Source organism: Macaca fascicularis, chromosome 6 (assembly GCF_037993035.2).
Source record: "Macaca fascicularis isolate 582-1 chromosome 6, T2T-MFA8v1.1".
NCBI classification, from domain to species: Eukaryota; Metazoa; Chordata; class Mammalia; order Primates; family Cercopithecidae; genus Macaca; species Macaca fascicularis.
This window is the reverse complement of record NC_088380.1, coordinates 146,239,368-146,816,083: the sequence shown is the minus strand read 5'-3', so window position 1 is coordinate 146,816,083 and position 576,716 is coordinate 146,239,368. Positions and strand designations below refer to the sequence as shown.

The window sequence follows — 576,716 nt, the reverse complement described above, 5'->3', positions numbered from 1 at the left end:
TATTCTATTAGCTACTGCAATTTTGCTTGATGCCAACCTTGTGCAGGAGGGCCCAGGCTTCTCATTGCCCATGAACTCCTATCCTGGCCACCATTATCCAGAGAGGCGAGAACAAAGTTCTGTGTTTTCCTCCTTGCTGTGGTGTGGAGCCCAGGCCAGACTGTTGCTCCATGGAGACTAACCCCAGAAAAAGTAAAGGGGCTAACGTCATCCAAGAGCAGGAGGAAGTGAGGGTTGCCCCTTCCCATGATTGGTTTCCAGAGTGTCAGGCCATCACCAAATTAATATAATTTGGAAGTTGTTGTGGTCTGATTTTTCTTTTTGAACTTTTTAAACTGCACATTTTTTCTTGATTGCCCCCTTGATTGATGGAGAAGAGAACAGGGACCTCTTAGCTCACTGCCACCCACACAGCTGTGAAAGAAGCCAGTTGCCCTCTTGCTCTTCAGAGAATATCCCTTCCTCCCTCCCTCTCTCTCTCCCTTCTTCCCACCCAGCATCTTGGCTATTACTAACCAACAGGGCATGTATGGAAAAGGGCTCCTTTCAGGGCTGGAGTGCTATAGTTGGTGGATCACAGCCTGTGTGGGAGGCTTCCCCAAAGACGTATGATGTGGGTGTAGGAACCAGACAGACGGGAGGAATTAAGTCACCCTTTTCCCCAACCCTAATTTTTTTGCCCAACCTAGAAGTCACTGGGTTGGTTTCCTTATAATAAGGCAGTAGATTATTTCTACTGTCCCCTAGCTTTTGATAGTGGGCAGTCTTCAATGGGAGTGTGAAAGGAGGGAGAAGCTAGCTCATTCTTTCTTCATGCCACTAGAGTCTGGGTTAAGGACAGCTGTGTAAACCATGTACTCACCCAGGGTTCTCTAGGAAAGCCTGACTTCTTTCTATTTTGTTGGTGGTACTTGGTCAGTTGGGCGTCCCTGGGAGGCACTGTGCTTGGTAAGGGGGGCCTGATCGGGTCCATTTGAGAGTGAGTGTTCTCTCCTGCCCATGGATGTAAATCCAACCCCTGGAACTCCAGGCCTGAGAAGTGTGACCCAATTTCAACCCCTTTTCCAGGCGTGTGTTTGGACACCTTCTGGAGAAAGTCTGCTGCCCACCCCAGTGCCAGCTGGGTTAGTCTCTCCTCCCCCGTGCTCTCACGCCTCTGAGCCTTGGGCAATGCAAGGAAAATGAGTCCTCTTCCCACAGCAGCTTTGCTGCTCCTCTCCCATGGCTTTCATCACACCGTGTATTGTCATTGTTTACTCATGTGTTTCTCCTACTGTGAACTCTTGGAGGCTGTGGAGTGTGTCCTTTTGCACACTGTTTCCCTGCACCCAGTCCAGTCTGCAGCACACCAGAGGCTCTCCCTAATGTTTGATGCATGCATGGATGGATGGACAATTGAATAAATGAATGTGTGCATGAATAAATGGATGAATGAAATAGAGTAGAGATGAAAGTTTCAGGCTCTAGATCAGACAAGTCTGGGTTTGAATCCTCGTCATGCCATTTTCTGGTTATATAATAATCTCAGATAAGTTATTTAACCTCTCAAAGCCTCAATTTTTTTATTAGGGTTTTTTGTGGAGATTACAGTGCATGTAAAGCATTTATCACAGTGCCTGGCAGCATGGAGTAAGTACTCAATACACGAAAGCTTTTATAATTCTTAACAAGATCTGCCAGTTTTTACCTTCATGGGTCTTGTTTGCACCTCCTTTTCTAGATTTTTAGCACAGTGGGTCCTTGCCAGACTCGAAGGTTGGCCTGCAGGGCTGCCCAAGTGGGTACACGTTGGGGTCAGTCAATGTAAGTGGAAACAGCACTGGGTTTTGCTGAGAAGGGGAAACTGTGACAGGGGCCTGTCTAAAACCAGGCAAACAGGTCAACTGCCGCCCCCATTGTCTCAGGCCTTCTCTGCTGGCAGTGTGCTCAAGAAAACAGGAACAGTGTGGCATTTAAGGTGCCCGGATGACAGCCACATCAAATATGTGACCTTTTCCTAGGAAGCCTGGTTTCCATGGTGAGCTCGTTCTCAAGCCATGCTCTGTGGCTCTCAGCCCCCTCTGGAATGTGACGGCAGTGGCCCCAGCAGCTGGGTGGGGATATCTGCCTAGAGGCTGTCCCCCCAACATCGCCAGGGTGGAGGAGGAGCTGAGATAGCCCCCTGGGCTGTCTGATGCCCACACCAGCCTCCCAACCTGGAAGGATTTGCACTAAGGCCCTGACACTGCCTCCCTCTGTTCCCCTTCTCCCACACATGGCTCAAGGCCAACTGGCTGCCAGCCTGAGCAGAAAGAAGGGGTCTCTTTCTGTGAACCCCCATCTTAGACAGAGGCCCTGACCCCCTCCACCTCATCTTGGCAGCCTGAGCTTGGAGAGAGTGTCTGCCTCCCTGGCTTTGGCAGAGCGTGTGCTCAGCCCAGCCCCTGCAGCTGCCAGAACAGGAGCTGAATGCCCAGTGTGTCTGCCAGAGCTTGCTAACTTCTTTCTTCTTCCTCTGAGCTATGCAAACAGAGGCTGCTGAGGAATGTGGCCGCTAACCTCCCCACCACCCGCCTCCCTCCTCCTGGGGCTTGTGTTCCCCCAGCCCCCTAGACTGGAGTCACATCAGAAAAATGTAGAGGAAGAAAGAAATCCCCCAATGTGTCATGACATTACATTTCCGCCTGGTCCTCAGAAACAAGAAAAGTTGGAAGCGGAGGGAGAAGGGGGGTGGTGTGGTCATAGCCAGAGCCCTGTGACTGCTTCACCTCCTGCCTCCCTGGGGCAGATCACCTGATCCCTTGGGGATCTGTCTCCTCATTAATAAATGGGTGCAGGTTGAGCCCAGTGGCTCACACCTGTAATCCCAGCACTTTGGGAGGCCGAGATGGGCAGATCACGAGGTCAGGAGTTCAAGACCAGCCTGGCCAACACGTTGAAATCCCATCTCTACTAAAGATACATAAAAAATTAGTCGGGAGTGGTGGCACGCACCTGTAATTCCAGCTACTCAGGAGGCTAAGGCAGGAGAATGGCTTGAACTCGGGGGGCGGAGGGTTCAGTGAGCCGATATCATGCCATTGCACTCCAGCCAGGACAACAGGGAGAGACTCCATCTCAAAAAAAAAAAAAAAAAAAAAATGAGGGCAATTGCTTTGACTCAGATGGCAGACAAACTCAAACTCAAAATTACTTGTTTGCTATCATTGAATAGCACCGATATCACTAAATTGGTAATTATTGAGTGAGTGTACTGCTCACACATACTCATTTAACAGACATACAGGGATTCCTACTTTTTTCTAGAGGCTAAGAACACAAGGGTGAACAGGACCGAGGCCCTGCCCTCCGGGAACTTGTACTTGAACAGGAAAGACAGACAATTAAGTCACAACAATCAAATGTCAAGAGAGTTGTGTTGGGCAATAGAAGGTGCCAAGTTGGCTGACCTGGTCCAAGGGTCAGGGAGGTCACTTCTCTGAGGAAGTGAAAATTAAGCTGAGGCCTGAAGGATGAGCAGTTGTGATGCAAGTGAAGAACGGGGGTTGAAGTATTCTAGGCCAGGGGAACAGCCAGAGTGCAGAGGAAGGATGATGTGAATGAGGAACCTAATTGGTGTGACAGGAATGTACACAGCTGGCTTGGGGTCAGCGGAAGAGGCTGCAGAGACAGGCCAGGCCAGATCATGCAAGGTCTTTAAGACTGTGCCAAGGAGCTTGAACTTTATCCTCAGGGTGGTAGGGAGCCAGCCCTGAGTGTTAAAATGAGTGTGGGTAGGGGTGGTATGCTTGGGTCTGCTTTGGGGTGGATGACTCAGGCTGGAGAATGGACTTGAGGGGCAGCTATAATCAAGCAGGGAGATGGGTTAGCTGGAGACTGTTGTGGTATTTAGGCACTGATGGTAGCAGCAGTGGAGAAGAGAAGATATGACTTCAAGATCTATGGAGGAGAAATGTGGAGGCTGAGAGAAAGGGAAAAGGGTCCAAGGTGGCTCTGAGTTTTAGGCTTGCATGCCTGGGTGGAAAGTGGTGCCATCTTACTGAGATGGGCCACACTGGAGAAGGAGAAGCTGGTGCGGGTGAAAGTAGCAAGCCCAGTTTTGGCCACACTAAGTCTGAAGGCATGACTCAGAGTGAGTCCCTGAATTAATTAATTTATTTATTTTGAGACAGAGTCTTGCCGTGTCGCCCAGGCTGGAGTGCAGTGGCACGATCTCGGCTTACTGTAACCTCTGCATCCCAGGTTCCAGCAATTCTCCTGCCTCAGCCTCCCAAGTAGCTGGGATTACAGGTACACACCACCATGCCTGGCTAATTTTTGCATTTTTTAGGCTGGTCTCAAACTTCTGACCTCAGGTGATCTGTCCACCTTGACTTCCCAAAGTGTTAGGATTACAGGTATGAGCCACTGCCCCTGGCCAAGAGACCCTGTCTTAAAAAAAAAAAAAAAATGATGCTTGCTGCTTTAACAGAAAAACTCCCAGCATTGATGGCCTAGCACAGTAGTTTATTTCTCACTCAGGAAAATCCCAAACTGGTGTTCCTAATAAGTGAGAGACTCTTCTCCAAGTAGGGTTCAGGAACAAGGTCGTTCCATCTTTTGTCTCTGCCTTTTTTTTTTTTTTTTTTTTTTTTGAGATAGGGTCTAGCTCTGTTGCCCAAACTGGACTGCAGAGGTATGATCATAGCTCACTGAAACCTCTGCCTCCTGGGTTCAAGTGATTCTCGTGCCTCAGCCTCCTGAGTAGCTGGGATCACAGGTGTGTGCCACCATACTTGGCTAATTTTTATATTTTTAGTAGAGGTGGGGTTTTGCCATGTTGGCCAGGCTGCTCTCGAACTCCTGGCCTCCAGTGATCTGTCCACCTTGGCCTCCCAATGTGCTGGGATTACAAGCGTGAGCCACTGCACCCAACGTCCACCATCTATATTACACACTTCCAGGGTCATTGTGATGGGGAAAGGGCATGGAGGACCACACATGGGAAAGTCTATCACTTCCATCCATATTCCACCAATAAAATCTCATCATGGGATAACATCTAACTATAAGAGAAGTGGGGAAGTGTAGCCTAGCTGGGCACCCATGAGAAAGAGGAAATATGTTTTGCAACCAACTGCCCAGTCTCTAACACTGGAAGGCACAGGAGTGGATGAGATCATTTGATTAGTCTAGGGCTTACACCCATTCATTTGTCCCTATTTGTAGGTGCTTACACAGATATAGGATAGACAGAAGTGAAGGTAAGCCACTTCCTCCCCTTCCTTATTGAAGACCAAAAGGACAGGATAGGCCTCAATCTATTTTAGTCCCTCCTGCAAGTTGAGCAAACCGCTAGGGTGAAATGATTCCACGGTAGTTAGTTTGTTGGCTCTGACACTGGCCACTCCTGCCTCTTCCTTCAGATTGGCTGCCATTCACCGTCACTTTCCTTTCCTTCTCCTCAACAAGCATTTGTTGAGTATCTGCTATGTGTTGGGGCCCACTCTGGAAATGCAGCAGTGAATGAACCAGAGGTTCCTGTATTAGTTTATTTGTGTATTGTCTCCTTTCCCACTAGAGTGTAAGTTTCATAGGTAGAATCTGTGTCTTATCTTGTCTACCACTGTACTCCTAGCACCCAGAATAATGCCTAGCACATAGTAGGAGCTCTGGAAAGAATTGTCAGATAAATGAATGGTTGAATGGAGGCCCTTTGGAAGTTCACATCTGTAATGAGTGAAAGGGGAAGAATATAAGTGACCTAGGTTCACCTGTGGCATAGTGACCTAATCTGGCTCAGGAAGTCAAGGGACGTCTTCCTCGGGAAGAGATTTTTAGATTTTTATGTATTTATTTTTTTGTAGGGACAGAGTCTTGCTATGTTGTTCAGGCTGGTCTTGAACTGTTGGCCTCAAGCAGTCTTCCCGCCTGGGCCTCCCAAAGCATCAGAATTACAGGCATGAGCCACTGCACTCATCCTGGGAAGAGATATTTAAGCCTAGAGTTATGGATGAGTAGGTGACAGGCAGATGGAAGAGCATATGCAAAGGCCTGGCATCAAAAAAGTGCGTGGAGTAACAAAGAAAGTTCAGTGTGGCTGGGGCCTAGAGGGAGTGGAGGGAGCACTGCAAGATGAAACAGATGGGCAGGCAGGGACAGATGCATATGGCCTGTGTAGAAGCCTCTATTTGTCCTGAGGGTGTGTCACTCAGCAGCTTCTTTGATATGTAGCCATTGTATTTCAGGTCATTGTTCAAACAGGGCAATTTTTGACTTTTTTATTGATTCTCACCTTATTGTCTCAATAATGTTTGAACTGGGGTCAGAATTAAAAGCTATCTGCCTGGCCGGGTGTGGTGGCTCATGCCTATAATCCTAGCACTTTAGGAGGCCAAGGTGGGCAGATCACCTGAGATCAGGAATTTGAGACCATCCTGGCCAACATGGTGAAACCCTGTCTCTACTAAAAATACAAAAATTAGCCAGGCACAGTGCCACGTGCCTCTAATCCCAGCTACTCAGGAAGCTGAGGCACAAGAATCGCCTGAACCCAGGAGGCAGGGGTTGCAGCAAGTGAGCTGAGATTATGCTGCTGCACTCCAGCCTGGGCGACAGGGCCAGACTCCGTCTCAAAAATAAATAAATAAATAAATGAAAATAAAAAATGTATCTGTCTGACCCTACACCCCATGCAGAGACCTCTTTCCTTTTTTAGCAAAACAGACACTGATATTCTCTTTGCTGAAGTGGGTGGGGAAACAAACAACTGTCTCCATTTATGGAAGATCTCATTTAATTATCACAACAGCCCTGGAAGCTTGGCTAGGCATTATTGTTCCCATTTTTTAGATGAGTGCTGAAAGAAATGAGAATCTGCAATAAGGCTCAAGTGAAGTGCATCTCTCCAGACTAGAGGTTTTGAAGAAAATGCTAGTCTTTACTGGAAGAGTAACACCTTGAAATGGCACTGGCAGGCTTCAGACTGGTAGAGTTTGAGAACAGAATTGCAAGGGAGCCAACAGCCATGTGAGTCAGGTTAGTCGAGCATCAGAAAGTGCTCATCGAGGACTTCCCGGATGCTCAGCTGTGGTCACAATACAGTATAACAGAACCACGGCCTTCTGAATTCTATTGTTTTCTTTATGGCTTGCTGGGTTTCAGTGCCCTCTCTTTACCAGGAATTCTAATTTTATCTTTACCTGAGGTGTTTACATCAGAATGGCTTTAAAGTGCCAAGTGCTGAGGTAATTTTTTCTTCTCCTTTCTAGGGAAAATAATAATGAAAATTAATTAATATTAACTTCATTAATATTTTCATCTAGAGCTGCAGTTTCTAAGCTTGGTGAGCTTCTAAAAAGTGCATTCTCTGGCCCCAACACAGATCCACTGAATCCACCTCTCCAGGAGGAGGGGCCCAGGTATCAGTGCTTTTAAAGCTCTTCTGGTAATTTTAGTAATAAGCCAAGTGTGGAAGCATCACTTTAGATTAGTGTTTCTTTGGGTTTTTTTGGTTTTGTTTTTGTTTTTCGTGGGGGGTGAGGACAGGGTCTTACTCTGTCGCCCAGGCTAGAATGCAGTGGCATAATCATGGCTCACTGCAACTTCAACCTCCGGGGCTCAGGTGATTCTCCCACCTCAGTATCCTGAATAGCTGGGACTACAGGCTCTGCACCACCATGTCTGGCTAATTAAAAAAAAATTTTTTAGAGACAGGGTTTTGCTATGTTTGCCCAGGCTGGTCTTGAACTCTTGGACTCAAGTGATCCTCCCACCTCAGCCTCTGTGCCCAGCCTAGAGTAGTGGTTCTTAATGTATTGAGAGTTTGGGGCCCCTTTGAGATGCTGAGGAGATTATGTTCATCCTGATCCAGAAAAATACTTGGCAGACACAACATTTAGCATACACTGCCAAGGACATCGTAGACATCCTAGGATATCTACGAAGTACCTAGAATTCCCAATGGATAGGCCAAGTCTGAAGGAACACCAAGTTTGTCTCGTCCCTGGGGAGCAGAGTCCTGGGGCTTTTTCTACCTCATTTTCTCTTTGTGCTCAGGGATTGAGGCCCTTTTCTTTTCTTTTCTTTTCTTTTCTTTCTTTTTTTTTTTTTTTTTTTTTTGAGACGGGGTTTCGCTCTTGTTGCTCAGGCTGGAGTGTAATGGCGCGATCTTCTCGGCTCACTGCAACTTCCACCTTCTGGGTTCAAGCGATTCTCCTGCCTCAGCCTTCCCAGTAGCTGGGATTACAGGCATGAGCCACCATGCCTGGCTAATTTTGTATTTTTAGTAGAGACAGGGTTTCTCCATGTTGGTCAAGCTGGTCTCAAACTCCCGCCTCAGGTGATCCGCCCGCCTCGGCCTCCCAAAGTGCTGAGATTACAGGCGTGAGCCACCGCGCCGGGCCTATTTGGATTTTGTTTTTTGTTTTTTGTTTTTTGTTTTTTTGAGACGGAGTCTCTGTCCTCCGGGCTGGAGTGCAGTGGGGCGATCTTGGCTCACTGCAAGTTCCGCCTCCTGGGTTCACGCCATTCTCCTGCCTCAGCCTCCGTGAGCCGCCGTGCCCGGCCATCTTCTAGAATTTTTATACAGGACCGCATACTTCAGATGGCAGAACACAGTGATGTGTGGCAAATATATGGACTAATAGGGTTCCTGGCCTTCTGCCCTCAGATTCTGATGTTCCAGAGTAAGTACTCCTGCTAGCGACCTCTTATGTTTTCTGCTAATCACTGTGGTTAGAAACTCAAAGACTTGGCTGGGCTCAGTGGCTCACGCCTGTAATCCCAGCACTTTGGGAGGCTGAGGTGGGCGGATCACTTGAGGTCAGGAGTTCGAGACCAGCTTGGCCAAAACGGCGAAACCCGAGTGCCTGTAGTACTAACTACTCGGGAGGCTGAGGCAGGAGAATTGTTTGAACCCAGGCGGCGGAGGTTGCAGTGAGCCAACATCATGACACCGCACTCCAGTCTGGACGACAGAGCGAGACTGTCTCAAAACAAACAAACAAAAGGCACCACAAAGACTTATGAGGCCATGGAGACTACTCACCCGCAGCCAGCCAAGGTACGCCATCTTCTCAAACCCATGCAGAGGTATTTGACCTTAGCCAAGGGGACAAAAAGAAGTGGTAACTTTCCAACCTTGGCAACATGGTGCAACCGTATCTCTACAAAAAAAAAAAAAAAAAATACAAAAATTAGCCAGGTACAGTGGTGCATGCCTATAGTGCATGCCTACAGTCCCAGCAACCTGGGGGACTGAGACGGGAGGATTACTTGGGGCCGAGGAGGTCAAGGCTTTAGTGAGCTGTGTTCACACCACTGCACTCCAGCCTGGATGACAAAGTGAGACCCTATCTCCAGGAAAAAGAAAAAAAAAAAGATAACTTCAACCTCTTCTCAACAGTGACAGCTACAATTTGTCTTGAATGAAACAGAAAATCCTTAGTGTTTCTGATCTAGAAAAGGCATAAACATTAAGTCTTGGGTTCAGCCCCTTTGGATGGGACATGCCACATCCAGTGATCCAAGCACTCCATTGCAAAGCAAGGTTGCCTTCTTGAGGTCCCTGACCACTGTTATATGGGGAAGACTAGTGGGTCACCATCATGAAGTTCATGTACTCAATGAAATGGAATCGACCTATTCATTAGAAGAGAAATTCAAAAAAGTTGAAATTTTGGTAGCTAATGTATAAAATGAACATCTGTGTTTTTTTTTTCTCTTTGTGACATCTAGTACCTCTTCCTTTGATAGTTATACTGTACTCTTTTGGAAAGAGGATACCTTTCGCTTACTCTCAGTCTGTGTCCTTTGAGGATGATACCCCCTAACCTTCCTGGAATGGCCATATGACCTGCACCTGCCGAACCCAGAGCATTCCAGGCCTCCGGGCCTTGTGATTATTTTGGAGACAGGCTTGTGACCCAAGCTATGCCAGGGAAATCCAATCCTGGGACTCTTTCTGAAACCCTAAAGGAAAAAGACATTGTCTCTTTCCACTGTGGAGGTTGAACTGGTCAAATGTAGGCCTGGAGTTGCTTGTGGCTACATGTGAGATTTAGCAATAAGATGGACAATCTGGGGCTTTCTATTTTAAGTAACTTTTTTGCCTACGAGGTTCTACATTTACTCATATTCTTCTAATTTCTAGAAAGAACAATATTAACTTTTTTAGTTTCTCACAATTTTGAAAACCTTTATTTAAAAACATCTGGGGCTGCTAAGGTGGGTGCCCTGGGGAAAAGCCTTAATCACCTTGTCCTAGGTATGGCTCTAAAGATGGAAAAACATTCCTCTGCACCAGTGTTTTTTGGTGCCTATTTATAAGTGTATGTGGAGTTTGTCCAGATTTCAACCCAACCTCATTGTATTCTTCTTCCTGTTCTAAAGGACCATGAACTTTCTCAGCTTAGTGAGCTGGAGTGACAGAGGCATGGATTCTCCCCTAGGCTTTTGGTTTCCTAATTTTATTCTTTTCATATTTTTGGGAGAGTCTCCACTCTTGGCTGTCACCTCTGGCATGCCCCACTTTCTCTGATGAGCAACAGGATAAATAATCCAGCCTTTGTTATGCTCTGTTACCCAGCTTCGTCTCTTATGCAGGTTTAAATCATCAGGATTGATCAAAAATATTCACTTTCTTTGGACTTTGCATAAACAGATTGAATCAGACATGGCAAGGTGCCTGGGAAAAGCCACCATCAGTTCCTGCTAACGACTCACTTCCTCTCCCTGCAGTGTTTCCTATGACTGCTTCATTTGGTAGGCACAGTGAAAGCTCCTTTTCTGCCTAGTAAGGTCCCAGCCCTGAACTTACTTGGTCAGCAGGAAGGGGTAGCTGAGAGTTTCTTGGCAAGTGTGTCACCTGCAAAGGTTCCTCTGCCACTGGCCCTAACCTGCCACTCTGCCCCTCCTCTTAGTTAACATGCTCCCCTGCTCCAGCAATGCCAGACAACTTGTGTTTCGCTGAAGGCACTAGGCTTTCACTTGCTGTGGTGTCTTGGCTTCTTTAAGGAATATCCTTTCCTTCTTCTTTACCATATATGCCTATTTTTCTTATAAGATTTCTGGGTTGGAGGCCCCTCCCCTGTGCTTGTCTGGCTCCTGGTATTGCCTTCCTTGTGGCAGAATTGTCTATTATTTTGTAACTTTCTGTTCATTTGCCTGTGACCCCCCTACCCCTGCCACTATACTGTGAATTGCTCTTTTATTTATCTGTAGGTCCCAAATACTTGATGCATAATAACAGATAATGTAGGCATAGGTGCAACTGTATGCCTGGAACTGTGCGTTCATTATCACATTTATTCCTCATAAAAACCTATGAAATGGGTACTGTTATTACCTCCATTTTACAACTGAAGAGACTGAAGCTCTGAGAAGTTAAGCAGTTTTCCTTGGATGTCACAGCTAGCAAATGGTGGAGATGGGATTTGAAACTCTAAAGCCCATACTCTTAACCACTCTGCTAAACTTCCCCTCAAACTGAATGAACTCTTAAGATGTATCCATGTCACAAAATTGTGAAGATGAAATGACATGAATGAGAAATAGCTTTGTCAGCTGAAAACTTATGTCAGAAACTACTAATTTCCCTTGAATATCTGTCCTCTACTCCCCTTTCATGATATTTGTTGGTATTTAAATGGGCACATAGTTGCCTGTAATAATAAATGTCCTGGTCTCTCTCACAACCAAGAGTGGCCATGATTCTGTTTGGGTCAATAGGGTGTGAATAGAATCATGCCTACAACTTCTGAGATATGCCTTTAAAGGGAAAGTGTGAGCCTCCCCCTTCCTTTTCTGTCTTTTCAGCTAGACTATGAACATGGTAGTGATGAGTCATCTTGGATCTTATGGATAAGATAGAAGGAGCCTGGGAACTTTGGCACTGTGGGACTCACATACTTGCCCTAGACTGCTTATGCCTGGTTGAGTGTAGTAGAGAGAACAGGCTTCTATCTTATTTTAGCCACTGTTATTTTGGATCTCTGCTATAGCAGCTGAACCTACATTCTCACTTATATAGTCTATTCACAAGTGGAAGGATTATTCTTATTATTCCTATTGAGCAGCTTTGAGACTGCTTACAGGCTATATTATAGAAATTAATTTTCCTGTCTGAGTAAAAGACATTAACATTCAACTAGTTTGTTCAGGTCAAAAAGCTGGGAGTCTTTTTGAAAAAACAGTTTTATTAAGGTATACTTGACATACAGTAAACTGAATGTATTAAAGTGTACAATTTAATAATTTCCCACCCAGGAAACCATCTCTGCCATCAAGATAATAAATGCATTCATCACCATAAAAGTTACCTCATTCTCTTCTATAATTGCTTCCTTCTTTCTGCTTCCCAGTCCCTGATCCCATTGCTTGCTGCTATCAGGCAACCACTAATCTTTTCTTTTCTTTTTTTTTCTTTTTTTTTGAGACAGGGTCTCACTCTGTCTCTCAGGCCGGAGTGTAGTGGCATGATCACGGCTCACGGCAGCCTCAACCTCCTAGGCTCAGGTGATCCTGCTGCCTTGGCCTTTGAAGTAGCTGGCCCCACAGGTGTGCACCACTACACTTGACTAATTTTTGTATTTCCACTGATCTTTTATCCATTTGGATTTGTTTGCATTTCCTATAACCTGTAGTATGTTACTATAGTATATTACTCTATTTTGTCTGGCCTATTTTGCTCAGCATACAGTTTTGGAAATTGGAAGTCATATTTGATGCCTTTCTTTCTTTCATTGCTCCTCTCCTCAACACACACCCATCCCTTCATTAAGTTCAGTAATCTTGACCTGAATCCGTCTACTTCTCCCTGTCTCCACTGCTATCATCCTCATCCAGACCACCACTGTCCCTCTCTTTGACTACTGCAGTAGTCTCCTAACTGGTCCTCCTCCTTCCACTCTTGCTCTTCCCAATCCATTCTCACCTGGAACCCACAATGTTCCCTTTCAAATGGGATCATTTCGATCTCCTGCTTGATATCACTCTGGTGGCTTCCAATCACACTCAGAATAACATTCCAATGCTGACTGTAGCTTACAAGACCTTTCATGGTTTGGCCCCTGGTTCACCTCTTCGATGTCATCTTCTACTATTCTTCCTACTAATTCATGCTCGCTTCTTTGTTTTCGTTCTTCAGATATGCGAAATCTGTGACCCTCTTAAACCCTTTGCTCTTGCTATTTATTCCCTTTGTCTGGAATGTTCTTTCCCCAGTTCTTTGCATGTTTGGTTCATTTTCATTCATTTTTTAGGTCTCATCTCAAATGTTATGTCCTCCCATAGAACTTCGCACACCTAAATAGTCTCCACTCAGTCAATCTCTAACCATGTTGCTGTTTTCTTCCTTAATAATTCTTATTGATATCTGCTCTTATTTTGTATCCTTATTGTTCACCTTGCCCTCCATGGAATGGATGCTCCATGAGGTCAGGGAGTTTGTCTCTCATTATTGCTATATCTCACGGGCCTAGAATGGTGCCTAGCAGATATTTGATAAATCTTTGTTGACTGAATACAAAAATGTATTGAGCATTATTAAGTAGATCTGAGGGATAATGGGAGATCATTATTTTAGAGTCCACAACTGTGGACTGCTTGAGCTTCAGGAGTACATCCTTGTACTAGTGAAGACTTGAGTGTGAAGTTTGTTTTTTCTATCACAGTAATAAAGCAAGCACATCATGTTTATTTTTGGGGCAAGTATCCAAGGGCTGCAACCCCTTCAGAGCTTTCAAATACAGTCTCTTCCTGTCATTTTATTTTTATTTATTATTTTTTTAAATTTTGGAGACAGAGTCTTGCTCTGTTGCCCAGGTTAGAGTATAGTGGTGCAATCATAGCTCAATGTAACCTTGAACTCCTGGGCTCAAGCGATTTTCACATCTCAGCTTCTTGAGTAGCTAGGTGCATACCACCATGCCTGGTTAATGTTTTGTTTTATTTTATTTTATTTTATTTTATTTTATTTTATTTTTGAGATGGAGTCTCACTCTGTCACCCAGACTAGAGTGCAGTGGTGCGATCTCGACTCACTGCAACCTCTACCTCCTGGGTTCAAGTGATTCTTCTGCCTCAGTCTCCTGAGTAGCTGGGATTACAGGCGTGCACCACTACGCCCAGCTAATTTTTGTATTTTTAGTGCAGACAGGATTTCACCATGTTGGTCAGGCTGGTGCCGAACTCCTGACCTCATGATCCACCTGCCTCGGCCTCCCAAAGTGCTGGGATTACAGGCGTGAGCCACCGCGCCTGGCCAATTTTTTATTTTTATTTTTTTAGCGATGTGGTCTCACTACGTAGTGAGCTATGATTAATCACAACTCTGCATTCCAACCTGGACAATAGAGCAAGACCCTGTGTCTTTAAAAATAAGATTATGGTTATTGAAATAAAATGCTAATGGATGCTTTAAAAAGTAAACTAGACATAGTTGAAAAGAAAATTAGTAAATTAGTGGAGAGAGTTGTAGAAACCTAGGGTTTAGCGCAGGGAAATAGTAAGTATAAAATAGAGGTTGAGAGACGTGGATACTTCCACGTACTTCTAGTGAGAGTTCTACAAGGAGAAATGAGAGCCAATGTTGCATGAGATACTGGTTGAATATTCTCTAGAACTGACATGAATCCTCAGATTAAAGAAGCATACTATGGGCCAGGCATGGTGGCTCATGCCTATACTCCTAGCACTTTGGGAAGCTGAGGCAGGAGGATTGCTTGAAGCCAGGAGTTCGAGACCAGCTGGGCAACAGAGTGAGACACCCCACTCCATCTCTATTATAAAAATTAAAAAGAAAAAAAGAAAAAAGAAGAAGCATACTATGTACCAAGTAAGAAAGATTTTTAGAATATACATTTTAAGATAAAGGTTTAGGTGAATTTTTAGGTATACATTTTTAAATCTACAAACACACACACAAACACAAACACACACATCAAAGTAGAAGGGCAAAACCCAAAGACAAAGTGAATCTTAAAATATATCAGAGAAAAGACAGATTTCTGACAAAGACATGAAAAGCAGCCTGACAGAGGACTTTTTATCAGTATATAAAAGCAGAAAACTATGGAAAAATGCCTTCAATAATAATTGTCAACCTGCCAGGTGTGGTGGCTCACACCTGTAATCCCAGCACTTTGGGAGGCCAAAGTGGGTAGATCACCTGAGGTCAGAAGATCGAGTCCATCCTGGCTAACATGGTGAAACCCCGTCTCTACTAAAAAAAATACAAAAAATTAGCTGGGCATGGTGGCAGGCACCTGTAGTCCCAGCTACTCGGGAGGCTGAGGCAGGGGAATGGCGTGAAGCCGGGAGGCGGAGCTTGCAGTGAGCAGAGATTGTGCCACTGCACTCCAGCCTGGGCAACAGAGTGAGACTCCATCTCAAAAAAAACAAAAAAATTGTCAACCTATAGTTCTATATATAGCTAATCTGTCATTCAAAAATAAGGGTGAACCTTTTAGATATACATTTATTTATTAAACATATATTTTTTTTGAGACAGGGTCTTGTTCTGTCACCCAGGCTGGAGTGCAGTGGCAGATCATAGCCCACTGCAACCTCGAACTCCTGGGCTCAAGCTATTCTCTGCCTCAGCCTCCCAAGTAGCTGGGACTACAGAGGTGTGCTACCACACCTGGATAATTTTTAAACATTTTTGTAGCGATGGGGTCTTACTATGTTGTCCAGGCTGGTCTTGTTCAACTCCTGGCCTCAAGCAATCCTTCTGCCTTGGCCTCCCAAAGTGCTGGGATTCCAGGCATAAGCCATCACACCTGGCCTGATGTGCATTTTTAGATATACACAGAGTATTTTCTAGGGCTGCCACAACAAAGTACCACAAACTGGGTGACTTAAAACAACACAAATTTATTGTCTCAGTCCTGGAGGCTAGAAGTCCAAAATCAAGGTGTTGGCAAAGTCATGTTTTATCTGAAACCCGAAGGAGAAGAATCCTTCTTGCCTTTTCCAGTTTCTGATAGCCCCAGATGGTTTTTTTGAGATGGAGTTATGCTCTTGTTGCCCAGGCTGCAGTGCAATGGCGTGATCTCGGCTCACCACAACCTCCACCTCCCAGGTTCAAGCACCTCCCTGCCTCAGCCTCCTGAGTAGCTGGGATTACAGGCATATGCCACTACACTCAGCTAATTTTGTATTTTTAGTACAGAAGGGGTTTCTCCATGTTGGTCAGGCTGGTCTTGAACTCCCAATCTCAGGTGATCCACCTGTCTCGGCCTCCCAAAATGCTGGGGATTACAGGCGTGAGCCACCACGCCCAGCCTGATAGCCCCAGGTTTGACATAGCTTTCTCTTTATGTCTCTTCTCATAGTCCTCCCTGTGTGTGTGTGTGTGTCTGTATGTGTCCAAAGTTCCCCTTTTTATAAAGACATCAGTCATATTGCATTAGGGCCCACTCTAATAACCTCATTTAACTTGATTACCTCTGTAAAAACTCCATTTCCTTTTCTTTCCTTTCCTTTCCTTTCCTTTCCTTTCCTTTCCTTTCCTTTCCTTTCCTTTCCTTTCCTTTCTTTTCCTTTCCTTTCCTTTTCTTTCCCTTTCTTTCCTTCCTTCCTTCTTTCCTTCCTTCCTTCCTTCCTTCCTTCCTTCCTTCCTTCCTTCCTTCCTTCCTTCCTTCCTTTTTATTATTTTTTTATTTTTTTTATTTTTTGAGACGGAGTCTCGCTCTGTCGCCCAGGCTAGAGTGCAGTGGCCGGATCTCAGCTCACTGCAAGCTCCGCCTCCTGGGTTCACGCCATTCTCCTGCCTCAGCCTCCCGAGCAGCTGGGACTACAGGCGCCCGCCACCTCGCTGGGCTAGTTTTTTGTATTTTTTAGTAGAGACGGGGTTTCACCATATTAGCCAGGATGGTCTCGATCTCCTGACCTCGTGATCCGCCCATCTCAGCCTCCCAAAGTGCTGGGATTACAGGCTTGAGCCACTGCGCCCGGCCTCTTTTTATTTTTTGAGACAGGGCTTCGCTCTGTCACCCAGGCTGGAGTCCAGTGGTAGATCATAGCTCACTGCAGCCTCAACTTCCTGGGCTCAAGTGATGCACCTACTGCAGCCTCCCAAGTAACTGGGAATATAGATAACTGCCACCACGCTCGGCTAATTTTTTTTTATTTTTTGTATAGGTGAGGTCTTGCCCTATCGTCCAGGCTAGTCTCAAACTCATGGGCTCAAAGAATCCTCCTGCCTCAGTCTCCCGAACTGCTAGGATTACAGGTATGAGCCACCATGCCTGGCCCAAAACCCTACTTTCAAATAGGGTCACATTCTGAGATATTGGGAGTTAGGACTTTAACATATCTTTTGTGGGGGGCACAATTCAACCTACAAAACAAAGATGAAGAGAATTTACTTATCAGAGACTCTTACTAAAAGAACCTACTGAAGGATTTCCTTTATCAGAAGGAAATTAGGCCAGGTGCAGTGGCTCACGCCTGTAATCCCAGCACTTTGGGAGGCTGAGGCAGGTGGGTCACCTGGGGTCAGGAGTTCGAGACCAGCGTGACCAGCATGGTGAAACCCCAACTTTACTAAAAAATACAAAAAGTAGCCAGGCGTGGTGACACGCACCTGTAATCCCAGCTACTCGGGAGGCTGAGGCAGGAAAATTGCTGGAACCCGGGAGGTGGAGGCTGCAGTGAGCTGAGATTGAACCACTGCACTCTAGCCTGGGTGACAGAATGAGACTATGTCTCAAAAAAAAAAAAAAAAAAAGAAAAAGAAAAAGGAGGAAATTAAACTCGTGAGGAAGAAGTAGTATACAAATGTGCAAAGAGAAACAATGACCAAACAAACAGTGCAGAGAAGACTCTTGCCTAAGATCATACTACGCTTAAGTAGTATAATCAGTATTTGTACTCAGGTTGTCTGACAGCTTAGCCCACGCTCTTAACTTTTATAGTCCATACATCTCTATGAGGACTGTTTCAAAAGTCTCATGAGGTAACGTACAGGACAGTATTTCAGACATTTTTTGAATTTCAATATTCAGTCACTATTTTATTTTATAATTTTTTTTTGAGACAAGGTCTCATTCTGTCTTTCAGGCTGGAATGAAATGGCACAATTGATCTCCACTCACTGCAGCCTTGGCCTCCAGGCTTCACACAATTCTCCTGCCTCAGCCTCCTGAGTAGCTGGGACTACAGGGGCATGCCACCATGCCTGGCTAATCAGTCAGCATTTATTGATCATCTATAATGAGAATCTAAGAAGGTCCCAGAGAATCAAAAGACCAGATCCTTTTTACTCTTTCTCAAATTAGGGAGGAAAGAGGTTTGTTTGTTTGTTTGTTTTCTTCCTAGAATAATTTATTCACATCCAGTATCCATTTTGTATTTTTTTTTTTTCCCTGTGGGGCACTGTGATAGATGTTATAGGTACAAGTAGTGGAAGAACCATTATTCCATAGTTCTTGATTTCAAGGAGCTTACAGTCTAATAAAAATGTTTTCTAAAAAAAGGTAGAAAGTGTTATATGCCTTGAGAGAGAAACAGATGTTGTGAGGGGAGTTCAGAGGAGAGATATCTTTGCTCTGTGTGATGGGGGATGTAGTGCCCATTTGCTGAACTTTGAAAGACAAACAGGGCCGGGAGCGGTGGCTCAAGCCTGTAATCCCAGCACTTTGGGAGGCCGAGAAGGGCGGATCAGGAGGTCAAGAGATCGAGACCATCCTGGCTAACACGGTGAAACCCCGTCTCTACTAAAAAAATACAAAAAACTAGCCGGGTGAGGTGGCGGGCACCTGTAGTCCCAGCCGCTCGGGAGGCTGAGGCAGGAGAATGGCGTAAACCCGGGAGGCGGAGCTTGCAGTGAGCTGAGATCCGGCCACTGCGCTCCAGCCTGGGCGACAGAGCAAGACTCCGTCTCAAAAAAAAAAAAAAAAAGAAAAAAAAGAAAAAAAAAGACAGACAGACAGGACGACAATTAACTACACCAATGATTTATTGAGTATCTACTTGTGTGCATGGAGCTATGTTTGGAGCTTTTTATCCTGATCTCATTTATTTCTCACAATAACCCTGCTAGGTCAATATTGTCATTTTCAAATTAAACACGAGAAGATTGAAGCTCATTAAAAATAGGTGGCAGATCCTGGACGCGATGGCTTGCCTGTAATCCCAGCCCTTTGGGAGGCCGAGGCAGGCGGATCACTTGAGGCCAGGAGTTGGAGATCAGCCTGGGCAACACGGCGAAACCCCGTCTCTACCAAAACTACAAAAATTAGCCGGACACGGTGGCAGGCGCCTGTAATCCCAGCTACTCGGGAGGCTGACGCAGGAGAATCACTTGATCCCGGGAGGCAGAGGTTGCAGTGAGCCGAGATCGTGCCACTGCATTCCAGCCTGGGTGACAGAGCGAGACCCTGGCTAAAAAAAAAAAAAAAAAAAAAAAAAAAAAAAAAAAAAAGGGCCGGGCGCGGTGGCTCAAGCCTGTAATCACAGCACTACAGCACTTTGGGCGACCAAGGCGAGCGAATTGTTTGAGCTCAGGAGTTTGAGACTAGCTTCGGCAACAAGGTGAAAACCTGTCTCTACGAAAAATCCAAAAATTAGCTGGGTGTGGGTGGCGCGTGCCTGCAGTCCCAGCTACTCAGGAGGCTGAGGTGGGAGGATTGCTTGAGCACGGGAGGTAGAGGCTGGAGTGAGCGGCGATTGCACCACCGCACTCTAGCCTGGGTGACAAAGCAAGATCCTGTCTCAAAAAACAAACAAACAAGCAAACGTACCAAAAAACAAAACAAAAAACCAAAACCACAAAATATCCAAGTGACTTGCTCAAAGTCACACAATTAGTAAATGGAACCAGACATAAGCTAAAGGTGGACCAAGCCTTGAATCTGGATCAGGCTGGTTCCAAATTCCCTGCCCTTTCATCTCCCTAACAGTTTGTTTTGTTTCTCTCTCTTTCTCTTTCTTTTTCTTTCTTTCTTTCACTCTCTTTTTAAAAAAAAAATAAAATAAATTTCCTAATTGTTTATGTAGCACTTTCTCTTAGCATAACAGTTTTTAGAGTAGGTAAACATTTCTTTTTTTCCATTTCCAAAAGTCAATTATTATCTATTCTTCTGGTTCAAATGCCAGGTCCTTTTATGGCAGAGATTCTCAAAAAAGTGATCCGCAGAGGAGTTGCACCATTAGCTCACTGGGAGAGTTTGCAAAAGTGCAAATTTCCAGACCCCATTCTCAAAGATTCTGAGTAAGTTTGAGATGAGACCCAGAGAACCTGCATTTTTTTTTTTTTTAAACAAACGTATTCAGCCTCTCTTTTGAACCACTGTGCCTAGAAAGTCTTTGGGAAGCTTTTGGAAGTAGTAAGTTCGTCTTGGAAAGAACACTCCAGACAAGCTTTCCGGTAGTCTTTCCCAAACTGTCATGCCTGAGGTTCTGGACTTATTCTTACTGATCCCTGACAGCACAGCGACTAGCTGAAGGATTCTGATCGACTGATGAGGGTTTGACCTCATCTACATACATCCCAGTTTAGCAGCATATACTAAGCTAGCTGGCAAACTGCTTAAAGCCACATGGGAAATCTGCGCGTTGGGCTATGTCTGGAAGATGTGGAGGAGCAAGCCAGACCTGACCGGTCAGATAGTGGAGACACTGAATCCGAAACCCAAATATTTCAGGGGTTAATCAATTCTCATAGAAAGGTAGGAAGCCCGGTTAGTCCAACTCATGCGCAGGCGCAGAAGAAGGACGGATGCACAAAGTGAGGCGCGCCCTTCCCCCACCCTCTTTCAGGCCAACTCCCACTGCGCAGGCGCATACAGTGCACCAACATGGCTGCCCCCGTGGATCTTGAGTTGAAGAAGGTAAAGGAGGGTCTTGGGCAGGCGGAGGCCTTCTCTTTGGAGGCTGAGGGGACTATAGGCAAGAATATCGAGTGAGGCACGAGCCTTGCATAAGGCAGGAGGGTCCAGTGGACTAGGGAATGGTTTTCCAGAGTCCTAAGGCCGCACTGCGTCTCCGTAAACTGGGGTGGGGGGCGAGCGGCTCTTGCTGGGTAGGAGCCGGTTTGGGTGAGGTAAGTCTGCGGGCCTATCTCGGGCCTGTGCAGTCTTTCTGAGCTCTAGAGAGCTTTCGTTGCGTTTGGAGGCTTCAGGGACTCACTTTCATAGTAAGAACCAAAGAGAGCATTTCAAATGGGGGTGCCTTCGGACCCCTTGCCTGAGTTGTGGCATCCGTAATTCTGCCTCATTTGCTTTGAAAAACTCCAAGTCCAACCTTTGTTTTTAGGCCGTTTATTCGGTTCTATACCTTGAAAGGTTGCGGTATCTACAGTTCGGAAAACCAGGCATTGTAACAGCAATGTTCATTTCAAGATTTGGGCCCTCCCCTTCTTTTTAAGGACTTGTCAAAAAAAACAAACAAACAAACAAACAAAACAAAACCTTCTTTTGAAGGACTTGTCAAAAAAACAACAAAACCAGTAAAGTTTTCCAAATAAAACCGGTATCAGAAGGAATTGGGTTTCCTGCTTTCCTCAGTTGCTTATAATGTGTTGTTACTCATATTTTTGCTGTCTAAGAATGATCAGCATTCTAACACCACTAATGACCCCAAACCAGTATGCTTTGTGCGGTGGGGTGGATTGGAAAGGACTCTAGAATTTATCTATTTTAAATCTACTTTTCTAGAAAAGGAACCAGTGCTAGAAGAGTCTGTCAGAGGTTGGGACTAGAATCCAGTATTCTCTGTCTTACCTCACACCTTTTTTGTTTTTTTTTTTTTTTTTTGAGACAGAGTCTCGCTAGTGGCGCAGGCTGGAGTGCAGTGGCGCGATCTCGGCTCACTGCAAGCTCCGCCTCCCGGGTTCATGCCATTCTCCTGCTTCAGCCTCCAGAGTAGCTGGGACTACAGGCGCCCGCCACCTCGCCCGGCTAATTTTTTGTATTTTTGGTAGAGACGGGGTTTCACCGTGTTAGCCAGGATGGTCTCGATCTCCTGACCTCGTGATCTGCCCGCCTCGGCTTCCCAAAGTGTTGGGATTACAGGCGTAAGCCACCGCGCCCGGCTACCTCACACTTTTTTGACCACTATTTTGGATTCTTCAGATGAGCAACATCTTAGTTAAGACTGTCTCTCTGGTCAACTTGTGCAAAAGAAATAGGACAGCCGAAATAGCTGTTGCTTCTAACAAATGAAGCTTTTGTTATGGTTCTGAGGATATTATGTGTTTGTGTCTTGCTTTTGTTCTTGTCTTGAATCTTGTAAATTTAGCTCTTAGGTGGAATTCCCTCATCTTTAACGGTGTACTAGCTCATCTTTAACGGTATACTAGCTTCCTTAGCAAGCTGTACAGAGCAGTCAGATAATACCTGAAATTTTACATTTCAAAACAAAATTGTGCATTCTAAAAATTTACCTTTTTTTAAATTAAAAGTACCGATTTAAATCAGGATTTAGTGAATGGATTTTCCTCCTGGTACTTTTGAATTTGTTGCTACATTTGAAAAATGTGGACAGTGAATGCAAACTAAGAAAATGATTACAAACTTAAACTGAATAATTTTGACAAATGATTAATTTAAAAACTTGTTTAAAGGTTTTATCTTCTAATGTTGTTACAGGGTCCGTTTTTTGGGTGGAGACAAATAGGACATTTCAGGCCCCTCCCCTTCTCCAAAGTAAATCTTTCAAAATCTTACTAGTAGGTGAAAACAAGGTCACAATAAAAATTATGTAGTAACCTTTGCTGTACATTGCAGTCACAAATTATTAAGGCACCAATTTGACAGCATATGAAAGTCATTCCAGGCACTTCAACAAGAGTATCCAAGAACTGTTTATTTTCCAGTTAACTAAGTGTACGCAAGGGTCAAATTTGGCCTGATGCAATTATTTTGCCAGTGCTTTGCATTTTTTCTATCTTTTTGGTCTTCCTCTTAAAAATGTTCATATTATGAATATTACTATAGACAGTGGAATGGAAAGATTGCTAAACTAAGGGGTTAGAAGAAATGTCTTTAAATACACCTCCCTTTCCCTCTAATAGTTGTTCAAACTTGTGCAAGCCACTTTTATCTCTTAACTCATTTAGTTACTTAATTTGTAAATTGTGGATGATGAAACTGCCAATGCTAACTCATGGCATTATTGAGAGGCATAAATTAGATATTATATTTCCTCATTAATATTCTTATATTAATATTCCCATATTAATATTTCAAACTAATGTGAGAAAGTGCTTTGAAACCTAATTGTGCAATACAAATGTAGTGAGTTATTACTTTTATGGTTCTTGTTTTGAATCTCTGGGTTTCATCCTTGACTATTGCGTTTATTTCTTTTACTACTCCTTGAATACTTCTTAATATGGTTATTATTTAATGTGCATTTGTTTTGCTTCACACTGTTTGTATCTTCTGATGATTGTAAATTCAGTATTTAGTATAGTGACTTGATCGTTTACAATTATGTTGACTTATTGATATTTGGTAAATTTCACAACTTTGTCTCTGGCTAGCATGTTTTGTTTTAATATATTTGGATTTGACATAAATGTTTCCTGTAAAATGTTTAACCTACTAAATCATGGACTTGTTTTTATTAGGCCTTCACAGAGCTTCAAGCCAAAGTTATTGACACTCAACAGAAGGTGAAGCTCGCAGACATACAGATTGAACAGCTAAACAGAACGAAAAAGCATGCACATCTTACAGATACAGAGATCATGACTTTGGTAGATGAGACTAACATGTATGAAGGTGTAGGAAGAATGTAAGTAAAATGTGTCTTTGATGGAGTTATTTTGGGAGTGCTTTTGTCCAAATTAAATAGAATGTGTTTGTCTTAAAACTTGGGTTAGGCCAGGCATGGTAGTTCATGCCTGTAATCCCGGCACTTTGGGAGGCCATGGTGAGTGGATCACTTGAGGGCAGCTTGGCCAATATGGTGAAACCCTGTGTCTACCACAAATACAAAGATTAGCTGAGCGTGGTAGTACTTACCTATAGTCTCAGCTACTTGGGAGACTGAAGCAGGAGAGTCACTTGAACCCTGGAGGTGTGCCCACTGCACACCAGCCTGGGCAACAGAGCTAGACTCTGTCTCAAACAAAACAAAAAAAACCCTTGGTTTAAAGTATCTTTTTTTTTTTTTTTTGAGACAGAGTCTTGCTATATCACCCAGGCTGGAGTGCAATGGCCCGATCTTGGCTCACTGCAACCTCTGTCTCCCGGGTTCAAGTGATTCGCTTGCTTCAACCTCCTGAGTAGCTGGGATTACAGGCGTGCCCCACCACATCCAGCTAATTTTTGTATTTTTAGTAGACAGGATTTTACCATATTGGCCAGGATGGTCTCCAACTCCTGACCTCGTGATCCGCCCACCTCAGCCTCCCAAAGTGCTGGATTACAGGTGTGAGCCACCACCCCCGGCGGATTAAAGTATCTTAGAATTAACTTTAAAGATTGTCCAATTAAATGCTTGCTTTTTTTAAAATGAGGAGCTGAACTTCAGATACATTAATTAAAGTGTTTAATTTTAGACTTCAAAGTCCTTTTTTTTTTTTTTTTTTTTTAAGATAGAGTCTCGCTCTGTTGCCAGGCTGGAGTGCAGTGGTGTGATCCCGGCTCACTGCAACCTCCACCTCCTGGGTTCAAGCAATTCTGCCTCAGCCTCCTGAGTAGCTTGGACTACAGGCGCGTGCTACCACACCCAGCTAACTTTTGTATTTTTAGTAGAAATGGGATTTTACCGTGTTGGCCAGGATGGTCTCAATCTCTTGACCTCTTGATCCGCCCGCCTTGGCCTCCCAAAGTGCTGAGATTACAGGCGTGAGCCACCGTCCCTGGCCTTGAAGTACGTTTCTTAAGTGCTTACTTTCCTGTTCTGTCTATAATTACGTACTTAAGTGTGTAAGTTCAGTAATAAAAATGATTTATCATGGAAAATGTTTATAGCAATATTACATTGTATGTGAAGAAGATTTATTTAAGTAGGTGCAGTTTTAACCTCCTTTTCCCTACTTAATTTATTAGGAGTGATACAAATCGTGAATCTTTCTGATATCTGATCAGTGTTATAAAATAAAAATAAAGATTCAATTGTCATTTAAATACACTCATTCTGGCCAGGCGTGGTGGCTCATGCCTGTAATCTCAGCACTTTGGGAGGCCGAGGTGGGTGGATCCCCTGAGGTTAGGTGTTTGAGACCAGCCTGGCCAACATGGGGAAACCCCATCTCTACTAAAAATATAAAAATTAGCGAGGCGTGGTGGCGCACACCTGTAATCACAGTTACTCATGAGGCTGAGGCAGGAGAACTGCTCGAAACTGGGAGGTGGAGGTTGCAGTGAGCCGAGATTGCGCCATTGCACTCCAGCCTGGGCAACAAGAGTGAAACTCTGCCTCAAAAAAAAAAAAAAAAAAAAATACACTCACTCTAAGTGTCATGCGTTGTTCTAGTAGGAGGACAACTCACATGTGAGAAATCTAGTAAATTATTTTACTTTTGTTTGTTCTAATTAATACACAATTAACTTCATACATTTCACTTTTTTTCCTTTTAAAAGCATATTACCCTTGTGAGAGAGAACAGGTCTGCTTCCTATTCTTTAAGCAGAAAAGAAGGAATGGAAAAGCCCTTAAGTACAGGTCACATTCCACTACAGTGAGCTAAAAGGAGAAGATAGATTTTTTTTTTTTAAGTTGGGGGGAGGTACAGGAGGAGGGTTTTTCTGGAATTTGGTCTTTGAGTATTACTTAGTAAGTAGACCATTACTTCAGGTTTGGAGATCTTTTAGTTAGAATGGAATTTGACCTCAGTCATGGGATGACTTGTTTTGTGATTGATTTGAAGAAAGAATAACGTGTAAAATTTAATAATGGCTTTGGAATGACATCATGAGAAGTAGACCCTGCTCATCACTGACTAATCCATATCTTTTTGGTTCAGAATTAGATTATGTTAAATTGTTCATCTGATTTGCTTTCTCAGAATGAATAACATAGCACAAGTAAATTTTATGTCCAAGCTTATTTCATTTTAGCTTAAGAGGATAAGGATCCCAATTTGAGAGTTTGTTACTGGGACACAAAAGAATTGGGATGAGAACAAAGTAGAACTCTTGAATATGTGTCTGTGTAGTATGAAATGCATTGTTGGCATTCACTACAGGATAATTTTATCCTTAATGTGAATATCCTTAGGTCTTAAAACAGTAATGCCAGCTTTATTAACATGTTGTACTTGGATTTCACATCACTGCACTAGCCTTTGTTTGCAATAGCTAAAGAATTCCTTTTTCAAAATAGAAAAACGGTTTCACTCCCTTTGGGCCTTTGAGCTACAGTGAAGTTTTAATTTTTAATTAGAATAGTTTCATTTATTAAACGTTCTGCAGAAGTGTTAGGAGAGTTGTTTTTTGTACATATTGTCCAAAGTGCTACAGATAGGTTGTTTTCCATACAAAGAATTTTAGAGTTTAAAGGCTAGGATATGAATTAATTAATGGTAGAATGGTATTATTTCCAGAAGGTTTATTTCATATAAATTATGTTTCTTAAAAGAAGTGTGGAGTTTTAAATGTTTGAATAAAGTTGAGCTTCTACGTGATTTCAGACTTCTGTTTTAAATTTGACTTTTGTGCTGTCTGCATCTCATCAGGAGTATGAGTTTGACCCTGCATTGTAGGGGCATGTAAGGTGAATAGCGTTTGTTGTTTGGCTAGCGTATTAGTGCCCTGAGAGGAAGAAAAGACTTGCTGAGTATTAGTCTGGTCATGAGGATGTTCTCTTTCTTGATGCTAAACCTGAAATATCTATTTCTGAATTTATAGTCTTGAGTAATTTTGGGTATCATTGTGATTCACTCCTTTAATTCTAGTCTTTACCTTAATTTGTTTTTTTCTTTTCCTTTTTGAGTGTTATTTGGGAATTCTGATTAGAATATTACTTTTTCCTGAAGTTTCATTTTAAAACCACAGATAATAAAATCCAAAACTTCATTTTTCTTTTAGAACCTGCGGTGGATTTTCCCATTGCTGAAATTCGGGTCTCATTGCTTCTTGCCTGGACTTTTATGATAGCATCTTAACTGTTCTTTCTTCCTGCCTTCATTCTGTCTGTCCAAATCCATTCTTCACTTATCTGCCAGAATTAATCATGTTAATATTCTTCATAAAATCCTTTGTTCATCCTCTCTTGTTCACAGGATAAAATCCAAACTTGTTGACCTTGCATTCATGGTTATTCATAATCTGTTCTTAATTTGCCCTTTGCCTCAGGTCCCACCACTTTCTTTTTTCAGGGTTAGGATAGCATGTATATTTCATCTCATGGACCTACCTTCTACTAGTTTGTGTTATGTGTTGAGAAGAATTTTGAGGTGTCAAATGGGTTTTAAACATACTTTAATTGATTGGTGATGTCAGTTACACAGTGAGGGTAGAAGAGTAGTAGCACATGTACCAGAAATTGTTATCCTACCCTTGCCACATAGATTTCCTCACACATGTTATGTTTTTGTGCTTTTTTGCTTTTGCTCAGTCTTTGGAGAATAACATTGTGCTTGGCTGGCAATATTCCTTTTTTACTTGTGAAATTCTCATCCTTCAAAACATAGCTCCGCTCTTACTTTGCCTCTGAAGATTTTTCCAGCCCCTGGGGCAGACTCATTCACTCTTTCCTTGGTGATAGCAGGGCTTTTGTTCCTACAGCTAGTAAAGCACATTGAGTGTGTAGGTGTGTTTAAATGGGTCAGTCTTCCCAACCAGATTGTCAGCTCTGGGAGACCATATATATATATTATCTTTGTTTTCTCATTCTCAGTATAATGTCTGGCACAAAATAGCTGTTAAATGTGTATTGATTTGAATTGAATCTGATTCTTTTTTCTTGCCTAAAATAACTTTTTTCTTTTGGTTTCTTAGAAAAAAAGTATTTTAGAAAGTGTCAGACACTTAAGAATGAGTTTATTATTCTATTTTAATATATGATCCATGTAAGATGAAATTATAAAAGTAATATATTTTGACTAAGGTCAAAAAAATTATATCTGCCCAAAATCACGTCCTCTGATCTGACAGGATTAATTCTTTATTAAATATATTTAGAAGGTTGTCTAATTCTAAATACCAGCCAGTTGAAGAGATACTCAGAACTGAAAATACAGAAAACTGAAAGCTTCAAGATTATGCTTGAGGGTAGTATAATCCTTAGAGAATAAAGGCTATTTTATGCATAATAATATCAATATATTTTTATCCGTTTTACCTTCCTCATCTTCGCATAGAATGTAAGTCAGAGGTTTTTTTTTAGGGTATGTATTTAGTTAAACAAATCATTGCAGGCCCAGATATCTTTCATTTCATAAGTATGGACACATTTTGTAGTGTTAAATACCTCTTATATGTGGCTATTTTTGGTTTAAAACAAGGAAAGTCAAGCTACAGGATAAGAGATGATGAATTGCTATATACTGTAAGCTCTGAGTGTTTGTTGCTTAAAGCTGTATTCCATCCAGTCTTTTGGCATGTTGCCAGCACATTTTAGTTCTCTTACTTCATATTCTTTAGAGAGGCTGTTATGTAGCCTGATACTACTACCACCAATTTCTGGTTTTGCTACTTAAGCTGTTTGTGAGCTGACCTCACCATACTGCTTTGAGAACTATGATGAAAGTTACAACTGGGGAATGATCTGTCTGAATATTTGGAAGTGTTTGTCTTTGCATCTTTCTAGCATGCAAGGAGGGAATAGACAAATCTCAAATGTTATGTGAATATTTCTTGTATATATTTTTCATGGATAAAAATGTTTATAATTGCTTGTGTGGGGGTTTTCTTCCTTTTCTGCCTTGCATGGTAGAGGATAGGAGTATTTTTAAAATAAGAATTACATTTAAAAGTACACATAAATGACATTTGACCATACTAGTGTTTGAAAGGACCATTATTAGAATAAATGTCAAACTTATTTTTATGAACAATAAGTATGATCCTAACCCTGATTTGATGTCAGATCTATTATTTGAACATCCTTTTTGCTTGAGCATTACATAAATAACATTTCTTTTTTCCAAAAGAGACAAATTAACTTTTTTTTGATATAAGAGGAACTTGAGTAGATTAGCCTTTAAAAAGAACAGTTAGTACCTTTTTAAAACTTGAACCTAACTAAAAATAACTTTGTGCCATATTTAAACTGATTTAGAGGTATGCTACCATTCTGTGGGTATTTTTTACATTTAAGGAACTAAGAATGAACAATGGTATAAATCTGCCAACTAGATAAGTGTCTAGCAATGCAAAAATTTCTGTTTGGGAGCGGTGTTACTATTTCTACTTGTTGAAGTAATTTAATGGTTGATCTCTAATGGTAGAAAGATACAGAAATGTAGAACTTAAGATAAATGTGGCATGAGTAGAAAGTGAAACAGTAGGTGTATTCCTGACAGGTAACAAATTAAAAAAAAAATCTAAATAAGCAGTTTTTCAACTGTTTAGGTTGTAGAAATCTAAACTCTTTATGACAGCTTGGCTGAACTGCCCTTTGTTTAAAATGTTATATTAGTTTTGTTGTGATTGTACTTGTTAGTTTGGGTGTTGACCTATAATTTGAATCGTGGCATTTAGTAAAGGTGGGATGAAATATTTGCAGCTTCCCTTAGTTATGTTAAATATTAGTAGAAAGGGGTATGCTCGTGCTGCTTCAAGTTTTGCAACCCTTTTACAATTTCATGTAGCTGTAGAGTTGGTCTTCCAGTCAATCTGAGGTAATTTTAAAACTGAAGAAATGGTCATACTATATTTTATTGCTAAGAGATTAGGAAATGAAATTTTACAAATCTTAGTATAGTAAATATTATTGATATTGTTGATAAATACTGTTGATACTATAGTAAAAATAGTTTATATTGTTGCTCTCAGCAGAATCAAGTTTGGATATTTTATTTAGTGCACACTACGGGGAAAAAAATAATGTGTGAGATGACTTGGTGTGAGAGTCACATTGCAAATGCAAATTTATAAATTCCTTTTATACCCTCTTTAAAGGTATTAATCTGTATTTTAGAGAAAGTGAAGCGAAGATAGTTGTCAAAAGTAAGATGAGATTATTTTTTAGATTAAAAAATTTTTTTTTAGATTTTACTTAAAGGAAGAGAAGTTCTTGGTGTTCAGCTGCTTTTACTAATAGAACATGACCCACCCTTCTTGTGTTTTTATACAGAGCCATTTAAAGTCATGGCTTTCATTGCCCAGAGTTCTAAGGGAAAACAACAACAACTTTTCCTGTTGTGCAGGGAAAAATGACTTCAGTTTTGTTGACGTTGAATATGTATATAAACCCAGATGGGCACACTCTTCTCTTACACAGATTTAGTACTCTGGGGAGAGGAGATTTTTAAGTAATATTCTTAATTTCCTTAAGTTGTCAGTGATTTAAAAGCTTGATGTTCATTTTTAAGTAATATTCTTAATTTCCTTAAGTTGTCAGTGATTTAAAAACTTGATGTTCATTATAACTCTGCTCTACTGCTGTCTAGAATAACGTCACTGTTTTTGTGCCAGAGGGAGTTAACAAACATTTGCGTAAGAATTACATAGTCCTGTTTCTCCTGCAGATGAGTACTTTTTAATAATTCTTTCCCTGCTTTCCCTCCCATATGCCCCAGAGTCTAAAGATTCTCACCAAAACACAGGAAATTAATTTTGAAAATATTATGTTAATTAGATGTCTATTATTAAAGGGAAAAGAAGTCTGTTATCTTGGAGAGTACAAACATACTAAAATAAACTGGTTATGGGGTTACTTATTTTAGGCTTTGGACCTGTTTTAAAAACATAAATGTAATTGATTCATTTAGCTACTTGGTGGACTTTGCTTGCTTCTGCATTTCCTGACATCAGAAGACCTGGCCTTTTTTTTTTTTTTTTTTTTTTTTTTTTTTTTTTTTTTTTAACTGACAAAGGATTAAACAAAATCAACCTTTGTTGTATGAAAAGTGGCAGTCATTTTCAGGATACTACAGTGTTTTCCAGTCGATGATAAGCAACTGAGCGAAAGATAGGCGGGCGCGGTGGCTCAAGCGGGTAATCCCAGCACTTTGGGAGGCCGAGACGGGCGGATCACAAGGTCAGGAGATCAAGACCATCCTGGCTAACCCGGTGAAACCCCGTCTCTACTAAAAAATACAAAAAACTAGCCGGGCGAGGTGGCAGGCGCCTGTAGTCCCAGCTACTCCGGAGGCTGAGGCAGGAAAATGGCGTGAACCCGGGAGGCGGAGCTTGCAGTGAGCTGAAATCTGGTCACTGCACTCCAGCCTGGGCGACAGAGCGAGACTCTGTCTCAAAAAAAAAAAAAAAAAAGAAAAGAAAAGTACCATTTGCTTCCTGTTCCTATGTAAAAAAAATTAAGGTAGCAGCAGTCTTGAACTGTTACTTTGTCACTGACGAATTGTGTTCTGTAACTGACTTAATTAGCTGAATTTCTCCGAAAACAGTCAATTTTAAGCCATAACAAGAATCTTCTGATTTTAGCTGCCACTTATCTCATAGTGCAAAGTTAGGAATAACTTACTGTCTAATCTGAGAGAGAGAACTGAAATGTTGATGTCAAGGAACATAATCTGCTTAATGAAATGTCCAAGAAGGAGCTCAGAAAAATACTGACTTAGAAGGTGAGTCAGTTCATATATATGAACACATACTTGGTAATGCCTTTTGTCATTCTTTTTTATTTCTAATATCAGGAATTGCTGTTAACTGCAAATATCCTTTACTCTCATGAAATAATTAGGATTACTAGTGTGTTACATGTACCATTAGTGCCCATGCTTCTGTGAAGAGTGTATGCTTATTTTATTTATATAATTTAAGTTCAAATGGACCTGTCTGGGAGAATGTTATTTCATTGTCCTGGCCAGGAACTCTTATTACCAACTCTTGTTTTGCAGTAGATCAGTTGTCTTGAAATGAACTAGATTACTTGGAGGCCACTATCCTTTTTGCTTTGAAGAGGACTTGAAATATTCTGAAACCAAAATTTGTACAGCAACAGAAGCCTAGTATCAAAAACGTATCTTTAAATAGATAAGAGCATGACTGCCCTAAGCCCAACCTTTACACTGGCTCAGAGTAAAAAGATTTGGATCACAGTATGCATCCTGTATGTGTGTGTCTGACTGAGACTTTGGCATTTGTGCCCAAGTATATTTATATTTCTCTATGACATTCTGCTTTTGTACCAGGAGTACTCTGCTCTCTATCTGTCCTCTAATACTCATTGGATAGTAATTTTAAAACATTTTACCTATTGCTATATTTTAACTTACTAGTAAAATAAAGATCATATCTTGGAAAAAGTTGTGGAATAACTCACTGCCTATATGTGGAAATGTTTGGGGTTTGATGAAGCCAGAGTAAAAGTGGTAAGCATCAGAGGTGCTTACTTACCGGAATACTTAGAATACCAAATAGTAACCCGAAATAAACATCATGTTTAAAATAGATAAACATACTACTGCTTCAATAGTTTTGATTTAAAAATAGGCAGTAATTTTTAATTAGTAAAAATTGCACATAGCAGTGTGTGTTACTTTACTGGAACAAGGAATGCTTATGTGGGATTGGGTTCTGGAAGGGACAGTGATTCTCCAATAATTCCAGTGAGTTCTCAGTCCTCATCTTATTCGACCTATCAGTAGCATTTGGTCCTGTTGATCTTTCTTCCTTGAAGCACTTTCTTACCTTGGCTTGCAGGATACCACTTCTTGGTATTCCTGCTACCTCACTGTCCATTCCTTCTCAGCCTCCTTTACTATCTTCATTTCTTTTGCATCTGTAAGTATTAAATTGACTTTGGACTTATCCCTTGGATTTTTTTTCTTTTTTTTTGTCTATATGTACTCAGTCTCTTAATAATCTCATCCAGGAGTGTCTCTAAATGCATTTTTTTTTTTTTTTTTTTGAGACGGAGTCTCGCTCTGTCTCCCAGGCTGGAGTGCAGTGGCCAGATCTCAGCTCACTGCAAGCTCTGCCTCCCGGGTTTACACCATTCTCCTGCCTCAACCCCCCGAGTAGCTGGGACTACAGGCGCCCGCCACCTCGCCCAGCTAGTTTTTTCTATTTTTTTAGTAGGGATGGGGTTTCACCGTGTTAGCCAGGATGGTCTTGATCTCCTGACCTCATGATCCACCCGTCTCGGCCTCCCAAAGTGCTGGGATTACAGGCTTGAGCCACCATGCCCGGCCTCTAAATGCATTTTTATGTACTGACAACTCCCAGATTTTTAATCTTTAACTTAGACCCCTTCTCTGAACTCCAGACTTGTATATTCAGCTGCCTACCTTACATCTTCATGTGATGGTCTAATAGGCATCTCAGAATTAACTTGGCCAAAATAAAATTTTTGCTGTTTACAAACAAACCATCTTCTCTCTCAGTATTACTAAGTGGGTTTTCCACCCTTCAAGTTTTTCCAAATCTTGGAGTCACCCTTGGCCCCTCTCTTTCAATCTTATATTTAGCTCATTATCAAATACTGTTGACTCTATCTTTAAATTTTGTTCAGAATCTGAAGACTTCTGCTTACCACCACCCTGGTCTAATTTACCATTGGTTGATGGCAATTGCTTCCTAACTAGGCAAGCTCCTTGCTTCTGTCCTTAACCCTTGGCTGTTTTCAACTGATCAGCCAGAGTAATCATTTTAAAATGTAAGTGAAGATCACTGTAGTCAAATGGCCTCCCGTTTCATCAGTGAAAAAGACAAAGTCTTTTGCACTTGCCAGTTTCTCTGCCTGAAGCCTTCTTCCAGGTATCTCAGTGGCTTACCTTTTCTCTTCCTTCAGGTCGTTTCTAAAAAGGGAATGAGGCCTTTCATGACCATCCTATTTAAAAGTACACACCTAACCAGCACCCACACTTATTTGCCCCTTGTTGGCTTTATTTTTCTCCATCGTACGTCACCATCTGGCGACAAGGATACTATTTGCCTTTCTTTTTTTCTCCTTCTTCTACCCTCCATGGTGTCCAATGTCTTTCTTAAAGAATCAGTATTATTGAGTTATAACTTGTATAGAATGAAATGCGTTCGTTTTAGGAGTACAGTTGGGTGAATTTTGACAAATGTAACCACCGCAATCACGATAAAGAACATTTTCATCACTCTAAAAACTTTCTTGCTTCTTTCAACTCAATCGTCTCCTTCCTTAATCCTGGCTCCAAGCTGCTGCTAATCTGATTTCTATGACTGTAGATTAATTTTTTCTGTTTTAGAACTTTATGTAGATGCAATATATAAATGGAGTCATGTACTTTTACTGAGTGTAATGCTTCTGAGATTTACTCATGTCATGTAGGTCAGGCCTCCTCAGGGGCCGTATGCTGGGCTTCAGTTCCATTTATTTTGGTACGCTGGACCTGCCGTTCTCCCTGTGCTTACTAGCTTCATCTTCAGCTTGGCTACAGGAATTCCAGGGATTTTACTGAGGCATGACAACATCCAGAGTGAGAAAGTGCCATGTTTTCTGGTGTCACCTTCATGGGAGCACCTTTCCAGAAGTCTTCTAATGGTCTCCCACTTATATTTCATGACAGAAACTGAGTCACATGCTAAGGCTTAAATCTTGGGGGATGTAACTGCAATGATTGGGTAAGGCCAATCAAGATTCAGCCTAGAACTTACTTCCCTGATTTACTTGGGGAAATAGAGAATACCCAAACAAAATTGGGGCTCAATCAACAAAAGGAAATGGACATGGGGTAGTTAAACAATAGTGTCTGCCAAAGTCATCAACAATCATAATAGTGATCAATAACTGAGGGCTAGCTATATGAAAACTATTGATATATTTGGATGAATTAGGCAGAGTTTAGTCTGGGAGCATAGGCAGGCAGGAAGCTATTCAGGAGGTTAGTAATAAGAGCATAAATTAAGGTGGTGGAAGTGGAATAGTGAGGTGAAGGGTCAGTATGAAAGAAAGTGATAAATTGGAAATACAGGGAGGATATCTGCCGTTTTGGGACTTGCACATGGTGATGTTGATGGAAGCTGAAGTTGAGATGGTGAAACTGCTTGTAGGGAATGTTGGTGTGAGTTGATAAAATGAGTTTAATTTGGGCCATGTTGAATTTGAGGTGATATGGAACATACAAGTGGAAGTGACCATAGATGCTGGACATAGTGCAGGTGATAGTGGTTGATATTATTTTGAGGGTTATTAGCTAAGTTGAGGCCTTGAAAATAAGTGAGTTCTCCTAGGGACTTTGGGTAGAGATTGTTTAGCAGAGAGCCTTGCATAGTGCTTGTAGTATGGGCACTGGAGAAGAAAGAAGAAGGAGGGATTTATGGATACAGCAGTTAATGAGGGAAACATGGATAGCATAATGCAGAGATGCAGCAGCAGCATCCCTCAGAGTTAGATTTGAGCATACAGTGATCTGTAGATTGCTTTTGTCTAGGCATGGCAGGATCCAGGTGCTGTATGTCTGTGTTATAACCTAGTACTACATTATTTATTTTGTTGCTCAAATAATTCTGCTTTGACCATTGGGAGCTCTTTGAGATTTTCTCCTTTTCTTTTTCTCCCAGTCTTGAAATGCAGTGGTGTGACTGTGGCTTACTGGACCCTTGACCTCCTGGGCTCAAGCAGTTCTCTACCTCAGCCTCCCAAATAGTTGGGATTACAGGCATGTGCCACCAAACCCAGCTAATTTAGAATTTTTTTTGTAGAGATGGGATTTTGTCATGTTGCCCATGCTGGTCTTGAACTCCTGGACTCAAGTGATCCCCTCACCTCAGCCTCTCAAAGTGCTAGGATTAGAGGCGTGAGCCACTGCGCCTGGCAACTTTATTATTATTATTATTTTCTGAGACAGAGTCTCCCTCTGTCACCTAGGCTGAAGTGCAGTGGCTTGATCTCAGCTCACTGCAAACTCCGCCTTCCGGGTTCAAGCAGTTCTCTGCCTCAGCCTCGCATGTACCTGGAACTACAGGTACCCGCCACCATGTCTGGCTAATTTTTTTTTGTTTTTAGTAGAGACAGGGTTTTGCCATGTTGTCCCTGCTGGTCTCAAACTACTGACCTCAAGTGATCTGCCCACCTTGGCCTCCCCAAGTGCTGGGATTACAGGTGTGAGCCACCATGCACGGCCAGCAACTTTGTTTTTTCAGAGTAGTTTTAGATTACAGAAAAATTGAGCAGAAAGAACAGCGAGCTCTCACCCCCTTTCCACTCTCTCCCACGCTGTTTCTTCTCTTATTAACATCTGGCATTAGTGTGGCACATTCGTTACAATTGATGAAAAAATATTGATAAATTATTGTTAACTAAGATCCATAGTTTACATTAGGGGTCACTCTTTGTGTTATTATACAGTATAGTTTCACTGTCCTCCAAATCCCTTGTGCTCTACCTGTTCTTCCTTCTTCCCCTTCCTTCCGCACTCTCTTCCCTGGTGACCACTGACCTTTTTACTGTTTCTATATATAGTTTTGCCTTTTCCAAAATCTCATATCGTTGGAATGATGCAGTATATAGCCTTTCATACTATACTGGTTTCTTTGACTTAGCAATATGCATTTAAGGCTCCTCTGTGTCTTTGTGGCTTGATACCTCATTTCATTTTGTTGTTAAATAATACTCTATTGTATGGATGTACTGACAGTTTATCCATTCACTTATTGAAGAATATTTTGGTTGGTTCCAAGTTTTGGCAGTTACAAATGAAGCAGCTGTAAACATTTGCACATGTGCATAGAAGTTTTCAACTCATTTGGATAATGGAGTGCATTTAATTGATCATTTGTTAAGCTTTGTAAGAAGCTGCCAAACTCTTCCAAAGTGGGGTGTACCATTTTTGCATTCCCACCATCAGCGAATGAGAATTTCTGTTGCTTCACAGCTTCACCAGCATACGGTGTTCTCAGTGTTTTGGATTTTATCCATTATACTAGGTGTGTGACAGTATCTCATAATTTTAGTTTATAGTTCCCTAATAACATATGATGTTGAATATCTTTTCACATGCTTATTTGCCATCTGTGTTATCTTTGGTGAGATGTCTGTCAGATCTTTTGCCTGTTTTAAATATGGTCATTTGTTTTCTTATTGTTGAATTTTAAGAGTTCTTTGCATAATTTAGATGCAAGTCCTTTATCAGATATGTGTTTTGCAAATATTTTCTTCCATCTGTGGCTTGTCTTGTCTTTAGCTTTTTGTTTTTACAGTACTTCCTGACCACCTCATACTGCAGTGTGCTCCAGGTTTATCTTGTATTTTCCCTGCTGAGCCTTATAGTTAGTCATTTCTCCAAGGAGCTGTGGTTCCTGATTCCTTTTAATGCGTAATGATTATTTAGAAACCTATATCTGGTCATTGGGTTTATTTGTTACTACTGAGGTGTTACTGTTTCTAGGCCCTCTGGTGACTAGCAATAGATAATATGTGTATATATGCTACTGATTCATGTGTATGCACATATCTACAATTGTTTCTGTGTCTGTTCATCACTGTACACATACTAAGCTGAATATGAGTTTATACGGATATCTCCGACTCTTCGATACCACAGTGTTCATTTTAGCCTTCCTTTCTTGCTTATTTGTAACTTCTCTCTAACATGAGAAACCTGGCTCCTGTGGTCCATTGTCCATTTACTTATTTATTTATCCCAGTACACATATAAAGCAATTTCAGAATTGTTTGCCTGTATCTCCTGTGAGAAACAAATTTAACCAACTAGTTAATCCAAGGTTGATTGGATTATTTGTATACATGTATTCACATATACACATATTTGTAATAACTTACATTAGAGCCATTATAGTATGGTACAAGAAAGACCAAATATTCTAATCTAATACATACAAGCTGGGCAAGGTATTTAACCTGATTAGGTCTTATTTTTGTACTTGGTAATTTTTTACATACTTAGAAAACATTGGCCGGGCATGGTGGCTCACTCCTATAATCCCAACTCTTTGGGAAGCCGAGGTGGTTGGATCACCTGAGGTCAGCAGTTCGAAACTAGCCTGGACAACGTGGTAAAATCCTATCACTGCTGAAATAACAAAAATTAACTGGGTGTGGTGGCAGGCACCCGTAATCCTAGCTACTCCAGAGGTTGAGGCACGAGAATTACTTGAACCCTGGAGGCGGAGTTTGCAGTGAGCTGAGGTGGCATCACTGCACTCCAGCCTGGGCAACAGAGCAAGACTGTCTCCCCCCACAAAAAAAAAAAAAAAAAAAATTGAGGATTCAAGAGGAAACATTTTTCAAGCAATGAATTTTAAAAAGCTCTCTCTTTCTTTTCCAGTCCCATTTCATCTTTGTGTAAATCCTTTTTTATTTTACTTATTTTTTCATCTTGCAAATGGAATGACATGTTATTTTTTTTTTTTTGAGACAAGAGTCTCATTCTGTCTCCCAGGCTGGAGTGCAATGGTACGTTCTTGGCACACCGCAACCTCCGCCTCCTGGGTTCAAGTGATTCTCCTGCCTCAGCCTCCCGAGTAGCTGGGATTACAGGCACCTGCCACCACGCCAGCTAATTTTTTTGTATTTTTAGTAGAGATGGGGTTTCACCATGTAGGCCAAGCTGGTCTCGAACTCCTGACCTCAAGTGACCCACCTACCTCAGCCTCCTAAAGTGCAGGGATTACAGCTGTGAGCCACCACACCTGGCCAACATGCTAATTTTTTAAATGTGAGTTTTTACTTACTGTATTGACATCTTTACATGTCAATAAAAATACTGTTTTGTTTTTTTTTTTAATTTTCAGTTTGGTTTTTTATTTAATTAGTCATTCTTTTAAAAAAAATTTATTTATTTATTTATTTATTTATTTTATTTTATTTTATTTTATTTTTTTTTGAGACAGAGTCTTGCTCTGTAGCCCGGGCTGGAGTGCAGTGGCCGGATCTCAGCTCACTGCAAGCTCCGCCTCCCGGGTTTGCGCCATTCTCCTGCCTCAGCCTCCTGAGTAGCTGGGACTACAGGCGCCCGCCACCTCGCCCGGCTAGTTTTTTTTGTATTTTTAGTAGAGACGGGGTTTCACCGTGTTAGCCAGGATGGTCTCGATCTCCTGACCTCGTGATCCGCCCGTCTCGGCCTCCCAAAGTGCTGGGATTACAGGCTTGAGCCACAGCGCCCGGCCAAAAAAAATTTATTTATTTTTTAGGGATGGGCCATTGCTATGTTGCCCAGGTCCTGGACTTGAACTCTTGGACTTAAGCCATCCTCACACTTCACCTTTCTGAGTAGCTAGGACTACAGGTGCATGCCATTATGCCTGGCTGCCCCCTTGGTTTTATCTCCTGTTTTGTATCCTATTTCTGTGCCAGTGTGGATGCTTAAGGTCTCCAGGATTCAGCATAAACTCTCAGGGTAAAAGCCAATTTACTGCTGTCTTACATTCCTCAATTCCCAGTTTCACTTCACTTTGGGCCTTTGTGGAATCCTTCCTTTTGTGTTAGTTCAACAAAATGTTAAAAAAAAAATTTTTTTTTTGCTTTGTTTTTAATCAGGAGTGTTCAGGGTATCTACTCTTCTTTATGCCAATAACAGAAGTCTCTAACTCACTGAGCAGTCCACAATGTGGATATGCCATAAAGTTTCCTTACTAAGGAAGTGATTAAGAAATATATTCAATTAAAAAAAATTAAAGTAGAAAAGATTCAATTTATTTCTACTTTCTTCCATGCTAAAAATTACAACATAAAAATTCAGTAACTTTCCTCACCCGTGGAGTTAGGCAAAGAAGCAAGATAGGCTCATTCTTATGTCTCTTCTATGCCGCTTAATTTGTGGATACCCTGAAACCTAAATGCTATTAGGACACATTTTTAGACCCCCTCTAAAAATTTCCCACCCAAAGTGAACTTGTCATAAGCATTTCGTTGTTTCTGAATAGCATATGTCTAGGTGACCATACTTTGGAAAGTGTGTCCAAAATGCAGCAGTGCAGCTGATCTGAGATTGTGTTTTGGGCAGGTGAACAACGGTTTTGATTCATACTGAGTTATAAGAAAGTGGAAGTTGTACCAAACTGCAGGACGATTTAGAAAACGGAGTCTGGTGTTTCTCAAATAATCAAAACCAAAAGCCATCAGAATTATGTTTTCAAATGGCATAATTACAAATAAATGAAGAAGTGAAATAGCAGGTTACAAGTCCTTGAGAGTGGACATTGCAGAGGCACATGAATTTCCAGGTCAAAGAAGAGGCCTTTTGCAAAGCATCAACTCGAATTCAGGTTATATAATCCTGAGTATTTGAAGCATGTTATCTGCATATTATCTGTCATGAGAGAATACTTTCCCTCTTCATGGTTTATTTTTCCTTATTGGTACATTTTGAACTCCAGAATTCTTTATTTACTATTTGGCTTTCCATAAACAGTCAGGCAGAATGACTATGAGATTCTCTACATTGAGAAACTGTGTACATAATATTTGCTTATGAAAAGACTCATATTATCATGATAAATCCCTTTTCTTCACATAGTATCTGATAATCCAATGCCCTTTTAAACAATAGGAAAGATGTTTTCGAAAGACTTTTTTTCAGAAATCAGATGTTTCTTGCAGCCCTTTCCAATCTTCATACAATGTATCTTTGCCATTTTTTAAATTGAGGACTAAACCAAACTTTCCATAAGTTTTTGTGTTTGAATTTTTACTGTGTAACTACTCTTTGAGGTAGACATTTGCATTTACCCAACACTCATCCTTGTTTAAAACTTGCGTGGCTGAGATGTCCTTAGGCTTATAGTAGTAAGTTGGCCAGCTTCGGTGGAATCTCTCTGGCCTTTGAAGTTGGCACAGTCAAATATAGCTACCTCAAAGGATATGTGGTCATGGAAAAACATGTTTTTGTTGTTGAGTGTTCTTGCTTTCTAGTAATTTTATTTTCTGCTCAAGAGATTTAGTATCTGTTCAGAAACTTTATTTTTAAAGGCCACATAAGTAATGACTTGACCTCTAATCTTAGCTTTGAAATTTTCCCAGACACTAACAAAGATGATGTCTGATGACCTTTTGAGAATAGTACTCATTGGCCAGCTATCAGTGCTACTTAAAAATGCATATTTTACTCAAAAAATTATTGCCATGGCTAAAAGACTTTCTCAGTAAAATCACATGTTATAACATAATTTGGTGACTCTTGCACCTTGTTTTAGAATAGTTTTTACATGGCATTACTGAGACTTAATACTGTTCAAAACAACTCTTCTCTTCAAATACAAATATGAGTGAGTTCTGAGAAAAATATTCTGTAAACCATAATCTTATCTGAAATAGCACCTGTCTCTTGGATCCAGTAAGAATATTTTAGACATGAAGGGTTCTATAGTAAAAGACCTAGAATTAATCCTTGTTTTGCATGAATGTGGGCTATCTTTCCTGTAAATATACAGTAAGGTTTTTACAAATAATCAAGTTACTACTGAAGACTAAGATCATCAGTTAGATTATCTGGGCTGGGCTGGGCGCAGTGGCTCACGCTTGTAATCCCAGCACTTTGGGAGACCAAGGCAGGCAGATCACGAGGTCAGGAGATCGAGACCATCCTGGCTAACACGGTGAAACCCTGTCTCTACTAAAAAATAGAAAAAATTAGCCAGGCATGGTGGTGGGCGCTTGTAGTCCCAGCTATTCGGGAGGCTGAAGCAAGAGAGTGGCATGAACCTGGGAGGCGGAGCTTGCAGTAAGCCAAGATTGTGCCACTGCACTCCAGCCTGGGCGACAGAGTGAGAGTCCGTCTCAAAAAAAAAAAAAAAATTATCCGAGCTGGCCACATTAGCATATAAGCTTAATAATTAGTGGAGTAAAAGAAGTTCATCAGATTGTATTAATATATGTGGTAAGGCTTAGTTATGAAGAAGAGGGGAAAAGGCAGTTTTCTTTCAGGGGTTGGGGCATAGCTAATTGCCCTTTTTGGTCTGTTTTTTTTTTTTTTTTTTTTTTTTTTTTTTGAGACGGAGTCTCGCTGTGTCTCCCAGGCTGGAGTGCAGTGGCGTGATCTCGGCTCACTGCAAACTCCGCCTCCCGGGTTCACGCCATTCTCCCGCCTCAGCCTCCCAGTAGCTGAGACTACAGGCGCCCGCAACCACGCCCGGCTAGTTTTTTGTATTTTTAGTAGAGACGGGGTTTCACCATGTTAGCCAGGATAGTCTCGATCTCCTGACCTCGTGATCCACCCGCCTCGGCCTCCCAAAGTGCTGGGATTACAGGCTTGAGCCACCGCGCCCGGCCTGGTCTGTTTTTACTTGTCTTATATCTATAATAACAGACTCTCTTGATAAGAACCCACCTAGGCACAATGATGTTTTTGTGGGGTTGGCAGAGGAAACTGCATGTTGCTACCTTTTTATGTTTTCTCGTTTGGCTTTTTGTTAAGAGATGATGTTTAGTTCTTTGTTGCTGAACTCTGTTAGTGCAAAGAGAAGAAAAGTCTTGCTTAATTAATTGCAATATTAAATTGAAATCTATTTTAGCTTCCTTAGACAGTCCTGAAAGAGATTTGCGTAACTGGGGTCTTCCCTTGGTTCCAGTGGAGGGGAAATATTTCAGTTCACTTTCTTGAGGCTGTAAAAGTTTGTTCTTCCTTTTCCTGCAGCAAGAATTGTGAACATAAAGTCATAAAACAGATTCAGTGTTAATTTTTAAAACGTCTCCATATTTCCACCCTCATCAGTGGCAAATAATGTGCCTGACAGTGAAATGGAAAAAGTTGAAAATTTCCACTTGTACGTTTTGAGCTTTTCAGAGGTACTATACACTCTGGAAATAATAATAAAAGATCCTAAGGCTTATACAGTGCTTTTTGTTTGAGGAACTCATATAAACACTAATGCATTGATCTTAACAACAGTACTTGATTGTGACTTTAAAAGGTCATGAGTTACTGCTGCTTTTTTTTTTTTTTGGTAAAAAAAAAAAAGATGGAGGGGCACTCCACTTTACAAATATTGTTTAAAAAATATCTAGATAAAAATTGAAACAGATAACTGAAAAAACAAAACTTATAGGGTTTTTTTTTTGTTTGTATGTTGACTTTTCTTTGGCCTATGATATATTTTTATTCCTTTATTTTTTCTTTTACATATGAATCTACTTGAAGCCTGATTTTCTTTTCTTTTCTTTTCTTTTTTTTTTTTATGTTTTTAAGACAGGATCTTGCTCTGTTACCCAAGCTGGAGTGCAGTAGCACAATCATGGCTCACTGTGGCCTTGACATCCCAGTCTCAACTGATCCTCCCACCTCAGCCTCCCGAGTAGCTGGGACTACAGGCGTGTGCCACTGTGCCCGGCTAATATTTTAAATTTATTTTTTGTAGAGATGGGGTCTCATCATGTTGCCTGGGCTGGTCTTGAATTCCCAGGCTCAAGCAATCCTCCTGCCTCGGCCTCTCAAAGTGCTGGGATTACAGGTGTGAGCTACTGTGCCCAACTCCCGCCACCCCCCCTCTTTTTTTTTTAATGAGACAGGGTCTTGCTATGTTGCCCAGACTAGACTCAGACACCTGGGCTCAAACAATCCTTCTACCTCAGCCTCCTGAGTATGGGAACTGTAGGCCCGCACCGCTGTTCCCTGCCTGATTCCTATATTAAATAAGAAAGCAGAATCTACTTTTTTTTTTTTTTTTTTTTTTTTGAGACGGAGTCTCGCGCTGTCACCCAGGCTGGAGTGCAGTGGCCGGATCTCAGCTCACTGCAAGCTCCGCCTCCCGGGTTCACGCCATTCTCCTGCCTCCGCCTCCCGAGTAGCTGGGACTACAGGCGTCCGCCACCTCGGCCGGCTAGTTTTTTGTATTTTTTAGTAGAGACGGGGTTTCACCGTGTTAACCAGGATGGTCTCGATCTCCTGACCTCGTGATCCGCCCGTCTCGGCCTCCCAAAGTGCTGGGATTACAGGCTTGAGCCACCGCGCCCGGCCAGCAGAATCTACTTTTAAGCCTTTATTCCTACTCAGCCAGGAAGGTTTAAACTTGTGGTGGTTTCCTGAGCTTGACATATTATGTTAATATGCATTTGTCCTTTTAGTTTGCTCAGTTCAATATTTGTGGTATGTAGCTATTGATTTCGATGAATACAATAGTCATGTGGCTTAATTTTCAACTTTCTTGTGTTTCATAGGTTTATTCTTCAGTCCAAGGAAGCAATTCACAATCAGCTGTTAGAGAAGCAGAAAATAGCAGAAGAAAAAATTAAAGAACTAGAAGTAAGTTTTTATTGGCAATAGGAGTTAACTTTTGGGAGAAAGTAGTAATCTTATTGTGTCATATTACATGAAAATGTATGCCTGCCTGCCAAAGTAATGTCATATTATTTTTATTTTTTATAATTACGTTGGAGCCGTGAAGCTGTCATATTCATATTCATAGTGTGTATAAGACCAAAACAAAAAAAGAATAGTCTCTTCTTTGGAACTGTAGAGAATTTTGATGAGATGGTTTTAACCTGAATGTATTTTGTTCATTGCCCTTGAATGTGTTTATTCTTTAAAAAAGAAAAACAAAACCATAAACAAAATGTGATGTATATTTAAACAACACATGTGTATTGGATTGTGGTGGATAGGCAGGAGAGTGGGTAATAATGATAAATTTTAGAGGATCTTGGTATAGGGTCTTTTTTACACGTTGTAATTCCTTTAACCTAAATTAGGTTCTATATAAGGACAAAGTAGCAAGCTGTAACCAATTAGCTATCTGAAGGATGGTGCTCCAATGAGAACAATTTTTTGTTTTTAGCTAGGGAAAAAGATGATAGGTAACAGTAAGCAAATCTTTGGAAATACTACTTTATTATTATTATTATTATTATAGTTTATTTATACATTAAGACCTTTAGTGACATGTTCTTCTTGGGCTTTGGTGAAAGGCCCATCCTGTGTATAGTAAAAGTTAGACTGGACAAAAAGCTGGTTATTATTTCTTACGGACCAAGATTTCCCCACATGTGGGTAGATACATTGACTTCGTAGGTCATTTCATCTAATTTCTGTGAGTACTGTTTGAGGCAGAGGATCAGAATCTTAACTCATCTCTCTGCTGAATTTGGGAGCTACAACCTACAACAAGGATTTCTTAGGTTCACTGAATAGGCCTGGCCTGGGAGTGTGTAGTATCTTAGGTTACTTAGGCTTATTTTTGACTACTGATAGTTGAAACAAACTTGATACTAGATTTGCAGCTTAGAAAAATATATTGTAAAAACAAGACAAAAAAGCAAAAAAACCAAGTAAAGAAAAAACAGCCTGTGATAACCAGGTTATTGTTGTGTCCTATTTTAACATTTTAATCAGCTTAACTGTTTTAAGAGGTTCAATTTGATATCTTGTGTTTTTACTCATAAGAAACAATTAAAAACCCAAACAAAATCATTTCATGTAGATAAAACAAAATGCATTTTTGCAACTGTTGGTAAATATATTTAAAATTGTCCTAATGAATAATAAGTAGTGAGGTAATGTGTATACAGTTCTCTTTATGAAAACAAACATTTGTGTATGAATATTGAAGATGATATGTAAGGATATATATTAAATTGTTAATACTGTTTACCCTAAAGAAATTAGATGGGATGTAGGGGTAAATGATTTTTTTCTTTTTCTTTCTTTCTTTCTTTCTTTTTTTGAGATGGAGTTTCGCTCTTGTTGCCCAGGCTGAAGTGCAGTGGTGTGATCTCGGCTCACCGCAACCTCCACCTCCCGGCTTCAAGCGATTCTCCTGTCTCAGCCTCCCGAGTAGCTGGGATTACAGGCATGCGCTACCACGCCCTGCTAATTTTGTATTTTTAGTAGAGATAGGGTTTCTCCTTGTTGGTCAGGCTGGTCTCAAACTCCCAGCCTCAGGTGATCTGCCTGCCTCGGCCTCCCAAAGTGCTGGGATTATAGGCATGAGCCACCGCGCCCAGCCTTGATTTTTTTCTTATAATTTCTGTGATAATAAATTGTAACAAATATACATTAACTTTTTTGTTGTTAACTTTTATGATTAAAAAATCAGCAGAGCGGGCACAGTGGCAAATGCTTGTAGTCCCAGCTGTGGGAGGCTGAAGCAGGAGGATTGCCTGAGGCACTCCAGCCTGGGCAACATAACAAGACCTTGTCTCTTTAGGGGGAAAAAAAAACCAAAAAAACAACCAAAAAAAAAAAAAAAAAAACCCCCAATTATCAAGGTGAATTTGCCACAGGTGATGATTTTATCAATACTGTACTGCTCAGTTCTGGTGAGTATTAAGAAGTTTATTTTCTAAAAGTTTCCTTTTGTTGAGTGTCTCAAATACTGCTAGAATATTTTATCTTTTAGAAAGTTCTTTTTTCTTTTTTAATTTTTCATTTTACGTGTTATTTACATTATAAAAGCAATAGAAGTACACCATAAATAAAGAAAATAAAATATAAAACAAATGATTAAACAATGAAAATATTACTTTGTTTTTCCACTCTCAGTGCATCCAAATGTCACCTCTATAGTTTCTGTATCATTCCAAACTTCCATATTTATATAAAGACATTCATACATGCATATACACAACATTTTTTTAAAAGAGGAATTATGCTATATATACTGTTTTCCATCATTTGATAATTTATCTTTCTACTTTAGTAATATAAATCCAGTTTATACACAATTTCTTTTTTCTGATTCCCATCATCATAGGCTCCTTACCATGAGCCTTATTTCAGCATTTAGTGTATTCTCCAGTACTTTTCTAACATGTAACAGTATCACCCAGTGTATACTCCCCTCTCTTCCCTGAAACAATCCTATACTTTTCCACTGCCACAACTTTGTAGTTTTATTACTTCAGCACACCCCCACATGTGCACTCATGTGCATATACACTGTTAATTGTGGTGTTCAAATTTTCTGTGTATCTTACTGAATTATCATCTGCTTATTCATATCATCTGCTTACTGAGGGACGTGATGAATCTTCTTCTATGACAGTGTTTATCAGTTTCTCCTCAGTCTGTCAGTTTAGTGGGCAGTGATATTTAGAGACTACAGTGTTGGGGGGCAAGTGCTTGTTATTACCGTATACAAAGTTTGGAGCTTATTTTTGTTGTTGTTGTTGTTGTTTTTGCTTTTTTTGAGACGGAGTCTCATTCTTTCACCTAGGCTGGAGTCCAGTGGTGCTTCTTGGCTCACCACAACCTCTGCCTCCCAGGTTCAAGCGATTCTTCTGCCTCAGCCTCCTGAGTACCTGGGACTACAGGCCCACCACACCTGGCTAATTTTTGTATTTTTAGTAGAGACGGGGTTTCACCATGTTGGCCAGGCTGATCTCGAACTCCTGACCTCGTGATCCACCCACCTTGGCCTCCCAAGGTGCTGGGATTACAGGTATGAGCTATCACGGCCGACTGGAGCATGTGTTTTATTCTGTTTTATATTAGGAATTTCTCAGCTCTTCTGTTTATATTCATTTATTTTTTGTTTTGAGATGGCGTCTTGCTCTGTTGTCTAGGCTGGAGTGCAGTGGCATGATCTTGGCTCACTGCAGCCTCTGCCTTCTGAGTTCAAGCGATTCTCCTGCATCAGCCTCCCGAGTAGCTGGGATTACAGCCACCATGCCTGGCTACTTTTTGTATTTTTAGTAGAGACAGGGTTTCACCATGTTGGCCGGGCTGGTCTTGAACTCCTGACCTCGTGATCCACCCACCTCAGCCTCCCAAAGTGCTGGGATTACAGATGTGAGCCACAGCACCTGACCTCTCAGCTCTTTTAAAGATAACCATTCTACTGACTTGTGGCTTCCACTGTTGCTGTTAAGAAGTCATCTGTTAGTCTAATTGTTGTTAATTTGTCTTTTCTGTCTACCTGTTTTTACTTGTCTATGTCTTTCATGCTTTGTAGTTTCTCTGGGATGTGTTTAGGTGTCAATTTATTCCTTTTTATTTTTATGTATTTTTTTTTAAATTTGAGATGGGGTCTCACTCTGTCACTCAGGTTGGCTTGCAGTTGGGTGATCTCAGTTCACTGCAGCCACCACCTCCCAGGCTTAAGCAATCCTCCCACCTCAGCCTTCCAAGTAGCTGAGACCACAGGCACGCCACCACGCGTGGCTAATATTTTTTTCTTTATCTTACTCAGAATTTGTTGGGTTTCCTGAGTCTGAGGATTAGTGTTTTTTTAAAAATAAATTCTGGAAAAGTGGTATTTCTGAAGATTTCTTCTTTCTTATTTTGTTTATTAATGGTATTTCCTTTTGGAATTTTTTCCCACCTTTAAACTGGCTGCTACCACCATCTACAGTAGGATATTAACTGATTTTAGCATGTCCAGTTTTCTCTCATTCAGTTCTTTAGCATATTTAAGTTAGAATGACCTTTCTAAAATGTTAAATCTGGTCATATTACTCCCTCATGTAAAACCAATTGTTGTCCTTAGGGTTCAGTTCAAACTATTTTTTTGAGATGGAGTTTTGCTCTTGTTGCTCAGGCTGGAATGCAATGGCACAATCTTGGCTCACTGCAACCTCCATCCTGGGTACAAGTGATTCTCCTGCCTCAGCCTCCTGAGTAGCTGGGACTACAGGCATGTGCCACCATAACCAGCTAATTTTTTTGTATTTTTAGTAGAGACGGGGTTTCAACATTTTGGCCAGTCTGGTCTCAAACTCCTGACCTTGGGTGATCCACCCACCTCGGCCTCCCAAAGTGCTAGGATTATAGGTGTGAGTGAGCCATTCCACCCAACCAGTTCAAACTTTTTGACATACCTTGAAGGCCTTTAAAGATATGATTTCTGTTTATTTCTCTCATCCCTCTCATTTCTTCTGCCTTCTCTTATATTGTATGATTTAGCCATGCAAAACTACTCTCAGTCTTTCTTTCTTTTTTTTGAGACAGTGTCTCACTCTGTCGCCCAGGTGGGAGTGCAGTGGTGCTATGTTGCCTCACAGCAACCTCTGCCTCCTGGGTTGGAACAGTTCTCCTGCCTCAGGCTCCCGAGTAGCTGGGATTACAGGTGTGTGCTACCACGCCCAGCTAATTTTTGTATTTTTAGTAGAGACAGGGTTTTGCATGTTGGCCAGACTGGTCTTGAACTCCTGACCTCAGGTGATCCACCCACCTCTGCCTTGCAGAGTGCTGGGATTACAGGCATGAGCCACAGCGCTCGCCCAATACTCTCAGTCTTTGGAGCTTGCCCTTTTTTCATTCTACTAGATCTTTGAAAAGTAGTTATCTTTACTTTGGAACTTCCTCCTTCTGCTTTTATCAACTCCATCTACTAATCCTTCAGATCTTAGTATAGAGTTACTTCTCCTGAGAAGCATTTTCTGATTCCTCAATCTTAAGGTAGGTGCTTCTTTCTTGTGTTCTCTGATTACTCTGTTAGTTTCTTAGCACATTGTGGAGATTTGGAAATATGAGTAAATCATATTTAGTTGAGTAAATATGAGTGAAAAAAAGTTGAGTAAATCATAAATATGGTTTCCTATTACTTTGGAAGCTTGATACAGATTTAGAGCTCTAAATGATTTTCCCCAAGTCCTTGGTGTTCTCCTCGTTCAAAATCTGCAGTCTCTTCTTCTAGACCTAGTGTTTCTTGCCAGTCTAATCTACTTCATTTTAATCCTCTATAATTATCATCATCATCATCATCATCATCATCATTATCATCATCATCATCAATTTCTCTCCTGAGATACCCTGTATTAAGTTGGGGAGGCACATTTTATACCCAACTCTGTAGACAAAGGCCAGGCTGTTTCTATTTACCATGTTTTCTTCTCTGAAAGAGTAAGGTTCATATTGGTTGGGGTCAGAGTTCCAGTTTTTGATCAAAGCTGTTAACTTGTTTCACTGATTTGGCCCACTGAGTATGCTTCCCCACCCTCTACCCACAGTTTGTGTAGATGGCAGGAGGGCCAAACGTTTTCCATGACATAGGTGCTGGTCTGATTCAGGTTCTCTAATCTGATAGCCCATTTTCATTAGTATTTGCTAGGTTCCCTTTTACCCAGCTTTGTTCTTTCTGTTTCTTTATACTTGCGCTCTCCTGATTTCATTTTTCTGGTCTTTATGAGTGCAAAGCTTACCTAGAATTTGTTTAGCTTTTTATAGCTTTGTCATGCTGTGCCCTATGTCATCAGCCAGCCAAGTGGCCTCATCTGCTGGCCCTTGTCTCTTATAGGCAGGGGTGGGGGTCCTACTTGCCCTCATGTTAATCTTGATAGGGAGGCATATTTCTTATTAGCAGAGTAATCACAAGCACTGTCTTAATGGTGGGAAGATAGTGTTACTGTCTTTTTTTCCTTAGAACTTCTTTGTTGAACCTATGGATTGTACAAAGAATAAAGAAAAAAAAGAACTTCCTTTTACTTTTTTTTTTTTTTTTGAGACGAAGTCTTGCTCTGTTACCCAGGCTGGAGTGCGGTATCGCGATCTCGGCTCACTGCAATCTCTGTGTGCCAGGTTTAAGTGATTCCCCTGCCTCAGCCTCCCAAGTAGCTGGGATTACAGGTGCCTGGGCTAAGTTTTGTATTTTTAGTAGAGACTGGGTTTCACCATGATGGCCAGGCTGATCTTGAACTCCTGGGTGATCCAGCTGCTTCAGCCTCCTTAAGTGCTAAGATTACAAGGATGAGCCACTGCTCCCTGCCTCTTTTTACATTTTAATACCCCTATATTAGACTGTTCTTCAGGCCATCATCACTTTAATGGGATTAATTGGGAAGTATTTTCATAACAGGCGCACGATATATGTAGATTTAATCTTTCGTTATAAAGGTGATATATCAAATTCTGGAAGAGAATACATCCTAACCGTGATTAGTAGACCAATGAAGCTGATCCTATTCACGAGAAAATACAAAATGGTGGCTTTAATATGATAGAGTAACCATGTTATTTTTGTCATTTTTTGAGGAAACTTTCTATTTTAAAAAAATACTGATAATAACTTTCTAAAGAAGGTACTGAGTGCATAATACCTAATACAGTACTTGTTGTTTGAAAAGTACCCAAGCGTAATTTTAGAAAATAGCATGACTACAACTGTGATTTGGAATTATGACATGAGTCTTATCTGTCTTTGTAAAATAATTTTCTTTTTATAATGTTTAACATTGATTGGTACAAAGAGAAAGTAGAAGTCTTTTTTGACAAAATCAGTTTTAAAGTTGAGTTAAAACTATTGATATAGATTGAGGAGATCTGTATCTTCTAAAGAGTGGGAAATCCATCCTCTATTTTTGCTAACCTTTTTGGAGGTAAGCAGGAAAAAATTAATGGGCCTCTTTTGCAGTTAGGAAAATTTAAATCATCATTCAGATGATCTAGAGATCAGCTCCTGATCTTCTGAATCTCAACTATTGGGAATTCTTGAGGTAAATGTAAACTTTCTTTTTTTTTTTTTTTTTTTTTGAGACGGAGTCTGGCTCTGTGGCCCAGGCTGGAGTGCAGTGGCCGGATCTCAGCTCACTGCAAGCGCCGCCTCCCGGGTTCACGCCATTCTCCTGCCTCAGCCTCCCGAGTAGCTGGGACTACAGGCGCCCGCCACCTCGCCCGGCTAGTTTTTTGTATTTTTTTAGTAGAGACGGGGTTTCACCGTGTTAGCCAGGATGGTCTCGATCTCCTGACCTCGTGATCCGCCCATCTCGGCCTCCCAAAGTGCTGGGATTACAGGCGTGAGCCACCGCGCCCGGCCTGTAAACTTTCAATGATACATTTGAACACATTTTTTGCCACCATTGCCTTATGTTTTTTTTTGTTGTTGTTCCAGGTGGGGGCCAAACAGTTACTGCTTCAACCTAAGTCTGTTATATTTTAGGAACATGTGTATACAGGTTAACCAGCTTCCTTCTCCTCTGTCTGCAACATGGTTACCACTCCTTCTACCACCCTTGTTAGCTCAGCAACAACAGAATAAGAATAAGGAAACCCAGGACATTCTGGCCTGCTTAGTACCACTTCTGATGTAGAATGTTGCAATACCAGGGTTGTTGAAATAACTTCCCAGCCCATATCATATGTAAAATCTAAAAACTGTGTAAAAGTCTTGAAGTGTAAAGTCCCAGCTCTTCCACAGAAATGACAATTTTAGTCAGACAGTGGTTCCTGAAATAAATAGGAAGAATGGCGGTGAGAGAACAGGATAGGAGGTGCCTGTGACACTCTGCAGTTGGCTTAGGTTTGATACTGTGATGAGAACATGCTTTGGAGGGTTTCCCATGATTGAGCAAATTTTACTCTGCCTGTTGAGGATCATTTTTTCCATCGCATGGGTGGTGACTGGTAGGCATTTGGATGGATGTCCAGTTTTGCCCTAAGTATGGCATTTTTGAGCTGGTACTGTTGGTGTATATAATAGGAGCCCCCATTTGGAGGTGATGTCAGGTGGACTCTGCTATATGATAGGCACTGATTCTTACTTCTGTTTCCCTCCCTCCCTCCCTCCCTCCCCCCCTCCCTTCCTCCCTCCCTCCCTCCCTCCCTCCCTCCCTCCCTCCCTCCCTTCCTTCCTTCCTTCCTTCCTTCCTTCCTTCCTTCCTTCCTTCCTTCCTTCCTTCCTTCCTTCCTTCCTTCCTTCCTTCCTTCCTTCCTTCCTTCCTTCCTTCCTGACTCTACTATATGATAGGCACTGATTCTTACCTCTATTTTTCTCCCTCCCTCCCTCCCTCCTTCCCTCTCTCCCTCCGTTCCTCCCTCCCTTCCTTCCTTCCTTCCTTCTTTCCTTTTTTTTTGAGATGGAGTCTCGCTCTGTCACCTAGGCTGGAGTGCAATGGCACGATCTCGGCTCACTGCAACCTCCACCTCCCGGGTTCAAGCGATTCTTCTACCTCAACCTCCCGAGTAGCTGGGACTACAGGTGCATGGCACCATGCCCAGCTAATTTTTGTATTATTAGTAGAGATGGGGTTTCACCTTATTGGCCAGGCTGAGTGTTACCTCTGTTTTTCAATGAAGAAAGGAGGGCAGGGGATAGCAGAGCCAATGACAGAATTTTTTTTTTTTTTTTTTTTTTTTTTTTTTTTTTTTGAGATGGAGTCTGCTCTGTCGCCCGGGCTGGAGTGCAGTGGCCGGATCTCAGCTCACTGCAAGCTCCGCCTCCCGGGTTTACGCCATTCTCCTGCCTCAGCCTCCTAAGTGACTGGGACTACAGGCGCCTGCCACCACGCCCGGCTGATTTTTTGTATTTTTTAGTAGAGACGGGGTTTCACCGTGTTAGTCAGGATAGTCTCGATCTCCTGACCTCGTGATCCGCCCGTCTCGGCCTGCCAAAGTGCTGGGATTACAGGCTTGAGCCACTGTGCCCGGCCGACAGAATGTTTTTAAAACATTAAACAAGAAATATGCCCGGCAGTTCATCTGCTTGCTCATCTCTAAGTTTATAATCCATTAAAAATTTAGTCATTAATTTTTTATTGAAATGTAGCATTTAAGAAATATGTGTTAAATAACATATATAGCTTAATAATTATAAAACAAACACGTCAGTTATCCAGGCCAATAAATCAAATGTTGTCAGGAAACCAGAACCCTCCTTGTTATCACCGCCTAATCATGTGCTATTCCTGCCTGCCTCTCCCACCAAGTAACTACTACCCTAACTTTTGTGATAATTATTTCCTTTTTAAAAAATATGGTTTTACGGCAAGGCATGGTGGCTCACGCCTGTAATCTCAGCACTTTGAGAGGCTGAGGTGGGTGGATCACGAGGTCAGGAGTTCAAGACCAGCCTGGCCAAGATGATGAAACCCTGTCTCTACTAAAACTACAAAAATTAGCCGGGCGTGGTGGTGGGCGCCTGTAATCCCAGCTACTCGGGAGGCTGAGGTAGAGAATTGCTTGAACCCGGGAGGTAGAGGTTGCAGTGAGCCGAGATCACGCCACTGCACTCTAGCCTGGTGACAGAGCGAGACTCCGTCTCAAAGAAAAAAAAGATGGTTTTGCTACCTATGGATGTATCTATAAAATAATATAATTTAGGCTGGGCACGGTGGCTTATGCCTGTAATCCCAGCACTTTGGGAGGCCGAGGCAGGCAGATCACCTGAGGTCAGGAGTTCGAGGCCATCCTGGCCAATATGGTGAAATCCTGTCTCTACTAAAAATACAAAAATTAGCTGGGCCTGGTGGCGCGTGCCTGTAGTCCCAGCTGCTCGGGAGGCTGGAGCAGGAGAATCGCTTGAACCCTAGCGGTGGAGGTTGTAGTGAGCCAAGATCGCGCTATTACACTCCAGCCTGGGTGTCACAGCGAGACTCCATCTCAAAAAACAACAACAACAACAAAAAACCAAAATATATATGTATTTTATGTACATAAATATATATTTTATGTATATATTTTATGTATATAAATACATGTACATAAATATGTACATAACATATACATATATGTACATAAATATGTACATAATATATAAATATATGTACACAAATATGTACATAATATATAAATGTATGTACATAAATATGTACGTAATATATAAATATATGTACATAAATATGTACATAAATATATATTTTATGTATATACATATAATGTATATATGTATTTTATGTATATGTGTGTGTACATATATATAATTTAGCTTGTTGCTGAACTTTACGTGAACAAAATCACGATTTTTTTGCCTCACTTCTTTCGCTCCACATTGTGTTTGTGAAGTACATCGTGTTATCTCTTGAGATTGTGAGTTGTTCATTTCATTGCTGCAAAGTGTTCCGTCATATAGAAGTACCACAATTTATGTATCTAGACAGTCCATTTTTGTTCTTAACAAGTGAAGGTATTCTCATAGAGTATTTTTACAGTTTATCTTAGCATCTTGCTAAGATAATTTTCAGAAACCACCCTCCACCCACACTCCAGGAGAGCTTGCATCCTGGAAGGAAGTATAAAACGTCTACACTCCTGATGATTAAAATTAGCTTGTTGATTTCCTACCTTCCGTAGTAGCTAGATAGCTAGACACTTATGGATGTCTTTTTAAAATTTTTATCTTAGAAATCAATGCAAGATGTAAAATTAATCTCTTTTCTATGTTGTTTTGACTTGGAGAGTCTTGGGTGAAGTGATTTCTCTTATTGTGCATACATTGGGATTTCAAACATGAGTACTTATCTCTTTATAGAGCTCATTTGCATTCTTAACATTTATAAAAATGGATGTTTGTTTTAAAATAGTTTTCAGTTATTTAGGACTTCAGTCTAAGAGAGCCTGCTGGTTGGAAACCCCAGCGTTTATCATGAGCTTTATATAGTCTCTATGTCCTGATGTCTTAGGGCTTAATGTAGCTGCAGAATCCTCCTTTGTGGCTTTCAGAGAAGAGCTGGTATGGGTCTGAAAAAGCCCGCCATATATGCTCTTTTTCTGTGTGAGCATTTTTTCTTATTAATATTGCCAATGCCTTGTTCAGTGTGTATGTTATGATCCAAATGCTAAAATTTGCCCAAATATAAAGCGTCTGTGATGCATTTTATTTCCTTCATAGAAGTATTTTAGATCTGATGAGAACTCAGATGTAAGCAGTTCAAATAGATTGGTTCTTTTTTTTTTTTTTTTTTTGAGACAGAGTCTTGCTCCTCGCTCTGTCACCCAGGCTGAAGTGCAGTGGCTCAATCTTGGCTCACTGCAAGTTCCACCCCCCGGGTTCATGCCATTCTCCTGCCTCAGCCTCCCAAGTAGCTGGGACTATAGGTGCCCGCCACCATGCCTGGCTAATTTTTTTGTATTTTTAGTAGAGACGGGGTTTCACTGTGTTAACCAGGATGGTCTTGATCTCCTGACCCCGTGATCCGCCCGCCTCAGCCTCCCAAAGTGCTGGGATTACAGGCACAAACCATCGTGCCTGACCCATAGATTGGTTCCTTTAACTAGATAGCCTTTCTTATTTATCTTGAAATATATATTACAGATATTTAGCACACACATTCATACACCCTTGATTTGATCTGTTCCCTGATGGTGCATCTTCATTTTATGATTAAGGTAAGAGACTTAAGATAATTGGATTTGCATTCCAATTAGCCCAGAGTTCAGCTTTTTGCATCTTGTTTCAGTTATTCTTTTCTTCTTGGATACATTGAGTGCCTTGTTGGTCTTCTTGGAATACTTATCTGTCCCCACACCCAACTATTCCTTTGAATGCTTTAGGGAGTTGTTGACCTCAGCCTTCATTGTTACACGCTTTATATGGTCTATAATCTTCCCTGTCTAACCATATGTCCTTAGCCTCCTCCCTCCCATCCCTGGATTCCTTAAATCATTTTCAGGCTGCCTAGAGAATGATTTGTTTTAATGAGTTAGACTTTGGATTTTCTTTCATGTCATTACATACTTCCTTGCCAAGTGAATCAGGGCACTTTTCCTTATCCTAGATTCTTACTCTGATCAGTCTCTGTTCTCACATCACAGGTGTCCTCCAACCTGAAGTAATAGATACTGGTCATAAAAAGCAAGTTCAATACTCCATGTGGGGAAGGCCACACCTTTATTAATAAGCATGCTACACGTCAGCTCAGAAAAAGATCCAAGGAAAGGTTGACATTTCAGCCATAAATAGAATTTCCAAGTCTACTAGATTTACAACAGAGCGTTCATTACCCTAAATTCCTAATTTTAAAAGCCTTATGTTAATTTAGGAGTTCTTGGCCGGGCGTGGTGGCTCAGGCCTGTAATCCCAGCACTTTGAGAGGCCGAGACGGGCGGATCACGAGGTCAGGAGATCGAGACCATCCTGGTTAACACGGTGAAACCCCGTCTCTACTAAAAAATACAAAAAAAAAAAATTAGCCGGGCGCGGTGGTGGGCGCCTGTAGTCCCAGCTACTCGGGAGGCTGAGGCAGGAGAATGGCGTGAACCCGGGAGGCGGAGCTTGCAGTGAGCTGAGATCCGGCCACTGCACTCCAGCCCGGGCGACAGAGCGAGACTCTGTCTCAAAAAAAAAAAAAAAAAAAAAAAAATTTAGGAGTTTTTCGTTCTAACTCTTACTGTTCTCTAAGCCTCAGTTTCCTCATCTATAAAATAAGAATATTGGATTAGAAGATCTCTAGGGTCACTCCAGTCACTTCTATTAAGTTTATTGTTATAACCTTGGTCTTTTTCTGAGTTGTCGTTTTAGGAGCAAAAATGTCTCCTTAAGGCCCGGCACGGTGGCTCACGCCTGTAATCCCAGCACTTTGGGAGGCCGAGACGGGCGGATCACGAGGTCAGGAGATCGAGACCATCCTGGCTAACACGGTGAAACCCTGTCTCTACTAAAAAATACAAAAAAAACTAGCTGGGCGAGGTGGCAGGTGCCTGTAGTCCCAGCTGCTCGGGAGGCTGAGGCAGGAGAATGGCGTGAACCCAGGAGGCGGAGCTTGCAGTGAGCCAAGATCCGGCCACTGCACTCCAGCCTGGGTGACAGAGCGAGACTCTGTCTCAAAAAAAAAAAAAAAAAAAAAAATGCCTCCTTAAAATGAAAAGATGGAAGAAAGCAAAACAAAACAAAAACAATTTCCTTTGTCCAGATCGTTGTCTTAATTTAAAAAGTTAAAGGCGGGTCACGGTGGCTCACACCTATAATCCCAGCATTTTGGGAGGCCGAGGGGGGTGCAGATCACCTGAGGTCAGGAGTTCGAGACCAGCCTGACCAACATGGAGAAATGCCATCTCTACTAAAAATACAAAATTAGCCAGGCGTGGTGGTGCATGCCTGTAATCCCTGCTACTCGGGAGGCTGAGGCAGGAGAATCGCTTGAACCCGGGAGGTAGAGGTTGCGGTGAGCCGAGATCATGCCATTGCACTCCAGCCTGGGCAACAAGAATGAAACTCCATCTCAAAAAAAAAAAAAAAAATTATAAGGTTGGGTGCCATGGCTCATACCTATAATCCCAGCACTTTGGGAGGCTGAGGCAGACAGATCTTTTGAGCCCTGAAGTTTGAGACCAGCCCGGGCAACAAAGTGAGACCTCATCTCTACAAATAGTTAAAAAAATATCTGGGCATGGTGGTGCATGCCTGTGGTCCCAGCTACTGCAGAGACTAAGGTGGGAGGATTGCTTGAGCCCAGGTGATCAAGGCTGCAGTGAGGCTTGATAGCGCCACTGTACTCCAGCCTGGGTGATAGAGTGAGACCCCCATCTCAAAAAGTATATAAAAAATAAAAAGTTAATTGGAATCCTATTTTTGAAGCTAAAATGAAACTAGTTGTCTACCTATATCTAAAATGTAATTCAAGGTGATGGTATCTCTTTTGATATCTTTGCAGTCATTTAAATTACAGAGATATCCATGTAATGGCTTAAAGGTCAACTACATTAGGCATCACCTTGTTTTGGAAATATATTTTCAGATAGAGCTGAATAGCTTAACTCCACATACGTAATAGACATGCCCAGGAAGACATCATTTTATTCATTTATAGTGCTTTAATCCTGTCTTATAAAATATATGATACTTAGAATAGTAGCATATATGTTCCTGTGTTTAGATTCCTTGAGTGTTTATGAACTTTTTTTGTTTTTGTTGTTGTTGAGATGGAGTCTTACTCTGTCACCCGGGCTGGAGTGCAGTGGCGCAATCTTGGCTCACTGCAGCCTCTGCCCCCCAGGTTCAAAGGATTCTCCTGCCTCAGCCTCGTGAGTAGCTGGGATTACAGGGTGCGCCACCATAACTACCTAATTTATATATTTTGATAGAGATGGGGTTTCACCACCTTGGCCAGGCTGGTCTTGAACTCCTGGCCTCAAGCGGTCTGTCCACCTTGGCCTCCCAAAGTGCTGGGATTATAGGTGTAAGCCACTGTGCCCATCCTGTTCATGAACTTTTTAATGAATTGTATCTTATTTATTTTTATAACATATTTTTTGTGAATTTTAGTTTATCTGCTGATGCAAACAGTTACACCATTTTCATAGAGCTTTTACCTTTTTATCTTACCATTTTATTCATTTTTCAAATGATTTTTGCTATATTATTTCATTTATAAATAGAATGACTAGGGACGATGCTATGTTGCTAATTATGACTAATTTGAAGTTTGTCCCAGCTCACTTTGTTTTGCTTCCAGTCTCTTACCTGCTGCCAGCATAATCGAAATATTTGAATTCCATCACTATTCACAAAGCTATTCTTTTGGTTACATAGTCATCTTGTGAGGAAGTTTTTCCAGAATGGACACAGATGCATTGTACTCCTAACCTTTGTGTAAAACAATTTAGTTCGTTTGATTCTGCTTTTGTTTTTAAGAAAACCCATGTGGGGGTGGAACAATACTTCCAGGTCAGGAAACATTATCGGTTTCCACTAATGTTTTATACGTAGTCTGTTTTTATATGAAACTCTAAAGGCTCAAACTCTGTGATGCTATAAAGACATGGAAAATGATGCTTTCTTAGGGTTGGAGGAAGTGATGACTAGTGTTTTTTTTGCTGGTAGTATCTGATAATCCCCCCTCCCTTTAGCTATTCTAGGCCTGAATTGCTAAAAATAACAAATAAGGGGGAGGTGGTTCTAAGGCCAGCCCTGGCTACTGTCTGTAATCTGTTTAATTTAGTTCCTGGGGAGAAAGGGCAAAAAGAACATGGTGCCATTCTCGTTGAATGGATTTTTTGTTTAAAGTGCTCATGAGAACATTGTTTGAGCTCTCCCTTTTCTCAAACCCCACAGGGCTCATGCACCCACATTCACTTAGTGTGGAGCCAGAGCCTGGGGGCTCAAAGAGCATGCTGGGATTCAGCGGTTGTGCTAGAGATTAACCAGACAATTGTGGTCTTCTGATCTTTTAATGTGGCTTTTGACAATGGAAATGTGGATTTAGCTTGTGAGAGAGTGAGAGTGAGTGTGGTGGTTAGAAATGGGGGGAGTTAGTGTATGAATAAGAATATTTCTATTTACTACTCTTCCCTAACTCAGTGTTCAGAGAGTCAGGTGGTTTGATAAAATAACTGCATGTGTGACTCCAGTACACCTGCATTTAACTTTAACCCACACCGCCAGCATAAAGCTCTGCTTTGATTTGACTCTTGACCTCTCTGTGCCTTAACTTCTTCATCATAATAGAAACAGCTCTCTATAGAGACAGCAGTCTAGTACTTGCTTGTAAAGCTGTTGATGATCACTGAAGGAATGACTTAAATGCCTTTCCTATCCCCTGCTGTGTACAATTTTCTAGTGGTGGAATGTGTGAAAACTAGGAGCAAATTTTTAGGGGTGTGTGTGTGTGCGTGCGCGCGCGCGCGTGCGTGCGCGCTCCACATTCTATGTTGACTCACCTGAGGGCTTATTGATTTTTGTATTCTGAAGTTTATTGATTTTCGTATTCTGAAATCTCATCCAAAACCCTTTCCTTTGCAGTTCTTATTTTGGGGAAGGAGGGGTGTCTAAACCTGATTACTTTAACACCAAAGGTATAAAAGGATTGTTTTTATTAGAGATCCTGGGGGTTTGTTGGGGCAAGATGCCATGCAAATGTCTTGGGAAAGCATATATCAGTGAAGATCGAGGTATTTACCCATAGCTTTGGGATCTGAGCAGTTAGACATTGCAGACTTTGAAATGCCTGCTTTTAGATATTTCTCAAGTCACAAACCTGTGTTACTCCCTAGTTTAATGATAGGCTGCTGCATTATCCAGGTGAGAGATGATGGTGGGTTGGACTAGGATGGTGACAGTGGAGGTGATCAGACTCTGGATGTATTTTAAGGTAGAACCAAGGTGACTGGGTATAGGAGTAAAAGAAGAGAGTTGAAAAAACTGAAGTTTTGGGCCTGTGATTAAGCCCCAAATGCTCCCCCTCTTCTTCCTCTTCCTTCCCCATATGTCACTCATTCTCCACGAGAGATCTGGAATGGGTTCATGGGAGAGCGGGCATTTCACCTGGGCTTTGAAGGTCAGCTAGAAGTTTGCTAGGTGGGGCTAGGGCAGAGGGGAGGGCATTTCAAATCAAGGAATAGTGTGGACAAAAGTCTGGAAGTGGAGTGGTGGTTGCAGTGGAGTAACCGTCCATGGGGAAATGAGTGAGTGGGAAGTGAGGCTGGAAAGAGCTAAGGGAAAGGAATTAAAGTGAATGAAATTAGCATTGCTTCTACTCACTTTTTCTAAGTACTGCTTGTTCTATGCAAGTAGCTGTTCTAAGTCCCAATGCTATTCATTCAGTGTGGTTTCCACTCAGCATTCCATGTGTCCTGGGCTCCACAGAGGGAACGTCCTGCTGCAGACATTCCCCAGGTTTATAGGAACAAATGTGCTACTGCTCATTCATAGATCAATGTTTCCTAGTCAGTTCTCAAGTTTTGAAACTAAATTTTTTTTTTTTCCCGAAACTAATTTTTAAAGCAAGCTGAAAGTTTGGTTTGGGCCTTTACCTTTGAGATTACTGTTAGACACCCAAGTAAAGATGTGGAATAGACAGTTGGATGTATGAATCTGGAACTCTGGACTAGCGAAATAAAATAGAGAATTGTCTACAAATTACCAGTTTATAGATGGCATTTCAAGTCATAGAACTAGCTTGGGTCAACTAAGGGAAAAATATAGCTGGAGAAGGGACAGGGTTTGTGGACTGAGCCCTGGGTCACTGCAGCAGGACCACAGAGGTGTGGACAGCATCCATTTTGAGTCCAAATAACCGAGTGAATACCCACATGGGCAACCCTCTGCTGATACGGGGCCAGGCTGAAGGGTTGCTGTCAACTCCCTTGGTGGTAAGGGGACTGCTTTTTCATGGGCTGTCCAAGCAGAGGCTGGCAGCAGAAGTGGTCAGTTCTGTTAGACCTCAGTTGCAAGTGCTTTGTGGTCTTCCTTACTAGCACTCCCCCTGGAGTTAGGCCTGACTGGCTGAGGGAAGCTGGTTTGTTTTCCCTGGGAGGGACTGCAGGAGGTAGAGACTGAGATCAAGTTAGGCTCAGAGCTGAGTGCTTTGCATATGGACAACACTGCAGGGAGGGGGTGCCTGAACATAGTCCTTTTAAAGTATAGCAGATAAAAAGTCTGCCATGGATCTGTGGAATCTTGAGTAAAATTTGAGGAAGGTGAGTACTAAGATGGGCAGAAGCAAAGATGCCTACGAGTTTTGAACTAGTTTTGAAGGTTAAAAGATCCCTAAGAGGATTTTATGTTAATACCTTTACTGTTCCCTATATATACTCAACATAGTGTGTACACACACATTGCTACCCTCTATAAAATGAATTTTAAATTTTATTTTATTTTTTTGGAGATGAGGTTTTGCTTTGTCATCCAGGCTGGAGTGCAGTGGCGTGGCGTGATCATAGCTCAGTGCAGCCTGGAACTCCTGGGCTCAGGTGTTCCTCCTACTTTAGTCTCCTCAGTAGCTGAGACTATAGGCGCAGGCTACCATGCTCAGATAATTAATTTTTTTTCTTTTTTTTTTGTAAAGACAGAGTCTCCCTATGTTGCCCAGGCTGGTCGCGAACTTGGCCTTGAGCAGTCCTCCCACTTCAGCCTCCGAAAGTGTTGGGATTACAGGCATGACCCACCACGCCTAGTCCCCTCTGTGAGATCCAAATATGTACTAAGAAAAGCTTCAACCTTTAGAATATTTTTTAAGTTCATCTTTAAGATTCTTAGCAAGTAAAAGATACAGCTTGTCTTTTCTCTGATATGCACAGCATAATGCCTTGGCATAGTAATTAAGAATACGAACTCTGGAATTAGATGAGTATGAATTTGAACTCTGACTGCTACTTAATATCATCTTGGACAAATGACATACTTAGTGTTTGGTATGGTTTGGATGTTTGTCTCCTCCAAATCTCATGTTGAAATGTGATCCCCAGTGTTGGAGGTGGGGCCTGGTGGGAGGTGATTGGATCATGAGGGCAGATCCCTCATGAATGGCATAGCACAATCCCCTTGGTGATGAGTGAGTTCTCAGTTCACTCAAAATCTGGTTGTTTAAATATCTAGGACCTCGCACTCCCTCTCTTTTGCCTCACTTTCACCATGTGACGTACTGGCTTGCCATCACCTTCTACCATGATTGTAAGCCTCCTGAGGCCCTCACCAGACACTGAGCAGATGTTGGTGCCATACCTGTACAGTCTGTGGAACCATGAGCCAATTAAACTTCTTTTCTTTATAAATTACCCAGTGTCAGGTATTCCTTTACAGTAATGCAAAAATGGACTGATACAGTGTTTTTAAGCCTAAATACGCTCGTCTGTAAAATGGCAAAAGCAAGTGTTAGGATGGAGGGAGACAATAAGTAACTTTTATTTCCTGCCCAAGAGTGGAACCAATTGAAAGACAGACGGATATAAAAATTCCATCTTTTTATATATTTTACCTTTACTATTAATAAAGATTAGGTTGAAGAATGTGGCTTAGGTATGCAGCAGTCATGAGTTTTTAATATTGATCCAGATTTAGGCATACAGATAGATGAACTTACCCTACAAATCTCTGTAAGTGTAGGACAACCACACGTCTTTCTCTGCAGAGGCAGGCAGAGCCTGTCTGTTAAACTTACAAGAGGCTTCTGCAAACAAGCAGCTTCTGGCAGAGCAGAAGGGGCCGAGCCCCTTTGTTTCTTCTTCCAAACAAGCCAGTCAGAAAAGCCACCAGTCTTCCCTGGACTAGATGGAGGAGGCTAGGACTAGAACTAATGAAAGCTGGAGGTGAGGATAAACACTTATCCCTTATGAAAGGTACCTGCCTTGTAACATAATACAGATCACTTAGTACTGTGCCTGACACAGTAAATACTTAATGCTGGATTTTATTATTTGCATCTGGTGGATGCTCAGCAGCTGTTTACTGATTGAGCATATTGCCACCAAGTGCTTATAAGATAAAAGATGTTTTTTTCTTTTAATTTGGAAAATAATGTATGAAAGCGAATTTAACAAACACCTGTGCATTTATCATTTAGCATTAACAAATGGTAGCATTTTGTAATATTTACCTTTTTGGCTTTTTTTTTACACAAATAATGCTAATGAAATTGAGGTCGTCTGTGTTCCCTCCCATACCGTCCCCAGTCTCATTACCACTCACCAGAAGCAACAGCTATCAAGAATTTGGTCTGTATCTTTTCATTCCATGTTTGATATGCATCCTGTATTCAATAAGTAACACCGTGTTGTTTATATCTTTCAGCAACTTGCTTTTTTCATTCCATATGAAGCACAAACATTGCCATTGGTAGGGCTGGTCGGTGGACTCACTGTCGAGTGCCAGCAGGTCAGTTCGATCTGCTGCTCTTATTTTCTAATAGCCATGGTTTCTGTGTGAAGCCATCTCATGAACTTTGTGGCCTCTGCCCGTGATTTAGAAATGGAGATCACATGTTCTTCATGGAGCCAGAACCAGAATCAGTCAGGGAAAGAGAGGGACATCAGAGTGGTAACCTGGGATTCCAGGTTCTAGACTCCAAACCCTCTAACATTCACTTTTACTCTGAAAGAAATGGGGATTCCTTATGCCATAGTTGGATACTCTGAGTAGCTAGGCATTCCAAAATTTGTGGTCCTTTTCTTATAAAATGATAACCCCCTGAATACCAGCTCTGAGTGAAGAGATAAGTGGCTTCTAAGTGGCCTGGCATCTGGAAATTGAAGAAAGGGCAAAAGGAAAACCACCCTTTGAGTCATGTTTGCAAAGAGAAGTATGCCAAGGGCTCTTTTATTACTCCAGTGTCATTAAAAGTGTAATTGGTGTTATGTCAGCTATTAGATCAGAGCTATTAGCATATTAAATTCTCTCTGTTTACCCCAGTTCTATGGTAACTTAGTGGGTGTGGAGTTGGGGACAAGTGGCAGCTGGGCGCCTGTGACGTTTGGTCTGTAGAGTGATTTCATCATGATCTGAGCCCTGTATCACCCTGGATGGAGAAGTGTCACTGGGTGATGTGGACCTGACCTCTCAATACCCCTCAGAACACCCAGAGCTATGAGCAAAGATCCTGGGTTGCTTGTCTTACCTAGAAGTTTAACTTTGAAGGACAGCATTTTCTTAGGTGATATTGACAGGTGTAACTGTGAATTTCCTTTTCTCTTTCTTAGTGAAAAGACAGCCGAGGGTTTTGGAAAGCTTTACAAGTAGTCCTTTGATATTGGAGTGTATTTGCAGTTCTCCAATTCTGCCCTCTGCTGACCCAGACAGATCAGCCTAGGAGGTGCCTATGAGTCATGCAGCTGTGCTTGCCGTGGCTTTGAGCTCTTGCTTGTTTTCACTGTCTCCAGGTCCTTTTATGGGTTTCCGGTTGCCATATCTCTATTTTTTTAGTTGTATAAATATGTTACTCGATTGGAAAGTAGTGATGTGATCACATAAAAGTTTACTCTTGTTTATCTATTGGCTCTACCACAGTACCTTATTAACTCATTAAATGCTTAGTGCTTTTGCTTACAGCATTAAAGTTAATTTTTAACAATTATTATGGCAGTTTATTTTACCCCAACCAATTTGTGTGTGTAAATTTTTGGTGGAATACAGACTGATTTGCTGGTAAAAGCCATTACTTGCCATGCCTATTTTCAGACACAGAGATTTAATGTCCTGTCTTTTTTTTTTTAATGTCCTTTCTTTCTTTTTTTTTTTTTTTTTTTTTTTTGAGATTCAGTCTTACTCTGTCATCCAGGCTGGAGTGCAGTGGTGTGATCTCGGCTCATTGCAACCTCTGCCTCCTGGGTTCAAGCGATTCACCTGCCTTAGCCTCCTGAGTAGCTGGGATTACAGTCGTGCACCACCAGGCCCAGCTAATTTTTGTATTTTTAGTGGAGGTGGGATTTCACCATGTTGGCCAGGCTGGTTTCCAACTCCTGACCTCAAGTGATCTGCCTGCCTCGGCCTCCCAAAGTGCTGGAATTATAGGCATGAGCCACTGTTCCCGGCCAGTGTCCTGTCTTTTCCCCTTGTGGTGCAGCATTTTGAGAAGAAAAGGAGATATATATATATATGAGGTAAAATTCACATAACATAAAATTCACAATGTTATATAATCATCACCACTGTCTAACTCTAGAACATTTTTATTGCCCCCAAAAGAAACTTACCTAATTAAGCAGTGAGACTGCCCATTCCCTCAGTACCTGGCAACCATGAATCTGTTTTCTATCTGTCTCTGCAGATTTGCCTGTTTTGGATGTTTATAAATGGATCATCTAGTGTGTGGCTTTCTGTGTCTGGCTTCTTTCACCCTTAGCTTAATGTCTCAAGGTTCATTCATGTTATAGCATGTATCAGTACTTCTCTCGTTTTTATGTCTGAATACTATTCCATTATATGGATATACCACATTTTGTTTATCCATTTATCAGTTGATGGACATTTAGGTTGTTTCCACTTTTTGGCTGTTGTAAATAATGCTGCTATGAACATTTACAAGTTTTTGTTTGTATGTCAGAGTGGATTAGCTGGCTCATATGGTAATTTTATGTTTTAACTGAAGTAACTGCCAAGCTTTTCTATAGCAGCTGCCCCATTTTACACCACCAGCAATATATGAGGGTTCTAGTTTCTCCACATCTTTGCCAACACTTGTTGTTTTCTCTCTTTTTTTTTAATTTTATTTTTTGTTTTTACATTTTTAGTAGAGACGTAGGTCTCGCTGTGCTGCCCAGGCTGGTTTCAAACTCCTGAGCTCAAGTGATCCTCCCATGTTGGCCTTCCAAAGTGCTGGGATTACAGGTGTGCAACACTGCATCTGGCCGGTTTTTTTATTATAGCCCTCCTAGTTGGTATAGTCTATCATTGTGATTTTTAAAATTTGCATTTTTGTAATGATAATAATGTTGAACAGCTTTTCATGTGCTTTTTGGCCAATGATATGTCTTCTTTGAGGAAATATCTGCACAAATCCTTTGCTCATTTTAAAATTGGGTTGTCTTTGTTGTTGTTGAAAGAAAATAGGAATTCTGGAGTTGAAAGAAAATAGGAATTGCTTGGAGCAGAGAGCAGGATCAGGATTGACTTTAGGCTCTAGCCACACATACCTGCATGTTAATCTTAACGTCAATTACAACTCCACTTCCAAGAATGCAAGGTGTCACCCTTACTTCCTCTCTTAGCAGGCACACCCTTATTCACCTGCTCCTTTACCATGCCTACAGCCCAAACTCTACTGTAAACACTGATGATTTGATCCTCTTGCTCCTGTAAGACTGGGACAAACTAAAGACAAACTGAAATATTGGGACTTACCATTTTTTGTTGTTGTTTTTGCTCATTTGGAAGACTTGTAGAATTTTAACAGTTCCTCTAGTCCGTCTTATTGAAGAGCACTTGACTTTTTGATGTTGGTAAAACAGAAGAAAAGTAACGTATATTGGGAAACTGTAATCGTTTCCTTGGGCATAATTATATTGATGCTTTTACAACCCTTGTGTTGGACCTACACAAAACCCAATGTCTCATTGAAGATAGGAGTTAATATTTGTCCTGACACCGCATTACATGTTCTTGAGGCTCACCCGTAACAGGTAAAATGTCTACTAGTTTCCCTTCATGGAGTTAGGGTCAGGTCTCAACTTTTTAAAGTTTCAAGATATCCTACAGGCCACTTGATGTAGCGCTCCCCTTTCTAGCCCCCAACCATTTCTGACGTGTTGTCACTCTTCCTGTTTGAACATATCCAACGATTTTTAGTGACCTCATTCTTTTTCCTGAACTACTCTCCTTTTGGTTTCTATGATACACATTTCCCTCCTTTTTAGTATTATTTACTGGTTCCTCCTCTTCGTTCCAGTCTTAAAATGTTGAATTTCTTCAAGGCTGAGTCCTCTTATTGTATGTTCTTTACCTAGGAATTTCATCCGTTCTCACGACTTCAAGTACCACCTCTATGCAAAATTATATCCCCAGCCTAGATTTCTTCCATGAACTCCAGAGCCAATCTAGTTTTTCACATCTCATTTGGATGTCTCACAGGTACCTTAAACCCACTATGTCCAAAACAAAGCTCAGAATCTTCCTTTCCAAACCAGGTCCTCCTCCTGCATTTCTTCTCTCAGTGAAAGGCAGCACCCTTGAGCCAGTGTGCAAGCCCCAACTGGGCATCCTGGGAGTCATTCCTGACATCCTTCTCCCCAGCTTCTGACGTCTAATGAAGGTTATGATGAAGGGCATGGTGGAGTCCTCTTGTTGATTTTCCTCCTGAATATTTCAAAAATCTACTGCTCTTCATCTCCATTGTCACCACTAAGATACTGTCATCTCTTTCCAAGACGATTGCAGTGGCCTCCTAACAGGTTTCCAACATTCACATGTGTATTCTCTAATCCAGTGCCTCCCAGGCTTTTTTTTACAGTACAGCTCTCAGAAAATTGTATTTGCACAATTCACTGGGGTAACCGGACAAAGGTGCTCAAAGCTGGAGGCAACTGCCCCAAAGGGGGTTTTGGCTGCCCTGGACGCACCCAGCCACTCCAGGGACTGAGAGATCAATATCTTGGGCACATCTGTTACCCATTCATGACTCATAGGACATTTTGTGGGAAGCTCTGTTCTCATTCATTCTCTATGCTTCAGCTGAGATTGTTTTCAATAGAAATTTGACTTTTGCTAACCCAGTGGTGTTCCATTGCCTTCAAGATAAATTCCAAAACTTGAATATGGTTTAAGACCCCACATGATCCGACTCAGCCTCACCAGCCTCATCTCTGTATTCTCATCCTTTCTCTCTCTGTGCTTCAGTCTCCGTGGTTGACATTCAATTCTCCCAACTTGCCATGCTCCATTTATCTGGAATTATTCTCTCCCCACTCTCACCTCTCCTCTTGTTAATTCTTGCTCATCCTTCAGAGCTGAGTTCTCGAGTCCCTCTGTGAGTTCCTTGATTCCATCAGATGTTTCCTCCATCGAAGACCGTGCTTTCCCTCAGATCCGTTGTTACAGTGGTAGCTCAATGTCTGTGTGGCCTGCAACAGTATAATCTCCAGGGATCAGTGTGTACTTTGTTCGCTGCTCTACTGTTGGTGCTCTTTGGAGTGCTGAGTGCCCAATACGTGTTTGTTAGATGAATTATGTGCCAGTTCTTGGTGCTAGGGTTATAGCATTTATCAAATCAGACATGATGCCTACTCTGGAGCTTATGGTGAGATACAGACAATAAAGAAATAAACAAGAAACCATCATGTAGTAAGGGCGATGTTTTAGAGAGTTACTGGAGACCTCCTTTAGTGAATAATTGGGGAAGGGCTTTCTGAAAAAGTGAAATTTCAGCTAAGATGTGAATGAAAAGAAGCAGACAGCCACATAAAAGTACCTCAAGGAAAAACATTCCAGTTGGAGGTCACAGAGAAATATTACACAGAGAGATATTCCTGTCTTAAGACAGAAATAAGTCTGCTGGAGCTGTTTAAGCAAGTGAAAGGGGGGACAGAGTAGTAATGAAGTGGAGGGGTTGGCAGGAGGGATGCCATGTGGAGCCTGATTGCCTCAGTTAGAGTCTGGCTTGTTTTCTAAGTGTGAGGTGAAACCATTAGAGGCTTTTTTTTTCTTTTTTTTCTTTCTTTTTTTTTTTTTTTTTTTTTTGAGATGGAGTTTTGCTCTTGTTGCCCAGGTTGGAGTGCAGTGGTGTGATCTCGGCTCACTGCAACCTCCACCTCCCAGGCTCAAGTGATTCTCCTGCCTCAGCCTCCTGAGTAGCTGGGATTACAGGCATGTGCCACCATGCCCAGCTAGTTTTTTTTATTTTTAGTAGACATGGAGTTTCATCACGTTGGACAGGCTGGTCTCAAACTCCTGATCTCAGGTGATCCACCTGTCTCAACCTTCTAAAGTGCAGAGATTACAGGCGTGAGCCACCATGCCTGGCCCATTAGAGGCTTTTTGAGCAGAGGCTAACTTGATTCGGTATGAGAGTGTCCACGAGACACCTCCAGGTGACACTAGGAGAGTGTCCACGACACACCTCCTAGTCCAAGATGATGGAGGCTTGGACTAGGATAGGGGCAGTGGCGCTAGATAGAAGGAAGAGTAGAGATTGGGAATGTATTTGGAAGTAAGCTAATAAGATTTGCTGATGGATTGGATGGAAGGTGTGGGGTTTGAGGAAAAGAAAAAAATCAGGGATGTGCCGTGTAGGGTCATTCTTGAAAAACAGCTCTCTTTTTTTTTTTTTTTTTGTGGCCTTTTTGTTTTTTACGTTGAGCAGTTGGGTCGAGTGCCATTCACTGAGATGGGGAAGTCAGGGAGGGGTGGGGGTGACTGTAAATCACTTGTGTTTGTTTTAAACAGGTTAAAGTCTGAGTTTGACATCCAAGAGGATATGTTTTATAAATAATTGGATATGTTAAATCTGGTATTAAGGGGAGATAGCATTGGAGATACAGATTTGGAGTCATATAATGTTTAAAGCTATGAGATGAGAGTATTGGGTTTTTTTTGTTGTTGTTGTTTTTTGAGATGGAGTCTTGCTGTGTCACCCACGCTGGAATACAGTGGCTTGATCTCAGCTCACTGCAACATCAGCCTCCTGGGTTCAAGCAATTCTCATGCCTCTGCCTCCCGAGTAGCTGGGACTACAGGCATGTGCCACCACACCTGGCTAATTTTTGTATTTTTAGTAGAGACGGGGTTTCTCCATGTTGGCCATGCTGGTCTCGAACTCCTGACCTCAGGTGATTCACCCGCCTCAGCCTCCCACAGTGTTGGGATTACAGGCGTGAGCCACCGCACCTGGCTGAAATGAGAGTTTCTAAGAGGTAGTGCAGATGGGTAGAAGAGGAGGAGTTCCAGGACAGCTTCCTGTGAAATGCAGCATTCGGAAGCTGAGCAGAGGAGGGGTAGTCAGCAAAGGAGAACTTAGAAAGAGTAGCCAGTTATGTCGGAGGAGAATAGAAGTGTGGTGTCATGAAAGCTAGAGGGAGAAAGTGTTCCAAGAAGTGTGTTGAACACTGTTGAGAGGTTGAGTAAGATGACAGAGAAGCACCCATAGAGATCACTGGACTTGAATCATAGCCAGTTCATTAAAGGAGGCAGAAGTGTGCTTGGAGAGGTCTGAGGAGCAGATAGGAGGGAAGGCAGGGGAGGCAGCTGCCTCAAAAAACTGATTCAAGAAGTTTTGTAGAAAAGAGGCAGTACTTACAGAGGACTGAGAGGTAAAGAAAGGGTTTTTTAATGATTTGCCTCACCAAGAAGGATCTTGCAGAGAAAGAAATAGAAGATTAAGAAGAAAGGAAGGTTAACAGTAAGAGTGAAGTTTCTGAGAAGGTATGTGGGGATGAAATCATTGTCTAAGTGGAAGGGTTGTGTGTTTTTGTTTTGTTTTGAGACAGGGCCTTGCTCTGTCATCTAGGCTCGAGTGCAGTGGCGTGATCACGGCTCACTGCAGTCTCATCCTCCTGGACTCAAGTGATCCTCCTGCCTTAGCCTTCTGAGTAGCTAGGGCTACAGACATGCACCACCATGCCCAGCTGATTTTTTTTTATTTTTGTAGAGATGGGTCTCGCTATATAGATAGGGTCTCGCCAATAAGTGGGTGATATTCTCTGCCAGGGTTCCGTAAATTACAGCCCAAGGGCCAGCTGGTCTCAAACTCCTTCCCTCAAGTGATCCTCCCACCTCAGCCTTACAAAGTGCAGGGTTGTATTTTGATTCCTTTAAAAACGCAGTACAGGCATGCTATCAATTTTAACAGAGAAAGAAGAGACTATACATACAGGTGTAGGTCGATTAGTAGATTTGGTAGCAGGAAGATAGAGTTCTCCTCAGATTTATTTTCTCAGCTGAGGAGAGGAGGGAGCATAGGAGATTTGAGGAGCCAAGACAAAGCATGAAATAGTTATTTTGGAGAGCAGACAATGAACATATAAAGGAAGTTTAATAGAATTTTCATAGTGCCCATTTGGGATTCATGGCCCTGAATTTAAAGTGAGACCATTTAGCACAATTTACCATTTTCCTCCAGGAACATTCAGCCACTCAGGTGAGGCATGGAGTGGGTAGATGGTTGAATTTAATCTGGGTTGGCATTTTCCCAGGTAAGTGCAAGAGAGGGAGAGAGGGACATAGGTGAAAGGGTATTTATAAGGAGAATAAATATAAATGATGGACTATGTAAGCAAAGCTGGGTAGGAAGGGAAAAGCCCATGGAAGCATAATGGATAACAAACAACTTGTTGCATGACAAGGTTGAAGAAATGCTGGAGCGAGAGTATCAGAAGTGATCTGGAAGAATATGAGGTAGTGGTGGTGAAATGGACACTTCAGAGGTTGACAAGACCTAGGGCATGACCATGGACTGGGTGACTGAGGTGGGGTAACCATAAATTTGTAAAGAGAGGAGCCTGTGCTATTGGGTGAGTCATCTACATTCTTTTGAAGTCACCTTGAATGGTACTGCAGTGGTGGAGAGGGAGACAGGGAGCCACTGATGATGAGGGATAGTGCCCAGGATACTGGAAGATTGCAGCAACAAGGAGGGGGCAGTCCGGTGGTTAAGCATGATGCCGTGAGCTTCAAGGACCAGGGTTTGTGAAGGATGAAGGAGGGGAAATGATTTGGCAGTGAGCTGAATGAATGGATGGAAGGATGGACAGATGGAAATGCAGGCTTTTATTAGGCAGCTTTCAGTGAAAGTTAAAAATCTCTAATTGCTGGACTCAGTCCTACCCTTTAAAGCTCCATCTTTTTAAGGAACAGACACTGGCAAACCACCGCCTGCCCCATCCAGTTCACTGCCTGTTTCTGTGCTTTCGAAACATAGCTGTGCCCATTCATCTGCACCACACCCATTTGTTTACACATTGTCTGACTGCTTTTGTGCTACAATGGCAGAGCTGAGTAGTTGTAACAGAGATAACCCCACAGTGAAAGCCTAAAATATTTATTATCTGGCCCTTTATAGAAAAAGTTTGCTGACTCCTGATTTAGAACAAAAAGTTTGAGTCTCAAACTTCAGTGTGCGTCACAGCTGCCTGGGAGGGCTTGTGAAAACACAGATTGCCAGACTCCATCCCCAGGGTTTCTGGTTCAGTGGGTCTGGGTTGGGGCATAAGAATATGCACCTCTAATAAGTTCGCAGGTGATCCCGACGCTGCTGGGAGAGGACTGCACTTGGAGAGCCATTGCTTTCGATAGTTAAGGTAGTGATAGATTCCTTCTTCCCTTAATCTTCTCTGAACCACCTACTTCAGCTGCCCATCGCTTGACCCCATTGCTTGACCCCATCGCTTGACATGATTTGCTGGCTTGTCGTCATCCCTTTTACACCTGGTGCCTGCAGATGGTAGTGATTCTTTGGCTGAGGCTTGATCAGCACCATATGCACTGGGACAGTTGCTGCTCCTGGCTCTGTGCTTCACTCTGAGCTTTGTATCTGGTCTTTCCCAGGTTATCCGGTAGGCTGGGCTTTCTCTGGGACTCACATGAAGCTGATGTGTTAGGGAGGGCAGCAGTAGGTAGAACTCACCTAAACCTCAGGGGGACCGAGCGGCTAAACACTGTTGTTTGAAGAATTTTTTCCCCTCGTGTATATCTGCTGTAAAGTGCTTGAGTGGTGTAGGGGTTCATCTTGGCAGACTGAATTGGGGGTGCTAGCCAGCATGTGATCATAGGTGGGGTTTGGGAGTCTGACCCCATATGGTAGCAGTGTCAGTCTGTCGGCAGGTAAAAGCACACCTGGGAGGAAAACACGTCAGCGCTTAGCTGAAGTACGTCTTTTTTCCCTGTCCTTCAGCAGAAAGATCTCTGAAGGGGTTTTTCTTTTCTTTTTTCTTTTCTTTTCATTCCCTCTTTCTGTCTCTCAGCTTTCTTTCTTTTCTTCCTTTCCTTTCCTTTCATTTCCTTTCCTTTCCCTTTTTCTTTTCTTTTCTTTTCTTTCTTTGTTTTTCTGAAGGATATTTCTAAAGTAGTGTCTAGAAGATGCAGGGACAGTAACTCTTTCCGAGATTTCTCTTTGTTCTCCTGCTCCATGCCTAAGATTGCTTTATCTTTCTTTGATTTGTCTCCCAGCGGTGTAGCTCAGTGGTTACCATATCACCTAGCTGTGTCCTCTGGTGAAATGGATGCACCCAGATGAGTTTACAAGTGGGCGTGTCCATGAACTGCTTAGACCTGTCTCTCAGGTGTCGGATTTTGCCTGCCTCTGTTGGCGCTCCTCACCCATCCAGGCTGGTGGCTCAGGGCACATGTGCCCTCAGGGCTCTGCCCCGCCCCTACCTGCTCCAGCTGTGCCCAAGCTGTCCCTTTTTCCATCCTGACTTCTCTGATTGTGTCCTCTCATTGCCTTTTTTCTGTTTTTGTCTTGTTTCCCTGCCTTCCCTTGTCCCCCATCAAGACATGCCTCTTCAGCCCTCTGTGAGTTCTTGGCCTCTTGCCAAACATACCATATTGTGGGCAGCTGGTACCCTCTGACCATTTTACAGATCTGCTAATGAGCGAACATGTGAATTAGTGAGGCTTTGGGTTTTTAATTTGGAAGTCATGGTAGAGACAGCAAAAAGATGGCCATTGCCTTCCGTTTTTTTGATTAATAGTAGAGCTTGAAGTCGGCGGTGGTCTCCAGGAGCTGGAAGCTGCGAATTTTACTTAAGGAAGAAGTATGTGACCAAGGCAGGTCACACTCAGGGTCAGAAACCGTGACTCCCAGCAGAGGGTCTCTGAGGACTCAGCTCTCACGGAAGATCAGGAGCAGAAGGGAACCTGAGTCAGCCTTGTCTATTGCCTCCAAAGCCTGGATTGGAGGGCAGGAGATAAGCCAGAAGGGCTATTTTTATTGAGACAAAAGTACATATCCATACACATCCATGGTATATCTCCCCTCTCTCTGAGCTCCATTTTAACCTGTTTTGTTTAGTCTTTAAGGCAAGAGTTCATTTGAAGAAAGTGTCGTGTGGCTAAAGTAAAAATGGGAGTGGGGTGGGGGTGGAGGATCGCCCTGGTATTGCCCAAATCCTCATCTTACAAATGGGAAAATAGAGGAACAGAGAGGAGAAAACCCTTTTCTATACCCCAAGGCAGGACAAACAGGAAAGAAAGAAAAAAATAATAATAATAATTTAGAGAAGGAGAGCTGGAGACAAAGTTCCTAAGAAAAGAAAAAAGTCTATAGTGATAGCGTCACAAGATGCATTACCTCAGGAGTCTATTTGAGAGATTGTGTCATGTCAGAAAAGTTCTAGGGACTGGAGCCTCTTTCCTTGGTAAGAGGATGAGAATGAAACACCAGCCCCTCAGTCTGACTCCTGGAAAAAAGAACCTCAGGCCGATGAGCAATAACTCCAACAATGTCATTTCCCTGGCCGTGCTGAGCCCCACAGGAAATCTCAGAGTTTGTCATCACGACAAGGGCCCACAAGAATGTCGCTGCACCCAGAGCTTTGTGGTTTGATGCCACTAGAGACTTTACTGGTGAAAGCATTCTGAGGGAAGTTGCTCGGCAAGACAGAAGGATGCTGCAGTGAGGACAGCAGATGCCCTCCCAGGACTGCTGGTAGTAAGTGTGGTTTTCAAATGTCGCTCCTAGCAGCCCTGAGGCTGACATCAGATAGAGCAGTTCCTCAAGGATTTCAGAGTCCAGGACATGGGAAATTGGGGTGGTTTGTTTTTTAGTTTTGCAAGTTGACCTGATAAAGCATAAAGGCCTGTTAGGGCCTGTTCTGTTTGTGGAAGCAAGGCCAGATCCAAAGCCCTCATTGGGATCTGTGACATTTGAATTTTATTATTTATTTATTTTATTATAAATTAATAATTTGTAATTGTATAAATTTATGGGGTAAAAGTATTATGATTTATAAATATAATGTGGGCTGGGTGCAGTATTTCACACCTGTAATCCCAGCACTTTGGGAGGCTGAGGCAGACGAATCATTTGAGGCCAGGAGTTCAAGACCAGCCTGGCCAACATGGTGAAACCCCGTCTCTACTAAAGATACAAAAATTAGCTGGGCGTGTGGTGCTCACCTGTAATCCTAAGCTACTTGGGAGGCTGAGATGGGAGAATTGCTTAAACCCAGGAGGTGGAGTTTGCAGTGAGCCTAGACTGTGCCATTGCACTCTACTTTGGGCAACAGAGCAAGACCCTGTTTCAGAAAAATAAATAAAAATAAATATAATGTAGAATAATTAAATCAAGCTAGTTAACATATTCATTACCTCAAATACTTGACATTGTTTGTAGTGATAGGTTGGAGTTTTAAATCTGTGTATATCCAGGGGCAGGGGTGATAGGGCAATGCCGAAAGCCAAAAACCACCTTGAAGGAAAATGGTCAGTTTCTGCCTTTGCTTCCTCTGGTGGGTGTTTCTTGATTATTCAGGTTGGAAGGGAAAACCGAAAAGTGTGTGTACATCAGTAAGGCTTCATTTCCCACACTAAAGCACTTTATTCAACAAGCATCGAGTTCCTTTTATGTACCAGCCATTCTTCTAGACAGCAGGACTGTATCAGGTGACAGAACGAAGTCCTGCCCTTGTGGACTTTTCCTTCTCATAGGGAAGCCAGACAGTTTCTGCTTCCTGTGGTGGAAAGAGATCTGGAGAAGAGTCAAAGTGAGGAGAATAGGGAGTATTGGGCAGCATGTACTCAAGAAGGCCTCGCATATAAGGTGACATTTGAGAAAGGCCTGAAGGAAGTGAGGGGATGAGTAATGTGAATATCTGGTGAAGAGAACTTCTACATGGAGAGCATAGCAAAGGGCAAAGGCCAGGCAGGAACATACCTGGTGGATTGGAGGAGCAGCACGGGAAGCCCGTGTGGCTGGAGCTGAAAGAGTGACGGGGAAGAGTTGTTGGAGATGAGGTCGGAGACTTAGCACGGCTTCTTGGAAGCTGAAAAGTACTATGGTGTGAGGAGTTGTTTCTCCCTAAAGTCTTTGTTGAAATCCTAACTCCTGAGGTGATGGTGTTAGGAGGTGTGGCCATTTGGGAGGTGAGGAGGTCATGAGGGCAGAGCCCTTTAAATGGGGTTTGTACCCGTACCCAAGGGCACAGCACCACACTGGAAATGAAGGATGCCCCTGCTGTGTTGTGCATAGGGTTTGTTTGTCCCCTGGCAGGTCTCTTATTGAAATTTGGTACCCCCAGACCTCCCTGCAAAAAATTTGATCCCCAGTGTTGAAGGTGGGGCCTGGTGGGAGATGTTTGGATTGTGGGGGTGGGTTTCTTGTGTATGGCTTGGTGCCATTCTCATGGGAGTGAGTGAGTTCTTATGCTTAGTTTCTTCAGTGACTGGCTGTTGAAAAGAGCCTGGCACCTCCTCTCTCTCGTTTCCTCTCTGGCCACATGATTTCTGCACAGGCGGCTCCCCTTCGCCTTCCACCACGAGTGCAAGCAGCCAGAAACCCTCCCCAGAAGCAGATGCTGCACCATGCTTGTATAGCCCGCAGAACTGTGGGCCAAATAAACCTCTTTTCTTCATAAATTACCCAGCCTCAGGTATTCTTTTAGAGCAACACAAACAGACTAAGACACCCCTGGAGACAGAGGCCTCCCAAGGTTCTTCTGTACTCACAGGACCAATCCTGCCATGCCTCTGACCACACTGAATTGCAGAGGCCTGGGTAACTGCCCTTAAAACTTTATAAGCTAGGGTCATACTTATCCCCAAATAATTATGGTAGAACTGACGTGTGGGGGCATCCCTCATTTCAGGTATTGTGTTGGTTTTCTACTTGCCACGAATTGGTGGCTTCAAACAACAGAAATGTATTCGCTCACAGTCCTGAAGGCCAGGAGCCCAACAAATGCGAGGGGCTGCAGGGCACGCTTCCTCTGAAGGGTCGAGGGGAGAGTCCGCCCTCACGTCTTCCAGCTTCTGGTGGCTGCCCACAGTGCCTGGCATTCCTTTGCTGGTAGTTGCGTTACCCCGTCCCCACCTCGGTCAGCACAGGGTTCTCCCTCTGCGTGTGTCCCTGTCTTCACAGCGCCTTGTTTGGACGCTAATGACTGGATTCAGGGCCCACCCTAATGTAATATGATCTCATCTTAATTTAGTTACATCTGCAAAGATCGTCTTTCCAAATTACCAGAGATTAGAACTTCAGCATCTCTTTTTGTCAAATTCAGTTCAACCCACAACAGGTGCCTTGTTCTGGGTTTGACTATGATGAGAGTCTTTCTGGGCTTAAATATGCTTGGGGACTGAGACAGGAATTATTGAAATACAGTTAGAAAGGTCCACTATGTTAGGGATATATATATTTTTAAAGACATGTCTATTACATTTATTTAAACTAATTAAAAATTTAAAGATGAAGGCAGCACCGCGGCACATGCCTCTAAGGCAAGAGGATTGCTTGAGCCCAGGAGTTTGAGGCCAGCCTGGGCAACATGACCCCATCTCTAGAAACAAAGCAAAAATATAGATAGATACGTTAATTTGCATCATTGTTTGGAAACTTGAAGACTTTAGGATATGCAGTGGTAAAATTCATGAAAGTGTTAGAAGACAGAAATTTTACAGAAGAAGGAATTTTTAAAGCTGAGAGGTACAGCCTGAGTTTGGCTGGGGAGCCTGGGTGGGAGGGCAGAAGAGCTCTTGCTTATGTTCCAAGTGTATGGTTTTCAGCAAGTTGGCAGAGACTGAATGCAACAGACCAGAGTCCCTGGGCCCTGGCTGACTTTTGTAGGGGGAGAAGCAGGCTTATTCCACTTACCTTTCCCCGCATTCACATAGGGTCCACAGGGTGCCCAGGTGGTGTATGGCACTGAGCTGTTGCTCCCCTCTGTGTGACACCCAGTGAACATACATTCTTTAGTGTGTGTCAGGGCTTACTAGTATTTGCCTTTTTTTCAGCCATAGTTAAAGTCTAAGAGTTGTTTATTGGCGTGGCACGGTGGCTCACGCCTGTAATCCCAACACTTTGGGAGGCCGAGGCAGGCAGATCACGAGGTCAGGAGTTTGAGACCAGCTTGGCTAACATAGTGAAACCCCATCTCTACTAAAAATACAAAAAATTAGCTGCCGTGGTGGTGTGTGCCTGTAATCCCAGCTACTTGGGAGGCTGAGGCAGGAGAATCGTGTGAACCTGGGAGGCGGAGGTTGCAGTGAGCCGAGATGGCGCCATTGCACTCCAGCCTGGGCAACAGTGTGAGATTCTGTCTCAAAAAGAGTTGTTTATCAAAGGAAGTTTAAGTTCCCACTCTGATATCACAGTGATAGGACTGTATTTGGCTTAGCAGTGTAATTAAAATTCCTTAGCAACCGTATACATTTGCAGGCATTGAATTGAATTGTTATCACGGTCACCATGAGTTGGAGTTTTGCTCTTGTTGCCCAGGCTGGAGTGCGATGGCACGGTCTTGGCTCACTGCAGTCTCTGCCTCCCGGGTTCAAGTGATTTTCCTGCCTCAGCCCCCGAGTAACTGGGATTACGGGTGCCCACCACCACACCCGTCTAATGTTTTGTAGAGACAGAGTTTTGCCATGTTGGCCAAACTGGTCTCAAACTCCTGGCCTCAGGTGATCTGCCTGCCTTGGCCTCCCAAAGTGCTGAGATTATAGGCGTGAGCCACTGTGTCTGGTCACCATGAGTTTTTATGGAGCTCCTGTTGTGTCGCAAGGAATTGTGTGCAACTTAGACAGATGGGAGATAAGTAAAGAGGGTTCTTTCTAGCCTTAAGGAAATTTGAAGCAAGGAGAGGACAGACAGGAATCAGAGGTTCACGGAAGAACTGATAAAGATTTGTGTATGCCACATTTGGCTTCTGTAGGAAGAAGCCTCTGTATGTATCATTTAGTAAATAGCTAGGCGCGGTGACTCACGCCTGTAATGCCAGCACTTTGGGAGACTGAGGAGGGAGGATCGCTTGGGTCCAGGAGTTTGAGATCAGCCTGGGCAATACAAAAATAAAAAATTTAAGTTTCTCATTTCTACCAAAAAAAAAAAAAAAAAAAAAAGCCAGGCGTGGTGGTGCACACCTACAGTCCCGGTGTACCTAGAGTCCCAGCTACTTGGGCTGAGGTGGGAGGTAGAGGCTACAGTGAGTCGTGATTGCACCATTGCACTCTGAGCTGAGACCTTGTCTCAAAAATAAATAAAACATACAAACAAACAACTAACTAATTGGACAGAGAGCTCACCTGTCCTCTGCCGTAACCTATCCATGCTTCCCTGAGTCCTGTGGGCACTTTAGTGGGTGGAACAGAATCAACAGGTGCTTGGGTGAAGGGGGTTGAGGTGAGAGAAGGGCCTGGGCTGCCCGGTGACTGCATTACTGGTTCCAGTGTGGCTCAGTCACATGTGCCCTGGGAGGTGATAATTTTGAGTATTCCTTTAGGACATGAATAATACTCCTCAAAAAGGGAGGCTTCATTTCATGTCTGTTAACTGGGAATACAGCCACAACTATGTCCTCAGGGCAAGGACCAGTGGTAAAACCACCATACTTCTGGGGTGAGCACAGGGCAAATAATGTACAGACATCATTTCCTTTGACTAATCTTTGTAATCCTGGCTCCTGAAAGTAGTGAAAGTTCTTTGTCTAAGCCATGATTTTTAATTTAGGACCCAGATGGGGTAGAAGGTAAGCCTCCAAAAGGTCTGCTTACCTCAGTGTGTCAGTGTCCTGGATTCCTGGCAGGCAGCAGTCTCATTAGAAAAGCAGATTGCCTCCTGACTCACCCCCGCAGTGCAATGCGAGACAGCCCCACAGCCCTCACAGCAGCCCATATTCCTGCTGGACAGGGCAGAGCATGCACCGTCCATTTTATAGCTGCAGTGGCTACAGACGCCTGGCCCAGGCCATGGAAAACCTTGAGAGGAGATAGTCTGTTACGGACAGGAGCTTTGTCCTGGAATTTCCTGGTCTTTGTCTGTCTGGGATAACTTCGTGTACCGAGATGCCTGTTTTTAGAGTCTGCTTCCTTCTAGGGGAAGAGTGCTACTGCCTATCTTCCACAGAGCGCTTTTGCTTCCTGTACCAAAGCCATCTTCTCCCTGTTGCCTGCCCATGATCACCCATGGTTCGGAGGTGGGGAGAGCACTGTGGGCAGGTGTGTGTACCTGGCTCACAGTATGCTCCTGGAAGTCACCCGTCACAAAGGAAAAGCCATAACCATTGGACATCAAAGCTGCATCTTCCAGCCCGGCCCATTCACTCTGGTCCTAACCTTTGTCTCTCATATTGCAGCAGAAAAAGTCCTACCTGGAGCGGAGCGTTAAGGAAGCTGAGGACAACATCCGGGAGATGCTGATGGCACGAAGGGCCCAGTAGGGAGCCTCTCGGGGAAGCTCTTCCTCCTGCCCCTCCCATTCCTGGTGGGGGCAGAGGAGTCTCTGCAGGGAAACTTCAGCTTCTCTTCTGCCCCGATGGACACTTTATCTGGATGACCTAGCAACGTCACATTTTCTGCGTCACCCTGAGCCCCATTTGCTTCCAAGCCCTGGAGTTTTTACCCTGGCGCTGCCTGCCACCTCTGCCCAGGACACTCTTCCCTCTCGGGGTGTGTGATGAACTCCCAGGAGAGGGAAGATGGGAGCCAGGGCAAGATAGGAAGCTCTGCCTGGGCTTTCCACTAGGCATGCCAGCCAGACCAATAAAAAGCGTCCGTCCCACTCTGCTAAGCCTGCTTTTCTTCAGCAGAGGGATGGAACAGAGGGTGAGAGAGGCAGTGGCCATCTCCACCTTAGCTCCTGCTCCCTCTGCATCGGAGCCCTTCCTTTCTTGGGGGATGGGCTCTTGCCCTCTTCTCTTTTCCCTTCCTGTACCTTTGACTAACCCCTCAGCTTCCGGGCCTGCATGTAGTAGTCAGAAGAGGAAGAAAGAACAGACGTTCACAACTGAATCTCAGTAAACAGAATAGCAGTCCCTGGATGGCAGTCTGCCTAAAGATTCCTTTCCCTGCCTTCTCCCATACATTCCAAAAGGAAGTTCAACAGTCAGCAGCACCTCCAAGACTGTCTCCTTTTGGCCAATATCATAAGATGGACGCCGTAATCCTGAGGCCTCCTAGAGGCTGAGGGGCAATGGTGTGCTCTAGCTGGCTCATCCCAGCCCAGATGGGCCAGTTATTCAATTTTGAAGAATTTTGTTGCAAGCCAGTTGTTAAACACAGCCATTATAATTATGTAAATTGCAAATTATGTTAAAAACAAGGACAATAAATATTCAAAATGCATCCCTAATTATATTACTACATTTGACCACGACCTGTGCTCTATCTGTGCACTGGCTGTGATCTGTGAGGTTGGCTCTGTTGGCCCAGCTCCAATGAGTGTGATCTGTGAGGTTGGCCCAGCTCCAGTCAGTGACATCACATTGGTAACTTGAAATCAGCCATGGCATGGTGGGAACATGTACACCACAGAAATAAGACATAGGACATGCTACAAAACATGGCTGGGTTTTTTTTCTTTTTTCTTAAAGAGAGCACTGGTAAACATCAGCACATCCACTGCTTCGGAGGGAAGGCAGAGTCAACAGGGAGCTGTCAGCTGCAGCTGGCTGGGCCAGGGCGGGCCAGCTGATGGAGGAAAATCGGACTTGCTGCTGTGGCAGCCTGGCGCCACCCTGTGGCCAAAGATGAGATGAGTGGCACGGCTGACTAATTGGGGAGAGGGGTGGGAGGGGACAGCCAGAAGGGAAAAACCTTGGCCGGCTGGGTGCCGTGGCTCACGCCTGTAATCCCAGCACTTTGGTAGGCCGAGGCGGGCAGATCAACTGAGGTTGTTCCCAACCTCAAACTGAGGGAGTTCCCAACCAGTTTGACCAACATGGAGAAACCCTGTCTCTACTAAAAATACAAAATTAGCTGGGCCTGGTGGTGCATGCCTGTAATCCTAGCTACTCAGGAGACTGAGGCAGGAGAATCGCTTGAACCCAGGAGGGGAGGTTGTGGGGAGCCGAGATCACGCCATTGCACACCAGCCTGGGCAACAAGAGCAAAACTCCACCTTAAAAAAAAATAGGAAAACCTCAAACCTCTTGTCTGGCCCCATGTAACTGTAGGTTCCTGGGTTTCCAGAGAACAGGCCTGGAAGCTACTCCAGGGGCAGCCCCTGGTTACCAAAAGGCCCTTTCCTAGGGTCTGGGTAAAGGTAGGTGCAAGTTGTGGTTGCAAACATTCCTCTCTCAGCCTATCTCTGAGTGGGACTAGGGGGAGAGTAGCTTGGCTGAGAGCCTATGACCCAGCTGGAGGACACCTGGCCTCAGAACTGGCCTTCCTTGTAGCACCCACACTGTTTGCATCACCACCAGAATAAAAAGGTAGATTGGCTGCTGGTCATATATTGGATGGTGGCCACCAGCTGAGATAACCACATTTTATAAGCCTTAGCAAGCAGATGAGTAGTTAGATACGGTAACAGAGTCCAGGTAGCTTAGCTTAGACCTGGAATCATTTAGAAAGACAGTTGAGCTTTGGACAAATTTATTGAAACATACAGGCTGTTAGCAGAGAAATCATTCCATGGTGTGTTACATTTGGCCACTACCTTGAATGTATAATTTAAAAATTATAAATATTTTTCACAACTAAGCCTTTGGCCAAAAAAATCATTTAGCACATCTTTAAAGATCAATAAGAAATGGATTTTGGACATTAAAAAGATCAAGTCACTGAATTAAACAGTAGCAACCCCCACTAATCTAGAATCCCATAGTGCTGAAGGTAGAGGTGTCTGTGCAAAGCTAGTCACTTGTTACGGCAATCAGAAGAGACGGGGGCAGGCACACCTATCAGAGGTGGCGGCAGAGCTGGCATGACAGGACGGCTGGGCTGGTCAGGTGAGCATGTCCCAGAGACAGCAGCAACAGAGAGCAGTCCAGCAGGCTGTGAGGCAGGTGGATGGTCCCAGCTCATCTCTTCTTTGGTCTTCTACCACATACACTGGAGGGAGACAAGGGAAGGGGGTGAGAATGGACCGGTGCAAACCCCAGGCCCTGCAAAGTTAGTCTCCCAGGACCACAGGAAGGCTACAGCAGGGGGAAGCTATTGAGCAGACTGGCGAAACCGTGCTCCTGCCATTGCTGCTGATGAATGGAAGGAGGGTGGCTCAGCTCAGCTGCTTTCTCCCTCCTGCCACTCCAGACCCAGGACGCCCTCACCCTCACAGGGACAAGTACTAGAGAACTTGCAGAATGGCCGCATGCCAAGGCAACCAGAGTTGGCCAACCCTACTTTGTAAACCAGGTAGCATGTCGTCCCCCCGCAGGGGAACTGGGGGTCATTTCTTGAGATACAGCTGACCCATCACCCAAGAGTAACAGAGGAAAGGGAATTAAAATCTTTTAAAAGGGGGCTTTAAACACTCGAAGAATTATAAAGGGAATTAAAATCTCCTTTTAAAAGGGCTTTAAACACTCAAAGAATTACCAAGAGCCCTGGTTTTTCATTCCTGGGCAATATACAATTTCAAAATGTGCCCCCAACCTCTATACCTTGACATAAACGATGAAAGAAGGCAGGGATGAAAACCTGGCTGAGTGGGTGGGTGGCTGGAGCCTGTGTGGTGTTCCTGAGCCTAACATGCTCACTCTTCCTCCAAATGAAGTTGGAAACTTGAGCCCTGTCATGGCTAAGTGGTCTATCAAGAGATCTGAGTGCTAAACAAATCCATAGGTCAAGAAGGACCCCAACTACCCACTACTTGTCAGCTGATTTGCGGCATTAGCTTCTCTTCCCGTAAGAACATATTTTAAATGGCTGCTAGTCCATCTCTGGCCACTTAAAATCTCAAAACCACCACTGTCATCAAATTCATAAGCAGTAAGCATTTCACTTTTCCAAAGTTCAGGAATGCAGGAATCTTATCAATTAAACCAGTTCTTTGGGGGTTTTCTTTCAGTTTTCTTGTTTTGTATCTGTTTTCAGACCCCTCTCTTGGCAGCACCTCTCCCTGGAGCCTGGTGTCATCGCTGTTACAGAGCACGCTGAGTGGGTTGGTAGGGAGATTTTCCAGGTCCTCCCATTGTATCAGCTGCCCTCTGCACGGACATGTTCCTTTTCCTTCTTCTGTGGCACAGGTTTAATCCCAGTCTACTTTCATTTGGCCCCACTCAGCAGCACAGGTCTGGGTCTAGCTGCTCTTCACCAGGAAAGCTGCTCAGAGGGAGAGGATGAATGGCTCATTTATTCCGAATCCTCCTAAGGTCAAGTACCTGATTTCGTCTTCACAGCAACTTTGAGGTAGATACTACCATCACTCGCACTTCACAGGCAAGGAATTCGAGGCTTAGAGAGGTTAGGTCTCTCGTTCAAGCACACGCAATGAGGCAGAGGCAAGGGCAGATCTGAACCCAGGCCTTTATGGCTCTAAAGCCTCTGGCAAGCCAGGCTTGCTCAGGCCCAACTGGGATAGAAAAGGGATCAGAAAGAGAACAGAGGTGACTGGGCTACAACAAAGTCCTCTCTCACATCCAGTCAGAGCCTACCCCACCCACTAAAGCCTGGTCACCCCAGGCCCTGGGGTCACTGCAGCAGGAAAGCCCCAGGTAGAGTGCCCCTTCCATCTGCCTGGATGGCCTGCCCACCCCAGGATCCTGCATGGGCAGCTCTGGACAGGGAAATTGGAATACAATGGTGCAAATCCACTTGAATAACCCCTTCCCTGTGCTCTCCCTGTCACAGGATTGGCTCGCCTGCCCCTGGGACAGAAAGCCCCCTGCCAGCTCTAGAAATAGCCTGCTTGATTCATGTGCAGGCCGTCCCTGGGCTTCAGGCCAGAAACTCAGCTGGAGGCTGGCTGCAGTGGGAGGGGCCCCACAGGCTCTCTTAAGTTACCATTTATTGAGGTATTCACAAGTGCCAGGCCCTGTGCTGAGGGCTTTCTGGACATGGGGCCATTCAGTCTTCATGACCGCCGTATGGGGCGTGGGCATCAGGACATCAGTCAGTCTCCTCACTGCTTCCCCTTCTCCCCAGCCTCCAGGGACAGGGCTGAGGTGGTGGTCATGCCTTTCTCACCTGTCCGAGTCCCTGAACCTCAGGCAGCTTAGCTGGGGAAACAAAAATGTCCTAGTCTTGCTTGCTCCACGTTTTTCCTCCAGTTTAATCAGGTTCGTCCTTGCCAGGGCTTTCACATAACATACTTGGAAACATGGGGAACTAGGGACTTTGAACTCGTTACTCCCAGGCAGTGCTGACAGAGGTTAGAAACAGCAGCAACAAAACGGAGGACTTCAAACCAGAGGGCTGTGACAGCCACGACAGGGGCGTTGAGTGCCCACACATACCTTAGAAATCCGAGACACTTATTTCCTGGAGCACCAAGTTTCCCAAAAGCCTTAGGACCTTTTCACCTTTAGCTGAGGACAGAATCTCTGCTCCTGGGCTGTTGGGAGGATGGGCAATGGGAAGTAGTGCGGGTCTGGAGGTGGGAGTGACCTGCGTTTTCCTTGCTTCAGTCGCCCAAAGCGGGGATGACTAGCGCAGGAGAAACCCCTAAGGTAGGCCTCACAGTTCTTCAGAGCACCTGCGGTGGGGTCCAGAAATTTTACAACTGCATCTTCTAGATGCAGGGTCCAGGGTACTGCATCTCCAGAGGGTGCACTGAGCTGCACAGCCTAGTCTCTGCCCCAGGATCCCCACCCACCCGACAGCCTCACTGTTCCTGGCCTTCTGCTCTGCTACCACCCCTGTCACTCCCCACTTCCCAGTGGGGGACTCTGCCTGAGAACTTGTGCACTATCCTGGTTGGCACCCCATGCTGCCTGGGTCCTGGGCCACTCAGTACTTGAAGCTCAGGGCCCCCTGTGCACTAAGGCTTAGCTGGCAGTGCAAGTCACCCAGCAGGAGCTGTGGCAGAGGTGGCCCCAACCCAGGTGTTCCACACCCAGAGATGGGCCATCCTGGCAACTGCCTCCTCTACAGCCAAGCAGAAGACAAAAAGCGGGCAGAACTATGGTTACATAAGATGTTAAACCGTTTACAGAAACTATCATCTTGGCAACTCTTCTCTCAACTTCTGTAAATGGAATGCTATTTAAAAACATAAACCTTTTTAAAAAGAAGGATAAAAGGGAGAGGGGTCAAAAGAGCAATGTCGGGGCTGGGATGGTAACAGGCACCACATTTCCAGGCGCGTTGGTAGCAGTCAGTGCTCAACCTGGGAAGAGGTTCTGGTGCCCGCTGTGGCTGCTCAGATTGAGCTGCTTCTTGGAGATCGAGTGCCCCCCTGTGGCCAGTCTAGGGACCGGGGCTGGGTTCCAGCTCCTAACAGGGGCAGGGTCTTAAGGATTGTTTTCCTTCCATCAGCATCAGCGCCAAAAGGCTCATTCCCCATTCGCTATCTAGTGTCTCAGACCACCCTATTCAACCGGCCCCAGGGAAGAAGGGACTATTCCCAGGGGACTACAGGTGGCGTGGGGGTCAGATCCAGGGGACCCTACACTGGCTTGCCTCTCTTGCCTGCAGTCAGCCCTTTGAACCAACCCTCAGTATTCTAAGCCCCAGTCTGATGTGGGGCCTGCAGAGGGGCAGGCACCCAAAGCTTTGCCACATGGATGCAAACACAGTGTGGGGCGGGGAACGTGCAGGGAGAGGTGCGTGAGCACACAGATGTGGCCTAGGAGCCCAGCCTAGGTCAGAAAGGCCCAGGAAGCCCTGGGTCTCAGGTGCACAGCAGCTTTGGGAAGAGTTGAGCAGCTTCTGGCAGGGGCACCTCCCACCTTCTTGCCTTCAAGCTGGAAGCAGAAAAGATAGATGACCGATGCCAGGCCTGTCCACCAAGCTCTGGGGTCTTCTCCAGGGCCACCAGTGCCCACTGCAACCTTGGCCACCAGACACACCAACCAGTAGTTCCCTTGGTCCCAGGATCTAGGACTACTGTATTGTACAGCCCCAGAGGTGACATTCACATGGGCTACTCAGAAACCTGGTCCTGGATAGGCAATGGGCAAATGGGGCTCCAGTTCCCACAGAGATCAGGGCAGGGATGACCTGCAGGAAATGTGAGTACAGGCCTTCTCAGGTGAAGGCTCCAATTCTCAGTCAGCCCCATTCTGGCACCTGAAACCTTCACCTGCACGGCTTGGACTTTGTAAATGATTAATCGAGTGCCTTAACATGGTAATTGAGCCTTATTAGGTCCTTTTTGTTTTTCCAAGTGTCTGTACCAGTCCCAACCAAAGAGAGCTAGGCAGGAAAGGCAAACAGAAAGACCGGAGCCTCCCAGAGGGTTCTGATGCCCGCAGCCTTCTTGCTCCAGGAGTGAGGAAGCAGCACCATGGCCCCTTACGGTCCAGACCAGTGATGGGCACACAGGGCTGGCCCTCAACTGCTAAGACAACTACAGACACCGCACCTTCCAAGAAGTGCCACCAGGGGATATGATGGCTTTGCCAGTGGCAGGAGGACCTGTAGTCTGCTCAACTACCCTTGCCCCACATTGGGCATCTAGACTGACAGAAGGAGGCCAACCAGCCTTCCGGGAGGTTCCAGAGGATCCACAATAGCCCTTTTACTACTCAGATGCAGAGGTAGGAAGGGAGGGGGAAATCTTTAAGCATTTTCCAAATAAGTAAAAACCTCAAGACAGCCATGAGATGGCTCCTGCAGGGGGGAGAAGAGAGAGAGAGAGAGAGGATTCAACTTGCTATGGCTTCAGTTCAGCTTTCCTTGGATGTGCAAGTGCAGTGGCATCGTTTACTACCCAGCGCAAAGAGGCTACACTGATAAGAACAAAATGTCCTAAAGGCAATGCCACTGTGCCTCTGTTCAAGGCCAGTGAGCACCAGGTCCATGTGCTGAGTGGGAGAGTGATAGGGTGAAGGATGAGCAGGAACAGCAGAGGGACCAGCCCAGCTTCTGTCCTTCCAGGGAATATCTGGGTAGAGGCAATCAAGGGTCTGTAGTTTTCATCGGATTCTTTGAAGGGTAAGATAGGATTAGGAACCTCTTCCACTTTCCCCTTCTTCTAAAGGGAGGTGGATATGGAGCTGACAGAATCAGCACAGCCTTGGCCCAGGCTCCACAACAGCAGCTGCCTTTGCCTCCTAAGCTCAGAGCCTTCCCTGGGCCTCCCAAGCCTCTCTTCCTACCCTACTCCTCCTGCCTCCTTTTCCTGAAGCTTCAGCTCTGGCCTGGCTTTTCTGTGAAGCTGAGTCCCAAGATACCCACTCCAAGGTGAAGCAGACTGGGAGCTGGCCAACCAACTCACCCACCAACCTGTGCCTCAGCTTACTGCAGCCCAACCCAGTAAGCATTCAGGCTGCCATTGCTCTCTGGACAGGTGTGGGTGTTTACATGGATTGGTCTGGAAAGGGTGAGGGTTCACCGAGCTGTGGATGAGTCCTTTCTTGTAAGTCTTCAGAAGTACATTTGCCACTATCCTGAAGTGGCATCCTGGGAGGGAGGCTGCCCCTGGACAAAACCAAGCAGCTATCCCAGGGCCAAGACCAAGCCCTCCCAGAAGCTGATGAAGCCTAAGGGACCCCAGGTGAATGAGTCATCTCATTTACTCCCAGTCAGTCCTGTGAACAGTAGACCTAATAACACAATTTTTGGATAAACAACAAAAACCATCTAGTAGATCTGGACAAGCTGGGCCAGCCTGACAAGGCTGCACTGCCAGCACCCCCTGTGGTCTTATCCTTGGGCAACAGCTGCTAGCGCCACTAGGACAGGGTTGACCGTAGATACTGAAACAATGGAGAACTACTCAGATGCCAGGACTACAGTCAGAACTACCTTGGGAACCACCTTGGCCAGTCATTTTTTGGTAAGAAGAGGATGCTGGGCTCAAAGAAGGGAAATAACTTGACTGAGGTCACACAGTGAATTAGAGGCAGGTCCTGGCCTGTCACTGCACACTCTTGCCTTCTGGCCCAGTGCTCACTGCACAAGATCAGGCTCATTTCAAATCAGACAGCATCTTGGCTGCATGTGACCTGAAATGTGGCTATGCATCAAGGGAATGAAAGGCCTCCCTATTCTCTGTGCCCCAGTTCTCCTTCTCAATCCAAGATCTGTGTGTTAGGTTCAGATCTAGATCTCTCCTTGTTCAGAGTGTCCCAAGGAGAGTCAGGGCCCATCACCTCAGGACGACCTGGTCCAACAGTCAAATGAGATACGGAGTGAAGTCTGTCCACAGTCACAATATCAGAGTGAAAGGTCCCTCAGTCTCCATCCGCCACACCTCCACCTTCCACATGAGGGTGTGGGAGGAGTAGCTGCTGAGGAGCCTGAGCAAGGTGTGTGTGAGGGAACACCCGGGTGCATGTCAGCCTCCCTCATGTGTGACTCAATTCCAGTGCTGGACGCTGACAATTCCCGGGCAAGTGGCTGGAGATCCAGAAGTGCTTGGTATTTTCCAGTAAAGACCATGTTACTCTACAAGAAGGTTATCACCCCATTTAAATAAAACAGAGAAAATAAGAGCTTTTAAGAAACTATGAGCAACAAAAGAAGAGGTTAAAACCAGGGCCCATTTTCTCCACGTCCCTGCCACCAACTTGGGAGTTGGGCAGATCTGAGCCGAGATCCTGGCTCTGTTCTTCCAGAGCTGGATGATTTCAAGTAAGACACTTGATCTCTCTGAGCCTCTGCTTCCTCTTCTACAGGACGGGAAGGAAGACAGAGTTGTACAGCTACTGCCTTAGATAACACAGGAAAATGATGTAATGAGAACATAGTTAATATCATTAAGACAGGTCAAAAATACAAGCTCTCAATTTACAGAGAGGAAAGTTTCATCATGGGGTTTCTTAAATAGTGAGATCATATAGTACATTTCAAATGCTATTCTTCGTAATTTTCTAGGCCATTGTCTATGTTTACAGCACTGCTAAAGAACCGAGGTGCCTGCCGTACTGGTGCAGCACCGTCCTGTTTGCTGGTCCAGGTGCATGTACAAAGCTTGGTCTTGCAAAACATCATGCAGTGAGCAATCCAAGCCACAAGACTGCAGGGACGCGCACATCCACAGAAATGCCACAAGGTGACTGTGGGGCTCGACAGCTTGTTGTGGACAGGATGGGTTCTATCCAGGTGAGTTTATAAAAGATGAAAGACGTACAGATAATAATTTAAGTCAGACTTAAGTAATTCACTTTATTTTTGTAAACCTGAGGAGAAAACCAAGAACTTCTTATACTGGTGAGAGAAGGAAATAAAAAAGGGAATCTCAAATAGTTTACGGGGGCAATGTCCTCTTTTCTGTTACACAAGACTTTAGTAAGCCATCTTCCACACTCTGAGGGGAAGACAAGCCTTAGAAACAAACTGTTTTGTATTTGGCTTAGAGGAGAGCAGTTTTACTTTGATCTTGACACCAGCCAGGAGATTTGGTGGGGGACTGAAGGGCAGTAATGGGGAAGAATACTTGGGACAGGATGAGTACATAAGCAGTTCTTCAGCACCCACTCTTCTGCTAGAGTCTTGTAATGCCACTGCCTCAGATAGACCAAAGGACCACAGTGTGAGCTGGGGAAGATGTCACTGTCAAGATCCAAGGGGAGGAAGGGGTTGACAAGTATGAGAAGCCCCAAAATACACTTAAGAAGAGGACAAAATGTTTTTCTGGGCCAGGTGCGGTGGCTCACGCCTGTAATCCCAGCACTTTGGGAGGCTGAGGCGGGCAGATCACCTGAGGTCAGGAGTTCAAGACTAGCCTGGCCAACATGGCGAAACCCCATCTTACTGAAAAGTACAAAAATTAGCCAGGCGTGGCGGCAGGCGGCTGTAATCCCAGCTACTTAGGAGGCTGAGGCAGGAGAATCACTTGAACCTAGGAGGTGGAGGTTGCAGTGAGCCAAGATCGCGCCACTGCACTCCTGCCTGAACAAGAGCTAGACTCCATCTCAAAAAAAAAAAAAAAGAAGAAAATTATGAATGAGGCTGTTATACCAGGCAGAAGAAATTAAGGAAAATCTAGAGAGAAAAACCTAATCACGCCTAGTACATGATGGTTCTATGACCTTGTGATGACGGTGTAAAGACCTCGAGGGAGGGAGGATTTTCCAATTGTGGCAAACAGTGTGTGATCTTGCTCATGACCTGCTTGGAAGTGAGGCACAGGAAGACCACGATTGTGAATGATGGTGGCTGACCTGACTCAGAGCATAACCCGGCCCACAAGTCCCTCAACGTACTGGCCATCTTGTAATGGCTGTTCCTTTACCCAATTTAATGAATAGTATACCTCATTTACTGCCAACTTCCAAAGACACCAATGTAATCATACACTAGGGGCTTTAACTGTAGAATAATTACAACCCAGCAAATGAATGGGCAGGCTGCCTGCCATCATTAAAGGTTATGGCATGTAAAGGTGAGCAACCAATCCCACTTAAATACCCATTAGGCCCCAAAATGATCTATAGATTTGATGCAATTTCAATAAAAATCCCAACAGGAGTTTTTAATAGATAAACAAATTCTAAAATTTATGGAAAGGAAAGAGAACTAAAATGACTAAAACAAGATTTAACATAAAGCTATAGTAGTCAATATAACCGGTTAATGGTATTGGCAAACAGACACATAGATCAAAGGAACTGAATGAAGAAGACAATAATGGACCCACATGAGCATGGCTAACTGGTTTGACACATAAGCAAAGGCAATTCATTGGAGAAAGCATTTTGAAAAATATTGGTATGGTATGCAAAACATCTCACAAAAACCCTCAGCCATTTTAAACCTCACATTTTATACAAAAACTAACCCCAAATGGATTATAGATCTCAATGAAAAATATAACTATAAAATATTTTGAAGAAAACATAGAAAAGCATCTTCATGACCTGGGGTTAGGCAAAGAGTCCTTAGACTGACACCAAAAGCGTGATAAAATGAAATAAAAAATTGATAAACTGAATTTCATCACAATGAAAATTTTTGCTCCATGGAAGACACTGTTAAGGGGATGAAAAGACAGGCTACAGACGTAGAGAAAATATGTACAAATCACAGCCAACAGAGGACTTGTATCTAAAATATATAACAACTCTCAAAAGTCCACAGTAAGAAAACCACTCAATTTGAAAGTGGATAAAAGACTTGAAAAAACACTTCACCAAAGAGGATATATGGAGAGCAAATATGCACATGACTTCATCACTAACTATTAGGAAAACACAAATTAAACCCACAATGAGATGCCACTACATACAATCAGAATGGCTAAAATAAAAATTGCTGACAATGTCAAGTACTGGCAAAAATGCAGAGCCACCAGAACTCTCATTCATTACTAATAGGAACGCACGATGCCAAAGTCACTTTGGAAAAGAGTAGCAGTTTCTTAAGCCTATCATATGATCCAGAAATTCCACTCCTGGGTATTCAGCTTAGAGAAATGAAAACCTATGTTCACACAAAAACCTGAACATCAATGTTTATAGCAGATGGAAGTAGAAACAACCCAAATGGTCCTTCAACAGGTGAATGAATAACTGTGGTACCTCTAATACAATGGAATACTTTTCAGCAATAAAGTATCCAAGGATCCTCATAGAATACACCAGCAGTTAACACACCAATGATTTTGCTCGCAAGGCAGTATCCCAGAATGACATTCCAGGGCAAAACCTAACCATCCCAAATCTCCCATGGCCAAATGCACTGCAAAATCCCAAAGACCGGGGGTTTTCAAATGTATTCCTCAGGGCCCTGAGCTTTCATAAAAAGCAGGGGGTGGTTCCTCCTTGCCTCAACCACAGCAATTCTATAGTATCTATTTTCCAAACTGGAGTTGCCTGTAGAGTTTCCTTTCAAAAGATGTATATTAGCAAAATCTGTGATGGTGGTCATGAAAGATCTAGACTGTTGCTACTGTTCAGAAGGACCTCCCCAGGGCATGGATGGTCATCTGTTTGGTTATCTATGTGCTGGACCCTCTAGCAGCTACTGCAGAGGACATAGTCTAGCAGCTACTGCAGAGGACATAGTCTAGCAGCTACTACAGAGGACATAGTCTTTTTGAGGAACAATGTCTCCTCTGTTCAGGCTCAAAGCTGAGTGACATTAACCTGACTCCCTTACTTGGTGTCTAACCTTTTTGGAATTCAATGTTTTGTTAGCATGCTTCTGTCCAGTTTAGCGGGGGCTCCTGGCCTTCCTGCCTCCACTAGTTCTTTGCACCTGTGAGCTCACCTGTTCCATGCTTACACAAATGTCTGCTTTTCTCCAGGCCTGAGGAGCCCTGTCTTCTAGTTCCAAGCAGTCTTGTCTTTCCTTCTGTTGATTTCCTTCACAGAACAAGAACTGGAGAAAAGTCCATGCCCTCAGTGAAAAGAGTGTGGATACTTTTGCATTCTCACCCTACCTAATCTCTCAGCAACATTTGATGTTACTGATCACTCCTCTCTTCCCAATACATCTTCACTCAGCTCTCAGGACATCCCATTCTCCTAGCTTTCTCTCCCTGACTCCTTTGCAGATCCATCCAGAATTCCTTAAAGCTCAGCCCTACACTGCCATCTTTCCTTTTCCCTCCCTATCTCCATCCAAGTTGATCTTACTCACGGCCACAGTTTCAATGATCAACATGCCAAGGCTCTCCACATTGACATCTCTAGCCCAACCTCTCCTCCAAGCTTCAGGTTTATATACAGTTGCTTACCTGACATCTCCACTTGAATGTCTCATAGATACTTTGAAACCTCAAACTAACCCAGTATGTTCCCCTTCTCAACCAAACATGATTCCTTCCTCTTGTTCCCAACGCCGTAAACATCACCACCAGGCATCCAGTTCCAGTCAGAAATTCAGAATCATCCCTGACTCTTACCTTCTTCCTCAATGTCCATATCCAATCCATCACCAAGTCCTGTTGATTTTACTTCTAAATATCTCAGATGCATTCATTTCTCTCCATAATTACCATGTGTACCTGTGCCCGACTCCAAACCACTCTCCACACAGAAGCCAAAGGAATCTCTTAAAAACGCAAATGTGATATCATCCCTTTGCTTAATATCCTTCAACAGCTTCCCATTACTCACAAGACAAACACAAAAATCCTTAACTTGGGCTATGAGCTCCCATCTTGCTCCTGTCTGTTTCTCATCTCCTCTTAATGTCCCCTTGCTGTCTATGACACCAATTTCCTTCTCCACTTTATCAAATGAGTCACCATCTTTCCTGCCATTGGGCCTTGGCACCTGCTGTTCCCTACACTTTTGCCTACTGACATCTATATATCTTTCAGATCTTAGCTCACTTCACTGCCTTGGGGAAGCCTTCTTGGACTGTGCCAGGTTGTTCCCCTTTTATATGTTTTGATGGCATTACATCTCTTCTCTTCACAGGGAAGTATGATGTCAGTTATCTGTGGGTTTATTTAATGTCTGGTTCCCTCCCTGGAGTATAAGCCCTGCAAAAGCAGGGACTGGGGGTTTGTTCTGTGTGGTCTGTCACCTGGCACTCTGGAGCTACGTTTACGGAATGCATGATTGTCTCTGTAGAACCCGGGTGGTTTCCCTGGAGCATACACAGGACAGACTGAAGAACTGCTCCCCTCACAGCTGAACTGACCCCAAGGTAATGGTGTGACAAAGATGGGCTAAAATTTTCTAATATGTGATCCCAATGGAATGAATAAATTATTTCCACCAAGTAATAAATGTAACATTTTAAAGAAGTAATCTATTCACAGTAACATTAAAATTGTAATATACCTAGGGAAAAAAATCTAATTTTAAAAACCAATAAGGTTATGTGAGAGCTATACGAAGAAAATTATAAGACTTAAAGGACATAAAAAGAAGACAAAAATAAATTGAGAGATTCCTTGTTCACGGTGGGAAGACAATATTATAAATATGTCAACTCTTTCACCAATTACTTGATAAATTACATGCTGTTCCAATCAAAGCTAAATGTAGTTTTCTGTAGAAACTAACACACATTCTAAAATGTAGATGAAAGAGTAAAAGGCCAAGAAAGCCAAGAAAATTACGAAAAAGAGTAAGAGGTATGTGTTTATGCATGTGCTGGTGGAAGGAGGGTACACATCACACCAGATTCCTGATTCTAGCTAATATTCTAATTCGTATATGGGAACTTGGTATATGACAAATCTCATCTCAAATTAATAAGGAAAGGATTGAAACTGTGCCCCAAAGATTAAAGACACCAATCCCTAACAGAGGTTACAAGATGGCAGACAAGAAACAACATGCTGAAACACTAAAACGCCTCTGCTTATGAGGCAAAAGAACTGGCTGAAATCTGTTAGAACCAATATGGCCAGCTGGAGTTTGGATAGAATGAGCCTGCTGATGTCACAGCCTGAATTTCCCTGCATGTTTCATACTAACCCCTCCCCTGAATTTGCCCATAGGATCCATGAGGTAGCATGAAGAGATTATTATACATGCCCCAGGACTTTCCAAACCTCTTCTTTCCTTCCACCAACCACCTCTCATCCTGGAATCCACCCCTCTAACCTTTTCTAATAAAATTACTGCCTTAAAGCCAGGACAGGGAGACAGATTTGAGCTGGAATCCTGTCTCCTTGTTAATCAACTTATAATAAAAGCATTTCTTTTCTCAAAAACCCAGTGTCATGGAATTGGCTTCTAGCACATCAGGCAGTGAGCCCCTTTTGCTTGGTAACAGTATGATCTAATTAATACATGGAGCTGGAACTACCAAGATGGAAAAACAAAACTAGAATCTTATCCTATACCATGATAAAAAAAATAAATTCAGGGCCGGGCGTGGTGGCTCATGCCTGAGGTCAGGAGTTCAAGACCATCCTGGCCAACATGCCAAAACCCCCGTCTCTATTAAAAATACAAAAATTAACTGGGCTTGGTGGTGCATGCCTGTAGTTCCAGCTACTTGGGAGGCTGAGGCAACAGAATCGCTTGAACCCAGAAGGCAGAGGCTGCAGTGAGCCGAGATCATGCCACTGCACTCCAGCTTGGGTGACAGAGCAAGACCTCATTTCAAAAAATAAAATAAAAATACAAAATTAGCCAGGTGTAGTGGTACATGCCTGTAATCCCAGCTATTTGGGAGGCTGAGGCAGGAGAATCACTTGAACCAGGGAGGCAGAGGTTGTAGTGAGCCAAGATCATGCCATTGCACTCCTGCCTGGGCAACAAGAGCGAAACTCCGTCTCAAAAAAAAAAAAGAAAAAGTCAGGTGGACTAATGACTACATCTGAAACATTTTTAGAAGAAAATATAGACTCATCTTTATGAGCTTGGAATAGAAAATGAGTTTTCAAAGACTAAACCATACAAAGCACGAGGGAAGGATGATAAACATGACATCCAAAATTTCTCATACTAGAAAATAGACTATAAAAAGATTAAGAGAGGCCGGGTATGGTGGCTCACACCTGCAATCCCAGCACTTTGGGAGGCCGAGGCAGGTGGATCGAGGCAGGTGGATCATAGCTCAAGACCAGCCTGGAAAACATGGCAAAACCCCGTCTCTATTTTAAAAAATACAAAAATCAAAAGGGTATGGTGGCATGCACCTGCAATCCCAGCCACTTGGAAGGCTGAGGCACAAGAATTGCTTGAACCCAGGAGGTAAAGGTTGCAGTGAGCTGAGATCACACCACTGCACTCCAGCCTGGGTAACAGAGCAAAACTCCATTCAAATAAAAAAAAAGAAAGTCAGATAGGAAGAAGATATTTGCAAGCCTATAAAAGATATATTCTATCCACTAAAAATATTAGTGGATAGAATATATAGAAATTCCCTATAAATCAGTAAGACAAACCAACAGAAAAGACAGGCTAAGAATATATATAAGCAATTCACAATTCACAAGATATGTACAAACTGCTCAAAACTTACATGTTTATGTTCAAGGTCACTAGTAATCAGGGTAGGCGAATTAGTGAGATACCATTTCACACCTACGAAAGGTGCTAAAATTTAAAAATCTGCGAGTTATTTTCAAAGAAAGAAGAAAATGGAAATTGTGCAACAGTAGTTGTTTATTCCAGTAACAGGAGGTAGCAGGGCTGTAGAGAAATACTTGGATTTTAGCTGCTCAGTCCAAGTTGTCCAGGAGGCAGCAGCAGCAGAGAGCAGCCCAGCAAGCAGCCAGGACTGCCTGACACCCGCTGTCCATCTTCTTTTCCCGTTCTATCACGTACACTGTTGAAGGGGATGCAGGGCAGGCAGGGGAGAGAGAGACCCAGTCAGAGGGGACTTGGAGTGGCAGCACCCTGGTAGAACTTACCACACTCTGCAGAGACTGGTTCTGTCTAGATTGTTAGCTCCACGAGGGCAGGGCAGGGGCCAAACTGATCTGATTCACTGCCCTTTCCCTGCTTTAGTGTCTGGCACACATCAGGTACTCAGCAGCTATCAGACCATTTTCCTGCCACCTCTCCTTCTCCAAGCTGACCAGGAAACCCAACCCAGTACTTTATTTACTGCTTGTCCAAAGTGATCCAATTCTCAATGCAACCCTTGCCCTAAGCCTGACTCCTGCAGCCTGATACGGCAGGCACCGGAGGAAATCTTTACACATGATTTTATTTAATCCTCACAACAGTGCTGTATTACTATCATCATTTTATAACTCGCATATACTATTAGCAGGAGTGGGAATGGACAGAATCTCTTTGAAGGATAATTTAGGGGGAAGGGGAGAGACGACAACTGCAACCCAGAAAATTTGTATCTGGAATTTATCCTACAGAAATAATTGTCCCAGTGTTCAGAGATCTATGTAAAGTATGGTTGTTGCTGTATCAAAATAACCCCAAACTAGCTTTAATGTCTATCAACTGGAGTCCAGTTGGGTAAATTAAAGCACACCACATAATAGAATACTACACAGCCACTAAAAGAACCAGGTGGTTCTTCCACGTGGCCAATAATTTAAGGGATGAAAGCAAGGTCTAGAGCAGTGCATCTGTTTTATTTGTACAATAAGAAGGATATACACACAAACACACACACGTTTCTGAAAGTATACAAGAACTTAAAAAGTTCAGGGTGTGGAGAGAGGTGGAGATTTTCACTTTGCTTTTACATTTTTCTCAAATCCAGGCTTGTCTGATTCCAAAGCCACACTCAAAGCTGCTCCTGGGGGTCCTCATGGCAGGAGGGTGGGGCCTGGCTAGTTTTAGAATGCCTTGGATCTCTTCAAACATCTATTTCAACTGCTATAAGATAGTTCCAGGGGCTTTAGGGGCAGTGGGCACTCACCAATCTGGGCTCCTAGCCCCAGTGGCCCCATCCTCAGTTCTGGGCTGCCTCCCTAAGTCATTGTTACCCAGACACTTCACATGGTCCAACTCCCCACAACCATGCTCCTCTTATAGCCTGACCTGGTACCTCCTAACCCATAGTTCCACCTATCAAATATGCCTTAAGTCCAATTCTGTCTCCTCTCAGGCACTGTGGCCTCTGTGAGCTCTAGGCTAGCACTAGGACTTCTGCTGGGCAAACCTGGCAAGTAGGGGATGCTATCAAATCACAACTCCCCCTCCAAGGAGCTCAAACCAGAGAGAACCCCTACACTGCTGCAATTCCTGGGGCTGAGTCCCTATTAACCCTCTCCCCCCGGCCCATGCCAGGTCCCAAACAGCTCATTAAGGCTCCTTTTGCAACCCCTGGCCCTCCACACCAGGTGGCAGTACTTCAGAATTTACCAAATCAACCCCAGCCTCTTCTCTTAGGGTTCTGGAAGGTAGTCAGGAGCCCACCTGAGCCAGGTTCTGGAGGAAGAGGGCATCAAGGGAGCAGGCACCATCAGTCTCTGCCTATGCACAGCCTTGAGGATTCCATGATGCTCCAGGGGCCACCTCCAGGTCCCTAACCAGCCCCCTGGCTCCCCTTACCCCAGTGAGTGTGAACATCCATCATACTCTGTTTTCTCCTCTCACTTCCTCAGCAGAGCCCCTCCATTCTTGACTCCCACACTGCTGCTCTCCACCTCTGCCAGTCAGTGACCTCAGCAGCACCAGGACTCTTGTCAGGAAATTCAGTGTCTACTCAGCTGACCTTTGGTAGTGCCCACCCCACCCCTTGGCCTTCTCTCAGCATCAGCAATACTGTCACTGGGCTCATCCTTTCCTGTGTCCTGGAAATATCCCCTCCATTTTTTTTTTTTTTTTTTTTGAGATGGAGTTTCACTCTTGTTGCCCAGGCTGGAGTACAGTGGTGCAATCTCGGCTCACTGCAACCTCCGTCTCCTAGGTTCAAGCAATTCTCCTGTCTCAGCCTCCCGAGTCGCTGGGATTACTGGTGCATGCCACCACACCCAGCTAATTTTTGTATTTTTAGTAGAGACAGGGTTTCACCTTATTGGTCAGGTTGGTCTTGAACTTCTGACCTCAGGTGATCTGCCCACCTTGGCCTCCCAAAGTGCTGGGATTACAGGTGTGAGCCACTGCACCCGGCCTCCCTCCACATTTTTATTCTGCCTACTCTTCCTCTGGGGCCTCCAATACCACCCTCGGTCGCTGGGATATGGAACAAAGCCTCTTAGGCAAGGCAGCTGCCTATTCCTCCCAGATTCAGGCTTTATCATTCTTTTCCTCCTCCTCCTCAGACTGATATCTGTAGAACTCTGCACATTTACAGGTTTGTTCAAAATCAATGCAAAGGTAGCATTCACACGTCAGTCTACTGCCTCCTCCGGCAGCACACTCCCACTGTCCTATACTTAACGACCCATCATGTCCTTTGCTCAAAAACAGCCAAGCCTCCTACTGCCTCAGCACTCTCCCTCTGGCCACATAGACTGTTCACAGTGATTCCATGGATCCCATGGGTCCGAATCTGGCCACGTCCAGCAACCCTAATACTGAGCTCTACCCCCAGGGCCTCAGATACCTCAGAGCCAAATCTGTGCCTAGCACAGACCAGCCCCATGCCTGTGTAGGACACACACAAAAAGACAACCCTAGCTGTGTTCTCAGAAAACCTCTATCCCTATCTCCCCAAGTCCGTCTCCTTACCAAAGCTGTGCCCCAGCTGTTCTAAGCATTTCTTCCCAGGAATCTGAGGTTCAGCCAGAAGTTAGTCAGGTGAGGGGGTTGTGGGTGAGAGAGGTACTAGGTTTTCATCACATTCTGGTGATGGGAGGTTCAGAGAGAAGCAGAGAACCTGGGAGCTCTAGGTGGTTCCTCCAAGACGCCTTCCTGACCTACCCCATTAAGGGTCTTTCTGATTCTGAATTCCTGCCAGCACACTGTAACTGCAATCATTCAAAAACACCCTTAGAAATATCAAGCAGTCCTTAAGAAGAATATAGCGCCGAGGCAGAGATGGGCTCAAGTTGAGTATTTAGATGAAAAAGCCAGACTACAGGCCAGGACATTTACAGTGTCCAGAAGAACAGAGTTTCGCAGGTAAGAATAGGAGACTTTTATTCTGTATGCCTGTGATGTTTCCCTTTTTCCTTCTGTTATTAGAATAGAACAAAGAAAATAGGACTGTCTCAGAAGTGGCTGGCTTATTGTCAGTGTTTCCATATTCCCTAACTAGACTCTAAGTCCCTAAAGTGCAGGGTACAGGCTTTCTCCACATGCTGCCCCTATAGGGCCTGAGACACAGGGAGGGAAGGCTGGCTGGGAACTATGAGCAGCACCAACATCCTTCTAGGCAGGGGCAGAAGGCTACGGTGGGCAGTCCCTGCCTCACTCACAAGAGCCACATGGCCCACAGTCTAGGTCCTCACCACGTCATGAGTTCAAAGTCTGCCAGTACACTGGGACTGATCTCAGTATCTTTAGTTATGCAGTAGTTTGAGTTGGCTCATTTGTGAATCTACAGAATTGCTAGTAAGAAATTAACACATAGAATAATCACATGCCCATTAAGACAAGAGTTCCACAACCAGCCATCTCTACTCCCTAAATGGCCTGGCAAATACAGACGACACTGGCTCAAGGAAGCCCATTATCACCCAAGTGTGTCCTTAGCAGGTATGGGGAAAACTGGTCCTGTGCCAAGGCATTTCAGAAATATACTTTCCTAGGAAAGCATATGTAATTCTAATAATTCTAAATGTTGTGTAAGAATTGGATGAAACAAAAGCAGAGTACAAAAACTGGAAGACATGGGGGATAATACCATGCTTGCACAAAGCTGCCATGAGGGGAAGACAAGTGGCTTCAACAGCCTTAGTCATCAGCAGGCTCATGGTTTCAAGTCTTAAGAGCCAGGTCTGGGGACAAGGCCAAAAGACCAGCTCAACTAGGGTCAGGAAAGAGACGGGTCAAAGTCATTAAGAGCCCACATCACTAGAGCAAGCTGGCTGTAGTAAGGTGCACTGCCTAGCCCAGTGCCCACCAAGCGACAAGGATTCCCCCACAATCATAAGGAAGTGGCCGGCTGAAATGGGGTCAGTGAAAGGGGACTTATCAAACTAGAATTATAAAATGTTGTGAAAGCCTATCAAATATCAAAATGAAGTCTGATATTATGAGTGTCCAGTGGTAGTTATGCTGGAGTCTAAAATTAGATGATGAGTAAAGCTGACTTTTGCTCAGCAGTGAACAGTGATTCATCAGAAACTGATCTTCAAAGACATCTTGCTCCTTGTGCTTTAAACCTTTACCCAAATGAATTGAAAGTAGGGACTTGAACAGATATTTGTACACTCATGTTCGCAGCAGTATTATTTAGAAACATAGTCAAAAGGTGGAAGCAACCCAAGTGTCAATAGATAAACGAAATGTGGTATAAATATACAATGAATATTATTCAGCCTAAAAAAGGAAGGAAATCCTGACACACGCTACAGCATGGATGAATCTTGAGGACATTGTGCTAAGTGAAATAAGCCAGTCCAGAAGGACAAATACTGTATGATTCCACTTATATGAGGTACTCAGTGTAGTCAAATTCATAGACACAGAAAGTAGAATGGTGGTTACCAGAGGCTTGAGGTAGGAAAAAATGGTGAGTTGTTATTCAATAGGGACACAGTTTCAGTTTGGGAAGATGAAAAGAGTTTTGGAGATGAGTGCTGGTGAAGGTTGCACAACAATGTGAATGTAATTAATGCCAATGAACTGTACATTAAAAAATGGTTAAAATGGCAAATTTTATGTTATGAGAATTGTATTACACACATAAAAACCTGCATTATTTTTTTCTTTTTTTAAGAGACAGGGTCTTGCTATGTCACCCAGGCTGGAGTGCAGTGGTGCTCTCATAGCTCACACGGTAACCTTGAACTCCTAGACTGAAGTGATCCTTCTGCTTCGGCCTCCTAAATAGCTAAGAAACTTGCATTATTTAATTCTCTGTTTATACATGAGAATTCCAGGACACTTCAGCACTTGGGGAAAAAGACAACAGAGCTGAGCTTTGCAGCAGGCAAAACTCTGTACGTTGGTGGCTCAGGATGTTCTGTTCCAGCAGCAGCTTGAGTTCTCTTTGGTTTGGTGGCATGAATCAATCCTGCAGGCCCCCGGGGCCAGCCTGGACTCCAGCCAGCCAGAGACACCTCATGGTCACAAAACAGTAAGTCCACTCTGCCTGCCTGTGTGCCAGCCTGCCCTCCTGCTTGAATACTCTTCTAGACTGCTCCAACTATATCTCACATCCAGCAAATGTGCTGAAGGAGAAAGAAGCTGCTGTTGCTGACGCTTAGCTCAGTCTCCTTCCCACCTCACATGCTCACTCTGCATTTTCCTGACATAGCCAACCCTGCAGAGGAGTCCAGAAATAAAAGACATCATCCCTGACTCAGGCAGCTCACAGACCACTTGAAAAGAAGAGACAAAGACTCATCTCAGGAAGCTCACAGCCACATGCCAAACGGGGCAGGACCAATAATAAACACAATTGGTACAAAATCAGGACAGATCCTTTCAATGAGTTAAGGTGAGAGGAATGTTAATCTTATTACCACCCTCTCCTCATTTCTCTCTTCTTGCACTGCTACAAGAAAATTAAGTAAATGATGGCTAGTGAGTGGCTCACCAAGAAATGGGCATCATCTTAGATGGGCCCTGGCTGCCACAGCCAGCCCTAATAGCTCTGGCTTCTGACTGATAGGGCCATCACGGCCTGACAGTCCCTTGCACCCAGGACGGAACCGTGGGTTAGGGTGATTAATGCATGAACTATTATTTCATACCCTGCTGAGCAGCAAGAATGATGCTTGAAACCAGGGAAGCATAGAAACAAAGCAAGGAGAGAAAAGGTAAGAGTGAAACAGAAATAGAAAACGACTCAGAAACCAAAAACCCCCAATGTCAGTGGCCCTTGAATATAAGACAACTACTGCCATGATTTTAGAAGGCTAAATAGAAATCAGGGAAATGATTTCCTCCTGGTTTTCAGGCACTGGATTACAGAAAAAAAATAGAGAGGTTACTTTGAGTGGAGCTGGCTCTTTGGAACTTGCCCAAATGGGCAGAGATCACCAAGGAGGTAGCTGTTGGGTTTTTCCAATTAGTGCCCAGGCACAGGCAGGCACAGACTACTCTGTTATCATAAATGTTAGCCTGATTCACATTGAGTGCTAGCCCATGAGTTTCATTCAAATAGTACTTGCTGCATTTTCTAAGAAGGTAAACACTGCCATATCATTTTTACTGAACATAAAACGTGTTTTATCTTAGGTATACAAACCATAACTGGCTTCTAAAGGTACCAGATTCCTGTGTTACTGATTAACAGCTCCAGCAGATATATTTATGCAAAGCACCCCAGGTTGTTTTCTTTTTCTACTGTCAGGCTTAATTTTATGACAGTAAAAATAGTAGTGTTTTCTCCTGAATGCACCTCAGTTTAGAGCCTGGTACACAGTGAGTTCCAAGGTCAGGGATGGGACAGGATGACCATTCTCAATGAATGTGGTGAGAAGGTGATTCAGGGGCAACCCTCATTTGTAAGGACTGTCCCCTACCCCTCCCCTCTACTACCTGCAGCACACTGCCCACTATTTCAGAGAAACAAAGGCCATTCCTTGTAGATTTGCAAAGAACTGTGTGGGGTGCCTGGGCTATGCCAAATTATCCACCGCAATTCCTGCTGTTTTGTAACACTGTTTTCTAACACAAGCTGACATCAACCCAGAATCAAGGGCAAATGGTCCTGAAAATCCCCACTTTACCCACTGAGATGTGATTATTTGGCAAATGTTGAGGCCAGAGACTTCACCAGCGGAGAAAAGGAGACAGAAGTGGTGCCCTGGCTTGTACAACTGTGACTAGGACTCTGGCCCTGGAAGACAGGGCCAGAGTTTAGGGAAACAACTCCCTTCCATAGTGAACTCTATCAGGGCTGGCCAGCTTGTCACTGAAGCCAGTTTAAAAAGTGTCCACAATCATGACCAGCCTCTTGCCATGAAAACCCTGGTGGAAAACTAAGTAAGGTTGGCCTTGTAGATGGAGCAGGTATGTAGGGACCCTCCAAAAATATGCCAGGAAGGCCAGAAGGCATCTGATTTCTCCCCATCTGGTAGAGTTCAGCTGCCAAAGCGGTGGTTTTATTTACAGCACTACCAATTTGGAGAACTAAGAGATAGAGCAGAAGGACTCTCAGCAAACTCCAAAAGCCCAGTATACAGCATACTTGACCTAGGGTACACTCCTGGATAGTGTGTTTGCAATGCTGCTGTCATCATCTGTCCATATCACAGCACAAGCAGACCAAATCCCTTGGGCCTGGCAGCCCACCAAGGAACACAGGGCAAAAGCAAAGAGAGGCAGTGCTAGAGTTGGGACACCCTAGGGTCCAACCTCAGTGCCACCTTGAGGGTGTGACAGCCGCTTCCAGCTTTAGTTTCCTTGCCTGTAAAATAGGGATGAGATTAGCACCTATTCCTTTATTGGGTTCTTCAAGAACTTGATGAGTTAATCCACACAGGCCAGTGCCTAGTATACAGCGGGTAATTCTGTATATGCTAGCTGCTACTATTGCTCCCAAAACAGAGATCTGAAGGATGGAAGGCAGGGCTTCCCAATCACTAAGAAACCTGGAAGCAACATGGGCATTACATAGAACTGATACACCCTACATATAGTTGCATTTTACACAATGAATTGGAGTCTTTTTGAAAAATGAACGAGAGACATGGAAATGGGAAAAAAAGAGGTATCTATTGATCTAAGGTACTGCCTTAGTGCAACTCCTTGTGTACATAGAACTGATACACCCTACAGATAGTTGCATTTTACACAATGAATTGGAGTCTTTTTGAAAAATGAACAAGAGACATGGAAATGGGAAAAAAAGAGGTGTCTGTTGATCTAAGGTACTGCCTTAGTCCAACTCCTTGTGGATGCTAGGCTCTAAAGTGATAATCCAGGAGGGCCAGGGGCACTGCCTCCTAATGATATGCACAACCACAGCCATCCTTATTATACCGACCATATCAGCTAGCTGGAGCGGGTTATCACCAAGAACCCTTCTACCAACTCCCACCGTCACCACTCTTCTCCCATGATTGAACAGGGAAATGGAAATGATCCTATTTAGCAATTCCTTTTTACCTCCAAGATAAACCCTGGGGACCCTCAGCTCCTAATTTTATCTGGATAAAAATGTTGAGGACTGCAATATCACTTATCACTCTATGCTCACAGTTTACCACAGGGCACTCAGTAGGCCTGGCACACAGGAGACACTAAATGAATGAGTGAATGGACAAATAACCTGCCCTGCACTCCTTACCTCAGTTGGAAAAGTCTGTCTTATAAAGAAACTGCAGATATGGGCTTAGCTGGCTACACTATGAAGCAACTGCAAAGCACTGATAAGGAAAAATATGAGACCCAGTCGCTCTCAAGTTCTTAAGAAAGTGAGTCACTCCACTTCTGTCAGATCAACCCTTCAAAAGAGATCTTGGCATATTCTGAATTTTCTAGAAAGGGGCTGAGGGCAGTCCTTGATATCAGGGTCATCACTTTATTCCAAAGGGAATAATCTGCCTGAGAGAAGATCTTGGAAGAGAATCAAGCAAGCAAAGGGAGCTTAGGGTCCTGAGTCCAGCTAGGCCAGGAAGAGTGCGCCCAGTAGCCACAGGATACACCTTTTTCACAGAGGCTTCAAATCTGCAGCCCCAGGACATCTTGCCCACAGCCCTGGGGAGTTCATGGTCACCCACTAGCTGCCTGAGGGTACTTGGAAAGGGCTTTTTTTGGAGGCTCAGGAGGAGGAGAGAGGAATATTGATCCTTCATAAACAAACTACCCATGATATACATTCTCCCCAAAAGCAAAAATTCATTTTTACCCATTAAGAACAACTCACAATATAATCTTGCACTCTCTCTCTCTCTAAAATTCTCCAGTCTGAAAAGGTATCCCAGGCTAGCAAATGGACTCATTTCAAAGGTAAATAAATGGAAAAGCTCAGAGGAAACCAAGGCACTACTTAAAAAAGAAAGAAAAAAGCCTAATAGAGATTTTTTTTTTCCTAAGGAAAATGCAACTGAAAATCATCAAAATGTTTTCTAAGCTGTTCCCAAGTTATAGTCTTTAAGCAAGTGTGTTCCTGGGGAAAGGGCCTGATGACTAGAACCTCAAGAGAAAGCTCAGGTACAACCCCCAGAACAAGAATGCGTGTGCTTTTTTTTTTTTTTTTTTGTGTGTGTGTGTGTGTGTGTGTTGTAGGGGGAGAGGGCTCTACTCCCTCCCCTTGCTTCAGAAAGCCCTGGGTCTAGAAGCCTGAGGATGGGTCAGGGCAACCTTAGGAGTATGCTACCTTTTCCAGTCAGGATCCCAGCCTGGCTATACAAGGCACCCTTGATCAAATGAGGAAAAGGCCACTAAGCCTAGCAGGGAGAGAAAAGGAAGGGAGCAGTGTTAGCCTCTCGAGACCAAAAGCATTGCAGCTCTGATAGTATAAAAGCAGCAAGCTTCCTGGTACAGGCTGATAAGATTTTCGACAGGAGTTGATAGGAAAGTAAATATCTCCTGGAGAAGGAACCCACTCCCTGAGAGAGCCAGGGTAAGCCTGGTACAGCAGAAGACCAGGGCAGGCTACTCAAACACTGCAATGATCTGCTCAATGGGTCTGTCTCCATGGACCCCCATCCCCTGCCAAACTGCCAGTTCAGCTCACAGGGGAAGAGCTGGGTCCTCTTCAGATCTGTATCCCCAAAGGTCTAGCTCTTACAGATACAGGTTCACTGGATTCAGAGATTATGCGTAACATACCTGGCTTAATCAATTTAAGTAAAATGTAAGTCCCTTAACCTCTCTGTGGGTAAAAAACTCAGCATGACGTCAACCGTGTGATACTAACATCTGAAATGGAGACCTCGGTGAAAGCTGATAATCACTCCTTAAGACTTGCATATTCTTAAAGACCGAGATACAGCCGAGGATATACAGACTATACAAAGTTATACAAACTTTTTTTTTTTGAGACAGGGTCTCATTTTGTCACCCAAGCTGGAGTGCAGTGGAGTGATATCAGCTCACTGCAGCCTTGACCTCCTGGGCTCAAGCGATTCTCTGGCCTCAGCCTCCCAAATAGCTGGGACTACAGGTGCGTGCCCCCATGCCCAGATAATTTTTTGTATTTTTTGTAGGGACAGGGTTTTGCTACGTGGCCCAGGCTCACGTGATCCACCCACCTTGACTTCCCAAAGTGTTGGGATTACAGGTGTGAGTCATTGTGCCCCACCTATACAGACTTTTTAAAGTTAAAAACACACACACACAAAACACCACACTCAACAACACTACTTTTTTCATTTCCCATCCTACACCAACATACTAACAACACTTTTATGTAGCATTATATTAGCTGCAAATACATCCTCTGGACAGAGACTAACATACCAGATGAATTTCAAAAAGGGCTATATCACAACATTTATAACAAAATGTTAACTGCTATCTCTGGGTATCAGTTATGCATTAATAATGCAAAGTAAATAATGTGCAAATAAATTATGCACATTATTTACTTTGTCAAAGGAAAAGCATTTCTGTAATTTAAAAAGTGATTTTCTAAAAAGTGGCCAGGTTTCTCTGTGTGAGAGCCAGGGTATAACCCAGGAACAGGAACTCTGGCCTATTATCAAGGCTGAACTAAGTAGGGGTTTGGAAGAAACCAGCTCTTCTGGACCACTGATTGCTCTGGACTTGGTCCTCACACTTGTGTTACTGTCTGCTGTGCTAAGTTCCCACCCAGTGATAAAGACACCAATCCTTGCTATCTTCATTTTCAGCATTTTAATTATAATCATTCTATGTCATGTCCTGATTTTTAGAGCATCTCAACTCTGTGGCTCTGAGGAGCCACACTATAAGCAGAATATAATTGATTTTTTAAAAGGCACCAAATTCTACTAGTATAGACAGTTCTCCTGAGAGTGACTTCCATGAAAATCTATAGGAATCTTTAGACAATGAAGAAGCCGTCAGTTTTCAAGACATTCCTTCTCAAGTTTCCCCTGTGGCTAACCACACCGTCCACTGGGAAGATTGCACTAGGTGCCTACGGGCACTGTGCCACACAGGCAGCTGGTGTGGTAAGAGACATGCCACCCTATGCACAGGCCCTGGAGCCTGGGCCTTTTGTGTACAGCTAATGACTCATTACTATTGGGAAGAGTATATCCTAGGGGAAGATCCTTGTCACCCCAGATGTTCCCCACACCAATGACCTGCAGCACTGGACTTGCTCTGCAGAGTGCAGCTGACATAGGGAGGTCCCGACAATGCCTGGTTAGCTCCAACCCTTCTAAGACTGCCCTACTCTATCCCACCTGTACCTTCCAATTTCCCTTAGCAGCATTTCACCCAAAGTAGTCTTCTTTTCCTTGCCCACCAAACCAATGTCCTCATGGTTTATAACAACCTAACTGAAGAAAGCTATGCAAGAGGTAATGGGAATATGTGTGTCATGTTTTTAAGACTGGGTAAAAGTAGTATCAAAGCAGAAAACCCAGGCTGCACCTGGGTGAAAGGGGCCTGAGAACAATGAAGCAAGGCCATCTGGTCTGGAAGCAACAGACTTCAAAATACCTTGTTTCCCCAGGCCAGCCAGGTCTAGCTAACCTAGCCCGCTCTCAGCCCTCAAGCACAGAGCACATCCCATCAGCCAGCTGAATAAATTGGATCTGCAAAGAGCAGTTTTCTTTCTGCACTCCATTACCTCTGAGTGCAAACCAAGGCTTTTTAAAAGGCAAAATAGGATGTTCTACATAAAGTACTTGACCAAAACAGATTGTCTCTATCCCCAAGAAGATGGAAAAATCCAAGGGCATCTTTAGGAGTCTACAGTCCTCTAGTGTCATGACCACACTGTCATCACATGACACACAGATCCACGAGACCTGGTGCTGGTGCAGTCATTAGGGAGACCATCATTGAAGTGCTGGGCCTGACTGAGCAGATCCGTCAAGTTAAGGCCCTAAGTCAGAAGGAATGAGAGCCTAAGATGGTGCTAAGTCCCAGTACACTCACTAAAAACCATTCTCATCTGCTTTTGTGAAGAGAGTTGCAACTGAATACAGAGAAAACCCATCTTACCCACAGACTCCTCCTCCTTTACCACTGCTAACAATGTGTGCTATAGTTAAGTTTGAAGTATTTTAAGGATATTCCCTGACAAAATACAAAACAGTACAATACACTCATGTATCTCTCAATGATGGAGACATGTTCTGAGAAATGCATTGTCAGGCAATTTTGTCATTATGTGAACATCATAGTGTACTTACACAAACCTAGGTGGTATAGCCTACTGTACACCTAGGATATATAGTATCACCTGTTGCTCCTAGGCTACAAATGTGTACAGCATGTTGCCATACTGAATACTGTAGGCAATTTTAAACAATGGTAAGCATCTATGTGTCTAAACATAGAAAAGGTGCAGTAAAAATGTCGTATAAAAGATAAAAACTGGTATACATATATAGAGCACTTACCATGAATGGAGCCTACAGGCCTGGAAGTTGCTCTAGATGAGTCAGTGAGTGAGTGAATGTGAAAGCCTAGGACATTACTATATCCTACTGCAGACTTCATATATACTGAACACTTATACTATATGCCATACACTTAGGCGATACTAAATTTATAAAACAGATTTCTTTCTTCAATAACTAACCTTAGCTTACTGTAAATTTGAAAAACATTTTAAACTTTTTGACTCTTTACCAACACTTTGCTTAAAACATAAATATATTATACAGCTATACAAAACTGTTTTTCCTTTATACCCTTATTCTATAAGCTTTTTCTATTTTTAAAATTTATTTATTTTTTACTTTTTCAACTTTTTTGTTCAAAACTAAGACACAAACCCACACATTAGCCTATGTCCACAGAAGGTCAGGATCATTAACATTACTGTCTTCCACTTCCACATCTTGGCCCACTGGAGGTCTTCAGGGGTAATAACATACATGGAGCTCACATCTCTATGATAACAATGACTTCTTCTGGAATGTTTTCTGAAGGACCTGCCTGAGGCTGTTTTATGGTTAACTTAAAAAAATAAATAAATAGGAGTTCTCTCTCTCTCTCATATATATATATATTTATATATGTGTATACTTTTCTTTTGTTTTTGAGGCACAGTCTCACTCTTGTCCAGGCTGGAGTGCAGTAGCACAATCATGGCTCACTGCAGCCTTGCCCTCCCTGGGCTCAAGTGATTCTCTTACCTCAGCCTCTCTAGTAGCTGGGATTACAGGTGTGTACCACCATGCCTGGCTGTTTTTCTATTTTTTTGTAGAGATGGAGTTTCGCCATATTGCCCAGGCTGGTCTCAAACTCCTGGGCTAAAGCAATCCACCCACCTTTGCCTCCCAAAGTGCTGGGATTACAGGTGTGAGCCACTGTGCCTAGCCTTAGTTTATATATTTACTATACTTTTAATTGTTATTTTAGAGTGTACTCCTGACTGGGCACGGTGGCTCATACAAAAATTAGCTGAGTGAGGTGGCATGCACCTGTAGCCCTAGCTACTTGGGAGGCTGAGGCGGGAGGATCACCTGAGCCCGGGGAAGTCAGGGCTGCAGTAAGCTGTGATCATGCCACTGCACATCAAACCACATAAGCCAGTAACACAGTCATTTATTATCAAGTATTATGTACTGTACATAATCGTATGTGCCATGCTTTTATACAGCTGGCAGCGCAGTAGGTTCATTTACACCAGCATCACCACGAACATGTGAGTAACACATCACTTTGTGATGATATGATGGCCAAAATATCACTAGGGATAGAAATTTTCCAGCTCCATTATAATCTTATGGGACCACCATCATTTATGTGGTCTGTTCTTGACAAAGGCATCCTTATGCGGCGGCGCATGACTGCAGTTAAGAATACAAATTTGAAACTAGACAGACCTGGGTTCAATTCATAGCTCAGCTAGTTACTATTTAAACAGAGCTTAGTTATGTCATCCCTCTGAATCTCAGTCTCCTCATCTCTAAAATGGGATACCACTAGGACTGCTATATGGATTCAATATAATGTATACAAAGCACCTGAATAAAATCTAATTAGAAATGGTAATATTTATTTAGTGACTGGCACTAAATTACTGAAGGGATTTATTTTTGCGTGTGTGTGTGTGTGTGTGGCAGGGTATCACTCTCTCACACAGACCGGAGTGCAGTGGCGACATCTTGGCTCATTGCAACCTCCGCCTCCCAGGTCCAAGCGATTCTCCTGCCTCAGCCTTCCCAGTAGCTGGGATTACAGGTGTGTGCCACCATGCCTGGCTAATTTTTGTATTTTTGGTAGAGACAGGGTTTCACTATGTTGGCCAGGCTGGTCTTGAATTCCTGACCTCAAGTGATCCACCTACCTTGGCCTCCCAAAGTGCCAGGATTACAGGCATGAGCCATTGCACCTGGCCACTGAAGGGATTTAACAGGTATTTGTTGTACGAGGTTCCAGGGGAAAAGGGAAGAGTAGGTTATAAAACAATTTTTACTCATGCATGGGAGGCCACATGATACATGGAAGTATGTCAGGCTCTGGGTCAGAGATCTGGGGGATCATAGACAAGATGTTATTACAGCTTCTCTAAGACCCTGGTTCCACAGCTGTAAAATTTAAGATACCACTACCCTGAAGAGCTGTCGTAAAACTTGGATGCTCTCAGCCCAGTATCAGGGATTTCAGCAGGTGCTCAGAAAATGGTGGTAGTTGCTGAGGAACATAGCCTCTGGAATCAGATTGTTAGGTTTGAATCTCAGCTCCATCACTTCTTAGCTCTGTGACCATGAACAAGTTAGCCCTTCCATGCTTCAGTTTCTTCATCTATATGATGGAGACAAAAAGACCTACCTTGCAGGGTTGTTCTTAGGACTAGATGAGCTAATATACAAAAGTGCTTGACACATAGTAACTACTAGACAAATACTGGTTCTATTATTTGGCTAGTATTTATTATTTAATAATTAATACTTAAAAACTTAAACCACTGGCCCCAAACTCTTCTGGTTCTGATGGTTTTCATCTAGAAATTGTTACCAAACATCCAGATTCTCTAGCCCCAGACTGCAGAGAGGCTCTCTCCAGTCAGGAGAGAGTTCTTTATAGTTCCAAATTCCCAAAACCTTCTCCCTCAGCAGGCCACCAGAAAAAAGTCGTGTATTTTTCAGCTGCTCATGAAGCTTATTAGGAAGACTTTTTCCTTCATTGGGTTCAAAAGCAATGGCTCACTTAAAATTTTAATTAAAGCCAGGCACAGTGGCTCATGCCTGTAATCCCAGCACTTTGGGAGGCCAAGGTGGGCAGATGGTTTGAGCCCAGGAACTCAAGACCAGCCTGTGTAACATAGCAAGACCCTGTCTCTACAAAAAATACAAAAATTAGCTGGGCATGGTGGTGCATACCTGTGGTCCCAGCTACTTAGGGGGCTGAGGCGGGATTATCTGAACCTTGGGGAGGCAGAGGTTGGAGTGAGCTGAGACTGCACCACTGCACTCCAGGCTGGGTGACAGAGCAAGACCCTACCTCAAAAAATAAAGAAAAATAAGTTTTCTTAAATTAAGACTCTATGGCAGTGGTTCTCAAAGGAGGGCTGATGTTGGCCCCTAGGGGACATTTGGTAATGTCTAGAGACATTTTCAGTTGTGATAACTGAGATGATTGCTACTACTGTTATTTAGTGGGTGGAGGCCAGGGATACTGCTGAGCATCCTACAATACACAGGACAGCCCCCACAACAAAAAATCATCTGGCCCAAGTGTCAATAGCATGAGGTTGAGAAACTTCAGCTTATAGAAAAGCTGCTTATGACAAAGTTTAAGTGGGTGGGGTGGGGGACTAAAATATACAATGATATCTACATTACAGTGGTAGCCAGGTACAAATGACATGTGTGTATAAACAGGGACTGACTAGGAAATAAGACCATGAAAATTATTTGAGAAAGTAGGGTGTGTGAATTATAATTTAAAAATTCTGTGAGCATTATTACTATGTTTAAGGACCAGAAAAAGAGTGAAGGCCAGAACTCAGTGGAGGCAAGAATGCCCCAAAACTACATCTCTCCATTCCGATTATTCAGACACCTGTGACTGCCTATATTATAACAGTGCTCCAACCCCCTGCTACATAATGAATATTCTGCTCAGGTCCCAACAAACAAGTAAGGTGAGAAAGGAAAACAAAAGTGCAAACAGCTGGGCACAGTGGCTCATGCCTGTAATCCCAGCACTTTGGGAGGCTGAGGTGGGCAGATCACCTGAGGTCAGGAGTTTGAGACCAGCCTGGCCAACATGGTGAAACCCTGTCTCTACTAAAAATACAAAAAATTACTGGGCATGGTGGCTCACGCCTGTAATCCCAGCACTTTGGGAGGCCAAGGCGGGTGGATTACAAGGTCAGGAGTTTGAGACCAGTCTGGTCAATATGGTGAAACCCTGCCTTTACTACAAATACGAAAATTAGCTGGGCATGGTGGTAGGCACCTGTAGTCCCAGCTATTCGGGAGGCTGAGGCAGGAGAATCACTTGAACCCGGGAGGCGGAGGTTGCAGTAAGCCGAGATCATACCACTGCATTCTAGCCTGGGCAACAGAGCAAGACTCCAACTCAAAAAAAAAAAAAAAAAAATTAGCCAGGTGTGGTGGTGGGCGCCTGTAATCCCAGCCACTCAGAAGGTTCAGGCAGGATAATCGCTAGAACCCAGGAGGCGGAGGTTGCAGTGAGCTGAGATCACGCCATTGCACTCCAGCCTTGGTGACAGAACAAGATTCCGTCTCAAAAAAAAAAAAAAGTACGTATGAGCAGTCTTTTCTGCAAAATCAAGCCCAGAGTTTAACCACTCAAAAAAGCTTATTCCAGTGCCCCTCTGTCCTCTCTCCTGCATATCTTTAAACTCTTCTTCATCTTGAATCACGTGACAAGTAGTTACTGGCAAATGGTTAAATTAGACAAGGTTTCCTATCATGGAGTTTTCAGACAGTAGAGAAGACCATAATTCTTTTTCTTTTTTTTTTGAGATAGAGTCTCGCTCTGTCACCCAGGCTGGAGTGCAGTGGCATGATCTCGGCTCACTGCAACCTCCACCTCCTGGGTTCACATCATTCTCCTCCCAAGTAGCTGGGACTACAGGTGCCCGCCACCACGCCTGGCTAATTTTTTGTATTTTTAGTAGAGACAGGGTTTCACAGTGTTAGCCAGGATAGTCTCGATCTCCTGACCTTGTGATCCACCCACCTCGGCCTCCCAAAGTGCTGGGATTACAGGCGTGAGCCACCACACCCGGCCATGAAGACCTTAATTCTTTAAAAATATTTATTTTAATTTTTGTGGGTACATAGTAGGTGTATATATTCATGGAGTACATGAGATGTTTTGATACAGGCATGTAATGGATAATAATCACATCATAGAGAATGGGGTATCCTTTCCCGCAAATATTTATCCTTTGTCTTACAAGCAAATTACACTCTTTTAGTTATTTTTAAATGTACAATAAAATTATTATTGACTATAGTCATTCTGTTGTGCTAGCAAATACCAGACTCATTCATTCTTTCTATTCTTTTGTGTCCATTAACCATTCCCTCCTCCTGCTTCTACCCTTGCCAGCCTCTGGTTACCATCCTACTCTCTATCTCCATGAGTTCAATTGTTCTGATTTTTAGATCCCACAAATAAGTGAGAACATGCAATGTTTGTCTTTGTGCCTGGCTTATTTCACTTAGCATAATGACCTCCAGTTTCATCCATGTTGTTGCAAATGATCTCATTCTTTTTTATGACTAATAGTACTCCACTGTGAATAAGTACCACATTTTTTTAAAATCCAGTCATCTGCTAATGGGGATGTAGGCTGTTTCCAGATTTTAGCTATTGTGAACAAAGCTGCAACAAACATGGGAGTGCAGATACCTCTTTGATATAGTGATTTCCTTCCTTTTGGGTAAATACTCAGCAGTGGGATTGCTGGATCATAGAGTACCTCTATTTTTAGTTTTTTGAGGAACCTCTAAACTGTTTCCTATAGTAGTTTACTAATTTGCATTCCCACCAACAGTGTACAAGGGTTTCCTTTTCTCTACATCCTCTCCAGCATTTATTATTGCCTGGAGAAGACCTTAATTCTTTAACTAGAGTCAAAACTATAAAATTACAAATCAAGATAGTACTATGAAGGACAGAAATCTGATCCAGACTGGCAGGTGAGGAGTACCACTCAGATGTGAATGATTAATAGGGGTTACCTATATTAAGCCAAGAGAGGAGCAAAGAATTTCCCAAGCCATACAGAGGAAGTGGCATTTGCAAAAGCCATGTGGGAGGAGGGAGCCTGATGATGCTGAGAAACCGGCCAGACCATGAAAGGCCCCTAAGTTTTTTGGAATGCTGGTCTTTAAGAAAAACAGAAAATCATTAAGTGGGGAGAAAAAAATACTTAAATCTTTGAGTTGTACATTAAGTTCCTACTTTGGCACATCCAAGGGTCAGGTGAGGCAATTACTCCCACTGGGACCTCTTTACCCTCAGGTAATCTGAAACCTTTGGCCTATCACAGGAAAGCCTAGTACAGTGGCAAATCGTCCATGCCAAATGTAGGCCAACAGAACACTGCAATAAGTAAGGAGGGGTAGTTTCCCTCCAAACTGAGGATCAGCAAGTTGTAAGTCCAGTGCCCTCTCTAGGGTAGGGGAAAGGGAAGTCCTCGAGATAGCTGATGTCTGAGCTCTTTTCAAGAGCCAGCAATTTCAGGAGGACCCCATAAGCAGCCTGTCTTCTAGTCGAGGGGCCAGAGAAGACGGTTCTGTGGCCACCAGAGTTCTCTCTCTCTCTTCTCATAGCAAAAGGTATATATGTGCCCAGACCCAGTTGCTGGGTCAGAAACCACAAGCTTCTCAAGCCTCTGACAGACCCAGCTAAAGTCTTAAAAGATGCTGGCCTTGTCTATGTGAAACTTTTCCAAGGCATTCCATGAAAACACCATTTGGGCATTGGAAGATTCAAATGAATGTCCCAGGATATGGGCTCAGAGATGTGAAAGAAAGGGGGAAAGTTAGAAGGATTATCCTCAGTTTAGAAGATAAACTGAGACAGGCGTGGTGGCACATGCCTGTAATTCCAGCACTTGGGGAGTCTGAGACAGGCAGATCACTTGAGTCCAGGAGCTCAAGACCAACCAGAGCAGTGTCTGGTGAGACCCCGTCTCTAAAAAAAAATTGTTTTTAATTAGCTAGGTACAATGGCACATGCCTGTGGTCCCAGCTACTTGGGAGGCTGAGATGGGAGAATTGCTTGAGCCCAGAAAGTCAAGGCTGCAGTGAACCTTGTTTATGCCACTATACTCCAGCCTGGGTGACAGAGCAAGATCCTGTCTCAAAAAACAAACAAACAAACAAACAAACAACACTGCTCAGCACAAGGCATGACACATGTCAGCAACTCAGGAAGCAGCAGCTCAATGGGGCTACTCCCAGGATTCCGTACAGATGAGAGGAGGAGGAAAAGGAACCCAAGGTAAGGCCAGGAGAAATGCCTCACAGGATACCCTGTGTAGCCCGAGGAGATTGGGAGAGGGGGACATTCAACTATTCAAGAAATATTTAAAATTCAGTAGTGAATATAACATTCAAAAATCCCTGCCTTCAAGGAGCTTATACTCCAGTGGGAAGAGAAAGGCAGTCAATGAACAAGTACACACACTATGTCAGGCAAGGAAAACAGGCAGAAGAACAGGGACAGAGAGTGCCAGAGGGGGGGCTACAGTTATATGGGGTGGGGTAGGGGGAGGTGACTGGAAGGCCTTTCTGACTAGGTGGCAGCTGAACAAGACTCAAAAGAAAGTGAGACTGTAAGCTGTGGATGTCTGAGGGAAAGGCATGGCAAGGGCAAAGGCACTAGAGTTGGAATGTGTCTGGTGAGGAAGGGAGGGAAGGTGGAGCAGAGGGCACAGGGGCAAAGTGCCAGGGGTCACAGAGGTGGCAGCAGCCCGCTCACAAAGGGACTTGCTAGTTGCTGCGAGGATTCTAGCTTTCACTCCAGTGAAATGGAAAGCTATTGGGGGTCTGAGAATAAGACAGCAGAGGGCATGAGCAGGAGGAGGGGACCAATTATATGGCCATGATTGCAGATAAGAAATAACTTTGGAGCTGTCCCAGTCTCCTCAGGCCAGTGGGGATAGATCAGGAGTGACCCTCAGCAACTGGCTTTCCCTGCTTTCGAGAGAGCTTTGTCTTCCCCATCCCTATCTATCCCTAAGCAAAAATTCAGAAAATTTGTGTGGGCCAGGGGAGGGTACTAACTTCCTCACTGCTCATCAAGGTGCCATAAACTGTAGAGATGCATTACTTTATTTATTCTTTATCACAATCCTGTAATCCCAGCTCCACAGACAAGAAAGCAGAAGCTCAGGGAACTGGAAAAACTCTACCAAGATTCCTAAGCCAATGTGCTTTTGGTGGCACTAAGCTGTGTCCTTGTTGGGACATTCTGTCATCTTATACCTGGCAAAGAAAGAAGGCACTGGACTGGTTTATGCTGGAAACGCTTTCCAGGGCAACGAAAATGCTTGATTGGAGTTTCTGATGAAAGAAAGTATAAAAGGCTCAAACAAGCCAGGCAGTAATTCCATACTTAGAGCCAATTAGCCAGAGATGCCAGACCGTTAAATTTCCTTCTTCTTTTCTCACACTGACTAATGAAAGCAGCATGAGACACCAAGAAGAGTGTGCAGGAGAAATATGCCATTATATCACCTCCCCCACAATCTCTGACTGTGGAATATGAGGCCTCTCAACATTCTGCTGACTGGCCAATGGCCCGGTGGGCCCAAAAGGGTACCCCTGAAGATGCACTCCCTTTTCATGTCTTCAAATCACAAAGAACCAGGGTCACTGGGTAGTTCCCAACATACAGGCTTAGAAATCTGCTTCAAAGGCCCATGAGGCTTTTGAGCTCCATGGGGGCAACCCAATGGACTGTGCTGAAGTAGAACTTATTTCATTTTAAATAAGTATGTTGCCAGATATCACAGTCCTACCCGAGAAGAACATATATAAAACCCCAATATCTGGACTCATAGGAATTAAATAGCAAGGGAAGGGTCTCCAAGGGAAAGTGACAAGGGGACCAGACACTGAACATGAACTCACAATCACCCTTTGAAATGGTAATATTTGCATTCATCTAACACATATTTACTGAGCGCACACACACACACACACGTACTCGCACACACACACGTGCTCAGCACTGTTGAAGGTGCAGTGGAAGCAGAGGTGAAAGAAGAAAAAAACTCTTGTCTTTGAGAAGCATACAAGGGGAGGCAGGGCACACTCAAAGATCAGGGAGGTAAAATAATTTGCTCAGGTCCTAGTGTTAATGAGATTTGAATCCAGCTTTATTGCACTCCACTTTACCTCTGTCTACCAGGACACTGGTGTTCTACTATAACTTTCAGGTGGTTTTTTGTTTTGTTTTTGTATGTTTTAGGGGTGGGGGGTGCAGATAAGGAAGGGAAAAGGCTGAAAATATTTTCCTTTGGTGGTGTTTGAGCATTTCTGCAGAATCTGTGCTGGATCACAGCAGCAGGGCATAATGAAGAAATGCACTTAGCCTGGGATCAGGAGACATTTTGTTGTTGTTGAGAGACAGGGTCTTGCTCTGTCACCCAAGCTGGTGTGCAGTGGCTCAATCCTAGTTCACTGTAGCCTCGAACTCCTGAACTCAGGTGATCCTCCTGCCTCAGCCTCCTGAGTAGCTAGGACTACAGGCAGACACTACCACATCTGGATAATTTTATTTTATTTTTTGTAGAGATGTGCTAAGTACAGTGGCTAGGCTGGTGTCAAACTCCTGGCCTCAAGCGATCCTCCTATCTCAGCCTCCAAAAGTGCTGGGACTACAGGCATGAGCCACCGCGCCTGGCAGGAAACTTATATTCTAGTTAAAACTCACTGACTCTGGAAAGTCACTCTCTGGGCTTCAGTTTAAATGTCTCTAAAAAGAGGGGGTTAACCTAGCAAGGAATGGTAAATGGGTTCTTCTTACACCTAACAATTCAAATCTATTCATGGTTCCTGTCTAGAATGCTGGGGTATGCTGAAGCCATATGCACGCTTAGTGAAAGGAGCTGTAACTGCCTAATGATGTTTGCTATAAGGTCAGAGGGTAATAATTAATCCAGATGATCATGTGAGGACTCTGCCACTTCTGATGATTCGAGGTAGAAGTCATTTTAATTTCGTGATGAAATTAAAAAAAACCCTTCTTCCACGACTTTCTAACCAATTCACAGGAGTATCCTTAAAATGACAGATCACCTATATTCCGATATAAGACTAGTGATAGTGTTTAATGTTTCATTTTAAACAGTTATGATACTATGGCATATTTATTAGAATCTAGAAACAGTTCTGTCATTTAGAATGTTTCAGTGAACAGGAATTCACCTGTCACCACTGAAACTTGTGGTAATGTTTCCAAAGATCTCTCATTCCATACGCCTTTTTGCAATGTGACTTACCACTCTCCCAACAAGGAATGAAGTCTATTTTCCTCCTCTTGAATCTAGGCTAGATAGACTTCATGTTGCTTTGACCAAAAGTGTGACGGATGTGACATTGTGTGACTTCTGAGCCAAGGGGGTGAAAAAGCCTGATGGATCATTGTATTGTGGCTATGTAAGATTTGGGGAAATTGGGATGAAAGGTATACAGAACCATTTGTATTATCTTTGCAATGTTTTTCTAAGTCTGAAATTGTTTCAAAATTAGAAGCTAAATTAAAAGTTTTTTGTTTCATTTCTTTTTTAAGGCTTTTATTTTATGTTCAGAGGTACATGTGCAGGAAGGCCTGGCAGATTCCATTCTTACATTGTAACATGGAAAAACCCCACCTACTCTGAAACTCTCATGCTGTGATAGCAGCACTGACAGACCATGCAGAGGGACAGAGACAACCAACCCCAAGCTGTTTCAGTCATGTCAGCTGAAATACCAGACATGATTTTTTTTTTTTCTTTTTGGATTTGAGATAATTTCTTGTTAAAATGAACCAGAAGTACAAGGTTCCATTGGAACTAAAACAGTTGACAGAATAGGGTTGAAGTTAATCAAATCTTCAAGGACAATCAGATCAAACAAAGCCAGTAAAAGTGGAGAAACCCAACACTAGTTTGGAACGCACACAGAAATACTAGCATGTCAGGTACCTCCTGACCCCTCCCAGCAGTTGGCCATCATGCTCCCACCCCTCTCTCCCATCTGAAGCACTGGCCAAACCAAATGGCTTCTTTCTCTGTATTGCAAGTGTAAGTCAACCCAAGAGTACCCTTTTGGACATAATACAAAGCCAAGAAGAAAGTTTATGGATCATATGGGATGGTAGAAAGTGTACAAACCCAACCCAGCAAACTGCTTATCGTTATCTATGTTCCAGCCTCAGTAGATGCCAACAAGGAGCAGAGATGAATCAATCTTTCCTCTCAAGCCCTGTCCAAATTACGGAATCTCTAAGATTGGGGGTGGTTTGTGATGTAACAATAGATAACCAAAACATACATCAACCTTCCACCTATGGCAAATGCCTTAAATTCTGCTCTGGCAAGATCTGGCTGCCAAATGGACCTTTTGGATCTAATCCTTAGGGTGAGATCAGTTTCACATTCTTCTTGGCTAAGTGCTTTTGTTTCCAGAGTTCATTTTATACAGCACCACTGCTTTTATTTCAATAAGATTTATCTTCAGTATATCTTAAGAATATTAGCGAGCCAGGCACGGTGGCTCATGCTTGTAATCCCAGCAATTTAGGAGGCTGAGGCAGGTGAATCACCTGAGGACAGGAGTTTGAGACCAGTCTGGCCAATACAGTGAAATCTCATCTCTACTAAATATACAAAAATTAGCTGGGCATTGTGGCACACATCTGTAATGCCAGCTACTCGGGAGGCTGAGGCAAGAGAATCACTTGAACCTGGGAGGCGGAGATTGTAGGGACCCGAGATTGCGCCACTGCACTCCAGCCTGGGTAACAGAGCAAGACTCCATCCCCCCACAAAAAAAAAGATTATTAAAGGATTCCCCCACTTTCTGGTAGGAGGGTTTTCTTCTCCCTGCAATGTTAGTTCCCTTAGAATCCCTTTTTTTCTGTTTGGATCACCATCTTTCATCTTGGAGCCTTTCTTTACTCAGATGTCTGGTGAACCTCTGTTGCTGGTTAATATCAAAGGCTAAGATTCTATCACTTGTAGCCTTAAGAGTGTTGACCAAAACAAATGGTGAAAGCCTAAACACTAAGGTTGATTGAATTCAGACATAAAAAAGCTAAAATGGACTGTACATAAGGTAGACACTATTTAATCTGGAGCAAGAAGAAGGGCTCTGAAAGAAGTCTGTATAGGGTGCAGTTGAAGCAAATAGGAGTGGTAAATTCTACTGGAGGTATAGTATAGGTAAGGAAAAGCTTCAAGGAAGAAAAGATATTTTCTTTTGATCTCCAGAGATGTGTAGGGTAGGTTGTGGCATAGTGGGGATCAGAGGTGGGAAGTAAAGGAAGCAGCATGAACAAAGTTAGGGTATATGGACCAGCATGGCAGTTTAGAGGCCTTACCTACATATAGACTACTTAGATGATAATATCCTGGATTTTAAGCTGATGTAATTATTGGATGAGACATCTAGTGGTGGTGGAAGGGGGTGTATATATTTTGCTTATGAGGGAGATGTGAATTGTTGGGAGTAAAGGGCAGAATGTGGTGGACTGTTTGCACAGATGGTCACCAATTCCTCTCACCCTGTATTCACATGCCATTCCTCCAAGATGGAGTCTATTTTACACAAATGTTTATAACAGCCATTATTCATTATTCCTAATAGCCAAAAAGTAGAAACAACCTAAATGCCCATCAACCAATGACAGGGTAACTAAAATGTGGTATATCCACAATGGAATATTATTTGGCAATAGGAAGGAATGAAGTATTGATACATGCTACAACATAGATGAACCCTGGAAATATCAAGCTAACTGAAAGAAGCCAGTAACAAAAGACCAAATATTGTATGGTTGCATTTATATAAAATGTCCAGAGCAGACAAATCTATGAAGACAGAGCAGATTAATGGTGGGGAAGAGGCCGGGCATGGTGGCTTACACCTGTAATCCCAGCACTCTGAGAGGCTGAGGTGGGCAGATCACAAGGTCAGGAGATCGAGACCATCCTGGCTAACACGGCGAAACCCCGTCTCCACTAAAAATACAAAAAATTAGCTGAGCATGATGGCGGGCGTCTGTAGTCCCAGCTACTCGGGAAGCTGAGGCAGGAGAATGGCGTGAACCCAGGAGGCGGAGCTTGCAGTGAGCCGAGATCACACCACTGCACTCCGGCCTGGGCAATAGAGCGAGACTCCGTCTCAAAAAAAAAAAAAAAAAAAAAAAAACACGTGGGGAAGAGTGGAAGGAAATGGGAAGAGATTGCTAAACGGTTTCTTTTTGGGGTGATGAAAATGTTCTGTATATAGACCAATGGAACAGAACAGAGGCCTCAGAAATAACACCACACATCTATAACCATCTGATCTTTGACAAACCTGACAAAAACAAGCAATGGGGAAAGGATTCTCTATTTAAAAACTAGGAAAACTAGCTAGCCATGTGCAGAAAACTGAAACTGGACCCCTTCCTTATACCTTATACAAAAATTAACTCAAGATGGATTAAAGACTTAAATGCAAGACCTAAAACCATAAAAACCCTAGAAGAAAACCTAGGCAATACCATTCAAGACACAGGCATAGGCAAAGACTTCATGGCTAAAACACCAAAAGCAATGGCAACAAAAGCCAACATTGACAAATGGGATCTAATTAAACTAAAGAGCTCCTGCATAGCAAAAGAAACTATCATCAGAGTGAACAGGCAAACTACAGAATGGGAGAAAATTTTTGCAATCTATCCATCTGACAAAGGGCTAATATCCAGAATCTACAAGGAACTTAGACAAATTTACGAGGAAAAAACAACCCCATCAAAAAGTGGGTAAAGAATATGAATAGACACTTCTCAAAAGAAGACATTTATGTGGCCACCAAACATATGAAAAAGAGCTCATCATCATTGGTCATTAGAGAAATGCAGATCAAAACCACAATGAGATACCATCTCACGCCAGTTAGAACGGTGATCATTAAAAAGTCAGGAAACGGCTGGGCACTGTGGCTCACGCATGAAATCCTAGCACTTTGGGAGGCATGGTGGCACATACCTGTAATCCCAGCTACTCAGGGGGCTGAAGCAGGAGAATCGCTTGAACCCAGGAGGTGGAGGTTGCAGTGAGTCAAGATCGTGCCACTGGCCGGGCGCGGTGGCTCAAGCCTGTAATCCCAGCACTTTGGGAGGCCGAGACGGGCGGATCACGAGGTCAGGAGTTCGAGACCATCCTGGCTAACACGGTGAAACCCCGTCTCTACTAAAAAAATACAAAAAACTAGCCGGGCGAGGTGGCGGGCGCCTGTAGTCCCGGCTACTCGGGAGGCTGAGGCAGGAGAATGGCGTAAAAAAAAACCCGGGAGGCAGAGCTTGCAGTGAGCTGAGATCCGGCCACTGCACTCCAGCCTGGGCAACACAGCGAGACTCCGTCTCAAAAAAAAAAAAAAAAAAAAAAAAGATTGTGCCACTGAACTCCAGCCTGGGCGACAGAGCGAGACTCTGTCTCAAAAAACACAAAACAAAACAAAAACAATAAAAAGTCAGGAAAAAACAGATGCTGGAGAGGATGTGGAGAAATAGGAACGCTTTTACACTGCTGGTGGGAGTGTAAATTTAACCATTGTGGAAGACAGCATGGTGATTCCTCAAGGATCTGGAACCAGAAATACCATTTGACCCAGCAATCCATTACTGGGTATATACCCAAAGGATTATAAATCATTCTACTATAAAGACACATGCACAGGTATGTTTACTGCAGCACTATTAACAATAGCAAAAACTTGGAACCAACTCAAATGCCCATCAATGATAGACTGGATAAAGAAAATGTGGCACATATACACAATGGAATACTATGCAGCCATAAAAAAGGATGAGTTCCTGTCCTTTGTAGGGGCATGGATGAAGCTGGAAACTATCATTCTCAACAAACTAACATAGGAACAGAAAACCAAACACCACATGTTCTTACTCATAAGTGGGAGCTGAACAATGAGAACACATGGACACAGGGAGGGGAACATCACACACTGGGGCCTATCGGGGGATGGAGGGCTAGGGGAGGGATAGCATTAGGAGAAATACCTAATGTAGATGACAGGTGCAGCAAACCACCATGGCACATGTATACCTATGTAACAAAACTGCACGTTCTGCACATGTATCCTAGAACTTAAAGTATAATAATAAAAGAAAATGTTCTGGAATTATGATAGTGATGATGGTTGAAAAATTCTGTTGATATACCAAAAACCATTGGATTGTACAACTTTAAATGGGTAAATTGTAAGGTACATGAATTATATCTCAAATATACCAAAAAAAGAGGGGGAGGAGGGAGGTGATATCTGTTCCCCCTCCTGTTGAAAGTAGCTGGCCTTGAGACTCATTTTGAACACTAGAATAAGGGATAAGTGATGCTATGCCAGTTCTGGGCCTAGCCCAAAATCCTGGCAGCTTCCACTTTCACTCTGTTGGAAGCTAGCTGTCATGTAAAGCAGCTTAAGCTAGACCACCCAATGATGACAGACTATGTGCAGACAGAGGCCTCGTGGAGGCAAACCAAGACCCTAGTCATGTGAGTGAGGTCATCTTGGATAGCTGACACCCAGCCAGGCTGACAGCTGAATTAAGTAACATGAGTGACCCCACGAAAGATCACACAAAGCAAGAAGAGCCTCCCAGCCAACTCAGAGAATCATGAGAAATAATAAATCGTTGTTTTAAGCCAGTGAGTTGGGGGTGATATGTTATGCAACAGATAACTGAAACACAACCTTTCTGAGTCTCAGATTCCACTTCTATAACATGAGACTGATACTATGGGGTTGTTGTGAAGATTACATAAAGCTAACACCAGCATGGTGCTCAACAAATACTAGTTGTTATTCTTAAAAACCACCCAGGAGATCCTTGACATAATCTGCAGGTATGCTCTTCTGGGAGGCCTTATTCCCACAAGCACTTGCTGCTTCCAATCACATGGCTTCCAAAAGGTTGGCTTCTTAAAAAAACAAAAGGTGGGTTTTCTTGCTACAATCTCTGACACATGAATTCTGAATCATAAACAGATGACCAAGGAAGGTTCTGCTTAGGTTAGCCATTTACCCGACCCTGCTCATCCATTCATCACACCTTTATTAAGCCCTAACTAATTATCAGACACCAATTAAGGATAAAGGAGATCCTCCTTCCTTTGAAAAATAAACCATTTCTACCTATGTATCTATTAACATAATATGCTACACACTTGAACTTGAGTGGACAGAGAAAGTATCTACAGTAGTAAATCTAAAATCATTCAACTGGAAAGAAAAAGCTTAAATTTCCATATAGAGCTCATATACACAGCATGAGAACACATAATTCTGACTGGGAATCCCACAAGCAATACCAGAGCAAGGAATGAAATGGGTCCCTAAAGGGTTCATCTCTCAGTGAGGCTACATCCTTCCAAGAGTCCCATTCACAGAACATGGACCCCAGGTGACAAAATTTGACCATTTAGCACTACCTGCTATGTTTTGGTGCAGAAAGGATCTGGGCAGTTAACAATTCACAAGCTAATGACAGAGAAATAAATTCCTGGGTATATCCGTAGGGAAGGATATTAAACAGCTTTCAACTGCATTTGTGAAACCAATCATGATTGGTAACACTGAACTAAAGAGGCTTTTAATCCTAAAAAGAATTAAGAAATTATTTTTCATCAAAAAAGCTGACATCAATACTTAAATTATATGAAAGGTAAGAAAGATAACCAAATCTGTATTTTCTGCATGAACAGTGGACAAAGTCCACTGAACCTAGGAAGCACTTAATCTAAACAAACTCAATAAAGTTCTAAACTCATCAAATGCTAGTTAGAGAGTCAGTATAAACAATATTGGCCTAGAAATGGACAAGAAGACCATGAGGGCTATAGGTGAAAGAACTAACACCAGGCAGGCATTGGGCTGAGTCTACCAGATAACTCAAATGCTGGGCTATATTTCTCTGCTGACATATAATGTATAGCAAAGTACACAAGTCATAACTATCTATCTTGAAGAATGTTTACATCAAGATTAAGATACAGAGTATTCCTAACACCCCAGAAAGTTCCTTTGTTCCCATCCCAATGAATAACCAGTCCCACCCTAGTTTCCCAACTCCACAGCCAGGAGTAACCATTATTTTGATCTCTGGCATCATACATACTTTTTGTCTGTTTTTGAATTTCACATAAATGAAATCATACCCTATGTTGTCTTTTATGCTTTCTTTTATTCATCACAGGGTTACCTTATTTTGAAGCAGAAAACCCAGAAGCTGAGGTTTATTTTCCGAAAATGTTTCTCTGATGTCACAGGCCTGAATACCAACTACTCTGATTACACTGGTTATACTTCCTGCCCTCTTCCGAGCATGCATTATAAAAACTGTTACAACAGAACACAATTTTGGATTGCAAAAGTTTCCTTCCAGATAAATTAAATTATTTAAAGGTATTCAAATATTCTATTCAATCTTAACAGAGTATAAGCTTTGCCACTATAAAAGCATAATCTTTTCCATGAATGTAAAATTCTTATTCTAGAGAATCATCAAGTCCTAGAATAAAACTAACCAGCAATTCTGTTATTACTTTTGATTAGTAAAGAATTAAATGACAGGAAAATCTCTCAGAGGAGGCATAAGGCGCTAAATTCAGATGAATGTGAGTCAGCTCAGAAAAGGCAGGAGAGGAACAACAGTACAACAATAAATTATAAGTACAGATTTTGAGGCCAAGCTATCAGTATTCTAATCTGGAAAGTGCCCCTTCTAGCTAGGTGACCTTGGGCAAGTCATTACTCTAACTTTGTACCTCTATTACATCACTATAAAATGGGAATAACTTCATAGGGTTGTTGCAAGGATTAAATGTTAATGTATATAAAGCACTTAGGAGACCATGTGACACACAATAAGCACTTTTTTTTTTTTTGAGATGGAGTCTCACTCTGTCACCAGGCTAGAGTGGATGGTGTAACCTCGGCTCACAGCAACCTCTGCCTCCCAGGTTCAAGCCATTCTCCTGCCTCAGCCTCCTGAGTAGCTGGGACTACAGATGCGTACCACCATGCCTGGCTAGTTTTTGTATTTTTAGTAGAGACAAGGTTTCACCATGTTGGCCAGGCTGGTCTTGAACTGACCTCAGGTGATCTGCCCGCCTTGGCCTCCCAAAGTACTGGGATTACAGGCATGAGCCACCGTTCCTGGCCATAATAAGCACTTTTTAAGAATCAGCTATCTTGATCAGGCACGGTGGCTCATGCCTGTAATCCCAGCACTTTGGGAGGCCAAGAGGGGTGGATGATGAGGTCAAGAGATCGAGACCATCCTGGCCAACATAGTGAAACCCCATCTCTACTAAAAATACAAAATTAGCTGGGCGTGGTGGTGAATGCCTGTAGTCCCAGCTACTTGGGAGGCTGAGGTAGGAGAATCACTTGAACCCAGGAGGCGGAGGTTGCAGTGAGCGGAGATCGCGCCACTGCACTCCAGCCTGGTGACAGAGCAAGACTCCGTCTCAAAAAAAAAAAAAAAAAAAAAAATCAGTTATCTTAAAAAGCTGAAAGGGGCTGGGCACAGTGGCTCACGCCTGTAATCCCAACACTTTGGGAGGCCGAAGCAGGCGGATCATGATGTCAGGAGATTGAGACCATCCTGGCTAACACAGAGAAACCCCGTCTCTACTAAAAATACAAAAAATTAGCCGGGCGTGGTGGCAGGTGCCTGTAGTCCCAGTTACTCGGAAGGCTGAGGCAGGAGAATGGTGTGAACTCGGGAGGTGGAGCTTGCAGTGAGCCAAGATCGCACCACTGCACTCTAGCCTGGGCAACAGAGCAAGAGTCCATCTCAAAAAAAAAAAAGCTGAGAGGGCTTTTAAGAGAGCAGCTATTCTGACAACCAAAGGGCTATAAAATAGTGACCAAGACATCTAGCACAGTGCTCCTCAAGATGTTTTATTTTCAATCCTTCATAGACTGATACTTTCTGTAAAATGCAAGATTACATGCTTGGATGTCACAGCAACACCAAATTGCTCTAAAAGTTTCTGAATGTTTACTCTCACTTTCTGTACATACGATACAGTCCATAACTGTTCACTGTTCATTGACTGGCATTTGTCTACAGACTGAACTTTGAGTAACACTGTTTTATAGCACACAAGAAGGACTCAAGAGCCTCCTGAAAACTCAACTGGAAGGTTAAATAGAATTATAAAAACATTTAGTAAGAAAAAAAAAAAAAACCTAGTAGCAGGGGCAAGAGGATGACTTGAGGGTCAACAAGCTGACAGATAAAATAAACTCAAGAGGCTAATTACTAAACTTAAAATATAAAGCTTGCTGCAGAGCAAAGACCCAACTGCTAATTCCCTCCCTACCCCCAAGTGCTCTAAAGGTGGCCCTCAGAAAACACGTTGGTCAGGAAGTCATCGGCCCCAGAGGGGACAAGAAGTGTGAATGTAGTAGGCAGAGCTGACTTGGGCCTCTTTTCAGGAGTGAGAATCCACCCTAAGCCATCATCAAGCTTTGGGGACATCAAGCACAAGTTGCAAAGGCTGGAAAGAGTTTCTTCTCTGCCAAAGAAAACATGCAAACATTTCCTTTGGTGACACAGGACTATATACCCACATATTGAGAGACACACACCTGTGGTTTTAGGAGGCTCCTGAGGTCCACCCTGCCAGCCGTACTGTGGGTATCCTTGGTAGGGGTACCCTTGAGGAGGTGGGTAGGGTCCCCCCATAGGTCCTGGACCCATTGGTTGTGGTGGATAAGGTGGGTATGGGGCCGTTGGACCAGGGCCCGGATATGGTGGAGGGTTCCCTTGGTTCATCGGGGACCTGTAAAGTGCACCTAAGAGACAAAAAGAATGAAAATTATTTGCATTTAACTGTGGAAATCATCAGGAATAAAATTCTAACCCATAAGATCATTTACAAAATACCTTCAAGCTATATCAAGCCTTGTGCAAATCTCTAGCTCTGCTCATTTTGTTTCCTTCTCACCATCACTACAATTGGCAATTATTTTATATATTTATTTGCTTTTTGTCTATTTCCTCCACTAGACTGTAGGCTGTGACAGTAGACATCAAGTAAGTTTTAGATTACCACCATGTCCCTAGAGCACTGCACAGTACCTGGTACAAGGCAGTCCCTAAATAAATGTGTTAAATGAATAACAAGATATTTTGTTTTTTAAATCCTCTGAAATGTCCATAAATGTGATTGGAGAGCTTTAAGAAAGTGTTCTAACAGCACTATGAGTCACATCAGTGGATGCTGATCCACTACTAGAAGCCCTCCAATCAACAGGGTTGGGCCACAGTGGGGACTTCTAACAAGCAGCACCGGCAGCAATGACCAACCAAAGTTTGTAACCATCACCATTGCTCTGGGGATTGGGGTGATCTGGTTGTTCTCCCCAGACCTGCTGCTCTAAGCAGTTGGACAGCGCTGTCTATAGAGAATGCCAAGCGTCTCCTCTGCCCGTCCAGGCCCCTGAGACTCTGGGGGGCTCACCAGGAACACTTATTTGTGTTTACAGGACCCTGTCCTCTGTGGTTTGCTTCTGTGAGGGAAGCCATGCTTCCCAGCCCCCAAGCCTGTTAATCATTCTCTTGATTGGGCTTGAAGTTCTCAGGGCCAGCATCTTGTTTCTGTTATCTCTTCAAGCTCCACAGTGGTGGTGACTTTCAGATTAAAAACAAAAAAATGGCCAGGTGTGGTGGCTCATGCCTGTAATCCCAGCACTTTGGGAGGCTGAGGCGGGTGGATCATGTTGAGATTGAAACCATCCTGGCTAACATGGTGAAACCCCATCTCTACTAAAAATACAAAAAATTAGCCGGGCATGGTGGCACATGCCTGTAGTCCTAGCTACTCAGGAGGCTGAGGCAGGAGAATCGCTTGAACTTGGGAGGTAGAGGTTGCAATGAGCTGAGATTGCGCCACTGCACTCCAGCCTGGGCAACAAAGTGAGACTCTGTCTCAAAAACAAACAAACAAACAATTACTGGGGAATGCAAAGTATAAACTCTAAGAATGTCTCACTTAAACAACATGATATCATCTGTCATACTGCTGCTTTGTGCTGTTACCCATATCTTACATCAATAGTTAACTTTTTACCTATTTGGGCGTCTTCTATCCCCAACCAAATAGTAGGGAAGAGTCTCAGATTCAAAATGTAATAATTTCACTATTATTTTCCATAACAGGCAATCAATAAATTCCTAAGTGACTTTATTATATAAAGGACAGAATAGTCATAAATAGTCTAAGTTCCCTAAAATATCTGGATTACAGTAGCAGTGGACTTTGCTGGTTGCCCACACAACATCCATATTCTCCCCTCCTAACAGTAGTCAGGTTTCCAGGTAGATCTCTGCCCATTCTTCCTGTAGTTCATGTGCTTCAGGGAAAGCTCATCCCATCCAGCTCCAGGGTGAACCCAGTCTATCTAAACCAATCAGGGTCACTCTCTCCACTTTTTCATCATGATTGATTCAAGGAATTCAGGACTTAACCCAGATGCAAATGGCACTCCCTGGCCACTGGGACTGGTTCTGAAGTGGTTCAATCAGTAAAAAGCTCGGACTCTTAACACACTCCCACCAAACCTTGCCTTCCCCTGTACAAAGGTATACACAAAGTCTAGGAAAGATAAGGCCTACAAAATTACTGAGAGCAAATCTGCAGCCCTGAGAAGGAGCCAGCTTTAAGCGGGCCACTCAGAAAGGCAGAGCAGAAAAAAGGAAAGAAATGGCATTCCGGATGACTTTATAACAACTCATAAATCAAAGACTAAAGCCTGGCCTAACCTAAACTACCTCTACAGAACTTCCAGTCCTGGAAACCGATGGTAAGGTAAGGTAATGAACCCTTCTGGGTGACATTCACAAATATACATTTATTAAGTGCTTTCTTGACACTGGACTAAGTAGTGAGGTATAGAGCTCAATATGCCTCAAACCCTACCCTTGGGCAACTGGTTGAAACAAACATAAGGACAATGATTTTTAGAAAACGTGGTAAACAGACTGCTGGGTAGGAGTAGGGGCTTAAACCTAGTAGAAGGAGGTGCTGATGGAGAGAGTGTCATTTGAAGGAGTGTGATTATAAATTGAAACTCTATGTTATGGGATCAAATGGCTTGAGGGTCTCTATTTCAACCATATCTGTATTATCTCCCATTTTTGACACCACCTTATTTTTCCAGGGCCTGAAAGGGACTCAGAAAAAAAGGAGAATTCTTTTCCTTTTCTGCTCTCTGGTCTGCAACTGGCAACACACCCTGACCTAGGAACCCGAATGCAAAGGCTCATGGTGATTAACACTACAATTATCATACAAATTTGGATAAAAGCAAATGCATTTTTTTTCCTCTCTCCTACCAGGAAGGCTGTAGAAAGCCTAGTGAGCCCTGGTTAACACAGAAATCAGTCTCATCAATCACCATATGGCCATTCCATTATTTATTTTTAAATCACACAAGTACAATACAGTTATCCTAACTACTTCTGTCCTGAAATTCAGTGTATGTAACCTAACTTCATTAAAACTGCAGTTTAACGTAATCAGTTCAACAAGATCATGTAGATCATTCTTACTCTAGCAAAGTCTGGACCTATATTTCTTTGAAGATATTGTTCATCTAAAAACAATGGGCAATGAGGAGAAAAAAGAACAGAGTATAGAACTACTACAACTTCAGACCTCAATGTCTCATGACTTATCTTGATCTATCTGTTTGCATTATCCTGTGCAGTTCTCTCCCTGAGAACCTCAAAGCTCTCTTCCAAGTGTATGTGTCCTCCTCACTTACCCCCTCATCATGTTTCTCTCTCATTTTTGGTATGTATCTTTCTCCATCTGCTTGAGGAAAAAAAAATGTAAGGTCTAGAAGGGAAAAATCCCATGAGTTATTCACAGAGGCATTTATACAAAGGATAAACCACAAAGGTGCTCCAGCTACCATGACCTCCTTCCACACATATACTTTTTCCCTTTGTTCCCAATATAGACAGTCACCTTGGAAGAATAAAAATCTGGATCTATTTTCAGTTTCCTCTAAACAAGAAAAAAATCCCAGTGAGAGAACAGCAAAAGTCACAGAAAGAGCATCTGTGCTGGATGACAGATCCTAGAGCTGGCATTTGAAAAACAGGACTTCATCCAGTGGGAATCCATTGTTCCCAAGCTGGTAAAGAAGCAAAGCAAAGCAAAAAAGATTACCTAACACTGACACAGTATAGTACAAACCACTTTACATAAGCAAAACACAAAAGAGCTTTAAATTTAAGGTATGATACTGAACTTTGTAACATGACTGCTTTCCCTTATAAATTTGGTCAGGTAAAATATAAACCCTACTCTAGTGAAGTGTTTCACTACAGATCAAATGCAAACAGTGTAAACTGTAGCATTAAAGACAAATCAGAGCTCTAAAAGGGACAGCTCAAAGAGTGCTGCAGTCAAGATCCATTAATAAACTGCACTGAACACTGCTATCCCACGATCTCATTCAAGACATACTCAGAGTCACGGGATTAGCAGTCATTCAACCACACAATGAGAAGGGCAGAAACTATTCTTTGGGAAAGTGGTCAATGGAAATAAGACCTCATCAAAGTAGAGATGGAGGAAAAAAACACAATATTTTTCAATGTTGTTATTTTTTTAATTACAAGACACCTGCTAGACGGACTGGCACTAACTCTGCAGACAGTAAAGTGGAAAAGTTTCCCCTGGAAAACTTAACAGTCCCAATGGAAAAAAAAAAAAGATAGATACTAATAATTGGGGGGACACCAAAGAAATGACTCGCCAATTACTCCACAGTAAAGCCTATGCACACTGAACTTCTAATGGACTATTTACTGCCTCATACATAAATGAATGGACAAAGATTATCAGACATTGGAGGAAGGCCTCCAACATAAAAAATAGATCAAAACAAAACAGAGGAAGGAAAAAAACAACCTAAATGTCCCAGGAAAGAAAATGTCCAAGAAAAAAACCAAGGTTTTTTTTTTTTTTTTGCAGTTGTTTTAAATTTATGCTTTTGAAGTATGATGTAATACTGTGTAAGAAAAATTTAAAAGCTATATATTCAGCATGTCTCAACTTTCTTTAAAATAAATATGAAAAACAGATCAATAGAGCAGAATAAAGAGTCCTAAAACACATCCATACAGTACAGTCTTCTAATTTAACAGACAGGCACCACTGTAATTCAGAAAAGAAAAGGTAGTCTTTCCAATAAATAGTGCTGGATTAATTGGATATCCTTGTGTTGGGAGAAATGACCCTTGATCTCCATGCTCATACATAAAAAAATCCACAATATATCACAGAAAAAAAATCACAGCATATCACAGACTTATACAAAAGCTAAACTAATCAAGCTTTTGGAAGAAAGTATACCAAATATTCATGACTTTTGCAGTATTTATGTTATGACCCAGAAGCTCTATTCTTAGATATATATATATAGAAGTGAAACAAGTGTGTAAGTCCACCAAAAGACTTACACAAGAATGTTCAAAGCAGCTTTATTTATAATAGTCCCAAACAGAAAGCTATCCAAATGTTAATCAACAGCAGAACAGATAAATTATTACATATTTATGCAGTAGAAAGTGACCCCAAAACAATAAAAAGAACTATTATTACATGAAACAACATGGATGAATCCCGACACAATGGGTGAGCAAAAGAAGACAGACTCAACAGACTTCAACAATACTCTACTTAGTATGTTTTGTGTTGCTATAAAGGACTGAGGCTGGGTAATTTATAAATAAAAGAGGTTTATTTTGGCTTATGGTTCTGCTGACTGTACAAGAAGCATAGTGCTGGCATCTGTATCTGGTGAGGCTCTCAGGTAGCTTACAGTCATGGTGGAAGACAAAGGGTGAAGCAGGCACATCACATGATGAGAGTGGGGGGAGGTCCCAGACTCTTTTAAACAACCAGATCTCACTTGACTAATAGAGTGAGAACTCACTCATTAGCATAAAGAGGACACCAAGCCATTCATGAAGGATACACCCCCATGACCCAAACACCTCCCACCAACCCACCTCCAAAATTGGGGATCACATCCCAACATGAGATCTGGAGAGGACAAATATCCAAACCATATTATTCTGTTTCATTTATATGAGGTACAAGAAGAGCCAAAACAAATCTGTGGATACTGAAAAGAAAGATACCAAAATAAATCTATGAATACTGAGGAGAAGATACAAGAGAACCTTCAGGAATGATGGAAACGTTCTGTATCTGGAACTGAGTCATGTTTACATGAATACATATGAACGTATTGAGTTGTACATTAACATTTTCAAACTTTATTGTAAGTTGTACAGTAACAGCAGACAGATATTTTGCTAGAAAAAAATATTTATTGTGGTTTTCCTTGGGTGCTGGAATTGTGGGCAATTTTTGTTACTTATACTCATCTGTATTTCTGAAAATTTCAAGAGAACCTATAGAGTCAGAAAAAAGATTAAGTTTTCTTAGTGCTTTCAGATATATATCCATTCTGCCTGCCATTTTTTAATAGCTAGAATGCCACTTTAGCTGGGCTCAGTGGCTCATGGTTATAATGCCAGTGACTTGAGAGGCTGAGGCAGGGGAATCACTTGAGACCAAGAGTTCAAGACTAGCCTGGGTAGGGTAACATAGTGAAACCCTCTCCCCCCGCAAAAAAATTAGCAAGCTGTGGTGGTATACATAGTCCTAGCTGCTCGTGAGGCTGAGGTGGGAGGATCACTTCAGCCCAGGAGTCTGAGCTGCAGTGAGCTATGATCATGACACTACACTCTAGTCTGGGCAACAGAACAAGACCCTGTCTCTAAAAAAAAAAGTTAAAATTAACAAATATTTTTTTAAATGCTGCTTTAAACCTCCTATTCACTTCTGATATACTAATTTGCCTTCTCATTACTTACCTTCTTCTTGTTAACAATCTACTCAAAATCTGCTCTTCACTGCTTTTTAAGGTGATTTTTGTAGTTGCAATTTTTTTTTTTTTTCCCCACAAGACACTTTGGTTCTCTAAGGTCTTCAAATGTTTTCTTTCTGCTTCAAACCAAAAAGTCACTTGGTTGGGTACCAGACTTGGGGTAAAAATAACAAATTATTTTGGTTACATACAGACTTCTCTATCTTGGAACCCTTCTTATTATCAAAGCCTAAAGCCATGCTTATCCTTATGTCCTTCAATTTATCTTTCTTGGTAACTCATAAAATTAAAGTTTAAAAACATGAGAGCAGGGCCAGGCACCATGGTTCACACTGGTAATCCTGGCACTTTGGGAGATCAAGGCAGGTGGATTGCTTGAGCCTAGGAGTTTGAGACCAGTGTGGGCAACATAGTGAGAACCTGTCTCTACAAAAAATAGGAAAATTAGCTGGGTGTGGTGGTGTACATCTGTAGTCCCAGCTACTTGGGGGAGGATGAAGTGGGGGAATCACTTGAGCCTGGGAGATTGAGGCTGAGGTGAGCCATGATCATACCACGACACTTAAGCCTGGGAGATGGTGCAAGACCTTATCTCAAAAACAAAACAAAACAAACAAACAAAAACTATGAGAGCAGATCTTACCCTAGAGACCTCAGCGTCTTTTTTTTTTTTTTTTTTAACTCCCCATTAGCTGTTTTTTTTAACAAGACCTTTGTAAATAGATCACTTTACATTCTAAGTCCCTCAATAGGTCTTGACTCTCACATCTATAATTTTGGGTGCGGTTTGTTCAGGTAAAACAAACAAACAAAAAAAAGTTTTAGAATTACTGAGCTGTCTGTTTGTTTGTTTATTTTTTGAGACAGAGTTTCACTTTGTCACCCAGGCTGGAGTGCAGTGGCGCGAGCTCGGCTCACTACAACCTCCGCCTTCCAGGTTCAAGCGATTCTCCTTCTTCAGCCTCCAGAGCAGCTGGGATTACAGGTGTGCACCACCATGCCTGGCTAATTTTTGTAGTTTTAGTAGAGACGGGGTTTCACCATGTTGGCCAGGCTGGTCTTGAACTCCTGACCTCAGGTGATCCGCCTACCTCAGCCTCCCAAAGTGCTGGGATTACAGGTGTGAGCCACCACGCCTGGCCTAGAATTACTGAGTTTTATGCTGCCGTATCATCTCTGGTTTAGAGTTTTCATCAAATTTTGGCGTTGACGTGTTAGTTTATTCCATTCACACAGCCATTTGTTCATCCATAAATACTTATGGGAGCATCAACTATTACCCAGTATTACTGGGTTCCAGGCGCTGTTGAGATAATGGTAAGCAAGAGACAGTTCCTATTCAGGGTATGACAGAGACAGACAATAACACCAGCAATTACAAAACCAAGCTAAGATAGAGGAAGCAGAGTGTACTGTAAGCTCAAAGTGGAGACAACTAATTACTCAGGGAAGTCAGAGAACGATTTTAGGAGAAGTGATGATCACATGACTAAGCATAAACAGAAATTCGTATTACTCCAAATTTCATACTCTGCAGAGGCAACAATCTGTGCGATGTTTCAGAGAAAAAGCAGAGCACATTTGAGGAACTGACTAGGTTTTTATGCCTGAAGCACACTTCATAGGATGAGGCCAATGGGTCAGCTCATAAACAGCCTTGCTAAGAGCAGACTTCTAGGATTGCTGCATCTTCCTTTTCTATCGTTATTCTTTATTTCTTTTAAAAGGATTCATGTAACTTTATGTTTGTTTGTTGAATACTATTGACAAACTTAATAATTCACTTATTTCATGATGTTTATTAAGTACCTACTACATATCAGGTCTAGAGCTGGGGATAAGAGGTAAAGAACTATAGCTGGCTTGCTCCTCTCCTTCAGTACTGCTATTAATAAAAATAAAATTATCATTTCAATTTGTCTGCTATTGCATCAGATGGAATATGCTGGAAGTTTTCCAAATTTTAAGGATATGGTGAAGGTAGTTTGACAGAATAGACAAAACTTACTTTGGGAGGTCCAGAAGGCATTTACCTCAAAGTGCTATACAATTTACTAAAACTGAAGTACAAGTAGAAGCCCAAATGACTCCCCAATTGGGAGAGTCATACTACACATACTTGTGAATGTACAGTAAGCAGAGGTAAGAAATGATGGTCTCAAATCTTAAACCCAAGGCCAAAGTCACAAGAATAAGCATTCCAGAACTGTAGGCCTTCTCCTAGGAAGAACTTGCTCCTGATATGGACACTTTAACACAGGAGCCCCAGGGGGATAGCAATAGCAGGGATTTATATTTTTAAAGATGGTAGCAGTGCTCCCAGTAACAGTGCAACACCAGGAGACCACTGATAGTTAGCATAACATAGACAAGATATTTCTTTTTATGACTTGCTCAGCATTTTAAACACATTTGCTAGGTATTGTCATTTCCTAAACTGCTCTTCTTTTAGGGACAGACTAGAGGAAGACAACCTGCAGTATTACTCCATTATTGTCCAAATACTGATTCTGGCCTCAACCTCCCAAATATTATTGGCCATCCCCTACCTCATTCACTATCTCTTGTTTGTCACAGAGTATTACCAGGCCCTGAGCTATTCTCATATAGTCAATGAATGAATAAGTATTAGAACGTATCTTTTATATCAACATTTTGGCTGTGGCTTCAGAATAGCCCCTCTATGGAGTACAAAATGACACACAGCTCAGATATGGGACCTTTCGCCGAACAAGGGCATCAAAGTGCACATGGAAGGCAAAAACTAACAATGGATCATCTATCTCTGATAGATAGATGGCCTAGTGTGATGAAAAGGTTCAGAGACTATCTTATTTTCCTCTCTCACAAAAAATATCTGATATAAAAACCACACACTGCTTTTATAACTGAGTTCATATAAAGCTAAAAATCTACAAACTATTTAGTAACATGGTTTGCTAATGCCATTCAGATAATTGCTTTAAGCCACTATCCCCAACATTAAGATAACACAAAGATGTAAGTATTCTCAACTTGTCCTGATAGATTAGGAACAGCAAATTCTGAAAAGTCATACCATACCTACATTAATTATCCATAGTTCAGAATTATTAGAAAATATGACTACAGTCAATCTTGTCTCCCTCCAATATTAAAGTTGGTAGGTACATTTTAGCATTCTTCCAGACTTAGAGACTTTCTGAGGGAATCCAGAGAAGTTCACTTCAACAGAGGATAACATATCATCTGCTAAAACCTTTTTTCATAAAGCTTTCTGTAAAGAACCTCTGGTTGGATTCAGGGCTTGGTGCTCTGTAAAATGTAACATTTATAAACAGCCCTGGGAAAAAATACATTACTACCTAAAAATATCAACAACTAAAATGACCTACCCTTAGCCACCAGGTATTGGTGTCCCATTCCTCCCTAATGTTTAGAGGGGACAGCCTTTCTTTTTATAGAGGGTCTATCCTTTTTTCTTATAAACTTTTTAATAAAGACATATTTTTAAGTAAAACCCCAAATAAATAAATAAAAACACCCTATCCTTTGAACGAGCAATTCTACCTTTAGGAATTTATCTTACAGATATATACTAGTGCCAGCCAGTATGCAAAAAAAAAAAAAAAAAAAAAAACAACCAACTTTATACACATGCATATATATTAAATATAATGTTCATCAATATGGGAATGGTTAAATAAACCATGGTATTTCCAATCCATGGAACTGCTGCTATACGACCCTTCAGAAGAATAAGTTAGAACTACCTGTGCTGATATGAAAAAGTACCAACATGGTGGGAAAAAAGCAAATTGAAACACAGTGCATTCTATTACCCCATTTGGATTTAAAAATAAACTTCTATTTCTAAACCTGAATAGATCACACAGTTACACTAATGAATACAATTATTGATTAAACTGTACATTTATATTATACATACTTTTTTATACATATGTTATATTTAACAATGAAAGTTAAAACCCTTGCTAATTATCTTTAGGTAAAGTCATCATGTATGGTCCTCCGCAAAAGCCAGAGGACTGCCTAGATGCAGTACTCCCCTCTGCATTCAGCTTATGGAAGGGTCCCCACAGGTGAGCCTCAGTCCCTTGTCTAATGGATCCTGGCATTGTCAGCAAACCCTGATTATAATACCTTCCCCACATTGCTGGGACCTCCATATGGGAGAGGAGTACATCTAGCCTCACCCAACCACTCAGTTCAGGGACTCTGGTCAGTACCCCACCAACACTGCTATCTGAAAGCCAGTGGAGAAATGAAGGTTGGCTTCTCCTCAGAAAAATAGGGTAGGGATCTCTGAATTACATCTAGTCACTGGGACATATATGATAGCATTATAATTGGAACTTCAAATAGTCAACCCTCAAAGTGAGAATGGAGAGAAAATGGGGCCCAGCAAGAGAGAGTCTCAAAAGAGAGGGCAGCATTGAACAGAAGGGAAAGGAAAAGGAAAGAAAGCCGTTAACACAGAAAGTGACTTGGGGAATTGAAAGGAGAGGTTAGGGCATGGAGAGAGAGAAAAGGGAAAAACTCCGCCCCCTGCCAAGTTGAGAGGACACACTAGAAAGGGACAGGTCCATCCCTCCCAACAAGCCTGATAAGGCCACTTCCCAGGCCAGGTCCCCTGCCAGCCCGGCCCCTGAAAGACAGGCTCTGCCCGCCTCCTCCCAGAGCATTAGATTAGGCTTTGTGGGAAAGTTGGAATCTTGATGGTTTAGAAAGAGGCCCCTACAGCTTAATGTGCTGGCAATTTAACTAAGCGCTCCTGGTTCCTGATGAAATACCAAGCCAGCCCGGCTTTTCTCCATCATGAAAGCTCGCTCTCCTGACCCTCTGAGGGAGCAGCAGCTCAGTCAGCACTGCGGGGTGGCTCTTAATGGACAACAGTGAATTTCACATCAAACCAGGAAGTATCACTTGTACCTATCATGTGCTGCACCCTAAGAGACCATACAACCCAGGGCAGCTCACCCTCCCCCTTTCTTCTGTTTTCATAGGATTCTTAAAGGAATAGGCTTTACAGACAACGAAGATAGGAGAAAAAAAAATTCTAGATGATAGCTTCAGTTTCTATCATTAGCAACATCCACAAACAGTTCTCTACATGTGAAAGTAGTTTGGGTTATTGATTAGTTTTAAAAAAAAATAGCATCCCTCCTGCCCCCCAAGAAACATTTGAGTTTCCCAGGAGCATCTGAGTTTTCTAAGAGCACACTGGCACAGAAAGAACAATGTAACACAGCATCAATGAAGCCACACCCCTGGCAGAGGGCCTAGAATTTAACATAGTATCCAGCCTCACCACCACTCAGACCTTTTTTTGGCAAACTTCAGATCAAAACATCAGTGGTTTCATATTGCATTTACCTCTTGTTACCTCCTAGATTCTTCATTCTGTGGCCTTCCTAGTATCATAGAGCTACACAAGTTTTAGGAGAAAGACAGGATTGAAGGGGCCCTCTCTGAGGGCCTGCCTATTCCAAACCATCCTACCACCCATCTACTGCTGCCTAAAAAACTCACTATTAGTGAGTCATATCTTTGGGTAAAGGCCGTATTGCCCCAAGTGGGATATGTGCAACTTGGGGAACATGGACAAACAACTTCAATAGTTTATACCTTCTATTTGTGACAGGTGATATAGTAGTTATCAGTTTAAGGCAATGATATTGTTTCCCTTTTAAACAAATTTTAAGGTTTTAAAAAATGGGTCAACTTTAAGAAAAATGTTAAACAACAGTACAGATGACATAAAGATACGGCAAAAATCATGTAGAGGAACACAAATGAAGTGTGAAAAACACTAGGGTTTCCACTTTCAAGACCCTCCCTTTAAATACAACTACCTGGCCGAAGGTGATGTCACACACTTTGGGAAGCTGAGGCAGGAGGATCCCTTCAGGCTAGGACTTTGAGAACAGCCTAGTCAACATAGCAAGACCTAGTCAGCATAGCAAAAAATACAGACGGGGTCCTGCTATGTTGCAGTGGCAGTGGCCCCCGTGGCTCTTGCAGGTGCAGCAGCTCATGCAGCAGTATTGCTTGAGCTCAGGAGTTCGAGACCAGCCTGGGCAACATAGTGAGACTCCCATCTCTATAAAATAAAAATTAAAAATTAACCAGGCACAGTGGCACGTGCCTGTAGTCCTAGCTATTCAGGAGACTGAGGTGGGAAGATCGTTTGAGCCCAGGAGTTTGAGCCTGCACTGAGCTATGATCATGCCATGCACTCTAGTTTGGCAGACTGTCTCTAAATCAAAATAATAATCAGTAAATAAATACAATTATTCCTCATTAGTTTCTCACATAGCCACCACCAGACATTAAAGGTCACCAAAAATTCAACAAAGTTAGCAGAGCCAGAAGGGTGCAGAAACTGTAATCAAAGATTAGACTGGCTTTAGAGAGGGTGGTGTTGGGGAGGGAAGGCTGTTAGTGGGGAAGAGGCGGAAGGGCAAAATCTGGAGTGTCCAGGAAGTTAGTGGCAGCAGGAAAGCACTAAGTATTTGACTTAACAATAAGGGCTCACGGAACAGGCACATTCTTACAAATGTCCCTCTCTTCACACACTTTCTCCCCAACTGATTCTGCCCAAGATTCTGAAACTGAAACTGACCGGTAAAGTACTGCATGCAGCATTAAACGTTTAATGTGGCAGAAGTCTAGCACCATTTCCCAGGTCTTCCTCTCCCCAGATGTCTTTGTAGTTCAACTGTTTCCCATCCCTACTTTTCTCTGAATAAGCAGTATGCCTAGATAGTTTTCAGTTATGATGTTTTCTGAGCCAATGCTCTTGAGACTGGCTAATAATTCTTTAGCACAAATAATCAGGAAACTAGTGACAGGCACCTCTGAATAAGGCATTTACTCTTCAGTGAGTAAATCAGGTAGATCAAACCCTCCTCCCACAATGACCATCAATATTCTCCCTTAAACCATTTAATGAAAAGAGTTCAGAAAAATATAAATCATCTGTTGTTTTTGGCAAAGTCATACCACAAGCTTGCTGCCCACAGAGAACGGATTCAAATCATTCGTCTCCTTTGCTTTAGATGTGAGGACCTACCCAGTTTCCAAGATCTGGCTTTGAGGCCTAAATCAATAATAATATTCTGCATACATCTCCTAAAAGCTACAAAGGAATCATTCCAAGCTCACTTCCTTTTGAAGATTCCTTTGTGTAGTGCCCAAAGTGATGTGAACCTTTTTGGTTGTAAAGTGGGAGGGTCAGCTTGTGTTCAATTCCCTTGCTTTATACTGCTGCTGTTTAATTGCTGACTCCCATTTTATAGCCAAGCCAATTAGTAGCCTTGGCCAAGCCTGAGGAGCTTGGAAGCCTGAAACATGGCACTCAGCTAAGCCTACAGAAAACAGAAAGCCTTTTCTGTCAGAATTTCCCTCATGAGAGAGAGCTTGACCTGGCCAACAAATGTCAGAAGTCTAAAAGATGGATGTTGTAGTTCAGTACGTAGTGTCCCTGGGCACATCAGCAAACACTTGAATCCTACTACATTGAGTGACAGGACCGGCGGCCTGACACAGGTGAGGCAAATTTTAAAAGATGACTATTTCACTCCTCATCCAATTTAGTGAGCAATATTACTCCCTTTCATCTCTGACCGGCTTAATAACTAACTCCTCTGAGGGCTGTGACACTTTCTGATAATACTCTTGCTGTTAAAAAGGATGCTGGGTCAAAGGCTGACAGTCCCACAGCCTTCTGTGTTACTGATTTACTCCAGGCACTCCAAAAAAAAAAAAAAAAACACACACAAGACCAGTTTAACAGAGAATAAAAGGAAAAAGAATGAGGCTGGGCGCGGTGACTCACATCTGTAATCCCAGCACTTTGGGAGGCTGAGGTGGATGGATCACCTGAGGTCAGGAGTTCAAGACCAGCCTGGCCAACATGGTGAAACCCCGTCTCTACTAAAAATACAAAAAATTAGCCGGGTGTGGTAGTGCACGCCTGTAGTCCCAGCTACTCGGGAGGCTGAGGCACGAGAATCGTTTGAACCTGTGAGGCAGAGGTTGCAGTGAGCTGAGATCGTGCCATTGCACTCCGGCCTGGGAGACAGAGCAAGACTCTGTCTCAAAAGAAAAAGAAAAGAAAGAAAAAAAAGAGAGTGAACAATCTGAGCTTTACTACTTATATATGAAATACAAACAGGAATTTAGTTAGCCTCAGGCTTCCAGATTTTTATTTTTATTTTTGAGACAGAGTCTCCCTCTGTCTCCCAGGCTGGAGTGCAGTGGCATGATCTTGGCTCATTGCAACCTCTGCCTCCTGGGTTCAAGCAATTCTTGTGCCTCAGCCTCCCGACTTAGCTGGGATTATAGGCGTACGCTACCACGCCCAGCTAGTTTTTGTAATTTTAGTAGAAACAGGGTTTCACCATGTTGGCCAGGCTGGTCTCGAACTCCTGGCCTCAAGCAATCCACCCACCTCGGCCTCTCAAAGTGCTGAGATTACAGGTGTGGGCCACTGTGCCCGGCTATTTTTTTTTTTTAAGTGACAAGGTCTCATTCTGTCTTCCAGGCTAGAGTGTGGTGGCGTGACCATAGTTCATTGCAGCCTCAAACTCCTGGGCTCCAGCGATCCTCCTGCCTCAGCCTCCTGAGTAGCTAGGATTACAGGCACATACCACATGCCCAGCTAATTTTTAAAAATTTTTTTGTAGCAATGGGGGTCTCCTTGTGTTGTTCAGGCTGGTCTTGAACTCCTGGGCTCAAGCGATCCTCTTGCCTCAGCGTCCCAAAGTGCTAGGATTACCACGCCGGGCCTCAGATCTTGATTATAGGCTGATTAGTAGCCAAGCCCATAAAGCCCCAGGAAAAACAAAACAAAACAAAAAAACAAAAAAACAAAACCAGCAAAAAGGCCAGGCATGGTGGCTCATGCCTATAATCCCAGCGCTTTGGGAGGCTGAGGCAGGCAGATCGCTTGAGCCCAGGAGTTGGAGGTAAGCCTGGGCAATATGGCAAAGCTCCAACTCTACAAAAAAACACAAAAAATTAGCTAGGTGTGGTGGTGCAGGCCTGTAGTCCCAGCTACTCAGGAGACTGAGGCAGGAGGATGGCTTGAGCCCAGGAGGCAGAGGTTGCAGTGAGCTGAGATCACACCACTGCACTCCAGCCCAGGCAACAGAGCCAGACTCTGTCTCAAAAAAATTTAAAAAACCAAACACGCAAAAAGGCCTTAGATAGCCAGGCATGGTCGCCTGTAGTCCCAGCTACTCACAGGGTTGAGGTGGGAGGATCACTTGAACCCAGGAGTTACAGACCAACCTGGGCAACACAGCAAGCCCTGTTTCTGGAAAAAAAAAAAAAAAAAAAAAGGAAGGCCTTGAATAAGGCTTTCCCAAAAATTTAGAACTTCAAACTCTTTTAAAAAACTTTTGGCCGGGCGCGGTGGCTCAAGCCTGTAATCCCAGCACTTTGGGAGGCCGAGACGGGCGGATCACGAGGTCAGGAGATCGAGACCATCCTGGCTAACCCGGTGAAACCCCGTCTCTACTAAAAAATACAAAAAACTAGCCGGGCGTAGTCCCAGCTACTTGGGAGGCTGAGGCAGGAGAATGGCGTAAACCCGGGAGGCGGAGCTTGCAGTGAGCTGAGATCAGGCCACTGCACTCCAGCCTGGGCGACAGAGCGAGACTCCGTCTCAAAAAAAAAAAACTTTTATCACATTTCAAAATATACCATTCATCCAAGAAGTAAAATATTCTGCCTTGGAGGAGCTCAAATTTCATATAAGCCTCTTATTAATTCTCCTCGGTACCTCTGTGAGGAGGTACTGACCAGCATTCAAGGTCAAAGAAAGTTTCTGTGCCAAGAAAGGAGTGCCCTGATCAAGGCCTTAGTTGACTAAAGGTGAGCTCAAAATACTCCAGCCCATATCCCAGCCCTGCCTTTCACCTCAGCCCAGTTCCCCTTAAGAAACAGCGTTTCTGTTAAAGCCCAGCCCTGTTGTTTATTATAGCTTGTATTTAGGGAAACACACTAACATTTGTTTCCTGACAGTAAAGTCTTAAGTTCTCTACCAATGGGAAAACTTACGGGGGTGGCAGGGGTGAATGAAAGCGGAAAATTTCCAAAAACTTTTGGCCTACTTAACTGCCCTGACAGCACATAGTTATTTTGTTTGGGAAAGGAGGGGGTAGACCGTTTCTTTCCAAAGGAACCACAATTAGTTGGTCACCTCAAATATTATCAAAGAGATCTGGAAAATAGTTACTTTTCTAAATTTTTTAATGTGGTCAAGACATCTGATTTCCAGCGATTCTTAATATTACAGGCTCCTGCAAAGCCCCTTAAAAATCACTATCATAATCTCTACCACTCAGCAGGAACACAGGGAGGGAAAACTACTCTGGCCTTTTACACACTTCGGGGCTTCTTTTACAGAGAATGACTTCACTGATCTGATTGGAAGTCCCGTTTCCCCAGGTCTCACCCTGGATTTGTCCTCCTTTGAGTGCTGCACTGGTTTCTATATTTACGCACAAACCAGCTGCGGCCATCTTCCTTCACAATTTCCAAACCTGCCTTTTACTGTACAGGATCCCTGGAGGTCCAATTCTGTTTTCTGGAGTCAAAGAAATACAAAATAAATTTCACTACCTCCTAGAAAACAGACGCTGGTAAGTTTCAATATAAAATAGACAGTTCTTGAACCCAGGAGGCAAAGGTTGCAGTGAGCCGAGATCTCAACACTGCACTCCAGCCTGGGCGACAGAGCAAGACTCTGTCTCAAAAATAAACAAATAAATAAAATAAAATAGACAGCTGTGTATTTTTTTGGTCATAGCACCAATAAATTTCAGGGCTGGGAAAAATCATAAATTACCAAAGCATTCTTTTTCATATAACCAAAATATATTTTTCCTGTTGCTCATGAAATTAAGACAAAATGGCTAACAGGCAGCCTTACACTGAGAAACTCAAAGCTGGTAGGAAAGGACTAGAGATTTTTTTTTTTTTTTTTTTTTTTTTTGAGACAGAGTCTCGCTCTGTCGCCCAGGCTGGAGTGCAGTGGCGCAGTCTCGGCTCACTGCCCGCTCTGCCTCCCAGGTTCACGCCATTCTCCTGCCTCAGCCTCCTGTGTAGCTGGGACTACAGGCGCCCGCCACCACGCCCGGCTTATTTTTTGTATTTTTAGTAGAGACGGGGTTTCACCGTGTTAGTCAGGATGGTCTCGATCTCCTGACCTCGTGATCCGCCCGCTTTGGCCTCCCAAGGTGCTGGGATTACAGGCGTGAGCCACCGCGCCCGGCCAGGACTAGAGATCTTTGATCTACAATTAATAAATAGTATGGGACTCCTTTCAGCTCACCCAGTGCCCCCATATGAATGTTTTCAATGCTGGTTCTCCTTTAATAACTTCCCCCTATTAAATCTCTTACCAGTCATTTGGGGTTTGGATTTCACCGTAGGTATAAGAGGTGTTTGTAAGACACTCTGAAACCTCTGAAGGGCAAAGTGTTGTGGACGCTATAACCTCCCTGCATACTGAGGAGGGCATAGCTCTCAACCAGTCATTAAATCCAGTCAAATGAGATACTCGAAAATGAGCTGCCCTTGGGTGGGTCCTTTCATAAGAAGGAATTCAGAAAAAAAAATAAAAAAATCTGCTAACATGATTACCCCACAAAGTTTACATGTATCATATTGTATAAATCTATAAATATGTACAATTATTTTTTGTTAAATTTTCAAAGATCTGCCAACAACGGCTGGAGAAGGCACCTGGCTGCCTGAGCCCCTACCCTTGTCGGTTACAAGTATTTCATAAGCAGGGTTCGAGGCATCCCATCAGAGAAGAGTGTTGTCACCTTTCTGCCGGAATGTCACACCAACTTCCTCAGTGTTGCCCTCACACCAACTTCCTCAGTGTTCCCCCTACCCCAATCTAGCCAACGTTTCAATGGCTCCCCACAGCACACAGTGCCTCTCAGCTGGGCACTCAAGGGTGCTTTCCTAACCCTCCCTAACCTAATTCTCCAAAGTTTTTCTCCCCCCAAAACAGCCCAGCAGACGGTCCAGTTAGTCCCCAAATCGTTTTTCCTCATGGTCTCCTTCCCCAGGGGTCCTCCCCTCCTTCTCTACCCCCTGCAACCTCCACTGCCACCGGGAGATTAGTTCCCACCCGTCAGGACCCCGCTCAGATTTCACTTCCTCCAACAGGTCGGCTCAGATCCCAATCCACGGCTCTCAACAGCAGCCGGGATTCCTTTCCCCCGCAACGCCTTCTCTGAACACCCCGGCCTCCGAGGGCCGGCTTCGCGTCCCCTAGTTACTTCCAGTCACTAGTTACTTCCGCTCCGCTCCCACCCGCGGGACTCGCGACCGGCCCCCTGCCCCCGGCTGGCCCAGCTCGGAACACGCAGAGCAGCGCTTCAGAAATCGCAGCCCAAGGCAAGGAAATCCAGAAGCCTCCCGCGGACGTCCCCCGGGACGGGGTGTGGCAAGCCCCGCTCCGAGCCCGCCGACTCCTCGTGAGACTAGAACCGCAGCGACGCGGAGCCCCTGTGAGTCCACCGCCGGGACGCGCGGAGCAGCGACCAGGAGCCTCAGAGTAGCCGCGGGGCGCCAGGAGGGATCCAGCTGGCGGCAGCCGTTTCCCTGCCTCCCTGCCCCTCCCCAGGGGCTGCGCGAACCCCTGCCTGAAACCGGCCCGCCTGGGTGCCAGCCAGTTCTCAGGGCGCTCTCCCGGGAGCCCGGGTACGCGCACATCCCGGGACGCGCCCTGTCCGCGCCTGATCCCCGCCCTGGTCCCAGCTGGGTCGGGCCAGGTTCGCCACACCTCACCTCTCCTCTCCACAAACCGACTGGATAACGGTCGGGTCTGGACCTGAAGAGCCCGGACCAGCCCGCAGTAGACTCGCCGCACCTGTCTCGGAGCCAGTGAGGAGCAGCCCGGCGCCTGACGTCACGGCCGCCCCCAGTGCCGCGAACCCGGAGTCACCTGATCACCCTGGCAACGCGCGCGGGGCGGGGCGAGGCGAGGCGGGCGTCACAGCACGAGCCCCGCCTCCAACTGCTCAGCCTCCAAGTGCCGCCGGAAGCGCTGTGCTACAGTCGGCGCCACCGGGACGTGAGGTCGCTCCGTGGCTTCCCAAGCGGGCCTTCCAGCTGAGATGGATACTTGGAACTCCCCCAGGCGTCCCCCTCAGGTTGGATAGGTTCTCCGAGACTCCACCCGATACCCCAACTCCGCTAGTTCAGGCGTCTGGGAGGCAAGACCAGCGTCCATGTGGGACCCTGCTCAGTGCGTGGCATGAGGGGTTGGCTGTGGGCTGCTGCCTCTTCGTGTCTTGTTGGTCCAGACCCGTCTTGGTTTGGAGGCTTACTTCCCGAGCTGTACCTCAGAGGAATGGGGCTGAGGCTGATAACTGGATTGCTCTCTGGCTACTTTTCCCCATAATCCTTGCAACAAGTAGTCCCGCCAGTACTTTAGAGTGTAATGAGACTTCATTCACAATAGGAGGGGGAAGGGGGACAGAACCTTCTGTCCTGAAGGTTTCCTTCTTCTATTCCAACAGGAAGAGAAGTTACCGAAAAGCTCCCAGAGCAAGGCCTAGAACGAGCTTGCAAGTCCTACTTGCAAACAAATTTTTATTTCTTATTTTAGAAATTGATTTTCTCTCCAGATTCCTCCCCTTGCTTGCTATTAGGTTGGTGCAAAAGTAATTGTGGTTTTTGCAATTTTTTTTAATGGCAAAAACAGCAATTACTTTTGCACCACTCTAATATAATGATATGCCTACAACCTTTGTTACTCTCTAGGCTTCCCAGATAGACCATCAGCTTCGAAATGAAAATTTAACATCCCCAGGAGGTCTCAGTGTGAGAGTCACTGCCTATTTCACACCTTCACTACTTGCTGACTTTCATCTCAGTTTTACTCTCCTCATCCCTGCACTGCCAAGAAGGTTTCATATATATTGAAACCTTCCCTTTCAGAGTGTAGGATCTTAGACCAAGAAATTAGTTTATAATCAACTTCTTGTAAATATCTTTTAGTGTCAGGCAATGGGCCATGGGCAGATTGATTGCGATGTGGTCCTCGAAGATCAAACGTGTATGGGTGGTATGTCTCACATTCAAGTACAACTTGTACTGTTTATTATGACTTAATCATTGTATTTAAGTGGCACTTTTTTATTTCCATACTTAAAAAAATAAATGTATATAAGTGGGAAAGAAGACAGCTGTGAAAGGTAGAGAAGAATCATGGCTCTAGACAGAACTGTACTAATAGGAGAGAAGAGATTGAAAATGTGAGCCCAGGTCCCAAGGAGCACAGAAGCATGGTCAGGAGGTTTGGTGGGAACAGGACAGAGGCAGCCAGGCCTGAGGTGTTTGGCAGATCTGAGAAGGGCAGGGATAGAGGGTGAGGGGAGGAGTTGGGCCAGAATGAGGCTTGAGGGATTCAATGGAAGGTGAAAGTGCTGGGAAGGGAGGAGGGATTGGAAAGAAAGGAGAAGTCGGCAGTGGTTTGGGAAGGGGTTGCTGAAAGGGAAGGCAGGGTAAATAGAGACCCAGGAAAAGGTGCAAAGAGCATTAAGAGAAGGGAGGCTGAGAGTCTACAAAAGGGAGGACTGAGAGGGAGGAAGAAGCAGGTGGGAGACTCTGGGGCAGCAAACATCTCAGAAACAGGCAGTAGTTGGTGTCCTTCAGAGGCTGTTGGAGAAGAGCAGTATTGTCTGTTCACCTCTAAAGAGTGAAGGTCATCCATGCACACCCCAAACTATCTTTGTACCATCTGAGGGCAAGAGCCACCCTTTGCAGAGAACTAATGCAGAGGGAAGAGCAGAAATAGGCATGTCCATAACTACACCCTGATAGGACTCATCAAGACAGTCAGGCTTTTTGGCTGGATGGTTTTTCAGGCCTGTGGTACATGCCTCTGTGCCTCTAATCTGGGCAGGGCAAGGTGAGGATGAAGTGGAAGGTAGGGGTAATTCCCTTAGAAGGGAGGCGAGCTTCTCATGGCAGCTGGGTCATATGGAGGCTGTGCTGGGGGAGAAAAGATGCTAGGACACATTCTCAGTAAGGTCCCTGACCACTACTCCCCTTTTACTGAGTTGGTAGGGTGAGGGCATAACCATCGAAGGAAAAATAGAACATTCCTCACCCCCGCCTCCACATCCACGCTGAGGAAAGTGTTAACATGTGGGTAAAAAGAGTGTTGCTGACAGCATTCAAGAACAGAGATGAGGCCAAGGAATGCATCTCCCATGGCTCTTTTCTATGATTTTGACCTCAGGTCCCAGGACTAAGCAGCAGGCCAGATGTAGAAGTTGCTGGAGTTTCATCAGGTTTCTTCACAACAGCAGTGTGGGTTTCCATTCCTGGAAATAAAAGAAAAATGTCAGGGTACAAGGTCCTGGCCAAGCATATTTGCTGTGAAAGTCCATTAGTCACAGAAGTTACAATGAATTTTCAGTATTTGTTCATTCGGGAGAACTGTCCAAGGACTGTGGAGGCAATGTGGAGGCAACGTGGTGCAGTGATTGGGAGCCTGTGTTCTGAGATTTATCCATTTTGTGAACTTAGCCAAGTTACTCACCTTTTTTGAGTCTCTGCCTAATCTGTAAAATAGAGATGATAATATCTACCTCACAAGACTATAATAAACTTTAGGTGAATTCCAGGGCAAAGAAAGAGAACCCAGATTCATAATGTTTTGTAAAGGGCCATTTTTTAAACCATTGTATTTAAACCAGAGAACAAGAACACTTGTTCTCTGAACAATTGGATGAAAGAATGTTTCTTGGATGCCTAATGTACTCTCAAGACTGATGGATACAGAAGGAGTATGTGCCCTGGCTTGGTCAGGCATCCGATTTCCGACGGGAAGATAAGACAGTGTGAGACCTTGCCAGGCTGCTGTGAAATTGAATAAACTATGTCATGTCCTTCCGTGCCCGCAGCGTTCATGGAAAGAGGGGCCATGCTAGCTGCATTGGCTAAGGTGGGATACATGAAAGGAAGGGTTTGGAGCAGAGCCTTGAAAGATAGGCAGGATTGGCCAGGCACGGTGGCTCACGCCTGTAATCCCAGCACTTTGGAAGGCCGAGGCGGGTGGATCACTTGAGGTCAGGAGTTTGAGACCAGCCTAGCCAACATGGTGAAACCCCATCTCTACTAAAAGTACAAAAATTAGTTGGGCATTATGGCGCATGCCTGTAATCCCAGCTGCTCAGGAGGCTGAGGCAGAAGAATCTCTGGAACCCAGGAGGCAGAGGTTGCAGTGAGCCAAGATTGTGCCACTGCACTCCAGCCTGGGCAACAGAGCGAGACTCCATCACAGAAAAACAAAACAAAACAAAACAAAAAAACAAAAACAAAAACAAAAAAGATAGGATTTGGAGAGGTGGTAGGTGAAGAAAACATTCTGGGTCAGGGCAGTGATCTGAGCACCTGGGGCAGGGGCTCAGTAAATGTTTACTGGCTAGATGAATGAATGAATGAATGAGCAAAGATAATAATGAAATTATCAGCATAGTGTAAGATCAGCCATGCTTTGTTGAATGAATGGATGCATGATTAAACAAAAAAAGCAAAGACAATGAAATTAGATAATAGTGGGCATAGCTGTAAGACCAGCCTAACTGAACTGTGGAAATTGGGGAGTTGTGGGAAATAAGATAGAGATGGAGCCGACTGTGGGAGAGCTTTTGAGACAGTAGAATCTTCTGGGAGGAGCATGGAGTCTGGATCCAGAGGGACAGGATTGCATTTGGACTCCATCACCACATATTGACCACGTGACTTTGAGTGAGTTACTTAATCTCTCTATGCATTGGTTTCCTCGTCCAAAAAATATAGGAATAAGATTGCCATCTGCTTTATAGTGTCATTTTGAAGATGAACTAAGAAACCTATGGAAAGTAAGCATGGTGCCCGGCCCATTGTAAATGCCTTAAACTTAGTTTTTATTATTAGTATTAGTTTACTATTAGTATTAAAGACTGAGCAGATGAGAATAGATTCAATATGAAAACTTAGGGAACCACTGAAGTTCCTTGAAGTGGGAAATGAGAATGGAATGCAGTGTTTGGGAAGAATCACTTGGCAGCTGTATTCAGGCTGGGTCAGAAGGCAACGGTGTAGCCCCAAAGGGTGAAGAAGGGCTGACCAGGGACTAGAAGCAGCCCCTCCTGAAAATGAGAAAGCCTGTCCACTTGCTGGTACATGGCATGCACAGGCCCTCAGAAACCCTATCGAATGAAAGTCTACTGCACCAATTGAACAATATAATTGTGGAGCTCCCAGGTTCGATCGCAAATACTATCAGAATTCTTCCTCAGTCAAGTACAGAGAGATTTAAAGCATTGGAGAAGTTCACTAAGACTTGGCCTCTGGTTCATTTCAATTTCTCCTCCCCCAAGTAGCTGGGACTACAAGTGCACACCACCATGCCCAGCTAATTTGTGTGTGTGTGTGGTTTGTTTTTTTTTTTTTTTTTTTTTGTAGAGACAGGTTTCACCATGTTGCCCAGGCTTGTCTTGAACTCTTGGGCTCAAGTGATTTACCCACCTCAGCCTCTCAAAGTGCTGGGATTACAGGCATGAACCACTGCACCTGGCCCTTTTGGCTCTTCTTTGTCTGATCTATGTTTTCAAATTCCAATTTGCTAGTCAGGAATTTCTCCACTGCAAGTTCTGAAGCACTATTCAAATCAGCTTAAAGAAAGAGGGAGAGATAATGTATTGGCTCATGAAGCCAAAAATTCAGGGATGAATCTGATTTTCAGGTATAGCTGGATCCAGGCATTCAAACACTGTCACCGGGATTCTCCCCTCTTTCTCTCTTTCTCAGCTCTTTTCTTTGCATGTCTTCATTCTCAGATGATCCCTCTGATGGTGTCAGAATTTCATTCTCACCATGAAAAGTCTCAGCAGACAAAAGGCTTTCTCTTTCCTAATAATACTAAGAAAAGCTCTAGAATGGAGCTTAGTTTTTATTTTTTAAATTTTTATTTATTTATTTATTTATTTGAGACAGAGTCACATTCTGTAACCCAGGCTGGAGTGCAGTGGCATGATATTGGTTCGCTGCAACCTCTGCCTCCCGGGTTCAAGCAATTCTCCTGCCTCAGTCTCCCAAGTAGCTGGGATTACAGGTGTACGCCAGCACGCCCAGCTAATTTTTTTGTATTTTTAGTAAAGACAGGGTTTCACCATGTTAGCCAGGCTAGACTTGAACTCCTGACCTCAAGTGATCCACCTGCCTTGGCCTCCCAAAGTGGTGGGATTACAGGTGTGAGTCACCTCTTGAATGTGTGGCATTTCTCTTGAATGTGTGGCCGTGGCCAGGGGATATAACACTTTGGCTGGTTCCATGTTCTCTTCTGGAGCTGGGGGTGAACTCAGCCTCCTCCAAATCCCACAGTTGAAAGTGTGGAAGAACGGCTTCCCAAGGAAAATTCAAGCTTAGTTACCAGAAGTAGGAGGAATGGATGCTGAGCAAACAAAAAACACAACTGACCCCTACAGGCCACCAATACTGAAACCACAAGCCTCCTGAAAGCTCCTGAAAGCTCCTATTGAAAGGTTCTGTAATATAATACTCCAATAGGCTTGAATTCACTTGGAAATCAACTTATCTTCTCTTGTATTTCCAGAAAAGTTGTATCTAATGAGAAGCAAATTCTGGCACTCAGAGGTTGAGCCATGTTGACATCATCGTATAGAAGCTGCCATTGGTTTTACCTAAATGCACTCTCCTTTCTGGAAGTACTACTTCTGAGGAAAGGGCGTCAGGGAGCACTTAATGCTTTAAATGTGTTTGTACAGCAACTTGCGTTCTCAAGAGGTATCACATAAATGCATGTGTTTTTAATTTTGATTTGAAGCACTGATTCCTGAAGTAGCCTGGCCTTCTGATAGTGATCTTAGAAAATCAACCTAGAGGCCGGGCGTGGTGGCTCACGCCTGTAATCCCAGCACTTTGGGAGGCCGAGGCGGGCGGATCACAAGGTCAGGAGATTGAGACCACGGTGAAACCCCGTCTCTACTAAAAATACAAAAAATTAGCCGGGCGCGGTTGTGGGCGCCTGTAGTACCAGCTACTCGGGAGGCTGAGGCAGGAGAATGGCGTGAACCCGGGAGGCGGAGCTTGCAGTGAGCCGAGATCGCGCCACTGTACTCCAGCCTGGGCGACAGAGCCAGACTCCGTCTCAAAAAAAAAAAAAAAAAAAAAAGAAAATCAACCTAGAAGAAGAATACGTTTTTCTCCCAGGCTGCGACTCAAATGACTATGGCAATGAAGTTCTGTCAACTATGAAGCATCCTCCTGCTTTTTAATTTTTTCAGTTATTAGGAAAATAAATTCAACACATATAAATTAGAAATAATCAGTTTATAAGTCTATTTGCATTTATATTTTTAAAATGGACCGATGACTTAGCACATGACATAAGAAGAGTAAGAAGTCAGGGAAATATTAAATCCACATATTCATTCAACACATTTACTGAGGGCCTATGGCCTACCATGTGCCAGGGACTGCACTAGGCCCTGGGGATGTAGAAATAAGCAAAACAGATTTTTAAAAATCCTTTTGTATATGAAGCTTACATTCTAGTAGGTGTGTCCATTTGTATACAGTCTTCAAGTCTCTGTGTCATTGACAAGAACTAGTACTACATACCAGGAAGCATGCATGGCGAATCCTCAGATTCTTCTATGCTAGGCATTCTGCCAGTGCTCTGCATCCATCATCTCATTATTCTCTTCTTCCTAAGAGATGTAGACACCTGCTCAAGCAGCCACAGGAAATGAGTGGTAGGGTCAAGACTGGAGCACCTATATCTATATCTGCTTTTTAGTTCATATCTTCTCTTGGGGTGTGGATGCGGGGGATGGTGGAAAGTGGTAGGGACTGTGGCATATCAGATAACACGCTCTGTGCAAAGGGAGCACTACTCATTCAGATCCAGCCACTTGACACTCAGGAATGTAACTCAATGTGGCCAAGTTTTCTGATTTTTCAAGAGAAGCCAGCAAACAGGATTTTGACATGAAAACCAATTTCAAAATACTGTGAAAGCCAAACCAAATTTGTCTGGGCACAACTCAGGCCACAGATCTGCCCCTCTGTTAGAGATCATGCTGTGACCAGGAGGTTGCCTGGGGAGGTAGGATTCCAGATAGCAACCTTGAAACTAGCTGGCCAGCCGGGCACAGTGGGTCATGCCTGTAATCCTAGCACTTTGGGAGGCCAAAGCAGTGGATCATTTGAGGTCAGGAGTTCAAGACCAGCCTGGGCAACATGGTGAAACCCCGTCTCTACTGAAAATACAAATTAGCTGGACATGGTGCACAACTGCAATGCCAGCTATTCAGGAGGCTGAGGCAGGAGAATCACTTGAACCTGGGAGGTGGAGGCTGCGGTGAGCCAAGATCATGCCGCTGCACTCCAGCCTGGGCAACTCTCTCAAAAAACAAGCAAACAACAACAAAAAACAACAAAAAAACCCCAGAAACTAAATGTGGGTAGAAAACTGCAAATACATCTGTGGTACTTACACAAAGTGTTTCTCAGGTTGATTTTCAAAGACTAAGGTAGAAAAATGGGGCCCTTATTTACCAAAAAAGCAAAGTCCTTTAATGAAAGCTACCAGGGAGGCAGCAGCTGGGGCACTCCAACCCCCAGCCATGGAGGAGGTCGGCATGGAACCATCTGATGCTGGACTGACAGGCCATGCTTCTCTGAAAAGGAAAATTTAACTTCAGGGCAGGCTTCATGTTACATCTGAGGCCCTAATAATGATCATTATGCTGTCAGCACACAAGACATGGTTCAAAATAATTCTCCTCCTTAAAGTCACATCCTATGTGCTTTCTGGTCCTTCCTGGCCGCCTCCACCCTGTGGCCTCCCACACTCACCAAAACTTTCCTTTTCCCCACTCATTTGCCGAGGAACTGTGGCCACCAGACAACATATGGAGGTCTCATCACCGGGGTGGTCTGTAACTGGAAAGGAGTTGGTCATCTGGTGTAGGCAGCTTCTCTTCCTGTCGTGGCCTTTGGAAGGAAAGAGGGAGGAACACAGAATAGCATCCATGTTTAAAAGACATTTGCGCCATCAACAGACTGAAACTCTACAAGACAATAGTCTTACTTTAAAAGTGTAAAGGAATTCCCACCCTCTTGGTCTTAGCAAGATCAGAAAACCTCTGTTTACTACAAGAATTGTTTCAGAAAGGGAAGTGAAATCTGGCACATGAAAAATCCCATTTCTATCCACTCTCAAGATAGTAACTTTGTAGCCATATGCCATGTGTATTTCATCATAGCAAAACAGTACTGTAGTGCACTGGGGACAGATTTGCTGCCACTGCTGCTGCTGCTGCTGCTGCCACCACCTCCACCACCTCCTTCTGTTGCTTGGATAAAGCTGAGGCATGTGGCACTGTTGTGAGATTCTTAGAGATCCAAGCAAGTACTCCTGGCTAGGACCCTACAATTCAGTTTGCACCATGAGGCTCTAAATCTCAGCCTCTCTAGGTCCTGATACTGTATCTTTGGAAGACACACACAGGAAGGAGTAACATACCTTCTGAAAAAGATAGGACAAAGAAAGCTTATACTCCTCCTCTCCCCTCCTGTTGCTTGGAAGATCATTTAAGATTAAGAGATGAAGTGACTTTTCCCACCGAAGGGGACACAGGGCAATGCTATGATTCGGAGTGTCCGGAGGCCTATGTTCCAGCCATGGTTCCCCTATGTCCTCACCTTGGGACCTAGCACTACATACTCAACCTTTTTGAGTCTCAGTTTCCCCATCTATAAAATGGGAATAATAATAGGACCCACCACATAGAGCTGTTGTGAGGGTTAATTAGGTGAGATGCTGAATGGTAAGAGAGGCTTCCTTTGCACAGAGCTTGTTCTCTAGTTTACTGCAGCCCCCAGTAATCCCCTTCCTGCCTCCCTGTCTGCACCCTAGGAGAAGGTACAGTTATGTTCTTCTGTGGCAATCTATGTTCCGGTCGTGGCCCCATCTCTTATTTCTGTGGCTCCTTGGACTGGTGATCAGGAGTCATTTTTCTGCATGATGACCAGGGCCACTCTATCGCAATTCTTTAGCTGCAGCAATGGAGACACACACTACCTTTGCTCCCATTGCATCCAGGTCCTAATTTTAGATGCTGCCTTTGATCTGAGCTGCTTCAGTTCAGATGAGTGTGTGCTTGTCCTGCCCCCTCCCCTCCCCAGCCACACTGGCAGCCTGGTAGGTATGGGGTCCACCTGCATCAGAGTGGAGAGTGTCACTTTTTATTATGCAGATTCCTGGGCTTCATCCTAGACCCACTGCTTTTGAATCCTTGGGAGCCAGGGCCTAGGAGCCTTCAGGTGTGACAAGCCCTCCAAGGGAGCAGATGCACATGAAAGTTAGTATTTATGGCCCTCTGGGGCCTCAAGCTCAGAGAACTTTGCCTCAACTGGGAGAGTCCCAGTCACCGCTTGGCAGAGTTTGGCTCTACTCCCTGCCCCGTCTGCCCCTGCTCAGTCCCAGGCCCAGTCCCCCATTGTCTCACACTAGAACCAGTGGCCTTGCTCTCTGCCTGCCAATCTGGAGGTCTTGATCTGAAGTGTCAACCTGGCCCTGATACTTCCTGACTATAAATTCTGCAGGGGTTTCCCATTCCCTACAGGATCAAGTCTGACAAAGCATTCAAAGCCTCTCTCTTCAGCCTCAGATCTGCCACTCACTCTCCTAGTTGAGAAAACTCCAACTAGGCTTATATTATGCTGAGGTCTCTGTTCCCTGAGGCTACATGTCTCTGGGCTTCTGTAGGCACAGTACCCTCCACCAGGATGACCTTTCTCCTCTTCTACTACTCTTCCAGTTTCAGCCGAAATGTCACCTCCTCTGGGAAGCCTTCTCAGATGTCCCTAGGTAAAACCGCCTACTACTTCTCTTTCCCTGTACACTCCCCAAATGTATCACCCATGACCCTGAATTGCCTTTATTTGCTTATGTGTTTCTGCCCCACGAAACTATGAGGGATTTGCATTTTATTCATATCAAATTCCAAAACTTTATCAGGGCTGATAAGGCTCGGCATGATCTGGCTCCCATCCACCTCTCCACCCTGTCCCCCACCATTCTCTCCCCACCCACTTCACCCAGTCACTGTGGCCTGCTGACTGTTCCCAAGTTCACCAAGCTCTTTCCTGATCCTGGTCCTTTGTTCCTGTAGTGCTGTTTGCCTGTATTGCTCCCCGTCAATCTTGCCATAGCTGGCTCCCTCTTGACATCCAGATCTTGCTCAAATGTTACCTTTTCAAGGCCAGCCAATCAAAATAGTTTTGTTTGTTCTAGAACTTCATTTAAATGTAATAATATGCTATGTATGCTTCCATCTGGCATCTTTAACTCAGTATAAAGTTTTCAAGTTTTATTCACGTTGTAGCACTTATCACTACTTTGTTCCTTTTTATTACTGAGTAGTAAGCCATTGTATGAATATACCACAATTTACCTGTTCATCTGTTGATGGATACTTGGGCTATTTCCAGTTTTTGGCTATTATGAATAAAGCTGCTCTGACATTTTCATGCACTAATCTTTGTGCAGACATACATTTTTATTTCCTTTGGATAAATACTTGTCTTAGTCCATTTGGTGTTGTAACAGAATACGTGAGATGGATAATTTATAAAGAGGTGCAGCTTACAGTTCTGCAGACAGGGAAGTTCAGGTGGCAGCAGCATTTGCTTGGCTTCTGGCGAGGGTTTTTGTGCTGGGTCAAAACATGGCAGAAAAGGTTAAAGGGGAAGCAGACGTATGCAAAGAGAGATCAAACAGGAGGAGAAACCTTGCTTTATTAAAACCCCTTGCTTAGGAACTAATACATTCCTTGATACATTTCTTGAGAATTGATCCAGTCTCTTGAGAACAACAACAACAAAAACAACACTCTACTAGGACAACAGTACCAACCTATTCATAAAGGATTCACCCCTATGATCCAAGTACCTCCCACTAGGCCCTACCTCCCCAGTGGACAGAACTGGCAAGCAAACTTCAGCATGAGTTTTGACACAGACAAATCACATCCAAACCATACCTACAATGCAGATTGCTGGGCATTGGTAAGTGTATGTTTAACTTTATAAGACACCATCAAACTTTTTTCCAAGTGATTGTTCCAGTTCACACTCCTGCCAGCAATATATGAGAGTTCCAGTTGTTTCACTTCGTCATCAACACTTGTTATTACCAATCTCTTAAAGTTTAGCCATTCTAATGAGTGTATGATGTTATCTCATTGTGATTTTAATTTACATTTCCCTAATGGCTAATGATGTTGAGCAACTTTTCATGTGTGTTTATTGGATGTTTGTATATCTTCTTTTTGAGGTATTTGTTAAATTTTTTTGCCCATATTTTATTTTGGTTGGGGTCTTATTATTGAGTTGTAAGATTTCTTTATATGTTCCAAATAGAAATCTTTTGTCAAAAATATGTATTACAAAACCTTCTCCTAGTGTATGACTTACCTATTTATCTTTTTAATGCTGTCTTTTCCCCCCTTTTATAGTAAGTTCTTTCTATGATCTCTGCCTACCCCACGGTCATGAATAATTTCTTCTTTCTTTCTTTCTTTTTTTTTTTTTGAGACGGAGTTTTGCTCTTATTGCCCAGGCTAGAGTGCAGTGGCGCAATCTCAGCTCACGGCAACCTCTGCCTTCCAGTTTCAAATGATTCTCCTGCCTCAGCCTCCCAAGTCGCTGGGATTACAGGTGCCTGCCACCATGCCCAGCTAATTATTTTTGTATTTTTAGTAGAGACGGGGTTTCACCATGTTGGTCAGGCTGGTCTCGAACTGCTGACCTCGTGATCCACCCACCTTGGCCTCCCAAAGTGCTGGGATTACAGGTGCCACCGCGCCCGGCAGAATTTCTTCTTTCTTCCAGAAGTGTTATAGTTTTTGTTTTTTAAAAATAGTACTTTGATTTATTTTGAGTATGGTATGAAGTAAGGATTGAGATGCATTGCATTCCATATGGATATTCAATTATTCCAACACCATTTGTTGAAAAGTCCATCTCTTTACCTGTAGTTATTTAAATTTTGTTTTATTTGTATTGGTCCCTCCTACTAGTCTATAAGTTTCATATATTGTTCTAATGTAACCTGGGCTCTTCTGTATCCCTGCTACCTCCTTATAGGTAGAGAAAGTAGAGAAAGAGCATGCTTGCAAGTTAGTTCAGGACATGATCCCAGGGAGCAGGAATAGGGAACTGGGGAGAATGAAGTAGGAACAAGGGAAAGCCATGGTGTGTTACAGAGCTGGTCACCACTGTGGGCAGCTGGGGCTTGACCCAGCTGGGATGTGATGAGGAGCAGCGTAGAGTGCACTTCCTAGTTATCCACTGAGTGTCAGAGAAGAAATCACATAGCCACCAACCCCAGCCGCCAAAGGCCCAGGGTTACCCCCAAGGGGTTAACGTCCTCAGACATCCAGTTTGCAGTACTGGAGTCCAGAGAGAAGCCCTGGCAGAAGGCAAGAGCAGAGCTGTGTGGAGCAGCTGAGCCTCAGTGCTTTCACCTGCTCCAAGCTGGTTGCCACAGTGATAGCCGAATAAAAGGTGGGCCAGAAGGACGACAGGAGGGTCACAAGAGGTTTCCCATACACATTCATTCCACAAATATTTATTATTGCCTCCTGTATGCCAAGCACTGTGTTAAGCACTGGAGATAGTCATCAAAAAGCCAAGCCCTATCCTTATAGGGAGACAGGCAGGACGCAAGTCAACAATTGATACAATATCATATCAAGGAGAGATAAGTGCTGTGAAGAAAATAAAACAGGATAAGGGGACTGAGGGTGAGCGCAGGGATGGGGGCTCATTTTGACCACCAGGGAAGACCTCTGAGGAGTTGACATTAGACAGAATGAAATGAGGAACTGAGCCATGTGGATACCCAGGGCAAGAATATTCCAGGTGGAGGGAACCGCAGGAGAAAGGCTTGAGGGAGGAACAAGCTTAGGGCATTAGAGAAACAAGGAAGTCGCTGTGGCTGGAGCGGAGTGAGGGGCAGAGGCATAAGAGATCAGGAGAGGCAGCCTGGCAGGCCCTCTGAGTTTGAATTTTATTCTGAGTGTAATGGGAAGCCACTCAAAGTATCTAAGAAAGGTTATAGGCCGGGCACAGTGGCTCATGCCTGTAGTCCCAGCACTTTGGAAGGCTGAGGTGGGCAAATTGCTTGAGCTCAGGAGGTTGAGACACACCTGGGCAGCATGGTGAAACCCCATCTCTAAAAAAATACAACAACCCCAAAACCCCAAAATTAGCTGGGTGTGGCAGTGTGCACCTGTAGTCCCAGCTACTTGTGAGGCTGAGAGGCTGAGGCGGGAGGATTCCTTGAGCCCAGGAGGTTGAGGCTGCAGTGAGCTGTGATCACACCACTGCACTCCGGCCTGGGCAACAGAGCAAAACCCTGTGTCAAAAAAAAAAAAAAAAAAAAAAAAAAAAAAAAAAGGGTTATGACTTGGTCTCATTTATGTTTTAAAAGTCATGTGGGTGAGACCGGCCTGGCCAACATGGTAAACCCAGTCTACTTAAAATGTAAAAATTAGCCAGGCATGGTGGTGCACACCTGTAGTCCCAGCTATTTAAGAGGCTGAGGCAGGAGAATCGCTTGAACCCAGGAGGTGGAGGTTGCAGTGAGCCAAGATTGCGCCACTGCACTCCAGCCTGTGCGACAGAGTGAATCTCTGCCAAAAAAAAAAAAAAAATTACGTGGGGGTACCATTACACACCTATGGGGGGCAAGGGAAAATCCTAAACACAAAAACAAAAGAAGTGGCAATATCCAGTGCTGGCAGGGATGCAGAGAAACTGCAGCTCTCACACTGCTAGTGGCAATGCAAAATTTGTACAGTCAGTTTGCAAGAGTTTGGCTGTTTCACATAAATATGCCCTCACCACATAACCCAGCAATCCCACTTGTAGGTATTTTCCCACAGCGAAATGATACTTCTGTTCACACAAAAACCTGTACACAAATGTTTATAGTGACTTTTTAGTTGTCCAACAACTGGAAACAATTCCAATGTCTTTCAACTGGTAAATGTATACACGTATAAACTGTGGTACAGCCATATAAAAAGGAATGAACTATTGGTAATGTGTGCAACAACTTCAAGGAACCTTGAGGGTGTTATGCTTGGTGGAAAAATTCAATATAAAAATGTTAGATACAGACCGAGGCGGGCGGATCACAAGGTCAGGAGATTGAGACCATCCTGGCCAACATGGTGAAACCCCGTCTCTACTACAAATACAAAAAATAGCTGGGCATGGTGGTGCGCACCTGTAATCCCAGCTACTCGAGAGGCTGAGGCAGGAGAATCGCTTGAACCCGGGAGGTGGAGGTTGCAGTGAGCCAAGATCGTGCCACTGCACTCCAGCCTGGTGACAGAGCAAGACTCCGTCTCAAAAAAAAGAAAAGAAGAAGCAAAAAAAGAAAAAATGTTAGATAACTATGTGACTTCCTGTATATAACGATCTCAAAATGACAAAACGACAGAGATGGAGAACACCTTCATGGTTGCCAGGGCATAGAAAGAGGCACAAGGAGGAATGAAGTGGGAGTGGATATGAATGCAAAGAAAGTGTCACTAGTGAGTTCTGTGGCGATGTAACAGCTATCTTGGTTGTGGGTGGTAGTTACATGAATCTGCACATGGGATTAAAGAGCACAGATATATACACACACGTATAAATGAATGCAGGTGAAAACGAAATAATGTCTGTAGTCTAGTTGATAGTAATGTACCAACAATGTCAATTTCCTGGTTTTGATATTGTACTGAAGCTATATATTAGGTTGGTGCAAAAGTAATTGCGGTTTTTACCATTACCTTCAATGGCAAAAACTAAAATTACTTTTAAGTAATAAGATGTCACCACTGGGGGACACTGGAAGAAGGGTATAGTGACTATTATTTTTGTAACTTCCTATGAATCTATAATTATTTCAAAATCAAAAGTTTAGAAATACAGCTAACGGATAAAAAACTATTAAAGGGTTTTTTTTTTAAAAACTGTGATAGTTTGCAAATGGATGAGCATTAGATGACATTTGGGAATTATTGTCAATTTTCTTAGGTGTGATAATATATGCTTATAACATGTCCATACATTATTAGGTGGTATATGTTAAAAGTTTTAGAGGTAAAGTATCAAAGTGTCTACAACTTACCTGCAAATTGTTCAGCAAATATATGCCTATGTATATACATAATTTTAAAATTTGGTAAAACACAGACAATACAGAGGGACCAGCAACAGCTCCAGGAAGTGGCATCTGGATGCTTCCACAGAGGCCCAGGTAAAGTCATCTACCTTTCTTCTGAGACTTATAAATCAAAACCAAACTTTCTTCCCCATAGTGGAAAGACTAGCTCCTTTTGTTTCTTTTTGAAAAAAGAAAGATGTTGGTAATTTCCTTTGCAAACTTAAAATGCTAAATAAACATGATGCTTTGTTTTACAATATAATAACAACTACTATTTATTAGGGGCTTTCTCAACGCCAGGTCCCTTTTCAGGCTCTATGCCATCCTTATAGCAATTGAATGCAGTAGCTGTTTTTAGTAGCCCCATTGTACAGGTGAGGAAGCTGAGGCTCAGAAAGATGGGATGACTTGCCCTTGGCTGCACCCTAGGGTGCTCTGATGCTTACCTGCTCCACTGGAGGCCTCTTTCAGAGTCCTCCTCCTCCCCTTCAGCCACTAGCTCTACCCCTACCTAGGGACAGCCTTTATGTAGAGTCATTGTGGGTCCAGCAGCACCATTCAGGCCACGGACATCTTTCTCTGGCTGAGAATGGGAAGGTTCTCTCTCTCTGCAGTGGGGTGAGTGGTTGCATCTAGGTCAAATATGGGAGGGAAAGGAAGGGGATGGAGTGAGGGACCTGGAAGGAAGGGGGAGAACATGTAGGAAACACCAGATGCTCTTTATAGCTTCTTCAAAAAACAAAGGCATTAGGGAACACAGGTTTTTAACAGTCTGTTAGGAGGAAGGAGGGAGAAGGGGCAGTAGAGGTTGTGAAGGACGTCTATTCAGACCTCAGAATTAGGTCTGGGGCCCAGTGATAATGACAATAAAGATGGTGATGATGACAACAATAATAGCAGACACTGAGTGCCAAGTGCAGTGCTAAACACAGCACACTAATTATCTCAGGCAACCTTCTCAGGAACTCTACAGTTTACTATCTCTGTCATCCCAATTTTCAGATTTGAAAACTGAGACCCACAAAGTAACACCAAATTATACATTTTCTTTCTTTTTTTTTTTTTGTTTTTGAGACAGAGTTGCGCTCTCCTTGCCCAGATTGGAGTGCAATGGCGCAATCTCGGCTCACTGTAACCTCCACCTCCTGGGTTCAAGTGATTCTCTTGCTTCAGCCTCCCAAGTAGCTGGGATTACAGGCATGCACCACCATACTCAGCTAATATTGTATTTTTAGTAGAGATGGGGTTTCTCCGTGTTAGTCAGGCTAGTCTTGAACTCCCGACCTCAGGTGATCCGCCCGCCTCAGCCTCCCAAAGTGCTGGGATTATAGGTGTGAGCTTATACATTTCCATATGTACACACTCGAATATAAATACATTGAATGAGGTCAGTGTACACATTGACACTAACTATACAGCAACACAAACTAACAACAGTAGGTACCTGAGGAAGGGTGAGTGTAGTCAAGGCGGGGAGCTTCAGCTTTTCATTGTATTGTGCAATTTTTTTTACAGTGGGAATGTGTAACCATGCCTGTGACATTTCTTTTAAAAAGTGGGTGATGCTGACGACTGTGTCCAAGGATCCCAGAACTAATTTGGGGCCACACCTCACACACTGCAGATCCCAGGCCTTGACTACCAGGCTGCACAGCCTTTCAAAGGGAGACCCGTGCCTGCCGCACCTTTTTTTTTTTTTTTTTTTTTGAGACGGAGTCTTGCACTGTTGCCCAGGCTGGAGTGCAGTGGCGCGATCTCAGCTCACTGCACGCTCCACCTCCTGGGTTCATGCCATTCTCCTGCCTCAGCCTCCCGAGTAGCTGGGACTACAGGCGCCCACCACCGCGCCCGGCTAATTTTTTGTACTTTTAGTACAGACGGGGTTTCCCCGTGTTAGCCAGGATGGCCTCGATCTCCTGACCTCGTGATCCGCCTGCTTCGGCCTTCCAAAGTGCTGGGATTACAGGCGTGAGTCACCGCGCCGGGCCTTTTTTTTTTTTTTTTTTTTTTTTTGAGACGGAGTCTCGCCTGCCGCCCAAGCTGGAGTGCAGCGGCGCGATCTCAGCTCACTGCAGCCTCCGCCTCCCGGGTTCAAGCTATTCTCTTGCCTCAGCCTCCCGAGTAGCTGGGATTACAGGCATGCGCCACCACACCCGGGTTGTTTTGTTTTGTTTTGAGACGGAGTCTCGCTCTGTCTCCCAGGCTGGAGTGGCGCGATGTCGGCTCACTGCAACCTCTGCCTCCAGGGTTCAAGCGATTCTCTTGCCTCAGCCTCCCAAGTAGCTGGGATTACAGGCACGCGCCACCATGCCCGGCTAATTTTTTTTTTCTTTTTTTTAGTAGAGACGGGGTTTCACCATGTTGGCCAGTCCTGTCTCCAACTCCTGGCCTCAAGTGATTCGCCCGCCTCGGCCTCCCAAAGTGCTGGGATTACAGGCGTGAGCCCCCGCGCCCGGCCTGCCCCCACACTTGGATTGTAGAGAGAAAGGAGGAAACGACTTCTGAGAAGCATCGGCCCCTTGTCCCATCCCCGTTCCCCGGGTCTCCTGGGGCACTGGGACAGTCGGGCGTCCCGGCCTTGGGGAGCCCAAGGCCGAGTGTCCAACCCCGGGGCCCGCCCACTGTCACGGAGCGGACTCCCGTCCAATCAGACCTGGGGGATGCTACTCCGGAGATGAGAGTGGCAGGAAATCAAGGTCAAGGTCCCGGACACAATGGGGCCATTGTCGTTCTCCAGTCAGTTGACTTTCAAGCAGCAGTTCCCCATCCACCCTTCACTCCTTCTCCCACTCCCGCTCCCTGCCAGGAAGTCACCCAAACCTCCTTATTAGACTCTGCCTGAAGGAAGCCGCTTTCTGGATCCTACGCGGGAGGCTGGGCCGCTGCGGCATCGTCTATTATATCCACCAGGTGGCGACAGAACACCACATTTCTGAGTGCGGAGGGAGGCCCGGGGCTGGCGGCTCAATCACTAATCAGGGCGTGGGGAACCCTGCCCTTCCTGTTTTATCCAAGAGAAACAAAAAAACCAAGTCAGATTATACTTTCCCTCACCCTTTACTCTGAGGTCACAGGAATCTGGAATCTTAGGGACTCTTCCCTTAGCAAACGGCAAAATGGCTGTGGACTGTAACCGTATTTATTTTTCTTGAATTGCGGGGGGAAACCAAGGGGAAACCTATTTACTCCGGAAGTCACAGCAGGTGGAACCCTTACTGCCTCTCAAGCCTGGATTAATCAATTGGCTGATTGATCGGTTGTGTTAGTGTATAAACATCACGTCTGAAAGGACTTCCCTGGTCCCCCAGTCTAAATTATGCCTTCCCTGTTCTTCCTCAGAGCCGGCTTTAGTTTTCCTTCTTTGCATGTATCTGTCTGTAACTGGACACATTTATTTGATTATTTTCCACTAGCATATACCCTGCGAGAGCAGGGACTGAGTCTAGTTTTGTTGCATTAACTTGTCCTTAGTGCCTAGCAGAGTATCTGGCACATAGTAGGTATTCAGTAAGTATCTGTCAACATAATAAATGAATGAGTACCCTATTGAGCAATGGAGGTGGAGGTGGGCTTCTGGTCCCTGAGAATTCAGCATGTGTGAATTCAGGTAGGACCACTTAGCAGGCTGCACCTGGCCCAGACTATCACATTAGAGAGGCAAGCTCCAGAGGCAGAAAAGCTTTGGGGTTAAGACATCTGGTCTGGGCTCTGGCCACCTGGCTTCACGATCTTATTGTCCCCTCATGTGCTGGGCAACTTTGCACACATCAACCTTTCCGAACTTGTCTCCTCATCTGCAAAATGGGGATAAACATGGCATTTATCTTCTAAGGCCACTGTGAGGGTTCTGAGAGAGAATTCATGGAAGATGCTTAGCCCAGGGCTGGGGACCCAGTAAGCACTCTGGGAATATTCGTCATTATTATTATTACTATTATTGCTGCTGCTACTACTGCTGCTGCTGCTGTTGGAGAAAGAACCTTCACTGAGGCTGTAGCCCAACTGCTCCAGGCAGGTGCCAGCTGAGGCGAGGGGTCTGGGGCTGAGAGGATATTTCATTGGTACCTGCCCCTTGGCAGTTCTCCGGGTTTGATTTCTCTTATGAACTGGTCCAGGAAGCTGAGGCTGGTAGGGCCTGTTCCTCTCTACTGGTGGCAGAGGTCAGATCTGTCTCTGCTGCAATCACTGCTGGGGGGACATCCTCTCAGCCTTCCTGGGACACTGTGGGTCCAGGCAAGCCCATTAGTTCATTCCTTTGTTTAACACACATGGTGCTTTACCAGGTCCTGGGGACGGTGGTGAACAGAGTCATCTTGTCCCTGTTCACAAGAAGCACATGGGGTTGGGGCACAGGGGGAGATGTTGATCAAAGCAACCATGGGGGAAAAGTGTATTTTTTTTAACTGTGATAGGGGACAGGGCCTGGTCTAGGACATTCCCTGAGGAAGTGACTTCTGGACTGGGAGCTGAAGGAGGAAGAAGAGGAGCTATCCAAGAAAATCTCTCCCTTAAAGCAACCACCCCCTGGGGAATGCTGTGATGACCCAATGGGTCCTCAGGCTCTTCCTGGCCCAAGCAAGTGGTCAGATGGGAGAAGATTAAAAACAAACACACCCCAAGTACACAGGCTCCTCCTGGGGTCTACTGCCCCTACTCGAGTTACCTGGACACATATCCATAGAATGTCAAGTCCCAGCTCCAACCCTGGCCCCAGCCCTGGGGGAAGAGGAAGTCTTAGGGAGGTGGCCAGGAGAAGTTGCCATGGGTTCAAAAAGACCTGGGATGAAGGGATCCTGGGATGACTCCCTGGGGTCAGCATTCTGGGTGGGATAGGGTGCAAACCCGTGGTTCTGGGTGACCAGACGCACCAGCCACCAGCACATCAGGGGAGCTGAGAGCATAAGCTATGCTATCTGGGTCCTGGGCACTTATCCCAGCTCTAAGGCTTGACAGCTTTGGCAAAATACTTCACCTAAGCCTCAGTTTTCTTGCCTATAAAATGGGAGCAATAATCATAACACGAACCTCATCGAGTGTTTGGGGGGACTTAGTGAGATAATACATGAAACATCCTGGCACATAATGGGCACTTGACAAACATTAGTTTTATTGTATATTCTTTCTTTCTTTCTTTGAGATGGAGTTTTGCTCTTGTTGCCCAGGCTGGAGTGCAATGGCATGATCGTGGCTCACCGCAACCACCGCCTCCTGGGTTCAAGCAATTCTCCTGCCTCAGCCTCCTGAGTAGCTGGGATTACAGGCATGTGCCCCCATGCCCAGCTAATTTTGTATTTTTAGTAGAGATGGGGTTTCTCCATGTTGCTGGTCTCGAACTTCTGACCTCAGGTGATCTGCCCGCCTCAGCCTCCCAAAGTGCTGGGATTACAGGCGTGAGCTACCGCGCCTGGCGCGGTATATATTCTTTTATATAGGCCTTTATCTTTTATAGCTCCTTTATCACAGGATTCTGTCAGTTTGGAGATAAGGAACCTGAGACCCAGAGAAGCGAACTAACTTGCTTAGGGTCCCACAGTTAAAAAGCAGAGGAGTTGGGATTTGAAGCCAAGTTTCTTTGACTCCAAAGCCTGTGTTCCTAGGAGGTAAGAGAGGGAACAGATCAGTGGCTGCCTGGGAAGAAGCTCGGGTCCTGTTCAGTCATATTGTCATGGATTCAACAGATAGGTGTAAATCTTTCTGGGGCTGAGGGTGGAGTACACATCCTCTTTTTGTAAATGTGGGAGTCAGGCAGGGCTCCTGCTGGTCCCAGTTGCCCCAGCCATGATGGAGTCGGAGCAAGCAGGAGTGGGGAGGAAGAGAAAGCCACTGGGGGCAGGGAGTAACTGAGTCACAGGGGCATGGAGTTGGGCTGAGGCCACTCATGGAGCCCTGGCAAGTCTTTCTTGCCAGCCTGAGCCACAAATCTCTGCTCACTCTCACCCCTAGGAGTTTGTGGTGCCCCCTCCCTTTCCCACCTCAGCCTGGGACCCCTCCTTTCTCTCCTCCTCCCTCCTGAATGCAGTAATCCCAGCTAACAAAAGCGACCATGGCTACTCTGATGTGTGGGACGACGATGCTAGCCAGGCCATGCCCGGTCAGTGTGCCAAGTTGGGCTCAGGCCCCTTCCCACGTGCCAGGGTGCGCTTGCCCTGCTGTCTGCTCCCTCCCCATGAAAACCCAAGCAGCCCTCATTTTTGAGACAATGGAATTAAACAGCTATGGGGCAGGTGGAAGTAGGAGGGTGTGAGGGTAGGGAAAAAGTAGAACCTTCCTGAGCCTGTCCTGCCTCCTCTCCAGCTCTGGAAGATGGGCTGCAGATCAGGGCTTGAGAAGGAAGAGGTCAGATGGGCTGCAGAGTGCAAAAAGGACTGCCCTAATTAGAGGTCTTGGGTTTGAGGGTGAGCTGGCATGGTCGGGGAGGGGCAATGCTAGCCCTGCTTTCGCCACCCTCTGCAAGCTCTGGAGTTGGTCAGACCAAGTTTGAATCCCGACTCTGCCCATGTAAACTGTGTAAACTTGGGAGGTCACTTAAATTCTGAGCCTCAGTTGCCTCATTTGTTAAATAGAATTAACAAACTCTCCTGAGGTTTGTTTGGATTAAAAAAGATAATGAATGAAAAATACTTAAGCACAGGGCCGGACACATAGCAAGCACTAGATAAATGATCTCCCTTGCCGTCGCAGGGGCTGCTGGTGCTGTTACTGATGCAAATTCTGAGCCGTGGCCACACACACTTTGGCTGGCCTCCAGGGGACGGTCAGCCAGGTCCGCTGGGGAGCCTTCCTCTCTGCCTGGTCCCGCTGATAATGACACCAGGTCCTTGGGCCTGATACAAGAAGAGCAGATGTCTTGCAAGGGAGAGTCACCATCTCCTACCTCATCCCCAGCACCCCACCCCCACCTTACCAGAATGCAAGGTGTCCTGGCTAGCCTGCAAGGTGGGATGGGGACCCTTTAGCTACAGGCTGCCTGATTTCTCCTCCTTTCCTCTCACTGCTTCTCTGCCTTTAACTTTTCTCTTTGCCAATGCCAGAGACCTGCTTTCTTATGCCAAGGAGAGAGAGAGGAGGAAGGAGGGGGCTGGGGGAGGGGTGAGGAGATGGAGGAAGCGCTCCAGTGTGTAAAGAGGAAGGGGCTTCCGCTCTCTGTCTTTTCATTGTCAAGTTCAAATTGATGACATTGGGTAGTGTATTTAAGACATCTGTCCCCACGCCCTGCCACTCCCTTAGGAAAAGAGCTGCTTTGCGTAATATAAGAATAGAAGCTTTAATAAATAAAAGTTTTATTAAATAAAAGAAGCTTAATAAATAAAAACTATTACACGACAACAGAGTCTGTGGTCCCATTGGCCACCTGACCACTCATTTCTGGGCTGGGGGCTGTTGCGCCCATATCCTGGCCTGTGTCCTTCCGCTCTGTGGGGCACAGGCCAGGGCTGGACCTGGTAGAGGCAACAGTGCAGGCTTGGGCCCGGGCTGGGGCTGAAATCTGACCCTCGGTCCTTTTGGATAATAGCAGCCTGAGCACCGGGCCCTTGAGAACTGGGATCACCAAAATCCTGGTCCTGAGGCAGGATTTTTCAGTCCCTCCCACAGGTGGGGCCACCCCTCTGCCCCACCTAGTTGCCCCAGAAACTGGAGAGGAAAAAACTCTGGGTCTCCAGACAAGGGTCTGGAGAATCCTTGAGGACCTGGAAGCCCCCACTGCTGCCTGGCCTGGTGAGAGAGCAGGCTGGGGGCCCCTGCCACTCGTGGCAGGCACCCTGGGTGAAGGTCGGCCCCAATGTGTGGAGCCTCCAGAACTTGCTGATCTGAGCTGCGATTAGGTTGGAATGTTCCCGTCCAGTTCGCAGTGATGTGGCTGTGCTGGCCTGGGGAGATTGTCCGAGGGTCTGGCTGTGCCAGGTTCCTCCTGCCTTGAGGGCCTGTGATTTCTGGCCTGCCCACCCACAGGACTCCCCTCTTGCCTCTGCCTACAGCGCCCACCTTTCTCAGCAGCCCTCATACGCCTTAGGCTCCCTTGTCCCCTCTGCCTGAAAGCCCTCCCCTACACCCGTCATCCTTTTTGCCTCACTTATTTCTATTCTGTCTTTCAGACCCCTCCAGGGAGCCTTGCTGACCCCTCCACAACTCAAGCTGCATTGGCTGCCCCTCCGCTGCACTCTCCAAGTTCCCTGTGCTCCTGGATCTGGTGCACATTATGCTGTCTCCAGAGTACTTGTGTTGCAAAGTGTCTGTCCCCTCTCATCACCGCAGCTGCATATGGATAGGGACGGTGTCATCTCTGAGCCTTGATTCCTAAGACCTGCATGGGGCAGATGCTCAAATGGAATGGACCAATGAGTGGTGGTTACACTGTTTACCTGCGATGGAGTGGGGAGATTTCCTGTTTGCAAGTGCTTTTCCCACACCTGAGACTGCCTCTCTCCTAAGTCCTGGATTTTAGGCCTCCTTCCCCTTCTACCCAAGCTCACCCCCCTTGTCATAACCTGATAAGGGCTAAGGGAGGTGGTACAGGAGATGAATTAAGTGTGGGGCCACCTGCCAGCTAAGAACCCTTGACCCAAGTTTCCTTTTCTGGAAAATGGATAATAACAGCACCTTCTTATAGTGACTTTAAGGACATAACAAGCCCCTTCCCTTCCCCTGTCCACACTCAACAAGGGGCTACATTCTTTCCTGAAGGTCTGTGATTGCCTCCGGAGGCTGGGGGCAGCTCTGGAGTCTGGCTTGGCATTATATTTGCAGCCATTCCATATCCCTTGTCCCCACTCCACTCCCTCCCTAGGGCCACCCCTCTCCACAATGCAGAAGCCACGGGTACTCTGGGATTTATGGCTGTGGTGTGTAGGGGAAGCTCCTGGAACAAATGAGCGGCTGTGCACGTGGTTGTGTTTGGTTTTGGACTGAGAGGGCACCTCTGGCTTTATGGGTCTGTCCTTGGTCTTATGCTGGCTGCCTGCCAGGTTCCAGGGTCCACATCCCTGGAATCACTACCTAGGCCCAAGGTGGGGAGCAGAGACTGATAACCCAGGTGTCTGGGGTTATTAGCCATCAGAAACATGGAACCTCACAGCAGGTGAGTGGCCACCTCCTTGCCCTGACATCTGGAGTCCTTACTGCCCCACCCTCAGGTCATCATCTCCAAGGCCTGGCAGATATTTGTGTGAAGACAGAAGGAACTTGGGTGAGGGCAGAGACCAGCATGGCACCCACCCTTTTCCTCCAATGCCCCTCCCTCTCCCAGCTCAGGGGCTTAGAACTGTAGTATGCAGCGGGGATGGAGGGTATGAACCCTAGAAGCAGACAGGCCTCAATTTTAATCCTAACTAGCTGTATCATGTGACCTCGGGCAAGTGACTTCATTTTTCTGAGCCTCATTTCATTAGCTATAAAATGGGGATAACAACGGCACATATATTTTAGAGAGTTGTAAGGATTAAACAATTAAATGGGATTAAATAACTAATTAATTTTAAAGGATTATATAATAAAATTCATGCCTGTACACAGTGAACAGTAAATGGTAGTATTACTCTTATTATCTGTCCCTTGCTGTGTTTCAAGCATCTATCCAGGATGTTTTAATGTTGTCCAACCTAACAGAGTCTGAATTTGTTTAACACTTATAGTACCTTAGAGAGGAGCTCAGTGAGCTCAAATGAGATGAGAAAGGTAGCCACGGGGTTCTGAGAAGGGTCTGCCACCCCTTTCTGGACCCCACCCCCTGCCCGGAGTGTCAGATGGTCCTACTACTGTCCTTGCCTCTTCCAAAAGCTTGGGGAGGTCTTGCTGCATCTTCCCATGTGGGAAACTCAGGCAGGCAGGCAGCCCTGCCAGCTGGCCTGGAGGCCATAGGGTGTTCCAGTAACTAGAGAACAGGGATGGAGTGGGATGAATGCAGGGCCAGGAAGTTGAGAACAAGGATCATACCTTTGCTTGGTGCCACACTTCAGGTTTTCCAAAGAGGATTCTCAAACTTTTCTCTCCATAGAAATGGCTCATGGCAATGACACTGGGAGTAGAGGAGGCCCCTTTTCCTGTGCTGGGATCTCAGCGGCAACCAGACCAGTGTTGTGGCCACCCTGAATATGAAGTGTCTGGCAGAAGGGAAGGGGGGCGGCTGAGAGACCCACATCTGCAAAGGCCAGGGCCACAGGAAGAAAGCAGTGATATAAAGCACTTCCCAAAGCCCTAGGCTTGGGACCAACTATGTACAGCAACTCAAGGGTTAATCCCCACCCCACCCCCATCAGTCTCTTCCTCATCTGTAAAGAGAAAAGGAAGCAAAACAGAGACCAGGGCTGCCTGAGATGGAAGGCTGCCTCATCTGTTGTGGCTGCTGCTGGATAACCTGTGGCACTGGCATGGGTACTTGTGTGCCAGCTGAGGGACAGTGGCATTCCCAGGCAGGCCACCCTGGAGATCCCCCCCTGCTGAGATCAAGAGACATGAGATAGAGGCTATGCCCAAGGACTTAGGCCAGGTGGTGGCCCTGGCTACATTTGCTCCTTAAGGCTGAGGCCTGGGTCAAGCTCCCAGCATTGCACAGCACCCTCCCCCCAGCCCCCAACCATGGGTAATGTTGGCACCCTGGTGAGGAACTGGCCCTGCTGAGGGGCCCTGTACCCCTGTTCAGGGAGAACAGAGGAATCCTCAATCTTCTTTGAGCCAGCCTATGGTGGGTGGGCCTTGCCAGGGCTATCTCTTGCCCAGGTACTGGTATTCCCAGGGGTGATCTTTGGCTGCGTGGGTGGTATAGTCCTTACCTGGAAGCAGGGCAGCCTGCCCCACCCAGATCCAGGTCAGAGTGTGGAGTGGATGAGAAGTCAAAGCCAGGCAGGACCAGGCGCCTGGAATAGCCGTTTCGTTGGATGGGTCCCAGGCCCAGGGCTCTGCTGCCCAGGCCCTGCCACCCTTCTGAGGGACAGGGGTGGGGAACTTATCCTAGCCAGGCCTTAAAAATGAGAAGGCCAGCCTGTAATTCCAGCACTTTGGGAGGCTGAGGCGGGCAGATCATGAGGTCAGGAGATCGAGACTATCCTGGCTAATGTGGTGAAACCCCGTCTCTACTAAAAATACAAAAAATTAGCCAGGTGTGGTGGCGGGTGCCTATAGTCCCAGCTACTTGGGAGGCTGAGGCAGGAGAATGGCTTGAACCCAGGAGGCGGAGCTTGCAGTGAGCCGAGATCGCACCACTGCACTCCAGCCTGGGCGACAGAGCGAGACTCTGTCTTCAAAAAGAAAAAGAGAACCAGTGGAGTGGAGGCTGGGGGTGGGCGGGGTGTGTGAATGTCAATGTGCCAAACCTCATCACTCCTCTCCTAGGAGTTCTTTTATTAAATGCCCCAATCCCAGCTCCTCCTATCTATGGTCCATGGAACACAGAAGGCTGGGACTCAGTGGCCCCACAACTCTGAAGCCCCGCCCCTTAGCTGACCTGAAAACTTCAGTCAGTGACCATGTGGGGCACTAGAACCTCCTGCCACCAATCAACAGGCAGCAAGGAGAGATGCAGGGGTATCCTCAGAGAGGGAGGGGCCATGCAGAGGGTTTGGCAGATTTCCCTGTTGTGGGGAATGAGGGATAGGGCACAGGAAGGGACCTTCTCAAGGGTCTAGGGTCATGTTTCAGGAGGAAGATAAGCACCAAGCCAAGTTCTGCCAGATATATGCCTGGCTCCTGCACCTCCCATGGTCCTTCCCACTCAGCCGGGCTTCCCGTCTCCTGGCGTTTCTGTAGATGCTCAAAGCATCCTGTGATTCTCTTTATCATGGCTTATAATTCTCTGCTTGCCAAGTGGTTTGATTAATGTCTGTGTCCCCTATAGATCATGAATCTACACAGTGGCATTCTGAGGATGGCAGAATCCTCAGAATCCTATACTTGTCTTCATCGCTGTCTGCCTAAGCACTTAGCACTCCCCAGGGCTTAGCACACAGTAGGTGCTCAATGTACATTTTAGTGAATGAATGAATGAATGAATAAATTTCCCCATCAAACACCATGAGCTCTAGGAGGGCAGGAATTGCTTCTTGTTTGTTTTTGCATCCACAACCTGTGGCCTGGTGCCTGGCACAAAGTAGGTTCCCATTAAATTGTGTGGGATACTCACAATTTGGGTATCTCTCCTGGGAAGAAAGGGGTCCCTCGCAGGGATAAGGAGAAAAGGCAGTGCTAACTGGAAGAGGGTGAGAGGTGAGGTTTGGGTGGCTGAACTGGGGTGCTCTTCCAGGCAGGTTTGGGTGAATGGGGAAGCTCTGTGGGAGCCACTCTTGGTAAGCACTCACCTATGAGAAAATTTGAGGAAGACACAATATGGCAGCAAGGTAGTAGTCTAAGCCAGAGTCAGAGCCAGAGGCCACGGCCACACAGGCTGTTCCCCCACCCCATTCCCAGAGCCTCCTAAGGGTGGGGACGGGAGCAGGGCTCCAACAAGTGCCACTCTTTAGGCCTGAGGGTCTTGTGGTCATGTGAGGGTCTGGACTTCAGGTCACTCCTTGCCTTTGCAGGACCAGGGAGTCTGAGACACATACGGAAACTGAAGGACAGAAGGAGTGGGAGTGGGGTCTTGCCCTGGGCTTGGAGTAGATCCCCTGTACTGTCTGCAGAGTGTCAGTGCTGTGTCCTGGGAGATGAGGCTCCCCTTGGGGATACAGAGTCACTGAGGGCCTTTAAACATGGGATCAATTGCTGGGTCTACTTTTGATGTCTGGATGAATTAAGGAGGAGATAGTCTCCTAGGACCCAGGTTCCAGATGCTAAACAGACTTAATGTCTGGTGTTTGCAACCCAGCCCCACACCTCAGAGTCTGAAAGACACTTAGGTTATAAGGTGTCTCATGGACACCCCGATGGGCAGTGCAGCGCCCTCATCTAGGACTTCCCTCCCTCAATGATTTGAACATCTATCTAACAACCCTGAATCAAAATAAGGACTGACACAGATGTCAGACCTGGCACTCCCCCTGTGGAAACCTGTGCTGAATGTTAGGATTTGAAGCCAAAGCATTTGTGAAGCTTCAGAATTAACTTTTAATTCTTGCTTTAAGTTGCAAAAAACAAAAACAAAAACAAAAAAAACCCCAAACCAAATCAAACCAAAACAAAATGTGTGTGATTAACTAGCAGACAAGTAGAGAGGTGCTGTTTCAAAAACTTCCTAAACATAGCTTCCTTTTACTCAATGGTAGAAACTTTTATCTGGAGTGGATACTGGCTAGTATGTGAACACACAGGGGATTTTTTTTTTTTTTTTTTTAAACACAGGTTTATCACCAACTCTGGCAGTTTTGAGAAAGGCTCACTTGAATTCTAAGGAACAGAATTTTTCTGTGAAAACTGCATCTCATCAAGTTGAAAGATCTCCAGCAATGCCAAGGCCCGGGAGCAGGTCTCTGTCTTCAGCTGCCAGTTTGCTGGTTGCAGCCTCAAGAAACATACCGATATTTGGTCCTCATCAAGAGCTGACCCAGAGAGTCCACGCATGCAACTGTAAACCCACTCCCCCACCCCCCATTTTGTTTTCCTTTCAAACCTAAAGTCAGGTGTGGCCATTTCGCCGCCCAAGGGGACTGTGTCGTGGAGGCCCGGCTCAGGTCGGAGCAGGCAAAGGCCCGCTCCAACAGGTGCGGTGCGTGTGCACGCGGCCGGCTTGGGGCCACACAGGCCCCAGCAGCAAGCCCCGGGTCTCTCCCGCTGCACTCAGCCCGACCCAGAGCCGGAGGACGCAGAGAACGGCCTGCGCACCGCCCGCGGCTGCTTCCGAGGGGTGACGGGGTACAGCGAGAAACAGCTGCGTCTCCCTCGTCCCCTCCTTAAATTCCAGCGTCTTCCATTGGCAGTGTCCCGGGTGCGGCCTACTCAATCACCCGCCCCAAAACCGGGGAAGCCGCGAGAGCAGAGCCAGAGCTGCCAGGAGGGCAGCGGAGGGGCGGGAAGGGAGCTGGGTGACCTGCTGGGCAATGCTCTGTGCGCGCCGAGCCGGGCGCGCTGACTGCCCGACTGCCTGTGTGGGCGCGCTGCGCCTGCGGCCCCCACCCCTAGGCCTGGGCGCACAGAGCCACCGAGAGGGCCTGAGGGCGGGGCTGGAAGTCCCTGCCCGGCTGGGCTGCGGCGGCAGAGGGAAGCTGCTTCTTCCCTGGCCTGGCCTCTCCGGAGCGCAGTGCCGGGTCGCCCGGAGACCGAGGAGCCGGCGGGCACCCCATTCGCCCCCTGGCGGCGCCGGGGACACTCCGGGAGCCGTCGTAGCCGCCGCCGCGGCGGAATGAGCTGTCCACAGCAGCACTGGGTGCCTCCCGATCTGGCGGGAGGCTGGGAACTGGGAAGGCAGGCCGCCTTTGAAGGCATGGAGAGAGACGATAGAACAAAGTAACTATGAGATTTGGGGGCTTCCCCTGGATCCACATCCTCCAAGTCCCGCATGGGCTTCTCCACTAGTGTGGTGACTAACACCCAGGGATCTCATCCCTGAGTGGTCATCCCTCCCTCACCCAATCTCCCTCTTGTTCTTACCCTTTCTAGAAAATGTCCCCATATCTCTCTTCCTTCTGCAGTAACCTGACACTGACAGCCTTGGCAGACCCAGTCATACCCCGGCCCTGCCACACCCCAAAGACCTCTAAGGTGGGGCCAGGAGGTCATTAGGAGAGGAGCAGCATTCCAAATGGTCCTTTGAGTGCACATTGGGAGCCTGGCATTGCCCTCGGCCTTATGGGAGGTGAAAGATGTTGACCTCTTGGTGCTTCCAATCTCAGAAGACAAACACACTCAGGAGACAACGGCACAGCAGTGGCCTGGCAGCAGGAGCCTCAGGGGAGGGCATGGCAGGGATGGCTGGAGTGTGAACACTGGAGTTATCAGAACATACTAAGTGGACAGGATTTGGAAAGAGAAAGAGAGAGTATTCCTGGCCCAATCTGGAGCATAGCGGAGGGCTGTCATGAGAAAGCTAGTGGGGCCAACCCCAGAGGCCCTATAAAAGATCTGTTTCTGCAGCGCTAGAGACAGAGGGGAGGAGCAAGAGCTGGAGAATGCAAGCCCCTCTGGGAGGCAGCAGCAGTAGCCTGCTCTGAAGCGATGGCTGCGGCAGGGAGAGGAAAGCTGCCACTTTCACAGTCCTAAAGGGCATGTCTGTAGGTGGGAAGCAGGGTTCCCAGGCTCCTTCAAGAGATTGGCTCATATACTACCAAAAATAAATAAATAAATAAATAAATAAAAAGAAAAAGAAAAAAAAAGAAGAGAGAGAGAGAGATTTGGTCAGACTCAGGTTTTTGTTAGAAAGGAAGAAGCTGAGGCGAGGTGCGGTGGCTCACGCCTGTAATGCTAACACTCTGGGAGGCCAAGGCGGACGGATCACCTGAGGTCAGGAGTTCGAGACCAGCCTGCCCAACATAGTAAAACCCTGTCTCTACTAAAAATACAAAAATTAGCCACGGCCCGGCGCGGTGGCTCAAGCCTGTAATCCCAGCACTTTGGGAGGCCAAGACGGGCGGATCACGAGGTCAGAAGATCGAGACCATCCTGGCTAACACGGTGAAATCCCGTCTCTACTAAAAAATACAAAAAACTAGCCGGGCGAGGTGGCGGGCGCCTGTAGTCCCAGCTACTCGGGAGGCGGAGGCAGGAGAATGGCGTAAACCCGGGAGGTGGAGCTTGCATAGAGCTGAGATCTGGCCACTGCACTCCAGCCTGGGCGACAGAGCAAGACTCCGTCTCAAAAAAAAAAAAAAAAAAAAATTAGCCAGGCGTGGTGGTGTGCACCTCTCAGCTACTTCGGAGGCTGAGGCAGGATAATTGCTTGAACCCCGGAGGCGGAGGTTGCAGTGAGCCCAGATCGTACCACTGCACTCCAGCCTGGGTGACAGAGTGAGACACCATCTCAAAAAAAGAAAAAAAAAAGGAAGAAGCCGGGTCATGGCAGGGTAGAGGGAGCAGCTCCAGGCTAAGTCCGAAACTGATAAGATTAAAAAGAGTGAGGGGGGATAGGGAGAGGTGAAGCAGTCATTCCAGATACTGAGGCAAGCAGAAAGGACCAGAAAGCCCCGAGAAGGAAGCCAAAAGGTAGGAGCCTGTCTGAGGGACCAGCAGGGGGCGCAGGGGCCTCCGAACTTCAGGCTCACCAGAGCTGGCTTTAGCTGACAGTCTGGCTATTTCGGCCCCATTTCCCATTTTACTTTCCCTACCAAAGTCCTCTCGAGTAATTGGGGAGATTCCCTTCCCACCCACCTTCTGGCTTTTTATAGAACCCGTGGCAAACCCAGAATGAAACTGTCAGGCCTCATTGTGCCCTCCAGCCCAAATCTGTCCAGGGAGGTCTTAGGGCTGCTGGTTATCTTGCCCTAGTGTTTGATGTAGGAGAGCCATCTTTCTGGCAGCTGGAGACAGACAGACCATTGGGTCCTGTCTCAGTAGCATGTCTCTCCACTTGGTCTTGGCTTCCAGAAAGGCTTGTCCATTACTGAGGCTGGGCTGCTTCAAGGTAACCTCTCAACCTGACTCTGAGGCAACCTTTGACTGGGTCAGGCCTGGCACACAGACTGAAAAGCCCACTCAAGCACTGGCTATGCTGGCACTTCCATAGGGAGGACTGAGGCTGCTGAGACGATGAGCCAAGAAAGTTAGGGGCTGGCTGTTTAGAGCCAGCAACCACAAAGAGGGCTTTGAGCAATGGGACTCCCCTGCAACCAAACCAGCAGGACAAGCTGTGAGGTGCTTATCAGGTGTGGTGGCCCTGGAGGAGGGAGAGGATAGAGGGAAAGCACTGTCACCAAATCCCACCACAAAGTGATGGCTTTGGGCACTTCACAGGAGAGGGCTAGCACTGCCTTGGGGCCCAAGGAAGCACCATGTGGAAGAAGGATCAGGGCCAAAACTCTTCTGGGATAAGTCTGAGGTGGGGTTCTGGTATGCACAGGAACAGGGGCGAGGGAAGGAGAGGAAGAGGGTCCTGGCCTAGCAGGGGACCCTATAGGCCCATAACTCCTTTGCCCAGGCCAGGTTTCCTTTTCTTTGCAGTTAAATTACAGCTAAAGGGAAGACTACATTTACTTGTGCTTTGCTTGAATTCCTCCAGAGTCAGCCACTCCCGCCTTCTCCCTCTTCTACAAGGATAGGGAGGAGCATGCCTCACTTACTCAAGTATGATGCTCATGTGTGGGCGCCTGAGGTCTGTGTCCCGTGGCCTCTGCTACCATCACTCCTCTCTCCCTTGGAAAAGGCCCCAAAGGGAAACATGGTCTCCCAGATACCTTTCTCTGCCATTCCTTTTTAAAATTTATAAACACAGCTATCAATTTCTAAGTCCCGGCTATGTGTCAGACACGGTGGTAAACATGACCACTGTGTTCATGCATGTCAGATGCATGACCTCATTCACTCCTCACAGTAGCTCAGAGGCCCATCAGCCCGACTCCTTGGCTGGCTTTGGTTCCCAACCCCAGCCAGGCGCAAGGGGTTGAAGTCTGTTCCCCAAGCTGATACAGAGGACACAGTTCAGTCTTGGCGTTACTCACTGTGTGGTGGCTCAGTTAATATTAATTAACTCTGAGGACAAGCTGCACTTTGACTCACCTCTGGCTAATTAAATAAACCTGCCATGTAAATCAGCAGAGGGAATAGAGAGACATTAGGCTGTGCTGAATGGAAATTGGGCTCTTGAGGGTAAGACTGTTGACCTCCAAATAGAAAATCTACCTTGGCCTGCTCTGGCTCTCTTCAAGTTCTCCGAAGCTAGGGCCAGAGTAGTATCAATGAGGAATAATGCTGCCTCTCAGAGAAAGCCTTGCTCCTGAAGCCCTGAAGAACTGACAGGAGGGATGCCCCTTGGGTACCATGGGCCCATGATGACATAAGGGTTCTCTAAGGAACCAAGACAGAACTGCCTGGCCTTCCCTCTCTCCCCTCACACCATCCCCATCCCTGAGGCATCATGTCCTGATGGTTCTGGGTCAGCTGGGGGAGGCCTGGGGCCCAAAGAAAAGACATGTTATGAATGCCCCTTCCAGTCATGCCTGGCAGTTTTGAACTGCTGGGGTTGGCAGGTGCTTCATCGTGCTCTGCCTCCCTTCTGCTCCTCCCTGAAGAAAATGAACCATGGCAATGTCCCAGGTCTTCTGAAGGTCAGGCTGTCTCTCTGACCAACGGGGAGACCAGGGGCAGGCCACTTAATCTGATCAGGCCTTGTCCCTTCTTGATAAAACAAAGAAATTGCAATGTCAGCCTCACAAGAGGGCAGAGAAGAGTCACAAAATATGTAAACTGCTGCCCACTGCTTTGCACAAAGTAAGGGCTCAGTCAGTGGTGGCTATTCAATGGTGACAATGATGATGAAGATTTTATGTGGTTCATAACAACCAATTGTACCTCCCAGTAATGCTGGGCTATCTTGAGACATACCTGGAGTAGCTACTGTGATTAAGCCCTAAGCTGTCACTTTGAAAGTAGCCTTTTTCTGTATGTAAAAAGAGAGAACACCATCTTAAAATAATGTCTATGAAGGTAACATGTAAAAATAAAATGAGATAAGTAAGGTAAGGGTGAAGGCAAGGGGAGAGTGAGAATGTTTGAGTTGCTGAGAAAGGACACAGGGTACAGCAGGATGTCCGTGTCCCTTCCCTTCCCATCCATGTCCCTCCCTGCAGCCACCTGGGATCCCATACCTCTCAGAGTCCCCATCCCTCCTCCTCCCCTGGGCTAATGTTTGGAGCATAGCTTAGGGTAAGGGCCAATTCTAGGGGCCTGTAGCTCATGGTAGGCAGTTCCCCACTATGTCCTCTCCTATGGGAAGATGCACCTGTCACCACTGTGGGCCAGTAGGAGTCCTGCAGAGTTCCCAGGAGCTGGCACACAGGCACAAGATAAACATTTACATTCAACACATTGGAACAGATCAAATGTGGTTCTCAAAAAGCTCAGACTTGTAAGCTTTGGAGAAGGCCCAGGTTTGGCTCCCTTTAACTCCCAAACAAATTCTTGTGGGATGTTGCAATTACTTGTGACAATCCCTCTCCCTGCCTGGGACTTTGATTTCAGATTTAGACATGTAAAACTGGGTGGCTGGCTGGGTCTTAAGCAACTTGGGGGGTGGGTTGGGGACTGGGGAAAATTCTTTGCAGCACGTTGTGTTTAGAAGAGAGATCTTGAGGAATCAGATGCTGCAGCTCTGTGTTACTAGAACTTTTCAGCCACTGTGGCAGATTTTCTGTCTCTGGAAATTGGTCGCTCTGCTGGGGAGTGGCTCATTTGTCTTTTGAAACACAAATGTCTATAAATTATTTTCTGTGATAGTCTTATGTTAGAGTAACTTTTCAATCATTGTATCAAATTCCACAGTCTTTACTCTGATATCTTATCCCCTGGATAAGCAGCAGATGAAGAAGAGTCAAGGCTAGGCAGAATATTTTAATGGTAAATTGTGCTGACCTGGCCTCAGAGGAGCCTGGAAGCGGGAGGAGGTGATGTACAGAGAGCCAAGTAGATGCAGAAATGAGAGAGGAACATGGCTGAGCAAAGCGTGTCTGGGTGTAGGGACTCTGTGGCCTTTCTGGGTACTGAGGTGTATATGCAAAAGGCTTTGGGCAAACTTCCTGTGTCTTTGCTTTGCTATTGTACCTGGCCTTAAAGCACATTCAGCCCTTTGGGAGAACTTCAACCCTGTGTTGGGCTCCTGTTTCCTACTTTCTGGCTGCTGCTACACCTGGTCTGAGAGCCACACAACTTTAGTTCTGACCCTTTTCACACTGGCAATAACACAATGGATACTGCTGTCCCTGAAAGGGATTTGAGTGAAGAGGCTAGGGCCTTCTTGCTTCACCCCTAGGCTTTTGGCAGTCAGCCTAACCTAGAAGCCTGCCTTTTGAGGCAGGTATACATGACAGAAATCAGGGAACAAAAATGGCTAGAAATTCCTAGATGCTCTGTGGAGTTCAGCCTGTTGGCAAATCTGGGGTGATAAGCGCTTGCCTTTAGGGTGGGCAGATGGCACAGAATCACCAACACTGCCATTCCCCTCTTCCTCCCAAATACCCTGTGAACTCTCAACTTTTCTCCCAGGGTATCATTGTGTCTGGACAAAGCTTAGAAATTACATAAAACAATGTGAGGGAGACAGAAGGTCAGCATGAGGGCTTTTGTTTTAGGTCAACCAGGTTATCAGGGGAGTCTAGATAAAAGGAAACATTAGGCTCTCCAGTTCTAGAATAGAAATATTAGAATTCCTGGGGGAACAAGAGGAGAAAGGAGATCCTAAGAATGGGATGTGAAGGCAGGGGAGAAAAGAGATGGGACAATCCCCCAGGAGTTCTTTTAGGTCTTGGAAAGATAAAGCTCAAAATTCCTGAGCAAAAGCAAATGCTCAGCTGTTTAATCCATTTCTAAATGGGAGGAGAGAATGAGTAAGCTAGGATCATAGGACATTACAATACAAGGGTCTGGTGGCTCAGGGAACCAGCCAAAGGAAACTGAGGGACTGTAGGAGTCAGGAAAAGAGAGAATATCTTCCCTGGGGGCCTTTAAGAACATAGCCGAGACATTCTCTTTCCGGATGAGAAGACTCAATATTGTGAAGATATCAACTCTCCCCCAACTTTCCTATGTAATTAATAAAATCTCAACTGCAGTCCTAATAGGACTTGTTAAATGAAACTTAACAAGCTGATTGGAAAGTATATCTGGAAGGAAAAAACATGTGAGAATAGCAAAATGATTTTGGGAGGAAAAAAACAAAGGAGAAAAATATACTGTATCAAACTATACCTAAAAGCTACATCAATTAAAATAGCATGGTTGGTAGAAGAATGTATAGAAGTTCAATGCAACAGAAAATCCAGAAACAGCCTCATGTACATATAGGAGTTTTGATTATGAGAAGAGTAGTATTTCAAGACACAGGGGAAAAGGATGGCCTAAAGGATGGCCTATAGAATCTGGGCAGCATGCGACTCTCTGGAAAAAAAAAAAAAAATCCCTAACTCACACCATTTATGAAAATAAATTCCAGATGGGTTAAAAGACTAACACAGAAACACAACTATAAAATAAGTATAAGAAAATATAGGAGAATATGTTTATTATCTGGAGATAGGGGAGCCTTCTTTACGAACCATAAAATACAAAGCCATAAAGTAAAGGAGTAATACATTTGGTTACACCAAAATAAAAAGCCTCTGTATAACCCAAGGCACCATTAATAAGGTTAAAAGAATGAGCTGGCCTAGAGTGAGGGGTGGCCCATTCTGCTAGGGAGCAGACTGTGAGAAGACATGGCCTTGGAGGCCTATCTGCTCCCTCACAATTCCCTCAAAAGAAGTCATGGTTTGAGAGGAAGCAAATGAATGCCAGAGGGTGGCCATTCCCCATTGTCCATCATCCACAGAGTCCTACAATCTAGAGATAAGTCATAGTTATCAAGAGCCAGCTCAAAATGAGTGGATAAGTGGAGCAGGGTGCAGGAGACAGTAAGCGAGATGGAAGGAGTAGAAACAACTTTGCTGGCCTCGGGGTAGAAGAAGGAGGAAGGGCTGCCTCTGTCAGAAATCATAGTCTCCAGTCCTTGGGCCCATCTTTCTGAGTGGATGTGGTATAGGCAACTGCTCCTAAGACTTCCTTTTCCCTGAGTAGGGAGCTTTTGGGGAGAGCATATGGGGAAAATGCCACCCTGTGTGGGCTTTAATAATCTCCATGAGACCCCCTGAGCTCTGTGGGGATCAGGGCTATCTTGGAATAATGGCCTCTGCCGAGACCCCCAGGGGCAGTGACGATAGATATGCTCATGTTCTTGGGTGGGCTTGCATGGTCTGATAGCCCCAAGTCAGAGGCTTATGTCTTGGAGACATGACTCTGTTTCTTTTTTTTCTTTTTAGATGGAGTCTTGCTCTGTCACCCAGGCTAGAGCACAGTGGTGCAATCTCGGCTCACTGAAACCTCTACCTCCCAGGTTCAAGCAATTCTCTGCCTCAGCCTCCTGAGTAACCGGGACTACAGGCACCCACCACCAATCCTGGCTAATTTTTTTGTATTTTTAGTAGAGATGGGGTTTCACCATATTGGCCAGGCTGGTCTTGAACTCCTGACCTCGTAATCCACCCACCTCAGCCTCCCAAAGTGCTGGAATTACAGGTGTGAGCCACTGCGCCCAGACTGACATGACTGTTTCATGTCTGGAGAACACTCTGATACAAGGCCCCCGAAGCAAAGTGAAACTGTTGTCCCATGGAGGCTTTACCAGCCAGCTTACCCTATGGGGATCAGGCTGTTTCCTAGAGAAGCCAGGGAATTACTGCACTCAGCTACTCTCAGCTCATACTTCCCACTTGTGAGCTGAATGATCTCAGAGGGTGTTTGCCTGATTCAGGTAGGATGGCAGCCACATTCAATTCTTATGAAACCTCTGTGGCATTCTGATACCATTTGGTAAACTGCACTGAGCACATGGACCTGTGGTTGAGAGAAAGGGAAAAATTTGCAGCAAGGGATGTCAATGCCATTTTCTAATATGAGCAAGGGTATGTAACAAAGAATGATGGATATTGAGAGAAGCAGGAGACAGTATCAGGACTGGCCAGAATTGAAGTATAGTCTCAGTGATGGAATCACATTCCAAGAAGCATCAAACAATCTCACAGGCCCCAATTTGACTTTCAGAGATATGGTTCAGGATTTGGAGAGTGAGGATTAAGGAATAAATAAGCACAGCTGAGGATAAGATCAAGGTACCTTACCCCTCAGGAAAGGATGCCACAGGGGTAAAGAGAAACCATTGACCCCTGAGAAATTTTTTTAAAAATGGACTGTGGAGCTTAGATTCAATGTCTCTAAAAGGAAACAATTCCTTTATATAAATGCACAAACAATGGCTGAGTACCAAACTACGTACCAAGCATTCAAGTGAGGGCAACATAAAACAACCTCTGTGCTTCCTATCATTACGACCAGCAACACACACCTGTGAAGTTGTGTGTGTTGTAGTGAAGTCAACCAGCCTTGCCCCCATCGCTGAGATGAGACCAGACCAGTCCACTCATTTGGCACAAAATATGTCAGTTTAAATACCTTCTAACATGCAACCAAATTTCAGGGAAAACAGGGGATATTTAGTGAGCTCAAAAACCCCAACTACCCAAATGGATATGGGAGGCTCCAATCAGCCAACACAGGTCCGATAAGGAGAGTAGCTGTCTTCTCTCTCAATGCCTAAGCAACACCGCTTCCAGGCCCTTTTTCACTAACAGTCCTGATGATCAGCCAGGTTGAAGGGTGCAGTCTTTTAGAGACCCCATGGAGGAAGGTGGGGTCTCTACTCTCAGATCAGGACCAGTGATTCTGAAGCTATTTGGGCTGTGGCTCCCCTTGGGAGTTTTGATAAAAACTATGGATCCCCTTCTCAGAAAAATGTACATTGCACATACAGATATAATCTGTAAAATTTCAGGAGCTTTAGACCCCCAAAAGCCCCAGCTTAAGAATTCCTGCTGAAGACAAATCACTCCTTTTCTTACTCAAGAGCTGTTTCCCAGGGGTGATTAACTGACATCTTAGATGTCCAACAGGTGAGTGAATATTCAGCATTGAACTCTAGTCATCCCATGCCACTGGCAGATGGCTGGGTCCCTGCTGTTGCCTGAAGCCAGAAGGAAGCAAAGCCCCTAGACCAAGACCACATTTTGTTTTTCAAAGGAGAACTCTCTACCCCCACCAGAAAATCTCAGACATCCATGGCCTGGAACACAGACACAAAGTGACAAGCCAAAAATAAATCTGGTGCAATATACAACTACAATCTGTGAAGAGAGCCATAGACTGCGCTCTTCTTGGGATGGTGGGCCAAAGCTGAAATGGAGAGTCAGATGGGTCCTCCGTTAGCTAAATGCAGACTAGCTGATCATTCTAGAGAAGCACCTGCTTTTTTTTTTTTTATTTTTTTTTTTATTTTTTTTTTTTGAGATGGAGTCTCACTCTGTTGCCCAGGCTGCAATGCGGTAGCGTCATCTGGGCTCACTGGAATCTCCTCCTCCCAGGTTCAAGCAATTCTCCTGTCTCAGCCTCCCAAGTAGCTGGCATTACAGGCACCTGCCACACAACCAACTAATTTTTGTATTTTTAGTAGAGACAGGGTATCACCATATTGGCCAGGCTGGTCTCGAACTCCTGACCTCCACCTGCTCTTTTTCACTGCCCCTCTACCTGGAATGTAGAGGTTGCTAGAGGCTATGCCCTTATGAACTATTTAAGTTCCATATTTGTTTCCCTTTTTTCCAAAAATAATAATGATAGCAGCATCACTGATTAAACATCAGTATTGAACAGTACTCTATGCCAAGCACTATGCTAGAAGCTCTTGGCACAGATTATTTCATCTTCCCCAAAATCAAATGAAGTAAGCACTCTTGTTATCTCATTTACAAGATCAAGAAATAAGACTAGGAGAGGCTTAGTAGAGTTGCTTAAGGCCATAGAACTAGTGAGACAGCGAGCCTGAATTTGCATTTAGGCCTGATTTCAAACCAATACTTTTAACCTCCACTCTCACGCTCGTTCCCAAAAGACCAATACTCAGACAAAGGCCTAGGAAATAGTCCAGAGTGATAATCTGCAGAGTGAGAGCTCTAGTTCTTGCTTCCGCCTCCCCATCCGCTGCCCACCATGTGGCAGCCTGGTTCTCAAAAGGGGCTCACTTTATGGAGAGTTGGTTGGAAATCCTCAAACTCTATCTCCTATCTCTGTCTGACTTTGCTATTTGAGTCCATACTCTATAGCCCTAAATTTATCTAGAAGCCTAAATTTATTTTAAACTCAGCTCAGCCCAGGAACCTTATTTCCCTTCAGGTTTAGAGTCAAGGAGAAAGATTCATTTCTGTTTTACCACTGGAACGTTGTTGGTGGGGGATTAGTTGTCATCACTCCCATTTTAAATATTTGGGGTGTGTGTGTGGAGTGCTGAGAAACAGAGTAGAGTAGCCCAAATTTGGTAAAGTGTCACCAGCGGTGCTGGTGCCCTATGGGGGCCAGGATTCTCTAGATACCTCCTACCCCTCAGCATTTGGAAACAGGGCACATCACGTCTCAAATAGCTAGTCTTCTCATTCTCCTCAGTTAGCGGATTCCAGGGAGAGTGAGTGCCCAGCTCACCAAGTGAAAGGCACAGAAGGATGTTGCCCATTGTATGCCCAGTGGCCAAGGGGGCCCCAAGTACATGCTGAATGGCTAGAGCCTCAACCTTGTTTTGGGAGGCAGTTGGGGGCTGAGTGGGCATTAAGCTATCTGCTGGGTCCAGGGTTGCTTGTCCTTGTCCCAGAGCCTCATCTGAGTTGAAAAAGGGAGAGGAGATGCTGGGCCTACACAGAGGTGGGAGATGCAGGAAGCTAATGAGGTTGACTGCAGGCGAGAAGATCATCTCATCTTCAGGATCTCTGTTCTATACCACCTGTAGGACAGAGGAGAGATAAAGCAGTAATGACAGTACCCACCTTCAAAATGGATGAGGAAGTCAGACCCAGAGGCACAGGTGACTCCCAAAAATGGTCTGGACTCACTGGAGTCCAATCAATTTGTCATCAGATAGTTGCAGAATATCTGCTATGTGCCAGATTCATCTGGGCATTGGGGATGCCATGGTGAATCCTGCCCTCAGTGTTAGACCATCAACAGAAAAAAAAATACATGAGGAAGACCATCTGGACAGTGATAAACACTAGGAAGAAAACTGAAACAGAGTGGTAAGGGAGAGTGATTGGAAGGGACCCTTTCAGTTTGGTTGTCAGGGGAAGCCTCTTTGAAGAGAGAACATGAGACCTGAAGCTTGATTATGAAAAAGGGCAAGTCATCTGAAGATCTGGGGGAAGTGCATTCAAGGAAGAAAGAAAAGCAACACCAAAGGCCCTTAGGTGGCAGTGGGCTCTGTGCATTTAAAAAACAGAAAGGCAACCACTATTGCTTGAGAGAAATGAACAAGTAGGTGAGAGGAAGGAGCGAAAGCTGGAGGGTTAAGTAAGGTCAGATCATAGAGGCCTTGTAACCACAGTAGAGAGTTAGACTTTTATTCTAAGTGTAATGGGAAGCAGGGAGTGACATCCCTCAATTAGCACTTTTTTTTTTTTTTTGACGGAGTCTCGCTCTGTCGCCCAGGCTGGAGTGCAGCGGCGCAATCTTGGCTCACTGCAAGCTCCACCTCCCGGGTTCACACCATTCTCCTGCCTCAGCCTCCCGAGTAGCTGGGACCACAGGAGCCTGCCACCACGCCCACCTAATTTTTTTGTATTTTTAGTAAAGACGGGGTTTCACCGTTTTAGCCAGGATGGTCTCGATCTCCTGACCTTGTGATCCGCCCGCCTCTGCCTCCCAAAGTGCTGGGATTACAGGTGTGAGCCACCGCGCCTGGCCCCAATTAGCACTTTTAAGATCACTCAAGCTGCTGTGTGAATGGATTACATAGGGCAATCATGGCAGTAGGGGGACCAGTGAGAAGGCTGTTAGGTGAGAAAATCGGTGTCCACATCATTTGTCATCCAGACCAAGATACTTGTGCAGGTAAACAGGGGTGCTACAAATAATTAAGCGGGGACAACAGGCATAACCAGATGGTCTCTGGCAAAGTGGGACATATGGACACTCTGGATATGATAGACTAGGGCAGCAGTTTCCAAGGTGTTGTTCCTAGATCAATAGCATCAGCATCGCCTGATTAAAATTAAAAATGCAAATTCTCAGGCTCCTACCCCAGCCCTTTGAATCAGCAACTTGGGATGGGCCCAGTGGTATGTCTTTTAATGATCCCTTTAGGTGATGCAGGTTAAAGTTTGAGAATCACTTGAGCTAGTGACAGTGGTATAGGTGATGAGGTGTGGCCAGACACAGGACATAGTTTGAATATGAGGGGTGAAAGAAACTAGAATGTGGAAACAGCTCTTTGTTTTTTGTTTGAGTGATGTGTATATGGTGGTGCCCTTTACTGCAACGGGAAGGACTAAGATGGGGAGAGGATGGGTTTTGTGAGGGGATTAAGCTTTCGTTTCAGATGTATAAGTGAGAGTGCAGACACAGGCCTTTCTTCCCTGGGCTACCTCTCAGAACAAGGAAGCATTCTAACAGCCAGAGGACAGCCAAGCTCTGCAGCTTTAGGCACTCTTTTCAGAGTCAACCTCCTTATGAGTCCCTGAATTGAGAGAAGGGACTTTTCCCAATGAAGTTGCTCTGAGTACCACTTCAAGTCATGGCCCAAGAATGACTGTGGAGAAAAAGCGGAGCACTGCCCTCAGAGCCAAATAACTGGCTACTCGGGCGAAAACAGCTAAAGAAAGTACAAGTTGAGATGCTTTTATCTAGAAAATAAAAATCTGGGCCTTGTCTTGGGAGTTCTCTTGGAGACCAAAACTTGCCGATGACAAAGCTCTGGCTGTCATGAACATACCCGAGCCAGGACTGTCACAGGAAGTTCAGCAGTTTTAGCAGTTGTGCTCCAACACACAGCTCCTAGCTACAGGAGGAATCACTTTTCTATTTGGTCCTGGACTCCTAACCTGGCACCCCATGCCTGAGCATTTGGTTTTTGTTTGGAGTACATGGGCTACATTTGCAGCAAATATAGGGAGTAGCAAGCCCTTATCCCTGTGCTGTCTGGTGCAGGGAATGCACACCATCAGTGACATCCAACAGTGCACAGATGAAAAGAGAAACAAGGAGTATGTGGCCACCCCTCCTTGTAGTGGTGCTAGAGCAGGTGGAAGCCAGAGACAGATAGACAAGCTCTAAGTTCCAGAGCAAGGATTCTTAACTTGGATCTTTGGGGTTCTGTGGTGCAGCTGAGAGAGTCTCAAGCTTTCATCAGATTCTCAAGCCTAAGACTCCAAAAGAAACAAAGAACATTTGCTTTAGACAGCAATGGTGCTCACACTTTAGTGTGCTTCAGAATCACCTAGAGGGCTTGTTACAATATGGATGCTGGGGCCCAGCCCTAGAGGTTCTAAGTCAGTAGGTTTGGAGTGGGACCCAAGAATGTAAGGGGATGCTTGGCCCAGGGGCTACGCTTTGAGAACCACTGCTTTAGAGGATACCAAAAACCATGAAGAGTTCAAGTTCAAATTATGATCTTTCCTTTTCAGACAGGAGTTCCAACAGATGCCATAGTCCTTGAAACCACCCCTAAGTCCCAAGGAACTTGAGATTTTATTTTTGGAAGAAGCCCCTGGAGAATTACAGACTCTGGACCTCTCCTTGAGGTCAGGAAACATCTGGGAAACAGCATTTTATAGGGTGCAGGAAAATGCCTCCAGAAACTTAAAAGCCTAAGCAAATCTGAGCTGAAAACTACATGGCTTTCTCTGGCTGATCCAATTGCTGCACCAATTGTTGGTGAACAGTGAGGTTTTGAGAATCTGGGCAGACCCAGATCCTCTCCTAGAGACTATCTCCTGATACTTGTGGAACTTGTGTCTGAAGCCACATGGGCTCAGATAGGAGGTCTGCTCTAAGGAAGAAACGGTGTCTGCTGCGGGATAGAATCTGGGTATAGGAAGGAAATCAACAACTCAACTAGACAGAATTCAAGAGCCTCATTCACAGAACTCTTTGATCAGGTCATTGTGGTAAGGGCGGGAAGAGGCAGGAATAGTACTCAGGGCTGTGCTTACTTAAAGCAAGAGCAGTGGAGAGAGGCCTGGTAGGGCCATCTGCCAGCTTCCTTCAGACCTGCTCTGAGTAAGTCATTCCCCCATGAAAGGGGAGGGGGAAATGAAAATGTGGATTCATTCATGAATCAACCTCTGAAACAGGAAGTGTGGCTTTTGAGCTCTGCAGAAGAATCCTCCTTTGCTCCCGGTAATATTGGCTTTGACATTCAGCTACATACATCCTTAGGGGAGGCAAAGTCAAAGTCAGGGAGACCCTACAAATTAAGGGATGAGGAGGCAACTTCATAGAGAAGGCAACATATTAGAGTGATTGAGACTGTGGCTGTGCTTTGCCATCATCCTACCTGGACTTGAATCCTGACCGTGGAGTTCTAGGCATGTCATTTAATCGTTCTGTGCCTTAGTATCCTCATCTATAAATTGAGGGTAATAACAGTGCCTATTTCATAGAGTTATAGTAAGAATGAAGTAAAATAACACAGGTAAAATGCTTAGCTTGGTGCCTTGAATATTTTAAGCACTCAATGTTTAAAAAATAAAGTGTGGTGAACAAGAAGAAATTTGGGATGGTGGCAATACAGACCCACCCTAAGTGACACTGCCAGAAACAGAAAGTGGAGCTATATTACACCTACTGCTAGTCTCCACAGAAGGCTGACAGAGGTCTGAGGTGTGAGATGAGCACAGGGAGAGCCAGGATGCCTTTGATGGTGGGGTTAACTAGACAACCCTACTGGCTGTAAGGCAGTGATATCCTATTCTTTTAAGCCTTGCAACATTCAGTGAGTCTGTTTTGTGACATTTTCTCACTGCCAATCTAACTGCCAAATAGCCTGATGTGAGGAAATCGAAGTGAATGAAAATCAATATTGGTAGGAAAATTGTACTGATGTCATTGGAAACACTCTGAAGATGTGCAATATTTAGGTAGAATCCCCAATTTCAGGGGAAAAACTGTGGCTCCTCCTCCTGAAGTTCTAGAAGGTGGGGTGGGGGTGGGGTGGGGGTGCTGAAGTGAGAACAGTGGAGGTGTGTGCTGGCCCTCAGGTGACCTAGCAGGCAAACACTGAAAAAGAGAACTCTCTTTTCTCTGGTCCTGAAAGAACAGGACCTCTTCCAAAACTCAGTACCCAAGATAAAACAGTCCTGACTGCTTAGAAATAAATTGTTCCTGAGACTAGGAACAAAGAGATTTCTAAAAGCCATGCAAAATACCGAAATAAATGATATACCACATGGTTAAATGAAAGTTAACATCCATTGGAGGTGGAGGTAGGAAGAGACCACCAATTACATCTTAGAAAAGAAAGACTGAAGAAAAATGACAAATAGTTCTGTTTAAGCATGCTGGGTTCCTTTCTTGAGGGGCTCCCCATGGTCCTAGCAGCATTGCCTTATAGTTCCGACCTGGCTGTCTGGGATGCTCCTTCTGTAGCCCTTCAGTAGGACCTCACCTCGGGTCCTCTTGCTGTCCAACTGACCACTGGGCATATTTAATCACGGTCCTATCTGGAGTCTTTAAAAGATGAAGGGCCTGACTCCTGACTTTTCACTCCCTTATACTTGCTGGGAGTAAATCATGGCTGGAATTGCCACCACCTCCTGTGCTTGAGTCCTTCTCTCGGACAGGAACCCAAAGATTTATCTGATCGCTGCAGAGAAGAGAGCAGAATCTGGTCTCTTCTTCAGGAAGTAGCCACCTGTCTTCTGTGTGCACCCCCCAAATCAGAGGCACCATAGAACTTAGGGAAACTGAAGTTTCTTAGGCATCCCACCTACCTCTCTAAAACAGTGGCACCCTCAGCTTTCAGTTTTCATAAAGCAAAGTTTCTCCATTGTTTTTATTGAAGTTGGTGGTTGTCAGATGTGGAAGCTAGTCCATCCTTCTGTTCACTCCAAAGTAGGGACCTTTTATTTACTTTTTTCTTTTTTGAGACGGAGTCTCGCTCTGCCACCCAGGCTGGAGTGCAGTGGCACAATCTTGGCTCACTGCAATGTCTAACTCCCAGGTTCAAGCAATTCTCATGCCTCAGTCTCCCAAGTAGCCGGGACTACAGGTGTGCACTACCATCCAGCTAATTTTTGTATTTTTCAGTAGAGACAGGGTTTCACCATGTTGGCCAAGCTGGTCTTGAACTCCTGACCTCCAGTGATCCACCCACCTAGGCCTCCCAAAGTGCTGATATTACAGGTGTCAGCCACCATGCCCAGCCAAGCAGGGCCTTTTTAGCAAGAAAACAACAAAACAATACTCATAATGAACTCTCTTGGGATTCCCCATGAGAAGCCTGGAACTGTAATAATGTGAACTTGAGATAGCCTACGGACATGCATCAAGTGTTAGAATATAACTGCTGTCGTATATACTTAAGTAACATTGAGAGATTTTTCATGGTGTGATTTTTGCCAGGTTATCCTGGAGAACTACTTGCTCCAAGCATTCCTCATATCCAGCTTGAAGGTAAGTGAAAACATAAAAAAAGATAAAATAAAAGGAGAAAGCTACAAATAAAACTTCAAACTCTACTTAAAAAGGTTGAGGAAAATATATACCTGAGGCTTCTGAGGCCTTTGTTGGATTTTAAGTTAGAGGTCAAAATGGGTGGTTCTTGTGGTCAGATAATCTACTCTTCTGGAAGGCCCCACTGAAACTATCCTGAGGGATGGCTCCTGTGTCTTGTTTTTATTGGTAGCTTCATTCACTGTCTGCCATTCCACTCACTAGAAAAACAGTTTTGAAAGAGATTTTAAACCGCAACCTCTATTTTCTAAGTGTTCAACAGCATAATACGGCAACTATTAAAAATAATTTATTAGATATTTCAAATAACTAAGAGTGGAATTAGAATGTTCCTAACACAAAGAAATGATACATACTTCAGATGATGGATACCCCAATCATCCTGATTTAATCATTACATTGTACGCTTGTTTCAAAATGTTACATGTACCCAATAAGTACGTATAAGTAGTAGGTATCCATGATAATTAAACTGACAGGAAACAAAAAACCTTCCATGAGAATGGAGCATGATCTATGGGAAAAGGTTTCCCTTCTCTTCAACATGATGGCTAGGTTAACTGTCATACCACCAGAGAATTTTTTAAATGACCCAATATGCCAGGATAGGGAAGCCATTCACATAAAATTTTTTAAAATAAGCAAACCTATCTTAAAATAAAATGGAAGATAGAGTTCTCTAGTATGAGAGCACTTTTAATGCTTGCAGTCGATTAATGATCATAAGTAACAGGCAAGTATACCTGCTACTGAGTCCTAAAAACGGTTTCCACCTATCAAAAAAAAAAAAAAAATCCAAGATCGCAACCAGACCCCTTCCCCCAAAAAGCACTGAAACAAAAGACTGATCTGATTATACAGTCACATGAAAAATAAACATCTTTATTTTTTGCCTACTTTATTTCATTTTTTCAAATAAAATTTAAATCTGTACAAAGTATACTGTTACAGTATATATTTTGTAAGAATCAATGCCTAAAATAATCACAATACTTCAATAAGCAGTACAGCAGACCTCGCTAGTTTTCAGCTTTGATATTGAACAAACTCAAGCCGGCTGATGCACAACACGTTTGCTTGGTTTCCACATGGTGAATTCCCAGCACTTAGATGGGAGAACATGACAGCAAATATGGTAATATTACAGCCCGACACACTGCGTTTCTTCATGTGATAATAACTGCACATATTTAATACAGAATGCTCAAATTTACTTTTTAAATTGCATTTGCTTACTTCTTAGTTGGCAAAATTCAGCATTCTTAAATGGGGTCCCCAAACAGTGCAAATTAATGATATTCTAACTGTATATTGGCACATCTCCAATAAGGATTAACTTGTAAACTCAAAGAATATCAACAACTTAGTCCTAAATTTTAACTAATATACATCTGGTCCATTTAACCAAAGTCATTTTGGAAAGATATTAAAGAACAATTCTATTTCTGAAAGGATATTGTTTTGACCATTCTTTAGAGAAGATAAATTTTTAAATTGTCATTAAAATGTTTCACTATAAAAATTTTACAAACTTGATTAGAAATTTCAAGATTATGATTCACAGCAGACAAATACAAACTGTATATTCCAACAATACCTATTCTTAGACTTTCAAACAGAGCACAACCATGTCAGCTGTGTTAACTAAAATTCTGAACAGTGTACTAAATTTATAAGTGGTGCTGGGTCTAGCAAGTGTAAATACACAGTATATTTCAATGAAAAGAATTGTCTTCTTTATACTTTATTTGTTTTCCCATAAGGAAACATTAATGTTTACATTCTTTAATAAAGTTAATCTTACATCAGAATATAACTTAATACTGTCAGCAACAGGGACCACACACAGTAAATAAGAAGCACATTTAAAATAAGTCTGATTTCACATAGATTAACATTTGTTGGTTAATAAAATATTGACAGTATTACAATCTTACAATATTTACAGTAAGAAAAATCTAGAGTAATATATACCTTTCACAGCAGGATTCCTTTTTGTAAAATTTCTTCCAGTTTGGGATTGTGTATACACGAAAAGCTCAAAATAAAGCAACTCTGCAATATAATCTTAAAATAATGGCTACTAGGGGGAAATTCTATCACAACCATTGAAAATAATGGTGACTTCTCACGGAGTCTGTGGCATCTGAGAACCCAGTTAATTAACCAAAGTCTTGCTCACATTAGCCTCAGTTACCCAGATTAAAGCAGAACTCCGGCCTTCCCTGACTGCTGAAAACCCAACAGATTTTCTCAACATGCTATAAGGAAAGAGGAAAAATTGGTTTCAGCTCACACCTCATGGCTGGAAGCCTCCGGAAGCCTCCAGCCAGTGCACACTCCCCGACTTATGCTAAAAGAGGGCCAATTTCATACCCAAAGCATCACAAGAGTCCACCCTCCAACCACAAGGCACTCTGACACCAAACTCACCCATTCCTCAACTCTTGTGCCCTAGGATAATGCATGAACTTAGCCCATATAATACACACCAGCATCTCAGAGACTTGGGACCAGGGCAAAGAAAGAGACTAGTGTAGTTTGCACTGAGATCAATAAGAAAAATGGGAAGTGATGCACATTTCCAATTAGAATGACAAGAAGAAGACCCACATCCCTAAACTGGAATTTGGCCAGGGCATCAGAGTTAGCACCCCCTCTCTGAGTACCACTAGCGATTAGGATGTGTGCTCTGGGCCTCCTCTAAAAGAGAGCATCTACAGTAAGTAACACAGTATGGGACATTAGTTCTGTGACGACTGCCAAGAAAGCAGATACAATTCTTGAATCTGGGGCTGTCTACGGCACCTGAGGTCAATCATCCAAGCTGTGACCTGTCCCAACCCTGCTTACTTTAAGATATCTGATGGGCACAGAGCACTCAGGGATATGGCTGCTGGCTACTTTGGACTCTAGATCTCACAGGTAATCAACAGGTATCTGGGATTGAATTAGCAAACTGTACCATAGCTCCTTAAACAGACACTGTCAAGTATGAAATCATGTCAGGCATGAATCTTCACTGTCAGGTCACAAATTGAAGTGGGAGTCTTCCCACATCAGCCAAGGTTATTTTGTCAGAACCTTAGAGGAGTTGGACAGTTTTTCATGTTGCAAGTGATTAGTTTACTTATTTCAGTCAAGCTGGATTGGCAAACCAGACTGATTTATTTAGTTAGCTTTGTTTTTTTGATTCTTATGTGTGTGCTAACCCAAAGCTGTTGTATTTGGGCTAAATACACTGACAGAGAAAATTCAAACGACAAAAGTTTTCAGAAAACTTCTGTGGCATTTTTTCTTTTTGGAAGTAAATGCAAGATCTAAAGGTATTTCTACCCAACAAAGTCTGTTTAAGTGTTTAATGTTATTTCCTTTTTGGTCCTATACAGAATGCTATGACTTCTATATAGGTCTGAATGCTGCTCCATGTAGATTCCTTCTGTATATCTAAAAATATATACTTTTCAGTAGTTCAATACATGGTTAATCTTCCCACAGAGGAAGATTTTTGTAATCACATGTTGCAAAGTAGAAAACATCTCCTTTCTAAGAAAGGAAATATACTTTCCTATTGTACACTTTTGAATAAGCCCAAAGGCATGCACCAAAAATCATTATTAAAACTAATACATGCAATAAAATGGTGTAGAGTTAGACTTAAAGTGCTGCTTCTCAATTTTTTTAATTTGGAGAAGACATTTTGTCAGTTGTAGACTCAAAGATCTTTCCCCCACCCACCCTCCCCACCCCCTGGCATTAAGAGAGAAAAGTAAAAAGTATGCATCAATCTTTTAACTATTCTTTACATGGGGGAAAGAACAGATATATCAACTATCCTATGTATCAACTGGATTCCCAGTTTTAAATAAAACCAATATTTACTGGTAAAAATTGTCAAAGCGAATACACCCAAACAAATGTTACTAGTAAATAAATGTTCTACATAGAGAATAATTTACTTTGGTTTTATGCGCCTTCTCAAAAATAACACTAGTGTCCCAACGTCACCAAACTGATGTGTTCCAGCAAAGTTGTAAGGCAAATCTTTTTTTCCCTAGTGACATCTTGTTTCCCAACAGACAAAACTAAAATCTTTTGGTGAGGAAGGGGTTAAGATAATGGCTAACCCCTTGGCATCCTGAGCATTGTGGTTTATCAAACTCTACCCTGCTAGAAATTGTCAGGCACCCTGACCCCTGCCTTGAACCAGGAATGGCTCCCATGTCTAGAGATGCCCTGACTCCTTATAAATAGCTTTCAGAACTTTGCTTCTTTTTCCCTTCTCTCTGGATGTTATAATGTCTAACAAAGCTGGTTGCAATGTCACATTTTGCTAGTAGGGGCCACCATCTAACAATAATTCCAATATGAAAGGTTTTAAGCCAATAGTTGGTTCCTAATTTTATCAACGATTTGTACTAAAATTCTCTATAATTTACTTAGAGCAGAGATCTTTAACTTGGGTTTCAGAAGATGTGTGATGCCCCTGAGGTTGTATGCAAAAGTATTCAGGTATGTGCATTTTTTTTTTTCCTGGGTAGAGGATCCATCACACTTTCATCAGATTATCAAAGGTATCTGTGACCCCCAAAAAGGGTTATAGGGACTTAGAGGGATACCCGTAATTCATTTTATACCAGGACTGGGAAATGGGGGCAGAAAACTAAAAATGGCCTCGAAAAAGGCCAGGGACAAATTGCTGATCTTTTCCCTTTATTCACATTGGGAAAATAAGTGCTTCAAACTGGGAAAAATCATTAATTAAGGTGGTTAAACTCCATTAAAAAACAATCAAATCACTTTCTAAATTTTTTTCATTTTTGATATGTGGTAAATTTCGTCTCCAAGAAAAGGTTCGGAGACTGAATTTTTCTCTTTTCCTAAAGGAAATTCATATATAGAATGCTGAATATCATCCACATTTAAAGATTTGACAACATAAAAGTTAGATAACTCTTAATGATGTGAATCTTTAACTTATGATTTTGAGTAAAGGATTATCTAGAATCAAATATACACTTATTAACCTTCATTTCCCAAAATTGGTCCATATTTAGACAACTACCTGGCACAATTTCACTAGATAAACCTAAAATCTGAATAACGGAAGTTAAACTTCTATCCAAAGTAAAAACAAAGCCATAAGGTTCCACAATTGAATTGGCCACGAACATTCACACTATGTTATAGAGGACTTTCTCATTTCAAATACATCACTGAATGTTCAACAGAATTTGCAAACATAAGATCCAGAATGACTAGCAAAACATGCTAAGAGCATGTCAAAAAGTAAAACACCACCACTACCCCCCATCCGGAAACACATTCAGGCATTCCAAAAATAAACCAGATCTGAAAAGAGGCCTCTCACTTGGTTTTAAGTATGAGGTGTGTACAAAGCTATGAGAAAGGGAATATAAAATGAAATAACCAAATAACTTACAAAAAATAATTTTAGCCAAAAACACATATCTCTGTTCCATTGATAAAACTATCAATTAAAAATTTTTTTTTTGCAATTCTGAACACCGTGTTGCATAATATCACCAAGACAAAAAATATGTTCACAGGTACACTTTTTGTTATTTTCTTTCTAGAGCACATCTTTGAGATCATAAGACCGCATCTGGTTAAAATAAAGTCTCTTGTCCTTGCTTCCCTTCCCCCTCAAAGTGATTCAACCCCGAATTCCAAAAAGGAATATTCAATATAACCACTTCAAAACCAGTTATAACACTTAGACCATGAGGAAACTATATGAACATTATGGAAAACTACATGAAAGAGGGAGCTGCCACTTGCCACCCACTTCACTTCCAGCTTTTTAAGCATGTACCCAGCTAGACTTCAGTGAAACAAACTAACACACCAAATCCAGGCCATCTCAGGCTAGAAGTTAAAACTGAAAGACATCATTTCATATACACACATATATATTTCCTATCCTAAGTTTTAACCTTGTCTGTTTAAACAGTTTAATAAAGCTCACATTTACAAAGGATTTTATTGGCAAATAAAGGCCCATATTAAAAATTTTATCAAAACAAATTTTTGTTTTATACAGCTAACACTAAGAAATATTTTCTCGGCCTTATAAAGTATATTTAATTGCATACAATTTTTGCTTTGGGTGGGATATTGAAAACATAATTCTGCAAGAAATTAGAAAAGACTAGAAACAAAAGTGAAAGTGACTAGCCTTAACTTTCAAAAAATCAAGTGCAAAGTTAAATAGTGCAAATAATGAAAACTAGAAATTTTACAGGCAACTTTAGTCTTTCCTGCTTTTGCACTTTTATACATTGACAACTTTATAAACCCTAACAACTATATGCAGCATGGAAATGGGCTATCATTTATCTCCACTGACTAGACTTAAGGAAGCCTTTCAAAGACTTGTCTCACAGTCATTTAAATCACTAGTTCTTAACACAGGTTTGGGAATTCTCTTCTTTTTAAACAAATTTCTAAGGGAGGGGCTATTTAAGAAGGCTCTGCATTGACTTAATGAGTTATAGTATATAACTATTATAATTTAAAATCTGACACAATAAAATGTGAAAATTATACTAAAGTGCCAACTCTACAAAATAAGCTATAGTAAAAATAATCTTGCTATTGTTAATGAACTTGACATTCGTAAAAAAGAAAAATTACCTTCAAAGTACAAAATCAGAACCACTTTTTTGCTATTTTTAAAAGAGATTTTTATCACTAACATACAGAGATGTGAGTAAAATGAAACTTCAAAGTAATCTGTCCAAATCACCAGGAATAAATCCGTACTAAATTCGACAACAAAGAGTTAATCCAAACGTACCTGAATTATGTAACTTAAAAACAAACATTATAGTAATTCTTTATCTTAAATAATTTAAAACACTACTGGAATAATGGGAAAAGAAATCTAAACACTATCAGCTTCCCTACAAAGGACATAAGAACCTCCAAAATGTACTAACTTATTTAATTAACATTTGCCACCACTGAACTCTTGGGAAAATACAATTTTAAAGTAAGAGAGAAAATGGGGAAACAGAAACATGAGTTTGGGGGGTATGTTGTCTAATTTTAGAAATACAGTATTATTGAGGGCCTCATAAGGTCCACAAGGTTAAATGGTTGCTATGGTTGCAAATGTGAAAGAAATAAAAAAGATACCTAAAATTGTAAGTTAGTGTTTTTACCTGGTTGTCTTCTTCTAAGAAATTTGTATGGGCCAAAGTCCCAAAGTTCTATAAAAGCAAGGAATAATATGTGTCTTTGTGGAGTACAAAATCAAATAATTTGATCTAAGGACCATTTGAAAAGTAAAGGTAAACTACACTGTAACAAGAGCCCAAGAAAACAGATAGTATGTGTGATAAATATTTCTGATAGTTTAAAAAGAGTAACTGTGAAAAGCGTGAAATGTTCTTTTCTTTTCCTCAAAATAATAACTCCCCAGCACCCACTTGCCTTGACCAGAAAAGCTGTCATTCCACAATTGTGCTACTTAATTTGTCCCAGAAAAGCAGACATCCTATACATGAAAACAGACTTGTATAATGCATCATCATCATAACTCTAGCTACAGTAACTAACAATTTTCTCATAATCAATGAGGGATCCATTTTCTCTGGCTTTACTGAAACTTCCTTAGTGAAGATCAACTTCATTTCCTTAGCAAATAACTCTCAATCAGATTCCATCATAGTACCTTTTCCTACCTCTAGCAAAAATTTCTCCCACTTTACTTCCAAACCATTCCCTATATACCTCTCAAACCCCCATCCACAAACACATTAAACAGCTCTCCTCATCCTACTCTCCAATTTCCAAACCAGTAAGTCTCAGTTCCCAGTAACTTACCTAAAATACACATACTTCTTACTCTCTTCAGTTCACAAGTTTCTTAATATTAATTTAAATTAATATTAAGAAAAACTGCCCAGTTACCTCATAATACTTAAATTGTTCTGGATCATCAGTTAGCTAAGTTCTAAGGCAGGAGTCAGAAATTTCTTTACTTCTCTCTGAAGAAGTAAGCTTGAGTGCCACTGGCAGGCCTACAGCAAGAATAAAAAAGGAGAGAGAAACAAAGAAAAAGGATAGGAGAGAGAAGATGCCAGATGTACATGGTAAGGAGGTAGGTCAAGTGCCACCAACTACCTGCATTGAAAATTGCCAATCCGCTCCAGCTGAATGGGAGTTTGACCCAAACTCAACATGTGTCTGATAAGTCATTAGCTGATGGCCACCATTGTTTGAGCTAGTCAAGATGAATAGGTAATTCACCTGTCCCATAACTTTAACTGCCACTTCACGATAAGGACATATTTTCTTAACTCCTCCTAGGATCCTTCTGTGTTAATCTACCTTAGACCAAAACACACACTAATGAGAATATTTCCATGTTTTTCACAATTCTAGAATACAAGGACTTGGTCCTTGAACTTGGAGGCCTCTTGAATTATTAAAGTGGAACCAAAATCAAGAAAATTAAACTCTTTAGCCAAAAAATTTTTTCCATCTAATGTTACAAAATAAGCTAATTGCTAATAATTATCAAAACAATCTGTGTATTTATGAAAACGTGAAAATCCTGTGATTCCAAAATGAGTGAAATACTTCTGATGTGTAAGAAGCAACTTTATTTTACATAGAGGATCACCACCATGTTTCTACCTATCAACAGGACAATTTTCCACAAAAGCAAAGGACATCAGAAGGAAAAATACAAAACAAAACAAATACCAAACATGGGGACAAAATAAAAATGAATGCGTAGTTATGACATTCTTGTTAAGAAAAATGTTAACAAGTGACCTTTGCCACACTCAGCTTTCCTAAAGACATAAATTGCCTGGACCATTCAACACCAAAACTTGGTAGTTAGCTTAGCAGATTCACTGGCTTGGAACCAATCATTATTTCTTTTTTCATCTGGTTGTTCTTGTATCATGAAATTCTACCTGACTCATGCTAATTCTGGCTTATTTTCACTTAGCCTGTAATAATCAAATTTCTGTTCAAAAAGAACGTGTCAAATGGCCTATGCCTTAAATTTAGGTTTTGTTTTAGGATCAATTAAATTCTTAAATATTAAAATCAGCTTTTCTTAAAAAATGTATCACTAATTCTGCAAAGAAGACTTTAAAATAATTAATTTGTGAATAGCAGTGATCACTTTAGTTTTATAGCATACTTATGAATGGCCAAAACTTGGTTAACATGCAATGAAGAAAACAGAAATACTGTGATTTAAAAATTGATACCCTTTAACAAATCTACACAAATAACTTTGGTGAATTTATTTACATAAGCAATTCCAATAAATTCTCTCCTACTTATTTCACTCTCAAGGAGATGTGTGTATCTATATACATATGCACACACGCAATGCATATATACATATATATGTGTGTGTATATGTATCTCTCCAAATTATGAAGATATTCAAATTTAGGGATAATAAACTATAAACGTTATACTCAGAGTTATCACCAACTATTCCAAACTTAAGTTGCTATAGATACTCTTGTTTTAGCATCCTTTTACGTAGACGGCAAGATCTCATTCTGATACTCAAAAGATTTTAAAAAGGGGAAAAAGTCATCAGACTTGGTATCTCACTTTTTATGGTGAAGAAAATCTTAAAATTATGTTCACATGTAAAATAAAATGAATTGTGGAGCTATGAAAGCTACTAGAGCATCAATTTCAGATAGCCCCATTCTAAAATTATTTGGAAATGTGTGTGTATATATAACCTGAAAAAATGAACGGGAATATTGTAGACAAGAAGGTGAACCATGTGTGGAAGATAAAAATAATCATGCCCGTACGGTAGGGTCACAGGGATAGCAGATAACCCAAAATGTCATAAAACAAAAATGTTTAGAAAGTTTCAACAGGGCCAAAACACAAAATGTTAAAAGCACACAAACAAAAATGAATGAGATAATCCCCCCAAACATCAAGTTACATAAGAAAATAGGAAGAAAAAAGTTGACACAGTATCTTTTAAAATACATCAAATCTTAACTGACTTAAAAAATGATATAAAGTGCTTGGGCCATGATACCCACCCAGATTCTCATTATCAACGGATTTATCTTTTCCCCTCCCTTCCACCCAAATTTAATTCAGTTTTCCTGAAGAAAAAGTACAGCATCCCTATATTAATAAGAAATGAAAACAGTGAGTACAACTGATATAGATCCATTGACTTTTATTACAAATGTACTTGATCACTTGGCTTCAAAAAGTTTAAAATCAATACCCTATTTTCTGTATGCCAGTACAAAGCAAACTGTTTTACAAATTAAATACCTAAAAATTTGACAAAAATATTAAAATTTGATGAAAAACAATTATAAAAATCCTTAATCTCTCTTCAAAAAAGGAGGCAGTCTTCCCAGTTCTATTATACAATATTAATAATATTCACCATTTTTAGAATAGGTAGCTAAATTATATCTTTCTGTTAGCATACAAAACTTAGACTTATAGATTTTATTTGTATATGCTCCAGTTAAGTTTGTGAATGCCATCTGATTGCAATATAACCAACTATCTTTAATTGAATCCTAATTTACACTTATTTAATAATTTGCATAGTTTGAAAGGGATAAAGGTTATTCTACAACTAATTATCATAGGCTATTACAGTGCTACTTTTCAAGGCAATAAGTATTTGCTCCCAAATGAAATTATCTGTCTCCTTTAGGCAGGGGTTAAAATTACTAGCAGCTTTCTCTATTACCTGAAAAATCATATTGGAAGTTATCCATCTCTAGATGTGAAGGCCTAAAAAAACATAATATACTTTCCGCTTTGAATCAAATTTCAACCCCTGCATGGGACAACTAGAAAGTGAGACTTTCAAGGTTTTTTATTTCCCTGTTGGTTTTGGTTTCTACTCTCCATGGCTTTTTAAGAAGCTGGAAAACAGTTTGTCTTTCCTGACTAGCATTGTCTTTTTTTCCATTTGGCAAATATTCATCTACCTCCAATCTGTATCTACTGGAGGAAAAGCCGACATGCCTTTTCTTATGAACTTCCTTTGTTGTCAAAGGCATGTATAATGATTTCTACAGTTCTGGTTAGTTAACTTTAGCTCCCTCTGTGGCTGGATGACTGCTGCTTCTAACATCAGCATGATAAATAGGAGGCACAAATAAAAAGTAGCTTAAAAAAATTGGTGATTTAAAAGAAAAAAAACAACTTCAAACACACACACATACATGAGCATTTCAAATCTGGTGGCTGATCTCTGGATTAAATTACTTGACAGTGTCTCTCATTTTAAAGAACGTCAATATTGCAATGCAGTTCAAGTTTTCTTTTATACTTAGGCAAATAATACAGTTTAACCAAGCTCTTGGACCTTAATTGTAAGACAAAGCAGATCAATAAAAATAAGGCATACTTCTCAGGAATTAAGTTTTGTTTGCTTGTTTTTGGCACATTTGATCATACTGTCTTCTATGAATAACACATATGGTCAAATATACCATTTCCTTATTTGTTTCAGCACAAACAGGGTTTACCAACTAGTAAAATAAAAACAAGGAAAAATTCTAACATAAAACACTGATATATAGAACCTTGGTAAAGTACCGAGCACCTGGGAGGGAAGGGTAGGGAAAAGATGAAACAGGAGAGGGAAGACAAGGTTTGGGAGGGTGCTTGGGGAGGTAAAGTGAGATGCTTAAAAAAAGAGCATCTTTACAGTCACTTAGTCTTTTCTACGATCACTTTTTAAGTCTTAAAAGATCTGCATGTGGATTTCCTTTTAAACCCACTGACCATAAATCAGACACTGGTTTTAAAATCGTAGTAAGATTGTATTCAACTGTTTTAGTGTAAAGACAACTGCACAATACATGTGCTTCTTGAGCCGGTGGGATTCCAAGCAGAATCTGAAGTCTATAGGTAAGAAAGGCTTCACTTTAGGTAACTCTGGCCCTAAAGAAAACCTCATGAAAGAACTCGCATCTCAAAGAAAGGACACTTTGCCTAAGTTTGCTGTGTTTTTGTTGACTTGCACTACTTATTGCTGGCTACTATGAAACAGTGATCTAGGAGTACTCCAACAACCTGTAGTACAAGGCTTAACTTTAAGAAGCTATAGTAAACAAGAGACAAAATCAAAGCAATTCTCTTTCCTAATTAGTAACAGCACAGAGAATGCAGTCTTTTCCATATCACAGTTAAAGTACAGTGAACAAAACAGCTCAACAAACCTTAAGACAAAAAAGTGCAGGTTATTAATGTTTACATGCAGTTGATAAGCATTCCAAATGTCACATTATGCACTGTAAAAGCTCAACTTTACTATATGGAAATAAGAAAAATGCACCTCTAGGGAGGGGGAAAAGCAATTTAATCATTTCCAGTGATTTTGTAAGTAAAGAAACTCCTAACTACTGTACGGTCACCTCATATTTAACATTGTATGAATATTAAAAGCAAACAATTTAATGGGAAAATGCACAGTACAATGAAAATAGCTTGTTATTCAACACATACAGTAGATCTCAATAACGAAGACAACACACTCAACCAGGGAGCATAAAAATATCAAATCAAAACCCAAAGAACCAGCAGAAAAAAAATCCTTCAAAAAGACAACTGTTTGCCTTCCTAGGCCAATGCTTTACAATATGAGAAGCACTGATACCTTCCCGCTCCTACAGGTGGTGTCTTATACATACAGCAGTTAGATCTATATGGCTGGATTTGCCAAGAAACAATTCCATCCCCAGAACTCTCTGTCAGACAAGACCCTTTTTTTTTTTTTTTTTTTTTTACCAAAATACTTTCTACAGAATTCCAAACCAAAATGTACTGTTTAAGGCATCTTTTTTATAACATTTTCTCTTCACTCAAAGATGATAGTCATGCAGCAGTTTAATGATAAAAATATATTAATATTTTACTATACAGCAGCAAGAAGTTAGTTGTCAATTAAAAGCACACAAACATCTTTAAATGAAAACCTGTAAAAGACTATCGTTACAAACAATTTCAGTTTGGAGGACACCAGCTTGGTAAAGTGCTCTCCTAAACTTTGCATTTTCATACCCTACACCTTGAATATATGAGTTATAGAACATACTTTTGATAGAAGGCTTGTACACTTGGGGAACACAAATACACTTAGCATATAATGTAGCCAGTAATAACTAGCACCACAGCTACATGGAAATCCTTTACATACACCAACTTGGCTTTCACTTTTAAAACAAAACTCAGAATCCATGGCTCAGTAGGATAACTATAATTGTGTTGCTCTGCTTTTTAACAGGTCTACATAAGTTAACAGCACTAGCAAAAATCAAAGAATAGCTTCAGACCTCTTACAAGTTTAGGAGACAGTGCTAGTGACCACGAATAGACTCACTACCTGATGTCCAAGTACAGGTTCACTGGAAATTGCTGCACGTTAGTTAAGTTTTTAAAATCTTTCTACACATAATAAAAAAAATATATTATGAACGATACAAGTACATCTCATATACACAATAATGACAAAACGCCTACTCAAAGCAAACAGATGCAGAAAAATATTATGGGAGATCTCCTTTTTCTTTCTTTTTCCTTTTACTATTTGAATAACTTTGGTTCCAACCATAAAAATCACAACTTAGCAAATTTCATTTAAATGCCTTTTTTAATAATTTCTTCATGTTCACAGAAGTTTCACTGACCATTTTATATGTTTAAGGTCCAGATGCAATGCATATTGTATAAAAGAGAGCACTTATTGTTTACCTTGCATGAATTAAACCTACGTACCTTTAACTCTACAAACTTCTGCATAACATTTAGACAAAGCTCAGACACACAGCATGCCTAGCCCTCATATATATACACATCTCTAATCACAGGTATATAGGGTGTCAAATATACTATAATAACCTCCATGTAAGGTTTGAAATTTGGTAACAAAATGAGAAAAACTAAAAATATTATTTTACGTGTTCTAAAATATCTCTTTTTTGTGCTAAAGTCAAATGTTAGCTCAACATGAAAAGGACTTTTATATAATTCAGCAATATTATAATCTTGACCATTTTGCAAACACTTTTTAATAATAATAGCTTAAACGTGTACAAAAGTTCTTGGTTAATTAGGGAAATAAACACTCAGTTCTTTATATTTTTTAATCAAGTAGGAAACACAGTTCATATAATGTTATTACTTTTTGTATTTTTTTTGTTTTTAGCAGCTGCTTACTGTTTTATATGGTGGATAAAGTGGACAACATCCAGCGATGGGTGGCAAGTCAAGAAGAGAAACTGTCAGTTGGTGGAGGTTCTGTGGGTGGTGCTCCCTTGGAGTTAACAGGTTTTTTTTTTTTTTTTTTAACTTTTTAACTTTTTATTTTCTCTCTTTCTTTACAGTATATTTTCTCTGTGTGTGGCTGTGTGTGTGTGTATGCATGTGTGTGTGTGTGTGTGGGTTTCATTCAGTTTGATCAATCTTCTTCCCCTTCTTCCTCACCCTGCAGTAGCAGGGTGGCAGCGGCGGTCTCCTCCTGCTGCTGCTGTTGCTGCTGGTGGAGCTGCTCACAGGCAGCCCGCTTCTCCCTCTGCTTCTCTTGAATCTTCTTCATCTCCTCCGAGTACTTGCAGAAGGTGTGTCCGAACTTGGCCCACACCTTGTAGGGCACGGTGATGGAGTTGCGGTAGGTGGGCTTCACCTCGCTCACTCGCATAAACACGCCGTACTTGTTGGAGCCCACATCGAAGAAGAAGCGCTTGTTGTCCACAGTCAAGGAGGTGCCCTCGGGCAGCTCGGCCGGCTCCTCCTCCACTCCGTAGTCGTCGATGAGCTTGGCCAGAGCGTCACGGAACTCGATGAGCCCCTGCGCGGGCAGCGCAATGGTCTGGCCCTGCGTGGAGCCCAGGCCAGGCCCCCGGTTGACCGTCTGGCGGATGCGCAGGAAGCGGCCGCGCTGGTTCTCCTTGAGATCCATGTAGTACTTGCGGTTCTCGCGCACCAGGAACTCGCTCTTGAGCGCCCGGCGCGGCTCGTCCTGTGCCTGGGCCAGGTCCGGCGGCTGGCTGGGGCCCAGCTGCGCGTAGTGCTCGATGAAGTCGCCCAGGTAGTCGCGGAACTCCACGGCCACTGACATGGAGAGAGTGAGGCGGCTCTTGTTGCCGCCCGCGCCCACCTCGGCGATCTTCAGGAAGCGGCCCTTGGCGTTCTGCTTCACGTCCAGGTAGAAGCGCTTGTTCTGGATGTCCACCCGCTTGGAGGCCAGCTCCTGCGTCTCGTGCTGCAGCCCCCCTGGGGCCCCGCCGCCGCCGCCGCCACTGCCGCCGCCGCCCCCGCCGCCACCACCGCCCCCGCCGGAGCCTGAGCCCGAGCCGGGGTGCCCCAGGGAGCCGCCCGAGCCCAGCGCCGCACCACCCTGCTCGCTGCCGCTGTCTCGGTCCGCCATGATGCTGCGCTCCGCTGCCGCGCCGCCGCCGCCTGCCGCTCCGCCCGCCGCCTCAGTCGCCTCAGCCGCCGCTGCTTTCCCTCCCCGGCTCCGCCTGCTGCCGCCGCAACCCCCACAGCCAGTCAGCCACTCTCGCGAGATCTGCGGGAGAGACGAGACAGACGAGACCCGGTAACAGGGCACTGACTCCCCAGTACAGTAGCAGGGCGCCCTACTGTACGCGCCCACCCGCCCGCCGGCACGTGACCTGCGCCCCCTCCCCGCTGCCAGCCCCCCGTCCGCCCGCCCGCCAGGCGGCGCCCACCCACCAGCCCTCACCCTACAACCCTGGCTGGGTGGGGGAGAGGGAGCAGGACGCGCCGCGTCGCAGCTGCTGCTACCGCCACCACTGCTACCACCACCACCACCGTGGCTGTCGCTGTTGGCCAGACCCTAGGCGGCCTCGGCCTGGGGAGTTAGGGGACTAGGGGTGAGAAGGAGTCTGCCATACTAAGCACAGGGAGTGGGCCTAAGCTCTGCTTTCCAGTGACCCCCTAAAGAGGATGTGGGGGGAGGGGCCTGCGCAGCGCAGCAGAGCCCGCTGCAGAGAGGGGACACCGAGTCACGGCCACCCCCTCTCATGCGGGCCTGAGTCAGATCCAAACCCAAACCTAGACAGGCCCGCCCGCCACCCGGCTGGGTTGTCTCCTACCGCACAGCCCTGGCCGCTGAGGCAGGCGAGGAAGAGAGGTGGTGCGGTGGTAACCCTTAGCTGCAGAGGGGGCTACTGGGGATGAGGACGGGGCGCCGGCAGCAGTGGCGCGGAGCAGCAGACACCTAGCCTGTCCCTCCCCTCTCCCTCCTCTCGCTCCCGCCGCTCCCCCTCCCCGCGCACACGGCAGTGGCTCTGGCCTCAGATGATCCCGCTCCCCCCTCCCCCCAACCGCAGCCCCGCACGGTCGGGCGGGCGGGCGCACTCACCGATGGGGGGAGCCCAGCAGAGGACAGTAGACGCACCAGGGCTAGGGTGCCCGCAGTGCCTGTTCCCGTCGACTCTGCCCTTCCCCACATGCAACAATCAAAAAGAAACCCCACACTCACCCAAAAACCTGCAGCCAGTCCCCCCTGGGATCAAGACTGCCTGCCTGCCTGCCCGCCCGCCTCCCCCTCCTCCTCCTGAGATTTGGGGAAGGGGGCACCCTGCTCAGGGTTGAGCCCAGCCTGGGTTGCTGGCCAGCTCTGCGGATGAACCAGGCCCTGTGAGCATTCAGACCCTAGCCCACTCTTCTTCCTTTCTGGAAGGACCCAGAATGGAGGAGAAAACCAAGCAGGCTTTCGGAAATTCATGAGCTAAAAATGTCAGGAATTTCCTGGGAAACGCAGTTCCTTACGGGATTCATTAAAGCAGGTTCGCTTGCCCCTTTTACTCTTCCTCCCAGAAACTTCTGTCAAGGAGAGACCCACTCCCAAAAGTAAAACATTAAATGGTCGCTGGTTTTTATGCAGACAGCTAGGTTGCTGACCATTAATTAACCAGTGAGTCTTCGGACGGTGATAGCTAAAAGGGATCTTCTCTGGTGTTAGAAAGGGGCTCAGGAGTAGAGGAGGGGCTCAGAGATTAACTGACTTCTCTTTTACTAGACCTGATGTATAACCTAGGGCCTATTTCCAGATAGTATTGAGTGCTCATACTCTCTCACTGCAGTCTACAGCGCTGGCACTGTGGGAAAGCTAAGGCCTATCTCCAGGGGACCCCCGCCAATGCTTCCACACTCTCCCCCATCACCTTCTACAGGCAGCTGAGAGGATATAGATCACACAGCTCTGCCCCTGGCTTTCTCAAGCTCTATCCTGAGAAAAGTATACCTATTCCATTTGCGGGTTCTATTCCCATTGAGCATCTCCTTCTTCCCCCAAAAGTAAGAAGACTTGCCTCCCTCACTCTTAGCCGGAGGGACAACTGGGAATATGGTTGCCCAGCTTCCTAGAAAAGAGTGGACTAACGATCAAGAAACCAAGAGCAGCCTAGAGAATAAGCCTTGATTCCTGAACCCTCAAAGCCCCCTTACCATATCCCTTCACCTCCTGAACAAACTTGCCTGCTAAGTATTCATTCACAGCTTCCTTTTTCTCTTAGCAAGAGCCCCATTCTACTCAGCATTAGCTGCTTCAGCCCTGGGCTGAAGTTTGTGACTTCCCACTGAAAAGAAACAAGAAGCACCTGGCCACGAAGGAGCAAACAGGCACAGTCCTGTGCACCCGTCTCAGAACCACCCACCTATGCCAGTGGTCCCTGAAATGGCTCTCTGAAGGGAAGGCCCCACACTAAGAGATAAAAAACCTAGTCTTTGGGCCCCATAAAGAATTTCCCCTTATTTGGGGGGCAACCTCTAGTACCCTGTAGTACTCTTTCCGTGCTGATTTTTTTCTGCACTCCCTCCCCTGTCCCAAAGTCTATTGGGAAAGGGACACAGGAACTTTTGAAGCACTTTCAACTGCACAGAAATACATGTGTGAAGAAGCAGTAGCTCCTCCAGACTCAAACAGTAGTAATCAGGACCCTGGATAGACCCCAGCCTCTCCAGGGACAAAAAGGCTGAGTAGCAGGCTCTCCACAGAGAATGGTGTGGGGCATTACGCTTCACTTGTAAACTGAGGCTAAGATCTGGTATAATCCGATCTAGAAGGGCTGCTGCTCTTCCTCAAGAGTTTACCTCGAGTCAAACCAAGCCCCTGCTCCCTAATGAGAACTCAAGGCAGCAAAAAGGCCAACAAGAATACGATGAGGGCCCCACCTACCCCCGCCAGTCCCTGCCTTTCCTCTGTGCTGACTGCTGCCCCCAGGACGGAAGACTTAAGACTCGAAACTGCCCGCTTTCCTATCCCAACTTCCAGTCTAAATTTTCTTGCCCTCCGTCCTAGACGTCTATATACAGGGATTCTGAAGTGATTTGAGTTTGGAAGTGCCCTGTTTTTCTGAAAAAATGACTGCCACCAAGAACTGACTTCTTAGTTCCCCAGCGCAGAGGCAACTGATGAAGTTTCTAGACAGAACACAAGTTGAATATCATTTGTACACTTAAACTGGGAATTTTAAGCTCAAATCAGCAAATGACTGGGACCTAGATCTCTCCACATAAATACGTATTTATTTTATTCTATTCATTATATATGTATAAAACTTTTGCCCTTATATGTCAGCTTCTCTCCCACTTTATAAGAGTATCTAAAAAGCAAACAAGATAAACAATGCCATTTCCAAAATCATTCAGTGATAAATAGGATTTTTAGCATATTTTCACTACTGAAACGAGAGTTAATTTCAGAATAAGCCTGTAAGTGTGGGCTTTTTCTCAGACTAAGGAGGTGAAAGGCAGCTTTCCTTGGGCTATAGTGTACAGTAGCCTTAAAAGGCAATCTGGGAGAAATGAACATAAACTTCCCCAAAAGTCTTAAAACCAAAAGTTTAAACTTTAAATAAAACTTCACAGTTATATTTGCATTTTAACACTGAAAAGTCATTAGAAAATAAGTGGATTTTAAGACTTCTAACCATTCGTTAATTATCTAAACAATATACTAACTTCGTGAATGAAAAGTCTGTTCTAGTATCCAGATGTTTGAATTTGTTACTGTAAAACAAATAGTTGTAAAACTAAATGTATAATTTCATTACAATGTAGGAAAGACAAAAGGAAAACGAAATATACAGCAAATTAACATGCAGCAAAAATCCATGTTAATGAAAAACTTGTGAAAAAGTAAACATTTCCTTTCTCCTCAAAATATGCTTACATTTTAAAGACAATGTCTCTAGATTTCTTGAGCCCTTTTATTATTAATACAACAGACACATTTTAAAGAGAATAGAGACTGCTTTATTTTTAATCCCCGTCTCTATGTATTTAACAAACTCTTACCAACAAAAAATTGTGCGCAAAGAAATAGACATTAGGCAGAACAAAAAGGAAAAAAAGCTTTAATTTTCTTCAGCCTGAACTACAAGTGATTCTGAAATAATCTAATTCAGCTTTGGTTTTATAAAGTAAAAATCAACACACATTTGTAAAATAGACTTGGAAAGAGGTTGTCTACCTCTGGGTAGTAAACCCTTTTGATTATAGAGCTCCTAATAGAAACAATATGTTGATTAATATTTTACAAAATCACAAATTTCCAAAATAATGAACATTAGAGCTTGTGTTTTCAAGTGATACTTAGGTTAAATACCAATCTTAAACCAGACAACTATCTTCAATACCCAAATCATTAAAACTAACTGGGATGTTATACTGTAAATGTTCAAAGTGAAGGAATTAGCCATTTCTTCTCATGACTATCTACCAAAAAAATTGAGAAACTCTCAAATAAATCTTAACATTTAACAACAACGACTAATAGTAACAGCATTTCCCAGATCGTTCTTTAAAAGCGTATCCCTTTTCTATAGTTCACTTAATCTTGAAAATCATGCCTCTTCAATGCTATTTTAATGTTTAGGAATAAAGATATGAAGTAAACATTTAAAATATGAAGAGAACAATCCACTTGATAAAAATCCTCGCATTTCCAAAATGTTTTCATTTTAAGCATTTGCAGAAGAGTTAAATAAACGTAGCAGACATTCTAAATTCGATAAAAGATTCAGAGAACCCGACATTTTATGTACTCCAAAGGTCCAAACAGAACCGATGTAAATGTCAATAGCTGTCTCCCTTCCGGCTGATACTTAAATGGTTTTACTAGTACTCAAAGCAATGAAATCAGCAACTCTCTCTCCACACTCTAGTCAACACTTCAATTTCCAAAGCCGCAATTCGCAAACGTCAGTTGGGCGGGGGCGGTGGGAGATCTTGAAGTAATCCAAAAATTTCCTTTCCCCTTTGACAGTCCACCAAAAGATGTCAAACCAAATCCAGCCTATTGTAAAGCTCTGGGACCTCCCTTCCAAGGACACCGAACACAAACATAGACACCGCTGCGAAAAGCTGTCCAAAAGCGCCTGGCCGGCCAGAAATGTAAGGAGCCCAGACCAAAACGAATTAGAACCCTCAACAGAGGGTCCCGCCGACACCGCGGAAAGGAAGGTGGCATTTATTCCGGGGTAGACAGCTACGAACCAGAGTTACCCCAGCCAGTCTCTTGGGCCTCTCCAACCCAAGTTCAGGTTTATGGCAGATATATTGGTTGGGTGCCTTCCCCTACAAACATCACAGCCCGCCTCCGGGTCCCACCGCCGCTCACAGAGAAGACCCCTCAGCTTCACATCCGTTCCTTTTGCCTTCGGACAAAGGCAGAGGAGCTGTGGAGCTGACCCAGCGCTGTGGGGCAGTAAAAATGCCTTGTTCGGGCCACCCATCTTTGGGCCTGGCTTCATCTGCGATGTCAGCACCAAAGGGTTTTTTTGTTGTTGTTGTTGTTTTGTTTTGTTTTCTGGTTTTGTTTTGTTTTTACAACGCATCCTGGGCGGGTGTATGCATTTGGTGGTGGTGGGGTGGGGGCAGCCGAACAGAGGAGGGGTTGGCAGTGAAGCCTGGGTTACAGAACTCTCCTTCCTCTCCCTCCTTCCACTGTTGCCGTGCAGGGAGTGTCAGCCACGTCTAGCGCACAGTCCCAGGCCCCAGGGCGAAGGCGGCCAGGGGAAATGGGGCTCAGGGATTGCTAAGGAAACGCATCACTGGTGGTCTCCAGCGCCTGCGGAGGTAGGATCGTCTCTTTTCTTAAGGGGCGTGTTATTTTGTTCTCTTTTGGAAGTAGGAGGGGGTTCATTCGTTTCTCGCTGCGGGGGGTGGGGGAGAACGTTGCTGCACCGCCTGGGTCTCCAAGAGGGAGGGTGCGGGGATGTCTGCAATGGTACTATAATTATTCCTGTGCTGAGAGGGCAAGTAGAGGGGACGGGGCGGGCGGCACCTCGAGCTGTGGCAGTGGCAGCAGGGAAGGTCGCGAGGGGCTTACCCGGGCGGGCGGGCGCTGTCCTGCCGCAGGTGAGGGAGGGCGCAGGCTGGCGGGAGGGAGGGCGCGCGCGAGGCAGGCGCGAGGAAGGGGGAGGGGAGGAGGGCGCGCGCGCGCACACCTGTCCTGGACAGCGGCGCTAGCCGAGCTGCGCCTCACTTGGGCTGTGCGGGCTAAGAAGGAAGGAGGGCGGGCTGGCAGGCGGGGGCGGGACGCCGAGGGGAGGAGGAGGAGGCGGCTCGGATGGCTGGCTCGGCTCTCGCTCGCTCTCCCTCCCGCGGGCAAGTCCGGCTCACACCCTGCTTCTCCCGCTCACTCACAGCCCCCTTGGCTGTCCCTCCTCCTCCTTCCCCTGCGGGATCCGCTCGCCGCCGCCGCCGCCGCCGCCGACGGCAAGTCGTGGCAGCCAGACGTCGGCGCGTAACCCGGCGCTCCGTGCGTGACTCCAGGCGACGTCAGCGCGCGCTCCGCGTTCCCCACCCCTCCTCCCAACTCCGTGGCTCGCGCCCTTCGCTCTCGCGTCCCTCGGTTTTAGCTGCCGCCGCGGCGGCCGCCGAGCGCGCTCTTTCCGCCCCCCTCGCGCGTGAGCGCGCCCTCTCGGCTGCGGGCGCGTCAACATTCCGCTGCCCAGGCCTTGAGGCGCGTCTGAGGAGGGGGCTGTCTGTGGCCTCTCCGCCCACACTTCCTCCACCCACCGCCCGCAGCGCCCCAGAAGGACCTATTACTCTTTGAGCTTCTGAAGGCCGAAGCCAGGCTCAGGCGGGGATAGAACCCTGAAGGGCCTGCGCCAGCTCCAACTTAGGGCCCTGTGCATCGCTGCGGCTGCCGCTACCGCCCGATCACGCCGCACCCCCGCCCCAACTCCGCCGTGTCTCTGAGGAGGCAATAGGCCTTTCATCTCCCGGGAAGGTCTCACCTTGGCCCTCAGACACCCGCCGAGAGGGGTTGTAAGGAGAGAATTAACATAGAGAAGAGGGGCTAGACCACTTTTCAGGCACTGGCCCCGGGAATCCTTGACAGGAGGCGTGGGGTTGATGCCCAGCCTCCCACGCAGTGTAATATATTGAAGCCGGGCCCCTTGGAGGGAATGCGACTTCCTTGGGCCGAGGGGGAAAGGGTAAAAGTTAATTTTCATAAGTTTCTATGCAAGGGCTAAATGTGAAATTATAAAATGTCCTTTAAGACAGTCTTCTTGAAATCGTATCAAGTTAGACAAGATTTTTGGTGCACGGTAACGCTTTCCCTCGCTTTCTATGCTGTCACGTTTCCATCCTGCAACAGTGAGTACGTAGATGGAACGTGGATCAGCTAATAACTGCAGCAAAATAAAAACTGCCTTTATCATCTTTATCAGTATTTAAATAGACCTCCGAGAAGTCCAACTGTGATTTAGGAAAACTTAATCATTGCCTCAACCTATTTAACTGTGTTTTGTTTTGAAGTTACTTTGCAGATACACCCTTTATTAGGCAATGGTAGACTTTTAAACTCACTTGTTAGAGGACCTTTTCTAAAAGCCTATCTAGTTGAGCCTGCGAGGCAAGTAGGACTAAGGTATAATTAATCCCATTTTACAGATGAAAACTGAGTCATCAAAATGTAAGTCAGTTGTTCAGCGTTGTGAGGAGTCTATCACTGATAGAGGGAAAACTCTAAGGTATATTATTGCCTGCTTTATTCAGTAAACCAGAAATCTCTCCATTGTTTTCTTCCAAGTATCTTTTGCTGCCCCCTTTTAGTATTGTAGGCAGTGCCTGATGGCTGAGAAGAATCGCAGAGGACTAGAAAAGGTTTGAGTGTGAAATTTTCTGCCACAGAGAATTAGAGCTCAGAAATAAGTTATTGCGAAACAATTCAACTTCCCTGTTAACGACGACAACAACAACATCATGCTTATTAATTCCTAGCTGGAGGTGAGAAAATGAGACTGGCTTAAGGGTGATGGGTCATTTCCTTTGAATTGCTTCTTTATATTCACCTCATCTTTAGGTGGCAGCACTACTATATAAATATCCTTGGAAGTACAGTCTTCTGCAACTTAATATCCTACAGGATATTCTGTCCTAAATGTTTCCAACTGTATTGTGGAGATTAAAAGCTGGTGATTTTATGATATAAAATCATAGCTGAGAATTAGAAAACTTGGAGGTTCTAGAGGAAAAACAGAAAGGCTATCAGAGACATTAATAAAATACATAGAGCTACGGAGGGAAAACGTTAGAAAGTTTCAAGAAAAAAGTTTTTTAGGTGTTTGAGGAGCAAGTAGCATCTCTTTAAACCTTGTCTTTTATTGAAACATAGGACAAGATAATCTTCCAAAGCAAACCATCCCTTCTCAGTACTGCATATTTATCAAGCATTTACAGGTTTGAAGTTACTGTATAGTTGCCTGTACTCAACTGTAATTTTAAAATTCAGATGCAGTTTTTCCTAATTAACAGCATCAAGCTTATGAAAATTCCAAGTAAGACTTTATTGTTGACCCTTGTTGAAGAGAACTCTACTTGGCTTCTTTCCTGGCTTTCCTAAATTGTTCACATCCAAGATAAACTGCCATCATTCAGGCTTACAGAAGGGAGAAGACAAGCTGAACCAAATGTAAAACGGTAGCAATTTACAGGTAATTCTATATCTTAATTTCTCCCACATTTTTAGGTTAAGAAATTGTGATATACGGGGGTTATTTGGATCAAGTGTTTGCTAAGTAGAACTTTGTCATAATTAATTTTGTGTATTTATAGTAGTTCTCACTGTGTCCCTTTATCCAAGCAACCCAATACAATTGAATTTATATGCATTTCAAAATAGTCTCCGTTTGATTTACCATGTAAGTACAACCACCAAAGAATATAGAGGTATGACAATCAGGAGTGAGAAATAAAAGTATTTCTGGATAGAGGATGAAGTGTTAATAGTCTTTCTTGATGGCAGCTTCCATCGTTCTCAAGTCAAACTTGGAGGAGGAGTCTCAAGCAAATTGGTAGTACTCAAACTCTGCAGTATTATGTTAAGATTTTTAAGCTCTCTGGTGCCAACAAATCATGCAGCCTGGGGGCCTTTGCTCCAAACTTCTGCCAACTCCATTTTGGCAGTAAAATGTTCTGTTGAACAAAGTTTGCACGTGTTTAGGGTGCGAAGTGGTTCGTCAGGCATTTATCTGGTTTTATTCCAGTTTAGGGACTTGAAGACAAGGGTCAGAAGTGTGAGACTTGTAGAGTTGATATGTGCACTGAAACAGACTATAGTAGCAATCTTGAATTTTTGCTTTAAGCAAGGACAGCTTTTTCTTTGTTGATGTTGGAGTAGTTAAAGTGAATTCTTTAGTTTACTCCTTAAATGCTAACATGATATTGAATTGGTTTTCATAATCAGGTAAGCAGAACCTTCTCTGTTGAGGGGATAAAGCTGGGGAACATCATTTCTCATCCTCCTAACTATACCACCACCAAAATGTGTTTATCCAGATGAAACTCACTAAACAATAACTTGAGAGCAAAGGGACCAGTAATTATTTAAACTTGATCTCATTTGTCAAATTTTATGTAACTATGAGTCTCTGATCTTTTTTAGTATCAGTTGTCTGGCTTCATCTTTTTGACCCATCTCCTCCCATTCTGGAATCATTGGTTAACAGCACCTGAGCCAGATGTGTGTGCTAATTTGTTTTATTCCAAGGGGTCCTCTTCCTATAGAAACTGTATACAATCTCAATTTCCATTATTTTTTTCAAGTAATTCTCACAGAAAATCCTTATAGAATCTGGGATAACAGTTTGAAAGTCATTAAGTACTGTTGAAGCATATTTTTCTTTATCATTTAAGAGTAATGGCAAGAATAAAATACCAAAATAAAAGTAACAGATGTTGAAATGATACTGTTGTCTTACATTTACCATAATCAGCAAAATGTAAATTTGTAGGCTACAAGTATGACAATTTGAAAATGGTAGTTATTATTGATACTTTTGCAGAGTGTGACCTAAATTCTTATTTGCACCTTTATTTTCTTTCCTTGTTTTTAAATGTAATTCAGATGTCAGAACTAACATGTGGATGAACTTAGAGATGGAGAAGAAAGCTGAGTTTTTCCAAAGAGTGGATGTATCTGAACTGGATAGCACTATTGAAATTTGTTGCATATTTTATGGTAGCTCTAAAACTCCTTTGCTTGCTTACTTTTAAATGCAACATGTTGCTGTACATATATACAACCAGACACCAGTGCCTTCTGAGGCTAATCCAGGCCATTTTTATAACCTAATGCAGTAGCACTTTGCAATTAGATGAAGAAGGTCAGTGGGATTTCTTTCTGTGGTGATTAAAATGTGTCAGGGGAAGAAATCAAGACAATACTCCAAGTGAAAAATGTAAAGTCAGTTATTTCTTTAATATTTTGTGTTATAGTAATCATTTTTATCTTTTGAGCATACTTTTTTTGTCTACTTAAATACTCAAACAAAATACTCAAAATTAATTATTAAATGTAAATGTAACCACAGTGAGATATCATCTCATCCAAGTTAAAATGGCTTTTATCAAAAAGGAAATAATGAATACTGGTGGAAGGATGTGGAGAATGGGGAACCCTCATACACTGTCGGTGGGAATGTAAATTAGTACAGCCACTATGGAAAACTGTATGGAAGTGCCTCTGAAAACAAAGTAGAACTACCATATGATCCAGCAATTACATTAGCGGGTATATATTCAAAAGAAAGGAAATCAACATATCAAAGAGATAGCTGTACTCCCATGTTTAATGAAGTCCTATTGAAATAGTCAAAATATGGAATCAACCTAAGTGCCCATCAGTGGATGAATGGTTAAAGAAAATTGATTCATATGCAATGGAATATTATTCAGCCATAAAAAAAATGAAATCCTGGCTGGGTGCAGTGGCTCATGCATGTAATCCCAGCACCTACCTCATGAAGACAGGGAGTAGATTGGTGGTTACCAGAGGTTGAGAAGGGGAGAGGAGAAGAGGGATGAAGAGAGGTTGATTAATGTAAATATACAGTTTGATAGTGATAAATCAGTAGGGTGGCTATAGTTTATAACAATCTATTGTATGTTTCAAAATAGCTAAAAGAGAATAATTCAAATAAGACAAAAATTTAAGATGATAGATATCCCAATTATACTGATTTGATCTTTACAAATTATATGAATGTATTATTAAGTGTAGCCCCAAACTATGTACAAGTATTTTGTATCAATAAAAAATAAAATTTAAGATAAAGTAAATGTAATGATTAGCTTATATTTCCTAGATAGGAAATATTTACTTAATAAGTATGTATATGATGAGTTTTTTTATATTACTATAAAAATAGACATCTTACATAAACATGTTACATCTGGTATTTAGATGGCTCTTTTTTTTTCTGGCCTTGAACTTCTGGAAAGTAGGTATGGCCTGCTATGTTAGGACTAGTTCTTGGAATCCTTTGTTGTTTTTCAGTCAGCCTTATTTTCTTGGGTCATGTTTTGAAAATATTTATCAAATGGCTATTTACCACATATTGTTCTAGATGCTTGAACAAAATGAAATTTCTGCTGTCATAGAGTTTCTAGTCTATGTACAACAGATAATAAACAAATGTATAATACAATGTTAGATAGTAATACGTGCTAAGAAGAAAATAGGAAAGGGGAAAGAGAGTTTCTGTGTGATTGTATGTGAAAGTGTCTATACATGCTGCTCACCGAGTATTTTAAATAGAGTGATCAAGGAAGCCTCTCTGAAGAAGTAACATTTGAACAGAGATCTGAAATAGTCAGTCATGGGAACATACAGGGAGATGTTCCAGGGAGACATTGTGGACAATTTATGTCACAAAAAGTCATACAAGTGTAAGCCAAGTAACATCCTGTATGACAACTATATATACATTTTTTTGTTTTTTCTTAAGTGAAAAAGAAACTTACTAGGTTTTCTGAGTATTCATTAGGTTTTCAGAAAAGTTTTTCATTTAATATCATTATTGCTGTATATTTCCCTTAATGATTATTCTATTATTTAATAAATAAGATTTATGGCGCTACAGATACAGCTTCACAATCCCTTATCTGTAATTCCAAAATACAAAAAAATTTCTTAATTCATTTAGTGGCAAAATCTGAACTGACATGAATCTATTTAAAATTATCCTTTATGGGGTAGGTGCGGTGGCTCATGCCTGTAATCCCAGCACTTTGGGAGGCCAAGGCAGGAGGATCTCTTGAGGCCAGGAGTTTGAGACCAGCCTGGCCAACATGGTGAAACCCCATCTCTCCTAAAAATACAAAAATTAGCTGGGTGTGGTGGTCCCAGCTACTTGGTAGGCTGAGGCACGAGAATCACTTGAATCTGGGAGGCGGAGGTTGCAGCAAGCCGGGATCATGCCATTGCACTCCAGTCTGGGTGACAGAGCAAGACTGTCTCAAAAAAAAAAAAGTATTCCATTTAGTGTGACTACTGATACATTTCATTGTAGAAACGTTAGTGTGTTTGATGAAGGGTTGCTACACATTAAGTAAAATACAGATAATACAATGTATTGTGCCCTAAAATATAAGAAAATTCAATCCAGAAACACATGTGTTCCCAAGGATTTTGGATAAGGGATTGTAGATCTGTGTCAGATTTCTTCTTGATTTTCTGATTAAATGTTATCATTGTTAATCTTTAGATATATTGTTTTTAGAAGTATAATGCTATATAGTGCTCTTATTATATACTGACACTGCATAAGCACTCTTTATATATTAGCTAATAAAATGCTAACAACAACCTTATGAGTAAATTCTATTATTCCCATTTTATAAATGAGAACACTGAGATGCAGAGATTAAGACACCTGCTCAAATCACAGTTACTAAATAGCAGAGCTAGAACCCAGACAGTCTTCCTCCACAACTTGCACAATCCAAACTAACTCTGCCATTTCCTTCTCCTCCCCTTTCCCCCACCGCATGCCTGTAGTATTTATATTTAACTTTCTTTGAAGAAGTTTTGAGTATCAGCCCTTTCCAAGAGCATGATTTTTACATCTACTTTGAAATACCAGACATCAGCATTTTACATTTTATTTACAAATTGGTATCTTTCAATATTTTTTAAAATTTTATTTGTTCCTGCTCTAATTTCAGCCATTTCTGTTTCCAGTTGAAGTTGGAGATTTACTTATCCTCATTCTTGGTCTGATAAGTTTTCATGCTAACGTTAGCTTTCATCATCTTTTTCCTTTCCTCTGAATATCTTTGGATAATTATAAGGCACTTGCTTTACTGTTGTGGCTTTGTCAGATGTCAGATCACATCAGAAATTTGGATCTACCAGGATGTACAAGGAACTCAAACATCTCAACAGCAAACAAACAATCCAGTTTAAAAATGGGCAAATTATCTGAACAGACATTTCTCAAAAGAAGACATATAAATGGCCAAGGAATATATGAAAAAATGCTCAACATCACTAAGCATCAGGGAAATGCAAATCAAAACCACAATGAGGTATCATTTCACCCCAGTTAGGATGAAGAGACAAAAAAGATGACAAATGCTGATGAGGATGCAGAGAAAAGGGAACTCTTCTATCCTGGCAGGAATGTAAACTAGTAGAGCTACCATGGAGAACAGTATGGAGGTTTCTCAAAAAACTAGAAATAGAACTACCATATGATCCAGCAATCCCACTACTGGGCATTTATCCAAAAGAAAGTATATCGAAGAGACAGCTGCACCCCCATATTTATTGCAGCACTATTCACAATAGCCAAAATATGGAATCAACCCATAAGTCCAACAACAGGTGAATGAATAAAGAAAATGTAGTGTTTATACACATAATGAAATACTATTCAGCCATAAAAAAGAATGATATCCTGTCATTTGCAGCAACATGGATGGAAATAGAGGACATTATGTTAAGTGAAATAAGCCAGGAACAGAAAGTTAGACACTGCATGTTCTCACTCATATGTAGAAGCTAAAAAAAGTTCATCTCACAGAAGTAAAAAGTAGAACAGAGGATACTAGAGGCTGGGAAGGGTAGGGGGAAGGGAGAATAGGGAAAGATTTGTTAAAGGATGCAAAATTACAGCTAGATAGGAGGAATAAGTTCTAGTGTCCTACAGCACTGTAGGGTGACTATAGTTAACAGTAACACTTAGTTTCAAATAGCTAGAAGGAGGATATTGAATGTTGCCAACAGAAAGACAATTGTTTGAAATGACAAATATGTTAATTACCCTAATCTGATCATTATACTTTGTATGTATAGAAACATCACTATATATCCATAAATATATGTAATTATGTGTCAATTAAAATATAAAATTTTAAAAATGTAGATCTAGTTTGCTGAGCAGAAGCACCTGTTAAGTGAAACCCTGTAGGTTTCTCTCACTTAATGAGTCACACTATTTCAGATCACTTTGTTTTAGGCATATTAAATCTGTGTTTTTGAGTTGGAATTGATTTTATTTTCATTGGTTTGCCCTTAGGTAAGGGTTCTTCCATAAGCAATCAGAAACTGAGGTAAGTTGGACATGGTGGCTCACGCCTATAATCCCAACACTTTGGGAGGCCGTGGTGGGAGGATATTTGGAGCCCAGGAATTTGAGACCAACTTGAGCAACCTGGTGAGATGTTATCCCCTAAAAAAAGTTTTTTGTTTTGTTTGTTTGTTTGTTTGTTTTGAGATGGAGTCTTGCTCTGTCACCCAAGTTAGAGTGCAGTGGCACAATCTCCACTCACTGCAAGATCCACCTCCTGGGTTCACGCCATTCTCCTGCCTCAGCCTCCCGAGTAGCTGGGACTACAGGTGCCCACCACAACGCCTGGCTAATTTTTTGTATTTTCAGTAGAGACGGGGTTTCACTATGTTAGCCAGGATTGTCTCGATCTCCTGACCTCGTGATCCTCCTGCCTTGGCCTCCCAAAGTGCTGGGATTACAGGTGTGAACCACCACGGCCAGCAAAAGAAGTTTTTGTTTTGTTTTGTTTTGTTTTTTTAAATAGCTGGATGTGGTAGTGCACGCCTGTTGTCCTAGCTACTTGGGAGGCTAGGTGGGAGGATTGCTTGAGCCCAGGAGTTCAAGGTTAGGGTTAACTGTGATAGTACCACTGCATTCCAGCCCGGGTGACAGAGCAGGACCCTGTCTCTAAACAAATAAATTTTAAAAACGAAAGATAGATTATATTATTTTTATTTATTTATTTGTTTGTTTGTTTGTGTTTTTGTTTGTTTATTTTGAGACGGAGTCTCGCTCTGTTGCCCAGGCTGGAGTATAGTGGCACAATCTCGGCTCACTGCAACCTCTGCCTGCAGGGTTCAAGTGATTGTCCTCACTTGAACTCAGCCTCCTGAGTAGCTGGGACTACAGGTGCACACCACCACGCCTGGCTAATTTTTGTATTTTTAGTAGAGATGGGGTTTCACCATGTTGGCCAGGATGGTCTTGATCTCCTGACCTCATGATCACCTGCCTCAGCTTCCCAAAGTGCTGGGATTACAGGTGTGAGCCACTGCAGCCGGCCTATTTTTATTTTTATTTATTTACTTATGTATGTATGTATTTTTGAGATGGAGTTTTGCTCTTATTGCCCAGGCTAGAGTGCAATGGTGTGATCTCAGGTAACCGCAACCTCTACCTCCCAGGTTCAAGTGATTCTCCTGCCTCAGCCTCCCAAGTAGCTGAGATTACAGGTATGTGCCACCATGCCTGACTAATTTTTGTATTTTTAGTAGAAATAGGGTTTCTCCATGTTGGTCAGGCTGATCTCAAACTCCCGACTTCAGGTGATCCACCCGCCTCGGCCTCCCAAAGTGCTGGGATTACAGGCATAAGCCACTGATCCCAGCCCATTTTTATTTTTAATTTAGCTATTTCTGGCTATCTAAAAGCAAGATGAATTGAGTATGTACAGGATCATGAGGTTTGTCAAAGACTAATATGCCTGTGTAATATAAGTAGTAGGGTCAATTTGAATGAGTATAGGATATTGAACTTTCCAAGTATCTATTCCTGATTGTCTCAGAGATCTATTGTAGACATTAAACAAATCACGTGTGTTGTTCTCTGTGAAAATTAATGCGTTGTCCCTGAATACAAAGATGAAAGTTCTGACACACTTTATGTAAAGCATTATATTTTGTATAACGTTGATCAACTTGTTCTGAGCCAAACACAGTTTCTCTGAGGTCACTCAACAGCTCATGTTTGCTAAGGTTAGGGGTGCAATACATGACCACCAGAGCTAAAAGGGAATTAAACCCAACCCATCAATGTTACTTTATTAGCACAATGCTGGACCAAATTAGCCAACAAGCCTGTTATTAAATTGCTGAGAAGGCAAAAAAAGAAACTGAATAAATATGTACATGTATTAAGATTGGCTATAAAGTGTATCAGTTTATTATATGACAAATTGGAGGCTTTGCTAAGACTTATCTTGGGTAACTTTCTGCCTCTATCTCATGAGGAATCAAAAAAAACCTGAGATTTTCTCATAGGACTAGAGACACAGCTGTTCTCCACTAGTTCCTCTGCAACATTTTACCTTCCTATAGGATCCAGTACTAAACTTTTGAGACACACCCAGTGATATTCACAAGGTGTAACAATGTTTTGGGTGTGCAAATTTAATAGTTACAATATACCTCGATTGTATAAGAGCACACATTAATGAATTTGTATGATGAACAACTTTTGAAAATCTTCTGTTTTTCCTAATTTTTATTTAGAACATCCCTCCTCTATTCAGTGTGGTGGTCAAGAACATGGGTCTGTGTAATCTAATCACCTGGATTCAAAAAACTGCTTTCAGATTCCTATGAAACTTTGGGCAAATTAAATTACTTAACCTCTGTGGGCCCCAATTTCCTCACTTATCAAATGAGGATGATAATAGTAACTAGCACATAGGTATATTATGAGGATTAAATTAGTTAATTCATAAGATGCATTTAGAAGAGTATCTGACATATAGTAAGAACTCAATAAATGTGGACTCCCACTGCCTGCAGCATGGCTTTTTTCTGTCCTTCTCTCCAGGTCCAAGCCAAGCACAAGTGTGCTCTCTCCCTCCTCGCCCCCTCTTGTATTGCAGGCACACAGAGGATAAAGCACTAAGACACTGTGGTGTCTAGGCTCCCATATATTACTATCCTCTGGCCTAAGATTAAAACTGTCCTCTTCCTCACCAACTGCATTGTTCTTGAAAACCTCCAAGTATTCTTCCCTTTTCTCAGTTTTGGGCCTCCTGATTACTACAGTGTGAGTTCCTTGAGTGTAGGGACTGTGACTTAATTATCTTGATGACTCCAGTCCCTTTCCCTCTCCCTGGCGCAGAGTCTATGCTAAAAAACAGATTTGTTGAATAAATGAATTAATCCATTTAGCCTTTGTGTGTTTTCCCTCATTTTCTCCTAGGTATTCTATTTGGACTCCAGTTTTTCTAAAAAATTTCCTGCTTCTTTAAAAAAATTTGTATTATTATATTTTTTAATTTGAGACGGAGTTTTGCTCTTGTTGCCCAGGCTGGAGTGCAGTGGCTCAATTTCGGCTCACTGCAACCTCCGCCTCCCGGGTTCAAGCAATTCTCCTGCCTCAGCCTCCCGAGTAGCTGGGATTACAAGTGCCCACTGCCACGCCTGGCAATTTTTTGTATTTTTTATAGAGACAGGATTTCACATGTTGGCCAGGCTGGTCTTGAACTCCTGACCTCAGGTGATCCACCCGCCTCGGCCCCCTAAAGTGCTGGGATTACAGGTATGAGCCACTGTGCCCCAGCTCTCCTGCTCCTTTTATCTCTGGAAATCTTAACTTCACCTAGTGATGCCGAGATTCCATTCTGCATCATCCCAATTTATTTCCTTACTGGCAGGTAAAAGTTTCAGTTTACTGCACTTTCTGTTAGCATGTTAGGGAGGAAAAAAATCCCATTTACTTCACGTGGATTTAATTTCACTTACATTCTCTTGGCTCCAGCTGAATGATTAGTCCCTTAAAAATACTCTTTATTTTGGGAGGCCGAGATGGGCAGATCACGAGGTCAGGAGATTGAGACCTTCCTGGCTAACACAGTGAAACCCCGTCTCTACTAAAAAATACAAAAAACTAGCCGGTCGAGGTGACAGGCTTCTGTATTCCCAGCTACTTGGGAGGCTAAGGCAGGAGAATGGCGTAAACCCAGAAGGCGGAGCTTGCAGTGAGCTGAGATCCGGCCACTGCACTCCAGCCTGGGCAACAGAGCGAGACTCCATCTCAAAAAAAAAAAAAAACAAACAAACAAACAAACAAAACACTTTATTCCTACATATGTAACAAGCCTGCACGTTGTGCACATGTACCCTAGAACTTAAAGTATAATTAAAAAAAAAATACTCTCTATTTCATTCCTATTTGAGGATAGGGCCATGCCACCCTTAATTTCTTTACATGCGGAGTAAAAATCAGCTTTCTTATTTTTCACCTAGAGGAGGTGAGGATGAATTTGACCAATATCTTAAAATTTTGCTTTTTTTTTTTTTTTTTTTTTTTTTTTTTGAGTCTCACCACAACACCCAGGCTGGAGTGCAATGGTGCGATCTCGACTCACTGCAACCTCTGCCTCCTGGGTTCAAGTGATTCTCCTGCCTCAGCCTCCTGAGTAGCTGGGACTACAGGAACTCACCATCATGCCCACTAATTTTTTGTATTTTTAGTAGAGACAGGGTTTTACCATGTTGGCCAGGCTGGTCTTGAACTCCTGACCTCAGGTGATCCACCTGTCTCGGCCTCCCAAAGTGCTGGGATTACAGGCATGAGCCACCATGCCCAGCCCAAAATTTACTTTTTAATATATACAAAAGATATACGCAACACACATATTAAATATAACACTTAATAACATAATGAATACTCATGAACCTCTACCCACTCCAAGAATTAGGACATTTCCTAGTAATGTGTATCTTCTTTGTGTTTCTCCTGTACTCTTCCCCTCTGCCATCATGGAAAACTAGTATCCTAAATTTTATGTTTATTATTCCTTTGCAGTTTTCTTTTTAAAATTTAGTTTCATCACAAAAATGCTAAAACAACATGTTGTTTAATTTGCATGCTATTGAGCTTTATAAAAATGCTATCATCCAATGTATAGTTTCCTGGAATTCATTTCAAAGATTCATCCACATTATTCTATACAATGATAGTTCTTTCATTTTCAACACTATTTAACATTCTATTGTGTGAATATACTGCAATTTATACTTCTGTTGATACATACTTGGGGAGGGATTGTTTCCAGGCTTTTGAAAATTATTATTCTAAACACTGCTGCTCTAAATAGTATACAGGCCTCATGGTAACATATGCAAGTGTTTCCACCTAGGAGTAGGGTTGCTGCATTGTAGAGTATGCAAATATTCAACCTTGTAAGATAATTAATGCCAAATAGTTTTTTCTCTCTCATAGTGTATAAGAATTCTATGTACTCTTTAATGCTTGGTATTATTATACTTCTTAATTTTTGCTAATCTAGTGGGGGTAAAATGGTATTGTCTGTTTTTTATATAGTGGAAGAAAGAGTCATCCTTACTTAAAGTAAATTTCCTCTTCCTTTATACATTAAGAGCTTACAGCTTGATTTGACATTACTGTTCCTGGGAATTCCCTTGAGTGAAAACCATTTATTTGTGTGATAGTTTCTGCCTGGGATGTAAAAACTGAGATGGGTTGGAAGCTGCTAACTGGATTGTTTGAATGCTGCTTTTAAGTTGATCTTGCAAATAGATGCCAAATTGTACACACTGTAAAATTTATTAATAGTCTACAAAATGGAAATATGTAAAATTAGATTCTTTACTATTCTATACTATCACAAATTAATCTGGTCTTGAGCTTATATACCTATCTGCAAAACTTTTAAAAATAAAGCTTCCTTCAATCTGATGATCTAGAATGTTTCCACTAAACCAAGTTTAGTAAAGATATCTTTGCGTATTTTGATATATATAGAGAGAGAGACAGAAAGTAGATTGGTAGTTTCCTAGGGCTGCTAGGCTGAAGTGCAATGGCCCAATCATGGCTCACTTCAGCCTCCCCCTCCCAGGTTCATGCAATTCTCGTGCTTCAGCCTCCCAAGTAGCTGGGATTACAGGCATGTGCCGCCATGCCCAGCTAAATTTTTTATTTTTAGTAGAGATGGATTTTCGCCATATTGGCCAGGCTGGTCTTGAATTCCTGGCCTCAAGTGATCTGCCTACCTCACCTCCCAGAGTGCTAGAATTACAGGCGTGAACCACTGTGCCTGGGCCTGCATTCCTCTATATTTTAACCATATATTCCAAAGAGATTCAACTTACCCTCTTTTGACATGGTTACATGATGCAACACAAATTAATCTGTCAGTGAAATTTCAAAACCCCAAATACTCATCACTGTTATCTGCTGAATTGACCCACACACATTAATAGGAAAAATAAGCCCAAACAGATGGTGCTGCTACATTGTACCCTAACGTATGTTTTTTACTTGAAAAGGCCATTTTGTATATAAACAATTTCATCAATAAAAATACATGGAGATGGAAAAAGAGATTCAAGACAAATAGCAGTATGTTTATTTTTAAGATGAACTTTTATCACTACTGGTGTTTATTTTCCTTAAAAACAAATACCGTTTTGTAATTTGTCTATTTTTTCCTGATTTTGAATGAAAGATTTTTGAAGGAAGCGACTGTGTGTTGGTTTTATGTTTCTGTTTTTTTATTGTATTGTTTTGTATTATGTTTCTGTTTTTTTATTGTATTGTATTGTATTGTATTGTATTGTATTGTAAAGTATAGTGTCATACCCCAAAGGGGCACTGGAGAATATTAATTGAGTCCAAAAGTCCCTTCTGGACTATTAATATTTGTTGACTGACAAAAATACTGAGTGAATATCCATGAACAAACCATAAGTAAGCTGTAGTTACTTTCTCCTGTATGGTACTATAGCTATTCTTGGAAGTAATCATTCACCAGGTGAATACATTTATGCCAGGTGAGTATTTTTCAACTTTATTTATACAACTAACTCTGTAATTAGTCAAGTTGCTATCAGCCATTGGTTTCTTTCAATGTTCTCTTTTACAGGCAGGTTGTTAAACCCCATTTCCTCCTTCCTATAAAGGTGGATATTCACTTGTATATTCATTAAGAGACATCAGGTGCTGCTGAAGCAAAACTGACTCCTGCCAAAGCTCCCTCTAAGTGAGGACTCTTCTTTTATATCATGCAGTGTGTGTTTGTGAGTTTTTGTTTGTTTTTGTTATTCTGTAAGTGGTGATCTATAAGACGGGTCAAAGCCAGAGCTTAAGCCTTTACTTCTAACATGGATTGCAACATGACCACATCCTCATTACAGTAGCAGCTTCCATCATGGCCCCCAACGATTCCTATGCACCCTCGTGTAGTTGTCTCCCACCTCTATCACCAACAGAACATGGCAGTAGTAGTGGTATGTCACTTGCAAGATCAGGTTGTAAAAGACTGCAAGGACCCAGGAATCACAGACCAACCTAGAACCTCAGCTAGTTCTAAAGGGAACTGTTTCTGAAGCTAGGGAGTATTAACCTAGAGCCTGAGCCAAGAGGGTCCAGGACTTTCTTGGATCTAGAAAAGTGAGAGAAAGAAATATCTGGGCCGGGCATGGTGGCTCACACCTGTAATCCCAGCACTTTGGGAGGCCAAGGTGGGTGGATTACCTGAGGTCATGAGTTTGAGACCAGCTTGCCCAACATGGCAAAACCCCATCTCTACTAAAAATACAAAAAATTAGCTAGGCGTGGTGGCGGGCACCTGTAATCCCAGCTACCTGGGAGGCTGAGGCAGGAGAATCACTTGAATCCAGGAGGCGAAGGTTGCAGTGAGCCGAGATTGTGCCACTGCACTCTAGCGTGGGTGACAAGAGCAAAACTCCATCTCAAAAAAAAAAAAAAAAATCTGAATATATAAGTAGAAATAAAAACAAATTTCACTAGAAGACTGAAAAAAAGAGAGCACCTAATAAAAATAAATGAAATACACATGCTACAAAATGGTTAGACCTTAAAAACATACTATATAAAATAAGTCAGTCACAAAAGACCAGATATTGTATGATTCCATTTACATGTGATGTCCAGAATAGACAAATACAGAGAGACAGAAAGTAGATTGGTAGTTCCCTAGGGCTCTAGGGTTGAGGTACAGTTTGGGGTGATGGCTGGGTATGGGGTTTCTTTTGGAAGTAATGAAAATGTTCTAACATTGTGGTGGTGGATGCAAAACTAAATATACTAAAGCCATTGGATTGTACACTGAAAATAAATGAATTGTATGGTGTATGAATTATATCTTTAAAAAGCTGTTTTAAGAAACACTACAACTTTTGTCTTGAGCTCTCTCTTCTCTCGTTCTGAGGGAAGTCAGCCTCCTAGTCTTGGGGATACTCAGGCAACTTGCCTATGGAAAGGTTTTCATGGCAGACGACTGAGTTTTCCAGCCAACAGCCAGCAAGCAACTGAAGCTTGCCAATAACCTTGTAAATGATGTTTGCTAATCTGTTGGTGGAAAGTAGCATCTTATTAAAATTGCAGCATGCTGTTTTCTAATTTGAGTGATAATTAGGCATATTTTAACATGTTTAAAGGTATTTGTATGAGGAAGACAAGAAATAAAAACACAAACTCCATGTTCAATGACATTAGGAAATATCTTTAACCCCAAGGCATAGTACATATGAAGGCTAAAAGTGGATGGAGAAATGAAAAATGACTTAGCAAGGCAGAGAAGTTCAAACCTAGGTACTGCAGAGGAAGAGAACACCAGCAAGAAGCACACTAATTTGTCTTATGGAACCTCAGAAAGCCACAGCAGATGATGTATATGTGCAAGGAGGGAAGGGGCTGGATTATTTAAAGGTCTATGTAAGGATCAGATAGAACCCAGATCCTTACTCCTACTCCCACCCCAAATAGACACTTTCCTCTCTTTCCCCATACAGGAGACAGAAGGTGTCTTCTCTGGAGAAATTGAAGTAGAAAGGATCTGGACTTGGGTATATCAGGCTCTAAGGAATGGGTATGAAAACAAGGATATGATATAAAAACATAAATGTCTGAACTCTAAGCAGAATGTTATGCATGTTTCCTGACCCAGCTTCAGAAAGCTAGCAGCCAGACTGTTGCTATCTCTAGAGAGGAGATAAGAGGATCTTTCTCTGGAGAAACTGAATTGATACAGATTAAATATTTTCATGTATATCAGCAGCTTCATAGTATAATAGAATTCATTACATATTTAGAATGTAACCACCTCTCACCACGTTCACTACTCCATCCTGATGCCAGCCACCATCATTTCTTACATGTACTGCTGCAGTATTCTCCTATCTTGTCACTTGCTTCTACCTTTGCCCCTGGAGTCTATTCTCAACCTAGCAGTCAGAACAGTCTTTTTATTACAGAGCCCAGATCATGTCATGCTTCTATTCAAAACCTTCTAGTGATAATAGGTTTCAATCAGAATAAAAGCCAATGTCCTTTCTGTGGCCTCCAGGTCATACATGATTTGTTTGCTCTGCCCTCCACCTCTCTGATCTTGTGTTCTTCTGGTCTCCAATTTGCTTACTCTACTCCAGCCATTTCAGTGACCTTAGGAGAATGCTAAGCACTCTCCCACTTCTGGGTCTTTGCATTTGCTTTTCTCTCTACTTGGAATGATTTTACCCAGATATTCCCTTGGCTAACCTTCTTACCTCCTTTAGATCTTGCTCAAGTATAATCTTAACAGAGAGGCCTTCCCTAGTTACCTATATTAAATAGCATCCTTCCCATTATTCTCTTTTAGCCTGCTTTATTTTCTTCATAGCACTTATACTACCAGATGTTATTATTTGTGTAATCATTTGTTGTATAGCTCTCTTGATGAAAATGTAAGCTTTTGAGGGCAGAGACTTTTTCAATTTTGACTCACTGCCATATCCCAAGCATCTAGTATAGCACCTGGCACATAGTAGGTCCTTAATAAATAATTGTCGGGATGAATGAATCAATAAATCACTCAAAAGAGATGGTAATATACTTTTTCTCTTTTGATTGTTAATGTGATTATCACAATAAGTTTCCTAATGTTGAACTATCCTTGCATTCCTGATATGATTTCACATGGTCTGGTGTTTAATTCTCTTAAGATGTCACTGAATTTTGTTTGCTAGTATTTTAGTTACTATTTTGCATCATTATTCTTAAGTAAGATTTCTCAGTAGCTTTTATTTAGTTACGATACCTTTATCAGATTTTGTTCTTACATCTATGTTGGATTAAAACAAAGAAGCATCTTTTTCCTCTCAAGGCAGCCAATATTATCTTCCTAGCAGAAGAGAGAAGTTTTCTCTAACTTAAAGAACCAGTATTGACTGGGCACGGTGGCTTATACCTGCAATCCCAGCATTTTGAGGGGATGGCTTGAGCCCAGGAGTTTGAGACAAGCCTGGACAACATAGCAAGACCCCATCTCTAAAAAAAAAAAAGGACCAGGATTATTTCAGTCCTTATTTTTCTACAATGTGTGAGGCTGGGTTCCTCTTAACTCATGTCCTCTTAATTGATCTTGTCCAACAAGACAGTAAAAAATTATCTGAGAAGATGTTTATCTCCCTTGGGAGTTCTGAACTTCCCATTTGCTGGGTTAGAATCCTTTCTAGGATCTTTCTAGGATCCTCAGGTTTATTTAATTGGAATCTTTCTCTGGGAGAGGGACCTGACCCTCTGGACCTTGACCCTCTCTTAAACAGAGTGTTGACTTTTAAAATACATCATTTACTTCTAATAGATGACTTCAGGGTAGTTATTGGGAGTGGCAGTTATTTATGCTGTACCACAGTGATATCCTCATTGGCTATTGTAGTAGGTAAGTGTGTTTGCATTATCTTAAAGAGGCCCATACTTACTGTGTGTTTTGGTATTTTTTTTTTTTTTTTTTTTTTTTTGAGACGGAGTCTCGCTGTGTCGCCCAGGCTGGAGTGCAGTGGCCGAATCTCAGCTCACTGCAAGCTCCGCCTCCCAGGTTCACGCCATTCTCCTGCCTCAGCCTCCCGAGTAGCTGGGACTACAGGCGCCTGCCACCTCGCCCAGCTAGTTTTTTGTATTTTTTTAGTAGAGACGGGGTTTCACCGTGTTAGCCAGGATGGTCTCGATCTCCTGACCTCGTGATCCGCCCGTCTCGGCCTCCCAAAGTGCTAGGATTACAGGCTTGAGCCACCGCGCCCGGCCGTGTTTTGGTATTTTTGTCAGTGTTTTCAATTTGCTGTCCCTTCCTTCTTAAGTTTTCTCTTCGAAATCAGCATTTTTATTTGTCCTTATCATCTCCCATGGATTTGAAAACCATTGACACACTTGTTAAAATTGTGCCTAAAATAAAAAGTCAATAGTTCTTTAGCCCAAGAGAATCCCTTATGGCAAAATGAAAAACATTTTAAAACTTTTGACATCTCTTTTGACTCCTCAGAGTTTTTTCTTCATGTTTATTATTTTACTCTAGATTATTTACCATACGATTAGCTAAGTGCAGAGACATTATAGATGCCTGGGTTCAAATCATGGCTAGCTCTGGCTTTTGGGCAATAATCACAAATTTTCTGAGCCTCAGTAATATGGGGATGATAATTAGATTTATTTCATAGGGTTGTTGTAAGGCATACATGATTAAATATACATAAAACATTTAGAATAGTACCCAGAATATAGTAGGTAGTCAATAAATTTTACCTTTGATTATTATTATTCTATTCCTAGAATAGCTTTCCCTGATGTTCTTCAAGTGCCTGATAAATATAGATGAAGATGGTCAAAGCCATGTTTAAATCTCCTTGTATCAGGAGTATGAGTGCAATATTATTATTTTCCTTTATTTTATTTTATTTTATTTTATTGTTATTTTTTATTTTGAGACCAAGTCTCGCTGTGTCACCCAGGCTGGAGTGCAGTGGCGCAATCTTGGCTTACTGCAACCTCCGCCTCCCAGGTTCAAGTGATTCTCCTCCCTCAGCCTCCTGAGTAGCTGGGACTACAGGCGCGTACCACCACATTCGGCTCATTTTTGTATTTTTAGTAGAGACAGGGTTCACCATGTTGTCCAGGATGGTCTCGATCTCCTGACCCCATGATCCACCCACCTCGGCCTCCCAAAGTGCTGGGATTACAGGCATAAGCCACCATGCCCGGCCTATTTTCCCATTTTTTAAGTAGGGAAATTGAGTTAGAAAAGGGAAGTGATTTATTCAATCATACAATTTTTTTTTTTTTTTTTTTTTTGAGATTGAGTTTCGCTCTTGTTGCCCAGGCTGGAGTGCAATGGCATGATCTCAGCTTACTGCAACCTCCGCCTCCCAGGTTCAAGCGATTCTCCTGCCTCAGCCTCCTGAGTAGCTGTGAATATAGGCGTGCACCACTATGCCTGGCTAATTTTGTATTTTTAGTAGAGATGGGATTTCACCATGTTGGCCAGGCTGGTCTCGAACTCTTGACCTCAGGTGATCCTCCTCAGCCTCTCAGAGTGCTAGGATTACAGGCGTGAGCCACGACGCCCATCCTCAATCATACAAAACTATTAAAGAACCATGAGTAATATCCAACTTTCTTAATTTTTCCTTTTAAACTTTTTTCGCAAATCAGTAATTATTGCTATCACACGATTGTTACTATACATTGAAAATATGAGTTTCACACCTAGTGGCTATATATGCACCATTCATATGGCATTATATTTTCTGTTACATTTAATTGACTGTTACATTTAATTGACTGTTAAAATTGACTGTTAAAAATTATCACTACCATATTCATTGAAAACCCATATTATCTTGAAAATATGAAGATAAACCATACTCTAAGATGTTCAATTGCTCCCAGGCCAGGCACAGTGGCTCACACCTGTAATCACAACACTTTGGGAAGCCAAGATGGGTGGAATATCTGAGGTCAGGAGTCTCAGACTAGCCTGGCCAGCATGGTGAAACCGTATCTCTACTAAAAATACAAAATTAGCCAGGTGTGGTGGCGGGCACCTATAATCCCAGCCACTTGGGAGGCTGAGGCAGGAGAATCACTTGAACCCAGGAGGCAGAGGTTACAGTGAACTGAGATTGCGCCGTTGCACTCCAGCCTGGGTAACAAGAGTGAAACTCTGTCTCAAAAAAATAAAAAATACAAAATAAATTCAATTGCTCAAAGCCTAATAATTTCTCTATCAAATGTGGGCTAAGTAAAAGATAGGACTGAACATTTGAGAAGCACTAAGATCTAGTTACAATAGAATGACATGGAGGGCAAGTATTCTAGTTCCAGAGCCCATCAAGTTTGGGACTTAATCTTATTTCTACTCTTGTTATGCTATCCTGTCCAAACAAATTACTCTTGGTGGTAATTTGCTCGCTTGATAATAAAAAGTACGATATTCACCAAATAACTTTTATTATAACTTATATCTGCTTTAAAACGTTGCTTTTTTGTTAACTTTTAAACAAGTGGCATCTCATAGGATAAAGCCCTAATTTCTAACCTTGTCACATGGAATCCTTAATAACTGACCCAAATCATTTAGGATTCTTTTGTTGCATGTGACAGAAAATCTAACTTACAATAGCTTAAGTACCAATGGAAACTTATTAACTAACGTGGTGGAAAAATTTAGGGGTAATTTGTCTTAGTTTTGCCTTGAGCAAGGGGCTGGATAGTGTCACTGGAACTTATTCCCCCTCTTCATCTCACAGTCTGTCTTCTGCATATTTTCTTTCACATACATTAGTGCTCTTTTCTTTTTAAATAGAGATGGAGTCTTGCTATGTTGCCCAGGCTGGTCTTGAACTCCTGGCCTCAAGCAATTCTCCCATCTCAGCCTCCCAAAGCGCTGGGATTACAGGAATGAGCCATCACACCTGGCCCAATTAGTGCTTACTCTTGCACTCACTTTGTGTGTGTGTGTGTGTATGTATACATATCAACTAGTAAATTCATATAAATAATAGTGTATTAATTACGTCAGTTACTATATGTTAGTACAAGTTAATACTCATTATAAAAGGAACCACGTGGCCATTGTAAACATTTAAAGTGTTACAGAAGTACTTTATAAAGTACAAGTTCCCTTTCCCCCAGTACTTTTTCAATCCCACTCTAAATAGGCAACTACTAATATTGATACTGCTATTGTTCCACAAAATGTAGATCATAAACAAATGTCATACACACATGAATATATATTTAGTTTTACCTAAGTTGAATCATACTATTTGTTCTGATGTACATTATTTATTTAATAATGTATCTTAGAAATTATTTTCTATATTATCAAATACTAATCTATATTATTATTTTTAATAGTGTTAGAGTTTTACATGGTATAAGTTTCCCATAATATATTTACCTCATCTCCTACTAATGGACATTTAGATAACTTCCAAGACTTCTTTCTTTTTTGACTATTACAACAATGATTAAGCAGCCTACCTGTTCATATATCTCTGCATGCTTGTCATAATATTTCTCTAGATGCATATAGCATTTTAAAGGAAGAGATGATAAGGCTCAGTAACAGGCTTAGGGGCTTGATTTTTGTCAATTCAATCAAGAGTTGAATTGGGCGTTGGTTTATACTAATCAAATTTATAAAACTTTTCATCAGAAACCAGGATGCCACTTCATTAAATCACAGTAGCAGGTATAAGCTTATTTGAAAATGGAAATCCACTGTCCAGTGCACTGCTTTCTTGGTTACCAATTACCCAGTAACAAGAAAGTTGTCTAAGGCTGGGCGCAGTGGCTCACGCCTGTAATCCCAGCACTTTGGGAGGCTGAGGCGGGTGGATCACGAGGTCAGGAGATCGAGACCATCTTGGCTAACACGGTGAAACCCCGTCTCTACTAAAAATGCAAAAAAATTAGCTGGGCGTGGTGGTGGGCGCCTGTAGTCCCAGCTACTCGGGAGGCTGAGGCAGGAGAATGGCGAGAACCCTGGAGGCGGAGCTTGCAGTGAGCAGAGATCGCACCACTGGACGCCAGCCTGGGCAACAGAGGGAGACTCCGTGTCAGAAAAAAAAAAAAGTAAGTAAGTTATCGAATAACCAGGTATTTTTAAATAAGGAGGTTAAATGCACTGAAAGGACTTTTTTCAAGGTGTGAAGGATTGAGTCATCCTTCTTTTTTCTTTTTCTTTTGAGACGGAGTCTCTGTCACCCAGGCTGGAGTACAGTGGCGCCATCTAGGCTCACTGCAACCTCCGCCTCCCAGGCTCAAGTCATTCTCCTGCCTCAGCCTCCTGAGTAGCTGGGATTACAGGCGCCCGCCACCGCACCCGGCTAATTTTTGTATTTTTAATAGAGACAGGGTTTCACTATGTTGGCCAGGCTAGTCTTGAACTCCTGACCTCAGGTGATCCGCCCACCTCGGCCTCCTAAAGTGCTGTGATTACAGGCGTTAGCCACGGCACCCGGCTGAGTAATCCTTCTTCACTGTACTATCTCCCTGTCACACAGATTGCAATGTTCATATCCTCTGGTCAGGTACCATTTTGCTTGAACAGGGCTGGAGACATACTGACATAGTCTTACCTATCAGTTCTATTTTTTAAAAACAACTCTATAATGAACTTGCCCTTGTTATTTACAATATCAGTTTTTGTCATATCCTTTTGAGACTGGTAGTCCACTGTCCACTGGCTGGTTTCTTTAGAGGAAATTCTGTGCAGAGTTCATACCAGCCTACTCTTTTCTTTTCCTTAGTTCTTTCAGCTCCCAAAGGGGCTCAGGGGGCATGAGGAGCAATACTCCTTCTTCTTTTCATACTTTTAAATCTGTTTCTCAGCCACTTTGTCTCAAATGGAGGAATCAGTCATCAGGAACCCTTAGGCTTTCCACACTTTAAGTGGCAACCTGGAGGAGGAAAAGAGGACAGCTTCAGCTTTTAAGGGCTCTTGGCTCAAATTTCTACAAGAATGGTAAGGAAAGGGGTGGCTGTTTCAGTCATGAGTGATTATGTTCTCCAAGGCTAAACCTATAAATATTAAACGCCAATTTCATGGTGGTAAATGCCACCAAATTGGATTGCTTTTAAAACTACACATAACCCTGGCAAATATAATTTCGGTTCTTTTCTCACACTGCAGTATCCTTTTACTTACTCTATACTTTGACAGAGAAAGAATGGAACTAGCTTCATTTTGATTCATGAATGTTGTTTTTATTCTAAATGCCCCATGTGAGGAGAATGCAAATGGACACAAGATATATGCAAATTCTCTTGCATATCCAGAGAAGGCAAATGAGGCTTAGTTCTTAGATTCCTTGATCAGGCTCCCTGGGTGAGGCTAAGGAAAGAGGTGTCTGTAACTGAATTACAGAGAACGTCATGTTTGAGAAGGGAGAGGAGAGATGTTGGCTGCCATACAGCTCCCAGCATTCCAGAACCTGCATATAAAAGTGAGTGCAGCTGCCAAGGCAAGTGAAGGAGCTCAATGAAAGCACCGCCTTCACTGGCATGAGGGCGCCCAGGGCACAGAATGCAATACAGCAAGATAAAATGGAATCTCCAACTTTCCTACTTCAGGTTTTGACTCCAAGTCTCTGCATAAATCTTTAAATCGCCAATTGCCTTTCTACCTCCCCACTCTCTCTTTTACAATCCAGGCCGGACTACGGAGACATGAGCGAAGCTGAAAATTATGGGGAGCCAAAAACTCCCTCTAATTTCTACCATCAGTAACTTTTAAATTTCTACTATCAGTAGTTGAGATAAATAATGTTTTGGTGCCTTAATTTTAAAATAATCAAAATTAGGGTGGGCTCAGTGGCTCATACCTGTATTCCAGGCACTTTGGGAGGCTGAGGCAGGAGGATGGCTTAAGGTCAGGAATTTGAGACCAGCCTGGGCAACACAGTGAGACCCCCATCTCCACCAAAAAAAAACAAAAAATTAGCCAGGCATGGTGGCCCCATGCCTAAGATCCCACCTACTTGGGAGGCTGAGGTAGGAGGATCTCCTGAGCCCAGGAATTTGAGGTTGCAGTGAACTATGATCTTGCCACTGCACTCCAGCCTGGGCAACAGAGTGAGACCCTGTCTCAAAACAAAAACAAGCAAACAAACAAAATATCAAAATTAGTGCAAAAAATCCATGATGAACAAAATATCAACATTTTAAATAAAGACAGAATTCTATCCTGCACTTGTAAGAGCCTCTCTCCAGTTGCCTCTCCTTAAACCTGATCCTGGTTCCAATAAAACTTTATTTGTAAAGCAGGTATCTAGCTGTAGTTTGCCTATTTGATTTTATAAGCTGTTGCATTAAAATGTTATTCATATTGATTACTGAGTGTTTTGGAGCCCTCTTCAATTTAGTGCCCCAGGTGAGTGCTCACTTGCCTGACTCTAGTCCTGGCCTTGTTTCAACCCCTCCTTTTTTTCTTTTTTAACCTTATGATGATTCTGTTTATGAACAAGCACTTGAACTTGACTTAATACAATGAGGGAATATGTAGGACATATGGTTTTTGCAGAGAGGTTTTTCTCATTTTCCACTTTTCTTTGCCTTCTTCCTCTGAAACCAGTTCCCTGGCAGAGCCTCCTTAATTGTCCTTTTGTGCCCTCTTGTTGCTTCACTTCTCTTTTTCCAAACGATGTCTTCTAAACTTCTTAGTCCCAGCTATTTGAGTTCAGAACCCGACAGCTTTATCTGTCATTTCAAAAAGCCCTATCAACTGCTGTACTGATTGTAGACAATGAGTAGGAAAGAGAACTTTACTCTGCTTGTGACACAGGTTCTGTTGCCTGGATAAGGTTCATGCACAGGGTAGGCTAAGATGGTCTGCTTAGAAGAATGGACTTTGTGGATATTGCCATGACAAAGACGTGTCAAAATAACCCTGAAGTACTTATTCCTGTGCTGCATTTGATAATAGAGGATTTATTAATATTCTTTACTTTGGGGTACCTTAGCATTTATGAGGATTTATTAATATTCTTTACTTTGGGGTGCCTTATCATTTATGTTCTGTTCTAGATTTGTATTACAGCAGAGTAACGTCATAAGTACTATTTGAAAATTATTTACATTCAACTATATATATAGTCAATGAGAAAGAGAGAGGAAAAGAGAGGAGGGAGAATTTAAATTTTGAAGATAAATCTTCATCCATCCCCCTAAATGAGGATATATCTTAGAGTGAGCATAAGAAGGGAGATGTGAATCTGTTGTTTCCTTACAAATCTGAGTCTACAGAAGTGCACTTTATGAGCAATTTAAGGAATTTTGGGGATAATTAGCCTATATTTAGTTTTTTTTCCTTTCATGTTGATTTAGGAACCAACCCTCTGTTAGATACTGTACTCTACTGTACGGTAATGTATGATTGTTGCTACTGTGTTTTAAGAGTGTTTTTCAATTGTTTAGTGGATTTGAATTATCTTCACCCAACTAAATTGATCTTGTGTGAAAGAAAATGTGAGGTCACAGCTATCATACAATGTTACACTTAACCTTGTCTTCTCAGGGCTTGCAGAGGGCACCAGTTAAGACCATGAGCTTCAGGAGTAGACCGCTTGGGTTCAAATTCTAACTCTGCCACTTATTAGTCGAGTGGCCTTAGACAAATTTCTTACTGAGCCCCAGTTTTTCTCATCTGTAAAAGGGGGATAATAATAACACCGACCTTATAGGATTATTGGGAAGATTAAGTGAAATAATACATGTAATGTACTTAGCCAGTGCCTGATGTTGAGTAAATATTCAATAAATATTCGCTGTTATTATATTAGGTCTGGGGTTGCCTGCTGCATAGCAAATCTGCAGTTTGAGAAGTTGCCACTACAAATAGTGACCCTGGGCTATGATGGTAAGGTCCAAACAGTCAGGCTTCTTTCTAACAGATATCTAGTCAGCATGTAATTCCAATTTGTTATGAGTTTTTTCCATGATAATGTGTATGGTAAATTTACAGATTGAACACAAAGACGATGTGATACACTTAGACCATAATGTTAAGAAATAGACTTAAGTAAAGTTTGGGTCACTTTTTAATTTCTTCTAACAGTTATCAACTGCTTTTTAGTTCCTGGTTGTATTTTCAGGTGTTAATAGGAAATAATCTTCTTCCCGCCCTTAACCAAATTGCTTTCCTTGTTTAAAACACAGCTTTGGCAATGGTGCTGAAAGATTTTAGCAGCTTGGCAAAAAAAAAGACCATACAAGCAGTTTGCTCATTCTCTTATCTGGTTGGTGCTCAATCCTCATTTCATCAGATTTCTTAAGGAGAATTATTTTATTTCTCTTCTCTTGGTAAAAACTTACAGAAAAAGATAAAAAGAGAATTGTGACTATGTTGTGCACATACCCCCGACTTTTTTTTTTTTTTTTTTTTTTTTGAGACAGAGTCTTGCTCTGTTGCCCAGGCTGGAATGTAGTGGTGTGATCTCAGCTCACGGCAACCTCCACCTCCCAGGTTCAAGCAATTCTCCTGCCTCAGCTTCCCGAGCAGCTGGGATCATAGGCATGTGCCACCATGTCTGGCTAATTTTTGTATTTTTAGTAGAGATGAGGTTTCGCCATGTTGGCCAGGCTGGTCTCGACTTCCTGACCTCAGGTGATCCTCCCACCCCGGCCTCCCAAAGTGTTAGTATTACAGGTGTGAGTTACCGCATCCAACTGGACATACCCTTTCCTAATCAAGGGCTTCCTTTGCAGCCTTAAGCTGAGAAATCCCATAGCTTCCTTTATTCCATTCTAATAATTGCTTAATATTATTATGATTAGTTTCTCTAGAGCAGGGATTGGCAAACAACAATTCACATGCCTGCCGCCTGTTTTTGCAAATGAAGTTTTATTGGAACACAGCCATGCCAATTTGCTTACCTATTGTCTATGGCTGCTTTCCTGCTACAATGACAGAGTTGAGTACTTCCAACAGAGACCATATAGCCCACAAGCTTAAAATATTTACTATCTGGTTTTTCAAAAAAAAGTTTATGGACCCATTGTTCTAGAGTGTGTCTTTCAGCTTTGTATTAACTATCTATTGCTGAATTAAAAAAATTACCCCCAAATAATAATGTGAGATAATAAATATTTGTATGGGTCAAGAATTCAGTAGTTTAGCTGGGCGGTTCTGGCTCACAGTCTCTCATAAAGTTGCAGTCAAGATGTTGGCCAGGACTCCAGTTATGTGAAGGCTTGACTGGAGTTGAAGGATCCACTTCCAAGAAGGCTTACTCACATGGCTGTTAGTAGAAGGCCTTAGTTCATTGCTGGCAGTGGGCAAGAGGTCTCAGATCCTTGCCATGTGGACCTCTCCTTAGGGCTACGTGAATGTTCTTACCACATAGCGTTGTTTTTCCCCAGCACAGATGATTTGACAGAGAACAAGGAGAAGACTTTCTCACTTTTTATGATCTAGTCGCAGAAGTCATCCTTGTTTACGTTGTACTTTTTTAGAAGAAAATTGCCAAGTACTGCACACATTCAAAGAAAGGAAAATTAAGCTCCACCCTTTTTTTTTCTTTCTTTTTTTTTTTAATGAGACAAGATCTCACTCTATTGCCCACGTTGCCCATGCTGGAGTGCAGTGATGTGATCACAGCTCACTACAGTCTCCACCTCCTGCGCTCCGGTAATTCTCTTATCTCAGCCTCCCAAGTAGCTGGGACTATAGGCATGCACCACCATGCCTGACTAAATTTTTATTTATTTATTTATTTATTTTTTTGAGGTAGAGTCTCACTCTGTCACCCAGCCTGGAATGTAGTGGCACGATCTTGGCTCACTGCAACCTCCATCTCCTGGGTTCACGCCATTCTCCTGCCTCAGCCTACTGAGTGGCTGGGACTTCAGGTGCCCGCCACCACACCCGGCTAATTTTTTTTTGTATTTTTAGTAGCGATGGGGTTTCACCATGTTAGCCAGGATGGTCTCAATCTCCTGAACTCGTGATCTGCCCTCTTTGGCCTCCCAAAGTGCTGGGATTACAGGCATGAGCCACCACACCCGGCCATGACCGACTAATTTTTTGTATTTTTTGTAGAGACAGGATTTTGCCATGTTACCCAGGCTGGTTTTGAACTCCTGGGCTCAAGCAATCCTCCTGCCTGGGCCTCCCAAAGTGCTGGGATTACAGGTGTGAACCATGGTGCTTGGCCAATCTCCACCTTTTAAAGGAAGGAGCATCAAATAATTTATGGACATTCAAAGCAAATCACTATTTGTTACTAGTTGTGAGATTTTTATCAAGTCACTTATCTTACATAAGACTCAGTTTCCCCAACTGTAAATTGGGGATATGAATGTGTACCTTATAGAGTTGTTAATGGTATTTAATGAGCTTATTTATACAAAATGTCTGTCTTAGAGTAAGGGCTGAATAATTACAGTGATATTACTATTATTGCCATTATCATTATTATTATTTTTGTAGTGTAGCTTATACAGCATAGGACCTTGCAAGGTGTTTGAGTGGACCTTATGGCTATTATTAATCCTATAGCCAAGATATGTCTCTCATAGTACACTACATATTTTTTCACCTCTGCTTCTCCGGTGTGTATAATAGTGCCTGGCTCATATTAGGTTCTCAATCAATGTTTGCTAAAAGAGCAAATTAATCTTTATCTGGAAATCTACAGATACATCAAACCCAACATATGAGGAAGCCCAAACCATTAGCTTCCCCCAAAGCATGTAATATCAAGAAATGTGCCTGGTACATAACAATTGTCAAAATAGCAAGTTAATATGGACATATTTTTAAACTACTGTGCTTAATTCCAAATGAGTCTTAAGTGTTTGTTTGTTGTTTGTTTGCTTGTTTCTTAGGTTTGGCAAACTCTCTTTTATTTTATTTTATTTTTTTTTGAGACAGGGTCTCACTCTGTTGCCCAGGCTGGAGTGTAATGACACAATCATGGCTCACTGCAGCCTCGACTTCCCAGGCTCAGGTGATTCTCCCATCTCAGTCTCCCGAATAGCTGGGACTACAGTTGTGCACCACCATACCTGGGTAGTTTTTTGTATTTTTAGTAGAGATGGAGTTTCACTATGTTGCCGAGGCTGGTCTTGAACTCTTGAGCTGATGCGATCCACCTGCTCAGCCTCCTGAAATGCTGGGGCTACAGGGTTGAGCCACCTCACCCAGCCAAAATTTTTCTATAAAGGGCCAGTTAGTAAGTATTTTTGGCTTTGTAGGCCATGTGGTGTGTGTTGCAAGTACTCAACTCTGTATCAGGAAAGTAGCTATAGACAATAGGTAAATGAATGGGCGTGGCTGTATTCTAATAAAAATTTATTTACAAAATAGACAGGGAGTTAGATTTGGCCCACAGGCTGTAGTTTGCTGATCCCAGGTACAGGAGATCTTTTTACAAGAACACCAATCAGCAAGTTGACTCACAGAAGACATCAAAGCTAGATATATTCTGTGTATCTTTGACTCTTATCTAACCAGGGTGTAACTCCTTCAGGACAAGAACCATGGCTTATACTTATTTTTATTCTTATTCAGCACTTAAGAAGGTTCTGGGCATATAATTGCTATTTATTTAAAAATTATTTATTATTTAATTGGTTTATAGTATTTTGTTATATGGGATGGATATTCTATGATATTTAACCAATTATTTCTGGTCTTCTGTTAGTACAAACAGGCTGTAATAAGTATGCTTTTACATAGATAGATAGATAAATAGATATAGATAGATAGACATTTGTATGCACATGTGAGTATATTCTAGGAGAGATTCCCAGAACTATACTTGCTGGGTTGAGGTTATGTATATGCCAGGTTTGGTGGTGTGCACCTGTAGTCTCAGCTACTCGGGACAATGGCTTGAGCCCTAGGCAACGGTGGAGACCCCGTCTCAAAAAAAAAAAAAAAAAAAAAATTAAAAAATTCAAAGCAAAACAAATCAAGATTATGCATATTCTTAATTTGACAAAATAGTTTCAGATTAATATTAATGTTCCACTTATTTCATATAACATATGTATAATAGTTAAGGACAAAAGAAAATAATTAACAAGGTGCCTTGAACTTTGTTTATAGACTTACACTTGCTGTATGATCTTCATAGGAACCTGTATGCTCTTTCTACAAAAAGTGGTACAATTAATTGGTGATGACCAATATATCTATTGTCAGAGTGGGGTCTGGAAGTCACAGAGCAGGCAGAAATGAAATATGTTTTCCATTACTATATGCTTTCGGAAACTTCTTGAGATGCTTCATAGAATTTTTAGAGTCTCCGTAACACAATGTAGAAACCACGACTAGCACTGTCCTTGCCACATCAAAAATTCTTACCCCAAAAGTTTTAAAAAAAACACAAATATATTCAAGGGACAGTATATCTCCTTATCTCACTATCATGTCAGTGTATCCTGTGGGAAGTGCTAAGGGATTAGCTTTGCATCAGTACACCAAGAAGGGATGACTTTTTTTTTTTTTTTTTTTTTTTGAGATGAAGTCTCATTCTGTCACCCAGGGTGAAGTGTAGTGTCCCAATCTTGGCTCACTGAAACCTCCACTGCCTGGGTTCATGTAATTCTCGGGCCTCAGCCTCCTGAGTAGCTGGGACTACAGGCGTGTGCCGCCCTGCTCAGCTAATTTTTTATTTTTAGTAGAGTTGGAGTTTCGCCATGTTGGCCAGGCTGGTCTTGAACTCCTGGCCTCAAAGGATCCACCTGCCTTGGCCTCCCGAAGTGCTGGGATTACAGGCATGAGCAACCACGCCCAGCCAGGGATGACATTTTAAAGAGCCATTCTCAACTAAAGGAAGTATTGTGGGAGAGTAGAGGAAGAGACTAAACTGTACTCAGTATGTACTAAGTGTCAGATTCCTTACTCATGTTTCCTGTTAAAATAGACATTTTCATCTATCTCTCTTTCACAGATGAGGAGACATGCTCGAATTTATTGCCTTTCTGGTCATGTGCCTATTAAGTGGTAGTCAGGATTGATGTGAACTCAGGTCTTTTTAGCTCCAAAGCTCTTTCTCCTATATTCTGCTGCCTCTCAATGTGCTCAGATGCGCTGATATCCCCACAATGGAGACATGGAGGATTCCAGAGCACAGATTTTCCTAGCCTGACCTTGTGGCACTAATGAATCAGGAAATCTCAGCCATTGCTCTCTTTTGCTCTGCCCAAGAAGAAGAAAGCAGGAGCTGTCCATCTGAAAACAGACTTTTCAGCAGATAAAGGGAAGCCAGCAGAAGAACTAGCTGGAATAACAAGAAATAATTACTTTGACCTAGAATTGGGAGAAAGGCAGTGCCTTAATTTAGTCATATTTTCTGGTCATTTTACTAATTAGAGGAAATAAAAAGGGAAAAAAGAAAGAGAAGGTGAATGAGAAGGAAAGGATGGTAGATGTGGGAATACCTGAGAAGGATGAAACCAATTGCTAATTATGGTTCCAATGAGGCAAAATCAAAACTGAAATGTCTTTTTTATAATTTTGCTTTAGGTAGGGGAAAAATCTATTTTACTACATTTCAGTTTCTCTACCTAATAAATATTAGAAAAAACCCTTTGTAATCCTAATAACTACACCCCCTCTCCTAGGAAATTGTTCTTGGATTGTATTGCTTCCCAATATGTAATACATATGTTATAATTAATGAAAAAATGAGAGTAAATTTTATTCATTTGGACTCCAGTAATTTAAAGTTTATAATAAAAATCAGTTATATGTTCTGAAATTTCTCTCATTGGGAATTCAGGTTTTAAAAAAGACAATGATGTCATTTAAAAAATAAATGGTGATAGTCAACTCATTTAAGGGCACTAATTTCCTGTAAGCAATTTAACACCTATTTCGTATTTGCTACTTCAGTCTGACTTCAGAACAACACGAAACCTTAAATTTATTCACCAAAAAAACCCTTAAGCCTGGCTTGGTGGTGCACACCTGAAGACCCAGTTACTGGGGAGGTTGAGGTAGGAGGATCACGAGCTACCCCAAGGGTTCAAGACCAACCTGGACAACACAATGAGACCCTAATCTCTAAAATAAAGCAAAGCTCAAAACCTCTTATTTACATGATATTAAATAATATTTGAATTAATTCCCAAGGAAATAACATAGGGGTTACATCAGCTTTTGAGGAATGTCAAAAATGAGAGGTTAAAAAATAATTTTTAGCGCTGGGCATGGTGGCTCACGCCTGTAATCCCAGGACTTTGGGAGGCCAAAGCAGGCAGATCACTTGAGGGCAGGAGTTCAAGACCAGCTTGGCCAACCTGGCAAAACCCCGTCTGTAGTAAAAATACAAAAATTAGCCAGGTGTGGTGGTATGTGCCTGTAGTCCCAGTTACTTGGGAGACTGAGGCACGAGAATCACTTGAACCCGGGCAGTGGAGGTTGCAGTGAGCTGAGATGGTGCCACTGCACTCCAGCCTGGGCATGACTCTGTCTAAAAAAATAAATTAATTAAAAAAAAAATTTAGAAGAAAGGATTCATCAGCTATTTCAATGCCGAAAAGAAGTAGAGGATAATTAGGGTTGGAAAATATTATTAGAATGGACACGTAAGAGGCTTTTTGGTGACGTCAAGAGGTTAGTTTTGGTAGTGTGGTATAAATGAAAGCAAAAATTTTAGGACCTTAAGGAATGACTAAACAGTAAAGAATTGGAAGCTTTTATAGACATTCATTCCAAATATTTGGCAGGGAAATAAAGGGGAAAAGACCAGTGACAATGAGGAAAGGTGAAGATTTTTGCACAAAGTGGGAGAATTACGCATGACTGAAGACAGAGAAAGAAGACTGATAGAATAGGATGGGAAGAAATGGGATTAAAAGGCTGGGTAGAAAAGGAAAAATTAATAAACTGGATTTTATGAAGCAAAAAAGTTCTGCTCTTTGGAAGATAGAGAAAATGAGAAGACAAGCCACATACTGGAAAGAAACATTTGCAAAACATGTCTAATAAAATATTTGTAACCCGAATATATAAAATACTCTCTAACCTCAATAATAAGAAAGCTAACAACCCAGTAAAGAAAAGGGCAAAAGATTTGAACAGACACTTTATAAAAAAAGATATACAGAGGGCAAATAAGTACATGAAGAGATGTTCAACTTCATTAGTCGTTTACAAATTAAAATGACAATGAGACACCACCTCATGCCTATTCAAATAGTTTAAATTAAATGAAAAGACAATGTTAGGTGCTGGTGAGGTTGCAGAATAACTGGAGCTTTCTTTTTTTTTTCTTTTTTTTTTTGAGACGGAGTCTCGCTTTGTCGCCTAGGCTGGAGTGCAGTGGCACGATCTGGGCTCACTGCAAGCTCTGCTTCCCAGGTTCACACCACTCTCCTGTCTCTGCCTCCCAGGTAGCTGGGACTACAGGCACCCACCACCACGCCCAGCTAATTTTTTTTTTTTTTTGTATTTTTAGTAGGGACGGGACTTCACCGTGTTAGCCAGGATGGTCTCGATCTCCTGACCTCATGATCCGCCCACCTTGGCCTCCCAGAGTGCTGAGATTACAGGCGTGAGCCACTGTGCCCAGTCATAGCTGGAACTTTCATACATTCTGATGGGAATGCAAAATCATATAACCATTTCAGGGAACAGTTTGGTAATTTCCTATAAAGTTAAACATAAGTATTTAAGTTTATGAGAGGAAATTGGAGAAGCAGGCATGGGCCAGGTCATTCTAAGTGTTGTGGTAAAATGTTTGGATATTATTCTTTCTCATATGAAGTCACTGAAGGATTTTTGTTTGTTTCTTTGTTTTTGAGACAAGGTCTTGTCTTGTTGCCCAGGCTGGAGTGCAGTGGCCCAATCTTGGCTCACTGCAGCTCGACCTCCTGGGCTTCAGTGATTCTTTCATCTAAGCTTCCTGAGTAGCCGAGACTACAGGCATGCACCACCATGCCCAGCTATTTTTTTTTTTTTTAATTTAATAGAGACGGGGTCTCCCTATGTTGGCCAGGCTGGTCTCAAACTCCTGGGCTCAAGCTATCCTCCAGCCTTGGCCTCCCAAAGTTTTGGGATTATAGGCATAAGCCACAGTGCCTCACCCACTGGAGGATTTAAATCAACATAATGTAAGGGGAAATGGTAAGTGAGAAAATTGCTAACCATGTGAGCATACCTAAATAAGTACTGATTGTAAACAATATTAACAATGATATTAATGTCTAAATTGAGAAGATGGTAAAACTAAATACTAGGTAACAGTAATGAACAAGACAGGAGGGAGGGTTATGGGAGGTAAAACTTTCTAAGGCCTTTGATCATTCAGGAATGGAGCAGATACATTGATTCACTTTAGACGTCTGATGTACACATTAAAAATGTAAGGGCAATTATAAAAAAAGATATAAATATAAAGGCTCTGCACTTTTACAAATACCTCAATAACAGTAAAGAAAGAGGAAAAAATAAAACTAGACCAATCCAATAAAAGGTATACAAGGAGGAAAAAATTTTTTAAACGCTATTATAAATCATTATAAAAATCATACAATTTTAGAAATAAGTTCAAATAAGTCAGTAATTTCAATATATAAATAGATTAAACTTGTCAGTTAAAATCAGAACTGCTCAGATTAGAAACAAATCTGGCTATATTATATTAACCATAGACATAGCTAAATCATAAATGCATAGAAAGGCTGAAAGTACATGAGTAAAAAAATATATGGGGGCAAATATTATCCAAAAGAATGCTAGTGTAGCAATAGAAATGCCAGACAAAATAGACTTAAAGGTGAAAAACGTTGTTAGGAATAAAGTTTTTTTTTTTTTTTTTGAGATGGAGTTTCACTCTTGTTGTCCAGGCTGGAGTGCAGTGGCACAATCTCAGCTCACTGTGACTTTCTCCTCCCAGGTTCAAGCGATTCTCCTGCCTCAGCCTCTCAAGCATCTGGGATTACGGGCATGTACCACCACACCCAGCTAATTTTGTATTTTTAGTAGAGATTGATTTTCACCACATTGGTCAGGCTGGTTTCAAACTCCTGACCTCAGGTGATCCACCCACCTTGGCTGGGATCCACTGCGCCTGGCCTACACTTTTTTTTTTTTTTTTTGAGATGGAGTCTCGCTTTATCATCCAGGCTGGAGTGCAATGGCGTGATCTCGGCTCACCGCAACCTCCGCCTCCCAGGTTCAAGCAGTTCTCCTGTCTCAGCCTCCTGAGTATCTGGGATTACAGGCATGCGCCACCACGCCCATCTAATTTTGTATTTTTAGTAAAGATGGGGTTTCTCTGTGTTGATCAGGCTGGTCTCGAACTCCTGCCCTCAGGTGATCACCCGCCTCGGCCTCCCAAAGTGCTTGGATTGCAGGCGTGAGCCACTGAGCCCGGCCGGCCTAAGATTTTTTTAAGTAAACGATAAAGGAATTTTTTTTTCTTTTTTTTTTTTTAGACAGAGTTTTGCTCTTGTTGCCCAGGCTGGAGTGCAATGGTGCATTCTCGGCTCACAGCAACCTCCACCTCCCAGGTTCAAGTGATTCTCCTGCTTCAGCCTCCCACATAGCTGGGATTACAGGCATGTGCCACCGTGCCTGGCTAACTTTGTATTTTTAGTAGAGATGGGATTTCTCCACCTTGGTACCAAAAAGATGTAGCAATGCTGACTCTATATGTAATTTACAATACCTCTTCAGTACACGTAAAGCAAAAATGTCATTGATAGAATTGCAAGAAATTAACAAATCCACAATTACAGTGGCAAATTTTTCTTTACCATATTTCCTACAGAAACAGAAAAAGCTGACACAATAAAGATATAGAAGATCTGAAAAACACAGTTCACAAGCTTGATTTAATGGATATAACCAGAATCCTTCACGTAGTGGAGAGTACATGTTCTCTAAGTACATGTTCTCTAAGTAAATGTGAAAAACTTGAAAATTTGGTTACGAAGCCAGTGAGATAATACTGAGAAGTGGATATCATACAGACCACATTTCTTTTTACCATAATATAACACAACTATGAATCAACAATAAAAAGCCCTGCACCCCACAATAGAGTGACTTTTAGCTTCCAGCTTAAGCAGTTAGGTAGATGGTACTTATGTCATTTATTGAGATGGAAAAGACTGAAGGAAAACCTTTTTAAGGGAAAGTGGAAATGGGGTCACAGAAAATATAAATCAGTTTAGAGATGTCTGGCCCACCAACACCTAGCAAGGTATTGGGATAGATGTACCTCAGATAATTCATCAGCCATAGATTTAATGTGTCTGCTATAACCACACTTCTTTTCTAGGAACCCTTTTTCTATTTTGAGATTTTTGTAAATTTAAGTTTGAAAATCATGAGTTAAAGTAATATTGCCAATTAATTGGTTATGCTGCCACCGAGTGGTAGATTTTAGAATAGCAGCTATATCATTTTTTAGATGAATTCCAATTTTTTTAAAGAAACCAAAGATTATAAAATCTTCTATTTCATTGTTCAAAATATTACCATTCTCCTCCCTAACTCATTTTATGAGGCCAACATCATCCTGATACGAAAGCCTGGCAGAGACACAACAAAAAAAGAGAATTTTAGACCAATATCCCTGATGAACATCGATGCAAAAATCCTCAATAAAATACTGGCAAACCGGATTCAGCAACACATCAAAAAGCTTATCCACCATGATCAAGTGGGCTTCATCCCTGGGATGCAAGGCTGGTTCAACATTCGCAAATCAATAAACATAATCCAGCATATAAACAACCAAAGACAAGAACCACATGATTATCTCAATAGATGCAGAAAAGGCTTTTGACAAAATCCAACAGCCCTTCATGCTAAAAACGCTCAATAAATTCGGTATTGACGGAACGTACCTCAAAATAATAAGAGCTATTTATGACAAACCCCCAGCCAATATCATACTGAATGGGCAAAAACTGGAAAAATTCCCTTTGAAAACTGGCACAAGACAGGGATGCCCTCTCTCACCACTCCTATTCAACATAGTGTTGGAAGTTCTGGCTAGAGCAATCAGGCAAGAGAAAGAAATCAAGGGTATTCAGTTAGGAAAAGAAGAAGTCAAATTGTCCCTCTTTGCAGATGACATGATTGTATATTTAGAAAACCCCATTGTCTCAGCCCAAAATCTCCTTAAGCTGATAAGAAACTTCAGCAAAGTCTCAGGATACAAAATTAATGTGCAAAAATCACAAGCATTCTTGTACACCAGTAACAGACAAACAGAAAGCCAAATCATGAATGAACTTCCATTCACAATTGCTTCAAAGAGAATAAAATACCTAGGAATCCAACTTACAAGGGATGTAAAGGACCTCTTCAAGGAGAACTACAAACCACTGCTCAGTGAAATAAAAGAGGACACAAACAAATGGAAGAACATACCATGCTCATGGATAGGAAGAATCAATATCGTGAAAATGGCCATACTGCCCAAGGTTATTTATAGATTCAATGCCATCCCCATCAAGCTACCAATGAGTTTCTTCACAGAATTGGAAAAAACTGCTTTAAAGTTCATATGGAACCAAAAAAGAGCCCGCATCTCCAAGACAATCCTAAGTCAAAAGAACAAAGCTGGAGGCATCACGCTACCTGACTTCAAACTATACTACAAGGCTACAGTAACCAAAACAGCATGGTACTGGTACCAAAACAGAGATATAGACCAATGGAACAGAACAGAGTCCTCAGAAATAATACCACACATCTGCAGCCATCTGATCTTTGACAAACCTGAGAGAAACAAGAAATGGGGAAAGGATTCCCTATTTAATAAATGGTGCTGGGAAAATTGGCTAGCCATAAGTAGAAAGCTGAAACTGGATCCTTTCCTTACTCCTTATATGAAAATTAATTCAAGATGGATTAGAGACTTAAATGTTAGACCTAATACCATAAAAACCCTAGAGGAAAACCTAGGTAGTACCATTCAGGACATGGCATGGGCAAAGACTTCATGTCTAAAACACCAAAAGCAACGGCAGCAAAAGCCAAAATTGACAAATGGGATCTAATTAAACTAAAAAGCTTCTGCACAGCAAAAGAAACTACCATCAGAGTGAACAGGCAACCTACAGAATGGGAGAAAATTTTTGCAATCTACTCATCTGACAAAGGGCTAATATCCAGAACCTACAAAGAACTCAAACAAATTTACAAGAAAAAAACAACCCCATCAAAAAGTGGGCAAAGGATATGAACAGACATTTCTCAAAAGAAGACATTCATACAGCCAACAGACACATGAAAAAATGCTCATCATCACTGGCCATCAGAGAAATGCAAATCAAAACCACAATGAGATACCATCTCATACCAGTTAGAATGGCGATCATTAAAAACAGGAAACAACAGGTGCTGGAGAGGATGTGGAGAAATAGGAACACTTTTACACTGTTCGTGGGATTGTAAACTAGTTCAACCATTATGGAAAACAGTATGGCGATTCCTCAAGGATCTAGAACTAGATGTACCATATGACCCAGCCATCCCATTACTGGGGATATACCCAAAGGATTATAAATCATGCTGCTATAAAGACACATGCACACGTATGTTCATTGCGGCACTATTCACAATAGCAAAGACTTGGAATCAACCCAAATGTCCATCAGTGACAGACTGGATTAAGAAAATGTGGCATATATACACCATGGAATACTATGCAGCCATAAAAAAGGATGAGTTTGTGTCCTTTGTAGGGACATGGATGCAGCTGGAAACCATCATTCTTAGCAAACTCTCACAAGAACAGAAAACCAAACACCGCATGTTCTCACTCATAGGTGGGAACTGAACAATGAGATCACTTGGACTCGGGAAGGGGGACATCACACACTGGGGCCTATCATGGGGAGGGGGGAGGGAGGAGGGATTGCATTGGGAGTTATACCTGATGTAAATGACGAGTTGATGGGTGCAGCACAGCAACATGGCACAAGTATACATATGTAACAAACCTGCACGTTATGCACATGTACCCTAGAACTTAAAGTATAATAATAATAATAAAAAAGAAAGAAAAAAGAATCTGGGGTGAAAAGTTCAATACTGAAAATACCTTATTTGTCACTGTGCTTAGCATGCTTACAGGCTGATTTTCTTTAACCTGACAAATAATTAACTTTATTAAAAAAGCGAATTATATTTATATTTTTCTCACCTAAGTAAATATTCGCTTGTGAAAAAAACAAAACAAAACCAAATATTACCATTCGTATCTCTACATTATACATTCTTTTATGTATCCCAAAATATCAGCATTGCCTTTATAGTCAACTATTAATATTGCAAAAGTTTATATCCCCCCAATGGAAAAAGCTTAATGTACAAAAGTTATTCAAATAGCTAATATTTGTTGAATGCTTAGTATATTCCAGGCACTACTGTAAGTTCTTCTTGTTCTTTTTTTTTTCTTTAAGGCAGTGTCTCCTTCTGTCGTCCAGGCTGAAGTGCGGTGGCGCAATCTTGGCTCACTGCAACCTCCCCTGCCCCAGCTCAAGCAATTCTCCTGCCTCAGTCGCTGGAGTAGGTGGGACTACAAGGCACGGGCCACCACACCCAGTGAATTTTTGTACTTTTTGTAGAGATGAAGTTTCGTCATGTTGTCTAGGCTAGCGTGAGCTAAAATGGCACAATCTTTCATTTCGGGAAGCTAACTTGGTAATATATGTCAAAAGCCTCATTCACTCAAGCCTGTAATCCTAGCACTTGGGGATAATCCCAGCACTCGGGAGGCGGATCACGAGGTCAGGAGATTGAGACCTTCCTGGCTAACATGGTGAAACCCCGTCTCTACGAAAAAATACAAAAAATTAGCCAGGCGAGGTGGCGGGGGCCTGTAGTCCCAGCTACTCGGGAGGCTGAGGCAGGAGAATGGCGTAAACCCGGGTGGAGGAGCTTGCAGTGAGCTGAAATCCGGCCACTGCACTCCAGCCTGGGCAACAGAGCGAGACTCTGTCTCCAAAAAAAAAAAAAACGAAAAACAAAAAACAAAACAACAACAACAAAAAAAGCCGTATTCAATGCACATATCCTTTGGTATAACCATTTCTGCAGGTTGGTTTTAAGAAATTAATTCAAGATACATATCTATTAGAATGGCCAAAATCCAGAACATGACAACACTAAATGCTGGTGAGGATGTGGAGCAACAGGAACCCTCGTTCATTGCTGGTGGGAATGCAAAAGGGCACAGCTACTTTGGAAGATAGTTTGACAGTTTCTTACAAAACTAAACATACATCTTCCATATAATCCAGCATTTGAGTTCTCTGGTATTTACCAAAAGGAGCTGAAAACTTATGTCCATACAAAAACATGCACACAGATGTTTATAGTATCTTTTATAATTGCCAAAACTTGAAAGCAACCGAGTTGACTTTCATTAGAGGAATGAATAAACTGTGGTACACCCAGTAAATGAAATATTCAGTGCTAAAAAGAAAAAAGCTATCAAGCCATGAAAAGACATGGAGGAACCTTAAATCTATATTGCTAAGTGAAAGAAGCCAATTGAAAAGGCTACATATTATATAATTCCAATTGTATCACATTCTGGAAAAGGCAAAACTGTGGAGAGAGTAAAAGGATCAGTAGTTGCCAGAGGTTGGGGCAAGGGAAGGATGAAAAGGTGGAGCACAGAGGATTTTCAGGGCAGTGAAAATACTATATGATGCTATAATGAATATATGTCCTTATACACATGTTCAAACCCATAGAAAGTACACCACCAAGAGTGAACCCTAATGTAAGGTATAGACTTTGGGTGATAATGGTGTGTCAGTGTAGGTTTATCAGTTATAACATATGTACCACTCTGGTGGGGGATGTTGTAATTGGGAGGCTGAACATGTATGAGGGCAGAGGCCGTATGGGAAATCTCTGTACCTTCCTTTCAATTTGACTGTGAACCTGACACTGCTCTAAAAAAATTACAATCTTAAATATAATAAAATTGGACCCTATCTCACACCATAAAAAAGAAAGACATTAATTGAATTTGTGTGAAGATTAAGGTACAAGGATGTTCATTTTAGACCTTTTATTGGAGCAAAAAATATTGTAAGCAACTTAGATGTACCATAAGAGCAGACTGTTAAATTATGGAAGCTTTGTAAAATAGAATATTCCTTGCCTCCCACATCTAAGTCATCAGAGCAAGTTCTCCATTACCTCCAAAATAGATTCTGATTCTGTTCATTACTCTCCATCTCAATGGCCACCATTCGAGAACATTGCCTCACCCTCCTTCATCTGGATACTAAACATCCTCCTAACTGCTCATCCTGCTCCAGCTTCTACTCCTTTGATCCATTCTTCACATAGCAGTCAGAGCTGCCTGCTTTGCTGACTGGCTGGCTAGCTAACTGGCTGGCTAGCTAACCATTTGTTTAAAGTATTAAAGCACCTATAAACCAGCCACATTTGGCCCCTACCCATGCCATATCCTAACGCCTCCCATGCCAAGCAGCCATCAACCTGAATCCTCACTCCCTTGCTTTCCTTTTTATATAGTGTTATTGTATTTATAAGCATTCCTAAATATGCATATATAAATGTTTTTAATTTAATAAAAATCATGTGGCACACAGTAGTTTTTGCACTTAGTGGTATTTGTTAAGATTCATGCATGTTGTTGCATGTCATCACAGTTTGTTCATTTAAACAGCTGTGTAATATTCCACTCTGGTTATGGACTTAGTTTATTCAGTCTCTTGTTGATGGGCATTGAAGATTTTTTCCTAGGTTTTTATTATTGTGAATGATGCTGTCATGAGCACATCTCTTATTGTATATGTGCAAGAATTTCTTTTGGATATATATCTAGGAGTGGAATTTTTGCATTTTAGGGTACATAAATGTTAAACTTTAACTGTTTGCCAAACCGTTCATCAACTTACATTACGACTAGCAAGTTTTTTTTATTTCATTTTATTTTGTTTTGAGACAGGGTCTAACTCTGATACCCAGACTGGAATGCAGTGGCATCATCTTGGCTCACTACAACAACCTTCGTATCCTGGGCTCAGGTGATTCTCCCATCTCAGCCTCCCAAGTAGCTGGGACTACAGGTGCACATCACTACACCAAGCTAGTTTTTCTATTTTTAGTAGAGAAGGTTTTGCCATGTTGCCCAGGCTGGTCTCCAACTGCTGGGCTCAAGCGATTCTACTGCCTTGGCCTCCCAAAGTGCTCTGATTACAGGTGTGAGCTACCGCTCCCGGCCAGTTCTTTACAGGAATATCTCATTTAATATTCACAACAACCCTATAAGTACTGTTTATGCCTAACTTGAAATCGAGGCATAGAAGGATAAATAATTTACTCAAAGCCATACAGCTAATAAGTAACCGAGCTGGGATTTTGAATATAGGTAATGTTCTAGAATGCCGAAGCTTAACAACTGTCAACATTGTTTAAAACAGAAAAAAATTGAAGGTAATTTAAAATTTTAGCAATAAAGCAATAGCCCAGTAAATTCTAGCATATCAATTTGATAGAATGCTATGTAGACATTTAAAATAATAGACTCAAAGATTATATAATAAGATGAGAAACTGTTTATAACATGAAAACTCCAGCCAATGTCATGCATAGAGTATATGTGACACTCTAATATATTTTTTATTTCTTAAGTTTTCAAAATTTATTTAAAAATAATATCAAACTTACAAGGAGTTGCAAAAGTAAAAGTAATACAAGGAACATTTGAGTATCCTTTACAAAGATTCAGCCATTGCTAACATTTTACCTATTTCCTTTTTTATTTATTCTCTTTCTGTTTACACACAGACACACACACACACACACACACACACACATTTTTTCCTTAAACCATTTGATGTAGGTTACAAATATATATATATATATATATATATATATATATATATATATATATATATATATATATTTTAGGGCAAAGTCTCACTTTGTCACCCAGGCTGGAGTTCAGTGGCATGATCTTGGCTCAACCTCCTGGGTTCAAGTCATCCTCATGCTTCAGCGCCCCCCAAGTAGTGGGGACCACAGGTATGTGCCACCATGCCAGGCTGTATATATCATGGCTTATGGCTTTTTATCCTCAAATACTCCAGCATTGATTGATTGATTGATTGATTGATTGAGATACAGAGTCTCAATATGTTACCCAGGCTGGTATCGAACTCCTGGCCTGAAGCTATCCTCCTACCTCAACCTTGAGTAGCTGGGACCACAGAGCTTGTCACTGGGCCCAGCTCAGCATGTATTTCTGAAGGAAAGGGCTTTGCTCTACAGTTACTGACTTCATAAATTTACCTTGATAGAATGCTATAATCTAATTTACTGTTCAAATTCCAAAATTTTTAGCTGATCTAATCATGTCCTTCACAGGTTTTTTCCCCTTCCAGTACAGGTTCAATTTTAGGGTCAAATATTGCATTTAATTGCCATGTCTTTTTAGCCGCCTTAAATCTGGAACATTTCCACAGTCTTTCTTTGTCTTTTTTGACATTGACATTTTTGAAGAATACAACTCTCCCACATTTCTTTTTTTTAATAGAACACTTCGTTTTCTGTTTGTCTGATGTTTCCTCATGATTAGATTTCGTTTATATACTCTCAGCATGAATATTGCATAGGTGATGTTGTGACCTTCTCAGGATATTACATCTGGAGGCACATGATGTCCATCTGTCTCTCAAAGGTAATATTAATTTTGATCATCCAATCAAAGTGATACCTTAGTTTTCCACTGTATAATCACCTTTTTTTCTTTCTTTCCTGCGACTAATAAGTCTGTGGATGAGACATTTTAAGATGGTGCCAATATCCTATTCCTTATCAAACAATTCCTTTAGATTTAACTTCTATTGATGATTCTTGCTTGAATTAATCTTTACTATGAAAGTTGCAAAATGATGATTTTCCAGTTTAGCACATGGTCCCCATTGCTAAGGGCAGCCTTATGACTTTCATGGGCCCTCAGCACTTTTGTCTTCATGATTGCTCCATATAATTTTTTAAAAATTATATTTAATGACTTTGTTGCTATAAAGATAAATATAATCCAGGATGTTATTGCTAGTGCATTTAGTTTTCTTCTGATTTATTTTAAAATAAGTTAAAATTAAAACATTTTCATGGGCCTTTGAAAGTATCATGAGTCTCAGTCACTGTGCCTAATGGATCAGTTGGCTCTGGACCCTCACTGTTCTACCAATGGTTTATAATTCATTACTATATGTACTTAGTTTGGTGCTTAAATTGTCTCAGATTTGGCCAGTGGGGCCCCTTCAAGATAGTCCTCATGTCCTTGCAATATGCTGACACTTTTTTTTTTTTTTTTTTTAGCACTTCCTTAACAGGATGGCGTAACAGGATGTCCTAGGCTCCAATGTATCTATGCTGCCCCAGCCCTGGAATCAGCCATTTCTTGAAGGAGGACAGATTCCTTTTAGGGGGGAATGGCACTAGAAACCAAGATCTGGGCACGAGGCATATTCATTGCTACCAGGTTGTATTTACTTCTTGGACTTTTGAACAAACAGAGATTTAGTTTGTAAAGCCATGTATACGCACATATGCATACACACACACACACACACACACACATATATATATACATGTGCACATACATAAACATGTATATACATATTCACATTTTAGAAATCATGGTTCATACCAGTTTCTCCAATTCCAGTCCATCTCCATAAGATTCTTTTTTTGCCTTTCCCCATTTCATTCTTACATATTCCTTAGATATTCCTTTTTCCACAGTGAGAACCCTGGCTCCCAATAACACCAACACATTTACTCATTTGCTTAATCCTAATTACATATAAAATAGTTTTGAAATTGCTTTGTCCATACCATTAACAACCCTACAAAAAAGAGTTCATGACTTGTTCGCACTTTTCTTTCCTCATCCCCTCCAAAACTGAGGCTATACTGTTTTCATATATTTCTCTGATTAGTTATTTTAAACTTGTTTCCATTCATTGTGGTCATGTTATTCATTTGAAATACATTACACTTATTTATTTCAATTGACATTTGCTTTTAAGTTTCCCCCTCCTCATTCTTATTGATTTATTTTTTGAATATGTGAGATATTAGCATGCTTTCAAAAGTCAAAACTATACAAAGAGTTATACTCAGAGAACAACCATTCCCTCCTGTGTCCCTTCCATTTATCCCCTCACCCCTACTCCTTGCAGAAAACATATTTCATTGTTTTCTTGTTTATCCTGCCTGTGTTTCTTTTTGTAATGATAATGTATATTTTCTTATTTTCCCTCTTTCTTCCACAAAATATAACATATTATATGGTCTTTTGCACTTTGCTTTTTAAAATTTGATATCTCCTAGAAATCATTCCATATCATTCCTAGAGATCTTCCTAGTTCTTCTTTACTGCTGCACAGTACTCCATTGTATGGCTGTATTATAGTTTATTCAGTCAACCTGTCCACTTAGATATTAGATAGTTTCTAATATTTTGATATTACAAATAATGCAATATATTATTGCATTATTAAAGTAATAAAGTGCTGTGATTACAGGCATGAACCACCACAGTCGGCCAAATTTACTTCTTAAAAAAGTATTTATAATATAACAAAAATGATCAAAAGTTTTAGAGAAAAATAGGCAAAATACATAAACAGGCAATCCACTAAGAGCTATATAAAGATAGTTTTGGCCAGGCGCGGTGGCTCACGCCTGTAATCCCAGCACTTTGGGAGGCCGAGGCAGGAGGATCACGAGGTTAGGAGATGGAGACCATCCTGGCTAACATGGTCTCGACTAAAAATGCAAAAAAATTAGCCGGGCGTGGTGGTGGGCGCCTGTAGTCCCAGCTACTCAGGAGGCTGAGGGAGGAGAATGGCGTGAACCTGAGAGGCAGAGCTTTCAGTGAGCTGAGATTGCGCCACCGCACTCCAGCCTGGGTGACCGAGCAAGACTCCATCAAAAAAAAAAAAAAAAAGTCTTAACCGTATATAAAAAGTTGTTCAACTTTATTCATAGTAAGAGAAATGCAAATTATTAAAATGATGTCAAGATATCATTTCTCACTCATCAGATTGGCCAAAAAAAGTCAAAAGCTTGATACAGTGGATATATTACTTTGTACATGTGTGTTTTTGAATTATTGGAGGTATAACTTAAGGATACATTTCTACAAGTGGGATTGCTGTGTTGAAGAGTAAATCTGCGTGTAGTTTTGTTACATATTGCCATATTCCCATCAGCAACGTATGAGAATACCTCTCAATGTACTCTCATATACTGCATCTTATATTGAAGATGAGATGTTTTCTTGCATCCTCCCCAACAGAGTGTATTGTCAAGGGTCCTGAGTCCTTTTGGACTGCTATAACAAAATACAGTCATGTGCTGCATAATGACATTTCAGTCAACAATGGACCACATATATGATGGTGGTCCCATAATATTTTAATAGAACTGAAAAATTGCTATGGCTTAAGTGAGATTGTAGCCATCATAACATAGTAGCGCAACACCTTACCTTTTCCATGTTTAGATACAGAAATAATTACCACTGTGTTACAATTGCCTATGGTATTTGGTATAGCAATGGGTCCTAAAGGTGTGTAGCCTAGGAGAAATAGGCTATACCATATGGTCTAGCTGTGTAGTAGAATGTACCATTTAGGTTTGTGTAAGTACATTCTATTATGTTCACACAACAGGAAATTGCCTAATGACATGTTTCTCATAACATTGTTGTAAAATGATGCATGACTGGCTTATAAACAACAGAAATGTATTTCTAGCAGTTCTGGAGGCCTGGAAGTTCAAGATCAAGACACTGGCAGGTGTGGTGTCTAACGAGGGCCCACTTCCCCTTAGAGGGTCTTTTCAGTGTGTCCTCACATGGCAGAAGGAGAGGAGGATTTCTCTCTAATCCCATTTACAGGGTTCTGTCCTCATAACCTAGTCACCTCCCAAAGGCCCCACCTCCTAATACCATCACCTTTGGGGTTAGGATATTAATTTGGTGGTGGGGGGGATATAAACACTCAGTCCACTGTATCAAGCTTTTTAAATTTTATTTTATTTTATTTTTTGAGGCTGGAGTGCAGTGGCACGATCTTGGCTCACTGCAACCTCCGCCTCCCGGGTTCAAGCGATTCTCCTGCCTCAGCCTCCCGAGTAGCTGGGACTATAGGCATGTACCACCATGCCCTGCTAATGTTCTTTTATTTTTAGTAGAGATGGGGTTTCATTGTGTTAGCCAGGATGGTCGCCTTTGACTTTTTTTTTTGCCAATCTGATGAGTGAGAAATGATATCTTAACATCATTTTAATAATTTGCATTTATCTTACTATGAATAAAGTTGAATATCTTTTATATATGTTTAAGACTATCTTTAGCTCTTAGTGGATTGTCTGTTTATGTATTTTTCCCTATTTTTCTCTACAATTTTTGGTCATTTTTGTTATATTTTAAATAGTTTTTAAGAAGTAAATTTAGCTGGGTGTGGTGGCTCATGCCTGTAATCCTAGCACTTTGGGAGGCCAAGGCAGGAGGATGACTTGAGGCAAGGAGTTCAAGACCAGCCCTGGCAACATAGTGAGACCCTGTCTCTACAAGAAAATTAAAAAATAAAAAATAAATCAGGCAAAGTGGTGCACACTTGTAGTCCCAGCTACTCAGGAGGCTGAGGCAGGAGGATCATTTTATTCCAGGAGCTCAAAGTTACAGTGAGCTATGATTGTGCCACTGCACTCCAGCCTAGGGTGACAGAGTGAGACCCTGTCTCAGAAAAAAAAAAAAAAAAAGAAGAAGAAGGAGAAGGAGAAAGAGGAGAAGAAGAAGAGGAAGAAGAAGAAGAAGAAGGAAAAGGAGAAGGAGAAGGAGAGAGGGAGCGAGAGAGAGAAAGAAAGAAAGAGAAATTTAAGATATCAGCTCTTTATCTGTGATACATATTGTGAATATTGTATCCCAGTTTGTCATTTCCTTTTCTTATGTTTTGTCATGTAACACATTATTATTTTTATATAGTTAGATTTATCAATCTTTTATTTGTTTTGCCTCTGCATTTGAAATTATAGTTACAAAACCTTTCCCTACACCTAAGTTAAAAAGGAATCCACCCAAATTTTCTTCTAGAACTTGTATAGTGGTTTTTTTTTTTTTTCCAATAAAGCTCTTGATCCATTTCGAGTTTATACTTGTGTGTGGTATGAAGGGTGAATCTAACTTTTTTCCGCCAAATAGCTCTAATATGTATTTTAAATAAGGTAATTCTCTGAATTGCTAATAATTGGTTTTAGATTCTTGAACTATGTTGACTTAGTTTTTCCTCTTTTTCACTCTTGCCCAGGCTGGAGCACAGTGGTGCAATTAGGGCTCACTGCAACCTCAACCTCCCAGGCTCAAGGATCCTCCTGCCTTAGCCCCCTGATTAGCTGGTACTCTAGGCACAGGCCAACATGCCTGGCTAATTTTTTGTAGAGACAGGTTTCACCATATTGCCTAGCCTGGTCTCAAACTCCTGGACTCAAGCGATCCTCCCGCCTCTGCCTCTCAAAGTGTAGGGATTACAGACATGAGCCACCACGCCTGGCCCCAATCTTTCTTTAGTGAACTTTCTTTACTGTGTAGCTTAGGACTTCATTTACACTTGCCCATATTATTTCTGTTTCATAAATGTATGTTCTTCTCAATTAGATTGTGATTTTACATCCCGTAAGTGCACATAGACATCATAGGCAACTTTTTCCTGATTTTTACTTGAGTACATATTGTAACTACTTTTACATACCCTTGAATAGTTCATCGTGTATCTAACAGTAATTGAAAAATACCGCTATTAGTTAACCTAAGTATTCCAGGCTGGGTCAGAGAAAATGGTAGTAGATTTAATTCTATTTCTTTATCTCCTTTGTCTAGGCTCCAAACACTATATCCCAGTCTTAACAGGGAGATTAGGCCGGGCGCGGTGGCTCAAGCCTGTAATCCCAGCACTTTGGGAGGCCGAGACGGGCGGATCACGAGGTCAGGAGATCGAGACCATCCTGGCTAACACGGTGAAACCCCGTCTCTACTAAAAAATACAAAAAACTAGCCGGGCGAAGTGGCGGGCGCCTGGAGTCCCAGCTACTTGGGAGGCTGAGGCAGGAGAATGGCGTGAACCCGGGAGGCGGAGCTTGCAGTGAGCTGAGATCCGGCCACTGCACTCCAGCCTGGGCGACAGAGCATGACTCCGTCTCAAAAAAAAAAAAAAAAAAAAACAGGGAGATTATATATTATTAAACATATCTTTACAGATTAAAACATAGAGACTTAGAAAGTGAAGGAAATAGTTTTAATGTTTTTTAAAATTTTTGAGCCCTATCTCATTTTAAAAGAAATTAAAAATTTTATTTATTACACTTTGCTTTATGTGAGAGTGAATCCTAGAAAAGTTTGTGTAGGTAATTTTTAGTTAATTGTATCATGATTTCAATGCTGGCTAAATGATGATGAATAAAATAAAAATATGCATGCATGTATTCATATATAAAACCTCAAACACGCACACACAATCTATCATCAAGATTAGATGGACTGTCTCTTGTTCTTCTGCAGACTAACCTAAAGTTTAGGTTTTGTTTCTACTTTTTCTCCAAGGCTTTTGTTGCTATTTCTACAAAGTTGATATTACCCATAAAATACTTTGGGGAGATGGACACATTGTGTGATTTATCCAGGGATCTGTACCCCTTTAGGAATGTCCCTTTATGGTTTACATCTTTGCCTTATATACTTTTCTCCTCCTTTTCCTCCTGGTGAATTCCAACTTACATTTTAGAAACCTGACTTCATCATCACCTCCTTGGTGATACGTTTCTTGACAGAATTAAGCAGTTCTTGTTAGTGCATCTGTGCCTTGTACATACTCCTTTTGCTGTATTTATCATACTGCAGGGCATTTCTATGTTTACAGGTGTTTCCCCTACCAGTGTGTTAACTTCTTGGGGGTAGAGCCATGTGCTCAGTATTTGATTACTTAACTGACTGGGTAGTGATAAAGGAGTAACATGAATAGCTGTCCAGGGGCATCAGCCTGGTGGAAAATGTTGAGAGTGGATGGTGCACAACATTATTGTGGTTCTCTGGGAAAAGGAATATCTTAAATCTTCTTTCTACTCTGTGAAGGTTCTAATGGGAGAAAGCACTGATATTTGTAGGATCTGGAATTCTTCTTACAAGTTTTACTTTTATTTATTTATTTATTTTGAGACGGAGTCTTACTCTGTCGCCCAGGCTGGAGTGCAGTGGCACAATTTCAGCTCACTGCAACCTCCGCCTCCTGGGTTCAAGCAATTATCTGCCTCAGCCTCCTGAGTAGCTGGGATTATAGGTGCACGCCACCATGCCCAGCTGATTTTTTGAACTTTTAGTAGAGATGGGGTTTCACCATCTTGGCCAGTCTGGTCTCGAACTCCTGACCTCAGGATCCGCCCACTTCAGGCTCCCAAAGTGTTGGGATTACAGGCGTGAGCCACCACACCAGGTCACGAGTTGTACTTTTTACATAAATAACAATTAAGATAATTTAAATGAGAAAATATACCCACAGTGTCACTATCAAATCATTAGTTATTTTCATTTTTCCTTATTCCTGGAGGTATTTATTCTTAAAATGTTGGATTGCTTCTATAAAGTGTTTTACTGTTTCCTGTATTTTAATTTTACACAATAACCCCTCCTGATTTTAGGTTTTAAATGCCTTGTAGAGAGATCACTGTCATAATGCATTTTTATATCGACTTTACCACTTAAGCTCAAAGCAAGTATTCAGATGCTTGACTGACATTATTCAAGCCACCAAAGTATTTTTAGAGCCTATAATAGTTCAGATACTATATAGGTTCTCAGTATACAAAACTGAGTAAGGTGTAATTCCTACCTTTACAAAAGTTGTAATTGAGGAGTCATAAGTAAAGTACCATGTATACATAGTATACAGAAACCATTCATAGAGACTATTGTGAGTTGCATAGGAAACATTTGTATTACTACCCATATAAAGTTATTAAACTGAACCAACGTTAAAGAATGACATAATAATAATTATTATTATTTATTATTTATTATTATTATTATTATTATTTGAGATGGAGTCTCATTCTGTCATCCAGGCTGGAGTGCAGTGGTGCCATCTGGGCTCACTGCAGCCTCCGCCTCCTCAGTTCAAGCTATTCTCCTGCCTCAGCCTCCCAAGTAACTGGGATTACAGGTGTGTACCACCATGCCTGGCTAATTTTTTTGTATTTTTAGTAGAGATGGAGTTTCACCATGTTTGCCAGGCTGGAGGAATGACATAATTATAATCATTATCCTGATTTGGCATTTGTTCATTTAACATACACTTTTGAGTGCCTACTGGGTGCTAAGTAGTAGCCCCCAATTAGTCTCCAGAACTTGTCATTTTCATTATAGCAATTCTAACTCGCTGATAATAGTTTGCTTATTTGTTTTTTGTAGGTTTGTTTGTTGTCTATTTTTCCCCACTAGAATGTAAGCTCCATGTGAAAAGCACCTAGTAAGCACTTTTGAATGCCAGGCACTCTTCTGGTAATACAGTATTGAACAAAACCAATATGGGCTCTTTTCACATGGAGCTTATATTCTAGTGGGGAAAAACAGACCACAAACAAACACACAACAACCAAATAAATGAGCGAACTATTATCAGCAAGTAAGAATTGCTATAATGAAAATGACATGTTCTACAGACTGACCGGGGTCTACTCTTTAGGTGGCAATTGTTTAAGATCCCTCTGAGGAAGCGACTGATACCTGAATGACAAGAGGGAGCCAGCCTTGCAAAGATCTGAAAAGATCTTCAGGTGTAGAAAATAGCAAATGCAAAGGCCCTGGGGCTGGTACACAGTTGGTGTGTTTAAGGAACAGCAGGTGGGTGTGTGTGGCTGGAACTGGACTGAACTAACAAGAAAGTGACAGGACATAGGGTTGGAAAAGTAGGCAGAGGCCAGGTAATGTAAGACCTTCTAGGTTCGGGTAAAGAATTTTAATTTTATTCTAAATACAGTGGCAAATTTTGGAGAATTTTGAGCAGGGCAGTGATATCCAATTTGCATTTTAAAAAGCTCTTTTGTAGGAAATTCATAGTTAGGAGGTGATTATGGTAGTCCAGGGTGGAAATGATTGTGACTTGTCTAAGTGATGGTAGTAGCTGGTAGCAGTAGAGATAGGAATAAATGAAAGGATTTGTGATGTATTTTGGAGGTAGAGTTGACAAGATTGGGATTAAATGTGGGTGGTTAAGGAAATAGTGGATTCAATGTCTTGTAGGATTTTTGACTTAAGCATCTATCTATGTAGAGGGCAATGCAATTTACCAAAATAGGAAGGAGTGAGTTTGAAGATGGGATTGGAAATTCATGTTCTTTTTTGAGAATGTTAAATTTCAGTTGCCTGTTAGACTTTTAAGTAGAGATGGCAAGAGGATATGTAGTTCTGGGCTTCATGAAAAAGTATTTGTATAGAAATACAAATGTAGTGGCCAAGAGCGGTGGCTCATGCCTGTAATCTCAGCACTTTGGGAGGCCGAGGCAGGCTGATCACCTGAGGTCAGGAGTTTGAGACCAGCTTGACAAAATTGGAGAAACTCCGTCTCTACCAAAAATACAAAATTAATTGGGGGTGATGGCACATGCCTATAATCCCAACTATTTGGGAGACTGAGGCAGGAAAATTGCTTGAACCTGGGAGGCGGAGGTTGCAGTGAGCCAAGATCACACCATTACACTCCAGTCTGGGCAACAAGAGTGAAACTCCATCTCAAAAAAAAAAAAAAAAAAAAAAAATTAGAAGAAAATAAATACAAATGTGGGAGTCATCAGCTCTTAGATGTATTTAAAGCCATAAGAGCAGATGAAATTATACCTATGGAATGAGGGTAGATGGAGAAAAGAAGGAGGTCCCTGTACTGATGCTGGGGGAATACTAACAATTTGAGGCTGATCAGAGGAGGAATATCCAGAAACAACTTTAAGAGAGTAGCCAGAGATAGAGTAAAAACCAGAACTGTGAGATGTAACAGAAACCAAAAGAAGAAAGTGTTTGAAGAAAGGAGTGATGAATGTGTCAAACATTACTGAGAGATGGAGGAAGATGGGGAAAGCAGATGATTGTTGAACTTGGTGACAAGTTGCGATGTGTTGAGAAACAGTAGGTGGGAAAGTGGAGACAGAGACCATGGACACCTGATTCAGGATTTTTTGCTATAAATGGAAGGAGAAAAATGGGACAATGGGTGGAGGTGATATGAAATTAATGTTTTATTTTAATGAATGATATTAAGGCAGGTTTATTTGCTGATGGGAATGAGTCAACAGACAGATAAAAACTTAAAATGTAGCAGAAGGAAGAGAGAATTGAGTGGAGTCCTTGAAAAGGCAAGAAAAGATGGTATCTGGAAAATAACTGCCAGTGCTGGTTTTTGACAGGAACAGGGACAGTTATTTCAATGTAACAGAAGAAAGGTAGGCAGTGTGAGTACAGGCATGGAAAGATTAGCATATTTGGTAGTAAGAAGAAGGGAAAATGTCTGTCTGATTTTTTCCTCCTTCCATGACATAGTTGAGTTTATCAAAACAAAATAATATGCCTACCATTATGTACAAAGGAAGTACGCTAGATAGTCTCTAGATAGTCTTATCTAAGGTACTGTTTCAGCATCTATTTCTCTCTAACAAACTACAGTTGATCCTTGAGCAATATGGGGTTAGGGACACGGACATCCTCTCTGCCTGTGCAGTTGGAAATCCACATATAACTTTTGACTTCCCCAAAAATTAATAAGTTAATAGCCTATTGTTGACTGGGAAGACTCGCCGATAACATAAACAGTCAATTAACACATATGTATATTATACACTGTATTCTTACAATAAAGTAAGCTAGAGAAAAGGAATGTCATTAAGAAACTAAAAGGAAGAAAAAATATATTTACTATTCACCGAATGGAAGTGGTCTTCCATTGTCATGGTCTTCACATTGGGTAGGTTGAGGAGGAGGAGGAGGAGGTAGAGGAAGGGTGGGTCTTGCTATCTCAGGGTTGGCAGAGGTGGCAGAGGTGGCGGAGGTGGAGGAGGTGGAGGAGGTGGAGGAGGTGGAAGGGGAGGCAGGAGAGGCAAGCGCATTCAGTGAGACTTTCACTGGAAAAAATCTGTGTATATGTGGCCCCATGCAGTTCAAACCTGTGTTGTTCAAGGGTCAGCCAAACTTCCGAACTTAGTGGCTTAAAACAGCAATTTATTATTTCTCACTTTTTGGTAGATTGACTTCTGCTTCACAAGGGTTGGCCAGGGTCCTGAGAATGGTGAAATGTCCAGAATGGCCTCACTCTCATGGCTGGCAGTTTGTGTTGGCTGCCAGCTGGAAGCTCTGCCGGGGCTGCCAGCCAGAGGCCTTGGTTTTCCTCCATGTGAGCCTTTTCACACAGATGGTTGGGTTTCCTCACCCCATGGCAGTCTCAGGGGTGAAGGACTTCCTACATGTTGGTCAGCTGGATTGTTTGGGAGGGATTCAGTATTAGGTTAGTTTCAGCTTTGGGGACCATATTTTATAATTTACCTCTTCATACAATCTATAACTGAGAAACCATATCCATATTTTGACTTGCTAATTAAGACTGTCCGATAAGACTTCTTAACAACAACAGCTGTGATTTTTCTCAGACCTAGAAAATAAGTAAAGCTTCATTTCCCCTTTGGTGACTTGAATTTCTTTTCCCAGGTAGAAAACTGCCACCTGTCACCAGGACTCCTCTTATTTTTCTGTGCACATGGCAGATTTATCCTGGGTGCAAATTTTAAAAGTCCCATTTCCCTCGCTACACACGCACTAGTTACAGCATTTTTCTGAGGCACTGTCAAGTACCAGTGAAAAGGGAGCACTGACTCCGTGATCACACACAGGAAAATGAAGAGCCCTTGCTTCTGACCCCATGGATGTAAACACAGTCAATGTGAAACTATACTTAAAGCTTTGTGTTCCCAAGATAATGAGAAAAAGGAAATCTGAAAAAGTGGCATGTTCATGAGTGAGAAATGGTGGAGTCCAAAATATGGAAGAGAGCTAACTGACAAATCCCAAAATCATGCGGCTTCTGGGAAAAGCCACTTGGCCCATACAGATATCCCTATAGCTTTTCATTGCAAAAAAGTTGGAATGTAAACATGATAATTCATTATAAAGTGAATTCTGTTTTCCCCTGAAGTTACATCACAAAACATGCAAACAAAAAATACCTGAAATTGAACATAAAGTTCCATTAGAAAAATGTATTTTTGGTGAGGAAGTGATAGGGAGGGGAACTAGTCCATGCAATATTTTAGACTTGTATCACCCTTGCACCCTTATGTCTACTAGAAATTGAAATTACGGTTAAGCTGAAATACCTTATCTTTGCCATGTTTTCTGTATCTCACAGCATTTTCCCTACTTTTGCCAGCACGTCCCCTTTCCAGACCATGGAAATTTCTTTTATATCTGAGGTTCTTTCACGACTGAAGGGTTCTTTCATATCTGAGGGCTGTCCAATAAACTTTCTACAATGATAGAACTGTTCTGTATTTTCACTGTTCAATACAGTAGCCATTAGTTACATATGATGACTGAATGCTTGAAAAGTGGCTAGTGCAAATGAGAAACATTTAAAACTTTATAGTTAGCTTTAGTTACTTACAACTAAAATATAAATAGACACATGTGGTTAGTGACTACCACATTGGACAGCGAAGCCTGGTGTCTCACTTGTAGCTCATGGAATTCTGCTCCTCCTTTTCTCTAGATGATGAAAAACCTGAGCTGATGGACAATGCCCATAAGCGTATTGTGATATTGCAACTCAGGTTTTTCATTAATGTAATTACTACAAATAAATACTATATGATAGTGCTTAGTGTATATTATATGATAGTAAATACCATATAGTATTTATTTGGAGTAATTTGATTAATGTTGTATCCCTCACTGGATCACAGGCTTCTTAGGAGTAAGGGCTTTGTCTGTTTTTTCTCACTTTTATATTATGCCCAGCACCTAGTACAGTATCTGGAACATAGTAGGTGCTCAATAAAGATATGAGTAAATGAATGAATTAAAGAATATCCAAACACCTTTGATATAAATGAGAAATGAGGACTCCACTATCTACTGTGTGTGTGTGTGTGTGTGTGTGTGTGTGTGTGTGTGTGTGTGAGAGAGAGAGAGAGAGAGAGAGAGAGAATGGGAGAGAGATTGATTCTAGAGAATAATCTAAACATATGGAGAGGAGACAAAGACCAGGTTATTAAAGAGAAATAGAATTGATTGCATAATACTTCAGAATCAGAAAGTTAGCTTTATTGATAATAAGACTCTTCTTAAGCATTTACTATATGCCAGACAGTACCCTAAGTACTTTACATGAAGTATCTCATGTAATCCGCGTAAGCTAACACTGTAGAATACGTACTTTATTTATTATTAAAGTACTTTATTATCCCCATTTTACAGATGATATGGAGGATGACAGGAGTAATTTACTGGAGGTCACACAGCAAGTAAGTAGTAGAACATGCATTTAAACCCAGGTAGTCTGGATTCAGAGCCTACCTTCTTAACCACAATGCTGTATTGCCTTCTGTTTGATTATGTCCATATGGTGACAGAAGCTTAGTGACCTCAAATGTCTGCATCAGGTCTTTTGTCTAAATTTAAGCTTCAGTGAACCAGTATCTCCTGGAGGTTTAGGCCTCTTTCCAGCAGTGCACATGGAGGAGAGGTGGGAATAGTAGCATAAGGATAATAGGATATGAAAATCTGTACAGGATTCTTTTTTCTCAAAGACTCAAACCAATATTTTTATATCTAGGATTTTTTGCCTTCTAATAATAAGGGGAAAATAAAAGTCTTCTCTTGAATAAAATGAAATGCAAAATAATATCTCCCCCTTCTCCAAATCTCTGGTCTGGTAAAGAGATGAATGAAAGCTAAGAGTTACTGTTATCTTTGTGTGAATGAGAGTTTTACTTCGCTTTCCCTCTCCCTTCCCTCCTCTCTATCATAAATTTAGTGCTCCATAAATAGTCCAAGGTTGGCATTCCTATTTAGGTGCTTCTTTGTTTCATGTAAGAATAGCTTATCTTCCCACACTAGTTATACTGTTTGCCCCCCAACTCCCACCCATCAGATTCACTCTTTGCCCTCCCTTGTCCTGCCTGGAACCCTGTACATTGACTTCTGTGGGTTCCCTCATCCTTTGGCTTCTGACTGTGGTTCATTCAGCAGAAACTTGGCATGGGGGTAGGAGGAAAAGCAGGAAGGAGAGACTGGATTGTTTCTTCCCCCTTCTTTCTCCCTACTTTACTGCCACATTCTTGCAGGAGCTGCCTGATGGCCCCTTCGATGTGACTCCAGTACTTACTGGGATCTTCTTCTTTACCTCACCCCTGTATGTCGAGGGAAGGGAATGTTTTACCGCTCATGCAGGCCCCTGGGTATCTCTACTGAGTCTTGTTTCCCTTAGCTTGGCCCACATCTTTGTAGATAGTCCCTTTAATAAGTTATTTTCAGCAAACTGTTTTGAATAGAATAGTATTTCCTGCTTGGGACCCAGCCTGATATATTTTGCCTCTAGTGGTTTTTCAATTTTCTTAACGGCTGGAAGAGGCCTCAGGTAGATTGTTCCATAAACTGGATTATGAGATTGTGTTGCTTTGTTTCCAACATTGCTCAGGGGAGAGATACTCTGAATGTAGCAAGCATGTGTACCCTGTTACATGTATCAGAAATAGCTCATCAGGCTTTTTTTTTTTTTTTTTTAAACCCTTGAATGAAATGAACTCAAGATTATTTATTCCCTTTGCCCAGAGACTGATCATCAAGCAACCTTGTGATTACTAAATTGGTTTCCTAGGTATCCTGATGCAGAGAAAGGGGTATCTTGGAGGGTGGACACCAACAGTTCAGATCCTGGAAAAGTTTAATCCTCTCTTATATTGATCAAATGGATTGTTTTTAAAGAAAAGAAAAGAATACAGTGTCCCTTCTTCCCCTTCCACATGCATACCACCTTTTTCCTTTCCAGCTTGCATTCGTCTTTTCTCTCTCTCTCTCTCTCTCTCTCTCTCTCTCTCTCTCTCTCTCTGATTTTTTTCTTTTTGGTTTTTGCTTGCTTTTGCTTATGGCTTCAGCCCTGTGTTAAAATGAAGATTCCATTCCTCAGCTCTATAAACTAATCTGTATCCATTCTTCTATACTGTGTCCATAGTCTGTCTGCCTTCCTGTTTTGATAAAAGAATAATTTTTCTTGTCAAAGACCAGCTCCTCTCTTTGTGCTCTTACACTCATCTCTCTTGTTCTCTCAAGGATTTCCATTCCTCACTTACTATCCACTTTCTCCCACAACAGTTTCTTCCTTCTTCTTGGAACATTCCCATTGCCATTTGAGCATGCTCTGACATCTCCTATTTTAATAAAAACCCTTCCTTGACTCCATATCCCCCTCCAACTAGTGCTCATTTCTCTGTTCCTCTGCACAGCAAAACTTTTTGAAACAGTTGTTTATACTGGCTGGCACCACTTCCTTACCTTTCATTGACTCCATTCTGGCTTCCTTCCAGGAAGCCATCACTCCACTGAAGCAGCTTTAGTCAAGGTCATTAGTGACCTCCATGTTGCTGAATTCTATTGCCACTTCTAATCTTACTCAGCCTCTTATAAACATTGGACACAGCTGACCAGTCCCTTTTTAAAATACTTCTCTTGGCTTCTGTGGCACCATTCTTACAGTTTTCTTTCCTGACTCCTCCTCCTCTATTCAACCTCTAAACGTTGGTTTGCTGAGCACTTGACATGTGACTAGTGAGAAATGAGATATGCCGTAAAACATAACATTCACTCTGGATTTCAAAGACTTAGTATTTAAAAAATGAATGTAAAATATCTCATGAATAATTTTTTACATGGGTACATGTTGAAATAATAACATTTTAGATATATTGTTATTAAAATTATTCTATTTCTTTTTACTTTTTAATATGGCTACTAGAAAATGTAAAATTACACATGTAGCTCATATGTGTGGCTCACACATTTCTACTGGACAGTGCTGTTCTAGAACCTCTTCCCTATTACCCTTCTCATTTCATCTTATCTAGTTCTATAGCTTTAAATACCAACTATATGTTGACTCCCAAATGTAGACCTTTAATTCTAACCTCATATTTTAAGCCAAGACTTACCTACCCACTTGTGCTTGAATTTCCATTTGCATGTCTAACAGGCATCTTGGTATTAATACGTCAAAAATGGAATTTTCTATTTCTTTCAACTACTGAATTTCTCATCTCAACCAATGGTGCTATCCTCTGTCCAAGCCAAAACTTTAGTCATCTGTGATTACTCTATTTTCCTTGCCTACTTCATCCACTCTAGCAAGTCTTGTTGGTTCCATCTTCAAATTATATCTTAAATTCCATCAATTTTTCTTTATCTCCATGGCTACTACACAAGTTGAAACCACTGTCATCTCTCCTAGACTACTGCAAAACAAACAAACAAACAAACAAAAAAAGCAAAAAAAGACCAGGACAGGACACTGCCAGCTTCCTAACTGGTCTTGTTGATTCCACTCTTCTACCATGACAGTCTCTGCCCCATACCTCAGAGTGATCTCTTTTAATTTTAAATCGCATGGTGTCTACTTCAACTCTCCAGTGACTTCCCATTGTACTTAGAAAATAATCCATACTTACTTTGGATACAAACAAACAAACAAACTTACTTTAGTTTGCAAGGCCCAGCAAGAGTCTCGTCACTACTTGTCTCCCTGACCTCATCCCATACCACTCTTCTTCCTTGTTATAACAATCTCTAACCCCACTGGCCTTCCTTCCCTACTTTGATCATGTCAAGCTCATTATTTCCTCAGGCCTTTTGTGTGGGATTCTTCCCTCTGCTTCAAATGCTCTGCTCCCAGTGTTTTGTGTGGCTGACTCCTCTTCATTCTTCACGTCTCAGCTCAAATTCCGTCTTCTTAGAGAAACCATGCCTATAAGCACTGTCCTGTCCTGGTCATTTTTTTTTTTCTTGGAATCTCTCTTTGTCGCCCAGGCTGGAGTGCAGAGGCGCTATCTTGGCTCACTGCAACCTCCGCCTCCTGGATTCAAGCAATTCTGCTGCCTCAGCCTCCCAAGTAGCTGGGACGGCAGACGCCGACCACCATACCCAGATTTTTTTTTTTGGTAGAGATGGGGTGTCACCATGTTGGCCAGGCTTTTCTCAAACTCTTGACCTTAGGTGATCTGCCCACATCAGCCTCCCAGAGTGCTGGGATTACAGGCGTCACTGTACCTATCCTGTCCTGGTCATTTTCAATCCAATCATACTCACACACCTCTCTCTTTATTTCCCCCTCTTTTCTTTCTCTCACTGAATTTATTTTTGTTTATTTCTTCCTTTTAGTGTCTGTCTCCCTTTACGAGTGTAAACTGTTCAAGGGCAGAGGCCTTATGTGTCTTATTTGCCTCTACGTTCTTAGCATCTGATAGAAAGCTTGAAACAGAGTAGGCGCTAAAGACACTTTTGAATGATAAGTTCTAAAATAAGTATTAATCAAATGGATGTTCTAAAAGAAATAATGAAATAAAAATACTATTGGAATGAATAAGTTCATTTTGAAATGAATAATATAGGATGCCTTAGAAATGAAGGCATAACATAAGAAGTTATGCATTACACTTTAACAGATGTTAATCCTTTATTGTGACTGAGTTTGTCATATCAGCAAATATTGAGGGCCTAGCATTTGCAAAACACACTGTCTCTGCCCTTAGAATTGTGAGAGCCGAGAGAGCAGTGGGACACTGAGCCTCTGAAATACAAAGGGGAAGGATGACATTAAAGGAGAAGTGGGGTGTGTGTGTGTGTGTGTGTGTGTGTGTGTGTGTGTGTATAAGAATCAAGAACGGGTGCCCGCTCAACAGATAACAGCTCACCTGACTCCAATTTTGCCTAGATTTTAGCTCTAGCAGGAACCATGGCTATTATTTCTTTAGCATCTGGGGCAGTGCTATGCATAGCAGATTTTTCAATAAATGTTTCTGGAAGAATGAATAAATAAATTTAGGAATTGTAACAAAAACTCACGGAAAGTAAAGTCTTAAAATTACTGACTTCGGATGATATTGAAGTGCCTAGAAACCACATGAAAAAGAATGCACATGAACTAAAAACTATAAAGTAGAAACAGATGAATTGGACACTTGAAGGTACACTAGCATGAGGATTTGGGACTAAGAGAATAATTCCTTTTTCTTGTCCTGCTTCACGCCCCCAGAGTTGAATCAACCTCAGAGTTCCTGTTGACCTCAGGAGAGGATTCCAAAAACACAAATCAGGAAAACAGAGTGGGGGAAATCTTTGAAAGTTAAACAGCAAAAACATCCATCTTGAGGACATCTCATTTTTTCCCAATCCAAGTTAGATCTGCTATGACATGTAAAAGAAAATGAATGATGATGTTGATCATGAATGTATTATCTGGTTGTGATAATAATGGACAGATGTATCTGTGTCCAGACCGTACTTCTGCTATGGTCTATTTTAGGGAGCTTCTGGATTTTAATCTAAAAGTCATATCTGGAAAAGAGATAATAATTTGTGTTCACATAGCACTCTTCATCCAAAGGTCTCAAAGCACTTTACAAAGGAATAATTATTATTATCCCAGATGGAACAATTCAGACAGAGGGGCTGCTGCCCTTTTCAGCAAATTGGGGAGTGGAAGCCCCTTGACTCCAAACATAGCCATAGGCTATAAATTATTGAATCCTGGCCTCTCTTGATTGGGAACTGGAACTACCAATGAGAGGCTTTTTTTTTTTTTTAAATAAAGCAGAAAATCAGGCTCCAATCTTAAGAATTTCAGCATGTGTTCAAAACATATGAAAGTGAATGCTTTTAAAACTGATGAATTTTGGGCAAAGTATGGCTACTTAAAATAAGAAAAGTGGTTATTACAGTCAAACTAATAATGGTTAACATGTGCTGAACACTATTCTAAGTGGGTTATACATATTATTTTATTTAAGACTCATAACAATTTTAATGATGTAGGAATATATATCATTTTACTCACTTTACAGTTGAGGAAACTGAGACAGAGAACGTAAGTAGCTAGGCCAAAATGTCAGTCAAGCAAACTGGCAGAGCTGGAATTCAGACGCAGGCAGTTTGACTCCAGAGACTTCACACTTAGCAAGTTTCTCTGTGTCCAGCTACTGTGTGAAACATTTCACATGAATTAACTCACTTAATCCTTACACAACTCCTAAGAAGTAGATATTTTACTGGGGGCCCCTCCCAAAAAAGGAAATCAGAGAAATTAGAGACCTCTTAGATGATAATGAAAGTGACACCAAGAGACCACCTCTTACCCAGGGAGTTCTGATGGTGCTATGCATGAGGACGTGCTTTGGCAATGGACAAGCTTGGATTAGAGTCCCAACTGTGTCTGTCATTTGGAAAGTTATTAAACCACTATAAATTTTCCAGTTGTGAAATGCAAAGTAGTTAAGGCTCAGAAATGAAAAGACTTAAAAAGGTGAAGTGGCCGGGCGTGGTGGCTCAGCCTGTAATCCCAGCACGTTGGGAGGCTGAGGCGGGAGGATCACGAGGTCAGGAGTTCAAAACCAGCCCAACCAAAATGGTGAAACCCTGTCTCTACTAAAAATACAAAAATTATCTGGGTGTGATGGCGCGTGCCTGTAATTCCAGCTACTCAGGAGGCTGAGGCAGGAGAATCGCTTGTACCCGGGAGGCAGAGGTTGCAGTGAGCCAAGATCACGCCACTGCACTCCAGCCTGGGTGACAGAGCGAGACTCCATCTCAAAAAACACACAAACCAAAAAGGTGAAGTGACTTGTCCAAGCTCACGTTCCAGTAGAGGCGGAGTCAGGATTTTGAAAAGTAGACAAAAGAGCACTGGGCCAGGGGTCAGGGAATGAGGGCTATTCCTGCTGCCAACAAGGCTGTGTGACCTTGAGCAAATCAAATAATCTCCATGATCTCTGTGCCTTCCTCTGTAAAAGAAGGACATCAGGCTACATTGATACTAAAGTCTTCCCCAGTGCTAACATTCTGACTTTCAATATCTGTTTTCTGTTTAGTCCCTTGTTTGAAAATCCTTGGAGGAAAAGAAATTAACCACACAGAACCTGAAAGTGACTCTGGAAGCCAAATTTAGAAAACAGATTTCAAAAGGAGAAAAAATAAGTTTACAAAATTTCTTTATTTAGAAAGCGAGACTGCCCTGCAAAGTGTTCGGCTTGATTTGTGAGACTCAGTGACCAGATAAAGGCCATACAGATCTCCTTGATTAGCCAGTTCTCCTAGCTGCAGTAAGCCGTGAACCTGGTTCAGTGGCCCTTTCTGGCCTGCTATCCTGGCTAAAGCTGGAAGAAGCCCATCCTGTGTGGGAGGGATCCGAGAAAAGAAGCCAAGCTTTTCATGTGGGTGTTCTATCTTGAATTCAGAATGTCTATACCATTCTGTCTACTTCTGTTTTTGTTCTTAGTGATTATTATATAGTGACACAGCCCACTGCTACCATGAACCAGTTTTTTTCACAACCTTGTGCTAAGCCATGGTATAGTGAACAGGTCTGGCTTCCATTTCTTTATGTGGTCCTATTCAAAAGTGTGAGATTGAGTTTGTTATAAATCTTGGCAAAAAAAGATATCCATAGCTTTGTGATCTTGGGAAAGTCACTTAAATTCTCCGTGTGTCGATTTTCCTCATGTTTTTGTAAAATAATGCTTATCCCACGTGCTCTTCAGTGTTATGAATTTCGAATAGTGTATATGTGGAAGTAGTTTGAGGAAATTAAAGACCTCTTAGACGACAATGAAAGCGATACTGGCCAGGCAAGGTGGCCCACGCCTGTAATTCCAGCACTTTGGGAGGACAAGGAGGGTGGATCACTTGAGGTCGGGAGTTCGAGACCAGCCTGGCCAATATGGTAGAACCCCGTTTCTTCTAAAAATACAAAATTAGCTGGGAGTGGTGGCGGGACCCTGTAGTCCCAGCTACTTGGGAGGCTGAGGCAGAATTGCTTGAACCTGGGAAGCAGAGGTTGCAGTGAGCCAAGATTGCACCATTGCACTCCAGCATGGGCAACAAGACTAAAACTCTGTCTCAATAAATAAATAAATAAATAAATAAGAGAGAGAGAGAGGAAAATAATATATTTATTCTTCATGACATATGCTATTGAAAAATTGTATTGCTTTTTTTTTTTTTTTTTTTTTTTTTTTTTTGAGATAGGGCTCTGTTGCCCAGGCTGGAGTGCAGTGTTATGAGCCTTACTGCAACCTCTGCCTCCTGGGTTCTAGCATTTCCCTGCCTCAGCCTCCCAAGCAGCTGGGATTACAGGTGAGCGCCACCACGCCCAGCTTTTTTTTTTTTTTTTTTTGGTAGTAAAGATGGGGTTTCACCATGTTGGCCAGGCTAGTCTTGAACTCCTGACCTCAAGTGATCTACCCCACTTAGCCTACCACAGTAGGCTAATACCACTTAGAAATTCGCAGCTTTTAGATTGGGAACCACCAGTGTAAGTAAAATATTAATAATTCTCAACTTTAAGTTTGGCCCTTACTGTGCACCAGACATTGTTCTAAGCACTTTACATATTATCTCACATAATCCACATCCTCCTCATCCTTCTAGTCTCAGCTTAAATGTTATCTCCTCAGACAAGCCTTCTGTTATCCAAGTAGACCTATCCTCTCCCCTTTCCATTATTCTCTATCATTTCATCCTGTTTATTTCCTTCAGGATACTCAGCAATACAAGTAATTAGTTACCCATTTGTGTACTTGTTTACTGTTGTCTTCCCAGTCAGAGTATGAGCTTTGAGAGCACAGACATGTACTGTTGAACAGTTTGGTTTACCACAGTGTACCCAGTAACATATAGTGCCTCAGTGACTGGCACAGAGGAGCCATTTGATTGAATATTTATTGAAAGCACATAATAAGCAAAAAATGGCTTTATGAAGTAGACCCTATTATTTTCTCCTTCATACTGATAAGGAAACTAAGGCCTAGAGAGTAAAATAGACTCATCCCAAAGTTGGTAAGTCACAGAGTTGCTTTAAAACCCAGCTCTTCTGGTTTCCAGAGCACAAATTCTTCACTACGACCCTCGTCTCAGGAACAGAAGACTGAGTTCAGTCCTGGCTGTGTGAGATCTTGAGTAAGTCCCCTATCCCCTCTGGGACTTTTTCTTTCATTGAAAAATGAAAGAGCGGATGTCGCTATCTTCCTTATAGTGATGTTTTGTGATTTATGAGGTCTGTGATCTATGAAAATGAAATGGGGGACACTGAAGGAGCCAACAAGGTTGGCTTGATGCCTTTAAAAGTGCCAATTTTCAGTTATTTTCTTCCTTCTCTCCTTCTTTCACTGGAGATTTGCTAATCCTTATTTTATGCCAGGCATTATGTTGGAGGTAATAGGAATCCAAAGGCGAATAGGATATATACATAGTCCCTTACATTAACATGCGTGGCCTGATGGGAGATGCAGACCCATTAAATGGCTGCTTGAAATACAGTATGGGCCATATCCCAACAGTAATACTATGCCATGAGTAAGGCTCATGGCAATACAGAGGAGGAAGGGATTAATTCCATCATCTATGTGTATGTTGGTGGGAGTAGAGGTGGATATGTAGGAAGGGAGATGCAGTATAATGCTGAGCTGGGCCTTGGGAAAAGAATAGTTATCCATGTGGACAAGGTGGAGGTGAGGCTTTCTGGACACAAGAGACATTGTGTGCAGAAGCACACCAAGAAACAGCATGAAGTGCTGAGGATTGCTAGGGTGGGGGGTTGGCTCTTAGGATATGAAGTTGGCTAGACAAAGAGAGCCCATGACGAGCCTTGCTGAGGAGTTTGGACTTGACTTCTGAGAGCGGTAGCATGGCCAAATTGTGCTTACATTTTATTTTTAGAAGGATCACTCTGGCATTGGTAGGACTGGAGATAGGTGATGAGGTGAAAGGAGTGGAGACCAGTTAATAGGCTTTGAAGTTGTCCAAGTGAGAGATGATGAGGACTTGGACTTCAGGTGTTTGCAGCAGAGTTGGAGTGGAAGTAGATAAATTGGAGATTATTTTAAAAGGGAGACCCAAAGGCCTTGGTGATTAATTGGATGAGGAAGAATAAAAGATGAGATGAAGGGACTCGTTGTAATGGATTGATATAGTCTAAAAGAATAAAACAGTGGCATTAATAATTATAGGTGATTTGGAGTGAAGTGGAAGAAATAATGATGTTGGTTTTGGATGTATTGAGTTTAAGATGTCTCTTAGCTGGGAGGAAAGGTGTAGCTCTCTCCACTTCCTTTCCAGAATAGCAGTCCTAGCCTAAGTCAGTCATCCTTGGACCAGTTTCCTGTGAAGCCAAGTTCGGTATAAAATTCCCCAAGATCTCACTGGCATTCCTGAGCTCCACATCTTTCAAGGTTAAAAGCTGAGTGTTGAAAACTCCCTGGACCCTCACTGATAGGCAAATGGATTATGGAGCTGGGTGTGTGTGTGTGTGTGTGTGTGTGTGTGTTTTAAATCAGATGCTGGCTCCAGTGCAGCAAACTCTTCTGCCTCTTGCAAGCATCAGCCTTGGAAAAACAAAACAAAACAAAACAAACCTTTTTTATGGAGCAACCTCTGGCCCTGACAGGCTCTGGCTCTCTATTGGCTCCCAAGAAGCCCCCCCACCTCTCTTAGCAGATTTTTAAAAGATTAGGTTGTACAGTGCTCAGCCAGATCCTCACGTGGCTGCTGAAGAAAGGCCAGAGTGTTGGGGACTGGACCCTTTCTCAGCCACCACTTCGGTGTCCTCAATGCTGAGACAAGACACCTTGTAGCTCAACTCTTTCCATAATGACGGGGCTGGGATCCTCCCCCACCTCAAGTCGAATATCCAGCTCTCACCAGGCGGTGGCAGGACCGAGCACGTGGTATCATTTAGGGGCTGGGCTCCAGGGTCCTCCTAGGAAAGAGGACAGCCCAAGAGGCGAGAGGCTGGCCGGCCACCCTGGCCATGGCAACCTCTCTGGCTCCTACAGCTGCCGGCCAAAGGCAGGGGGCCCGCCCTGCGTCCCATTCCCACGTTCATAGGATGGTGTCAGGAGCCCGTTATCTCTTCTCCGCCTTCTCCTCACGCACCACCCCTACTGTCATACCGATAAATTCCGAGAGCAAAGGGTGGCACGATTCCTCCCTCGCCCCTGCGGGCTGAAGGCGGGCACTAAAGCAGTGCAGTCCCAAGCTTCCCCTGCAGAAGCCGCGCTCCCCACTCAGTCCGGGGGCAGAGGGGGCGCGAGAGAGCAAGTGGGCGGGCGTCCCATCCTCCGCATCCTCCTCCAGGTCCTGGCGCACAGGGTGGGAGCGCTGCGCTGCGCCGCGCTGCGCATCGCGGCCCGCTTGCCGCCTGCCCCCTGCCCTAGCTGGGCCACCTCCCCGGGCTGCCGGTGGAGGGCTAAGAGGCGCTAACGTTACGCTGTTTCCGGTTTTCCAGCGGGCTCTGTTTCCCCTCCCAAGGCGGCGGCGGCTGAGCGGCGGAGCCCCCCAAATGGCCTGGCCAGATGCGGCAGGTTTGCTGCTCAGCGCTGCCGCCGCCGCCACTGGAGAAGGGTCGGTGCAGCAGCTACAGCGACAGCAGCAGCAGCAGCAGCAGCGAGAGGAGCAGCAGCAGCAGCAGCGAGAGCGGCGGCAGCAGCAGGAGCAGCAGCAACAACAGCAGCATCTCTCGTCCCGCTGCGCCCCCAGAGCCGCGGCCGCAGCAACAGCCGCAGCCCCGCAGCTCCGCAGCCCGGAGAGCCGCCGCCCGTTCGCGAGCCGCAGCCGCCGGCGGCATGAGGCGCGACCCGGCCCCCGGCTTCTCCATGCTGCTCTTCGGTGTGTCGCTCGCCTGCTACTCGCCCAGCCTCAAGTCGGTGCAGGACCAGGCGTACAAGGCACCCGTGGTGGTGGAGGGCAAGGTACAGGGGCTGGCCCCAGCCGGCGGCTCCAGCTCCAACAGCACCCGAGAGCCGCCCGCCTCGGGTCGGGTAGCGCTGGTAAAGGTGCTGGACAAGTGGCCGCTCCGGAGCGGGGGGCTGCAGCGCGAGCAGGTGATCAGCGTGGGCTCCTGTGCGCCGCTCGAAAGGAACCAGCGCTACATCTTTTTCCTGGAGCCCACGGAACAGCCCTTAGTCTTTAAGACGGCCTTTGCCCCCCTCGACACCAACGGCAAAAATCTCAAGAAAGAGGTGGGCAAGATCCTGTGCACTGACTGCGGTGAGTCGCCCCCTCCCTTTGCTGGAGAAAGGGGGGAGGGGCGAGGTGGTGGAGAATGGGGGTGGGGCAGGGAGGTGCTGCAGGTGCCCGGGCCTGGCAAAGTCCGGGCGCTGGGGGGTGGGGCCGCCCCTGGGCAGGGCGCCTGGCACGGGTGGGTGAGGGGGTTGGGGTTGAAGAGAAGGAGGATCAGGCTCAAAGTGTGCCAGGGGCGGGGGGCGGAGGGAGGCGCTGGCCTGTGCCAGCGGGGATCTGCGGCTGATGTATGGCATGTGGGGCTGGAAAGCTGCCATCATAGCCCAGTAGCGGAAGGAAAAACGGAGAGGTCCTGGCGGTGCTGGCCTGAGGCTCAGTGTCAGGAGTGACCCTCGGAGGCCTTGCCCGCTCTGCTCCCGCGGGCCTGCCGTGCCCAGGCTGGCAGGGTCTGCAGGAGCAGCTGGGCAGACTCCCAGGCTGTGAAGGCCTCCGCTTACAAGTTCTCCTAGGGAATGATCGCCCCCGCCCCCTCCTTCCTCTCCTGGGCTGGTTGCTCTGCTCATCCACACCGCTGGCGCAGGCAGAGTTGGACTTTTTCTGCTACTGTTTTCCGTCCTCCATGTGGCTCCAGTTTTTTTCTCCATCGTGATTGTCTGTTTTTGCTAAGCAGGTAGCCCATCTTTTTCTTAAGACTAGCAAGCAGTCACCTCTTTTTTTTTTTGTAATAGCTGTTTCTGGGGGATATTACAAGGTCTGTTGATTGCGATGATGATGAAAGAGAGTAACTTACTTCTGTTGAATGCTTTAAGTTCAGCTCTAACGTCTTACTCGCCAGATGTATTTGACTGCATCTTTCATCTTCATGATGTTGGATGCTGCACAGGAATGCAGGTGATTAGAAACAAAACACTGAAATCTGTAGATCTCTGCAGCTGGGAATGGAAGTCTCCCATGTCAAAAGTCAAAGAAATGTCAGTCTAAGAGCTTTTTCTTCTTGTCCCTGAATCCAGTACTTACTTCTTAGTAAGATATTTCAGATCAAATTGACCCACACTGGAGCATTTGGTGTAAGCCCGTCTCGTGCTTATTCACGTTGGGGTTTCTTTTTGTCCCAACTAAAGCTGAATTTGTTGGCATGTGGTATGACTTGCTGGACTGTGTAATCGCTGAATTATGATAGATGTCCTGTACTCTCATAGAAATTGGTATGTTTACCAGTTTACCAACTGATTCTAGGTAGTGTAGACAGGCTTTGTTTGAGTAGCAAAATATGTGTAACAGCTTATAGTAAGTTTTGCTGCCCTCATCTTTCTAGATCAATACCTATGACTTTTGGAAGCTTTCCTCCCCCACTCCCTTCAGGAGGCAAATTTTAGGAGTTTACTTATGGGAGTATATCTAGGCACTAACTGTGTTAAACTGTGATCACTTTAATGAGAAGAATCTTGGCAATGTCTTAATAAGAAGTGGAAAACTTTGGAGGATAACAGCCGTTTATCACCCTGACATTATCCTTAGGAATATCGTCGACTGCTTTTTAATATTAGTTTTATGTTCTGAAATGTTTTATGATGACAAGCAGAGACCAGCTAAGAATTTCTAGTTTTTTATTCTATTGAGTATTTTATCTGAGATCCCTTGGGGAGCTGTGAAACAGTATTATACAGTGGAAAATAGATAGTAAAAATATTTATTGAACCTTGTTCAAGGACAGCTTCTGTTTGGTTGTTGGTGAGTTGCTCCTGCATTTGCACAGTGTATATCTCCACATAATCCCTAGTCTGGGCTGCTGAGGACTTGATGGTCTTTGTCAGACAACCCCATAGAGTAACTGGCTTCTCTGCTCCCTTGTCTCCCTCCTTCTACTTTCTCCTTCCCCCAACACAATATGCCTCATCAATTACACATTGTTTGTTCTAGTGAGCATTTAATAGCTTAACAGTTGAATGCAGAAATCATGAAAGATTTGAGGGTCAGAAACATGGTCTGTTTCGAGATTATGATCATCTCATATTATCAAAATAGCATGTGTAGTACAGTTCTTAAAAAGATACATTTAGAACTGCAATCACTGGTAAAGGAAGGGCCCTCACATATCACAAATTATCAAGGATCAGGAATGTGTATGGCAGTAAACATTTTAGAATGCAAAAAATTGCTTTGAATTGATATTCAAAGGAAAGTGTATAAATAGGTACTATTTTGGGGAGCCTTATATAAGGGGATTAGAAATTAAAGTACCTATTTGTGAGACTTGTGGAATTGGTGATAATATAACAGAAGAGCATAAACTGCATTTTCTTATTTTCTGCTGTGTGGTTAAAGAAAACATGTACTGGTAATGGTATATTAAATAAGGAAACAAAATCATCCTAACTAACCACAACACTGTCCTTGTGCTTAGCAGGAAATAACTAACAAATTCATTTTCTGTTTTCTATTCTAAAGAAAGCCCTCTGGGCCACAGGGTCATTGGGAACATTTTCTCCTTGGAGCAGATTTGCCCATTGCAAAATAGGGAAACTGGCACTTGGAAACTGTCGTCGTGGCCGTTATATTAAGCAACTGAGGTTGCATTGTTGCTTTGTTTAGCTAGTTTCGGGTCTGAGTGTGTGTACGTTCTGAGAGGTGTGGTTCCCTGGGAGGTCATCTACAAAGCTTGTGGGGTTTTTTTTTGGGGGGGGGCACCATATGGAGGGATAATATTGTGTTTAAAAATTGGCCTCAGGAGCATCAATGCGGGAGGTCACACTGAACCTCTTCTTATCAGTCCTTGTAAATGGCTCGTTTCCAACCTGAAATGTTGACCTGAAGTCTGTAATATAAGGTGGGGAAAGGTAGACAGGGGTCTTGCTGGAATAGCAAGACCTGCCAGAGTGGTATTTTTACATATCTAATGGGTATCATTTATCCAGAAAGAGTACATCTGGTGATAGAGTTGAGTAAAATCTTTGCATTTCTTAGAAGATTGCATGTATGGAGGGAGGTGTTTTCTGTACCTTCTGTGGAAAGGCAAGGAAAAAGAGTTAGAAAGACCTTGCAGGGATCAGCAACTCTGTACAATGTTATAAAAGCATCCTGTTCTGCAAATAGTCCTGCATTTTAAAAGATGGTTGCATATATTTTGGTATAATTACACCCTATCTTGTTGTTTTCTTATATTCATGTTTTTAAGCAGTTTCCTTATTGAATAGATGCAGTAAATAGCATAAAAAATAAAGATCATTTCTTTCTTTGGGATTTCCTGATTAGCGGTTTTCCAGTGTATAGTGTACTTTGTTGTTAAACAAGGAAAGGTATATTCCTGGAGAATTTTACATTCTTTAGGATAGTTTTAAATTAATGTGGCACCCAGATTCACATATTAGAGAAAGGTGGTTCACAAAATTCAGTATAGCAAAAGCGACTACATATTTTTAAAATGCTGTTTATTTAAAGAATCTTTTCTTCCCTAGCCAGCTGGAAACCCAGCTGTGCTGCAGCTTGAAGATGGGAAAGTGAAACTAGATTAGAAACTGACCAGTCCTAGTGATGAGGACTAGAGGCATGGTTGCAGATTTAAGGATTGAATTACCACCCTAAAGTCATTATTTCTTGTAGTGGCTGCTTTCCTTGGCAGACTGCAATTCTTGGGGCAGGAACAATAGCTTATCTCTGAGGTCTTCTTTCTCTGAGCTCTCCTGCCCCCCAGTGTTTCGTACTTTGCCTGGTTTATAGAAGGACTCTCCATCAGTGTCATTTGAATGGGTAAAGTCAAGTGAAGTTAAAGAAAGCCTCCAGATTAATACTAAAACAATCTTAACTCTCTGACCTGTGACATCAAGTCCTGTGCTGAAAAGCTGAGTTTGATGATAGCCTTTACCTGTCGCTATGGGAACCTTTCTTCCAAAAGAATCATTATCAACTAGAGTACTTAACCACAATGTGCTTAATCATTGTGCTGATTAGTGTTAATGGGATTTGAGCGGTGGAGAATAAAGATCTTGCTGGAAAAGACCCTCTTATTTTTTTTCTTTTGGAAAGTAGATTACTACTTGCCCACCCCCAAATTTAAACAAAAATAAAACAACCATGGTTTGAATTAACAAACAGTTTGGGAGCTAGGGATGGTGGTGTATTAACAATCAGGTGACTAACTTCCTCTCGGCCCCTAATCAAAGCAAATGTGTTTCCCCTTTACCATCCTCTTTTATCTAGGGGATTTTAATTTTATTTTCTAATATCAATTAGTTTTTTCTTTACAAAATTATATTTATATTTTTGGAGCTGTAACACACTTATATGGCTCAAAATTCAGAAAATACATAAAAATATATGAAGAAAAGTTTCCTTCTTAACCCCCATTCTCAGCTACCCAGGTTTAAGGCTCTGTGGTAAAATATTCAAGAATAATTTATTCTTGAAGTGTGTGTTTCTCTAAAAACACAATGTTTTTCAAAGTAGTCCTTTTTTTTTTAGATGGAGTCTTGCTCTGTCACCCAGGCTAGAGTGCAGTGGTACATTCTTGGCTCACTGCAACCTCTGCCTCCCTGGTTCAAGCGATTCTCCTGCCTCAGCCTCCTGAGTAGCTGGGATTACAGGCACCTGCCACTGCGCCTGGTTAATTTTTGTATTTTTAGTAGAGACAGGATTTCACCATCTTGGCCTGGTTGGCCTCCAACTCCTGACATCGTGATCTACTCACCTTGGCCTCCCAAAGTGCTGGGATTACAGGCGTGAGCCACCGCTCCCGGCCCAAAGTAGTCTTATATTTTCTTTCGACAGAGGAAGAATGTTAATTTTGCCATTAAGTCAATTTTGTGGTAAATTCTTCCCAGGTAGTACATATTTTCTTAACCTGGCCCAAGATCTTATCTACCTAGTTCTAATGATCTCTGAGTCCTCTATCTCAAGTGTCTAGTTAAAGGATCCTTTCTTGTCAATACCTTACCTCACAGATATAATTCAAGACTCAGGAATGAAAATACCAACTTATTTTTCAGATACTTTGCCATTAAGTTTTCCATGACAATACATTTTATAAGTCTTAATTGGGATGCTCAAAGGAGAGATCCAAAGTTTTATCACTGGGATTCAGGGCTGCATCTCAACCCATACAGCAATTCTTACTGTTTCACCCACTTGGTGATCTCACAGTAGCGTCCATGTGGGAGATCACATGATTTCACAGATAAAAAGAGAAAACTCCACAGTGCATGATTGCTTTGATTTTCATTCAGAAGCCAGAGTCCCCAGTTGTCAATGAAGAGTTTGATTTGGACCATATTCATGCACAGCTGGTACAATTCCAGGGAATTTAGTTACCTGAATACTGTTCTGAAGTATATTTAAGGTAACTAATTTGAACATAGCATTAAAATTTCAGAGGAACAGGGAATTGCCATTTGGATACATAGGAAAAAAGTAAATATGCAAATATCAAAACAGCAGAAGTCTTAACCCTCTAAACGCTGTTTGCTTAGTGGCATTTGGCAACTTTGAAAATTTGGGAAAGGAATGGTGGTATCAGTATCATTGAAGTTTCCCCAATGCAGTTTTCAACAACTTGTTCTTAGATCTTTCTTTGCAAGGTCTGAAGTGTTGTTAGTATAATTTGCACTAAAAGTAAGAGAAATTTCCCCCCAAATTTTGTGTTTGGATGGATGGGTGTATATGGTGTGGGGATTTTTGTCTTACTTGTTTCTAGCAAGTTAACCCTCTCCTCCCACTTACTTTTTGGAATTTGTACATAGAAATAAGTCCAGTTTATGAATTTCAAGAGATGATACAGGGAATTCTTTAGGAAACTAGGGAAAGTAGATGAATTAATCGGTAGAAGTGCTAAATTATGACAAGTTCGAACAATGACTTTTATATTTAATTAAAGCAGACTTCTTTAAAAACAGTAATACATGCAGATGAATCTTGCTGAGCTAGAGCTCCATGTCAGATTGTAAGAACTGAAGCACACATAGAGGATGATTAAAAGGTATTAGGATGACATGAAAGGACATCCTGTACCCAGGCAAAGAGCTAGGGAGCTTTTGCCAGTCTGGGGTCAAAAGACAAATTCACACTTATGGAGTGTGATTAATTGCTGCTAATCAGCTATAATGTTTTTGATAATTATGAAATTACGTTAAGAAGCCTTCCTTCTCTGGCTAGTTGGGAGAATGTGGCATAGGAGCTCCATTCTACAGTAACATTCCCTTCCCAGTTTGTATATGCAGTAAGATCCAAATAGCCATCTCCAGGGACCTTCTCTGGGACAGAGGCCTGACACTTCCGGAGCCTGTCAGCTCTGCTCTATGCCTCTGTTCAGGACCAGATTGTGCTGCTAGCCTCCTGAGTGTGGGACAGGACTGGTGGTTAACATTTCATTTACCCTTGCAGATGTTTCTAGAGCAGCAGAGGCCCAGGTACTGTAGAAAGTTTCTGTGTTCTGCAAGCAATGCAGACCTCCAAGATGTGATGATCAGATTACTTTTTTTTTTCTCTCCCCAGAAACTGAATCCACAGTTCTGTTTATCATTCACAGTTTCTTGCCCTGTGCTGAGGACACTGGCTCCCTTACACCTTCTTTCCCTGATCTGTTATATAAAGACTGAGGATCTGTCTTTGTCCTTTATGCTGGGATGTTTTACTTGGTCTTGATCTTGATATTGATCCAACTAACAGAAGCCAGGCTGAATTAACATTCCTCAGAATTGAATGAGAGAAAGGTCACAAAATGGCTAAACACCTGGTCCAGCCCATGCAAAAGTCAGGACATCATGAATTCTATTGTGACAGTGATGCAATTTGATATCCCAAAAGTTTTATTACAAAAAGAACTTTCTTTTAATTCAGTCTTTTAAATGTTTGCTTCAACAAGTATGTAAATATATATTCTGTGTAAAGAACAAGTTACTTTAGAGGAACTGCATCAGATACAGTCGCCATCACCAATGAGCTTACAATCATATAACAGTAATTTAACTTAGAATATGATAAACACTATAAGATATGCCAACATAGTGCTTTTGGGAGGAGGAGAAGAGTCAAAAAGGGAAGAAAGATAATATCTGGTTAGAAGATTAAAGAACGTTTCTTGGAGAAGTAGTTTGAGAAGGGTTTCCAATAATCAGAGATAGTTGAGGTGAGAGTAGTTTGGGAATAGAGATGAATCAATTGATTAAATGTATTTCATGCAGCAAGAGCAGCATTCTCAGTATTAGAGGGGGGATGTTTGTGGAATAAAAAAAAAAAAAAACAGAATGAAAGGGGAATGAAAATGAGTAGCCTGGAGTGGTAGATTAGGGTGATATTGTCTTTCTTTCTTTGCAGAGATGGGGTTTCGTCATGTTGCTCAGGCTGGTCTTGAACTCCTGAGCTCAAGTGATCCTCCCCCTTTGACCTCCCAAAGTCCTGGGATTACAGGTGTGAGCCACTGCGCCCAGCCTAGGGTGATATTTTAATCAGTCTTGAATGCTAGGCTGACGAATTATTCTTAATTATATAAGTAGTATTTGAATGCTTAGGTTAAAAGTAACTCGGTAACATTTTGTAGTTCAGTGAATGGGTCTTGCACATATTTCGTTAAACTTAGCTGGAAGTTTCGTGTTTTTTTCCTATGGCATTGTATTCATGTTATTATAAATGGTATTATTAATTTAATTTCATTTTTCAGTTACTCATTGTAGTATGTAGAAATATCATTGTTTTGTTTTGTTTCATATATTGACTTTGTATGTTGTGACCTGAATACATTCACTTATTTGTTCTATCAACTTTCTTTTTGTATATTTCTTGGGATTTTCTATGTACATAATTGTGTTGTCAATGAAAAAAAGATATTTATTTTTTCCTTTCTAATCTGTTTCTCATTTGTTTCTTTTTCTTGTCTTATTACACTGCCTAGGCCTGCCAAAGTACAATGTTGAATAGAATTGGTAAGAGCAGACATTTTTTTTCTATTCATGCAGGAAAACATTCAGATGTTCACGATTAAGTATGATTTCAGCTAAAAGTTTTTAATAGCTGCCCTTCCTTCAAAAAAAAAAAAAAAAAAGTCTACTCCAAACAGTGTAATGACTAAGAGTTTGAGCTCTGCAGTCAGATGGACCTGGGTTTAGAAGCCATCTTTTGCGGCCGGGCGCGGTGGCTCACGCCTGTAATCCCAGCACTTTGGGAGGCCGAGGCAGGTGGATCATGAGGTCAGGAGATCGAGACCATCCTGGCTAACATGGTGAAATCCCATCTGTATTAAAAATAGAGAAAATTAGCTGGATGTGGTGCCACACGCCTGCAGTCCCAGCTACTCAGGAGGCTGAGGTGGGAGAATCACTTGAACTTGGGAGGCAGAGGTTGCAGTGAGCTGAGATTTCGCCATTGCACTCCAGCCTGGGTGACAGTGAGGCTGTCTCAAAAAAAAAAAAAAAAAGGAAACCACCATCTTTTGCATATTCCAGCTGGGTGATATTGGGCAAGTTACTTTCTGCATCTTAGTTTCCTGTAAAATGAAGATAGTGATAGCACTTAATAGAATTGCTATAAGTATAATGTAATAATGCATGTAAAATAATTAACATATAATTTGCTCAAAAAATGTTAATTATTAACCAGAGTGAGCAGGAAGACTAGGTAAATGAAAATATTAAGTTCCAGAAGAAGACCGGGGGCAGGCAAGTGGAAACATTTTTATGAACAACTATGCTCTTCACCCAGATATCCCCATTTGTTTCAACTTGAGAGTTATTGGGCTAGATCTGGTGGAGGTGGTGGTGAGAAGAGAATGGGTTATGTGTGTGGTCTCATTGTGGAGACACCCATGTGAGTCCCAGGATATGAATGCTCTTTCTGTGGAGATCTCAAGTAGCCTACAGATCTTGATGTGCTCATAGGTATGTGTTGGTCAATTTTTTGAGAAGGCTGCAGAGAGATATTGTTTTTCTCTGTTTCACAAATGGGAGGACTAAGACACATAATCCACAGTGTCTCTTTCAAACTCCCATCATACTAGTGGGGTGAACCAAGTTCTGGAGTCCTGCCAGCTTTGCTCTTTGACTTCAGTAGGTCTTATCTTACATTTTTGCTGTTGTCAGGAGAAGTTGCTGAAAGTCCCTGGAAGATGGCCGAAAGCTTCCTTATTTTCAGATAGGGTCCCTGACTCATCCTGCTTTGATTTGGGGTTTCCAGGGTTGGGGATGGGTTCACACTCATCCTTTCTCTTTTCCTGTTTCTGTAGTGAGTTGTAATATATCTGGTGGCTTCCCAAGGTCAGAGGTATAGAGATGTGATCATGTAACAGGTGACATTTTTTGAGTTTGTGTGATTTTATTTTTATTTTAAATAATTAATTGATATGTGAAACCTGATGAAAGTATGAAACTTTACTCTTTAAGTGTTTGTAGGACAAAGACTGCCAATTATTTTACATGCATTATCTCATTTAATACCCATAACAATTCTATTAAGTGCTATCATTATGTTTATAGAAAATGAAAACACAGAAAGTAGTGCATTTGGGGGTTCTTCCTCTAAATATTTGTTCGTTATTATTACCCCACAGGTCCTTGGCTGGCCATGAATCCCCTGACCTCAAGAAGTAGTCTTTATTTTTTCTTATTCTGAAAGTCTTAGTATTTGTGGCCTACATTATTTATATAACACTTATCATTTAATGCCATACATTGCTAGTTATCCTTTGATGGGCCAGTATCTTATCTCGTTTACCTGGTGGTAAGATCTTTAGGGGCAGTAACTTAAAATATGGTGAAGTTTTAATATTTGATTGCTGGTATTGCCAAGTAAAAGGGGAGCAGTGGGAGCATTTGCTTTCTCTACTGCCCACTTTTTTCCTAGACACATTTCAAGATTCATCAAATGACAGCCCAGGCTAAGGGACAACCATGGAAAGTGCCTTCAGACATTTCAGTGAGGGTGGAATTTTGCTTCCTGATCATGTTTCAGTTCTGTTTTGTTTTTTTTTTCTCAGTAGTCCATAGTTTCTTTATTTTCTTGCAAGTAATTATCCTCTTTTGTTGAGTTTTAGAATTATCTGTAGGTAGTTTTTCTCATGTATGTCAACATTTTGGCTTGTGTTCTTTTTCTGTGTTTTGGTTAGTTGGCATTCTGCAAAATTTACCAGTTTCACTTGCCACCTGAGCTTTTTGGATATTCCTTATTCTGGTCTCTCACTGGAATGCCCAGATGCACTCTTAATCTGGCCTCTTCATGCTTCAGGCTGAATACCTTCAGAGGTAAGAGGTATGACCGGGTGCCTTTTTTGTAGTAAGCTGAGATCACGAATTAGGAGTAGCACCTTTTTGCCTAGTAGACAATTTAGGGGCTTTTGGAGGCCAGTACTGGTTCTTTGATCGCTGGTTTTCATTTCGAAAGGGCGGTGGTGGGAGCCCAATGCTTTCTCCCAATGTTTCTCCTTTGGCATGTTCATTCTTTCACCATTCCCTTGAAATGAGGCATTTTCTGCCATGTCTGCTTGGCTGAAGTATTGGGTAGGGTGTGGCTTCTCCTCCAGCTCCAAGTTGGACACCACCTTGCAGAAGGCTGTGGCACTCAGCGTCCTTGAGTCTCTGAGTCCCTTCCACTGGTGCCTTTGGCCATAGGTATGATCTCAATACAGCACCTTGCCACACTTGCTTAGACCAGCAATAGATTTCTTAAGCACTGCCCCATTGATGCCTCTTTTCTGGAGTAACTTTGTATGGCTTTAGAGAGGAGGGTTTATTTACCAGTCAGGATGGAACAGGTAGTGATTAAGCAGATGATCTGTCATGTCTGAATCTTTGTCTCTGGATGAGAGAAAACAGCAGGGCTGCATCCAGGGCAACTTTTCTAGCATTGTTATTGGTTGATTTGATTTTAGGGGAAAAATAGTGAAAACAAAAATTTTTTCTAAAAAAGAAAGGAGTCTCACACCATGGCAGGATCCAGTTGTCACAGGATGAATCCAAGGCCTGTAAGTGAAGAGTTGCTTTTAAAGGACTCTGAGACTTCCAAAGACAGCCTGTCTGACTGCTTACTGTTGGTTGGTTTCTTTCTCACAGTCTGTTTGTATGGGTTTTACTTCTGACCCTCTCTTACCTGAGGCTTCACCTCTCTCACCTCATCCCACCTGGCTTCCTTCCTTTCTACTTAGGCCTGCTGATAGAATTGCTCTTCTCTGAATGTAACATCCATTCTTCAGCCCCCATTGTCAAGAATCAGGAAAATTTCCAGAAATTTCTAGTATAAAATTCTCAACCCTTTCTTAGACCTTAGGTCTGACAGACCTAGTGGGGAGGTAGGCACAAGCTTGGGATAGGATGAGGGTGGAACCAAATCCAGTAAATCTGGCTAAGTTTCCCTTAGGTTGGATTCTTTTGGACATAACATGGAGTTTTGTTGTTGTTTTTTTTTTCCCAGAAGTCATCTTCCATAATTCCAGGTCTCATTTTCAAAAGGAATGCTTCCTCCAAAAAGGCTAGTAACATTCACTGGTGTCTTAGTAACATATACATTAAGTTGTCTTGGGCAAGTACTGACAGAGATTCCTTTCAGATGGCACCTCCAGAGCTCAGCCCAGGTGATTCAGGCCAATGCTAAGAAAATCCCACCATGTAGAGCCACGTAGTATTACCATCTGGGCAGGGCCAGACACTACCACCTCTGAGAGAAAGGAGAAAGGTCTTTCTGCTGGAAAGAATCTAATTCGTAAGTTGAAGGGAGGCACATGGGTGGCTCCCAGATTGGAAGGGAGCCTTCCGTATTTGTTTCTTACTGTGTAAATTATCTAAGTAGGTTTCCACTGTGTATGGTTTACACTCAGTCAACTGAGAGGGCAAACGGGAGCTGGAGCTGAGACTGGTTCCCTTGGAAGTGCTGTTTTCACCTCTGCCAGGCTTTCCCCTGCTTCACCTATGCCCACATACAATGTGGGCTCTGCACTTCTCCTGTGTGGTGTTACAGCCTCAGGACCTCTGGTGAATGGTCTGCCTTACGTCCAGAACTTGTTTTACAGAAGTAAAAAAAGTTAAAAGCATTGGTTTTAGATTAGTTCTGTAAAGGGAACACCTAAAACTAGTGCATCCTAGGGAGCTCTGTCTAAAAGAAAACATTGAGTTGGTAAAGAGTCCCAGTGGGTTTGATGGGCTTCATTGGGTCAAGGTCATGAACCATATATATATTTTTTAAGTACAACAGTTTACTTTCCTCATGTCTGAAGTTAAATAACAGCCTAATCATTCCAGAGTAGGAGTGAGTGTTCTTATTGTAAGAGGGAGAAAAGGGCGATCGATAGTGCTGCTCTGTCCACATGACTCAGGGAGTAATCCAATGACATAACTCTTCATTCTAGGGTTCAAAGATTACTTTCTGTGGAGGAGTTTGCTACTAACAATGTGGCTTTGGGAGAGGAACCTTATGGTTGGCTTGCAGTTGACCCAGTCAGCCTTAAAAAATGAAGCTGGTTTGTGGATCCTGCCATGGGTTCCTCCAGGAATGCTGTCATAGTGTTTGGTTTTCTGACACACCTCTTTCCCCTCTCCCTTCCTTCTCAGGTCATTCCATCACCATGTCTTCTTTCGACCACTTTGTAGAGGGTACAGTCCCTTAGGGGTTGTCCTTGGTTCTTCTCTCAATTTATGAAATCTGATTTTAAGATTTCATCTGTTCATAGCAGAATGGTTATGACTGCACGCTGGAGCATTTTTTTTAGACAGAGCATTGCTCTGTCACCCAGGCTGGAGTGCAGTGGCAGGATCTCAGCTCACTGCAACCTCCGCCTTCCAGATTCAAGCAATTCTCCTGCCTCAGCCTGGAGCTGACTTTTAAAGGCGAGTCTTTACTCTGTGACTTACTAGCTGGATAACCTGGGGAAAATTAATGAACCTCTTTGTGCCTCAGGTTTCCCAGCTACATTATGGGGCTCACAGTAATACCTACCTCATAGCATTGTGATAAAGATTTGGTGAGTTACTCCACATTAAGTGCTTAGAGAACAGTGCCTTCTTATAGAAAACATTCAATGCAGACTAGCTGCAATTACTGTCATGTCTGTCATTAGTGGAAAGAGAATGACTTTTGATTCAGATGGGTATGTGACTCTGTTCCTGACTGTGTTCCTTACTCACTGTGCAAACTTGGGGAAAGTCCCTTAATTTTTTTGAGTCCCAGTTTCTACCTGCCTATGACAGTTATCAGTTGTCAAAATGGAGTTGCTTAACACAGCAACAGTTAAATGAACACCCAAAATGGAGTTGCTTAACACAGCAACAGTTATTTGTTATAATCTCTTACAGTCCTGGGAATTGAGGGACTCAGCTAGGAGGTTTAGTATCTTTCATGTATTTTAGTCAGATGGTGGCTGAACAGTCAGACAGTTGTTGCGACAAGGTCATTTCAAAGTTTCTTCTCTGACATGTCAGGCAAATAATTCTGGCTGGTTTTCATCTGGGAGTGTAGCCAGGTCTGAGGACCAAGGACCTTGCCTGGGTTTCCTCACAGTACCAAGGCTAGGCCCAGGAATAAGCATCCCAAGGGAGGGCCAGGTAAAAGCTCTATTGTCTCTTAGGGTCTAGCCTCAGAAGTCACATAGCATCACATCCACCACATTCTACTTATTAGAAGAGAGTTACTAAGTAAGACCTGACCAGGTTCAAGGGGAGGAGAATTACACACCACCTTTTGGTGGAAGGAGGGTCAAAGCATTTGTGGACATTACAGTTTGACCTCTGGCACGAATTATTTATATTCCTAACCCATGAAAAATATACTCATCCCTACCCAAAACCTCCCCCCGGCCCCCTGGTCAATGTCTCATCTATTATGGCATTAGGCTCAGGTTCAGGAGCCAGGGTCTCATCGTCTCAGTCAGGTCTGTGTAAACTTGAGATTCCTCAATGCGGTTCCATGAGTACAGCAACTCGAGTACTGCTCCTCTTGATCTGAAGACTGAACTCAAGAGACAAGTTATCTATCCTCTACACCAAATACAACATTGGGATAGATTTGGGATAACTACTACAGATGCTGTTTTAAAAAATTGGTAACACTTACATTTAAAAATGACTCTTTTTATTTTTTTCTTTAGATTTTGAAATAATTTCAGACTTATTATAATACAAGAAAGTTGCAAAAATAGTACAGAGTTCCCAAATACTCTTTGCCTAGCTTCCTCAAATGACACAACATGTAAAATGATCAAAACCAGGACATTAATAGTATGGATGCAATACTATAAGCTAATCTATAGGCCTTATTCAAATTTTGCCAATTGTCTTACTAATGGCCTTTTCCTGGTCCAGGATCCAATCTAGAATCCTACGTCGCATTTAGTTGTCATGTCTCTTTAATTTTCTATCTACAGCAGATGATTCCATTTAGAAAGGAGGGAAACATGAGTCTCTAGTCCCTAGCAGTTTTGAAATCCAGCCTGGAATGTGAGTAGGTCTCAGTCCTATTGCCTGGGAATGGTTCTTCACTGTTTGTTGTTCTACACTATGGTTCCTGGTTCTGTCCTCTGAATTACTCTTTTTCCATAAGATGTAGCCCGAGTTTGCAGCTAAGCAGTTTTCTCAGCCTGCTTCCTACTTATAGATATCCCTTTTCATCCAAGCTGGTGATGTTCCCGCTGGTGTAATAGCCCCCTCCATCCATGCAGGATATGTTCCACCCCCAGGGGATGTGTGAAACCGCAGCTAGTACTAGGCCTTATCCGTACTATGTTTTTCCTACACATACATGCATATGATAAAGTTTAATTTATAAATTAGACACAGTAAGAGATTAACAACAACACATAATAATAAAATAGAACAATTACAACAATATATACTGTAATAAAAGTTATGTGAATGTGGTCTCTCTCTCAAAATATCCTATTGTATAAAACCATGGAAAGTGAAACCATAGATAAGGGGGGACTACTATATACTTCTTTTAAAAAGTGTATGGTTTTTCCAGTGAATCTTATTGGGGTTTACTGCCTTAGACAAAAGCCACACCCACAAATCTTCTTAACATAAGGTCTTCTGTACTTTGAGTTCCCTCTGAGGCTGCAGTGGGATAATACTCTTTAAGATTTGTAGAATTCCTATTATTTAATAGAAAGGATCTGTGAGGCACATTCTTAAGATCTATGGGGAGGCCTGGTGCAGTGGCTCATGCCTGTTGTCCCAGTACCTTGGGAGGCCAAGGCAGGTGAATTGCTTGAACCCAGGAGTTTGAGACCAGCTTGGGCAACATATGGAGACCTCATCTCTACAATTTTTTTTTTTTTAAATATTAGCCAGGCATAGTGGAGCATGCCTGTTGTCTCAGCTACTTTGGAGGCTGAGGCAGGAGAATCACTTGAGTCTGGGAGGTTGAGGCTGCAGTGAGCTGTGATTGCACCACTGCACTCTAGGCTGGGGGACAGAGTGAAACCCTGTCTGAAAAACAAAAACAAAAAAGACCCACGAAAGGACTTTTGTTTGTCTCAAACATTCTTTGAGACATTGCCTTTGATCTTTCCGAGGTCTTAACAAAAGATATAATTCAAAAAGTCTCAAACTGAGCTTAGTATCTTCTTGCCATACCCTGTTATGTTTAGGACACTCCTATCTTAAATAACAGCATTTATCTAGTCTTCCAAGCTGTTAGAAATGTCAAAATCATCTTTGAGTCTTTTCTCACTCTCATCCCCTGTATAGAGGACATTGACAAGTCATGACAGTTTTTACTACTGCAAAGTCTCCCCAATCCAATTCTTTTCATTCATGATACTCTAGTTGGAACTTTTATTTTCTTTCTTTTCTTTTTTTTTTTTTTAAAGATGAGATCTTACTGTGTTGCCCAGGCTGGAGTACAGTGGCTGTTCACAGGTGTGATAATAGCATACTACAGCTTGGAACTCCTGGGCTCGAGCAATCCTCCCACCTCAACCTCCCAAGTATCTGGGACTACAGCCATGTGCCACTGTGCCTGGCTTCTAGTGGGATACTTATATCTCACCTAGCCTGCCTTAGTAGCTGTAAATGGAGTTCTCTAGTTTCAGAGTCTCTGTTCTCTTCTATTATCTATTGCTAGGATTCACTTTCTAAAACAGAGTAATTATCTCTTCCCAACCCAAAAATCTTCAATAGCTTCCTATTTCCTGTGGCATAAAGAGAAACTTCTTCACAGGGCGTGCAAGACTTTCCACAATTTGGCTCCCACCTATCTGTGATCCTTAGTCCACTCTTCCACATTCACTCTTTGCCATAGCTAAAATTATCTACTTGACAATTTCAAACAAATTTTACATTTGTATCCTTTAGTGCTTTTGCTTATTCTGTTTCCTTGGCTTAGTATGCCTTTCCATTTCCTCTTCTCAGTCAGTTTCTTGCCTCCTCTTCCTTCTGGGCTTAGCTCAGATTCCACTTCTCCTCAAAGCTTTTTGTGATCCCCTCAGTCAGAATGAATCATGGCCTCCTGTGTTTCTGTAGTAGCTCATTGCTCTTCTGTAAATATAAAGGCCTAGTCTATCACTTGGCATAGTCAGATGGGGGAGGAGGGCAAGTGTGTGTGCGGTCCTCCAAACTGTGAGCTTCCTGAGTGCAAGATGGAGCTGCAGCAAAAGACGTATCTTCTTTATCTTTTTGTGCCTTATTTAAGTTAACTAACAACTGCTGGGTGACTTGAAGAGCGTGACCTCAGGATTTTATCTTGGGATTAAAACTGGCCATTGGGAATAAGTGCCTGGCTCATGGAAGGAAATTGACCTTAGGTATGTATATATTGGTAGAAATATGAAGGCAGTAAATTGAGACAGTCACTTTAGAAAAAAAGCCAAATCTCTGATATGTGAATTTGAGTCTGTGTTTTATTAGCTTCTATGGGAAGCACCTTGAAAAGGTTATTCAGGATTGGAGAATATGGCTGTTTTTTATACCACTGTATCCCGATCAACTTCATGGTACTTGGTGCATAATAGGAGCTCAATAAACATTAACTGAGGGAAAAATTAGTGAAAAAACAATTTCTTCTGTGTGACTCTGCAGTGTACCTGCATGTGCCATACACAAGGAACATAGCCAGGAAAGCTGGTTCAAAATCAAGGCTTATGTATCATAAGTGATTTATCCAGGGCCTTCTTGATACTTAGAGCCTTCTGCTGTGCTACAGAGATGGCAGATATGTGCACAGGAAGACTGTTGAAAATGAATGGCAGAATTGCAGTCTGAATCCGGCAAGCAGAAGTGACAGCAGCTGCTTTTAGGTGGCCCAGAGGAGTGTTGGGCTATGTGTGTTTAGTTGAGGAAGAGGAGACTAATCAGGCCTTGTCAGGGGTTTGTTTTGTTTTGAAATAATGAAAGTCCTTCCTGGAAATCAGCTTCCCTGGGTTCAGTCTCAGTCCACTGCTTTCTGTATGGCCTTGAGCAGGTTGTACTTACATTCTGGGCTTTTGTTTTCAGCAAACTGTAGTTTCTTCTTCAGCTGTGAGAGCTTGTGAAGAGAGTGTTTGAGCCTATTAGGTAAGTGGCATAAAAATAGCCTCGAAATATAGAGACTGCATGGGTTTAGAGTTTTTCTTTGAAAAGTTTAGCAAAATCCTGGGTTGAGAGACAATCTAGATGTCTCAAATGTTGAATTTCTTTCTTGAAGCTGGACTTCCCCTGCATTTCCTTCTGAGTCTCAAACCCGAGCAGCTTCCATAAGTCTGTGATTGTGATAATTGGATGGGAGGGGTTAGGGCAATTTAGGAAGATAATGGGGCCCTGACCTCCTCCTGCCTTTGAAATCCACAAAAGAGGGAACATGGGGGAAATGATGAAGAGTTGATCAAAAAATGAGGATCGTCCCTCCCAAATTAGGACAACTGGCTTGGTGATAAAATTGTTTTACTCTGGCCGGGCGCGGTGGCTCATGCCTGTAATCCCAGCACTCTGGGAGGCCGAGGCGGGCGGATCACGAGGTCAGGAGATCGAGACCATCCTGGCTAACACAGTAGAAACCCCGTCTCTATTAAAAAATACAAACAATTAGCCGGGCGTGGTGGCGGGCACCTGTAGTCCCAGCTACTCAGGAGGCTGAGGCAGGAGAGTGGTGTGAACCTGGGAGGCGGAGCTTGCAGTGAACCAAGATTGCACCACTGTACTCCAGCCTGGGCTACAGAGCGAGACTCCGTCTCAAAAAAAAAAAAAAAGAAAGAAAAAAGAAAAAATTGTTTAACTCCGTTACTAACCCTCAGGACCAGGTACTATGAAAAAAATAAAACTATGACTTTGGGCATCTCTCTCCATGCAGTGAGGATAGTGTAACCTCTTCCCTCTGCCCTGCCCAGCTGGGTTCCTCTAGGGTAGTCTCAGGAGTCTTGGGGGAGAGAGCCTGTTGCTGGATTCCAGAGAAGGGGTGGATTCAGTTGACAGGTCTCTCAGGGGATGTCAGTTTTACATCTGTTTGACCTTTGGCTTGTCCTTGGAGGTCCTGTGCCTTCCTGTTTTTGGGAGGGTCAGCTCAAGGTGACCTCTCTGCACTCCATAGATAGGAGACTTGGCCTGCTTGGTCTCTTTAATATTCCTGAGAAACCAATTTTGCTACAGGGCTGGGCGAACCATATGGCAACCTAAATTACAGAGATTGTTGGCGTTTGTCAACAGTAAGAACAGGCTTTTTGGCTATAGCAAATCCCCCAGGTAGGGTTTCCACACCATCTGTGATCACAGCATACAGGATCAGCTAGGTGGGTGTGCAGTCCCATTCTCTCCACTTCCTGACTCCAAAAGGAAGTAAGAGGCAAGTTCAAAATCAAATATTGGTTAAGGGATTTTTTAAGCTCCTTGATTGGTATTTTCTTTGAAGGATGCAAAGGAGGTCTAGTAATCATGTATCTTGATCTTGAGAGGTTTACAGTCCATTTGGGGATATCAAACTCACATGAATCAGTAGCAAGTGACATAAAGCAAAATATAATAATTGCAAAAAGGTAAAATAGACTATAGGATTCAGAGAATGAGAAGATAAATTAAGACTGGAAATTTTCTAGTACAGAGTTAGGACTGGAGGTTAGCCTTGAATAAATAGATTTGGGGGATTTAGGCAGATAGCGGATAGGGTGCTAGGCCAAAAGGACAATGTCAGCAGAGGTAGAAACAAGCAGTTGTCTTTACAGGACCACAAGGAGATTAGCATGTTTGGGGTAGAGATATAGGGGAGATAAGATTAGGAAAGGAGGGCAGGACCAGATTAAAGAGGATCTGTAGAGACAGACAAAGCAATTTGGACTTGGTTCTGGAGGTGATAGGTTGCTATTGTAGGTATTAGAGCAGAGATATGATAGAAAGAGAGGAATGTTTTCAAATACTTTGTTTACACAATTCATATTGGACTGGAGTTGGGTAGAGATGCATGTTCTGGAGATCAAGGAGGGGGTTATAAAGTCCTAGAAGCCATGAAAACTGGGGGAAGAGGCAGGTAAACTAGGCAGTATCTTTCATGAATCTGTGAGACTTGGTGATAAGCTGAGTAGCAGGCATTGAGGAGAAAAAAGAGTCAAGGTTTTGATCTTGGAAAGCTGGGAAGAATAGTAGCACCATTAACAAAAATGGATAAATTATGAGGAAAAGCAATTTTAAGAAGGAAAATGATGCATTTGGCAGCTATTTTATTTACTTAGCAAATACTTATGTGACACAATATGTACTTGGCACTGTTCTAAACACTTTGTAAATGTTAACTCATTTTAGTTCCCATAATAATCATATAAAATAAATAGTGTTAGTATCATCTTTATTACAAAGGGGAAAACTCAAGTATAAAGAGGTTAATAATTTTCCCAAGATCACAAAGCTATAATAGCAGAGCCAGGATTCTGAACCCAGGCAATTTGTGCTAGACTCCCTCTTGTTGATAGGAGACTAAGCAGAAATATGGTAGGTAGTAGATCACATGTTTGTTGGATGCTTTCTTTGTGCAGAGCCCTTTGCATGAAAGGTAAAGATGAGTACAACGTGGACATAGCATTAAAAAGCTTGTAAAGGGCTAATGAGGAAATGGCAAATGGTGAAATCATAAGGGTACTGAATCATGTGCTGTAAGAGACAGTAGCACATTAGGAAGGAGAGAGGGGGCCGGGCGCGGTGGCTCAAGCCTGTAATCCCAGCACTTTGGGAGGCCGAGACGGGCGGATCACAAGGTCAGGAGATCGAGACCATCCTGGCTAACACGGCGAAACCCCGTCTCTACTAAAAACACAAAAAATTAGCCGGGCGAGGTGGCGGCACCTGTGGTCCCAGCTACTCGGGAGGCTGAGGCAGGAGAATGGCATAAACCCGGGAGGCGGAGCTTGCAGTGAGCTGAGATCTGGCCACTGCACTCCAGCCTGGGCGACAGAGCGAGACTCCGTCTCAAAAAAAAAAAAAAAAAGGAAGGAGAGAGGGAGGACAAATATGTATTTAGGAATATCAGAAAAGACTTCCAGGAAGAGATGGAATTATTGCTAGACCCTGAAAGATGGGTCAAATTGGATTTTGGTAGTGGGTAGTAGGGGAAGGTCATTCTTGGTAGACATAAAAGCTTGAAGAAAGTTAAAACATGTTTTGGGACCAGCACACTATACAATGCCTAGCTCAGTACCTAGTTCTGCAAACCTGAACTAGGATGGCAGGTGGTTCTAGTTAGGCTGCAGCATAAAGTATGAGTTGGAGAAACAGTAAGAGAGAGGGCTGGGACTGCCTTGAGAGAAAGCAGGAGCCTAAGTGAGAGGATTGGACTGGAGATGTAGAATTGGAAGTCCAGGCAAACAAATAAGGAAGGGATTGTTGATTCTGTAAGGGCAGAGGACTCCTGGAGGTCTGACTGCAGGAAGGAAGTTGCTGAGGGCTGGGGATGGAGCCTTCTTTTATGCATGCAGATATCTAAGCTCTTCTTCAGGATAAACTTAATGTTCCCTACCAGAAAGGCTTGTTAGCTTGTGTCATGCGTTGTGTTCCTCTCTGAGGCTGGGAGACCACTTCTGGCTCTCTACCTTTGCTCTTCAGAGGTCTCCCTGCCACCAGAGGTGAATCAAGTTCTCATTGTCCTTGTTGCCTGTGTATTCAGGAATCCCATGGCCCTTCTGTCTGAACTCAAGAAGGCATTAATAAAATACTAGGCCATGCTCATGTTGTTGTTGCAGAGGTGATATTTTATTGAATCCTGAGTTCTTTGTGTAGTATGACATGAATGTGCTGAGATTGCTGTCTCTTAGGTCATGGACAGTGACATCCGGGGCATAGGAAAATTATGGTCCATTCCAGTATCCCATACCCACCTTAGGCCTTAAAGGACCATTCCTAGCAAAACAGTGGTGAGTAGAAGCAGAACTTCAAAATTCAGAGGTCAGGCATTACTTACGGAATTTTTCACTGGACATGCTGAAATAGTCCTAACCTCAGACTTTGTCTCATAAAACAGAAAGTACAGATCTAGCATACAGAGAGAGAAAGATGTCAGTTTAAACTCCATTTGTCACTTACTGGCTCTGTGACCTTGGGACAACTGACCTTTTTGAGCCTGTTTTGTTAACTGTAAAATAGGGCTAATGATATTTGCTTTTCTTACCTACCAGGGATATTGTGAGGGTCAGCAGATGATGTCTGTGGAAGTGCTTTAAGATTGCCAAGTGCTGTATGAAAGTATGCTGTTGTTATTATCACAACTGCGAACCAGTTTGCTCGCTCAAAAATTAATGCTCTGAGAGTGCCTTTTGCATAACCTACTCACAGTCCTTCTGCCAAGGACTTAAAGGGCAAGGCCACAGAATAGGAGTTTGAGACACGGGATAGAGTATTTCTTCTGGCAGGCATGTCCTACTTCATTGGCTCCGAGAAGTACTCACTCTACCCTCCCCCCCGTGCATGAACATCTCTGAAATTTGTCTGTGCTTTATAAATGATGGCATAGAGGATGTGATGACATAAACTTAACTCTTTTCTGAGGCAGTTGGGCTACGTATGCAAACTTTCTTTTTTTCTTTTTTCTACATGAAAAGCTATTTTTTTCTCAACTTTTGCTTGGAGAAGATCTTGCTGAAATGCAGTGGTGCATTTGCTGCTTCAGTAAGTGTAAGACTCTGTCTTTGAGCATCATTCAGTGTGTCCTGGTCATTTTGCACAGATCTCTGGAAGGAGAAGGTTAGCTTGAACATATATGTCTGGATCTTGGGACATATCTTGCTATTGATTAGAAAATCCCTAATGACATTTTGGCATCATTCCTTTTCCTTTTAAAAGTGGAAGGTGAGATGCATTTTGGTTAACAGTTTATGTTATGTTGGGTTTGACTGTATTGGGCTCTGAAGTGTTAGAAGTTGAGGAGCTGGGTCTCATACCTCTGTCCTGGAAATCCATAACATAAACCCTCCAAAGTGGCAGGACAAGAAATCAGCTATTCACAAAGCTTTTCTTTAGGATGAATTAACCAAAGAAGTGTGTACTTGTTTCTTTTTACTTTTTGAAAGTGCTTCTGATTTGACTACTACAAATCCAGAGCTGCTTACTTAGTACCAATTCTTATTGTTTCAGTCTCTTACTGATTCTTTGGGTGTGGACTTTCCACCTTTTGAGCTGAATAGCAAGGAGACTTCTGAACCACTAACCCTCTGTCCTCTTGCCGTACATTCAGAGTATACAGATGGAAATTTTTAAATTAAGAATATAAATCACAGCTGGGCATGGTGGCTTATGCCTGTAATTGCAGCACTTTGGGAGGCTGAGGCAGATGGACATCTGAGGTCAGGAGTTCGAGACCAGCCTGGCAGACATGGTGAAACCCTGTCTATATTAAAAATGCCAAAAATTAGCCGGGCGTGGAGGCAGGTGCCTGTAATCCCGGTTGCTTGGGAGGTGAGGCAGTTGAATTGTTTTAACCCAGGAGGCAGAGGTTGCAGTGAGCCAAAATTGTGCCCCTTAGAGGGGTAAGAAAGAGACGCTCACATTTATTGAGCATGTACTTCTATAGACATTACTTATTTGAGTCTCACAACAACCTAGGGAGGTGGGCCCTCCCTTTCCAATTTTACATCTAAGAACCTGAGGCTCAAAACAATTAGGAGAGTTCCAGGCTTGTCATAGGAGTTATAATTGAGCTAATTTGAACTTATACTTTCTTAAAAAATCATTTTTAAGGCTAGCCAAGGGAAGCAGTGGCATGGAGAAGGGATAAAGAACTCTGTAACTGGTTGTGATCCATTCGTTGTAAACACCACTGCACTCAGACCGTCCTGAACCCATACTTTCTAGGAAGAGCCAGTCTGAAAACAAAGAGGACTGATAAGGGGATTATTTGCTCTTATGAATTACCCAGTTGTTCCCTCCTGTCTAATGTGGAGGCTCAAGAGATGATTGGACTTGGTTCTTTGAAGGGTTCTGTGGTTTCTTTCCTTGTCCCCAACCCTGGGGTTATGGAGTGACAAAGGCCCCCCGGTTGGAAGTGGGCTGTGTTTTTCAGCCTCTGATTGGCCGTTTTGTGGCCCCTGCTTCCAGTGGCTCCTGATTCAGGTCAATGCTGCTTGGTGCCCTAGAAATAACCGGGTTTCTAGCCCAGCATGACTCCCTTGAGCCCTTGGGCCTGCTAGGGCAGCACTGGCAGCACCTCTCCCCAGAGCTGTGTTTATTTGTCTTATGTCATTTGCTTATTTTAGGCAGCATGCTAAGTGTTAGTTATCACCTCCCCATGATTCCCTGACTTTTCTTCTCCTTCTGTCTTCCCCTGTGCTTTGGGAACTTTGGATAATAGGGACCTAGGAGGCAGCATTCTAAGTAGGGTCCCTCTACATTTCTTCTGCATTCAAAATTCAGCTTTTCTGCTGATTTTCCCTTGAGGATGAGCTTTTGTTAGAAACACTGGCACTGTAAATGAGTATCTCCTCTGTGGTCCAAGAAACGAGTGCCTCAAAGGTTTGAAAAGAGAGCACGCTTCAGGAGCAGGACCTGGATTGGGGATGGTGGTGTTGGTCTGGATCTGCAGGAGTCAAGCGCTGACCTATGATTTGGCAGCATCTGTTTTGGTCGCCTGCTTCCTTGTCACCTTGGCATGCACTTGTTGTCCTCTTAAATCTCTATGTATTAATGCTGTTTTTGCAGTTGGGCTAAGAGATGCTGATGAATTCTCATCCTAGAATCAAGTGCCACAGCTATGAGACAGTAAATTGGAGAAACTGCCCTTGATTCCAGGCTTTGGGAGCTATCAGTTAGGTGGCTGGGCAATGACGTGGGTGGCATTTCACTATGGACTACAGCATTAAATCAGATCCTGTTCTGTCAGGCGGCAAGGCTGTTCCTCCCTTCTCCTCTTCTAAAGTTACCATACGAAGGAGTGGTGAGGCAGCTTTTCCCTACTAACACACCCATCCCTCGTCTGCAGGCTGGCACATTGAGACCTCTCTTCTACTTCATTGCCGTTTTCAATCACTTCCCCACATTTGACCTGGTTATGCCGGGCCATCTCCCAGAGATCCTATCACATGACCTGTGGATAGCTCAGCTTGCAGCAGCTCCCATTTTACCTTGTTCTGACTCAGGAGTTTTGCAGAGAATGGACTGTAGTTTTCTACTGGGGTCAAGATAGGGCCTGTAGAGGTTGTTTGCTTCCTGTGATCTCCATTGCCCACCAAGAACACATGGACTTGTAGATTTTGAGGTTTTTCGTGGGAAAATTGGCAGAGCTAACTTTATGACTTTGCATGTTTGGAGGGATGAATGTAAACTGACCTTTATACTTATCAGTCCTCTATTCCTCCCCTCTGATGCAACAGATGTCCGTAGTCTGAGGCCAGTCCTCTCACTATGTCCTGTGGTCCATCCCTTCTCACCTTCTTAGGAGCCTAACACCACTGACTTTTCCTTCTCTCTACTGCACATTCACTCTCTTCATCTCTACTGAGTCCTTTCTATTCATCCTTCATCATACTCACGTCTCTCCCATCTTAAATTACCACCTATCTTTCTCTTCCCTTTCACAACCAATCTTCTTGAAAGAACAGTCCGTACCTCTTGTCTCTATAACATGACCTCTTCTCTTCTCACATGCATTTGTCTGCTTTCCAATCTCTGACTCCATCGAAACTGCTCTAAGTGAACTTCTAGTTCCTGACCCTAATGTAAAATGTTTCATTCCGCATATTATTTCACCTGTCAGCACTTTGATGCTGTTGGCTAATCCTGACTTTTTGAAATGTACTGTTCCCTTGGCTTCCATTATGTCACCTCCTTAGTTGTCCTCCTTTCTCTCTGAGGGTTCCTTCCATTCTCTGTTTTTTAGCTCTTTCCTGTCTACCCAATTTTAAAATATGGTGTCCAACTACAGAGTTGTTGGAGAGTTCTGTAGTTGGAGACCTTTTCACTTCAGATTCATATATTCATCTTCTAACTCATCTTCTGTACCTGATATCTCATAGATATCACAAACTGGACATGTCCCAGTGAAGCTCTCACCCCCTTTCCAAACTTGGCCCTCTAACAGGGTTCCCTCATCTAACCACTTAGGTTGCACTTTGTGCTCCCTTCTTTCTTACCCACTCCCCACATCTTATCAGTTTTACCTCCTAAATCTTTCTGGAGTCTATCTGCTTTTTACTAACATCACCCATGTCAATACTGATCATCTTTCATCTGTTTTACTGTAGTTGTTTCATAACTGGTCTTTTTGTATTGACTTGTGCTCTTGGAGTTCATTCTCCACATAGTGAGCTTTTAAAAACCCAAGACCAATCACATTTAAGTCTGCCACTCCTACTCTGCTCCAGTCTCTTTAGCATATATTACAACCAAACCCTCATGTGGCCTCCAAGGTCCTGTGTGATCTCACCTGTGCTGACTTCATCAGCAACATGTCTGCCCCCTGCTCCACACTCCGCCCTTGGCCACGCCAGCTTTGCCGTGAGATGTCTGCTCTGCAGGCCAGTTGTACGTGTTCTTCCCTCTCTCTGATATGCTCTTCCTCCTCCTCACCTAGTTCACTAGTCTCTGTCCTTCCAAGCTCAGCTCAGATGTTACTTCCTTAAGGAGGTTTTTCTAGAGTCCCAGACAAGGCCATAGATATGCTACATCTGTTCACATAGTGCCACTATCACTTCCACGTCTTTCTAACTCTTATTCATGGTAGTAACTGAAAAATCATTTGATGTCTCCCTATAAAACTCCTGAGGACAGAGACTGTTCTGTCATACTCATTGCTGTATACCAGCCCTAGCACAATGCCTGGCACATAGTTGACAATAGGATATGTTTAATTTTATGAATGAATGACAGCTGAACTGAGGAGGAGAGAGTCAAGATGGATGTTCAGGCAAGTGTATTGCAGACAATGCTGTGTTCCCAAACTATTGATTTAGAGAGGTCAATAATAGTTCAGTTTTATTAGAATCATATAGTTAGATTATCTGGTCCAAAATTTTAGTTTCAAATATGAGAAAACTAAGGCCCTGAGAGTGAAATCATTTGCCCCAAGGTTATAGAATTAGACAGTAGCAGAGTTATAACTCCTCTCCCCGACTTCCAGATTCACACAAGCTCTCCTGCACCACCACCCCTTCTGCCTCTCCTACAGGTGACAATCTCTATGTTCTCCAGTTGAAAGCAGGGCTCTGGAGTCAGGAAGGCCTGTTGCTTCCTCCCTAACTTGAGGGTGTGGCAAGTAGGAGCCAGCCTATCCCATAACCTCGGCATAAGGAGCCATTTTACTCCCTTCCTCCCCAGTGTCGAATGAATGATGGGCTACAAAGGTGTCTGAGCCAATGCCAGCCATACCTATTGAGATGTGGCGCCTTGAAAGAAAAACACAAGGGATGTGTTTGTTGAAGTAACTTGATTTTCCAGTCTCTGGGTTACTAGAATTTGGGGCCTGGAAACCTGACTAACAGCTAAAGCGTCTGGGAGCCTGTTTTGCATCTGTTACTTTTTGAGATCAACATGTGCCCACCTGGACACCCTACCTGTGCAGTCAGATGGTGAAGCCTTGGTTAAAGCCTGCAGGGAAGCCCTCCCTGAGTGAGGCATCCCTTCCTCCATTGTGTTTACTGGACCACTTCATTCTAGTACTTGAGAATTATATCCTGAAAGATCCAGAAATGGAAAGCCTCCAGGCTGGGAGTGGCCATGGAGGAAACAGGATACTTACATGTGAACCCTAGAATGCTGGCACCGCACAAATCCAGTCTACCTCATTCATTTTCAGGTTTTTTTCTTTTAATTAACCAACATTTATGGAATCTCCATTAATGTCTTGGGTACTGGGGACACAAAGATGAATAAGTCACATCCCTGCCCCTGGGACACTCACAGTCTAGTGATAAATAGACCATTTATTTCTCCATTTACTCATGTATAAGATATTTTGTAGGCATCTATTATGTGCTAGGCATTACATTGGGCTTATCCATTCATTGAATAATATTTGAGTTCCTCCTATATATTGGGACTTCTTCCAGGTGCTTGGAATATTGAGAAGACAGAAATCTCTGCCCTCATGGAATTTGCTTTCTGGTAGTGAGAGACCAATAATATACATAATAAGTAAGCAAATTAAATAATATTTAGAAAGTTATAAATATTATAAGAAAAGAGAATGGAGGGAGGTAATGGGAGTGCAGAGGGGTGGATTGCAATTTTAAATAGAGTGGTTATGGTAGACCTAAATCACAATGTGACATTAGAGCAGAGAATGGAAGGAGGTAAGGGAGCTAGGCAGGTAGATATCATGGTGAAAGGAATTTTAGGCAGAGGGAGTTCTCCCTAAGGTGGAAGCATGCCTGGCATGTTTGGGGAATAGCAAAAAGGCCCATATGGCTACAGTAGAATGAGCTGAGTTTAGAGCAGCAATGGTGCCAGATCATATAGGACCTTGTGGGCCTTTGTGAAGACTTGGCCTTTTATTTCAGTGTAAAAAGGATCCGCTGGAGGTTTGAGCAGAGAAGTAATATAATTTGACTTATTTGAAAGGGATCACAAAGTGTGCTATGTTGAGAATAGACATTTAGGAGCAAGGGTGAAAGCAGGGAAACCAGTTAGGTAGCCACTGAAGAAATCTGGTGAGAGATGGTGGTGACTTGGTGTATTGTGGTTGCGAAAGAGGGGATGAGAAGAGGCTGGATTGTAGATATTTTTAAAAGATAAAGCCCAAAAGACTTCCTGATAGATAAAATGTAGAGTGAGACTGAAAAGAAGGAGTAAAAAAATGAATCCAAGCCGGGCGCTGTGGCTCGTACCTGTAATCCTGGCACTTTGGGAGGCTGAGACGGGCAAATCGCTTGAGCTCAGGAGTTCGAGATCAGCTTGGGCAACATGGCAAAACCCCATCTCTACAAAACATACAAAAATTAGCTGGGCATGGTGGTGCATGCCTGTAATTATAGCTACTTGAGAGACTGAGGCACGAGAAATTCTTGAACCCAGGAGGCAGAAGTTGCTGTGAACCGAGATTACACTACTATACTCTAGCCTGGGCAACAGAGCAAGACTCTGTCTCAGGAAAAAAAAAAAAAAAATACAAACTTTTTGACCTGAGTGACTGGAAACATGATATCGCCATTGAGATGGGAAGAGTGTGAGTGGATCAAATTTTGGAGGCAATTAAGGGGTTTGGTTTTGGATAGTGTGGGTGTGTTAAGTGGAGAGTAAGATAGGGGCTGGAGATATAAATATGGAAATCAACAGCATATAGGTGGTATTAAAAGCTATAAAAGTAGTTGAGATCACCAAAGGAATGAACATAGGTAGAGCAGAAAAGAAGAGCAAGGACTTGAGCCCTAGACACTACAATATTAAAGGGTTAGGGGGAAGAGGAGAAGCTAGAAAAGACGATTGAGAAAAAGTGACTAGTGGGGTAGGAAGAAAACCAAGAGAATGTGGTGACCTGGAAGACGAGTGAAGAATGTTCACCAAGTAGAAGAGAGAGGTTGACTGGTTCCAGTGCTGCTGATGGGTCAGGTTAGATGAGTACTCACCTCATTAATCAATGGATTTGGCAATGTGGATGCCATTGGGGATCTTGACAAAAACAGTTTTGGTGCAGTGATGGGGCTTAAAGCTTCATGTAAGTAGATTTACCAGAGAATGGAAGGGAAGAGAAGGAATTTATTGCAAGTTTGCTACAAAGGGGAACAAAGGAGTAGGGTGATAGCTGTTAGGGGAAATTGAATCTGGAAGAGTTTTAATTTTATTATTTTTTACTGTGGTAAAATACACATAACATAAAGTTTACCATTTTAACCATTTTAAGTGTGCAGTTCAGTGGCATTAAGTGCATTCACATTATTGTGCAACCATCACCACCATTCATCTCCAGAACTTTTTTGTCTTTCTAAACTGAAACTCTGTTATTATTTTTTAATATAGAAGTAACATATGCTTATATGCTGGTAGGGATGAGCCAGTTGAGAGAAGGCAATTAATGGTGTGGGAAGGTGAAGGGAGATTGTTGAAATGCTTTCTTAGAGTAGGTGAAGAGTGGGATCTGGCACACAAGTAGAGGGATTGGCTCTGGGATCATGGATAATTCATCTACAGTAGCAGGAGAGAAGGCAGAATTCTGTATATGGCTGCGGACAGATGCATATATGTTGTGGTGGGAGTAAGTGGAAATTCTCTTCTGATTGTTTCAATTTTCTCAGTAAAGTAGGAAACAAGGTCAACAGCTGAGAGTATGAGGGAGGAGTTGTTCGAAGTTTGAGGAGAAAGAGGGTGTGAAGTAGTCATCTAGGAGAGTAGGTGGGTGAATAGAATAAACTAGGGAGGTACAGTATGATTGTCAGGCACATTAAGGGCTCATCTTTGGCTCATGGATATGAATTTAAAGTGAGACCAGTCTAGGTGATTATGTGTATTTCTTCAGCTACATTCAGTTGCGTGGGCGCAGGTACTGGGTTGGATTTAACTAGAATTGTGGTTTTGCCAAGTGAAGAAATAAAATTATTATAAAAATTGATCATGAACGAATGGAAGAAAGAAAGAAAGAGAAGGGAAGAAAGAATATCATATTTACTGTGAAAATCAGTAAAAAGGTGGTAGTATCAATGAATTTAAATCCCGTTAAGATAAAAGAATTGCTGGAGTCCAAACAGTAGAGGGTGTAAGCTGGAAGGTAGGAGTTGGTGGGTGGAGAATAGGATGCATGCATTTGATATCATGGAAGCATTACATTCCTTGGTAATAACAAGGTGATGGGTAGAGATGACTCTCAAGTATGAATGAGCATGAGAGTCAGTGGGTAGAATGAGGTGGAGCACAAGATGATTAGAGAAGAAGAGTTCAAGGAACTGAGAAGACAGGGTATTGGAATGACCACTTGGGAGTACAATGAAATTTCTGAAAGTTAAGACAGAATTACTTTGTGTACATAGTGAATGACAGATGTGTGCCCTGCCCTCAAAGAGCTTACAATCCTGCCCAGAAGATAAGCAAGTCAGAAGCATTTGGCATGATGGCATAAGTGCTGTGATTGGAAAAGTACAAGGTAAGGGGGAGCACAAATGAAGGATACCTAAACCCCGCCTTGGGCGTTGAATAGTCTTTCTGAAGGAAAAAGATTTGAGTTGGGATTTTGAAGAACAAGTCAAAGTTAATGAGGTAAAAAGAGAAGGAAAAGTACTTCAGAAAGGGGGAACAGTATGTGCAAAGGGATAAAGATGAGACTGGGACACACTGAAGTAACTGAAAGGAGATTAATTGCCCCAGGTGCCATGGGCAGTGGTGGAAGATAAGTTTGGGAAAGTGAGCTGAATTGGATCATCATATAGGGCCTTGGGGGCTATATTAAGGAGTATGAATTCATCCCATGTGCAGTGGGAGAGGTATAGATGGACTAAGGGAGAAGAGAGTATTAAGAAATGCTTAATAGATGAATGATTTTTGAGTTGGGTCCTCTTATTAGTTATTTGTGGCAGCACAACAAATTACCCCAAAATGTAGTGGGTTAAAACAACAAACATTTATTTTCTCATAGTTTCTATCAGTCAGAAATCCAGATGTGAGTCCTCCAGTCTAGGGACTTTCACAAGGCTACAAATAAGGTGTCAGCCAGGGAAGCAGTCATCTCAGGTCCAACAGAGGTCTTTCAGACTCATTCATGTGGCCATTGGCAGGCTTCGGGTCCTCGATGGCTGTTGGCCAGAGATATCAGTTCCCTGCCACATGGATCTCACTGTAGAGCAGTTCATGATATGGCAGCTGACTTCCCTAAGAGCAAGTGAGGGAGAGAGAGAGAGAAAAGGTGGGAGGAGGGAGGTCACAGTCTCTTTGTAGTAACCCAATCACAGAACTGACCTCCCATCACTTTTGTTGTATTCTGTTAATTCTGAGTGAGTCGGTAGGTTCAGCCCATACTCAGGGAAAGTATTGCACAGGGGCAGGAGTACTAGGCGATAAGATCATTGGAGTCCATCTCAGAGGCTGCCTACCATAATCCCGAAGGAATATTAAGGAGTTATCAGGCAGGGATGAAGAACCACTTAGAGAAAGGTGGCACAGAGTTTTAAGGAAGAGGCTATGACATGGGAAGTAACCTGAGGGCACCAAATGTACTATGTGTCCAATGTGGCAAAAGATGCTATTGCTAAGATATAAGATAGGCTGTGGCCAGATTGTTAAAAGTCTTATAGGCTATGCTGAAAAGTTTAGTCTTTACTCTTTATAACAAGATAAGATCATCTGAAGGTTTATATAAGAAAGCGACCTGTTTAGTTTTTGGCCTCTGATAGCTGTATGCGGGACAAACAGGAGTGGGAGGGAGCCAGGAGAACCCTCTATGGTAGGATCTAAAAACTGCCAATGGAGAGATGACCAGGGCCTGCACCAAGGCAAGGCAGTAGGCATTATGAAGGGAGGCCAGATTCAAAGAATGTTTGAACAATTGTTAACAAGTCTTAGAGAGCCTGTGGGGTGCACGGATGTGTCCGATGCTTTCCAAGTTCTTCACCTGGATCACTGAGGGTTCTGGCTATAAGTAAAGGTACCTAATACAGCATGAGGAAGACACTGTCCCTTGTGGATGGGAGGGGGACTCAGTCCTAACATATGTCATCTTCACCTGTGACCTTAAGGAGTATTTAGTTCAAAGCATATTTTCTGTCCTGGTTTTTTTTAAGACTTTATTTTTCTAAGAGAAATTTTAGATTCACAGCAAAATTGAGAGGAAGCACAGAGATATCCCATATACCCCCTGCCCCCCACCACATATACAGCCTCCCAATTATCAATTGTTGTTGTTACAATTGATAAACCTACAATTGATAAGTTACAATTACTGTTGTTAAAATTGATAAGCCTACAATGACACACCATTATCACCCAAAGTCTATTCTTTACATTAGGGTTCACTCTCAGTGTTGTGCATTCTATGCGCTTCAACAGGTGTATAAGAACCTGTATTCATTATACTATCATACAGAATTTTTTTTTTTTTTTGAGACTGAGTCTCACTGTATCACCCAGGCTGGAGTGCAGTGATGCAATGTTGGCTCACTGCAACCTCCACCTCCTGGGTTCAAGCGATTCTCATGTCTCAGTCTCCCAAGTAGCTGGGATTATAGGCACCTGCCACCATGCCCATCTAATTTTTGTATTTTTAGTAGAGATGGGGTTTCACCATGTTGGCCAGACTAGTCTTGAACTGCTGACCTGAAATGATCTGCCCGCCTTGGCCTCTCAGAGTGTTGGGATTACAGGTGTGAGCCACTGTGCCCAGCCTCATGCAGAAATTTTTGACTGCTGTAAAAATCCTCTATGCTCCACCCATTCAGTCCTCTCTCCCCTCAACCCCTGGCAACCACTGATCTTTTTATTGTCTTCATAGTTTGGCCTTTTCCAGAATGTCATATAGTTGGAATGATGTAATATGTAACCTTTTCTGATTGGCTTCCTTCATTTAGTAACATGCATTTAAGTTTCCTCTATGTCTTTTCATGGGTTGATAGCTCATTTATTTTTAGTGCTGAATAATATTCCATTGTCTGGATGTACCACAATTTATTTATTCATTTACCTACTGAAGGACATCTTGGTTACTTCCAAATTTTGGCAGGTATGAATAAACACTGACAACACCAAAAGCTGACAAGGATGTGGAACATCCTCTCTTTCATTGTTGGTGGGAATGCAAAATGGTACACTCACTTTGGAAGACAGTTTGGCAGTTTCTTACAAAATTAAACTTACTCTTACCATAAGATCAAGCAATTTCATTCTTTGGTATTTTCCCAAAGGAGTTGAAAACTTATGTTTACATAAAAACCTGCAGAAGGATGTTTATAGAAGCTTTATTCATAATTGTCAAAGCATTTTTAAAAGTGCCTCCTGTACGTAGAATCCCATTTAGAATATTATGGGTAACATAGAGTATAAAGGCCCACTCTTGAAAGGCTGTCCGCTTAGCTCTAGGTAAGAAGAGATCTGGTTCTTAGATTTAGGACACTGACTCTGAGGCCACTTTCAATTGGACGCAAGGCAGTGAGAGACTCCGTGTGTTCCAGCTCTGCAGCAGCAGCAGAGGCAACCACAATCTGAGATGCTGCTGATTTCTTCTGTGGGGCTTTGAAAAGCAAATGAATCTTCACAGTATGCTGAGCTTCTACTTTATTGATGATGCAGCTAAGGGGAGTTTGTGGTGCCATTTTGCCAGGATCTTTTGGGGAAAGCATGGGATCAGATTGTGGGATGAGTGCTAAATGACTCCTAAGTGCCAGAAATAATGGTTACTGAATATGCACTAGTGCTATGTCATTGTTTTGCTGTGTAATTGTTTTGCTATCTTGCTCAGTCCTTGCAACAACCCTGGGAGGTTGGTTCTATTGCTATAATCCCATTTTTCATATGGGGAACTAAGACTCAGAGAGGTTAAGTAACTTGCTCAAGGCCACACAGTAAGTAGCAGAGATATGCCTGTCTGATTTCTGAGCCTATATCCTAACCACAGTACTATACCTCCTTGTTTCATGCGTTTATTTTTTTGAACTCACCAGTTGAGTCTCTGGTCATATCATTTGTTGCTTATTTCTCCCCAACTGCTAGGGATAAATAAGCATTCTCTTATATTCTGGGTTTTTAAGTTGGCATTTAATGCTGACCCATCTGGAATTCATTGCAGTGTATATACATTTCATTTGGTTTTAGTTTTTCTCTTTTGGTCACAAGCCAAATTTAGAATCTCCCAGCTAGCTCAGGTAAAGATGAGCTCACTGTAGGGAAACTTGGTTTGGTAAGGAGTAAGAGATCGCTAAGCAATCCCAGAAGTGGGCCTATAATAATAGGACTAGACCTTAGAGAGAGTAGATCAGACCCAAATGACCATTGCCTAGTTCTGTTTCTGGCACATAATAGGTGCTCAATAAATATTTGTTGAATAAATGCAGCAAGCAGTTGTGTGGTCAGCTATCCAATAAAAGGGGCCAGCAACAGCCCCAGTGGAACCAGAGCCCTTTTGTTTGGCTGGATTAAGGTTTACTAGGCTACTTGAAGGATGCGGCAGTAGCTATACTAGAGCTTCACATCTGTTGTGGAATAGATCTTTGATTTCCCCATGCATCTTCCGCATAGACTCTGAACTTATCCTCAGTGGCTGCAGTAAAATGGGACATATGGATGTCAGGCTGCCCATGGGAACACATTACTGTGTGGTGCTCACCACATCTGTTCTCATGTGAAATGACACTAGAGAGTGACAGCTTCCTACTACAGGACTGACAGCTGTGGGTGTGACAGTATTAGACTTCCTGGTGACAGAGATGCTATAAGGAATAGAGAGCATGGAAGATCTGGATTCAGGTATTGGCTTCGCCATAGCTGTGTGAGTTGGGCCTGATCCTTGGCTTCCCTAGGACTTGGTTTCCTGATCTGTTAAGGGACAAGGTTTGGGCCAAGGTTCTTTCCAGCACTTGAGTCCTATGAGTTGCTAAGTTGGGCCCAAGGTCACAGGGAAAACGAAATGCTGGCATCATACCTGTCTTCCCTTGAAACCCCTGGATAAGTCCAAGCAAGTGGCCCCCTTTGATGGAAGAGAGTTTCCAAAAGCAGAAAGAATCTCAGGGGTTGGGTGGAGCTCTTCCTTTTTCTCCTACCCTAAAGATACTTGGAACTGAAGTCTAAAATGGTCACCCAGGACTAGTAGGGTGCTGGAGGTAAAGATGCAGAGGGAGAATGTGCAGACAGGCCTGCGGCTCCTGAGTCCAGCTGGTGTTGCCTGTCGGTACACACTCCCCACCTGCAACCTCCAGCTCCTGGCTCATCTCCTCTTTCTGAGCTCTTGATCCTAAGCTGTGTTCTGTTTGTGTCTGTTATGGCTCTGGAGTGAAATGAGCAATTTCTTTTTCTCCAGTTGGAAGCTGAAGGCTGCTTAATATAAGTAATAAAGTCCTCAGTGCTTTGTCCCCTGGGGTCTGTTAACTGCCTGTTTGAAGCAGAAGGCACTACAGCTTGCACAGGATGTGAAGCAGGTTGGAGGTTCCTGTATCTTTGAGCCACCTGAGCTTAAGTCCAGTTTCTTTCTGCTAGAGCAGAGTTACTCAACAGTGGCACTATTAGCATTTTGAGCCAAATGATTCTTTGTTACGGGGTACTATCTTGGGCACTGTAGGATGTTTAGTAGCATCCTTGGCCTCTCCACTAGATGCCAGTAGCATCCTCCTTCCCCCGTTACCACAAACAAAAATGTCTAAACATGGCAATTGTCCCTGTGGGACAAAATCATCCCGGTTAAGGACTACTGTTCTAGAGTTACCACTGCACACATTTAGGCAGCTTGTGTGATGAGCTAGGCTTTTGAGAATGGTGGTCTTTATTTTTGATTTCACTTCTGACTCACGGAAGACCCTAGGGCAGGTTAATGAGCCTCTCTATAATGGGGACTATGGATTTTCCTTGTTTGAAAAGTAACGTTTGTTGGAGAAAATATAGAAGCAACAGAGAAGTATAAAGAAGAAAAATTTAAAGGATCTGTTGGCATCTCAACCACCAAGAGATAATCAGTATTAAGGTGTATTTTCTTCTTGCATCTTTTCCTGGCGTGTCTCTCTTCTCTCCCACCATACTCATACTCCAAATCAGGATCATATTTTAATATTCGGCAAACTGTTCTTACAAAATATGATTTTTAATGGATGCATATTAGACAATCTTATGAATGCCCCATATTTATTTAATCAACTTTCAGTTGTAGAACATTATTATAACCGATTTTCGGACTACTAGAGATAACACTGAATGACAACTTTGTACATTAATCTTTGTGTGCATCTCTGATTTCCTTAGGTTAATAATTTTGGGGTGAAAGGATAAGAACGTTTTTAAGGCTTTTGATACATGTTATCAAGTTGCCCTCCAGAATGGTTATGCCATTTGACATTAGCAGTGTAGGAGAGAGCCAAATCGGGGCAATCTGTCCTTAAAAGCTCTCTTTGATAGCTCAGGCTTCTACCGAAACTGAACAATCACCATTTTGTTTATAATACTGCACAAGAGCCCTACAAAGCACAGTGGTGGTCTGCTTTCATGTTACAGCTGGGCAGAACATGTACTGATCACAGTGAGTGACAGATAGCACATTTTAGTATTATTGACAGAAATGAGACCGAACACTGGAAGACCCTCAGCAGGTCAAGCCATGAGTTAATGCTTTCTTTTGCCCCAGGAATGGGGCAACATGTGCTAATGGCCCCTTCCTAACTGGTCTTCTGACGGGAGCACTGATTTTTCAGAGCCTTTGACCTAGACGTCTTTGGTATCTAGTTTTCTAGAGTAGGAATCCAGTGGCCTTTGTAGAAGGCATAGAGGATCACATCTAAGGTGAAGTTAGCTGGAAGGAGCTATTTCTAGTGTCAGTGCATCCCTCCCTGCACCCTTCCCTGAACCCTACCCCCTCCTATGCATTTCCCCAAGCTCCAAGATGCATTCTAGGCACTCTTGGCAAATGACATGAGCTTAGACATGAGCTTGAGATGCCTGAGGAGCTGGGGCTAGACTGGGCAACAAAGTGGACACGTGGTAGCTGAGATATTGGCTCCATGCAGTCCTGGACATGACTTTGATGGCCCTGCAGAGAATTTGATGACCACAAGCACTCTTGCCATGGCTATCTCTGTCCATGAGTATATTCATTGTGGGGATTGGAAAGTATACAGAGGCTGGCAGTGATGCAGCTAGAGAGACAGGTTGTGAGACCAAAAGTTTGCTTCCTTCTTGTGGAGGCAGACACTGTCAGACAGAAGCATAGTGCTGTGAGTAGAAGCATGACCAGTCTACGTTCATAATGCTGGGGAGGAGGATCAGTGTTGGTTTTGCCACGCTGCTGAGGCGTGAGAGTATGGGGAAGCACCAGCTTCTAGTCCCTGACCACCTTTCTCTGGCAGTGGAACTGAGAGTAGAGGTCTCTGGTAAACTGACAGATGTCATTAATGGCAATGTCAGACCTATTATCAGGTCCTTTGATGTTCACAGGAGGAGCTCTTATATATGGGAAGACAGATACTTAAAGTTTTGGGGCTTTCCCTTTCAAATCCTCACTTTTGACCCCAGGGAGCTCAAGACCTAATAGACATTTTTTAGGGGAGGTGGGGAAATCCACCCAATTCTACATCCCCTAAGAAGATGTCAGGTTCATTCTGTTTTACAGGTGAAGCCAAGGGAAAGATGTTAAGTTACAGAATGGTGTTTAATCAATGGTAGATTTAATATAATCTTTCTTTTTAAACATTTTTTAGAATTAATTTTAGATTCACAGAAAAGCTGCAAAAAATAGCACAGAGAGTTTCTGTACAAACCTTACCCAATTTCCCTAATGTTATCACCTTACATAACCATAGTACAATGATCAAAACTAGGAATTAATATTAGTACAATTCTATTAACTAGGCTATAAGCCTTATTTGAATTTCACAAGTTTTCTATTTGTGTCCTTTCTGTTCCATGAGCCTACCTAGGATCCCATGTTGCATTTAGTCATTATTCCTCCTTTGTCTCTTCTAATTTGTAATAATTTTTCAGTTTTTCCCTGCCTTCCATGATCTTGACACTTTTGACGAGTGTTGATTAGTTATTTTGGAGAATATACTGTACCTCAGTTTGAGTTTGTCTAATGTTTTCTCATTATTGAAGTGAACTTATGCCTTTTTGGTGAGATTAATTCAGAAATGATGCTGTATCTTTCCCAGGGCATCTTACTGGTGACAATAATCTTGAACACGTGGTTAGGTGGTATCTGCTGAATTTCTCCACTGTAACTATCTTACCCTTTAAAAAATATCTTGGAGGACATACTTTAAGACTGTGCAGATCCTTTTTCTCTTCCAACTTTGGCCACTAATTTTAGCACCCATTGGTAGGTCCTGTCTGCAAAAGTTGTTTGTGGTGTTTGCCTAATGGTGGTTTTCTACTGCCCAAGTACCGTCTACATTGATTAATTGTAGAATACTGTATTGATAGAGCTAGAGAATGATCTTAATAAGACATATCATTCCTTGATGAAGTCTTTACTCAAGAGCAATAGCTGTTTCTAAAATATGATCTGTTTATTTCATACCTGTGTGTATTAGTTTCCTACTAGCACTCACAGAAAATTTGTAAAAATAATACAAAAGGTTCCTGTATACTCACTCACCCAACTTTCCCTAATATTAACATATTACAGAACCACAGTATAATTATCAAAAATAGAAAATTACTTAGTTTATTTAAAGGCCATTAAAATAACTAGGCAAGAGATAATGGTGGCTTGGGCAAGTAGCTAATTTGGGAGGTGATGTGAAGTTGATTCTGGATGTATGTTGAAGGTAGGACTTACAGGATTTGTGAAAGAATTGAATGTGGAGTAAGAGAAGAAAGGAGGAATCCAGGATGGTTTCAAGATTTTTGACTTGAGCAACTGATCTTGCTGTTTTTTGAATTAGGAGAAGACTACAGATGGCATCCAGGGAATTTTTTACTCTAGTGACGAACTCCCCTTTTTAACCACAGTGCTGAAAAAATTACAACAAATTGCTACAATTTAGTGGCTTAAAGCAACCCAGATTCATCATCTTACAATTCTGGAGGTCAGAAATCCAAAATCAGTCTTAGTGGGCTCAAATCAAGGTGCTGGCAAGACTGTGTTCCTTCTGGAGGCTCTATGGGAGAATTTGTTTTCTTGCCTTTTCCAGCTCTTAGAGGTCACCTGCATTCCTTGGCTCCATTTTTCATCTTCAAAACCAGCAGTGTAGTGTCTTCCAACCCCTGTCTCTCTGACTCTAATCCTCCTACCTCCCTCCTACAAGGAAACTTGTGATTACAGTGGGCCCACTCAGATAATCCAGTATCCTTAATTTAATCACATCTGCAATGTCCTTTTTGCCCTGTAAGGTAAAATACTTACAGGTTCCAGGAATTATGAGATGAACATATTGGGGAGGGGAGCATTGTTCTGACTACCACGCTCTGCATCTCTTTCTATCTCTGTATGATTACATCTTGTTTTATTTGCATTTCTTTAGTCAGGACTCCCACTGATGAAGTAGCAGCTTGTCTTGAGCATGGTTTTTCTGATCAATGATCTATATTGGTCAAGTTATGAAGAAGCACGTTTAGTACCTCTTGTGTTGCCAGGCACTGTAGCTAAAAAGGAGAATTTGTCAGTTGATGGGAAAAAAAATTGCCTGAATATCTCTTGTAATCTTCCCCAGTTCAAAAAATGTTAAGACCAGTTATTCAGGTCAAAAATCTTGGAGCCATCTGGGATTCTCCTCTTCTTTCACTCTGCATCCAATCCTTTTACAAATCCTGTACATTCTACCTTCAACATACATCCAGAATCCAACTAGTTCTCATCACCTCCCCAATTATCCACTCGGTCCAAGACACCATTATCTCTTGCGTAGTTGTTTTAATAGCCTTCAAATTGGTCTCTCTGCTTCCACCCTTGCCCCTCTTCAGTCTATTCTGAACACAGCAATCTGACCGACAAATAAAAAAAGCTCATGTGATTCTCCTGCTGTAAACCTCAGAGAGCTTTCTTTCTCACCCAGAATTGATGACTGAAGGGTCACTTGCATGTTTTGGTCTGTGACCTCTCTGACTCCGGCTCCTACCTTCTCCCTTCAGTTCTGCTTTCTCCGACTTGGCCCTTATTGTTATTTTCTGAAACTGTCAGACATGTTCCTGTCTCCAGCTTTTGGCATTTATTGTTCACTCTACTTGGAATATGCTTAACCTAAAAATCTGTGTGGCTCGTTTCCTCACTTCTTTCACCCATTCAAATTCTGCCTTTTCAAGGAGGATTTCCCAGCTATCCTATCTAAAATTGCAACCCTATAACCCTCCCAACCCTACTCTGTTTTATTTTTCACCTCAGCTCTTATCATTATCTGACATCGTATTTACCAACTTTTCTTATGAATGATGTTTACCTCTTTCCACTAGAATTGTAGACTCCAAGAGGACAAAAATTTTTGTCTTTTTTCCCCTGTCACAGCTCTAATATTTATTTATTTACTTTATTATTATTATTTTTTGAGACAGGGTCTTTCTCTGCCACCCAGGCTGGAGTACAGTGGCATGATCATGGTTCACTGTAGCCTTGACCTCCCAGACTCAAGTGACCCTCCTACCACAGCCTCCTGAGTAGCTGGGAACACAGGCTCATGCCACCATGCCCGGCTAATATTTTTATTTTTTGTAGAGACAGGGGTCTCCCTATGTTGCCCAGGCTGGTCTCACACTCGTGGGCTCAAGGAACCCTCCCACTTTGGTCTTCCAAAGTGCTGGGATTACAGGCCTGAGCCACTATGTCTGGCCTCCTTAATTATTTTAATTTTAATTTTAAAAATTTACTATTTTAGAGACAGGATCTCACTCTGACACCAAGGTTGGAGTGCAGGGATCATAGCTAATTGCAGCCTCAAAGTCCTGGGCTTAAGCGATCCTACAGCCTCAGCCTCTCAAGTAGCCAAGACTCCAGGTACACGGCACTATGTCTGGCCTTTTTTTTTTTTTTTTTTTTGGTAGAGATAAGGTCTTGCTATTTTGCCCAGGCTGGTCTTGAACTCCTGGCCTCAAGGGATCCTCCCGCCTTGCCCTGCCAAAGTGCTGGGATTATACACATGAGCCATCAAGCCCAGCTCACATCTCTACTATTTAGAATAGTGCTTGGCAAATAGCAAGTACTCAATAATTATTTGTGGAATGAATTATATCTGCTTTTATAATTGGGCTATATATTTATCAGTTGCTTCCTGAGGCATATAAGGTACAATGCTATATGTTTTGGAGGATAAAAGATAAGTTAAGACATGACCTGTATTTTCAAATTGCTTATAATTTGGTTAGGGTATGAGATACCCATGTGTGAAAAGAAAACGAATGTTATCACCATCATAAGCTGTAGGTGTGTATTAAATACTCTCAAGTATAGGGCACCGTGGTAGGTAGTAAGGACAAACAAATATGCCAGAAACTATTTCTTCTTTCAAGCTTTTTTAGGCTAGTTATGAGGACACAAAGGAAAACAAGCTCTACCCGACTGCATGAGCCAAGTGCCAAATAAATGGTATGGATACCGATGGGAGATCAGAGGGAGAGGAGTCCAGCAGCAGGCTTCGTGTCACAGGTCTTTTCTGAACTAGGTCTGGAAAATCCAGGGAACTCTGAGAGGTCTGATGTAGCTAGAATATGGGGCGTGAGGGTGGAGAAAAGGCAGAAGACAAGGCTATCAAAGTAGGTCACAGAGAGATCGAGAAGGACCTTGAGTCCTATGTTACAGTTTTATGTCATTCTGTAGGTGGTAAGGAGCCACTGAAGTTTTTGAAGAGGGGGGATTGAAACCATCACATCTGATGTTGACAGAGATGGATTAGAATGGATTAAAGCTAGGGAGAGCAGTTAGGAAGTTCCTATAGGAATGCAGGGAAAAGATGATAAAGGCCTGAAGTACATCAGAAGCTGTAAAAAAGGAAAGAAGTAAAAAATAAATGGATTGGAGAGAGAATTTGAAGGGAGAGTCAGTACATCTAGGTGAGTAATGACAAGTGGGGTAAGAGAACGATTAATTGAAGATGATGCTGAGGCTTCTGCCTTGGGTGATGGGTGGAACAGAGAAAGAAGAGTAGGGCTGGGTGTTGGGGTAAGCAGGAGCAGGGAAGGAGGAGGTGATGTTAGTAGAGATGAGGAGGTCCATGTTAATCATGGGGTAGAGTCTGCCTTTCACCTTCTCCAGTCCCCTGGTGCCTGGCTTATATAATTTGTATGGCTGCTGGGCCAGGAGGGACTGAGTCTGTCCCCAGGGCTGACTCCTGATGCTCCAGGTGAGAGCTGCTCCTCCCACTGCTTTCAGCTTCCAGAGTAATACTGCAGACAAAGCCAATCCTGGCTGCAGCGGGAGGAGGTGTGGTGCCTGGGGAACATTTTCGAGGGCTCCGAAGAGAGCCAGCCGACAGAGAGCAGGAAGGAGGCATGCAATGCCTGAGAGCCAAGTTCAGCTCAGCTCTATTTTGGGTGACAACATTTACAATGTTCCTTCACCCAGAATCATTCCGCCTGCCTGCCCGCCTTCGGTGTTTCCAGCTGATGGATTCTCACTCCTACTTAACAACTGGCTTGGTTCAGGGGCCCCCTGGCTCACCGACTGCTGCCCTTCAGTCCTCTCCCTGTTTGGCAGGATGCCTAAGTCCCTGGGGTGGCCAGAGTGCTAAGCCTGGTCCTCCATGCCTCTGCGGCAGGGAAAGCTGGAAGGGTAGTGCAGAAGCTTGAGGAAGGGAGGGGTGGTACTGCTAAATGCCAGAGTTCAAGCACAGAGGTGTGTAGGCAATAGACTCGCAGTTCTGTGCTTCACTTCCTCTGAAAGACCAAGTTTTAAGGGAGACGATGCCTGATAATGATAATATTTTGTGTTTCCACATATCTTGTCTGAGAACCTCCAGACACAAGATCTAGATTCTGCTGTTGTCTCAGATTACCCCATTAACTGAATCCGTGGGCATTTATAGGTCATTTTTAGGGCTCTGTGGATATCATAGTGTAGAAGAGACCAATGTTGTTTTTTATAATTAAAAACCTAAGAGTATTACACATTCATTGTAGAAAATGCACTTTGGGAGGCCGAGGAGGGTGGATCACGAGGTCAGGAGATCGAGACCATCCTGGCTAACACAGTGAAACCCTATCTCTACTAAAAATACAAAAAATTAGCCGGGTGTGGTCGTGGGCGCCTGTAGTCCTAGCTACTCGGGAGGCTGAGGCAGGAGAATGGCGTGAACCCGGGAAGCGGAGTTTGCAGTGAGCCGAGATCGCGCCACTGCACTCCAGCCTGGGCGACAGAGCGAGACTCCATCTCAATAAATAAATAAATAAATAAATAAATAAATAAATAAAAAATGCATAAAAGTATACAGAAAAGAATAAAAATAACCCATAATCCCATCACTTAGTGAGAGCTCTAATAGTTTGATGTTTCTTCCTGCTTGTTTTCCCCTGAGCATGTCATGTGTGTGTTTGTGTGTGGCACACATGCATGTCAGATTTCCCCAGGCTCCCTCTGGGTGGGTATAGATTGGGGCACCCACCCTCAGCACTGAAATGTTCTCACCCAGAGTGCATTTCCCATATAGTCTGGATAATTTCCCTCCTGTGATTCTCCTTGGATAATTTCTCTCCTGTGATTCTCCTCTTTCAAAAGTGAAACGATGCTCCTTGAAAAGACTGTTCTTCCAGGAGGGACCGATGTTTGGTGGAGCTCAGCATGGAACACTGCACAGTGGGGAAAATGAGACTGAAGCTGTACTATAATCGTTCTTCTTGAGCAATGATTCCAAAGTGCTACCAAGTACGAACAGAGAATGTCTGGTCCCTTCTCTCATTCCATGAGGGTTGCCGGATAGGGTAATGCAGGCCAGGTTTGCCATTGAGTGAATAACTGGACCTGGTGGATTAATGAGGAGCCTGGTGCATTATGGAGAAAACTTTTCAGAGCAACTTGGCATCCCTTGAGAAAAGATGCCAGGTCACCATAGAACTTCCAACCAGTTTGTAAGCACCAGATTCTCTACTGATATTTTGGGTTGGATTCACCAGAAAGCAGAATCTAATGCAAGAATCGGGTGCAGATAGTTTTTAGAGGTAATTGCAGGAAGCGGGAATGAGGAAACAGCATAAGGGGAATGAGGCAGGGATAGAGGATAAGCTGACATTAGGGTGTATTATTAAGGTTCCTACTGTGTGCAGTGGGGACTCAGTTGCACCAGAACTTCATGAGAATGACACAGAATGCCTCATGGAGTTGTCTGCTTGAAGGATGAGGTACTCCAGCTAGCTTCTGTCCCCCACTGGCTAAGCCTTGTCCTTAGGACAGTGAAGTCCCTAGAGGGTTGTGTGTTTGAGGTGCGACTTTCGAGCAGGAAGTGGATCTGACCACGCATAGGACAGCTGTGCTGAAAGAGGAGGTGGGCCAAGGGGCTTGTGATACAGGGATCAGAGTCTTCTGCTATAATCTAGAAAATTTAGAAGGCTTCTTGGTTTCACTGATTCAAGCAAGTTTTTTCCCTTGTCTTAACTCTTCTTCCTATCTTCCCCTATTCCTATAATTCTCTAGTCTTACCCATATTTCAAGTAACAGTATGGTTCTTTGCCTTGGATGGTAGATAGTGTTTGTTTGTTTATTTGTTTTCAGCCAATTGCAACATTCTGACTCATAATTCTAAGCTCATAATGTTTTCAGACTCGTCAGGAGCAAGCATTGGGCATCTTGAGCACTGACATTCTCTACTTTGGGTGACTAGAGTTCTGTACTTCTTTCCACATCACTAGTAGAGACCAAACTTGGAGAATTCGAGGGAATGAGAAGAGCAGAAGGCGTGAGGCAGGCCATCTTCAGCTGTAGCCCCATGGCTAGATTGGGTCCCAGTTTGGAAGTGGAGCAGATCTTGTGTGGCTTTGGTCTGGGGTTGATCTGCCAGTAGATGCGAACACAGGCTTCCTGAGTACACTTGAGATGGTCACATGGCCGGCCCTCCAGGGCTTTCTTGGCCTTGGGTGGGTCTGGATATACAAATGTTGACCATAACAGAGGCATTTTTGCAGCCTTCTGGGGTTTTGTTCAGAACAGTGTTCTGACCTCCTCTTTTGTGGGGAGTATTGGGATTGGTCTTTCATCTTTCCAGGGTAGAAACTAGAGGCCCAAAGAAGTTAAGTGATTTACCCAAGATGGTGTCATTTTTCACTGGTAACAGAGAGAATTAGAACCAAGGCCTCCTGACTTCTAATCTAGAGTCTTTGACTTTTGACTCTACACCTCCACTCCCACCCCTTCCCACCAACGTAGAAACAGGGTATTTTTGTTCTTTGTTCTATCTCTCACTTTGGACTCCTAGCCAGATTATAACTCTGTGAAGGGAGGACCCAGGTCCCACATACCCCACTCCTCTGAGCCCAGGTCTAGCCAGAGCAAGTGTTTAACAAAAGCTTCCTAATTTACCTAGAGGGGCAATCCTCAGGGCAACTGGCTCCTCCCCTGCTGGAATCCTGACCCATGACCATCCCTTAGTTCCAAGCTCCGTGGAGAGGGGAACCATGTCCATCTGTGATAGACCTCAGCCTATAGGCAGCAGGCTGGGAAGTTTTACCTTCTTGATAAGCAGGATTCGCATACTGGCTGTTCCCAGGAATTTGCTTCATTCTAGGGCCCATTGAGGGCTAAGTGAGGGTGTCCTCACTGACTCCTGAGCCCTTGGCCCTGGGAGCTGGTTTCTATCTATTTCTGCTATTTGCCAGATGATGCCCCATACAGCAGAGTCAGCTCTGCCATGTCTGTCCTTAGTCTAGGATTGGGCAGTGGTTTCTTCCCTTAACCTTTGGGGGCAGACCTGTATTGCTGACCTTTGCTCTTCCCTCTTTCACTAAAGAGCATATAAAGTACTGTTTGAAGATAAAGGCAGCTTACTACTTAACCCCTTAGAGCCAGCGCTCGCAGACCATGTATCAGATGGTCTTCATAAGATTATTCCAGTTATTCCTGCTGCTCTTTGAGTTATAGTCAGAATTTTGATTGTTTAGGGCCAAAGAGATGAGGCTGGGTCAAAGGCAGAGTGCTGAGCTTTAGTAGTGCCTCTGGGTGGGTAAAGGAAGGGTGGGTTTTTTTCTGGTTCCTCTTTCCCAGTGACTACCCATTAGTCTTAATTAAAATTGCAGGATTTCTCCTCCATGTTCCCCTCAAGCTTTTATTTTTATTTCTATTTTTATTTATTTATTTTGTGTGTGAGACAGGATCTCAGTCTGGTTGCCCAGGCTGGTGTGCAATGGTGCGATCTTGGCTCACTGCAGCCTCGACCTCCCAAGCTCAGGTGATCCCTCCACCTCAGCTTCCTGAGTAGCTGGGACTACAGGCATGGGTGCCACCATGCCCAGCTAACTTTTTGTATTTTTAGTAGAGACAGGGTTTCACTATGTTACCCAGGCTGGTCTTGAACTCCTGGACTCAAGCAATCTGCTCCCTCACCCCTGTCGGCTTCCCAGAATGCTGGGATTATAGGCTTGAGCCACCACATCCGGCCACCCCCTCAGTCTTTTAAATGAAATGATTTAACGAACATTTGAGAGCTAATTACATGTGCCATCATTTTGGGACTAAAAGAGGTAATTGATGTGATCTCTGCCTTCAAGGGTCTTATGGTATACTTGGAGAGACAAGGGGCATATGTGGCAAAGACCACACTAGACAGGTGTGAAGGGCAGGCCTGTTAAGCAAGGCATCAGAGTACTTGGGAGAGAGAAAGCACTTTGGATGGATCTGGTTAAGAGAAGCTTTCTTGGAAGAAATGAGATTTCAGGTCCCTGAAGGTACGTGTTTTCTTTACAACAAGTTTACGGGTATCTCTCTTTGTGGTAAGACTTTATTGCATTCAACAATGACAACAATGTAAGGATCCTGGAGACAAGGTTATTTTGTTCCTAGATGTTCATTATAATATTGTTCATAATAGCCAAAGATTAGGAACAACTTAAGTATCCAGTGATGAGGCATTGGTTAACTAGACTATGGTCTCCCGTATTCCCCGTATTGCGGAATATTTTGTAGCCATCACGCATCATTTTTGCAGAAGTTTTTTTATCGACATCAAAGAATTTTCACAATAGGTTGTTCACTGAAAAAAATCAGGTTCCAAAGTAGTATGTACAGTATGAGTCCATTTATATTTGTTAACATAGTAACAAACTAAAACATAGCTTCTTAAAATCTTCTTTTTGCTTACTCATTTTCTGATTTTTGCTACGTGTGCATTAACTTGTAAATAAAATAACTTTCTGTGCATATTCATTCGAGGATGAAATAAATAAATAACTTTCTGATGTTTTCCCTTCTTTTCTTTCTTTTTTCTTTTTTTAGAGACAAGGTCTTGCTCTGTCACCCAGGCTGGAGTACAGTTGTGTGATCATAGCTCATGGTAGCCTGAAATTCCTTGACTCAAGCCATTCTCCTATTTCAGCCTCCTGAGTAGCTAGGACTACAAGCACATGCCACCATGCATGGCTAATTTTTATTTTTTGTGTGTAGAAATAGAGTCTTGCTCTATTGCCCAGGTTGGTCTTGAACTCTTGGCCTCCATAGATCCTCCCTCCTCAACCTCCCAAAGCACTGGGCTTACAGGTGTAAGTCACCATGCCCAGCCCTCCTTTTTTTCAATAAGAGAGTTGGAATGCCCCATAATACCTGTAGGTGGACAAGTCCAGTGGAGTCACATGTCCCTTATTTTGTGGGAAATATTGCCCACAGCTCACTCTGGTCCTCACTTTCTGAAGACAAGTTGGCTTGCTTGAGATAGGATATACTGGGGAGCCTGCCCACTCCTGGTCTAAAGAGCAATGCCTGGGAGGAAGCCTCTAAGTGCTTCTTCCTTCTAGTTGTGGGAACCTGCATATTTCCCCGGAATGCAGCATCTGGGGCTAAACTGCCCGTCTGCATCTGTGGCAGCTCTATTTTTTTAAAACCCACTTTCTTCGTACTTTGCATTTTAGTCAGGAAATCGCTGCTGCCCACTGTCTACCTAATTAGAGTACCAGGAAGAAAAAGGTGCTTTTGCCATTCTGAGCCTCTCTGGGAAAAGGTTATGAGACAAGAGTGATAGAATTCATCTTCTTGCGTTAGTGGTGGGGGGCAGGGTCTCTGTTCCCTGAAAAGCTTATTCAGATGACCTATTTGGTCTAGACTCTGTCTGTCTCAGCAATAGCTGTCATCTGAATGTCACTTTAGAAGGTTTGGGTGCTTCCTTTTCCTTCTCTTTCAGCAGGTTTAAGGTTAATGTGTACTATATTACAATTTGAATGCTAATTAGCATGTTTTAAAAGTACCCCTTTTATCACACATTTCCCAAATCTACAACCTTTTATCTCTCCTCATTGCCTCTAGGCTGAAGTTCAGACTCCTCAGGCTGGCCTCCAAGGCCTTTCACATTCTGACCCAACCCCCCTTCACAACCTCCCTCCATCTCCTCATCTTCTTAAAGCCCCTGTAGTTCATCAGAGCCAATCCATCCTTTCACTGGCCCCAAATACATTTGCAGGCTGGCTTCTGCATACCCCTCTCTGAATCACCCTCCTTCCTTTTGTGGAACCCAGTTCTACTCTCCTTTCCTAGGCCAACTCAGTCCTTCCTCTTGAAGTCTTACCCAGACCTCTTGAGTGCACAGTGATTTCTCTTGAGCTCAGCTCTTTTAGCACTATCTTCTATACCAGTCTATACCACTTCATTTGGGATTTAAAAAAGTGATAGTGAAGAACACAACACAAAATTTGCCATCTTAACTATTTCTAAGTATACAATTCAGTAGGGTCATGTGTTTATATTGTTGTGCAACAGATCTTCAGAACTCTTTTATCTTGCAAAACTGAAACTCTATACCCATTAAACAACAACTCCCTATTTCACTTTAGTTGGCATTTTATCCAGAACCACGCTGTGATATCACATATGCTGAACCATTTAATTCCACTAGCTTTCAGTAAGCACCAGTGTTCCAGGTAAGCCACTGATAGATTCTAGGGGAATATGAAGCTGAATAAGACACAGCTACCAAATATGAAGAGTTTGCGATTGTTTTCAAATAAGAGTTTGCCCTTGTATTCATGTGTCTCATGTCTCTAAATAGATGAAATGAGAACAACCTTCTTATGAACCACAACAATTTCTTTTTTTGGAACAAAGCAGAATAAAGTGACTAAATAAATGCAGGTATCATTCTTATGGCACCCAGGATAGAAATGGGCATATACTTACTATGTGTTGTTTGATAATTACATATGCTAATGTAAATGAGTTCCTGGGCTATTTAGGGAATCTGTGTTCTCTCAAATAAATCATACATTTTTAAAAAAGAAAGCAATTGTTCTTTCATTATAATAAGGTTAGTTTTTTATATAGTAAACACAATATGTGCCTGTCAAAGAAGTAAAAAGACAGAAAAGACAGAGAAGCAAAATAACATAAATACCAGTAATAGTGATGACTGCTGTTTACCTTTGGCTTGCATCCTTTCATGTATTTGACCATACGGATTCAGAGACACACACACATGTATTTTTTAACAAAAATAAAATCATATCACTGATACATACTCCTTTTATCAGCTTAACATGGTTTGAATATCTTTACCTGGTCATAGATAATTTCCTGTAATATAATTTTGATACAAGAAACATTTATTGAGGACCTATACTGTCCCAAGAACTAATTTAGGGATACCAAATAAAGCAGTGAACAAGACTTGCATAAAGCTTATACTATGGGCTGGGGCAAGATAAAAATCAAATAAATAAATGGACAGGATAATTCCCGATACTGATAAGGGTTATTAAAACAATGATGTGAGACTGAGTATTTTAGATTGGATGGTCCAGAAAGGTCTTTTGAGGAAGGGAATTTTGAGCTGAGGCTTTAACGATACTAGGGAGCTCCCATGTAAAGATTAGGGAAAAGCATTCCAGGAAGAGAGAATAGCTAATGGCCAAAGCTTGAGAATGAACTTGGCATGTTAGAGAAATCATAAGAAAGCCACTGTGGCTCAAACACAGTGAGGAAGAGGGAAACTGTGTATTAAATCAGAGAGGTAGATGTAGATGAGACTTTTTGTGGGGCTCTTGTGGGCCTCATAGCCCATGGTCAAAATTTTGGATTTTATCCTAATGTCAATGAGAAGCCATTAGAGGGAAATGATATGATCTGATTTGTTTTAGGAAGATTGTTCTCCATAAAGGTAATTTACCTTATTAACAAAAGAGAGAACCTCCCCCTCCCCAGCACACACACACCACACACAAATACAATCATCGCATTGTATTCAAAGAAACCTTGGATAAAAATAACACACAACAGAGGAAAACACCACACAACAAATAATCTGGTGTCTTTACCAAATGGATTGCAACAAGAAAAAAAAAGATGGAGGAACAACCTATAAATCGAAGGAGACCCAAAAGACATACTAAAAATTAGGCAAAACCAAACGGTGTTTAGAGATTCATGGTTGGGCGAGAGAACTATGAGAAAACAGTAAGGAGGTGATTACCAAAAAGTCAACAGAGCAGATATTCTTGGGCAGAAGGAAGGAGGGGCTTACAGCTGGGAAGGGACACATGAGGCTTTTGGCATGGTTGATTTGTCTCCTTTCATGGGTAGTGGTACAAAGGTGTTTGGCTTAGAATAATTAAGTTCTATTTTTAGGCTGTTTTCTATATCCTTGTTATTTTAGCTATGAAAAAGGGTTTTTTAAATCAACAATTATTCATGATAAATGAAATGAAGGGGAACTTCTAACCAACAAGAGCAACTATGAAAACACTAGAGCAAACATCTTTCTCAATCAGGACGTGTTGGAAGCAGTCACTTTAAAACCAGGAATGAAACAAAGGTCCCCCTATCGTCAGTGCAAAAAGATAAGAGAAAGAAATGAGAGACAAAAGAATGAGAAGGGAGGAAATTAAATGGTCATATTGGCATTATTCGTCATTATTTGCATAAAAAACTCAAAACAATACATAGATAAATTATTAGCAGTAATAGGATAATTTAGTCAGTTAGCTTGATATAAGATGAATATGTAAAAGTAATTTACATTATATATACCAACAGCAAACTAAAATACATAATTAAAGAGAAGACACATTTAAAATACTACCAGAGAAAATAAAATACTTAAAAATAAATCTAACAAACGTTGCACGTCTTCTACTTAAAAAATGTGCAATTTCATTAAGAGATATTAAGGGGGCCAGGCGCGGTGGCTCAAGCCTGTAATCCCAGCACTTTGGGAGGCCGAGACGGGCGGATCACTAGGTCAGGAGATCGAGACCATCCTGGCTAACACGGTGAAACCCCGTCTCTACTAAAAAAAACTACAAAAAAAAACTAGCCGGGCGAGGTGGTGGGCGCCTGTAGTCCCAGCTACTCGGGAGGCTGAGACAGGAGAATGGCGTGAACCCGGGAGGCGGAGCTTGCAGTGAGCTGAGATCCGGCCACTGCACTCCAGCCTGGGCTACACAGAGCGAGACTCCGTCTCAAAAAAAAAAAAATAAATAAAAATAAAAAAGAGATATTAAGGGAGTACTAAATAAATCAAGGGAGATAACACATTCATAGATAGGAGAATTTAATATCATAAAGATAGCAATTATCCAATTCTCCCCTATTTGACCTATAGCATTTTTTATGTTACCTGGTAAGGATTTTAAAATACTGAAAAAAGAAAAGTAGGGAGAGAAGATTTGCCTTACCAAATATCAGGACTTATTATTAACTTATAGTAATTGAGGCAATGTGGTTTTGGCACAAGGAAAAACAAATTGACCAGTAAAATATATTAGAAAGCTCAGAAACAGCCTCACATAGATATGGAACTTCTGTAAATGATAGAAGTAGAATGTCAAATCAGTAGGGAAATAAAGAATGATATAGTACATGGAACTGGAAAAAAAAATCACATGCAAAAAAATGAAACTGGATCCCTGCTCACATCCTATACAAAAAGTCAACTCCAGATGGTTTAAGAATGGAAATGTAGGTCAGCCTAGTGGCTCATGCCTGTAATCTCAGCACTTTGGGAGGCTGAGGTGGGCAGATCACCAGAGGTCAGGAGTTTGAGATCAGCCTGGCCAAAATGGTGAAACCTCTTCTCTACTAAAAAGTACAAAAATTAGCCAGGCTTGGTGGCACACACTCAGTGAGCTGAGATGGTGCCACTGCACTCCAGCCTGGGCGACAGAGTGAAACTCTGTCTCAAATAATAGTTATATTAATAATAATGATAATAATATAAAATGTAAAAAAAAACCCATAACTTAAACATTTTTAGTAGAAAATATAGGTGATTATCTTTCATAAATTGAGTAGGGAAATATTTTTAAGCAAGACCCAAAAATATTGACTGCAAAAGAAAAACGGATACATTTGACCATATTAATATTGAGCTTTTTTTTTTTTTTTTTTTTTTTTTTTGAGAGGGAGTCTCGTTCTGTCACCCAGGCTGGAGTGTAGTGGTGTGATCTTGGCTCACTGAAACCTCTGCCTCCCGGATTCTCTGCCTCAGCCTCCTGAGTAGCTGGGATTGCAGGTGCCCCCCGACCACACCAGCCTAATTTTTGTATTTCTAGTACAGATGGGGTTTCACCATCTTGGCCAGGTTGGTCTTGAACTCCTGACCTCGTGATCCACCCGCCTTGGCCTCCCAAAGTGCTCGGATTACAGGCATGAGCCACCACGCCCTGCTGAGAATTATTATATACCAAAAGACCCCTTAAAGAAAGTGAAAAGACAATTTACAGACTGGTAAAAGGTCTTTGCAACACACACAACCAGCAAAAGATTAAGAATACACACAAAACAACTCTTACAAATTAATAAGAAAAGCACAAACAACCTAATTTTTAAAAAATGGGCACATAAGCATTTCACAGAACAGGAGACACTTAAGATCAATAAAAACATGGAGAGATGTTTAACATCATTAGTGATCAGGGAGATGCAAATTAAGAATACAATTAGATAACCTTTAGCACCCATTTGCTTGGCAAACTTTAACAGTTTGATAATACCAGTGTTGGAAAGAAGTTAGATCCATAGGATCTCTTCAAAATTGCTAGTGGGTGCTGGGTACCGTGGCTCACACCTATAATCCCAGCACTTTGGGAGACCAAGTCGGGTGGATCACTTGAGCCCAGGAGTTTGAGACCAGCCTGGGCAACATGGCGAAACCCAGTCTCTACAAAAATACAAAAATTAGGTTGGTGTAGTGGTGTGCACCTATAGTCCCAGCTACTTGGGAGGCTGAGGTGGGAGAATCAACTGAGCCCAGGAGGCGTAGGTTGTTGTACTGAGCCGAGACCGTGCCACTGCACTCCAGCTTGGGTGGTAAGAGCGAGACTCTGTCTCAAAATAAAATAAAATAAAATAAAATATTGCTAGTGGGAATGTAAATTGGTGAACAATTTGGCAAACAAAGTTTGATATTTACATACCCTAAAATGCAGAAATTCCATGCCTAGATATATATCCAACAGAAATTCTTGCACATATACAATAAGAGACATGGATCACAATGTTCATAACAGCATCGTTCATAATAATAAAAACCTAGGAAAAACTCTTCAATGCCCATCAACAAAAGACTGAATGAACTAAGTCCGTAACTACAGTGAAATATTACACAGCTGTTTGAATGAACGAACTGTGGTGACATGCAACGATATGCGTGAATCTTAACAAATACCACTAAGTGCAAAACTTGCATGCTACATATTATTTTTATTAAATTTTTTAAACTTTAAAAATATGTATATTTAGGAATTGTTATAGATGCAATAACACTATATAAAAAGGAAAGCAAAGGAGTGAGGATTCAGGTTGATGGCTGCCTGGCATGGGAGGCGTTAGGACATGGCATGGATAGGGGCCAAATATGGTAGGTTTATGGGTGCTTTCAATACTTTAAACAAATGGTTAGCTAGCTAGCCAGTCAGCAAAGCAGACAGCTCTGACTGCTATGTGAAGAATGGATCAAAGGAGTAGAAGCTGGAGCAGGATGAGCAGTTAGGAGGATGTTTAGTATCCAGATGAAGGAGGGTGAGGCATTGTTCTTGAATGGTGGCCATTGAGATGGAGAGTAATGAACGGAATCAGAATCTATTTTGGAGGTAATGGAGAACTTGCTCTGATGACTTAGATGTAGGAGGCAAGGAATATTCTATTTTACAAAGCTTCCATAATTTAATAGTCTGCTCTTATGGTACATCTAGATTGTTTACAATATTTTTTGCTCCAATAAAAGGTCTAAAATGAACATCCTTGTACCTTAATCTTCATACAAATTCAATTAATGTCTTTCTTTTTTATGGTGTGAGATAGAGTCCAATTTCATTATATTTAAGACTATTTGTTTTAGAGTAGTGTTAAGCTCACAGCCAAATTGAAAGGAAGGTACAGAGATTTCCCATATGGCCTCTGCCCTCATACATGTTCAGCCTCCCAATTACAACATCCCCCACCAGAGTGGTACACACGTTACAATAGATAAACCTACACTGACACACCATTATCACCCAAAATCTGTACCTTACATTAGGGTTCACTCTTGGTGGTGTACTTCCTATGGGTTTGAACATGTGTATAAGGACATATATTCATTACAGTATCATATAGTATTTTCACTGCCCTGAAAATCCTCTGTGCTCCACCTTTTCATCCTTCCCTCGCCCCAAACCTCTGGCAACTACTGATCCTTTTACTCTCTCCATAGTTTTGCCTTTTCCAGAATGTGATACAATTGGAATCATATAATATGTAGCCTTTTCAATTGGCTTCCTTCACTTAGCAATATGGATTTAAGGTTCCTCCACGTCTTTTCATGGCTTGATAGCTTTTTTCTTTTTAGCACTGAATATTTCATTTCCTGATTTACCACGGTTTATTCATTCCTCTAATGAAGGCCAACTCGGTTGCTTTCAAGTTTTGGCAATTATAGAAGATGATAGAAACATCCGTGTGCTTGTTTTTGTATGGATGTAAGTTTTCAACTCTTTGGGTAAATACCAGAGAGCTCAGTTGCTGGATTATATGGTAAGAGTATGTTTAGTTTTGTAAGAAACTGTCAAACTATCTCCCGAAGTGGCTGTGCCCAGCAATGAATGAGAGTTCCTGTTTCTCCACATCCTCACCAGCATTTAGTGTTGTCATGTTCTGGATTTTGGCCATTCTAATAGATATGTATCTTGAATTAATTTCTTAAAACCAACCTGCAGAAATGAAATTGTTATACCAAAGGATATGTGCATTGAATAAGGCTTTTGATATATATTACCAAGTTAGCTTCCTGAAATGAAAGATGGTACCACTTTAACTCACACTGGTATAAGGCAACATCCACCAAGGAGTGTTGACCTGTCCTTTTCTCCATTCAGAGCTCTGTATTCAGGGACAGTTGCATTGGCAGTGGAAGATAGGTAGATCTCTCTAGTGAATTTCTCCTGGACTGATGTATGTGTGGTTGCTCAGCACTCTCTGGCTGGGATCGTCCCAGTTAGAGAGAACATTTACTTCCCTGCTTCCTGCAGTGGGCATCCTTAACACACTGGACCCCTGCCTTGGGTCCTTTCCTGGAGCATGAGTCAGGATGTGAGATGGCATAATATCCTTTTTCTCTTTCTTTCTTTCTTTCTTTTTTTTTTTTTTTGTTGAGACAGAGTGCAGTGGCGCAATCTCAGCTCACGGCAACTTCCGCCTCCCAGGTTCAAGAGATTCTCCTGCCTCAGCCTCCCGAATAACCTGGACTACAGGCGCCCACCATGTTTTTTTTTTATATTTAAGTAGAGACGGAGTTTCACTGTGTTGCCCAGATTGGCCTTGAACTCCTGAGCTCAGGCAATCCACCCACCTTGGTCTGTCTCCCAAAGTGCTAGGATTACAGACTTGAGCCACCGTGCCCAGCCCATAATATCCTTTTTCTTAGGAAAGGCTCCTTAGCATATGGATCAAAGAGATCTCTTCCCTTTTTTCCTTACCAGAGTCTTCCACTCAGACTCTGGCCACCTCCAACCCCTAAAGAGCCTTTGGGGATTTCTAACAAACCTGGGATTTTTTTCTGAGTCAATTTGGAAAGGTTAAGCAGGCATATAAAATAATTAATTAATTACTGAAGTTTATGTCCCCTCAGAGCCTCTAAAGCTGTGCTGTCCAATACAGTAGCCACTAGCCACAGGAAGCAATTTAAATTGGAATTTAAATTAATCAAAATAAATAAGATGGAAAAATTCCGTTCTCCAGTTCCACTAATCACATTTCAAGTGCTCAAGAGCCACATGTGCTAGTGGCTACCATATTGGACAACCCAGATATGGAACATTTCCATCACACAGAATGTTTTACAGAACATCACTGCAGAGGCTGGTTTACTCCAGAAATATTCCCAGGGGCCCTTTTAGGTATGCGGTTGAGATGGTCAGTGAGGGTGGGTAGGAGTTATTGTTATCAATCAATATGACTTGCCGGATTTCTCCCTGCTCATCTAGAAAATAGTTCTCATTTATGTCTAGGTTCTTTTTGTTTATTTCTCTCTGGTCTTGAGTAAGGGTCTCCAGTTGTGTCACAGTTATATCTTAAAGACTGTGTGTGTGTGTCTGTGTGTGTGCGCTTTATAAGAGAAGTCAGATCACCGATTTATATCATTGACTGACCTACGCCAAAGCCCCTTTCCTCTAGTGCAAGGTCCTGGGGTGTGGGAGGATATCCCAGGGGCCACGCCTGACACATAGACAGGCTGAAGTTTTGCCTGTGTTTGCAGTGGACCTAAGGACAAATGTTAGGCTAATGCCAGAAATTCGGAATTTTTCATTCCTTCCTATTACCTCAGTTTCTTCTTGTGCAGTATGAAGATGGAGTTTCTCCTGAGCATTTTGGAGATGCAAGAAGGGAGTGCTTGGGGTGATTAAGCTCCAGATTCTGTGTTCTTTCTGCTAATCCTGGAGCTGGGGTAAACATGTGACTATGTTTATACCCTGCCTTTGTCCAGACCCTGCTGTGAGAAGCAGCTCTTCCCAGTGGCCTAAATATAGCCCTGGGAGCCCCACATGCCACATTCTATCTAGTCTTGGCTTGCACACTGATTCATTGTATGACTCTGTGAAAGTCACTTCCCCTCTCCTCCCAATGGGTCACTGGGAGTTGAGGGGAGTGTGGATAATTGCCCTGAGTCACCTCTCAGAAAGGAGCTGATTAGGGCTCAATGAAGCAGAAAGGTGTAAGCTGAAAGGGCAAGGGAAGAAGCAGCTCTGGATAGAGCTCTGAGGAGAGGGGACTTGGCTTTCCCACTGCCTGGGCAAGCTGTCCCCTGAGATTGGGAAGCCTGGGACCCATGGTTAACTTCAGAAGGTCTGTAAACCTCTTTGAATCATGAACAGATATGTGGATGTAAGCCTGCATGCATTTTTATGAGGAAGGTCTATAGCTTTCATCGGATTCTCAGAAGTTAAATAACCCCAAACAGTTCTGAATCACTGCCTTAGGAAGTTTGACTTGTTGGGTTGTGAGGAGAGGAGGTGCTGTTTCAGTTTGGGGAGGGGCAGCAAAGGTTGGGCTTCCCCAGGAAGTCAGAAGCCAGCTGTGCTAGGTACAGTGCTTAGAACAGCCCATGGAGAAAGACCAGAAACTATTTAATAAGTTCCTACCAACTGCCTGGCACTCTTTTGGGCCCTTTAGGTAGAAATGAAATACCTTTTTTTTTTTTGAGACTGAGTCTTGCTCTGTCACCCAGGCTAGAATGCAGTGGTGCAGTCTCAGCCCACTGCAACCTCTACCTCCAGGATTCAAGTGATTCTCCTGCCTCAGCCTCTCAAGTAGCTGGGATTACAAGTGTGTGCCACTACGCCTGGCTAATTTTTGTATATATAGTAGAGATGGGGTTTCACCATATTGGCCAGGCTGGTCTCGAACTCCTGGTTTCAAGTGATCCACCTGCCTCAGCCTCCCAAAGTGCTGGGATTACAGGAAATGAAATACTTTTTGACTCATCTACATCTCCCATCCCCTACTCTGAAGTCTGCTCTTCCCAGGGGTTTGGCCCTAAGTGAGGTCAGTATCTGCGTGGGCACACCCTGGAAGACAAGGTTGAAGAACATGTGCATGAGTATGGTATACTATGCAAGTATCCAGGCTGAAAGTAAACCATGAACAAGGAATAGAAAAGCAGTCATCTGTGGAGGCCATATCACAAAGCAAAAGGGGTGTTAGAATGGGACTGAGGACACGTGGGCCCTGATTCTTATGTTGATCCTAAATCACTTTGTGACCTTAGCGGTCACTTAGCTTCTCTGTGATTATTGTGCCATCTATAAAATGGGCTAACTTCCCCTGACCTAAATACTGACAGTGGCTATTGTGAGAAACAAAAAGGAATTTAACAAAAATTAGCATTTGTTATATTTTCTTATTTTAAAAGTTAATAAATGCTCATTGTAGGAATATGAAAAACCCAGAAATATATGAAAAAAAGGAAGAATTATTTACAACCTCTCCATTCTGAAGTACATCTTTTTATAAAGTCTTGGAAATTGTGCTCGCTTTGGCAGCACATATACTAAAATTGGAATGATAAAGTCTTGGAAATTTTCCTTACAAATCATTTTCCATGCATACATTTTTTCTCCTTATTTGATCTTAATGTTCGTGTAATTTTACATACTGCTTTTCTCACCTAATATTGTATAGTGACAATTTATCTATATCATTAGTCGTTCTTCAGAAACCTCATTTTTAATGGCTGATGTTCCATCATTGGAAGGCACCAAAATTTATTTAACAAATTCCCAGTGTAGGCCGTTTATAAGTTGCTTCCAAATATTTCATATGTTACAAATAATGCTATGTTAAACTGCCTCATGTATAAATCTTTGTGCTTATCTCTCTTGCCTTAAAAGAAATTCTTAGAACTGAGATTACTGTGCCAGAATGTAAAGCTGATATAATTAAATATTTTAATATATATAAAATACAAGGCATTGATGAGACTGATGGCAAATACCTGTTCATTCATTATTAATGTAAATTCTTGCTTGCCCAGTGCAGTTGAGACATTTCTGTGAATGGGAGGTGAATGTTTCCATGATCCTGGTACAGGGTAGAGCAGTTGAATTAGTGTCTATTTCTCTCTTTTGGAATTGTGTTATACCAGGAAAACAAATCATTTATGGTAAGAAAGCTTTCAGTATGAGAGAGCAGGGAGTTTCAGCAAGGTATCCTTTTAAAAAGATCAACAAACAAGCTCTTGCCAAAGTGTTTGAAACTCTCAGTTACAGTCAATACCCTATATATCTTAATAACATGAGTAAGTCCCATTATTTCTTCTTCTAAGACTACTTCTGTAGTCTTTCTAAGGTAGTCCCACCTATTAAAATAGGGAGACTAATCCTTAACCTGTCTGACATAAAGGAATATTGTGAAAATCTAATGAAATTGTGTATCTGTGAAAGTATAACAGCATAAGCAAAGGTTGTTATTTTGCCTTCTCTTTATCATGAGGTTGAGGGCTGCTGGAAGTGGAAGGAAGCAATGAAGAACCAGGGGCAATGGAGGAAAGCGTCTGAGGGACTGAAAGAGAAATAAGGCCAAGAAATAGCACACGGAGTTTGTTACAGATCTGGCCTGGAAAAGTCCTGGAAGAGGAGCAGATCCAGATGGGCCCGCCTTCCCTTTAGGCTAGGCCTTGCCTTGGGCCAGCTCTGTCCTGGGGACAACTCTCAGATGCAGGGCACTGAAACCTCCCCAGAAACAGAGACCTTTCTCATTTGACACTGGGTGCCTTGGGACTCAGCTCTCTTGGAGGCAGTTTTTAGTGGCTAATCAAACTCACAGCCACGTTCTCCTCCAAATCTTCAGATAGGCTGGATCCTGCTCTGTGGAAATGAGGAAGGGAAGGGGGGTCCCTTCCCTCTGAGCCATCTGCTCACCTCCAGGGGAGTGACTGTGAGAATCAAGAAGGAGAATCTTATGAATGGCTCCTCCCTGTCCACAGGAATGTGCAACACTTCCCAGGCTCCCATAGCCAAAGACCTAGTGTTATAAACAGAAGCTGTGGTCCTGAGCTGTCAGAGAGGTTAATCCCCCAGACATCAGGGCCTGGCCTGGTGGAGTTGGAAGCTGGGCTGATAAAGCCTGATAAAGGGAAGCAGCAAGGGGAGAGGAACTGCAGGGGTGTGGGATGGACCTCCATGAAGGCAGTTTCTGATGGAGGCAAGTCATAAAAATTTCCCCATTCATTCCGCTGCCCCTGGGCAAGACTACTCCTCAGTGAGTTAAGAGTACTACACAAAAGATCTGTCCCCTGCTCACTGGACCAGGGGAAAGCAAGGCGCCTTGCAAGGGAATGGGAGGAGGATAACACCCGAAAGTTGTAAAGAAATAACTCCTGGCATTTTCTGAGCTGCCCTGAGGCAGAGGAGACAGAAGAACAATTCCAACATGGTTCCAACTCTCAAAGAACTGGAAACTCACTGTCTAGGACTGATGCGCTCTGCTGGCTTTCTTATAGCTCTTCCCTTCTAATTGACTACGACTTGAAGAAAAGCAACTAACTAATGAACAATGTGAGCTGCTGGAAATGTGCCAGGTCACATGGTACAGGCCAGGAGTGCTGTAGGAGTTTAGAAAAGGCAGAGATTGGTGTGGGCTGAAGTGATTAGAACAGGTTTCCCAGAGAACGGGGGCCAGGACATAGTCCTGGAGGTTTGGATCCACTGTAAAGAGGGCAGGGAGGTGGAAAGGAGCAGCTTTAGGAGGGAGGGGAATGTACCTGGACATCGCTGAGGCTCAGGAGTGCCCTAGGATCATGCCGGGCAGCTGTAGGATGAGTGGCTGGGAGCGCAGGAGCAGAGCGGGGGAGGAAGCCAGATTGTAGATTGCTTTGAATTCTAGGCAGAGGAGTTTAGGCTTCACTTTACAGAAAATAGGGAGTAGAAAGAACCCCTAGAGTGAGGAGGTGTGGGAAGCCATGCCTTGCTGTTTACTCCCACCAAATTAATTCCTTTCTGCCTTCAGTGAGGCCACCTCAACCCCTGAGCCATGTAAGGTGTCTTCTAAGAGCTAAATGGTACTGGTCCAAGCATGCTCTATGCTGGCACAACCTTGGAGATTGCTGTCAAGCTCTTCTTTCTCCAGCGCCACCCCTAGAGACCACTGTCATTCTTCATTCTTCTTCGCATGCCTCCTCTCCAGCGTCCCCTCTAGGTTAGCAGGCTCAAGGGAGGGGGGCAGATACTGGGAGCTTGCTCTGTGCTAGGGCACAGCCTTAAACAGGATCAGGCCTCTGTCTACAAAGCCCACAGCCCAGTAGAGCCAGACTAAATGGACATGCAAAGCATGACAAGAGTCTTTTTTTGCTGGCAGCCTGGAGCCTCTAATGCTAAACTGGGTCTTCCTCATGGTGCTCCTGGAACCATGGAGCCCTAGATGGAGTTCTAGGAGTTCTGGTACCTGTCCTCTGACCACTCCTTTGTTCTTGAGGAAATCCCTGGGCTTTGGTGCCTGGGATAGAACCAAAGCCTCAGCCTGGCTCTGCACAGCCACCTGGACTCTCTCTGGATTAACTTCCCTGTGTTAAGAGAAGGGAAACAGCCACAGGGAATGCTTTCTAGAGGCAGGACTTGAACACTGCCAGCCTGGAGGTTTAAGACTCCGTAAGAGTCCCACACGAGGGAGACCCAGGCCAGGGCCATGGCTGCTGGGGAGGCCGGCCCTTCCCATCGTGGCCATGTCGGGTGAGTGGGCTACATTTTCCTGCCTGTGAACTCCAACCCTAGGAGTGGGAAGAGTGCTCCAAGCCACCTCTGGAAGAAGTGGATGTTGGAGGGGCACAGGTGGTAAGGGAGCAGCACCCAGTCCCAAATGAGCAGCTTGCTCAGGCGGGTGCTGGGTGTGAGCAATTGCTTGCACTCAACAACAGCTCTCATCTGCCTGGCCTCAGAGCGTGTATAGCGAGCCCAGCCTAGATGCTGCTGACTCTATTCTGGGCCCTCATCTCTGCATCAGTCACACCACAGGGAGCCCTTCTTAGGAAGCTGCTGCCACTGTTGATGCTTTTCCCAACTCCTCAAAGCCACGCTGTGCCCCGGGAGCTAAGGCTTAGTGTCTCCATCCTTCTGCCTGCCCCCCTGAGACGCATTTACAGAAACCACTTCTCTGCACAACCAAGCTCCTAGTAGGGGGTAATCAAGTCAAAAGATGCATAGACTTCGCCATTTGGGACAGGAAAGTAGGAGGGAGATTCCCCAGGGAAAGGGAGCTGCCTGACAAGCTCAGAAAAATTTGTGGGGAGAATTCGTAGTGGTAGGAGGAAAAGACAGGGAAGGAAACTGGGTGGAAAATTCTGTATTGAAGCCAGCTGATTGTAGAGACTAGTGCTGGTGTTCAGGTGGGGCCCATCCTGTCTGAACAGACAATTCTCTCCATCCTTTCCCCACAGAGCTCACTGGGGTTGGAAGTGTTGAATGGCAGTCAATGACTTTTAGACTCTTCTTGGAAGGTATTTTCCTGCCCCCAACCTTCAAGGATATCTGCCTGGGGAATGGTGGGCATGAGGATGGAGTGTCTGTCTTGGAGGGTACACACTAAAAGCAGACTTGGGCTAAGAGCAGAGCTTATTTATCTGCACATCCCTGTGGATCTAAGGCTTGGACTCTGACTTCGAGAAGTTCTCTATGTCCTGAGGACAGCCTTGGAAGGAACAAAACCAGGTACCGTGAAGATATCCTTTTTTTTTTTTTTTTTTTTTTTTTTTGATGATGCTGTGAATTAGAAAGACAAATCTCCCAAAGAGCTGGGGCTGGAATATGTATTGAAATAACTGTTTGGCTTGACCTGAAGCAGGGTCCCTGCATTTTCAAGAGTGCAGAGAGAGCTGGGCTGCCTCACTTATGTGTCCCTGGCCCCCAGGACTGCTAAGAGAGAATTTCATGGGCTGTCATCACCAAAGCCATCTGCCTCTGGAGGTCCAGGGAGTAAGAGGAAGGAAGAGGCAGTGATAAGCAGAAATGGCATGGGATGTGACAAAGTGGAGGGGCCTTCCATGGGATCTCATGGGCCTGAGGGTTTTGCTTTGTTTTGTTTCTGGCGTTACCAAAGTTCTTAGTTTCCAACACAGTATTTTCACACGTGGCCTCTTAGTTATGTATTACTGCATACAAAATCATCTCAAAATGTATACTTAAAGCAACAAGCATTTATTATCTCACAGTCTCTGTGTATCAGGAATGCAAGTGTAACTTAGCTGGGTCCTTCCGGATCAGAGTCTCTCGTGCTATTGCAGTCAAGCTGTCCTCCAGGACTGCAGTCATCTTAAGGCTCAGCCGGGGCTGCAGCATCAGCTTCGAAGCTCATGCGTGTGTTGTTGGCAGGCTTTGGAAGATCTGTTTCCAAGCACACTCACATGAGGCTCTCCACAGGGCTCCCTTATAACATGACAGCTAACTTCCCAGGGACAAGCAGTCCAAAATGGAAGCCAGTCTTTTTATGTCCTAATCTGCAACATGACATCCCATCACTCACCATATTCTATATGTTAAAAGCACATCAATAAGTCCAACCCACACTCAAGGGAGAAGATTACACAAGAACGAGAATTCCGGGAGATGGAGATTTTTGGGGGGGCTGACCTAGAGGCTACCGACCACATCTCTCATTTTGGCCTCACAGCAACTCTGTGCTCTAGCCAGGGAGAAATAGTCTACAGGTAAGGAGGAAAAGGAGCTCTAGGGAGGTGAGGGACTCTGCTCGTGGTCAAAGAGTTGTGAAGTGGTAGATTTAGAATTTGAACGTAGGCGTCCATCTGACTTCCAACTTAGTAGACTTTCTCTTGATACCTTGACAGCTGCCAATCCCATTGTCTGCTGATACCTCTGGTTAGAATTTGGAGCAGACTCGAGCTGATTGAACATTAAGAGCTTGATGGGCTGGCTGACTTGCCACTTGATTATTTCTGGCTGTTTCTGGATTGTTAGGGACATGGTTCATAATTGCTCCCCTCTATAACAAGGACAGTTTCTACCTACGATACTCCTTTTTATATTTTTTAATAAACTTTTTATTTTAGAACTTTTAGGTTTACAGAAAAATTGTGAAGATAGGCCAGAGAATTCCATATATCCCAACCTAGTGTTCTGTAGTATTAACATCTTACCATTAGTGTGGTACATTTGCTATAATTAATGAACCAATATTAATATAGTATTATGAACTAAAATTTATACTTTATTCAGATTTCCTCACTATTTCTTTGTAATTGAGGCAGGCACTGGGCGATCCATTCATCTGATTAATTCTTAGACTAGTCCTTCGAGTTGGCACCATTATTATCTATATTTTACTGAAGAGGAAAGTGAGACACAAAGAAATTAAGTAACTTGGCAGATCACAAAGCTGTGCAGAAGCAATGTGAGCACTTTAACTATGGGCTCTCTCACTCCCATGCAGTGCTCTTAACCATTTATGCTTTTCTTCCTCTCTCTCATCCTCTGACTCCTGCTCAGAAGGAGGGAATTATGCACATAAGTAACAACCTAACAGCTGGTCCTACCGCTAGGGTCTAAGCTTCTGGAAAAGATAAGCACCTGTCAGGAGACTGGTGGTGTTTTAGTACCTCCTCCTTCAGCCTCAGCTTTCTCATCTGTGGACTGATAGGATTATATTAATGACCCTGGGGTCTCTTCTGGCTCTGACTTTCTGCAACCCAGTGAGTCTGTCCCAGAGGATTTAGGGGCTACCAGTGGTAAAACTGGGGAGGAGGTGGGTTCTGCTTCCCCCAGTGAGTCATTGGCACCTCAGGGAATGAGCCCACCTGTTTGGCCTCACTAGCTTCTTTTGCAAATCACTACAATAGATCACTCATTATATGGGATTGAATCATGTGGCTGCCCCATCAAGTTAAGACCTACGACTGTTGGCTCTGCATTTGAGGTTATTACCTTTAACTGGTTCAAAGACTTCAGGAATAAAGCCTCTGGGAAAGGCATTGTGAGCAATATTTTTTTCTGTAACACAAATGAAACCTATTCTTTGAGGAGCACAAGCCTTATACAAAAAATCTGTCTCCTCATTTAAAGTGGTGGAAAGGCTCTGACAACCCTGACTTGTCAGGAATTCCAAAGTAGGATTGTCCAGAGTGTCCCAGAGTACTGAAGGGCATGGACTTGAGAGTCACATAGACCCGGCCTGCCTCTCACGAGTTGGTGACCTTGGACAAGTCTCTCAGCCTCTCTGTGTCTCCATTTCGACATCTATAACATAAGAAAAGTGTAAGGATAGCTACCTCATGGAGTTGTTCTTAGATTAAATGTAATAATTTAGGTAAAATGCTTAGTTGAGCCCACAATAAATGCTTAATAAATGGTAGCATTTTTAGAACTTGTTGGAATAATGTATTATTTTTCATTTTAATTCCAGCTCTAAAAGTTATTTTCTTTTATTCTATTATCCTATTGGAGTCCCAAGTTTCTAGAAAGCACCAATTCCTGAAAAGCACGTTCAGCCCCAGGATACAGAAGGTTTTCTTCTGGTGGGCTGAGACGGAGGTAGGGGCGGTGATCTGTTGAGCTTCACCAACTATTTCCTTCACTACCATCTGCAAAGGAAGACTGTGGCTTTGGTAGGACAGTCCCAGCCCAGCCCAACTGCCCCAGCCAGCCTGCCTGGTTGCTATCTGATATTCCCCAGATGGCCCTTGGGCTCTGGAGGGCCACCTGTCTTGTCTAAGGAAGTGAGCAGGACTGCCCACAGGGTTACTCCTGCAGGGCTCATCCCAGACCTGGCACCTGGCTTTGTGTCTGCCCTCTCTGGCTCTCCACATACCAGTCAGGCTGGGATCCTGGACACCAAGCTCAGGGAGGGTACTGAGGCTACTCCCTCCATGAAAGTAGGACTGGGGTAAGGGTGGCAGACTAGGTCAGGCTGGCCACACTGCGTGGCTGGTTCCTGTAGCAGGAGGCTCCCGTCTGTGCCTCAGAGGCCCTGGGGCATGCAGAATAGGCAAAAGGGTCTGACCATGAAGTGCTGGGAAAGGTGTTTAGACCCAGTCTTTTTTTTCCCTTTTCACCAGAAAGCACTGCACCAGAGAAGCTGGACTTGATTTTGATTCTAAGTCCTTTGCTGACTGCAGTTAGAATTGGCTGAGTGATTCCAAGAGATGTAAGAATGGAGAGGTACAGGGACATTGTGATATTATCGGGGGTGGCCTGCACATTCGTACACATGTAGTACACATGACAAGTAGACATGTACAACACACACACAAGGCACTTGTGTATCAGCATTCAAGAAACCTCTTTTCCAGAGGCAGATTGGCTGCCAGCCCACACAGGGGGCCCGACCAGGAAATGGGTTTTCCACATCCAGGGAACATTTACTGCATCTAAGCAGCCATTCCGTGGGCCTATCCCCTTCTGGGTTTAGAAAGGAAGTAGCCCAAAGCTGTGGACTGGAAACAGAGGCCCCCTAAAGGTAGGAGCACCCCACAGGCATGTGCCAGGTTGCAGAGTTGCTGTCCTCAACCTTGGTGCTGAGAACAGTTGGTCCTGAGGCTGGGGTGGAGGACCAGGCCATTTCTGAGGCCTCTGATCTATGCAGAGAAGAGAAGTAGGGGCTGGTAACAGCCAAGGAAGAAGAGGAGGCTGGAATCTTACATTTTTAATGATGTAGGCTCTCACTGGTAGAAAAAAACTATTGGTAAATTATATTTTTTTTAAAATTATGACTCTAGTTGAGTGTGTGGTTGCCTCATATCTTACCTGACACCTTGCTGTTTGATGGTCTAGGTGGCAGCTCATCATCCTCACACTCACTCACATGTTGTTAACTTAGCCCAAGTTCCCCTGTTTGCCAGACCACAGCCTTCTCCCCTTCCCCTGGCTCAAAGTGACCAGTATGGCTTGTGCCTTTTGGGATACACTGCTGCCTCCAAGGCATAGCCCTTCCCCATTTTGCCAGAGACAGAGGAACTCCCCTTGGGAATAGAGGGAGGGGAAGAGGAAAAGGGGGAAAGCTTGGATCCTTGTCACATCATAGCCTTTTGTGGTAGTTTTTCATTTTCTTGGTGAGGAGGAAAACACTAGTGAGGAATTGGCATGAAACTATTTGGGGTTGGGGAGTATATATTTCTAAGCTATGGGGTTATTTTTCCTGAATGAAACATTTTTATCTCCAGAGGAAAAAGGGCCAGGGAGGACTGGGTATGCAGGAATTGTAAGTAGCTCCTAGTTTTGCTTTTAAAAAACATTTTTAAATTACACAAGAACTATTGAATTTTGAAAAGTTAGACGATATGGGTAATCAAAAAGAAGAAAATAAGAACACTCATAATCTCACTACCCAGCAACAAAACTAAAGATTATGGAGTAAGTTCTTCCAGAACTGTTGCCGTGTAGAAAAACTGTTTTAAAAATGGGATCATACTATACCTACTCTTTCATAACCTGCCCCTGTTTCATTTAAAAGTATGTGAGGCCGCCTTGTGAGGGCAATCACGACAGCTGTCTATGAACCAGGAAATGGGCCCTCATCAGACACTGAATCTGTCAGAATCTTTATCTTGAACTTTTGGTTTCTAGAATTGTGATAAATAAATACTTGCTGCTTAAGCCAAAGTAAAATAAAATAAAAGTATATGAGGAACATTAGCAGGACGTGGTGGCTCACACCTGTAATCCTAGCACTTTGGGAGGCAGAGGCAGGAGGATTGTTTGAGCTCAGGAGTTTGAGACCAGTGTGGGCAACATGGAGAAACCCCATCTCTACAAAAAACACAAAAATTAGCCAGGGGTATAGGCAAATGCCTGTAGTCCTAGCTACTTGGGAGGCTGAAGTGGGAGGATCACCTGAGCCCAGGAGGTGCAGCTGAGCTGCAGTGAGCTGTGATCGTGCACTCCAGCCCAGGCAATGGAGTGAGACCTCGTCTCAAAAAAAAAAAGTATATGAGGATATGAGGAAGGAACATCTTTCTGTGACAACAGCTATGTTTTTATGCCATCATTTTAAAGGGTCACATGGTATTTCATTATATGAATACAACCATAATTTATTTTATCAATTATTTATTATTAGAAATTTAGTTCATTTTAATTTTTTATTATAACAGTTGCACTTCCAGATAAAGGGTTTTTTGTTTGTTTGTTTGTTTGTTTTTGCATATTCTTACTTCTTTAGGATGCATTCCCAGATGGAACTGAAGAGACTAAAGATATGTGCGTTGTAAGGCTTTTGATACTTATTGCCAAATTACAGTTCAGAAAGATTGTGTCAATTTATGCTTCACCACCAGTATGTGACTGCTAATTTCTGCACACACTCACCAATGTTCTTTTCACTTTTACAAATCTGATATGTAAAATATTATTTCATTGTAATTTACTTTGATTATGATTTAGGTTAACATTTTAATAAGCTTATTACCATCTTGTGTTCCTTTTATGTCTTTGCCCATTTTTCTATTGAGGTATTTATCTTTTTCTTATTATGTTACAAGGTTCCTTATATATCTAGGGTATTAATCTTTATTTTGATAAATGCTATATAGAGTTTTTCAGCTTATTGTTTGCCTTTATTAGTTTTGTGCCATGCTTTTTTGGAGACAGAGTCTCCCTCTGTCATCCAGGTTGGAGTGCAGTGGCATGATCTCGGCTCACTGCAACCTCTGCCTCCTGGACTCGAGTGATTCTTTTGCCTCAGCCTCCCGAGTAGCTGGGGTTACAGGCGCACACCACCATACCCAGCTAATTTTTGTATTTTTAGTAGAGACTGGGTTTCACTATGTTGGCCAGGCTGGTCTCAGACTCCTGGCCTCAAGTGATCTGCCCACCTCAGCCTCCCAAAGTGCTGAGATTACAGGTATGAGCCACCGTGACCAGTTTTTGACATTCTTTAACACAGAGGAGTTATATTTTTTAATGTGGTCAATATTATCAGTATTTCTTTTTGGTCTACTTTTTGATTTAGTCTTAGAAAGACTCTTCTATTCCTCCTGAGTGACATAAACATCTATCTAAATGTCCTAGTGTTTTATTTAACATTTAGGTCTCTTAACCATCTACAATTTATTTTTGTATATTATAGGCCTGGTGTTTTAAAATTTTAGTTAACTTGTTATTCCAGTATCATTATTGGACAGTCCATTCTTTTCATATTAATACAAAATGTCACTTAACATTCTACATGTATCTATAATATTACATTTTATATAAGCACTGGTCTGTCCTGTTAACAAAGCCCTTGTTCAACACCTGCAGTTGTTTCTCGGCTTTATATTATGTTCCACTGATTGATCTATTCTGGTACCTGAACATCACTTTTTACATTATTGTAGCTTTATAATGCATTTTCATATTTGGCAGTGCACGTTCTCTTTTTTTGTTCTTCTTTATCAGTATTTTTCTTGGCCATTCTACATTTATTCTCCTAGATAAATTTGAGAATCAATCATGCCCTTGGGCTTTTTAATTTGGAATGCTGTTAAATGTAGAGGTTACCCTGGGGAGATCTATGTTGTAAAGCACTACATTTTTACGTTCATTTATTCCTTTTTGTTTGTTTCCTTTAATAGAGCTAGAGCATAGTTTTCTATTGATAGATCCTGCACGTTTCTTACTAACTTTAGTCCTATCATTTTGTTTTACTGATATTATTAATGGGATGGTATTTGCATTATGTTTTCTAATTGCATATTGCTCATGCACTTAAGAATGCTTGATTTTTTTGTACATTTGTTTTGTAACTGTAAGGCAAGCATGCTGTCTTCTGGTTTTTCCTTTTGTGGGTTTGGGCCAAAGGCATGTTTGACCTATTTTGAGGCCATTTAATTTCCTTCTGGGTCTGGGCCACAGCTCCTCCCCGCAATTCCCTGCCATTGTGAAAGGGGTTTGGGTGAAGAATGGCGGGCACAATCAGCTCCTTGTTGGCTGCCCCCGAAGGACAGATGTGTTGCAAAGCAAATGCCTACCTAGTTCTTTCCCTACTCCAACCCCAGCTGTTTGGATGCCAGGAAGATGATTTACCATCTGGTGGAAAATAGGCCCATGAATCAAAACTGACACAGGCAGAGTGATCGTGGAGGAGTTAGGGTGTTAAAATGAAATTTGGTGCCAACCCTGGGGGCTCTCAGGGAACCTTTAAGGGCCTACAGATGTCATTAGCTTGGTCTCTGGGCTGGCTGAATGCATCTGACTGAGGTAGTCCTTTACTGTGGCCCCGAGGCAGAGCTAGATCTGCTTCTTTTCTCCCTGTGTTGGGGAAATTGAGGTTGAGCAAACAGGATAGTCTCCGGGATGGTGGTGTTGTAGCTGTGTGTCCCTTCTAAGAAGGGTGGAGATTCATTAACTTTCAAAACTCAAAGGAAAAAAATTAAAAAAAAGAAAAACTAGTTAGGGAGACTGGCCTCATTTTCAAGTCTGAAGCAAACACATGTTTGGAAAGGTTTCATGGATAGTGCTAACTAAGGATTCCCAGCAGGTTTTACACATTCTACTTTGGTGGAATGTAAAGATTAGCACTGCCATTTCTGTCTGATTTTTAGCACTTGGGGTTATATCCCAGTCATGAGCACTCTGTCAGCTCTCCTGCCTTCCCACTGCTTTCTACCACAGGCCGCTTCTTCTCTTCTTTGCTCTCCGGTCTTTCATGCACAGGTTGCATGCTAGAGGAGAAGATGGTCCCAGAAGTACCCTGAAAAAGGAGACAAGCCCATCAGGGGATCGCAGGGCTGGAATAGTTAGAGAGAAACACGGAGGGATAAAGGAAGTTGGTGGGGGTGGTGGACACAGAGGGTCAGAGTGCAGGGTAGAACTTAGAAGCCAACTGGTCAGCCCAAATTAGCCTCGCCTGCATCTTCTAGTGGCTCACTCTGAGTGCCCCTCCAGTGGAGGTAGGGATGTTGCTCTAGTCTTGGTGGTCCTATGAAGCCTACCTCCTTATCATGTGAGGTTTTATCAACCTGGCTTGAAAGCTCTGATCCTGTACCCCAGACCAGTTCATTTTCTCTACTGCTTTCTTTTTATCCTTAGAACCAAATGAATATCCAGGTTGTTGTTCAAGTGTTCCAAAGAAGGAAACACCACCGTCTTGGTTGATGTTTTACTCCAGTGTTTTGGACCATCTTGTTCCCAGAATGTTCTCTTTTATAGCTATCCTAGGTCTTCTTGTAATATAAAACCATTATCCTGTGGCATGAATTGGAGAATGTGGAGAATAGTCAGGCATCTTTTTCTTTTCTTTTTTTTTTTTTTTTTTTGTAGAGCCATTTAGGAACTTCTAAAGGTTATTCGGTTTGTCTTTGAATGTTTGCCAGCACAATGAAGTAAAAATAATACTTGTAAAGTAAGGGGCACAATGCCTGGCACATAGTAAAATGACGTTCATTGTTTTTATTGCTTTATTTATATTATTCTTAGGCGATGATAGCACACTCCGTTTGCAGTATTATTTAAGTTCACATGTCAGTAGGAGGTATGGACTTGTTCCAGTAAGGACAGGAAAGGCACAGAGTGTTTCCCTTGCCTTTCCTGTTTGAGAGGTGAATGTAGTGTAAGCCAAAGATCATCATCTATTATTTGGGGTGGAACTAGAGGCTAGAGGGCTCACTACTCCACTAAACTATAAAATATTTGAAGGCAAGAGTTGTGTCTTATTTGTCTCTGTAATCTCTGGTGCTGAGCACAAGAGTTGATTCAATAAACATTTGTAAAGGAAGGTAAAGAGACAGGGATAAGCTGGTGTGGCATCTCAGCATTGCAGGAGACACTAAGATCCTTGTACAAAAACTGTCCCTCTAACATGTCTGCCAAACTAGAGATCCTGCCTTGCCTGAATGCACCCGTTGCCTGATAACTCACTCCTTTTGAAGGCTGCCAATGAGGTCAACTCTAATGAGTAGAAACGCTCCTTCCATCGAGTCAGAATCTGCTTTGCCTTGACTTTTACCTGTTGTTAGCCTTATGTCTGTTCCTTTGAGCTACACAAAATAAATTTAGTCTTTCTTCCAGATAAGAGCCCTATAGATATTTCAAGATAGCTATCATTTCTTATTTCCTTTTACCAAATCTAGAACTTGCTTCAGAAAAGCTGCAGGAAACTGTTAGAGTCATAACAAGTTAGTAAAAACCAGGTATGTTGGCCCTAATCTTGGAGGGTTAAGTTAGAATGGCCCTTTCCTAGCACTGGCTCAGGGCCAGAGTCTACTCCTTGGGTCAGAAGAATATGGCAAGGCCTCTGAGCCCTAGAACACTATATCCTTCATGTTCTAGGCTAGGACTGTGGGCTGCCACGCGGCTGGGCTGATTGCAAGAGCCAGAACCCTCTGCCGGCAGCTTCCCACCAGGTGGCGGGGCATTACCTGCCTGAACGCGGACCCGCGCGTCTTCCTCATCTCTCCACCAGGTGGCAGGGCAGGCTGTGTCTCAGCTCCCGCACCGGCATTCGAGTGCCCTCTCCTCCTGGGCTGAGAGGCTGGGAGGAAAGCTCTAGGGGCTTTGGAAAGGTCTGTTGCCTTCCCCAGTGAGGACCAGTGGATGCCTCTGCTGACCTGTGCGGGTAATGGAGCTGGGTTCTTCCTGGTCTTGCTGAGTCCTGGGCAGCCTGTCCAATAATATGCCGTTGCTTGTTGGAGTGGTGTCCAGAGCACAGCCTGTTCAGAGCCGGTCCTCAGTGAAAGGCCCCTGAACAGAGAGCTCCCAGTGTGGACAGCTGGCGCTGCCGCTCAGAAGCTACCCCTCTGCCCTTCCCAGCCCTCCTTCCTCCCACCAATCGCCTGCAGGCATGGAGGAAGGTGCTGCTGTCTCTCTGGCCCATCTGCTTTGGCGAGGATCGACCAGGTTCCTCCCCTCACACAACCAAGATGAAGTCCAGGCTTGCAGAGTCAGACAAAATTCTGGTCTACAGGCCTCTTCTCTGTAGGGAGGATGTTTCAATCCTGCACTGCTCCTAAACTAGGCCCCCTTGAGGCTCCGGGTTCTGGCCTTCTGCGCCCTACCCTCCCGCAGGCCTTCTCAGCTCCGGGGCCACCACGGAGGCCCGTTCTTTCTGTGGTCGGCCTCATCGGCTACCTCCGGCTTCTCACTTCTACATCTTCCCCTCTCACCCCTTCTCAGCAGGTGGGACAGGCATGGTGCTCCTGGGCCCAGCCTTGGTATTTCATTGGGATGGGACTATCGGAGAGTGGGAAGACCTGACTTGAGGCTGCCAGTGCCTGCTAGGAAAGCAGAAGCTGTTTCCGTCAGAGGCCTTGGGGCTCAGCATGGCCTCCTCCCCTTGGAACGAAGCTCAGGAACGGGCTTGAGTGAGCATGCAGTCCTGTTCTCCTTTTATTTATTTATTTATTTATTTTTTATTTTATTTTTTTGAGACAGAGTCTAGCTCTGTTGCCCAGGCTGGAGTGCAGTGATGTGATCTCGGCTCACTGCAACCTCTGCCTCCCAGGTTCAAGTGATTCTCATGCCTCAGCCTCCTGAGTAGCTGGGAGTACAGGTGCCCGCCACCACACCTGGCTAATTTTTGTATTTTCATTAGAGGTGGGGTTTCACCGTGTTGGCCAGAAGGGTCTCAATCTCCCACCCGCCTCAGCCTTTCAAAGTGCTAGGATTACAGGCATGAGCCACTGTGCCTGGCCCTGTTCTCCTTTTATAGATAAGAAAAATCAAGACCCAAGGTTAAAAGAGTCTTCAGGGCTCTGACTAGAGCCCAGGCATTCTACATATCTAATGAGACCTTGCATCTGAGGGGTCTTCAGTTACCAGCCTCTCCTTAGAAGCGTCTCTGCTTTTCTTCCCACCTGGCCACCAGCTGCCCTTTCCTGGGCCCACCTTGTGCATGGCATCAGCGTCTTCATCAGCTTTTGTTGTCTGGCCTGGTTGGAGAGTACATTTGGCTACCTGTGGCCTTTGGTGGGCTGCAGGATGTGGAAAGAGGGAAGGGACACTTGTCCTTCAGTAGGGAGACTCTGTTGGGGAGGGGGTATATGTGTCCTGAGAATGTCTGAATGGATTTTCTATTCCTCTGCCCAAGAGGAGTACTTGTTGGACATCTACCTTGTACCCAGGGCTGAGCGGGCTACAAGGTAGTAGTCCCTGGAGTGGAGGTGTTTGTAATCTAGGCATGAGGCTGACTCTAAACAGCTTTCTTGAATCCCATGATCCCTGGCCACAGCACTGGCCATTGCCTCCTCTTCCTTTCCAGGCACTCCCGTTGACCCTACCCCCATAGCTATGCGGTGTGGAGACTCCTCACGTGTGATTCCCACATGACTGGAATCTCAGGTCTGCAGTCCCCTGGGTGTTATCTCTTGGAGCAAGGGGCAAATAAGTTCTATTGATGTGGAGCCACTGGGGAAGGCTGGGGGCCTGCATGACCCCTGTTTCCTCCCAGGCCTTTTTTTTGAGCAGTTCCTATATTCTCCTTCCCATCCATTAGGGATGGGAGAAGCCTCACTAGGCTTCTGGATGAGCAGGTATGCTCTGAGCTTACTTTTCTGTGCACTTAGGGAAGCTTCCAAATCACAAGCTTAGATTCTTTTACTTTTCTGTTTATAGCCCATCAGCAGTTCACCACACAGTTTCCCAGGCCCTCCAGGTCCTCCTGCTTGCATTTCCAACTCCCTCTCTCAGCCTCTCCTTATCACCCCTGACCATGCCGAACTTACCTTTTCTCCTTTTTTAAGTCGCATACGCTCTCATTTCTAGACTCTTGCATAAACTAACCTCTTTTTATGAAATCTTCTTTTCTTCACTCTCTCCTTCTCCAGTCTTTGCTGGCTAATTCACACCACCCCTAAGAGCTCATCTTAGAATGTCTCTCCTCTGGGAAAGCTTCCCAGCTTCCAAGACTAGGGTGGGTCGTCTGATCTTACCTCTGATGGTGCTTGTCAGACTGAATCGTAGTCATTTGTTTCTTAATATCCCTTCCTTACCAAAGTCATATCTCCATAAGGGAAGGGGCCAGTGGTTTTGTTTGTTCGTTTCGTGGAGGGATCCTCACATTCCAGTGCAGTACCTGTCGTGTAAGTGCTCAGGTTAGACTTGTGGAATGTGGTATGAGTGTATGGGTGGGAGAGCCATTGGGCCTTCCTTGAAGAACTTTCTGCCATCTCTGATCTGGATTCTCTGGGTATTTAGGTGTGTCACTCGTGTGCTTCTGTGGCAATGGAGCATAGTGCACCAAGGTTCTATGGACAGAGGCCATTCATTCATTCAGTAAATATTACTGAGTCCCTGCTGTGTGCCAGGTACCATACTGACACTGAGGATACCATAGTAAATAAGCCAGACATGGTCCCTAAACTCATGGGGCTTATAGCCTAGTGGAGGAAGCAAATAAGTAAGCAAACATAAAAAAACCATAACTAGAAATTGTGAAAAGTCCTAGGAAGAAAATGAATAGGCTGATATAGGGCAATATGAGAGACTGGTAGGAGGGATCTTGCCCACAATCCCCTCTCCCCCTGGCTAGCACACCTCTCCCTCTGCAAAGGCCATGAGCCCCACTTCCATACCTCTGCTGGCTTGACCTCAGAGCCACATCCTGACCTTGGCAAGAGTTGTACTAATGAGCATTCCTGACAGCTCTTCCTTTTAGCACTGTCTGCATCTGGGGTGATGGTCTCCACCAGACGGGGAAGGAGATATATCTTGGCAGAAAGTAAAGCTCTGTGCTTTGCTGCTGGTAGGAAGGCCTTCAGGAGGGCCAGGATTCATCCGCAGAAGTGTCAGAGTCTCTCTGTCCAGGGGCCTGATTTGGTGAATGTTCAGGCCCTGTTATCCACTGGGGCATCAGCAGCACTGCTGTGCGGTGGCATGAAAGCCATGGCCTCCTGCTGGCAGCTGGGGCTGCTGCTGCCATCCCTGTTCAGGAGGACTGCATCACTCTGCTGTTTGGCCTGGTCTGGGGCTGGGGAGTGCCTTGCCTCAAGCTCTGTTGGCAATTGTGCTGGTATGGGCTGCTTTCTCTGAGCAGCTGTTTGCCTTCTTGGAAAACCTGTGGCTTTGGTTTGGGAGGAGTTGAGGGAGTCGGGGTGGCCCTCTGGGGTACTGTCCCCTGACCCACTCTGGTACACAGTGAGCTGTCTGGCTCCACCCATCTCCCCCACCTAGTTGCCCTCTGGACCATTCACGCAGGCTCTTAGAAGTCTTAGCGCATGTGACAACTGTGCCTAGGATGGGAGGAGGCTGCTGTTGTGGAGCCAGGTGGGGAGCTGGCGAGCTAGCCCGACCATGAGGGGTTAACAAGGTGGTGGCAGGGTTCCTGCCCTGGGGCAGTGCTGATGTGTCTACTGCCACCAACAATCCTAGTGCCCTTGCATCAAGACACCTTTGTTTCTCCTTAAGCTGGGAGAGTGAATGCCAGCCCCAGGTTAGAGGCTCTTAGTGGCCTGAGGCCAAAAACTCCACTCTCCCCTCCAGGGCGACACAGTGGCGTCTCCTGACAGTCAGACAAAAACCATCTCTCCTGGCATCACTTGGCCACTCTTGGCTCAGGGCTGGATAGGTATGCTTTGAGTCAGGGGTCATGGGGAAAGTTGGAAAGGGCCCTCCCTCTCCCTGGACTTGATAGGACCCAACCAATTCAGTAACTTCAAGGGCTGGGTGGAGCAGGAAGCCAAGAAGTAGCGGCCCTGTCAGCTTTGGGAACCGCTCTGACAGAGGAGTCTAACTCCAGCATCCTTTATTCCTTGAGCCTGTCTGCAAATGCCTGTGTCCAGAGACCTGGGATGCACTCCCCAAGCATGCATGTGGACAGTGTGTGTGCCTAGTGGAAAGGGAATGTTTATGGCAGTGTTTGGGAACATGTTATTGTGGGTGCGTGTGCTCACGATTAGCTTCTTAGCTTCAGGGGGTTTTGGGTCCCATGAAGTTTTGGGTACCTCTGAGATTAAGACTGGGGTGGGATGTGTGTTTATGACAGTCTGTGATTCTAGAATGGGCACCCGTGTGTGTGTGTGTGTGTGTGTGTGTGTATCTGTATTTCTGTGTGTGACTAACCATACATTTTCTCTGGAGCTAGTTCTTTAGGCCAGAAAGGAAATACATAAAGTCCCAAGAGAGTAGGGTAGACATGGGAGGGCCAGGCTAGGGATTTGAATTATTACCATTTTCCAGCACCTTTCTTTGATCTGCTTTTCTTCCCATCTCTTCTTTGTTCTCTCACCCCAGCTTGGCTCTAAAGGAAGAGAAGACCCTAAAAAGATTTTGTGACCAATGGTCCTGCCAAATTTGGGGGCCAGGCATGGCTGAGCTTGTCCAAGAGTCAGGGAAGTGAGAAACTGGGCAGCACAGAGAGAGATGTTACAGTTCCTGGAACAGAGCCCCCTTTTTTTTCCCTTGTTCTTTTTTCCTGGCTTGGAAATAATAGGTCTTCAATCTGAGATTAGAAGAAAAGGAAACAACCAGAAAGGAACCAGTTTGAACAAAGACAAGTTGCTGGACATGAACAACCCCCGCTGTTGTGATCGAGTATTCTTACCTAGATGAGGTTCTGCGTGCTGGGGTGGGGCTTGGGGTTAGGCAGGGAGCAGTGAGGACATTCAAGGCTACCAGACCTAGAAAGAGGAAAGACAGCAAGAGTAGGCAGGAAGGTGGGCTCTAGAGTCAGGCAGACCAGAGTCTAAGCTTGCCTCTTTCTTTACTGGCCAGACTTCACCACTCCAAGTCTCAGTTCCCTCTTCTATACCCTACAGGGTGCTTGTGAAGACCAAATAAGAAAATGTATATATAAAGTGTTTGGCACAGTGGCTGGCACATGGTAAGCGTAAATGGTACCTATATGTATAGGGCTCAGTTCTTTCATTATATGATGATCATGGGGGTGAAGATGAGGGAGGAATCTCGGGGAGGTATGTCTTAGCTGTCTGCAGAAGAAACCCTCTTTATCAAGAGACTCCAGCACAGATGCCAACCTGGTTGAGATGGGGACAGGTTTCCCCCCAGGGGCTGGCACCTATACTTTATTTGAACATGCAAATACATGTGTATGTGCGTGTGTGTCAGGACAGATAAGGAGGGGAGATACTCATCCTTTTAAAGAAAGAATATGGCCTAAGGATATCTCCAGACCACCCTGGATGGTGGTTATAAATATATTATGTCAGGTTGTTCAGTGAATTTAGGGATGTTGAGGACTTCTATTTGACATCTGCTTCATGGAAGTCAAAGTGTTGTGCTTGTCTGGAAACCATTTATCTGTTTGTTCATTTATTCACTATTCATTCCTTTAATTCATTAGTGTATGTGCCATGTCAATCATGGGAGGCTTAGGCCTATAGAGTAGAAATCTGTTGAGATTGAACCTGGAGAGGAGAAATCTAACCTGGAGAAGGTCAATCTTGAAAAATGACCTTCAGATCTAGAGAGGGCTTTTATATGACTCCATCTTGCCTATGAACCAGAGAAGTTATATGTTTAACTGCAACATGGTTAGGCATAGTCAGAGGCCTGATTTGTTGGGATCTGGTCTGCCTGGGGCAAGAGGCAGAGTAGGTGACCTCTTGAGGACCCCTCCAGGCCCGGGCATCTAGAATATTCTACCGGCTTGGTTGCTGACTTACTGCAGGACCTTGGGCAGATAAGTAATCACTAATGAGCCTCTGTTTAACAGAGAGGAAAACAGATGAGAATATTTTCTTTCAGTTCCTCCCTGCCTTCTGGGGCTTGGGAAGGATGAAGAAGCCCCCTGTGTAACTTCCCAGGGCTTCCTGTGAAGACGGTCTGAGCGAACGCCCTGGCTGCCCCTGCACTCCTACCCTGCGCTTCCTCCATTGCCCAGGATTCCCAAAGCACAGTCTGGGGCCACTCCTCATTTACCCCAGCCTCGTATGCCTTGTCAGACCTGATTCTCCCAGAGATGCCAAACCACTTCCCTCATACACTTCTACCTTGTACTGTTCCCTCTGCCTAGAATGCTCTCCCCAGTCTTCTCCAAGCGAACCTTGTTCTGTCCCGATAGTTTCGAGCCGATCTGGCTCGGATCACCTTCTCCCACTGGAAGTTTGGCTTTCTCTCTTCATCCTCCATGGTTTGTCTCCAGCACAGCTTTCCTCTTTCTGTGCTCTCTTTAGCTATCCCCCATTCTGGCACTCGGTGTCTGCCATGTGATGTGCTCCAGGGGCTTACGAGCATTGGTAGAAGGAGGACTGTCAGGGCTGAACTTGATGAGTAGGGGGAGCTTGAGAGAAAGAGGAGAGGGGAAAATATGCTGGGGCAGTCAAGGGCTAGTTCCTGGGGCCAGGGAGAGAGATAGATTAGAAGAGGCAATCAGGTGACCACTGTGCGTGCCTCCTGCCACCTGGCCATCTAAATCCCAATGACCAGCTCTCTGTTCTGGTCAGGAAAGCAAGAGCCTCAGTGGAGAGGAGACACTTTGGGAGGCTGGGGGGCATTTGCATGGGGCTGCCTCAGCCCCCACATTATACTGGAATTGAGGCTGGATGAGTTTGCATGTCCCCAAGCTAATGCCAAGTCAGGACAGCGGCTATTGCAGAGGCTTCCTGAAACTGGATTGAGCTGCCAAGGAGAGACCTCTTCCTTTAGGAGCCTGAGAATTGCCTGATAGCAGCCACTTTTTGCTTTGCCAGCCCCGCTTTCACCTCCAGCTCTCGGCAGGGAACAGGGGGCCAACCACAATCTAGAGACTGAGCTGGTGACACATAACAGGAATGGCTCTGTTCTCTGGTCAACCTCCCATTGGAAGTTCCCCAGGGGGAGAGAGGGACCTGCAGCATCTGACCAGATGTGGAGGTCACAGAAGGAGTCCAGCCCCATGCTGATCGGCCCTTATGGGGTTGCTGTCCCTGGGATGGTGGGAGAGGGAGGGCCTGGCCTTGAGGAATGTTTTATTCTTCTGGCTGCAGCAGCCAAAGACCATGGCTCCCACATGTTTCTAAACAGGCTTGATTGTCCTCTGGAGTGATGTGTCACACGCAGGGCTGGAGCCTGAGTCCTGGCAGGAGGGGAGGAGGGGCAGGGATGGGAGTAAGGGGCACTGGAATTCTGAGAGAGGCAGGACAGTAGAGGCTCAAGTCAGGGAGAGGAAGCCCTGCCAAAACCTAGATCATGGCAGATGCACTTACGTGCGGTAGCAGGGCAGGCGAGGGCACCGGCTGGGGCTCCCCCTTCTCCCCAGACCACAAACCCAATCAACCCTCCCCAAACCCCCCTACCAAGGCAAGAACCGTAAACAGCCTGAGTCAGAGCTGGGCGGCAGCGTACAAGCGTGTTGGTTCTGTCATTAGCTGTAATAGCAGCATCTCACCTGGCTGCCTATGCCTTTCATCTGAGCCTCTCAAACAACTAGACAGACAGCAAAGGGTTCTATTATCTTCATATTACTAGTGGAGAAATGAAGGCCCCAACGAGCCTGGCAGCTTCTTCAGAGTTCATGGAGGAGCTGGCAGGAGGCTGGGAATGGGCAGGTCTCCAGGTCTTGGGCTTTTGGCCTCTCCTCCTGCATCCCTGACTATGCTGACATGTGCTGGAAGGTGGTGGGGTTAACTTGTCCCCTTGAACTGATGTTGGGAGGTTCTGTCCAACATAGGAAGTAGGTTCTGAGTTCTTAGGCATCTACCTGTTTATTCTTTCTTCCCTAAGTTGTCAATATTGAGCAATTAACAACAGTAATAATTGTTGCAACTTACATGGCATTTACTGTGAGCCAGAGGATGCAGGTGCTATATTACTTCCACTTATAGCTGAGGAAACTGAATCACAGACAAGTTAAGTAACTTTCAGATCATATATCCAGTAAATAATAGAGTTAGGATTCAGACCCAAAAGTGTAATTTTTGTTTGTTTGTTTTGAGACGGAGTCTCACTGTTGCCCAGGCTGGAATGCAGTGGTACAACCTGGGCTTGCTGCAGCCTCTGCCTCCCGGGTTTCAGCGATCCTCCTGCCTCAGCCTCCCAAGTAGCTGGAACTACAGGTGTGTGCCACTGTGCCCAGCTAATTTTTGTATTTTTAGTAGAAACTAGGTTTCACCATGTTGGCTGGGCTGGTCTCGAACCCCCGACCTCAGGTGATCTGCCTGCCTCGGCTTCCCAAACTGCTAGGATTACAGGCATGAGCCACTGGGCCCAGCCCGATGCTGTAATTTTAACCATAATATTATATTACCATACTGGACCATACCTACAGCAGACCCCTTGTATCAAAGCAGAGCTCCAACCTCAGCTCTGAAGAGAGGAAGGCTCCAGTCTTCTCTTTGTTCCTCATTTAGGGGCAATTGATGTGTGGAATGAGTTCCCAGGCACCTTGCCCTGGATCTTGGTTATAGGGATGTTGTGGAGGAGATTCCTGATTTGACAAAGTTTCTGATGTATCAGAGCCCGGGACCCAGGGATAGAGGTGCAGCATCACCAACCCCTACCTTTTCGTCAGTGCCAGTTGTCTAAGAACTGGGGAAAGAAGCGTGTCCCAGGCTACCTGGTAGTGGCTGGCACAGTGAGTATACTCCTCCTCACAGGAGGCCGCCACACTCATCTTCCAAGACAGGGAAGTCTGCTGGGCATGGTGGCTCATGCCTGTAATCCCAGCACTTTGGGAGGCCGAGGTGGGTGGATCACCTGAGGTCAGGTGTTTGAGACCAGCCTGGCCAATGTGGCGAAATCCTGTCTCTACTAAAAATACAAAAAAAAAAAAAAAAAAGGCCGGGCATGGTGGCTCACACCTGTAATCTCAGCAGTTTGGGAGGTGAGGTGGGCAGATCACCTGAGGTCAGGAGTTCAAGACCAGCCTGACCAACATGGAGAAACCCCGTCTCTACTAAAAATACAAAATTAGCCAGGCATGGTGGCGCATGCCTTTAATCCCAGCTACTCAGAAGGCTGAGGCAGGAGAATTGCTTGAACCCAGGAGGCAGAGGTTGCAGTGAGCCAAGATTGCGCCACTGCACTCCAGCCTGGGCGGGAAGAGCAAAACTCCGTCTCAAAAAACAAACAAACAAACAAAATTAGCCAGGTGTGGTGGCACATGTCTGTAGTCCCAGCTACTCGGGAGGCTGAGGCAGGAGAATCGCTCGTATCTGGGAGGCAGAGGTTGCAGTGAGCTGAGATCGCACCATTGCACTCCAGCCTGGGTGACAGAGCAAGACTCCGTATCAAAAAATAAAAATAAAAATAAAGACAAGGAAGTCTTATTCTCTGTCTCCAGGCCAACACCCTCTCCTGTACAATGCTCACCTTCTCAGTGGTGGTCACATCAAAGCACAGCCACAGATGGCTACTCATTCTGGCTTCTCAGAGAGGCCCACAGGCCCTGCCCCAGTCTGCCCTGCAGCATTTCTGGGGATGGAGGTTATAGCCTGGTAAAAGTCATGCTGGGAATCTGATTGTGCCAAAGCTTGCTGTGGGGCCTGGGGCAAGTCACTCATGGCATCCACGGCCCTCGGTTTCCTCATCTGTGGAATGAGGATGTTAATCCAGTGCTGAGGTCTCCCCCAACACTGTTCTGTACTTGGCTTCTGATTCTTGGATGCCTAGAAGGTAAAGTCTCTTGAGAGATGCCTGGGTGAATCACAGACATGAGAGGTGGGCAGGGGTGGCAGAAAATAGTGGGAAATTGTGCTAAGCAAGGTCACCGGCCATTTCTATTACATGCTTCTATTTCAACTATTTGTGACTTTCTGAAAAGTTTATGGTTTGGGGATTTTTTTTTATTTGGTCATTTTTTCCATATTTGGTCATGGCCTAGAGCAGTGATTTTTGGAAAGATAGAGTAAAAAACCCCTTCAGCTGTTTGTAAGCATTGTAAACACCCACAAAAAATATCCTTTTTCCATTTAGAAGAAATAACAACATAGTTATGTTTTCCTTTTCAGCTCAAATAACTCCCAAACAACTCCAAAGACTTCAGACTTGGCTAGTAATTAATCCTTAATGAAGGGGACTGGACAGTATGTGCTCTGCAGAGTTTGGAAAAGAGAGATTTCAAATTGAAAAGTGTTGATGCTTGAAAAGCTCGCCATTTGTTCCTGCTTACTGGCCCTAGCCCCTACACAGCAGCCCCTTCCCAGGAAACCCAGAGTCTCAAGCTATAGCGCATGTGAGAATGAACTGAGAGCAAGGTGAACACATCTTCTGCTTGAAGATACTGGTTGTTTTCTTTCCCACGCTAGTGGTCTTTGCCTATTTCACAGGCTGTAAGACTGAGGTTGGGCAAGGTTTTAGTTAGGCCTTGCATTGCTTTGTAAGATGAATTAAATGGGCTTGTGAAAGCTTATATTTGGGGTTCTTGTCCCAGAAAGCTTCCAGGAAGTGCCTTCCAGTCCTAGCCAATGTGTCTAGGGAAGTCACTGGTTCTGGAGTCTAGGACCCACCAGAGTGAGAATCCAAAAGTGCTGACCCTTGTGGAATGAAGCAACGATGGCTTCAGCGCCCATAGGAAGTGGAAAGGCTCTCCTTTGGGTGAGCAAGGAACCTTCCTCTTGTCAGATCACATCCTCAGAGACCAGTGCTTGGGGCTTCTCTTCTGCCATCTACCCACTCTCAAATCTGTCTTGGCTTCTTCTTTTGGAGACTTTTATCTTGCTTACTACAGGAGGAATGCTAGTGCTAACGTGGAAGAGATATTGCCATCTTTCAATTGCTCTTCCTCGATCTGACACGTGCACATCACCACCTGCAGCTCTTGACAGTGAGTGCCTCACCCCAGGAAAGAGGCTCCTCGCATTCTGCATATCAGGCAGAGATTGGACCTGGTGGATTGGCAGGTGGAAGAGAGTGGGGAAGAGGTGGCAGTGTGGAAAGAACACTGTATTCCTGGTGCCTGAGATCTAGTCTGCTAGACCCATGGCTGACTTCCTCCCAGCCCCTGCAGACCTCTCCCTCTCTCCTTCTCAGCTGCCTTACCTGTATAGCAAGTGGGTGGGGCTACATCCTCTCTGGGGCCCTTTTCAGGGCAAGGGACCTGACTTGGCCTCTTGCTCTCAGGATTCTTTATGTGAATGTGCACGCACACACACACATAAACACACACAGATTTTTGAGTGAGGGATGGTGACCAGCTAGTTCCCATTTCTACTGAAGAAGAGAATGCATAGATTCTGGGGTGGACCAGAGCTGGGCATGAGAAGCTACTTGGCCAACCTTGAGAGTCCTGCAGCCCAGGGCTATGTAACCGTGGGAGGTGTGCAGACAGGAGCATGGGCAGAAGGACCTTGAGAGGGCCTGGCCAGCTGGGAGAGTTAAGGATGGACTCTGAACTTGCCTACCAGCCAATGCCAGCATGTCATTTTTCTCACATCTGGTTCCACATCTGGAAGCAGCCAGATGTTCCTTTCAAAGTGCTGATGAGCCCTGCCCTGATTGCCTCAGGGGGAAAGCCATTTGGTGACACTGTCCTTCAGGCCCTGTCATCTTCTCCAGATTAGGTAGCCCATTTTTCAGCTTTGTGTCCTTGGGCACACCCACTGTACCACGAAGCTGGGGAGGGGTTGAGGGCAGCTGCTTGGGGTGAGGCCTGGCCTCAGACCCTTTGTCGGGCACTAAAACCTACAGTGCCTTTCCATTTCTTTCTGAGCAGCAGCTGTTGGCTTCCTGGAATTTCCACATCCTGCCTGTTGGGATTGGGACACTAGCTGCCCTGCTGATTTAGCCTTTCCATCTAATAACCACGTGGCCACTGCTTCCAGCTTATGGCCTTTGCCTGGTGAATCTGTCTTCATCCCTGGGTCCCAGCTCTGACCCATTCAGACTGTCATGTCCTCTTCACATCTTCGGAAAGGACCAACCACACCAAGCCTTGGAGAAGCCTGCGCTGGGGACCCTGGAGGATGCTGGAGAGGCAATAACCTGATCCTTCCCTCAAGGACCTTAGTCTTGGGGCTAGGAAGGGTCATCTGAGTGCCCTTAGAGAGAAGTCAAAGTCATGTACTTCACGTAGGTAGGGCCTGGAATTGCAAAAGTCAGAGAAGGGGGAGATTACTGTGAGTTGGGAGTCAGGGAAGGTTTCCTGGGGAGATGCTGACTGGTCAGGACAGGGACAGCCCGGAGCCTCCTGATCTGACTCTCCAGGTGCCCATATTGTGCAATGTGTTAGGAAAGGTGACTGCATGCCGCAGATTGTTGACAGTGATTTCTACAAGCTGGGGAGGGAGAAATGGACAGAGGGAGCACATGTGAATGGGGTGGGGGAGTTGCTGAAAGGCACACATTTGTTTATTTTCTTTCTTGGTTTGGGCTTCCTTCACCAGCCCCCAGAGCCTGCCCCACAGGGGGTCCCACCTTCCTCTCCCTGTCTCAGCATCTGCCTGCTCCTGTGGAAAGAGCTCGCCTTTGCAGGGTTTTCACCTGCACTCTCATGTGTGGTAGGCAGTTAGACAGATGGCTCACCTTACAGAGGAAGAAGCTGAGGGGGAGGATGTTTCAGTGGCTTATCTCAGGCTCCATGGGGTTGATTCTGGCCTGGGACTCCCCTCTGGAGGGCAGAACATGCTCCTATTACACTTCATGGCCCTCCCGCTTTGTCACGTTTCTCCTCCTCCTCCTTCAACTCACTGGACTTGCATGGAGGTCCTGCTCTGTGCAGTCCATGGTCTGCCCTCAAAAGAACATCCAATAGATATTTACTTACTGATATCCCACCTCACTGATAAAAGAGATGTGAGAAGGCGCTAGGTTCTAATTTCCTGAGGAGACAAGTCTGGCAGCCATGAGATAGTTAACAACAGTCCAAGGCACATGTTAAGGGTCAGAGTGAGCACCACAGCCCCTCCCATGATTCCCCACTGCCTACAGGACTGGGCCCCAGTGTCCTAGCCCAGCTTATGTAACCTTTCACCATCTGGCTGCTGCCAAACCTCTCTAGCCTCAGCTTTCACCATTCCTCCTCACAGTCCATTCTTAACCTTCCTGAGCTCATTGTAGTTTCCATGTCCATCACCCTCCCTCTCCCCTCTGGGCCTCTGCCCCTGCTGCTCCTCCTCTTTGCAACACCTCTCCCTCCCTCCACTCTGCTAATTCCTATTTGGCTTTCAGCTCCCCACTTGTCCATCACCTCCTCTGAGAAGCCCTCCTGTCCCTCAGTACTGACCCTCCCTCTGTTCCTCAATGGCATTGAAGTATATGTACCCTAAGCTCAGCACTTGCACACGCTGTAACTGCCTTTTACTGTTTGACTTTCTCCAGGCTGTAAGCTCTTCGAGGGCAGGGCATAACCCTCTCATTCTCCATTTTCTCCATGCTGTCTACCATGGTGCCTAGCATAGCAGAGGAAGCCTGACAAATATTGTTTAAACATACATGAATTGAGTTGGCAAATGCAAGAAGAAGGGTGATGACAATCGTGAGTGGGCAGGTCAGGGACAGAGTGCCCTACAGAGAAGGCAGAACTTGGACTCAGACTGGAAAGGTCATGAATAGAACAATAATAACAATACCAATAGCTAACGTTTACTGCGTGCCAGGCTCTGTTCCAAGAACTTTCTAATTTTATCCTTCCAAAAACTACGATGTAGGCATTATTATTCTCCCAATTTCACAGGTGAGTGGAATGTAAAAGGGGAATAACAATGAATTGATAGAGACAAAAAGGCATTTTAGGTTAAGAAAAGTGCATGAGCAAAGAGAGAGGAACTTGGCAGGATATGTGCAGGGGCCTCTGTGGAGAGTCGCTGGGGTGGAGGGCTTGGCCTGGAGAGCCATGGGAGTGAGGATTGATGACGTCCAGGGTTGTTAAATCACAGAGAACCTTTAAATTGGGGCCTAGAAATTTGTTTATCTTGACCAAGGCGTTGAGAAGCCATTGCCACTTCCTCAGCAGGAGACTGGGTGGTGGGATGAATTTGGCCATGGTGTGATGGATGAATTGGGAGGGAGAAAACAGGCAGGACAGCCAGGAGAATGCTGGCACAATTTCCCTCCCTTCCTGTCCCTCCAGCCATTTTCATTCTTCCTTTTCATCATTGTCCACTATAGGTGCTGACATGGGTGACCTTGGGACCTGGGGCTAGACAGCCGCTGCAGGTCTCCTGGGGCCCCAGGCTGCTCCTCTCTGGCTTGGCTGTTGCTGGTTGCTCAGGGCTGTGACCGTGACCTGGGTTGGGCTGGATTTCTCCTCCACGGTCACTTTTGCTAATGAGAAGCAGTTGTGCTTGCCACGATCGTGCAGGAGGCAAGGGGAGAGAACCGCCAGCCTGGCCTCATGCTTGCTCTGTGTCCCCCACCCCTCCCTGGGTCTCTTTTTTCAGCTTCCAGCCACCCCCGCACCCTGCCCCTTGCCTCCCAATGAGCAGGCTACCTGCCCTCAACTCTGGCCCACTGTTTCAGGTTGTCTTCGGGTTTCCAGTGCAGAGAAACTGCCAGGGATGGGAGTGGGGTTTCCTGAGGGCCTGTAAGTCCAGTATTGGGGGCCCTTCACTGCTTCCTCCTCCTGTATTCACCTCTTTCTGCATTTTCTCCCTATTGTCGGATGGGGGGCTTGGATCACCTGGGCTCTGAGGTGCTTCCGGTTCCCATGTGGTTTTTTGCTTTTAGTCTTGCTTTCTCTGTCTTTCCCTCTCCCTCTCAGCATCTCCAGGGCTGGGGCCCTCCTATGGTGAACAGAATATGTCCTTTCCTCTTCTCATCATCTGGTCAAATCCTTCTTATCTTTTGAGACCCCATAGCCTCCAGGAAGCCTGTTTGACCACCCTACCTTGTTGGTGTTCCAGAAAACACTGGCTGGGCCCTAGTGCAATGTCCCAGGTAGGCAGACCACCTAGCCCTGATAGCCTTGCGTTGAGTCTTTGTGGCTCATCTGGCTGGTTCTCTCAGGATGAGAGCCATGAGAATGGGTTGGGGGATGGAGTGCTGTGAGGATAGGAATGGGGACAATAGGTGTAGATAGATATTCTAGTGCCTTCCCTGCCAGAAGCATCCAGAATGCCTGGCTTCATGAAGGCAGAGGAGAGGGGCCCAGAGTGTTTCTCTGGCTGACCTGTTTCTTCCAGCTCTTCCCAGACTCAGGACCCCCTTCTCCAGGTCTGTTAACCCTTCAGCCTCAGTCACAAAGGCCCTTTTTGGCTGTGTCCACGACTTTGAGCTTTCAGTAGCTCTCTCTGCAGGGCAGGAGACCCACCTCCCAGCTCAACCCCCTCTCCTCACAAGCACAAGGGCAGCCACAGCCCAGGATTAAGTGCTAGTCTATACTCTCTCCCCATGTCACCCCCAATCCCAGAAAGTGTGTCAGAGGTCCACTGACAACTCTTGAGGCCTTGCTCTTTCTTCTTCTCTCTTTATTGAGGCCTCTTTTTATGGCAGTGTTGTTGATACTGCACATATTCCAGAGTAATATGTTCAGGATTAGGCCGCACAATGAGGTTATGACTTCCTCCTGTGCAACCCCCACCCAGGGGAGCTTGCCCTCCATCTGGCCGGCGCACATCTGGCTCAGGCTCACAGCTGGCCAGATGTTGCATCCCTCTGAACCCAGGCCTGCAGCCTCCTCTGCTCGGGACTGGAGCTGCACACATACACGCACGCGCACACACATGCATGCACGCACACACACACACGCACTGCCCTACTCCATTTGGAGCATTGAAGCACTGAGGTCATCTGACTCTTCAAGGGGGAGGACTGGGGAGCTCGGTCTTGGTGCGATTATTCCTCCTCCACCGTGGTAGGGCGAGCAGGCTGTTGGGACACATCTGCGGAGGTATGTAAATATCAGGTTCCCTGCTTCCAGCCCAGACAGGCTAGTGGGAAAGACCCACTTGAAACCAGGCTGTGAATCTGGAGCCTTCTCCCACCCCAACCAGGGGCCAGCTGCTCTTAGCAAATTCCTTGTGCACTGATTTCGGGGTGCTCTGGGGGTCTAAGCCACAGAAGCTCTCCTGTCTCAGGCTGAGGCTGCTCTCTGCACCTTTTTTCTGCCCGCCCATCTGTTTTCCATCCTTGCCTCATTTTCCTCTTTTCCTCTTCCCACCTTCAGTAGTTTATGGATTGTGCAGTTTAAAGGACAAAAGGTACAGAGGCTGGGCCCTGGACCCTCTAATAATTGAGACGTGATCTGCCAAATTTGTTTTCCCATTGAGGTAGGAAAAGGAAACTGCATTTTTTGGGTGCCAACTATGTGTCAGGCACTGAGCAAGATGCTTTAAATATTTTATCTTGGTTAATCCCTGCAACCATTCAGCAAAGTAGATATTATTATCTTTATTTAACACACAAGGAAACTGTGTCTCAGAAAGGTTAAATCTCTTGCCCATGGTCACATGGCTAGGAAGAGGCAGAGCCAGAATTCCAAAACTTGACTGCAAACTAAACGCCCTTATGCCATGCTTTCTTCCTGGCAATGTAGTTGGTAAATGCCTCTACCCATCTGTAAGTCCTCCTGGCTGGCCACTGCATGCCCTGGATCTTCCAGGGCTAAGACCCTGAGGCTGCAAGCTTTGTCCTTCCTGCCAGGCCAGGCCGGGCTGCCTGGGTGAGCCAGCGGGAGGGCGTTCTATAGGAGGGTGCAGGGCTGAGGTTGCAGTGTTGTAACCAGTTGGGTTTTCTGCATGGTTGGTCAAGAGCCTGGGGATTGAGGTCTCAGAAACACAATTAGGAGTTGAGAAAGCTGGGTGGTGTAGGATGAAAGGCAGGCGGATGGGCCAAGGAGGCATCTCCGGGGAACTTGGGAGCTTTCCATGGCTGTGGGACAGAGAAACCTCATTAGAGAGAAAAAGGAGCCACGGAGCTCAGGCTTTATTGTTACCTCATCATTCCATCAGCCTTCTAAAGGGCCCCCAGCTGATGGAATATTCCAAGGGCTTTCCAGGGTCCCCTCTTCCTGACCACAGCATGTGGCACCCCAGAGAGGGAGCAGGTCGTGAGCAGGCACCCTCCAGCCTGGCTATGATCCACTATGTCCCATGACAGAACCAGCATTTGACTGCCCTGGGCTTGGAGAGTAGGAATAATGGAAGGCCTCACTTCTACCTCCCAAAATGTAGCAAAAGAGAGGCATAGACACCCAAGCCACACACACAAACACTGCTCTGTATCTTTCTGCCTCAAACAAAACTGTCATTTTAGAGATGAAACTGAAGCACAGAAAGTGAGGGACTTGGCAAGGTCACATAGTCAGGAAATGTGTACCTTCTCAGTCTGCATCCAGAGCTTGGCCCACAGTAGGGAGGCAGCACGGGGCAGTGAAAACAGCACAGGCTTGGGGTCATCTAGGCCTAGGTTGAAAGCCCAGTTCTGCCTCTTCTCTGCAATGTGATGACAGGAAACTGAAGTTTCGTCTTCAGTAAACTTGCAGATTTGCATTGAGGATTAGAGACAACATAACAAATGCTCAATATATAGGAGCTGTTATTGGCAGCAGTGGCCAGGATATTGACTGGGCTGGTAGTCAAGATGCAGCTAGGATGGTGGCTGGGAGAGGGGCTGAGTGGTGGGTTGAAATGGCGGCAGTGATCACTGAAGTGATGGTAGCAGTTATGTGAACTGGATATTTGTTTGCAGGAAGAGTGGTCCATTCAGGTTAGGTCCCTCAGGAAGTTCAGACCTGAATTTCTTTCCCACCACTAGAAGGCTAGATATGTGGCAGCCTTGTGGTTGGATATGACCAGATGTCAGTTGCAATGGAATTAGTTTAATTCTGGCGTGTGGAGAGTATTTGCCCCAGGAAAGGCGGCAGCTGTGATTGCAAAAGCACCTGCAGGAGGCATGGTCAGCTTGGGGATGTCCAAAGCCACCTATATCCTCCCCCTACTCTGGTTCTCCAGGAAACCGCAAGTCACAGTACAGTTTTGGGACCAGAACCTTCCTAAAGAGGTGGGAATGGGAAGCTCTTTAGGTTTCAGTGAAAGGAGAGACCTTAGCTCTCTTAACATGAGGAAATTTTCTACTTTGAAAGAAGCTAAATGTTCTACAGAAGGCATATCATACTCCTGGGTGTGAGGGAAGTACTGGAATGCCCAGCACTGTATTCCAGCTCCCAAGGGACAGGCAACCCTCCAGCTCTCCCTGCAGTGGGTTGAAATGGTACTGCCAGTCATGGAGGGGCCAGCATTAATTGTCTGTGTCCCTGGCATTGGGAGTTTGGTCTGTGGTATGTGGCTCACTCTAGCTGACCTTCTGAGGAATGAAGATGAAGTGTTGAAACAGAGCTTGGTTCAAAGGCTGCTCTATCCAAGGGAGCTTAAATTCTTTTTCTTCTAATGATCCTTTGAAATAATCCTTTTAATCAGGTTTCCCCTAGGAAGAGTCTGGGACACCACTCTTAACAAATTTTCCCTTGTGTCTTTGTCACACACATGCCATTCCCAGCAGCCTTTTGCTATTTAGACAGAGCAAGGAGCCATGCAAAGAATGTAGCAGTACTAGTTGCCCTTTGGGAGGCCTCCTCCCCTGACCAGCCCCCCTGCCAAGCTGAGTGTCTATTACTTCCCTTTTCTCATGCTCCAAAGCCAGGGTGAGCAGGACTTGTCTAGGGACAGTGGGTGAATATGAACACCTAGCCATGGCCAGAAACCAAGCAAAGCCTTCTTTAGAAGCAACTGTTTATGTGTGAACCTTAGAAACGTGACTTTTGAAGACTAAAATTCTCTGCACCAAATAACAGTTATGCTGGGCTCGTTCCTTAGAGTAAGATGTTCTTCTTAAGTAAAATATAAGCTCCCTCGCTAAACTAGAATAGAAGCATAGAAGGAAAAAATATATGTATAGAAATCTGATAAGACATACATCAAAATGTTTCTAATTATTATCTTCAGGTAGTGGGTGTTCTAGTGACTTTTATGCCTTACTTGTACTTATTGAGAATGACTTTTGAAATAAGAAAAAGATGTATTAGTTAAAAATTCCCTTAAAGGAAGGTCACACTCCGTTACTCATCTGTTCTTCAGGAAAAATTAGTTCTAGGTCTTTTCCTAAGAGCAGGATTTGCTAGAGAGAGGGAGATCATCTCTGAATCCTTAACCCTAAAATAGTGATATCACAGTTTATACATAGCATGACCATTATATGTCTGTGGAGTAATGTATTGATTGATTTTTAAGGGCTGTTGGAGAGGTGGAAATGATGAAAATTTGAGAGAGGAAAGATGGGGGCTCCTGAAGCCTCCTTAATATGCAGCTTCTGTTTCCCTTAAAGGGAGAGAGGAAACAGGAGTTATTTTTATAGTGGTCAAATTAGTCTTATCAGTTTCATTCCTCGCTGAAGTGTCTACATTACAGATTTTTGGAGAAGCCTATTGATAGGAAATTAAAGCCTCAGGGTCACCGAGAATCCTAGAAGCCTCAGGGTCACCGAGACTCAGAGGCTTTAATTGTTAGTTGAACATGGCTGCCTGTGGCTGCAGAGCTTGCCTGTGCTGAGGGACTCTTGACTCTAGCCTCTGTCTTACCCTCATATCCAATCTGAAATCAAGTCCTATACATTCCACCTGCTAAACACTTCTCAGATTCTACCAGTTCTCTTCATCCTCACTGCCAACACCCTTGTCTCACCCAGAACTGCAACAACCTGCTAACTGGGCTAACTCCAGTCACACTTCTATTCTGTGTGCTGCAGTCAGAATAAATATTTTAATATGTGGATGTTATCTTATGATTATACTGCTTAAAACAATTCAGCAACTTCCCAGAGCACTCAAGATAAAGTCCAGACCTCCTGGTATGCAGTTTTGCAATGAGGATTAGACACAACATAGCAGATGCTCAGTAAATGGGAGTTGTTATTGGCAGCAGTGGCCAGGATATTGACTGGGCTAGTAGTTGAGATGCAGCTAGGATGGTGGTGAAGAGAAGGGCTGAGCTTTGGGCTGGAATGGTGGCAGTGATAATCGAAGTGATGGTAACGATTATATGTGAAGCAGACCTCTGTGTGGGGGAAAGAGTGGCTCAGGTTAGGTCTCTCGGGAAGTCCAGAGCTGAACTTCTTTCCCACCACTAGAAAGGTTGGTATGAGGGAGCCAGGAGGTTGGATATGACCAGATGTCAGGTGCAGTGAGACTGGTTCTGTTCTGACTACAAAGAGTATTCGTCTCAGGAAAGAAGCTTGCTGCCTCTTTTCGTATAGTTCATGGACATTGTGCTAAATGAAATTGTCTAGTCACAAAAAGACAAATACCACATTAATTCTATTGATATGAGGTGCCTAGAGTAGTCAGATTCATAGAGACAGAAAGTAGAATGGTGACTGCCAGGGGTTGGGTGAGGGCGGAGAAAATAGAGAGTAATTGTTTAATGCATACAGTTTCCATTTTAAAGATGAAAAGAGCTCTGGAGATGGAGAATGGGGATGGTTGCACAACAACGTGCATGTACTTGATTCCACTGATACACTCGAAAGTGGTTAGAATGGTAAATTTTACATTATGTACATTTTACCACAATAAAAAGAATTGGAAAGAACTGGTAAAGGATCTAAATAGGCACTTCTTCAGAGGAGCTATACAAATGGCCAATAAGCATGTGAAAAGATGTTCAGCATCATTAGTCATTAGGGAAATGCAAATCAAAACGGCAATGATATGCCATTTCACACCTACTAGGATAGCCAGACTAAAAAAGATGCATAATAATAAATGTTGGCAAGGATGTGGAGAAATGGGAACCCTCATACACTGCTAACGGGAATATAAAATGGTGCATGCAGTTGGTTTGGAAAAGTCTGGTGAACCAGCAGTGCACTCCCAGGTGTATATATACCCAAGAGAAAAGAAAATGTATGTCTTTACAAAAACTTGAACACAAATGTTCATAGAAGCATTATTCTTAATAAACAAAAAGTAGAAACCACCTAAATGGCCATCAACTGATGGGTGGATTAATAAAATGTGATACATCGACAATGGAATATTATTTGGCAACAGAAAGGAAAAAAGTACTGATACATGCTGCAATGTGGATGAACTTTGAAAACTTTATTGTAAGTGGAAGAAGCCAGTCACAAAAGACCAAACATTGTATAATTTGACTTATATGAAATGTCCAGAATAGGCAGATCTTTAGAGACAGAAAGTCGATTAGCAGTTTCTTCAAACTGGAAATTTGTGGGAGGCCAGAGAGTATGGGGTTACTTCTCAGGTTGATAAAATGTCCTAAACTTGATTGTAGTGATGGTTGTACCACTCTTTGAATGTATTTAAAAATCATTGAATTACACATTTTAAGTGTGTGAATTGTATGGTATGAGAACATATCTCAATAAAACTGTTTTGCCAGCAATGTACAAGCATTCAAATTTCTCCACATCCTCACCAACACTCATTATTTTCTGGTTTTGTTTTTTAATAGTAGCCATCCTAATTGGTGTGAGGTGGTATCTCACTATAGTCTTGACTTGTATTTCCCTAATGCTTAGTAATGTTAAGCATCTTTTCATGTGCTTATTGACCATTTGCAAATATTCTTTGGAGAAATATGTATTCATACCCTTTGAATAGACATTTCTCCAAAGAATAAATTAAAGACATTTCTCCAAAGAAAAAAAAATTAAACACATTTTTAACCAGATTGTTTTATTGTTGTTGAGTTGTAAGCATTCTTTATATATTATAGATATAAGTTCCTTATCAGATGTATGATTTGCAGATATTTCTTACAATTCAGTGTTATCATTTCACTTTCTTAATGATGTCCTTTGAAAGACAGAAGTTTCTAATTTTGAGGAAGCCCAGTTTATCTATTTTTTATTTTCTTGTTCTTACTTTTAGTGTCATATCCAACAAATCATTGCCCAATCCAATGTCGCAAAGAAATACATCTATGTTTTTTGAGAATTGTATAGTTTGAGCTCTTCCATTTAGGTCTTTGATCCATTTTGAGTTAGTTTTTATATACAGTGTGAGGTAGGTATTCAACTTCATTATTTTGCATGTGGATATCTAGTTGTCTCAGAACAATTTGTTGAAAAGACTATTCTTTCCTGATTACATTACTTTCATACCCTTTTTGAAAACCAATTTACCATAAATGTGAGAGTTTATTTCTGGATTCTCAATTCTATTCTATTGATCTGTGTCTGTCCTTATTCTGATACCGCACTGTCCTAATTTATTGTGGCTTTATAGTAAGTTTTAAAGTGGGAAGTGTGAGTCATACAACTTTGTTCTTCTTTTTCAAAATTGCTTTGGCTATTTTGGGCACCTTGTCAGCTTGAATTTTAAGATCAGCTTGTCAATTTTTGCAAAAAAAGTCAGCAAGGACTTTGATTGGGATGGCATTGAATCTGTAGATCGATCTGGGGAATACTGCCATCTTAACAATATTGAATCTCCTGATTCATGAACATAGGGTGCCTTTATATTTATTGAGAGCTTCTTTAATTTCTTTCAACAGTGTATATTGTAGTTTTCAGAGTTTACATTTTGCACCTCATTTGTTAAATTTATTCCTAGTTACATTATTCTTTTTGATGCTATTATAAATGGAATTGTTTTCTTAATTTCATTTGCAAATTGTTCATTGCAAGTATATAAGAATATAATTTATTTTTTTATATCTTGTATCTTGCAACTTTGTTGAATTCATTTATTCATTCTAATGGCTTTTTTAGTGGACCCCTTAATACTAAGGAGTATTTCTATATATAAGATTATTTCATCTACCTATCGAAATGCCAATGACATTTTTCACAGAAACAGGAAAAAATCCTAAACTTTGTATGGAACCACAAAAGACCCCAAATAGTCAAAACAATACCTCCAGTTTTGTTCTTTTTCCTCAAATCTGTAGTAACCAAAACAGCATGGTATTGGCATAAAAACAGACACATAGACCAATGGAACAGAACAGAGAACCAGAAATAAACCCACATATTTACAGCCAACTGATTTTTGACAAAAGTGCCAGGAACATTCATTGGAGAAAAGACATCTTTTCAATAAAGACCTAAATGTAAGACCAGAAATTACAAAACTACTAGAAGAAAATATAGGAGAAATGCTTCAGGACATTGGTCTGGGAAAATATTTTATGAATAAGACCTCAAAAGGACAGGCAACAAAAGCAAAAATAAACAAATGGAATTATATCAAACTAAAAAGAGCCTCTGCATATCAAAGGAAACAATCAACAGAGTGAAAAGAAAACCTATAGAATGGAAGAAAATATTTGCAAACTACTGATCTAATAGGGAATTACTATCCAGAGTATATGAGAAACTCAAACACCTCAACACAGGAAAACATACAGTTCGATTAAAACATGGGCAAACGAGGCGGGCGGATCACAAGGTCAGGAGATCGAGACCACGGTGAAACCCCGTCTCTACTAAAAAAAAAATACAAAAAATTAGCCGGGCGCGGTTGTGGGCGCCTGTAGTCCCAGCTACTCGGGAGGCTGAGCCAGGAGAATGGCGGGAACCCGGGAGGCGGAGCTTACAGTGAGCCGAGATCGCGCCACTGCACTCTAGCCTGGGCGACAGAGCGAGACTCCGTCTCAAAAAAAAAAAAAAAAAAAGGGCAAATGGTCTGAACAGATATTACTCAAAAGAAGGCATACGAAAGGCCACAAAATATATGAAAAATCCTCCACATCACTCTCATCAGGGAAATGCAAATCAAAACCACAATGAGGTATCATCTCACTCCACTTAGGATGGCTATTATCAAAAAGACAAAAAGTAACAAATGCTGGTAAGGACACAGAGAGAAGGGAACTCTTGTATGCTGTTGGTGGAAATGCAAACTAGTACAGCCACTGTGGAAAATAGTATGGGGGAGTCTCTCAAAGAAATACAAATAGAACTACCCTATCATTCAGCAGTATCACTACTGGGAGTTTATCCAAAGGAAGGGAAATTATTATATGTGAGAGACATTTGCATCCCTATGCTTATTGCAGCACTGTTCATAATAGTTAAGACATGGAATCAACCTAGGTATCCAGCAATAGATGAGTGAATAAAGAAAATGGGGTACATACCCACAATGGAATACTATTCAGCCATTAAAAAGAATGAAATCCTGTCATTCACGGCAACATGAATGGAACTGCAGGACATTGTGTTAAATAAGCCAGGAACAGAAAGTTAAACACTTCACATTCTCACTCATATGTGGAACCTTAAAAAAGGTTGACCTCAAATAAGTAAAAATGTGGAACAGAGGATACTAGAGCCTGGGAAGACTATAGGGAAGGAAGGATAGAGAGAGATTTGTAAAAGGATACAAAATTACAGCTAGATAGGAGGAATAAGTTCTAGTATTCTATAGTCCAGTAGGATGACTAGAGTTAATAATAATATAAAGTTTCAAAAACCTAGAAGGAGAATATTCTATATTCTCCTATAGCAAAGAAATGATAAGTGTTTGAAATGATGGATATGCTAATTGCCCTGATCTAATCACCATACCTTGTTTGTGTTGAAACATTTTTTTTTAAAGATCATATCATCTGAGAATGAATTCAGATACTTTTGCTTCTTCCATTCCAATCTGGACACCTTTTATTTAATTTTTTTTGCCCACACATTTTTTAGTGATTGAAAAAAATCAAATAACTACAAATGAGAATAGTTGAGAAAACACTAATTCAGTACAAAGAATAACATTCGTGATGTGAAAATTGTATGAAATTCAAAATTGTGTCCATAAATAAAATTTTATTGGAATGCATAGCCATTCCATTTGTTTGCATATTGTTTATGGGTTTGTTTGTTTGCACTACCAGTGAAAAGTTGCCATAAAAATTGTATATGACACTCTCATCACTGCACTGCTGCAGTGACAAAGTTATAACCTAACAATGTTAATAAGTGACATGTGTATCACTATACTGTGGTATTTCATTACCATTGCATCCTCATTATGTCAAAATAAGAAAAGTGGACTTTGAATGTCATGCTTTTGAAAACAATATACTGTAGATTATTTTGTTGTTAAATTAGATGACAAAGAACTAGGTTTATCACACAATGGCATTATAGCCATGCTAAAAGAGAACAATATATGTCAATATTACCAAACACTTAACATTCATCACAATATTCCCAACTCACAGACAAGCAACAGTCAGAAAAATTAGAAAATTTAAAATCAAATATCTCATTACAGCACAATTTCTTCACAAAAATAAAAAGTGGGGCCGGCCGTGGTGTCTCATGCCTATAATCCCAGCACTTTGGGAGGCCGAGGTGAGTGGATCATGAGGTCAGGAGATACAGACCAGCCTGGCTAATATGGTGAAATACCATCTCTACTAAAAATGCAGAAAAAATTAGCCAGGTGTGGTGGCACGCGCCTGTAATTCCAGCTACTCAGGAGGCTGAGGCAGGAGAATTGCTTGAACCTGGGAGGCAGAGGTTGCAGTGAGCTGAGATCATGCCATTGCACTCCAGCCTGGGTGACAGAGTGAGACTCCATCTCAAAAAAATATATAAATATAAATATAAAAAGTGAGGCCAGACACAGTGGCTCACATCTATAGTTGCAGCACTTTGGGAGGCTGAGACGGACGGATCATCTGAAGTCAGGAGCTCAAGACCAGCCTGGCCAACATGGTGAAACCCTATCTCTACTAAAAATACAAACACTAGCCAGGCATGGTGACATGCAACTGTAGTCTCAACTACTCAGTAGGCTGAGGTGGGAGAATTGCTTGAATCCAGAAGGTAAAGGTTGCAGTAAGCCGAGATGCCACCACTGCACTCTAGTCTGGGTGACACAGCAAGACTCTGTCTCAATATGTAAATAAATAGTGGAAATCAGGCTACGTCGAACTAATTTTCTAAGTGGCTAATTTGTTAGCAAAGCAAGGAAAGTTGTTTACAAATGGTGAGTTAATTAAACTGTATACAGAGAAAATAAACTCACTAAAGACTATTAGTCTTTCTGCAAAAATAGTTGTTCAAAGAGCTACAGACATTGGGAGAACATAAACAGTAAATTTAAAGACAAGGCAAATGATTTTAGTGGTTTTCCTAGGCTCTGGATGAGCTGACAGTTGTTAACAATACTGGCCATTTATTATTGTTTATTTGAGGAATGGATGCCAAGTTTGAGGTCACTGAAAAATTAGCCTCTACGAATAGTGTAGAATAACTACAGATGAGAATAGTTGAGAAAACACTAACTCAGTACAACCTGAAGTGGAATCTGCTAAGATGTGTTATAACTAATGATCACAAAAATATGAATACAGTATAAAAAAGGCTTAATTGGGGAAATTTACAAAACTTGTGAAAATATAAAATGTTTAAAGCTTGTGGTCATTGTATTATTTATCTGCAGGTACTTTGATGGAAATATTTTAATCTGTCATGTATTATTGAACCAGTGATGTCAACAGTGAACTCCATTCACTCTTAGGAACTTAACCATTGGCAGTTCTGTGCCTTTTTGACAGAAATAAGAGCTAAAGATATTAACTTGTCCTATCATACATTTTGATGATTTAACAGTAATAAAATTTTGTTGTGATTTTTCTTCTAGCTCAGAGCTGACATTGATATTTTTCTGGATGAAAAAACTACCCTTAACCAGTGTTATCAAATACTAAATGACTTTGGATAATAGCTTTTGCTACAGATTTGGTATTTCTTAATGAATTTAACCTAAAATTACAAAGTAAAACAATGCTTATTTGTGAAATTGATATTGGGGTAAAATAATTTAGACTATAACTAATGTTGTTTGAATCACAAATCATGTCCAGCTGCTTTACACACTTCCCATGCTATGGGAAGTTGAAACAAGAAGCAAGCTCTCCGTCCCACACAAATTTGCAATAGACATATTTTCTGAGCTCAAACTATAGTTCCAGCAGTGTTTTATTCCAATGTTGATGCAAGTGCAAATGAAATTTCTATACTTCAAAATTCACTTAACTCTGCAATTGAGGGACTTCCACCTAACCTTCAATTGGAAGTAATTAACCTGCAATGTAATGACAAGCTAAAGGCCAATATCAAGAGAAGAATCTATCAGAAATCTATAAATGCCTTCCAAGTGATGAATGTGCTTAATTAAAATCATATGCTCATGGATTGATATCAATATTTGGCATTGATTTTCTGTATGAAAAAGACATTTTCAAAGATGAAATGTATCAGATCTCATTACAGATCAGCATTAACAGGTGAATATTTGCAATCAACTTTGATAGTAAGACACACTAGCTGTGCATCATAATTAAATGAAATGTTATCCCCCACCCCCAAAAAATTATATTATTCTCATTAATAGGCCCACATTACAAAAAAGTATTCAATGATTATATGCTGAATTTCGTCAATTCAAAATTATAAAATTTTTGTGTGTGTCTTGTGCAAATACCCATAAAAAATGTTTGATTTTTGCTTCTTGGCCCAAGAAGTCAAAAATCTTTAATATCTGACTCTTTTTTTTTTTTTTTGTTTAAATACCTGGCTCTTAACAGAAAAAGTCTGGTGAGCTTTATGAAAACCCAGCCCCCATCTATATCATCAGTCTCATATTTATCCTCCAATATTCTGGCTCCACAGAGTTAGCCTGCAGTTGCCTAATGTCACATTTTCTTTCTTTCCTTGTGATCTTTGTATATGCTATTCTCTCTGTCTAGAATGATCTTTTTTTTTTCCTTCCCCACTTCGATTGGCTAATTCCTTACTGTCCTTCAGGTCTTAGCTTAAATATACCTTCTTCAAAGAAGTATTTACTGACACTCTACACCACTGTGAGACAGATACCCTTCCCTATGAACTTCCACAGCATCCTGTGCCTCCCTGTATCAGCATCTGTTTTTAAAATGTACATGGCAAAAAATCCAAGAATGCATGATGGAAAATAAAGTCTCCCACATATTTCAGACTCCAGACACTGAATTCTTATTCCTAGAGGCTACCACTGTTACATTTTCTTGGGTATCCTTCTAGAGATATTCTCTGGCTATATGGCACATACCTATGTGTTTTCTTTTTAACCCCTCACAAATGATAGTATACTGTATACATATTTCTGCACCTAGTTTTTTTCCACTTAACTATAAACTTTGGAGTCTATTCCATGTGTACCTTGCAGAGCTGCCTCATTTTAAAAAATTGAGACAGAATTAAGACAATAAATTTCACCAATTTTAAGGGTACAATTTGATGAGTTTTAGCAAATGTATGCAGTTAGGTAAACATCACTACAATCATGTTAGAGGATGTTTCCTTTATTCACAAAAACTTTTCTCATGCCCCAAGCAATAACTGATTTCCTTTCTGTCAGTACAGATAAAATGGAATCACATACTATGTATTCTTTTGTGTCTGGTTTCTTTTAGCAAGAATAATGTTTCTGAGGTTTATCTATGCTGTTGCATGTATCAGTAATTCCCTCCTCTTTATTGCTCGGTAGTATTCCGTTGTTTTTATATATCACAATGTGTCTATCCATTCCCATCTTGGATATTTGGATTGTTTCCAGTTTGGGGCAATTAAAACTGCTATGAACGTTTGTGGACAAATCTTTGTGTGGACATGTTCTTATTTCTCTTGGATGAATACCTAGCATGGCAGGGTTCTAGGAAGGTCTATGTTTAACATTTTCAGAAACTACCAAACTGTACCATTTGACCTTCCCAGCAGCAGTTACTAAGGAGTTCCAGTTGCTCCACGTCTTTCCCAACCTTTTGTATTATCATTTGTTCTAATGTTGGCCATACTAGTGGGTATATAGTAGTATCTCACTAGTTTGATTTGCATGTTGCTGATGACTCATGGTAAGCATCTTTCCGTGTACTTTTTTGCCATTGGTATATCTTTTTTTGGTCAAGTATCTGTTCAAATTTTTGCTCATTTTTTTGAATGGACTTTTTTGTCTTTATATTACTTAGTTGTAAGAGTTTTTAAAATGTATATTCTAGACATAATTCCTTTGTCAGATATGTTTTGCAGATTGTTTTCCAATTTCTCGTTTGCCTTTTCATTTTCATAACACTGTCACTTGAAGAGCAGAGGTTTTAAATTTTGAAGTCCTAGTTATATTTTTATTTTACGTTTCCTACATTTTGAGTCCTATTTAAGAAATCTGGCCAGGTGTAGTGACTCATACCTGTAATCCCAGCACTTTGGGAGGCCAAGGTGGGCAGATCACCTGAGGCCAGGAGTTCAAGACCAGCCTGGGCAACATGGTGAAACCTTGTCTCTACTAAAAACACAAAAATTAGCTGAGCGCAGTGGCTCATGCCTGTAATCCCAGCTACCCAGGAGACTGAGGTATGAGAATCGCTTGAACCCAGGAGGCGGAGTTTGCAGTGAGCTGAGATCATGCACTACCCTCCAGCCTAGGCGACAGAGCAAGACTCCATTTAAAAAAAAAGAAAGAAAGAAAGAAAGAAAGAAATCTTTGCCAAACCCAAGGTCACTAAGAATTTCTGGTATGTTTATTTCTCAGACTTTTTTAGCTTTTACATTTAGGTCTGCGATCCATTTTGAGTTAATTTTTGTATATGGTGTGATTTAGGGGTCAAGGTTCTCTCCCCTTCCTTCCTTCCTTCCTTCCTTCCTTCCTTCCTTCCTTCCTTCCTTCCTTCCTTCCTTCCTTCCTTCCTCTCTCTGTCTCTCTCTCTCACTTCCCTTTCTGTATATGGCTATCCAGTTGTTTCAGCACTATTTGTTAAAAAGATTATCCTTTTCCCCCCAAGAATCCCCTTGAATTGCCTTAAAACCTTTGTCAACAATCAATTTGTGTGGGTGTATTTCTGGATAGTCTATTGTGTTCTGTTGATCTACAATCTTGATTATTTTAACTTTATAATGTATCTTGAGGCTGTACATGGTGGCTTGAGCCTGTAATTCTAGGAGGCCAAGGTGGGAGAATCGCTTGGGCTCAGGAGTTCAAGACCAACCTGGGAACATAGCGAGACTTCATCTCTACCAAAAATTAAAAAAAAAAAAAAATTAGCAGGGCATGGTGTCCTGGGTCTGTAGTCCTGGCTACTCAGGAAGCTGAAGTGGGAGGACCATTGAGCCCAGGAGATAAAGGCTGCAGTGAGCTATGATCACGCCATTGCACTCCAGCATGGGAGACAGAACAAGACCCTGTCAAAAAAAAAAAAAAAAAGTGTTGAAATCAGTTAGTGTAAGGTCTCCAACTTTTTCTTCTTTTACAAAATTGCTTTTGGCTATTCTGGGTCCACTGCATTTCCACATACATTTCATAATTAGCTTATCAATTTCTACTAAAAAGCCTGCTGGGATTTGATTAGATTTCATTGAACTCATAGATTAATTTAGAGAAAAGTTACAGCTTAATATTGAGTCTTCTCATCTATGAACACATCTTTCCATTTATTTAGATCTTACTTTTTCTCAGCAATATTTCATAGTTTTCTTTATTATTATTATTTTTTCATAGACAAGGTCTCACTCTGTCCTCCTGGCTGGAGTGCAGAGGCACAATCATAGCTCACTGCAGCCTCAACTCCTGGGCTCAAGCAATCCTCCCACCTTATCCTCCCTGGGTAGGTGGGATTACAGGCACACACCACTTTGTCCGGGTTGTTTCGTAGTTTTCGGTGTGTAGTTTCACACTGAAAACAATGTATGTGTAAGAGTTTTTAAAAAATATATTCTGTGTGTTCACAGAATAGATATGTGTGTTCATAGTTTTCATTCTGTAGTTTCAGTGTGTAGTTTTACATATTTTTCATTAACTTTTTCTCTGGATTTTTTGTATTTTTGATGCTATTGCAAATGATATGGTTTACATTTCAGTTATGTCATAGAATATTTCCATTACCCCCAAAAGTTCCCCTATGCCCTGGGCAATCACTGTCAATATATAGAAATACATTTGATTTTTATATAATGACCATATATCCTACAACCTTGCTAAACTCACTTACTAGTTCTGGTAGCATTTTTGTAGATTCCTTAGGATTTTCTGCATAGACAACCATGTCATCTGTGAATCAAGACACTTTTACTTTACTTCTTTTCCAATCCATATGTCTTTTTTTTCCCCCTTACATTTTTGCACTGGCTAATACCTCCAGTACAATGTTGAGTAGAATTGATTCCTGGCCTTATTCCTTATATTAAGGGAAAAGCATTTAATTTTTCGCCATTAAGTATGATATAGCTGTAGGTCTTTTGTAGATGCCTTTTATCAGATCAAGGGAATCCCCTTTTGTTCTTGAGAGTTTTGTCATGAATAGATGTTAGATGTTATCAAACACATTTCTACACCTATGAAGATCATCTCTTTTTGTTTGTTTGTGAATAGAGTGAATTACATTGATTTTTGATTTTTTTTTTTTTTTTTTTTTTTTTTTGAGACGGAGTCTCGCTCTGTCGCCCAAGCTGGAGTGCAGTGGCCGGATTTTTGAATATTAAATTAATCTTGCAGTCTTGATATAAACTCCATCTGATCATAATGTATTATCCTTCAAAATGTTGTTAAACTTTATTTCCTGGCCAGGCACGGTGGCTCACGCCTGCAATCCCAGCAGGTTAGGAGGCCAAGGCAGGCGGATCACCTGAGGTCAGGAGTTCAAGACCAGCCTGGCCAACATGGTGAAACCCTGTCTCTACTAAAAATACAAAAATTAGCCAGATGTGGTGGCGCACACCTGTAATCCCAGCTACTCAGGAGGCTGAAACAGGAGAATCACTTGAACCTAGAAGTCAGAGGTTGCAGTGAGCTGAGATCACATCACTGCAACAGAGCAAGACACCATCTCAAAAACTAATAATAATAAAAATTTTAAAAAATTTAAATCTTTATTTCCTAAAATAAATTTACAAATTTTTTTCATGAGGAATTTATGTGGAATATTGGAATATAGTTTTCTTTTCTTATAATGTCTTTGTCTAGTTTTGGTATCAGAGCAATACTAGCCTCATAGAACGAGTTGGAAAGTGTTCCTTTGTCTTCTATTTTCTGCAGTAGTTTGCATAGAATTTGATATTCCTTCTTTCTTAAATATATTTAGTAGAATTCACCATGAAGCCTTCCGGGCCTGGAGTTTTGACTGTGAGAAGAGTTCTAACTACAAACTCAATTAGTTTAATAGATATAGGGCTAATTAGATTATCTGCTGCTTTTTGAGTGAGTTTTGGTAGTTCCTACTTTTCAATGACTTTTAAAGAATGTAATGTAATTATTAGCATAACATTGCTCATGAGATGCCATTATCATCCTTTTAGTGTATGTGGAGTTGGTAGTGAGGACTGTTTTCTCATTGTTGATACTGCTAATTTATATCTTCTCTCATTTTTTCTTTTCTTCTCTCATTTTCCTTTAAAATTGGGATGTTTACACCATTTGCATTTAATGTGATTATCTTACTAGAAGTTGTGATTGATCTTACTAGAGGTTTAGCAATTTTATGAACCAGCTTTTAGCTTCATCGATCTTTTCTATTATTTTTGTGTCTCTATTTCGTTTACTTTCTTGCTTATTTCATTATTTCCTTTTTCTATTTACTTTGGGTTTAACTTGCTCTTCTTTTCTAGTTGCTTAAGGTGGGAGCTTATTTCACTGATTGAAACCTTTCTTCTTTTCTCGTATAAGAGTTTAATTCTATAAATTTCCCTCTAATACTGCTTAAGCTGCATGCCACAATTTTTGATTTGTCATGTTTTTCTTTTCCTTTTCTTTCTTTTTCCTTTGCTTTTTTTTTTAGACAGAGTCTTGCTCTGTCACCCAGGCTGAAGTGCAGTGGTACAGTCTTGGCTCACTGCAGTCTCCACCTCCCAGGTTCAAGCGATTCTTGTGCCTCAGCCTCCAGAGTAGCTGGGATTACACGTGTGCACCACCACACCGGTTAATTTTTGTATTTTTGCTAGAGATGCGGTTTTGCCATGTTGGCCAGGCTGGTCTCGAACTGCTGACCTCAAGTGATCCACCTGCCTCAGCCTCCCAAAGTGCTGGGATTATAGGCGTGAAACACCACACCCAGCCTTTATTTTCATTTGACTCAAAATATATTCTAGTTTCCTTTGTGATTTCTTCTTTGACCCATATATTACTTAGAAATTTACTGTTTAATATGTAAGTATTTGGGTGCTTTTCCGTATATCTTTCTGTTACTGATTTCTAATTTAATTCTTTTATGATTAGAGAGCATGGTTTGTATGATTCGAATCTTTTAGAATTTATTGAGATTTGTAATATGGCCCAGAATGTGGTCTAATTTGGTAAATGTTCTATATGCACTTGAAATAAATATATTGTTTTTCAGTGGAGTATCCTGTGAATGTTAATTAGGTCAAGTTGGTTAATAGTACTGTTCAAATTTTCTATATCCTATTGATATTGTCCACTTATTGTATCAACTATTGAGAGAAGGTATTGAAATCTCCAATTATAGTAGTGAGTTTGTCTATTTCTCTATTTCTAAATTTCTCTATTTCTAAAACTCTATCATTAGGTGCCAAATCTAAGGATTATTTCTTTTTTCTTTTTTTTTTTTTTTAAACTGAGACGAAGCCTCGCTCTGTTGCCCAGGCTGGAGTATAGTGGCGTGATCTCGGCTCACTGCCAACTTCTGCCTCCCGGGTTCAAGTAGTTCTCATGCCTCAGCCTCTCAAGTAGCTGGGACTACAGGCATGCACCACTACGCCCAGCTAATTGTTTTGTATTTTAGTAGAGACGGGGTTTTGCCATGTTGGCCAGGCTGGTTTCGAACTCCTGACCTCAGGTGATCCGCCCGGCTCAGCCTCCCAAAGTGCTGGGATTACAGGCGTGAGCTACCACGCCCGGCCAGGATTGTTATTTCTTATGAATGAATTAATCCCTTTGTCATTATAAAATGACCCACCTTATCCCTGGTAACATTTGCTCTGCATATACCTTGTCTTGTATTAGTACAGTCACTTAAGCCTTCTTTTGGCTAGCGTTGACATCTTTTTCCATGCTTCTACTTTAACCTACATTGTTGGGTCTTTCTTTTTTATACAATTTGACAATCTCTTCCTTTAAAATTGGGATGTTTACACCATTTGCATTTAATGTGATTATTGATGTGGCTGGGCATAAATCTACCGTTTTACTATGTTTTCTATTTGTCCCATCTGTTCTTTTTTTCTTCTTTTTCGTGATTTCATTTTATCTTTTTATTGGCTTGTTAGTTTTACATTTTTGCTTTGTTTTGATTTGTTTTGGTGGTTGCTTTAGGACCTATGGCATACATGTTCAACTTATCAGTCTATCTTCAAGTAACATGATTCCATTTTATGTATAGTATAAAAATTCTACAACCATATACTTCCATTTCCCGTTGCTTAGTCTTTTTGCTATTGTCATACATTTTACTTCTATATATGTTATAAACTCCACAATACATTGTTATTTTTGCCTTAAATCATTATCTTTTAAAGAGATTTTAAACACAAGAAAAATATATGTAAGGATTTTCTAAATGTTTTCTTTTAATTAATTGTTTTGTTTTATTTTATTTTATTTTATTTTATTTTATTTTATTTTATTTTATTTTATTGAGACAGGGTTTCACTTCCAGGTTGGAGTGCAGTGGCACAATCACAGCTCACTGCAGCCTCAACCTCCTGGACTCAAGCAATCCTCCCACCTCAGCCTCCCGAGTAGCTGGGACCACAGGCATGTGCCACCATGCCCAGCTAACTTTTGTACTTTTTGAAGAGACGAGGTTTCTCCATGTTGTCCAGGCTGACCTCAAACTCCTGAGCTCAAGCAATCGGCCTGCCTTGGCCTCACAAAGTGCTGGGATTACAGGCGTGAGCCACCACACCCAGTCTCTCTTAATTCATTTTTAACTTTAATTTTATCATGGTCAAAAAACATATCTCTTAAAATCTACTGAGATTTGTTTTTATGGCCTAGCATACTATTAATCTTGCTAAACATTCTATGTACACTTGAATATGCATTTTCATTTTGGGGGTAAAATTTGCTGTAAATGTAAATTAGGTAAAGTAGTTAATAGTTCACTCATTTCTTTCATATCCTTATTGAGATTTTGTCTAACTAATCTATCAATTACCCATAGAAATGTATTAAGATTTCCGGCTTTGATTGTGGGTTTTTCTATTTTTCCGTTAGTTCTGTCACTTTTTGCTTCATATAATTTGAAGATCTCTTTTTAGAGGCATATATATTTTAAAATGTTCTGTATCTCTTATGTATTGACCCTTTTATTATTAAATGTCTTTCTTTGATTCTAGTATATTCCTTTTCTTGAAGCCTATTTTGTCTTGTATTAAGAGAGTCATTCCAGTTTTCTTACCTTTAGGTGTGTGTAATTTCCAGCCTTCTGCTTTTAGTTTTTACTTTTGTTATTTGCATGGTTTCACCGTATTTTTACTTCTAGTCTATTTGTATCTTGGTATTTAAAGTGTCCCTTTTGAAGAAAGCACATAAATTGTTCTTGCTTTTTTTTTTTTTTTTTTTTTTTGAGACGGAGTCTCGCTCTGTCACCCAGGCCGGAGTGCAATGGTGCGATCTCGGCTCACTGCAACCTCCACCGCCCGGATTCAAGCCATTCTTCTGCCTCAGCCTCCCGAGTAGCTGGGATTACAGGCAGGCGCCACCATGCTCGGCTATTTTTTGTATTTTTAGTAGAGACAGGGTTTCACCATGTTGGCCAGGCTGGTCTCAAACTCCTGACCTCAAGTGATCCGCCCACCTTGGCCTCCCAGAGTGCTGGGATTACAGATGTGAGCCACCACGTGCGGCCTGTTCTTGCTTTTTAATATAGTCTGTCAATCTCTGCCTTTTCATTGGAATCAGTCCACTTACATTTAATGTAATTATTAATATGATTTTTTTATTTTTAAATAAATACTATTTTATCTGAGACTTTTTCATTTATGGTTTAACCATCCAATATGTTTATTTACTTCAGTTCTTTCTCTTCTTGACACTTCTAGGAGATTTCTTTCTCTATTTTCTTTCTCTTTCCCTTTGCTGAATAAATTTTATTGTGTATACTTGAGGTTTTACAACATGTTATTATGGGATACATATAGATAGTAAAATACTTACTATAATAAAGTAGATTAACATATCTGTCATTTCACAGTTACTTTTTTGTGTAATAAGGACAGCTAAAATCTACTTAATGAACCAAAATCCCAAATACAGTACAATTCTATTAACTGTAGTTCTCATGTTATGCCTTAGACCTCTAGATCTGTTCATCCTACGGATCTGCTATTTTTATCCTTTGACCTCCATCTCCCAATTTCCTACCATGCCACTCTCATGGTAACTAATGCTTCATTGTCTATCTTGTGTATTTAAGCTTTTTTTAAAAAAAAAATCCACTAATAAGTGAGATCATGCAATATTTTTCTTTCTATGTCTGGCTTACTTCCCTTAGCATAACATCCTCCTGTGCTCCTGGTCCATCCATGTTGTGGCAAATGGCAGGAGCTCCTTTTTAAAGCCTGAAAAATAAATACACACATACACACACACACATACACACACACACACACACACACACACATTACATTTTCTTTATCCATTCATACAACTATGGGCATTTAGGCTGTTTCCATATCTTGGCTAATGTGACTAATGCATCCGTGAACATGGGAGTGCAGATCTTTATGAAATGGTGATCTTTTTGAAGTGTAATATACCCAAAAGGGGCGTTTCTGGGTCATATGGTAGTTCTATTTTAAATTATTTTAGGAAACTCCATACTGTTTTCCATAGTGGCTGTACCAATCTGCATTTCCACTAGCTTTGTACAATGGTTCCCTTCATTTCATACCCTTGTCAACATTTGTTATTTCTTGTCTTTTTGATAATAGTTGTCCATACAAGTGTGAGGTGATAGCTTGTTGTGGTTTTAATTTGCATTTCCCTGGTAGTTCATTAACTAAGGCAGTTTCTTTTCATTTGTCTTCAAGTTAACTGATTATTTCTTCTGCCATCTTAAATCCTCAGTTGAGCCCATCTAGTGATTTTTAAATTTTACATTTAAATTGTGCACCTTAGCTCTGTAGTCCATTTTAAAATATGTTTCCATTTCCTTGTTGAGATTCCCTACTTGTGTGTTTCTTGATGGTATATTTTCCTATAATTATTTGAACATATTTATAATAAATCCTTTGAATTCTTTATCTTCTAAATCCAGTATCTGGATCCAGTTGGAGTTCCTTCAAAATTAACTTGGTTGTACTTGGCCTTTGGGCTTCACTCTTTAAACTTGGCCTCAGCATTTTCCCTGTGGCCTCGGACCAGGGGAAGGGCCTCCTTTCTGTTTCATCTCTTCCGACCCTACTCTCAGAAACCTACTCTCATCCCACCTGCTCTATGTTGACTTCCCTGATTATTGGGACTCTCAGAGATCTTGTTACTCTCTTAACTGCTATGTTTAAATGTATATCCCATAATCTAGTGCTGGAGCATGTCCTGTTGTTTGCTAATGTTTATGTAATTTGTATTCCTAACTAGAATATAAACTCTTTCTGGATTGGGAGTATGTCTTTTTCTCTAGAATATCAGTAAATTGAGTTCCTTCTGTATGACAGGTCTTGGCCTGAGCACTTTATACTATCTTTCATTTAGTCTTCAGAACACCCTTGTAAGATAGGTATCATTATCCTCATTTTCCATACGCGGAAGCTAAGACCCAGAAAGGTTAAATGATGAAGCCAAAGTTAGTGAGAGAGAATGACTAGGCGAGCATTCAAACTCAGATCTATCTGACTCAAAGCTCATGTGGCCATGGCTTTTTATTCTAGTTGGACTTGTAACCTCTTGTTCTTTCTGGCCACTAGTCTGACTGTTACCGTGTGGAACAGACTCAGATAAATCTGTGGATTCCTTGAATGGGGTCTGGTGACCCAATGTTCCCTGCACAGCCTCTTGTTACTTCAGACAGCATCGCATGGCCTGCTTGTCTGCTTTAGCCCCAGCTGTGCTCTTCATCAGGATCCACCCATGGGCTGCTGCACTCAGAACCCCTGCTTGGTAGCCCAAAATAGCCTTTGTTTTCTCCTGGTGGCTGGTGGATTTTCCCCAGCCATTTTTGTCAAGTGGGGCCATGAGTTGGAATAGCAACAGATGGTAAGTATCTAGAAGCCAATGAGGCATGCACTTTATCATCAGAAGCAGAAGTGTGTTCTGCAGAGATGGAAAGCAGACCTCCTACCAGGAGAGGAAACACAAACCAAAGGGAACCTTCCCAGAAGTTTGAACTGAACTCTGTTCCTTTTCTGTCTCTGAGGCATTGAGGAGTGTGGTCCTCTTTGTTGAATCCTTTTCCAAACATACCTTACACATGGTTAAAACAGGTAAAACATAAACCATCCCTTTGCAGGGATTCTTTAGGGTACATCTTGTTTTCAGTGCGTTATAGACATGATCACCTCCTAGGTGCTTAGCCAAGTCCTTTGGTTTATTCTAGCATCTGCAGACTGGAAGAGAAGACTTCTCTTTTAACTCACTCACCTTCTTCCCCCAGGGAAAGTATGAAACAGCACATTTGTTGAAAGAGACAAGTTCTGCATTAGGCTGGTTGTTTACTTGGGTCTGAAAGACAATAAACCCAGTCCTGACTTGGAGTAGGAGAAACTTAGGAAAAATCAAGGTGCTGGGGAAAAACACTAATCCTTGTTTGTCCCACAAACAACCATGTTAAAATGTTGGTACAGAAGCCCCCTCTGAAGCTGAAGAGAATGCCTTGAGTTAAGAATCTTGTCACAATGGCTTACCCTATGTGACATCACAAATTCAGACAAATGAGGTGTGACTGTCCCACTTTGGGGGATGCTATCGTATTTGGTTATTTTCTTGCTTTTTCTCCAAGGTAAAGTCAGAATCTATTGAAATATCAGTCACTTTCTCACTGACAAAGTGACACAGCAGCTGATGGGAGGGTTGACCTGTGAGGAATTTGTGGAGCATCAAGCCCCAGCCAGATGAAGGAATCAGACTGTTGGAGGGCCTGCTGAGAAGTCACGGCATCCAATCTTTTGACCAAGGAGGGAAGCAATCCTGTGGTTAAAAACATTTGAGAAAAGAGGCCTACAGATAGCCTCTTGAGGGTACTGTTTGCTTGGCACCCATGTGGAAGTGTGGCTTCTCTGCTGGGCAGGCATTTCTGTACAACTGTGACCACTCTTCCTACCTGGCTTCTGAGGAATGCATAGCTCATACCTGATCTCTTCTATTCTCTTGCATTCCCTAGGAAGCAGGATTTATATTTTCATTCATCTGATAAGCCCTATGAACAGCCATTGTTATGTGCTGGGAGTACAATAAGGAATGAAAAAACATCCCATTCATCAAAGATTATGGTCTAGTCAGGGCAATGAGGCCACAGGATTCACTGTAGTAGAAGGTATAACATGCTTAATGTCATTGGAGGGAAGCAACATCATATTCTATTCTTTAGGGATGGGTAGGTTTAGAAATTGCAGATATGGCATGAGGTGCCTAGGAGCCAGAATAAGAAATGTTTGGAAGTAAGGTATGTTTGGGAACCATGTGGCCAGATGACAGACTGTGTGAGGCAGAACAATGACAAAGGACACAAGATGGAGTGCTTTGAGTGGCAGGCCATGGGGTTGGACACTCTTTGAGAGTTGGCCAAGAGCTCAGAAGGACTTTTGAGCAGAGAAGTGACAAGATAAAAGCTTTTGAAGGAAGATTAATAGAGCAACTATGTGTGGGATGTTTCATGGGGTGCTAGAATAGAGAACCAAGATAAAGGGGGAAAGTTGGAAGATGCTGGAAGCCTTAATTTTGATGGCCATGATGAGAATGAGTAGAGGAGAAGAGGCAAATGTGTTAGACAAACATTGGGCAGGCAGAATTAGCCAGGCACAGCTAGTGACAGGATGTGATGCCACACTGTCAGTCAGAGACAACTCTGGATTTTCAGCTCAAGTGACTGAGGAAAAGCTGAGGCGGGTAATAGATGTCAGAAAGTCAAGAGCCAGAGGAGCAGGCTCAGGGAGAAGACAGTAAGTTCCATTTGTAGTGGCTGAGCTTCATCTTCCAGGGGCAAGTTTTCAGCTGGAGTTAAGAGCACAGAGTTGACCATCAGGAAAGACCAGCATCAGAGACACAATTGGGTTGTTCTAGGAGAAGTGGTAGCTGTTGCTCTGGGGATTGTAGAAATCCTTGAGTGGAGAGTAGGAAATAGATGGCCAATGCCTGCCCAACACTTGGTCAAGGTCAGGGTTCATATGTTTCTAGAAGAGAGGAATAAATTAGTGGAAGAATGAGACAAGGACAGAATCTCGAGAAGCACTTACGTGTAGAGTGGTCATCGGTGAAGAAGAAAGAGAAACGACCTTCAGAAAACTGGAAAAGCCAGGAGAGGAAACCTGGGAGAAGAGGACAAGTGGGGCAGCAATTTCAGGAAGTAGGTGACCCACCATATTCATTGCTGCAGAAAAAAACGGTCCTCCTGAGAAGGCTATCAGGATGGCCGGGCTCGTTGCCCTTATGGGACAAGACACAGAGTTTGCCTCAGTGATGGGACCTAGGCCCTGGGCATTCATGTTCACTTGTTCTCTTTGTCACAATGGCTGCTCTGATTCTAAGAGTCCTGGTCAGAAAGGGCTGACTGATAGCAAGGGAGCTCCTTTTTGTCTCTTGCCTTTGGCTGTTGGTTGGGGACTGTAGGGTGTGCAGTGGGGTGATTGTGTGAGGATTGGGATGGCTTATGCTTTCTAAGACAAATCGGGCTTTTTCTAGAGTACGAGGCAGACTAAGGGCATAGCACGCATCTCTGTAAAGACCACATCTTGACCTCCCAGAGGGGAGGTAGATAAAGTTGTGAACTGGTGGCCATCTCATCCAAGGCCAGTGAAATAATCCTGGGGATAGTTTCCTTTTGGAAATGAGATAAGGGGAGAGAGGACCAGAGAGTGCTCAAAACTTGTCCTGTAGACTTTACCAGATTACTTTTTTTTTTTTTGAGACAGGGTTTCACTGTTGTCGCCCAGGCTGGAGTGCAATGGTACGATCTTGGCTCACCACAACCTCTGCCTTCCGGGTTCAAGCGATTCTCCTGCCTCAGCCTCCCTAGTAGCTGGGATTATAGGCATGCGCCACCATGCCCAGCTAATTTTTTTATTTTTAGTAGAGACAGGGTTTCTCCATGTTGGTCAGGCTGGTCTCGAACTCCCAACCTCAAGTTATCCGCCCACCTCAGCAGATTACCTTTTTATAATTTTATTTCTCCAGTCTGATTCATTCTTTGAGGAGCCCCACAGTTTCTGAGCAGGGAACTAGAGGACTTTGGAACCAGGAGCAAGATTAAGTGCGGTGGGGGAAGGGAGGGGGAGAAGAGTTGCCTGGAGCTTACTGCAGTGAAGGTTTCAAATGGAACAGGGCAGTAGGGCAGGTATGAGGCATCTGAGCCCAGAGTGAGCCGAGAATAAGCATAGCAGGTGGGGGAGGAAGAAAGACTACTACTCCCACTTGCACACGCTCCCAGTATGGTCTCCCGGAGAGACAGCTGTGATCCTTGCCAGGTACCACATCTTTTTATTAGGTTCTTCTTGGCCTCTTAGAGCAGAACTGTATGAGAATCTTGACTTTGCACAAGAAACTAAGGTTAGGTACAGTAGAGACAGCCTAATGTGGAGTCCTGGGGGTGGGTGGTTGGCACAAGGCCCTGGACTCCTTCCCTGCAGGAGGCAGGCAGCCTTTCTTCCTTCCATGGTCACAGAGGGGACTGTGTTCAACTGCCTGGCAGAAGGTCTGATTGGAATGTGCTTGGAAGGTGAGCTCAGGTGATACACTTCACAGATGGGGCCCATCACATCCGCTTTGGAATGGAAAGAAAGTTGTAAGTAGTAATATCTGACTTCCCAAAGGAGGGGGAATGGACGTTCAATCCATGGAGGGAGTAGGGGTTCAATCGCTGGACAGATTTACTTGCACCCAACCAAGACAACAGGAAAGAAGAAAACCAGACAGTGGAAGTTATGGATGAACTGATAGATGAACATTCATGTATCACCTTTGGGCTAGAGGCAGCCCAAAGGTGCCTGAGCCTGGAGGTTGGAAGCTGACCACTTCTAGCCTAAGGAGGTAAGGAAGCAGAAAAAGCAGAGGTAGACTGTTTTCCTGCCTGTTTTCCTGCACAGGGGCCCTGCTCATTCTTACTCAGCAGCACACTTGATGCAAGCCATACTGAGGCCATAAGCATAGCATCATCACTCATGGCAGCCAGCCTGAGGTCTGACAAGCAGGGAGAATCAGAAAGGGGTGGCTACCTCAGCAGACCATAGAGAGCCAGGCTTATATGACCAGATGCCACTGAGCACGACCATGTGTACTATGTGTGCCCTGCTCCCTACAGAGGGCTCACACACCAGCACTTCCTCCTCTGCTGCCTCTGTGGGGCCATCCTTCCCTAGTCAGCATCCACACTAGGCTCAGAGAGTATAGAGACAAATGTCAAGTGCAGGGAGTAAAGAGGCTCATGCCCATGCCATGCTGACCCTGGCAGAGCAGCCAGAGCATGTGTGCCATGACACATTACCTCTTGGGGACCAAAGAAACAAGTCTTCAGGTGTTCATCTTGTGGGTGTTAAAGGTACTTCTGCTGTCTTCCTGTGTCAGAGGAAGGCCCTAGGCTCTCTCCACACCCTGCTGCTGTGTTAGGGTCAATGGGGTGACTCAGAGGCTGCAACAGCCACATTGCCTGCACCTACTGAGTGCATGTGGCAGGGGGCTGAATTGGAAGGAAATAAGGTAAAGTTGCCTGGGCAGCCAGAGTGGAGCTGGCCAGCTATCAGGAGTTGCCTCCGTGCATCCATGGATGGGCTGCTTGGAAGACCCTGTGGAATGGGTAGAGAGGTGGGGCCTGGAGGTCTGTGCTGGCCAGGCAGGTGAGGTAGGATGGATCAGAAGAGTGCCAACATCTTCCCTCAAGCTCCCCATCCCTGCAGGGTCCTCTACCAGACCTCAGGAGCCTGTGCTGCAAGCTACTGCCCGTGGCCTCTGCCAGCACGGTTGTACGTCCCAGGGCTTGGTTCGTCTGCAGGACCTCTACTTTTTGCCTCTCTCAGTTGGCTCAAGAGCCTGAACTGTTTTACTCCTGGGGGCTAGCTTATCTACAGATAGAAGGACCTCTGGAGGGAGCTTCTAGTCTAGATCGTAGTAGAAACCAAAGATAATATTTACCAGGACAGAACTGAACCCAGCCACTTAGCTGCAAGCTTCCCCTTCTGAGCCCTTCAGGGTACACAGTGGGCACCAGCCCTTGAGATTTGGTATTGTTAGCGCTTTGGGGAGCACCATCTCAGTTTCCCACCAGTGTGCAAGCTCCTTGAGTGTGGAGGAAGGTCCCCCCAGCACCGTGTTTTCAGGCTTCATGAGTGTCCAGTAAACACTGACAAAGCTGAGGAGCAGTGGAAGACAACAGAGAGGTGAGTGCAGAATTTGTGGGATGCAGATGGCTGCATGGTGCAGCCTCAGTCAGAACACAGGACAATAGCTTCATAGGGAATTTTCCACCCTGGTAGTCAGGGTTTTGCTCCTGACCAAGAAAACAACAAAAAGAAAACCATACAGTAGAACTCATGAATGAACTGACACACTCCACCACCCCTACTTCATCTGAATACCTTTATTAGCCTCACATCTTCTTTGAGCCCTGGGCTATCCTCCTGTTCCTCCTGCCCATGCCTTCCCTGCAGGCTGCTCCCAGGCTTCATGTGTTCTACTGTCCTGAGACTCGGGCCAGCTCTAGGCAGCAATCCGCATCTCTTCTCGAGATCCCCACACCTGTGTCATTTTCACTCTTCTTACCTTGATCCCATTCCAAAAATGTATTAGCAACTTAATGCCTTTGCGTTCCTCAGATCCAGGCTCCAAGTGAGCAGTGGTCTTTGTCCCAGAAGTAGCAGCGAAGGGACCTCAGCGAGGCCCCGGAAAGGGAGATGGCTGAGGGAGCCTGTGCCAAGCCCCAACAGCCCAGGGAAGCCTTGCAGAAAGATTCTTTCTAGAGGAAAGACAAGATTAGCTGAGCCTCCCCAAAAAAGACAAGTAAAGAGGACACAGAAATATTTCCTTTAAAAGGGAGCAAGAGCAGATGGAAAGAGGGTTTATATTAATGAAATCTCCGGATATTAAGGATGAAATGAATGCCAGGGAAGGTTATTATCATTTCATTAGAACACAAAGGAAGAAACAAACACGTTATTATGTGAAATCAAGAAGTTATGAACAAGGGAATCCAGCAGGGAAGTTATTAGCTGGGTTAATTAAAACAGAACAAGCCGGTTGAGTAATTCCATCTGTAGAACCCAACGAGGAAGGCATAATTCATTGCCCTTAAAAAAAATACTCAGGGTATTTTTCTTTTTCTCCTTTACCAGAAATTCTGTACTTTTGGTATTGTCTCACAAGCCAAAAAGATTTATTCTTATCAAAGCTGAATTGATTTAGCACTCTTGTGAGAGAGTTCAGTTCTGACCAAAAGAGATGGCAATCCCCCAGAGATTCTTGAGCCCAGACAGCCAGGGGCTCTCCCCCATCTAGGATCATGGGTCCCTCAAAGATCCCTCCATTGCCTGGCTTGCAGGATTGTGGGAGGTGGCAACAGAACATGGGACCAGGTCTTACTCATCCATCCTAGTGATCCTGGGGAGGGCTGGACCAGGCCACGTTTGCTTGCCAACTTCTCCACTGCTTCCTCTTGCCATCCTGAAGCTGGAAACTCCTTGGCACAGTACTGCTCCCTACAGCTGTCAGAGCCAGTCTTTCCACCTAGCTTTGTTGGCATCTAGCACAAGGGAGATGACCAACAGGACTGCTGTTTGCAGCATCAACCCACCTGGTATTGTTTGAGTAGTGCTCATATAGCTGGCTGAGTTGCTGCTCCCTTCAGGAGGCCTGGAAGTCCCAAGTATGACAGTCCCGAGTAGGCCAAATGGGTCCCATCAGCCCTCAGGATTTTCTTTGTCTCTCATTTGTCAGGCCTTATGAATTAAAACTAGGACTCTGGGTTTGCGTGAGCCCTTGGAGGTTGATTTTAAGGGCTATTTCTCAAGTTAACATACCAAAGGGCCAGAGCTCCCAAGTTCTTTGGCCCTTGAGCACAGGTATAGGACATGAGAGCTGGAAGGGGCCTTGCTAAGGGTATAGTCCATCGAAGGCTTTTGTTGGAGAGGAGGAAACTAGGCTACAGAGTGAGAGAGGAAATGTCTGAGACCCATCTGAGGCTACAGAGCTAACTCATGGCTGAGCTGGACAGGAAACAGTGTTTCTTAGCAAGTCCTGGTAACCTACTTCCGCCCTGTGCCCGTCATGCTCTATCCCTGCACTTCAGGGCTATCTCCCGCAGAGTGCCTAGGAGACTCCTGAAGAGCGCAAGATACATTTTAATAAGGGTTATAGCATGTGGCACAAACACTGCTTCATAATTGTCAATTGCTTTTTTTAATTGATGTACTTTTTTTAGAGCAGTTTTAGGTTCACAGCAAAATTGGGCAGAAGCACAGAAAGTTCCCATACCTCCCTGTCCCACACATGCACAATCACATCCACTATCGACATTCCCCACCACGGTGGTACATTTGTTACAACTGATGAACCTAGATTAACACATCATTATCACCCAAAATCCATAGTTTACACTAGAGTTCACTCTTGGTGTTGTACATTCTATGGGCTTGGACAAGTGTATGAGGACATGTATTCATTATAGTATCATACAGAGTATTTTTTGCTGCCCTAAAAATCCTCTGTGCTTCACCTCTTCATCCCTCCCTCCCCTCAACCTCTGGCAATCACTGGTCTTTTTACTGTTTCCATAGTTTTGCCTTTTCCAGAATATCATATAGTTGGAATCATACAGTATGTAGCCTTTTCCGATTGGCTTCCTTCACTTAGTAATATACATTTAAGTTTCCTCCATGTCTTTTCATGGCTTGATATCTCATTTCTTTTTTAATGCTGAATAACATTCTATTGTCAGGATGTACCACAGTTTATTTATTCATTCACCTACTGAAGGACATCTTGGTAGCTTCCAAGTTTGGGCAATGATGTATGAAGCTGCTATAAACATCCTTGTGCAGGTTTTTCTGTGGATATAAGTTTTCAGCTCATTTGGGTAAATACAAAGGAACACAATTGCTGGATCATATGGTAAGAGTATGTTTAGTTTTGTAAGAAACGGCTAAACTGTCTTACAAAGTAACTATACTGCTTACCATTACCACCAGCAACGAATGATAGATCCTGTTGTTCCACATCCTCACCAGAATTTGGTGCTATTAGTGTTTTGGATTTGGGGCATTCTAATAGGTGTATCATAGTATCTTGTTGCTGTTTTAATTTGCAATTTCCTGATGATATATGATGTGGAGCATCTTCTCATATGCTTATTTGCCATCTGTATATTTTCTTTGGTAAGGCACCTCTTTAGGTCTTTTTTTTTTTTTTTTTAACCACTTAAACGTATTTTATTAAGTAGATCAAACTCATTACAAGTACTGTTTCTAAGACATTTAGGGTAGTATACATTTTTGCTAAATGGTGAAAAACAAATTAAGTAATCATTTAAATGGCCTCCAGATTCCATGTGTCCTTTTTTTCATACTTTCACTATTGTTTTCCCCAAATTATCTCCTTTCAGCATTCCCATAAATGCAGCTGGCATGTTTTCAAATCCTTCGATGATATATTCCTTGTCCTGGATTTTACCCTCTGAGACCCATTTCAGCAAGTCCTTCAGAGCTTTTTGGCGGACATCTCCTTGCCAGCGGTAGACAACAAAGCCTTGTATGTGAAGCTCCTGAAGGATAATAGTCTCTGGGTTTGGACCTGGGGGAAGTGGGCCGGTTCTGTTATATGTAGAGATGGCTCCACATATGGCAATCTTTCCAAATTTCTTCATCTGGCTGATAACAGTGTTTGAAAACTCTCCACCTACATTATCAAAATAACAATTGTAACCATCAGGAGAGGCTTTCTTCAAGGTTTCTTCCAAAGACTCTACTGTCTTGTAGTTAAAGACAACATCAAATCCAAGCTTTTGAAGATAGGCAACCTTTTTATCAGACCCTGCTGCTGCAACAACTTTGCAGCCCTTGAGCTTTGCAATCTGCCCCACAACAGAGCCCACAGCTCCAGCTGCTGCATTAACCATCACTGTTTCTCCACCCTTCACACCACAGATGTCAAGTAGGCCAAAGTAGGCAGTCAGGCCTGGCATGCCAATTGTCCCCAGAGCCAAAGACACTGGTATTGTGTCTGGCTACTCTGTCAGCAGCTTTTCCAGATCTTTCCCATCAGAAATGGAGTGTGTTGTCCAGCCTGGAGAAGTCAGTACAATAGTTCCTTTTGGTAGGGCTGCATTTTTACTTTCCACAACTCTGGCCACTTGCTGCCCCATCATTGTATCACCTTCTTTCAACGTTTTGGCTAAAAATCTCATGTAAGGATCCACGGTGAGGAACAAAGCTTCAAGCAGGACCTCTCCATTTTTTAAGGGTGGTAGCTCAGCTGTCTTCAACTCAAAGTCACTATTAGTAGGATGGCCAACAAAGTGCTTCTTCAGGGTCCATATCTTAGTACGAACCATCCTGAAGCTCAGGAGTCGGAGGGTTCCACTGCTGGGGAAGGCGGCTGGGACTCTTTAGGTCTTTTGATAATTTTTTAACTGGGTCTTTTGTTTCATTGTTGAGTTCTAAGAGTTCTTTGTGTGTTTTCGATAAAAATTCTTTATTAGATGTGTCCTTTGCAAATATTTTTTCTGTTTGTTGCTTATCTTCTTAGTGTCTTGACATTATCTTTTACAGAGGAGGAGTTTTTAATTGTTTTTGTTTTTGTTTTTGTTTTTTGAGACAGAATCTCACTCTATCACCCAGGCTGGAGTGCAGTGGCATGATCTTTGCTCACTGCAGCCTCAACCCTCTGGGCTCAAATGTTCCTCCCACCTCTGTCTCCTGAGTAGCTGGAACTACAGGCACACACCACCATGCCCGGCTAATTTTTTATTTTTATTTTTTGTAGAGTGTTTTGGTGTTTCAATATGTTGCCCAGGCTGGTCTCAAACTCCTGAGCTCAAGTGATCCACCGACCTTCACCTCCCAAAGTGCTGGAATTATAGGTGTGAGCCACCATGCCTGGCCAAGTTTTTAATTTCAATGAAGTCCAGCTTATCAATTATTTCTTTCATATATTATGCCATTGGTGTTGTATAGAAAGTCATTGCCAAACCCAAGGTCATCTAGATTTTCTCCTATGTTATCTTCTAGTAGTGTTATAGTTTTGGATTTTATATTTAGGTCTGTGATCCATTTTGAGTTGATATTTGTGAGTGGTGAAATGCCTGTGTCTAGATTCTTTTTATTTTTTTACAGGTAGCTAAGTTACCTGTAGTGTTCCAGCACCATTGAGTGTAAAGATTACCTTTGCTCCATTGTATTGCCTTTGCTCCTTTGTCAAAGATCAGTTGACTATATTTATGTGGGTCTATTTCTAGGCTCTCCATTCTGTTCTACTGATCTATTGTTCTTTTCTTTCACCAATACCCCACTGTCCTGATTACTGTAGCTTTACAGAAAGTCTCAAAGTCAGGTAGTGTCAGTCTTCTTTGTTCTCCTCCAATATTGAGTTGGCTATTCTTGATCTTTTGCTTCTCCACATGAACTTTAGAATACATTTATTGATATCCACAAAATAGTAATAACTTGCTGGATTTCAATTGGAGTTGCATTGAATCTATAGATCACGTCGGGAAGAACTGACATCTTGACAACATTGAGTCTTCACATCTATGAACATGGAATATCTCTCCATTTATTTAGTTCTTTGATTTTGTTTATCAGAGTTTTGTAGTTTTCCTAATATAGATCTTGTATATCTTTTAGATTTATACTGAAATATTTCATTTTAGATGGTGCTAATGTAAATGATAATGTGTTTTACATTTCAAATTTCACTCACTTACTGCTAATATATAGGAAAGCGATTGACTTTTGTATTATTCACCTTGTATCCTACAGCCTTGCTGTAATCACTTTGTCGTTTGATTTTGAAACAGATACCTCCTCAGAAGATGGTAGTTAAGCTTTTGTTAGTTCCCACACTTTCTCTCCACTTTGGGCTTTCCTATATGCTGTGATTTGTTTTGTTTTGTTTTGTCTGGAGCATTCTGTCTTCCCTATCCTCAGTCTCCACTCCAGATGCCCCCTTCTTTAAACCTGATTAATCTTTGAGGTCTCAGAGAAGCATGGTTTATACTGGGAAGCCTTCTCTGACTCTATGAGTCCGGGTTACCTGATCCCCCCTACTTCCTTTCTTCTCTGGAAGATGTAATCCCTATTCTGAAGAAAATAATGGCTTATTTGGGAGACAACCCACAAAGGTGAAAGTAATAATAAACAAGGTTTATTATTTATACTGGGAAGCCTTCTCTGGCTTATACTGGGAAGCCTTCTCTGACCCTATGTGTCTGGGTTACCTGATTCCCACTACTTCCTTTCTTCTCTGGAAGATGTAGTCCCTACTCTCAAGAAACTAATGGCTTATTTGGGCGACAAACCGCAAAGTTGAAAGTAATAATAAACAAACACTTATCTCTGTTCTAAGAACTTTACTTTTACTTTTAACTCATTTAATTCTCACAGTTGTGAAGATTAATGAGAACTGCTCTCCAAAACCCTCAGAAACTCTCCTCAACCTATAAAATTGAATCCAGACAGTTTAGATTGGCCTATATGCCTTCACATCAGGATCTAAATCTACATTTCCAAACTAAGCTGGTTTACTCACTATGTCTTGATATAATCTATACATCTTTACCTCTGAACATTTGCACATGCTATTCTCCCTGTTTGAGATGTTCCCTGTGGTCTCATTCCTCCATGACCATTCCATCCTCCACATTTCTATTGCACTTATTTTCTGGACAATTCATTTCTGTTATGAACCTAAGCAAGTTTACAGGAACGAAACTTATGGGATGCCAAACAGGTCAACTCTTACTGCCCTCTACAGTCTTTTGGATTTTGGTTGCGAGCCTTGCATAGCTGTTTCTGGTGTGATCTCTGCCTAATCCAATTGCTGTGTTTTATTTACAATCTTTGTGCATTGACATAGCCAACATATTTGTCATTGAAGTGGTTACTTAGTATTGCATGGTGTACATTCATTGCTTCTCTTTTAGAGTCCTGTATTAATATTGTAATTCAATTTTGTTTTCCCAAGTATTTGCATGCCAAGTATATACAAGAAACCACATCTCTTGTCATTAGTCTGGCAATTGTGAGCTCCTCAAGACAGAGACTGTCTTCAACATTGCTGTATCCTCCACCATCTTTAGCTTGCATGTACTAGATGCTCAGAGAACCCTGTTCAATTGATTCAAACTATCATAATGCCAGGAATTTAGCCATGTAACTTAACACCCACCTCTACCCTGATAAAAACGAATCTCATGAGGGCTAAGATATGTAACCAGAGAGGATCCAGTAACTTTCTCCAAATGCTTGATCAGTCAAACATCACTTCTCTCATCTTGTCACCTCCTCTCTCCAGAGTATCATTTAGCTACAAGGATTCAGGAAACCTTAAAGATCATTTTCTCAAGCAGCTGATGCATACAAGCTAAACATAAGGACCAGTTTCCTGGCAAGTGCTTCTTGCTTCTAGTGATACAAGGCTGTATGGGGCCCCAGGGGTTGTGGGGTGGAGTGGGTTAGTGATCCCCTACTTGCCATTTCCCTGACTTTGAGTGGAAGCTCAGAACTCCCAGCATTGCCTGCTTAATCTGTACTGAAATTGCAGAAACCTGGCCTGGCTTCTCTGCCTTTAGGAGGGTAATCATTTCAGAAGCATATTGTACTCACTTCTGCAGCCAGGCATGGCTAGATTTAAGCAAAACTTTTTTTACTTCTTTATTCAGTGTTTGCTACTTGTTGACCCACCCTATCCTTCCAAGAAAGTTCTCCTCTTACTTTTCCCCATCCACTGTTTTGCTCCCTCCTGGCCTCTCCACCAGTGGCTTCTACATGTGAGTATCTCCTCATGAATCTCTCTGCTTCTGCCTTCCTCTGTCTACACTTTCTCTCTAGCAGTCTTGCTTGCCATAACGACTAAATTGATATCCCTCAACAGTGACTCCTCAAACCCCATCTTCAACCCTGACCTCCTGATCCAACTCTAGGCCTACATTTCTGGATGTCTGCTAGTCATTTCCTGCTAGCAATCCAAATCCGACCTGTCTAAATAGCTCAAGCGGCTCTTTCCCATGTTTTCCAAACTTCTATCAGTGTTCTAGTGACTGATGTTAAGAACCTTGGGGCTTGTCTGGGCTGCTTACTAACCACATCTTGGACCCTCAGTTTCCTCATTTGTTATGTGAAGATAGTAATGCGCTCTCTATCTCACTAAAGAGCACGGATTGAGACAAGCTATCTAGAAGCATGTTTTAAGCTGTAAAAGGGTACACAGAGAAGAGGTGTAATAATTGTATTATCATCTTTGGTTTTTTTAAGCTAAAAAAGCTAAAAGCTACTCTCATCTTTAGCCACACATTCACCCCATCACCTTAAGTTACCATTTCCTTTATCCCTATACTTCTCATCCATCCTTTTATCTCAATTCTTGATATGACCACCAGAGTTTAAACTCTGTCACCCACTGCCTAGACTAGTTCTATCCTAGCCTAGTTGTATCCTCTAACTCAGTGGTCCCCAGACTGCAATCCACATAAGAATTACTAGGAGGAATTTATTTATTTATTTATTTTTTGGAGACGGAGTCTCGTTCTGTCGCCCAGGCTGGAGTGCAGTGGCCAGATCTCAACTCACTACAAGCTCCGCCTCCCGGGTTTACGCCATTCTCCTGCCTCAGCCTCCCGAGTAGCTGGGACTACAGGCGCCCGCCGCCTCGCCCGGCTAGTTTTTTGTATTTTTTAGTACAGGGTTTCACCGTGTTCGCCAGGATGGTCTCGATCTCCTGACCTCGTGATCCGCCCGTCTCGGCCTCCCAAAGTGCTGGGATTACAGGCTTGAGCCACCGCGCCCGGCCGGAATTTATTTAAAAGATGCAATTGTAGTGTATTTCACAATTGTGCTGGGACAACTGAATATCTACATGCAAAAGAATACCTCATACCATATACAAAAATTAACCCAACATGGGTCAAAGACTTAACAGTAAGAACTTAAAATAAAAAACTCTTAGAAGAAAAAATAGGCATAAATCTTTGTGACATTCAATTAGATAATAGTTTCTAAGATATGACACCATAAACATGAGCAACCACAACAAAATAGTTAAAGTAGAATTCATCAAAATTTTATAAAATGTTGCACTTCAAAGGATACCATCAAGAAAGTGAAAAGACAACCCACAGATTGGGAGAAAAATTTTGCAAAAATTTTATCAGATAAGAGAGTTGTATCAATGATATATAAAGAGCTCTTACAATTCAATTATAAAAAGATAAATGACCCAACCAAAAATGAACATATACAATTTATTTGTCAATTATACCTCAATAAAACTGGGGGAAAGTGAGTCAAGGATCTGAATAAACATTTCTCCAAAGAAGACATACAGATGGACAATATGTACAAAAAAAAGATGCTCAACATCATTAGTTATCAGGGAAATACAGATCAAAACCATAATAAGACTGGGGACAGTGGCTCACACCTGTAATCCCAGCACTTTGGGAGGCTGAGTCGGGCAGATTACTAGAGCCCAGGAGTTCTAGACCAGCCTGAGCAATGTGGCAAGACCCTGTCTCTACAAAAAAATTCGCAAATTAGCCGAACTTGGCAGTGCTTGCCTGTAGTCCCAGCTACTCAAGAGGCTGAGGTGGAAGGATCGTTTGCGCCTACGAGGTCGAGGCTGCAGTGAACCGTCATCGCACCACTGTGCTCCAGCCTGGGTGACAGAGTGAGACCTTGTCCCCAAAAAACAAAAAATGAAACAAAATGACAACAAAATAATGTACTTTCCAAAAACCATTGAATTGTACACTTTAAATGAGTGAACTGTATGGTATGTGAATTATACCTCAATAAATCTGCTTTAAAAAACTCACAAGATACCATTTCACATCCACTGGGATAGCTAGAATCAAAAAGTCAGATAATAACAGGTGTTGATGAGAATGTGGAGAAATTGAAACCCTCATACACTGCTGGTGGGAATGCAAAACGGTGCAGCTGCTTTGGAAAACAGTCTGGCAATTCCTCAAATGATTAAACATAGAGTTACAATATGACTGAGCAATCTTACTTCCAAGTGGGATTTCAGGTAATACATATACCCTAGATAAACGAAAGCACATATGTCCACACAAAAACTTATACACAAATGTTCATAGAAGTATTATTTGTAATAGCCAAAAAGTAGAAACAATCCAAATGTCCATCAATTGATGAACATATAAATAAGAGCTGGTATATATACATATAATGGAATATTATTTGGCCACAAAAAAGGTATGAATACTGATCCATGCTACAATATGGATGAACCTGGAAAACATTATACCTAGTGAAAGAAGGCAGTCAAGAAAGGCCACACATTGTATGATTCCATTTATATGAAGTATCCAGAACAGGCAAATCTATAGTGACAGAAAGTCAATCAGTGGTTGCCAGGGGATAAAGGGGATGGCAGGGGGAGGGGGTGCTAAAGAGTATGAGGTTTCTTTGGGGGATGATGAAAAGGTTCTAAAACTTACTGCAGTGATGGTTGCACAGTTCTGTAAATAGACCACAAAAGTGAATTATATACTTAAAATGGGTCATTTGCATGGCATGTAAATTATTTCCCAATTAACCTTAAAAATGCAGTTATAAGGGGAAAATTGTTGATGGGGATATTTTACAGAAAGCTTTAAATGCCAAGCTGAGCATTGAGGACTGGATTCTCTAGGACCAGTTTTCTCGAAGTGTGCTTCATACACCGTCTGCCTCACAACAGTTACAAATACCAAGTCCTGGCTGCACCCCAGAGACTGTAATTCAGAATGTTTTTCGTGGGATCAGTACTTAGATTTGTAGCAAGCACCCCACGGAGGCTGCAGGCTACAGCCCATTGTTAAACATTTTGCTGCTCAGTCTTGCTGCCTCCAGATTCTGCTCCATTCTGCCCTGCATGTTGCTGTCAGATGAGCCTCCAAGAGTATAGTTTGGGTTGGGTCACCTTCCTGCTCAGAACCCTTCAATATCCTTTCATTCCCTTAGCATGAGCTCCAGGTGCTCTGGGCAGCCTGGTTCCCACCTAGTCTTTTTATTTAGCCTTATCTCCATGACTTCCTACATGTCAGTTAAAAGGTAGTATTCATCACTCTCTGAACCTGCTTTGTGGATTCCCAATCAGTGCCTGTGCCAGGCTGTCCCATATTCCAGGAAAGCATCTCCTGTACTCTCAGCTCATCTTTTGCGATACAAGTGTCACCATGATCCTTCCTTTCATTTTAACTAGCTGATCATCTAGAATTTACCACACAGCCTTTCATAATCTCTTAAGCTATGCAATTCTGCTACTTGTAAATTGAATGACAATATTCAGAGTTGTCTGAATATACAGACAATATACAGAGAAAACACCCGTAGATCAGGCAGTGCAGCCTGACACCCGGTCAGAGTGCAGTACCAGGAATAAAATCCTGGTAGCAATCTCCTCTGAGGAATTCAGCGTCCTCCCTGGTGATCCAGAGATCAGGGGCCTGCATCAGGCACCAGTGGAAGATAAGCAGGGCCTGGGGGGCCCTGGCCACCACCCAGCCTGTCAAGTCTCGGCAGCTTAGCTGGTGCCACCTCCTTACAGAGGCTGGAAACTGCTAAATTGAATCCTCATTTCAACTGGTGACCCCTAGCAGAAATGCTCTCCCAATCCCATTGTCCTCTGTCCTCTGTCCACGAAATCACCCCATCTCAGTAGGAGAAGCCATTTACAGCCTATTTGGTAATAAGCTCTTAAAAATAAAATGATCATTGTCACATAATTATTTTACAACACAACAAGAGCCCCCTTGCAACCATTTCCATAATTACATTAAGCCAGTTTATTTGAAAGAAGCTTAATGGGAGACAAACCATTAATTATAATTTGGTCTTTTCTCCCACTGCCCCTTCGCCCTTGAATTACTGGAGCCACACCCTGGGGCCATGTATGGGAGTGCAGGGATCGTAACTTTGAGGATGGGAAAGACCAGGTGACAAGGCCAAGGCTCACTGGGAGGGAAGAATAGAGAGCAATGGAAGGTATAAGGTTGTGGTGGCCCCTGTAACCAGCTGGGGGGCCTACAACGGCCCTACCTAAGTGGAGCCAGTGCTGCTGTGTGTCCGCTTCTTTAGACCTGGAGTGGAGGAACTGGGAGCTGTAGGGCAAGCTGAGCCCAACATGGGCATGTTCTCAGGGGCCTTCGAGCTAGTGGGTGGGGCGGGCACCTGGGCAAACAGAACTAAAAAACGGGCAGGAATGAATCAAAGACAGCTTAAATATGCAGAAATGCAGCTCATACCTCTGGGCAAAAATAATCCCAAACAGAGTTATGTAATGGGCAGGTGGTATATGATAGGAGGGATGAGGCTGTGAGGTATGTATACAGGCATGAGTGAATGAGAGAGGTTGAGAATGGAGTGGGAGTGTCCTGGGGAATTTGGCAGAGGAGCTCATGAAGCTGTTGCTTGGAGCTCAGCTTGGTGGGTGTGCATGTGTGTATATACACATACTGGGAACCCTGGAAAGCAGTGAGAGGAAGGTAGCTCTGAATGAGGCTGAGTTCCGTGCCTGGAGTGGCCTTAAGGCCACTCCAGATGTGTGCAATCCTTATTCTTGAGGTGGTAGGGACAGAGAAAGGCCTGAGGGCACAGGTGTAGGGTGTGGAGCACCACTGTTTCCTTTATAAGTTACCGTACCTCCCTCTGACCACCATACTTCCCCTCCTAGCTTGCTCGCATCCCACCTCCAGACTTTTCTACTAATTGGAATCTTCCCCTTCCTTTTACAGGAAATCCACCATGACAGACCACCCCAGGTCACTTTTATTATTTTTTTTTTTTCTGAGACAGGGTCTGTCACCCAAGCTGGAGTGCAGTGGTAGCGATCTTGGTTGTTCACAGCAGCCTCAACCTCCTGGGCTCAAGCCATCCTCCCACCTCTTAGCCTCCCGTGTAGCTGGAACTACAGGTGTATGCTACCATGCCCAGCTGATTTTTGTGTTTTTTGTAGAGACAGAGTTTCACCATGCTGCCCAGGCTGATCTTGAACTCCTGGGCTCAAGTGATCCACCTTCCTCAGCCTCCCAAAGTGCTGGGATTACGGCCTTGAGCCACTGCACCTGACCCCAGGTTACATTTAACTGTCTCTCCAAAGAAGTTCCAGGATAAGTTGGAACATAAGTTGCTGCTGCTGTCTTAAGCTGTGATTTCTGTCCATCTGTGTAAGTGTCCTCCCTCTAGATTGTAAGCTCCTTGAGGACAGGGTCTTTGTATACTGCAATGGCCAGCACTGTGCCTGTCATTAAGCAGGTGTGGAGCAAGCATTGTCTGGCACTGAGCCTGGTAGCTCAAGGAGCAGGGGAGGGTAAGGCAGGGGAGAGGACACAAAGGCTCTCACAGGGACACCTCAGGCCAGTCAGCTATGAATCCTCTGGCTGCTGGGGGAGCCCCTGGGCCTAGAGAATGGGTTAGTAGTGTTGAAGCTACATAATAATTTGGGGGAAGATTGTGGATAAAATCATGTAAAGGAAGTACTCCACTGGATATCAGCCAGAAACCCAAAACAATGCAAGCAATTAGACGAAGGATTGTGGTGGGCACCTCAGTGACCATAAGTTTCAGCACCCACTGCTTTAGAGTAGATGGAGAGACCACCAGACTCATCAGAAGCCTCAGTGACTGGGGCAGGGTATAGGAAACAGACATAGGGGTGAGTGCAGATTCACAAGGCCATTAAGGTCAACATGTTGCATGATGAGCGGACTGCTGATTAAATGCTGTTGCCTGCAGCCCTAAGAAGCCTGCAAGGAACTCTGAAGCATCCAATAACCAGGCGCAGGTGCTCAGAGCTCCCAAGGTCCTGTGTGTGCACGCCAGTTCCCCGGAGCAGCCCCACATACCTCCACAGACTGGGCTTGGAAGGGTAGAGGTTTCCAGAGAACCAGTAGTTGACCTTCAAAGGTGGGAGGGAGGCTGGCAGAGGGCCAGCTGTAGAGCAGCAGCCGATGGCAAGGAACAAAGGTCCTAGAGCTGGAAACATATGTGGAGACTCAGGGCTCCTCTTTGAAGATTTACTGCTAGAAAGGCCCCTGGAAAGCGTTTCAGTTTTCCCTTAGTTCACAGGTAAGTACACATTGAGGCCCAAAGGGAAAATATGACTTCCCCAGGAACCACCAGAAGAAAACCAATTGAGCTAAAAGGATAATTCAGGTTTCCTGACCCTATCTCCATATCATATCTGCTTGGAATTTGCATATCCTTCTCCTGGGTAAATTATGATATTTGCAGTTCCAGGGTACCCTAAGAGCCAGCAGTCTAGAAGGGCTAGTGGTTCTTGCTTTGTGGTTAGTGCTGGAACTTTCATAAGCTATAAATGGGCGCTCTGAGGAGAAAGAATGTGGTGATTTGGGGCAGTAGGAAGGAGGAGGGCAGGGCCAGAGCTGGGTCTCCAGGGTCTCTGAGACCTGCCATAACCACTGTGAAGTTAGTGTCTGTGACATCGTCCATTGAGGAAATTCCCAGGAGAACTAAGTCTGGCTTGGGAACCAGTACCCAGACCAGGCCAGGGAAGTTGGGCTGTTGTCCCAGGAGCAGCCAAGCCTGGGGTAGGCAGGGCTGGGCTGGGTTGGGTTGGGCTAGGCTGGGCAGGGCTGAGAGAGAGAAGAGAATTTTTTGCCTCTGGGCTCATAAATGCCTATATTGGGCAAGGCCTCTTGTTTCCTTGGGCGGTGACCCAGGAGGCTCTCCAAATTTGCCAGCCTGGGTTGAATTGTCTCTCTGCCTGGAAAGAGATTGCATCCTTCGAGAGGATCCCCCTCAGTCCTCAAGGGAATGAGGATGGATGCTGACGCCTGCAGCCTGACCACCCAGAATGGATAGCGAGAAGTGAGCAAATACCATCCAAAAGGCTGGGCCACTCATTACCTCTGCTAGGCTAGGATGGCAGCCAGCGTGGGGGACAACTGTTTCTGGGAACCACAGCTCCCTTGGGTGCTGATCCAAGGAGTCACTTTGCCCCAGGGTGGTGTAGATAGTAGCTAAGGCCTTGCTCATGGTCCCCAGAGCCCCCAGGCCAGCAAACAAGTCATTATGTCATTATATAAATAAATTAGGTACTTACATAGGCCTTGGTGTGTAAGTGCCAGTTGTTATTATTGCTGTGTAATTATGCAGTTAGCTTGATGAGCGAGGCAGGCAGAAGGGTTGAATCACCCCCCATCCTAGGGAAGGTAGACAGGCTCCCACCTCTCACCTCAGTGGGAACTGTGGCTCTGGGTCACCCAAGATAAAGTGCAGGAGTCTCCCAAGTGTCTCCCTGCAGATGGGGCAATTTACCCCAAGGTATGCCCTGGAAGAGGCTGGTAGCAAGAATCCAGGCAGCTTACTCACCTGCAGCAGGGCCTGGTACCATGCCACAGGCTTTCTGCCAGCTCCTGACTGCCTCCCCCAGCCTAACAGAGGGGCTTGCTGACAACAACCATGGGCTTCATCCAGGACAAGAAGCCCCAGAAGGTGGGGTTGAGAGAGATCATGGGGCTGGGAGAAGAGCCAGTGGACACAGTAACATCTCTTCTTCCTCATGGGGCTGGGGGTCATCTGCTCCTCTACTCCCAGTCCTTCCCCTCTCTCTGGGAGGTTTAGAACCTTAGGTTCCTCAGGTAGGAGGATCTCTCAACATCATCTAGTCCAACCTCACATTTTCTAGATGGGGAGGCAGGCCAGAGAGAGAAAAGTACTTACCCAAGGGCACACAACAGGTTCCTGGGACACTGGAATTCGAGCCTGCTCTGCTGTCCTCCTTTGTCCTCTTGTTCACATGCTGTCCCCCCACCCGATTGTTGGGGCTGCTCCAGTTTCTCACTTCCTCTCCCCATCCTGCTCCCAGCCCTGTCCAGGCCTGCCTGTTGCTTCACCTCTCCCCTCGTTTGCTCTCCCATTGCTGCCTGGCTTTCTTCTCCCGGCCCCTGGAGCCAGGGGAGGCTCCCCACCTTCTCTTCGGCCAATGCTTTCTTCTCTCTTCTGGTCCCTCCCAGTTTGCTCCTGAGGCTCCTCCTGGGATGGGCCTGCCTCTTCCCTTCCACCTTCTGCTCTTTCCAAAGAGGGTCTGAAAATGAAGCAGGGAGCATGAATTCTCTTCTGGGTTTGGGATTGGGTGGGTTGAAGCAAGAAGAGCCTCCTAATGTGGGAGTGGGGACAGAGGTGCCCACCATGGCAGCTCCTACAACCAGAGTCCCAGCTCAGGCACTGCAAAATCTGACCTTGTGTCCCATAGGAGCAAAGGAAAAGGGGACAGGGTCAAAAGGGCATGGCAGGGTGGTGCAGCTAATCACTACTGGCACGGGCCTCTGGACATAAGGAGCTGCCTAAGACTGGGCCCTTTTCAAGTGTCCTAATTTCAGGGAGATGAGAGATGAATTTCCTCATCCACTCTGAAATCCCTGTGAGAAAGGCCTGTGGACCCATTTTTTGTTTGTTTTTGTTTTGAAGGGGAAACTAAGTCTTGCTCAGAACATCACAGTCTGTGGAGGACTGGGTTTGGAGTCTGGGTAGATGGATATCAATTTCTCAGCTGTTCCAGGGATCAGTGAAGTTCATTCACTTGCCGAGGAATGTGTGTGTGCCTGTGTTGAGCAGGCAGGCACAACTCTGAGGGGAACAGCCAGGGTTCACAGGGCTGTGTGTGTCTCTAGAAGCATTCTCACCTGGCAATCAAAAGCTTTTCTGCAGCGATCTGTAACCCTTACTCCTTCAGCCATCCAGAGTCTTGGTAGACAGGCTTTCTGGATTGGCTGGCAGAGGAATCTGGAAGCGTATCTCCCTGTTTCACAGCCTGAGTGCCTGGTGTGGAAAATGACTTTTTCAGATTAACCTAATCTCAGGAGCAAAACTGGACCCAAACCCAAGTGTTCTAGTATCCAAGCTTGCCCTTTTTATCCAGTCAATACAGCCCCCTTCTTTCTGGCCACCTAGTTCTCTGCACTGACTGAGGGAGGCAGAGGCACGAATGAACTTTTTTAAGAGAAGAAACCTGTTGTGGCTTACAGGGATGCTGAAGCTACAGGCCATGATGCAGATTTGGCAAGAGGCCCTATCCCTCAGCTCTGATGCGGTAGGGGGCTCTCTAGGCCTAGGCAGCTGGGTCTGGCCCCCATGTACTCCTCAGGATCTGACTGGCTGCAGCCAGGTCCCCACCGCATCCTAGAGTCATGTGGGAAATGGGCTTCCAGGCTTTGCATAATCCTTTGGATGACTGGGAATTTCTCTGGTCCCGCAGGGAGTGGCATTTTGATCTATTTCCTCCTCTGGCAGCCTCACTGAGTGAGGAGTGTGCCTCATGACTTTCAGGCACTAAAATGAGAATAGCTAAGGGTAACAGTAGCCTCATTTTCTCCAAGGACTTTTAACTCATGGGCAAACATACCATGGGCTCGGGGATGGCTCAGGATGTCTTCACCTGGGATGGAGAGAGTGGGTTCAAGGAGCTGCTTAAGGCTGTCCCTAATCTGAGGCCACTGAAGCTCTCCCCCAATAATTCCCATGAAATAGTGAGTCCAAGGGGAGTGGGAAAACTTCAGCATGGTTCCCAAGACCCCTTTGCAGGAGAATTTTATAGGTAAGACTCAGAGTCCCAAAGTCTCAGGTAGGGGAAGAGGTAGTGTGGAGTTTTTTCCCCTTTCACTCAAAGGCATTTTTGCACATGACTCAAACAAGTCTAAACTTTCCTAAACTTCAAAGTTTGCCATGGCACAGCCTCAAAGTGGAAGGGAAAATGTTAAAAAGGAAAAAAAAAGTTTGTAAACCAGTTAAACATTGTGTTTTTTCTTCTTAAAGGAATTGAATTAACTTGTTATGTTACTATTAGTGTCCCATTGTGAAACTAGGGTGGGTCTTTTCTGGGTAATGTGGTCTCTGGGCCCATCCCCAGGCCCTGCTCACGCTGCATGAGGTTGTACAGGGCATTGCACAACCTGTGGTAAGAGGAAAGAGTTCCCATGGCAACAGGCCTGGCTCACAGGGTCATTTTCAAGCTCCTGGCAAGAGCCCTGGTCCAGGCTAGAGGTGCTCCAAATGCCTGGTTGTCCTCCCTCCCCTGAGAAGCCTTTGCTGTGGGAACTGGGAGGCTGGGGAAGTGGGAGCCCAGCTGTCATGCCCCAGGGTGCCTCGTGACTCTCTCCACCTGCCCATGACCCAGGCACTGAGCATCAGTCACAGGGCTCTGGGGACTGTGCAGGTCCTGAGGCCAGTGGTTAGGCTTGAGGGGTGAGGGCTTTCTCTATTCTCTCATGTTCTGTCTTCTTGAGCAACACCATAGGTTCTTGAGAGTGTGAGCTCTGGGTACCCAACTGCATGGGTTCCTAACCTTGCTCTGCCACTTACTAGGTATTGACTTAGACAAAAATTACCTCACTTCTCTCTCTGTGCTTCAGTTTCTTCAACTGCAAAATGGGGATAATAGCAGACCTACTCCATAGTGGTGTTGTGAAGAATTAAGTGAGTTAATACTATCATATTAGTGACCCTTCCTACTACCATTTTCATTGCCTTCACTGCTGGTTCAGGTACTCCTTACCTGACCCTCAAAATGTTCAGAGCCTGACACATAAAGAGCTCTAAGGAAATATTTGATGGTTGACCTGTTTTGCTGATTCCCTTGTCTCCACTATCTTCTCCTTCCCATCCATCCTGCACATTCCAGTCAGATTAATTTTTCTAATACATAAGTCGCTCCCTTCCTCATAAAACCATCCTTAACTTCCCATCATTTACTAAATAAGGCCCAAAAGCCTCAGCTGGCAGTCCAAGCATATCTCTGACCTGCTCACAAGCAGTCTAGTCTCAGAGTAAAGAATATGGGTCCTAGTGAAAAATAGTGAAGGCTGGAGTCCTTGCTTTGCAGCTTCCTGGGTACATGACTGTGAATGAGAAGTCTCATTACTCCTAGTCTTTGTTTCCTCATCTGTAAAATGGGAATAAGAGTTGACCTCCCTCACAGGATTGTTGTGAGGATGACAAGAGACAAAATGTGTAAAGTGCTTAGCACTAGGCTGAGGCAGATAGTACGTGTCCTGTAAGTGTTTTCTGTATGTATTTGCAGCTTCCATAGTTTCCTAACAGAAACCTGGTCTGCTCATTGTCTCCTGGGCAGGTGCCCAGGGAATGCTCCCCCTAGATCTTTGTCATATCCCACTCATCTGGAATCTCTCACCTGCCACCCCCCATCAAAATCCTACCCATCCTCCAAGCTCTTCTTCAAGCCCAACCTCCCTCAGCACTAGATCTGGATACCCCAGCCCAGGGAGAGTGCTTGTGCCCTCTTTGAATTTCCATGCCATTTCTGACTCGTATCATTCATTTGATACCAAGCCATGAGCTGCTCTGGACTGCTGGGAGAGCTACCCCCAGGAGAATTGTCTTCAGCTGGCTGCAATCTCCCACTTTGAGCCATTTTTTCTTGCTGGTACTCTTGGTCATTCTTTACTAGTGAAAGGAGGGTCACTTATCTATCCCACAAGGAGGTACCTACTACCTATCTTGTACCAGATACTGGGGTCACAATCCTAAAGGGGCTGTTACTGTAGTAGAAGAGACAGAGGTGGAAACAAAAAACAACACAGTCAAGTGTTCTTATAGGGATACATCAAAAGAATTCAGGAAGCAGAGGATCTCATCATTGCCCTCTCCCACCCCTCACGTACGTGCTAAAGAGCTTTCAATAGCAGACCATTGCTCTTAAGATTAAACTCCAATGTCTTCATTGGACCTACAACTGTCCCGCTTGATCTAACCACTGCCTGCCTCCTCTCCAGGCTCCTTTTACAACATTTATACCATCCCGACAGACTCCCCACAAACCCCATGTGTACACACACACACCTTAGACACAGGTATACACTCATATGGACACACACCTCATGCACATACACACCCATGTGCACACTCACACTCATATACACAATCCCATACTCACATGTGCGTGCACACACACACCCCTCAGCACACTCTTTTTCAAAGGTACAAAAGCTCCTTCTTGCTTCAGGGACATTGGATGTGCTGAAACTTCTGCCAGGAATACTCTTCCCCCAGTACCTCTTTAGTCTGGCCAACTCCTACTCATACTTCAAATCCCAGTGTAAGTGTTTCCTGGGGAACGCCTTCACTACAGTTTGTTTCCTCTATCAAGCTGTATGTCAACATATATAAAGGTTTGTTGAATGCATGTCTCCTTAATATTTCACACAAATTTTAAACAATCCATCATTTGTGTAATTAGCTATTTGTCCATCCCCACCAGCCTTTATGTGAGGAGGGCCCCTGTCTGTCTTGCTCGCTGCCATATCTCCAGCACCTGGCACTGTGCCTGAAACACAGTAAGCCTGACTACCTATTTGCCAAACGAATAAATACAGAGGTCAGCTAGGCCAAAAAGGGAGAGAGATCCTGGGCAGAGAGATTAGTATAGTATGTGCAAAGGTATGAGAGGAGACAGAGTAAGTATGTGTGACTTGTAGGTGAAGTGGCTGAGGTATAGGTTTTGGGGGCTAGAAGACTCTGAGGTAGGGCCAGGTAGAATAGGACTTTGGACACCCATGAGTTTAGGTTTAACCCATGGGTTACAATGAGTGAAGTGATCTAGTTTGTGTTTTAGAAAGCTCACTCTGGGCCCGGTGCGGTGGCTCACACCTGTAATCCCAACACTTTGGGAGGGTGAGGCAGCCAGATCAGGAGGTCAGGAGTTTGAGACCAGCCTGACCAACATGGTGAAACCCCGTCTCTACTAAAAATACAAAAAGTAGCCAGGCATGGTGGTGCAGGCCTGTAATCCCAGCTACTCAGGAGGCTGAGGCAGGAGAATCGCTTGAACCTAGGAGGCGGAGGTTGCGGTGAGTCGAGATGGCGTCACTGCACTCCAGCCTGGGTGACAGAGTGAGAAGAAAGAAAGAAAGAAAGAGAGAGAGAAAGAGAGAAAGGAAAGAAAGAAAGAAAGGGAGAGAGAGAGGGAGAGAAAGAAAGAAAGAAAGCTCACTCTGATGGCCTTGGAGAGGTCAGGACTGAGAGGCAAGACTTCAAGCAAGGAGAACATTGTCTATGGGATAGGAAGAGGGAATGAACCGAGGCAGTACCCCAGTGGCTGAGGAGGATGGATATGAATGCCCTTTTGGAAACTGAAGAGCAGGGGCTGAAGCAGAAGTGAGACCTGGCCCCTGGCTCTGGCTCCACCCAGGGCCCCTTGCTGCCCACCTCACAGAGAGTGATACTGTGTGAAGTAGGGTGGGTGCTCACTCTCCCTCAGTCGGGGTGGGGTACAGGGGTTGTCTCTTACACTTGCCCCCGCCCCAGAGCTGGCCCCTGATGAGACAGACTTGCGCCCCAAGAGCACCAAAGATCAGCCCTTTGCTTGGCCATCACCTCCAGCTTCCCCCTTTCTGTGCTCCCACCCCACAAGTTTGGCCTCAAGTTCTGGCCGCATCCCCAGACAGTCCTGGAGCTTGAGTCCCTGGCCTTGACCCAGAGTCCTAAGCCTGCTTCAGGCTCTCCTAAGGAGAACACTGTCCAGAGAGGCCTTCGGACCCTTCCCGAGGAGACAGAGGACTGGGTGAGATGATCTTTGACTTGGATTTTGGTTGGGATGGCTGTAAGGGGACACCTCAGGCAGAGCTAGGCAGGCAAACCGCAGGCTCAGGCTTTCTGGGAGCCAGAAGAGGGAGAGCCTTTGCTATGTAACCCTTTCAGCACCACACCCAGGCAGGAGGGAGGACAGCTGTCCTCTCCAGCAGCCCCTACCCAGTGGTTTGTAGGACCGGGGCGGGGGTGGGGAGTCAGTGTCTGAGTTCACCTCCGCAGGCCTTGTAGAGAGGAGCCAGCTGGTGCCGGCAGCCTGGGCTGTCGGAGTTGCAGCCAGAGTGTGTGGGAGGGGGGCTACAAGCCACCTGGGGCACCCAGGTTCCCTGCAGAGTGCAGCCTGCCCTGGCTGGGAGGGGCTCTTGGGCCACAGACCCCCTGCTGCCAGGCACAAATGGTGGTTGCCTTAAAGGTGTTCCCCAGATGGCGGTATCCCACGGGGCTGAGGCCAGACCTGCAAGCATAAGAGGCACAGGCAACCCGCCTGTACGGCCGGGGGTGCCTCGAGGTTGTGGAGACCCACTGCAAGAGCCAAGGGTGCTCGCTACCCCGCTGGGCTGGCTAGCGGGCTTCATTTTGGTCCCTTCCTGGGCCCTTTTCTTGCTGTCTCCCCACCCCCATGCTGTCCTTAGCTTGGCCCTCGCTGGGGGATCTCTACTCCGCCCTCCCCAATCATGCTCAGGCCCCCAGCCCAGCTCGAGCCCCCTCTTCGGCGAGGAGGTCTGTGGCGCCCTGTTTAGGCGCCGGTCTTGCCTACCTCGGTGGGCCCGGGGAGGGGGCCTAGGGCCCAGACCGGCCGCCCACACGCCCCCGCGGCCCGAGCTGGTGGAGGGGGGGCGAGGGTGGAGGGCGCGGGAGGGGAAGAGTTAAGGCTCGCTGCTCCCCTCCCCCGGAGGGTGTGACCGCCTATAAGAAAGGCGCCGCGCTCGGGCACTGAGGCTGCAGGCGGCGGGGGCGCAGCGCGGCAGCCGAGAGCTGAGGCCGTCCCACCGCCTGAGACCCCGTGCAGAATGTCGGAGTCCAGGAGGAGGGGCCGCGGCCGCGGCAAGAAGCACCGAGAGGGGAGGAAGCGGGAGCGGGAGCCCGACCCCGGGGAGAAAGGTAGGGCACCTCCGCGCGCCCAGAAACCCCGTTTCCCTGGGAGAAACCTGCCGCCCGCTCACCCGCCCCCAGCGCCGCGCGGGTGAGTCTGGGCTGCGCGAGCGGGCGCCGCGGTGACAGGCACCGAGGGCGCGCGTGCCTGCGTGCGAGCGGGTCGTTGCGGCCGGGTGGGCAAGGGGCTGCGTGCCAGGAGCCCGGCGGTGGCTGTGCGCGCCTCTCCCCGGGCGGCCGCGTCCCCATGCAGGGGCGGGCAAGAGGCGCTGCACGCCAGTACCGGCCTGCAGGCAGGCAGCCCTGAGCGAGCGGGGATGGAGCTGCGGGTACCGACAGAAAGACAGCGGCTGAGCAGACGCGGGGCCCGGCCTGGCCGCCGAGCGCTCCGGGAGCTGTCACTGCTTCCCTTCCTCGGAGGGATCGGAGCCCTCGGGCTTGCCCCTACCCATGTGCCACACCTCCCTCCGTTCTGCTCGGCCATTGGAGCGAGGGCAACAGCACTCACCAACTCCGGAGACTCGGAGGGGATGCCCTGCCCCGCTCGCGAACCCCAGAGAGCAGGGAAGCCGCTGCTTCTGTGACAGATAGTTCCCTCGGACCAGACACTGGGCAATTGTCCCTCTCTGGTCTGCGGGAGTGCCTCCCTTGGGCCCTTGGATTTTGTCCCCGCCTGGAGGAGCAAAGCCATGATATGCGACCCACTTTCATGCCCTCCCTGGGCAGCTGCAGAGTCAACGAGGAGTGCACTGGTCTCAGGCTTCTCAGAGGCGGCCCGGGACATGCACATCCTCTCCGTAGAACCAGGCTTGCACTGGGGCCCAACTGGGGAAATCCTGGATTCTCGATTCTTTTCTCTTCTTCAGGCAAGCGTTTTGTTAATTTTGTGCTAATTTTATGTGTTTTGTACGAGTCACAGGCAAGCCATGTTCAAATGCTTCATCTCCATTTAATCCTCATAACAATCCTGGGAGCAGGTGGTCCTATCTCCATTTTACAGAGGGAGTAACAGAGGCTTACTGAAGTTAAAGTAACAAAGTACGTTCCAGAGATAAGACTGGGCTTCAAAGTAGCGTTCTCAGGACAAAGGTGCTTATCTTGCTGGGTCTCTATCCCCTCACTGGAGTGCCCACCAGATCGGCAACATAAAAATGCCTTCAAAACAGCATTTGACTGGAAGCTGGGAGGCTTCGATTGCGCTTGAGAATTTGGCCAAATCCCTTTCCTTTCCTGAATTTCTGTGTAATGATGGAGAAGGGGTAACAAGGCTCTGAGGTCTCTATTGGGAAGAGCCTAGGCATCAAACACTATTTTCAGCAGGGTAGAGAGAAGCAGCTAAGGAAACTTAAAGGCCAGAACTGTGTTCTCTTCTTTTTAAGAGAAAACCTATTTGCCCATTTCTGCTGGACAACTGTGTCTTATAGCTCTTCCTAAGGACATTGGTGGTCTGCTATGAGGAGCCTGTGGGTCAGCTCAAGCTGGACTCCTGCAGTGTGGGATGAGCTCCCAAACTGAGATCCGAAAGAATGCAGGGTGCCTCTTTTTAGGATGGAAAATTTATAGATTTGGTACAGTGAGCCACCTCCATTACCCACCCCACTCCCATTCGCCCTACATACACATTCTACCTTGGGCATTTTGGAAGGCTAGCTAGGTAAGAGCACCCTCTCAACGTCAATGATGCAGGAGCTGAGCTGGTAGCAAGCACTCAGTGGGCTTCCCACCCTAGGTGGGAATCACTAGTGCCAGGGAAATGCACATGGAAAGTATGAGCAAGTAATTCACTAAAACCTTCAGTTTAGCTGTGGGGTGGGAATCTGGAAAGTGGGAGGGAGAAAGGAGGGGAGAGAGAAGGGGACACTAATTAATTGGCTCCCCCTGGTTCTTGACCACACACTCAGCACCCTCCAACAACTCCTTAGCAAATAGCAAGAAGAGGTACCTCTCTCCACACAAACCCAGGCCAGTGTGGGGAAATGGGCTTTTCCCCTGCCTCAGTGCAGGAGTGCTGGGTGGGGCTGAACTGCAGGTGTGAGCTCTGCTCCATGACTCACTGAGAGTTTGTGGGGCTGAGGCCTGGTATCCCTAAACAGGGACGGGTCCCCCCATCCCCCATTTCCCCTTCTCCCCAGCTCATAGCCTTGCCAGCCTTGGCAGCAGTGCTGGGGGTGTTGGGTAATAAGCCTACTCATGGTATAGTGGAATGGCACAGCTGGAAGCAAGGCACCTGGGGTTCATCCCTGTTGGGCCTCTGTGTGACCTCAGACACTGTCCTCCCTTTCTGTGGGTCTTTGGATATGCAGTCTACTCTCAGCACTCACCTTCTACGTGAGAAGGGCAGAGGGTAAGCCTTCATACCCAGCATCTCTGAGAACCCCTAGAGGAGAGCCATGAGATTGGAGGAGTGGGGAAAATTGGCCTTAAAGAAAATCAGAATCCCTGTAGTTGCTGTGTTGTTTTAAAGAATGACTTTGGGCTGGGTGCAGTGGCTCACACCTGTAATCCCAGCATTTTGGGAGGCTGAGGCGGGCGGTTCACGAGGTCAGGAGATCGAGACCTTCCTGGCTAACATGGTGAAACCCCGTCTCTACTAAAAATACAAAAAACTAGCCGGGCGAGGTGGTGGGCGCCTGTAGTCCCAGCTACTTGGGAGGCTGAGGCAGGAGAATGGCGTGAACCCGGGAGGCGGAGCTTGCAGTGAGCCAAGATCGCGCCACTGCACTCCGGCCTGGGCAACAGAGCAAGACTGTGTCTCAAAAAAAAAAAAAAAAAAAAAAGAATGACTTTGGAAGGGGATTCTAAGTTACCAACCTTTTCTGTGTGCCCCAGTTGGTCAGGGGTTCATAAAAAAAAGTCTCCTCTGCTGGAGGTCCCCTGTGAACTGAGAGTCTGAAGCTGCCCACAGGCAGACATGGGGCAGGCTTTGGTCTTCACCAGAGTGTCCTGGAGTGTGAAGGTAGATTAGCATCACTAGCTGAGAGCTCTGGACACATCTCATTTCAATTCCCTGGACACAAATACATCTTTGCAAAGCGTTTCTTTCCCATCTTTGCTATCTCCTGCCTCTGATAAAGATGCTGCCCTGACTTCTAAAACAAACTCCCTTCTTTAGGCTGTCCAGGACCAGGTCAGAGGTGGGATGTGCTCATGTGCATGTGTCGGAGCCACATCTGGGTGTTGCTTCTGGCAGCCTCCTCCTCTGGTCTTGGCCCCTGGCTGACCCTCCTGAGCCAGGCACCTTGAGCTGTCCTCCTGCCACTCTGGAACTCAGCCTATGCCTCATGCTCTACTCTGGCTCCGTGGCACCTTGAGGTTCATTACAAACAATAACAACAAGCAGAGAGTGACTTTGTACTTCCCAACAGTCTTTCATCCTGAGAGCTCAAAGCAGTTTACAGACCAGGACTCATCAGTCTTCATTCCAGGTCCCAGGCATTCGGCAGGGGTGAAGAGGGGACAGAGAGCTCTAGTCTTTCCAGATTGGCACAGCGGTACAGCTGGGGTAAGGCAGTGAGTCACCTGGGATGGGGGAATCAGATGGCCAGTAGGTCTGGGATAGAAGTAAAATTGGACTACTGCCTTTAGGTTGCAAACAGAGGGGATAATCCCCCTTAAAAGAGTGTGAGCTGGACCATTCCTTCCCCTAGGTGGAGACCTAGGCCCTCTGGCCTGTGTGGGCTCCTTGAGTTGCTGGAGGAAGCAGCAGCAGCTTTTTGGAAGAAAAGTCCCTTGGAATCAGAGTTTTGCAGGAATATCAAAGTGATGCCTGTTGCTGCCTTCTTCCCCTTGGTGCTGGGAGCTTCAGGGCCAAGTCAGGGAAGCTCTGACATTAGGGCAGTTCCAAAGTGAAGATACATGGAGGAAAAGGTGCTGGCCCAGCCTGGGCAGGCCCTAGCCCTGGCCTTGGGGTTGGTTTCCCAGTTGCTACCCATGCCTAGTCAGCCCCACTTACTCCACTAGCCCTCCTCTGTTCTCTAGCCCACCAGGCTGGCCTGAAGGACTGTTACTATATGGAAGAGGGGCTTAGGGAAAAAAAAATAACCTCTGGCAAAGCATTGCCAAAGCATAAGACCTGGGCCCCATTGGAACCATGTTCTCATTGTGTTTTCCCACCATTTCTGAGCCAGTAGCACACCCTTTTAACTTGATGGGAAGCAAGTAGCAGCCCATTTTCCCAATCTTCCTCCAGCCTAGCCATCCCCTCGTCGAGACTTCCAGGCTCTGGCCACATGGTAACTACATAAACTACATGTATGTTCATTCACCTTTGTGTATTCAATTCTGTAAGCATTAACTGAGCTTCTATTATGTGAATAAACAACAGGCCCTGCCTTCAGGAAGCTCAGAGAGACAAATCCTTATACAGCTACCTATGATCAGAGCTGAGGGTAAGGCCAGAGATAGATGTGCAACATCTGGTGAGGAGAGGAATGATTTGTTCTCCTAGGACGGTGTAGGGAGGACTTCACAGAGGAGATGACATTGGAGCTGAGCCTGAGTGGTGACTAGGAACTTACCAGGGAAAAGAAAGGGACTTCTTAGAAGTAGAAACATGTCCATTACCAACTTTCATGGGAAACAAGGAGGCAGCTCTCATTTACTAAGCACTCACTACGTGCCAGTACTGATACTATAAAGTATAGTATTATTTTATCATCCTCACTTTACAGATGAGAAAACTGGAGCAGAGAAAGTCCCATGATTAAGCACGAATTAGTGCCAGGATGGGATCTTAAGTTCTGCCCCCTGCCCTGCCTCAGTCATGCACAGTCCACCTGGCTCTGGGTTCTTCCATGCCCTTCAACAAAAACCAGGGAGAGGCAGAGGATCCCTGTTGGTCCACTTGGAGCAGGCCCTCCCCATCAGATCAGCTGGTCAGATATCTACTTCCTGGGCTCTTGGGTGGGGTTTAGAGGATACAAAGATAAGTGGATTGAGTTCCTGCCCTCACAAGGAGTTGCAGTGTGACTGTGGCAGTAAGCTGTGAACAGGAACCATGGACACTGACACAGGAGGGTAGCGCTGAGGCCTAGAGGCTGCACAAATAGGCAGGAGCTCCTGAGAAGATAGTGGTTTATTATGGTCAAATGGCCTAGCCAGAAACCCAGCTAGAGGTCTAGAGTCCGGCTAGATCTAGCATCAGAATCATGGAGCCCCTTATGCAAAAGGTGAACATTTAATGGGAACTTGATTTAAAGCACGAACTGGGGACTTGCTAGAAGTACAATTTCTTGGGACCTACCCCTGACCTACTGAATCAGTAACTATGGGGATGGGGGCCAGTATGTGCATTTTACCAAGCCCCACTCCCACCCACCATTTATTATGATGCACGCTCATGTTTAAGAACCACTGATTGAGCTGGGTGGCCCAGCCCCCAGAGCAGAGCCCTGTAGAGGGCCTGTCAGTTCCATAGGTGTTCACCCAGCTCCTCAGTGTCAGGCATGAGGCTTGGGGTCTGCAGTGCTGGCTGAGATCCTTTCACCTGGTAGGACAAGATAGACATGAACAGACCTAATTCCAATTGCAAGGCTGACCCTGGCAAGAGATGGCCCAGAACAGATAGAAGAGACTAACTCTACCAGAGGAATCTGGGAGGCTTCGTGGAGGAGGAGATGGGGTTGAGGCAGACTTTGGAGCATGAGAAGGACTTTCGCAAAGGGGCTAGGTGCCCAGATTGAGGAAGTCACTTAAGCAGGTGTGGAGGCTGGGAAACAGGATATTTGGGGAAATAAGGCACACTCCAGAAGGTATGCTGCCAAACAATGGATTTTCTGAGTGCCAGGCTAGTGAGTTTGGACTTACCTGAATCAGCAGAGAGTTAAGGGTTCTGAGCAGGAGAGTGACCTAGTCCAAGCTGCTCTATAGGCATCATAGCCACCCCCAGTTTGTGAAAGGATGGGAAAAGGGAGGGCACAGTCAGGAGCTCCTGCAGTAGCCCCAGCTGAACCGTCAGGATATGCGTGTGGTGATGGGTGAGTAGAGGAGGCCACAGGCTTTGCCCCAGGATAGCTTGCCAGCTGCAGACACTTTGGGAGGATCCTGGGAGTTTGGACCTGGCAAAGGAGCTGTGACTTCTCGTGCAGTCAGGTGAGGTCTGGATCTGAACTCATAGTTCACTCCCTTCACTGTAAAGATGGAGAAACTGAGGCCCAGAGAGGGAAGTCCACACACCAAGGCAAAGGACTTGGCCCTATAGGGCAAGAATGAGGGCAGCAGCCTGCTCCCCACAACCAGCCACTGCAGCCTGGGTCTCACCACTCATGCCTGCGGTGCAGATGGATTCTTCTCAGTTCCGTGAGTACATCGTGGTTCCTTCCGGCCTTATTCCTGTGAACCTGCCGTTCCCTGGCATGTGTTCTCTCTTAGCCAACTGCTGCTCATTCTGCAGGCCCAGTATAGGCTTTGTTTCCTCTGCAGGGCTCCCTGGTCCCCAAGGTGAGGAGCACATTGCTCAGCTAGAATCTCCCCCAGGGCCAAAGCCACGTCAACTTGACCCTTAGCAGTCAAAATGTGCTCAGTGCTCAATCCATTCTTGAATGAACACATGAATAAGGACATTCTCAAGTTATTTCACCCCTGTATGTGAAGACCTAACTGGCCACTCCTGTTTGAAGAGGGTCAGTCTCATGGAAGGAGGCTGCCCCAGTTGAGCTTCCTGCCCAGGCTGGAGCCCCTTAATGGTTGGGTAATGGTAGGCTGATCAAGAGTTGTCTTTCAGTCAGGGCCCCGACTTCATCATCTGCTCTGCCATTCTAGGGCAGATGCCTGTTTGGGCTGAGGGGGAGGGAGAGGGGTGAGTTGGGGAGGAGTGTTGGGTGGGAAAGGGCTCTGGGATTACCTGTCAGTGGACTCCACCCTCCAGTAAGTGCTCGCAGCAGTCTTGATCTGGGCCGCTCTGAGGCACCCATCAGTCACAGTCCAGCCTTTACATCATTAATTCATTTTCTTGGCCTGTGATCAGTGAAGACCTACCCAGTGGCAGACACCAGGAAACACGGCGATTCTGCAGCACACACCCCTACCAGCTCCTCACAGTCTAGAAAGATAAGAACCTGATTTTCTCCAAGGTGAGAAGCCCCGTGAAGAGCGAGAAGAGCGTGTGACAGGCTCAGGGAGTCTGTGAGGCAGAGACTGCTCCTAGCTGGGTGGATTAGTGAAGGTGGTGGCATCTGAGATCTTGAGGGATTTAGATTAATAAGAGCTGCCGGTTATTAAGCTAGCTCTGTTTCAGGCACTGTGCGAACTTCTTGACATACATTACCCTCATTTAATTCTCTCCACAATCCTAAAAGTGGATGAGATTGTCCCTGTTTCACAGACAAGGAAATGAAGGCTCAGAGAGTTTAAGTAACTTGCCTAGTTATACAGGTGCTGGGCAGAACCAGAATGCACAGTGGCATCCGTCTGACCCCACAGCCTGCATGTCTGACCCTCTCAACTTGGCTTCCTGTGTGAGGGATGGCACTTAGGGGAAGCAGGAGCAGAGGGCATGGAGGCAGGGCAGAATAGGCATGGGCATGTTTGGGGAGCAACCAGTGATTTGGTTTGCCTGGAATATATGATTCCTGAAGGGAAGTGGTAGGGGAATGTAGAGAGGCAAGTTTGGGAAGGAGGCCCATTCACTGACCCAGCAAACATCCCCTGAGGGCCCTGGCTGCCAGGTAAGGAAGGTGGGCGGCCTTTCTCTACAGACATCACAGAGCCAAGGAAGGTTTCTGGATGGCCGTGAGGCACATTGAGGTGGAACTGCCAAGTGTACACTGTTCTTGTCGTGGTACTGGGGGGTGGGGAGCAGTATGGCCTGAGCCAGGGCCTGGCAGATGATGGAGAGTTATGAGGATAAGAGGCATGGTAGAAGCCAAATTGACTCAGCCTTTGGGGAAAGTCAAGGGAGACACAGGATTGTCACAGATAACAAAGTGACTGAAAGAGGGAATCCAGGAGAAAGAGCAATCTTGGAAGAGAAGATGGAGAAACTGGTTTTCCGCATGTTATATTTAACCTAATGACTAAATACCCAGGGAGGAAGGTGTTCATTTTGGGGTGAGTTCTTTCCAGCCCCCTTGCCATCACTAGCCTGGACCACAAGGACCACATTTCAGCCTTCTCAAGCTCCCAGGGTGCCTAAGCTGGGACTTTCCTGCTTGCAGTTGAATTTGAAGGAGACAGGGCCTCTGGCAGCCTGGGCACCCTGCATCCATGGTGAGCACATGAGCCTGTTCCTGCTCTGCATCAGGCCTGCTAAGACCTTTCTCCTGAAACCCAGCATTTCTTCAAAACCTTATACTTTTATGTTATCTTAAAAATCCACGTGAACTTAACACTCTTCTCCACCATATGTCTGTTTGTTCTGATGCAAAGGTGCGCTTTTCCTTATTAATAAGCTTGGCAGAGCCTCAGAAAGAGCCCCTGAGATCATCCTGTGGCTTTTGCATGTATCCCAGTTTGAGAAGCCAGTCTTTTGTGCATGTACAAGGTGCCTCCCCCTTTCCCCAACCCCTGCTACACTTCCCCGAGACTCAGAGCTTCAGAAACAACTTTCTCCAGCCAGGCCAAGGAGGCAGGAAGTGCAGGCCCACCCCAAAGAGGATGGGGCTCTGGGATCCCCTTCTTGGCCCTTTCTGAATTCCCCGAGCAAAAGACGGCCTAGTCCACCTACAGCAGGCCCTTTCCACAGAGGGTTCTCCTGGGCCAGGGCCCAAGACTTTGGCCCAGAGCCCAGCTTTCCCCAGTAGAGAGATTAAACAGAGTTTGGGTAAATGGTAACAGTTTTCCAGAACTGTCATCTCTGCTTTGTCCCCGACCTCCGCCCTCAGCAGCTGAAAAGATGATAATGGTCAGAGGCCTTCCATCCCTCCATAGAGAGCTTTCTCTTGCTCCATTCCTCTAAAATAGACAGAGCTTGGTTTATAAATGAGTCAACTGAGGCCCAGAGAGGCTAAACTACTTACCTAAGGGCAGACAGCTGAGAAATTGGGAGACTGGGACAAAGACCTGGATTGCTGTGTCCTCAGCTGCCTCTCTTTCCCCTGTTCTGCACTGCTTCCTCTGTGCCTCATCCGTGCCAGCTCTAGGTGTCTGTGGCCTGTGCCGCAAGCACTGCTAAGAACCCAGGGAGACTGAGGCGTCTGTGTTGAGTATCCCTATGCCTACCCGAGCAACTGCTGCCCTGCTCTGTGAACCTGTGCCATCTCTCCCAGACATAGATGACAACCCCCTCATCTCCCCTCTCTGCTATTCATGTGCCTGTATCCCAGTCCTGCGCTGGGTGGAGCACTGTGGCGTGGACCTGCATGACTCTGGGGTCAAGGCCTCTCTCCCTGGCCTTGCAGAGCCCTGAGGAGGCCAGTGTTTCTCTCAGGACGCTTGGCTCCTGGCAGAGGGGCCTGTGGGTGGGAGTAGTGTTGTCCCTGGTGGTCAGGCCTGGGCCTGTGCATACCTGCCCTCACACTGCAGGTTGGGTGTCAGTGGATGGGTGCTTCTGGATGGGCAGGTGAAGCTTTAAGGCAGGAATCATTTCTGTTGGTCTTGGTGTTGCCAAGTTTTGTCTCCTCCTCCTCCCTTCCCCTTCTTCTTTACCTGCCCTCCTGGTGCAGCGTCTGCCTCCCCTCTTTAGTTCTCATCCCAGCTGGCCTGGCCCCTCTTCTCCACCTTGCAGCTGAGGTGCCAGGCACCTGGACTGCTGAGTTGAAAGCCCATCAGGTCTAGGCCGGTTTTCACTGGTGCAGGGAAGGTGGTCCTCTTTGAGGATCAGCCTTTGTGGGAGCCCTAAACAGGAGGCAGAGACCAACCCGAGGCCAGGGCCATATCTCGTTTGGCACCAAATCCATGGTGACTAGTAAGTGCCTCGTACATCATAGGGACTGTTGCATGTGGGTATTTGTTGGATAGATGTAAAAAGAGGGCAAACCTAGCCCAGGCATTGGGCTGGGCCTAGGTGGCTGAGGAAAAGCCAAGCAGCCCAGCTGGGCATACACTCCCTTTGGGAGCCTGTCCTGTGAGTGTGAAATGGCTCTTCTGCAAGCCATGGGTAGGATGCCTGGCTGCCTGGGCCGTCTGTGCCCACTTAAACCAGCTGTGTTTTTAGTTTAGTGGGTTTTTTTTTTTTTCTTTCTCATTTGAACTTGGAGTCTGTAATTAACCTCCAATAGGTTGCAGTCACTTTGTGGGTGGGAGAGGGGTGGGAAGGGGGCTGACCCACAGCTGGCCAGCAGCAGGACAGTGGGAAACTTTGATGCCAGGCAGGCTGGCCACATTGTCTCCAGGTGTTGCCCTGCAAAGGGAACTGCTCAGCCTTAGTCATGAGGTGAGGATCATTAACTCTTTTAAGAGCCTGCTGCCCCTGCCCGCTGGATGCCAGGAGGGAGGCAGAGCCAGGTCCTCCCTGGCTGGGTTGCCCAGCCATGTCCTGAGCGTCTGTCTTGCTCTCAGATCTCGGTAGGCTCCGCACCCACCGCCCACTGCCGAGAGGAATGAGGTTAAGCTGCTGGCAGCAGCGGCACCTCCTGGCCTCGGGGCTGGGATGTGGGAAGGGAGCAATCCTGGTTGTTGTTGCTGTTGTCGCTATCTTTAATGAGGTGCTTTCTGGGGATGGCCTGTCAAACAGATACAGGCCAGATACCCTGGCTTGGCACCAGGAGATAGGAAGCAGAAGCCACCGGATACCCTGTGGCCCAACTCATGGCAACCATGGGGAGGTGTCCTAAGGTTTTATGGAGCCCATCCTGGAGGAAAATCTTTATGTGGAGGCCTGGGCCATCCTTGAGAGAACTTCTTCTTGTTCTTATAAAGCTGCCAAGGGAGATCTCCCCACATCCCCACACCTCAACTCCAGTGAACCCTTGTCCCAAGGGGAAGAGGACTGGATGAAGTAGCCTCTGGGCTTCCCCCAAAACCCAGGGAGTATGGGAGCTCAGCAGAGGGGGCTTGGTCTGAGGAAGAAACCTTAGGGGAGGGAAAAGCTGCCCAGTACCCAAAGAGCCACCTAGGCCATCAGCTTGCCACCTGCCCCTTTCATCGCTAGGGAGGGAGCTGCTGCGCGGATCAGGGTGTCAGTAATGGCCATGTGTGCAGAGTGGTGGGAACTTTCTCCCCCTTCTTATGCACACAGAACTTCCTCTTGCTTTTGCTGGATACCTCTCATCTGTCCACTCTCCTGTGTGCTGGACCTTTGAGGGTCCCCTTTCTGCATGAGAAAATATGCATGAACCCCCAGGACTGCTGCTCCTCCCTTCAGCCACAAAGCTGAATTTATGGAGAAATTCATTGCAATATCGTTATTATTAGCAGAACATTGGAGACAACCTGATATGCTCATCTGAACAATGAAATATTATGCAGCTATTGAAATGATTCTAGACTTGGAAAAAATGTTTCAAATGTATATTGACTGAGAAAATGGGATATAAAGCATTTTGGAGAGAAAAGTCTTTTGGGAGACATTTGAAAATGCCTACAGTGGCTTTCTCTCTGTTGGTAATTGAATTGATTTAAATGTGTTTTTCTTTTTCCTTACTTGTATAATTTTTTCACAACAAAAATTTCTTATGTAACAAAACAACAACAGAAGGGGACAAGTTAAACTCTTTGGGGAGTAGGGGGTGGTTACTCCATATACAGCTGGATCATTTCTGTCTGGGGCCAAACACAGAACTTGGCTCATAGCAGGCATTTAAACAGGGGAAAGGAGAGGTGCTCAATACTCAAGGGCCCAAGTAGTCCATCGGCTTGCTGCCTACTCCTCCATCTGTGGAGAAGGAGCAGCAGTAGGGATCAGAGTGTCGACTGAATGCGGGATAAATACCTGCCCACTGCATTGCTTCAGTTCTTTCCTTGACAGATCCCATGCATCCCAGGAAGCCTGTTCCTCTGCTTGGTTCAGCTCTGGCCCCAAGATATTCTTGAGACGTGGTGTGATGGTCTCTATACCCATACACTAGCATTGTATTCTGGGCCCTGGGCTGTAAAAGAGACACAGGCAATACCAGATCTAGCTCAGAGAGGGTGTCTAGGTGAGGGGCTGATCTAGCCCCGTCATGTCTGAGGTCCCATGAGAGCTGTCTCTGGATGCACAAATGTCTGCTATGCAAACAACCCCTCAGCCTTATCCCACATGACCCCAGGGGCTGGTACTAGAACTGATGGCTAGAGGATGCATAGAGAAAGGATGGTGGCTCAGGATAAGAAAGAGCTTAAAATGCAGAAAGTAAGGTCAGGTCATCCTCTAACTTATAAGCCTCTAATGCCTTCCCAGCACACCTACAAAACCAATCCAGGGCCATCTTGGGGAGGTCACCTCAATCTTTGCCACAGAAAACCTGGCAGGGCTCTAGGCCTAGGAGTGTGGGTGCGGAGGACATTGTTCCAAGGCCATCTGGTGTATATTCTTCTCTTTCCTGCCACCTGAGCTGCTGCCACTGCCCCCTGACCCCAAGGAACTTTCCTACAAGGTTTGCCCGACCCTGGCTTTCAACTTTCAAATCACTGCAAACTAGGATTTCTGTGAGCAAAGACCAGGACTCGCAGCTGCTAGAGCAGGAGGCATGGCTTTTAGCATCACAGATGATTCTGAGGAACCGTTAAGAGCTATAAAAGAAAACTCTTTGTAAAGAACATAGCATGATTCAAATGTATGGTTATTTTTATGTTGTCATCCTTTAAACCAGGGCTGTCCAATAGAAATATAATGCAATCCACATATGTAATTTTAAAATTTCTAGTAGGCACATAAAAAGTTGGTGTTTTTTTTTTTTAATATACAAAACAAATCTGGACTTCTCATCCTGGCTTGCACAGCCCCATGTCAACCTCGGCCCTGCCTACCTCTCCAAGCTCCCCTCACACCCTGCCCATCTTCTACTATCTTCCAGCCACATAGGCCTCTTTTGGCCCCATGAACTCATCAAGCTCATTCCCACCTTAGGGCCTTTATCCAGCTGCTTTTTTTTTTTTACTGTCTCATATTTCCTGTTGATGTTTTGCTTATTGTCCCCCTCGCTAAAATTCAGGCTCCCTAACAGTAGGATGCTTATCTCTTGGTATGGTTGAATGAATGAATGAATGAATTCATTTGGAATGAACTGAATAGATGAATAAGGAACAGGTGAACTAGATAAGGTTGTTCTGAAGTGAGTGGACTATCCAGAAATTGCTACTGAGTCACACAAGGTTCTCACTAGATGGAGTGGGCTCCCTGTGATCTGAAATGCGGTCCTGTGTTTTCCATCGGTGGCCGGCGATTACTTTGGAGTTCTCAGTTCCTCAGGCCCTCTGAATTAGGGCCTTGCCTACTGTTTCTGGGAACAGTCTCTCTGTAACACATCCCCCTAGCCCATCGCCATCACCACTAAGCAGTGGCCACAGGCTAAGTGCATAATATAGCACTGGAACTCATGTCAGGAACCAAGGTGGTAGAGTAACCCCTGCTTCCTCCCACCAGCTGCCACCACCATCCTCCCTCCCCCACCGCCCCATCTTGTTGGGGGGAAAGTGGTTCATGGTGGTGGGGACAGGCGGTTCCCTTGTCTCTGAGTTGCAAGAAAAGTCAACACACTCCAAGTGTGGTAAGGGGACAGTTTAGCACCCGAGAAGAGCTCTCTGTGTTGTGTCCCCAGTTCACAAGAAAGGGGAAGGGACTAGTTGAAGGTCACCACTTAACCAAGAGGTTGGATCATCACCAGGTGTCAACCCAATCTTAGTGCAAAGTCACTTGTGCATATGTGTTCAGTCTGTAACCAGTCATTGAGCTATACACTTATGTGCACTTTCCTGAATGTATGTTACATTTCCAAAAGTAAAGGAACACACCTGAAGAGCCCTTTAGAACCCACAACCCGAACCCACACTCACAGCTTCTGCTTCAGAATGCCTAGGATATGTCCCAGGTACCTGATTTGTAAAGCTTCTCATGTGATTCCGATTAGCCTCCAGGGTTAAGACCTAACGTAAGCAATGACTGGGGACTCCAGAACAGATGCAGGAGGGAGGGAAGTGGGTAAGGGAAGGAAGATAAGGCAGGATTTCAGTCACACTTAGAATAATGAAGTTCCAAAAAGTCCAACAGATTGATAGATTGATGCACATAGAATCTCTGGGTGCCACAAAAAAAAAAAAGAAAAGAAAGAAAAGAAACGAAAAAGAAGAAGAAAAACCAGCAATATAAAAAAGCAGGTAACTGAGGGGAAAAAACTTTGTAGCAAAAGGTTAATAGCCTTAATATTTATAAAAAGCTCTTACAAGTCACTAGGATGAGTACTCAATAGAAAAACAGACTGCATGCATGAACAGGCAATTCAAAAAGAAGAAATACAATGGGCCAATACACTTATGAAAAATGTTCAGCCTCATCAGTAATCAAATAAATGCAAATTAAAACAACAAACAGACGTTATCTTTTGCCTAGCTAATTGGCAAAGATTAAAGACATGATAATACCTCGTGTTGGTGAGGGTGTGGAAAAAACAGGCACTGTCATTCAGTGGGGGGAGCACAAATTGGTGCAACCTTTCCAAAGGGCAATTTGGCAATGTACAAAGCTGAGGAAGATTGCGTACCCTCTGACGCAGCAATTCCACTTTTAGGAAGATCGCCTTAGGAAATAATTGTGAATAATAATAATAATAGCTAACCTTTGTTAAATGCTCTCTATGTGCCAGGCTCTACATGCATTGTCTCATATAATCCTCACAGTCATCATCCCAAGAGGTAAGAGCTATTATTTATCTCCTGTATTTTACAGCTGAGGAAGTTGAGGCGCAAACGAATGAAGTTAATTCTTGAGGACATAAATCTAACAAGTAGCAAAGTCTGGATTGAAAGCCAGACAGCCTGAGTCTAGAGCCATCCTCCCCCATACAGCAGTATACATGGGGTGTGTGCAAAGATAAAGCTGCAAGGGTGTTCTTTTGGGGTTGTTTGTAATGGGAAGGTGGAGGGGGACATGCTAAATGTTCCACACAGGAATCAGTTACATGAGTTATGATACACCCATACAGGAACATTATGCAACCATGAAAAATGATGCTGTAAGAAAAACTGAGTGTGTGAATACGGGCGGGATTTGTGTATGCATAAAAGATTTCTGAAAGGAGGTCAAAGGAACCGATAAGAATGATTATCTCCTTGAAAGACAACCGTGTGGTTGTGGCCAGAAGTTAGAGAGAGACTTGTTTTTTAAGCCATATACCCCTTTTCACTTCTTGAATTTTGAATCATGTTAATGTCTGTCAAAATATATGTGTGTGTGTATCTATATATATATATATATTCAATGGAATCATTGTCTATATATATACACACACACACAAATAAATATACATACAAGTTATAGAATTTATTCCACATAACTTTTATTTCCTTGAAATGCTGCTAAGAGTTCCAAGAAAAATGGTTTCAAGGCCCTCACTTAGAGAACAATACTGAAGTTGATAGATACTTCTTTAACTATGCTTAACCCACATGCTCTCCAAACTCATTTTCCCATGGAACCCTCTTCTCAAGTAATATCTGTTTTCATCTCTCCAGATACTCCTGCTTATAGAATTCACTTTGGGAAATGCTATTATTACTATTTAACACCCAGGCGAAAGGGTTACAGTGTTTCATTAAAGGAAAGAATACATAGAGCCTGGCACAGAGAGAGCAGTTAACAAAGGTTAGCTATTATTGTTATTATTGTCCACAAATGTCATTGATTCCATTTTGTTTAAAAATGGGGGGAGGTGTTATTTATGAGTATGGAGACACGGGATGGTTTTGTTTTCTTCTTTTTTCAACCTTCTGTATTTTTTAATTTTCTAAAATGAACAAAATTATTTTATGAGAATCATTGCATAAGCCTACGTCATACATTTTTAAAGGCTTCCTTTCTGTGCTTCCTCTGTGCCCTGCGCCCCTCTCATCTACTCCCTGCATATATGCAGCAGCTCAGGGTGAAGTTCAATGAGGGGACCCTGTTGTAGCCAGGCCCTCTTGCCTGCCTTTCTCCAGAGCCAGCTCTGGCCCATTGTCAGCACTCTGAGCTGCCAGGGAAAGGACCAATGGCTGAGACAGAACCAGTCAGTTCCCAGACAACTCCTTGGCTCCAACAGACCCTCCCTTCTGCTACTGGAAGGCTTTTAACCATCTCACAGAGAGAGATGAGACCACAAAATCAGACACCATCCTGCTACCAACCTAACACGTGGCAAATCTTGATACCTGAGCTTTGGTCCCAGCTCTGTGGCTGCCTGGCTATGTGGCTTCAGGCAAGTTTCTTCACCTCTCTGAGTCTCATCTGCACCATCAGTGTCAGTATGACACTGCCTTACAGAGCTCAGGGACCAAACGAGAACCTGCATGAAGGCTTTGTGTATCCTTTAAGGGACTATCCCACTGGAAATTGTTACACACCTCAGCATGAGCACTGGCTTGGCCTCACCTTCCTAAGAACAGGGTACTTTCTCTTTTGTGGTGTGTGTGTGTGTGTGTGTGTGTTTTGTTTTGTTTTTTTGGTGGTGGGGAGAGGAGCAAGGAAGTGAAACATGGGAGACTGGGGCATGTGGAGATAGAATGGCATTTAAGAAAAATGGGGACAGCCTCTCAGCCTGGCATTTGCAGTTTTGCATCCGTGCTTGGGCCTGAGCCCACCAGTACAGCCCCATGGCTTGTTACCCATGATTTTAGATCTTGAGCACCAATGTCAAGGAGATCTGGGTTTGAATCCCAGTTCCATCATCTGCCCTTAGGGAAGTGACTTCACCATTCTGAGCCTCCGTTTCCCCATCTGTAAGTGGGTTTAACCATTGCTGTGAACTCATGGGGTTATTATGAAGGTTTCATAAGCTAATGTCAAGCTTCACACCATTCAAGGCATGAAGGAAACTCTCCATTAGTTATAACTACATTGATGTCATGACAGACTCACTGTAAATGCTTATTGAATCGAACTAGGGAATGACACCAGGAGGGGTGGCTCTCAGGATCATCCCTCCCTTCCCCAGTTCCAGCCCAAAAACAGTGGCCCTTACTGTCCACTACTCATGCTTGGCATTGCCCCTGCCACCACCATGCTCACCTACCTGCCTTGTACCCCACAGCCACCCGGCCCAAGTTGAAGAAGATGAAGAGCCAGACGGGACAGGTGGGTGAGAAGCAATCGCTGAAGTGTGAGGCAGCAGCCGGTAATCCCCAACCTTCCTACCGTTGGTTCAAGGACGGCAAGGAGCTCAACCGCAGCCGAGACATTCGCATCAAATATGGCAACGGCAGGTAAGCAATATCCAGCCTGTCCTCCGTCCAACCGGCTGCCTTCCCTCCTCTCGAGAAGGAGGGGCCTGAACTGGACAGAGGCCAGGGCTGTGCCCCCAGATTCGCCCATGGAACCAGTCCCAGCCCCTCTCTTTACTCCCCTTCCTTGCCACTCCCAGCCTTCTTCCTGCAGCTCAGGGACCCTCTGGTCATGGTGGCCCAGGGTCTTGCAGACCACAGACAAGAATTAAGCCTTTAACTTCTCTGGATAGTTGAAGGCAATTTGACTGTCACAGTCAGCTTGATCAGTGGAAGACCCTGCTCACCCCTAAAACTTCTTGAAAGACCTGCTGCAGCGTCTGAAAGCCCCATCATTGGTAATCTTTGGTGAAAGACCCTGACTCCAGAATGCCTCTGGGAGGTCACACATGATGGGCTGGTTTCTCAGCTTGCAAGCTGTCACTTGTCAGAGAGCTAGGTAGGGGAAAGGGGCAGCACTTTGATTGGTGCTGGAGAACTCTGTTCCTCAGAGGGTTTCCCTCTAAAACATGAGAATTGTGTTTGATCTTGAATCCGTGCTCCAAGGAAGTGAATCAGAGAAGTTGCCTGAGTCTCCAGGCTATGGAAGATGGCCTGTCTTTCATCTTGGGTGGGTCAGGCAGGGGGCTTCTGGCACCAGAGAAGCCGGTAGTCCAAGGCAGCCCACCACCTCTCTCCTGCCTCTCAAGGAGAAGCAAGGGGGAAAACCCGTGCCTGCCAGCTAAACAGGCGTTCTACTTGATGTCTGCTCTGTTGGCTCTGGGGACCTAGTGGCCTTCCCTCTCTGACTCAGGAGCTCCCAAACCTTTTCTGCCCTCTCTCCCAGGCAGCTTACAACCACTCCCTTCCTGGCTGTCATTTTCCTCCTCACCACCCCACCACACACACAAAATGCAAATTAGGATGGTTTTAGAGCACACCAGCCTGCCCACAACAAAAAGTGGTAGAGGGCCTGGGCTGGGCCGGCTGCTTGGGTTTGCCGTGTGGGGCTGGATGTCCACGCCCTGCCTCTGGCCCTCAGACTCTGGAACCTATAAAAGAGGATGAAGGAGTCAGGGGACTGAGAGTTACTTCCAATTCTCTGATTCTCCTTCCAAGAATGGGGAGCAGAAGTAGAACTGATCATTCTAGAAAATGATCCTGGCAGAAAACAGAATGTAATTAAGGAAGGGTTTGGCTTAGATCAAAGGTTTGTGGCTAAAAGAATGCCGCTTCCTAAGGAACTCACCATGGCCAGTGGTGAGTGGGGGGTTCTATGTGTCCCTAGTCTACAGCATTGTCAAGAAGCTCTGGCTGCCCACCCAGCCCACCCTCTGAGACCACCCTGCCCCTTCTCACTGCACTTCCAAGGCTGGCTCCAAGCTGAAGAGAATGGGCAGGCTTCTTGGAGCTGGGGCAGTTGGGTCCTGTCTCCTTCCTATCCTTTCTTTCTAGAAGATGGCTTCTCCCCTACTTCACTGCAGTGACAAAAGTCAAGAGAGCCCCCATTCCCTCCTCATGACTCCCAAACATGTCTACAACCTGCCTATCATCATTCCACCCTACCTGGTGCCACACACTCATACTCACCCTCCCTCCCGCACATTCCCACACTCCACACACACACACACACACACACACACACACACACACACACACACACCCCCGCAGAGCCCTGGTACCACCAACTCACTCATTTCTCTGGTAACTTCAACTTTCTCTCCCTACCCGTGACTTTTTTTCTCAAATGCTGTCCCTCCACGCTGCTGCTCCCCTGGCCCTCCAGCAGTTGCCCCATCTCACTTCCGCCCTCCACCACCATATGAAGTCACTGAGGGAGCTAGCCTCATGCCCACTGACTGCACACTCTCATCCTCCACTCACTCTTTGCCCTGCTGGAATCTGCCTTTCACTTACATCCCAACCTCTCGATGGCTGTGGCCCTGGAGAAACCCCAGTTATCTCTGCACTCCCTGGCTCAGGCCTCCAGGCCTCTCAATGGCCTCAGCATAGGAACACCTGCTCCCCAGGCCCTGTGATGCTCCTCCTGGTCCTGCTGTGAGTCTGGACACTGTTTCTTAGTTGCCATCAATGCTGGAACTTTCCTGAACTTTGGACCTCACTCTTTTCTTTTCTTTTTTTTTTTTTTGAGACAGAGTCTTGCTCTGTTGCCCAGGCTGGAGTGCAGTGGCCAGATCTCAGCTCACTGCAAGCTCCGCCTCCCGGGTTTACACCATTCTCCTGCCTCAGCCTCCTGAGTAGCTGGGACTACAGGTGCCCGCCACCTCGCCCGGCTAGTTTTTTGTATTTTTTAGTAGAGATGGGGTTTCACCATGTTAGCCAGGATGGTCTCGATCTCCTGACCTCGTGATCCCCCCGTCTCGGCCTCCCAAAGTGCTGGGATTACAGGCTTGAGCCACCACGCCTGGCCGGGCATCACTATTTTCTTTCTTCCCTTTCCAACTGTGGGTGATTTCACCTTCTCCTGTTGCTTTAAGAATCTGAGACCCCAAGTCTCCCTCTCCAGACATGATGGCTTTTTCACCTGAGCTCCAGACCCATGCTGCCAGAGAGACACTAGATACCATGTCTGAGATGCCTCACAGATATTTCTGATTCTGAATGCCCAATCTGGCCTCTCCCCCACCTGCTGTAGTCCTTTCTGTCCCTCCCGTGTTCCCCTCTCACTTGTGGCTCAACCAGACTCCCAGCTCCTCAACCCCTGGCCTCTTGTCGTCTGCCCAGGGAGTCGTGCCTCTTTCCCTGCCTGCACATTTCCCATCTGGTCTCCCTCCTCTGTCCCACTCTTGGCCACTCCCCACCTTTTCTGGACCACAGGCCCTCTGAGAATTCATTTCTGAATCTAACATATCTGTATTGAGTATCAACTATGTGCCAGGCACTCTGCTAGAGGCTCAGAATATGTCAGTGAACAAAACAGACATGGTCCTTACCTTCATGAATCTCTAGTCTAGCTTCTACTATAGAATCTGGCAGAAGCCTCGTCCTTTTCTTCAGGGAAAAAAAAATGTGACTTATGTACTCAGTTTGTTTGTAATTCTAGAAGTCCACAGAGTCACTGACCCCTGTGAGTGCCTGACGGGCAATGATCTTTCTAACAGGAACATCTATTCAATCATCCATTCAAGACAGAGCTTGAGAGCCTACTGCGTGCCAGGTACAGCCTTGGGGCTCTTCCGACTCCTCTTCCTGGCCTACAAGTCACTGCCCTGCAGTTTTCTGACACTGCTACACTCTCGGCCGCTGGTCTTTCCTTTCATGGCACTGGACTTGAGCCCAGGCTGTTCCCTATGCTGGCAACTCTCCTCCCCTTGCTTGTCCCTGGCAAGGCTCTCCAAGGCCCAGCTTAACTGTCATCTCTCTGGGACACCTTCCTAAGCCCTCTAGGCAGCTCTCATTGTCTCCTCCCATGGTGCCTTAGACATGGCTTCATTGCTTTGTGGAGGGATCTGTCTCTCCTTCCAGCATGAGAGAGCCTCAAAGCCTGGATCCCTATACCCAGATACCGGCTTCTCCCCTACTGGGCCTGGCAGAGAGCTCTACACTGAGGACTAAACTGATGCGAATCTTGCAGGACTAGCCCTCCTCTCCTGGGTGTAGAGTCCCACTGGGACTGGGCAGGAGACCCTTTGGATGGTTCTAACCTTCTGAACCAGTTACTGTCGTGGTTAAGCCTCCGTCTCCTCTGAAGAATCCAGAAACAGAGCCTGGTCTTCTCCTCTTGGGTATTATGGACCCATAAGAGTCTAAAGTGTGCCCCCTGCCCCCTACCTGTCAGGGCCCTGCCCCATTTGCTGCATCAGGAAACCTCCCTGTTCTCCCTGTCCTGCCTCTGGGCTCTCAGCAGTGACTTGTGAGTGGTGGAGGAGTGGGCCATGATAGAGAACTTCTGACTCCCTGCAACCAAGGTGCCCTCAGAGTGACTTAGAGAGAACGGCCACCTGCACACACCACCCATCCAACACTACACACCCCACCTAGTAGAGGGGCCAGGGGCAGCGGCAGGAGTCTGCTTTCTGGCAAAATGTTCTCTGTCCTGTCTGCCCAGACAACAGCTGACTCCCCTGCCTCCTGGCACTCTCCCTGCCCAGGCCGCACTCTGTCTGGGCATCTCTGTTGACCTGTAGAGACCCCTCCTCAGCGGGTGCTGTCTCTGTGCCCACTGCCCTGAAACATCTCACCCAAGCCTTCCTGTGCCAGGAGCAAACTGCCCCCCCAAGCCCTGGGCACAGGGCCTTCCCTGCAGAATCGCATGTTCCCTTGTTTATGAGGGGCAGGCTGGAACAGGCCCCTTGAGCAGGCAGGGGGCGGGGGTAGGCACTGTGGAGGACACAGCTGCCCAGATCCCGTCCCTGCCAGCAGAGAACCAGCTGGGGAGGTCGGGGGGGCGTGGTCACCATCTCAGGGCAAACCTGGGTCAGCGCGTGATGGGGCACCAGGAGCAGAACACAGCACCTGGCCCGCCAGGGAGACAGGAGAGTCCTGAGTCCTCAGGCTTCCACCTGGAGCTGGGAGTGAGGAAGGAGAAGGTGGTGACTCCAGTTCCTGCAGGGGCTGAGAAACCCTCAGAGCCCTGCCCCTCAGCCTGGACCCAGAGCCCCATGTGCATCTCTGGGGCCGGCTTCTGTGAAACCATGAGACAGCTGCTAACCTAGGACACCTGCAGCAAGCCTCAGGGTCATTATCTTTGTCCCCTGCCTCTTTCTTGTTCCTCAGAGGGAAGGGGCACTCCCAGAGCCCTTTGCCTCCCTTCTCCAGGTCTCACATGCCTGCAAGTGGGGAATCCTTCCTTAGTGTCCTGCTACATATGATGCTGTAGAAGGCAAGCGCCTCTGAATTCCAGGGTGGGCGACAAGGAGAGTCCCCTGTGCATCAACACCCCCACCCCCGTACCCTCAGGCGATCCCCCTTCCCTGCTAATCTGGTGGGTGCACAGGGAAGTGAGAGAAGCCATACCCTGGGGGAAGCTGGAGTCTGTGGCATCTAATTTGGCTGGATCAGGGAAAGAGATGCTGTCTTAGTCAGAGGGGCCTCCAGGGCTCTCTTTAATGAAGGGAACAAACTATAATTGACAGAAGAGGGTTGTGGCCCGGCACCAGGCCAAGGAGACAGAGACCAGTTTGAGGCAGGAAGAATATGGAATAGTTAAGCAGCTGTCACCACAGCATCAGCAAGGACGTCACCACAGCAATAGGGTCTATAGAAAAGACAACCTTGTAGCACCCTTGTTTGGAGGATCTGGGGGTAAGGATGCCTGGGAAGAAGCTCCCCATCAGAGGTGGAAACAGCCCAGGTAGGGACTGTGAGCCAGTTTGCATCTCCTTGACCCTGGCCCAGCCTCTCTGCTTGCCTCCCCTTGGCCTCCTTACCCCATCAGCTCCATAGCTCAGTTTTACATATCCTAGGCTCAGGGCAATGATGGCTCTACTGCCCTCCCTCGTGTTCCCCCACCTCTCCAACCCACTACACATAGGCTGGAAACCTGGCTTTTTAATTCAGCACTAAAAAGAGGAGGCAATCATACCATCTACAGAAATTACCATATTACTTCTTGCTTCCTCCTGGGGGCCAGGCTGGGGTCCCAGGCTTTATCCAGAGCTCGTGCTGGCCCTTGGAGGCAGAGGAAGGGGTGAGGGCTGTGAACAGACCCTTGCAGAGCCTAAGCACCCTGGGGTAGCTGCAGGGAAACTCTGAGAAGGAAGGAGAGGTTTGGCTGGGGCTTCAGAAAGAAGAGGGGGACCAGGGCCAGGTGCCCTGGAGTCACAGCACTGGGGGGATCCGCCCAGGCCTGGCCAAACAGTTCTCAGCATGCAGGGACTAGGTTCAAAGCTTCAGGGCTAGCCCCAGCTTTGGGTTCCCAGAGATAGCCCATGTCCTCATGAACTGCAGCTCCTGGCATACCTCCGCCTTTGCCTTGCCAAGTGCCCCCGGGCAAGTCAGGAAGTCCCTCTAGGACTCAGTTTTCCCTTCTGTAAGAAGAGAACACCCAGGTTGGCGCTGAGGATCAAGTCCAGGATCTTTTTGTTCCCCAAGGTGTACAAGCCCCTGGCACACAGAAAGTGCTCAGTAAACATTTGTTGAACGAATGAATGAATGAAACAAAAACCCCTTGGAGAAGCCACAGAGTGCCCCTTAGTGGCAGGGCTGATTTTGAGAACAAGGGAGAGTCCCAGGTTTGGACGAGGAGTCTGGGCACCATCGCCATGGGAATCTGTCAGGACAGCCGCCATCCCAGGTATCTGGGAACAGGTCTTGCATACCCAGAATGACAGGTTGCCACTTCCCAGGAGAGGCGGAGGCAGCTGGGAATGAGGGAGGTGGCCATGTGACTTCCTATAGGGCCTGGCTTTACTCCCCCAGAAGAATGTTACAACAGTGGTCCGGCCCTAGAAAAGCGGATGTGAGGGATCATAGATTTAGGACCTGTGAGCAGCCACTAGTCCTGCCCTGTGTTGTCCTAAGGGCCCAGGGCTCCCTGCAGCTTCAGGGACTCCATGCCCCATCTGGACTCCAGAAATCGCTGGGCGGAGGGAATCTCCTTCCCATCTAAGCTGCAGGGCCACTGTGGCTCTGTGGAGAGAGACGACCGCTGGGTGACCGCTGGGGAGCCACAGCCGGCCCTGGCTCATGCCTCTCTCCCTCTTATCCCCTCCCTAACCAGAAAGAACTCACGACTACAGTTCAACAAGGTGAAGGTGGAGGACGCTGGGGAGTATGTCTGCGAGGCAGAGAACATCCTGGGGAAGGACACCGTCCGGGGCCGGCTTTACGTCAACAGCGGTAGGTGGGCCCCGACAGAGGGAAGGGTCCTAGAGGGGTTTGGCAGGGCAGGCCAGTGGCCCCCCGGCCCTTGGGGCCTGCATGTGATCCATCTCGCACTCAACTCCCCTCCCTCCTGCTGCTGCCATATCAAGCCCTAGATCTCAGCCGATTCAGAGAAATGCAGTCGAAGCATAAATGTTTAGCTTTGTTATCTGGGCCTGGAAGAGCCGCCAGCTCTCATTTTAAATACCCTGAAAACTAAATATTTTGAAATCAAGAGGTGGGGGTGGGGGAAGGATATTTTTAGAAGGCAATTATAGGAGGCTGGGCTGCCAGGAGCGGGGCTGCAGGGAGAGGCAGGCCCGGGGCATGTGCAGGCTGACTGCCTATTGCCTGTTGCTTTGCTGGGCACCTGAGCGCAGGCAGCCATCTCCAATGGGCCATGGGTGGGCAGCTTGGATTCCTGGGGCCCCTGGTGGCAGCCTCTGTTCAGGGACAGCAAACTCCTCCCTCACAGGCCATCCCCACTCCTTGAAGTCTTGCAAGGTCAGGACCTCACGGCACCTCTTACCTTCTCGTCTCTACAGTGGCAGACCCAGCCTCAGGGTAGAAGCTGCCTTCCTGTTGCACTGCCCTCTCAGGCCCTGGTTCTTTCCCTTGACTGGGGAAATTGCCTCTCCTCTCTGGCAAAACTGCCTGTCCTCAGGCAGTGCCCTCTCCACTCTAGCCTGAGTACCTTAAATCCCACAGATCACTCTCCTGCTCCCAACACACACAGACTGAGTGTGCCATGTGGTTACCTATTTATTGGGGTTCACTTTGACTCCTGCTCATCACAGAATCTAATCCTGTATCTGTCATTACCTGCCTCTATTTCCACCAGACAGTCTTCCAATATGTCCTAAATCCAGAATGGTCTAAAAGATGACTTGGAACATTCTCTGCCCTATGACCCCCAGACAAAAACCTAGTTCAGACCCTGTCTGTCCTGTCCTGGTGAGGGACACCCTATCCCCCAGGCCCTTGTGCTCCTTGGTCTCCCTCGCCACTGTGTCTAATAAGTCTGAGTCTCCATGGCCTTGCCATTCTTCTTTCTGGATCTTTCTCACACCTGCCTCTTCTGCTCTAACTATACCTCAAGGGTAACCCCGGCTTGGGTTTCATCCCTAGTCACCTGAACCAGAGCAGCAGCCTCCTAAGGTGCTTTTATCCTGTCATGTTCCCCACCCCATAGAACCACAGAACAGGGACTTTGTTCTCACCACCCTGGCCTAAAAGATCTTTCCAACCTAACTTCCATCAGTCCCCTGTCCATTCCATTCTTACTCTTGCTCCTGTGCCATCCTGACTCATAGGATGGGTCAAGACAGTTTCTCTCACTGTGTGTTGGCCTCATTCTTTCCTACTGTAAAATGGGCCTCTCTCATGCTTGGGGAGTGGGGTGGGAAGAGGAGGCCATGGCCTTATCTCTTCCTCCTTGACCATCCCAACCCACTGCAGCGTCTCTCCCAGCTAGGGCTCCACTCCTGGGCCACTCCTTGGCCAACCATGCTCTGATGGCATCTCTTGAATTCTAGCCTTTGATTAGCCTTCAACTCTCATGCTATTGCTGAACTTTCTCTGTGGGCATGGCCACCCCAGTGAATCTGTGAGCCTCAGGAGTGGGGAACACAGGGAGGATGCTTTCTCCTGTAAGTTGCTATCATAGCCAGTATTTATTGAGCGAAACTCCACGTTATCCCATGAACCCATACTCAAAGTCAGGATGTATTTTATAAATAATGAGAAGCTCAGAGAGATTAAATATTTCACCGGAAGTCAAACACCTAGTTAATGATAGAGCTGTACAATATAAAAGTAGTTGGCAAACACTTAGTCTCTGAGCTCTGTGGGGCTATGTCTAGTCTGTCTACCACCCTAGCCTCAGGGTCTGGCACAGCACCTGACTCACAGTGGATGCCTGGTAAATACTATATAAGAGAACTTATAACCTGCTCCAAGGTCTTTACTGCCTCCTCTGTGGCCCAGCCTTGGCATGATAGCAGGGAGGGTGTCTGAGCTCCTACTTCTCTCATCCTATCCCAAGTTTGGGAAAGTGGGCTGTATGTGGGGTCTAGCACCTGCTACCTCTGCTATAGTGGTCAGACATTCTCAGATCCACTTTGGATCTGGGGCCTTCCTGTTTTATTAGTCAAGACTTTCTTGACTGGAACTAACAAACCTATCTTAAGGGATTTATTTATTGGCTTATAAAACTGGTAAGTTCGGAAGTGGAACTGGCCCCAGGCATGACAGAATCTAAGAACTCAGAGGAAGGGTCCAAGAACTCATAGGATGGCTGAAGACAGTTTCTCTCACTATGTGTTGGCCTCATTCTTTCCTTCTGTAAAATGGGCCTCTCTCATGTTTGGGGAGTGGGGTGGGAAGAGGAGGCCATGGCCTCAGACAGCTCCAGATCTACCCCATCCCAGCCCACCGCCTGGAGAAAAGAGATAGCTTTGTCTCTGTGTCCATAAGTACAGTCACAAGGATGGATTCTGATTGACCCTGCCAGGTCATGTGGCCCCCTTGACCAGTCACTGTGCTTGGAGGGTGGGGCCATCCTTGCCTGGCCTGTCTGTGTGTGCACAGGGGCTACTGAGAGACAGAGCACTGTGAGTGACGGCCTGGTCAGAACTCCATGGAAAAGCACTTCCCTAGAGGGGTGCTGTTAGCAGAGGAAGCAGGAGTGGCTGCCATGCAGAAAACCACAGGAGTGCCCTCTCTCTTGCACAGGGCTTGGGGCCTGTGGCCAGAGGTGGTGAGACCCCTCAGATAAGCCGAAGTCCCGTCCCACACATGGAGTCCTGTCAGCCCTCAGTAGGCTGTGCTCTGATCAGTTTAGGAACCAGACAGTGGAGCCTTTGGGCTGGGCACTGAGGGCATATCTGGAATCCTAGCTTCCCACAGCCTTCTTGCCTCTTGACTCTCCAGGGGAGCGGCAGGGCAGAGCAGGGGAAAGAGTTTGGAGATTTGGCCTTGTCCAAGCTCTATATCATGCAACCCTGAGTAAGTCACTTCACCCCACCGGTCTTCGGTTTTCCCATTATGGGGCTGAACTGGATGATCTTTAAGCCCCTTCCCTCCAAAATCCTGGGATTCTGTGTTTCATGCTAAGGCTGACATCCTGTGCACCTAACCAGTACACACACACACACACATACCACACCACTTCTGCTGCCATGTGCAGTCCATGGCAGGCAAGAGCCTACCCTTGATGTGGAGAGCTGAACAGGGCCACTGCTGGGGACCAGGAGGCCCCTGCTGGGGATGTTTTCCCAGGCAGAGATGCCCAGGCTCCTTGTTTATCCGTGGAGCCCATGAGACCTGCAGCAACCACACCCTGTGGTCTGCCCCCTCTGACTCATCCCAAGGTGGGTTGGTTTGGCCCACCCAGGCCGAAGGGAAACCAGGGCTACAAGGATGGGACAGCCAGAAGAGGGCATGGGGAGGCCATTGGGGAACAGCAGGCTGCTCGGTGGGCATCGCTTTGGCTCTTGGGTGGCTACTACTCTGTTCGGGTGGAGCCCAGGGCTGTTTCCACAAATCAGATTAGGCCTTCCTTATAGTCATAGCTCTGCCAGCTCACAAAGAGACTCCCGCCTTCCTGAACTGGCGGACAGGAGGAGCCGGCAGGAAGTTTGTGGTGCTAACACAATAGCTTGGTCCAACCCACTTCTGAGTTAGAGAAACAGATGTCTCATCCCAAGTGAAAGGGAGCTTGGGAATGTCCTGAGGTAACTGTACCAGCCCCTGATGTCAAGCTTTGCCCCGGAGGACAGGCAGGTTTGACCTGGGGTGTCACAGGACCGTGGAAGCCCTGGAGAGGTCTCTGGGCGTTTCTTACCTGGAGTCTTGAAAAGGCTGGCTGTTTAAACACACACACACACACAGATGCACACTCATGTCAGTCATGCATTCACCAAGTGCTTATTCAACAAGATCTTGCTCAGAGCTCTGGGGAGTCACAGTCTTGGCCCCCAAGAAAGTCCCTCAAATGGCAGGAAACTAAAACCTGAACTCTAAAAGGTCTGCCTTTTCTAACAAACTGAGAGGAAGGTAGGCAATTTATCAAAGGGAAAGGGGCCTCGATAGATAAAGAGGCACTCAACCAGAGTCCGGAAGGACAAGCAGAAGTTTTCTCCATGAGCAACGGTGACAAGCAGCTGTGGTTATGGGCAGCAGGGGACGCATCTCCACAGCAGTGGCTCCCACCCCACCGCTGTCACTCTTCAGGGGCCCTGATAAACTCACACCAAGACACTAAAGGTTCATCAAAACTTCCTGCGCTTACCCCTCCGGGGTGCTTTCTTAAATTAATTTTTTGAGATATAATTTATATATCATAAAATTCACCTTTTAAAGTATACAATTCAGTGGTTTTTAGTATATTCACAAAGTTATATAACCGTCACCACTAATTTCGGGACATCTTTGCCACCCCAAAAAAAAACCCCGTGGCCTTTAGCAGCCACTCCCATTTCTCCCTCTCTCCAGCCCTGGCAACCACTAATGCTGGGCATTTCATATAAATAGAATCATACAATATGTGGCCTTTTGTGACTGTCTTCTTATACTTAACATAATGTTTTCAAGGTTCACCATGTTGTAGCATGGATCAGTACTCCATTTCTTTTTATGGCGAAATACTATTTCACTGTATAGACATACCACATTTTATTTATCCAGTCATAAGCTTGGATTCTTGGGTCATTTGGATTGTTTCCACACTTCGGCTGTTATGAATAATGCTGCTGTGAACATCTGGGCACAAGTTTTTGTGTGAGCATAGGTTGTCAATCTCTTGGGGAATACACCTAGGAGTGGAATTTCTGGAGCACATCATGAGCACATTTAATTTTTTAAGGAACTCCCAGACTGTTTTCCAAAGCAGCTACACTATTTTACATTCCTACCAGCGATGCATATGGGTTCCAATTTCTCCACCTCCTCACCACCACATGTTATTATCCGTCTTTTCGATTCTGGCCATCCTAGTGAAAGTGGTATCTCAGAGTGTGTGCGTGTGTGTATGTTTTATAGAGATGGGGTCTTGCTACATTGCCGAGGCTGGTCTTGAACTCCTGGTCTCAAGTGATCTTCCCGCCTTGGTCTCCCAAAAGTGCTAGGATTACAGGGGTGAGCCAGCCATGGGCTTTGATTTTCATTCCTCTAAGGACCTTTCTGGAATATTTGCATTTAATAGGAGACAGTCCTTTAATCTACCAAAAAGATATCATTATCAGTCAAGGATACCAGACTAATCCCTGCGATGGTAGCACAGGGCACTTTTTTCCCCCCAAAGAATAAGATGTTTATTTTCTCATTCATTCATTCAGTAAATATTTGTTAAGCACCTGTTATGTGCCAGGCACCGTGCTGGACATTGGGGTTCAGGGTAAACATGTCAGACATGGCTCCTGCGCTAATGGAGCTTACATTCTAGTGAAGGAACTAAGCATTAGACAGCAAACAGTTGGCCGGGCGTGGTGGCACAAGCCTGTAATCCCAGCATTTTGTGAGGCTGAGGCAGGCGGATCATGAGGTCAGGAGATCGAGACCATCCTGGCCAACATTGTGAAACCCCATCTCTACTAAAAAATACAAAAATTAGCTGGGCATAGTGGCATGTGCCTGTAATCCCAGCTACTTGGGAGGCTGGGTCAGGAGAATTGCTTGAACCCGGGAGGCAGAGGTTGCAGTGAGCTGAGATTGTACCATTGCACTCCAGCCTGGGTGACAGAGCAAGACTCTGTCTTGGGGGAGAGAAAAGCAAACAGTTGCACACCTAGTCATGTAATTATGTTAGAATAACTATAAACAGAAGTATATGAAGCTAAGAGAGGGAATAAGGGAGGAACCTGACCAGCTTAAGAAGTCAGGTGAGGCCTCCCTGAGACACTTGTTGTATTTTGAACATCCTGGGCAGGAGAGTAGTTGGCTTATTAGAATAGCAGAGCTATGACTAGTGTAGTCTGAAACATACTGAAGGAGAAAGATGGGAGATGAAGTGGGAGAGGTGGTGAAGCCCAAATAAGACCTGGGAAGAAGTTGGGGGCTTTATTCTGAGTGCAAATGGAAGCCACGGGAGAGCTTTGATAATAGAAAAGATGGACACAATTTACATATTTTAAAGACCACTGTGGCTGTTGCAAAGTAAAGGAGATGAAGGCAAGAGTGAAGGCAGAAAGACCGGAGAGGAAGCTATTGTGGTCATCAAAGAAAGAGACAACGGTGGCCTGGACTGGGGGAGGAGGTAGCGAGACATGGATGGAGTCTCTTGAGGAAGTGGAAATGGCAACCCTTGGCGATAGATGGCTATAGGGGAATAAAGGAGGATGAAGTCAAAGATGCCCTCTAGCTCTTTGGTTTGTGCCATTTGGTCACTGAGATAGGGAAGACTGGGGAAGAAGGTGGGTAGGGCAGATGGACTTGTTGAGTTTGGGGTGCTGTGAGCCATCCCCGTGGAGGTGTAAAGGGAGAGTCCATGTCACCTTAACTTCTCCAAACACGGGCGACCATAGTGAGAGATACGGATACACTGACAAGGGGGGTGTAACCACATTGCCTCAGGAGCTCACGCATGCTAGAACAGTGTAACTACGCCACAGTGTGAGCGCAGCTCTTCCATGTGGAAATCTCCATGGAGTGTGGCTTCGCCACTGGCAGAGTTGGGCTGCAGTGTCTTGGGAAGGCCCTGCCGTTACAGAGGAGTGGCCTTTCTGAGGTGGAAACACCCATGGTCACTCTTTCCCCACACCCTCTGTGACTGGCTCCCCAACTGTCTTCCCTTTTTACCTTCCCGGGGCCCAGCCTCGTCCCCACGACAACATGATGCTGGCAGCCCAGGCTCAATGCACCCGGCTGGGGAGGCCCCATCTTTCCTCAGGAGTTGTCCTTGTCCTCCCAAGGCCCCGATGAGCACAGACATATATGTGTGAGAAGCCCAAGTGGGCAACTGTGGCCCCGGCCACCCCAGTATCCTTCCTGCTGTCCACTGCTCACTCGGCTGGGGTGAAACAATGGGCACAGCAATGGGCAGTCTGTGCCACCCACAACTGCAGAGGGCGCCAGGCAGGGCCTGGCAGATCCAGACTGAGATTTCTCTGGCTTAGCCAAGGCCCACAGGAGGGCCCAGGCCTGCAGTCCTCACAGTGCTTGCGTTCGTCTGCTTATGTCAAGCCTGGGTGCTGATGGGGAGGATGTACAGCCAGGGGCTAGGAGCCCTGAGGTTCTGTGGCAACACACACTGCACTCTGGCCAGACATTCGCTGCCTTCTCTCTTCACTCCTCCTGTGCCATGCAAATGAAGAGCAGGACAACCTCGAGGGTTCTCCCAGCAAGGGGATTTTACAACTGGCAGGCGTGGTCACCTCAGCTGTTTCTCTTCTCTGTCCCTTTCTTAGTTCCCTGGGTCTCACTGACCCAGAAGTGGGGCAAAGATCAGCAGGAGGTCTCCAGTTCCAGCCAGCACGTGGGTTCCAGCTGGGTGTGGGGTCGAGCCGAGGAGGGAGACCTCAGCAGGGGTGGGGCTCCGGGATGCCAGCTCAGCAGCAGGCATGATGTGGAGGGGACGGCGAAGCCGGCCCTGCCCGCTGGATTTTATCAGCATGCTCCTCAGACATATACAGAGGCAGAGCTGTGTATACACTCCTGGCCCCCCGCGCTCCATCCGTCTCCCCACATGTCTAAACACTGAGGGCTCCGAGTGCCTGCCCTCCTCCTCCTCCTCTCACTTTCACCCCCATTGCTGAGGGGAGTGAGAGAGACCCAGTACCCCTGAGGAGACAGGGCCAGCTGGGGTAGCTTGGGCCATCTCATTCAGGAGGCCACTGCTGGGCTGTGTGGGAGCGAGAGGCCCTCAGAGGCCCTGGGAGCTGAGGGGAGCAGGACCTGCTTCTGGCTGTCCAGTCTGGATTGGACGGGGCATTATCTAAAACTGATGTTTGGGGCAAGAATGTTCACTTGAAGCCAGCTTTCTGGATGCCATTCCCTGATGAGGAGCAGAGCTTCAGTGATGTTCATTTCTCAAATGAGTCCAGTCCATCGGACGTGCAGTCTGCGCTAGCAGCTTTAAGGCCCAGCCTTGCTCTCCCCCAGTTTCGCATCCCAGCTGCCCCCTTCCCTTTCCCCAGCCCTGTCTCCTCCCCAACAACTTGAAACCCATGATTTATGGCTGGGGCTGTCCGAGACCTGGAGGCTCCCTCTAGGGGCAACAGCTGATGAGGTCAGGGAGGAGGGGGCTGTCTGGGGTGGGGAGATATGGAGAAGACCCCAGATGCTTATGGAGATGGGGCATAGTAGCCTTTGAAGCATTTCTGGGAGGTTTGGAGCTAGCCCAGCCCTTGGAGAAGGGGAAGAGAGTAGAAGCTGGGGTTCCTCCTACCTCCAACATCTCTCCAGATCTTAGAAAATGACCGTGTCCTGAAGGTGCCATCCCCCGAAGGCCCAGCTCCCTTCCAGCCACTCCCTGGTCCACCATGAGAGCCCAAGCCATGCAGGCAGGTGTAGGTGTCTCTTCCCTGCGCTGCCTCCTACGTTTGTTCACCACGTGAGACATCAGCATCTCAACCACCTGCAGGGGAGCCCCCGGAAAGCCAGGCAGGGAAGGGGAGAGGTGGGCCCTTACTCAGCAGAGGAAGCAGTTCCTGCTCTCATCTCACCTTGCTCCCCCGACAAAAGAATGAAAATCTTCCTGGCCTTTGGAAGTTTGCCTAGAGCTTAGGTGCAAGGTTGCACTGGGCATACGGACAGAGCTCATGGTGGCCTCTCCTTTGCCTTATTGGTGACTAGAACGGACCACCAGACCTCCCCTCCCCGGTCATTCCTGCAGCCTCTGGTCATCTTCCAGTTTTGAGATGGGGCATGAAGGAGATGATTCCTAGGACCTAGAGATGGTCTCAGTGGGTCACTGGCACATGTCTCTCATACCCTCAGTGAGCACCACCCTCTCATCCTGGTCGGGGCACGCCCGGAAGTGCAACGAGACAGCCAAGTCCTATTGCGTCAATGGAGGCGTCTGCTACTACATCGAGGGCATCAACCAGCTCTCCTGCAAGTAAGTGACCAGTAGGGGTGGGCTTGGGGGCAAGAGCAGGGTAGGAGATGCTGGGTCAGAAGTGGAGGGCTCTGGTAAAAGAGGGTTCCAAGCCACTGACAAGAGGTTCCCAAGGGGTGTAGACAGGAAGCTTTGCCCTACTTCCTAGCCCTTTCCTGGAATATAAGGAGATACAAGCTCTAAGGGGCACAAGGGCTTGGGGAGTCCCCATTTCCCAGGCCCCTATCCACCCCATCTCCTGATGTCTACCCTTTCACCAACACCCTTTAGGGAGATGGGGATGCTAGTCTATGCCCTAGGCACTGGGCACTGGGTTTTTCTCTCTCTCTCTCTGTCTCTCTCTCTCTCTCTCTCTCTCTGTCTCTCTCTCTCTCTGCCTCCCTCAGTCCCTCTTTCTCCCCATCTTTTCCTCCCCATCTCTCAGCAACTCTCCAAACTTTGTTCTTAATGAACGTTTCCCAGGCTGCATCTTCCCCAGTAGCGAGGAGCCTGGTGGGGCCAGGCAGAGCACAGGTTCCAGAGCCCTTTGCTCCTGTAGTCTTGAGGGGAGAAGAGGGGTCTGCCCAGAACCAAGTACTGACCTCAGGATCTGGCTGCCCTTCTGCCCTACAGGACCCCATTGTACAAAGATGCCCTGGGTGCTGCCTGTGCCCCTTCAGCCCCTAGCCCCCACTCCATGGGATGAGGGGATGCCAGCAAGGACACCACTCTAGGTATGACCCAATGGGGGAGGTCAGGGTGGAGGAGAGGCTCAGGCTGGGGCCTCTCAGCCTCCCCAGGGGCCAGAGCCTGCTCACCAACCAGGCAGGGTGGCCCCAGCAGGAACTCCAAGGAGCTCAGAACCACCCACTCCCCATAGAAAACGGGGCAGGTGGGAGAGAGGCTGTCGGGGGGGCTTGTTCACGCCCAGCCAAATCTTTTGGGCAGCTGGGCCTACAGTGCCCCCTGGACAGATTCTCTGGTGAGTGTGTGAGGAGGGAGGGGAGCTTGGTGAGGGCAGCACAGACTCTGGACAGATCTAGGGGAGGAGTAGGAGGGGGGCCTAGTTAATAACTTCAGTGTTTCAAAGCAGCCCAAGACTAGAGCCCTGGAAAGGTGCTAAAACTGCCCCATTCCCATGGCATCTGGGCAAAGGCCACCAAAACTTTGATGGGGATTCAAAGAGAGGTGTTTGACCTTCCGCCAGGCAAGGTCAGACTCAGCACTTCTCAGCTCGCATGCCTCTGATCTCCCGCTCCAGATCCACAGCCCCCTTCCTGGACACACCCTTGCTCGGGAATGTGAGCCTGGTCTGAGGAGGCCAGGACTTTTCAAGACCCCTCCACCTAACAACATGGTAATGAGGGACCGCGCCTCCTTTATGCTCATCTCAGTGCTGGGTGACCCGGCCCGCACTGCCAGGCAGAACCATGGCTCTTGCCCCAGCTGGCCTCCTCAGCTGACTTCCTCCCTGGCCCCACCCTGCCCCTGCTGCCACCTCCTTCCCACCCTCCCCGAATCTTAGGGGGAGAGTCCCAATAGCAACAACAGGCCCTCTAGGGAAGTTCTCAATGCAGACTCAGCCCCTCATCCTTCCCTGCCTCCTGCCTCTAGGAGGCTGCCATGTTAGTATGACAGACCCTAGGGAACATTCTAGCTGTGAAAGTCGATCATAGTTCTTTGGAACAGATCTACTAGAAATTCATCAGGGTCCTGGAATACCTCACAGGGATGACCCAGCCCTGCATCCCCCTTTCCTTGTCTCCCGCATCCTCCTCCTCCTCCCTGTGACATATACACTAGGTAGGTCTCTTCTCTTCCCTAGCCCCTTGGACCCCGAACCTTGAAGGGATCCAGCACTGTCACTGAAGTCAGCCCTCATCCAGGCAGGGAAGGTTCTGGCCCCTCAGGACAGGTGCCAGGGCTGAGGAGGGCCATGGGGGCCAGGGCTCCAGTGCTAGAGTTCAGTGTGGGCAAGGGAATGGTGAGATATATGGGCTCCAGGAGGGCCCTGCCAGCAAGGTTGCACCCCTAGGACCTCTGAGTCCTGCCCAGCTAAATCTGAGAGGAGCAGAGGCAGGAGCCTGAGCCATTGTGAAGATGGTGCCCTGTTCCCCTCCCCACCAGGGAAGGGAAGCTGCACTGCTTATAACTTGGTACCCAGAGCCACCACTTCCCCATCTCGGCCTCCCCTGGTTCCAGTCAAGGTTCCTGGAACCAACTTCCCTGACTCCCTTTGTCAGCCGTCGGGGGAGAGGGCATCCCTGGTGGAGATGCGGTCAGAATGGCCCCTCATAGCTGTGCTGGAGAAGGGCAGGGGGGTGGGGGGCAGGGCAGAGCCCAGAGGCCATTCTGGGGTGGACGAGCTGCGGGGGAAGGGGGGCAGGCCTCTTGGGGTTCCTGATGACACCTGAATGGAATAAAAAGGAAAGAATTTAGGAAACGGAACTCACGTCTTACCATTTGTGCTGTTTGTTTACTTTTTATTTTGATTTTTTTGCATTTCCGCTTAGCTTGGATAATGAAACTACACTGGTCAGTTTCATTCCAGTTTCTATAAAAATCAGTTTTCCTTCCTGGTTTTCTTACACTTGTTGTTGTGTATTGGTTCAGAGCCCTGCAGGGAGTGTTGGAAAGCAGGCACACTCCGTCCCTCCTGTTTTTCTGGAATTCAGTGCCAAAAGAAACAGTGTCACTGATACTGAATTTTGTTTTTAAAAAAGACAACGTAGGGGGATTTGAAAATGGGAGTCCAAATCAAGGTGACTGTCCCCTGTCTGGGCCAGACAGGGGCCTCTGTAGTCCCTCTTGCTGCTTTCTCCTCTTCTCTCCGTGTGTTTGTAGAGCACGGTTGGTGCGTGACTCTTGGGGACTGGTTCAGGGGATGATGACAGAACAAGACTCTTTCCAGCCCTGTGCACATACCAGTGGCATGCCTCCCCTTCCCATCAGCTCATCCTCCTCATCCCTCTGCCCCTACCCCACCCATGTCCAGGTGATTCCCCATCCCACCCCCATCTGCCTGCTCATCCTCGCCACATCTTCACCCCTCTCATGAATTCACAGGCCCTTCACTCCCTCCAGTGCCCGGGGCACACTGCCATCCTTCATCCACCCCCTCCCCCGGGTGAGGGCAGCACACATGGCATTATCCCCAGGCTACCAAAAGGTGAAACTGAGGCCCGGGAGGTGGGGTGGGAAAAGGGGAAGGCAGAGGTCCTGACCTCTCTGTCACCCCAGATGCAGCCCATGGGCTCTCCTCTCTGCCCCTCTCTCACCCTGCTCTTCTCCAGCCCTGGGGACAGACCTTCCCAGAGTCATAGCCGATGACCTGGTGGGAAAGGCTGGGAAGGCTGTTACCCGCTGCTCCTTCTAATCTGTCCTCTGTGCCCCCTGAAAATCAGAGGGTCAATCCCAGTTTCAGTGGGAACCACCAACCACCACCCACCCCCAATGCTGAGTTCAGACTCCTATCCTGGTTCATAGGCTAATGTACCCCATACTCTCTTACCCTGGTATTAGGTGCAGGTTAGAGAGGCTGTAGGCCCAGCTCGCCCCCAAAGCCTTCTCTAGGGAAGCCCCAGCCTCCTGAATGTGACTCATCCCCAGCAAACAGGACTAAGGAGAAAAATAGGAGTGTCCTGACGGAGCTAGCGCCCCAAAAAACAGCAGTAGCTGTCAGCCTTCCACCACCCCTCACTCTGCCCCTCCCCAGTGCCTTTTGCTTTGTTCAGCCAGTGGGGAGCATATTTTCTCAAGGAAGGAAGGTTAGGACTATAATGTTGTGCAACTTAGCGGCCATGAAAGATGTAAGGATGTAGTCAGCATAGTCCAGGCTGGGTGTGAGATAAGGGCCACAGGGATGTATGGAGTTATCGTTGGTCTCCAAAGGTCTTAGGACAGCAGCCCTGCTTGTCAGCAATGGAAATAAATTTCCCCTTGCCCCTCCTGCCCCTGTACTCCCCCACTCTCTCTCTCTATCTCTCTCTCACACACACACACACACACACACACACACACACACACACACACACACACACACAGGTTTCCCTGCCTCCGAGAGCTGGGCTGATCTCAGACACTGGACACAGACACATCTATCTCTTTCTTGTTCCTTTGTGGAACCCAAGAGTCATTTTGGCAACTTCCTGGGTCTTCATCCTCCACTCCCAAAGGCACTTACATTTGAAAATCACTTCTACCCCTCTAGTCCCCATCACAAGTGGACATCAGTTTCCAAGAGCTGAGCCTGGCTGGAGCTTGTTGGGAAGCCTTAGCCACTATCTCCATTTTCCTGATCTGGGATGAATAGGGACAAGGGCCAGGGATCAGAGAAGGATGTGTTGACAAGGGAGCTAATGGCAGTCTCCTCCTCCAAGCCACCCTGTTCAACAAGATGAGCATGCACCCTCTCCCCACCCATGCCACTTTCCTGACACACTTCCCGCCCTCCACCACCCCCTGATTAGCCAGGCATACCTGCTCACACAATCCTACCACTACAAGACAAACAGCCTGCCTCCCCTGGAGGAGACACCATCAAGGCCCAAAGAAACTCCAGCCCTCTGCTCACCCACCACTCCCATTCCCCACTCCTCCAGATTTGAGGTCACAGGATGTTCATGAGTATCTGTCACAACCAATAGCTACCACTTACTGTAAGCCTAAGTGGCTTCCTGACGGTTGCTATATACTGCAATGCTAAGAAGTAGAGTACACTTGCCTCTTGAGGAAGTTTACATTGATTAATTTTGAACGGTAGCCTATTATTGAGGGGGACACTGGTGATGAACTTAGCTACTTTCCTAAGGAAGAAGATGCAGAGGCAATATAGACCCATGTCTGAGTAGGGATGTGGGGAAGGGGTCTAGCCCTCCCTGTAAGCTTCTCCTTAGGTATCTAGCCTTGCTGGGGTTCAGAAGAGAGTACAGGGGTGGGAATGTCCTCCAGAAATCTGCAAGACTTCTGCAAGAAATCTGAGATTCGCTTGAGGAGAGGGGTGGCAGCCAGAAAGCAGAAGAACGTGTACCTTGGGGGTAGGGACAAGGTCAGGGAGATTGAGTGGGTGTTGCTCTAGAGCTGTAAGCAAGGCAAGATCGGAGAATGAGATCCAGGGCAGGGCCAGGCAGTGATGGAGAAACAGATCATGGGGAAATGGAAGAGTTTCGCAGGCTGGCTGCCGCTAGGACCTTGAGGTGGACCAGGCTTCCAGGGTCCTCCAGTGAGCCTGCTCCAATCCCTTTTGTGGTCCTTGCCACCTAAGGCCAGATTCCCTGCACCTGGTATCAGGAAGGCCCACTTTGGGATGCTGATAATTCCAACTCCTCCCCAACTTCCCATTTCCCTACTAGGCTTTCCCCATGTACATTGCACTGGGGCAGCCTTCTCCAAACCATGTTCTACAAGGGTTCCTCAAAAAACAATATCCATGGTGAAATAAATTTGAAACACAAATAAATTTGAGAACTTACATGGAAAGTTCAGCTGTTTCCTCCTATGAAACTTTCATAGTCTTTCATAGGTGAAGGTACACTGCAACTCTACAGGGCACCCTGAATGTATTTCCTACATTGATTTGGCCACAGAACCCTCTTTGAAAGAACAGATAAAATATCCCCTAGGTCACTTTTGTCATAGACATACACAGTCTGGGAACAGCATTCCCGAGTTATTTGAGTTTTCTGGGGGCTGTTTCTTGGAGGAGACAACCTGTCCAGGGCCCAGGAGAGAATCCTTCAGTCGGTCCTGGGAGGAGTAGCTCCCAAGAACTTGGTATTCCTTAAGGCTCCCAGATCCCTGCCAGCTGACTGACTGCCTGGCACCAAGAGGCCACAGTTCTTGCTTCATGGGGCACCAGGCAGGTAAGAAGGAAAGTCTCAATGACCAGTAGGACAACTTCCCATCTTCCCTCACCCCACTTACCTAAATCATCCTCCCCCCGACCCACCCCACCTTCCCCACCACCCATGGAGCCACATCTATTAGACAGATTTTCGAGGAGATTTCAGAGCCCTCCACCCAGCCCTGACTCCAGTCCCTTCAGCTACAAGTATGACCCCAAGTGCCTGACTTGGTTTTTCTCATTCATCACTGTGCACTTTGATTTCTAACCTTAGCCTCGCGGATGATGCCAGTTTGTTCTGTGATTTTTCCCCTTTTCCTTCTCCAGATGTCCAAATGGATTCTTCGGACAGAGATGTTTGGAGAAACTGCCTTTGCGATTGTACATGCCAGATCCTAAGCAAAGTATGTTTGAAGATACAAACACAAGTCCCTGCTCCTTAGAAAGCTTCCGGGTGCAGTCCCCCCAATGTAGGGCATAGGGCCAGGGGTGTTGGTTGTTTTGATCTTTGGCTGTTTTGTTTTGTTTCTCTTTTCTTTTTTGTATTTTGGTTTGTTAGTTCTTTTTGTTTTGTTTTGTTTTGTTTTGTTTTGCTTTGTTTTCATTTTTGGCCTAATCCTTGGGTTTAAAGTTCAGGGCTGCAGGTAAGGGGCAGAGTGGCAAGGCCAATACAAATGGTAACGGTGGCAAGGAACCCAGCTGGCATTGGCAGGAGCCCGTGCCGGGGTGTTGCAATGCCTGTGTCTTGCTATCCTGGCTCTCTCTTTCTGGTTTTCTTTCTTTTGGTAGGTGTCCTGTGGGATACACCGGGGACAGGTGTCAGCAGTTCGCAATGGTCAACTTCTCCAGTATGTCTCTTTCTTCTATTTCTTCTCTTCCCTGGTGACTGACAGTCTCCCCCTGGGGAGGGATGGGGCCTTGCTTAGCAAGACTACGGGGAGATGCAGAGGGTGTCCTGCGCTCCTTAGAGGAGACAGAAACGCCCCCTGGCACCCCCACCTCCACATGTGGACTGTACCTCCTGGGCACAGTAATGCCAAGTTCTCTCTGAAGCAGCCAGGGCCACACCCAGGCCTCCTCCCGACTTCTGGGGTCAGGCAGCCTGGCCAGAACGGGAGGAAGCATTTGCGGAACCCTCGCCTGCCTCTGAAGGCTGCCTGAGGGTACCGATGGGGCTGGCAGTGAGTGTGTGCGTGTGTATGCCTACGTGTTTGAGACAGAAAAAAAGTTCTCAGAAAGCCCATTTTCCAGTCTGGCCAGAATTTGTTTGTTTGTTTTGAGGGTTTGGAAATGGGGTAGAGGGAAGGAAGAGGAATTAAGGGAGAGCAGGACCCAGGGCAATGGTTTCCCTGAATACCAAAGATATTTATGTGGCTACAGGATGGTGGGAGAGGGGGCAGGGGTTGGTGCTGGAGATGCTAAAAAGTTGAGGAAATGAGGAATTGAGGGGTAACTGATGACTCCAGCACCTCTGTGGTCTGTATCTTCCCATCTAGGATTTTATTCCCTTCCTTTCTTCAACTTCTGAGGTTGGAGCTTTCTCTTTTGCACAGTTTGCCAAGAAAAAAAAAAAAAAAAAAAAAAAGGAAGGAAGAAAGAAAAGTGAGCCCCGAGGCTCAAGGACCCAGCCATAATTATGGAGTGGTTTTTTTTTTAATTTGGGGCCTGAGAGCAGTTCCTTCCAGCACCGCCAGGTGGGGGTGGAGCAGAACGAAAAGCCTCTGGCCGGCCATTGATTCTGCTTGAGGACCAGGGGTCCGCTGCCTTGCAAGGCCTGTCCCCAGTCACCCATCCCATCCTGCAGAGCAGGCTAGGCCCCTGCATGCCACCACCCCCTGCCCGCCACCTCCTCTTCTCCAGGGAGGACAGCTGGGCCCAAAGAGGAGTTTGGAGCCGAGTGTCCATATGGCACTGGATACTGGGAGGTAGAACTCTGGGAGGTGCTGAAGGTGGGATCCAGGGGACCATGTAGGTAGCCCTTGGAGAAAAGGGGTTTGGGGATTTAGGTCTCAGGGTGGAGAAATGATCCTTCCCAGTCCTCCTCAGACCACAGCACAAAAGGTCAGCAAGTTACTCCCCACCCCAACCCCACAGGGGCGTAGAGACCCCTGGGGGATGGGAGCTGCTTGGCCCAGATGGTCAACTATCTTAATAGAGTGTGGGAGGCCAAGGAGGAAGGGCAGAGCCTGTGGGCAGGATATGTGGCCCAACAGAATTCTCTAGAACGCAGGCTCTGCAATTATTTCAGAGTCATACCCAGCCCTGAGTGCAGGACTGTAGAGCAGGAGGGCCCCCAGGAGAAGGCAGAGCCCAGGCAAAGCTGGGGGCCAGGTGAGAGAGACAGTGGGGCAATATTCCTCTTGGCAGAGAGCCTCCCAGGCTTGTGGGACTGTTCTGGACGGGGAGTCCCAGCCTGTCCTGAATCAGAGCAGCCGAGCCTCCGGAACCCGGGCCGCTATCCAAGGCCTCTCTGCCAGCTGGGCTGCTTCAGCTTTCAGCCTAAATCTGCTAGGAACGTCAGCAGGGTCCCAGGAGCCCAGAAAAGAGCCCGCAAAGGCAGTCCAGGCCCTTCTGCCTAGTGTGTTCAGTAGCTTGACTGTTACCTTTTCGTAAAGGATTTATGCTCTTCAAGCACTTTCCCAGAGAGCACTTCATGTACTGCTCTAGCAGATAATTACTGAAAAGGTAGTGTAAAGTGCTGGCTTAAGTGTTCAGGCTTCGGATTCAAAGAGACCTCAGTAAAAATGCCAGCTGCTGAGCTTACTAGCTCTGGGGCCTCTTTAACTTCTCAATTTGTTTTCTCATCTGTAAAATGGGGATGATGACATTTATGCCTGTGGGGTTACTGTGAGGATGAAATGAACTGCTGCACATGAAGGGCTTAGCAGAGAGCCTGCCATTGTGATTGGAGTGCAGTTTAGTACCTCTCCCAGCTACAGCTGGTATGGGGGTGGTGGGCAGCATCAGGCCCCTAGGGGCTGACTCCCAGCACATCCTGAGCAAAGTGTCCAACCTTCACACCCTGCCCAGATAGCATCTAGACCAGGTTATCTTTTGCAGAGAACAAGGAAAGAGCCTGTGACTGCAATAGCACATTGAAGCTTCTCTTTCTTCCACAAACAGCCCCTCCGCTCCCCATAGGTCAAAGCTTGTCCATCTTTATGTCCCCATGTAAAAGAGCACATATACTTGTACACATAAGCACAAACGTGTGAGCACGGGCTCATACATGCACACACAATCATGTTCTTACACACCTGCACACATGCGCAAACCCATGAGCATGTGCTCACACCTGCAAGCACATGTGCAAACACAGGAGCTCATGCTCACATCTGTACACACATCTGCCTCCTTGTCCAGGCACCCTATGACTGTATGTCATGGGACATGTCCAGGATGAAGAATTTGCATATTGTCTGGTAAGCACAGCCCTGTCAGGAGTCCAGCATCAGGTTGCCATGGTTACTGGTCAATATGCAAATTTCTGGTTAATAGGACCTTCCTGTGACTCAGTGGTGCCACTCCACCCTCACTGAGTGGCAGCCAATGAACATAATGAGTGGGAAGATCTTCTCTTTGCTGGGGCGGACACAGCCATAGGCCCCTCATGTTCCATCCCATGCTTCCCAGTGAGAAAGCTGCCTACCCAGTGACTGGCCAAGCCCTCAGTGACCCCACCAATCATGCCAGCCACCACTCTAAACAGTACTGGCCTTTGACTCAAACAGGAGGCCAGTTAGGAGCCCTAGAAGCTGCAGCTGCTACTATTCGGTTCCCAGAGGAGTGACACAGAAGAAAACACTTAAAGAGCTTTGGGAGCCCTGCTCACTTCTCCAGATGGTCATTGTCCTCAGCAATACCCAGCCAGGCCTGCCCAGAAACTCAGTGGGCAGGAAAGCCATGGCTTAGCACCAAGGGACCAAAGGATCTGGCCTCCAGTCTCCCTTCTGCCTCATAATTTGCTGTGTGACCTTGGGAAAGTGTCCTAGCATCACTGGGCCTCAGCTGCCTCATCTAATACAACAACCTCGTCGGAAAGTGGGGCCCAGACCAGCTCTATGAACCCAATCCTCTTTGCGTCCCAGGTGTTGTGGTCAACCTGGGCTGTTCTCTTAGGGCAGCAGGGCTAGATATACAAATAATGTGAGCTCTCCAGCTGCCTGAAGGGTCCCTGGGCCACAGCATTAACTACTCAGTGAGAGGTGCGCCAGGGTTCTTTGAGAATTGTCAAGTTTGTGCTGTCTACTCAGCACGCCTGACCAGCCCTGGGACACCCTGGAGAGGAGTGGACAAACTATACTTAGGGCAACTTTTTCCTGCCTCCAAGCAGTCAGAGTGGGACTGCAAAGAAACCAAAACGTCCAGCTCACTCCCCAACCTGGGATTTAATAGCTGTACAAGAAGGGCTTGTGTCTGGAAGGGCTAGGAGTAATGAATGCTTCATTGGTATGGTCTCTGCATGGAACTGGGGGGTTGAAGCCCCAGGATCTTCCTCCAGGCTCTTTAGTCAGAGCCATCACAGTCCCTGGCTCAGAGCCACCCTGCTCTCCCGCCCTTTTCCAAATGCAGAACCCTCTGGAATCCCTATCAGGAAGTAGACGAGAGGTCCAGGGACGGATAATGCGTAGGACTTCCTGCAGATTGCCAGGTGCTCGCCTTCCTCCGAGGCAGATGACAATATCAGACACAGTGTCACACCCTCCGTGGATCTAATGGAGCTGACTATGCACCTGGGGAAGCCAGAGAGTCAGCAAATCCAGGCTAGGAGGAGCGGGGCCCTGCACGCGTGCTGAGCTCATGCCTTCCAGGCTTGTTCACATCTTCCTCTAGCTGTGTGCAAGCACTTTGGACAGACAAGGAAACAGGGATTATGGCTTACCCACATCCACATAGTGAATTAGGGATGAAACTGAGACTCCAGGCCTGTAGACCGATGCTGGCTGCTACATTAGAATGGTAGGTGAGCTTTTTAAAAACACTGTTGAGATTTCTGGGCTCCCACCTCAGAGCCAGACTTCCTCAGTCTGGACAATTCAGAAGCTCAGCCAGGTTTGCAAACCTCCTGGGATCCTATGCCCCAGCCTGATGCCCACGTAACAGATAAGAGACTGAGACTTAACTAGATTGGTGTCACTCAGGGTGGCACAGCAAGCAGTAGGTCAGTGCAGAGCTGACCCTTGAGTCAGGGTCCTTTTATTTAACCCTTCAATGATATGGGGGTCTCCATCACAGGGTCCTGAAATCACACATTCAAAACACGATCCCACTTCCAAGACTGTCATTTGTCCACCATTTGAGGAACTCAGACATTCTACAAGTGAACCCACTTGTCTCTTCCTGTGAATTGCAGTTTGCTCTTCTTGGTAGTGAAATCAGGCTCAGGCACCATGACTCAGCCCTGTAGGCTTCTAGGGTGTTGGGGTGTCAAGTAGAGAAGTGACCTGCTATCTGGAGCTTCATCCTCTTCCTCTTCCTGCTCCCTCCCACAGATTCTGAGGCTCCCCACCCGGGCTCCCAGTAGGTGGACAGGCCAGCTTGGCCTGTGGGGCAGAGCAGGGACATGGGGCAAGTCTGGGGACCTCATGCCTGCACTCTGAACAAAAAAAAAAATAGGGCCCCCAACAAGGGAGCTGGGCAAGCTGTCTGCAGGAAGGCTTGAGAGTTGAGAGTGCTGAAGGCCTGGCACTGACCGCTGGGAGGAGCAGGGGAGCTCCTGAGACCCCACCCCCACTTACCTTTCCTCCCAGGGACATTTGCCAACTGACTCTTGTGCCTCTGCCTCCCCACCAGGTACTAACCCCACAGCTCATCTCTAAAGAGCCTGCCCTGCCTGCTGTTTCTAACATCTCCTCTCTCTACCCTCCTTGGGGCTCTTGGGGACTGGGTGTCAGGGAAGGAGCTCAGGAGGCTGGGAGGGGACACTACTAACCTGCTTTCACCTCGCAGGCTGGCTGCCCGGTGTCTGAGGAGTCCTGACCAACGTTTCTGTCTCTCTCTCTCCCCCTATCCCTGTCCACCTGTCTCTCTCCCTCCACCCCTCCCTTTCTGACCCTCCTCTCTTCTGCACTGCCAGAGCACCTTGGATTTGAATTAAAGGGTATGAAACCTCTGTGTGTCACTCAGCACCATCTGCGTGGCCCCTCTTCACAGCCTCCGATGCCATGTGTGCTGAATGTTTGGTTTCCTTTCCAAAAAATGGACAAGGGATGATTCCAAAAATCTCTCCTGGCCCCATCAAGATGTCCTATCATAAACTATGTTGATTTAGAAGGAGATGAAAGAAGCTCACGAACAACAGGGCACTCAGGGGTTCGGACCATGGCCCTCAGTGTACAGTAGCATCCCTCACATAGGGGAGATCTATTGCTAGGAAGGCTCAGAGGGGAGGGCCCTCTCCTGAGCTGAGTGCAGCCCCACAGGCTGGCTGGACAAGAGACAGGCCCCACGTGTGAACATGGCCCCTCGAAGGGCTGGTGTCCAGGAACCACAGAAGCCTGGTTTTAAGAGTTGTGCAGAGAGGCATCCCTTTCCATTTGACTTCAGTCTTCTTTCCTTTCCCCATTTCCATGTCCATTGCTTTTCATCCTGCACCAGGCCAGCAGCTGATAACTCTATTTGCCTCTGTCCCTTCCCTGTGTCTGTCTGCCCGGCTTTGCCATCTGCTTGAGGCTGTCATTCCCTCCATGATCTGACCCCACATTGGCAAGACCAGCCGGGGTCTGGGTTGGGCTGGCCTCTAGGACCTGCCCCTTGTCTCTCAGCTCGGAATCTTAAATGTGTCCTCTTGCCACCTGCTACTACCACCCTCTGGCCCCTGGAAGACTCCTTGGGCTAGAAGGGACTTTAAGGGGTTAGTGTTTCTGGCTCTCTGGCTTTGTGCCGGGAGGCTCATCCATGGTCTCAAGTGTCCAGGCATATGACAACAGGAGAGAGGCAGGGGCTCAGAAGGTGGGGGCTGCGGTGGGGTGGGATCTCAGACGTAGTACAGAGCCTACCATTATGGAAAGGCTGCTCTCGTGGCTGATTTGGGGAGGCCTCCTAGCACCACCACCTATCCTCTATCAGCTGTTCTCAGTAGAAGATAGATTGCAAAGTTTGTGTGTAAGAGTGCATCCGTCTATAGCAACTGGCTGTGATGGGGTGGTGGGAGAGGCATTGAGTCTATGTGGGGTCTGTGATGGTGGCAGGGTGCACAGGGGTGAATCTGCAGGTACGTGTGTGTTGTTGAGAGTATATACCTTGTGAGGTCTCTCAGGGCAGGATTGGCAGCAGGTGGGAGGGGCTGTGGAATGCCTTTGTATCAAGGGTTGAACATTGTGCAGGTGGAACTGTGAGTGCGTGGAGATGAGTATGAGTGTGCACATATGTCAGTGTCTATAAGGCTGGTCTGTATATTCACCCACTCACCAATGCAACAAACATCTATGGAACAGAATTTACCCGACACACAGTCCCTGCCCTCCTGGGCTCACATTCACAGGTGACAAGCAAACAGGAAAGACATCAGGTGGTGTTCAGTGCTGCAGAGAAAATAAAATGAGGTAATGGGATAGTGCCTGGCTGGAGTGGGGTGCTAGTGTAGCTAAGTGGTCAGGGAAGGCTTATCTGAGGAGGTGACATCTGTTTTAAAACCTGATGAAAAGTGGCCAACCCTGTAAACAACCAGGGGGGAGTCCTGCAGAGGGCGGCACAGCAGGTATAGAGATCGTGTGGTTGGAGTGGGCTTGCCTTGTTCAGTGGATGGAGAGACTTCCTGCAGCTCTGAAGCACAGTGAACACAGGGAGAGGACCACAGATGAGATCCAAAGGGAAGGCTGGGACCAAGCAGCCGGGGGCCTCAGAGGCCATGGTAAGGCTTTGGGTTGCATTCGAGTCGCAGTGGGAAACCGTCTTGAGTTTCTAAACAGGGGAGTAAAATGATCTGCTTTATGGCTGTAAATAAATGTAGCTTTGGATGGACAATAGCCTGGGCTGGGGGCAGGGTGGGGAGGAGTGGAAGCAGAAAGACCCGTCAGAAGGTGACCATCTCCAGGTGAGAGGTGACACCATCCTGGACTAAGTTGGAAGCAATGGAAATGGTAAGGCTCAATCAGACCCAGGATCTACTTGGGAAGAGGAGCTGCAACAGGACTTGCAGCTGGATCTGGCATCAGGGTAGGTGGGAAGAAAGGGAGTAATCAAGAATGAGCCCAAGGTGTGGGCCCTGAGCAACAGGAAAAGTGGTGCTGCACCCATGAGCTGGGAAGAGTTGAAGAAAAGTTTGGAAAGAGGGTAAGGAATCAGGGGTTCTGTTTGGTCATGACCCTTGGATGCATGAGTCTGGAACCCAAAACGGCCCAAGCAGGATGCAACTGATTAAATGCCTGCAGAGAAAAGGACATGAATAGCAAGCAGAAAGGGAACACAGATGACTCCAATAGGAAAAATGCTCAACCTCACTCATGAGTGAAATGGAAATAAAAACTACACTGAGACAGCACAGTTCACCCCCTGGAATGGCAAACTCAACAAGTCTGATAACAGCATGGAGTGAGGGGAACCAGTCCTGTCATCCATGTCTGATGAGACAGAGGCTGCCAATGGGTGCAGACTCGATGGAGGGCCATCTGGCACAATCAGACTTCAGGGAGCAGTCAGGGCAGGACATATAAATTTGAGAGTCTGCAAATAGATGGTATTTAAAATCTGAGTCTGAGTTAAATCACTAAGGGAGAGAGGGCAGGTGCAGGAAAGAAAGAAACCTGAGCCCAGGCCCTTCTACCTTCCCAGCCAGTAGAAGAGATGAAAGCATGGCTAAGACAGAGACAGGTCAGCCAGTGAAGTAGGAGGGAGAGAACCATTCCAAAGCCCAGGGGGAGTGGGCCCCAGAAGGAGGGGATCAGCCGGGAAGGAAGCAAGTGACCTCAGGACTTGGTGGCCTGGAGGTTGTTGGTGCCTGTGACCAGAGTGGTCTCAGAGGAGTGATGGAGACACATGCCTGACTGTGAGGCAGGTGAATGGGGCATGAGAGCTAGAGCCAGGGCTGTGGGCACAGAGCCAAGAGATGGGGACCTAGGGTGGAGGTCTGGTTGTTTACAACTCGATCCGACTGTGTGTCAGTGGGCATGGCCGTGTGTATGCACCTATGGCTGGAGTGTGTTAACTCTGTGTGTGTGCATATGTTTGTGCAGGTGTGTGTGTGTGAGTGAAGGGGTCTGTCTGTGAATCAGATAGGCATAGTTAGAAATATCTGTGTGTCTGGAGGGTTTGTAGCCCTGGATGTTTCCTGGTGTGTACACCTTTGCCGCAGGATATGCTGCAAGCCCAAGAGGTTAGGGACATTTCCCAGGGCTCCGCCAAGGCATTGAGGTCCAGCCTCCACTTCCCCCTGAGCTGGGAGGAGGGCACAGTGTGGAGGGACAGCCAGCAGGTGTGGTATGCAGGGGTGGGGTCTCTGGGCTGTAGCCTTGACTATAGCTAGCGCTGTCACCTTTTACTTTTCCTTCCTCCTGGCTTTCTCTGTTTTAGAAGGATGGGGGTTGCCCCAGCAGCAGCAGAGGGTAAAGAGGACAGTTGGCCTTTGGGAGGGCTTTGAGGCCCAGCCTAGCTCAGCTCCTCAGCAAGGGTGGGGTCTGTTCCTTGCACACCAGTACTTTCCTAGATGCCAGGGGTCCATGGTGCCACTGGCGGGCTTCTCACAAGCAGAGACAGCAGGCCTGGTGTGGGCCAGGGCCACACCCTGACCAGGCTGCAGGGATAGACAAGGCATTCCCATGATCACTACCATGAAAAACAACTCCTCTTGGCCCACCAAGGTTCTTTGCAGCTACCAGACCACTGTGGAGCAAGGCAGGGTTGCCTGCCAGACTGGGCTGTCCTCCCCTGCTCTACAGCCTCGGGAGCTTTGCCTCCACTCCATCCCTTCCCATTCCCCTGCATTTTCCACTCATGTGCTCTGGGCAGGCATGGGGCTTGGGGAGGGGAACTCAGGGGGAGTTGTGTGTGACCAGATCCATGGGTGGGCGGGAGCTGTGGGGGAGTGGAAGGCAAAAGAGAGCGTGCAGGAGGGAAGGAACTGGCTGGAGAGAGAAGGAATGGAAAGGAGCTGGGCAGGACCTGAGCTGGGGAGAGCCTATGGCTTTGGGGGCAAAGGGGTCTCTGCACCACTATCCCCACGGGGTCTGCCTCCTGCCCCACCCCTCACATCCCCCCTACCTCTGCAGAAGCCGAAGAGCTGTACCAGAAGAGGGTGCTGACTATCACGGGCATCTGCGTGGCTCTGCTGGTCGTGGGCATCGTCTGTGTGGTGGCCTACTGCAAGACCAAGTGAGTGTCAGGCACTCGGGCTGGGGACAGGCCAAGCCAAGGGATGGGCCTCCAAGAACGTTTGTGAAGGAGGCTCTCCTCCCCCACTCCACTGGAGGCCTCTACACCCTCCTAGGCCCCAAATACCCCTCAGGGGCCTCTGCAGCTGGGTAGGTGTGGGGCCAAAGAAGTAGAGGCAGAGGGTTGGGGAGACAGGCCCCAGGGCACTGACGAAGAATGGTCACGAGCACAGGGTTTGGAAGAAGACAAATCTGGGTTCAAATTCAGCTCTGCTATTTCCCATGTAACCTTGAGCAAATTGATGGTTCCTCATGGGAATGATCCTGGTATGTACCTCAAAGGACACTGTGAGGACCTGAGCAGGAGCGTGCAGCTGACCCCACAGGCTCCTGGAGCAGGCGCCCTGTCAAGTGGGCAGGCACCGGGTAGTGTTGTGGAGGAGCGCAGAGAGGACAGCTGCATTCCCAAAGACAGACAGATGCCTCAAAGCACTGCCTGACCCCACCTTGGGAGCAACTGACACAAGAGGACAGAGAAGGCGGGGTTGGGCCCCCTCTGGGCAGAAGAGAGGTAGGGGCAGAACCTTGGGGCAAGGAGAATAAGGGAACAGAGAGGGAGCCGGGCAGTACAAGCTAAAAGACAGCACAGATGAGGGTCAGCTGTACTCCCGGAGCATGAGCAGCCCAGACTAGCTGGAGCAAAGGGCCAGGGACGGGAAAAAAGAGGGCATGAGTCTAAAGGATAGCTGGGACCCAGATGGCACCATAGGGCCTTGGATGGCGAGCTAGGGTGCCTGGGTTTATCCAACAAAGGCACATCTATAGCCTTTGTTGGGTAAACCCAAACTCCCTAGCTCGGCATCCAAGGCCCTGTGACCTTCTGATGTACTGAAAGATGACAGGTTTGTAACAACTGCTCATATCTGGAAAGCAAGGGTCTGGACTGGACAGAGCTAACATTCTGGGGACTGAGCCCCTGGTCTGGACTCATGCTGCCCCATCTGTGGCATCTGAAGTCCTGCTGGCCTTGTCTTGAATGAATCCAGGACCAGAAAGTCTGGAGGAAGGTGAGGAGGGAGTTGGGGCCCAGTGAGCCCAGAGGAGACTGGGCCCAAGAGGGAAAACTGAGTCTAAGAATTGGAGAAAAAGCAAGCCGCCTGTCCTGCCCCCAATGCATTTACTCACTTCTTCAACAAACATTCATTCAGTGCCTGCTGGACACCAGGCCCTGCCTCAGGCCTATGGCCGGTGCTCTGAGCAAGTGGTCCAGTGTCATGGGACACCTTTTAGAGGCACCTAACCTTGGCTGGGGAGCAGGAAGGGTTTCCCTGAGGAAGCAGCATTTAGGCCAGGGCCTGAGAGGTAAACAAGAGTTAGCATGTGAAGAGGAGAGATATTCCAGGTGAATGGCCTGGCATGCGCAAAGGCCAGGAGGCCAGAGAGGGCAGGGCATAGTGGGGGATCAGAAACAAGCTCACCACAGAGGCAGCTAGCTGGGGTGCTGGGTGGGCAGCGAGAGACAGGGCTGGGAGAGAATCAGGACACTAAGGCCCAATAAGGGGGTTTTATTTTCATTTTTGCAAGTACTTAGTAGGTGTATATGTTTATAGGGTACATTAGATATTTTGAAACAGGCATGCAATGCATAATAATCATATCATGTATTCTATTCATCCCCCCAAGAATTTATCCTTTGTGACCTTGAGCAAACTGATGGGTCCTCATGGACATTTGTGTTACAAGCAATCCGGTTATACTCTTTTAAATGTACAATTAAATTATTATTTACTATAGTCACCCCATATGCTATCGAATACTAGGTCTTCTTCCTTCTTTCTAACTAGTTTTTGTACCCATGAACCATCCCCACCTCCCTCCCAACCGCCCACTTCCCTTCCCAACCTCTGGTAACCATCCTTCTACTCTATCTCCATGAGTTCACAATGAAGGGTCTTAAACAGGGGAGGGACATGATTAGATTTAATATCAAATAAATTGAGCATTTAATATGTGCCAATCTGAAGTAGTCCCACAGGCCCTGACTCCCTAGCCACAGCACCCATTTTATTTTCTTCATGGCACTTCATTGAAAATATCTAGTTGATTTCTTTGTTTATGTGTTAACCATCTGCTTCCTCTACTGGCCTGCAAGTTTCAGGAGGATGGATTCCCTATCTACCTATCTATCTTCTCTGCTCCAAAACAGTGTCTGGCACATAGTGACAACTCAATAAATACCAAATGAATGAATGAGGGAGAGAGAGAGGGAGTCAGCACTGTGCTTGAATATTTCATATACTTTTAATCATCAATAGTCTTTGGAACAGATAAATGATCATCCTGTCTTATAGATGAGGAAAGTGAAACATGGAGAGCTTAAGTAACTTGCCCGGGGTTGCATAGCTAGAAAGGAGCGAAGTTCTACTCTCTGGGCAGAGCCAAAGCTCACTGCCACGACGCTCAGGTCCTGTTGGATTCAGGTGGTGGTGATGCTGCAGGGCAGCTTGAGTACAGGGAAGAGCAGTAGCCATGGCCGCCCTGGGCAGGGGGAAAAGCTGTTTCCCTAGGGAGATAGCTAGGGAAGTTCATCGTTGGCGAGTGGGGGGAATACCAGTCTCACCTTCCCTTCCCTTGTGCAGAAAACAGCGGAAGCAGATGCACAACCACCTCCGGCAGAACATGTGCCCGGCCCACCAGAACCGGAGCTTGGCCAATGGGCCCAGCCACCCCCGGCTGGACCCAGAGGAGATCCAGATGGCAGATGTGAGTGGCTTTCCTGAGCCCCCTTCTGAGCCCTCAGTGGACAGCCAGCCTTCTCATGCCCCCTGCAAGGATGGGTCAGGGCAGCAGCCAGCCTGTCCCATGGCCAGCCTTGCCTGCTAGGCACTGCCTCATCAGGATGGCTGGCCTTGCTTTGCTCACTTCCATAAGGAAGGGGTGGGGGTTGATTTGCTGGAGCCATCGCTGCCCCAACATCAAGTCACTGTCACCCAGTGGGTCTCCCCAACCAGGAGCTCAGTCAGTGCTCATCACTTCCCTGTCCCCAACAAGAAAGAGTTGATTTGGTCCCCAGTCACTAACTCTAACCCAACTCTGTCTGTTCCAGTATATTTCCAAGAACGTGCCAGCCACAGACCATGTCATCAGGAGAGAAACTGAGACCACCTTCTCTGGGAGCCACTCCTGTTCTCCTTCTCACCACTGCTCCACAGCCACGCCCACCTCCAGCCACAGGTAGGCACCACCAAGGCCCATGGAAACTTGTAGACTCAAAAACTTCATCGGGCACAAAGTGCCCACTTACTCCGACATCCAGAGCTATTCAATACCCTCCCCTGAGTTTGCCACAGGAATCACAGCACACCTTAGCCCCCTCTCCAGAACTGCAGAGGCCAGTCCACACAGCACAAAGGCTCAGACAGCTCAAAAATAACATGGCTGGCTCCCTTCTTCCCTAGGAGCACCAGGAAATAGTCAGGGCCCTCACATACTGGCCCCTGGGGCTGGGCTTCTGAGCTAGGTAGCTAAGGACCACGGTGGTGGTAGGGTCCCAGACAGGAGGTCTAAGGTAAGGCTGGGGGGAGGCTGGTTGCAGGGAGGAAAGAAATGGGTCTCTGCACATTACAGCTCACCCATGCATGGGACCCCAGCTCTCCTTCTTCCAATACTGGGGTTGGGCATTTGCAACAATCCACATCACCCCAGAGTGGAGAAGGGCATTGAGCTAAGGGAGCTTGAGGTGGAAGAGGAGCCAGGGAGGTCCATGGAACCACACCTGCTGGGCAGCCCTGCCCCTTCCTGACCCCTCGTCTCACCCCATCTGGCTTTCCCAGACACGAGAGCCACACATGGAGCCTGGAACGTTCTGAGAGCCTGACTTCCGACTCTCAGTCGGGGATCATGCTATCATCAGTGGGTACCAGCAAATGCAACAGCCCAGCATGTGTGGAGGCCCGGGCAAGGCGGGCAGCAGCCTACAACCTGGAGGAGCGGCGCAGGGCCACCGTGCCACCTTACCATGACTCCGTGGACTCCCTTCGCGACTCCCCACACAGCGAGAGGTCAGTTCCTACCCCCTGGCCTATGCCCAGCCCACTTAGCCAGAGGGCTGGCACCACTGGCCCAAGGCTGACCCTTAGGGCCCCTCAGAAACACTCCGAAGAGTCTAATCTCCATTTTTCAGATGGGAAAACAAGGTCCTGGAAAAGGTGAAATGGCCTCCTCAGAGCCATCAGCATGTTAATGACAGACTGGGACTAGAGTTGGGCCAGTGGACCCAGGTGGACAGTGACCATCTAATTTAATTGTCCTCCCAGGACACTTTTCACACTAGAAAAAAGACATTATTAATAGTTACACTGGAACATCAAGAACAAACAGGGAGCTGGGTGTGGTGGCTCACACCTGTAATCCCAGCACTTTGGGAGGCCAAGGCGGATGGATCACTTGAGGTCAGGAGTTTGAGACTAGTCTGGCCAACATGGTGAAACCCCTATCTTTACTAAAAATACAAAAATTAGCCGGGCATGGTGGCACATGCCTGTAATCACAGCTACTTGGGAGGCTGAGGCAAGGGAATCTCTCGCACCTGGGAGGCAGAGGTTGCAGTGAGCTAAGATGGCACCACTGCACTCCAACCTCAGCAACAGAGCAAGACTCTATTTAAAAAAAAAAAAAAGAACAAACAGGGGCTATTCTGGACAAACCAGGATACATGCTAGAAGCTCCATGTCCCAGCAGGAACAGAAAGACACGAAGATGGAGTAGAATGAAGAGTGGCAGGGGAGATTGTCTTTGAGGACACTGACCAGCACAAGATGGACATGAGCCAAGAATGATGGCAGGCCTTGGCAGTATCAGCAACAAGGTCCCACAGTTCAAGGCCTTGTTGGGTTCCTAAGCAGTGGATGCAGTAAGAACCACGAAACGCCCCTTCTTCCCTGACTCCAAGCCAGGAGTCACAAGGGCCAGCACCCCTGCCACCTTGCTCAGCCCTGAGTGGTCCTCAGTAAGTGGGGTCTGTAGGAGGCGAGCAGGGAAAGATGAGTAGTACTAAAAACTCCAGACCAGGGAGTGGGGAGAGGAGCAGATATTCCCCTGCTCTCAACTCAGCCTACTCCATGCCAGGCCCTGTGCTGGGCAGGCCTGCCTGGAAATCCAGAAATGGCCTGCCAGGTTCCTGCTCCTGAGGAGCTCCTAGTCACAGAAACAAACCAAGGAAGCTTACAGCAGCCTATGGAAAGTGCTAAACATGACACCACAGCAGGGCAGAGAGACCCAGTCTGACTGTAGGCTCTGGGAAGCAGCCAGGTTTTCCAAGCCCAGCTCCACCTGTGTGATTTGGGGCAGCCTGATCACCTCTGTACCTTGTTCCCTCAGCTGTAGAACAGGGAGAACAATAGCTACTATGCATGGTTCAAGTGAAGGCCACCTGAGATCATGTGCACAGAGCTCTTTGCCTCATCCCTGGGATAGAGCTCATGCTCACTAGGTGTAGCTATTTATCAATCATAACCACAGCAATGAGACTCCTTAATGGGTGGTAGGAAGGGGAGAGGCAGGAGAGCAGGAAGAAAGCATTCCAGGCACCGGGAACAACTTGAGCTGTTCCAACAGAGGCACTTAAGAATAGGGCTGATGAGTGAGGTGCCTGGAACAGGGTGGGCTGTAGGGAGCAGAGGAGCTGGGCCTGAACAGGCAAGCTGAGGCCAGAGAGACTGACCCTGGGTGGGTAAACAGGAAGACCTGCTTCAGCAGAGCTGTGACATTACAAGATTGCTCTGGGAACTGCATAGAGTGAAGGAGGAGAGACCCTGGGGTGGACCCAGGTGACCACATGTGAACAGCTGGGCCCAGGATGGGGTGGAGACTGTGCTTCCAGAGAAGGGAATGGGTAGGGCTTGGTGGTTAATTAGATGTGCCAGTGGGAGCGGGAAGAGGGAAGAGTCAGGCAATGCAGAAAAAATCATAATGGGGACTCCAGGCTGGTTCCAGAGAGCAGTGAGGTGCCCAGCTGTGCAGTTTGGAAGGGAAGCATGGAGGTGGGTGGCCCCCGTCCTGAGGTGACAACGGTGGGGCAGAAGGCTGATGGGCTTACAAGGGGGATGTGAGCACAAAAAGGGACAGGTACCTGGGATCCAGCCTGGAAGATATTAGCAAGGCCAGACTTCTGAAGGAGCTGGTGGTGTGGGGATGGGTCTGTAGCCACAAGCAGAGACACCTCAGTGGGATTTTGGTACTCCCCGAAGCAGGTTTTGACTTCACTATAAGAAGGAGTATTTCCCTCACTGGAGCCATCAGGGCATGGAAGGAATTGCCCTTGTGGGGCAGTGAGTCCAGGTCACAGGGGTATCTGAATGGGGACTAGTGGCTTCTGGAATTGGGCAGTATGAGTCCTGGTTCCTGCCTAGCCTCAAGTCACATCCCACCTCTGCCACTTCTTGGCTGTGTAAATCCTGAATAAGTTACTTAAATGTTCTGAGTGTTAGTTTCCTGTGTGTAGAATGGGACTGGCGGAAGGGTCTTACAGAGCTGCCGTACTAAACCAGATGGAACATGTACTATACCCCAGTGTGAGCCTTACCCCCTTGACGGTGAGCATTCCCACAGCAAGTGACCATTCATGGAAGCTCACCCGGGTCAGGCACAAGGGCTAACACATCCCCCGATACATCATCCCAACAGAGCTATGGAATGAACACCATGGTTACGCCCGCGTAACAGATAAGGAAACCGAGGCTCGGAGAGGTTTAGGAAATTGCATAAGGCCACTAACGGTTGCCGCCGTCATTCTTGCAGGCGGGGTCTCGGGCAAGGTTAAGGCAAGTCTATGTCCGCCCCTCCCACCCTACCCCACCCCCAACTCCCCCAACCCCTCCCCCGCCCGGCCTGGCCCTGGCCCATGCCTCTGCCTCTCCCCGCAGGTACGTGTCGGCCCTGACCACGCCCGCGCGCCTCTCGCCCGTGGACTTCCACTACTCGCTGGCCACGCAGGTGCCGACTTTCGAGATCACGTCCCCCAACTCGGCGCACGCCGTGTCGCTGCCGCCGGCCGCGCCCATCAGTTACCGCCTGGCGGAGCAGCAGCCGTTACTGCGGCACCCGGCGCCCCCCGGCCCGGGACCCGGGCCCGGGCCCGGAGCAGACATGCAGCGCAGCTACGACAGCTACTACTACCCCGCGGCGGGGCCCGGACCGCGGCGCGGGACCTGCGCGCTCGGCGGCAGCCTGGGCAGCCTGCCCGCCAGCCCCTTCCGCATCCCCGAGGACGACGAGTACGAGACCACGCAGGAGTGCGCGCCCCCGCCGCCGCGGCCGCGCGCGCGCGGCGCGTCCCGCAGGACGTCGGCGGGGCCCCGGCGCTGGCGCCGCTCACGCCTCAACGGGCTGGCGGCGCAGCGCGCAAGAGCGGCGCGGGACTCGCTGTCGCTGAGCAGCGGCTCGGGGGGAGGCTCGGCCTCGGCGTCGGACGACGACGCGGACGACGCGGACGGGGCGCTGGCAGCCGAGAGCACGCCTTTCCTGGGCCTGCGCGCGGCGCACGACGCGCTGCGCTCGGACTCGCCGCCACTGTGCCCGGCGGCCGACAGTAGGACTTACTACTCCCTGGACAGCCACAGCACGCGGGCCAGCAGCAGACACAGCCGCGGGCCGCCCCCGCGGGCCAAGCAGGACTCGGCGCCACTCTAGGGCCCCGCCGCGCGCACCTCCGCCTCGCCCGCCCCACTGTCTTTAAGGAGACCAGAGACCGCCTACTGGAGAGAAAGGAGGAAAAAATAAATAAAAATATTTTTATTTTCTATAAAAGGAAAAAAGTATAACAAAATGTTTTATTTTCATTTTAGCAAAAATTGTCTTATAATACTAGCTAACGGCAAAGACGTTTTTATAGGGAAACTATTTATATGTAACATCCTGATTTACAGCTTCGGAAAAAAAAAGAAACAACAACAAAAAAAAAGAGAGATGGGCCAATTTTTTGACTCTTTAATAGAAACCTATTTTGTGGTGCCTTTTGCTGTACGCTCATCTGGGGCTCCGGGGGAGAGGTCTTGGTTGCGGGGTGCTGGGAGTGACAGCAGGGAAAGAAGAGGCTGCGGGGTTCTGGTGGGGGCGAGGGTGGGGGGCCGTGAGGGGTTGGCCCTGAGGAAGAACTGAGGATAGAAGTAGCTTTGCTCTCAGGCAAGAGCTGGAGTTCCCGACCCCTGGGAGGAGAGGGCCAGGACCCTAGGCTTGGAGCTGGAGCTGGGGTAACTTCCAGGGGGAGATAAAGACACAGCTACCGGAATGGGGAAGCCCTGGCTACTCACAGCTGTTAGAGGAGGAGGGCAGAGAAAGGTCTCCCCAAGAGCCTGGGCCCAGGGAGGTGGCAGCTCTGCCAGGGGCCCAATGTTGGCGGCTCCTGTCCCCCACAGCCTCCAGGACGCCCCTCCGTCCTCTGCAGCACCTTTGTTTACAGGTCGTCTTTTCTATTTTACACCTGCATGTCCTTTGCATTTCAGATTCTTTAGATTGGATGCATGGTCACGCTGGGACCGAGAAGAGCCACTCGACAGTGTATTCCCCTTTTAGCAATAAAGTAACACCATTTCCTTCTCACAGGCTGCCTCCCAGCCCCCAACCCACCTGTGACTTCCACTCGTCTCCAGTCCTACCCTCCCACCCCCAAAAACTGGATCCACTGCTAATTTGTCAAAAAGGTAATTGTTTAAAAAAAAAAAAATCCCAAACAGAAACAAATGGGAATCCTGTCCTGAAATGTCTGAACACCTGACTGTCGACACTTGAACATTTTTATATTATAAATAAAATCAGAAATAACTCCTGTTTGACTGTGTGTGCCTAGCCCCAGATGAGGAGGGAAGTCAGAGCACAAAGTCCCATGGTGGATGTGGATGATGCTAGCCTGGAGGTTGGAGGGGGCCAGGGCAGTCCCTGGAAGGAAGTGACCCTCTCTCCAGTCTCTCTGGCCCCAGCTCCCAGGACAGACTCCAACCCTCCTCCCACTCCCAAGAATATTTACATGGTGTCCCCCCAGCTGCTGGGGAACCTGGCCAAGGGACTGACACAAATTGCTCTGCTTCAAACTCAGCGTTGGAACTCTGGCCCAGTTCCTGCCCCGGATCTATGGGCCGGACTGAGACAACAATTGCCAGCCTAGGTGGGTGAGGAGGGATGGGTTGTGGGGTTGGTACTAGCACAGCCGAGGCAGGGTGACCCCTGGACCCTGAGGCATGTCACAGGCAAAGTCCGGACATGCAAAGTGGCTTGACAGGTACCCTCAGCTGCCAGGAGGACCACAGCTGCTGCAGCTCATAAGCCCACAGGGTGTTGCTCTTTCCCCAACTTTATACCCCCTCGGAGCCAGGCCTGTCTAAACCCGCAGCCCTGAGGGAAAGTACATGATTTCAGTATGGAGAAGGCAGATGGAGGCCCAGGGTTCAAAAGCCTTTCCCCTCATCAACTGATTTAGTAAACCAGTGTCCGGCACCGGAAACTATTCGCTTCTAGTCAGACACATGGACGTCTTCCACCCAAACAGCCGAGGTGGTTGGCATGCACACTTGCCTACGCCTGTGTGTTTGTGTGGGTGTGGGTGGGTGTGAATCCCCCTAGGATGTGTGTAGTCAGAGACCTACAGGTGGGAGGGACAGAGAGGCTGCGGGTTGAGAGGGCTTCGGCATCAACAGGGCATAAGTTCAAATTCCAGCTCTGCGCCTCCTAGCCGTGTGACGTCTCTAGGCCAGTTTCCTTGCTGGGAAATGGGTGATGCAAATACCTATTCCAAAAGGTTGCTGTGGAGATTATAAAGTACAGTGCTGATGCTGGCACGTGATAGATGTCTATTACATGGCTGATTTGATGGTGGTGATGACAATCTCCTGTGCCTTGCATCCTTGTATCACACAGCCAGAGTGACAGAAACTAGATGAGAGGGAGGCGATGGAGAAAAATAAAGAACGAACTGAAGTTATTGTATTCATTATGGGGACGCTGGGAAAAAGTACCTGCTACAAAAAAAATTTAAAAAGGAAAATAATGAACTCAATCCTGCATAAACCTGCAACTCACTGGCCCTTCCCGGCCCCCTTCTGTTGATCTCATCCAGGCCCCGCTGCTGTCTCTGGGTTTGTGGTTGGCTTTAAAATTCTCTGAGAGCCAGTTATTCTTCTATGTGACCTGTGGTTTCTGTAGGATCCCAAATTAACTCCATATGAACTCTTGGGGAACCCACTGACCTTTGTCTGATCCAGCTTATTGTCCTCATGTGACCTTTCCGAGGGCTCTAGGTTGCTGTTGCCTTCTAAATTTTAGAGTCAGAAGCTACCCAATGAGAACACCAATCTCTATATGGCCCTCAGTTAATTCTGAATGACCTCTTGGTGAACTCACCAACCTTTGCATGAGCATCAGGTACCTTCATTATATGCTCTGAATCCTACAGTACCTGCCATACGTGCCGAGAGTCCAAGGCCAGAACCTAACAGAGTTCTTTCCTCACCTGTCATCCACCCATTCATTTCACAGGTATGATTAGGACCCAGGAACACATGTGGCCAGAGAGGCCCCTTCTCCACTCTGCCTCTCAAACCTCTGCCTTGGGGAGCCTTCCCAGTGGCCTTTCAGGACGAGTCGCAGTCCTGTCAAGCTACTTCCCTACCACCGCACCGTCACTGGAACATATAGGACGACATTCAGGCAGCTTCCCAAGTCAGAGGCTTCGTCCCCACTTTCCCAGTTCTTTCTTTCTCTTCCAGGTCATTTTTTGGCTTCTCTTTCCAGCCCCTCCCAGAGACCCAAGTGGTAATGGTAACTGCCTGTTCTCCCCACGAAACTGTGAGCCCCATGACGACCGGCAGTCAAACTTCCTCCCACCACATTCCCATCACCCTGCCCAGCGTGCAGCACACAGTTGGCCCTCGTTGAATGAGAGGATGAAGGCGCAAGAGACACTGTCCTCAAGGGACAGCCCCCAGAAGTCCCTAAGCCCAAGGCCACTTCCCAGGACCACCAGGTGGCGCAAACCACTTATTGTATGTCACCAGTCCTGGATTTGGACAGTCCTAGAAAATGGGCATGTTGGAGACAGCAGTTGTGCGGGGTGAGGATCCATTCGAATGCAGGAAGAAATATTAGAACTTTGACTTAGATTTATTTTCATCTCATCTTTTTAAAATTTCTATTTTTGTGTATGTTTTATAATGTACATGATATTTTAGTACAGTAGTACATGTATATAATTTACAAATAAATAATTATACAATTAAGGAAGTGAACTAAACATTTTTTTACTGATGGGAGGCACAACCCGTGCTCAGGAAGCACATCTGTCCACAGCTGCCAGAGCTCCCGGCTCTGCTATCCACTCACCCACCCTCGGGAAGTGAAGGGTGGGACACTGACCCCGAAAATCACAGGACTTCTGAGGCAGCGTGGAGAAAGTACAGAGAGCTCTTTTGTAGTGCCACATTGCGTTTTCAATTTCATTTAAGTGAACATTGACTTCCTCTGAGCAAAACGAAGGGGCCAGATGGTTTGGTTCTAAAACACACTTCAGCTGATCCAACTTAAATAATCAGAATTTAAATCACTACATCTCTCCACATAATCAAAAGTCCCTTGCCTCAAATGTGAGTGGGCCTGTAAAGTTAGATACTTAGTTGCAAGCCTGGCTTATTTTATTAACTAAGTATGTTACCACTGACGCCAAATTGCTGGCCAAACTACAGTAATCTATTTAAATAATAGAGAGGATTCGCTCTTCATAGCCTCACTGAATGTGCCATCACCCCCACCCACTTGTCAGTTGGAAAAATGCAGGGCTTAAAGGTGCTAGCTAATCCGTGATCGTCAAGTGGCAAATTTCTCCACTCTTCCCAGATGCGGCCTTGGCTGAGCCTTTCTGATTCACTAGACAAATGAAAGAAATAGCGACAGAAAAACAATCAGTAACTTGTCATTCCACCTTTTCCCACGACCAAGAATTAATGGCTTCCATAACCGTCCTCCGACAAGCATCTTTGGGCTTGTTGACAAGTGGCCATTTGTGAGGCAGAGTGTCTTTTATTCCTATAGCAGTAGATCTGTCCAAGAGGCCACCTCTGGAGCTCAGAGACCTGGCAGCACCAACATAAAGACCCAAATATAAACAAGGCTGTGGTCCCATCCCACTCACACCCCAGGATATCCATGGGACAAATGGGGCGGTGCATACACGTTCTATTTTTTCCAAAAGTATCAACTGTAAGAGCAGTGTAAGTCACAGGTCAGCTGGAAGAGGGAAAAACAGGGCAAGGGAGACCAGCACTGCCTCCCCCTTCCCTCCTAGGGCGTCAGGAATGCCAGGGGGCCAGGTGCAGCCATCCTTCCTAACAGGGGAAGCTCCAAAATAGGCTTTTCCTTTATCTGATTTCATCCTTTAACTGATTTCAGTTCCAAAACCATCTTTCAGGGTTTCCTTATGTATACATTATTCTTATAGATGTATATTTGTGTCTGTATAAAAAGGAGACAGTGTGATCTCAATGGATGAAAAGAGGTGGACGTACATGTGAGTGGAGTCAACTTGACACTGAAAGGGCACAAGCCTGGGTCCCAGATTATTGTGATGTGAGGCAGGAGACCTGGGCATGGTTCTGGAGGCTGCTGGGAGGAGGGAGGAGAGGATGGTGCTGGTGGTCTGCAGACCTGCTGCTGGTCAACTCAGAGGAAGGAAGAGGAGAAAGGGTGGGGTTCCAGCTGAGACCTGGAGTCAAGACCTGTCCTCACACACAAGAAGATGAGAGGAGCTTGATGAGAAGAGAAAGACCTGGGAAGACAACAGCCCTTCCAGCTTCTCCAGCGAGGTGGTGTCTAGAGCATGCACACAACTGGCCTACAAAATGAGGCTCCATGGTAGAGAGGAAAACAAAGGCTGGGGAGAGGGTCTGATGCCCAGAGATGCCCAAGGACGCAAGGAGATCAACGCCACAAACAGCATCTCCATCTCCTGGGCCCACAGGTTTTCTGCACCCCTCTGGCTGCCCATCAACTGACTGGAGCTTGGTCCGAGTGGCCCCTGGCTGGAATTGTGCTCACCGACCCCACTGGGGACATCTGCCCATCCTGGGGTCTGCACATCCATGTCAGCTAAGTATCAGGCCCAGTGGCATCCTTTGTGGTTTTGCTGCCAGTCACATGGCCCTGGCTGAGGGCAGGACTTGAGTGTGTCTTCCGGAGAGAAGGGTCATCCCCTTCCAGAGTGGCCAGCCGGGCCTCAATCCGCTCCAGATCATCTGAGCCCACTTTGATTTTCACAGCCAGGAGGTGGATATAGGTCTCATAACGGCTTTTCTGGGGAAAGGCCAAACACAAGGTCAAAAGACAACAAAAGAGGAGAAAAGTATGTGCACCTTGTATGACAAAAGACTGATTTCCTCAATATGCAGAGAGCTTTCACAAATCGTTAAAAAGAAGATGAACAGTCCAATTAAAAAATAAACACGGGACATGCACATAAACTTCATTCATAATTTGAAAAATCCAAATAATTGGCAATGATTTCTTGGATATGACACCAAAAACCCAATCAACAAAAGTAAAAATACACAAATGGTACTACACCAAAATTTAAAACTTCTGTACATGAGAGGATACAGTCAACAGAATGAAAAGGCAACCTACAGAATGGGAGAAAAATATTTGCAAGTCATATATCTGATAAGGGTTTTGTATCCAGAATATATAAAGAACTCTCAGAATGCAACAACAGAAGACAACCCAAATTTTTTAAATGGGCTTGAATCTACATTTCTCCAAAGAAAGCATACAAATGGCCAACAAGCACACGAAAAGGTGCTCAACATCATTAGTCATTAGAGAAATGCAAGTCAAAACCACAGTGAGATATCAATTCACACTCTTACTACTATCAAAAGAGCAGAAAATACATGTTGGGGAGGTTATGGAGAAATAGACAGAACCCTTGTGCTCTGCTGGTGAGAATGTAAATGGAGCAGCTATTATGGAAAGCTGGTGGTTTATCAAAAAGTTAAAAATAAAATTGCCACATGATCCAGCAAGACCATTTCTAACTATAAACCCAAATGAGTTGAAAGCAGGGTCTTGAAGGGATATTTGTATACCCATTTTCATAGCAGCATTTTTCACAATAGCCAAAAGATGGAAGTAAGCCAAGTGTTCACTGATGGATAAACGGGTAAACAAAATATGGTGTATACATACAATGGAATATTATTCAGCCTCATCCCATTTATGCCTAGTGTTCCATTATTGGAACGTTGGAGTTACTGGAAATAACTCATGGGAGTTATTTATATCATACTGCTCAAGGTCATCTCCAAAGTCTGATTTTTCATCAAAAAAAAAATTTGACCTCCAACATAAATAGGTTAAAAAGAAAGGAAATTCTGACACACACTACAACATGGATGAACCTTAAGGACATTATGCTAAGTAAAATAATTCAATCACAAAAAGACAAATTATGTATGATTCCACTTAGAGTAATCAAAATCATAGAGGCAGAGAGTAGAATGGTGATTGCCAGGGACTGAAGGGAGGGGAGAGTAGAAAGTTATTATTTAATGTGTACAGAGTTTCAGTTTGGGAAGAGGAAAAAATTCTGGAGACTGGTTATACAACAATGTGAATAGACTTAACACGGCTAGCTATACACATGAAGATGGTAAATTTTATATTACATGTCTTACTGCAATTAAAATGTTTTTAAATCCAAATTAAAATAGTAATGAGGCTGGGTGTGGTGGCTCACACCTGTAATCCCTGCAGTTTGGGAGGCCAAGGCGGGTGGATCACCTGAAGTCAGGAGTTCAAGACCAGCCTGGCCAACATGGTGAAACCCCATATCTACTAAAAATACAAAAATTAGCCAGGCATGGTGGCACGTGCCTGTAATCCCAACTGTTCAGGAGGCTGAGGCAGGAGAACTGCTTGAACCTGGGAGGCAGAGTTTGTAGTGAGCCAAGATCATGCCACCGTACTCCAGCCTGGACAACAGAGTGAGATTCTATCTCAAAAAAAAAAAAAGTAATGAGATACTAATTGTTAAACCTATCAGGTTAGTAAAGATTAAAACGTTTTGCAATGCCCAGTGCTGGTGAGAGCATGGAGAAATAAGTACATTCACAAATTATTAAAGGGGTTAGAAATCAGGGCAAACATTTAAGAGGAAGGTTTGGCAGCATCTGAGGGCCTTCGTCTGAGCTTCAGCCCCTCACCCCTGTCAGGGAAGGCTGGCACCCTGGAAGGACTGGGGACTAAGGGTCGGGGACCCTGTTCCCTGCCAGCTGCCACGTGAGCAAGCCCCTTTATCAGTAGGCTTCACCTCCCCAGTCTCACATCAGGCCAGACAGGAAGGAGAAAGAGCAGGGCGCTGGGCTTTGCAATCCAGCCCCTCAAGGCTCACCTCAAAGGTGAGATAGTGCTCCTTCAACCGGTACTCCTCGGCCTCCTTGGACTTGATGCCCCTCTCGACTGGGTGACACCTGTGTTCGGCCAGCTCCGCAGTCAGCTGTCTCAACTTATTCTCATGAGACCGCAGTTGCTCCTCCTGGGAAGGCAAATCGTGGACTGTGAGGCCTTACTCTCAGGATGTCACGGAGTGGCTCAAATCCTGTTCTACCAGGAGCTGCTCCACCAGAGGCAAATGAAGGCCTAGCCAGGGTCACCAAACTGTGGTGACAGAGCCAGGCTCTGGACCCGAGGGCATGCTCCTTCTCCCACCTCCCTTCCTCCTCTCGCTGCTCCCATCAGCATCAGCTTTCCTTGATGCCCCCTAGCTCAGGAGACAAGAGATGCTCACGCTTATATGTGGACATAGACAGTCCCTGACACAGACACACAATGACCCACACACACAACCCAGCTCACATGCACTCCCATGCGCACACACAAACACCCCGGCCCAAGGCCAGCCTGGCCCAGCTATCCCCTGCTCCTTATCATACACGCGTTCTCTTACATTCATGCCCAGACACACGCAATGGTCACAGACCCAGGATCACACCTGGTGGAGTGACAGGCAGAAACACTGTCACTGATGGGCGAGCGCACACACATCCCACCCACTACAGGACAGCCAGGCCCCCTGGTGCTGTGTGCTCATGCGTACATGTGTATGAGTCACCACCTGTGTGTTTACACACGTGAATGTGTGTGGTGTGTGCACGTACATGGTATACATGCATTGCACAGGGGTTCTGGGCAGAAGCAGGAGCCCAGGAGCTCAGTGGGGAGACCCAGGACAAGGCCTAGTGGGAAAGACCACTGGCAAAGAGGAAGTGTGGGGCTTCCGCTGCCCTCTGCCTCTCAAGCTCTGGGCCACCATTTCTCCTGTCCTCTCCAAAGAAGCCCTGAGAGCCCGCAGCATGGGTGAGCTGGGTTTTCTAGGATTACAAATAAAACATTTAAGGATAGGTGAGGGCAGCAAAAGAGCACTGAATGAAGAGTCAGCCAGGTATCACCTGTGTGAGCTCCCTGTGACACAGTCTCTTGCATTTGTGCCCAGGTGCACACAAGACCACCAACTCTCAGTCACATCCACAGGGATGCACTAGCAGAGAGGCAGCTCCATGCCAACTGCCACAGCCACAGCCCCTGTATGACGTTCCTTGGTCTCCCCATCTGGACGTGGGGGTGGGGTGCATGGGATGGAGAGAAGAAGTGTCCTTCTCTGGTGTCCTTCAGCCCAGGATCACCCAGCCTAGAGACAGAGCTGGGGTGGGGCTGCTGGATGGGGGCCTGGGCTGAAGATGGCAGCCTAGAGAGGCAAAATCTTGACCCAGGAGCATGTACCTGGCAGAGGCGGGTGGTGCAGGAGGGCAGCAGGGGCCGACAGAACTTCTTCATGGAGCTGACAGCGGCTGGGAAGGCCGGGGCAGAGAAGATGGCTGCCACCAGGTTGATCCTGAGGATCCAGGACAGCATTTCTTCCTTGCTCCTGGGGACAGGACGGGGAGAGAGTGCTGGCCTCTCACACAGGACTCCCTGTCCCCTACTCAGCATCACATACCCAGCACTGGGCCTTGTCACTAAGAAGGCACCAGTACCTCTAGATGAGTGGGTAAAGGGGAGAGGGAGGACGCATGGGGGCTAGATGGGCCTGGCCAGAGCTATGCAGGGAGCTCCCTTTCTATCCCAGCTCCCAGGCACACCAGGATTCTCATGTGAAAATCAAACTTCCCAGGTTCACAGCTAGTGGCCCTGGAGTGAATGGGTGGGAATGACCGTGGACTGGGGATCATCAGAGGCAATGGCAACTGGGCGACCCTCACAGTCCTCCTGCCCTCCCCTGCTGCCTGCCCAGCACTGGCACTGTGATCCTGAGGCCTCATCCACCAGCCTGCCTCCTTGCAAGCTCATGTGCACTCCAGTCTCAAGTCATAGAAAGGCGAGAGGTGGTAGAAGGACAGCCTTACAGGTTACCTGGAGGGTGCATCTTTCCCACATTTAAAGCGAAGGATGATTCATAAAGATGCCACCTGCCCCACATTTCAGACTCCAGAGCACTCAGCAGCCCCTGCAGGGCTGTTAAACACAGTTGCTGGAGCCATCCCAGAGTTTCGGGTTCAGTGGGTCTAAGGCAGGGCCAGAGAGACTGCAAGTGATGCTGAGGGGAACCACACATTGAGAACCGCTGCTTTGGGAGGACCCAGCTGTCGGTCTGGGTCATGTGGATACACATGCTCTGTTGCTGACTCATGGGAAGAAGAGGGGTTGTGTGCTGCGTCACTGCGGCCCTAGGCCGCAGGTGGGAGTGAGGGGCTCCAGCTCCTACTCACGGTGCCTGGAAAAGGAATACCCTCCAGTCGGCAGTCTTAAGCTTGAGCACGTTGGACTTCTTGCTGTAGTCAGAGGCCCTGGTGGCCAGAGCGTGATGCACGCGAATGGCGTTCTTCAGGTCACCCTCCGATAGAGCTTTGTCAGGCCTGTACTCATCCTAGGTGGGGTGGGATGGGTGAGCTAGGGTCACTGACCCACACCTTCCACTCTCCCCTCCCCTCACTCCTCTCTGTCTAACCCTATAGCTCCCTTAATTTTCTGTTCCTGCTGCCTCACCCACCCCAACAAGAATCCAGGCATCCCTCCCCTTACCCCAGTTTGTCCCAGAGGCCTGAACAGGCCTCACACTGAGGGTCCACTGAGCGACTGGGCACCAAGTTCTCCCAAAAACCTCCAAAGCCCTGAGTGGGCCCAAGTCTGGGGAAGAACCCAGCATGTGCCTGAGTCCCAGGTCCTGCCTGGGGCCCTTGGGGTGCCACAAGGCTGGGGTGGGATGGGACTGAGCTGGCCCTTTCTGAGTAAGGTCTCTGGGGCAGTCTCTCACCTTCTGCAGGTACAGGATGGTCCCTTTGAGCACCGCATAGAATTTCTTCCAGCCACGCCTCCCACGGGGCGCTGGAGAGGAGGGCACTAGTAGTGTGGCTGCAGTCACTCTCTGCAATCTCTCCAACCCCACCTCCCACTACATGTCCACCTGTATGTTCATCCCCAAGGAGTGGTCTGGGGCACCCCCCTCTGTGCCAGCCTCCCTCCCATGCCCCTCTCCCAGCCTGACACCCACTCCTCTTGCCATCCATGTCAGCATGAGTCTTCCGGGTCAGGACACCGTGCTTGTAGGTGGTGGCACTGAGCGCCTGTGGGACATCCAGGAAGGGGTTGCCACCATCCAGGATTCGCGTCACCTTCTTCGTTCCTGTCCCGAACTTGTCATCCACCAGCTCAGACAGGGATTTCCTCAGCTCGTCCTCATCACTAGGGAAGTACTAGGCCTGAGTACCACCTCCAAGGAGGCCTCAGCCCCGAATCGTCATGGCCTTCCCCACCAGCCTCCCATCCAGGATCCAGGGTCAGGGAGGAAGAGCAGCCCCAGGAGGCAGAGATGAAGAGATTCCAATTCCAGACCACAGATCCAGATCTCTGACCCCTCCTCTCATCTCCACTTCCAACCTCTGACCTCTGATCTTTGATTTTTGTCCTCTAAGCCCCAAATGTCACCCTTGATCACAAATGTGGAGACTTTACTGTCTCCAGGTCTCCCTTCCAGTCTTCCTTTTCCTCTCTCCATCCCAGGGAGCACTAACCGTGGCCAGACTGAAGCTGCTGCACAAACCGCACCAACATGCTGGAAGAGGGAGGCCAGCAGGTAAGACCCTGAAGTCTGGGCCCCCACGAGAGCCCTGGCAGAAGAGTGCCAGCTCTTACCCTGTGGGGTTGGAGTTCCTGCCAATCCCTGCCTGAGGCCTCTACATGGACCTGGCTGCCCTGGGGAGCACAGCAGAGCCTTTCACGGTCTCCCCAAACAGCAAGGTCAACAACCCTCTTTCCTGATGAGACCTACAGGTCTCACTGCCTTTGCAGGGGAAGAAGTTAGAGGGCACTCTCCCCTTCCCACTGTCAGTAACAGTCACCACTTAAACGTGGACATATTCTACAGGTTATAGGGGCCTCATGCCTCCTGTCTGCCTACTTCCCAAAGGGAAAGGAGCGGTCATCAATGGGAATTGGAACACTATCCCCATATAGAAAACCAGCTGTGGACATCATAGAACTAAAGTCACAGTTCAACCTATTCCATAACAATGCAAACATTGCACTCTTTTTCTCAATACAGAAGATGAATCCAAAGAGGAATTCAACACCAGGTGTGAGCCAGCTAGACACAGGTGTCGGGCCCTGGATTGGGAGGGATCAGCACCATGGAGAGTGGTCAGAATGATGGACCTGCACCCCCACACTCCCCCTCCCAGGGATGCAAGCTCCCCATACCTGTGCCCGTAGGCACTACTCACATGGCCCATTCCAGCTTTTCATTCTTGATGGAGTTGTAAAGGGTCTGGGAGAGGGAAAAGAGAGAGGGGGGAATTCAGGTGAAGAGTCAAAGAAACCCCCATCTACCACCAATAACGTGGGTACGGTGAGAGATCACCTTTTCAGCCAATAGGGCAAAGTGGGTGTTTGATTCATACTTATTTGTTAGATGGGTAAGTGAGTGGGTGGGTGGATGTATGGATGGGTGGTATTTAATTATGTGATCACTTAATGTGAATCTCCCGTAGGAGACTGTAAGCTTCACAAGGTCAGAGGCTGTCCATTTGTTCACTACTGAATCTTCAGTGCATAATCCAGAACTTGACATACAGCAAGTGCTCAACAGGGTAGATGAATGGATGGGAGGATGAATGGGAGGATGGGTGAGGGAATGGATGGATGGGGAAGTGGACAGGTGGAAGATGGAAGGATGGGTGGGGAAATAGGCAGGTGGATGGGTGAATGAATAGAAGATGGGTGGGTGGATAGAGGGTACATGAGGAAGATTTAGGGGTATATGCATGAGGATGTGGGTGGGCAAATGAATGTCAGGGTGTTGGGTGGATGATTGAGTAAATGATTGGGTGGATAGATTTGAGGATGAATGGGTGGGTGGGTTGGTGAGTAAGTGAATGGGTGGGGAATAGGAGGTAGGGGGATGGGTGAGTAGATGCGGAGATGTTTGTCGAGGTGAGTAGACGAGGGAGTGTTTGAAGAGTACAGGGTGTCTGTGTGGGTGAAAGGTGAATGGGTGAGTGGCTGCTATGTGGGGAGTGGGAAGGGGAGGTTTGGGGATATATATATAGGTGATGGGTGAATGGGTGGGTATATGGGTAGGTGAATGATTGAGTGGCTGGGTGGATGCATGGGAGGATGAGTGGATGGGTGCAGAAGTGGGTAAATAGGTGAATGAGTAGATGGGGAGAAATGGATAGGTGGATAGTGGGACTGGGATTGTTTGATTCACAAATATGTTCTTAACAAATGCTTCTCAATGGTGAAGAATATAATATAGTAAGAAGAGTGATGGAGACAGTGTTCTATGGAACATTGGGGTTTGGATAGAGACCTCCGAACTCATTATTCAACTACCCCTGTAGTATTATAAGATTCTTCAAACCCACTATTTAAAAATGAAGCTGGCTGAGTGCGGTGGCTTATGCCTATAATTTCAGCACTTTGCAAGGCTGAGGTGCGAGGATTGCTTGAGTCCAGGAGTTTGAGATCAGCCTGGGCAACACAGTGAGATCCCCAGGCTCTACAAAAAAAAAATAAAATAAAATAAAAATAAAAATCGCCAGGCACAGTGGCATGCACCTATAGTCCCAGCTACTTGGGAGGCTGAGGCAGGAGAATCCTTCAAGGCCAAAAGTTCGAGGCTTCAGTGAGCCTTGATTGCATCACTGCACTCCAGTGTGGGTAACACAATGAGATCTTGTCTCAAAAATACATAAATAATAAAAATGAGCCCATCACCAACCCACCAAAAACCTGCTCCTTTTCCTCAGTTCAGAAACAACCAGACTAGAAAGGCTAGAGTTCCACCCTTCACTTCAGGTTCAAAAGAAAACTGGATTCTCTTAATTCCTGGTGATGTTGAAGGAAAGAGGGGGCTTTTCCTTGTGGTGACAATAATGATGTTTGTGGTGAAGGTGGTGGTGGCGGTTGTGGTGGGTGGCAGCTATGACAGTTGGTAGCAGTGTTGATTATTACTGTGACAGTAATGGTGATAATGGAGTACTAAAAACAAATCTCACAAAGCCTTCCCCTCTGCCTAACTCAGGGAACACAGAACAGCCAAATGTTGAGCTCGGTGGTTTCTAACTTTGTCATCATGGCCCTGCACCCTGTGTTAAGGGCCTGGAATGCCAGGATTTCATGGGGCAGAGACCTCTCTCCTCTCTATCCACACAGGGTGCAGCTAGTGGGATGGGGACTCTCAGCAGATAATACCTTCAGCAGGTCTTTGGCAAAGTCTTGGCCATCATTCAGCTGGTCCAAGTTGGCAATGAATTGCTGACAGGACATCTTCTTGCCAATGTTCTGTAATGGAGAAATGGTTCTGCCTAAGAGTAGGGAAGGAGGCTGGTGTGTTCCCCACACACCCTGCCCTGCCCAGCCAGAGGGATGAGGCAGTGTTAAGGGCAATAATGAAAATTAAATTGCATGAATTTTCTATTGTCTCCAAGAGTTTACAAAACTCTTTCTCACAGTCAGAACTGTGCTTGATTGTCAAGCATCTTGAGAGGTTGGGCTTCTTCTGCAGCCCAGGTGAAGGAGTCGGGCTGGATGAAGAGTTGTAAGAGCTGACATTTGCCAGGTGCCTACTGTGTTCCAGGTCTTGTGCTTGACATGCATGATCTTATTTCTTTCTCACCCCAAGGAGAAGGTGAGGTGCCTGTTTTTATTGTCCCCATTTGACAGGTAAGGAAACTGAAGTACAGGAAAGTGAAGTGACATGCCCATGATCACACGGCAAGGAAGTGAAAGGGCCAAGTGTGTCTGAAACCAAAGCCCGTGCTCTCACCGCTACTCCACGGTTAACTCTCCCAAGGTCACTCAGCACCAGGGCTTGAAACCCGGCCTCTTGGCTTCTGAAGAGAAGCTCTGCATATTCTGCCACAACTGTCTCACCCTCTCACCTGCACAGAGGGGCAGCAAGGCTTCCAAGACATAAGTGAAGTGAGGGAAAGTTTATGGGAGTCAAAAATCAATTGCCACGGACACACATGAGTGCCCCATGCTGAGCTGAGCTGAGCTGGAACAAAGAGAACCCAAGCAGATTGTTTCACACTCGGAGGTAGAAACAGGCAAAGAGCTGGAAATGACTAAATCCCCAAGTTCTGCCTTCCTGTTTTAACCAATGAGTAGCAGAGGGGCTCAAACCCTGCAAACCCAACACCTAATATTCATACTTCCAGACTCTCCTTGGAGTCCCCACGTCTGAGAAAACACTGAACAGGACTTCATCTTTGTGAGGATGAAGACTCTTGAATAGCAGATACTTACCACTGTAGGATTTTGTGGATTGGGGTTTGCTCTAAAGCAGTGTTTTCCAAGGTTTACCTACAGAACTCTGGTATCCCAGGAGATGGAGATAGGTATTCTCTCAAAAAAAGATTTCATAATAGAACAAGTTTATGTACATGTTTCAGAGTCTTTACCACGCTCATATGTGCTGGTGTCTCCAAGGAGAGGATCCCATGTCATTTCCCAAGTTTACTGACCTTGGTACTATTTTAGCAAAGACACTCTATTAGCATCATATGGGACATTCACACACCATAGAAATCATTCAGAAAACAATGATGTAAGGCTTTATAAGTAGCTGACAAACAAGAACTTTCTATGCTTTTCCAAATCGTTCAGGAGAAAAGGTCCTATGTATGCCTTGATACAAGTGTGTTTTGTATGTTTCTGTGTATAGTTTTACATATATACGTGCGTGTGTACATAGATAAATATATAGCCATGTGTGTACATTTGTGATAGATTACGAGGGCAATGTTGATAAGACTGTCGTTGAGTTCCACACAAACTGAACATTCCCCAGCCATTGGTCAGGAGCGCAAAATCAAAAAATAACAAGGCAAGATTTCTAATCTGAGCAATATCAGACTATCTTCTTGTGGCTGAAACTTCCCAGCAGCATTGGAGGCTTTACAAAAGCAGTGAAGGCTTCAAGGGTGAGGATCCTGCAGGGGAGTGTGGAGAGGTGACCCCAGAAAGAGCAGCATTCCTCCCTGAAGCACCTGCTGCTTCCCAGCAGTGGCCAGGGGCTGAGCGGCTAAGTGGCCTCTTAGGATTGGAGAAATGAGATTGGAGTTCAGGGCCCACCAAGGACAAGGGTCTTGGGAAGCACCCAGTCACACTTCAATAAAAAAGTTGAAATTAAGAAAGAAAATACTAAAAGAAGAAAAATTATCCCAGATGGAAATGTGGAGAAGCAGAAATGAATGAAATAACAAAAAGAATTGGTAACTCTAAATGAAAATTGACTATGTAGAGCAACAATAAAGTTTTCCAGGGAATAAAATATAGAGAGATATAATAGTTAAAAGCATGACAACAGGAGTATATAAGTTAAGAGAGCAGTAAATGGAACTAAAGTGTTTCAAGGTATTTCATTGCCCAGGAAGTGGTACAAGTACTTTATAAGTCGAAAATGCAAATTGCCAACCATAAAAGGAATTCCGAAAGAATGCACAACTAACAAGCTAACAGAGCAGGGAAATGGAATTCTAAAAAATACTTAATCCAAAAGTAGGCAAAAGAAGAAAATAAAAGAAACAGAAGAGTCAAAGAGAAAACAAATAGTCACTTGATATACTTAAACTCAAATATATCATAATTCATTAAATGTTCAAATTAACATTATTACCGGATTTTATTTTTAAGTATATGATACATGAGACATGCTTTAAATATAAAAGAACAGAAATCTTTGAAAGAAAAAGTCAGAAAAGGATGTACCACATAAACACTAACAAAAGAACTCCAGTATAGCTACACTAACATCTGACAAAATAGATTTGAAGGCAAGAAGCATTACTAGACATAAAGAAGGACATGTTCATAGTGATAAAAGGGTCAATCTGCCAGAAGATATGATCATCCTAAATGTGTATACATCTAGTAGCATAGCTTCAAAATATACAAGACAAAAATTGACAGAACCAAAAGAAGACATGTTCACAATCTTGGCTGGAGATTTTAACACTGCTCTCTTAGTAACAGGAAGAACAAGCCGACAAAAAATTGGCAAGAATTCTATGCCAAAAAAATTAGATAATCTAGATGAAATGGACAAATTCTTAGAAATACACAAGCTACTAAAACTGGCTCAAGAAGAAATAGAAAATCTGAATAGACCTATAACAAGTAAAGAAATTGAATCAATAACTTTAAAAAAAAAAAAGCTAGGCCAGCTGTGGTGGCTCACACCTGTAATCCCAGCACTTTGGGAAGCCAAGGTGGGAGGATCACTTGAACCCAGGAGTTGGAGACCAACCTGGGCAACATAGGGAGACCTTGTCTCTAAAAAAACAATAAAAGAAAGAGAGAGAGAGGAAGGAAGGAAGGAAGGAAGGAAGGAAGGAAGGAAGGAAGGAAGGAAGGAAGGAAGGAAGGAAGGAAGGGAGGGAGGAAGAGAAAGAAAGGAAGAAAGAAAGAAGGAAGGAAGGAAGGAGGGAGGGAGGGAGGGAAGGAAGGAAGGAAGGAAGGAAGGAAGGAAGGAAGGAAGGAAGGAAGGAAGGAAGGAAGGGAGAAAGAGAAAGAAAGGAAGAAAGGAAGAAAGAAAGAAGGAAGGAAGGAGGGAGGGAGGGAAGGAAGGAAGGAAGGAAGGAAGGAAGGAAGGAAGGAAGGAAGGAAGGAAGGAAGGAAGGAAGGAAGGAAATAAATTAGCTGGGCATGGTGGCACATGCTTGTGGTCCCAGCTACTCAGGAAGCTGAGGTGCTTGAGCCCAGGAGGTTGAGGCTGCAGTGAGCCAGGATCACACCACTACACTTCAGCCTGGGTGACAGAGAGACCCTGTCTCAAAAGGAAAACAAAACAAAACAAAAACAAAAACAAAACAACAACAAAAAAAAAACAAACACTATCAAGAGATGAAAAACAACCCATGGAGTGAGAAAAAATATTTATAAATCAAGTATCTACCAAAGGTTTAATGTCTAGGACATATAAAGAACTCTAAGAATACAACAACAACAGACAAATAACCTAATTTTAAAATGAATGAAGGACGTGAATAGACATTTCTCCAAAGAAAATATACAAATGGCCAAAAAGTACATGAAAAAAATGCTCAACACAACTAATCATTAGGGAAACACAAATCCAAACCACAATGAGATACCACTTCACATCCACTAGGATGGCTATCCTAAGAAAGAAAAGGGTTGGTGAGGATGTAAAGAAATTAGAACACCCCTGCACGTTGGTGGTAGAAATGTAAAATGGTTCAGCTACTATGGAAAACAGTTGGGCACTTCCTCAAAAAGTTAAATGTAGAATTATCCTATGACCCAGCAAGTCTATCCTAGGTATATACCCCTAAAATATGAAAACAGATATTCAGACAAAAACTTGTACACGAATGTTCACAGCAGTACTATTCACAATCACCGAAAGATGGAAGCGACCCAAATATCCATCAAGAGATGAACAGATAAACAAAATGTGACATATCCATACAATGGAATATTATTAAGCCATGAAAAATGAACTACCAATACATGCTACGACATGAATGAACCTTGAAAACACGCTAAATGAAAGACGCCAGTCACAACAGGCCACATATTGTGTGATCCTACTCATATGAAATATCTACAATAGACAAATTCACAGAGACAGAAAGCAAATTAGCATTAGCCAGGGGCCAGGTGGAGGAGGAAATGGGGTATGACTGCTGATGGGTGTGGGGTTTCCTTCTGGTGTGATGTAGATGTTCAGAACCTAGACAGTAGTGACGATTGCACGCCATTATGAATGTACTTAGTGCCACTAAATTGTAAGCTTTAAAATAGTTAAAATGGTAAGTTTCATAACAAGAAAATAAATCAGTAAGAATATACATGATTTTTACAACACATATAGGCACCTTATTGGCACATATAGAACATTATAACCGACAACCACAGAATACATTCTTTTCAAGTCCACATGAAACATTCACTAGAATTGATCTTTCTCAGGACCAAAAAGCAAGACTCATGCAAAGAAGTGAAATTATACTGGGTAAGTTATCTGCTTTAAAATATAATACTTATAATGACAGCCAGGCAAAAAGACATGCACCCAGATCATCTGAAAGCCCAAGGGAGGTCCATGATTTGGAGCCTCTGAATTCTCAGTTCCACCCCTCCCTCCCACCCCATTTGGATCTACAGGGCTTCCCAGTCTTTCCTGAGCCCTTGGACTTCTTCCCACAGCCTCTGTCTCTGAGCAGAGGAAAGTCACAGCGGGTACAACCACCGCCCCATCCCAAGGCCTGGACCCTGGCACTCTAGGGCCAGGGCGACTATCTCCTCAAACTCATCTCCTTGCCCAGAGTAGAGGCTGGATGGGTACAGGGTGATGCCCAGGCCATCGTCCAGGTAGTAAAACTGTGTCACTGCCTTTGCCCCACAGGAGCCAGGCCTTTTCCCACAAGTCTGACTTTCATGCACAGCCCTGAGGTCAGAACAATGCTAGCCTGTCTTTAAGGCTCATTCCAGAAGCAGGATGAAGTGGGCCAAGCAGACGTCATCCTTCAGGAGGAGGGGAGGGGCTGACCAAAGGTCCTATGGGCAGAAAAACCCTTGCCACTATTTGCAAATCTAGGCTAAACCTTAATTATACTTGGTATTCCCTTAAGGTTATTGTGTGAGGCTCTGTCACCATCTGAGAATGGGCAGACCCCTGCAGACCTCAGGATAGCATCCAAACCCTGGCCTGTCCCTCCAGCCCTCCACTATCCAGCACCTTGCCAGAAACTCCTACTGTTGCCACTCTTCAAGCAACACAAGGTTGGAGAGAAATTAAGCCATTCCTGAAAAACAACTAAACTTTGTTTCAGCTTGAGCTCTCCTAGAATGACTTCTCCCACCTACCCCTCCCTCTCTGTTTGCCTCAACCCTGGTGGTTCTCCCTCCCTTACCCCAGCCTTCAGTCCACTCACCAGTGCCATAGGCTGTGCAACAAAAATGCCTCTGGAATTTCTCTCCTGGTCTCCATCTCCGATTCTAACCCACACTGCCATCTTCTCATGGCTGGAGCTTGCAAATCACCATTCCCTGACATCCCCCACTCAGTGCATCCCAGACTCATTTGCTGATCCGTCATCACCCATCATCACCAGCATTGGCATCATCTCCAAAACCCCCATTTCAAATACAACTCCTGACCCCCATCTCCTGCTCTTCCACTTCCCCCATTCTTTAAAATCCTCACTCCAACAACCCTTTGATCCTCTACTGAGATCTGATACAGTTTGGCCCTGTGTCCCCACCCAAATCTCATCTCGAATTGTAATCCCCATTTGTCAAGGGAGGAAGGTGATTGGATCATGGGGGTGGTTTCCCCCATGCTGTTCTCGTGATAGTGAGTGAGTTCTCAGGAGATCTGATGGTTTTATAAGTGTTTGGAAGTTCCTCCTACATTCTTCTCTCTCCTGCCACCTCATGAAGAAGATGTCTGCTTCCCCTTCCGCCATGATTGTAAGTTTCCTGAGGCCTCCCCAGCCATGTGGAACTGTGAGTCAATGAAACCTCTTTCCTTTACAAGTTACCCAGTCTCAGGGATGTTCTTTATAGCAGTGTGAAAATGGACTAATACAAGATCCAAAGGTCCTCACTTTCTTTTTCATCCAGTTTAGATTCCAGACCCCATCGGTAACCACTTCCCTGCAAACATCTCTCTTGCCCCTTTCTGCTTCTGTCATATTTGCCTAGAAAAAGCCCAGCACTGACTAAACCCAACTGATTTCCTATACTGTACCTGTATCCAAGTCCAACCAAATACACTTGCAGGACACACAGCTATGCTGGTCCCATTTTACATCTATGACCACAGCCACATGGGCATGGAGACTCCTGACACTGCCACAGTTCCTGTGTTTGCTCTCCATCCTCCATGAACATGGCACGCTTTTCCTTTCCATTAAAAGCCTCAAAGTCCCTGTAGTAGACACTGTGGCTCTCTCTCTCCAAAACCCCTTTCCCATTATGTATCAGCAATGAGGTGTGGGTGGGGAAGAATGACCCCACCTCCTAGCCCAGGGCTAGGCCCTGGATCACTTCATTCCTCTTGCCACAGAGATTGATTCGGGTAACCTAGGCTGTTTCCAGTTGTCCCATGGTATTCCCTGGGCCAAAGAGACCAGTTCAGAAAATGGCATATGCCCCATCTGGGGCCAATGGTATTTTACAGCTACTTTCTGGGAGCTTCTGTGGTAGAAGCCCTCCTGACTCCAGCTCCTAAGAAGACACTTCAGATACCAACTCTCTCCAGCAAGCAGAGAAGTGCGGCTGTGAGATCTGGAATTGCTGCATCTATCGGGCCTGCATAGGGGAAGCCAGGCTTGGGATGAGGCTGACATCACTGTCAGAAGAAAATGACAAGAAATTAGATCACCTCTTAACTGGAGGCAAGGCTGAATCTAATCCACCCTGGACCCTGCCTGACTCTACACTTTTCAAACAGTAAGTAGCTGCCATTTTTAAGGCTAGTGGGTGTTACATTTCTGTGACCTTAACTAAACCCATTCTGACTGGTCAGCCCCCGTCCCATCTTCACTCTCAGCTCAGGACCTCATCTGATGCTTCGTGGTAGAAGTAGAAGCTGTCAGAAGCCCCTCATCTTCTCATCGCCAGAGCTACCAAGCCCACTGCAGCACCTCCACTTTCTGCCTCGCTTTCTTACGAACATGGGAGATCGGTCAACATCCCCCACTCCCATTTAAGGCCACTCCCCACCTGTGCTCTGCTTCTCATCTCGAGGGAAGCTTCCACTGTCCCTTCTCTCTCCTGCAGTGGCAGCGTCTTGTCTGCTGAGTTGATCCTGGCGGCACACGCACAAGGTTGGGCCGCTTTAACATCAGACTTGACTGCTGGCTCCTATCAGTCCCCCACGCAAGGCCAAACATCTTAAGAGCTGTCTATGGCCACCACACCCTCACCTCCTGAGCTCATCTCGCCCACTTCAACCTGGCATCTGTCCTCTCCACTCCACCTAAGGTGCTCTTATAAAGGCCTCTAATGACCTTGACCATCCCATCCATGACCGCTCCAATCCCAATGGTCACTCTCGTGCCATCACCTTACTTGACCTCATGGCAGCCTTTTATATAGTTGGCCACTCACTCCCTTCTCCTCGAAATGCTGTCTTGTCTGGGCTTTAGAAATGCCACACACTCATGGATTTCCTCCGACCTCCCTGGATGCGTTGCAGTCTCTCCCACTCCTCTGCCTTGCCTCTACATAACGCTGAGCTCCAGGACTTGGCCATCAGTGTGTTCTCTCTGCAGGGACATGGCAATCAGCCAGTCCCATAGCTTTGAATTCTACCCCACCCCCATCTCTGTCTTCAGCCCACGTGTCTGCACCGGGCCCAGACTCATCCATGTCACCGCCTCCTTGGTCTCCCCTCACTGATGTCCAGAGGCATCTCAAACACAGTTCAAAAGCGGGACTCAAGTCCACCTCTCCCACTCACCACCACCCCCACACAGAAGTTTCTTCCCATCTCAGGAAATGGCACCCCCAGCTAGCCAGATGCCAAAGCCACCCTTGCTTCTCTCTTTCACTGACCAACCCCATCAGCAAGTCCTGTGAGACTCAGTCCTGAAAGGTCTCCCTTGTCAGTCCCTTCTACCCATGCTACCATCATCTCCCATCTGGACATAAACAAACACCTCTAAGGAAACAGTTCTGCAGCTCCTCAAAAAATTAAACACAGAACAACCAGATATATGAACCAGCAAGTCCACTCCGAGGTAGAAACCCCAAAGAACTGAAAACAGGTGTTCAAATGAAAGTTTGTGCACGAATGTTCACAGCAGCGCTATTCCCAACAGCCACAAGACGAAAACCAGCCCTGCTGGCCCCATTGCCTGAAATGCACAGTCCCAGATCTTTCCATAGCCAGCTTCCACTGATCCAGGTCTCTGCCTAAACCTTGCAGGCTTTCCCTAACCCCCAGTCCGGACCCCATCATGCCTTCCTGTGTATGCCCTTCACAGAGCCAGCACAACTTGTAATCGCTTGTTCACTTCTGTGTTGTCCACCTTCTGTAACAGGTGGGGCTCCCTTTCCCGTCTTGTTCATGGAATACAGAAGGTGCTCAGAAGACAGGGTTGTTGTTGAGCCTCCAACCTCAAGGGTCCCAGCGCCCCTCCTACACAAAGCCTCCCCAGTTCCTCGACCAGACTGCACCCATCTCAGGGGCATGCCTATAGCCCGATACCCCTTTACTGCCTCCCGCTCTGACCAGAACTTCTTCTGCGGGCACTAGCAGGGCCCCTGTTCCCGAGATCCCCGCAACCCACCAGGCCTCAGTCCCTGCTTGATGAGTGACAGGGGGAGGGGAGGAGGCAAGGGGAAAAGTGCAAAGCGTCAGGTGCCCTGAAGAGCTCCCAGTAACTGCAACCTCCAGGCCTTGCGCACAAGCTTTACTTCATATTCTTTACACATTGGCACTTTATCATGGGGAAACTGATGTGCAGTGAAGTAAATAACTTGCCTCAGACCACACAGCCTTCGTGTGGAGCAACAGAGAACACAGCCTCGGAGCCCACGCTCCTAATCTCTGAGCAGGACCACGCAAAGAGAGAGACGTCTCTACTAAAAACACAAAAACTTAACCAGGCGTGGTGGCAGGTGCCTGTAGTCCCAGCTACTCAGGAGGCTGAGGCAGGAGAATGTCATGAACCCGGGAGGCGGAGCTTGCAATGAGCTGAGATCGCACCACCGCACTCCAGCCTGGGTGACAGAGCGAGACTCCGTCTCCAAAAAAAAAAAAGAGAGAGAAGAAAGCCTCAGTGTCTGTCTGCCGCAAACATGAACAGTCTTCCCAGTCCACTTCTAATCTATGAAGTCCTGATGTTTCTCCTCAGCTGTGGCATCAATGTGGGACCACGCCAGCTAAGGCCCACCAAGCTCCAGGGTGCTCTTGGCCCAGGGTTCACTACACAGTGGCTGCCACCCTCCTTAGCAGCTCTTAGCCATAGGGAGGGGCAACCAAGGCTTGGCCCAGCAGAGACAGCCCTGAGACTGACCACAGGCCCAGCCAGGGGTGGGGACAGGGAGTGAGGGGCCTGTTGAGTGCTCCTTTTAAAGCAGGCTAGCAACACCTGCTCTCTGTCAATAAACAAAGGGCACAGTCTGGGGGAACAGCAGCAGGCTCATGGGCTTTGGCGCTCAGTGACATTCATGTGGAATGCGTCTTCTCTCTTGTTCCACACTCAGGTTGCAGGCCCAGGTGGACTTGGCCAAAGCTGTCACATATTTGCTCTTCCTGTCACAGGCACCGAGGTTCTAGCCCTCCCAGGCCAGATGCCCCAGTGCACCCATGAGCCCAGGCTGCCAGCAGACTGGGCCTTCACAATCTCGCCCTCCAGGGGCCTGCAGGCTGGGTCTTCCAGCTTGCCCTTGGTTCAGTTTTCACAGTAATGAGGAATACTATTGTTCTTTTTATGTAACAAAATTCTACATAATAAAATCCCTACTAGGCGCCAGACCCTGCCCCTTGGTGCCATGTATATTACATCTCTCAGTCCTGCCCATGACACTGCAGGGAGATCATTATTCCCACCTCCTGGATGTGAAACCTGAGGCTCAGAGAGGGCCAGTGCTTGCCCAGGGTCACACAGCTACCACGTGGAGGCAAGAGTGGGATCTGAAGTTGGGTCTATCCCAGCTCTTTCTTTCACCCCCAAATCCCCTAGATTTCCTGGTTAACTCACTGACCTGTTGTCCCCATGAGTCACTGAGACATTCCCTACCCAGCAGGGGACTCTGACAACCCTGGGTGAAAAATGATGGGGCAGTGATTGGGTGGAGCCAGATGGTGATGGAGAACACAGAAGGGCGACATGGTGATGGGGGCCTGAGCACACAGGGCATGCACACCACTAGCTACACTTACCACCTGCGAGGGCAAGAGAGCCCAGAGAGGGGTTCCGGAGCAGACAGAGGAAAGAAGAAGGAGTTATTGAGTCATGAGAAGCGCTGAGACAGCCTGGGGCCTGGACCAGACACAGTCTCACAGCCTGGGCGTTCACTGCTTGGCCTGGTCAGGGCTAGGGGGTTGGGAGGGGCTGCCCTGGGCATGGTATTTCAATGCAGCTGCATTCAGACTTGCGGGACAGGGGCAGAAAGGGCACATGATCTCTTAGCATGGACAAGGGGCACATATTTGTGGCTCATCTTAAACTCCCATGACCCAGCTGCTCTCACTGGCATACTTGGGGGTGGGGACTCAGGCAGATCGCAGGTGGATGAAACTAGGGTGGGGCCAAATCTGGAAGCCAAGCTGAACAACCCCCGGGCCTTCAAAAAGAAGCCTGGCCACTGAGTGAGAGGTCTCAGGAAGGGACCAGGATCAACACAAGGTGGGTCCCTGAGAGAACATGTGACACCCCCACCTCTACCTCCCCAACTCACGTGGCCGTGCAGGTCCGTGTTGAGCAGCATCAGGGCACAGGTGAGCGTGTGGATCCCATCTGAGTCAGAGACGTGGCACTCTCAGTGCGAGGATCCAACCTCTTCCCACCCCCCGTCTCCTGAAGGAACCCACCAGGAGGCCTTGGACACAGAGTGAGGCCAGCCACCTGCCAAACTCACCTCAGGGGCCAGGGCCTGCATGATGCTCCCGGTCTGTCCCCATTGCAGGGCCCAAGTCACTTGCCTGCCCCAGGAGTCTGACCACCCTGGACCCACTCTGGCCCGGACTCCTGCTTCCTGTGGCCAAATTCACCTTGAACCTCAGACCTAGGAATAGCTCTGAGCCCCCAGCCCTGCCCCTGCATTGACCTGTGTCTCTCCCAATGATGAGCCTCGTCCCCCAGTTCCTGAGATGTGGGCCCATCTATTGGGCAAGTCCTGTCCCTAAGAGGACCCCAACCTAGACCCCCACCACACCGGGACAGCCACCACACCAACAGTCAGCACCATGACAGGGACCACAGAGAAGGGAGAGCCACAGAGCTGAATCCCAAGGCTGGAGGGACTTCCAGGCAGTGGGGAGGAGAACAGGCAAGACTGCGCTTTGCTCAGCAGGCAGACCGTGTGCCATAGCTTATTCAATTAGCATTCATTGAGCACCTACTGCATGCCGGAGAGGACAAACCATCTGGGCCTGGCAACAGGGCCAAAGTGCCAGGTGGACCAGGGTGGGAGGGGGCCAGGGCCTGGCTGAGTGGGTGGGGAGGGTTGGGCAGAGTGGGCGGGGGCCATACCTTCCGAAGTGCTGTCATCAGGGTTGCACTGGCAGTACCGGCGGGAGAAGTGTGTGAGGACTCGCTCACGCTCTTGTGTCTCCCCCATCAGTGGGAAGGCCTTCAAGAATGTTCTGGAAGGCAATTCAAAGCTGCTGAGGGCAGTCTGAGTCCTCACCCAAGGTAAGACCACCCCCCCACACACACCACACACCCACCCTAGGAGGCCAGGGCTCCAGTGCCCCATTCTCTGGGTCTGGACGCTCTCTCCAGCCCAGGAGGCCCTGGCCGCCAGGACGGCCACTTTGGAGTGCTGAGACCAGGGGGCCTGGTAAACTTTAGAGTTTCAGTCCTCATCACCCTCCAGGGAGCTTCTGGAAGTAGGCAGAGGACAGATGGTGAAGAGCAAAGAAGAGCACCTCAGCACCTGCTCTTCTTCAGGGTGGATGCCCACTCCTTGCTCCTTCCCCTACAGCCAGGCCCTGTCCATGCCTGCCCTTCAGAATGCTCTCCTCAGTCATCCTCTCTCTTTCATGTGCCTCCAGCTGAGCCCAGGCCCAACCCTGATCCCCCCACTCCTCCCCCACCCCAAGACTGAGTTGCCACCAAGTCCTGATGGTTTGTTCTTATCATGTGCCCAGGACAACGGGGCCACCCCTGCACCCACTACCTTCTCCCCGCAGACACCAAGTTGTCCTTCTAAATACCCACGCAGGCAGGACTTACTGCTGCTTAAAATCCATCACTGGGCCAGGTGCGGTGGCTCGCACCTATAATCCCAGCATTTTGGGAGGCTGAGGTGGGTAGATCACCCAAGGTCAGGAGTTCAAGACCAGCCTGGCCAACATGGTGAAACCCTGTCTCTACTAAAAATACAAAAATTAGCCAGGTATGCTGGCACATGCCTGTAATCCAAGCTACTCAGGAGATTGAGGAAAGAGAATCACTTGAACCCAGGAGGCAGAGGTTGCGGTGAGCCAAGGTCACGCCATTGCACTCCAGCCTGGGCAACACAGTAAGATTCTATCTCAAAAAAAAAAAAAAAAAAAAAAAAAACCTGTGACTCCTTGGCACCCTCAGAATAGCACCCAGGCTCCTCACGTCATGGCCACATTCGCTGCCTGGACTACTCTCCTGTGCCTCCAACCTCACACCCACCTGCTATCTTCACACCCTAGACAGAACAGGCATTTCACTCTTCAGTGCCTCAGAGCAGGCCAGGCCTCCAGGACACCCTTCCTTCCTCGGCTGGGCAGCTCTGAATCTCCCTCAAGGCCCAAATCAAAGGTCATTCCCTTGGGAAGGGAGATTGCAGGCTGAAGCCATTGGTGTCTCCATCAGTCTTGGGTTCAGGAGATGGTTTGTTCTTAACTTTGCTATAGTTGATTTCATTTTGGCCCAGAATGACTGCAATGCCCACTTTGTTTTACCCTCTCTCATGCCACCTCCTAAGGCACCCTGGGACCTGCAAGCCATGTCTTAGCCAGCCCTTACCCTCTGAGGCGCCTCAAGGCATCCAAAACGGCAGAGTACTCTCAAAATCCAATCCCAAGCAACCAACTGCTGCATAATAGCACTGCCCTGTCTGACAGCTCGCTGTCCTCCTCTCCCTATCTCTCTTGCTTCCTGTTCTCTTCTCCCATCTGTCCCCCAGCCTGGCCCCTCCCTCTTCTCACATTCCTCCAGGACTTTCTCAAAACCTCCCCCATTCCAACCTTAGCCTGTTTTACCTATGAGCCATCCATCCCAGCTCCTACTCCCCAGCCCAAACTCCCCTTCCCTAGACACTCTGCCTCAAGCCCCAACCCAGTGCCACGACCACCAAACTCTCAGGCTGTCCCTAGGGGCAGCCTCACCACTGCCCACCCTCCCCCACATCTTGGCACCACCAGCCCTTTTACTCTACCCTCTATGCAACCTCTCACACCGACCTTTCCCCTCCGCCCAACCTCATGCTTGTTCTCTCCCACCTGACCCTCTTCAGAAGCCTACGCGCTTGCAGTGCCTGCACAAATGAGCCTCAGTATTGGGCTGGCATACAAGGCACTCAGTCCAGCACCTACACCTCTGATCATAAGCTGACCCCACTGAACAACTTCCCCAACCAATCTTCCTCATTCTACTGCAATCTTTACAATTCAGCTCAGGATACAGTAGCCTGCTGAACACCAACACTTCCACTGAAAACAATAAAAACCATGGATTTTCTTAAGCTATTGGAAAAATTGCTGAGGCAGCAAAGACCAAAAGGGCCAAGATTCTGGAGAGGAGAGAACTGCGGAAAGGTAGTTTGAGCTTCTGTGGCTGCTTTTTCCCTGGGGGAATTGCTGATTATGGGCACAGGCAAGAGGCAGGGCATTGGGTGGCTTCAAGAGGCTGGAGACTTCAGGGGCTGTAAACACATGGCCACTTTTCCCTTTGAGATAGTTGCTGAATTTCAGAGATATAAAAGATACAGGCCGGGCGTGGTGGCTCATGCCTGTAATCCCAGCACTTCGAGAGGCCGAGGCGGGAGGATCACGAAGTCAGGAGATCGAGACCATCCTGGCTAACATGGTGAAACCCCGTCTCTAATAAAAATACAAAAAATTAGCCAGGCGTGGTGGCGGGCGCCTGTAGTCCCAGCTACCTGGCAGGCTGAGGCAGGAGAAAGGCATGAACCCAGGAGGCGGAGCTTGCAATGAGTGGAGATCATGCCACTGCACTCCAGCCTAGGCAACAGAGCAAGACTCTGTCTCAAAAATATATATATATAAAAGGCAGGAAGCAAAAAGGCTAAGCAGAAATCCTCTGAGAAGTAGAGGGATTTTTTTTGTTGTTGAAGAGGAGGAAGTGTTGCTGCACTGAGAAGACAAAATTAGGCTTCTGAGCCAAGAAAGGGGTTTGCCCAACTGAACACACAAGGCTCCCAGTAGAAAACTCTGAGGACCTCTACCCTATGATCAGAGCACACCCTGAGCCATAGCAAACTTCAGTGCAACGATTAGGACTGCATCCCCACACGCCTTCTAACTGCCTAGCAAAGGGCAACGTAAACCCTCTCTGGAGGAATATAGAATAATCTAGAACCACTACAATTCTATATAAAGTATCCAGCATCCAATTTTTTTTAAGTTACTAAGCAATCAAAGAGACAGGATATACGATGGAAAATAAAGAGAAAAAAGAGATAATAGAAATAAACACAGATGATTCAGGTGATAGATACTGGAGTTAGCAGCAAGGGTTTTACAACTAATATGTTCAAAAAAGAGAGGGAAAGGTGGAGAAAATAATGGAAAAGATGGATAATTCACCCAGATAATTAGAATCTATTTTTTAATTTTTTTAATAAAATAGAAATTCTAGAAATGGAAAATATAACATAAATTCAAAACTCAGTAAATGAGTTCAAAACCCATTTATGCCTATTGTGCCAGAACGCTAAGCGTGTGGGAGTTATTTATATCCTACTGCTTAAGGTCATCGCCAAGGTCTGATTTTGTAATTCAGAAAACTGCAACCTCAGGCATAAATGGGTTAATAACACATTAGAAACAGAAAAAGGGTAAGTGAAGTGAAGTAAAAACAGGTCAGCCGAAAATATCCCAACAGAAGCAAAGAAAAAAGAATGGAAATTACTTTTTTTGTATGTAGGTTTTTTTGTTTGTTTGTTTGTTTGTTTCTTTGAGATAGGGTTTCACTCTGTCACCCAGGCTGGAGTGCAGTGGTACAGTCATGGCTCACTACAGCCTCAACCTCCCCAGGCTCAGGTGATCCCACCTAAACCTTCTGAGGAGCCGGGACAACAGGCCTGCACCACCATGCCTGGTTAATTTTTCTACTTTTTGTAGAGACTTGGCCTCCCTATGTTGTCCAGGCTGTTCTGGAACTCCTGGCCTCAGGTAATCTTCTGGCCTCGGCCTCCCAAAGTGCTAGGATTACAGGTATGAGCCACCGTGCCCAGCCAGAAATTACATTTTTTTAAAGTGTAAGAGACACGTGGAACACAGTCAAAAGGTCTAACGTGCATGAATCACCCCACCCTTAGCTCCAAGATGCTTCCATCTCTCCTAGGGCCTGGTCAGTATCTGCCCAGTTGGCCCCTGCCACCAGAGCCTACTAGATACTACAGGGCTGCAACCATCCATTCTACCCTCTGGCTTCTAGGAACCTGCAATTGGCCCTCCTGAGGTCTACTCCCTAGGTCCTAAACCAATAGAGTTGAGATCAAATCCCATTTTACCATCTCCTCCCTCGATGACTGTGAGGAAGTCTCTTTACCCCTCTGGCCCATAGTTTCTTCATGTGAAAAACATGAATGATAGTGCCTACCTTACCAGGGTACGGAGGATGCAGTAAGCAAGGTGAGTAAAGACCTAGAGGATCTGGCGGGCAGGAAGTGCTCAATACAGGCAAGTCCTGAGCCTCCCTTCCTCTCCTAGGGTCACAACTACATTTCCACCCTCACATCCTAACAGCTACTACGAAGCGGGCACTCGCTGAACTACTGGGCCGCTGCTGCTCCTGTGGCCGCTTCCCCACAGCCTCACCAGGGGGTCAAAAGACTTGCCCAAGGTTGTACAGCAAGTTTATGGTAGAGCTGGCATAAGCATCCAGATGTGCAGCCTGAACCACTTGTGGGCACTGCCCGTCCCAGCCCCACTGACCTGAGTGCTCGGTCCAGAGTCAAGCCCGAGAAGTCGAAGAAACTGAGGTACTCCCCGGCCACCAGTCTGCTAAACTCGTTGCTGCCAGGAGAGTATGGGATGTCTGTTAGAAGCAGGGTCCAGCGCAAGGATGACAGAATCATAGGCATTACTTGGGGAGTGGGGCCCAGGGTATCCGGACCCACCCACCCCCAAGACCTGCTCAACCCCTAGGCTACTGGCCAGTTGGGCCATAACATTCAACCTTGGTCTGCAGGTGTTGGGAAGGCTTCCTGGGGGAGGTGATGTCTCAGTCAACACAAGGAATTACAAGCTAACCAGACGAAGGGAGTAGGGGTGGGATGATGCAGTGTCCCCAGGGAGGAAACTGTATGGCATGTCCAAGAAGCTACTAGCAGGGCCATGTGGCCAGAACCTAAAGAACAGGAATGGGGCAGCAAGTGATGAGGCCAGGACCAGGGGAAGGACCAGGACTTGATTCAGAAGGGTTAAAGCAGGGATGGGCAGTCTGTATTTTGGAATGCGCTACTTGCTAAGTGGAGACCGATAGGAGGACTGCGGTAGATGTCCAGATAGAGATAGAAGGGATGGGGAGAAGAGAGATTTAGGGGGCAGAACCCACAAGACACGAAGATGGAATGGACATGGGGCATGACCAAGAAGGTAGTCCCCTGTGGGAGATGTCAGACTTCAGGACCAGGCATCCGTGTGAGAGTCATCAATCCACAGCTGGTCAGTAATAGCTCAGGGTGGGGCTGAGCCCATGCAACAGGAGAGGGCACAGACAGGCTGGCTGGCCCAGAGCCCCAAATCGGGTTGGGAACCCAGGAGCGAGCCAGCAAGAAGGCTGAGAAACAGCAGCCAGAGGTGGGGTGTGTTGTCCTGCAGGCCAACCAAGACAGTATTTCAAGAAGACTGGCATGAGGAATTCTTGTCAAAAACTAGAACAAATTTCCACCTGATTCTAATTAAGCCTAGAGCTTACTGCCCATTTGCAGGACCTATGGGAAATAGAGAAACATGTTAAATAACAGCATGAGGATACCACATCTGAACTGTGGAACATTCTTTAGGACAAGTGGCTTGGTTTCTTCAACAAATACACAGCATTTAAGAAGGGAGGAGCACTGCTGAACTGCTGAACTGTTGTTGATTCAAAGAGACTTAACAGACCAATTAGCCAAGTGTGATGTGTGGACCCTGTTTGAATCTTGATTTCAATAAACCAACATTTTTGAGACAATCAGAGAAAATTAAACACAGTCTGAATGTTGGAGAGATTAAGAATTTTTTGTTCATTTTGTTAGAAATTATAATAGAATCATGATTATGTAAAAAAAGATCCTTATCAGTTGGAGATACATACTAAAGTATTTATAAATCAAATGATAGAGTGTCTGAAATATGCATTACAATCTTCCAGCACATGAGAAAAAAGCTGTGGGTCATAGATGAAATGAGAATGAAGAAATAGTAACTTTAAAACCCAGTAATGGGTATATAGAGGTTTGATTTTTTTTTCTCTGCTTTTATGTTTGTTGAAATTTTCACAATAAAAAGTTTAATTAAAGAAAAAGAAAGAGATGACCAGTCTCATGGAGCTGCTGAAGGGGCTAAGGTGAGGCTTGGGGAGCAGCCACCAGATTCAGAAACACAAGGCCACCAGTGATGTTGGCACAAGAGGTTTCTGAAGTCGGTGTTGGGGGGAGGAAACCAGTGTGGAGGGGCTGAGTGTGGAGAAAGAAAGGGGATAGAGGCCATCCCGGGCAGAAAACCCAAGAATTTTGGCTAGAGGAGGAAGTGGGGATGAGAAACAATTTCTGTTTTTAAAATGGGAGAGACTTGAGCACAATTAGCTGCTGGAGGGAGTGGTTGAAAAGATGGGAGAGGGCAGGGGCAGGCCACCAAGAAGGCTCCTGAAAGGATGGCATTAGGTTTGGGGGTCCAGTCCAGCAGAAGAGGTGAGGGCATCTGAATTGTGATTTCTGGGCTGGCGCGATTGTCAGGGACCCGGTGCAGGAGCAGCGTGGAGGCTGCGGAGGGTGGAGAGAGAAGTGGAGGGAGAGAGAAGAGGAGGGAGAGGAGGATCGAGGACTTGAGCCGCCCTCAGGGTGTCCTGAGGCCTAAAGCCTGCATGTCACCTCCCACTCATGGGCAAGGGTCTGGACTGTCTCCCAGCCCTGTGAGCAGTGCTGCAGGGCTAGGCCTGCTCCTGCACAGCTCAGAGCCTTAATGCGGATGCTGGGAAGCACTCCGGGTAAAAGGGCCAGAGGCAGGTGGCGGGTGAACACACCAGTAGTCAGAGGTGCGCAGGATGTGCCGGCAGACTTCCTCTGTCCTGCAATGCCGCCTGTCCCCTGGTCCCCCTTGGGGCTCTCATCTAGCCAGTCCCCTTTGCACCCGGTCTGAAGGCCAGGGTGTGGGCTTTGGGGGCTTCAGCCCCTTCAGCTGGTCCCAATAGACAGTAGTGCTTAATGAAGGCCAGGAGCCCTTTCCTGAGCTCTGGGTCCCAGAGGTGTCCCCCAAGGCCCAGGTTCTCCTCTCTCCCTGGCCCCATTAACTGGGCCCAGATGCTGCCAGGTTCTCTGTCCTCATATTCATGGTGGCCCCATAACCACATCCCACATCCCTCACCCCCAGCCCTGAGGGGCCGCCCGCCACCACCCCTCCCCAAGAGCATCAGCCTCGCCCAAGCAGCCCAGAAAGGAAACAGATTTAGGGCGAGGCCAGGAATGAGGACAGTGGCGGGAGGAGGTGTCCTCGGGGAACTGTTGGGAGCCACCCCCCAGCACAAGGCACCCCTGAAGAAGGTCACCCACAAACCCTTGAGGCTGAGGAAGACACGAGGTTTGCCCAGGGTTGGGGGTGGGGGAGACCACACTCACTTCTTGCCCAGCTGCCGGGCCACATCGCAGCGCTGGAAGCCCTCAAGGTGGTAGAGGCGGCGTGCCAGCCGACGAGCAGCTTCACTGACTCCCTGGCACCCGTTGGCCAGTGGGTCTGCGCTACCAGGCTCCAACCCCTCCGAGCTGCTGAGCTCAGAGTCTGAGTCTGACAGGCCATCCTTCAGGCTGGGGTCACTGCAGATGGAAGGTGGGTGGAGGAGTAGGGTCAGAGGCCCAGGGTCAAAGGCCCTGGAGGAGGCTGGGAGGTTTCCCCAGGCCACTGCAAACCATGTAGGGGCCAGAAGAGGGAAAGAAGCTCCACCGCAGCAGGAGGGAATGAAATCAGACTTTCAGAAGAGCCTCTCAAGTGAACTCACAGCATAGTTCCCTGACTCCCCACTTCTACCGGGGCTGAGAAGGCCTGGAAGAGCAGAATGAAACCTCAGGACGCAGGGTGGGAAGTCTGGATACAGAGGGTGGACCAGGTGACCTTGAAGAGGGCGTGCTGACTCTGGATACTGAGTCACTCTAATCTGCTTTGCCCACCCTGGGTCTCAGTCTCCCTATCTGCTCAGTGGTTCTCCCAGCTCCCAGCCTGGGCCCTGCCTCACCTGGTTGAGTTCAGCAACTTGTCTGTGTCCTCCTCATCATCATCCTCGTCCCCACCTGGGCCCTGGGGGCCATCTTCATGGAATCCATTGGGCATGGCCATGAGAGACAGGCGGCTTAGGACGTTCTCAGAGCGGCTGCTGGAGATAGAGCGCCGCAGGGGGCTGCCCAGCTCCCCATCACCACCAGCTGCCCCCATGTCCCCCTCAAACCCCATGTCCCCAATGCCCAGCCCAGCCCCTGGCTCAGGGCTGTCACGAGCCCGCTGCTGGATGAGGGGTGTGAGGGGGGCCTCGAAGCTGACGCAGCTGTCACTCTCATCTGTGAGGCTCAGCCCATCTAGGGAGTCAAGGCTGCTGTACTGGGTGCCCCGCAGCAGCTCTGACTCCAGAATCTTCTCAAACGTGGCACTGAAGCCATCCCGCACATCTGGCTCCCCGGGACCATCCAACCTGTGGGATGCAAGGAGCCAGTCACCATCCTGCCAAGGTATCCCCAGTACAGGTGCTGGTAACTGCACTCATCTGTGCCTGGGAGCCCCCTAGGGACACACCACCCCCCATCCTATTCACTTATCCCTTCAGCCAATACTGACTGAGCACAGGTGCCAGACACCGGGCTGGGTACTGGGAATACTGCAGGGAAAAGAGCAGACCTGGGGCCGGGGCCATAGTGGGCTTCAGATATGTGTCTAAATGAATGAATGTAAGGCCTCATCCCCCAGCCCGGCATAGAGGGCTGCTTCCTCCAGGCTCCCAAAGCAATGTGAACATTTTCCTATCACAACCAGTGTCACACCGGGTCATAATTTTGCTCTTCCCACAACCTGGGAGGTTCTTAGCTCGACCAAACACATCCCAGCTGTCAGGTCTGGCCTCATTGCCACCTCCTCAGAGAGAGCAGGGGAGGCAGGCCCACAGCACACTGGCCTCCTGCTCCGGATCTGTTTATTTACTCCTCAGACCTTCCCGGCATGTAAGATTCTGTCTTTTCTCCTGTTTACTGTATGTTCCCCAGCTCCAGAACAAAAGCTTTGCAAAGCCACGGAGCATCCCCACACATAGTAGGTGCTCGGAACATCTAGCTGAACGATGTGCTGGGTGAATGAACATGTGCTTTTCAGCCCCATGGCCCCACCGACGCTTCCCAAGCCCTTGCAGGATCCTGTGCTGTCCCCCAAAAGAGGCCTTTGCACTGGCTGTTCCCTCTGCCCAAAGTGTTCTTCCCCAGCTAAAACCCTCCTTCTACATCCCTTTCTCAGTGAGGACTGCCCAGACCTCCCAATCTAAACCATAACCTGCCTCCAAACACCCCAGCCCCTTTTTTCCTACTTTTTCTTCCCCAAAGCACTTATCTCCTTTCAACATACTATATAAGTATTCATTGTTTTAATATTTATCTTCGGTCTCCCCACTAGACTACAAGCTCCATGAGAGCTTTTGTTTTGTTCATCTCCAGCACCTGGAAAGCAGCATCACACATACATGAACTGAGGAGGCTGGGAAGATTCTTATCTACCAGAGACACGAGCAGGTACACAGGGAAGGAAAGAGAGAGAGACTGAGAGAGTAAGACCATGAGAGGGGGACAAGAAAGAGACAGAGGAAAGGGATACGGGAGGACAACAGAGACAGAATGTGAGAGAGATAAAGAAAGAGCTAGACAGACAAGGATAGAGATGGAAGATACAGCCGGCAACGGGAAGAGACACAAGGAAAAAACACAGCAGGCTGAGCCCGGCCCATTTCAGATCAACCGAGGCCCATGATGGGCAAAGAAGCACGCCCCTCCCTCTGCATCAGCCTCCCCTGAGGCTCTGGTCATGCCCTACTTTCCCCTAGCCCCTGCTGCGTAGCAGAGACTGAGCTGTATTTGGAGGACTGGGAAGTGCCCCTGCCCCTCAAACATCTCCTTGGCCCCCCAGTGCCTAAGATTCTGTCCCAGTATGCTTCCTGGAGAAGACACTCCCACTCCAGCCCCAGCAGGAGCTGAGACTGCAGGCTCATTAGGCTCTCTCCTGCCAAGGAACAAAGTGGGGAGGGGGACAGAAATCTAAAAGGCGCAGAATGCCTGGCAGGGGCTGGGGTAGAAGTTTCCTCTACTGACCTCTGGAAGGAAAGGAGGGGAAAGAAGGTCCATTGCCCTGGCCACCAGGGCAAATACCCAAAGTCAGCCCAGTAAAGACACCTCTGCCAGGCCTGTGCTGGGCACTAGAGACATCCAAACAAGACAGAGCCCTGCCTGCGGGGAGCTCTCAGCCCAGGGTCAGAGCCACCAATGGACCCCCCATCTCCCACCTCCTCATGCAACTGAGCAAGCCTGAGGAGTGGCCCTGATGGGAGCTTGAAGACCATCAGTCCAATCTCCAAGCCTCCAACTGCCCCCAGCCTCACCATCCCAAGTAAAGATGCCACCTCAATACGGTGTGCTCTAAGAAGCCCCAGTCCCCTGCCCCCGCCCTGCTGCCAGCTATGGGGCTGCCCTAGACCCTGCCTGGATGGAAACACGCTTATGGCCATGGCACACCCAGTGACACAGACACCCAACCCCACATACTCACACTCCTGCCCACGAAGACCTAGAGACACTTATCCCTACATAACATGTACATGCGCCCAAATGTGCAGCCACAAATGTCCAGGCCAGGGGCACCAACACTCCCCGCCCACAGCCACCATCCGCATGCATACCAACACGTTCACACATCCCTGTGCACACATGACATGCAGGGCAAGCACACACTCATGCCCCCACGCACACTCACACACTACCCATACACTGCCCGTTCAGGCCAGAGCCTGCAGCTATGCGCACTAAGACTTCTAAATGCCTTCTTTTCTCAGCCCACCCTGGTGCCTTCTAGACATTTCTCTGTCCCTTCCCTGCTCTGCGTGTCCAACACACCCCCAAAACTCCAGGTGTCTCCACCATCTGCTGAGGACAATAGAAATTGGGCTGTAACTCCAACAAGCAGGACTGAAGTGAGATCCCTGGTAGAACTTCCTGACAATTACTGCAGGGGAGAGTAGCTGAGAGGGATTAAAGCCCAAAGCCTGCTTTCCCGGAGTCAGCTGAAGGATTTTGGAGAGTCTCATTTCCAGGAAGCAGAGGGATGAACCAGATTAATTTTCACATTGGGCATTTTAAAAGGACTTGGAATTCAAATGCCCAGCCTGGGATGGAGGGAGGGCAGCACTCCCCGTCCCCCACAACCCACATAGAAGCAGCTCACGATGGCATAACCTTCAGCCCCCCAATCTGCTGGCCTTTGAATTCTCCATCAAAGTCAGTCTGTGGTTCTGACAAACCACAGACTGACAGCAGCTCTGTCCTTTCAAAACACCCAGAATCTGGGCAAAAGAGGGATATGAAATCCCCATTTTATGTATGAGAAAAACAAGAACCAGGGAAACTAAGTGGCTAGGCCCAGGCCACACAAAAACAGAGCAGCCAAATGTGGTGAGCTCCCATAGCAAGACATCCACTCACCCCAGCTGAGGGTCCTCAGCATCTGGGCAGAGGCTCCTAGAAGCATCATCTCCCTCTGCCAGCACGCCAGCCCTCCAGGACCTGGACCCTGTTGAATCTTCCAGAATGTTCAAGTCTGGCCCCAGGGCTAGGCCATTGGTGAGAGAGAGGCCAAGGCTGAGGCCACGGAAGGCCATGTCTGGGTCCTTCGTGGGTTCCTCAGTGTCCGCTGGGGTGCCCCTTCGCTCGTGCCCTGGGCTGCAGAGGCTGCTGTTCAGGCCCTCACTGGCCATTCCATTCCGGACCCCCGGCTCCTCCTCAGGCTCCGGGCTGGGGTCATGGGTGGCATCGCCTTCCTCAGGCACTGCAGATAAGAGTTTGTCCTCCTCCATGGCAGCCACCACTTCCGCCTGTCCTGGCTGCTCCTGGGACTCCTCTAGACCTGGCAGTGGGTGGAGAGAGGAAGAACCAGTCAGACAGGGCTGGGGCTGGGGGGCGCCTGAAGTCCAACAGGACCAGTGGCAGAGCAGCCTGCCCGAAAGTGGGAGATGGCCGAGACGATCTCCTCGGGGCCCTTCTGGCTGGAGTGTGGGTTTGGGTCATGGTGCCCTCACTGCCTTGTCCAAGCAGCCACCTCACCTCACCCTTGACCCTGGCCAGCCCACTGTGCCCCAGTCCCTGCCCTTCCTATTACCTCTTGTGTCTCTGCTGTGCCCGCCAGAGTTCACCAAAGCCCTCTGAGGAAGATTCAAGTGGGGAGGAAGTGGAGAAGGGTCCAGCAGGGCCCCCGCCATTCCTGTTGGTGAGTGATGGTGACAAACCACAGACTGACAGCAGCCGGTCCCCTAGCTTCTTCCCGCGTTCTTGCCCTGGCTCCAGGAGCCAGAGATAAGAGAACCTTACCTTTGTGGTTAATGGAGGGAACTGGGCTGGGAGGCTGTCTTCAAGGAGGAGTTCAGAGAGGAGACAAGGAAGTCAACAGACGCAGCCTAATTGGAGCAGGGCCCACCCCAGAAGCCAAAGTGAAGCCTGGAGACAGCCAGGGATAGCCCAGCGTGGGGCGCTGTCCAGGGTGCTGGGCGGGTGGCGCCACCCGGGAGCCTCTCAGAGCCCAGGCTGCCTCCACCACACACATAGCCCAGAGCCCCAGTTGTCTGGGAGGAAGGAGGAGGCCTGGGGTTCCCCTCCACTCCCGGGCCCCCATCAGAGCTCACCCACCTGTGAGGAGGGACTCATGAGGAGGCCTCCAAGGGGCACTCTGGGGAGAGCACTAGAAGGAGAGTCAGGCCCTGCTCTGCCCAACTCCCTGCATGCACTCGTGTGAGTCCAGGTCAGGCCTCCTCACTGGCCTGTGCAGGCCAGCCCCACTCCCCTCTGGGTCTGTTTCTCGTCTGTAAAATGAGGAGACCCATTTACCCGTCATCTTCACCTCCACTGTTTCAAACGGGTTGAGACCAGCCCACATTTCCCAGAGGCTTCCTGCCCAACCTAATCCCAGATGGAGAGGGCAGATGTAATGTGTAATAGGCTGTGTTCTGGCTCTCTCCTCTTCCCCTCTCTGCCCCTGGGCCCACTTAGGCTAGGCTAAACCCCTCCCCAAGTGTCCTCTGCCAGTGGGGACACAGATCAGCCCCTCCAAATGCCCTGGAGAGAAGCAGGAATCTGGGCCATTTCTCCCAGTTCTGGTTGGGCCACTTCCTTCTTCCCCTTGTTGGGCCTTGGCTACCACTCTGCTCTGGAGAGGGATGCTGGGGGTTCAGGAGAGGCTGCAGGAGAGGGACTGGCCGGCCTTCTGGGCTGCAGCAGAATGAGCTGCAGGGGCAACAACAGGGATACAAGTGAGCTCAAACTTCCTATACTTGCCTGGTCATAAACACCACCTGAGGGACTTGGTACAATGCAGATTACCAGGCCCTACCCCAGACCTCCAGAACCAGAAGCTACAGGGGAGGGGTATGGTCCTCTGTGATTCTTATAACGAGGCAAGTGTGGGAACACTGAGGTAGGCTCCAAAAGAAAAGTCCCACTTAAAGAACAAGAGCCTGGGGAGGGAGATGGGTCCACTTCTCAGGAATTCTGGGCCCTTGTGGGAAGCTCAGCCACCACAGTCCAGTTAAGATTATTTAACCTGGGTTTTCAAATATAGAGTGGAAAAGAGGAGGGCAGAACAGACAGATCTGGAACCCCCGCCCATTTACACTGACCCTCACCTCCTAGAATTTTGATGACTGCATAAGGGAGATTTTTACTTTAAAAAAAAAGAAAAAGGCCGGGCGCAGTGGCTCAAGCCTGTAATCCCAGCACTTTGGGAGGCCGAGACGGGCGGATCACGAGGTCAGGAGATCGAGACCATCCTGGCTAACACCGTGAAACCCCGTCTCTACTAAAAATACAAAAAACTAGCCGGGCGAGGTGGCGGGCGCCTGTAGTCCCAGCTACTCCGGAGGCTGAGGCAGGAGAATGGCGTAAACCCGGGAGGCGGAGCTTGCAGTGAGCTGAGATCCGGCCACTGCACTCCAGCCCGGGCTACAGAGCAAGACTCCGTCTCAAAAAAAAAAAAAAAAGAAAAAGAAAAAACAAAAACAAAAACCCACAGACTTTTAAACATCTGAAGAGCCAGGCTCTAAAATATCTGGGCCCTGATCCTAGGACATCGGGGACCTCTAGAGGTTGAGCACTGAGTAAGGAATTCTTTCTGGTCTGCCCTAAATCCCTGCTGTTATAGTTGCTATTTCAATCTGTTCCCTCCGGTTGTATACTCAAGAGGAGGAAAAACAAGAAGACACCTTCTCAACTGAGACTCAACTGAGGGTGGGGGGAGGCGGGACATTTAGAAAGGAAAAAGAAGTGGGGGCTTTTGGCCTGCTGCCTGAGTTCCAGTCCTCTGACCTGCTTTCTAGCCCAGGGGCCTGGATGAGCATTGGCTATGGGGCACAGGGTTTCAACCTGACTTCACCAGGATGACTCAAGCTCCCCCACACATACCTAGAGGCTGAGCCCACCACCTTGAGTCAGGGCTCTGCCTAAGCCTCCATGAAACCTGAGGTTTAAGAGTATCAGCAGCTTCACTTGATGCTTAGCCTACACCAGCACCAAAGCTAGAATTGTGGACAGATTGAGGACCTCTTGGGAGACCCCCTCCACCCCACCCCCAACTTCCAGCAGCTGCCTCAGGCTAGCTCCAGCCCTACCTGCCCTGCTATGTCCTCCTTTAGCAGGGAGCAGGATGGAGGTCCTGCCAACACCAGGCACTGGGCCATGTCCTTTGTTTCTGGAGGTGGGCAGACAAGGGGCAGCATTGAGTTCTACTCTGGGCGGGGGGCCCAGAGTCCCTGCCTGGACTGCAGACCAGCTGAGCCCAGAAGTAGCTGAGCCAGAACCCCCTCTCTTGCTGAGTCCAAGGGAGGGCAGCATAGAGGGGAGGTTTTAGAGCAGAGGTGTAAGACTATGCCGCATGTGCTCACTTTGAACCGCTGTGTGTCCTGGGATTCATCATTGCTCCCTCTTGCCTTTGTGAGCCAATCTACAGAGTGGGAGTATCACCTCTGTTCTCCCCCAGGGCCAGTGGGAAACTTAATGTCATGAACGCTGAGAGAGCTAAGGTCCAAGGAAGGGCAAACTCACTACGAGGTTAAGGATGAAAGGCAGCTGTGCTCCACTCTTTCTACCACCATATTTGACAAACGAGGAAGGCTGAGGCACAGAACCCAGAAAGGCTTTGCCTGAGGTCCCACAGCGTAGCTGTCTCTAGAACCCAGGAGTAGCCTCCCTCTGCAGCTAAATGGGCTGAAGACACAGAATGAGCCCCCAGTTTCCCAGGACCCCCGCCAAACCCTCCCAGGAGATCAAGGGCCCAAACCCTCAACCAAGAGAGTTGGCCCAAAGCAGTGGCCCTTCCCACCTCCAGTCCTGCTGGCGAGAGCAGGGGAGCGGGCACAGCTGGGCCACTGGGCAAACATCCCAAGGAGACGCCTGCAAATGACAGGCTGACATTGGCCAAGATCCCCTGCAGCCTCTCTTGGCCTGATCCAAGTCCCTCTCCAGGCAGGGGCTCCCACTAGCCTCAGCCCTTGGAATGACCTTGGGCTCAGCAGCCTCTTTTTAGCACCAGCTGAGGTGGGTCCTGTAATGATAGTGGAACCCTGGCTCAGCCAACTGCCAGGGCTGAGTGCACTTCCTGGGTCTCAGCTCTCCTGAACAACTCTGTCCCCCTCCCCACTCTCCCTGTGGCAGCTGGAGGGAGTTGCAAAAACACACACCTCCCTCCCTCCCTCCTCATAGTCCTCTAACCATCCCTCTTAGATTAGAATCCAGTCTCCCCAGCATGGCCTGAAAAGGTCCTGCAGGAGCTGGTTCTGCTGCCCTCTATCCCATGCCCCCATGCTCTCCCACATCAGCCACAATGGCCTTCTTTCCGCTCCCTGAGTTCATTCCCACCTCAGGGCCTTTGCACCAGCTATACCCTTGGCTAGAATGCTCTTTCCCTAGATCTTTACAAGAGCCTCTTCTGCCACTCAGGGCTCAACTCCAACACTGCCTCCTGAGAGAGGCCCTCTCTGACCCCTGGCACTCCATCACACTCCTCCGTGGAGCACTGTAGCACTCAGTAGAACTGAAGCTCCCTTTTCTATGTGCTTACTGATTCCCTGCCCATCTCTGTACTAGGATGTAAGTTCAGTGAGGGTGGGGACTATGTCATGTTCACGGCTGTCTCCTCAGAGTCCAATGCAATGCTTGGCACAGAGTAGGCACTTTAAAAATATTTGTTAGATGAATAACAAGGATTATCATCATGCCTATTTGTGGCAGAGGCTAAGAGAGGTTGAGGAACTGCTCAGAGTCACACAGCTGGAAAGCAGCAAGGCTGAGATTCTGATGGAATGCTAGACTGTCAAAGAAATAATCTTACAGACCCTTTTTATGGTGGGATCCAAGCCAGGGACTGTGGGAAACCCAAGGACAGGGCTGGAGGTGGGGGCCCACCAGGGAGGGCTCCAGGGGCCAGCATGCTCTGTAAGACACAGTGGCAAGTGCATGGGTGCAGGACCTGAAAGCAGACATACAATGCAGGCATGGGGTTGGCACATGCACACATGCCCAGACACACACGCACGTGCACACACATGCACACACGTGCGTGCACACACATGCACACATACGCACATACATGCACACACTCACGTGCGTGCACACACACATGCATACACGCAGACACACATGCACACACGTGTGCACACACATGCACACACACAGACACACGCACACACACACAGAGGGAACTGGGCAGCCGCTAATGAGGCAATCCCCCTGATTTGCCTGGAAAGGTGGACAAGGCACTGGCAGGCCTAGGGGCAAGGTTAAGGGCAGTAAGATCTACATCATCGGGCATCCAGGGTCAAAACCATCCTGAGTATGCAGAAGGGACTGGGATCAGAGAAAATTGTTCTGGAATGTCAGTGTGGTGGCAAGGCTGAGACCACAGCTGACCCAGGGAAGCAAATCTAGGAGCACCAGGACCCTCATTTTGCTTCCAGTGGGCTAGGAGAAGTTGGGCACAAAAAAAACCCTCTCTGGCCTCATGTCCCCACGTGCACCATCGATCCCCAACCAGTTCCAAGTCCTGGACCTCTCTGTACACTTGATGGAGGATCCTGCCCCAGAAATCTCACAAATGTGTGCAACATTTAGACTATATCTGGAAAGGCTCAAAGCCCCCTACCCATCCTTAATTCCATACCCTAAACTGGACGATCTCCAAGGACCTGCCATCTGACATTGGATACTTGGAGAGAGTTCCATGAGGGCTATTTGGCAAATAAATCTTTCTTGGACCTATTCTCTGCCCCCTGGAAACCCACCCTGAACACCCCCATTGCTCACTACTCTTCCCCAAAATCCCTACCCAAAATTCCCTAGACCACCCAGATTTTAGCACATGAGCTAGCATCTTCAGACACACAAACACATGTGAACACACATGAACATACATGACACGCACAGACACTTAAAAGAGATGATCAGTGCAAACAGGTGGCATGTAGGGAGTGTTCATAACAGACCCTGAACAGCTATGCCCCTACTCCGCCGTGGGGCCTAGGATGGCCAGGCCTAGACTGCTCCAGGGCTCCACAGGACCTGCTAGGCCACTGGCAACATGGGCAGTAGGGTGCTGCCAGGAAGAGCCCTCAGCTGGGCCCCCCTCACCATGCTCTCTTGTAGCCTCTGCCAACCAAGAGGCCTGGAGTTAAGGATCTTCCCACCTCCAAGAGCTCCAGGCCCCCACCCTAAGCCCAGGCCGGCCTCCTCCACATCCCAACTGCCCAGGGAGATGCCCAGGATAATTTGGAACGGATGCTCACTCAGGAGCCTCAGGAACTTCCCAGATTCCACATCCCAAAATAACCCCAAACCCTCTTAACCCACTTGGTCTTCCCAGCTTGGACCGCCTTGTGCTGCAAGGGCCTCAGACTGGGACAGTCCAGGAGAGAGCGGGTCAGTGCCCCTACCTGTGTGCTCAGAAAGACCTGGCTCCAAATCCAAGCTCCGCTACCCACGAGCTGTGTGACTTCAGGAAAACTGCCCACCTCTCTGAGCTCGGTGTCCTCCTCCATAAATGGGAGATGCCGACAGCATTTGTCCTCTCAAGGCACCTGTGAGGACTAAAGGAGATGGCATGTGTTCAGTGCTCAAGGGAGGGCTGCTGCCTCCCAAAACCTTCTAGGGCCTGCAAGGAACCAAGCTGACTACCCCCAGAGGGGCCATGCCCGGGACAGCAGCACACAGCACAGGCCATTCAGCCGGGACCCAGTGGATATTCGTCCTTGGCAGCTGTCAGAGTAAGTTCTGAGGCAAGGGCTTCAGAAGCCCAGCCTGAGGGTAGAGGCAAATGAAAGACTCCCGTGGGGCCAGGAGGGGGACCACAGAGGGCACCCTCTCCCTTTCTCAAGGCAGCTGAGGTCCCTACTGTCCTACCCTCCTAACACCCTCACCCACGGCCAGGCTCACTCCTATCTTTCCATCTCAGGACACACAAATGTAGGGCAAGGGCCAGGAACCTATGCCTCCCTTAAAGATGCCCATCACCTTTCAGGTAATGCCAGTTTGGAGTGATGACCAACCCCCACCTGCTTTCCTTCTCTCAGTGTGACCACCAGGGAACCAGCCCTTGCCTTGGGTTCATGTTCTCATGGCCAGGCAAGCAGAAGTCCCCGGGCTGCATGCACAATGGCATCTTAACCTGCGTGTGCTCTGCTGGGATTCTCAGGGGCCCTTGGGGCTCGCTCCACAAAGGTCATTCCTGGACATCTCCCAGCTTGCTTCTCTCCCCAACCCCCCAGCCAACTGGTACCTTCATTTGCTTAGCATTTGCATACATCTGCATGCTGGTTGAAGAGCCCTTAACACTAATGAAATCCACGATGTCTGCTGTCAAATTTCAAATCATGTTTACAGCTGGTGACTCTATGCCCAACTGACTTCCCTACGGGTGAACCCTCAGTTATCAGGAACCACAAAGGACTAAGCTGTCTTGGTAAGAGAGTCCACAGCCAGAATGACCACTGGGCCACCTTCCTCCAACTTCAGAGGGCACTGGACTCACACTGCTTCAATCCACAGGCTCATGGAGCCCACAGGCTAACATAAGCCTGTGGGTTGAGAGTTGAATCCTGAGAGCTACAATGGACTGACCAAGTGCAAATCCTCTCAACCAGCCCGGCCTCGGATACAACACCTGGGCAAAGGCAGACCTGAGAGAGCTCCACCTCTGAGCAGCTCCCCACAGTCTGCTTCAACAGCCAAGAGACAGAAACCAAGATGCTTCCTCCTCCTTTCTCTCTGCCCGGTTTTCACATATCCTACACCCTCTAGGTCCTCACATTCTCTGTCCATGCCCCCCAACTCCTCTCCTTCTCTGCCTCCCCCACTGTGACCTTCCTCCCCACCCCCTCCCCAATCTCTGTGTTATATAGCTTCTCTTCATCTCTCCCTAGCCGAGTCCTCCCTTCCTCTCCCTCCTCTTCCTGTCCAGTCTTGTCTCCTCTTTAGGACTTCAGCTCAGGGTCTGCAGGTTGTGGCCTCCTTGATGAAAATACAACAGCATATGGTATGAAGTAAGCGGGAGTGAAAGGGGCTGTGCTGGGCCATTTCACTGTCACCTCCTCTCTCTTGCCCATGGCCCACTGAAGGGAAGTCAGGCACTCTAAAGCTTTACCCATCCATGGGCTGTACATGGGGCAGTAGAGAGACAGGGGACCCAAGAGTGACGCCAATATTTGTGCCCTGAACAACTAGAAGGATGGAGTTACCACTCAAGAAGGGAAACTGGGTGGAGCAGGTTTGGGGAGGAAGATAAGGGCAAGTTGAGGGGGGGCACCTGGCAGGCAGGAAAGTTGAGATGCTGTATAGGCTACTGGAGCTAGGGGGAGAGGTTGAGACTTGGGATTTAAATTTGGAGGCTGGCAGCACATAGGTGGTACTTAAAGCCACAAGACTGGATGGGATCTGTATGGAGGAGTGGAGATAGGGGAAAGAGCCTGTGCAGGGCAAGTGCTCGGGCACCCTGATATCAAGAGGTGGGAGGGGGAGAAGAGGAACCAGCAAAGGAGGCTGAGAAGGAACAATCCACAAGGTAGGAGGAAAACAGAAGAATGGGTGTCCTGGAATCCAAGGAAGATATTTCAAGGAAGAGGAAGACTGGACGTATCAAATGCTGCCAATAAGACTGAGAATTGACCACTGGGTGCAGCGACAGGAACGTTACTGATAATCTTGAGAGGAGAGTTCAGCGGAGTGGAGTCCAATAAGAGTGGAGTCAAGAGAGAGGGGAGGAGAGGATGTGGAGACAATGAGTCTAGACAACCCTTCTGGAAGTTTCTCTGCAAAGGGGAGGAGAGAGATGCAGCAGTAGCTGGCTGGAGAACACAAGAGACCTTTTTTTTTTCTGAGATGGAGTCTCTCTCTGTCATCCAGGCTGGAGTGCAGTGGCACAATCTCAGCTCACTGCAACCTCTGCCCCCTGGGTTCAAGCAATTATCCTGCCTCAGTCTCCTAAGTAGCTGGGATTACAGGTGCCCACAACCATGCCCGGCTAATTTTTGTATTTTTAGTAGAGACAGAATTTCATCATGTGGCCAGGCTGGTCTTGAACTCCTGACTTCAGGTGATCCACCTACCTCAGCCTCCCAAAGTGATGGGATTACAGGTGTGAGCCACCATGCCCAGCCAGAACCATTTTTAAGATAAAAGAAATAACAGCAAGATATCTGCTGATGGGATGCTCTAGCAAAGAGGAGGACCCAATGATGCAGGCGGGGGGCCTGCTGGAGTCATGTTCTCAAGCAGACACAAGGGGCCAAGATCTCTGCACAAGTGGAGGGGTGGCCTTAACCAGGAGCAGGAACGCTTCACCCACAGAACCAGAAGAAAGCAGAGCAGTGAGTGCAGACACTGGCAGACAGTGAGTATGGCGCTGGGAGCCTCAGGACGCTCTGACTGCTTATATTTTCTCAAAGATTATCCGCTGAAAGGAAGGATGGGAGAGGCGGGCGGGTGAGGGTAGAAGAGCAAGTGATGACCGGGTGCAGTGGTTTATGCCCATAATCCCAGCACTTTGGGAAGCCAAGGAGGGCAGCCGAGGAGGGTGGATCACTTGAGATCAGGAGTTCAAGACCAGCTCTGGCAACATAGTGAGACCCCATCTCTACACACACACACACACACACACACACACACAAAGAGCAAGTGTGAAAGAGTCATCTAGCATGGGGGAGAGGCAACAACCTCAGAACCTGTCCTGTGCCTGGTGGACTGCACTAAGGACCCACCTGAAGTCCAGAGTTCATGGGCTTGCACTGAAAGAACAGTCAGGACAGTGGTTTTCCTCAGCCCCATTCAGCTGCATGTGCAGGACTGGGGTAAGCCAGGCACTGGATTTAACCAGGGTTGGGGTTTTGCCAAGCAAGTGTGAAGAGGCAAAATGAAGTAAGGGAATTGGGGTCTGCAAGTTAGTGACAGGATTATCCTGGCTTCCACAGGGGCAACTGCCATCTGAGCTGGCCTAGCCCTGCTCAGGCCCCTCCCCTGCTGGTGCCTGAAGCCCACCATCCATTCCCTGCTGTGGGCTATGTGTGGCTCTTCTTTCTGCCCACATCTCAAAATGAGCTTCTGCAAGGGGGCCACAGTTGGGCCCACCAAATGAGCTTCCCACACACCACTCCTCTGGCCTGGAAAGTACCTCAGACCTCATATACTCAAAACCTCCATCTCCCTTCCCAAGCCACTACATGAGCTCATCCTTCCCAGTCTCCCCACCTCCAGTCAGACACAAGGGCCTATCCATTCTGATTCCTAAATCTCTCCCAGCTCCATCCCCTTCTCACATCCCCCACCAGCAACACCCTCCCAGCAGGGTCACCAAACCACACAACTCCACTCCCTCTATGTGCCACACGCAGCAGCCCCAATTCAGTCCCCCGTGTCTTGTGCTGGGCACTGCCACAGCCTCCTGGCTGGTCTCTTTCCCATGTGCTGGCCCAGTCAACCCCACTCCATCCTCCTCAGAGTGCCTTTCCAGCACTCCAAACTGCCTCATCATCCCCTCTTCAAAACCCTTCACTGGTTTTGAAGTGCCCTTGGGGAAAAGGCCAACCCCTCAGCCCACATTCCAGGCTAGCTGTAGCCTGGGCCTGCCTTCCTGTCTGGCCCCCCCATGCCCTCTCCCCTTGCTGTGCCTCTCACTACTTTCTCTGGGCCTCCCCTCTCCCATACCAACAGTACCTGTCTGAGTTGTGGTTCCCCCACCCCCAACCCTGAGGTTTCGAGCTCCCTGAAAGTTTGTGTCTGCTTCTCTGTTCTCCAGCATCTGGTCTGATGTAGGGGTTCAGTCAGATTTGCTGACCTGGTATGTAGATTACCAGGTAGATGAAGCTTCTGGAGGTAGGGAAGGGGGAGGAACAGAATTGAAATACAGGGACCCCTGAGCCAAGTGACCTAACTTACTGCCACCTACTACAGGACAAGCTAATAACAGGTGCCTCCCGATATCATGCACTGATAAGGACATGACATCATCTATGGGATATTCTTGCCCAAAAATGGTTAACTTGACTCTAATCACGAGCAAGCAAGAAGACAAATCCAGAATGTGAGATATACCACAAGCCTTCAAAATTGACAATGTCATAAAAAATTTTTCAAAAAAGCCAGGAATTCATCCAGATTGGAACACTAAAGAGCCATAACAACTAAATGCTATGTATGTTCCATGATCAAATTTAAAAAAAAAAAAAAAAAAAAAAAAGCTATAAAGGACTTTACTGAGACAACTAGAGAAATTTAAATATGGACGACATGTTAGGTTAAATTGGATGATTACTAAACTTCTTGAGTATGATAACAATATATTCTCTTTGTAGAAAAATATCCCTGTCTCAGGAAATTCATGCTGAAGTATTTAGAAGTGAAGTGTTATAATGTTGACAACTTACTTTCAAAAGGTTGAGAGAGAGAGAGAGAGAAACAAATGTGGCAAAATGTTAACAATTGGCAAATCTAGGTCTCTAGGTGAAGGGTATGTAGGTGGGTATTCACCCTACTATCAGCTTTGACAAGATAAAAAGTAAGGTGGGAGAAGGAAGGGAGTGGAGGGAGACATTCCGAAGAGAGGAGCTCAGGGGTTGGGATTTTGGGGCAGAAGTCAGAGGAGAGGACGTTCCTTCCCCAGGGCAGCCCACAAACCTGAGCAAGAAGAGCTGTGGGCCAGCCCTGGGCTGGACGCTTGAGTTACCCCAGGCCAGGCAGGCACAGCGCTGTAGTGGCTTACCAGCTGAAAAGGGGGCCAGACCGTGAGGAAGCAGACTCACCTGTGGGTAAACCGGCTTAGAGGGACAAGGAAAACAAGCCGGCCCCAGGGAGACTAGGGCAGGAACATGGGCCCCTCCCCCTCCATTGAGCTGTGGCAAGGAGCCAGGTCTGGCCCCAAGCCCACTCAACTCCCCCAAACACCCCTCGAGGGGCGACAGCCTAAGTGTATCCTCCTGTTCAGAGAGCCAGTCTAAATACGGAGCCTCAGACATAAGATGCCGCTCAAAACAGATTTTCCTGGAAAAGACCATCTGGCAAAGGAGGTCTAGAGCATCGTCTGTCACGAGAGGCAGTGTTGATCTCCTGCAAGCCAATGTCCGGAATGGGAATGCCTTGATCCCACCTCCCTAGGAAACTCCAGCTTAGTGCTTGTTTTTCCCAAGATCATCCCCTTGCCCAGATGGACAGGCACTCTATCCCACCTCCCACCTCCCTTCTAAGTTGTATCTCCAGGGAAGAAGAGGAGAGGATGGGGACACAGGTCTGAGTATCACAGTTCTGGCAAAGTGCAAATCCTCACTCTGCCACTTACTAACCAGGTGACTTGGAACAAGCAGTTCTACCACAAAATGGGAATAAGGGTAGTGCCTCCCTCTAAAGACTGTTATGAGGGTACTTAGCACATATGCTCCATATATGGAAGTTGGGTGAGGTAATGCCCCCCAGCTACTCTCTCTCTCTCAGTCCTGTCTACAGCAGGAAGTCATTCTTTCCAGCTATCTTTGCTCTCTCCCTTTAGGGAAGACCCTGGGAGGCACTACTAGTCAGGTCCGCTTGTGGAACATGCACCCCATAGTTGTCAGGCCAGGACAAGCTGCAGGAGAGAGGCCTCTCAGGGCATCCCTGGGCTGCAGGGTGCAATTCACCCAAGCATTGAGACTTCAGCCTCGCAAGAGGCACCAGTGAGGGAGGCCTTTCAAGGACAACCCAGTCATCCTCCTTTAGCTGAGCCACACCCACCTACTCACTCCACTGGGTGGGAATATTTTGGGGGCTCTGGCCAAACTCTAGGGACCTGCTATGTTTCCACCAGGACCAAACTTTGCAGTAGCCCCAATCAAAAGCCACTGCTTCCCAGCATATGTTGGGAAAAGGGGTTGCTGGGAGGACAGCAGGTACACTTTACTGATTCAGAGATCGCAGGCCCCAGAACTTGTAGCTTCCCTGGAAGACAGGTTCCTAACCTCCTGGGGAGAGGGTGGAAGAATGACAGAATGACTGCATCTGCCCTGGGCCACAGGTTGGGTTTGGAGGCAGTCCCAGCCCAGTGCCCCCCCCCACCCCCAACCACCATGAAGCGGCTCTTGTTTGTAGGATCTAGAAAAAGGAACTGGGGAACCCAGGAAAGTCCAAACCCAGGCTGCCCACCTGCCCTGGCCAAACCCTGAGCCCTCTCCCTGATCCCCATCAAGCTCAGCCCGGCCTATCCCCAGGCTGCCAGGAGTCTTAGGCCCTCTTCCATTGTGGCTGCTGCTTCTGCTCCCTGTTCTCTTCCTGGCCCCCCCAAGATGGCCCCAAGACAAAGGGGTGGGCTATGCAAAAACAATGCCCCCAATGATCATTCCAGGGAGTCCCTGCATCCTCTAGGAATATCTGAATACCTTCTCCGAGGAGGGGGCCCGCTGGGCAGTGTGGTCCCCAATCTGGACTCCCTCTGCACCTAGCCCCAGCAGCCGCTCCTGGGACTCCTCCCTCCCGCTGCCGCCTCGGCCATTATGTGCCTCCTCAGCCCTGCCTGCCACGCCCCCGTGCAAGCCCCCGCTCTAGCTGCAGAACCGAGGAGGCCTGGCCGCCAAGCCGGGCTGTCAAAGTTGGGAAACTGGAAACAGAAATAAATTCTCAAAGCTGCAGCCTCGTGAAGGTGGCTGCTGGCAGGCCCCGGTACCCAACGCCCCATCCCCGGCCACCAAGCTGCCACTGGCACCCCCCACGCACACGCGTACCCCGAGATTATACAAAAGCGGGGAGAGGGTAGTGGGCCGCGGAGCCGAGAGACAATCGGGCCGGCAGCCCCCACCCTCCCTCAGGCTGGGTTCGGGCTTTCCCGCGGCGCCCCCTCTCCCCGGCCCAGACCCGGCCAGCCCGGGCTTCCTCTCTCGGCCCCATCTCCATGACAACCGTATCCTTCTGATGCTCCAGACGCCGCGGAATTGATCTGGAAATGTAGCTTTGTTAGCGGACCCGGGCGGGCACCGAGGGCGAGGGCGGCGCCCCCCACCCCGCACGCGGCCCCCGCCCTGGCCGCTCCCGCCCCAGCCTGGCCGCCAGCGGGTAGGATTGGGTCCCGGAGCCCCGCGGCCCCACTCACAGCTGCTGGTCCCCGCCGCGGGTCCGGCCTCTCACGGCGGGGCCATCGGAGGCCGCCGGGCTGCCCGTCCCGCCCCGCCGCCGCCGGTCGGAGCTGCCCGCGCCGGCCCGCGTCCCTTCAGGTGCCGGAGCCGCGGTGTGGAGAGGCTGAGCGAGGGGGACGGACGGCAGGAGGGAGGGAGCGGAGCCGTGAGCTGGAGGAGGAGGAGGAGGAGGAGGGAGGAGCGGGAGGAGCGGGAAGGGCGGGGAAGGGCGGGGAAGGGCGGGGGCACTGCGGGCGCGCGAGCGGCGGGCGCGGAGCCGGGATTGGAGCACGGCCCCCCAGCCCTGTCCGCCCGCCGTGCGGTGCTCGCCCCGGGACCCCGAGGGTGCCGCGGAGGGCGCGGCCCACCCTGTCCCGCCCTGCCCCGCGCAGGCCCTTTAAGAAAGGGGGGGAGGGGAGCGCCCGAGGTTCCGCCCCCTCCTAGCCCCGCCGGGCCCCTGCTGTCCTCGAACCCCCTGCTAGATACAACCACCTCCGCCCCCTAGGCAGGACCCTCTGGCCTAGAACCTGAGCCCTCGGGACCCGCCAGGCCCTGGAGGTGGAGGGGGCGGGTCCTTGTTCAGGGAGTGACCCCTGCCCCCCAACTCCCTGACACACACTCCAGCCCCCGGGAGACCCCACCAAGAGAGGAGCAGGGAGTGCGGGGGACCAAGGTGAAGGATCTCAGAGAGGGAGACGGAGCCCCTGACACCTAGAGACAGACGGCAGGGAGACCTGGGCTGTGGGGTGAGAAGGAGCCTCGGGACAGAGTGGGAGGGGAGGAGGCCGGACAGAGGAGAAAGAGACAAAGGAGAAAGACCCTGAGGGAGGCAGGAGGGGAGGGGTGGGTCCAACCAAGAATCCACATCCCAGTGCCAGGTCAAGGGGAAGCCTCCCTGGGCAGATATAAGGAGACAGAGAGAGACAGAGGGTGCCCTGGGTAGAGGAAACCATCTCCCAAGCCACCTGTCCCATGGTGTCTCCCCAAGGTCAAGTCAAGGCCCTGAAGCCCCCCTCTCAGCCCAGGACTCTAACTGAAGAAGAGGGTTGACTGGCTGTACCTGGGCTAGCCTTTAAGAACTTCCTGGCTGTGAGGCACCTGCAGAGTAAGAGTCCGCCCCTCAGAGAGGTGTTAAAGGGCCCCCACTCACAGGGATCTAAGGAGGGGGTAGCAGGCCCAGTGCTGGGAGAAGGGAAATCAGGATAGAGTCAGGCCTGGCCACTGGAAGCCACTTTCTACTCCTCTCCCCTACTCCAGCCCCTGGGGGATCACCACACCCAGTTGCTTCCATCTCCAGACCTCAGCAGATGATCCACACTCTGCCCAGTGGGGCCTTGATCCTGCTGCGCTCGGTGAACTCCTATTGAACCCTCAAATTCCTCCTTAAATGCCCCTTCCTCCATGAAGGCTTCTCTGACCTTCTTTCCACCCGTGAACACACAGACATGGACTCTTCTTAGAGAGCAGGAAGAGGATTTGCTGACCTCTTAGGGTGGCAGTAATTGGAGGTATGGGGTCTGAGCTGTGTGTAGTCAACAGTAGGAGCTGGGACTTCATCAACCATGGTGACACCTCTGACAGCCAAGCATCTACCAAGTGCTGTTCATGTGTCATATTTAATTCTCAAAACATCTCAAAACCCATTTTACAGATGAGAAAACTGAGACTTGAAGAGCATAAGTCACTTGCTCACAGTCCCAGAAGGTCTAAATCTGTGAGCACAGCTGGTCAATTAAGAGGGCACTCAGACCACATCCTTCACTGCCCATCAAACCCTAGGACATTACCACAGAGCCCAGAAACAAGCAAGCCACTGTCTGTGCAGGTGCCCAGGATCTTAAAGGGCACAGAAGGAGCCTGGCTTCCCTGCTGTCCTGCATTCTGCCCCCCTGCCCTCTGCTACCTGTAGGTAGAGAAGGGTGGCGACCAGCAGGGGCTGTGGAGGGAAGTGCACGTGGCAGGGCTTAGATACCACACTTCTCACCCTTCGCACCCATGCCTTCAAGTCACAGCTGGATCACCTTTCTGGGCTCCTACTTCCTCATCTGCCAATGAGGATGGTAACAGGCCCCCTCTTGTGGGGCTAGGATGGGACCGAAAGAGGTGATGTACTCAAGACCTGGCACACAGATGCACTCAATGGGCCATGGCTGTTTCAGCTGTAATGATGACTTACTCATGGAATGCATTATTTAATTGTTGTCCACCGGATGGACTCTGAGCCCCTTGAAAGGGTTCACAGTGTATCCTCAGCATCTAACTCTCAGCATGGCTTAATAAATTACATGGAAGGAAAGAACAGGGAAACAGGAAAGGTAGACACAGCTGTCTCTCCAGCTAACCTGCACTGGGCTGGCACACAGAACCTAGTTTCAGCCCCCTGGATCTGTCCCCTGCCCTTTGTAGCTCTGGGAGCCTGTGGCAGGGGCAAGGAGACCCGGGTTCTCGTCCAGTCCCCCCGCCCCACACTTCCTAGCTGTGTGGCTATGGGCAGCTGTACCCTTTACTGAACCCTCCTTTCCCCTCCGTCAAGTGGGACTAGCTCCCAAGAGCTCAGAGGGCTGCCAGGAGGCCACAGGTGGGCTCTGTGTGAGTGTTCCGGGTGCCATGAACACTGGAGAGGGGAGTATTGTTACTGTTCCTTGTGGCTACCTTTGCCTTCTGAAAGACAGCAGGGTCAGGCTGGGAATGGTGGCTCACGCTGGTAATCCCAGCACTTTGGGAGGCCAAAACGGGCTGGATCACTTGAGGTCAAAAGTTCGAGACCAGCCTGACCAACATAGTGAAACCCCCCATCTCTACTAAAAATACAAAAATTAGCCAGGCGTGGTGATGCATACCTGTAATCCCAGCTACCCTGGAGGCTGAGGCAAGAGAATTGCTTGAACCCAGGAGGCAGAGGTTGCAGTGAACCAAGATCGTGCCACTACATTCCAGCCTGGGTGACAGAGCAAGACTCAGTCAAAAGAAAAGGAAAGAAAGAAAGAGAGAGAGAGAGAGAGAGAGAGAGAGAGAGAGAGAGGAAGGAAGGCAGGCAGGAAGGAAGGAAGGCAGGCAGGAAGGAAGGAAGGCAGGCAGGAAGGAAGGAAGGCAGGCAGGAAGGAAGGAAGGAAGGGAGGGAGGGAGGGAAGGAAAGGGAGGGAGGGAAGGAAAGGGAGGGAGGGAAGGAAAGGGAGGGAGGGAAGGAAAGGGAGGAAAGGAAGAAAAAAGGAAAGAAGAGAAAAGGAAAGAAAAGAAAAAGGAAGACAGCAGGGTCAGCATCCCCCTACCCAGGAGCCAAAATAGACTGTGTTTCCCCCATTCCTCAAGGGAAAGAAGAATGGGCAGCTTCTCCCTGTTCCTCCAAGTGACCTGCCTTTCCTCCCCCACTCTGCCTCCTCACCTGAGGGGGTCTCATAAGAAGCAGGTGCCAAGGCTGGACCAAAGACCCTTGCACACAGAGGGGCCTTTTCCCACAGTTTACTGCCTGGCCCTTGAATGGTCCCCAGGGAGGATGAAAGTTATGGGGGTGCCCGGCTGCACTGGGCATGGTCAGCACCTTGGGCAGGGACAGAGGGATCCACCAATTGAAGGGACTCATTTGGGTCCAACCCACAAGAGGCTTGACTCAGAGGCCCCTAAAACACCCAATTCTCCCATCTTGCAGCTGGAAGACTGAGGCGCAGGAGGGGCGACTGGGTAGGGATTCCCCAGGCCAATCCCAGAGAGTTCAATGAGCACCTACTGTGTTCACAGCTCTGTTGTAACCTGCCCCCGTCCCCAGCACCCCCACAACCCCAAGATGAAGACCCCAATTCACCGATTCTATGTCCCCTCTCCTGACACTTCCCACCTCAAATTTGATGTCCTAGGACCCCTCCCACACTCATACCCCCTCAACCATTTCTATTGACCTCCCTTTGCTTAGGCAGGCTCTCTGCCTGGGATGCCTTCCCCTTCACGCACCCTCATTTGGCTAATTACTTTCCACTCCCCAGCTACCATCCCATTTCTCTTTACCTATTATGGCAAAGCTCCTTGAAAAAGTTGTCCATGCTGGCTGTCTCCCATTCCTCTCTCTCGAAGGAACTCCAGTCTGGCTCTTATCTCCCTATACAGTCCACTGACACCACTCATCAAAGTCACCAACACAGTTGCTGAGTACAGATGTGTAGGCTGGGCACTGCACAAGGGTGCTGGGGTACACAAAGGATGGAGAGGTATCTAAAACCCAACCTGCTCTCCTTTCACCATGCTGTGTGTCCTGATGCAAGGCTGTATCTGTCAGGGGAAGAGATGCCTTTTTCTTTCTCCCTTTTTTTTTTTTTTTTTTTTTTTTTGAGATGGAGTTTCACTTTTGTTGCCCAGGCTGGAATGCAATGGCGCAATTTTGGTTCACTGCAACCCCCACCTCCTGGGTTCAAGTGATTTTCCTGCTTCAGTCTCCCAAGTAGCTGGGATTATAGGCACACCCACCCCAACCCAACCACCCACACCCAGCTAAACCCTGCTAATTTTTGTATTTTTAGTAGAGACAGGGTTTCATCATGTTGGCCAGGCTGGTCTTGAACACCTGACCTCAGGACACCCATCTCAGCCTCCCAAAGTGCTGGGATTACAGGCTTGAACCACAGCACCCAGCCATGGCCACCATTTTCTAAAGTTTGTACACGGTGCTAGACTGTGGCCTGGTCCTCAGTAACTGCCACAATGCTAAATCCAAAAGTCCATTCACAGGCCTGGTCTTAGATTCCTGACAGCATCTGATACCGTACATCCCCCCTTCCTCCTTGACATGCTTTCCTCCCTTGACTTCCAGGACTCCTCACTGCCATGTTTTTCCTCCTGCCTCTCTGGCTGCACCTTTTCATCTTCCTTTGCTGGTTTCTCTGTCCCTCTCTGACCTCCAACGCCAGAGCTCCCAGGGCTCAGTCCTCAGTCTTCTCCATCTCACTCTTGCCCATGATGACCCCAGCCCAGCTTCAAAGCCCAGCTAAACCCTGAAACTTCTCGGTGTGTGATTCTCCAACCTGGACCTTTCCACCTGAGATCAGACTCTAATACCCAAGTGCTGATCTGAAGTTGCCACCAGGATATCCAAAAAGCAGTTCCGTCTTAACCCAACCCAAACTGACCTCCTCTTCCTCTCTGCAGTAAACATCACGACCACAAGGCTAGGCTGGTCTCAAATTCCTGGGCTCAAGTAATCCTCCTGCCATGGCCTCCCAAAGTGCTGGGATTACAGGCATGAGCCACTGCGCCCAGACTCAAACCAAGTCTTTATACAGGCCACAAAATCCCATAAGATCTGGCCCCCACCACTCCTCTGACCTCATTCTCCTGCAGACACACCGGCCCCCTCCCTGTTCCTCCAAAGCACCGGGCACACTCCCACCTCAGTGCCCGTGCTGCTCTCTGCCTAAAACACTCCTCCCCCTGGTATCCGCACCGCCCACCCCTCACTTCCTTCAGCTCTCTGTTCCAATGTCAGCTTTTCTGACCACTCTACTAAAATACTACCCCCTCCTTCATCCACATCTCCCATTTCCCCACCTTCTTTTCCTCCATAACACATATTTATATACCACATGCTTGTCCTTTCTGGGAATGGTCTGTGTCCCCACCGCTGCTGCCATCACTAGGCCCTAGGTTCCATGAAGGTAAGAATTTTCCTCTCTCCCTTGTAGATTCCCGGGGGGGCTGGAACAGCACCAGGCACCCAGTGGGCATTTAGTGAAGCACTCATATAATGAGTGCCCACTATTCCTAGTTTGTTGAGTGGGTTTCTTTTTGTTTTTGTCTTGTTTTGTTTTTTGTTTTGCTTTTACAGACATGAATACCCAGGCTGGAATGCAGGGTACATGATCTCGGCTCACTACAGCCTTGACCTCCCAGGCTCTAGCGATCCTTCCTTAATAAAGGAAGAAGTCAGCTGTAAATACTAGAAGGGCTTTGAAACACACAAACAAACAAAACCTGGTGTGTGACTGCAGCTGGCTGGTGGGTAGGGCTACTTCAGCCAGGTGTTCAGTCAGGGAAGGCCTCTCTGAGGAGGTGCCCCCAGGCCAGGCAAGTCGGCCTCCATCACAGCACATGTCACACTGTGTCATGACTGTCTGGACTGGACACTCCATGAGGGCAAGGACCCTGCACACTCCCTCTCAGTCCCCAGCACCTCCCTGAGCCCACGGCCTGCATGAAGTTGGTATCCAAAGTGATGAATCAAAGAATGAATGAATGAGTGAGTGGCCAGGGACAAACGCATGCCTGGGCGGCGACCCTGACGGGCCCACAGTAGGGAAACCGTGCAGTCGGGAGCTGGGGCAGGGAGCCAAAGAGGCCTGGGGAGGATTCCTGGAGCCCCAGGTCTGGTCTGCAAATGAGGACAACATGACTCACCACTCCCATGTTAGCCAGGAGAGAGCGTGGGGAGGACTCACACTCCTTGCTCACTGGACAGCCCTGGCAGTGGGGGCCAGCAAAGTTGAGGTAAGGGGCCAGTCACCTGGAGAAGAGCAAGGCCGCGGGCTGGAGAAAGAGAGATTGCCCAAGCTCTGCGAGCTGCCTGTGCAATCCCTCCCCCAGCAGACGAGCCCTGGCCAGTATGGGGCCAGGGCTGGTGGACAAAGCCCCACAGGAGTGCCAGGGACTTGCAGTGCCGAGAGCCAGCCGGCCGTCGGCCCAAGGCACAGGCAGAGCCTGGCCCAGAACAGCATCTAAGGGCTTTTGTGGGCCTCCGGGAGCCTGTCCAGGAGAGTCCCGGGAACTGGCTGGGGTGGTATGGGGTGGGCAGCCCGCGCTTCCGGAGGTCCAGCTGGCCGTCCGGGCCTGGGTTGATGGGGGTGAGGGGGAGAAGCCCCTTGTGCCCCCCCAGTCTCTACCCTAGTGGAGGTCACCCCAACCTGTCCCAGGAATTCGCACTGCTAGAATTAGAGGGGCCAGCCCGTCCCATCACCCGCACTGAGGCCCAGGGAGCAGGGCACGCGGCGCCTTTAGGGTTGACTTCGGCTTGAAACTGACCCTCCCCTTAACCCACGCGTTCCTCCAAGAAGCTGGGCGGGAGAGAGGAGGGCAAACCTTTTTCCAAAATGAAGGGACACGGGACATGTCGAGTCCTGCCCAGGGAGGAGCGGCCAAGCCGGGAAGGTTCCCGCAGGGCGAGTTCGGGCTGGGGGAGGCGGGCCAGGCCTGGGGGCGGGTTGTCGAGGGGGCGTGGGGGTGCTCTCCGCCTCCCTCTGCTGGCCAGATGCAGAATTTCCAGAGCCCCTGTGTCTCAGCGCCCAGCACTGCCCGGAGTCCTCGGCGAAGCGCAGCCCCGCTCGCCCGCACTCCGAAAGGAAGCGAATACAGGTCATATGAGTCATCCTCCTGCCGCAGCACCAGGCCCAGCGACACCCCGAGTCCAGCCGCAGGCACTCAAAAATCATCCTCCGCGTCGGGATCCCGCCAGTGCTGGAAGTCTCCTATCCGCTCCAACCCGGGTATTTCCTCAACTTTGCCCAGGCTGTCTCCGAAGGCCGTGGCGTTACACAACACGGATGGAAAACAGGCTCCCCAACTATCCCATGGTGATCCAGACCCCCGCTTCCTGGTGCCAGAGACCATAGAGAATTGAGGGGAGTTCACGTACGGGTCCCCGGACGGCGGGAAAGGTCAGGGTCTAACTGGCCGAGATCCAAGAGGCCGCCCCGCCCAGCCCCTCCCGGCCCTAGGAAGGCAGCGACGGAGGCTCTTTTGGGGTCGGGGCGCCACCTGCTGGTGTTTCTGGAAACTGCACCCGCGCCACCAGGCGGACTGCCTGGCTGGGAGAGAACACCAATAAACCCTGGTCATGGCCGCTGACTGCTGCTGAGAGTGTTCTGTGAGCCAGGCTGGTGCTGAGCTCTTGGCACACATGACCTCATTTCACCCTTACAGCACTCCTATGAAGTGGACATGATTGCCGTTTTACCTATGAGCACACTAGCTCAGAAAGTTCAGAGCACCCCTAGTAAGTGGCAGAGCCCAGGCCCCTCTTCCTGGTATGTGCTGGAACTGGGCTTTCTGTTGCACTGGGGCGTGGGGGTGGAGTGGGGGGAGGAACTCAGGAATGAGCTCTAGGAAGGAGGTCTCCCCGTTCCTACTCTCACCCCAAGCTTGGGCAGAATCCATCTCAGCTTAGCCTGCAACTCAGGCATGGTAGGAGTCCTCGGGCTTGTTTGCCCCATTCATGCCCATGTCCTTCTCCGCTGACAGCTTGAGAGCACTTCTAGGACAAGGCCAAGGCAATCTGTTTTCATGCCACCTCCATCCAGCACTGCTAAGTGAGTGCCCTCAGCCTCTCTCACTTGGGATGACCACTAGGGCCACACCCCCCACACACCCTGCAGGCCCCAGCCAGCTGCTCCTCACTCCCGGTTCGGGAGCTCGGGGAGGTGTACTGTAAGTGGTTGTGCGAGTGACAGAATCCCAACTCAAACTGACCAGTGAAATGGGGCCTCTCTCAGTGGAAAGTCAAGTTCAGGAGTAGGTCAGGCAGTACAGAAGAGGCTCTCAAATGTGGCCTTTCTATACATCTGTAGCCCAGTGTTCCTCTGCATTGCCTTCATTTCCAGGCAGGCTCTTCCAAAAACAAGTTAAGATGGCTAAGGCAGGTCTGAGCTTATCTCCAGCTTTGAGGGAAGAAGCCATCCCCATCCCAACAGTGCAGTGCGAGCGGAAGTCTCAGGACTCAGTCTCATCGGCCCAGTCTGGGCAACACGGCGAAATGTGAAATGCTCCCAGCCCTGAACCAATGACTGAGTCACCAAGAGTCACTGCCCCTTTGAAGTAAAGCCTGGAGTCGGCCTCAGGTGATCCACCACATGGACTGACTGATGGTGGGTGGGGATTTGTCCCAAAGGAAAACGGGGGAACGTTTCAGGAGAACGGGGACAGCTGCTGCACAGCCAACAACTCTAATGTCCATGACACTTGGGCACACCAGAAAGCCACCTTTTCTTGACCCTAACCCATTTAAAACATTTATTTATTTTTAATAAAGCGAAGTGGGGTCTTGCTCTGTCCCCAGGCTGGAGTGCAGTAGCAGTGATCTTTGTTCGCTGCAGTCTCAACCTCCTGGGCTCAGGTGAGCCTCCCTCCTCTCCGCCTCCCGTGTAGCTGGGACTACAGGTGCTCGCCACGACACCTGGCTAATTTTTGTATTTGTTGTAGAGATGGGTTTTCGCCATGTTGCTGAAGCTGACCTCAAACTCCTGGGCTCAAGAGAACCTCCTGTCTCAGCCTCCAGAAGTGCTGGGACGACAGGTGTGAGCCACAGCGCCCAGGCTATTTATTTGAGACAGGGTCTCACTCTGTCACCCAGGCTACAGTGCAGTGGTGTGATCACAGCTCACTGTAACCTCAAACTCTTGGGTTCAAGGGATCCTCCTGCCTCAGCCTCTCAAGTAGCTGGGACCATGGGTGTATGCCACCACTCCTGGCTAATTTTTAAATTTCGTGTAGAGACAGGGTCTCCCTGTGTTGCCCAGGCTGGTCTCAAACTTCTGACCTCAAGCAATCTTCATACCTCAGCCTTCCAGAGTGCTGAGATTATAGGCATGAGCCACTGCACCCAGCATCTAACCCATTTTTAGATTGGAGACCCGTTCCCACATTATCATACTTCCTTCCTTCATTCATTCAACAAATATATATCGAGTCCCTACATGTACCAAGCACTATTCTAGGTGAGCTATATCAGTAAACAAAAAAACACAAAAATCCTTGCTCTTCTGAATCATGCTTCCAATGGGGGTGGGAGGAGAGAAGAAACAAACATAATAAATAAGTGAAGTATATAATATTATAGACAGTGACAAGCACCACAGGGAAAATAGGCCATGAGGAAGGCAATGAGGGCCGGGCACGGTGGCCCATACCTGTAATCCCAGCACTTTGGGACGCCAAGGCAGGCGGATCGCCTGAGGTCAGGAGTTCAAGAGCAGCCTGGCCAACATGGTGACACCCCGTCTCTATTAAAAATACAAAAATTAGCCAGGCATGGTGGTGCGTGCCTATAGTCCCAGCTACTAGGGAGGCTGAGGTGGGAAGATTGCTTAAACCCAGCAGGCAGAGGTTGCAGTGAGCCGAGATAGCACCACTGCACTCCAGCCTGGGCAACAGAGCAGACCCTGTCTCAAAAAAAAAAAAAAAGAAAGAAAGAAAAAAGAAAAGAAAAGGAAAAAGAAAGAAAGAAAAAAAGGAAGGAAGGGAAGGGAAGAGAAGGGAAGGGAAGGGAACGGAAGGGGATGAGGAAGGTAGACAGGGTGAGAGGTGTTCCCACTTTAGAGTGTTATCAATAGGCACTTTGAAAGGATGAAGTCGAACAAAGACAAGAAAGAGGTAGGCTGAGCTAGGTGGCTCACGCCTGTGATCCCAGCACTTTGGGAGGCTGAAGCGGGAAGATCACCTGAGCTCAGGAGTTTGAGATCAGCCTGGCCAACATGGTAAAGCCCGTCTCTACTAAAAATATAAAAATAATTAGCCAGGCATGGTGGTACACGCCTGTAATCCCAGCTACTCAGGAGGCTGAAGCAGGAAAATCATTTGAACCCAGGAGGTGGAGGTTGCAGTGAGCCAGATCACGCCATTGCACTCCAGCCTGGGCGACAGAGCAAGACTCCATCTCAAAAAAAAGGGGGTGGGGGAATTTGTCATGTAGACATATGGCAGGGGAGATTTCCAGGAAGGAAGAAAAGCCAGTGCAAAGGCCTTGGGGTGGGAATTTGCGGGGCATGTTCATGGACCAGCAAGGAGCAAAGGGAACAGGGAAGGATGTGGGAGGTGAGAGCAGGGAGGGAGCAGGGGCCAGATGATGGAGGGCCTTGTAGGCCATGATGAGGACTTTGGCTTTGACTCTAAGTGACATCAGGAGCCACCGAAGGTTTGGGCCAGAGAACTGATTTGATCTGACTTCTATTTTTAAAGTGTCCCTCTGGCTGCTGTGTTGGGGATAGACTGGAGAGATCAGGGCCAAACCCAGTTAGGAGGCCATCGAGATGTCAATTAGCAATCTAAGCAGAGATATCAGAGTGGCAGACAGAAAATTCTAAGTGGAGATACACACTGGGGATGAGTGGGTGAGGTCACCACAGGAGTCGGGGAGGGGCGTGTCACAGGACCAAGAATGGACCCCTGAGGCCCTCCCACATTAACAGCTGGGGGAGGCCAGCGCAATGGCTTACACCTGTAATCCCACCACTTTGGGAGGCAGAGGCGGGTGGATCGCTTGAGGTCAGGAGTTCAAGACCAGCCTGGGCAACATGGCAAAAACCCGTCTCTGCAAAAAATACAAAAATTAGCCAGTGTGGTGGTGCATGCCTATAGTTCCAGCTACTTGGGAGGCTAGGGTGGTAGGATCACTTGAACCCAGGAGGTCGGGGCTGCAGTGAGCTGAGATCATGCTACTGCACTCCAGCGTGGGCGACAGAACAAGACCCTGTAAAAAAAAAAAAAAAAAAAAAAAAAAAAGGCCAGGCGCGGTGGCTCACGCCTGTAATCCCAGCACTTTGGGAGGCCGAGATGGGCGGATCACGAGGTCAGGAGATCGAGACCATCCTGGCTAACTCAGTGAAACCCCGTCTCTACTAAAAATACAAAAAAATTAGCCGGCAGTAGTGGCGGGCGCCTGGGCGACTAAGCAAGACTCCATCTCAAAAAAAAAAAAAGAGCTAGCGAAAGGGGAAAGGGGAGAAACAAGAAGAGGGACTGAGAAAAAGCATCCATGCAGAGAGGCAGAGGAAAAGCAAGAAATCCTGTAAGCCAAACAAAGAGACAATATCAAGGAGAAATGAGACTGAGCAAGTCAGATGCTGCCGATGAAATCAAGTGAAATGAGAGCTGAAAATCTCCCTTGACTTTAGCAGCATGGAGGCCACTGGGGACCCTGACAAGAGCCATTTTTGTGGAAAAGACTGAGGAGAACTCAACAGCAGGGTTATGAAATAACAGTTAACAAGTAGCCTGGGCAACACAGCAAGACCCTGTCTACAATTCACAAACTTCAGAGCAGCACTACTCATGACAGCCAAGAGGCGGAGACAACCCAGCGTCCATCGACAGATGAATGGGTTAACAATATGCGCTACATCCGTACAATGGAACATTGGCCTTAAAAAGAAAGGAAACCCTGACACCTGCTACAACATGGACGAATCTGTTTTGAGACAGGGTCTTGTTCTGTCGTCCGGGCTGGAGTCCAGTGGTGCAATCACAGCTCATTGTGGCCTTCAGCTCCTGGGCTCAAGCAATCCTTCTGCCTCAGCCTTATAAGTGGCTGAGACTGCAAGTACGCACCACCCTGCCCAGCTAGTTTTGTTTTTTGTTTTTTTGTTTTGTTTTGTTTTGTTTTTTGTTTTTTGTTTTTTTATTTTTGTAGAGACAAGCGTCTTACTATGTTGACCAAGCTGATCTTGAACTCCTGGGCTCAAGTGATCCTCCCACCTCCACCTCCCAAAGTGCTGGGATTACAGGTGTGACTGTGCCCAGCCAGATGAATCTTGAAAATGTTAGGCTAAGTGAAATAACTCAGACATGAAAGAACAAATACTGTGTGATTTCATTTATATGAAATATCTAGACAAGGCAAATCATAGAGACAGAAAGTATGAGAGACATGACCAGAGGCAGTGGTGAGTTCTCATCTAACGGATGGAGTTTTTGTTTGTGATGATGAAAAAAGTTCTGTAAATATACTACATACTAGTGATGATTATATGACATTTTGAGGGTACCTAATGTCACTGAATTATACACTTAAAAATGATTGAAATGGGCCGGGCACGGTGGCTCACACCTGTAATCCCAGCACTTTGGGAGGCTGAGGCAGGCGGATCATGAGGTCAGGAGATCGAGATGATCCTGTCTAACACGGTGAAACCCCGTCTCTACTAAAAATACAAAAAAGTAGCCGGATGTGGTGGCGGGCACCTATAGTCCCAGCTACTTGGGAGGCTGAGGCAGGAGAATGGCGTGAACCCGGGAGGTGGAGGTTGTGGTGAGCCAAGATCGCGCCAGCTGCACTCCAGCCTGGGCGACAGAACAAGACTACGTCTCAAAAAAAAAAAAAAAAAAAAAGTTAAAATGGTAAATCTTGTGTGTGTGTGTGTGTGTGTGTGTGTGTGTGTGTGTGTGTGTGTGTGTGTGTATTTTTAGTAGAGACGAGGTTTTACCACGTTAGCCAGGATGGTCTCGATCTCCTGACCTCATGATCCACCCGCCTCGACCTCCCAAAGTGCTGGGATTGCAGGCGTGAGCCACCGCGCCCGGCTTAAAATGGTAAATCTTATGATATTCTACCACAATAAAAAAATAAATAAAACCAAGTGACCTTCAAAAACTAGTCGGGGCTGGGCGCAGTGGCTCATGCATGTAATCCCGGCACTTGGGGAGGCTGAGGTGGGAGGACTGCCTGAGCTCAGGAGTTCGAGACCAGCCTGGGCAACATGGTGAAACCCTGTCTATACTAAAATACAAAAAATTAGCCGGGTGTGGTGGCATGCGCCTGTAGTCCTAGCTACTTGGGAGGCTGAGGCAGAATTGCTTGAACCCGGGAGGCGGAGGTTACAGTGAGCCGAGATCACACCACTGTACTCCAGCCTGGGCTACAGAGTAAGACTCTGTCTCAAACAAACAAACAAACAAACAAACAAAAACTAGTCAGGCCCAGCGCAGTGGCTCACACCTGTAATCCCAGCATTTTGGGAGGCCAAAATGGGCAGATCACCTGAGGTCAGGAGTTTGAGACCAGCCTGGCCAACATGGCAAAACATCATCTCTACTAAAAATATAAAAATTAGCTGGGTGTGGTGGTGGGCACCTGTAATTCCAGCTATTAGGGAGGCTGAGGCAGGAAAATCACTTGAACCCAGGAGGCGGAGGTTACAGTAAGCCGAGACTGCACCAGTGTACTCCAGCCTGGGCAACAAGAGTGAAACTCCATCTCAAAGACAAACAAATAAACAAACAAATGAAAAAACTAGATAACAGGCATTTATTGAGCACCTAATACATGCTAGATACTGAACTGAAACCTAAGGCCTATGAAAGGTCCTGTGAAGGGCCACTGGGAGCCTACGTGGGCTCAGTACTGCCCCAGCCCCACCTTCTGGCCCCCTTGTTTTCTTGGGCCCCTGGGCAGGTAAATCCAGGCAGGCAATTATTATGATATGAAATGCTGTGTGTGTGCGATTTCAGAGAGATATGTGATAAGGCCGAGCACAGTGGCTCACGCCTGTAATTCCAGCATTTTGGGAGGCCAAGACAGGCAGATCACGAGGTCAGGAGTTCAAGACCAGCCTGACCAACATGGTGAAACCCTGTCTCTGCTAAAAATAAAAAAAATTAGCCAGGCGTGGTGGCGGGCGCCTGTAGTCCCAGCTACTTGGGAGGCTGAGGCAGGAGAATGGCGTGAACCTGGGAGGCAGAGCTTGCAGTGAGCTGAGATCGTGCCACTGCACTCCAGCCTGGGTGACAGAGCGAGACTGCATCTCAAAAAAAAAAAAAAGAGAGAGAGAGAGATGTGATGAATGCTGTCCTGAGACTATGGTGAAGAGCCATGGCTGGATCCCAGTCTTATAACCTTGCAGCTGGTCAAGTAATCACTGTCAAGAATTCTGGACAAATAGAATAAGGCATGTGCAAAAGGAGATCTCTAGAGGCTCCATCCTTGGCCCTGGACTTCTCTGGTCCATGGGGTTTTTGTTTTGTTTTGTTTTTTTAACCAATAATTTGAACAAAGAATTAGAGGCATGCTTAATGTGTTTTTCAAGGACTGGAAGATGAAAGGGGATGGCATCAGAAGCTGAAAAGAGGCAACAGAGTGAATGGTTAAGACCACAATGTCTGAATCTGAACTACCTGGGTTCTAATCTCACCATTTATGACAGAGTCAACCTCTTCTTTGTGCCTCAATTTCCTCATCTCTAAAATGGGGATAATAGTAGCTCCCTCACAGGATTCTCCCAAAGTCTGAATGAGTTAACCAAGGGTCTGGACATGGCGCATATATGAAAGTTTGCTACTCTCATCATTAACAGGACTGGCTGGAGGCCGAATTCAAAACCAACAAGATGGAATTTAATGAGGACAGCCAGGCATGGTGGCTCACACCTGTAATCCCAGCACTTTGGGAGGCCAAGGCTGGTGGATCATTTGAGACCAGTAGTTCAATATCAGTCTAGCCAACATGGTGAAACCCTGTCTTTACTAAAGATACAAAAATTAGTCGGGCATGGTGGTGCGCACCTGTAATCCCAGCTACTTGGGAGGCTGAGGCAGGAGAATCGCTTGAACCCAGGAGGCAGAGGTTGCAGTGAGCCAAGATCACGCCACTGCACCCCAGCCTGGGCAATAGAGCAAGACCATGTCTCAAAAAAAAAACAAAAAAAGAAAAAAGAAATTTAATGAGGACAAATGAAAAAGACAACATTCAGGTTCTAACAAAGCAATTATACAAGTTCAGGGGCAAGGAGAGCTGGCTGAGCATCCATCCATTCATCTGTCCATGAGAAACAGCCTGAGGTGTACAGTTGATTGCCAGGTCAACTGCAGCCAACCCTGTCATTGTGACCTTCACTGGTATCCGCCAAGGTGCAGCATCTGACACCGAGAAGGTGACAACCCCTTTGTGTTCTGAGCTGAGAACTCAGTGGTAGAGTGTAAAATGTTGGTGGGAGTGGAAGTGTAAAATGGTAGAACTGCTTTGTTAATAGGTCAAGCAGTTTCTTAGACAACTAAACATATGTCCACTCTATGACCCAGCATTTCCACTCAAGTCCCCAAGAAAAAATGAAAACATATACTTACACAAAGATTGTACAACAATTTCATAGCAGCTTTATTTACCATGGTTCCAAAACTAGAAACAGCCCAGGTGTCTGTCAAGAAGTAAATGGATTAACAAACTATTACACATCCATACAATGGAATCCTACTCAACGATAAAAAGGAACAAACTACTGATATATGCAACAACAGCATGAAGCTCCAGAACATTATGCTGAATGAAACCAGCCAGGTAAAAAGAGTAGATACTGCATGATTCCATGATTATGACGTTCTAGGATGAGCAAAACTAAGCGATGCTGGAAAGAAATCAGAAAAATGGGGGCAACCGGAAACTAGGAAACTTTTTGGGTGATGGAAATATTCCATATCTTGACAGAGATGGGCTTATACAAATATATGATATGCATTTGTTAAAACTCAATAAATGGTATACTTAAAATTTGTGCATTTCATTGTATAAAAATTTTGCCTTCATAGAACAAAGAACCATACATAAGCATTGAACTCTAGTTCATGATAAACATGTTGAAGTGTTTGGGGGTCAAAGTGTACTGATAGCTGTAACTTGCTCTAATATACATTCAAAAAAGATGACTTGATGGATGGAGGAGGGATGCATAGATAATGACAAGACAAAGATGGCATTAACATAAATTAGAAAACCCGGGAGTGGGTGGCTACGTAGATGTTCACTATAAAATTTGTTCAACTTTTTTATATGTTTGGAATTTTAACAATAAAACGTGGAGAAAAAGACAGCCAAAAGACTACAAATTGGGTGCAGTGTACACTGCTTAGGTGATGGGTCCACCAAAATCTCACAATCACCACCAAAGAACTTACTCATGTAACTAAACACCACCTGTTCCCCAATAACCTATGGAAATAAAAAAAAAATTAATAAATAAATTAAAAGACAACTGATGGCTAAGGCCTGGGGAAATCAGCACAGGCCCACAGCTGTCAGCAGTTAGGAGGCAAATGCAGTGCCACCTTTTCGGAAGCAATTTGTCAATATGCACCAAAAGCCTTAAAAATGTTTCTGGTCGGCTCACGCCTGTAATCCCAGCACTTTCGGAGGCCGAGGCGGGCGGATCACAAGGTCAGGAGATCGAGACCACGGTGAAACCCTGTCTCTACTAAAAATACAAAAAATTAGCCAGGCATGGTGATGGGCACCTGTAGTCCCAGCTACTCAGGAGGCTGAGGCAGGAGAATGGTGTGGACCTGGGAGGCGGAGCTTGCAATGAGCCAAGATCACGCCACTGCACTCCAGCCTGGGGGATACAGCTAGACTCCGTCTCAAAAGTAAATAAATAAATAAATAAAAGTTTCTGTTCTGTAACCCAACCCTCCCTCCCTCCCTCCCTCCCTCCCTCCCTCTCTCTCTCTCTCTCTCTTTCTTTCTTTCTTTCTTTCTTTCTTTCTTTCTTTCGACATCAGCTCGCTTGGTCATCCAGGCTGGAGTGCAAGGGCGCTATCATGGCTCACTGCAGCCTCAACCTCCTGGGTTCAAGCGATCCACCCACCTCAGCCTCCCAAGTAGCTGGGACTACAGACACATGCCACCACACCCAGCTAATTATTTGCATTTTTTAGTAGAGAGGGGTTTTTGTCAAGTTGCCAGGCTCAAGATCTCAAACTCCTGGGCTCAAGTGATCCTTGGCCTCCCAAAGTGCTAGTATTACAGGCGTAAGTCACCACACCTGGCCCTCATTGCTAGGGATTTATCCGAAGAAAATGAAGATGGATGTGGGCAAAGATATAGCTACAAGGATGTTCATTACAATATTGATTATAATGGCAAAAAGTTGTAAACAACTTAAATGTCCTAAAACAGGGTATTGGTTAAAGAAACTGTGGTGTCTTTATGCACTGGAGTATTATGTCATTAAAATGATGCATCACAAATATTTGCTGAAATGGAAAGACATTCTCTATCTATACAGTTAAGAAGGAAGCAGAGCCTCTGGAGACACCGTTCTCTTGACTAGAGACCCCATCCCATGACATAGGCTACTGAATGTACCACCCCCTGTCCCAAGACTTAGAGTTCTTGGGGGGCCTTAATGTATCTTTATTGTGACTAGCTGTTTTCCTATTTTCATGACATTCTCCACTTCCCATATGCCTTGTACCTCTTGTGCACTGTCCCATTTCCCCCTGCACTGTCCCTTGTTATTCCTTCACACCTCGAGTGCCACTTATTCCTTCACACCTCGAGTGCCACTAATTGGGCATACAACTTTGACTGACATTTGTGGTGAAGGCATAACTGGACCTTATGTGGGACTTTCCTAGGGGGTCAGCACTGAAGTCCTCGCTTCTTCATTCTGAAAGAGGCCCCGCCCATGGGGGCCTGGGTTTGCCTTGCTCCCAGGCTCTAAGAGGAGGAAGGTGGTAGAGACTGAGAGGGAATGGTTCTTAGGAGCCTGTCGGGAGGGCAGTGCTTCAGCAAATGCTCCCACATTTCTTTTTTTTATTTGTTTGTTTTTGAAACAGGATCTCCCTCTGTCACCCAGGCTGGAGTACAGTGGGGCTATCATGGTTCACTGCAGCCTCAACCTCCTGAGCTCAAGCGATCCTCCTTCCTCAGCCTCCCGGGTAGCTGGGAACACAGGTGCATACCACCACACACAGTTAATTTTTGTATTTTTGTAGAGATGAGGTCTGGCCATGTTGCCCAGACTCATCTCGAACTCCTGAGCTCAAGCACTCCACCCACATCAGCCTCCCAAAGTGCTGGGATTAGGGGCATGAGCCACAGTGCCCAGGCTGCTCCCCACATTTCTAGCATGGCCTTTGGGAACTAAATTTTTCTTTATCATCAAAATTATTTTATTTTATTTTTTTTAATTTTTTTTTTTGAGACGGAGTCTCGCTCTGTCACCCAGGCTGGAGTGCAGTGGCCGGATCTCAGCTCACTGCAAGCTCCGCCTCCCGGGTTTACGCCATTCTCCTGCCTCAGCCTCCAGAGTAGCTGGGACTACAGGCGCTCGCCACCTTGCCCAGCTAGTTTTTTGTATTTTTTAGTAGAGACGGGGTTTCACCGTGTTAGCCAGGATGGTCTCGATCTCCTGACCTCGTGATCCTCCCGTCTCGGCCTCCCAAAGTGCTGGGATTACAGGCTTGAGCCACCGTGCCCAGCCTCAAAATTATCTTATTATTTTTGTCCCAATCCTTAGTCTTCCCGAGCAAACCTGTCTTACAACCAAATGGCCCTTCAAGCTACTAAGTTAGGCAGAAGTTGCCTTTCTCCCCTACAAGGGCTCCCTCCCACCAGCTTTGAAATAATCTTGCTTTTGCCTCTCACTTTAATGCACGCATTGGTATCTGTTTGCAACAAAAGACCCCAAGGAGCTAAAAGAGGTTATCTCTGGGTGGTGGGATTGGGGATATTTTTCCCTTGTGAATATTTTCTACTTTCCGTATAACAAACATATTTTCTTGTGTTTTGAGAAAAAGTCACTACAGAAGGGGCCATTGCCAATTAGGGTATGCCCAGTGGAGGGTTGCCCAGGAGATGAAGCGCTGAAAAGGTTTATAGGGAACTGGCACCACTTAAGCTCGAGAGAAGGCTGGAATGGGGTGGGAGGACACAGACCTCTCTGCAGCCATCTGGGGCCTGTGCGCAGCAGATGGAGTCACTTGTTCTGTGCTCCACAGAGTGAGCTAGTTCCAACAGCTGGACAGCACAAGAAGGCCAGCTTGGTCTCACTAGAAGAAACTGTCCTACAGTGGAAACTGCATGCCTTTTAAGGCAGTGATCTCCCCATCACATGAGGTGTGCAACAAGATGGGCAGCCCATTGTCAGGAGGGTTAGAGAGGGGATTTATAGGCTGGCCAGGAGAATGGACTGTGGTTCTTTGAGGTGCCTTAAAGAAGCTCACCAGCTACTCAGGAGGCTGAGGAAAGAGGATCACTTGAGCCCAGGAATTTGAGGCTGCAGTGAGCCTTGATCATGCCACTGCACTCCAGTCTGGGTGACAGAACAAGACCCTATCTTAAAAAAAAAAAAAAAAGCTCAGAGTGAGTTTTTCGCCTCCCTGAGCAAAGTGTCAAAGGAGCGCTGCGACCATGTCTAACATTGGTGAATAGAGGGGATGGTCAGGGAGGACTTCCTGGAGGAGTTCAGAGAACTGACCTCATGGCCCCTCAATCTCCAACCTCTGGGTACGTATCTTATTGACCCCTTTTTCTGGGGTCATCCAGCTGTTTCTGGACAAAACAAACAAAGCCTCAGCCCCTGCCTTGCTGCAGGATCCTAGATAATGCCCTGCTCCTCTCTGGGCATCAGGATGCCCTTCTGCTCAATGTTCTCAGCTGAAATTACCCATGCTTTTTCCTCCCAGGCAGGCCAAACTGCCAGTCATGCACCTGGGGGAGGGAGGCTGCTGGGTTTTTTAGGGGGACCCCGGTTGTATTCCAGTTTACAGCCCTTGGGACTTGGGCCCAATGCCCAGAGGAGATTCAGCAGAGGTGGCAGGGGTCCCGGAAGCAGGCCAGGGGCTCAGCCAGGCTCCCTGGATACCCCTCCCCAGCCCTCAGCGGCAGGAGGTCAGGAAGGAGACTAGATGTTATCCTGTCAGTGTCGTTACCATGGTGATGGGGTATATATCTGAGCTCTCCCCAGGGCCCCTGAACCCCTCCTCAGGGACTTTGGGGAGGGGTCTTGGAGGGGGGTATTCTCTGATGAGGCAGAGTGTGGTGGGGCAAAGTGAGGACACAAGACAGGTGAAGAGGCTGGACGCAGTGGCTTATGCCTGTAATCCCAACATTTTGGGAGACCGAGGCAGGTGAATCACCTGAAGTCTGGAGTTTGAGACCAGCCTGACCAACATAGTGAAACCCCGTCTCTACTAAAAATACAAAAATTAGCAGGGCATGGGGGCGCATGCCTATAATTCCAGCGACTCAGTAGGCTGAGGCAGGAGAATCGCTTGAACCTGGGAGGCGAAGGTTGCAGTGAGCTGAGATCGTGCCATTGCACTCCAGCCTGGGCGACAAGAGTGAGGCTCCCTCTAAAAAAAAAAAAAAAAAAAAAAAAAAAAAAAGGAATTAGGAGAAGAAGAGAAGAAGACAGGAGAAGAAACTCCCTCCCCTACAGATGAGTTCATTTAGGGTGGGGCAGTGGGCAGCGCACAGGCCGGGGGTAAGGCGGGCCTGGTCTGAATTCCCGTGCTAAGTGATCTTGGGTAAGTGGCTCTACATCTCTGGGCCTGTGAGGATGTTGGTATGACGATTAAATGAGACGCCACTGGGATGGTGATGAGCTCATGACTGTATTTTCTCCTCACACGCACAGACATTTGTAGGCAGAAACTGAGCCAAACCGCAGAGCGCCGCAGATGGGCGCCCCCGACCTTCTCGCTGCTCCAAGCTCGGCACTCGGTCTGCCGCGCCCTCCCTCCTCTCATAGCTCGACGTCCTCGCCCGCCCCCGCGCGGCCCTCCCAGGTACTGCAGCAGCCCCCGCCACTCCCGGAGACAGTGCCCCCCACACTCCTGCGTCCCCCGCTGCCTTGCAAAGATCGGGTGTGGAGTAATCTCCTGACCTCAATCCGGCAAGCCCTTGTCTCCAAACCTTCGAAGTCTTGGCTGTCCTTCTCGGAATCTAGCCTCAACTCCTGAGTATGGGTTCCAGATCCATCTTGCTGATCCCAGGCTGGTGGTGGGCGCCGGAAGCAACCTTGGCTGGGGCGGCCAATGGCACTGCAGGCAGGAGGGGACGGCACAGCACGGTCTCCACAGAGGTCAAATCATGATCTGGGCTGCTGGCGATGTCCAGGCGCACACTCCACGCCCCCAAGTGCACACATCCACAAGCACCGCACTCCCATGGTGGACACAGCAACATCACTACCTAATCAGGCCCTGTCCCTCCCCTGTGCCCTGCGGACCCCGAGGAAAGCGATGCTTACTCTAAATTGCAAATAGAAAGCCTTTCCAGGGGCCGGGCGCGGTGGCTCACGCCTGTAATCCTGGCACTTTGGGAGGCCGAGGTGGGCGGATCATGAGATCAGGAGTTCCAGACCAGCCTAACCAACATGGTGAAACCCCTGTCTCTACTAAAAATACAAAAATTAGCCGGGTGCGGTGGTTGGCGCCTGTAATCCCAGCTACTCAGGAGGCTGAAGCGGGAGAATCGCTTGAACCCGGGAGGCGAGGCGGAGGCTGCAGTGAGCCGAGATCGTGCCACTGCACTCCAGCCTGGGCGACAAAGTAAGACTCCATCTCAAGAAAAGAAAAGCCTTTCCAAGGCCCACAGCCCTGCATCCACCAGCCCTGCCCACCTCTTAAACCACCTCTTCCCCCATTCCCCCTGCCCATTATTTACTATTTTCCAGCAAAAATACACAGTGCTCACTCCACACTTCAGGTCCCGTGCACTTACTGTTCCCTCTCCCTGAATCTCCACTCCTTACCCCAGATCCACCACTGGCTGCTTCCTTCCCTTCTTTTAGGCCTCAGTTCAAATACCACCTCCCCAAGAGTCCTTTGAGACCACTGAAGCTAAGAGGCTCCCCACCCTCCATTCCTGAAAAACATGTTTCCTGCCTAATGTGTAATCTAATCATTAGGACAATGCACATCCAAAACAAAAAATGAGACCGAGTGCTGTGGCTCCCGCCCAATCCCTCACTTTAGGAGGTTGAAGCGGGAGGATCACCTGAGTCCAGAAGTTCGAGGCTACAGTGAGCGGTGATATAAAGACATTGAAACCCTTGTCCCTTGTGCACTGTTGGTAGGAATATAAGAGGGTTCAGCCAGTCTAGAAAATAGTATGGTGGTTCCTCAAACAATTAAATATAGAATTATATGATCCACCAATTCCCCATCTGGATATATTCCCAAAAGAATTGAAACAGGAACTCAAAGACATTCTTATATCCCTACATTCATAACAGCATCATTCACAACAGCCAAGCAGTGGCAGCGACCCAAGAACCCATCAGCAGATCCATCGTGGCCTATCCACACAGTGGAGTACTACTCAGTCTTAAAAAGGAAAGAATTATGACATACACAATATGAGTGAGCCTCAAAGGCACTATGCTGATGAAATAAGCCAGTCACAGAAGGACAAATATGGTATGATTCCACTTGTATGATGTACCTAGGGTAGTCAAATTCATAGAGACAGAAAGTAAAATGGGAGGCCAAGACAGGATAATTGCTTGAGGTCAGGAGTTCAAGACCAGTCTGGGCAACACAGTAAGACTCTGTCTCTAGAAAAAGAAATGAAAAAAAGCAGGGTGTGGTGGTGTGTGCCTGTAGTCCCAGCTACCAAGAGGCTGAGGCAGGAGGATCCCTTGAGCCCAGGAATTCAAGGCTGCAGTGAGCTATGATTGTGCCACTGCACTCCAGCCTGGGTGACAAAAGCGAGACCCAATCTGAAAAAAGAAAGTAAGGAAGGAAGGTAGGAAGAAAGGAAGGTAGGTGGTTGCAGGGATGGAGGGTGCTGGGAAAGGAGGTGGGGGGAGTTACTGTTTTAATGAGTTCAGAGTTTCAGTTTTGCAAGATGAATGACTTCCAAAGATGGATGGTGGTGATGGTTGCACAATAGTGTGAATGTATTTAATGTCACTGAACTGTACACTTAAAAATGGTTAAGATGATAAATTTCGTTATATATACTTTACCGTAAATAAAAAGCATGTATCGAAACATTTCTTTGCTTTTTCAATCCTGCTTCATTCATTAAACTATGACCTCCATAAGAACAGGACCTGTATCTGCCTGGTGCACCTACTATGTGCTGCTAGTCACTGAAGACTTGGGGACCAAGACAGACAAGATGCCCACTCACCTGGAGCTCACAGCCTGGGGGGAGGGGAGAAAGATACTGAACAAACAAATAAACAAGAATATTATCACCTATTACCTGCTGTGCAGAAAATTAAAAAGTGAAATGTAACAGAGTGGCTGCATGAGGAGGGGTTTCAACTGGAGCAGTCAGGCATACCATCTCAGAGGAGGTGACATTTGTACAAAGACCCAAGGAACGATCAAGAGTCAGCCATCAAGCATCCAGGAGACCCGAGCTGCACACCAAAGAAACAGCCAGTGCAAAGGCCCTATGCCAGGCATGAGTGTGGCATGCTAGAGGAACAGCAGAGAGAAAAGAAGGGGACACGGAGGAGAGATGAAATAAGGAGGCCTCGGAGAGGGAGAGGGGATGGAAGGTGTCCTGCTCACAGAGGAGGGAGGCCTCACTGAATCACCAACCTCCTCCTCACAGCAGGGGAGGAGGGCTCCATGAACCGAGACCTCTAGCACCCAGCTCTGCACTAAATGCTTTTTAAAGATCAGCTCAGAGAATGCTCTCAACAGTCCTTGGGGCAGGTGCAGTCATTAGCCACAATAAAAAGAAGGAAACAGGCTCAGAGAGCTCGGCTGAGCTGCTGGGTCTGAGACTACAGTCAAAGTCATAGAGTGGGAGGAGGGATCTAATGCCCCCTGTGCTACCTTCAAGGACCCACTCTGGGGACGCTGTTTCCTCCCACCCAGCTGCCCTTCCACTCCCACTCCCACTCCCTCTGCCTCAAGGGAGAGGGCCTTGCACAGGAGGCCTGGCTGCTAACTGATCCCTGCCAAGGGCTTTCTGTTCCTCCTCTCACCGTCCCCTAAGAGCAAGCCAAGGAGAGAACCCACCACCTCTCCCTCACCTGGCTGGAGGTGGGTACTGGGAGCGAGGAGACAGAAGCCCATCTCCAGTTCCGCAACACCGTTTCTGAGGCCCCTCTGCATGCCCTGCCCTTGGAAAGGGATGGACCACGGTCCTTGGATGGCAGCCTAGTGATCAGTGAAGATGCCCACCAAGGCCAGGGGCAACAGCATCTTGAAGTCTGAGAGAACTGATTTCCTCAGATGTTTTACACTGCTCCGGACCCTAAATAGCCTGTGGTACACCAGGGAGAAAGCCAGACTCCAGGGACAGCCAGACCTTCCACCATCTGGGAGGAATGTTATAGAGGCGCGGTGGCTCACGCCTGTAATCCCAGCACTTTGGGAGGCCGAGGCAGGCGGATCACGAGGTCAGGAGATCGAGACCATCCTGGCTAATACGATGAAACTCCATCTCTACTAAAAATACAAAAAATTAGCTGGGCGTGGTGGTGGGCGCCTGTAGTCCTGGCTACTCGGGAGGCTGAGGCAGGAGAATGGCGTGAACCCGGGAGGCGGAGCTTGCAGTGAGCCGAGATCGCACCACTGCACTCCAGCCTGGGCGACAGAGCAAGACTCCGTCTCAAAAAAAAGGAAAGCAGGCCTGCTTCCTGCCTGCACTCCTTCGCTCAGGCCATTCAGGGCCTCACCCGCCACAGTGGCTCCACCCTAGCGGGAGTGCCCAGGGGTGGGGCAGCCCCAGGTCCCCAAGCTCGCAATTCCTCACCCTAAAATAGAGACTCTGCCACCTGGGCCAGTCACAACGTGGGACCCAGCACAAAATGAAAATGTGGAGCTTCTTGTCCAAAAAGCAGAAGGAAGATGCCTAACAATAAAGGCGCTAAAATATAAAACTGTGTCTATATATCTACACCTACAGATATATAAAGCTTTGCTTCTTTTCTGTTGGTCTGCCTCTTGATTTGTCATGAGTTTGTATTTGTTAAATATCATCTCAAGTAAAAAAAATGAAAAATCTAAATGACTAGCATGAATTTTACTATTCATCTTTATATTGTGCAATGTCAGTTTTAAATGCAAATATAAGGATGTTTAACTCATATGCAGAATCATCGAAATTGTATAATTTGTATTCTGTACCTTGTGCACACATGTGTATTTCATTCTTACCTCAAATGGTGGGAAAGGGCACAAAACTTACTCAACTGTTTTCATTTCTTTTCTCTTCTTGACTTATGCACATTCTCTCAACATGCTCTGCTTTTAGCTTACGATGTGTGAGGAGGGGCTGAAAGGAAAGAACTATAGGTTGCCTGATCTGTCCCTGTCCTAGCTCATCATGATCAGTGTCAGCGGTTGGCTTATCCAGCGAAATAACACGAGGAAGAAGGCTATGGCAGGTTTCCTGCGCCGTTCTTGTTTCTTTTCTTTTTTTTTTTTTTTTTTTTAGACTGTAGTGGCGCAAACTCAGCTCACTGTAACCTCCAACTCCCCAGTTCAAGCAATTCTCCTGCCTCAGCCTCCTGAGCAGCTGGGATTATAGGCTGCCTGCCACCATGCCCAGCTAATTTTTGTATTTTAGTAGAGATGGGGTTTCACCATGTTGGCCAGCTGGTCTCGAACTCCTGACCTCAGGCGATCCGCCTGCCTCGGCTCCCCAAAGTGCTGGGATTACAGGTGTGAGGCACCATGCCAGGCCCTGCTCATGTTTCTTAGCACACCATTGCCTTCTTCTTGCATCTGGCAAGCTCTGGTTGAAATGGACGGCGAGGTCCCTAAGGGCTGTCAGAGTTTCCCCTTACTCAGCTGTAGACATAGCATGCTTACCTTACACTCACTTTGAGTCTTGCTGAGCCCCTACATGTGGTGGGGTCATCAGAATCCTGTGCTCACGGGCATCACAAGCACTGCGTGCACACGAGAGCCCCAGCCGGCCCTCATGACACCCAGGTTTTACCCTCTCCTCTGTGCACCGCATGCTCCCCTGTCCCACTGGACCCCACCTACAAAACACAAGTTCAAAGATGAAATTATGAGACGTTTCAAGACAGCTACAGCAGAGCATTAAGCTAAGCAGGCCCTGGTGAGCATGGGGCCGTGTGTGACCCCACATCCATGAAGCTGCTCTGCCTCCATCCTCACCGCAAGCCAGATGGAAACTTCCAAGGAGGACTGTGGCTGGCTCAACTCAGGGCACTGCCTCCCCCAACCCCCATCAGTGTCTTGAGTCCGAAGTGCAGTGACTGACCCAGCCTGGGTCACTAAGCCACCCATGGCCAGGTAGGAGGTGGAGGTGGGGCATCTGTGATTCACTTCACCCTTAGGGAACAAAGGCATGTCCTGAAGGGCTGGGGAAGTGCTGGACAGATGAGGACTCAAGCCACCACAGTCCCCTGCCCATGGGTGAGGGTCAGTGCAGGAGGGCAGTTCAGGCAGGGGAGAAGCCTTTATAACGAAGGGAGATGGGAAGCCTGAGGAGCCATAAGTGCTACAGCCTGGCTGCCCCCCACAGAGGAGCTGGGAGAGATGAGGGCATAGAGGTAGCGGGTCACATGGAGGCCCTGAGTGCCTTCCACTGGGACTTATCACACTCTGACCATACCACCCATGTCTAGAAGCTTCTCTGCCACCCCATTGCTCTCAGGAAAAAACCCACAGCCTTATTCCTGAGGCCCGAGGCCTGGCCTCCTCTCCCCCTACCCCTGCCGCCACCTGCTCTGCTGCAGCCATAGCCCTGCTCGCCCTGGGTCATAGGCTCTTGGGCCTGTTCTTCCCTCTGCCTGTATCCCTCTTCCCACCATGCTGCTTCTTCGGACTATGCACACTCCCTCCGGGTCCTGGCGTGAGTATCACCTCCTTCAGGAAGCCTTCCCCAACCCGCCAGGCTGGGTCACAGGCCCTGTGCTTCTCCAACACCACTGCCTGGTGACTCATCTTCCCCTGCCCCCACCGATGACAGAATTCCATGAGGGCAGGGACTGGCTCCTGTTCAAGGTAATAGCCCCGGACCCCAACACATAGTAGGTGCTCAATAATGTTGACTGAACGCTTGAGTTCACAGGCTGTGGGAGCCTGGACTTTGCATGAGCTACTGTCTTGTCTTACAGATCAGGCAGTTAGTCCATGGTAGAGGGACTGAGTGGCATGATGCACCCACCATGTTGCAGGCCTGATTGGCTCTTTGCATTCCTGATCTCACTTTTTTACTCCCATCCAGCCCAGGAGGGAGGTGTTTTTTGTTTGTTTGTTTGTTTGTTTTAGATGGAGTTTTGCTCTTGTTGCCCAGTGCAATGGCTTGATCTCGGCTCACCCCAACCTCCGCCTCCCAGGTTCAAGCAATTCTCCTGCCTCAGCCTCCCAAGTAGCTGGGATTACAGGCATGTTCCACCACACCTGGCTAATTTTGTATTTTTAGTAGAGAGGGGTTTTCTCCATGTTGGTCAGGCTGGTCTCGAACTCCTGACCTCAGGTGATCCACCAATCTCGGCCTCCCAAAGTGCTGGGATTACAAGCATGAGCCACCACGCGTGGCCAAGGGAGGTGTTCTTATACCTGTTACACAGATGAGGAAACAGAGAGCAGCGAGTGGGTCACACTCTCTTTTTTTGCCCTCCTCTCCCCCACCACACACATCTAAACCGCAGCCAGGGTGACCAGCCCACTGGCCTCTCGGCCTGGAGTCCAGAGGTCCTCTTTTATTGGCCAGTCCAGGAGAGAACTCTCTCACAGCTGGGACCTGTCCTATCCTTTCTCCCTCCTCTTCCTCCCCCTCCCCACTTCCTTCCTTCCTGCTCTAGGATATTCCCTTTGCAGGAAAGGTTCCAGGTTCCGGGGCAAGGCTCCCAGGTTCAGCTGCCCAGGCCGGGACACATGCTTCCTCCATCAACCAGCCCCCTTTGCCCTCCCCAGGGGGGCCGGATATCTGAGCCAGGCCCAGGGGACAGGGGAGCACTGCACAGGGGACAGCTCACGGTCTTCTTGTCCCTCTCTCTGCCTCCAGCCCTAGCTCAGACAGAGGACTCTGGAACTCATCCTGGTGCCCTGGGGTCAGGCACTAGACTTGGTAGGGGCTTTGTCACCCTGCCTATGAGATGGTCATCACTGACAGCCTCTGAGCAGGAGCCTTACCCCTATCAAACTGGTATATATCCTCTTGGATTGCATGTGCTGAATCACTTTGCACAGTACCTGGCACAAAGTGACTGCTCAGTTAACATTATTAACAGCTCCAATCATTGTTATTATTCTTTCCAATATCATCCTCATGTGACTCCATCTTCACAACTCTCCTGGGAAGTAGGTAGAGTTTTTATCTTCATTTTATAAATGAGAAAACTGAGGCTTACAAAGACAGAGGGGCCAGGCGCAGTGTCTCACATCTGTAATCCCAGCACTTTGGGAGGCCAGGGCGGGCAGATCACTTGAGGTCAGGAGTTCGAGACCAGCCTGGCCAACATGGGGAAACCACGTCTCTACTAAAAATACAAAAAGTAGCTGGGCATGATGGTGCATGCCTGTAATCCCAGCTACTTGGGAGACTGAGGCATAAGAATCCCTTGAATCCGGGAGGCAGAGGTTGCAGTGATCTGAGATCGTGACACTGCACTCCAGCCTGGGCAATAGAGTGGGACTCTGTCTTTAAAAAAAAGGAAGAAAGAAAGAAAGATGGAAAGGACTTGCTCAAACTCAAACCCAGGCCAGCCAGTGCTCTTTATCACCTTACTATCCTGACACCTTCCCTTCTATTTGCCCTAGAACAATTCTTAACCTGCTGGGTGTCTCAGTTTCCCCAGCCAGGCAATGGGGAAGATGGAGGAGGCATTTCTAAGGACCTTTAAGTCTGAGGGAACTTACTCACTAATCCATCGAGGTGGGGCTTGCTGAATGGGCACAAAATCACAGATCTAACCCTGGAGGGTCCTACAGGCCAAGGTCATCTAAACTCAGGACAGACTGCAAGAGTCTAACCTGAGTCCCTTCTGCTCTAGCTCTATCCATTTCCCCCATACACAGAAGAGAGGAAGCCCCGTATTGTGGGAGGGGGAAAGGGTGCCTCCCACCCTTCCAGGACTGCTGAAGACTGAGAAACAGGCCCAGGCAGGTGCAAAGAAGGCTAGGCACTGGTAGACGGGCAGAGGCAGAAACAGTCATCCAAGGGTAGGTCCATCAACAAGAATCCCATGAAGGGCTTAGGGCCAGATAGAACTGCCAGGCCTGGAAGGGAGGCCTCACCCTACTGCCCCCAACCCTGTATCGCCCCCTTCTACAAACAGCACAACAAATCACAGCTCAGATTGTAGACTTCCTGAGTTCAGATCCATCTGTGAGTCCTTCATCTGTGGACTCAGTGATCCACCCCACCACCATTCTGCTCCACGGTCCCTCTCCCCAGGCCCTGGTTCCACACCTCCCTACCCAATGTTCTCCCTTCATCCAGACCCCAGGCTCTCTATCCAGACCCCACAGAGGGGCCTGGCTTGCCGTCACCCCATCGCCGCCAGCTTGAGGACAGGCCCAATAAAGGAGGACAGGGGAAGAGAGAGGGAACGAACGCACCACCCCGGGCCAGAGCGGCGTCCTCTCCCCATCAGCCTAGGAAGCTGCACTGCTCAGCAGCCACCAGAGGGCGCGCGCCCCTTCTCAGAGCCAAAGCCACGACGGCGGCGGTGGCGGACCCGGAGGGGTTTGCAGAAGATGCGGGGCAGGGGTGCGGTCACTCCGGGAGGAACGCCCCCGGAACGCAGCCACACCCTGGGCTCGGATTCAGTCCCTGTAAGAAGAGGGCCTTGGATGCCACCCTCGACCCTCTCCCCAGCCGCGCCCCGCGCTTCGGCCTCCTGCTGACTACTCGCGCTCTCCCCCTCCTGGCCGCTGTGAGCACTGCGGCCCGGCGGAGCTTGGACTTGGAGGGTGGAAGGTGGGCAAGGGGGCGAACGAGGATTTACCTGGAAATAATGTGGCAAGGGGCTGCGTGGTGGGAATATACTGGGCAGAACGAGGTTGTAGTGGTTAGCACTAGGTGAACAGAAGTATGAAGAGGTACTGGGAACTACAGTGGATGTGCAGGGTACTGGGCCGATTAATAGGAGGGCACGGAGGGGCCAGTGGGCAGGTACTGGGGACAGTGGTGGTCCCTGGGGGCTATTTAAGTGGTACCAAGCCTAAACTGGAAAGAAGGCGCTGGGTGGTTTCCTGGTGGTAATGGGGGCCCTGAGTGCACATCGGAAGTACCACTGCATAGGCACTGGGGGTACTGCCTAACAACTGGAGACATTGTGTGCTGGGAAGTACTGGAAGGCAGTGGGAAGATAGCGAGTGCAAGGAGCACTGAGTGGGAACCAGGGGTGGGAGGGTCACGGAACGCGCAGTGGGAAGTACTGAGTGGGTCTGGGGATATGGCACAACTGAGAGGGTGAGGGGGCATTGGAAGGGTTCGTGGAAGGTACTGGGCATTATCTATGAGAAGTGGGGACATGGGTGGACATCGGGTGGGTCATGGAAGTCACTGGGGTCACACTGAAACCCTGGAACAGTATGGCACTTCCCTGGCTGTGCCTCAGTGCCTCTCACAACAGCGCCATTTTCACAGCCAGGACTTAGATCAGAAATGTCCCTTCGCCAGTGAGGGTCTCCTGCCCTGACCAGAACCTATTCCTGCTTTCCTGGCCGGTGTGGAGGGTGCTGCTCATAGACAGAGAACAACCTCTATTATCTACCTCCCCGAGAAGAGGGGGGAAGTAAAGGCAGGTCAGCCCCTTATCCCTAGAAAAATAAGGAGCCCCCTGCTCAGCTCCTCCCATCAGGCTTCGGCCTCCTGGCCCAGCTTGCTGGCTGCTGGGCCGGGAGGGGCTGCCAGGCTCGGCCTCCTGCCCACTGCGGGGCGCCGGGGGAGGGCGGCGCGAGGCTCGAGATGCCGCGTTGCCATGGAGACGCTGCCGCATCCTGACTGCTCCTGGCAACGGGGTCCCGCAGCCAGGCAGGCGCTCGGCGGGGACCCCAGGGAGCGGGCGCGCCAGGCTGCCCACGGCGCCGCCAGACCCCTGGGACATTGATATGGCTCCCCCACCCACAGGCGCCCCTCACTCACACTCGCAGGGGCACACGATGTACATACGCGCCCCAGCTGCAGCAGCCCAGGCGGAACTGCAGCCCAAGCCCTGCCTGCAGCCCCCACTCATTAATTCAGCAAACATTTGCCGACGGTCTCAGTGCCAGGCGCGAGCTGGCCACTGCGGTTGTGGCAGCGACAAGTCACACGGGGACGCTGCATTGCCCCCCTTCCCCCCCATCTCACAGCCCGCAGGGGAGGCAGACACAGAAACAGTGTGATCAATACTGTGACCCCAACAACAGCCACCCGCTGACTGTGTGCTCAGCCCTCCTCATGCAGGGTCTTGCCTAAACTGTAAAACCCTTGGGAAGCACTGTGAGAACTCCTTTCCACAGATGGGGAAACTGAGGCACAGGAGAGCTCATCTATTCACCAGAGGCCATGTAGTTAGGGTGAGGCAGAGCTGGACTTCCCACTTGGATCTTGGTGACTTCCCCACATTACCCCTGCCGGAGAATTTCCCAAGCACAGATGAGGGAGGACCCGACTCAACTGGGGAGGCAGCAGAGAGAATTTTAGACTCAAGCTTGGGTCTTGGGAGAAAACGCAAGTCGGCCAGGCATAGCAAGAGGCAGGAACACTAGGCTGAAAGAACAGCTGGTGCAAAGACCTGGAGAATGTAGACTGGCAAGCTGGGTGTGACAGCAAGGGCAGAAAATGTGGTTAGGAAGCTGCTTGGAGGCCAATCCTGGAGGCTCGCTGTGCCAGGTCGAGGGGACTGGCCTCCATTCCGAGAGGAGTAGGGAAGGTGTGAGCAAGGGAGGGCATGCCTGACTGTTGCTCTGGCAACCCTGAGGGTGAGGGCTGGTCCAGGACGAGTGAAGCTGGAGCTGGGAGACTAGAGCACAGGTCATGGTCATCATCCCAGCAAGCGACAAGTGGGCCCACTCGGCTTCAGTCCAAAGTGGAAGCAGGACACGGCCTTCTTGTCTTCCCTGGCAAAGATCTTCTGCCTGATTGGGAATCCAGGGAATGACCCCAGAGCTAGATGCCTGACAAGGTGGGCACCCCAGGGGGAGCCAGGGCTTAAAGACAGTGAGCACAGTGAATGGAAACATGCTTCAGAGTGACGTGAGGAACAACTGAGCTAGACTCCTGGAAGGACTTCCCAGGAGGAATGAGTGTGAGGTTCTGAGGCAGGCCAGGAGATCCTTGAGAAGAAAAGAAAGAGCCCCACACACCTCACACATCTGGACACGGGAACAGACAAGATGTTTCTTCCAGACCCTCCCCAGGGTTATTCCTCCCTGGCCCCGCCCAGCAGAGCCTGTTCAGGTACCCCACTGAGGAGGCACAGCATCCGGCCCCTAATCTCCCCCCGCACCCAACAAGGTTAGCCTAATTTTTTCCCTTCCGTGGATTCAGGTCATTGCTCTCTGTCCTCTCTCTGAGGCGCTGCAGAATGTGACTAATTCCCTCCCTTCATTTATGGGTTCTGTTACCTGGAAGGTATTTATAGCGCAACAGCCTCCCTCTCTCCCCAGCGACTCCGCTGCTCTCCCCCCAGGCCATCTCTCCCCACTCGGCCAACCTTTGCCTCTCCTCTCTGCTGCCCACCTCCCCAGCCGGGCCTCCTGTCCTGCCATCCCCCTGGCAGGAAAGGGGGCTGGCTCTGCTGGGAGGGGTCTGACCAGTAGCCTTTCCGAGTGGAGTGCTATCTGCAGGGGAGATGCCCCTCTCCTCTTGGACACCCTAAAAAAGGCAATCTAGGGCCAAGCTAGAGGATGACAATTGGTTGACCCCTCTGTGACCTCAACAAGCAGTCTGGTACTTCAACTAATAATAGGCAACAATTATTGAGTGCTCAGCAGGGGCAACATAGGGGATACCAGAGTCTATGCATAACATTTCTTTACTTAGGCACGGTGGTGCACACCTGTAGTCCTAGCTAGTCAAGAGGCTGAGGTGGGAGGATTGTTTGAGTCCAAGTTTGAGGCTACAGTGAGCTATGATTGTGCCACTGCACTCCAGCCTGGGCAACAGAGCAAGACCTTGTCTTAAGAAAAAACAAATGAAGGACTGGGCGTGGTGGCTCATGCCTGTAATCCCAGCACTTTGGGAGGCCAAGGCGGGTGGATCACCTGAGGTCAGGAGTTCAAGACCAGCCCGACCAAACATGGTGAAACCCTGCCTCTACTAAAAATCCAAAAATTAGCTGGGCATGGTGGTGCACACCTATAGTCCTAGCTACTCGGGAGGGTGAGGCAGGAGACTCACTTGAACCCAGGAGGCGGAGGTTATGGTGAGCCGAGATTGTGCCACTGCACTCCAGCCTGGTGACAGAGCGAGACTCCATCTCAAAAAAAAAAAAAAGAAAGAAAGAAAGAAAGAAAAATTATTGAATGCTTACTATGTGTCAAGCATTATTATTATCCTTCATTTGCAGATATGGAAACAGAGGCTCAGAAAGGCTAAATGACCCTCCTCAGGTCCTCATGGTTGGGATGAGGTACTCCTGGACAGCTGCCTTCCAGAGCTCTGCCTGGTATTGGAAACTCACCTTAAAAGGCAGGCAGGGTGAGGGCTGCAGACAGCCAGGGGTTCCTGACCAAAACATATCTCACAAAGTCAACAGTGTCCCCACTGGTCCTAAGCCATGGATGATCTCCCTGAGCACTGTCAGGAAACAGCACCAGATGGAGGCCACTAGGCTACAGAACACTGCCTGTCGCACACACATCTCTTCCTCTAAGCAATGGTCATGCAAGAGCAGAGGTTAGAGGGTGCTGATCTAGCCAAGTACAGGGAATAAGGGAATCAGGTGTCCATGGAGGAGTGAAGGGGAACTACAGCAGAAAGGACAGAAAGAAGACCCCATGAGGGACTTACAGGCATATAAGGCTGAGGCAGGGACCGGCTGCTCTTTCACATCCCCGCTTCACAACTGTGCAAAGCCCCTTTTACAGCCAGAAGCATGGAAACCCTGACAGGTGAACAGACTGATTCAGCTTTGTCCAGATCCTCTGGCCAGAAATTCTACAACACTGATTAAACGATTTCTGGGAGACGGGAAAGAATAGAGGAGAAGGCTGAGTTCAAATTCCAACCTTGTGCTCACAAGCATAGTGACATTGAGCAAGTGACTTCGCCTCTCTGTGACTTGATTTTCCCATCTGTAAAATGGGCTGACATCACATCTTACTCACAAGTGGTCGTGAGGACTCAATGATGTGGATCAGGCAAAAAACTGAGCACCAGGCCTGGCACGCAGCAGGGACTCCAAGATGTTGACGGGCAATGCTGTGGTTTGTATTTGCCCCTGAGTCTTTCTTCTCTCACAGATCTTCCCTGAGACGAGGGCATCTTGAGGATAAGGGCTGTATTTCCCTTTTATTTATTTGCGTATTTATTTTTATTATCCTAACCACTAGACCACCAGGGAAGGGCTACATTTCCTCCATCAGCCTAACATTGACCTCGGGAGCAGGAGATCCCCAGGGCAGGCTGCTGTTGGGAATGAGCATTCATTGCTGTTTTCGTTATTTTCATTGTCATCAGTATATCATTCTCTATTGGCTGTAGCACCATCAGCACACACCCAACAGGCTTGTGGGTTGTTTGGGAGAGCCATTGCTCCTCATATTGCCGCAAAGGCAGACCACAAGCCCTATGCAGGGTGCACCCTGGATCTAGCAGCTCTCATTATACCCCATTTGCCACTACCCTCCTCCATAGGGTGCCAGGAGCCTGCCTGGAAGAAGAAAGCCACTGAGTCATTCTGATTCCTGCTCAGGGAGCCAGAATCAGCAGCAGAGCCAGCCAGCCCATCCAAGGGAGGATCAGGGGCAGAGCTAGAATCCTGGGACTCTCCTGGCAGCACAACCCAGGGGCTGAGCATGGTGGCACCAGGAGCCAGATTTGGGAGAGGAAGTGGAGGTAGGAAATGCAGGACTCCAGTGGCTGGACCCTGACAGAACAAGAAGGGGCAATGGCAGGCATCTGTGAGCACACCTGTGGGTCACCCCGGGAACACACCTGTGGATCTGGCACCAGGCAAAGTCTCCACCACCCTGGGAGACAGAGAGATCAACCCAATTGCAGGTAAAGGCTACAGACTCGGAGAGGTTCCATCAGCTACCAGAGGTCACACAGCACCTGGTAAGAAGGTTCAGGCAATGCCTGCTCAGATGCCTACAATGCCTGATCCTCATGTCCTGAGTGCATGGCCAGGCCCAGGGCTGGGGTAGGGGGAATAGAAGCAGTCAGCAACCCTGTCCATACTGGCAGATGGAGGGTGGGACCAGGCATCACAGGAGATTGAGGACTGAAGGTCAGGGAGTAGGGCAGGAGAAATGAGGCATTCTGGGCAGTGGGCTACAACCTGGGCCTAAACATCGAAGGCCTTTGTCCTCAGCCTGGCTCACCCCAAGCTTATCATGTGACCTTGGGCAAGCCCTGGCCTTTTTCTGAGCCTCAGTTTCCCCAGTTACCCTATGAAAACTCTGAGCTCCAACACTCTCCCTATCAGTTCCAAGTCAGGCCTCCCCAGGCATGCCAGCAGGGCTGACAGGCTTGAGGGGCCAGAGAGGGGCCTGTGCCCAGGCGGCCATCCTCTCCCCACCCATGGGCACACAGGGTCTTCACTGAAGAAGCACGGTGTATACAAATAATTAAACGGAAGAATTGGAGTGATTAGGGCAGATGATTATTGTCAAATTATGATTTATCTTGTAGTGGAATTAGTATTCCCCCAAAGGGCCCGGCGTGGCGCGGCGCCCGCCACGGCCCGTGATTAATCGCCGTCTCCAGAAGGTCACCTCCAGCCACTGCAGATTAACTCAGTGGGGAAACTTCTTTCCGTAATTCAAGCTGTTGTTCCCACAACCTGTCATCCGCCGCGGAAAAGGACGATTTCGTCAGGGAGCCCAGGGCGGGGGCCAGCCAGCTCCTGGGCCCCTCCTGGCTGCAGACATGATATATGGTGCGTCCCGACACGGGTGACCACGAGGGGGGGCAGCATCCGCCCGTGTGGTGGGCAGCAGGAGGCAGGAGCAGGGAGAATGTGGGGGAAACGAGGCGCCGCCAAGCAGAAGTAGGCTGTGAGTGGAGAGAGAGCGCGCGGGCGGTGGCAATTAGGAAGAAAATTGGATTTTTCAGCGTCCAGAGGCAGCTGGGATCTGCGGTGTGCGGTGCAGCCAATCCTCCCTTTCCAACACACACAGGCACCCAGCTCCAGACAGGCAGGGACTCCCCAGGAGAGACGGAGAACGGGGGAGGCCATGGGCCTCCTTCAGGAAGATAGGAAATGTAGAATCAGACCAGGGCAGAGATTTCAGCCCCCAGCTCTGTGACCTGCACCACCCCTAGGTCTCCCCTTCAGTGCTACCTGGAGCATGGAATGCGAGCTGGAGGAGAATCCACTTACGAAGGCCCCTGCCAATCCAGCAAGAAGAACGTGGTGAGGACTGAGGCTGGGCCCGGCAGAACCTCCCGCCAGCGGCAAGAAGGGGGCCCTGGGCAAAGGCAGCTTTCCTGACCTTGGAGCCAGAACCAAGATCCCATTCCCCCAGTGGGAGACACTGCCCAAGCCACATGCCCAGGTCAACTGGAGCTGCTAATCATGGCCACCTCTGTCTGGCAGCCCAGGCCAGGTCTGGGAGGAAGCATGGAATCCCTGGCCTGTCTCCCTGCGCGTGGAGAACAGTGGATACAAAGTCCCCAAACCCTGCCTCCTCACTCTGGCCTCACTCCCCAACCTCTAGTTCCTGGATGCTGGGAGCAGGGTAGTAAAAGGCATAAGTGCCTCCTCTTCCAGTCTCTAATTTACCTTCCAGCCAACCCTGCAGGGAGGATGGTTTGTGCCCACACCACACAAGTGAGGAGGCTGAAGGAAGGTAACTTCCTGCCCTGAAGCTGCCCTGGCTCTCCAGCACCCTCAGGATTACTTTCGAGATCTTTCGAGGCCCTGCCCTTGCTGCCTGCATGGTCCGCAGCACTTTACAGCCCAACCCCCTGCCCTTCTCCCCACCTCCAGAAACACCTCACTGTGCACTATTCTTTCAGGTCTCTGGGCTTCAAACATTCCTGAAATGTACTTCCCGTCCCCAGCTCTCAACTGGCAAACTTCCATTTATCTTGCTCTATCCAGCTCACTTGTCTCTTCAGAAAGAAAGGGTGCTCCCGGGCCCACTAGAAGCTTCGCCCTTGTGAGCACAGATCACCACCCCATGCAGAAAGCACACTACACTGGCCTCTCCCAGCAGACAAGGCACTCCTACATCTATCTGTGGCCTACTACACCTGTCTCCCCAGTGCAGGGCAGACTAACCCAACCCAAGTTGGTACTCAAGAAACCATTTGGGTGTTTTGTTTCGTTTTGTTTTGTTTTTGAAACAGAGTCTCACTCAGTTGCCCTGGCTGGAGTGCAGTGGCACAATCCTAGCTCACTGCAGCCTCTATCTCCTAGGCTTAATCTATCCTCCCACCTTGGCCTCCTAAAGTGCTAAGACAACGGACATGAGTCACCATGCTCAGCCTCAAGAAAGCATTTGTAAGACACCAGGGGCTGGTGAGGGACCTGCACTCCTCCACTCTCCTCAGCCCACAACCCCGACTTGTCGACTTGTCAGGCCCCAGAACTAGGGTATGCTGGGGAGAGGACAGAGGTGAGAGTCCTTGCTGGCTGCTGTCCTCAAGGTCTGGAGGCCTCCTTTTAGTTAAGAACAGAAGCATATATTATGTATACGTTGGTTTGCTCAGAACATTCTAGGGTTGGAGATATTTAGAGTTGTGAAGACCCAGCACTGTTTGGAAGAGAAAATCTCTTTCTCTCCCTCTTAAGGGTGGGGACGGGGGAACAACTCTTTCCAAAATCATTGGGACTAACACCGGCATTTTATTTGGGGGAAGAAGGGGGCTTTCCATTCCCTTCAGGGACTGCCTGGCAGACACTACCCCCCTTGAGTCTTTGGTTGATGGTGATAAAAACACCCATCCACACTACATCTGATGCTCAAAACACGCTTTGCTGCGTTCTCACTGACTCTTAAGGGACAAGCTGAAGAAGCTTGTGAACCCCCTTTTACAGATGCAGGCAAAGACCAGGGTTGGGGTGGTGGTGGCAGGTGATTTGCCCAATTGCTGTAAGCAGTGGAGATGGCTGTGAGTGTGAGGAGGATGATTCTAGACCCACTGCCCACCCAGCCCACTCTGTGGCTCCACTAGCTTCTCACAGAGGCAGCTCTAAACCCTTTACCCCCATCCTAGAGCCCAGGAGGGGTGGGAGAAGGGCAGATGGCTTGGCTAGGGGGCCTCCCAGGAGATAACCCGCTTCATACAATCTATGGGCCTGATTCCAATCCCAGCCACGCCCCTCACTACCCTGGACCTTGAGCAGGTCACTTTCCCTCTCTGTGCCTCTGTTTCTTCGTCTGTAAAAACATGAATGGAGACTGGGGCCTGACCTGCAATTAGGAAGTGCTCAAGAAATTTGAGTTGTGCTTGTTTTGGGTGGTTTTATCACCTTCATCACCTCACTATCCCTTGTGGAAGAGTGGGGGAAGCTAATAGCTTCCCCATTTCCCAGCGGAGGAAACTGAGTCAGGGCATAGCCTCTAGCGGACAGAGGACATCACCAGATAAAGGATCCCGAAGGCCAGCCATGATTCTGCCCGCCCCCTCTCAAGTCCCTCCATTGCTCCTAACCCTTGGAAGACAACACAGTCTCCCAGCCAGAAGAATCCCACCAGCTGGGTTCTTCCCTATTCCTAGGGCGCTTTGCTGAGTCCTGCCTCCCGGCCTGTACCCAAGCTGGTCCCTCCACCTAGAATCTCCACCTAAACGCCGCTCCCTCCACGAAACTATCCCCAAGGGACCCTGTGCCCGGCTGAACCGCGCAGCCCAGCCACTGACCACCTGATCACCCCAGGCAACCCTCTGAACCCCGCACGGGTTGGGCAAGGACTCCCCAGTCTGACCCTAAATGCTTGAGCGGGATCCCTGGTGGGTGCCCCAACCCCAGGGGAGCGCAGCCCGCTCCCCAACCCCACTCCCTCCAGAGCCGCGGCCCGGGCTTTGATCCGGCTGCCTCTGCGCCCCGAACCTGATTGGCATCGAATTACGCCGCTCGGCGGAGGCAGATAATGGCGGGAGGAGCGGCAGACATGAAAGTGGGGGCGCAGCGGCAGTCCGGGCCGTTGTTAATGACCCAATAAAAAGGAAGGGGGGGAGAAATAACCCTCCCTTCCCTCCCCGCCTCCAGACCGCGACCGGTGCACACAAAGCCGCCGCCGACTCGGAAATTACGGAGGCTCAGCCCAGAGCAGCGTGACCGGGAGTTGGGGGCTGCGCTCACCTGGCGGAGCGCGGGAGGGCGGGCGGCAGCCACGGGGACACTCGCGGAGGCACAGACACAGCCACACTGACAGGCGAATACACTGAGCCTGTCTTTAATAGTCTATCTTCATCATTTTTTTGCGTTGTGTATTTTTTAAGTATACGAAAATATTTTATTTCCTAATTACTGAGATTTGTTGGAGTCCGCTTAAGTTCTGTGCCGACACTAGTCCAGATCCTGAAACAGTCACACAGACAGCACCATTTAGTCATGCACACGGTGTGTCGCATACACACAGAACAGTTACAGTCTCACAGTCACACACGGATACAGAGACACAGTCACAGCATCACACACTGTGGCACCTAGAGTCTCTTTCGGAAACAGGCACGGAGCCTCATGCACACGCACACATACCCAACAGGGCCGCAGAGATGCTCACACAGAAACACACCCAGAAGCAGGACAGACACAGACATGTCAAAGACACACACAGAGAGAGACAAATAGAGAGGAAGCTCCCAGGAACATACACACATCACACAAGCTGTGCAGAGAGGGACACAGAATGATGCAGGCAGAGCTACAAACACAAACATGCAACAATATAGAGACCAGCACAAACCTATGACGTCCCAAAGATACCCATGCACACAAACACCCAGGCATGCTGGGACACACACACATCCAAGCACAAATCCCCTCCCCACTAGCATCTCTGGGACACACCCTATATACCCTCTCAGCCACCCATTTCACACCCACACTCACACATGTTCAAGTGTATTTGAGCTAGAGCCCACGACTGGGTTGACCCACAGCAGAGATGGGGTGGTGTGGCTGGAATACAGACCCCAGAGGATCCATCTACCTACCCAGGACATGACAGTGGGAAGGGGCGTGAGTGGTGCTGCCTCAAATCCATGAGGCTGGGGCAGATGGCTTAAATTGTCAGAATTTCAGTTTTATTCGTCTATAGAATGGGGTTCAGCTCCTCCCCTACGGGACTGTCTGCGACTCAATAAGCAAGCACTAAATGTTAGCTGCCATTATCATGTGGATTCCCTTGGGGGCAGCCCAGACCCTCTCCACTGCACACACACACACACACACACACACACACACACACACACCCCTTGGCTCCCAATCAAACTCTGCTGCTAAGGAGGTCCCTCTTTTTTTTGTTTTTTTGAGACGGGGTCACCCAAGCTGGAGTGCAGTGATGCAATCACAGCTCACTGCAGCTTCAACTTTCCAGGTTCAAGTGATCCCCCAACCTCAGCCTCCCAAGTAGTTGGGATTACAGGTGGGTGCCACCATACTGGCTAATTTTTTTTAACTTATTTTATTTTATTTTTTTTTATTTGAAGCAGGGTCTCACTCTATCACCCACGCTGGAGTGCAGTGGTATGATCTCAGCTCACTGCAGCCTCCGCCTCCTGGGATCAAGCAATCCTCCCACCTCAGCCTCCCAAGTAGCTAGGACCACAGACACGCACCACCACGCCCCGGTTATTTTTTTGTATTTTTAGTAGAGATAAGGTCTCACCATGTTGCGCAGGCTGGTCTCAAACTTTTGAGCTCAAGCGATCTGTCCAACCTCCCAAAGTGCTGAGATTACAGGTGTGAGCCACCACACTCTGCTAATTTTTTAATTTTAGAGATGGGGTTTCACCATGTTGCCCAGGCTGGTCTTGAACTCCTGGGCTCAAGTGATCCTACAACCTAAGCCTCCCAAGTAGCCAGGACTACAGATATGCAACACCCCACCCAGCTTATTTTTTAAATGTTTTTGTAGAGATGGGATTTCCCCATGTTGCCCAGGCTGGCCTCCCAAAGTACTGGGATTATAGGCATGAGCCATCATGCCCAACCCCTCTTAAATCTAATCTGAGTTCCTCATTCTGTAATCTAAACCCAACTCTGGGTCAGGTGCAGTGGCTCACGCCTGTAACCCCAGCACTTTGGGAGGCCAAGACAGCTGGATCACCATGGCCAACATGGTGAAACCCCATCTCTATTAAAAATACAAAATTAGCACAGTGTAGTAGCGCATGCCTGTCATCCCAGCTATTTGGGAGGCTGAGGCAGGAGAATCGCTTGAACCTGGGAGGCAGAGGTTGCAGTGAGCCGAGATTATACCATTGCACTCCAGCCTGGGCAACAAGAGTGAAACTCCATCTCAAAAACCAAACCAAACCAAACAAAACAAAACAAACAAAAAAACCAACTCTGGGAACAGGGACATCTAGCCTTTCCTGCTCCAAAAAGCAGCCCCATGTGCAACAGGGGTCCTGAGGGCAGATGGGACTCCTGTGGGATCAGTCTCTAGGGCTTGGCCTCTCTGGGCCTTGGTTGTCTTCACCATCAAATGGGTTAACAGCATCAGCATCCAACACAAGATGCTTCTGGGAGGATGAAATAGCTCTTAGGCTGAGTTCATGGGCCATGGCTAGAGTTGATGGTCCATGTTACGGTCAGAAGTGAGGGGTCAGGATGCACACACCCCTCCCACTAGGACAAAAGTCCTCACTGCCACTCCTTCTTAGGTGGATAAGGGGACTTTATGAGCCAAACCTCAGAGCCTAATTAATGCAGTTAATCACAGGCCCAGCCACACTAGCCATGGGGACAGCTGGGATGGAGGGTCACAGCTCAGTTACCCAAAATGATGGAGGGGCAGGAAACAAGGTTATTGGTGGCCTTCTCCTCCCGCATGGCCCTGAATGGAGGCTTTCCTATGCCCTGCTAATCAGCGCCCATCCTGCAGCCCCAGCTTACTGGGCAAGTCGCTTCTCGTGTCCAAATCCAGCTTCTCCTGCTGCAGCTCAGGAAGCACGTGGGATCTGCAGTCAGGGTCCTGGCTGTCTCTAATCAGGCAGGTTAGTTAGATTGGTCTCCCAATGGCTGGGCTGAGTAACACTGAGTTTGATGGCGATGGTGGGGTGGGTGGGTTGAGGCATAACTTCTTGGAGTCCGGTGTCTAGCCCAGGAGAAAGGCAAGAATGAAGACAGGAGCTGGTGGCAAGGAAGAAAATGCCCCCTTCTCCCTCAAAGGGGCCTGTGCATGTGATGCTTTATGGGGGGTAGGGGGGCAGAGGGGGTGGTCAAAGACTAGCCAGGGCTGC

General features: G+C 45.6%; 6 protein-coding genes and 1 pseudogene across 28 annotated transcripts; 2 read left to right on the top strand and 5 right to left on the bottom strand.

The window, feature by feature from the left end:
* The first annotated feature begins 20,751 nt into the window (after positions 1–20,751).
* Positions 20,752–81,905, top strand: PFDN1 (prefoldin subunit 1). 3 transcript variants are annotated; one of them, XM_005557954.5, is made up of 5 exons: positions 20,752–20,795; positions 23,537–23,703; positions 44,071–44,155; positions 64,002–64,085; positions 80,918–81,905. In XM_005557954.5, exons 1-5 carry the CDS (start codon positions 20,763–20,765, stop codon positions 80,999–81,001), a joined length of 453 nt encoding a protein of 150 aa, XP_005558011.1. In that variant the 5' UTR covers positions 20,752–20,762; the 3' UTR covers positions 81,002–81,905. The 3 variants fall into 3 exon arrangements, with proteins under 3 accessions (XP_005558011.1, XP_005558012.1, XP_065402941.1); XM_005557955.5 differs by lacking the exon at positions 64,002–64,085; XM_065546869.2 differs by lacking the exons at positions 64,002–64,085; positions 80,918–81,905 and adding an exon at positions 45,576–45,908.
* A 1,234-nt stretch (positions 81,906–83,139) lies between these two features.
* On the bottom strand, positions 83,140–149,177 carry CYSTM1 (cysteine rich transmembrane module containing 1). Its single transcript, XM_005557948.3, has 3 exons — positions 149,068–149,177; positions 129,922–130,128; positions 83,140–83,615 (listed from the first exon to the last, which is right to left on the bottom strand). The coding sequence occupies exons 2-3, from the start codon at positions 130,106–130,108 to the stop codon at positions 83,509–83,511; spliced, it is 294 nt and encodes a 97-aa protein (XP_005558005.1). The 5' UTR covers positions 130,109–130,128; positions 149,068–149,177; the 3' UTR covers positions 83,140–83,508.
* Positions 149,178–196,551: 47,374 nt separating this feature from the next.
* IGIP (IgA inducing protein) lies at positions 196,552–199,399 on the bottom strand. Its single transcript, XM_065546870.2, has one exon. It carries the CDS (start codon positions 196,856–196,858, stop codon positions 196,697–196,699), a length of 162 nt encoding a protein of 53 aa, XP_065402942.1. The 5' UTR covers positions 196,859–199,399; the 3' UTR covers positions 196,552–196,696.
* A 4,887-nt stretch (positions 199,400–204,286) lies between these two features.
* Positions 204,287–217,464, bottom strand: PURA (purine rich element binding protein A). The gene is made up of 2 exons (XM_045394956.3): positions 217,041–217,464; positions 204,287–211,247 (listed from the first exon to the last, which is right to left on the bottom strand). The coding sequence occupies exon 2, from the start codon at positions 211,104–211,106 to the stop codon at positions 210,138–210,140; it is 969 nt and encodes a 322-aa protein (XP_045250891.1). The 5' UTR covers positions 211,107–211,247; positions 217,041–217,464; the 3' UTR covers positions 204,287–210,137.
* On the top strand, positions 216,655–483,058 carry NRG2 (neuregulin 2). Of its 14 annotated transcripts, XM_065546860.2 has the most exons (12): positions 216,655–216,787; positions 285,610–286,370; positions 442,060–442,231; positions 448,911–449,029; positions 457,988–458,108; positions 464,257–464,333; positions 470,006–470,029; positions 474,135–474,237; positions 476,876–476,999; positions 477,343–477,470; positions 478,070–478,297; positions 481,160–483,058. In XM_065546860.2, exons 2-12 carry the CDS (start codon positions 285,677–285,679, stop codon positions 481,923–481,925), a joined length of 2,556 nt encoding a protein of 851 aa, XP_065402932.1. In that variant the 5' UTR covers positions 216,655–216,787; positions 285,610–285,676; the 3' UTR covers positions 481,926–483,058. The 14 variants fall into 14 exon arrangements, with proteins under 14 accessions (XP_065402932.1, XP_073850502.1, XP_045250883.1 ...); XM_045394948.3 differs by lacking the exons at positions 216,655–216,787; positions 464,257–464,333 and adding an exon at positions 464,719–464,777 and having other exon boundaries at positions 285,447–286,370; XM_065546859.2 differs by lacking the exon at positions 216,655–216,787 and having other exon boundaries at positions 285,447–286,370.
* Positions 405,596–406,705, bottom strand: LOC102115153 (prostaglandin reductase 1 pseudogene; annotated as a pseudogene).
* Positions 483,059–485,368: 2,310 nt separating the features above from the next.
* PSD2 (pleckstrin and Sec7 domain containing 2) lies at positions 485,369–540,937 on the bottom strand. 8 transcript variants are annotated; one of them, XR_012414164.1, is made up of 17 exons: positions 533,767–533,934; positions 526,103–526,255; positions 519,618–520,038; positions 516,131–516,580; positions 515,520–515,714; positions 512,635–512,715; positions 508,007–508,119; positions 507,213–507,271; positions 496,020–496,109; positions 494,048–494,091; positions 492,820–493,010; positions 492,583–492,653; positions 492,038–492,195; positions 491,052–491,196; positions 489,664–489,807; positions 487,314–487,568; positions 485,369–486,146 (listed from the first exon to the last, which is right to left on the bottom strand). XR_012414164.1 is itself a non-coding variant. In XM_073994410.1 (16 exons), the coding sequence occupies exons 3-16, from the start codon at positions 519,986–519,988 to the stop codon at positions 487,365–487,367; spliced, it is 2,316 nt and encodes a 771-aa protein (XP_073850511.1). In that variant the 5' UTR covers positions 519,989–520,038; positions 526,103–526,255; positions 540,845–540,937; the 3' UTR covers positions 485,369–487,364. The 8 variants fall into 8 exon arrangements, 5 of the variants coding, with proteins under 5 accessions (XP_073850511.1, XP_073850510.1, XP_073850509.1 ...); XR_012414165.1 differs by lacking the exon at positions 526,103–526,255; XM_073994410.1 differs by lacking the exon at positions 533,767–533,934 and adding an exon at positions 540,845–540,937 and having other exon boundaries at positions 485,369–487,568.
* Between the last annotated feature and the right edge of the window lie 35,779 nt (positions 540,938–576,716).

Excerpts from the sequence above, each read along its gene's own strand:
- PFDN1 (XM_005557954.5), top strand. The coding sequence starts at position 20,763 with ATGGCTGCCCCCGTGGATCTTGAGTTGAAGAAG. Across the intron at positions 23,704-44,070 it reads TATGAAGGTGTAGGAAGAAT|GTTTATTCTTCAGTCCAAGG; the intron begins GTAAGTAAAATG and ends TGTGTTTCATAG. Across the intron at positions 64,086-80,917 it reads TCACTGTCGAGTGCCAGCAG|CAGAAAAAGTCCTACCTGGA; the intron begins GTCAGTTCGATC and ends CTCATATTGCAG.
- CYSTM1 (XM_005557948.3), bottom strand. The coding sequence starts at position 130,108 with ATGAACCAAGGGAACCCTCCACCATATCCGGGCCCTGGTCCAACGGCC. Across the intron at positions 83,616-129,921 it reads GGAGCCTCCTAAAACCACAG|TGTATGTGGTAGAAGACCAA; the intron begins GTGTGTGTCTCT and ends GTCTCCCTCCAG.
- IGIP (XM_065546870.2), bottom strand. The coding sequence starts at position 196,858 with ATGTGCAGTTATTATCACATGAAGAAACGCAGTGTGTCGGGCTGTAAT.
- NRG2 (XM_065546860.2), top strand. The coding sequence starts at position 285,677 with ATGCGGCAGGTTTGCTGCTCAGCGCTGCCGCCGCCGCCACTGGAGAAG. Across the intron at positions 449,030-457,987 it reads CCGGCTTTACGTCAACAGCG|TGAGCACCACCCTCTCATCC; the intron begins GTAGGTGGGCCC and ends TCATACCCTCAG. Across the intron at positions 474,238-476,875 it reads GTGGCCTACTGCAAGACCAA|AAAACAGCGGAAGCAGATGC; the intron begins GTGAGTGTCAGG and ends TCCCTTGTGCAG.
- PURA (XM_045394956.3), bottom strand. The coding sequence starts at position 211,106 with ATGGCGGACCGAGACAGCGGCAGCGAGCAGGGTGGTGCGGCGCTGGGC.
- PSD2 (XM_073994410.1), bottom strand. The coding sequence starts at position 519,988 with ATGGAGGAGGACAAACTCTTATCTGCAGTGCCTGAGGAAGGCGATGCC. Across the intron at positions 516,581-519,617 it reads GCTGAGGACCCTCAGCTGGG|GTTGGATGGTCCCGGGGAGC; the intron begins GTGAGTGGATGT and ends TGCATCCCACAG. Across the intron at positions 515,715-516,130 it reads AAGTTGCTGAACTCAACCAG|TGACCCCAGCCTGAAGGATG; the intron begins GTGAGGCAGGGC and ends TTCCATCTGCAG.